The 576,716-nt window shown below is 32.9% G+C and overlaps 4 protein-coding genes and 5 non-coding genes across 15 annotated transcripts; 6 read left to right on the forward strand and 3 right to left on the reverse strand.

The window, feature by feature from the left end:
* Nucleotides 1-88,753: 88,753 nt before the first annotated feature.
* On the forward strand, nucleotides 88,754-385,205 carry LOC114337269 (zinc finger protein 474-like). Of its 5 annotated transcripts, none has more exons than XR_007700087.1 (9): nucleotides 88,754-88,906; nucleotides 120,988-121,535; nucleotides 154,559-154,740; nucleotides 214,064-214,365; nucleotides 232,654-232,770; nucleotides 305,600-305,695; nucleotides 306,211-306,460; nucleotides 313,569-313,816; nucleotides 384,968-385,205. XR_007700087.1 is itself a non-coding variant. In XM_050657987.1 (9 exons), the coding sequence occupies exons 2-9, from the start codon at nucleotides 120,994-120,996 to the stop codon at nucleotides 385,138-385,140; spliced, it is 1,884 nt and encodes a 627-aa protein (XP_050513944.1). In that variant the 5' UTR covers nucleotides 88,754-88,906; nucleotides 120,988-120,993; the 3' UTR covers nucleotides 385,141-385,205. The 5 variants fall into 5 exon arrangements, 3 of the variants coding, with proteins under 3 accessions (XP_050513944.1, XP_050513945.1, XP_050513946.1); XR_007700086.1 differs by lacking the exon at nucleotides 384,968-385,205 and adding an exon at nucleotides 333,027-333,230; XM_050657987.1 differs by having other exon boundaries at nucleotides 313,595-313,816.
* Trnay-gua (transfer RNA tyrosine (anticodon GUA)) lies at nucleotides 218,567-218,658 on the reverse strand. The gene is given in 2 exon segments: nucleotides 218,567-218,602; nucleotides 218,622-218,658. It is a non-coding gene; the product is annotated as a tRNA-Tyr (tRNA).
* On the forward strand, nucleotides 219,947-220,038 carry Trnay-gua (transfer RNA tyrosine (anticodon GUA)). The gene is given in 2 exon segments: nucleotides 219,947-219,983; nucleotides 220,003-220,038. It is a non-coding gene; the product is annotated as a tRNA-Tyr (tRNA).
* Nucleotides 259,396-259,487, forward strand: Trnay-gua (transfer RNA tyrosine (anticodon GUA)). The gene is given in 2 exon segments: nucleotides 259,396-259,432; nucleotides 259,452-259,487. It is a non-coding gene; the product is annotated as a tRNA-Tyr (tRNA).
* Trnay-gua (transfer RNA tyrosine (anticodon GUA)) lies at nucleotides 267,447-267,538 on the reverse strand. The gene is given in 2 exon segments: nucleotides 267,447-267,482; nucleotides 267,502-267,538. It is a non-coding gene; the product is annotated as a tRNA-Tyr (tRNA).
* On the forward strand, nucleotides 274,158-274,249 carry Trnay-gua (transfer RNA tyrosine (anticodon GUA)). The gene is given in 2 exon segments: nucleotides 274,158-274,194; nucleotides 274,214-274,249. It is a non-coding gene; the product is annotated as a tRNA-Tyr (tRNA).
* On the forward strand, nucleotides 352,654-378,515 carry LOC114337491 (uncharacterized). Its single transcript, XM_050657990.1, has 6 exons — nucleotides 352,654-353,319; nucleotides 363,026-363,414; nucleotides 368,794-368,895; nucleotides 369,599-369,736; nucleotides 374,931-375,171; nucleotides 378,308-378,515. The coding sequence occupies exons 1-6, from the start codon at nucleotides 352,709-352,711 to the stop codon at nucleotides 378,393-378,395; spliced, it is 1,569 nt and encodes a 522-aa protein (XP_050513947.1). The 5' UTR covers nucleotides 352,654-352,708; the 3' UTR covers nucleotides 378,396-378,515.
* Nucleotides 385,206-406,875: 21,670 nt separating the features above from the next.
* On the reverse strand, nucleotides 406,876-431,621 carry LOC114337487 (protein prenyltransferase alpha subunit repeat-containing protein 1). Its single transcript, XM_028287936.2, has 4 exons — nucleotides 431,453-431,621; nucleotides 428,167-428,472; nucleotides 421,570-421,770; nucleotides 406,876-416,533 (listed from the first exon to the last, which is right to left on the reverse strand). Exons 1-4 carry the CDS (start codon nucleotides 431,524-431,526, stop codon nucleotides 415,822-415,824), a joined length of 1,293 nt encoding a protein of 430 aa, XP_028143737.1. The 5' UTR covers nucleotides 431,527-431,621; the 3' UTR covers nucleotides 406,876-415,821.
* A 385-nt stretch (nucleotides 431,622-432,006) lies between these two features.
* Nucleotides 432,007-568,688, forward strand: LOC114337486 (protein ENL). Of its 3 annotated transcripts, XR_007700085.1 has the most exons (10): nucleotides 432,007-432,495; nucleotides 484,155-484,384; nucleotides 512,574-512,799; nucleotides 522,698-522,944; nucleotides 523,047-523,347; nucleotides 547,748-548,118; nucleotides 554,753-554,930; nucleotides 557,489-557,674; nucleotides 564,341-565,707; nucleotides 566,078-568,688. XR_007700085.1 is itself a non-coding variant. In XM_028287933.2 (9 exons), the coding sequence occupies exons 1-9, from the start codon at nucleotides 432,315-432,317 to the stop codon at nucleotides 564,536-564,538; spliced, it is 2,118 nt and encodes a 705-aa protein (XP_028143734.2). In that variant the 5' UTR covers nucleotides 432,007-432,314; the 3' UTR covers nucleotides 564,539-568,688. The 3 variants fall into 3 exon arrangements, 2 of the variants coding, with proteins under 2 accessions (XP_028143734.2, XP_050513943.1); XM_028287933.2 differs by having other exon boundaries at nucleotides 564,341-568,688; XM_050657986.1 differs by lacking the exon at nucleotides 432,007-432,495 and adding an exon at nucleotides 476,952-477,058 and having other exon boundaries at nucleotides 564,341-568,688.
* Nucleotides 568,689-576,716: the final 8,028 nt, after the last annotated feature.

The following is a 576,716-nucleotide window of genomic DNA, read 5'->3' on the forward strand; positions in this document are numbered from 1 at the left end:
ACTATATACATTTCTGTCCCCATTTTTGCTGTATCCCCAATATTTTGATATCAGTGTGTCCGATTTGTTTTGTTGAGAAAATTCCGAAGAAAAGTATTTGGGGAATTCTTGTTTTTTGTTGTAGAAATTAATCTGTTCCTAACCAGTGAACATTATACTGGAGTTAAGTCTTCTTCTTCTTCTTTTTTATAGACATGACTCTGTCTTTTTGTTCAATGTGCCTCCAGTAAGTTGTCATATCATCGTTTTTATTGTCTTCTCACTGATCGTCTTCCTTTTGGAGAACCGTCTCCTGCTGACCTTACTACTCTATTTGTTGTCATACGGCTTATGTGGTCATTCCATTCTACTCTTCTGTTTCTTACCCAGTTATTAATGTTGCACATTGCATCTCCGTCGTATATCTGTACTTCTAACTCTGTCCCATAAAGTCTTACCATCGATTTTTCGAAAGGTTTTCATCTCCGCTGTTTCGAGCAATCTTTTTGTCCTCTCTGTGTCAGGTCGTATTTCTGCCGCATATGTCATTATTGGTCTGATGACTGTTTTGTAAATTCTGTCTTTCATTTCTTTTCCGATATTTTTATTTCTCCATAATGTGTCATTCAGGCAACCTGCGGCTCTGTTTGGTCTATTCACTTAATCTTCCAATTCTGTTTTGAGCTTTCCGTAGCTAGATAGTATGATGCCTAGGTATTTAAACTCCATCACTTTTTCTATTATCTGACCCGCCAGCTCCAATTTACATCTTATTGAATTTGCTGTTATAATTATGCATTTTGTCTTCTTTGGGGAAATTAACATATTAAATTTCTGGCGGTTATATTAAATTGGTGCAGCATACGTTGTAAGTCATCTTCACATTGACAGATTAGTGTTGCATTGTCTGCATAGCAGATTATTTTAAGTTGTTTTTCTCCCATTTGGTATCCATTTTTAGTTTTCATTTTTCTTATTATTTAAGCCATGATCAGGTTAAACAATAAAGGTCTCAGGGAATCCTCCTGTCTTATCCCATTGCCAGCTTCAATTGGATCACTTAGTTCATCTTCTACTTTTACTTTTATTGTGCTGTTCTGGTAGATGTTTTCGATCGTTTTAATTATTCATAGATATTTCCCTTGAGTATAACAAATGGAAAACGTCCTTTAATTTAACCCTGTCAAATGCTTTCTTAAGGTCCACAAAACATAAAGATGCCGGTTTGTTTTATTTTAACGATTTGTCTTGAACTTGCCACTGCCTCATTAGAAATATAGCGTCAGTGTGTTGTTTGTTATCACTTTGGTTGTTAATTTTAATGTTGTGTTTAATAAGTTAATTCCTCTGTAATTCTCCGCGTCCGATTTGTCTTCTTTTTTGAAGAGAGGTATTAGGATGCTTGATCTCCATTCTTGTGGTATTCTGTTTTGTTCTATTATTTTTCTATTAGTTTCAATAGTTGTTTAGTCAGATCTTGTCCGCCATTTTTTAGTTCGTTCTATGTATATTCAGTCCTCTCCTGGATATTTTCTATTTTTCAATTTTCTTAATGCTTTCTTTACCTCTCTCCTTATTTATTTCTCCGTTTGTCGTAATTTCAGATGTTGCTGGTTATTCATTATCTTTGACTCAAACTCAAGTACCTACTATTTTTAGTTTTCAAGACGTAAAAGTTTTTTAGGCTTTCGAGGAACTATGAAAAAAATTTTCAGTAGTAATTGCACAAGAGCTCTAAAATTATCGAATTTTTCCCGAGTGACACTTTGACAGTTTTAATTTCACTACCCGAAGGGGGGTGGAATTATGTCAAAGTGTCACGAGGGCAAAAATTCCATAATAATTTTAGAGATCGAGTGCAATTTGTTGCGATTATTTCATGAATAAAACTGTTCAAAACCAAAGTTTTATTGTAATTTATTTATGTAAGTACAAATTAGTACAATTAAACACATAGTTGTTATAAATATTTGACGGTTGAAAGTCGTGACTTTAATAATTTTTAAAACGTTAATTGTTATTAATGTCACCGAATGTATTTTTTCTCAGCAACGAAGGGCATCTGACGTAATATACTTGACGACGGGATATTATCAAAAATTATCAGTTTAATTTTTATTTGTGTAGCTTTCTATTAGTCAGAATCTCCTATGAATGAAATAATCAGAAGTAATTGCACAAGAGCTCTAAAATTATCGAATTTTTCCCGAGTGACACTTTGACAGTTTTAATTTTACGACCCGAAGGGGAGTGAAATTATGTCAAAGAGTCACGAGGGCAAAAATTCCATAATAATTTTAGAGATCGAGTGCAATTTGTTGCGATTATTTCATGAATAAAACTGTTCAAAACCAAAGTTTTATTGTAATTTATTTATGTAAGTACAAATTAGTACAATTAAACACACAGTTGTTATAAATATTTGACGGTTGAAAGTCATGACTTTAATAATTTTTAAAACGTTAATTGTTATTAATGTCACCGAATGTATTTTTTCGTAGCAACGAAGGGCATCTGACGTAATATACTTGACGACGGGATATTATCAAAAATTATCAGTTTAATAATTACGTATTTTTTATGAGAAATAAGCCACAATTTTACTAAAAAATGAATTTATTAACGTTTCGAAGCCCAAATCGGGTTTCGTTGTCAAAATACAAAATACTATTTAAATAAAACAAACATGTTGTTGCTAAGTAAAAAAAAATCTTCTAATAATTTATTTAATCTGACTCATTTATATTGGCAATTCAGACGTATATTATACATTTTAAAGTAGAAGACTTTAAAATGATATCGCTTATTTAAATTTGTGGTTTTATATTTATAAAATTTTAAATTTATAAAATTGTGGCTTATTTCCCATAAAAAATACGTAATTATAAAAATGCCACAAGGAAATAGCTTCAGAACAATATCAGTTTAATTTTTATTTGTGTAGCTTTCTATTGGTCAGAATCTCCAATGAATGAAATAATCAGAAGTAATTGCACAAGAGCTCTAAAATTATCGAATTTTTCCCGAGTGACACTTTGACAGTTTTAATTTTACGACCCGAAGGGGAGTGAAATTATGTCAAAGTGTCACGAGGGCAAAAATTCGATAATATTTTAGAGAGCGAGTACAATTTGTTGCGATTATTTCATGAATAAAACTGTTCAAAACCAAAATTTTATTGTAATTTATTTATGTAAGTACAAATTAGTATAATTAAACACACAGTTGTTGTAAATATTTGACGGTTGAAAGTCATCACTTTTATAATTTTTAAAACATTAGTTGTCATTAATGTCACTGAATGTACTTTTTCGTGGCAACGAAGGGCATCTGACGTAATATACTTGACGACGGGATATTATCAAAAATTATCAGTTTAATTTTTATTTGTGTAGCTTTCTATTGGTCAGAATTTCCTATAAATGAAATAATCTGAGTAAGTATAATACTACTGAAAAGTAGGCTAGTACCTATTATTGTACATTAGCTTTCTATCTATTTTTTAGTAGAAACGAGTCGCATAGAGTACCTATAATTCATAAAAGACCTAGAGTGACTTACAAGTCTGATTTTCGAAATACTATACCTAGGTTTGTAGTAACTAAATTATTATTTTAACCATACTCCTAATGGTAGGGGAGCCCAAGCGAGGATTTTTGCAGTTACTCGAGAGCGTGTCACATTATCACATGGGGAGAAACTTTGTACCCTGTAAATGTACCTCTACCATTATATTGGCTTTTAATACAGGGGAGTTCGTTAAGGGGGTCCGAAAAAAAATCTATCCGTAGAAAAACTGGAAATCGCCAGATTAAGATAAGGTAAGTTAAGTACATGCAGAATAGTGTATATTTCGAAAATCTGACGATTTGAGTGGGGCGTAGGAAATGGGTGACTCACAGAGTTTCACAAGAAAAAGCGAATATTTCGAGAAATAAATGTCAGATCGAAAAACTAAAACATATGTGTTCAATATTTTTCAAAAATCTATCGAATGATATCAAACACGACCCCCGCGGAGAGGGATGGGGGGGGGGGGGGCAAATTTAAAATTTTAAATAGGAACTCCGCGATATTTCGCGAAATAAACATCAGATCGAAAAACTCCAAAATACACGTATTCAATATTTTTGAAAAACCTATTAAATGACACCAAGGCAGACCCCCCACTTTAAAATCTTAAATAGAAGCCCCCATTTTTTATTACAGATTTGGATTCCTTTCGTAAAAATCATCATCATCATCATGCAATCTCTTCTGTCCACTGCTGGACATAGGTCTCTTCCATTTTCGCCACTCTACGGTTCTGTGCATCTTGTTTCGTAAAAATACCTAACTTTTATTCGAAATATTTATCAAATTATGGATAGATGGCGCTATAATCGGAAAAGAGATTGTTAAAAATAGAAAATTAAATTAAAGAAATGGAAAGTTCCCACTTAAATGAAAAACTTTACTTAACTTTTTTTGGTTTTAGGATCTAATCTTCACAACCCAATTGGTTCCCATAACGCTCAAGTAACTGCAAAAGCATACTTTCCTCCCCTACTATATATCATAACTTCGATTACAATATTGGGGAAATACCATACATTAAACTTGTCAACGTACATGTTTTTCTGGGTCAAAATTTGTTAATTTAATTTAATTCATTATCAAATCAAAGATTTAAATCTCTGATAATGAATTCAATATACGATAATATAGTTAATAGAAGTATTGAAATATAATTTATTCCCTATAAAAATTAGGATTAAATAAACAAATTTGCAAACATCAATGATAAAACTAAGATTCAATTATTGAAACCTGATGGAAAAATAAATATATAAAATTACATATTTTAATAATAACCGACGTAATGTGCATAATGTGCTAGATTATAGGTGAATACAGATTATTGTGATGTGTTGCTACGACTTGAACCTTTACTCACATTGATTTGATGCCTAACACATAATATGCTACGTCACTTAAACTGTTAGATTTGAGTGTCTAACTCTATCACGTAGAAGAAGATGTTCTTGCTTCCATTTTTACGTCTAGAAAATTAGCCATCGTAATAAACAATAGCGTTACAACTCTTCGTAAGTTTTTGCCGCGTTTACTATTGCCTTTCATTTTTGTCGGTCCTGTTCCACTCTTTTCCATTGTCTCACTCCCATTTTCTCCAGATCCTCTCTAACTGCATTTTTCCAGCTTTTTCTAGACCGTTCCACAGATCTTTTATCTTTCCTAAAACACATTTGTTTCTTTATTTTTCATTTTACTCATATTTTGAGAACAAGGAATCAACTTTCTTTGGAATTTTTCCTAGACAAATAGACTGCATGTGACTACATATTTTAGAGTCACCTTCGTCTTCTTAATTCGTCGTCTCCTTGCCTTATACATGGTAAAAGGCAGAGAGTAAGACAAGAGTGTTACCAGAAAGTGGCCCCACGAAAAGTTTCAAATTTGTTGTTTAGATCTGGGACTTCTGAAATAAGTCGGAAATTTACTAAACGCAACAGCAGGTGACAGAAAGTGGGTATTATTCCAATCACGGGTTATAGTATAAAATTTGACGTTATCAAATAAATAGAATGTCAATTAATTAATTTCAAGCTTAATAAATTATTTTATTATAATAATTGATTAATAAATAAATAAACAATTTATAAAAAAATTCAATAAGTTATCTTCTTTTGTTATTTTATTCACTTTGGCGGAACATTCAACACAAGCATTCCTTAACTGTGTCAACAATGAGGTTAGCTTTGTACGTTGTCAAAATTTATGGTAAAATAACATAACCTATCATAAAATTTCTGACTCCAATATAAAATTGTTGTGAAACAACTGTTTGTATACCTACTATAAAAAACTTCAAAACGCAAAAGTTCGACAAAATAACAGCAAAACATTCAACAAACTGACAGCCACAAAAGTAAACAAATCAAAACGTCAGAAATTGTACTTAAAATATGTGAAAATATCCCCAATCGTCTTTTTTTTGCACCTATCTCTTTTCAATGCACTGAGTGTAGATCGTTCATAAAAATAACATGTGTTTTTACTTAATAACAGGCGGGAGGCGGGAGCTGGTTTGTCATTAATTTCATGCGTGGAAGAGAATGATGCTAAATAGATAAAAAGTATGTGTTTTTTCTCGCCAGGTATAGGGCTTTTTATCGATTGTCATTTCTTTCAAGCTTCTGTCATGTGTTGTATAATCTGTGGATAATATTAATCTTAGATTAACGAAACCGGTTTTGTTAATCTAAGATATTAATATACACGGATTATACGACATATGACAGAAGCTCGAAACAAATGACAATCGATGAAAAGCCCTATTAATGACGCACGGGTAAAGACTCGTGGACTCAACTGTACAAACATTCATTTTTATTTATGTAGATGTTGAATTTTCAATTTGCAATTTATATTAATTTTGCAATATATTGGTTTTGTTTTTTGCTCTACTTTATTAACTTGTAATTTTTTATTGACGATTTATCTAATTTCAGAAAATATTATTTTATTGTTATTATTATTTTTGACTCTATTGTCCATTGTCTATAGCTTTGTCCATAAAATTGTATAATTTTCAGTGACAGTAAAGCATATTTCTATTCTATTCTATTCTATTTTATTAAATGCAAGCAATTTAGACAAATAAAAAAAAATGTGCTTCTATATGAAATTTAAGAAATATGTGGTACAACGCCGCGGCGCGCCGCGCGCCGTTTCAAAATGATTTCATTTGATTTTGCGGTTTATCTATTTGTACTTAATAACGTATAACCTTGAACCAAACAATTTTTTCATTTAATTAGCCGGTGACACGGCACCTAAAAAAAATAATATGAATTAAAAAACAAACTCGTTAAAACAGAACAACATATTTAATTGTGGGGTTATTATATTTCTAATGAAAATCGTTCAGGTATAAAGTCAGGCATAATTTCTTTCGAATATTTTCGAAAACAGCAATTTTCCAAATTGCCGAATGGTTTACGATAATACGATATATGAGTTTTTTCAACTTGTTATTTTGCTAATGCTAAGCACTTACGAAAGATCGTATAACATTTTTAATATACATATAATAACAATGATTTGACAATTTCATATGTATTATAATTTGAATATGTATTTTTAGATATGGTATTTCTGTAGTTTTGGGAAAGATAACTTAAAACAAATATTTCATACAAACAGGAATTATTAAAAGGCTTTTTAGGCCATTAATTGTTGGTATATAGATGTATTTTAAAATACCCGGAAACTGCTATACAGCAAGCGCCACCGTACTAGATACATAGGAACATTGAACTATTACAGTCCTGGACCCTTCACTTGTTGCAATGTTATTTTTATGTCTAGTGACGTTTAGAACGTCAGAAAATGTATAGAAACTGACAGTGCCGCGCCAGCACGTGGTAGCGCCTGTGTGCAAAACATTTAATGGCGCCCAAAATGAACAATTATTAAAGTTAAATTAATTAAGTAAATATATATCTTTGGCATAACAGCATAAAAAACTAAAGATATAGGTAGGTAGGAGACATGAAATACTTAGCTATTTTATAAAAAATTCACTTTTCGCGTCTTCAGTTTGAAAAATCTGTTTATAATATATGGTGAATATCAATTTGATTTAATACTGACGATTCTATAAAGATGGTAGATAAATTTATCAACCGCCCTTGACTGATGGTCGAGTTTCAGTCAAGTTTCAGTTTTGGTTTATAAAAAAATCACTCAGTAGTGGCATCAGATATGGGCAGAGTGAGCAGAATGCGAAGAGCTATTGCTAAATTTGTGTAAACTGGAGTAAATTCGTTTAAAAATATATTTTAAAATTTTACAAACATTATTTAATTCTTTTAACAAAGGCTGAAGCTGTATAATTTCTTCAATTAAATCGTCTCCCCCTATTATCTCATTTTTTTACAAATTTCTACACAAAAATTTTAATTGTGAGTGTTCTGTACTGACGTTTAAACTACATAAAAATTTGAAAGAATCAACAGGATTTTCCAATATGGAAAATCTTTCATTTACTGAAATTAATGATTGCTTGAGAACACAATAAAAGAAATGAACTTTGTATGACATTTTAGGATAAAAAATATGTTCGTCTTTATGTTCGTGATCGAACTGTTTGCTTTTTTCCGACGCCGAACTGTGTGTCTGGTTGAAAACTGGGCTCCACATCCAGTTTCTCTGCAGTTTCATTTGCTGTAGTAATAAAATCATTAAATTTGCTATCTATATGAAACTAGAGCAAGAATTGTTTTAAGGGCGTAGGCCCAAAATTTTGCTCCAATGTGTTTTAAATGAATTCTGAGAAAACTAATAAGAATTTAAAAAAAAATTAAACGCAGAATGGAATGTGACATTATTACCGAGTGCAGAAAGTCCCTTAGAATAACCAAAAAGTTTGATATATTTGAAATTAAAAATCACACTAAATTTGTAACCTAATAAAATAAACATTATAGAAGTTTTCAGGGAATTTCGGCCCTCGGTAATAATGCAATCTTTCATTCTAGGTTTAAATTTTTGAAAAACACCTATTAGTTTTCTCACAATTAAAAAAAAACAAATGAATTTAAAACATATTGGCGCTAAATTTTGAGCCTACGTCCTTAACTCTTGTAAAGCATTTAAGGTAGGCTGCAAATTCATTGTTTTTGATTGTAACACTTTGCTAACGAAGTTAACTTTCATCAGAACTTCATACCATACCTATATGTGGACTGAGCATATGAATGTAAAAGTTTGTATTTTATTTCCTAAATATCAAGCTTGATATTTTAAATTAAGATCAAATTTATCCGAATGTGTTATATCACATAAAGCATCATACATTTCTATCAAGTTTTTGTGCAATGGCTTTAAAGCATAAATTCTGCTGCACCGGATTTTCCTTGCTTATGCAGATTGTATAAATCAATACGTAATTTACCTACCTTTGAAGTTGAGATATGCAAGGTTGTTAAATGGGTAAGTGTTGTTTTGACCTGCGTAAAATTTTTATAACAACTCTTAGTGGCGCCCCTTAATTGCTGGCGCCTGTGTGCGCCGCACACATTGCACACGTGGACGGCGCGGCCCTGGAAACTGAATATTAAACTTAAAAAGTTGACAAATAATAGATCAGCTGTATTAAATAGAGCTGATTTAATTTTGACTTTTATAGTTGTCATTTTGTTAAAATTGTAGAAGTTTTAAAGTATTGTAATATACTTGGTGTTAACAAAATGTCACTATTATAGGGTAGTTGAGTCGTTATTGAAACTCGCGCTATGTTAGACTTTGTTTCAGATGCATAATGACGCAACTATAAATAGGGTTGAAAATGGGGTGATTAAATAGGGAACTTGCACTATTTTTGCATAAAATTGTTAATTTATGTTTAAAAATGTTATATTCAAAATATTACGTCTTAACAATGAATAGTGTACGTACAACAACTGATAATAGTTCCGCGCCCAAAATTTCCGTTTCAAACAACTTCAAAAGCGCGAGCTGGGGTCTGACGTCACAGACCACTCGTATCGTTCGCCCGTTCGGTGGGCTATTGCATTGAATGCAGTTTGCCATTGCCAGTTGTGCGTGTCGAATAACTAACTGTGCTGTTTGCTCGGTATTTATGTTATTGTATTTAGTGTAGTTTAGTGTATTTAGTGTAGTTTAGTGTATTTAGTGTGTAATATACTTTATCAAAATGGAAAACAAATCTGCGCAATATAAGTACTGTATAGTGCCGGTATGCAAAATCACAACTGTCAGAACATCCAACAAACATTTTTGCTCCTTTGTAGTCGAAATGGTTATTGCTAAGTACTAATAAACATTACAATAAAATATAATAAACTTTATAAAAATTTAGTTTCTTTATTATTATGCAAATTAAACCGTAATATTTTCCAGGATATACGAAATCCTTCGATTAGGGGTAGGTAGATCAAACCCACGGGGTAAAACGTATACTATAATATAATGGTACCAAACTACTGTTATAAACGGTTTAAACATGCTTATTAATAATATTTGCCTTAACACCTTGCATTTCTCCAATAGAATAGCTTTCACTACTTTTTATAAAATGTGTCACCATGAAGACATCAACGGTAGGTAAGTTGTCAGATTCACCTTTTGAATACCCCTCGTCCGTCATATTATGCGTTTTAAACTCTTTACAAAGTAGCACTCAACTTTATCAATTTCAATTTGAAACTAAGCTGATTGGGGAACTACTTACAATATATAAGATGAACATAAATAATACCTAGGAATTTTCAATTAAATGCGATTAAAGTGTACTATACAATCCCCAGAATATGAACATAAATAATACCTAGGAATTTTCAATTAAATGCGATTAAAGTGTACTATACAATCCCCAGAATAATAGGTCTGGATCTCGCGTATGAAAAAAAAGTTGATTAATAGCAAGCTGAAAATTTGTTAATAGCTTAAGGGTGTCTAGTCGGACAAACTTTGATATATGGGAACACTGGAACAGGGAAGTTTTAATTGTGGAACAGTTTAAAAATTTGGAACGGTCAGACCACGAAAACGTCACATGTATTTTGTCCGACAGAACTTCCAATTGATTTATTACCCTTTCATTAAACTCTCATGCAAAAATCAGACTGATATTTATCACCTGTCATAATTCCTGTCATTTGACATATTTACCTGTGCCACTCATTATAATTCCCATTTGGTGCTAAATAGCAGCCTGATTTTTGCATGAGAGTTTAATGAAAGGGTAACAAATCAATTGGAAGTTCTGTCGGACAAAATACATGTGACGTTTTCGTGGTCTGACCGTTCCAAATTTTTAATCTGTTCCACAATTAAAACTTCCCCTGTTCCAATGTTCCTATATATCAAAGTTTGTCCGACTAGACACCCTTAAGCTATTAACAAATTTTCAGCTTGCTATTATTCAACTTTTTTTCATACAGGGGATCCAGACCTATAACCTAATCGCTTTCTTTTGAAAAGCCCTCGTGAATAATAGTACTTTTACGTTATAAAAACATTAGTAATTTCTAAAGATTTATAAATTTCACTTTGAAATTAAATAAACTTATTGTAGAACTATACAAGAATACAAATAATAACTGATAATTTCCATTTAAATACAATTAAAATGTAATATACAATACCCGTTATACCTACCCTAATCGCGTTGTTTCCGACTGCTAGCCCGGTTGACCGTGGTCGGTGACGTCAGACCAATAGAAGGACGTTCAAGAGCGTCCTAAGATATTTGAATTTTACAGCATTTTCAAAGCGTCGTAATTAGCGTACGGGTTAAAAATATTTGTTTGTTTCGCATGCAAGCGTTTTAAGATCATGTTACCTTATGTTTTTTAATATTATTTTAATATTTAAAAATTTATGCAAGTTGCCTATTAAAATAATGAAATTCGAACCAATATCGATGAAAATAAAAGCCATCGTTGTCAAAAAAAAGCCATACCGATGCTTCTGGACGATTACTCTTTATTTAGTCCCTATTTTAAATATTGAAAAATCGTTTTTTTGAATCGCTCTTCTGAAGAATTTTGCATTTTGCGGTTGCGTCATTCTTCTTCTGGACCGGCGTCCTCAAACAATTACTTGGGCCTTTTCTATATGCTTAGGGTTCTAAATTTTGGTAGGGAGAAAGGTCAAAAATAGTTTAGTAATAGCATAGGAATGTTAAAATCATAATAAATTGTATGAATAAAAAATATATTGTAGATAGAAAAGTAAGCTTTACGAGATATAGCGCGAAACCCCTTTGCACTTTTTTCCAAGATGGCGGCCGGGGGACAAGGATGGCGACCCCAAAAACTTGAAGTTAAGCTTTTACTAAGCCCCACTACATATTAAAAAAATAAAATTGATTCCTTCAACAAATGCATGTAACATTTCAATGGACTAACTTAAACCTTCTTGATAGTTTTCTGTTCAAACTCCTTCTTCGTCGATGTATACGCTTTTCCCCTCTTCTGAAACGTCTACACTCTTCTTTTTTTCTCCGTGGACAATCTGCTTCAAGAGTTTTTTGATAAGCTGCCTTTTTACTGTTTGTTTTCTATCTTGCACTCATTATCACAAGACTAAGAGCAATACTTTCACTTGTCATTATTAAGATAGGTCAAAATCAAACGATTTGTACTCAAATGGTTAAATTATACCATATTAATAAGTTATTTGATTTTTAAATAAATCATTGTATTTTATCAAGAAATAATCTAAAAGATTGTTAAAATTTGAATACATTGAATTTTGAAGGATACGAGTGTTATGCAAAAATAATGTTTTGTCACATCCTCTTTCAAAATTACTAATACTCTGGGCTAATTAGCAAAACACTAGGAAAAGTTATTTACCAGCAATTTTATTACTGGAAACGAATCTTATGATTGTATATATTAATAATAAAGGTATGTTATGCAAAGTCCGCAGATAGTGTGCTACTTTTTTATAAACAAAATGGCGCCCGAAAATGGTGTTTTTTTTTAATTTTTGCTCTATAACTCCAAAGATTTTAACTTTACACCAAAAACACTCCGTATAAAAATTCACCGTAATTAAATTATGCATAGAGACGTGTTTCTCCCGATTTACTTCGACGAAAATTTTCCCCGGAAATTGCGGGGTTTTCCAATAAAATCTTTAATTTTCAACCAAAATTTTAGATAAGTAAATTGTTTATCACTAATCAAATAACTTGGTAATATAAAAGCTGTTTTCGTATAGATAATAATTCCAGAAGCCGATGAAAATTGAATGAACAGTTTAGCAAAAATTGAATTGGTAATTAAAAATTTACGGTTGCTATACTATAATAACCACAATAATTATGATACATAAGGATAACTATGATTTTTGTATAAAAAGACACTGTACCTATCTAATGTACTTTATAAAATTGAAATTGGACTATGTAAGCGACCTCAGGAATATTTTAAAATTATACACAATTTTTTGGCTTATAAACAATTAGAATATCTCGAGAAATGTTCAATTAAATTAAATGATGAAAACAGTATTGGAAAAAAGCAGCAGGCCCTTCTTTTAAAAGAAAAAACGTTTAATTGTGATGAGTGGTTCCTGAGATAGAACCGGTCAAAGTTGACCGGCATTTACGGCAAAGATATAAACAATAAGATCATAATTTTCGAACCATCACCTTTTTATAGACTAAGGGCCGGTTGTTCGAACGCTAATCAACAATGATCATTATTAAATATTTAATTACTGTCACCAAAACTGTCAATGTCAACTTTGTTTGGGTTGCTGAAAACATAATTAATTGCAATTATGAGATTTATTATTAATTACGTTAATAATTATTGTTATATTAATTGATTATAGTCTCAGAATTGTAATTAGTTATGTTTTAACAATTGACATTGACAGTAATTAATTATTTGATAATGATCATTGTTGATTAGCGTTCGAACAACCGGCCCTAAGAGCCGCTATAGGTGAAAATTCTTAATCATTTTAGGCACGACGGGACCCTATAACTTAAATAGTAGAACCTAAAAGAAAACGTTTGAGCACTGTGCCGTCACTTTTCAGTGGCACATGCGTCTACAGTGGCGCATCAAACTTTCCACTTATGGACGGGATACATAAATTAAAAAATACCCTCCCTCATTACCAGAATTTAATTTTTTTCATTTTTTTAAGTTTTATGTGATTAAGACATAAGATTCATCGTAATTTTAACCCACCACCCCCTTCTCCCTACCCCCACCATCAAAAAATTTATTTTTCGATTTTATTTTTTTTGGTGGGATGCAATCAATTTTAAAATTTCAAAAAATTTACACGCATAGATAAGGCTTTTATAAAACACGTCTATTTTTTATAGACCTGTAGGTTGGATGTACATAACCTCAAAAAAAATTTATTTTTTTTGAAAAAAAGTATACTAACTTTTTTTTGGGGATAGCTGCAGATCTAATTTTTTCTTAGTCTTGTGTATTTTATCAAACACTATATTTTTAATTTTTTTTCAGATTTTTCTGTAACGTTAGTCACCTTCAAAAATCCAAAAAAACTGTTTTTTAAGGGGGTTTTGGGGGGTTTGAACGTGTTTTTCTGATTTTTAAATACTCTAAAGAACTCAGTTACTTCAAGTTACATATAACCTATAAAAACAAAATTGATTTGATATATTATGAAGTCTATAAAATAGGGAAAATCCCCCAAAACCCCTCAAAAAACAGTTTTCCGGATTTTTGAAGGTGGGGAGACTTACGAAAAAATCTGAAAAAAATTAAAAATATAATGTTTGATAAAACACACAAGATTAAGAAAAAATTAGACCTGCAGCTATTCCTCAAAAAAAGTTATACGCTTTTTTGAAAAAAAAAAATTTCTTTTAATTTTTTGAGGTTATGTACACTCTTCCTATGAGTCTATAAAAAATAGGCATGTTTTATAAAAGCCTCAACTATGCGTGTGAATTTTTTTAAATTTTAAAATTGATTGCATCCTACCAAAAAAAAAATAAAAAGGAAAAATGAAGTTTTTGATGGTGGGGGCAGGGGGAAGGGGGTGGTGGATTAAAATCATGATGAATCCTATGTGTTAATCACATAGAACTTAAAAAAATAAAAACAATTTAATTCTGTTAGTAAGTTCTGTTAACTTTTAATTTATTTATCCCGTCCATAAGTGGAAAGTTTAATGCGCCACTGTCGACGCATGTGCCACTGAAAAGTGACGGCACAGTGTTCAAACGTTTTCTTTTAGGTTCTACTATTTAAGTTATAGGGTCCCATCGTGCCTAAAATGATTAAGAAATTTCACCTATAGCAGCTCTTAGTCTATTAGTTTTGTCCTCTTTCTCCTCACCAATTTTTATATCTTTAAAATACTCATAACATATTATTATAATAAAAACTATCGATATTACGAGTGAAAATTGCCAAAAATAGAAAATAACTGTCAATGTCAATTTTGTTTGGATTGCTGAAAACATAATTATGGATTACAATTATGAAATTAGTTAATCAATTATGTTAATAATTGTTCTGTTAATTGATTAACTAATCTCATAATTATAATCAATTATGTTTTCAGCAACCCAATCAAAGTTGACATTGACATTTGGTGACAGTAATTAAATATTTGATAGTGATCATTGTTGATTAGCGTTTGAACAACCGGCCCTTAATCAATTATCTTTTCAGCAACCCAATCAAAGTTCACATTGACAGTTGGTGACAGTAATTAAATATTTGATAATGCGAACAACCGGCCCTTAATGTTATGACAATAATGACAGGTATAAAATAGTTACAATAAAGGCCGGTTGTTCGAACGCTAATCAAAAATGGAATCAGCTGATCATTATCAAACATTTAATTACTGTCACCAACTGTCAATGTCAACTTTGATTGGTAATAATTGATGGATTCGACCGTTACTTGATGGAAGTTCATTTTATCTAACAATAAAAAACTGAAAACGTTTGTTTTCTATACTTCCACAAAATTTATTATGTCTAAGTGACTACAGCTGTTTCGGCGGAGTGCCTTTCTCAAGTAATATAGTTTACAATGTGTTTGCCTTTTTAATCTTCAACTGAAGATCTTCTGTTCTGAAGATCTTCTGTTCTGAAGATCTGTTTTAATCTTCAGTTGAAGATTAAAAAGGCAAACACATTGTAAACTATATTACTTGAGAAAGGCACTCCGCCGAAACAGCTGTAGTCACTTAGACATAATAAATTTTGTGGAAGTATAGAAAACAAACGTTTTCAGTTTTTTATTGTTAGATAACTTTGATTGGGTTGCTGAAAGCATAATTCATTACAATTATGAGATTAATTGATTAGTTAATCAATTATGGTAATAATTGTTATATTAATTAATAATTAATAATTAATTAATCAATCAATTATGTTAATTGTCGTAATGATAACTAACATAATTGATTACAATCAACTGATTGGCGTACGAATAACGGATTTTGTTATTTGATGGTTGTTAAGGGGACCTGACTATAATTAACTTCTTGATTAGCGTTCGAACAACCGGCCCTAAAGTTAATGATTTAAAAATAATTTCATTTTATTAAGTGATTGTAGAAAAAATGTTATATGTATTACAAGCGCAAAGTGACATTTTTCTACAACCACTATTCAAAGTGCACTTTTCTGCACAGTTTTTTGTTGACAAAGTTAATATTTTCTCACAGTATAAGATTTATGACATTAGTGTGCAGAAAAGCAGAAAAGTGCCGTTTCTGTGCAGGAAAGTTCTTTTCTGCACAGTATGTGAAAAATTTAAACTCAGAATGAAAGATTACGTTATTGGCGAGGGCCGAAAGTCCATGAGAACTTCTATAATGTTTATTTTAACAAGTTACAGTGGTGAAAAACTCAGAGAAAATTTAGTGTGGTATTTAATTTAAAATATCTCATTCAAAATAAACTTTTTATTTATTCTAAGGGACTTTCGGCCCTCGGTAATAATATAGTCTTTCATTTTGCTTTTAAATTTTTCAAAAATATTTATTGGTTTTTTCAGGATTCGAAAAAAATGAACACAATATCCGTGGTAATATTTCCAAATCTATCTTTGTCATACAACGCACTCCGTCGAATAGAATATTGTCAGCATACTGTCAGTCAGACAGTGACAATCAGTGACAATTTTAAATATTTGACATGGCATCGGGAATATTTTGAGTTGTTGATTAAATAATATTGATATACAATATTAGTATATTATATATGTATAGTGTATTTGATAAATAATTGATTTAAGTAAGACGTGAACTTAATAAAAAGTTATTTTGTATTTTTTAATAAAAATGGTATACATTTTTATTTTATAGTCGTATTACTCCGTAGAGTGTAGAGTAACTAGGTGCATTTTTCTGTTGGAACTTTACCAGCTGCAGACGGAGGATGTGAATTGCATAGTGTAGAATTCCTTCCCTCTCGTCTTCACTGCAGCATCCATTTGACTTGCAAATTGTAGAAGTCTTGGAGGTGTCACCAGGAAAGTGTACCAATAAGTATTCAATTTAAAAATCTTTTAGTAATATTTTTAATATTTTCAATATTAATAATTTACTATTAGGATTGAAAACTACTTCGTCTTTCAATGCCAGATGGCGCTAGCCACCTACTATCATCACTTCAGTTGCAATGGGTGGGAAAACCTCTCGATACGAATCAGTTAAAATATGGAGAACAGTGCCTACGTTATTTCCGATGAAGGCTCCAATAAGAGCCGAAAATCGCGATTCAAGGGACTGGACTGCACTCCGTATTCTAATTGAAAAGTAAGATTGTTTTGCCTTCGCATTGCAACTGAATAAAAATGGTATACATTTTCATTTTATAGTCGTATTACTCCGTAGAGTAACTAGGTGCATTTTTCCGTTGGAACTTTACAAGCTGCAGACGGAGGATGTGAATTGCATAGTGTAGAATTCCTTCCCTCTCGTCTTCACTGCAGCATCCATTTGACTTGCAAATTGTAGAAGTCTTGGAGGTGTCACCAGGAAAGTGTACCAATAAGTTTTCAATTTAAAAATCTTTTAGTAATATTTTTAATATTTTCAATATTAATAATTTACTATTAGGATTGAAAACTACTTCGTCTTTCAATGCCAGATGGCGCTAGCCACCTACTATCATCACTTCAGTTGCGATGGGTGGGAAAACCTCTCGATATGAATCAGTTAAAATATGGAGAACAGTGCCTACGTTCTTTCCGATGAAGGCTCCAATAAGAGCCGAAAATCGCGATTCAAGGGACTGGACTGCACTCCGTATTCTAATTGAAAAGTAAGATTGTTTTGCCTTCGCATTGCAACTGAATAAAAATGGTATACATTTTTATTTTAAAATGTTATTTATTGTGTATTATTTGTGGAAGATCCAAGCAGAGAATACATCACATCAGGATAATATATTCTGTGATCCAAGTATTTTGTTGTTAAAGATGTTCAAATTTGTGAGCGTTCCATAGAAACAATATATTACTAAACAATCACTTAACAGTTTTCCTCTTTTCTCGATTGAGTATTAGTTTTTGTTGTACATATAAATTATTACAATCATTGAATACATAGTTAGTGAAAAAATTATCACATTTATTAACTGAATTAATAATTTGCAATTATAAAAATAACAGTTATCCAAAAACATTCAAAAGCCGTCTCTTTAAACTATTGATGACATTTTCAAGTAGAATGACATTCAAGTAATGTTTACATATCCATACCAGTGTAAATTTTACTACACGTAATTAGCCGTGTAAAGACAGAAAAAGTAGGGATACCCGTAAAATATTTGCGAATTATGTACCGATGGCCTTAAGGCAGTGCATTAATTTTTTAACCGATTTCTATGTAATTTGTTTAGGTATAAGGAATTTAAATTGATTAGTATTAATTAAATACAGTTTAAAATTTATAATAATTTATTATTAAAATAAATCTTCGTTTTGAAATTGTGATTTTTATTTTTAGCAAAAACTGTGGTTGTAGAAAAAGTATAGTGTGTAACACGTGCAGAAACATAATTTCTCACTCGTCACTTTTCAAACTCGTGAGAAATTACATAGTACCTTTCTGCACTTGGTGCACAATATACTATATTGCTTTAGTTTAGAGCAGAGGTCGGCAACGTTTTTAATGTAAAGAGTGAAATACTAAATTAAAAATTCATGGCGGGCGCCAACTATTTTTTGACCTAACAAATATATAAATATAAACGTATAAAAAATCTACGTTTTGAATTTTTTGTCTAAATTAATAATAGTTTAATGGCGCACTAATATTTATTGAAGGGCGTAGTGGCGCCCGCGGGCGCCGAGTTGTCGACCTCTGGTTTAGAGTGATTATCGCTCTCCGCTACGCGTCGAGCTTCGTACAATGACCTCAGGATTATATCTAATTTATACTACTCGTATAAGCAGCGAGGAAAAATACGTGTTAATGAACAGCTGTCAGAGCAAATTAAAATTAGACGTGGCGTGGGACAGGGATTCGTATTGTCGCCAGTTCTTTTTAATGCCTACTCGGAAGATATTCTAAAAAGCTCTTGAGGGTGAAACAGCTGGAATAAAGGTGAACTGAGTTCACATTAACAACATTAGATATGCGGATGACACTATCATATTAGCCGAAAATATTGATGATATTCAGAGACTGATGTACAGAATAGCAATGAATAGGCAAGAATACGGTTTAACAATCAACATCAAGAAGACGAACTTTATGAGAATATCTAAAACGCAAAGAAATAACGAGAATCTCCTTATAAACGGAACCAATGTCGAACGAGTAGAGCAATATTCATATAAAAATAAAACGGGATAATACCCGAAGGTTAGCTGTATACCATCTAGTTAAATAAAATTAACATGAAGTAAAACTCCCTAGTGTAGTTGGTATATTTAATTAAATATACATTAATTAAATAAACATGAAGTAAAACTCCCTAGTGTAGTTGGTATATTTAATTAAATATACCAACTACACTAGGGAGTTTTACTTCATGTAATTAAATATACCAACTACACTAGGGAGTTTTACTTCATGTTAATTTTATTCAATATGCATATCTTGGAACAATGATTACTTCCAGGAGATTAAAATTAGAATAGAAAAGGTTAGAGCAAATTTTAACAAAATGAGAAAAGTGCCCTGCACAAGAGATCTAAGGTTATAGCTAAGGCTAAGGTTGTCTAAGTGGTACGTTTTCTCGACTTTGTTTTACGGAATGGAAGCTAGAACCTTGAATGCGTTATCAATGAAAAAACTGGAATCATTCGAGTTGCTAGTATATAAAAGAATTCTTAAAGTTTCATGGACAGAACACGTTACAAACAAAGAGGTTCTGAGAAAGACGAATAAAGAAATGGAAGTCTTAAATACAATTAAAACCAGAAAATTGGAATATCTCGGGCATATTACACGTGGAGAGAGATACAACTTGCTCCAACTCATTATGCAGGGGAAAATTAAAGAAAAATAAGCATAGGGAGACGCAGAATATCGTAGCTGCGCAACCTGAGAGAATGGTACGGATGTATATCAAATGAGCTTTTCAGAGCAGCCGTCTCCAAAGTCCGAATAGCTATGATAATTGCCGACCTCCGTCGCGGAGATGGCACTTGAAGAAGAAGATTAATCTATGTACAGACCTTGTTTATTAAATATTACCTGAGATTCGGAGAATTTGAAATATTCGACAAAAATACATACTTCCTAATCTGCGGATTTTCCGAGATCTATTTTAAAAATCATCTTCTTAAAACCTACTGATAAGGTGTATTATTATATGTATCCATTTCTATCTATAAAATATTTGACTATTTTCAGATATACTATTATATTATGATAATACTAATGTTTATTTGTTTTCATCGAATTTCCTAAAATACTGAATTTATAGAAGAGACATTATCAGTAGTTTCTATTTATCTTAGAAGGATTAACGTGTTTCCTGTTTTTCTAATGTTTTTCAAAGTACAGTCGAACCCGCTTTTTGAAATACCCTTCGTGCCAAGCAAAAGTATTCTTATAACCGGGATATTCTAATAACCGATCATTGGTGGCTAGTAGAAACGTTTCGGGACCTCCAATTTCTATTCCTTAAAGCGGGATATTCCAATAAGAGGTATTCTATTAAGCTGGTTCGACTTTTGCTAGACCATTAAAGAGGAATTAAATTCAATAGGAATATTGAGTACATTGCTATATTAAGACTAATTAAGACTCTCTTAATTTTTCAGTTTCAGAGAAAAACTTAGTACTTTAGTTATTGAAAATGATTAGCTATTGGTCCCAAGATACCTCTATTAATACATATCTTCTTTCTTCTTAGTTTTTACAGTGCCTATCCGTTCAAGATGTTGGCGATCAGCATGGCTATCCTAACTTTGATTACTGCTATTCCGAATAGTCCGGTTGTCGATGTATTAAATAATTTTCTCAGGTTTTGAAGTCATGATATTCTTCTTCTCCCTGGTCCTCTCCTTCCAAATACCTTGCCCTGAAGAATGAGTTGCAACAAGCCATAACTCTGTTCATTCCTCATAGCATGGACAACATATCCTAGTTTGCGCTCTTTAATGGTATTAATTATTATCTCGCATTCTTTGCATATTCTACCTAGGTAGGACCTCCATATTAGATTAGTCACACAAAATTCTTAACATGCCTCTGTAACACCACATCTAGAATGCCTCGAGTTTTCTTAAAGAAGCTTCGGAAAGTGTCCAGGCCTCTACTCCATATAATAACGTAGAAAAAAATTTATAGCATCTGATAATAGAGATTTTGGTAGCAAGTGGTAAATCGTGACTTCTGAAAAGCGATTTCATCGTTATCAACGCTGATCTCCATTCTCTTATACGTTGTTTTATTTCACTTGAGTGGTTCCATTGGCTGCCTATTTTGGTACCAAGGTGTGTGTAGAAACACATAGTGACATTAAAACGGTTGGAAAGTTTTCATACCTGGGAGTAGAACTATATGCCGACGGATCAGAAGATGGAGAAATACGGAAGAGAATAACGCAGGTCAACAGAGCTTATTTTGCCCTCTCCCATACATTTCGGTCTAAAAAGGTCCACCGAAATACAAAGATGAGAATCTATAAAACCTTAATTCGACCAATAGCATGCTATGGCAGTGAAGCATGGGTCCTAAAAGAAACATCCAAAAACAAAATCGACACATTCGAAAGAAAAGTACTGAGGAGAATACTAGGAACTGTGAGGGAAAACGGAATCTTCAGAAGTCGATACAACAACGAGCTTTATCAACTTTATAAGGAAACATCCCTGTCAAACTTCATTAAAATACAAAGATTTCAATGGGCCTGACATGTGATAAAATGGGATAGGATAGGCTACCAAAAAGAGCACTGAATGCTAGAATTCAGGGAAAGAGACCGGTTGGAAAGCTAAGAAAGCGCTGGGAAGACACAGTAAACAGCGACGCACAAGCCCTTTTAGGAGTCCGTTTATGGAGAAGAGCAGTTACAGACAAGCAAGGGTGGAGGCAAAAAATAAAGGAGGCCAAGGCTCAATTTGGGCTGTAGTACCGTAGAAGAAGAAGAAGAAGGTGTGTGTAGCTGTTTACCCTGTCAATTGGTTGTTGGTTATCCAAAAGCTATATATTTAATATTTCGCGGTTACTAACTACCATGTACTTTGTTTTTTTCGGATTGATATCAAGTCCGTTTTCTCTACTTATACCTGATAAGAGCTACATTATTCTTTGCAAACCATCTAGACTATCTGCAAAAACTACTGTGTCGTCGGCATATCTAATGTTTAGACGCATTCCGTTGACTAATACGCCTACCTGTAGTTCTTCCAGCGGTTGCTCGAAGATATATTTAGAATATATATTAAACAACACCGGGGACAGAATGCATCCTTCCCTCACTCCTCTGTCTATGGAGACTGCCTCTGTCAATTGGTCATCCATTTTAATATTGGCAGTTTGGTGGTAATATAAATTATGTATGATTCTCAAGTCTATCATCTAATCCCTTTCTTTCAAGATGTTTATGAGTTTATAATGTTTTACTCTATCAATTGCTTTCTTTTAGTCAATAAAACAAATATACACGTCACAGTTAACATCCCTGCATCTGTGCATAAGCATTTGGACAGCGAATAGAGCATCCAAGCTGCGTCCATGATACTTGTTCTTCGCATTTTTTACATTCTGCCGTGTATTACTTTCAAAAATATTTTAAGTAAGTGGCTCAGAGTACTTATTGTTCTGTAGGCTTCGCTTGTTTTGGTATTTACTTTTTTTGGTATAGTTACGAAGATCGATTTTAACCAACTTTATGATATTTTTCCAGTTACGTATATTTTATTGGGTCCCGGTGAATTCGTAACTATTTTAATCCCCCATCCTAATTACAGGCCAATTGGTAACTCTGGCCTTCAGGTAATTTTTCGGTAACCAATCAACTACCGGTGAATTTGTAACTAAACAAAGGTATAATCTTTTAGACTTGAAATAAACATATGGAAAATCTCTTTGCTTTTAAATTATCAGATGGAATAATATTTATAACACGTGTTAATGAAACACTATAATATTGTTTCAATTATTTTATTAAGATATTTCAATTTTTGCTATTTTTTATAGGTACATAATATAATACAAATATAATGTTTTTAAGCAAACCAAGAAACATTCGGTTTAGATTCGGTTAAGGTATTAGATTTAATCAATGGTTTCGAATTCACCTGAAGAAAGTTTCGAGTTGGCAGGTCAGGTAATAGAAAAGTTACGAATTGGCCGGTGTACACTTTGATTTGAAAATTTTTGTCATTAAAGTTACGAGTTGGAGCGTGTCCATTTTATTGGATACAAATTTTATCCATTTTATTCCCTGTTCATACATAAGTTTTAGGAATTCTGCACAAAACTGGCCAGGCCCTACAGCTTTAGCACCTTTAGCTTTTTAATAGCTGACGTGACTTATTCAATGGTAGTTATGGGATAGATAATCTTATTTGTGAAGTAGATTTCTTTGGAAAGTAGACTTCACAAACGATTTTTTTCGAACAAATGTCACTAAATGTTACATTTATTAATATAACCAAAGAATAAAGCACCCAACTTGGGTGCTGTATTCTTTGATATAACTATAAAATGATGGCCAAATTGTTAATATAAACAATCCGCTGTTATATAAATTAAAAGAAAAGGATTTTTTAAAACCACTTGACGACAACTGATAATCGTATCCAATTTTCAGAAAACTTTTTAATTTGGCTAGATAAATGGAAATTTTTTTGAGATTACAATTCTTCTTTATCTGGTAATACCCCTACTTCTTTGTATCATTCTACTGCAGTAATTATTATGTTAATTAAATATTGCTTAACAAAGAATTCGTGCAAATGCTTAGAGGAAAGTTTCAAAATGACAATATAGAATCTCGTTTTGGTAATTACAGACAATTTTTATAAATTTATGAATCAGAAAACATAATTAGGGTAAATCGCTTTTTCAATTTACTTTCTACACCTTAAATTTTATGTGAAAGAGAAGCAATAGTAGCAATTAATACAGGTGCCGGTCCAAAATTGTTACGATCAGAGGAAGGACGTGTTCCTATGCTTTTTACATTACGAAAAAGCGTTTGATCGTATCCAACACCACAAGTTGATACACACCCTCAAGAAACTTGATATAGATAAAAAAGACATGATTCGTTGAAAACTTGTACTAAAATCAAACGCACAATTAAAAATAGACAATTCTATATCCAAACCCATACATATAAGAAGGGGCATTTGACAGGGATGTGTGCTTTCCCCCTTTTTATTTAACATTTATTCGGAAGCCATATTACAAGAGTCTTTGGAAGAAGCAAAGATAGGAATCAAAGTGAATGGACTATTGATCAACAACGTAGGATATGCTGATGATGGTGTCTTAATTTGTGACAACATAGTCGATTTTCAACAACTTTCACTAATAATAATAATATCGTAAGGCATTTTTGCCGGGGAGATCCTTTCGGACAGTTCCGGCGCCATTTACATCTTTAACCCTGTTTTAAGTAACTAGTGCCGATGTACCGGGTGTCCCAATAAGAATGGCTCTCGGCCATATCTCAGGAACCTTTTATAGTACAGCTTTGGGGAAAAAAATTATAACTAAAGTTGCCTAGGGAAAAGCCTGGAAATTATTTTCATAATTGTGGGTCCACCGCTAGAGGGCGTAATTGAATATCAAAAATAAAAAAATCTAAATTTTACAAAATTTTCCTAATAAAGGGGCACTGGAAATCCGATTATTGTATTCTTCATCAAATTCTGCGCATATTTGATTTAACAAGTTTAACTCTACCTTTGGAAATAAGAGGTGGGGGTGAGTGGGAACCTTGTTATGAAAAAATGGCTGTAAGTCCGGTTCTGCTAAATAAAATTTTGAAAACTGGGTCTTGTTGAAGACAGATCTTTTTCTTCAATGTAAGCGTGATAATTTTGAACCATCCTAATAAGTAATAAGCCAGCTGGGAGGCGTTATTTAATTTTTTTCAGAAATCTAGTTTTCTTTGGAAAATATTAAATACAAGTATGCATTTTTAATCATACTTTTTAAAATTAGATTAAATTAGAAATATAATAGCGAAAACCGCATGTCGATACTTTTTTTCTATCTCAAGATATCTCGAGAAACGTGTAAATTTTATACATAACTGTTACTATCACCGGTAAACTAAGTTAATGAAAAGTAGTGTGCTGTGGAAAAAAACAAAATAACAGTTTCCAGATGTCAACGTATAAAAATATAATTAATTAAAACAACAATATAAAGAGAAACAATACTATTAAAATTAAATATAACACAGAACAAAAAGAACTACTTAGTGACGACTTAAATATTCAAATTGTTGCCCATCATACACTACTCTTGAATACATTATCCAGAGAATACTAAACGCCATTCAAAGCATATCGAGAGCAGAAATTGAGACTGCTGTTCAATCTTCTCTTGAAAGAGTAAATGTTTGCAACGAAAATGATGGGCAAAAATTTAAACGTTTATGTCATCACTAAATAGTTGTTTTTATTTCTTTGTAATAGGACTTTTCAACTCTTCTCATTTGCTTCTAGCCTCTGTCATATGCCGTATAATCCGTGTATAATACTAATATACGAGATATGAACGAGGCTCGAAACAAATGAGAAGCGTTGAAAAGACCAAATATACGTTGATAGCTGGAAAATGTTTCTTTGTTGTTTCCATAGCACACTACTTTTAATGAATTTCGATTACCGGTGACAGTAACAGTAGTTATGTTTTTTAATTTACACGTTTTGTAAGATATCTTGAGATAGAAAAAAGGTATTAACATGCGGTTTTCGCTATTCTGTTGCTAATTTTGTCTAATTTTGTAATATGGTATTAAAAATGCATGTTTGTATTTAATATTTTCCAAGGAACACTAGATTTCTGAAAAAAATTAAATAACGCCTTCTAGCTGGCACATTACTCAGTAAGTTGGTTCGAAATCATAACTTTTACATTGACGAAAAAGATCTGTCTTCAACAAGACTAAGTTTGCAAAATTTGATTAAGCAGAACCGGACTCACAGCCAGTTTTTCATAACAAGGTTCCCACTCACCCCCACCTCTTATTTCCAAAGGTAGACCTAAACTTGTCAAATCAAATATGCGTAGAATTTTATGAAGAATACGACGATCGGATTTCCAGTGCCCCTTCATTAGGAAAATTTTGTAAAATTTAGATTTTTTAATTTTTGATATTCAATTACGCCCTCTAGCGGTGGTCCCACAATTATGAAAATAATTTCCAGGCTTTTCCTGAGGCAACTTTTGTTATAATTTTTTTTATTTCAAAGCTCTACTATAAACGGTTAATGAGATATGGCCGAGAGCCATTCTTATTGGGACACCCGGTACACTAGCCCAGGGGGACCGACGGCTTAACGTGCTCTCCGAGGCACGGTGAGACGGGTCGTGTCATTATTGGAAATGAAAATGGTTTGTCTTTGGCAGGGCTCGAACCCACGTGCACTGGCGTATGAGGCCAGCGACTATGCCGTTACTCCACGGCCGCGCACAACAACTTTTCAATATAGTCGGAGAATACAGTAAGCTAATGGGATTAAAACACTAGTTTACAAAATATATATTTTTTCTTTTACCCAAAAACAATTCATACATAATTTGTTTTCTGACTGCCCTCGTATAACTAAAACCTATCTCACAAATTTTTATCACGTCAAGTTTTTGCGATATTTAGTCCAGAGAAATAAGGTTTTTCTCGTGACACATCCCCCTCCAGGCCGAAACCAAATTTTTTGAGTAGTATGGACATCTATATTATTAACCTATATGTTTCCTGCAGCCGATTTTGATGATATACATAGTTATAAACAAATGAAGATCGAAAAACGGTAAATTATCGTTTTTTTCGTCTATTACCAAAAAGTTAAGCACTTTAAACAAATTTGAGAGTAAGAAACTCATAAATCGTATAAAAAACTTCAGTATGGCATTCGCTGAATATGTCCAACCTTATTGGTTGCTTAGAAAATTGCAAAATAAATCATAAATATTGAGTTTTTATAAATATTCGTAACTTAGGTAAAAATTAACTTAGAATCTTCTTATTACGCGGAATGCCGAGACTTCTTGTACTTAAATTATATTTTAAATTTCAAAGCAATTGGTCAAATAGTTTAAAAGTTATTTAATTTATTTTTCCCAAATTCATTTTTTTTGCAACACTATAAGTCAGAAAATTATGAGGTTACAATAATACTTCGCACAGTTTATGAAAGAAGAACATTTATGTTATTACCTTAATTAAAAATAAATGACAAAAAATAATTTTAAACACTGTAAAATTATTTTGCAAAAGCATGTCCATTTTTTGCTTACTTATAAACAATTAGAATAACTTTTTAACCGTTACCCGTAGAAAAATTATTTTTTCATATTTAGAAAGACTGAATTTTTATACACATTTAGAAAGAAAACAACTGTTCTAGGACATTTAGAGACAAAGTTAGGCCCCCCATTTTTTTAATTCACATGTTTTTGCAAAATTATTTTGCAATATCTATAATTATTTTTTGTCATTTTTTTTAAATTAAATTAATACTGTGAATTTTCTTCTTTCATAAACTATCCAAAATATTACTGTAATTTCATCATTTTCTGACTTACAGTGTTGCAAAAAAAATTAATTTTGGATAAACAAATTAAATAACTTTTAAACTATTTGACCAATTGCTTTGGAATTTAGGGTGTAATTTAAGCACCATAAGTCTCAGCATTCCATGTAATAAGAAGGTTCTAAGTTAATTTTTACATAAGTTATGAATATTTATAAAAACTCAAAATTTATGATTTATTTGGCAATTTTCTAAGTAACCAATAAGGATAGACATATTCAGCGAACGCCATATTGAAGTTTTTTATACGGTTTATGAGATTATTACTCTCAAATTTGTTTAAAATGCCCAATTTTTTAGTAAGAGACGAAAAAAGCGAAAATTTACCGTTTTTTGATCTTCATTTGTTTATAACTATGTATATCATCAAAATCGGCTGCAGGAAACATATAGGTTATTATTATATGTAGATGACCATATTACTCGAAAAATTTGGTTTCAGCCTGGAGGGGGATGTGTCACCAACACGATATTTTTTTCCTTATTTCTCTGAACTAATTCCCCCATGAAAGTTTTCAGTCATTTTTTCCTTGCGTCCAGTTTCACCTTCGCTATTGTTGTGTTAAAGTGATTATCGACATTTAAATTAATTTCAAAATGTCATCAAAGGAGTTTAAATTAAGCCCAAACAACTTTTGCTATGTTTGTGGTAAAATAATCCTAACAAAAAAAAAAAAGACCGATCTCAGAAGCAGTAAAACAGGCATATTTTCAATACTTCCAAATATCTATAAAAAATCTTGATAAAAAATGGGTTCCTGGTGTAGTATGTGAAAATTGTAGAAGTATTTTAATGAAATGGGCTGCAGGTAATCAAAAATACTTGCAATTCTAAGTCCCAATGTTGTGGAGAGAACCAACAAATCACGCCACGGACTGTTACTTTTGCCTTAAAAAAACAAGAGGCTTTAACAACAAAAACAAAAAGTATATACAATACCCTGATGTTGCATCGGTGACACAGCCTATATTGCATTCAGACGGAGTTCCTTACCCGTCATTACCTAGCAGTTCTTGCAGAGAAAATGAACCAGAGTATATGAAAACTGAGACAGAAAACCCGATTTCGATTCCTAACATTAATTTGGATGAATCTGATGATGGAGTGCTTTGGATGAATCTGATTTCACAGAGTGAACTAAATGATCTTGTGAGAGACCTGCAGCTTTCAAAAAGTAAGTCTGAATTGCTTGCTTCACGACTTAAGCAATGGAATTTATTAGCTCCTGACACCCGAGTGACTGTTTATCGCAGGCGAAGTGATCAATTTGCTCAAGTATTTTAAATCAAAGAATGGATATTAGTACTGCAGTGATATTCCTGCTCTTTTCGTTTCGATGGGCCAGTCTTACGATGCCAAAGAGTGGCGTTTGTTTATAGACTCTTCCAAAGTAAGCCTTAAAGCTGTATTGGGCATAATGGCAACAAAAAACCCTCTATTCCTATGGGACATGCAGTTAATTGTAAAGAATCATATGAAACTATGACAACCTTAATTGAGGACATTTCCGGACAAAGGGCACATAGCCAAAATGGTGGTTTTGAGAAAAACCCAATTTAAAATTAAGTTTTATTTAACTTAATCACGTTTATGAAGTTGTCTGTGTGATAATATTTTACATAATTTATATAACCTTAGCTACAGTTTTTTAAACTCCTTTAGTAGTATGTAATATATTCATGAATACAATTAAATGTCTAAATATGAGTGCTATGTGCCCTTCTTCCGGAAAGAGACTTTTTTGGTGCAAATTATTTTAACTTTCATTTATTTTGTGTTATTTAAGGTTATTTTCTACAAACTGTACTGTGAGATCATGGGTAGAACAAATAAATATATTAACATCTTTTAGAATTACACAGCTATTCCTTTATTGATCATAACAAAGTACTATAAATCAATATCGGGCTATATTAGAAAACTTTTTTTATACAATTCAGATAGAAAATAACATTATAAATGTTCCAATATGTATACTATACTAAGGTCTATTAAAAAACAATACATTGATTTGAAATCTGAAAGGAAAAGATATTAAAGTAGCCTCATTTACTGTTTCTCGTTAAGCATACACTCAAGCCATTCAGAACTATCTATGTCCAAATGTTTATACAAACTTCTCACATCCTTAATCTTTGCCTCACTGACTTCTGGAAAAGGAACTGTCAAAGGTTGAACTTCTTCTAATTTTTCAATGCTCACTCTGTTCATATACTGGAAGGGAGTGAATGCTGGGTGGTAGTTTTTAGAAGTGAGGATTGTTCCATTTGGATTGAACTTTATCATCACATACTTCATGATGGTGAATTTTTCATGAATAGAAACTGGAATTTTTTTGAAAAAAGGAGCCAAGGCTGTCTCCCAGTCTTTTATAATGGATCGGTCCATTAACATCTCGAAGTTGGAAGGGTTCTGTCTTGATGTTACAATGGCTTCTAGCCAAGGTTTTGCAGTTCCAATCTTTTCTGTTTTCTTAATACTAGAGCGCACTATCCCAAAGTTCCTGTCGCACTGTGAAAATGAATGGCCTCTAACAGGATAAAGGTGTGTTATTGTAACCTTACGAATTTTTGAAAGCCAAGAACAAAACTTAAGTAAAGTTGCATTCCTGTTTTGGCCACCTGTTGCGTCTGATAATAGAACTATATTTCTTACATCAGGATACTTAACAAAAATTTTGTTTAAACAGTGGAACAAAAATGACACAACAGAATTGGCATTCTTATTTGCCTGTGTTTCCATAAAGCAATAGAAATAGGATGAATCATCTTTGTGATTGTGAATATTAAAAGCATATAGCCACAACATTCTTTTGTAAAACTGGCTGTTTACGTTGAGTTTGGGGATAGGATAGTTTTGACCGTAGTCAAATTCTAAGACTACCAGAGTAGGATCTGTCTTTGACTGTTCAATGTAATGTTTCTTCCAGTACTGCCGCCTCTTTATTTTTCTTTTGTGTAGTTCGAACTGGACTCTACACTCGTCTAAGGGGTTTCGCTTCAGTTTCTCCACACTTTCAGAACAGAAATCACAAACATCTGTCTTAGGGGCCCTAAACCCATAGTTGAAATGAGATTTAAAAGTTCTAAAATAATGCACATAGGACATTTTAAGTTTCCGCCCGGTCTTGTCTTGATAATATTCTTGAAAACTTCTATAAAGGTCTTTCACGCCCAATTCTGGGTTTTCAAAATACAAAATGGATGTTTTCTCTGCACAATAATGGCTTTTGTCATGTGGAATAGATGATAAATGAGATCCCATAAAGTCAATGACATCCTCAGTCAGTTTATGAGGGCGATTTTTATGTAAGCCACGTTTCTCTTCAAAGTCTAAGCCCTCTAAGATTTTTGACTGAATAATTCTGACACGTTTCACTGAAATTTGAAATAATAATAAAATAAACTTTTGGCACACTTTTAGTTGTAGACCATTGATATTAATCACATAAGACCACACATTTACACGAGGTTTCTTTTGGTGTGTCTTGACATTTGTGTTGTCAGATTTTTTCATGCAACTAACCAAATGGGCATCTTGAAGTGATTTAGATTGACTATAAAAAGTATCGTAAAGTTGTAACTGACAGTCTGCATCGATATTACTACAGCAACTGTCCAAGCAACAGCTACTTACAATACAAAACTCCTTTGCCATAACCTCAAACTGAGAACGATTGATGTATGACTCTCCTTTACACTTTCTCTTCTTAGAACACTCACGTTTCACACTTTCATGAGAATAAATTTTACGTTTCTTTTTAATAATACCAACACCTTCCATGACAGAAATGAATACTCTTATTAGTTTACCTAAAGTAAATCGTAATCTTGAACTCTTCTTCTTCTTCTTCTCTTTTTTTATGGCTTCGCTACGAGGCGATTCGCCAGCACTATTTGTTGGCGACCGTGATGTAATCTGGTTCTAAACCATATCAGGGCCGCTGACATTTGCGTGAGATGGTAGCATTTTTTCCTGACTTTTAAAAATTTGAGGTTAAGGAGTTATATACAAATAGGAAACACAAACACAGATTGTAAACAAATGGTAATAGGAACGCCACAGAGGAGAAACTGAAAGGCAAAAATATTAAACATATTAAAATAAAGTTGAGCATCATGAATTACAAATTAATTTTATTATAGTCAAGAAACTGTAAGATTGCACTGACCGACCTTTCGTTAGGGGATATTAAGATTGTATCTATTGAGATTGGTGTTTTGAATTTCATTGAAATAAAGATTGTGTATAAATCCATGTAGGGAATAACATTAATGGGGCATTCAAAGAAAATATGGTTTAAATCCTCCACTACTCCGCATTCACATGCTGGACTGTCTATTATTTTGATTTTAAAAAGATGTTGTTTAGTTAAGCAATGACCTGTTCTCATTCTTATTATTGTGGTGATATGTCTTCTGTTTTTAAATGTTAGGGTTGAGAACCATGCCTTAAAGGAAAAAGAGGTTTGCATTCTCATATACTGGTAGTTTTTCCTCCGCAGCATGGCTTCCCAATTGATTTTAAATTTAGTAATAATTTTTTCCTTTATGGAGTTTAGAATATCTTGGGAGTCTAATAACATAGCCAACGGAATATTTAAGCCTGTCCCTATTTTGGCTAGTAAATCAGCTTCTACATTACCAGGAATGTCAGAATGTCCTGGAATCCATGAGATTAAAATGTCAAAACCTTTCTTATATGCTGATAAGATGAGATTTTTTGTTTTGAGGGAGATTGAGTCATCAGTGGCTGATATTTTAGGGTTTTTAATTTTAGATATAGCATTTAGAGAATCTGAGAAGATAATAGCCTTCTTGATGTCTTTAGATATTATGATTTTAATTGCTTGGTAAATTGCCACATTTTCGGCTTTTGTTATAGATAACTCACCAGGAAGCCTAGAAGAAAACTTGAAGTTAATGTTGGGAATGTTGACTCCAAAACCTATTCTCCCATTACTTTTGGAGGCGTCAGTATATACAAAGGAGAAATCCCTATTGTACTTTTGGGTGAATATTGAAAATTTTTGTTTGATTGATGATTCATTTTTCTTAAGATTACAGTTTAACGTTTGTATTGGATTGATTAATGTGTTGAAGTCCAAGTCATAACAAGGAAAGTTTGGATGTTTGTGTATTTTGTTTTGATAAGGGAAAAAATGTTCAAGGGCCATTACAAGAAGAGGTACGAGGTTTGCCTTGTGGAAAATGGGTTTATTTATGATTTTTCTACGTATGTTAAGAAGCGTCTTTATTACTGGGTGATTGTTAATTTTGATAATTTTAGATATGAGTTTAGACGCTAGTATTAGACTTCTATGTTCCAGGTCAATCTGAGCAGATTCAGCTAAGATTGCTAAGCGCGGAGTGGATTTCATGCATCCCAGGCATACTCTGAGCCCTTCGAAAAATACTTTATTTAGGTTATTGCTACATTTCTGTGTAATTGGGCTGAACAGAAAGGAACCATAATCCATATGAGACCTAATCAAAGCATTAAAGACCATAATTAGAATCTTGGGGTCTGCACCCCACCAAACTCCACACAATGCTCTCAATATGTTGATATTTTTCTTTGCTTTAAGTACAATTTTGTCTATGTGAGGGTCCCATCTCAAGTTTTTATGAAAAGTGATGCCCAAGAATTTAACCTGATTTTTGAAGGGAATGTTATTGTTATTATTAAGAGTGATTATAGGGGGGTTTGTTTTGCGTTGACCTCTTGTGAACCACACAGCTTCACATTTATCAATTGAAATAGACAACCCATGAGCTTCTAGCCAGTTTTGAGTGTTTGTAATTTCTGGGATGATCTTATTTGTCATACTATGAATGTCTTTACCGCTAATATACAACACTAAATCATCTGCATACCCACATATTTTCACTTCGTTAGAGAATAAATAGAAAAGGTCATGAATGTATATGTTAAAAAGAATGGTGCTTAAGGGAGAGCCTTGAGGTAGCCCCTTAGAAGTTTGGTATGGTCCCAAGAAATTGCCGTCATCAGCTCTTGAATATAAAAGTCTATTTTGTAGGATTTTAAGGATAAGGTTGATTAAAGCCAAGGGGAGGTTTAAATTTTTAAGTTTATTATAAAGGTTGTATATTTCAACATTGTCGTAGGCTGATTTAATATCTAGAAAAATGGCTAATACCGTTTGGGAAGATTCAAATGCTTCTAAAATCGTAGAGTGTAAAAGAGCTAAATTATCATATGTCCCTCTACCTTTCCTGAAACCTGATTGATTAATTTTAAATAGTGAATTGTGTTCCATAAACCAATCCAGACGATTTTTAATTATGATTTCGAGAGTTTTAAGTACACAGGATGATAGGACTATTGGTCTGAAACTCTCAGACAAAGTAGGGTTTTTTTGAGGCTTTAAGATGTTAATTACATTAAATTTTTTCCATTCCACAGGAACAGGACCCCCACTCAAACAAAGGTTGTAAATTCTTAACAGTGTGTTTTTGGCTGCCAGTGGGAGGTTTCTTAACATCAAGTAAGATATGTCATCGATACCTGGCGCAGAATCTTTTTTATTATTTAACGCCAAATTATACTCATGGATTGAAAAGGGAGCAACTTCTTGGTTATCATATGACATATTAAAATTGGGATCAATGTTTATTGAAGACATTTTACCTAATATTTCTAATTTAATATTATCTGGCGGATTATGAACAACTTTATTATTGTGATAATTGGAAAATTTTTTAATTTTATTCCAAACGTAAGTGATATTGGATCCTCTGTTTAAGGATTCACAAAAGTTTTTAAATTTGTATTTCTTTTTTGCTTTTAAGTTCCTCCTAGTCATAGCGATGATGCGTTTTGTTTCGATGAAATTTTCTATAGAGGGGGAATTATTAAAATTGGAGATTGCTTCTTTTCGTGTTTTGATCCATAAGGAACACTCTTCGTCCCACCATGGATTGCTGGGTCTACCCTGTACCCCACAATTTTTGAAAGGGATTGCTTCATCTGCCGCTGTGTTTATGACTGTAAGGAAATCCTTATAGTCTTTGATTTCTGACAAGTTTTGCTTGTTTAATAATATGTTCTGGTAATAGGTATTCCAGTCAGCTTTTTTAGTGTTTCTTGTTTTGTATGGTTTAAGTAAGTGTCTTTCTATTCCATTAAGGTCCTCTATATTTAATTTAATGTATGTGGGAAAGTGGTTACTGTTACCGCAGTCTTGGATAACACCCCACTCAGACGACAAACACATACTGTTGCTCACAATTGCAAGATCTATTGCACTGATGTTCTTATTAGAGTCTTGAAATAACGTTGCTGAGCCATCATTTAACACTGTAAGGTCATTATCAAAGGAAAAATCAAAAATAACTTTACCACCTTTATTGCATACCCCTTTATCCCAAGCGGGATGGTGTGAGTTCAAATCCCCCATAATGATTAGATTATTTAAGGGTATACCTTCTACCATTTCGTTTAGTAAAGTGGCAGTGATTGCCATATTTGAACTAGAATATATATTTATAAGGTATAGGTTACTGATACTAATTATTATGTATTGAACTAGAGCTGAATTGAATTTTTTGATTGTCGAAAACCTTATGGATTTCTTAATGCATGTTGCCACCCCACCAAATGAATCATCCCTGTCTTGTCGGATGATGTTATAAAAGTTTAAAGAAAATCTGGCATCATGCTTAAGCCATGTTTCATTGATGAAAATGATATCTGGATCCATTTCGGATATTAGACTAATCAGGTTATCCCTATTTGCATTAACACTTCTGATATTCCATTGTATTATTTTTAGTTTTGGGTTGTGAGACATTGTGGTGTATAGGAAGTTATAAAGAGTCAAAGTCTGAGATTGAATCTTGGTCCATATAGTCCAAGTTTGTCTGGGATAATATATTTTTGAGAATATTTAAATTATCGAATGTCGCATTATTGAGAAAATGTAGACAAGCGTTTCTGGTATTATATAAAGTATCTGAGTCAGAATGTTGAATATGTTGCAATGCACTGGGATGCCAGGCTAAGTTTTGTAGAGAGTTTGATGAGGGTTTTTCTGTGTTTGTGTTATATGATGTTGAGGCTTGTTGTTGGGAGGGAGAGTATGTTGATTTTTCGGGGCGTGAATTAGGGAAAAAGAGGTTTTCTTCATGAGCTTTCTTGTCGTACCCTTTTTGAATTACTCGTCTTTTGTTGTTTGAGTTAGAGACCACCTGTTGAAATGAGCGTTTGGTAGTGGAGGATTTGAAGTTATGAGTTCTTCTTTGGGAGGGCGTGACAGAGTCGTTGATGCTAACATTATTGTTTGGGATATTATTGGACTTCCTATTCCTAAGAACTGGGAAGTCACTGGCATACATAATAAACTTATCTTTTTCTACATATGTTTTTGTGACTGCTTCGTTGGCATCATAGAAAGTCATATTTTCGTATGCCATTAATTCTTTAATGTTTTTTTGCCTCAGGAATTCGGGGCAGTTCTTATCAGTGGCTTTGTGGGGTCCCTTGCAGAAGAAGCATCTGACTTCACATGCTTCAGTATGGGCAAGTTCACCACAGTTAATGCAACGATCTTTACTCTTACAGATTGTTTTAGTGTGCCCAAACCTTAAACAATTGAAACACTGAGTAACTGGTGCTACGTAAACGTTAACTAGTTTCGGCATGCCATAAAAGTTTACTATTTTAGGCATTATTACACCTTTAAAAGTAAAGAGTACTGTGCCTGTTGGTTCGTACGTGATTACGTCATTCTTGAATACCTTCCTATTGAGTCTTCTAACATTTAGTATTTCGATGTCAGAGCCTGTACTGCAACAATCCAACAATTCTTTGTCACCAATCTCTAGATCAATTTGTCTAACTATACCCTTACAAGTAACAAAATTAAAGGGAATATAAATTTTATAACCCTTGTCTAACAAAGTTTTATTATTTAGAAATTGATTAACTGATTCAAAATTAATAAATTCAATTGCAATTCGATTAAGGCCTTTACTATCTATTTTTCGAATATCTTTTAATTTTAAATTGAAAATATCTCTAGCAATTTTAATCCCATTAAACGAACCTACTTTCGTATCTATGTTTGTTGATTCTAAATACACAAAAAAGGGCCCATTATCTTTTTCGGAGTAGAGGTTGATAATTTTTTGTTCCTGATGGGTTTTATCGTTCTGAGATAGGCTATGGGAGTTAGAAATATCGTTATTACTATTTGAAATATCGTTATTACTATTTGATGCGGAATCTAAAATTATGTTCTCGACGGGTTTGAGGGGGGACGTACCCCCCTGTTCGTTACTCATAATACAAAAAGCCAGTCAGTGCAAGTTTTGTAATAAACAATATATAAAAAAGAAAAATAACAAAATATATCAAATTAAGCCTATAAAAAAGAAAGAAGTATTCAAATGATTAAGCTAATGCTCAACTTACCCAGACAAAAACAATTTGGGGTAGGTTAGGTACGTTAGTACTTAGGAAAGACCTCGTATTCGTAGAACGCGGAGCCAAGCGCTGTTCACACCACCAAGCACAGGTCAAACGTAATCTTGAACTCAATAACAAAGCAGAGACTGTCAACAGTTTGTTGTCAACATACACCATATGATATTGCCCAAAACAGGTGTACCAACTTGCATTCAAAAATCTCCCACGCATTATAGAACAAAGATACAGGAATGAAACTTTGTAGAGTTACTCTTTGAAACATGGCCGTTCATTTAAAATGATTACCGGAAAAAGGGCACATAGGCCTATGTGCCCCTTGTCCGGAAACCTCCTCAATTAATCTAATAAAATATGAGGATCATAAATGGGAAGTCTGTGGCGATCTCAAAGTTGTGGGACTTCTGCTTGGTTTGCAGAGCTTATATACCAAATATTGCTGTTTTTTTTGTATTTATGGGATAGGAGGGCTAAAAAAGATCACTATATTAAGTAAGAATGGCCTGCATGTGATGAATATATACCCAACAAAATGAATATAAAACACAATCCTTTGATTGATCCCAAAAATGTCATTTTACCGCCGCTGCGTATTAAGCTAGGATCAATGAAAAATTTTGTTAAAGCGCTTGACAAAAATGGTACTGCCTTTGAATATTTAAAAAATATTTTTCCTAATCTGTTTGATGCCAAACTGAAAGAGGGAATTTTCGTGGGCCCCCAGATAAGAAAAATACTAAAAGATGAAAATTTTCACCACCATTTGTCCGATGTTGAAAAAGATGCCTGGTATTCTTTTAAAGCGGTAGTGAAACAATTCCTAGGAAACAACAAAACGGAGGATTATGAAGTAATTGTTTCCAAAAATGAATAACCATTTTCAATGTCGTTGCAACACGAAAATACAGCCGCGCGATATTCTAGTCCAATCAGAGAGTGCCGCAAGCACCTCTACCGGTTTCGAAACTTATTAGTCTCTCATCAGGAGGCACATATACTGCTCTCCCTGATCCAACCAAAAGAAACCCCGGCGTGCAGTCACGGATCGCAACGAACGAAATGGCATAGATGCCCTAGCGGCAACTGCTATCAAAAGTCTAAGTTTTCACTCTAATGGCATATAAAGCAACATAATGCTACTCTACATCCCACCAGAATGAAAACAATGGGAACCTTCTCTGGTTACACCTCCGAAGCACCTCTACCGGTTTCGAAACTTATTAGTCTCTCATCAGGAGGCACATATGCTGCTCTCCCTGATCCAACCAAAACAAACCCCGGCGTGCAGTCACGGATCGCAACGAACGAAATGGCATAGATGCCCTAGCGGCAACTGCTATCAAAAGTCTAAGTTTTCACTCTAATGGCATATAAAGCAACATAATGCTACTCTACATCCCACCAGAATGAAAACAATGGGAACCTTCTCTGGTTACACCTCCGAGGCTTCTACAATTTGCAAGCCATACGGATGCCGAGACTAAGGAATGTTTCCAATTTACTTAAGAATTACCACAAATTGGGAGTGAACATGTCCCTAAAAATTCATTTTTTACACTCGCACCTAGATTTTTTTCCTGAAAATCTGGGAAGCGTAAGTGACGAACACGGCGAACGTTTTAATCAAGACTTAAAGACTTTTGAAGAGAGATGCCAAGGCTTTTGGGACAAAAATATGCTAGCCGACTAGTGCTGGTCTACATTAAGAGAAACTGATACAAATCAGTATAAAAGAAAAAGTAATCTGTGTCATTTTTAGTTTTTTTTGTTTAACATATATATGAATAATTATGAAAAACTTAAAAAATAAATATAAAAAAAACTTGACGTCCTCATTTTTTTTTTCACTACCTAACCTTATTTAGGATTGATTATACTACTTATACACGTTGGTTCCCTGGCTGGATAAAAAACGTTGTAAATTAGTGAAATTAATACATTAATACCAAAAAGACCAAATCCATGATCATCTCCAGAAACTTGAATGCACTTAAAATCTCTACCATAACACTGAATACCAAGTCCATTGAAAGGGTGAGCAAATTTAAATACCCGGGAACGTGGCTTTTTGAAGACGGAGCATCGGACATGGAAGTAAAATGTTGCATTGAGCAAGTTTGACAAGCTCTCGTAAAATTCAGGAAGGTACTGACCTGTATCGTTGACCTGAGTTTGATCTTCAACTGAGACTAAGGTTTACTAAGTGCTAGGTATGATCGGTGCTGCTATATGGCTTAGAGAGGACTGGAGACTCAAAATGAGGGATATAAACAGATTAGAAGTTTTCAAAATGTGGCTTTGTTGCCGTATCCTAAAGATACCATGGACGGCGAAAGGCACATAATATGTAGATGTCCTTAAAAGAATTAATCCAGAATAAATGATCCATCAAGAAACGGAAAAAGGTGTATGTGGATCACATAATGCGAAATCAAAAATACCAGTTCTTTCAACTTATAATCTAGGGTAAAATTAAAGGCAAGAGAGGAATGGGACGCAAGAAAATGTCCTGGCTCTGAAGCATAAGCCAATGGGCAGGGATTAACGACATACAATCTCTGATATATATATTTCAAGAAACCGTTGATTGATATATTGGGAGCCCCCTATAATATTTCAATCAGCGAAGAAACAGAGAGTTAATGGAAACTGTGATCGCTAACTAGACCAGGGCGGATCTGTAAAAATATTAGTACATTTGGACGTTGAGAGGTGACTCAAAATTTTTTGCAGAAATTGCTTGAAAGTAACTCAAATAATAATATTTGAGTTATCCTCCCTCTCAAAAAGGTCCGGAACATTGTTTAAATATTCAAAATGTCAAAAAATGAAGGAAAAATTCGATTTTTTTCTTCGTTTTTTGATTATAACTTTAAAAGTATTCATTTTCGAGAAAAGTTGTACTAACATAAAAGTTGCATAATTAAATTTCCTACAATATAAAACTGGTTAATAATTTAAAAAATAGTTACCCTTGTTGCAAAATAGCAATAATTGCGAAAAAACTATACAAAAACAAGTATTCGCATTTTGCGTTTTTTCAACCATTTATGCTACACTTAGGACCTTCATATTTCACCCAGAAAAACTTTATGATACAGTAAAACAATACTGTAAATTTCATTAAGCTTGGTTCAATAGATTTGGCAAAATAAATTTTGCAATCCAGCATTCGCAAAAAAAATTCGTTTTTTTTAATTGTTACAGGACTGAAAATAAAGCAGATAGCAAGTTGAAATTTTTTTTGCTTATAGGAGTGTACTGTACCTTTTATTTACAATTTGCAAAATTACAATCAATTAACTGCCACGGCGTCAGGAATTTTTTTAAATAAACATTAATTATTTGTGCTACGCGCAGGACAGCGGATAGTTTGCTCTGATTGGGCATTTCAATGACCTTTGATAATGATTGATACATTTTAATTTTTATTACATTTCGATATAAATAAATAAATTTGTTTATTGCAAAATAAAAACACATACTCTATCTTTGAAATAACACTATTTTTAGCAAAAACTTTCTTTGTTCATATATTTTAACTTAGAGAATAAAAGTTTATTATTTTTAAACATATGCAATTGTTTAAACAATATTTCACAAACAATAATAAAATTAGTTTGATTTTTGTGGAATTAAAATATTAAAATACAACAAAATATAGAGTAAGAAAATAATATATTAAATAAAGATTAGAAGAAATTTTGATGGAAATCAACTTGTGTGAATCGAACACCGCTGTCCTGCACGCAGCACCAAAAATTAATGTTTATTTAAAAAATTTCCTGACGCCTTGGTAATTATTGGATTTTAATTTTGCAAATTGCAAATGAAAGGTACAGTACACTTCTATAAGTAAAAAAATACTGAACTTACTATCTGCTTTATTTTCAGTCCTGCAACATTTTTAAAAAATGATTTTTTTTTGCGAAAGCTGGATTTTAAAATTTATTTTGCAAAATCTATTAAACCGATCTCAATGAAATTTACAGTGTTGTTTTACTATATCATAAAGTTTTTCTGGATAAAATATAAAAGTCCTAAATGTAGCATGAATGGTTGAAAAACGTAAAATGCGAATACTTGTTTTTGTATGGTTTTTTTCGCAAGTATTGCTATTTTGCAACAAGGGTGACTATTTTTTAAATTTTTAACTAATCCTATATTATAGTAAATTTAATTACGCAACTTTTATGTCGGTACAACTTTTCTCAGAAATGAACAGTTTTAAAGTTATATTCAAAAAACCAATAAAAAAATCGAATTTTTCCTTCATATTTTGACATTTTGATTATTTAAACAATGTTCCGGACCATTTTGAGTGGGAGGATAACTCAAATATTATTATTTGAGTTATTTTTAAGCAATATCCGCAAAAAATTTGAGTCACCTCTCAACATCCATCTCAAAACAGATGAGCCCTGGACTAAACATCCAGTAGTGGATTTGCATCTAAAGAAGAAAAAGAACAAGAAGACGAAGAAGAAATTTTGTGACTGGCTCATAGATGGCATAAAAAGAATGTTTTCTATATTAAAGAACTATTTAAAATCTTAGACGGCATATTAGACCTTCCCTTGATTTGACAATGTTATTATATCGAGTTATACAGAGTATATCGATTTACTAATTTGTTTACAGAGAAACAAGTGTAGAAATTACAAAGGAAGAAATATTGTATGCACTAATGAACACCAGCAACGGAAAAAGCCCGGGGTCAGATCAACTGCCTATTGATATGCTTAAAATAATAGAAAATGAGTACATGGATGTCCTCTTAAAGATCTTTAATGAAATTTATCAGTCGGGTGACATACCCAATGAATGGTTGACCTCAACATTTATTTGTCTCCCAAAAAAGAAAAATTCTAGAGAATGCACCGACCACCGCACCATAAGCCTGATGTCTCACAAACTTAAAATGTTTTTAAAGATCATTCATAAACGCATTTACCAAACACTTGATATGGATATCGAAGAAACCCAATTTGGATTCCGTAGAGGCGTAGGTACCCGTGAAGCTCTCTTTGCATTCAACGTACTAATCCAGAGATGCTTGGATGTGAACCAGGATATGTACGTCTGTTTCATAGATTATAACAAGGCTTTCGATAAAGTCCGCCACAAACAGCTAATGGACGTCCTCAAAACAAAACAATTACAATACAATGCCCTACGAATTATAACAAATCTATATTATAAATAACAGGTACACATACCTATTAACGAACACACATCAGAAGAGTTCGAAATTAAAAGAGGAGTGAGATAGGGGTGTGTATTGTAACCACTACTATTCAATGCATACTCTGAAAAAATTATGAAAAGAGCTCTTGAGGGAGAAACAGCAGGAATAAAGGTAAATGGAACGCCAATTAACAACATTAGATATGTGGACGATACTATTATAATAGCAGACAACCTTCAAGACCTCCAAAAGCTAATGAACAAGATATTTGAGTATGGAGAAAAATATGGATTATCAATAAACATCACGAAAACTAAATTTATGAGGATATCAAAATAATGATGAAAGGCTGACAATTAAAGGTAAAACTTTAGAACAAGTTGAAAACTACAACTATCTGGGCACAATAATTAATCACACAAACGATTACTCCAAAGAAATCAAAGTTTGAATAGAGAAAGCAAGAACAAACTTCAATAAAATGGGAAAGGTACTTTGTGCAAGAGAACTGAAATTAGACTTGAGAGTGTTATATTTTCTCGACTCTACTTTACGGGATAGAATCATGGACACTTAACGCGTCGACTGCTAAAAAGTTGGAAGCATTTGAACTGTGGGTGTATAGAAGAATCCTGAAGATATCATGGACCGAGCATGTAACAAACAACGAAGTCATGAGAAGAGTCAACAAAAGACTGGAAATATTGGAAACCATCAAGACACGAAACCTGCAATACCTGGAGCATGTTATGCGTAATGAGAGGTACAACATTCTTCAATTAATTATACAGGGGAAAATCCAGGGCAAGAGCAGTGTAGGAAGAAGCAGAATCTCATGGTTGCGTAACTTGATGCACATCAAATGAACTATTCAGAGCAGCAGCATCTAAGATGAGAATAGCCATGATGATTGCCAACCTCCGTCGCGTAGATAGCACTTAAAGAAGAAGAATTTGTTTACGTATCCGTCATTCCTAAACTTGTCGACACTTCTCCAGGGAACAACTGCTTAAAGGCTGATTTATCTTACACCGGGACGTGGACGGCACGAAGCCTAGAACAATAGAAAGCGCTCGTCCTCGGCACTTCCCGGTGTCACTCCGTTCCATTGTATAATACATTTACCAGTGCTTTTCATATCAGAGGATTCTTCAACGCGCCCCGTGTCGTACACGTCCCTGTCGTAACATAAATCCGCCCTAGCTTTCTTTTTTCTTAAGTGTTTATTCAACTTCTTCGTTGGATATTTTGGTGACCATTGCTGTTTTTAGCTCATTGGTTTAATTGGTGTTCTGTCAATTTATTCGTTTAATTAACGTTACTTTTAGTATTTTCTCCTTAGTTTTTGTACATGCATTTCGTTAACATTTTTATGGTATTCTGTCACTATTACCTTGCTGTCTATACCCCACATAACAATGATGTTCGCATCATGTTCAAAGCATATACTACCAACATTCGTCGGAGTATATTGTTTTTGGTATATGCGTAGTACAAGCATAGCATGTACCTAAAAAAACATTCTAAATTTCATGTTCTTAGCATATACTTCAAAGAATATTCTCGTACCGAATATACTGAGCACATTCGTCTACGTAGTATCTCGGAATATTCGTAAACGTTTATTCTTAGAATATACCTTTATGGAACATTCTTAACACATACTTATAAGTAGATACTTTTAAAGTATCTTAAAAATAATATGTATGTATAGGAAGTATAATATTAGCTTTATAGATTATTATCAACTTCGTTATTTTTTAGAATAATTAATAAAATTTATGTATGTAGGTAGTATTGGACGAATTTTATTTCAAAATTTTTGTATGGTAAAAAAGTTTAAACATTAATTGTATTAACGTTTATTATTCAAAATTCGTTTTCATAATTGAAATGACTTTACCATTTCGAATTTATCATGAGTATTTTTACATCGTTGGAATTTGAATTTATGTACATTCAATTCAATATGGTCCATTCCAGCACCAAAACATGCCAAAATCCACAACCAAAGACTGGTGTTGCCAACCGTCGAGTAAGCTTTTTCCGTCAACTTACCTTAACAATTGCCACTTTTATAGAAAAATTCCCTCCTGTTTACAAAATTTGAGAAGATATGTTTATTTATTTTCAAATATTTTATTTTTTTTAATATTATACAATTTTAACTGGAGCAAAAATACCCTTTTGAGTTAACTTTTTCCCTTTATCAACTTTTATGTTGAAAATTCCCGCAAAAAGGGAAATTTCCCTCCGTTTGGCAACACTAACCACCGATGCACCGATGTTGTTTGGCGACCAAACAGCAAACGGCCACACGGCCAGTCTTTTCCTGCCTGAATAAGGATTAGAGATAGAAAACAACGGTAAAATATGAAAACGAAAACAGGCATTATTTGTATCTGTATCTATACAGTGTTAAGGATGAAGACAAATGATAAAGTACTAGGACTAAAGAACATACATAATCGTTTTATTTTGTATATATAATCTATTTTGGTAATCTTCAAAATATAATCTATTTTGGTAACTCAATATTACTTAAATAGTAGGTATCTAGGTAAGTACATATGTATAAGTATATAAATTTTAGTTACTTATACATAGTTTAGTTTAGCTAAATATTATTATAATAATTTATATAAATAACTAAAATTTATAAATATGTACTTACTTTTTAAGTAATATTGTAGAATGTAGGTACTAACTACATTCTCATATGCAATTGGAGTATGTAAATATAATAGGTATTTGGTAGAACCAGTAGAACCTAAGATGCCATTAGGTGATGTTGAAAACATACTTCTGAGCAATATAGCACTTGATAGCACGTTCTTAGAATATTCTTAAAAATATTTTCTTCCCATACAAATATGTGCGGTAGTACGTTCTAAGTATATAAATAGAAGGTTTATGGCACTTCCTTGGAATATTCTAAAAAGTACGTTCTTGGTATAAACTAAAAAGATGTGCGGTAGTACGTTCTAAGTATATAAATAGAAGGTTTATAGCACTTCCTTTGAATGTTCTAAAAAGTATATTCTTGGTATATACTGAAAAGAAGTGCGGTAGTACATTCTGAGTATATACTTTGAACGTTTAAGTACTGTAATGTATTATATACTCAGTATCTGCTCTGCACATTCGCAATGGTAATTACGCATATTCTCAGTATATACTTTTTCTGAAAAGTATGTTCTATGAATCTACTAAGGACATGATATTGTTACGTGGGACATGACGGTATGACTTTTTTTATAGTAAAATAATGTTTTGAAATGTTTCATATATTTCTATCCAATGACCCTACAGCCAAATCGAGCCTTGGCCTCCTCCAACCTTGCTGAAGATTCTGTGCGTCTGCTGCCCCCACCTTTAATTTTTCATATATTCAGCAAATATGATTTTTTACTTTTTATTTGTGCTTTTCTGTAAAACTGATGTAATTTCTTTGTTCTCGATATCATAACGCTTCCTTTCAATAACACATGAGATAACAAACAATTTTTTTGTCGATGGATAAAGTGTTTTTAATTTATATTTAATGCGTTATCTATTCTATTCATTAAATAGTGATAATAATCCAATCACTAACAATAGATAGGTAACAATTGTAAGAGGTAAAAATATATGTAGTTTCCAAGGTTCACTGAAAATTAAAGTTGGAATCCCCATTATAATAACGAAATACAGATTGAAACAGAAACAAAAGTATTGATTATTTAAATAACATAAATAACAGAACCGAGTCGAAAATAGAAGAAAATTAAAAAGGGATGACCAACAAAATATTACAAAAAATAATGGAGAGGAGAAGAGAATCTATAGATAATCAGAACCTAGACAGAGAGAAAATAATATATATCAGAAAATTTAAAAACAATTCTGGAAAAGCATTGTAAAAAAATCGAGATACTAGAAGGTAAATAGGACTTGGGTCTACAACGATTCATCGACATGACCAACTCGATCTGTGAGCAATTCGACATGAAAATAAACATTTAATAAAACACAGGTGATGTCAATCCGAAAATACCAGAATGTAGCTCAACCTTGCACAATAAAGGGGTACATTTTAGAAGAGGTCAATAAATTTAAGTACCTGGGGTGTTGGGTCAATAGCCTAAATCCTGAGCTAGAAACAAAATTGAGAATAGAACAGGCCAGAAAATCTTTCGAAAAAATCAAAATACTGCTATGGGGAGCGTTCAAGTATTACGTAACGCGATTTTTGAAGATTTTTGACCCCCTCCCCCTCTAGGTAACGCACTGTAATGGGCGTTTAACTATTACGTAACGCAATTTTTGAAGATTTTTGACCCCCCCCCCCCAACCTGCGTTACGTAATACTTGAACGGTCCCATGTGATAATCGAATAAAACTCAAAATTCGACTTCGTTTATGGAAATGCTACGTCTGGTCGACTCTTCTCTATGCATTTGAAACCAGGGGCGGCCCGTCGGGGTAGACAAGGTAGGCGCCGCCTACCCTCTTCAAATGTAGTACAATAATATAAATTATTAATATAAATTACTTATTTCAAAATTGTAATTTATAAATTTTGACACAATACCTACAATAAAATAGCAAAAATTATCCAAATTATTTTTAAAAATATCCAAAAAATTTTCTCCGTAGTTATAATTATTGTACGCTCCTTGTAGTATCAGTAGTACTGTATAAGATTCTATATTCTTCCTTGGTCAGGCACTTGGAAACGTAGCCTGAAATAGAACGACGCCAACACCGAATTGACGTGCGATCTCTCTCTGTTTACGCGAGGAGGCCTGCTGCAGGTCTGCTGGTAGCGACCGTATTCTACGATTTTGAAAGGGCGGATAGGCACAGAGTCTTATAGCCGGACCTACAAAATTTTATCAGTTGCTTCTCTTGTGTCTGCTGGTCTGCTGGTAGCGACCGTATTCTACGATTTTGAAAGGGCGGATAGGCACAGAGTCTTATAGCCGGACCTACAAAATTTTATCAGTTGCTTCTCTTGTGTCTTGTGAAACTGTTTTAAATAATTGTTTTTTGATTTTGGCTGTTATTAGTAGGTTAAGTATTGAATAAATCTAGGTAGGACAATTTAAATTTGTTTATGCAAACTGAATAATAAACAGGTAAATTTGAGATCGGTCTATTGAAGGGCATTTTAATTTTATGTTAATTTAGTACTTAATAATTCACTAACGACAAATAAATCTGTGAATAGTTATTTGTCAGTCGTCCATTATATTTTTATTGTGTTTCAATACAATTTGGATAATTTAAAGTTAAACTGACGGATTGTGTTATTAGATTATATAGATAATAAAAAATTTAAAGCGAGGTTAATTGTTAACTTATCAATTTATTCGAAGAGTAAATTATTATTTGATACATAAATAAAATAAGTAATAGTTGACGTTGTTGAAACGTAGGTGTGTTAGTTTTATTGGTGGAAAAACTTTAGTCATCGAATATGAATATTTTAAACGATGTAATATGCAGTTTGATCGAGACGCCTTTTTCAAGGCGCCAAAATCAAGAAAGATCAGAAATTATGTCAATGGGCCGGCCTTTACCAAATTTAACAATTTTATCCACAGATAAGACAAAAGACAATCGACCATTTTCGAGATCGTTTAAAACAATATGGTATGAAAATCATAAATGGCTAAGCGGAAGTTATTTTAAAAATTCACTTTTCTGTTGGCCTTGTCTGTTGCTCTCAAATTTGAAGCAAAATGTTTGGGTGAGTCAGGGATATTCAGATTTGAAAAATTTATCAGCTAGTGTAAAAAAACATGAATCTTCGAAAGAACATTTAAACAATTGCTTAGGTTTAAAACGGTTAGAAAAAAATACACAAACTATTGACAGTGCTTTAGCTGGACATATTTCTCTATCTAATAAGATATATAATGAAGAAGTTGAAAAAGATTGAAGAAGTTGAAGAAATTGATGTTACAATTCTGTTAGTAAAACAAGAACTTGCATTTCGCGGTCGTGATGAGAGCCATCATTTTTCAAACATGGGTAATTTTAAAGAAATTTTTAATTTAGTAGTTAAACGCGATCAGGAAATCCAGGATCATGTTAAAAAATAGAAGGGGTGTTCACGGGTTTGTCAAAAACAATACAAAATGATTTAATAGATTGCCTTGCCGATTACATAAAAAATGAAATTTCAACAGAAATTAATGAAAGTCAATTTTTTTCTATACTAGCGGACGATACTACTGATATAACCGAAAAATCACAGTGTACTTTAACAATCCGTTTTGTTAACAAAGTTGGTCAGGTAACAGAAAGATTTTTAGGGTTTTTTGATATTAGCGAGAATAGATCTGCAGACGCTTTATATAGTTTAATTTCAAACGTGCTTGAGCCATATGATTACAAAAATAATTTAATTGCTCAATTTTACGATGGTGCAAGTGTAATGGCTGGCTCTTTAAACGGATTACAATCAAAAATTAAAGTAGATGCTCCAAAAGCAATTTTTGCACATTGTTGCGCTCATAGATTACATTTAGTATTGCAAGACGGCTCAAAATGTATTACAAATTGTAGGATACTTTTGTCGCCTACCCGAAGTATATGTGTAGCCTACCCGCATACTGAGGTCACGAGCCGCCACTGGTTGAAACGTGGATCCTTAAAACAGCAACCGAAAATAAATTGAAGGCCTTTGAAATAGTCTTTCTCTACTTCACTAAATACTCCCATGTCTTCGCTACCGTGGTATTTTTTCATTGTTTCTGTAAGAACTGTGATATCAGATTTTATTTGTTTTATTTGGTTATGACTTCATCTGATTTGGATCACCATTGCTTGTACATTCAGTGTTTTCATGATAGCATTTATAACTGATTTATTAGAAGTGCATCCGACATCTTTTTAATAAACAGAGATAAAAAATCCATGTTTAACACTATAAAGTAATCGAGGCGGCAGAATATTAAAAGTAACTAAACTACAATTACAATAAAGATGCACTAGAAATAAACAAACCAAGACACGTTGAATGTTACTAGGAGCACTCCCAAAATCATGATTTACAATGTACACACAACAAAACTTATATGGAATCACTATGAATTTTAAAGCAATATTTATTTCTTTTGAAAAAACTTGTTATTGTTGCAAATAATAAAGGATTTTATTGAAAATCTCTATTGGAAATCTCTATTAGAGATCTCTGTAACATACAAGATATAGTACGGTGGGGAAGACAGAGACGACGAGAGTGGAATCAGCATGTGACGAGAATGGACAGCGAGAGAATAGCCCATGTAGCCAGGGATTCGAAGCCAACAGGCAAGAGACCAATAGGAAGGCCCTTTAAAAGGTGGCGAGATAGCTGGCAGTCAACATCACAGCTACGAATACATGCTCAAAATCGATTAAGAAAAGGCCAAGAGGCGTAATATAAGAAGAAGAAGAAGAAGAAGAAGAAGAAGAAGAAGAAGAAGAAGAAGAGATTGAAAATAAACAGATCGATAAGGCAATCAGATACTACAGCTCTTTACGGTATAGATTATTTGCTTAAGTTGCAAGTTGAACGAAAATAAATAAGCTAACTTTTGCGTCCAAAAACGAAGATATGCCTTATGTGGGGTTATCGGACTTACAACGGGGAATTATTATTGGTCTTGTGGGGCAAGGACTGTTCTCAGAGGGACGTATAGCTGTGGAGCTAGACGTAATACAAGGCGTCCTGTCCAAAAAATATGCTAGGTAACAGAAACCAGGGCTGCTTTATCCATTAGGCAATATAGGCAGTTGCCTAGGGCGGCAAATTGTGAGAGGGCGGCAAAAATACTGTACAAAAAAATATTTGTATACATAAAAATTAAAATCGAATATCAAGTATGTATGCTCATCCATCAATGAACTAGAAGTAGGCATTCATTTTTAAATAAAATAAAACAAATTGCATTCATAACAAAAATAAAACAAACATAGCATTCTGTTATCTTAACACTGTTCGTTCAAAAAGGACGGAAGTAATAAATTTAGTGATTATTAGGCCGCCGGTAGTTGGGTAAAGGCGGTGGGCCATTGAACACTTCAATATTGCACATTTTGCAGAAACTAAAGATTTGACTTGTCTACAGTAGGACATCGAGTTAGAGTTGGGATTTTTAAACTGTATTATAGACCATGTTCGGAACACTTAAATATCGAGGTAGCTGACTACTTTTTTAGTTATTGTTGACTGTTGACCTATAGGATGAAAACCTACATGTTTCCTGCCTAGAGTTCCCGTCCGTTTTTTTAGTTATTAACAATTTAGTGCAATCCACGCGATTTTTTCCATTTTTTGCACTCAGTTAGAAAGCTAAATAGTTGATATAAAATTACAAAATTTATTTTTTTTAAACATTGAAAAACCTTCAAAATGACGATTTTTGAAATTCAAAAAGTTAATTTGTTGCCTCGTAAACTGCAAAATAACTGAAAATCGTTATTTAATAATAACTTTTACTAAAACTAACTTGTAAGTGTTTCACTCAAGTTGGGTATTGGGGTACATAGCAAACCCTCAAAATTTGAGACCGGCCCATTAATTAGTTTAAAAGTTGTTTAATTCTGCGTATGCCAAATGAAAGTACAACGGCCTACTTTATTCAGATGGACTTACCCAAGTTTTTTATGTATTTTGTCCCGCAGAACACGAATTTTTTGGTTAGCAGTTGATCCGGATGTCGATAAGATTGTTATAAACAAAGAACTTGAGAAATTACATAACAGCGATTCTTAGCAAAATAAACCTTTTTTTTACTTTTTGGGTCATTCTAAGCAAAAAATGTTGTTACAAGTTACAAGTTACCGCGTTTAAACGCGGTTGAACTTTCAAAATATCGAAAAATTGCAATTTTTGAACCCGAATAACTTTTGATTAAAAAATAAAATAGCAATTCTGCTTACAGCATTTGAAAATTCATGACAAATTATACCGGTTTTGATTATTTGCATTGCTAAAAATTAATTTTTTATTGTTAAACAAAGCTATAAACACAGTGCTTGAATAATGTTTTCAATGCATCTCTCATTTAAAATCGAACGAGCAGGCGCGCCTACAAACAGGCAATTTCTACGTATCATGCGTTAAAACGCATGCATTGGGCACAGGTCAAAATGCTCAAACATACTTATAATAGTAATCTGTAACATTACGCCTGATGTAAATTAAAAATATTTTTCCAAAGCACATTTCCAAAGATTATTTGAAGAACCTAACATTCCTACGAGTATTTAAATAAAAAATTCTGCTTGCATTTTTTTTCGCAAAAATGGTACATGTTTGAAGTGCGGCTACTAGAGAATTGCCTAGGGCGTTATTTGACCTAAACGCGGCCCTGACAGAAACTAGGAAAGCTAAAAAAGCAAGGGAAGTGGCCAAAAATAATACAGGCTCGTCACGATCGTTTTATTGTGTAATCAGCTAGAAGAGATCCAACCATATCTCACCTGCAGCTCTAAAGGCAGTTTTTTGGAAGCTACAGTTGTAACTGTTTCAATTGAAACGATAAGAAGAGTTCGTACCAAGAAGTATACAGCAGGAGACAGTTATGGGTTCCCGATTTATCCAGGCAGCACAAGATTGATCGCCTAAATTGATGTCTTCATCACCAAACACTGGAACATTGGGAATTGACAAAATGTGCTATTTTCAGAAAAAGCAAGGATTTGTGTATTTGTGATCAGATGACCGACGAATTCGTGTACTTAGAGGTCGAAGAAAACAAGCAAGAACGAAAACTGTCAGATCTGTTCACATATATAAAGGGGGAAGTGTAATGTTGTGGAGAAGCATTGTGATCTGTAAAAAAATCTTTTAATTTTCATCCAAATAACTTTAACAGCTCACAAGTATGTTGATAACATGTAGTTAGGCTCTGGAGAGGTACAACAGGAGAAAATTTAATTTTTATGTATGATAATGCACCTCCACATACCATTAGAGTGACTAGACTTCATTGAAGCAGAAGATATCCCTTGTTTGGAATGGCCTGCTTGCTCACGTGACCTTAACCCTATATAGTATTTGCGGGATATACTTAAAAGAAAAATTAAAGCTCGCTGGGATAATCCACAAAACACCGCACGGCAAGTACAAGCTGCTCTTGAAGAATGGGGCAAACAAAATGTTGACAATTTGATAAATTTGAAATTGAAATTGAAGCTTGCATAAGGACTAGAGGTGGTAACGCTGACTACAAAAAAAACATAAATAAATATAAAAACAATTTAAACATTATTCGTTATACATTGAAATTTTTTATGCTATTGACTTTAACACAACAAATTTCAATTTGTTTTTGAAACACTTTATCGTTTTAATTAATTATTATGTATTCATGATTAGATTGCTTTAAAATAAATATTGTTTGAGTCCGTGTGTTCGTTTTTTTTTTTAAATTCGCACGAAATAATAAGAAATATCAGATGATTCCTTATAAGTTTGGTTGGGTGTACCTATATACATTGTAAATCCCAAACCATGATTTACAAAGTTTATATATACAGGGTGTAACAAAAATACAGGTCATAAATTAAATTACATGTTTTGCGACCAAAAATAGTTCGCATGAACCTAACTTAGTACAAATATGCACATAAAAAAAGTTACAGCCCTTTGAAGTTACAAAATGAAAATCGATTTTTTCTAATATATCGAAAACTATTAGAGATTCTTTATTGAAAGTGGACATGTGGCATTCTTATGGCAGAAATATCTTATGGCAGGAATATGGAAAAATTATAGTGAAATTTGTGCACCCCATAAAAACTTTATGGGGGTTTTGTTCCCTTAAACCTCTCCAAACTTTTGTGTGCATTTCAATTAAATTATTTTTGTGGTACCATTAGTTAAATTCCATATTTTTAAAACTTTTATGGCTCTTAGTATTTTTTCGATAAGGCAGTTTTTATCGAGTTGCGGCTTCTTCTTTAATATCTTTACATAAAGATTTTATGGGGGTTTTGTTCCTTTAAACCCCCCAAATGGTTTGGAACGTTCGAATTAAACTATTACTGCGATACCATTAGTTAAACACGGTTTTTTTGTTTCTTTGTATTTTTTCGGGAAGATAATTTTTATCGAGATGTGGCTTTTTTGTGATTTAAATACATTTACCTAAAAATGTAAATCATAAATAAATTTTCCTATTATTACCAAGTCTCCATAATCGTATTTACCGTATACAAATATGTGGTGGATTTGACAAATATTCAAAATATTTTGATAAAAACTGACTTTTTGTCATTTAAAACATTGTGTTTAACTAATGGTACTACAATTAATTGATCGGTTGACTTACCTGTTAAGGAGGGACAATCATAATTGTCCTATCTTACATTTCGAACATTTGTACTTATGGTAGTGGTCTTTTCGGGCCGCTGATCACAGTTTAAAGAAGCAGAAGAAGAAAAAGAAGATTATTAAGCTTCTTGACAAGTGACGTCCGCGCATCACTGATTTTTTTTTATTTTATTTTTATCGCACAAGACATGGGTGGGTTCAAAATAATCAATGGGGGGGGGGGGGGGGGAGCGTACAAATGTTCGAAATGTAAGATAGGACAATTATGATTGTCCCTCCTTAACAGGTAAGTCAACCAATCAATTAATTGTCCTTCACATAACATTTCGAACATTTGTACTTATGGTAGGCTGTTGAAAGATTAAACAATATTGTGCGATAAATAAACAAAAGTACATTGCAATCCAAAAATGAATAAATAGTACTTAGCAATTTCTTTTTTTAGAAACTTTACACAAAATACGAGTATATACATATGTATACCTAACTAACATATTAGAGCAATTATTAATTAAGATTCATGTTTATATTTTAATTATATGAGATGTGTACCTTCAACCAGGTACAAATAAACCTAATAAGAAAATTAATGTTCTTACTAATATTAGTAACCTACACATGTAATATAATTACAATTACATACAATTACATGGACTCACCAGACAATACGGTTTTGCAAAGAGTCCGTAATCTTTTGCTAGAGGTTTATTATAAAAAATATTGAATACTTGAGAATTTTCTGTCCATCTCGCCGTCCTCTCTAATATCTTCTATAATCCAGTTCTAACTCCCGCTGAGGTAGATCCATGTCTGACACTATACACTTTAAAAATATTAGTGTCTATATTTTTAATTTAAAAAAATGTTATATCCATCTACTCAACGCCTGGGTAGATGTTGCTTTATACGTCTCTTTTTTTTTGTTTTTAGTTATAAACAAATTGTCTTCCGATTGAGGACGAATGTTTTAGAAATCTCTAAACACTCTCAACTGTGTTTTTTGTTTTAAATAGGTTGATATTTGTTTATTTATTATTATTATTATTTTTTGGGGAAGTCTTTATCCTATGTTATATCAAAATGTCAATTTTATCTTGATCCATGAAAATATTCTGAATTTTTATTAGGTACAGGGTTTGCAACCTCTGAACTGAAGTGAGTGCAATCAACATTACAAGTTTCTAAGTAAGATCTTTCAGGGAAAGGCTTGTGAGACGAAATAATGTTTCTAAATAAAGTAATACTGGTAGAGGGTCCCAAGTTAATTAATATTTGGGCAATTAAGGTTTGAGGTTATATATACATTTGTAAAAAAATTTAAAAATGTTTTTATAATATTCTAGGATATCTTCTATCAACGCCAATGCAGCACTGTGAATGTTTATACGAGCTATAATTATAATCCTGTTCTACGATAGATTTAATAAGATTAAAATTTGGTAATTCATAAGCAAAATGGTTATTATTTTATACTAAACCGTCCCCATCTCTTGAAAACTGTATCATACCGATTTAGTGATTTGTTGTAATATATGGGATGGAATCCTCAGGAATGCCTTTTCTTAAAAAGCTTGCCTGACAAGAATATGGAAACCCAAAGGATGTCCTGGATATAAAAGCCCAAAAAAAATTCTAGATTAAATTTTTATCAGGTCCATAATTATCTTTTTGGTTGTGTAAGGTGTGGTGGTCAAAGGTTGTGTACCAAGGCTGAAAAACATAAAATTTAAATCCATGCCAATCTAGAGTTAAGGCATTGGCTTTCTCTGATCCGGGGTCAGGGTTCAAAATTACATACCTTGCACATTTTTTTTAGGATATGTGGCAAACATATCGATTTCTGGAATAAGAAGCTGCTCAAAAATTATAGTAACACAATTATCACTTAAAGAATACCTACTCTGTTTCTATTTTTAAAGATCTTGATTCCGAGTCAGGCAAAAACATTTTTTTTTACTGTTATAGATGCAAAAATAATTTTTAAATTCTTATTTTCACAGAATTATTAAACTTATCTGCAAATGTTGAGTACTGTACACAGTGTACACTACCCATCTTGTTAATGCAAGACACAGCTGTTGCGTTATTTATTCCTAGCAAAATGTTACAATTCCTATATTCGTTGAAAAAGGATTTCAAGCCACTATATGCTGCTAGTAACTGAAGTACATTTATATGTAGTTGTTGTTCATGACTCCAAAAACCATGAGTTTTGTTATCAATGCAGCATACCCGCCATGCTAAAAGATATATGCATTGCAAAATATTTCAAGTACATAATTGGATTATTTTATATTTTGCTCACTAATTGGTATGTTATTTAACCACCAATTGTAATCGTTTTTAAGTATTTAGGTATGGTCATTTTAGTGTTATAACTATTAGTTTAAGAAAGAGGCTACTTTTCTTTTTTTATTTATTTATATATTTTTTTTTAGTATAATTTTCCATATTTAACTTCCATAAATGGACGAACTGTTACAAACTGACCGATTAAGGCTGCAAATGATCTTATTTTACATGTACTTTTATTTTTCATGTTCTGAATACTATTAGATATTTTTTTTTGTCAGCAGGTGCAAGATATATCAGGTTCGAATCAAACGTAAAACCAAGAAAAGTTATATTTTGTGTGGGTGAAAGTATACTTTTCCTTTTTTTATTTATAGTAAATCCCAAGCAGAAAAAACATAGAAAATGTTTAAACAATATTTTCCTTACATTTTAAATATGATTTTAAAATTGGTAAATGGTCCTCTAAAAAACTGACAAAAGTAAAGCCTCCTGTTATTAGATTATTTAGGGCTGGTTTTAAAGTTTTTGTAAATATAAAAGCCGAGATATTATTCAAACCAAACGGTAAACAGTTTAATTAATATAAAAAAGTTCTGTACTTAAATTTTAAATATTTTTTAGAATTTTAATGAAGAGGAATAGCAAAATAGACAACTTTTAAATCTATTTTTGCCATAACCCTTGAAAATGAGCTTGAGGACTGACCTATTATAGTCTTCCAGCTTAAAATATGTGGCTTCTATAAAGCAATTCAATTGTTTTAAATTCAAAACAAAATCTCTGATTTCCGTCCTTTTTGGGCACAAAAAACTACGAAAAATAAATTGTCCTTTTGTATGTGAAGAAGAAGAAATAGGAATTTTTTATTACTTTTCAAGTAATTTTTTTTTGTCATACGACCAGTTTGGGTCTATGAGAACTTTTGGTGCTCTCTCTTCAGAGGGCGTTGTTTTAAATAAAATATTAAAACCTTCGACCCAACTTAAAACTTTCTTATCTGAAGTAATCCCTTTCCATATTTTAATACAGTTAGCCATATTACCCTATTAATTTTTATTGACCTTTAGTATGACATCCTGGTTGTTCTCATTTGCTTTTGGTACTGCTGTCTGTTCGATTGTTTGTATCTCGATGCTAGTAGAGGGTGATTTGAGTACTGACTTTGTCCAATTCTTGGTCTGCTCAAGGTTGGATTGAAGTTTAAACGCTGCTGATTAAAGTTGCTAGATTCTGAAAGAACTCTTGATGGATGCTGAGTGGAAACATCAGCTTGGCTTTGTGGTACAGTCTTTGGATAAACAGTGGTCTTTTGTGGTTTCGTAATGACTTCGAGATGACTTAATATAGCTGATTTTGTATCTTTGTTTAATATTTTTGACAAAACCAAACAAAAATTTATTGTAAGTACACTTACTAACTTTGTAATATCAAGGTAGACGATAAAAATCAATGCAGAATGTGCAAAAAGTAGTTAAATATATTTTATTCTATTCTAAACTTCTGGGCTACTATAAGTAACTCTGCGAAATAGGAGTAGCTCAAAATAAAGATTTTCTGGGCTACTAAAAAAAAGTACCCTCTTCTAGTTTTATTGTTTGAGGACAAACCAAACAAACATTTAATGTAAGCAGTAAACTTACTACCCTCGTAATATGAAATCTAGGCAAAATGTGCACAAAGTAGTTGAATAAATACATTTTATTGTATTCTAAACTTCTGGGCTACATTAAAGTACCTCGGAGAAATAGAAGCAGATAAAATAATCATTGTCTGGGCTGCTAAAAAGTACCCTCTGCTGTAATTTTATTGTTTGAAGACAAACCAAACAAAAAACTTGGTGTAATTAAACTTGCTTGTAATCTTAAATCGAAGTAGAATTTACAAAAGTAGTGAAATAAATATAATTCTATTGTATTCCAAACTGCTGGGCTACTGTAAAAATACCTCTGAGAAATAGAAGCAGATAAAATGATCATAAAGATTGTCTAGGCTACTAAAAAATACCTCTGCTCTAGTTTTATTGTTTGAACACAAAACCAAACAAATAATTTAGTGCAAGTAAACTTGCTTGTAACGTGAAATCGAAGTAAAATTTACAAAAGCAGTTAAACTAATATATTTTGTTCTATTCTAAACTTCTGGACTACTGTAGAGTACCTCTGAAAAATAGAGGCAGGTCAAATAATCATAAAGATTTTTTGGGCTGCTTAAAAGCACCCCTGCTCTAATTTTATTGGTAAACCCTTTATTTTGTTCTATTTTAAACCTTTGGGCTATAATTTTATTGTTAAACCCCTAATAATGTAGTCTGTATTACTTTGGGCTACCTTAAGGTATCCTTATTGACACAAACAATATAAATTTTTGCATAATATCATGTCTGTCGGACATTTTGCTACAAAATAAACATTAATAGGAAAACCAGTGCAGTGTGGCAACATAGCGCCTGTTACATCTCTGTGTGTTTTGACAAATACTATTGACGTTTTGAGTATTTCGAATAGGGAAGAAGGCGAGATATAGTAACTATGACAACAGAGAAAATATATTGATAACAACAAAAAAGGACCCCAAGTTTGAATTTGATTAAAACTGTCACTTCGTAAATATTAAATATTTATAGTTCGATCTATTCACACATAATTTAATTTATCTAACATAAAATAATTCAAAAATATCTTATAAATAACTTGGTCTTTTGGGATAAAACCCAAAAATATCGTATAAATACCTTAACTCTACCAGTTTCTGTTGCAAATTTTCATATTTCCGCCTCTTTCGGGATACATAATTATTCTCTGATGACTTTTGTGGTATTTTAAACACTTTCTAATAATTTTTATAAAACTATTTGGAAAACACTTGTGATCAGTACACGCACAGAAAAAAAAAACAGTGATGCGCGGACGTCACTTGTCAAGAAGCTTAATAATCTTCTTTTTCTTCTTCTGCTTCTTTAAACTGTGATCAGCGGTCCGAAAAGACCACTACCATAAGTACAAATGTTCGAAATGTTATGTGAAGGACAATAATAATTAAATTGGAACGTACACTAAAGTTTGTGGGGGTATAAAAGAACAAAACCCCCATAAAATTTTTATGGGATGTCTAAATTTCACCATATTTTTTTTTTTAAATACTGCTGTCAGAAGAATTCCACATGTTCATTTTCAATAAAAAATCTCTAATAGTTTTCGATATATTGAAAAAAAAACAATTTTCATTTTGTAACTTCAAAGGGCTGTAACTTTTTTTTGTGCAAATTTGTACTAAGGTAAGTTAGGGTTTGCTCACTACGGAGAGCAATATCCTCGCTGCGACCCTTGCTCCCTGGTATTTATATTCGTGAATTCTCGCATTTAAAATAATGTATTTATTTTACATAGCGATCGAAACTATATTTTATCGATCGCTATGTAAAATAAATACATTATTTTAAATGCGAGAATTCACGAATACTTATAACGAATATAAATACCAGGGAGCAAGGGTCGGAGCGAGGATACAATCCATTGCTCTCCGTAGTGAGCACAACTTTATGTTCAATGGAAAATGGAACTATTTTTGGTCCCAGAATATGTGATTACATTTATGACCTGTATTTTCGGGAGTGCTCCTCGTAACATTTAACGTGTCTTGCTTTATTTATTTCTATTTTAGTGCATATTTATTGTGATTTTAGTATAAGTAGGACCTACATAAAAGTTCTACTGATGGTTATAAAATTATATACACAGTTTCAAATAGAAAAGAACACGAGTATTGCTTTACATAGATTAGAAGCACAAAATAAAAAAAAATCATAATACGAACATAGATAAGAAGCACTTAGACAATGGATACAATATACTTTATGGATCTTAATAGATTTCAATTAAACGCATTTTATTGTCCTACTAAAAATTTTGTCGATTATTATCAATTAGGGTCAAAATTTAGCAAAACGTAAAGTAAATACTTAAAAAAAATACGGTACCCTATCTCGCCAGTTTATCACATTGTAATCATCTAGAGAACAATAGAAGAATTGCCATTCATCGAAAAAATTTGAAATTGTTATGAAATAAATAAATACAAACATTAAGCAAAACATACAATTTTAATTTATTTACAATTTAAATATTGTAGGTTGAAATTGTATGTTTTTTATTTAGCTGAATGATTCGACAACTAATGGCCATTGCCATGGTACAGTAGATTTAGCAATCAGATACCAAGTGTAGTGTATGTTGAGTAAATGTTTTGTTACTTTGAAAAGTCGACTTCATTGTCTTTACCAAGAGACGCTAATTGTATCCGAACATCTGCGGTTCCTCCGGTGAGTTCCGATACCAAAAGGATAGAAACTATTTTCACTTATTAATTTATAATAAAAATGAGAATTTTCCTACCCCTGATGAGTTTTTAACTCACGGCCCCTTTAAGCCCTTTTAAAACCAGCTCATTGGAATGCTAGCTCCGTTAATAGAGGTTAGCGATTACTCTGATAAAACGTTCCATATAATTTTTCTATCAGTTCGACTATTATAGTACAAGCAAATACCTGAGCTCTGGAGAAAAGACTCGAAGGAGAAATAATATAAATAAATCATATTTAGCAACCTCAAATATGGAGAACGTAGATGAATACTGGTAAATTAAGAAAAAAAATGTTTTTTTTATTTAAATGTATGTGTCTCGGCTGCAATGGCCATTGACACACACAATATTGGATATACTTACAATAATAATTAGTCTAGGTGCTAAATAGAGGTCACTGTGGCATTTTCAATCCTGATGACAAACTCAACGGGTTCTTATGGATATTTGGCTGCTGAGTAATCAACACATTGTTATAAACAATTAAATTGTTTATAAGGCTCCAGCTCATAAACTAAACAAAATTTTAAAAAAGTTCAAATATAATTTGTTCTTTAATAAAAAAAAGAATGTGTGTGTACTTTGTACGCACGTAAAAGAAGTTATACTTCTATTATATGATTTCAATAAAATTAATATATTATATATATATTAAACAGTTTATTTATATTTTATTTAAATATTAAACTAATTTTGATACTTACCACTCTCCAAAAATGTTTATTAAAACAATACCAAAAATTTAAAAAATAAAAGAATAAAACAAAAATTCTGAACAATAATTGCTGGCAAAAATTTTAACTAAATACGCATTTTCTGAAAAAAAATATATAACAAATATACTTACCATTATAGAATGTAAAAAAAATAAAAAAAAATAGAAACTTGCATTGGGGATCGAACCCGCTTATATTAGGGTGCTTAAATTTGAAATCGAAGCATCTACTCATTTAACCACTTACACATACCCGTCATCTGGGAAGATAGGCCAACTGAACGTTTTACTGTTTGATTGTTCTGAATTTAATCAAATTAGTATGATTTTTGTGGAATTAAAATATTAAAATACAACAAAACATAGAGTAAGCAAACAATATATTAGATGGAGATTGGTAGTAATTTTGTTGGTAATCAAATTATGTAAATCAAAACATTACCTATTATTTATAGGTAGGTACATTTGACATTTTCCAAATAGGTAAGTACTTTAATGTTTTTCTTAAGCTGTTTCCTTGTGGCATTTTTATAATTAACCATTTAGATGAGAAATAAGCCACGATTAAATTGAAAAAATAATTTTATTAACATTTCGAAACCCAAATCGGGTTTCGTTGTCAAAATACAAAATACTACTAAAATAAACAAAAATGTTGTTGCTAAGTAAAAAAAATTCTTCTAATAATTTATTTAATCTGACTCATTTATTATACGTCCAATAAGTCTTCGACTTTAAAATGATACCGCCAATATTTATGAGTTGCGTTCCTGGGACGACTTTACTAAAAGGTAGTTTATTCGATTATATGAAATCAATCCCAACTCAAGAATATCCGTCACAAAAAAAACATAGCATGTGATCTGTCTTTAAAAAGACAACCAAATGCAACAATGACAGTAAAATTTTCGCGTTAGAGATTCCATAGTAAATCACTAGAGAAAACCAGGAAAAAAAACCACGTGATACTATCCCGACATCGTAAGTATTTAGTCTTACATTTAATTTACTTTCAAAAAACTAATACCAAATTCTGACTTTAATATGTTTAAATTATAAATAATATTAATATTACATAGATATACAATAAGTAATACTAAAATATAAAATTTGTACTAACACGATATTTTATTGACTTACTAATCGTGGTATTTTCTTTCTATTGACTTCCTCTTTCAGTATGGGTAACTACATCCTACTGCATTCTACCGAGGAATTTGCGACACAATTGGTTTCATTTAGTATAATTAGAGCAGCTTCTTTGATTTTTTTCTTTTTACTATCTGATTCTTTCAGAACTATACTTGAATCTCTCCACTGAACTCTATGTTCATTATCCCATGTGTGTTGACATATTTGAGATCTATCTATAGGTAAGTACCTATGTAATTTTTTATTACAATACTAAAACATTTACAATTACGTACCTGTTGCTTTTAAAAATTATTTAAAAAGTCACTACAATTATAAACTTGCTTTTGTCTGTGTCCTCATAACAATAAAAACAACAACAATATACACAACATTTGTTTACCCATAACCATTGACGTATTAATAAAATAACCGACATGTTGAACAATTTTGACAGGTCATTTAACTACCCAATCAGAGCACGTATAACGTTTCAGCTGCGCCCAGGACCAAGACTTTTGATGAATTCGCGCAAATACACATTTACTCCCAACGCGCCTAAAGAAGTATAACTTCAAAAACAAAGAAAATGACGTTTACAAAACTTAAATCCAACAATTATAACTCAAGATATTGTAAAATTAGTGCATAATCCAAATTCAAAATTGCAAATTAAGCATTTTTTGAAGCTTTTCCAAATGTAACTTGGCTTCTTCAATAGATACCCAAACAAAGCTTGTTAAATTACTTTAATTTATTTTTATTAAAGTTATACCCGTTTGAAGTTATAATTTTCTTTTAAAAATTATAGATTGTAATTGTAAATGATAGAAGAACCCAAAAGGAACATTTTGGGCTTAGAGAAATGTTCGTAGGATTATTTTTGGCCAAGATATCAATATTTTAATAGCGTGCTCTGAGGCGCAAGATCGGCTCACAGCGTAAAGGTTCGCGCGCTCACCTAAATTATAATTTATAATATGTGTCTTTATTTTTCATTTTTGAAGATCCCAATACAATTGTATCATATAATTCTTTTAATTAAATCATCATACTGTACCTCTACATAAGGTACCTCAAAATAAGGTACACAATAATTTAATTGGAACATACATTTGGGGAGATTAAGGGAACAAAACTCCCATAAACTTTTTAGGGTGCACAAATTTCACTGTTATTTTTTTTAACTGTTCCATCCATAATAAAGCCACATGTTCATTTTATTTGTTAAACCAAAAATTAATTCCAAATCACTAGTTTGGCTTTAGGCAGAAACACTCAACTATAGACCAACTCCACAGAGTCATCGATATTATAGAAAATACACTAGAGGAAAGAAAAGTTTATTCAGCTTTATTCTTAGATGTTGCCCAGGCATTTGACACAGTTTGGCATGAAGGACTGTTTCATAAATTAGAGACTATTCTTCCAAAATCATACACAGACATAGTTAAATCGTATTTAACTGATAGATATTTCAGAATCAAGCAAGATGATGTTTTCTGAACTTAAAGAAATAAAAGCCGGAGTCCCCCAGGGTAGCGTATTGGGCCCGGTCCTATATCTCCTTTATACATGTGATCTACCAGAATTCGATAACTACTGTTTAGCTATCATTGCCGACGACATCGCCATATTAGCAGTAAGTAAAGATAACGTAGAAACAGCCAATAAAAGACGTGGAAGATTACATTGAATGAAAGCAAATCAGTACATGTTGATTTCACTAATAAAAAAATTCTGTACGCACCAATAAAAATTAATGTACAAGACATTCCTTATGCCAACACAGCCAAATACCTGGGCTTAACCCTAGACACGAAGCTTCGCTGGAAAGCACATGTAAAGAAAAAGAAAGAAGAATTAAATATCAAATATAAAAAATTGTACTGGCTACTGGGAAGATATTCAGGGTTGTCAACGTATAACAAGATGGTAATCTACAAACAAATTATAAAACCAGTATGGACGTATGGTATCCAACTATGGGGATGTACAAAAAAGACAGACTTGAAAATAATGAAAACTTTTCAAAACAAAGTATTAAGGGGCATAGTTAACGCACCCTGATACATCCGTAATGACGACCTCCACAGGAATCTACGAATGGAGCCCGTCGACAAAGAATCCGAAAACACGCAGAAAGTCATGAAAAAAGACTATTTCTCCACGAAAATATTGAGGCCATCCAGCTCCTGGACAACTCAAACCAGAAAAGAAGACGAAAGAGGACCAAACCTCACGAGTTGGTGTAGTGTGCGACAAAGCTAATAGCGGAGCATTGCGCGACTAGTGTGCAACCATCGTGTTGGTGTAGTGCGTGATAAAGTGAAAAGCAGCACTTTGTGTGATAGTGCGCAAGCAAAAAGTGCCCCAGTAATAATAAAGACAACTAAGAAGACATCAAAGGGCGACTCTTAGATATTAAGTAGTTAGTAAGATAGGATAGATAAACAGTTACTCATTGGTCAAAGACCAGATTGTAGCACTTAGCAAAAAAACATGTTCATTTTCAATACAAAATGGCAGTTTTCGATATATTGGAAATTATCGATTTTCATTTTTTAACTTCAAAGGCTGTAACTCTTTTTATGCGCAAATTTTGTACTAAGGTAAGTTAGGTTCAATCGAACTATTGTTGATCCCAAAATATATAAGTAATTTATGACCTACCTCTTTGTTACACCCTGTATATAGAAGAGGGGATGAGAAGGGGAAGTACAGAGACTGTGGCAGTCTCTGATATAATCGTTGTATCAGCAAAATTACAAAGACTAGTAAAAATTATAGTTACTACTCTAATCTTGATAACAATAATAATTATTGCTGTCTACAAAAAATGATTTTTTAGATATAAAACTAATTATTATCATTTCTAGTACTAATTATAAAGTAGTTTAAGTAGATATTATGCAAATATTGCCAAATAAAAATATTTTTGTTTGTGTGGTTTAAGGTACTTAAGTAAGCCATTTATGCACATATTAACAGAGTACTAAAAAATTTGTAGCACTGAAAATTTAAAAATATTTGTCAATACCATTTCCTAATTGTTTAGAATCCAATCTAGAAACCTGTAACTTGTTTGTTTGTTTACGAGTGGACAAAAATATCCTTTTAATAACACATGAATAATTACACAAAAAAACATACATTAAATTGTATAAATATACAGAGGAAACAACTGAATTTTTTTTAAAGGCAGACCAGCCTATGAAGGTATATTATCCACAAAATAAAGTATAGTGGAGTGTAAATTTAAACTAACAAGTGAGCCCACCAGAATCAAAACCTGCTAAATCCTAAGTTTTTCGTTTTCCCTTTTTTTAACATTTTCAAAGTTCAAGTAATTAATCTACAGGCATAAGGTTTTGCCTCAAAACCTTTTAAATCCACTTTAAAATACCAGTGGTATGTTGACGTTAGAATCAAACCCTGCTATTATTTATTTATCATAATTATTTTTCTTGTATACGTGCGTCCATAAAGTAACGCAAAATTCATTATTTCGTAAACCGGCGACTTTAAGGAAAAATCCCGAAACAGGTCGATTTTTATTTTTAAATTCCGATTTTTTGGCATATATATCATACTAGTGACTTCATCCGCCTGGTAGTGATGACGTAATCGATGATTATTTTAAATGAGAATAGGGGTCATGTGATAGCTCATTTAAAAGGGTATTCAATTCTCTATTCACTAATATAAACATAATTATTTATACAAGGTATTTAAAAAACATTTTTTTAATTAAAATAATTGAGACAAAAAGAAGAATGTATGTAATTTATTTAATTCAAATGTTGAATTTATTTAATTCAGTTGTCAGAAAACAGGAAAAAAATGTTTATTTGACAAATAAGTATTGTTTTTCGCTTAAATTTAATGTTTAATCAATTGTTATTTGCCAAATAATTTTTTTTCTGTTTTTTGACAGTAGTAATATGTATTTTGAATTAATTAATTATATACATTCTTCTTTTTACTAAGGAAGTAAAACCTCACTTGTAGGTAAATGGTATATAAATTTATTAAAATTTTTATCTAAAATGATCCAAATTGGATTGAAGTAGGTACATCTATGGTACAAAAATCACACAAACGTTTTCGGACCAATCAGTCCATCATCAGGTAGAAAACCTAAAATAAGCAAACCACTGTATTAAAAAAGGCCAAGTGAAATTTTTGACTGTTTGAAAGTTAGGAAAATTAAACCTATTAACTTAAATTGCATTTCATAACAGTCAAACTCCAGATTCATTCACTAATTCTCTTATCTCTTATTTATCATCTAATAAATTTCCCTTTATTTTTCTTTAGTTTATTTTTCTTTATTCTTTTCTTCTTTTCGAACAAGTGACGTCATTACCTTATTGGCAAAATTTTCGCTTTCAATCGTCATAAAATTATCATAAATAATTTTATGTTACTATTAATTCAAATTGTTTATTCTCACTCATTTATTTAATAGGTAATTAATTTCATTTAATTAAGCAAAAATACTTTTTTGCATTTCTAAAATACAAAATAACTGCATACACATAAAATTCCCTACCTAGAAGGTCTTGTCAATATTTGTTCAATGTCATATTTCAGTCTGTCATTTTGAAGCCAAGATGAAGACCACATTATAGTACCACTACATTTATAAATTTTTTAAACATCGACTTATTGTCGACATTGTTGTAGCCGAAATGGCCTGATTATTGTAATTTTATGGTCTTTTGACCTAACTATGTAGCTAGTTCCAACTACTTTGGATTTAAAGTAAGTAACCACATGTTTTAATTTTCCTAACTTTCAAACAGTCAAAAATTTCACTTGGCCTCTTTTAATACAGTGGTTTGCTTATTTTAGGATTTCTACCTGATGATGGACTGATTCGTCCGAAAACGTTTGTGTGATTTTTGTACCATAGATGTACCCACTTCAATCAAATTTGGATCATTTTAGATAAAAATATAAAAAAAATTTTAATAAATTTATATGTTATAGTCAAAGCCCGAATTTCAGGCACTCCTAGGATTGACTAGGCAATCCTCAGGTCTGACTGACGGTCTTAGTCAAAGCCCGAAATAAATTACAGTTTCGGCCTTTGACTAGTCAAACCTAGGAGAGACTAAGTTGGTCAGGCAAAGGTCGAAATTCAATTTTATGAAATCGGGGTTTGACCAGTCAAACCCCGATCAGCTATTAAAATGTCGTAATTTGTTATATTAGGTTTAAAAAAACGTCATTTTTTAAATTTAATGTTTATTATTTTTATATGGTCGTAATTAAAATAAAAAAATTAGTATACTAAGTTTTTCAACCTAATAAAATAAAATATTTTTAATTGATCATTCTCTAATCTAAGTCAAAATTAAGACGGTTTTGGCTTCGCATTGCAACTGAATAAAAATGGTATACATTTTTATAAAAAAAATTAGTGTTTATTCTCACATGTTGAGGCACTATGGCATTTAGATTTGCACAATACGTTAGACCTTTTACACAATTTTGAAGAGCATTTCTTATTGCAGTAGCATTTTATAAAGCCTTGTCCTCCAAATTTAGAATCTTTTGTACTAATTTCTCTTAGAGACAGCTTAACGTCTAGAATATCTTCGAAATTAAGTAAATTCTCTTTGCATTCTCTTATTTGATTTCTTGAAAAAAGTGTGTTTATTTTTCCTTATTTCGTACCAACTCTTTATAAACCGTCAATTGCTTTATCGTCAACTGTGTAAGAAGATATTGCAATCGGAGAAAAAACTAAGTATCACCATAATACTAACGAAGCCCCTGGACCGTCGTCACTAGGAGAGGAAGAAAATTGTCAAACAATTCAGATTACTTCTTCAGATGTGGTTTGTTGTATTTGCCAAAAAGAGAGCTCTGACGTACATACGTGCATAATTTGTAGTCTGGTGGTACATGTTGTATACGCTGATAGCACACTTGGTGCATACTATGAAGGTTTTGAAAGAAAAGTTACTTGCATGCTTTGTGCACACACAGAAAAGATTAAAATAAATAAAGCAAAGGCGATTGAAGGTCCTTATGCCCAGGTTAATGCTATGGAACAATTAAGTGAAAAAAAAAGCTTTGATACAGCCAAAGCAGATGCTCGAAATATTTTGGGTATCATACAAGATAAAACAATAATTGACGGTTTATATAGAGTTGGTACGAAATACGGAACAATAAACATACTTTTTTTAAGAAATTAAATAAGAGAATTTTCTTAATTTCGAAGATGTTTCAGACGTTAAGCTGTCTCTAAGAGAAATTAGTACAAAAGATTCTAAATTTGGATTACAAGGCTTTATAAAATGCTACTGCAATAAGAAATGCTCCTCAAAATTATGCAAGTGTAAAGATCTAACGTATTGTGCAACTCTAAATGCCATAATGTCTCAACATGTGAGAATAAACACTAATTTTTTATTTTGATTACGACAATGTAAAAATAATAAACACTAAAATTAAAAAATAACGTTTTATTAAACCTAATCTAATAAATTACGACATTTTAAGCTAGATCGGGGTTTGACTAGTCAAACCCCGATTTCATAAAATTAAATTTCGACCTTTGCCTGACCAACTTAGTCTCTCCTAGGTTTGACTAGTCAAAGGCCGAAACTCTAATTTATTTCGGGCTTTGACTAAGACCGTCAGTCAGACCTGAGGATTGCCTAGTCAAACCTAGGAGTGCCTGAAATTCGGGCTTTGACTATAACATATATACCTTTTACCTACAAGTGAGGTTTTACTTCCTTAGTAAGTTTTTTATTATGGTATACAGCCAATGAGAGCAATCTTTTCTTTTATATTCTTCTTTTTGTTTCAATTATTTTAATGGAAAATTTGTTTTTATGGATACCCTGTATAAATAATTATATTAATGTTTATATTAGTGAATAGAGAATTGAATACCCTTTCAAATGAGCTATCACATAACCCCTATTCTCACTTAAAAAGATCATCGATTACGTCATCACGCTCAGGTGGATGACGTCACTAGTATGATATATATGCTAAAAAATCGTAATTTAAAAATAAAAATCGACCTGTTTTGAGATTTTTCCTTAAAGTCGCAGGTTTACGAAATAACGAATTTATGCGTTACTTTATGGACGCACTGTATTTTGTATGTTTTCCTGTCAAAGGAAATTCCATTCTATTTGTCGTTCTATTTTAATTACTCTTGCATCCTCCATTCTACCGATGTTGTTGTTCTATTATTTTTTTTATGTAGTGTCCAATCGTTTATACCACTCGTTTATTCTGATTTGGTCACTCCTTCTTTGGTCTCAGCGTATTCATTTCTGCAGTGTCCAGCATTCTCAGTGTTTTGTTTGTGTTGTGTCTTGTTTCTGATGAGTATTGGCCTTATACTGGCCCTATACATTCTTGATTTTGTCTAGTAGTTATTGTGTCGGTTAATAGAGTAGGTTCCAGATATCATAACATTCATTAAAATAGGACGGCTGCGTTGGATGGGACATGTAGAAAGAATGGAAGAAGTCGAAATACCAAACAAAATATTCAAAAAGATGCCAGTAGGAAAAAGAACAAGAGGAAGACCGAAGCTGAGATATTTAGAACAAATAGAAAATGATATAAAAACCTTAAAAATAAAAAACTGGAGAAAAAAAGCACGAAACAGATCAGAGTGGAGAAGAATCCTGGAACAGGCCAAGACCCAGAAAGGGCTGTCGAGCCAATGATGATGATGAATAGAGTAGGTATTATACCTGATCGAAAAAGAAGAGCAGCAATGTAGTCCAGAGCGCATCTGTTTTGAGATGGACGTTGAGAGGTGACTCAAATTTTTTTGCAGAAATTTCTTGGAAATAAATCAAATAATAATATTTGAGTTATCCTCCCTCTCAAAAAGGTCCGGAACATTGTTTAAATAATCAAAATGTCAAAAATTGAAGGAAAAATTCGATTTTTTTCTTGGTTTTTTGATTATAACTTTAAAAGTATTCATTTCCGAGAAAAGTTGTAATAACATAAAAGTTGCGTAATTAAATTTCCTACAATATAGAATTGGTTAAAAATTTAAAAAATAGTCACCCTAGTTGCAAAATAGCAATATTTGCGAAAAAACCATACAAAAACAAGTATTCGCATTTTACGTTTTTCAACCATTTATGCTACACTTAGGACCTTCATATTTCACCCAGAAAAACTTTATGATACAGTAAAACAATACTATAAATTTCTTTAAGATCGGTTTAATAGATTTTGCAAAATAAATTTTGCAATCCAGCTTTTGCAAAAAAAATTCATTTTTTCAAAATGTTACAGGACCGAAAATAAAGCAGATAGCAAGTTGAATTTTTTTTGCTTATAGAAGTTTACTGTACCTTTCATTTGCAATTTTCAAAATTAAAATCGATTAATTATCACGGCGTCAGAAAATTTTTGAAATAAAAAATAATTTTTGGTGCTACGCGCAGGACAGCGGTGTTCGATTCACACAAGTTGATTTCCACCAAAATTTCTTCCAATCTTTATATAATATATTTTTTTCTTACTCTATATTTTGTTGTATTTTAATATTTTAATTCCACAAAAATCAAACTAATTTTATTATTGTTTGTGAAATATTGTTTAAACAATTGCATATGTTTAAAAATAATAAACTTTTATTATTTAAGTTAAAATATATGAACAAAGAAAGTTTTTGCTAATAAAAGTGTTATTTAAAAGGATAGAGTAGGTGTTTTTATTTTGCAATAAACAAATTTATTTATTTATATCGAAATGTAATAAAAATTAAAATGTATCAATCATTATCAAAGGTCATTGGAATGCCCGATCAGAGAAAACTATCCGCTGTCCTGCGCGTAGCTCCAATAATTAATGTTTATTTAAAAAAATTCCTGACGCCGTGGTGTTAATCGATTTTAATTTTTTAAAATTGCAAATGAAAGGTACAGTACACTTCTATAAGCAAAAAAATTTTCAACTTGCTATCTGCTTTATTTTCAGTCCTGTAACATTTTGAAAAAATTAATTTTTTTTACGAAAGCCTGATTGCAAAATTTATTTTGCAAAATCTATTGAACTGATCTTAATAAAATTTACAGTATTGTTTTACTATATCATATAGTTTTCCAGGATGAAATATGAAGGTCCTAAGTGTAGCATAAATGGTTGAAAAACGTAAAATACGAATACTTGTTTTTGTATGTTTTTTTTCACAATTATTGCTATTTTGCAACAAGGGTGACTATTTTTTAAATTTTTAACCAATTCTATCTTGTAGGAAATTTAATTACGCAACTTTTATGTTAGTACAACTTTTCTCGGAAATGAACACTTTTAAAGTTATAATCAAAAAACCAAGAAAAAAATCGAATTTTTCCTTAATTTTTTGACATTTTGATTATTTAAACAATGTTCTGGCTGGACCTTTTTGAGAGGGAGGATAACTCAAATATTATTATTTGATTTATTTTCAAGCAATTTCTGCAAAAAAATTTGAGTCGCCTCTCAACGTCCAAATGTACTAATATTTTTACAGATGGGCCCTGGTCTAATGTATAAAGAAGATTAGAACATACAGAGGACCAGATGCCGACTCCGATCATTACATGGTGGGCATCAAAATGAAGCAACTGATACTAGAAAACAAAAATAAAAAAAAGGAAAAGAAATGTATAAATAAACCAATTCGGTTTGCAACAAAAAAAGAGCGAGAAACGTACGAAGAAACAATGGAAAGAGAACTGAAAAAGATACAAATAGAAGAACAAACGGAGAACAACTGGGAAATCATAAAGCAAGTAATGAACAAAGCAGCAAAAGAATGTAATAAACAAGAGATTAAAAAGAGGAAGGAGTGGTTCGTCATAGAGTGCCAAGAAGAAATAGAACTAAGAAAATCATTAAGGAGGGAAATGATCAAGAAAGAAACAACAGATACGCAGAATAGATGTATAGAGCAAAGACAAAAGTAAAGAGGCTGTTAAGAGAAAAGAAGAGAAAACACTTAGAAAATAAGCTAAAAGAAATAGAAGAGAACTACAGAAATAAAGAAATAAAAACCTTTATCAAGGTGCCAGAAACGAGAAAAGAGGATACCAGCAAAAACCCATATTCGTTAAAAACAAAGCAGGGGATAATATAAGTGGTGAAGCAGATATCGTAGAGAGATGGAAAGAGTATTTTGACGAATTACTAAATGGCAAGAATAAGTCAAACCAAAGTGAATCCATGGAAGCAGAGACAGAAAACGAACATTTAGAAGACATAGAGGATAATTCACCCAGCAAAGAACAAATAGAGGAAATCAATAAAAATCTTAAAAACAACAAATGCCCTGGAAGCGATAACATAACAGCAGAGATGATGAGATATGGTGGAAAATTGTTGAATGATTGGATATACAAAATCATAAAGGATATTTGGTTAAAAGAACGAATACCAGAGGACTGGAAGAAAGCAATATTTATCTGCCCATTACATAAAAATGGCGACAAAACAGAATGCAGTAATTACAGAGGAATAGCATTACTAAATACCGTATATAAAATCCTATCAAAATCCTTAAAAGATAAACTTGAAAAAGAAGCTGAAAATATAATACGCGAATATCAGTGCGGATTTAGAAGAGGGAGAAGCACAACGGACCAAGTATTCGTAATCCGAGAATTACAAGCAGAAAGCTATGAACACAACCTACCAACGCCAACGATAGCGCTATTCATCGACTTCCAACAAGCATACGATAGAATAAAGAGGAAGAAATTAAAAGAGGCGCTTGAGGAATTGGGAGTTAGCAGAAAGTTACGTAACATGATACATCTAACTCTAGAGAACACCGAAAACAGAGTCAAAATAAACAATCAAGCATCAGAAAAATTTATAGTAAACGAAGGATTAAGGCAGGGCGATCCGTTGTCATCATTACTCTTCAACTTATGCCTAGAAAAAATAATACAAGAAGCGAAAATCAATGGAGAAGGACTCATATATCAAAGAAGACACCAAGTTTTGGCGTTTGCGGATGATGTGTTGTTACTGGCAAAAGGAAAAAAAGAGCTATAGGAGATGGTACAGAAAATAGTAAAAGCAGCGAAGAAAATGAGACTGTATAATTATAAATGCAACTAAAACAAAATGTATGGAGTGGACAGATGGTCAGTTCCGGAATGGACAAAAGTTTAAAGTAGAAATAGAAGAAGGAACATCGCACGAATTCGAAATGGTAGAAAGATTTACATACCTAGGAGCAATAATATCATGTAAACCTAACATTACAGAAGAAATACAAGCTAGAATAATGGCAGGCAATAGAAGTGTGCATGCGCTTAATGTAATGTGGAAAAGCAAGTTTCTACCACGAAAGGAAAAATACAGTTATACAAAACAACTATACAGCCAATAGTAACAAACTTCAGTGAGACATGAACAATGACAAAAAATGAACAAAATTTACTGGAGATCTGTGAAAGGAAAATCCTGAGGAAGATATATGGAGGAATAATAAGGGACGGTCTATGGATAAGAAGATCAAATGATAAGTTAAAGCAATTATACAACCAACCTAACATAATAGGATTGATAAAGGCACAGAGACTTAGATGGCGAGGTCACATTGAAAGGATGCCAAACACGAGGACTCCAAAAAGGGTACTAAACTACACTATAGGTTCAAGAAAAAGAAGAGGAAGGCCGAAAAATAGATGGAAGCCACAGGTCGAAAAAGATTTGAAAAGAATGGGGCTAGAGGGTCAGAAAAGAAAAATGAATAACAGGAAGGAATGGAGAAAGATCACATTATTGTGACCAAGAATACACCAGAGAAGACCTTAACACTATCAATTTATTTACAGAGCTTCTAATAATTTCTGAAAAACACCTAATTTTACCATAATTTGTTAATATGTAACAATTAAACGCACCACATTTGGGCTTCCAGACCACTTCCATTGGATTCAGCGACCCAAAAAACCTATAATACCACCATCAAATCGCGGCGACCTAAAAGTGCCCACGGGACCCCCTATGTTGTGACTAGACTATGATACGAAGTAACGACAATCGCCTATTAAACAATGGATTTTGGGAAAGGCCATGGCAGACGGTCTGTAGGACGGCCTAGAAAAAGGTGGATAGATGCAGTCAGAGAGGATCTGGAGAAAATGGGTGTGAGACAATGAGAAATAGTAGCACAAAACCGACAAACATGGAAGGCAATAGTAAACGCAGCAAAGACTCTCGAATAGTTGTAACGCCATTGATGATGATCCTGGAGTCTTCTTCTTCTTATGGTGCCTATCCGTTACGGATGTTGGACACTAACATGGCTATTCTGACTTTGTTGACTGCTGCCCTGAAAAGTCCGGTAGTGGTTAAGTTAAACCATTTTCGCAGGTTATGCAGCCAGGATATTCTTTTTCGTCCTGGACCTCTTTTCCCATGCACTTTACCTTGAAGTATGGTCCGAAGTAGGTCATATCGTTGTTCATTGCGCATTATATGGCCCAGGTATTCCAGTTTGCGACGTTTTATGGTTACGACTAATTCGCGCTCTTTACCCATTCTATGTAGAACTTCTTCGTTGGTAACTCTGTCTATCTAGGAAATCCTCAACATGCGTCTATAGCACCACATCTCAAATGCTTCTAGTCTCTTCAGTGATGCTTCGGTTAAGGTCCATGACTCCACGCCATACAAAAGTACGGAAAATACGTAGCATTTTAGTAAACGAACTTTTATTTCCAATTTTATATTGTGGCTGTTAAAGATTTTTTTTATTTTGACGAAAGCTGATCTTGCCTTCTCGATCCTTATCTTAATTTCCATCGATTGGTCCCACTGTTCATTTAAGTTTGCACCCAAATAACAAAAGTTGGTGATTTGTGTTATAGGTTGTTGGTTAACTAGTAATTGACCAGGTGGTATCCTATTTTTGCTTGTAACCATGTATTTGGTTTTTTTTGATGTTAAAATCAAGCCCAAACCTGCTACTTACTTCTGCCATCCTGCAGACAAGTGTCTGCAGACCTTCAAGACTGTCTGCAAAAATGACAGTATCATCAGCGTATCTTATGTTGTTCAATCGTTCTCCGTTTATAAGTATTCCCTCGTCTATGTCCGCTAGCGCTAGGTTCATAATGTGCTCTGAATATGTATTGAACAATAATGGGGACAATATACATCCCTGTCGCACACCTCTTTTTATCTTTATGTCGCCTGTTAACTGATCCCCTACTCTAACATCTGCAGTTTGTTTGTAATAGATATTGTTTATTATACGGTCTCTGCTGTCTAGACCAATTGAATTTAACATTGTTTATTATACGATCTCTGCTGTCTAGACCAATTGCATTTAATATTTTCATCAGTTCGTCATGTTTTATTCTATCGAACGCTTTCTGGTAATCAACAAAACACACATATATATCACAATTCACGTCTCTGCATCTTTGAAAGAGAACTTGTATTGCAAAAACCCTGGAGTCAATCCAATATAAATCGGTCATCGATGTGCCACTTGTTCATGATTTTTACCTTTATCGTTTAATTAAAGTTATTTTGAATATAAAATCTCTAATACTTATTTGGTTTTGTGGTGGATTTATAAAGAAAGTCTCCAATAAAATCTTTTTCAGGCACACTACTAATGCGATTTTGATCTTATTTATGGTGATGATACGTTTTGTAATCATCGTAAACAATCTCTTGTATCTGTATCGCATATTAGGCGATTCTCCATGTTCCAGATATCGAGGTTATTAATCTTAAAACGTGTAATCCTACAGTGATCTAAATTTACCAAAATTTTTTTTTAAGTGTCAACAAATCAGTATTATAAAATTCCATACTATACGAGTATCTAAAAACATGTAACCAGGATTAAAATGACAAATTTTGATTGTTATCTCTCATACTTATAAACATCACCTTATAATAAATTTTATATAAAATTATTTAAGGAATAATAAAGGACTTGTAGAACCAATAGCTTTGAAAAGTTTCAAATGCATATTGATTTTATTTTTTATTTTCCTTACAACGGTTACTATCAAATAGTAAAATTCAGTAAAAACTTCTTAACCGGATATTCACTGTGATTTATATGGTTCAAATCAGTTTCTTGTACATTTGATTTTATTCGTGTTTACTACTTCTTTTGCCGCATGCCACTTTTCGCTAGAACCAAAAGTTATAGTATCCAGTCCAGTCAGCTGTCATGTGTGGTATCAGTCTTGTAGATTAAAGTGCATCATTAAAAGTTCTTTAAGAGTCTCTTCACCATTCTGAGTGTAGTCACCGGACTCCTTTTTAATCGAGGAAATACTTATCTGAGGGTCCTTTGAGAGACTTAATGGAGCATTGGTATTTCTGTGTGTTCTATCTCCTCGCTATTATTTCCGCTATTCTCTTCTTCTCCTTCTAAATTCCTTATTACATTCAGTAAGAACTTTGCGATAATCGTCCCACTCACCTGTTATTTTTTTGGGGAAATTAAATGTTCGTATGATTTCTGTACTTTGATTGGCATAGTAGTCATTCCACTAGGTTACTATCGTGTTGGAATTACTCTCTATTTCCAAACAGGTGTCTTAGAAACTTACATGAGAATCTCTTGAAATTGTTCCATGGCCATGTCGAGGTTCAGTGACATCACATTTCAAAAGCTTCAAGTTTATAATGAATCTGGCTTTAACGCCAGTCGTAAGAGAACAGTCCAAATACTATTCAGTACATGCATCTGAGAACATGCAGTACATGCTTCCTCAAGAAGTTAAATTGGGAACAACGAGGAATTAAAATTAATGGCAGATTTTGAAGTCATCTAAGATTTCCCGATGAGAAAGTAGTAGTTACTCATAAGCAACAACACAGAAGATCTAATCTACATGCTAAAGGAGCTTAAACAAGAATCTGAGAAAGTCGGTTTAAACATGAATTTAAATAAAACAAAAGTGATGACAAAATCAAGATATCACACTCAACTTAGATGGAAGTAAGATCGAAAGTGTCGAAGAGTATATACATAATGTATACCTAGTAGGACTGGATCCCGCGTACCAAAAAAAGTTTATTAATAGCAAGCTGATTAGTAGCTTAACGGTGGCGGCGTCTATTTGGACAAATTTTGATATATGGCAACACTGAAACAGGGTAAGTTTTAATTGTGGAACATGATTTTAATTGTGGAACTTGTCATACTGACAAGTTTATGATTGTTAAAACTAGCAGGTTGTTTTTAAGTTTATTCAATATAATAGAAAACTTTATATTACCAGAGAATGGCAGTTCTCGCCAGTGGCGCACACCCACACCCCCCTACACGCGACACTATATATACACGCAATTTTCGATTTTCTAAATCTGACTGAAATGAAAATTGGGCCAACACCCATCTTAAAGTTCTGGAAAAGACTCACCCATTCCTATGTCAACCATCCATTTTGGTCCAAGGGTGTGGATTTTACGGCCTTTCTTATTTAGGGTCTGTTTTTCGTTCTCGTCCCCAAAACTCCCAAAAACTTCGAAAATTTAAAATCAATGAAAAAATTCCAATAGTTGGCTGTATACCATAGTTTAAAAAAACTTATACAGAAGTAAAAACTTCAAGTTGTATACTGGTATAAAATCGTTTATTAAAAACTTCATAAAATTTCGTGCAAAACGTTTTCGTTTTAATTCAGAACATCTTCAGTGCATTCTGCTAAGTAGTTGAAACTAGCACACTAATTAAAGTGGTGACATCATAATATATGGTTTACATGTTAGATTTAATAAAAATGTGGTGAATACCAGTCGATGTTAAAAGATTAAAATCAGTACATGCTTAAAGGGCAACATGCTTCCCTGTTCGAAAAAGTAACTAGGTACTTGCCAGTTCAATGGGCACGGACCAACAGCCAACTGAGTTAAAAGAGTTTCAAAATTCAAACTGTATCAAAGTTACTCTTTTGTGGCGCGTTTTACTTCAAATTAACCAAATATTATGGAAAAATCTTTTAAAATAAAACTAAAATTTTGTTTTGCATCAAAATGAAAATACATTTTCGCGACACGTAATATTCATATCAGATCTTTTGTAGCTGGAATATTGTATGCGCCACTCATTTTTACGGTGCCGGTGTTTAGCGGTTTTTTATTCTTGTAATATATTACGAAAAAATGTGTTGGGCATTTTAATAAGTCCGACACGTAGAACATGTCAAATGACAGGAATTATGTTATTCATAAATAGCAGTCCGAGTTTAGCATGAGAGTTTAATTAAAGGGTAACAAATCAATCGGAAGTTCTGTCCGACAAAATACATGGGACGTTTTCGTAGTCTGACGTTCGAAATCTGTAACCTGTTCCACAATTAAAACTTCCCCTCTTCCATTGTTCCCGTACATCAAACTTGTCCGACTAGACACGGTTAAGCTCTTAACAAATTTTCATCATCATCATCATCAATGGCGTTAGAACTCTTCGTGAGTCTTTGTCGCGTTTACTATTGCCTTCCATGTTTGTCAGTCCTGTGGCACTAATTCCCATTGTCGCACTCCCATTTTCTCTAGTTCTTCTTTGACTGCATATTTCCACCTTTGTGTAGGCCTCCCTACAGACCTTCTTCCATCTGGCCTTTCCCAGAACACATTGTTTATAAGGCGATGGTCGTTACTGCGTATCACACTGCGTTACATGTAACAAATTTTCAGCTTCCCTAACAACACAAAACATTCCAGGAATGTACTATCAAAGTTCTATTAATGTTTGAATGTACTGGACATTCAAGGAACATTCGGTGAATATCTGATTAAGTTATTCGTGGAATGTTACCACAAGACATTCTATGAACATACTACCAATGTCCTATATTTTAAGAGAAGCCATTTACTATTCAATTTGCATTCATTTTCAAATTTGCTGCGCGTGTATATGTATTTAGGCAATACAAACCACGTGACTTCTGGTTCTGGTTGGCATGGCATACAGGTTACAGAGGTTATGTTTGTAATATCAGTTCATTTCATCATTTCACTGTTTATCGTCATATTTTGGATTCATTTGGATTTCGTTTGCTGTATTTTGTGAACTTTTTAAACTCTACCACACTGCAAAGTGATTAATTAAGGAAATTATTATTGGAGACACCAGATGTTTGGAGAAAGGTAGGGCAAACAATTTTTATCAATGTTCATTTTTCTCTGATATTTATCAATATTGATGAATTTTGCAAGCAATAACATTATTTCTTTTATTGTTTTAGATATTTATTGAAGCTGAAAATAATTGGGGATTTAGATCCATATACAATTCAGTCAGAATTGGATTTTACCATAAAGTGCATTCCACCAAATTACTATTATAGATATTATAGATGAAAGCATACAAAAGCCTTCAGGCACATAAATATTTTACAGCTGGATTTGTTTTTAAAGTTGGAGTAAAGTTGGAAGTCACAAGCAACAACTTCGTAAGTACCTACAAGAATATTGAGGAAATCCAGCTCCTGGATACTACAGGGCAAACTAGAAGATTGAAGAGGACAAAGCCTTTTGAACTAGTTTGAGTGATAGTGAAGAGCAGAGCATAATGCTTGTGTGCATGTGTATGTTAGAATAGTGCGGTTAGAAAAGCAGAGCATAGTGCTTGTGTGCCTGTTAGATTAGATAAGAGACGCTATGGGTAAGCTCTTCATTTTAAGGAACAGTAGTAATTTAGGTTAAATTGAAATTGCTCATTGGTCAGAGTTATGACCAGATTGTAATTCTAATGAACAATTCAATACAATGAATCGTCATCGTAGTGATGATTATGGAAAAAAATATATTTTAGCACAAGATTTTGTGCAATAAAAATGTTTATATTTATCAAGGATGTATTATTTGGTATGGCTACATATACAGTCAGAAAAATGAAAGAATACTCATGAATGAACATATAAAACACACTGTATTTTCCTGTCACCGTGTCACAAAGAAAATTGTCCAGTGCAAGTAACAATAATTATTACATGTACTTGTGCTGACCAGTTTTTTGTGTGACACGGTGACAGGAAAATACAGCGTGTTTTATATGTTCGTTCATGGGTATTCTTTCATTTTTCCTACTGTACTTCTGGTATATCGTCGGTGATGTGACAATACCTCCTATCTGCTTTTTCATGAATTTTGTAGGAGATAAAAAACTTGTTTGGGTCACCTCGTGTTTTCATATATTTTTTGATTTGTTTTGTAGTAAATTCAACTATCTATTTACTACAAAACAAGTCAAAGCTTACGTATGAAAACAGGAGGTGACCGTAAAAAATGTTTTTCATCTCCTGCAAAACTCATTAAAAAACATATAGGAGGTATTGTCACATCACTGACGATATATTTCAGAGAATGTCTAAAAAATATACTTTGAATGTCCTAAGAACATTCATGGAATGTTTCAACAAGACATTCAGTCTAAACAATATACTGTGAATGTTCAAAGAACATTCGTAGACATTCATGGAATGTTCCAACAAGACATTCAAGGAATGTTTAAAATGCTGACACAGCACTTTCCTGGGACTTTCCAGGGACGTTCGTGTGCTTTTGGGGACATTCCAGGAATGTTTTTAATGTCCTGTGTGTACCTTCTAGGAACATTCCTGGAATGTTTTGTGTTATTAGGGTTGCTATTAATAAACTTTTTTTAGAACGCTGGATCCAGGCCTATAGGTCACATGATCAAACTAGAAGAACAGAATCAAACGGCAGGGATAACTAGAAAAATGACTTGGGCAGCAGTAGGAAGACTCAGTGACGTGTTGAAAAACAAAAAGGTACCAATAAATTTAAAGAAATGGATATTCAACAGTTGTATTCTACCAATTATGACCTATGGAATGGAGAATACGACAGTTACAGAGGTACCAGCCAATAGATTGAGAACGACACAGAGAGCGATCGAACGAGCTATGTTAGGAGTATCTCTGAGGGAACATATACGAAATGAGGACGTGCGAAGAAGGACGAAAGTAGAAGACGTAATTGGAAGAATGGCGCAAATGAAATGGAACTGGGTAAGACATGTGGCACGACAAAACGTCGAAAGGTGGACGAGAAACATTGTACATTGGTAGGGATCGACAAGACAAGAATTCTTGTCTTGACAACAACTTCTTGTATTGTCTTGAGAAAAAATCAAGAAATTTAAAAAAATCTTATCTTGACGTTTTCTTGACATCTTATATCTTGTCTTGACTCAAGAAATTTCAAGATCTTCAAATTTCTTGATTACCCGGTCTGGTGATTCCCCGGCGACCTTTTTATTGCGTTGCGTTCTAACACGGCCTCCACTGCCACTGGGGGGAGTCCTTGATCTGCATTTGTCTCCTGACGAACCCAAATTTATGTGTATGCTTACAATAAGCATTTTGTATGTTTCGCACATATTCTAAGCTTAGCTGACCAGGATTTCATAAAAATTGCTGAACCAAATCGAAACAGTTTAGACATCGAAAAGGATTTTGATTATTTGGAGGATGAGATCGAAGTAGAAAATGCTATAAATGCTACTACTTTAGATTTTAACTCTCCTGAAAGTAAATATTAATGCCTTATAAAAAAAATCAAAAACTCAGGGCAAATGCAACTTAAACTTAACAGTGCTTGCGAGGCCATAAATTGTAAGATGACTATGCCAGAACTAGATGTGCCTACAAGATGGCATTCAACTTTCGAGATACTAACATGGGGCTTAAGTGTAAAAAATGCTTAAAACTATATTTTGTGACAACAACCAAAATCAAAATAATTGGAAAATGTCAGATAAAGAATGGTTCTGATCAGTAAATTTTGTCAGTATCTGAGAAGGTTTAAAACACTTTCTTCAATTCTCGAAGGGGAAACATATTGCACACTCCCATTGGCGGTAATTGGAGTAAATTTACTTTTGGACAAACTGGAAATATGGGCTCATGAACTTAATAATAAAATTGATAGAGACGCTACCGATGAGCAATTAATTTACTGCAATCAAGCTGCGAGAAACAAAATACTGAAAAACAATAACAAAACTACTTAGATATACTGTATTGTTGTTATTTTGAATCCTCGCCATAAAGTAGAGGCATTTTCCTCTTCATCTTAGAAAAAGCTTATACAGCCGAATCCGCTTATTAGAATACCGGTTATAAGAATATCCCGGTTTAAGGAATATACATTTGAGGTTGCGAAATGATTTTACTAGCCACTAATGATCGCTTATTAGAATATCCCGGTTATAGGAATACTTTTGCTTGGCACGAAGGCTATTCCAATAAGCGAAGTTCGACTGTATAATCAGAGACAGTACAAAAATTTGAACAAATATTTAAAGCTAACTACTTTAATAAATTCCAGAATGATGTATAGAATCCAATACCAGAACCAGTACTTAGTCTGAAAAAAGAATGTAACGAATTTGATTTAGATTTAGAAAGGTGATAATGATAAATTACAATCTTGAAAGTATAAAATTAAAAAATACTCTTCTTCTTCTTCTTCTTCTTCTTCTTCTTCTTCTTCTTCTTCTTCTTCTTCTTCTTCTTCTTCTTAACTCAGGCGAGACTCGTTAGTCTCTGGCACTTGGTCATAAGGCCTTTGTACCCAACCCTGTTCTTCTCCTTAAACTTTAATAAGTCCTGTGGCCTCAACGAAGGCCAACAGTTTTCTTATTGGTAGTTTTAGGATCTCTTCTGGTTCAAACCTCATTTGACCAGTGAAGTTCTGCCTTACATCACCTAGCACACTGCAATGGCATAGTATGTGTATGGCAGTTTCTTCTTCCATTTCGCACTTTCTGCACCATGGTTCATTCACCTTACCTAGTTTGTATAGGTGATTTCTTAAACGGGAATGTCCAGTCACCATTTCAGTGACCGTTTTGATCTCTCGTTTATGGAGGTTCATCAAACTGTTCGAGAGTTTTTTATTAATATTCTTGATTATTTTTTTAGTCTGGATTTGCCCTTGAGTGGTTCTCCATTTATTTTGATGATTCTTTATCAGCCATTTCTGAACCTCGATTTTCATAGCATCTTTAGTGATGCCACAGAAAGGTTCTGGGCCTTCAAAAGTTTTTCTCGAGCCTTGTTTCGCTAACATATCTGCTCATTCGTTCCCATGCACCCCTTCATGACCCGGCACCCATAGACAAGACACTTTATTGTCTTTTGCCAGGTTATTGAGGAGATCTTTGCAGTTTCTCACCAGTTTTGATTTGGTGAGAAGGTTCTTTACAGCCAGAATAGCCGATTGGCTATCTGTGTAAATGTTGATTCTCTTAGCTTTAAGGTCCTCATCAATGATTTCATCAATGCAGGCCACCAAAGCAAAAACTTCAGCCTGGAACACCGTTGTATGTTGACCTAGGCTGTAAGATTTATTATAGTTACATGTTTGCCCAAAGACTCCTGATCCAATACAATGGGCAGTAAAAAATACTTAAATGAGCCTGCCTTGATTGGCAGACAAGACACGAAAATATCTGTCTATCTGTCTTTATCGAAAATGCCAAGGATTTTCTCGGAACGCCAGCAACATCTGTACCTGCGGAAAGGCTATTTTCAAGAGTATCTTTAACAATAACAAAGCCAGGAAATCAGCTACGCGTTGATTCCGTAAGAAGTGTTATCTGCCTTAATTCATGGCTTATCAATTCCGATTTAAAAATGTGCTAAATTTGTTATTTAAAATAAAATCTAGTTTTTATTATTAGGTAGTCAAGATAAGAAGTAAAGAAATAGAAGAACTGCAAAACACATATGACAACTTCAACATACTTAAAAAAGTCAAAGAACTAGCCGGAATAGGAAATAGAAGAACCTCAAATATATTGCTCGACAAAAATAGAAATATTATAATGGAGACAAAACGAAAACTACGACGATGGAAAGAGTATATCGAGGAACTATTTCATGACCAGAGAGAAGCTAGTACATACGTAGATAGCCAAACGGGAGATATAGGCCCAGAGATAACCAAATCAGAGGTTAGTCAGGCAATAAACTATATGAAAACCAATAAATCTGCTGGTCCAGATGAATTGCCTATCGAGCTGATAAAGTTGGTCAACGAGAAAAACCTGGACATAATAGTAGAACTGTTCAACGCTATCTATACTACAGGAATCATCCCTAGAGAAATGTTGACATCAGCCTTTGTGTGTTTGCCAAAGAAGGTGAATGCAAAAGAATGCAGTGACTACCGAACCATAAGCTTAATGTCACATACCTTGAAAATTCTATTGAAAATTATCCACGCCAGAATACACTCTAAACTGGAGCTGGATATTAGTGACACTCAATATGGGTTCCGCAATGGTATGGGTGCCAGAGAGACATTATTCTCCTTCAACGTGCTGACACAGAGATGTTTGGATGTTAACCATCCTCTTTACGTCTGTTTTATAGACTACAATAAAGCGTTTGATAAAGTAAAACATGATCGACTCATGGAAATCCTAAAAAATAAAAACCTAGATGAACGAGATTTAAGACTAATAACACACCTCTATTACAATCAGCGAGCAATAGTAAGAATTGAAAAAGAAACATCTGAAGAAATGTAAATAAAGAGAGGAGTCAGGCAAGGCTGCATATTATCACCTCTATTATTTAACGCTTATTCTGAAGAGGAAATGCGAGAAACTCTGGAAGATGAAACAGTCGGCATAAGAGTAAATGGAATCTTAGTTAACAACATCAGATATACAGATAATACAGTAATAATAGCCGATAGTTTACAAGACCTGCAAAGACTCATGAGTAAAATAGTAAGGTGTAGTAGGGAGTACGGACTCTCTCTCAATATCAAAAAGACGAAGTTTATGAAAATTAGTAAAAACAACCATAATACTAACGAAATCTTGATAGTAGAGGGCCAGCAGATCGAAAGAGTAAAAAAGTACACTTACCTAGGAACACTTATAACAGAAAATAATGACTACACTGCAGAAATAAAAGTCAGAATCGAAAAAGCACGTTCTAATTTTATAAAAATGAAAAAGGTCCTATGTAGCAAAAATTTAACATTAGCTCTTAAGAGGAAACAGTAGCGATCAACAGGTAGCAACAAACGCGTTCCAAGTTTGCGGCTCTAATTTTAAATATTTTGTCAAGATATTTGGCACACATATTCGTAATATAATAAAGAATGGCGGTACAGAGCCCAATTTCAGAAATATTTTAGTATGTGGAAATTACTCTACAACTAAATAAAATATTGAAAAAAGGAGCCTGTACCGCCATTACGAAAGACAAAAAAATACACTTTCTTCAAATAAACTTTTTTACCCCATGCCTAGATTTTGTGTAATCTTGGAACTACTAAAAATGGATTTTTTTATAACAAGAAATCGAACGTCACTGACTTGGCAACATTTCGCGCCTATGTGTATAAAAATTATTGTTTTTGATAGTATAAACGTCACTGTCAGTGTCGAATTACCGACGCAGTGTTGCCTCATTTTTGAAAGTTCGCAGAACTTTCGCAATATTGGACCGCGTTTGTTGCCACCTGTTGATCGCTACTGTATCACCTTAAAGTACGCCTAACAAAATGTTACGTCTACAGTGTTCTATACTATGGAGTGGAATCATGGACGTTAAATGTAGAGACAATGAGACGACTTAACGCCTTTGAAATGTGGACCTATAGAAGAATTATGAGGGTTTCCTGGGTAGATAGAGTTACAAACAATGAAGTACTGAGAAGAATAGGTAAAGAGAAGGAAGTTGAACTTACAATTAAAGAAAAGAAGCTACAGTATCTCGGACATGTGATGCGGGGCGAGAAGTATGGCATCCTACGACTCATAATGCAGGAAAAGATAGATGGCAGAAGAAGCATCGGAAGAAGACGAATTTCATGGTTGAAGAACCTGAGAGAATGGTTTGGTTGCAGCTCAAAAAACTATTTAGAGCTACTGCCTCAAAAATTAAAATAGCTGTGTTGATTGCCAACCTCCGTAGCGGAGATGGCACCTGAAGAAGAAGTCAAGATATTTCAAGATTTCTTGTTTTCTTGACAAGAAATCTTTGTATTGACATAAAATTTTTTGTCTTGTCTTGAAATCTAAAATTACTTCTTGTCTTGATCTTGTCTTGAAATCAAGACAAGTACTTGAAATTTTCAAGAAGTTGGTGACCCCTATACATTGGAGACCACACGAGCACAGTTGTAGTCAGTGGCGTGCTGGAACTTTTCGAGCGGCCCGGTGATTTTATAGAAAAGCGGCCCCCCATCCTCATTTTACCTTCTATTATCAGGATTTTTTATTTGTTATTTATAAAACAAAAATACAAAAATACAAATTATTTTTACATCAAACATAAGACTGAATTCAATGAAATTTTTTTAAATTTGCTATATTTTTTATTTAGGAATAAGCAATTTTACAAATAATAAATATTATCACCTTTCATCACATATCACATAATAAAATATACATAGTTTCAAAAGTTATGCATTACCTAAAATTATGCTCTTTTCATAGTTGATTTTTTCGTGAACAGATTAACGGATTCCTCTATTTTTTTTACTATTTTAGATTTTTCTTTGGTATTTACCCAGCTGGGCAAAGGTTTACTCAAACTTATTTTTTTAACTTATACCGGGTAGAAGAAAAGATATGTTTTTCTGAAAAGATATGTTTGAGACACCCTGTAGGAAGGACAAGGTATAAGAAATCGTATTGTAGTTTGTAGTCTTATGTTTTGTGAACATTTTGTTTTTTGAATGTCCCTGATATCTTTAGAAACATAGAAAATGAACGGTTTAATTCTTTAACATGACATGTTTTATCTGAAACAAAACTAAATTAACAATAAAAATAACAGCTAACAAACCTTTAAAAACAGAGAGGCATATAACGTTAACAATTCTGGTCGAAACCTTAAGATATATTTGTCGACTAAGTGAGCGGTATGCACAGCGCAAAATAAGAGAGACGAGATTGTTTAATAGAGGCTCTGTGCTGTTTTGGGGTGGACTTTCCTTGAGAGTGAGTACTGATTTGGTATTTAGTGTCTACGTGGAGGCTCTTTAAATAGCGAGAGGTACATTGCACAGATTTTCTTTATTTGAACACTTTGTTCCTTTCGCACTATATATAGAAAATAATTTCATCTTAGTGTATGATATGACATAACCCCCTCACGTATCGCATGTCATCAGTAAAAACACATATTAAAGAGTAAAACCGTCTAGTTTCTTTGTTATTAAAGATATCAGAGAAACTAAAAAAAATAAAATGTTCACAAAAAATGGGACTACAACATAACTTCGATGTATACCCACCTTTGTACGTTTTCCTTCCTACAGGGTGTTTCAAATTTTTGTTTCAGTTAAAACACATGTTAAAGAATAAAACCGTATATGTTTCTTGTTTCTAAAGATATAAGTGACATTAAAAAAACAAAATGTTTTTGATATATTTTCTTAATATCATTCGATTAGAAATTAAAAAAAAAATGTTTGTTACATCTAAAATGTTTTGGGAAAAAATCTTATTTGGCCGGCCTCAAGAGGCCGCAGCCTCTCGGTGATTGCACCGATTCATTTATATGGCCAGCACGCCACTGGTTGTAGTAGAGGAAGGCCACAAAAACGATGGCTAGACGGCATCCAAGCAAGAATGGGAAGAAATAAAAATGAAGAAAAATATCTCTGACAAGTAACTAGCCTAGCTACTCACTCTACAATAAACATGGCCATGATGAAAAGTGAGATGTGGCTTTATCGTCGAATCCTGAAGATATCTTATACCGACAACATTACTAATGAGGGTGTTTTGCTGAGAATGAAAAAAGAAAAAGAGCTGTTAATCAAAATAAAAACAGCCAAAATCGAATACCTCGGTCACATCATGAGGAACAGTGAGAGATATGGACTGCTGCAACTGGTCTTGCAGGGAAAAGTAGAGGGAAAGCGAGGACCAGGAAGGCGAAGGATTTCCTGGCTGAGAAATCTACGAACGTGGTTCAACATAACCACTACAAATCTTTTCAGAGCAGCAGTGTGCAAAGTGCAGATTGCCATGATGGTCGCCAACATCCGAAACGGATAGGCACTACAAGAAGATGATGAAAAGTCATATTCTAATGTTTTGGCATTGCTCTGACATCAGAAATCTTGAATAACTAAGCGTGTTTTTGTAGTAAAAAGGGTATAAATTAACTTTTCTAACTGAATTGAAAACTAATTGAATTAGTTTCAGTAGACACTTGGTATGTATATTAATTTTTGTAATAGTCATGTAATTTCAGTTCTACTGAAGTATGTATTATTCAGGATGACAACTCTTTTGTCGCTTTAACACTCAATAATCGCTTATATATTTTAATATTAGGAAGGATATGAAATAAATCCTATTAAATTAACAGTAAAATTTACAGTTAAATACATTCATTTGAACTAAACAACATGCCAAGATGTCCCTCGTATCTTGTTGTGGGCATCATTGAGGTCAGAAACTCCTAGCTAAACTGATCGGTATTGTCCATATTCGATCATTTTAACATATGAGACAATATGACTAATACCGCAATATAAAAAAAACACAGGTAAAAGATCTAGTGCGCGTGGGCTTTCCTCAAATGGACAACCAGGCCTACTTGATTTTCCAATCCAGTCTTGCACCGGCTTTTATTCTGCGACGTTTTATCGTTTTATGTTTGTATTGAACTGCACACTTTAGCCCTCAACTCTTTTATGTTTGTTTTGAGTGTTTCCCGTGTGACGTGCACTTCGGACCTGGACGCACAAGGTGAATAACATTTTCAAAAGGTTATAATTAATATATGTAACAAAATAAGACATTTAAATTTTGCTTAGAGTTAAAACTAATGTCGGTAACTTATAACTTTGTTTCACTTTTCTGGGATTTTATGAGTGTCAATGAACGAAGTGTATTGCATGTTGAAGTATTTCCAAAGTTGGGTTAGGTTTGTGTTAGTAGAAGTCGGAAAATCCAATGTTTATAATTAAAATACTGATTTAATATTAAAATAAATTACATATCTTATCACATATAAACACAGATGTTGGTAAAACCTACAATAAATTTAAATAAAAACGTAGTACCTATTCCTGTGTAAAAAGGCATCGTCATATTACATGAACTGTTTAATTAGTTTGATATGTTAAATAATATCTAATACACAATCATAATCTGACGTCAATAAGATTTCCGCTGTATGTAATGTCGAATGCAATGATTCTGATCTTAAAGATATCTTAAGAATTTTTTTTATTTTGTTTCAACCACTAAGGGTTATTACTGTTATTAGCATAACAAAGTACCTACAGAAGAAAAAAAAATACATAAAATGATAAAGAAGGGCATAACATAAATAAACAGATTCAAAATATCAATTACATTATACAGATTACGTTATAATATTTATTAATGTAGGTACTGTGTACTGTGTTAAATTTTATTAAAAAAACTTATAGACTTTAGAAATTCTACTAAGTTATTTGTGTATTTAGGTTCTCCTAGAAGTTTTTTTAATGTTTTTGGAAGATGGTGATGTAATCTTTCAACTGCTTATTTTATTGGACAGTCAATCAAGATATACTTCACAGTCACTTTACAATCACAAACAAAATACACTGGTTCCTCTTCTCTTTTCAATAAATATTGTTCATGAGACATTATATTTGTTTATATGCCAAAAAATTGTTTATAACTTTAAAATATTCCTGAGGGCGCTCAACTAGTCCAATTTGACCGTCCAATAGTGACCGTCAATTGTTAATTAACAATTTAATTGTTGCTAAACTACTCGTTCAATTTCTACCGGCTTCTGGAAGTATAATCTATGCCAAAAATGAGTTTATATCACCAAGTTATTCAATTATTAATAAATAATTACTTACCTAAAATTTTAGTTGAAAACTAAAGATTTTGGGAGGGAAACCCGAATTTTCTGAGGAAAACTTTCGTCGAAGTACATCGGGAAAAAATATCTCTATTCATAATTAAATAACAGTTAATTTTTATTTGGGTGGTTTTGGTATAAAGTTAAAATTTTCTGAGTTACAGAGCAATAATTGAAAAAATCACGATTTCGTAGCGCTAATTTGTTCATAAAACCTCAACATAAATAAAACAAAATGGATGCTGGTGAGCAAATCTCAAAAACCTGCCAGACAATTGAAAATAAAAAACCAAATAATTCAACACATTGACTCGTATATACCTTGGAACAGTCGTCAACTCGAAATGGGATCAAACAACCGAAATACGATCTAGAATTGAAAAGACCAGAGCAACATTTAACAACATGAGAAATAAATTCACCCGTTGCAACATATCTCTCCCACTAAAAATACGGCTGCTAAAATGCTATGTATTTACAGTCTTGCTGTATGGCGCAGAGGCCTTGACCATAACTGAAACAGTAATGAGGAAGCTGGAGTCATTCGAAATGTGTGTGTACCGTCGTATCTTCAAAATATGGAAAAACAAAAATAAATCTGAAAGATGAAGTAGTTTTCAATCCTAATAGCAATATCAATAATATTTAAAAATATTAAAATATTACTAAAAGATTTTTAAATTGAAAACTTATTGGTCCATTTTCTTGGTAACACCTCCATGGCTTCTAAAATTTGCAAGCCAGATGGATGCTGAAGCGAAGAAGACAAGAGGGAATTCAAAAACTTACAATTCACGACCCCGTCTGTTCAGCTGGTAAATTCCAACAGAAAATGGACCTAGTTACTCAAAGAAATAGCGACCAATATAAAGATAAAATAAAAATTCCATTTTTATTCAGTTGCAATGCGAAGGCAAAACAGTCTTATTTTTCAATTAGAATACGGAGCGCAGTCCAGCCCTCTGAATCGATGATTTTCGACTCTTGTTGGAGGCTCATCGGAGAGAACGTAGACCTGCTACTCCATACTCCAATTGACCAACACCAAGAGTTTATCCCCCACACCGCAACTGACGTGAATGGACTAGGTGACTAGCGTCATCTGGCAATTGAAAGATGAAGTAGTTTTCAATCCTAATAGCAATATTAATAACATTTAAAAATATTAAAATATTACTAAAAGATTTTTAAATTGAAAAACGGTGAAAAACGAAATTGAAAGACGGGGTCGTGAATTGTAAGTTTTTGAATTCCTCTTGTCTTCTTCGCTTCAGCATCCATCTGGATTGCAAATTTTAGAAGCCATGGAGGTGTTACCAAGAAAATAGACCAATAAGTTTTCAATTTAAAGATCTTTTAGTAATATTTTAATATTTTTAAATATTATTAATATTGCTATTAGTATTGAAAACTGCTTCATCTTTCAATTGCCAGATGACGCTAGTCACCTAGTACAATCACGTCAGTTGCGGTGTGGGGGATAAACTCTCGGTGTTGGTCAATTGGAGTATGGAGTAGGAGGCCTACGTTCTCTCCGATGAGACTCTAACAAGAGTCGAAAATCGTCGATTCAGAGGGCTGGAATGCGCTCCGTATTCTAATTGAAAAATAAGATTGTTTTGCCTTGAATAAACTGAACTGAAGTGCAACTGAATAAAAATGGAATTTTTATTTTATTTTTAAAAGAAATCTCTTTCGCGATTAAGAAATGGAAACTTGAATACCTCGGTCATATTATGAGACATGATAGATATCATATATGTACTCCAACTGATAATACAGGGTAAAATAAAGAGCAAACGCAAACCCGGAAGAAGAAAACATTCATGGCTTCAAAACTTACACCAATGGTTTGGACTAACATCGATCGAGTTATTCAGGAACGCCGCAAACAAAATTAAAATTGCTATGATGATAGCCAACGTCCGCAACGAACAAGGCACATGAAGAAGAAGTTGTTTATAAAAAAATAGAACACTATCTGCGGACTTTGCATACCTATATTATTAATATATGCAATCATAAGATTCGATTCCAACAATAAAATTGCTGGTAAATAACTTTTCCCAAAAATGGACTATTTTCCGATAATCTGCCCAGACTAATATAAATATAAAATACTCATATTTTCGATATAGTATAGTATAACTAGGCCCAAACTTAGACATCGAAAGTGAAAGATATCCTCCAACACCAAATTGTTCTATATGGTCCACATAATGTTCAGAAAAAAGTCACACCATTTTGAGCGTCGGGTTTGGGGGGGGGAGAGGGGAGAGAAATCGGTAAATTCGTAGTTTTTTATGTTTTTCGTCAATATTTCTATAACTCTACAGTTTGGCATGAACAACCTTCTATACAAAAATATTCTACATAAAATTATAAATAAAAAGGCACTATGCATAATACTTCTAAAATGAACGGTTCCAAAGTTACGGAGATAGTATATTATAACTGGTCCAAAAAAGGCCTAACCCAGACATCGAAAGTAAAAGTTTTCCTCCAACACAAAATTGTTCTATATGGTCCACATATTGTTCAGTAAAAAGTTACACCAATTTGAGCGTCCGGTTTGGGGGGGAGATGGGGAAGAAGTCGGTAAATTAGTAGTTGTTTTAAGTTTTTCGTCAATATTTCTAAAACTATACTTTAGCGTAAATTACGTTCTATACTCAAATTTTTTACATAAAGTTTAAAACAAAAAAGGTCCAATACGTAATTTTTATAAAATCAACGGTTCCAGAGTTACGGAGGGTGAAAAGTGGAGGTTTTCGATACTTTTTATATGTTTTGGGCAATTTATAATATTATTACTGATGAAAGAATTTTCTTTGTAAATCAAATTTGCTATTTCAGTGGCCGATGGTAAGCCCTTGAAGAAACGTCAACCTCACCACCCAAAATCATCTTCAATTGCCCAAATAATATAAAAATATCCAAAACCTCCACTTTCCATCCTCTGTAAGTCTGGAACCGTTGATTTTATAACAGTTATGTAAAGGACCTTTTTTGTTTTGAATTTTATGTAGAACATTTTTGTATTGAACATTGTTTACGCTAAAGCATAGTTTTAGAAGTATTAACGAAAAACTTAAAAAAACTACAAATTTACCGAATTCTCTCCAATTTCCCCCCAAACCGGACGCTCAAAATGATGTAACTTTTTACTGAACAATATGTAGACCATATAGAACAATTTGGTGTTGGAGGAAAACTTTTAATTTGGATGTCTGGGTTAGGCGTTTTTTTGGACCAATTACACTATACTACCTCCGTAACTTTGGAACCGTTCATTTTAGAAGGATTATGCATGGGTCCTTTTTAATTTCAAATTTAATGTAGAAAATTTTTGTATAGAAGGTGGTTCATGCTAAACCGCATAGTTTTAGAAATATTGACGAAAAACGTAAAAAACTACGAATTTACCGATTTTTCCCCCCTCTCCCCCATAAACCCGACGCTCAAAATGGTGTGACTTTTTCTGAACATTATGTGGACCATATAGAACAATTTGGTGTTGGAGGATAACTTTCACTTTGGATGTCTGGGTTATGCCATTATTTGGATAAATTTTATAATACTAAGGGCCGGTTGTTCGAACGCTAATCAACAATTATCATTATCAAATATTTAATTACTGTCACCAAACTGTCAATGTCAACTTTGTTTGGGTTGCTGAAAACATAATTAATTAAAATTATGAGTACGAATTGAATACGAAGCAAAATGGTACACATTTTTATTATTTTAAAATTATGAGATTTATTATCAATTATGTTAATAATTATTGTTATATTAATTGATTATAGTCTCAGAATTGTAATCAATTATGTTTTTAGCAACCCAACCAAAGTTGACATTGACAGTTTTGACAGTAATTAAATATTTGATAGTGATCATTGTTGATTAGCGTTCGAACAACCGGCCCTAATAGTATTTTTTGTGGAGCGCACTAAAACATTTAAAAAAATAGGGAGCGTTACTGATAACGAATCACTATGATTTTCTCAAATTTTTTGAACGAGTAGGTTCGTCTGTAAAATAGTTAAAAATTACTAACACTTTTTGAAAATTCATTGGTGTATCCGGGGAGTACAAAACAGTATAACAGAATATAAGGGACAATGAGAAATTCCTGTCCTGGAATAATATTAATTTTTATGGGTTTAAGTTTGATTTAAAAATCTAAGAAGCAGAGGTGTAACCAGGATGATCCTAAGGGGGAGGTTACGTCTACTTGAAGGTCTCTGGGGGTATGGAATAATAATGGTGTTAAGCGTATAGAGCTCAAAGTACATCCAAAAGGAGGGTTATAACCCCAAAAACCATCCCCTGGTTACGCCTATGCTAAGAAGAGGTGTCTGGCAGTCTGGCGGCGTCCGTTTAGAGATTAGGCTGGCGCCATTTTGGGACCAGTCCGGCCCTGGGCCTTCTTCCATATTAGCTTCTGAAAAATGTTTTTTCTACGAGCGTGCAAAAATGTCTACTTTCGCGCACGCATTTTAGTTTAGAAAGTTTCACTTTTCCGCACGCGTGTTACTTTTCCGCACGCGTGTTACTTTTCCGCACGCGGTTTTTACTTTTCCGCACGCGTGTTAATTTAGATATGTTAATATGGCCTTAAAGTAATTATAATACATGCAATAAACTAATATTTAGATATTATTTACTAATTTATTTCAAATATATCTTATTGTGTTCCTGTTTTAATGAAATTAACGCGACAATTCGATGAAATAAAATTATTTTGACATAATATTCGAAAGTCAAATCGGTAGACAATAACAGTCGTTTTAAATCATCGTCATGGAAACCAAGATCGTCGTCATGCTAACTAATTATATTGAAAGTTTGGTTTTGACAACCTTGTCAAAGAATTAATTTGTGTATGTATTTTCATATTAATTAAATTAATTGATTAAGATTTGGTAACTTTTTAAAGACTCCTAGAAAAAATATTGTTCCTAACTCTTGCAGAAAATCTCTTCTCCGCACTCGACTGCTTGCCGAACTCCCGCTTCGCGTCGTTCGGCAAACTGCAGTCGCGTGCGGAAAAGAATGACTTTCTGCACTTGTTAGGAAAATAACTATTTCCACCTACCTCTATCGAAAGTATACTTTTCCGGACCTGATTGTAGGGAGCAAAGTTGTACTTTTCCTCCCTAGGGAGGAAAAGTAAAAGTGACGTCATGGTATTTCATTCATGAAATATAACTTATTGACGCCCTGTACAATATGTATTTTCTATTATGTAAGCAGAATGGTAAAAAACAGTAAATTGTTATTTTGATTTAACAATGTTTACATTAATAATTTGACCTATATTTGACAGTTGGCAGTTATATTGTACCTACTTGTTAGTTTTAGTTCTAATAAATTGTGTTAGTTAGTTACATAAATAAATTAAGTAAAAATGAAAAAATTACTTGTTATTTGAGGAAGGTGGAAAAACCATATGTATAACATGGGAATAAAGTGCCTTTTCCTCCCTTGAATGATTACTGCCCTCCGCTACGCGTCGGGCAGTAAACTTCATTCTCTGGAGGAAAAGTAGCACTTTCCTCCCTTGTTATACAAATAGCTATTAATTTTAATCTATTATTAATAATTTTAGAATATATTTATAAATTTAATTCTACATACTGATACTTTTATAGTTTTGGAATGTTTACGGTCACGTTTTTTAAATAGTGGTATAATTTATGCACTATGCAAAACTAAAACGGATTTTTTCCCACATTATTTAGCGAAGCCAATACTTGATCCAGTTAAAAACATGTGGTATTCCCTTTATCCCAGCAGACGACAATAAAATATTCGTTTAAATTGCTTTCAATATGACATCGGTAATATGGTAATACCCACCCATTAAGTTTCAGCAAAAATGCATACTTGGAATTTGCAATTCGTAATAAAATGAAAATATCACAGTTTCAAAAAATATCTGGACCTGTGGATAATACAAATCACGTCAAAATAGTAATAATGGGAAGTTATCAACCTCGCTACATACCAAGAATTTTATTGAATGTGTTGTTTATTAGAATTTGTAGACACGTTTAACATAACACTTTAACTGCCATGTGTACCAGATATGGACACAGGCAATTTTAGTTCTCTGCCATGTGTACATATACTCCAGGCTGTGGGTGAAAAAACGTGATATAATTCAGGAATTTTTGAAATCTATCAGGTGTTGTAAAGGACGATGCCAGGAATAACTTATACTAAACTGTGACCAAAAATATTGTGAGCTTTTTTTTTATTGCGATTTTCATTTGTTCAATTTGCAATTTTTAAAGATTTTTAATTTTGCAGCTTAGGATATTGATTCTAGAGATAAACATTTTAATAGAAAGTTGTAGTAAATTAAAAAACCTACAATTTGAGCTATAGTAAGTTTAATTTCGTTTATTGGTTATTGCAAAACAGCCTGCGAAAGGTCCAAAATGGCCGTTTTTTACAATGGCGTTATTTATTGTACAAATAATTTTTTTTTATATTTTAAAGCGTTAAAATGAAGATCTTTCAATTCCAAACATAAAAAAAATTTAAGGCCGGATTAACGAATTTGTTGCTTAGATATTATAAATTGTTTATCCCAAGAGGTCAAATGTCGAAGGCTATAACTTCTTGAAAAAAAATGGTAGAGAGTTGGTGAAACATCTAATCTCCTTCTAAAGAGTCATATTTTCATATTCTGATGCAAATAAATGCGTAAAACATTTTTAAACCTCTAATTTTTGGGTTTGAAAATAAGGGGGCAAATTTCGTTATAATCATTTAGAGCTGAAGCGGCCCTGTACAACCTATGAGTTTTTAACTTACAGATTATTGTTGCTGAAGACGAAACGAAGATTTATAAAAAAAATTAAAAATTTCTACGACCAACTGAAGCCGAGCTAAATGTTGGGTTTGAAAATAAGGGGTCAAATTTCGTTATAATCATTTCGAGCTGAAGCGGCTCTGTACATCCTATGAGTTTCTAACTTACAGATTATTGTTACTGAAGACGAAACAAAGATTTATAAAAAGATAAAAATTTACTACAACCAACTGAAGTAGAGATAATTGTTTCTTTTTTCTTAAATCGTAGTGCCTTTATTTATAACAATTAAGAAATTATTTTACAGTCATTGACTAAAGAAAGACTTATATTATCTTAAAATAAAAATTATTATAAAATATAGTTATATTTAATTATTAAAAATTATTTTTAATATCGGTGCTTTTGCGAGCGGCCGAATTTTGCAAATCGCCCGGCTCGCTTCAAATCCGCGCGCTCGGAAAATTTTTACGTAACTTGTACTAAATTTCGACCGAAAACAATTTAATAATATTACCATTATAATATACATACAGTCTATTTGCCACTGTATTTGTTTTTCCTGATAAATTATAATGGTAATATTATTAAATTGTTTTCGGTCAAAATTTAATACAGGTTACGTAAAAATTTTCCGAGCGCGCGGATTTGAAGCGAGCCGGGGCGTCGATTTTTGACCCTTCGCTTCGTTATCGAACGTATGCGCTACGTATACTAAACAGATACGAAGCGAATACGTTCGATAACGAAGCGAAGGGTCAAAAATCGAGGCCCGGGCGATTTGCAAAATTCGGCCGCTCGCAAAAGCACCGATTTTAAAAATAATTTTTGATAATTAAATATAACTATATTTTATATAATTTTTATTTTAAGATAATATAAGTCTTTCTTTAGTCAATGACTGTAAAATAATTTCTTAATTTTTATAAATAAAGGCACTACGATTTAAGAAAAAAGAAACAATTATCTCGGCTTCAGTTGGTTGTAGAACATTTTTATTTTTTTTATAAATCTTTGTTTCGTCTTCAGCAACAATAATCTGTAAGTTAGAAACTCATAGGATGTACAGGGCCGCTTCAGCTCTAAATGATTATAACGAAATTTGCCCCCTTATTTTCAAACCCAAAAATTAGAGGTTTAAAAATGTTTTACGCATTTATTTACATCAGAATATGAAAACATAACTATTTATAAGGAGATTGGATGTTTCACCGACTCTATACGATTTTTTTTCAAAAAGATATAGCCTTCGACATTTGACCTCTTGGGATAAACAATTTATAATATCTAAGCAACAAATTCGTTAATCCGGCCTTACAATTTTTTTTTTATGTTTGGAATTGAAAGATCTTCATTTTAAAGCTTTAAAAAATAAAAAAAATTATTTGTACAATAAATAACGCAATTGTAAAAAACGGCCATTTTGGATTTTTCGCAGGCTATTTTGCAATAACCAATAAACGAAATTAAACTTACTATAGCTCAAATTGTAGGTTTTTTAATTTACTACAACTTTCTATTAAAAAGTTTTTCTCTAAAATCAATAACCTAAGCTGCAAAATTAAAAATCTTTAAAAATTGCAAATTTAACAAATGAAAATCGCAATTAAAAAAAAGCTCACAATATTTTTGGTCACATTTTAGTATAAGTTATTCCTGTCATCGTCCTTTACAACACCTGATAGGTTTCAAAAATTCCTGAATTATATCCTGAAAACGACCTATTTTTCACCCACAGCCTGGAGTAATATATTGGACACAGGTTTTATCAGCGTTTCAGCCATGTGTCCTTGGTTGGTATACATTTTTCGTGTATTTAAATGGGAATATCATTGAGTCTGGTGTAGAACTATAACGTTTAAAAATATCCTGGGATTTTTTTAATTTTTAAAGGTATAAGGGATAATAAAATGAAAATTAACTATACATTAACTTTTTTTTATTTTTATTGCAGTACAGCATATTATAATAAAAAGTAAATAATGTAGTATTTTTTAACTAGAAAATTAGGTACTGAGAGTCAATTTTATTGTACATGTTTTAGGTATTTTTTTTGTGAAAACATGGTTGGCAAAGAAACATTCTAAGCACATAAAAGGGCTGTCTTCACATCCGTTGCATACCCGTGTTATTCATTTTGTATTTTTTATAGCATAATTTCGACTATGGAGTTCAGAGTTTTTTTTGTAACAAATCGTGCATCTGCCTCTTTTGTTCAAAGCATTTTGAGTAAGTTCATGTTTGGCTTCAACTTGTACAGGAAGAAGTAGATTACTACTTTGAAGAAGTTGCATGCACACATTTTCTTTGAATTTTGTACAGTGAAGTACCAGTAATCATCTCAAATGTCACTTTTCTGTATCATTTGACAGACTTTCGTAAGCAGTTTGAGTAAGCTGTCTTTTGATCTGACATGTTCACAAATACTTTTGCGTTATTGTACTCGACAATGGCTGCAGGTTTTCTTTTAGGACCTTCCCGAAGATAACGGACTATTTGACCTTAAGTGTCCATCTATGGTACTCATGGCCTGCAACTAGACATTAGGAACAATTTCACAATCGCAGGCCGCATGCACCAAAAGAGGACACAGCAATTTTTACAAAAATACCCAAAAAACAAATCTGATTTTATGATTTTTGCTAAAAACAAACATGAATAGAGTAATTATGATGAAAAAAATATTTTGGCCCAGAAGACCCGGTACAAAATTTACTCTGAATTTACCTGGCAGTTAAAAGAGAAATACACCGAAGCCAATACATTCAGAAGACGAAGTTTTCAATCCAATGGCATATAAAACAACATAATGCTATTCTACATCCCACCAGTCTGAAAACAATGGGAACCTTCTCTGGTTATACTTCCGAGGCTTCTACAATTTGCAAGCTATAACAGATGCTGAGACTAAGGAAGATGAGGGAATTTTACAATTTATAATTCACGTCCCATCTGCTCAGCGCGGTAAAGTTCCAACGAGAATGGTTCCCTTCGTCCTCCAATCAGAGTAAACATGTAAATAAAAAATGAATAACCATTCTCAATTTCGTTGCAAAACGAAAATACAGCCGCACCACATTCTAGTCCAATCAGAGAGTGCAGCAAGCTCCTCTACAGGTTCCGAAACTTATTAGTCTCTCATCAGGAGGCACATATGATGCTCTCTCTGATCCAACCAAAACAAACCCCGGCGTGCAGTCTCGGATTGCAACGAACGAAATGGCATAGATGCTCTAGCGGAAACTGCTAGCAAAAGACTAAGTTTCTCTGATTGGACTAGAATGTGGTGCGGCTGTATTTTCGTTTTGCAACGAAATTGAAAATGGCTATTCATTTTTGATTTACATGTTTACTCTGATTGGAGTACGAAGGGAACCATTCTCGTTGGAACTTTACCGCGCTGAGCAGATGGGACGTGAATTATAAATTGTAAAATTCCCTCATCTTCCTTAGTCTCAGCATCCGTTATGGTTTGCAAATTGTAGAAGCCTCGGAGGTGTAACCAGAGAAGGTTCCCATTGCTTTCAGTCTGGTGGGATGTAGAATAGCATTATGTTGTTTTTTATGCCATTGGATTGAAAACTTAGTCTTGTGCTAGCAGTTGCCGCTAGGGCATCTATGCCATTTCGTTCGTTGCAATCCTTGACTGCACGCTAGGGTTTGTTTTGGTTGGACCAGAGAGAGCAGCATATGTGCCTCCTGATTAGAGACTAATAAGTTTCGAAACCGTTAGAGGTGCTTGCTGCACTCTCTGACTGGACTAGAATATGGTGCGGCTGTATTTTAGTTTTGCAACGAAATTGAAAATAGTTATTCATTTTTGACCAATACATTCAATTTGGAATTGGAGTTACGAAAATATATGAGATCGAAAAAATTAAAAAGTCAAATATCTTAACGACGAATTCACACGAAAATCCAACATAGACGAAATAAATTTTTAACAAAGTAAGAATGGGGGTTCGGACAAATAATCTCCGGACAAATATAATCAGACAAGAAATAATAATCCCCCACTAATAATCCCCGGACAAAAAATCCCCACAAAAAATTCCGGACAAATAATCCCCACAAATTTTTTTTTGACAAAATATCCCCACAAAAAATCTCGGACAAAAAATTTCCAAGAAATATGTGCTGCCGAATGTTTTTCTAAAAGTTTTCCCGTGAATGTAATCGAATTGACGTAAATGTTTTTCAGCCTCAGTGCACGATAGTTATAGCAATCGCCATGAAACCGCTTTTTCGGCACGAAAATAATAGGTTTTTTCTAGCATCAGTTTCAAACGGTTTGAAACCATCAGCGAATAGTGGACCTGCGCGAGTAGAGGGGATAGCACTGGTGACTGTATTATGTTCTCTCACTGACCAACTGTTTGCTGACGGTTTCTGACTAGTTTGACTGTTTGCTAGAACAAACCTAATAATTAGCAATAATTTATAGATCTGGATCCCGCGTATGAAAAAAAAGTTGATTAATAGCAAGCTGAAAATTTGTTAATAGCTTAAGGGTGTCTAGTCGGATAAACTTTGATATATGGGAACATTACAACAGGGGCAGTTTTAATTGTGGAACAGGTTAAAAATTTGGAACGGTCAGACCACGAAAACGGCTCATTTATTTTGTCCGACAGAATAGACTTAAACTCTCCGAATAGAGAATAAACTCTCATGAAAAAATCAGACTGCTATTTATCACCTGTCATAATTCCTGTCATTTGCCATATTCTACATGTTCCACTCATTAAAACGCCCATTTGGTGATAAATAGCAGTCTGATTTTTGCATGAGAGTTTAATCTCTGTTCGGAGAGTTTAAGTCTATTCTGTCGGACAAAATAAATGAACCGTTTTCGTGGTCTGACCGTTCCAAATTTTTAACCTGTTCCACAATTAAAACTTCCCCTGTTCCAGTGTTCCCATATATGAAAGTTTGTCCGACTAGACACCCTTAAACTATTAACAAATTTTCAGCTTGCTATTAATCAACTTTTTTTTCATACGCGGGATCCAGACCTATTACGTTTAAGCATGCATTGTAATTTCGATTACCAAATTTATTCGGTCGAAAAGTGGATTTTTCAGGCCTGAAATCACACTGGTAGTCACCAATTATTTCTTCGGCGTGACCCTTCGAAAAATATTTAGTCATCAGTTTCAATTCAATGCAAGCAACATTTCAAAAACCTGCTTCAAACGCTTTCAAAAGCTATTTCAAAAACCCGTGTTCTGCGTTTTCATAACAAAGCTAAACATTCGTAATAGCGCAAAAAATTTTCATGGATACACAGATCCTCAATAATTACGTTTTCTAAAAGACGAATCTAAAAGATTACTTATCGTTTTCACGACCAGCAATTATTATTACGAATAGGCAATGTTTTGAACAGAGTTATTCAAAGCACAGTGAGCAAAAGATTTAAGCGAATAATTACAACATGATTCCCACAGCCATAACTCATTCCCCATATCTTCCACGATTTTTGAAAAATCTCACAATTGGAATTCGAAATTTGTTAATCGAAATTACAATTCATGCTTAATTTTAACTGCTAATCATTATTTTCGTGCCGAAAAGCGGTTTCATGGCGATTGCTATACCTCTCATGCACTGAGGCTGAAAAGCATTTGCGTCGATTGCATGCACGGGAAAACTTTTAGAGAACTACTCGGCAGCAAATATTTCTTGGGGATTTTTTGTACGGGATTTTTTGGGGGGATATTTTGTCCAAAAAATTTGTGGGGATTATTTGTCCGGAATTTTTTATGTGGATTTTTTGTCCGGAAATTATTTGCCCGGGGATTATTTGTGGCAGTGGCGGCTCGTGGCCTTGGAGACAGGGTCGGCAAGGTTTTTTTGTCTCCTCATATAGGTATGCCATCAAACTAAAAGGCTTAAGGGGTTGAAAGACTGATAGGTTTTGTACACACTTGAAATAAAGGAAAGAAGTGAAAGATGTATATTAAAGTGTGTAAATGTATTTTAAATTTCCTTAGCTAAGCGCTTTCGACATAAAAGTCATCTTCAGAGCTAATGGTCAATATATAAAAAGTACCGGCTACTTAGGATTGTATTTGCTTGCATCGCATTAAGAAATTTGGAAGTCTGGTCATCTGTACAACTCCGGCTGATGAAAGTTATGTTTAAATTTTTAATTTTTCTTTAGTAAAACAATAAGAACAACCACTGAGACGATACATACATATAAAATTTTGTCATAGTACAGGTTTTACCCAACCATTTTTGAGTGATAAGAGAAGTCGCCAGCTCTTATCACTCAAAAATGGTTGGGTAAAACCTGTACCATGACAACATTTTATATGTATGTATCGTCTCAGTGGTTGTTCTTATTGTTTTACTAAAGAAAAATTAAAAATTTAAACATAACTTTCATCAGCCGGAGTTGTACAGATGACCAGACTTCCAAATTTCTTAATGCGATGCAAGCAAATACAATCCTAAGTAGCCGGTACTTTTTATATATTGACCATTAGCTCTGAAGATGACTTTTATGTCGAATGCGCTTAGCTAAGGAAATTTAAAATACATTTACACACTTTAATATACTTATTTCACTTCTTTCATTTAAAAGGCTTAAATCATCATAGGAGATTTTGTTGTTTTTTGTTTTTTTTTATTTGATGTACTTGACATTCTCTCTTGTTTCATGGTGTTTCGACCATACGTGTTGATTCTTTTGAGACAAGATAAATCCCGTTTATTTGAGGCAGAAATTGGTGGTAGTGGTGATAAGATAATTGATGAACAGTTTGTTATAATGAATTGCAGTACTTACTACATAGAATTATACATACATATTTTGTAACTTATCCCACTGTCTGAAAATATTTGGATTGGCATAATTTTTAAGTACCTAACTTGTTATAATAAATTTGGAAATTCTTTGGCGAAGATAACTTTTAAATTTTGAATCGTCAAAGAAGTCAAAAATTTGCAAATCTTTAAAATTCGAAAAACGAGTACTTATCTATTTGCATATATTAGTAGGTATCCAAAATTTCAAGATATACCTATTCGTTTTTCGAGATATGTATCATGTTGTTGTCTTTTTTTGGAATGGTTCGGAAATATCAAGCGAATCCAAAATGTCACTGCGTATATATTGGAAACTACTATCATTACGAAAATCTCTGAGATTTTGCACCAGCTTTCGTATTCTATTTTTTGAATAAATAGTGTCAGTTGACTGATTTTGAACAATAATGAATATCTTGGACAAAATCTGTCTTAAAAATATTTAAAAGAATTTAAATTTAAAAGAAAGTTCTCAAACCGATTGCTTCACGGATCGAGGTATCGCCAATTTCAAAATCGTCGCCTTCGATAATAAAATCAAAAACTTCTAAAAGCTGTTCACGAAAATCTGCTACATATACTAAAACTATCAGAGATAATCTGCTTAGATAAAACTAACCGAGATTTAAAATTTCATCGCGTCTGACAAACTGTTTGCTTTTTTTCGAAACAAATTTGTTCTAAAGCAGTAATCCGTTTAGGTGAGCTAAACTGGCAAGAAAAGACGATATTCTTTATTTTTTTTACACGTATGATGCAAAACTAAATTCATTATATGCGCATAATAGTGAGTAAATAAAGTTTGTGATGCAATATGTAGTTTTAACTTTTGCCTAGAGACCATGCAATTCACCACACATCACAGCAACGCCGTCATAAGATTGCCTCAGTTTGCCCTACCAATTTATTTTTGATATCAAAAAATTTTAAAAAATTTCTTTAAAACATCAAAAATATATTCTGCCGTATTGCTTTTACTCACGTTTCTAAAACCTAAAAACCTCTCATAAATATTACCACGTAACTAAGTAACAACAATAATTGATAATTGTGAATGACATGATAATCACAAGTTTCATCTACTTCCAGCGAAAAGCAAATGGTTTTCTAAATCTCAGATTCAATAACGTTATTCAAAATGTAACTATTTGATTATATGTATTAGTTCATTCTGTATTACGAATACACTTCGAATCAGAAAGTAAATATTTCTAAAACAATTTTATTATTTTCTCTATAATTACTTTGATTTTTAACAAATGCTACGATCCATCATGTCCACTAAATGATAATTCCTGACAACTCAAAAAAATTACAATATCAATTAAACGACGTAAAACGGCGTGATTATTTTTGACAATTTCTGCCAATGCGATCTGGCGATGCACTACCGACCGGCAGATTTAAATATGCCGTATGCCGTACCTGCCTACGGAGAGAATGTACGTTCGCTTGCTCATCGACTGGTTATTTCGTTGAGTTTTACGTGTAAATCGTTAGCTACCGATGCGTTGGGTACGGCTAGCCGAAAAGTCAGATAAATGGCTCGGATCATTCATTTTTTGAGAAGTCTGTTATGCGCAGAGATCACTTAACGCTCGGATTGATCAAATCCTTTTAAAAACCATGAATAAAATTTAGTCTGTATTATCTGACAGATTTTTTTTACTTCACAGATACAAATATTAAAAAAATCTATCTATATAAATGTGTGGGTCGGCACTGCCGACCCTGCCGACCCTGACCGGCCGCCACTGATTTGTGGGGATTATTTGCGGAGATTTTTTGTGGGGATTGTTTTTCCGGGTATTTTTTGTTCAGTGATAATTTGTGGGGATTTTTTGTCCGGGATTATTTGTCCGGGGATTATTTGTCCTAGCTTCTATGAATGTGCGAGTCTATTTTAAATGGGTTGTAGAAATAAAATTCAGACTTCTGTTTTATTGAGTCAAAAGGACTACAGGACCGGTTTCGGACCCTACAATTTAATGTGCATTTTCAGGTTTTCGGTAAAGGTCCACTCACAATGATAAAAGATTACAATTCGTAACTAAAATAGTTCTAAAGGCTCGTTTTCACGCTACTTCTTATTGTACGTTTTATGTGATAGGATTTGTCCTCCGCTTATTTACAAAACGTACGTTTTGTCGTACGTTTTGCATGACACACAAAACGTACAATAAGACGTAGCGTAAAAACAGCAAAACGTACATCTTGTCGAATCGAAAAAATTAAATCCGCTTATTCACAAAACGTACGTTTTGTCGTACGTTTTGCATGATACACAAAACGTAAAATGTAGCGTGAAAACGACCATTAGCAAGTATATCTTAAGGGTCGTTTTCACGCTACGTCTTATTGTACGTTTTGTGTGTCATGCAAAACGTACGACAAAACGTACGTTTTTTGAATAAGCGGATTTAATTTTTTCAATTCGACAAGACGTACGTTTTGCTGTTTTCACGCTACGTCTTATTGTACGTTTTGTGTGTCGACAAGACGTACGTTTTGCTGTTTACGTGCCACATTATACACTGGACAAAACGTACGTTTTGTCGTACGTTTTGCATGACATACAAAACATACAATAAGACGTAGCTTGAAAACGCGCCTATAAATAGTCTTTTTCAAACCATACATAAGTAAGATATACACATACTTATTTGTATGATTTTACTATCTCCTATATTTCTCTTTCTGTTCTGATATCAGTTGAATTGTTAGCTATATTTTCCTTGCTTACTGCTATTTCTATAAGTCTTTTACCATTGTCATTGGATATACTGTATATACTATGTTTACCTAATGGATATTGTAGGGTATGTCCTTTGACTCTTTTGGTATTACATATTAAAGTCTCTGCATAGTACATTGCATATCTTGTTGGGGATCATATCGGTGTCTCTTTCTAAAGCGTTTTCATTGACTATTTTGGTATTATTAAAGTCTCTGCATAGTATTTGCATATCCTGTTGGGGATCATATCGGTATCTCTTTCTAAAGCGTTTTAATTTTTGTCTCCCGTGTAATAAAATAATTAATATGTTCTACCATTGTCTCTTGCCTCTAACCACGCCGTGTTAGATGTTTCACACCAACCACCAATTACTAAAATACTCATATCCTCAATATGCAGTCGGGCAATAGAATATGCAGTCCATTTAAGGCGACAAGGGACTACCAGAGAGCTGCTCCACATCTCCGACCCTGTTCAAAACATTTCTGGAAAAAACCCTGAAATCATGGAACAGAAAGTGCGAAGAAATGGGTATACCAGTAAGAAATGAATACCTATATATCCTAAGTTTTTCTGACGACCAAAGAGTGATCGCACGAGACGAAGATGGCCTCAGTTTTATGATGAGAAAACTGGAACAGGAATATACCAAGGATGGGATGGAAATCAACCTAAAGAAAACTGTTTACCTAACACCGGAGAATACAGAAATAAAACAGCTGAAAATAGATGAAGCTAAACAAATCAAAGGAGCAGACAAGTACAAGTATTTAGGCTTCGTAATTTCAAACAAAGAAACAACTGAAAAACATATAAAAAATAGACTAGGGCAAACAACAGACTGCATACGAAGATTGAACCCAGTACTGTGGGATAAGAACATCAGTATAAAAGCAAAAAGACGAATATAATATAGGGTGAGGCAGATAACTGGCCTATTAGAAATATCTCGAGAACTAAAGGCAACAGAATCATGAAAATTGGAATAAAGGGGTTTTGAAGGATGATCTATTAAATGAAAATATTTTCATCTCTTTGCAACTTCCGGTTATACCGGAAGTTGCTTATAACTTCGTTTTTTTAAAGGGACACCCTGTATATTTTTACATTTTTGGATTCTCATCGATGTCTTCTTTCTTAAAATATAAGGTTTTGTAATATTATACAGGGTATTTTAAAAGATAATTACGTTTTTTATTAATTTCGTAGCAATATTCACACCCTGTAGAATTGTAGTAGTTTGACATCTAAAACTCTACTTACATTCAAATGATTTTTAATATACTCTACTATTGTTAAGAATCATTAGTATAGCTAAATTTTTAATTTTAGTATACAGGGTTGGTCGAAACTCGGAATGAGTATTTTCTGAGTTTTCTTAAATGGAACACCCTGTATTTTTGTATTGCAGTGAAATGATATTTTATAGTACTTTTTTATTTCTTAAGCATTCCCTATACCTAACTGCTTTAATTTGTGAGTTATTGGTGATTCAAGCTAAACATTAATTGCAACAAAAAATACGTAAAATTTTATTAGGTTGGCCGTGAAAATACTCAATCCCAAATAATTTTTCAGAAATAAATACATATTAATCCAGACTGGTCCTTAAAATTACCAATAATGGTTTAGCTATCGAAATACCTACTTAGTTAAGATTGTTGGTGCGATTAACAATTAAGCACAAATTAAAGCAGTTAGGTATAGGGAATGCTTAAGAAATAAAAAAGTACCATAAAATATCATTTCATTACAATACTAAAATACAGGGTGTTCCATTTAAGAAAACTCAGAAAATACTCATTCCGAGTTTCGACCAACCCTGTATACTAAAATTAAAAATTTAGCTATACTAATGATTCTTAACAATAGTAGAGTACATTAAAAATCATTTGAATGTAAGTAGAGTTTTAGATGTCAAACTACTACAATTCTACAGGGTGTTAATTTTGCTACGAAATTAATAAAAAAACGTAATTATCTTTTAAAATACCCTGTATAATATTACAAAACCTCATATTTTAAGAAAGAAGACATCGAAGAGAATCCAAAAATGTAAAAATATATAGGGTGTCCCATTTAAAAAAACGAAGTTATAAGCAACTTCCGGTATAACCGGAAGTTGCAAAGAGATGAAAATATTTTCATGTAATAGATCATCCTTCAAAACCCCTGTATTCCGATTTTCATGATTCTGTTGCCTTTAGTTCTCGAGATATTTCTAATAGGCCCGTTATCTGGCTCACCCTGTATATACGGTACGTCCCTGTAAGTTAAAACCATATAGAAAACTTTTTTAATAATAATTTTACGAAAAAAAGTTATTCATAAAAAGCTCTGCATTGTCTAAAACATAAGATTTAACCATCAGATATCAAATTCTATGGAAAGTATACAAGGTATGTCAAAAAATATGAATTCCGCTCAAGAGTAAGTAGCTGTACCCTGTATACCCTCACCCTGTATATAGCACCATGACAAGAAGTATGCTCACTTATGAGTGTGAAAATTGGACAATAAATAAGAAAACCAAAAACAAAATAAGAACAACAAATATGAAATTCCTAAGGAGAAGCTTCAGAGTACATAACAAGAAGAGATAGAATTCATAACAGAGATTAATAAAAGAATCGGAATGAACTCAGATATAATAGACTACATAGAACAGAAGAGATTAACGTGGTACAGACATGTCAGAAGAGCAGACCAAAATCGTTGGATAAGCGGGATAACAGACTGGAGCCCGATAGGAAGAAGGAAGAGAATCAGACCCGAAGATAATTCAGAGATCACGTGGACGAAACAATGGAAAGAAGAAATCTACAGGAAGGGGACTGGCAAGACAGAAAGAACTAGATAGCACGGTTGAGTAAAGGAATACAGTGAAAACTGTGGAAATCCTTAGTATATTATATATACTTAATATTCATGAGCAGAGCAATATTAAAAGACTTACGTATGACTCTATCGCATAACCAAATAAGTAGTTACAAACAGAGTTTTCAAGACAAAAGGATATAATAGAATTGGAGTTTACCAATTTCCAGCATTTGAATATACATCTAAAATTATCCTTTTTAGAGTAATTTAAAGATATCAAAACCTGATCTGTATACATAGAAGTTCTTAGTCTTCTAGTTTTATATTACGCCAAGTATTTTGGGTAATGTTAAAGAAAAACTATAATTATACAGCAGGCACAACTGAAATTTATATAATATAGAAATTTGTACAAAAAGTTGGGATTTATCATTTTTTTTTGGAAATTTACACATTTAAACGTTTTTATTTTATGGTATGGGAGCCCAAGCGGGGATTTTTGCAGTTACAGGAGCGCGTCAGATTATCACATGGGGAGAAACCTTGTACCCTGTAAATGTACCTCTACCATATTTATATTGGCTCTTAATACAGGGGAGTTCGTTAAGGGGGGTCCGAAAAAAATCTATCCTTAGAAAAACTTGAAATGGTCAGATTAAGATAAGGTAAGTTAAGTACATGCAAAACAGTGTATATTTAAAAAATCTGACGATTAGATCGGGGCGTAAGGAAATGGACGAGTCACAAAATTTCACAAAAAAAGAGAATATTTCGCGAAATTAACGTCAGATCGAAAAACTAAAAAATACGTGTTCAATATTTTTCAAAAATCTATCGAATGATACCAAACAGACCCCCACGGAGAGGGGTGGGGGGTAAATTTAAAATTTTAAATACGAACCCCGCGATATTTCGCGAAATGAAAATTTTTACGAAATGAACGGGGATTTTTGCAGTTACTCGAGCGCGTCAGAATATCACATGTGGAGAAACCTTGTACCCTGTAAATGTACCTCTACCATATTGACTCTTAATACAGAGGATTTCGTTAAGGGAGTTCGAAAGAAAAAATCTATCCTTAGAAATACTCGAAATCGTCAGATTAAGATAAGGTAAGTTAAGTACATGCAAAACAGTGTACATTTCAAAAATCTGACGATATAAGCGGGGCGTAAGGAAATGGGCGAGTAACATAGTTTGATAGTTTCACTAAAAAATGAAATATTTCGCGAAATGAACGTCAGATCGAAAAACTGCAAAATACACGTATTGAATATTTTTGAAAATTCTATCGAATGACACCAAACACGACTCCCCACGGAGGTGAGGTGGGGGACTACTTTAAAATCTTAACTAGGAGCCCCCATTTTTTATTGCAGATTTGGATTCCTTACGTAAAAACAAGTAACTTTTATTTGAGACATTTTTTCGAATTATGGATAGATGGCGCTATAATCGGAAAAAGTCTCCCCACTTTATGGAAAACTTAATTTAACTTTTTTTGGTTTTAGGACCTACTCTTCACAACCCAATAGGTCCCCATCATAACGTTCGAATAACTGCAAATTTAGCATACTTTCCTCCCCTACTATTATTCTTAATTTTTACTTACAACTATTAAGTATTTATGATTATCTATTACCCACTGGTGTGGTAAGTTTCAGTGTGTTATTAAAAACATTAATTAAGCGGAAATCCTGAATTGTTGGCATGGATATACCTTAAAGTTAAAAAAGTATATAATTAATAATCCAATGAGTATTCACAATAACTTCGTTGAAAGCCTATCCAAACGTGAAATTGTATATATTTTCTTATAGTAAAACCAACCATCGATAGATCGATACAGTATGAACACATTCATTTAAATTCCCAAATATTGGAGAACATTATGGTAGGGGAGCCCAAGTGGGGATTTTTGCAGTTACTCGAGCGCGTCAGATTATCACATGGGGAGAACCCTTGTACCCTGTAAATGTACCTCTACCATATATTGGCTCTTAATACAGGGGAGTTCGTTAAGGGGATCGGAAAAAATCTATCCTTAGAAAAACTCGAAATTGTTAGATTAAGATAAGGTAAGTTAAGTACATGCAAAACAGTGTATATTTAAAAAATCTGACTATTTGATCGGGGCGTAAGGATATGGACGAGTCACAGAATTTCACCAAAAAAGCGAATATTTCGAGAAATGAATGTCATATCGAAAAACTAAAAAATGCGTGTCCAATATTTTTCAAAAATCTATCGAATGATGCCATACACGAACCCCCACGGAGAGGGGTGGGGGTAAATTGGAAAAACTGAAATTGGGGGAAAAACTGAAAAATACTCGTCTTCAATATTTTTCAAAATTTATCTAATTACACCAAACACGATCCCCCACGGCGGTGGAGTGGGGGGTTACTTTAAAATTTTAAATAGGAGCCCCCATTTTTTATTGCAGATTTGGATTCCTTACGTAAAAATAAGTAACTTTTATTCAAGTCATTTTTTCGAATTATGGATAGATGGCGCTATACTCGGAAAAAATGATTGTTGGAAATGGAAAATAAATTAAAAAATGCAAAGTCTCTCACTTTATGGAAAACTTAACTTAACTTTTTGTTGCTTTAGGATCTACTCTTCACAACCCAATAGGTCCCCATAACGCTCGAGTAACTGCAAATTTAGCATACTTTCCTCCCCTACTATTTTGTTTAAGGAAACGTAATTAAAATAGTGGGTCATTTTGTACGAACTTATTCTTCTCCTTCCGTGCCCAATTTTTAGGCGTAGGTGGCTTCCATAACAATTTGCCGATATCTTTCTCGATCTTGCGCGGCAGGTAATAATTCATCTGCTCATAAGCCAGACGATTGACGAAGGTTTCGGAGTTTTACTATTATTATTATATATTAATATTATATGTAGTAATATTTATTCCTACAAATTCCTCTTTTTACATCGATATTTCCGTTGTGTATTAACTGCAGTATCCTGTACCTGCTACCTCTCATTATATACCTCAGATATTCAAGTTTTACCTTTTTATCATCTTCATTAAGTCACCTTCGCCTTGACCTACTCTGTTTAAGACGTCTGTGTTTGAAATGCGTTAAACCCATGATATTCTGAGCATTCTACGATATAACCACATCTGGAAGGCTTCTAATTTGTTTATCATGTTAACCTTCATGATACAGGTTTCACATCCATATTATGGTAATAGTGGATACACATATCATTTTAGGAACTTCATTTTTAATTGTAAGTTCATCTGAGAATAGCTTAGAATAAATCTAAGTTTCATAAATGCTCTTCTTGCAATTTCTATACGAGTTTTAATTTCTTCACCGGATTTAGTGTCTTGTTTATCCAACATCCTAAACTACCCCAAAGTTATCCCAACAGAAAATCACCAGTTTCAGACAACATAACATCAGAGTTAATTAAGCATGACGTTGAAAGCTTAATGAAGTATTACGTAAAATGCTTACTAGAATCAGACACAAATACCAGATCAATGGCGTCTCTGAGTTATAGTCCCAATATTCAAAAATGTGACAACTACCGAGGTATTACCCTGCTAAAGGTAATATATAAGATATTGTCAAATAAGATCTAGTACCAAAGACTACAACCGTACGCAGAAACTTTCAGTGTAGCTTCTGCAGACAAAGTTCTACAACAGACCAAAATTTTCTATTAAGACAAATCTTAGAGAACTTCCATTAATTTAATGTTGAAATTAATCAATTCTTTGTACTCTTTGTAGATTTCAGCACTGCATATGAGAGTACATCGTGACCTGCTATACAAAGGCATCATGTTATAAACACAGAATTTATGGTGAAAATCCAAGGAAATTTGATAAACGCGTTCTTGACAAACACCGGCCTCAGACAAGAAGACGCACTGTCTTGTATTCTATTAAATCTGGCAATAGAATCCATTATAAGAGACTCAAACACAAATATAAGGGGCACAATAAAAACACAGAACCTTCTAGATCAGTTAAGTTTCTTGGTCTTCATATTGACCAGAACTTGAATTGGGGAGAACAAATAAAAAATGCGACAAAAAAACTAAATAGAGCCTGCTACTCATTAAGAGTTTTGAAAAACTATCTAGACCAGGGAATCTTACTATCGGTATATTATGCAAACTTTTATTCTCTTATGCGATTTGGAATAGTCTTCTGGGGTGCTTCGGTGGATAGCTTAACTGTCTTCATAGTCCAAAAAAAGGCAGTCAGGGTGATCCTAGGACTAAAGGCAAAAGAATCCTGTAGAGGCCGATTCAAATCACTCAATATACTTACTTTCTCAACTATCTATATATATGAATGTATTATGTTTCTCTTTAAAAATTTTACTTTATTTTATCACCTGCTACCAAATCATGAATATAACACGAGAAGCCTTAATTTGAATATTCCACTTCACAGATTGTCCCTAACAGAGAGAAGTCCTTTGTATGCGTGCGTTAAATTTTACAATAGTCTACCATCTGACATTCAACGGGAAACAAGCTATAAAGCTTTAAAAAAAACGGTTTTTCAACACCTGGTTAACATTGAGCCGTATACTGTGGTGGAGTACCTGGCCTATCAGCCTTGATCAGCATATATGTAATTTGTATTGTTTGTATATTTTAGTGTATTGTTAATATATCTTTTTAATATGTGATTATTAGTAATATTTTTTAATATGTGATTGTTAGTAATGTGACGTTATTTGCTCAATTATGTTAAAAATTTATGCAAATAAAAATTTACTCTACTCTATTCTACTCTACAATAGTAAACACAAACGTACAAACTATGGCATATGCAGATGATGTAAATATACAGGTCGCTCCTCCTCCTCAGTCGTTTCCTCATGGCTGAGTGTCGTGATTCCCTATAATACGAGCAACTATCTCTTTCCATCGGCTTCTGTCCTGAGCTTCCCTCATGGATTCAGAGAATGTTTTTCCACTGGCTTTCTGTACTTGATCCGTCCATCGAGTAGGTGAGCGACCTCTACTTCTGCGCCCTTCAACGTTTCCCGAAATTATAAGTCTCTCAAGATTATCATCACTTCTTCTTGCAATATGGCCGAAAAATTTTAAAACGGTGGAGAGGCAAAATAGAGGAAAGTCGAGTCTGAATATTAAGCTCTTGGAGGATTAAGTGATTTGTTGTGTTCCGTCCATGAGATCCGAAGCATTCTTCTCCAGCACCACATTTCAAAGGCGTCAATCATTTTTCTGTCGTCCGATTTCATTGTCCATGTTTCGGATCCGTAATTAAATATGGGAAAAATTAAGGCATGTACTAATCTTATTTTGGTGTTCTTCGACAAGGAGCGATCTTTCCAGATTTTCGATAATCGACTCATAGCGTTTTTGGCCATGCCTATTCTCCTACGTATTTCTGTTTCACAAGATCCTGTATTAGGGATGTAGGATTCTAGATAATTGAACTCGTTAACCACTTCAAACTGTTGTCTGAAGTGAATTTGAATAATCTACTATCATAATTTTTGTTTTTTGTTTATTGATATTGAGACCACATCTATTGCTTTCGGCTGCAGCAGGCTGGATATTTCTTCTTGGGATGCAGTTATTAATGTTGTATCATCTGCATATCTAAGATTTGAGATCTTCTTTCCTGCGATAGAAATACCGCCATTTCATTTGTCGAGTGCTTTTCTCATTATATATTCCCCATAGAAATTAAAAAGACTTGGAGATAGAATACATCCTTGTCGGACTCTACCTATTTTAAAAGGATCGGACTTATGGTTTTCAATTCTTATTCTGGTTTCACTGTTCTCATATAGGCTTTTCACCAGAGCTGACAGATGATCAGGAACCCCCATCTCATGTAGAACTTTCCACAAAACTGTCCAGTCTACACAGTCAAATGCCTTCTGATAATCCAGAAAGCAGATGATCATCGGAATTTTGAATTCTCGTGCTTTCTCAATGAGTTGTCGCATATTAAGAATTTGAAATGCACACAGGTCGCACGCGGCATAAAACGCTGGAGTCATTCTTCTGCATAGAAAGATCCGCCACCAAGATGGTACTAGAGGTAAACTTTGATAAAATCAAGTACATGCCAATCAATAGTAGGTCAGAAGTGACCCGAATTATCAGAATGAAAGGGGAATATATACAAAATGTCTCAGAATTTACACACCTAGGATCTCTAAAAAATAGAGACAACATGGCAAAGACATACATTCAGCGCAAAATCTATCAAACAAATCGAGCGTACAATGGACTTTTGAGACATCTGATATATTTACCTTCTTTAAGTGCCATCTCCGCGACGAAAGTTGGCAATCATCATGGCTATTCTGACCTTCGAGGCAGCTGCTGTGAACAGTTGCCTTGAGATGCAACCAAATCATTCTCAGGTTCTTCAACTAGGAAACGTGTCTCCTTCCTAGCTTCTCCTACCCTCTATTTTCCTTGGATTATCAAAATGTTGTATCTTTCGCCTCTCATCACATTTCCGGGATATTGCAAGTTCCTTTCTTTTATTGTGTTTTCCATTTTCCTCTCTCTGCCTATTCTCCTTCACATTTCTATATTCGTGACTCTATCTACCCGCGAAATCCTTAACACTCTTCTAGGACACACCGGGATAGACGGTAATGAGAAAGCAGATGAGCTGGCAAGGAACGGTTCATCAACTTTATATTTTGGCCCAGAACCTGCTCTAGGAGTACCTAAAACAATAATTAGGGGACAAGTCAGGGAATGGGTCAAAAACAAACACAAGGAATACTGGGGGAACGTACCTGGTCAGCGACACGGGAGGCCCTTAATAAGGGAACCCTCAAAACGGAGAGCTGAGGAACTAATAAAATTACATAGGAGTCAGCTCCGCATAATTACAGGTCTTCTCACGGGTCACTGTGCCCTAAAAGGACACCTGAATAGAATTGGGCTGTACGAAGGGAACCTTAACAGCAGACTGTGCAATAGAGGAACTGAAACAGCACATCATGTACTGTACGAGTGTGAGGCTTTGGATCACAAAAGGCAGGCTATTTATGGACAACCAAAATTAAGTCCAGCAGAATATGCCACCCAACCCATGCTAGGGATATACAATTTGGTACGTGGAACCAAGCTTGTGGATTGGGTGACATAAAAGGTAGGATGGTTGGCACAATAAGCCCATGAGGCTGCAGTGCCATCGGAGACATATGTCAGACGACCTCCAAAAAAAAAAAAAACACTCTTCTAAATGTTCACATTTCAAACGCGTCAGGGGTCTATTTATTGCTTCTTCTTCTTAACGTGCCCTATCAAGTTCCCTTGACGTTGACGAATAACATGGCGAAACTGTCTCTGTCTCGAGCTATTCTAAATAGTTGTTCTGCTTTCTTTATTCCTGTCCACTCCCGGATATTCTTCAACCAAGGGGCCTGCTTTCTTCCAATTCCTCTGCGTCCTTCGATTTTACCCATCATAATAAGTTGAAGAATATTATACCTGTCTCCCCTTACTACGTGTCCAAAATAGGCCATCTTTCTGTATTTGATGTTATCAAGCAGCTCGCGGGCAGCATTTGCTCTCTTAAGGACTGCCACATTTGTCAGCATAGCCGTCCATGGTATTTTCAGTGTACGTCTGTGACCACATTTCAAAGGTCTCCAATCGATTCATGGTGGATATTTTTAATGTCCATGCTTCGACACCATACAAGAGGACTGACCAAATGTAACATTTAATCATGCGCTTTCGAAGTTGAAGTTGCAAGTTATCATTACAGAAGAAGGACATCATTCTTAAAAATGTCGTGCGGGCTATCTCGATTCTACATTTTATCTCTTTATCTGGATCTAGTTGTTCACTAATATGGCAACCAAGATATTTAAAACTGGGTACTCTTTGAATTATATGATCATCAACATATATAACCGTGAATCTTGATGGGCCAAACGGCTAAATACCATGTATTTTGTTTTTGAACAGTTTATGTTTAGGCCAAATTCTCTTCCCACTGTGTCAATGGCATTTAAAAGGTGTTGTAATCCATTCATATCATCATTTAAAATAACTGTATCGTCTGCATATCTGATTGTATTTATCAAAATTCCATTAACTTTCACACCCCCTTCCAAATTATGCAGCGCTTCCTTAAATATTCTATCTGAATATAAATTGAATAACAGTGGGGACAGTATACAACCCTGTCTGACACCTCTTATTTATTGCATTTCGGTTTAATGGTTATGATTCAGCTCCATAGTAAAGCACACTGTGTACATACTTAGCATCCAAGCATTCTTGGGTCAGCACGTTAAAAGAAAATAGTGCCTCTCTTGTGCCAACTCCATTCCGAAATCCAAACTGGGAATCACTAATATCCATCTCCAGCTTAGCGTGTAGGTATTCTATTACGGATGATTTTTGGCAGGGTTTTTAAGGTATATATCTACCAAGGAATCCAAATGCCGGGTCTATAATGCTCTGATCAGATCAGTGCTCACCTATGCTCACCTATAATGTAGTCCGCACGCAAAAACAAAAGTAGTATTTATAATCACAAGTTTAGATAATGAAATTTATATGTTTTTTATGCCCGGTTGCACCAACAGATCTTAAGCTTAAGTCGAGAATATCATAAGAATTAATATAATATAATTATAATATATTCCAATAGGAACACCATAATATAATAATAGATATAATTGATAATAAGGTAAGAATCTAAAATTTTGGTGCAACGTAAGTGATACTCAAGGAGGCCCTATCTATATCTAGAGCTTAGCTAAGCTGGTAGTCCAGAAAGCCACTGCGCATCCGCTAGGAAAAATATTCTAATTCGGATTTTTTGCACAATCTTACTCAAAAAGGACTCCTTTTAACAAATTTGCATGTTGCCATGACCAAAACGTGGTCAAAAATTTTTTAAACGTTTTTTTTTTGTTTTTTTCCTAAAATTATTTTTTTTGCATGAAAAAAAGTTTTTTTGGGTTTTTTGGATCATTCCAAACAGAAAAGGTCTTTAGTGACTTTTCTCTAAAAATGATAGTTTTTGACATATCAGCGATTAAAAATTGAAAAATTGCGGAATCGGCCATTTTTAACCCTCAAAAACTATGTGAAAAACTTAAAATTTTAATGTTGCCAAGGTAGATAGATATTCTTTAAACATCGATTAATGAAATTCCGAAGAGTTTTTTGCAATACAATATTCAAAAATTCTTTGTTTCTTAATTGCTAATCAAGCGTGAGCGACACTATTTTCCAGCGACAGTATGGTGCAAATGGAATAAATTCGTTATTTCGTAAACGGGCGACTTTAAGGAAAAATCCCGAAACAGGTCGATTTTTGTTTTTAAGTTATAATATTGTGGCATATATGGTATACTAGTGACGTCATCCGTCTGGGCGTGATGACGTAATCGATGATTTTTTTAAATGAGAATAGGGGTCGTGTGGTAGCTCATTTGAAAGGTTCTTCAATTCTTTATTCAGTAATGTAAACATTCACATAATTATTTTTACAGGGTGCCCTTTTACTTCTTTTTGTGTCAAATAATTTAATTTAATAAAAATTTTTTGGACACCCTGTATAAATAATTATGTAAATGTTTATATTACTGAATAGAGAATTGAAGAACCTTTCAAATGAGCTAGCACACGACCCCTATTCTCATTTAAAAAAATCATCGATTACGTCATCACGCCCAGATGGATGACGTCACTAGTATACCATATATGCCACAATATCATAACTTAAAAATAAAAATCGACCTTTTTCGGGATTTTTCCTTTAAGTCGCCGGTTTATGAAATAACGAATTTATTCCTTTCATTTGCACCATATTGTCGGTGGAAAATAGTGTCGCGCACGCTTGATTAGCAATTAAAAAACAAAGGAGTTTTGAATATTATATTGCAAAAAACTCTTCAGGATTTCATCAATAGATGTTTAGCGAATATCTACCTACCTTGGCAACATTGAAATTTTCAGTTTTTCACATAGTTTTTGAGGGTTAAAAATGGCCGATTTCGCAATTTTTCAATTTTTTAATCGCTTATATGTCAAAAACTATCATTTTTAGAGAAAAGTCACTAAAGACCTTTTCTGTTTGGAATGATCCAAGAAACCTAAAAAAACTTTTTTCCATGCAAAAAAAATAATTTTAGGAAAAAAACAAAAAAAAAAACGTTTAAAAAATTTTTGACCACCTTTTGGTCCTGGCAACATGCGAATTTGATAAAAGGAGTCCTTTTTGAGTAAGATTGTGCAAAAAATCCGAATTAGAATATTTTTCCTAGCGGATGCGCAGTGGCTTTCTGGACTATGGAGCTTAAGATCTGTTGGTGCAACCAGGCATAAATAGTCTAAGATCCGAATATAGGCCGATTTGTACCCATCTGTTTGCCGGATGAAACATTGTTTTTATTAAATCTGATACATAGACAAATATTTCTAGCATGAGTTGCCTATCAAAATCGTGTCATAGCTATCCTTAAGGGGGGGCCGTAGGGGTTGAAATCAATATTTCAAGCACATTTTTTTAAAGTATGGTAGAATTGTTTTATTTTTAAATTAAATAGGCATAGTCAGTACAATTGACACCTGTGGCAAATGTGGTGGCAAATTTTTGAAGGCACCTCAAAATATAATGAATTTTGCGGTGGACTCATCAGAACTCATCATTAGCTCATGGTAAACAAAAAATAAAAAGTGTTTTATTAGCTTATGAGTTTTTTGAAGTAACGCTGTCGAGATTTTTTAGTTTTATCGACTTTTGACTTTTTGATATCACCCAGAAGTCAAAACAACGATTTTTTTTGCAAAAAGGGTGAAAATCAACATACTTAAATTTAAATTTTATGCTTATTTAAAAAATTCGCGCCAGCGCACTTGAGTGTAGTGAGAAACGGTCAACAGCTGTTCCCATTTTTGTTTGTAAATTACTCCGCGATTCAAGCATATATTCCGGTTTGCATCACTTTACGATTTGACAGACAAAAAAAAATTGAAAATAAAAGTTGACAATACTTTAAACGAGTTTTTCTCAAAACTGCTTTTTTCAAAGGCTGGAGACATTGCAACTCAAATCTACTTGACCAACCCACCTGGAATGTTGCATATATTTTATTTAGAGATTCCTTGAGGTAACGCTGTCGAGATAATTTTTGTTTTATGCTTATTTTTTGTTTAACAATAATAAATATGTCGATTTTCACCCTTTTTGCAAAAAAATTCGTTGTTTTGACTTCTGAGTGATATCAAAAAGTCAAAAGTCAATAATACTAAAAAACTCGACAGCGTTACCTCGAAAAACGAATAAGCTGATAACATCTTTTTTAAATTTTTTGTTTACCATGATCCAGTTATAAGTTCTGATGTCCACCGTAAAATTCATTGTTTTTTGAAGTCTCTTTAAAAATTTGCCACCGTTGGCTTATTTTTCAATATTTTCCTTGAATTGATTCTTGAATATTCTATGAATTGTACTGAATATGCCCATTTAATTTTAAAATAAAATAATTCTACCATACTTTCAAAAAAATGTGCTTGAAATATTGATTTCAACCCATACGGCCCACCCTTAAGGATAGCTATGACACGATTTTGATAGGCAACCCATGCTAGAAATATTTGTCTATGTATGAAATTTAATAAAAACAATGTTTCATCCGGCAACCAGATGGGTACAGATCGACCTATATTCGTATCCCGTACTATAAGATTTAAAATAATTTATTACTTCCATGTAATTACAACTGTTACCTATTTACGCAAATATATTTTTTCAGATATTGATGCCGCATAAACCAAAATCCAGACCATTCTTGGTGCTCCCTTTACTAGAATCAGATCTGTTGGAACGGGCCTCCCCAAACCTCCTGGACATGCCTACCAAAAACCCAGGCCTGCACCTTTTTACAAAAACTTTTCCATCTCACAAGAAACGAAAAGACTCAGATGAGAATAAAAGACCTCTTACAGCAACTTTAGAAAAACCGACCATTTTAGACATACGACTCATAGGAAAAATCGACATGAGTAAAATAAGGAAGGAATTCTTGAATATTTCAAACCTATGTCGTTTACCAATCCTTTTAAAAAAGTCTAAGAATTCAAAACCACACAGGCCTTTAAGTCTTCCACCACCAGCTATAGAAAAGAAGAAGAAAGCAAAGGATGCTGATGACTTAAGTATCTTAAGTATGGGGGAGGAAGAAGAGAGTACGCAAAGTGTCAGAGTGACAGGAAGGCATGCGTCAAAATTAAAAAGTATTAATGGAAAACGGACTGTGAAGACCTGTGATGATAATAATAATAATAGTAGTAGGACTATAAGGTAAGTGTCTTTTATTTAGTATTTTTTATTATAAATAATAATAATAATAATAATAATAATAATACGCTCTAATAGTAATAAAAAATATAAACTAAAAAGGGATAGTTCCCTAGGTTGGCTGTATACCATGTAGTTAAATAAACTCGAAGTTAATAGTCTAAGAGCTGGGAGCGGATTTTGTGCGTGATAAGTAATATGGAAAAACTATACGGGCATCTGTTGAATTAGTTTTAAGTCGCGGATCTTATTATTTTTTTTATGACGCTCATGATCGAGATAGTGCACCAAAATTTGGGAATAAGTAGGTCATGACGTACCTAAGTAAAATCTCTAGGGGCTCAACGCTGCGTAGCCGACAAAGAGGTGGGGGTAGGGGTGAATATAAAATATATAAGGGGTTTTTTGCGACGTTCGTGATTGAGATATTGCACCAAAATTTGGGTATAAGTAGACCATGACATAAATAATTAAAATCCCCAGAGCCGGAAACCAGAGTGGCGAAGGAAGGTAGATATAAGGGGTCAACATTCCGTTTTTTATTATTTTTTTTTGTGTCTCTCATGATCGAAATAGCGCGCCAAAATTTGGGAATAAGTAGGTCATGACGTAACTAAGTAAAATCTCCAGGAGTGGAACGCTGCGTCGCCGACAAAGGGGTGAGGCAGGGATGAATATAAAAAATGTAAAGGGTTTTTTGCGACGTTCGTGATTGAGATAGTGCACCAAAATTTGGGAATAAGTAGACCATGACATAACTAAGTAATATCCCCAGAGGCGGAAACCAGAGTGGCGGACGAGGGTAGTTATAAGGGGTAAAAGTCGCGGTTTTTATTATTTTTTTTGTGGCGCTCATGATGGAGATAGTGCACCAAAATTTGGGAGTAAGTAGGTTATGACGTAACTAAGTAAAATCTTCAGGGGCGGAACGCTGCTTGTGGTACAAAGGGGTGGTAGGTAGGGGTGACTATAAAAATATATGGGGGTTTTTTTTGCCGTTCGTGATCGAGATAGTGCACCAAAATTTGGGAATAAGTAGATCATGATATTACTAAGTAAAATCTCCAGGGGCTGAACGCTGCGTGGGGGACAAATGTTGTGCCGGGTCACAAAAAAAAATAATATACGCTGCGACTTTGACCCCTTAAAACTACCCTCATCCCCAAGTCTGGTTTCCGGCTCTGAGGATTTTACTTAGCTAAGTCATGGTCTACTTATTCCCAAATTTTGGTGCACTATCTCAATCTATCACGTCGCAAAAAACCCCTTATATTTTTTATATTCACACCTACCCCCACCCCTTTATCGGCCACGCAGCGTTCCACCCCTGGAGATTTTACTTAGTTACCTCATGGCCTACTTATTCCCAAATTTTGGTGCACTATCTCGATCATGAGCGTCACAAAAAAATAATAAAAACGGCGATTTTGACCCCTTATAACTACCGTCATGCCCAACTCTGGTTTCCGGCTCTAGGGATTTTACTTAGTTATGTCATGGTCTACTTATTTCCAAATTTTGGTGCACTCTCTCAATCACGAACATCGCAAAAAACCCCTTATATTTTTTGTATTCATCCCTGCCCCACCCCTTTGTCGGCCACGCAGCGTCCACCCCTGGAGATTTTACTTAGTTACGTCATGCCCTACTTATTTCCAAATTTTGGTGCACTCTCTCGATCATGAGCGTCACAAAAAAATAATAAAAACGGCGACTTTGACCCCTTATAACTACCCTCATCCCCAACTCTGGTTTCCGGCTCTGGAGATTTTACTTAGTAATGTCATGATCTACTTATTCCCAAATTTTGATCTACTATCTCAATCACGAACGTCGCAAAAAACCCTTTATATTTTTTATTTTCCCCCTACCCCCACCCCTTTGTCTGCCACGCAGCGTTCCGCCCCTAGAGATTTTACTTAGTTACGTCATGACCTACTTATTCCCAAATTTTGGTGCAGTATCTCGATCATGAGCGCCATAAAAAAAATAATAAAATCCGCGACTTTGACCCCTTATAACTACCCTCGGCCCCAACTCTGGTTTCCGGCCGTTGGTGAAAGTCATGTACACAACTAATTCAACATATCCCCGTATAGTTTTTCCATATTACTTATCACGCACAAAATCCGCTTCTATCTCTCCGACTATAACATCGAAGTAAAACAACTTCTAAGTCAGTAGTATGTATGGTTTGTTCGACAGTAAATGGTTTGAGTTCAATTAGTGCGGTCGTATATAGTGCGCATAATAAATGCAACTGGACCAGACATATTGAAAGAAGAAGTAGAATACGCAATAAGAAACGCTAAAAATGGAAAAGCAAACGGACCTGACGAAATCCCTACAGAACTGCTGAAGCTTTTGATTGATAAATCCGTAACCATAATATTACATATATTCAATACAATATACAGTACTGGTATAATACCGCAAGAATGGTTGCTGTCTACGTTTGTCACCATACCGAAGAAAACTAAGGCAATGCAATGTTCAGATCATCGAACAATCTCCTTGATGAGTCACCTGCTTAAAATATTTCTTAGAGTCATCCACAACCGAATCTATCAAAAACTAGACATCGATATTAACGATACACAGATGGGATTCAGAAAAGGATTAGGTACAAGGGATGCTGTCTTTGCCTTGAACGTTCTAACACAGAGATGCCTAGATGTTAACCAAGAGGTACACGCCTGCTTTATAGACTTTAAAAAGGCCTTTGACAAAGTTCGCCACAGTAAACTCAAAGAAATCCTGGAGAGTAAGAACATTGACACCAGAGATATACAAATAATATTAAATCTGTACTGGAATCAGCGAGCTAATATAAAAAAAGAAGACCAAACATCGGATGAAATAGAAATACGTAGAGGGGTACGACAGGGTTGTATATTGTCACCGCTCTTGTTTAATATCTACAGCGAACAAATATACCAAGAAGCTCTCTCATATGCAAACGAAGGGATAATAGTCAATGGAGAAGTTATCAATAACATTCGATATGCTGACGATACTGTGATAATGGCAAGAACAGCGCAAGATCTACAACATCTGGTTGAAAGTATGAATGAGATATGTAATAACTACGGCATAAGGATGAACGTCAAAAAAACCAAATATATGACCTTCAGTAAGAATCCAATAAATGACACTAGTATCACAATAAACTGTACCCAACTTGAAAAAGTAAACGAATACAAATACTTAGGAACCCTTATCAATGAAACAGGTGACCAAAATCACGAGATAAAAAGACGTATTGAAATTGCCAGGTCTACTTTTATAAAAATGAAAAAATTATTTTGTAATCGTGATATTAGTATTCATCTACGAACTAGAATGTTAAAATGCTATGTATTCAGTACTTTGCTCTACGGTGTTGAGCCATGGACTCTTAAACAGAGGAATATTAAAAATCTTGAAAGTTTTGAGATGTGGTGCTACCGCCGTATACTAAGAATAAGTTGGGTGGATAAAATTACAAATGAAGAAGTAATACGCAGAATAAATAACGAGCCAGAAGTTCTACTGAATATAAAAAAGAGAAAACTTGAATACTTAGGCCACCTGATGAGGGGACAAAAGTACACATTCCTACAAAATATAATGCAAGGAAAAATCCAAGGACGAAGAAATCCAGGCCGTAGAAGAATGTCCTGGATGAGAAATTTGAGAGAGTGGTTTGGCTGTACCACTAACGAATTGTTCAAAACAGCAGTAAATAAAATTAGAATCGCCCTAATGATATCCAATCTCCGATAGGAGAGGCACTCAAAGAAGAAGTGCGGTCGTAAATATTATTAAATTTATATGACCTGGCCCATTGTTAAGACCCACCCGGAGCGATAAGCCACCGAGGTAGACAGAGTTGGTCTTTTGCAATTAACACTGACTAGACGGTACTCCCATAATAAAGCCTAAAATAAATTTTACCTGAAACCGGGCCTTTTGTACTATTATCGGTTAATCCGGGCTGTTTATAGTGGTAACTAATTGAACTTAACCATTTACTGTTTAACATACCATACAATTTAATAAAATGCTAAAAAATCCCAATGGATTGCATAAAATAGAAATAGAAATAGAAATAGAAATATTTATTGATCCTTTCAAAACATTTTTACAAATGTATAGGACAGGTCATATACATGATTTTACATTGTAGAACAGTAATATAACTGTTACAAGCTAACATGGTTCAGCTACAAAATTTTATTTAGGTACCTAACACCTAACACGTGATAACATATATTATAAAATAACATATTTGGACATATACAAAACAATTTATACATAAAAAATAAAATAGTTTAAAATAGTTTATAGGCTATCGTCAAGTAATACTTTGACTGAATAGTAGCATTTGGCTAATAATAAATTTTTGATTTTATTTTTGTAACTGTTAAAACTAGCAATCTCCTGAATTTCATCGGGAAGTTTATTGTACAATTTCATTCCCATAAATTTAAAACTATTTTCTAATCTTGATGTTTTAAACTGGGGTATTCGGAGCTTATTAGAATTTCTTGTATGGTAATCATGTCGATGAGCATTAGTTTCAAATTGATTGAAATTTTCTTTGTATGTTAAGAACATGTTAACAAATATGTTAAGAAAAAACGTTTTCGGACCTATCAGTCCATCATTACTGAACCTAAAATAGAATAAGTACTCCCACTAATAAAATTGAAAAAAATGGTTGAAATTTTGAATGTTAAAAAATGTGGTTATGATTACTTTTACTTACTCGTATACTTGCTAACCAGTCCCAGAACCAAACACTGGTTATAATTCAATCTACATTCTAAAGTAGTAAAATTGAAATGGCTTAACGCCGATGTTACTGGATCTGGATAACCTCCGGTAACATGATGAAACCCTATACGGAAACTTTAAACAACCATATTGGGCATCTGGCAAAATTTTTATTCTTATACCAAGACCATTAAACTTTAGAATAAGCGAACACCAATATTATATTAAAATGAGAATCTGATAGATCTCAAATATATAAACGCGCATGGGAAAATAAACATAGAGTTCAATGAAAAGATTCAAGTATAGTCCTGGAAGAAAAACAGATGCTCAAAAGAGAAGAATCAAAGAAGCGGCTCTAATTATGTTAAGGCTACGGCTCCACGGGCTGGAAATTGACGCTAGCAGTAGCCGCAAAACGAACTTAAGGTTCCGCAGAACGGAATAGGAATAGCCGAACTGTACCGACTACAGGACTTGTGCGTAGTCGGTTCAGTTCGGCTATTCCTATTCCGTTCCGTGGAACCTTAGGCTACGGCTCCACGGGCGGGAAATTGACGCTAGCAGTAGCAGTAAAATGAACTTAAGGTTCCGCGGAACGGAATGGGAATAGCCGAACTGAACCTACTACGCACAAGTCCTCTAGTCCAGAGGTTCTCAATCTGTGGTACATGTACCATAGGTGGTACATATCATTATTGGCGGTGGTACACAAAACACAGAAAAAATTAAAATAGTAGTACGTAGTAAGTATTCATAATACAATTTAAAAATATAGGTGGTACCAAAAATAATAAAAATAACTGTAGATGGTACATCACTCAAAAAGGTTGAGAACCGCTGCTCTAGTCGGTACAGTTCGGCTATCCCTATTCCGTTCCGCGGAACCTTAAGTTCATTTTACTGCTACTGCTAGCGTCAATTTCCCGCCCGTGGAGCCGTAGCCTTAAGTTCGTTTTGCGGCTACTGCTAGCGTCAATTTCCAGCCCGTGGAGCCGTAGCCTAAATGAAACCCATTGCCTTGCAAATTCTTCGGTAGAAATTCCTCGGTCGAGTAGTTTTTAAACAATTCTATTTTAGTCTATTCTATTTTTCTAGTTTAGTTTATAAACAATATTTATAAGGGCTTTTTTATCTAGTTCTTTTCGTTAGATCTCAAATTTTTATGATTTTAAAAAATCATATTCATTTTTAATTGTTTACTTATAGTCCAGAGAAATAAGATTTTTCTCGTGACACATCCCCCTCCAGGCCGAAACCAAATTTTTTGAGTAGTATGGACATCTATATTAATAACCTATATGTTTCCTGCAGCCGATTTTGATGATATACATAGTTATAATCAAATGAAGATCAAAAACGGTAAATTTTTGCCTTTTTCGTCTATTACCAAAAACAAAAAATTTTAAACAAACTTGAGAATAAGAAACTCATAAACCATATAAAAAACTTCAATATGGCGCTCGCTGAATATGTCTATCCTTATTTGTTGCTTAGAAAATTGCAAAATAAATAATACATTTTAAGATTTTATAAATGTTCATAACTTCTGTAAAAATTAAGTTAGAACCTTCTTATTTCACGGAATGTTGAGAATTCTTGTGCTTAAATTACATTTTAAATTTAAAAGTAATTGGTCAAGAAGTTTAAGAGTTATTTAATTTGTTTATCCCAAATTCATTTTTTTTTCAACACTATAAGTCAAAAAATTATGAGGTTACAGTAATACTTCGGAGAGTTTATGAAAGAAGAACATTCATACTATTAACTTAATTAGAAAAAAATGGCAAAAAGTAATTTTTTCTATAACCGTGTTAAAAATGCAATTTTTAGCACTCCATGCGTGCGTTAAAAATGCTACTTTAAGGCACTAGTGCTTTAATAGTATATTGTGCAACAAGTGCAGAAAGGTACTAATTTCTCACGAGTTTGAAAAGTTGCAGTACGAGCGCAAGCGAGTGCCGCAATTCAAACGAGTGAGAAATTACCTTTCTCCACGTGTTTCACACTATACTTTCTCTACAAGCACAGTTTTTCCTAAAAATAAAAATCACAATTTCCAAACGACGATTAATTATAATAGGTACCTATGTGATAAATTTTAAACTGTATTTAATTAATACCTACTAATCAATTTAAATTCCTTATACCTAAATAAATTGCACAGAAATCAGTTAAAAAATTAATGCACTGCCTTAATTTGTTTAAATTTAAACAATTATTACACATTATTGACATTATATTTATGCAGTCACGGATTTACACAAAACCTACTTCATTCGACGTCTCTTGCACAGGTTGCTAAATCCTTATTGGTTATTTGATAATTATAAAATGTTTAATAAGAATAAAATTGTAAAATAAAACAGTTGTAACATCCATAATTTAGTTTCTATGCTATAGTTAAATATAATAATTGTCTTATAGGTTATATATTTGTCTAAAGTTTAACCACGGATGTAAACAGAATATAACGTTACTCAGAATGAGGTAGTCAACTGTGCAGAAAAGAACTTTGCGGCACAGAACCGTCACTTTTCTGCACACCAGTGGCGTAGCTAGCCCCACGGGGGCCCCATATCAATGTTTGTCGCGGGGCCCTTTTCCCCCGCGACAAAAGTAGCAAATACGCTTGTATAGAATGGAATAGAAATATGTTTTATTGTCACTGAAAATTTTACAATTTTATGGAAAAAGCTTACAAAAAGTCGAAAAAAAAACAAAAAACAAATACAGTTTACTGAAATTACATAAATCGTCAATTTAGTACGAAATAAAATATAACGAAATAAAACAAAAAAATTTATTGCAAAATTTAAATAAATTGCACACTATGTACATAATACAACCGTAGGCACTAATACGTTCTACGCATAACACCCAAATATAGATAATAATAATAAACCTAATTAACTCTTTTAAACCAAAGTAGAAAAATAGATTTGAATTGTCGAGATTCATTGTTTGAAAACAGATTCAGTTTTTCAATCCAAGGATGAATGGACATTGAAAATGAGCTTAAACAGAAGCTCTGTTCTGATGGTATAACGGCGAGCGGCGGGCAAATACACTTCTCCAAGAAATTAACGTATCATCTAAATGGGTTATTTTTGATATTTCGAATTTCCTAAACCTGTTGTTTGATTTAAGTGATTTTTTAATGTGTTATAGCTTTATTCTTTAACAACATCGCTGTAATGATATTGTTGCTAGACAGGTAAATTGTCATTGTATACCGGGTGTGCCAATCAAACTGTGATTTTTCCTCTCAAAGTTCGCGTGACACTGTGGAATATTTTAGCATTTATAAAATACTGAAATTAAAACCCAACTATACATAATTATAGCCTCATATTTTATTAACATTCTGTTTTTTTATTCATTCGCTTTTGATTCATTCAGTCTTATGTTGGATAATAAAAGTTAGGTACTTTAACAACTAGCCTTCTTTTTCGTCTTTTAAATAAGTAAGACAAACTCTAAAGCGGCCCATAAATTGCGTTCTTGCTCGATAGTTTTGTTCGACGAGCAAGTCTGTTCGAACAAAAATTATTATTGCATCATTTTTGCAAGAGAGCAAGAATGACAGTTTTCAACCCACACGCTCTAGAGAGCCAGAGTGGCCTGACTGATTTTGACATTACTTTACACAATCAAAGAATATGATTAGAAGCTATCAATGTGCGATTTTTTTAGTAATTGTATGTTGACCAATAACGATTCTTGGTCAACATAAAACTATTAAAACAATCGGACATTGTTAGCTTCCGATCATTTTCTTTGATTATGTAAAGTAATTTTAAAATCCGTTAGGCCACTCTGGTTCTCATGGTCTCATAATATGTCAACCGGTTTTAGAGCAATAAAGAAATCGTCAGTTTGTAAGATAAATCTTAACATCCTCTATCTCGGACATACGTTTATAAAGCAAACTGTCATTATTTTTTCATGCAGAATTAACCCTTACTGTTTGCCATACTTATTTAAAAACACACCGTATTGATTAAAAATAAGGCTAGTCAGTTTTTAAAGTATTAACTAACTTCTTTATTATCCAACATAAGCGAATAAATCGAAAAACAGAATGTTAAGAAAACATGAGGCTATAGTTGGGTTTTAATTTCAGTAAGTATTTTATAAATGCTATAATATTACACAGGGTGACGCGAACCGCGAACTTTGAGAAAAAATCGCAGTTTGTTTGATATACAGCCGGTACACAATGACAATTTACCTGTCTAGCCACAATATTATTACAACGATAGGTATTGTTCAAGAATATGGCTATAACATATTAAAAAATTACTTAAATCGGAAAACAGGTTTAGGAAATATGAGACATTAAAAATGACCAATTTTTAAGGTGGTGCGTTAATTTCTTGGAGAAGTGTAGATATACATAAATACAAAACAATACCTGTTTCAAATATTCAAAGATAAAGCGATTACAAAAATTTCAATTTGGCATTATACATTATACAATACCTCACTCACAGCCAACGGAATTGACAATGAGAGGTAGCTTGAAAACAAAAAAGCTCTGTTCTTATGGGGCAGAGAATAGATAATAGATAAATATGATTTATATAGGTATAGATAAAGAATCCACTACACCAAAATGTTGATATCCAAACAACATACACTGTTTCAAAGCATTTTAATAGTGAAATAATTGTAGAAAACTTTATTCAATTTTTGTAAATGGAATTTTGTTTCGACATGCCGCGGTGGGGCCACCGAATGTCGGGGGCCCCATATAATTGATACGGCTGATACGGCGGTAGCTACGCCTCTGCTGCACACTAATGTCAAATATCTTATACTGTGAGAAAATATCAAGTTTGCTAACATAAAACCGTGCAGAAAAGTGCACTTTGAATAGTGGTTGTAGAAAAAATATTTTTAAGGCACTGCAATTCATATTGACCGTATAGACAATTTTGATGTAATGTCAAAAAATATAAAAATGGAATGTCAGTCAAGTTCAAGTAAAAGTTTTTGTACATATTGTCCTGTAATTACGTTTGTAGAAAAAATATTGTATGATATGCGTGTTAAAAAGTACATTTTTAAGGCACTCATGTGAATTGCAGATTCGCTATCGCTCATTCTGCAAACTTTCACATGCGTGCCTTAAACGTGTACTTTTAACACTTATATCATAAATAACTATTAAACAGTGTAAAATTATTTTGCAAGAACATGTCGATTTTCTGCTTACTTATAAACAATTAGAATAACTTTTTAACCGTTAACCGTAGAAAAATTGATTTTACATATTTAGAAAAACTGAATTTTTATACACATATAGAAAGAAAAACAATAATTGTTTTTAGGACAATTATTGTCCTAGGACAATTAGGAACGAAGTTAGCCCCCGTTTTTAATTCACATGTTCTTGCAAAATAATTTTGCAATATTTAGAATTATTTTTTGTAATTTTTCTTAATAAAATTAATAGTGTAAATCTTCTTCTTTCATAAACTATCCAAAGTATTACTGTAACTTCATCATTCTCTGACTTACAGTGTTGCAAAAAAATAATTTAGGATAAACAAATTAAATAACTTTTAAAATATTTGACCAATTGCTTTGAAATTTAGGGTATGATTTAAGCACCAGAAGGCTCAGCATTCGGTGTAATAAGAAGGCTCTTAATTAATTTTTACATAAGTCATGAATATTTATAAAAACTCAAAATTTATGATTTATTTTGCAATTTTCTAAGCAACCAATAAGGATAGACATATTCAGCTAACGCCATATTGAAGTTTTTTTATACGATTTATGAGTTTCTTACTCTCAAATTTGTTTAAATCGCTTAAATTTTTGGCAATAGACGAAAAAAGTGAAAATTTACCAGAAAAAAGAATTTGCCGTTTTTTGATCTTCATTTGTTTATAACTACGTTTATCGTCAAAATCGGCTGCAGGAAACATATAGGTTATTATTATAGATGTCCATACTACTCAAAAAATTTGGTTTCGGCCTGGAGGGGGTTGTGTGACCAACAGGATATTTTTTTCCTTATTCCTCTGAACTATTACAAATAATTGATGCAGAATGAAGTATGAAGTATAGAATGAAGTTTTTGCCTTATACACGATTAAATTATCTGCGCCATTTTACCTTTACAAAAAAACTAAATACACCATCAGATAGGTTATGAAAAAACACATCTTTTAAAATAAAAAAGAAGTTTGTACGACTCATTGAACCTACTTTTCTCAAGCGAAAGGTTTATAACCAATGTGCTTTTGCTTTGTCCTTACAAATTTATGGAGCAGAGATTTTATCTATGTATCTCCTAGATACCTGTGTTATTGAGTTTCTTCGAGAAATTTCAGTTTCCCTGGTATATAACAGTATATTTATCTAATATTGAGCAACAGACAAAAGAGTGCCACTAAAAAAGATGAAGAATATAATTTTTTTCTATCTCTAGAATCTAGAGTCCATTTTTTGTAATTTATTTATGAATATCAAATTTTTCGTCTATCCTTAAAGTTATCAAAAATATCAATATTGAATTAAAGTATCTTCAAGGACATCTGATAACAAATTTAAATATTTTCAGCGGTAGTAAAAAAACATCAACTAATTTCCTTAATAGATATTTAGTAAAAATGCATTAAATCTGCTAATAATATTTTTATTAACATTTAATGGTGTTAACTAACAATCAATTATTCATTGTACAAAGCCGTGTGCGTCAATTTTCTCAGCTATAAACAAATAAGTATATGGAATACATGGAAATACAGATAAATAAGAAAATTAGTTTTAATTTTTTTATAATAGAATTGAAAATAAAAACGTATTTTTTGTATGTTTAATTATTGCTCAGTCTAGTAAATGACGTTTTATTGAGTTCGTTACGAGTACATTGACGTATGTGGGTTTATACAGGGAAAAATTGAAAAAAAATACATTTCCACTTTGAAAAATACACTAAGAATCAAAATAGCTTTATTCTTCAATGTAATAATATTATTGCTAAACAGGTAATTGTCATTGTATACCGGGTGTAACAATGATAGTGTGGCTTTTCCTCAAAGTTTGGAACACCCTGTGTAATATTCTAGCGTATATAAAATATTGAAATTAAAACTCAACTATAGCCTCAGGCTTTATTAACATTTTTCTTTTTGATTCATTCGCTTAAGTGTGATAATAAAAAAGTTAGGTACTTTAACAACTAGCCATGTTATTCATCAATATTTCTAAATAAGTGCGACAAACTTTAAGGGTAATTCTGCATGAAAAAATAATGACCGTTTGCTTTATAAACATATGTCCACAAATGCTTCGCTTCCGAGATACGGGATGTTGAATTTTTTCTTTCAGACTGACGATTTATTTATTGATCGACTGCGCGGTTTACTTGTTTTCCCCCTGTTTTCCTTGGTAACTTCAAAAGCGGCATTAGAGTGAGATCAAGTAAAACAGGTAAACCGTGGAGTCGACGTTGGCAAACCGACCACATATGGACAAGCCCTAAGCTAAGCGAAAGGCCGCATGGGCGATATAGTCCAGAGAAATAAATTTTTTCTCGTGACACATCCCCCTCCAGGCCGAAACCAAATTTTTTGAGTAGTATGGACATCTGTATTATTAACCTATATGTTTCCTGCAGCCGATTTTGATAATATACATAGTTATAAACAAATGAAGATCAAAAAACAGTAAATTATCGCTTTTTTGGTCTATTACCAAAAAGTTAAGCACTTTAAACAAATTTGAGAGTAGGATACTCATAAATCGTATAAAAAACTTCAATATGGCGTTCGCTGAATATGTCCATCCTTATTGGTTGCTTCGAAAATTGCAAAATAAATAATAAATTTTGAGTTTTTATAAATATTCATAACTTAGGTAAAAATTAACTTAGAATCTTCTTATTACACGGAATGCCGAGACTTCTTGTACTTAAATTATATTTTAAATTTCAAAGCAATTGGTCAAATAGTTTAAAAGTTATTTAATTTGTTTATCCTAAATTCATTTTTTTTGCAGCACTATAAGTCAGAAAATTATGAGGTTACAATAATACTTCGGACAGTTTATGAAAGAAGAACATTTATACTATTACCTTAATTAAAAATAAATGATAAAAAATAATTTTAAACAGTGTAAAATTATTTTGCAAAAACATGTCGATTTTTTGCTTACTTATAAACAATTAGAATAACTTTTTAACCGTTACCCATAGAAAAATTATTTTTTCATAGTTAGAAAGACTGAATTTTTATACACATTTAGAAAGAAAAACAACTGTCCTAGGACAATTAGAGACAAAGTTAGCCCCCCCATTTTTTTAATTCACATGTTTTTGCAAAATTATTTTGCAATATTTATAATTATTTTTTGTCATTTTTTTTAATTAAATTAATACTGTAAATTTGCTTCTTTCATAAACTATCCAAAATATTACTGTAACTTCATCATTTTCTGACTTACAGTGTTGCAAAAAAAAATAATTTTGGATAAACAAATTAAATAACTTTTAAACTATTTGACCAATTGCTTTGACATTTAGGGTATGATGTAAGCACCATAAGTCTCAGCATTCCGTGTAATAAGAAGGTTCTAAGTTAATTTTTACATAAATTATGAATATTTATAAAAACTCAAAATTTATGATTTATTTTGCAATTTTCTAAGCAACCAATAAGGATAGACATATTCAGCGAACGCCATATTGAAGTTTTTTATACAGTGTATGAGTTTATTACTCTCAAATTTGTTTAAAATGCCCAATTTTTTAGTAATATACGAAAAAAGCGAAAATTTACCGTTTTTTGATCTTCATTTGTTTATAACTATGTATATCATCAAAATCGGCTGCAGGAAACATATAGGTTAGTATTATAGATGATCAAACTACTCGAAAAATTTGGCTTCGGCCTGGAGGGGGTTGTGTCACCAACAAGATATTTTTTTTCCTTATTTCTCTGTACTAATAATTTACGGCGCCGTAAGAACAGTAAACCTGACGAGGCATTGGTTGACTAACCAATTGTAGATGAAATAGTGAAATAGGAGTTAGTCAACCAATGCCTCGTCAGGTTTACTGCTCTTACGGCGCCGTAAATTATCGGCCGTGTGGCCTTTCGCTTAATGGTCATCTGATACCAAATTAAAATATTTTCAGTGACTGTAAAAACATTCACTGACATACTTAGTCGGTTCTCTAAACTCAGACACAACTGGCTAGTGCTTTTAGTAAGTAATTTTGGCAATTTGGTAAAATTGGTAAAAAAATAATTACTAAATAGTTAATAATTACTAAATAGTTAAAAAATTGATAAAAAACAAAAAAATTACAGACTTAAATCACTAGCCAGTTGTGTCTGAGTTTAGCGAACCGACTATACCCTTTCCGTAATAGAATTTAGTAAAAATGCATTAAATGTGCTAACAGGATTTTTATTAGCATTTAATGGTGTTAACTAACATCAATTATTCATTGTACAAAGCCATGTGCGTCATTTCTTGAAATTTCTAATAGGAGTTCCGATATTCTTAGCTATAAATAAATATACATGGAAATACAAATCAATAAAAAAACTAGTTTAAATTTTTTTATAATAGAAGTGAAAATACTAACGTATTTTTTGTAACTTTAATTGCTCAGTTTAGTAAATGATATGAAAACGTTTTATTGATTTTGTTACGAGGACATTGACGCATGTCTGTAATTTCTATGTTAATATTTGAATAGATGATAAATATATTGGAGAACGTGTAACTATTATATACCTACCTACATATTTTTAAATATCTACTGTTTTTTAGTACTTACTAGCTAATGTTTAAAAGTTAAAGAAATAAAAATTACCAAAAAACAAAAAAAACTCAAAAATATAATGTATACAAACAGTGCCGCGCCAGCATGTGGTAGAGCCTGTGTGCAAAACATTTAATGGCGCCTAAAAAATACGCATGTTTTTTTAAATCGTCTCATTAAATAAAACAATGTTAATGGTACGGAAGCCCAAGCGGGGATTTTTGCAGTGACCCGAGCGCGTCAGATTATCACATGGGGAGCAACCTTGTATCCTGTAAATGTACCCCTACCATATATTGGCTCTTAATAGAGTTCGTTAACGGCGGTCCGAAAAAAATCTAACCTTATAAAAACTCGAAATCGTCAGATTACGATAAGGTAAGTTAAAAAATACATGCAAAACAGTGTATATTTCAAAAATCTGACGATTTTAACGGGGCATAAGGAAATGTGCGGGTCACAAAGTTTCACAAAAAAAGCGAATATTTCACGAAATGAACGTCAGATCGAAAAACTAAAAAATACGTGTTCAATATTTTTCAAAAATCTATCGAATGATACCAAACACAACACCGCACGGAGATGGTGGGAGGTAAATTTAAAATTTTAAATACGAAACCTGCGATATTTCGCGAAATGAACATCAGATCGAAAAAATAAAAAATTCACGTATCCAATATTTCTGAAAAATCTATCGAATGACACCAAACACGACGCCCCGCGGATGTGGGGTGGGGGTTACTTGAAAATGTTGAATAGGAGCCCCCATTTTTTATTGCAGATTTGGATTTCTTACTTAAAAATAAGTAACTTTTATTCGAGACATTTTTTCGAATTATGGATAAAATGGCGCAATAATCTAAAAAAACGGTTGTTGGAAATGGAAAATTAAATTAAAAATGGACCCACTTTACTTAATAGTATGGTATAACTAGACCCAAACCCAGACATCCAAAGTGAAAGTTATCCTCCAACACCAAATTGTTCTATATGGTCCACATAATGTTCAGAAAAAAGTCACACCATTTTGAGCTTCGGGTTTGGGGGGGAGAGGGGGAGAAATCGGTAAATTCGTAGTTTTTTAAGTTTTTCGTAAATATTTCTAAAACTATACGATTTAGCATAAACAACGTTCTATACAAAAATGTTCTACACTAAATTTGAAATAAAAAAGGTCCTATGCATAATCCTTCTTAAATGAACGGTTTCAAAGTTACAGAGGTAGTATAGTATAATTACACCATTTTGAGCGTCCGGTTTGGGGGGGGGGATGGGGGAAAAGTCGGTAAATTAGTAGTTTTTTTAAGTTTTTCGTCAATATTTCTAAAACTATGTTTTAGCGTAAACAACTTTCTATACAAAAATATTCTACATAAAATTTAAAACAAAAAAGGTCCTATACACAATTGTTATAAAATCAACGGTTTCAGAGTTACGGAGGGTGAAAGTGGAGGTTTTCGATACTTTTTATATTTTTTGGGCAATTTCCTACTAGTTTTCTTTAAGAGGATTGGGTTTTATACATCAAATTTGCTATCTCAGTGGTCGATGTTCAGTTTGCTATGTTAGTGATAAGCCCTTGAAGAGACGTTAACCTCACCACCCAAAATCATCATCAATTGCCCAAAAAATATAAAAAGTATCGAAAACCTCCACTTTAACCCTCCGTAACTCTGGAACCGTTGATTTTATAACAATTATGTATAAGACCTTTTTTCTTTTAAATTATGTGTAGAACAGTTTTGTATAGAATATTGTTTACGCTAAAGCATAGTTTTAGAAATATTGACGAAAAACGTAAAAAAAACTACTAATTTACAGACTTCTCCCCCATCTCCCCCCCAAACCGGACGCTCAAAATGGTGTAACTTTTTACTGAACCATATGTGGACCATATAGAACAATTTGGTGTTGGAGGAAAACTTTTATTTTTGATGTCTGGGTTAGGCCTTTTTTTGGACCAATTATACTATACCACCTCTGTAACTTTGGAACCGTTCATTCTAGAAGGATTATGCATTGGACCTTTTTTATTTCAAATTTAATGTACAACATTTTTGTATAGAAGGTTGTTCATGCTAAACCGCAGAGTTTTAGAAATATTGACGAATAACGCAAGAAACTACGAATTTACCGATTTCTCCCCCCTCTCCCCCCCAAACCCGACGCTCAAAATGGTGTGACTTTTTTCTGAAGATTATGTGGACCATATAGAACAATTTGGTGTTGGAGGAGAACTTTCACTTTGGATGTCTGGGTTACGCCATCTTTTGGATCAATCTTATCATACTATAACTTTTTTTGGTTTTAGGACCTACTCTTCACAACCCAATAGGTCCCCAAAGCGCTCGAGTGACTGCACATTTAGCATACTTTGCTCCCCTACCATTATATATCCAATAATTTTTATCCATTAAATAGATCAGTGTAAATCGACCTTATATCGTATCATAGACTATTGACTATTTCGTTCAAAATATATGGGCCAATAACCTATAATTTGATCTATTCTAACTTTCTTTACTATTTTTTTTGACATGTTAGCTATCTTCTTCTTTAAGTACCGTGCCCAAATTTTTAGGCGTGGGTAGCTTCCTTCCATAACAATTTGCCGATATCGTTCTCGATCTTGTGCGGCATGTAACAATTGATCTGCTAATAAGCCAGTCCATTGACGAAGGTTTCGGAGCCATGAATATTTCTTTCGACCAATTCCTCTTTTTCCGTGGTTATTATATTCCAATGTTAGCTATATGCATGCCAAATTTCATGTCAGTCCAAGCGGTTCTTTAAAATTGACAGATTTTTTACCGTTAGTGAATAGAACATAGGGCATAGGTGGACATGGGGCATCGGTAATAGGGAAAAGATTATTCGCTTATTCTGGCCATAGGCTGTACGTTGATGGCAGAGGCACGATTGTATTATAATTTTTCTAAAAATACTTTAGAACATTATCAACTTTATTTACGTTAAAATTAAAAATATATTAAATACCTATTTATATCCTTAGTACACGACTTGTATGAGTATTCTGATTCTGACACATCAAGTTAGTTTTATAGACCAGGGCATTTAGGCAAAAATAAATATATTTTTAAATACAGCATCTATACACTTGCAACTTTTTTCATTGTGTTCATACCGTGAGGAAATAAGTTTACAATAGAAAAATGGGTGGAATTGCATCCAAAAGTGCGTGCTTTTGAAGCAATATTGAATTTTATGAAAACATCAAAAACCTGGTGCCCAGGGTTACTGCTAAGGCACGTCATCTTCTTGAGTTTTGAGGGTTTTCGGCACTATATTGATGCAAACAGATTAGTCGGGGATTTTTGCCGTTGCGGAACAGGAATGTGACATCAGAACCGACCCTCGGAGCACCTAGTGTCTATTACGCACCTCATCTTGTGGAATTTCGACTCTTTGCGACACTAAATTAATGCAAACAAAGTACTTGGGGGGTTTTCGGGGTTGCTGAGTACGATTTTGACGTAGGTAAAGGCCTATTGAATATCTGGTGTCCAAAACGAATACAACTAAAAAAATATATAATAATTTATTAACGTTTGTTTATTCTTAAAAACTAGCCCTTTATTTTTTTACAATTAATAATTTGAACATTTTAGATGACATTATTTTACATTTATAAATAATTGACACATTTATGATTTATCACATTATTAATCATATTTACATTGAGGTTTTTATTCATCACCCAGGACACCAGCAATGTCGTTTTAAAGAATTAGTTCACTATTTGCCATTTTATAACGCTGTTATTTATTTTAACATTATATGCACTTTACAATTTTCATTGTTTTGCAATCACCTGCCGCAACATCAAATAAATTAGTATATCTATTTTTCTTAATTAATTATGCTTCGTCTACATATTTTTTTGCATAGAGTTATTGATCTTTAAAGTATGGTTATTTTCGAAGAACCTCGAAATGGAAAAACTTCAATCTCAAATAACTCGAATGTGGTGTATTTTTTTGAGAAAACTCAAGAGACATCTTTTAAAGCTCATTAAAAAATCTTTCAAAAAAGCTCCGACAAAAGTTTTTTTCATAAGAACTGACTGACTTATGACGAAAATAAAGTCGCTCTCTGATTTTTTCTTTTTGAAATGTAAATATTAAACCCTCGTCGTTACATTCCTAATAGAAATGAATAGCTTCCCACTTTATTTAGGTATATTTGAAACGATCCATGTGATTTGACCGGTTTGGAATGCTTAGTTTAGAAAAAATAGTTGATTAAATCGAAACTAACATTATTATAATTAAAAAAAAGTGCATTTTTCTTAAATAACTTCTTAAGAAAAATGCACTTTTTTTTTAATTTAAAAAATGTTATTTACGATCTAATCAACTATTTTTTCTAAACTAAACCGGCCGAATTACATAGATCGATCAATTATACCTAAATAAAATTAATTTCAAGTGGGACGCAATTCACTTATATTAGGATTGTAACGACGAGGGTTTAATTTTTACATTTCAAAAAGGAAAAAGCAGATAGCGACCTTCTTTTCGTCATAAGTCAGTCAGCTCTTTTGCAAAAAATTTTTGTCAGAGCTTATTTGAAAGGTTTTTTAATGCGCTTTAAAAGATGTCTCTTAAGTTTTCCCAAAAAAATTGCACCATATTCGAGTTATTTGAGGTTAAAGGTTCTCCATTTCGACGTTCTTCGAAAATATCCATCCTTTAAAGAGCAATAACTTAGTCGTTATTGAGTTTACATAGATCTTTCAGACGCACATCTCTTTGTTTTTTATTAGCTACAATTTTGTTTTTAATGATTTTTTCTATAAAATTAATTTTTTTAAGTTATTTATTAAAAACGGTTATAAAACGTGAGTTTTTTTTAATGAAAAATGCATATAGTATAGTATAGTAGTTGATCCAAAGATGGCATACCCCAGACATCCAAAGTGAAAGTTATCCTCCAACACCAAATTGTTCTATATGGTCCACACGATGTCCAGAAAAAAGTCACACCATTTTGAGCGTCGGGTTTGGGTGGGGGGAAGAGGGGGGAGAAATCGGTAAATTCGTAGTTTTTTAAGTTTTTCGCCAATATTTCTAAAACTATGCGGTTTAGCATGAACCACCCTCTATACAGAATTTTTCTACATTAAATTTGAAATAAAAAAGGCCCTATGCATAATCTTTTTAAAATGAATGGTTCCAAAGTTACGGAGGTAGTATAACTGGTCCAAAAAAAGGCCTAACCCAAACATCCAAAGTAAAAGTTTTCCTCCAACACCAAAATGTTCTATATGGTCCACATATTGTTCAGTAAAAAGTTACACCATTTTGAGCGTCCGGTTTGGGAGGGAGATGGGAGAGAAGCCGGTAAATTAGTAGTTTTTTAAAGTTTTTCGTCAATATTTCTAAAACTATGCTTTAGCGTAAACAATGTTATATACAAAAAGGTTCTACATGAAATTTGAAACAAAAAATATTGTACACATAATTGTTATAAAATCAACGGTTCCAGAGTTACGGAGGGTGAAAAGTCGAGGTTTTCGATACTTTTTATATTTTTTGGGCAATATTTATGATATAACTATACCAAAAACTCAGACATCCAAAGTGAAAGTTATCCCCCAACACCAAATTGTTTTACATGGTCCACATAATGTTCAGAAAAAAGTCACACGATTTTATAACAATTATGTATAGAATCTTTTTTGTTTTGAATTTTATGTAGAACATTTTTCTATTGGTAGGGGAGCAAAGTATGCTAAATGTGCAGTCACTCGAGCGCTTTGGAGACCTATTGGGTTGTGAAGAGTAGGTCCTAAAACCAAAAAAAGTTAAGTAACATTTTCCATTTTAGTGGGCGCTTGCCATTTTTTAATTTAATTTTCCATTTCCAACAATCGTTTTTTCCGATTATAACGCCATCTATGCATAATTCGAAAAAATGTTTCGAATAAAAGTTACTTATTTTTTCGTAAGGAATCCAAATCTGCAATAAAAAATGGGGCTCCTATTTAAGATTTTAAAGTAACCCCCCACCCCACCTCCGTGGGGGGTCGTGTTTAGTGCCATTCGATAGATTTTTTAAAAATATTAAATAAGTGTATTTTACAGTTTTTTGATCTGATGTTCATTTCGCGAAATATCGCGGGATTCGTATTTAAAATATTAAATTTACCCCCCCACCCCTCTCCGTCGGAAGTCGTGTTTGGTATCATTCGATAAATTTTTAAAAAATATTGAGCACATGTTTTTTAGTTTTTCGATCTGTCATTCATTTCGCGAAATATTCGCTTTTTTCTTGTGAAACTTTGGGACTCGCCCATTTCCTTACGCCCAGCTCAAATCGTCAGATTTTTGAAATATACACTCTTTTGCATGTACTTAACTTACCTTATCTTAATCTGACAATTTCGAGTTTTTTTAAGGATAGATTTTTTTTTCGGGCCCCAATTAACGAACTCCCCTGTGTTAAGAGCCAATATATGGTAGAGGTACATATGCAGGGTACCAGGTTTCTCCCCATATGATAATCTGACGCGCTCGAGTAACTGCAAAAATCCCCGCTTGGGCTCCCCTACCATATAGAACATTCCTTACGCTAAAGCATAGTTTTAGAAATATTGACGAAAAACGTACAAAAACTACTAATTTACCGACTTCTTCCCCATCTCCCCCAAACCGGACGCTCAAAATGGTGTAACTTTTTACTGAACAATATGTGGACCATATAGAACAGTGGCTGCTCGTCAGGGTCGGCAGGGTCGGCAGTGCCGACCCACACATTTATGGACACATTATAGATTTTTTAAATATTTAATTTAATCGGAGTTGATGATATTCGTTTCTGTGAAATAAAAAATATATCTGTGAGATAATACAGACTAAATTTTATTCATTGTTTTTAAAATATTTCGATCCCGATACGTTAGTTAAGTGATCCCTGTGCGCTGTGCGTAAGAGACTTTTCAAATTAATGATCCTATAGCCATGCACCCGCACCCGTTTGCGATTGTGTGAATTCTTATTATAAAGCCCGGCACGGCATGCCGTCCCCAGATCGACGATTTGCTTATAAAAGAAGCTATGGAATATTAGCCGATAGGCAACCAATTATACAATCCCCGTATTTATTTAAATGGCAAGTACGGCAGCGGGTACCTCTGCCGAGCGGTGATCTGCAAACGGCAGAAAGGCACGTACGTAGCCACGTATTGCCTTGCTAGGGCGCCCGGGATAAAATTATGAAATAGGTAAGTAGTTTGACGTCGTTTAATTATTATTGATATTGTAATTCTTTTAAGTTGTTAGGAATTACCATTTAGGGGACAGGATGTATCGGAGCATTCGTTAAATCAAGTTAATTATAGAGAACAAATAAAATTGTGTAACAAATACGATCTGAAATTTTCTAATTTATTTTCTGACTCAAAGAATATAGCGGCGTACCTAAAACAGCACAGAATGAAAGAATCAGTTGGTAGTTACATTTTGATCCTTTTCGGTAGAAGTAGACGAAACTTCTGATAGAGGTAACATGTCATTCACAAGTATCAATAAATTGTTCTTCGATACGCGTTACGTCTAATATTTATGAGAGGTTGTTAGGTTTTCAGACGAGAATAGAAGCCATAAGACAGAATATATTTTATTTTTGGTGTTTTAATTTAAAGGACAGATTAAAATTTTTTGATATCAAAAATAAATTGGTAAGGCAAATTTATGACGGGGCTGTCTTGATGTCCAGTGAATTGTATGGTCTCCGGACATAAGTTAAAACAATTGCATCAAGCAAAACTATTACTTACTCACTGTTATAAGTCATTGACCTCTTTGATTATTCAAAATTTAAAAGTTACGCCAAAGAATTTTCAAAATATCTATTAGACAAGTTCATTAAAAATTATCCATCATTTTTTAATCAAATAAAATAAGAAAATGGATTAACAGTTTTATATTCTGATCCAAATATTTTCGGAAGGTGGGATAAGTTACAGACTATGTATAATTTTATATACTGCAATTCATTAGGTACAACAAACTGTTCCCGAAATTAACAAATTGTTGTGCTCAAATGTGGGCAAATTCTGTCTCAAATGAACGGGATTTCTCTTGTCTCAAAAGAGTCAAAACTTATTGTCGAAACACCATGAAACAGGAGAGAATGTCAAACTTGTCTCAAATGTCGATAGAAAAAAACTTTTAAAATCCCTCCAAAACAATAATAAATTTTACAATTACGTTATAACGCATTTTGCTACTTCAAAACAACATAGACTAGAGCTAATTTATAAACAGGTATAGTTTCTAAATTTATAGGAAAAAAACAAAAAAAAACAAAAAAAAAATAAAAAAAAACCAAAAACCAAAGATCTCCTATGAAATTGAAGCCTTTGGAGACAAAACCTTGCCGACACTGTCCATAAAGCCACGAGCCGCCACTGATATAGAACAATTTGGTGTTGAAGGAAAACTTTTACTTTGGATGTCTGGGTTAGGCCTTTTTTTGGACCAATTATACTATACTACCTCCGTAACTTTGGAACCGTTCATTTTAGAAGGGTTATGCATAGGGCCTTTTTTATTTCAAATTTAATGTAGAACAATTTTGTGTAGAGGGTTGTTCATGCTAAACCGCTTAGTTTTAGAAATATTGACGAAAAACCTAAAAAACTACGAATTTGCAGATTTCTCCCCCTCCCCCCCCCCCCCCAAACCCGACGCTCAAAATGGTGTGACTTTTTTCTCAACATTATGTGGACCATATAGAACAATTTGGCGTTGGAGGATAACTTTCACTTTGGATGTCTGGGTTTGGGTCTAACTATACCATACTAATAGTTTCAATGGCAAATAACTGGAAAGTGTCAATTCTGTAAAGAAATTTTACAGAACAAAAGTTATTCAGAATTGGTCACTCTATCGATTTCCATAGTTATTTTAATTAAAAAATGTTCATCCACTAGATGGGGTTGTTTTCACTCCCAGGGCAAAAGCGCAGTTCGGCATAGGGTAGATTTTGACAAAGGTTATAATTACTACCTAAATCCAAATTTTAAAGGAAATCGACCTTGGTTCTCGAATTCCACGAGAAAATGGCTGTTGATTAGACTAATTATGGATTTCCACACATTTTTTTTTATAGTAGATTGTTATCCTGACATCATCCCGAACACAATGCAAAAAAATCGATATAATAGGTGATGAATTTAGAAATCGGTTTATTCCGGTGTCTTTGTTATAAATGCCCTTACTCTGGGCTAATTAGCAAAATTCAAGGAAAAGTTATTTACCAGCAATTTTATTGCTGGAATCGAATTATAAGATCCTATATATTAATAATATAGGTATGCAAAGTCCGCAGATAGTGTGCTACTTTTTTTATAAACAAAATGGCGCCGACAAATCGTATTTTTTTCAATTATTGCTCTATAACTCCGAAGATTTTAACTTTACAACAAAAACACCCAAATAAAAATTCACCGCAATTAAATTCTGCATAGAGATAGGTTTTTCACGATTTGCTCTGACGAAAATTTTCCTCGGAAAATTCGGGTTTTCCTAACAAAAACTCTAATTTTCAAATAAAGTTTTCGGTAAGTAATTATTAATCAATAATTAAATAACCTAGTGACATCAAAGCTTTCTTGGTATAGATTGTAATCTCAGAAGCTGGTAAAAAATAAACGAATATTTTAGCAACAATTCAATTGTTAATTAGCAATTTACGATCGCAATAATAACCAAAATAATCATGATACGCTGATCAAACTTATAAAGATTATAAAGATGAGATGCTTATTTAATATTTTATCGACAAAATATAAATTTTTCTTTTTTTTTGCATAATCTTTAAATTTTGAAAAAAAAAAATAGTTATAATACGCTGGTCTAATTAGTAAAGTACAAAGAAAGGTTATTTACCATCGAATTATAAGATCCTATGTATTATTAATATAGGTATGCAAAGTCCGCAGATAGTGTGGTACTTTTTTTATAAACAAAATGGCGCCGACAAATCGTATTTTTTTCAATTATTTCTCTATAACTCCGAAGATTTTAACTTTAAACCAAAAACACTCAAATAAAAATCCACCCCAATTTAATTCTACATAGAAGCATGTTTTTTCCGATTTGCTCCGACGAGAATTTTCCTCGGAAAATGTGGGTTTTCCCAACAAAATCTCGAATTTTCAAATAAATTTTTTGGGCCAGCAATTATTTATCAATAATTATATAGCTTGGTGAAATAAAAGCTTTCTTGGTGTAGATTATAAATTCAGAAGCCGGTGAAAATGAAACGAATATTTTAGCAAAAATTCAATTGTTAATTAACAATTTACAGTCGCAATAACAACCAAAATAATCATGAGACATTGATCAAACTTGAAAGATTATAAAGGTGTGGTGCCTATTTAATATTTTGTTGACAAAATATAAATTTTTCATTTTTTTGCATAATCTTTAAATATTTAAAAAAAATTGTGATAAAAAAATTAACATTTCTCAGAAATTGTTTATTATATTCTAATTTTATAAAATACTTAAAATGCGTATTTCATAGGTCTTGAAAATGAATGCTTTAAAAAAATTTTCCAACCATTTGCAAAAAAGTTATGAAACAGCAAAGTAAATATACGATTTTTCCGTTATTTATAATTTGTTTTAATTGTTTCATTTTTTTTGTAATTTTTAGCGCAAAAGTAGGCCTGATACAGAGTCGGAGCTAAAATGTTCACTCGAAGCGACTGACACGCAGCATATATTATTTATAAAAGTGTACGTCTCGCGCGGCCGGTCGTCGCTCCGAGTGAAAATTTTAGCTACATTACTGTATTATTCTACTTTCGCGCGTGTAAATTGCAAAAAAATATATTTATAATCTTTAATTAAAATAGAACCATTAAACTGATAATCGATATTTTTTTGTAAATAATTAGCTTGTACTTTAAACTCACTTCTACGCTTTGAAAGAATTAAAAAAAATTATAAACACCCTAGTAATCGTATGTTTATTTTGCTGTTTCATAACTTTTTTGCAAATGGTTGCAAAAACGTTTTAAAGCATTCATTTTCAAGAAATTTGAAATGCGCATTTTAGCTATTTTTTAAAATTACAATATAATAAAAACTTTCTGAGAAACGTTAATTTGTTTATAACTATTTTTTTTAAACATTTAAAGATTATGCAAAAAAGCAAAAAAATTATATTTTGTCGACAAAATGTTAAATAGGCATCTCATCTTTATAAGATTTCAAAGTTTGATCGGTGTATCCTAATTATTTTGGTTATTATTGCGACCGTAAATTATTAATTAACAATTGAATTGTTGCTAAAATATTCGTTTAATTTTTATCAGCTTCTGGAACTATGATCTAAACCAAGAAGGCTTTTAAGTCACCAAATTATTTAATTATTGGTAAATAATTACTTATTTAAAACTTTATTTGAAAATTAAAGATTTTGTAAAGAAAACCCGCATTTTCCGAGGAAAATTTTCATCCGAGCAGATAGGGAAAAACACGTCTCTATGCAGAATTTAATCACGGTGAATTTTTATTTGAGTGTTTTTGTTGTAAAATTAAAATCTTCGGAGTTATAGAGCAATAATTGAAAAAAAACACGATTTTCGGGCGCCATTTTGGTTATAAAAAAAGTAGCACACTATCTGAGGACTTTGCATACCTATATTATTAATATATAGGATCTTATAATTCGATTCCAGCAATAAAATTGCTGGTAAATAACTTTTCCCAAAAATGGCCTATTCTCCGATAATCAGCCCAGACTACCTAGTCTATATAGGTGTTCCGTTCGTAATATTTATAATTAGAAATTATGAAATGAAGTCATCATTGATTACCTTCCTTAAATTTTAAATTTTATTAAAATAAATCCACTTTTTCGGTAGTTAGTGGTATTTGTTTGTAAAACATTCTTATACAGTTTGTGTATATATAGGATGCTTATTCCAGTTTTATATTTCTTCTAAGGTTAGTAAATTTTAATTGTCTATTTCTATTTTATTTATTCTTTTTTAAGTGCCGTCTCACAATAGGATGTTGGATATCATCATCTCTATCTTTACTCTATCTACCGGTGCTCTTAAGAGTTCGATATAACTGTATTTAAATACAACCAGGACAATATTCTCCTTCCTATACTCCTTCCTTTATTTGGAAGCCATTTGGAATCATTTTAAATACTTTGTAACGGTTGGCAACCTTATCAAGGAATATATTTTGACAAAAACTTTGTTCTAGATTCTAGATTGTATGGCAGTGTTTTGTTATGTTTAGTATAGACTTCACCTAATAAAGCATTAATTCTAGAATTGTAACAATTACATTTGTTCTACGAAGGGCTTAAATTTTAAACCATGTATATAGCCCGATCAAAAAACAATCTGACCCAAAAAAAATAAAGGAAGGATGAGAATTTGGGAATAGGTAGTTAAAATTGTCTATTATTATATAAAAAAAGTTTACAATTCTACATCCCCTCCATTTTTGTAAAATTACCCCTTCTCGGGGTGAAAAAATATACATTCAAAATAATTGGAATAAAATTGGATAAAATAACTAATTCTAAGCAACTTTTGTTCTATAGAGTTTTTTCACTAAATCAATATTTGTCGAGTTATTTGCGAGTGAATATGTTCATTTTTGACAAAAAAAACATGTTTTTAGACGGATTTTTTTCGAAAACGGAGCACTTTTCGGGGAAAACTCATTACAACTTTTTTAAAGTGTTAAAAAAAGGTTTATTTCTGTTTTTTAAAAGAACTTTTAACATTAAAAGTAAGTGGTATATTTTGGTAAAAAGAATCGCGAAACTCACCCCCTAATTAGCATCCCAAATAAAATTAATCCTTAATAGGTGTGGATCCCGCGTATGAAAAAAAGTTTGGGAATAGCTTAAGGGTGTCTAGTCGGACAAACTTTGATATATAGGAACACTGGAACAGGGGAAATTTTAATTGTGGAACAGGTTAAAAATTTAGACTGGTCAGACCACGAAAACGTCACATGTATTTTGTCCGACAGAACTTCCATTTGATTTGTTACCCTTTCATTAATCTCTCATGCAAAAATCAGGCTGCTATTTATCACCAAATGGGAATTAAAATGAGTGGAACACGTAGAATATATCAAATGACAGGAATTATGACAAGTGATAAATAGCAGTCTTATTTTGGCGGAATGGGACGTTTCGGCGTCGCCGTTTCGGCGTGGCCATTTCGGCGTGGCCGTTTGGGCGTAGAGCCGTTTCGGCGTAGGCCGTTTCGGCGTAGGCCGTTTCGGCGTCGGCCATTTCGGCGTCAGAAATTTTATTTTAGTTGACTAAATACCTACATTGAGGTTTATTGGTCAGGCAATTTTTTGGAAAAAAATCTTTTAATATAGTTATTTAAATACATTGGAGTTCATTGGTCACACAATTTTAACATTAATGGTCAAGTAGAAAAATAAACTAAATATATTTCTTTTATAAACATTTTGTTATATTTTATTCTGCAAATACCTATATTGGATTTTTTATTAATGCATATTAATAATAATTGCTGTTCTCTTAATTGTCCCAGAGCTAATTAGATGATAACTGACATTTTTCAACTTTAATTAGACATACATTATATGGTATATAGACGGAGAATTTTAATATTGTTAAAATATCTTTTTTAAGCAAAAATATTTGCAGAATGTATATTTTTAAAAAAAATTAAATTATACAATATTTTCTTGAAAGGAATCTGCTTTTAAAATATTTACCATTAGTTAGTATAATAATAGTTATCCCTATATTTATTGCAGTTTCTTCGAAAATTTAAATACAAAATTCTATAAATCACATAATAATGTTATTAACATTTCCTCGAAAACTAAATTACCTGTTAATTCCAAATGACATTATCATGTATCAATTAGTTGTTGATTTCAAAAATTACATTATAATGTCATTAACGAGAGATGCAAGTTATTTGTTGATTTTAAATATTCGAAAACTAAATTAGTTGTTGATTTCAAAAATTACATTATAATGTCATTAACGAGAGATGCAAGTAATTTGTTGATTTTTAATCTTAAGGGAAATTTTAAGTAGGTACCTACCTATTATTGATTTGATTGGTTGGATTATTGAGGGTACAGCTATATAAACAGAGATCAGTTTAAGAGTTTATGTAGTGTCTTATAATATTTCATAGTAGTATTTATACGATATACAGACGAAGAATCGTCGTGATCGTATACAGACGTGATCAATGGACTCCAATGTATCTATTTAAATAACTATATTAAAAGATTTTTTTCAAAATAATGTCTTACTAATAGACTCCAATGTAGGTATTTAGTCAACTAAAATAAAATCTCTGACGCCGAAATGGCCGACGCCGAAACGGCCTACGCCGAAACGGCTCTACGCCCAAACGGCCACGCCGAAATGGCCACGCCGAAACGGCGACGCCGAAATGTCCTAGACCCTTATTTTGGCATGAGAGTTTAATGAAAGGGTAACAAATCAATTGGAACTTCTATCGGACAAAATACATGTGACGTTTTCGTGGTCTGACCGTTCCAAATTTTTAACCTGTTCCACAATTAAAACTGCCCCTGTGCCAGTGTTCCCATATATCAAAGTTTATCCGACTAGACACCCTTAAGCTATTAACAAATTTTCAGCTTGCTATTAATCAACTTATTTTTCATACGCGGGATCCAGACCTATAACGCTTCACAAGTTACTTTACTTATATATTGTTTATATGATCTAAGATTCATTGGTTCAAAGTTCTCATTTTTGAAAAAAATTGGTTTTAAACTAAAATGTTTTTTTTTTATTTTGAAAAAAAAATCCATTTTTTTTCAAAATAACTTAAAAATTATTAGTACATAATACCAAAAATCTCAAAGAGTAATAAAGTACGTTTTGCTTTTCTGAATATTTTGGATTCTTTGTTTACCTGTTAGACAAAAATTGGTTATGGTATGGCTGTTCAAAATTTGCATACACTCGTGGTTAGTGACTCGTTCAAGCCATTTTAAGTATGTACAGCCTTTTCAAAACTAAGCACGTTAAAAATAAGAGTTGACGTTTACCTTTCTCAATGTGAAGACGGAGAATTTTACTCAACAACCCACGTGCTTCGTGGAAGGTCATATAATGCCTTAGGGTAGATCCTTAGGGATTTCATCCATCATTTGGATTTAATATTTAATAATCTAATGTAAGACATTTAGTCGACATTTAAACGGTTTTAACCGATATATTTTTGGTGGCTTAGCATGTAAAGCTTGCAAGAACACTGATGATGCTCTCTTTAGAGCGAAAGCGTTGTGTTGTATTTGTAGCCCTTTTTTAGGGTTCTTCTTTATGCAGAAGATTTTTCTTCAAATTTTTGTAATTAATGGTATACAGCCAGCTTCAGGAACTTCTTCCTTGTTGATTTTTTCTTATATGATAATAAACAAATATCTATTCCCAAATTTTCATCCTTCCTTTATTTTTTTTTGAGGATTTCGTAAAGGTTGATTTTGACAATCTATATCTTTATTATTTGTACTCCGATTTTCAAGATTCTTGCATTAATTTGTAGATACATGTATTGATGTCGTTTGTTATTATTCCGGTAACAAAATTTTTTTGCTTAGATGGCATTACACGGGGTAAATGGAAGCGTTGTTTTTTCTCATAAATTTAAAAACTTCTGTGGAAAAATTGGAGAGCTGATTTTGTTTCATACTCCTTTCGTATTATCCTGGAGGTATTACTAAGGTTTTGTTTTTTGAATTATCCGACTATCTCTTTTATTGTAAGAGCTGTAAATAAAAACACTGCTTTAAAGGTTATTTAATTAGATTTAATTAATAGGATTTAATTAGACATATCACACTAAATCGCACTAAAATTAACAAAACAAAACAAAATTAACAACAAAAAAAAAACAAATTAATAGCGAGTATGTCCACCTCTTGCAGCAACGACTGCTCGCAATCTGCTTAGCATCGAATAAAGATGTGTTATCCTTGCCTGGGGAATAGCCCACGCACTAAAATTAACAAAACAAAACCAAATTAACAACAAAAAAAAACAAATTAATAGCGAGTATGTCCACCTCTTGCAGCAACGACTGCTCGACATCTGCTTAGCATCGAATAAAGATGTGTTATCCTTGCCTGGGGAATAGCCCGATATTTCTCTACGAGGGCCATAACTGTACCAAATTTTCTGGAGGCCTAGAATGACGACGGATAACTTTTTTTTAATTCATCCCATAAATGCTCAATGGGATTGAGATCTTGGCTGCATACGGGCCATTCTAATATTATCAATCTAACCTCTATTTTATGAGTCAATCATTTTTTTTATTTACAAAAAATGGTACAGCTCTTACAAGAAAAGAGATATTCGGATAATTCAAAACACAAAATTTTAGTGATGCCTCCGGAATAATATGACATGACTATGAAACAAAATCAGCAATTCCATTTTTACACAGAATTTTTTAAAGTTAGGAGAAAATACAACGTTTCCATTCACCCCTGTGTAATGACATGCAAGCAAAATTTTTTTGTTACCGGAATAATAACAAACGATACCAATACATGTACCTACAAACTGGTGTAAGAATCTTGGCAATCGGAGCACAAATAATAAAGTTATAAATTGTCAAACTGAATCAAAAATTTTGGGTGGCGGAATTTTGTGCCGGTGAGTGTACATATTATTATGATTGAAATAGATGGATGTTGCAAATATTCCTGGATATTACCCCTCCTAACCCTACCAGGGTTAGAGTCCTGTGTTGCCCTGGGTAATATCCAGGAATATTTGCAACATATTCCTGGATATTACCCTGGATATTACCCAGAGCAACGCAGGACTCTAACCCACGTGGATGTGATATGAAAGGGATGAATATGTAAGGTTCACATCCACGTGGGTTAGAGTCATGTGTTGCCCTGGGTCATATCCAGGAATATTTGCAACATCCATCTATTTTAATCATAATATGTAGTATCATTTAAGATCTTGCAACTTTTAAAGGGTTTTTACCCATAATTTTTGGTGGCTCACGCATGCATGCTATTGGCTTAACACTGATGATGGATTACTTGTTAATCCGAAAACGTTTTGTGATGTAACCATTATTGGGGTCTTTTAAATATACCTTTTACAATGGACCCTGTATTTTTTTGTGATTTGTGGTATACAGCCAGCTACAGGAATTTTATTTTCCTCTTGAATTGCATTTACTTGTGGTGTTGGACACGATCAAACGCTTTTTCGTAATCTACAAAGCATAGGAACACGTCCTTCCTCTGATCGTAACAATTTTGGACCAGCACCTGTGTTGCTACTATTGCTTCTCTTGTTCCTAAACCTTGCCTAAACCCGAACTGAGAACATTTTTTGTATTATCTTTGATGTAGTATTTTTAAGAATATCTAAAGTGTGACTCATCAGGCTAACGAGTCTATGATCCTCACATCTTTTTGCATTGACTTTCTTGGGTAAGCGAATAAATGTAGAGTGTAACCACTGTAGATGGCAACCAGTTTCATAAATAAAATTAAATATTTTATGTAGTGCTGAAATTCCTCTTTTATCCAGTAGTTTGAGTAATTCTGAAGGGATTTCATCTGGTCCAGGTGCCTTATTTTTTTTTGAATTTAATATTGCCTTTTCTATCTCCTTTTTAGTGATTGAAGGGCTAGTCAGCTGGTCGTCTGTATAAACTTCACTCATGGGTCTTTCGTCATGGAAGAGTTCATGGAAATAGTTTTCCCATATATGAATTTTCTCCTTTTCAGCCAGCACTATCTGGTTATCTTGATTAACTATGGTAGTTGGTCTTCGTTTTCTGTATATTCAAAGAATAAAAAAATGTTATAAAAATTAAATTATTCATTCGCTTTCGTCTTAAAATAACCCAAATTATGTAAAACAGTAATTTTAAACCGAAAAAAGCATTTTTTATAATTCGCATAGATTCTTATGGAAAACTTTCTGTAAACCTTTAAACATATCATATTGGCACCGTAATACAGTCGGAAAAATGAAAGAATACCCATGAACGATCACATCAATCACATATTATTCAGATTATTAATAATATATCTCTCTCGTTTGTTATTTATGAAAAAAAAAAACAGCAAATACAAAATATGTGATTGATGTGATCGTTCATGGGTATTCTTTAATTTTTCCGACTGTATATCGGTTAAATCGGCAAAAATTTTAGCTTGTGGGTATAAAATCAAACTTTTTCAACTAAAGCACCCGCGTAATGGCTAATACATATCTCTAATTAAAGGTCATTGATACAAGTAGTTATTTATTAAAGAACTAGCTAGCGTCACAAACTTTTTTGATCACTTAATAATTCATAACTCTCTTTAGAATCCTAAATTTAGTCGCCTCCTAGATCGTCCTTCCCGCGACCCTGAGTACACGCCTATTAATTACATCATAATTTTTTCAGGATACCTCGTAGAAGTCCAGCAGCACTCCCTAGCGACAATAAGCCGATAGGAAGTGCTGCTAGCGATACGAAATCGACCAAACTACCGCAACCTTGTAACTCCTGTGGAAGGTCCGACCAACCTGAGCGATTACACAGTCATCCCGTTACTCCAATTGCAGCCAATTCTCCAAAACTACTAGGTAAGCCGAAAATTTATTTTTTTATTCATTTATGTAATAGCGGTAACATTTTAGAGGCGAACTTGTTATTTATGAAAAAAAAACTTGTTATTTCGTTATTAGATTACTTTACGTAGTTTTACGTGGTATAGATAAAATGTTTTGATAAAAAAAATGTTACCGTAAAAATATGTTATTTCTTAAGTTTTTTGTTCTGGTTTTTTATTTTTTTTATTTAAAAAACACCAATATAATATAATAAGCCACAATTAATTTGAAAAAATAATTTTATTAACGTTTCGACGTCCAAATTGGATGTCGTTGTCAAAATACAAAATATTATTTTGACATTTATAAGTATAAGTAATATTTTGTATTTTGACAACGACATACGATTTGGGCGTCGAAACGTTAATAAAATTATTTTTTCAATTTAATTGTGGCTTATTTTCCAATAAATAATTAATTATAAAAATGCCACAAGGAAATGGCTTCAGAACAACACCAATAAGAGACTTATAGTTCAGAGAAATAAGGGAAAAAATATCCTGTTGGTGACACAACACCATCCAGGCCGAAACCAAATTTTTTGACTAGTATGGACATCTATTATGATAACCTATATGTTTCCTGCAGCCGATTTTGGTGATATACATAGTTATAAACAAGTGAAGATCAAAAAGCGGTAAATTTTCGCTTTTTTCGTCTATTACCAAAAAGTTAAGCATTTTAAACAAATTTGAGAGTAAGAAACTCATAAATCGTATAAAAAACTTCAATATGGCGTTCGCTGAATATGTCTATCCTTATTGGTTGCTTAGAAAATTGCAAAATAAAATTGTTTTTATAAATATTCATAACTTTGTAAAAATTAACTTAGAACATTCTTATTACACGGAGTGCTAAGACTTCTAGTGCTTAAATCATACCCTAAATTTTAAAGCAATTGGTCAAATAGTTTAAAAGTTATTTAATTTGTTTATCCCAAATTAATTTTTTTTGCAACACTGTAAGTCAGAAAATGATGAAGTTACAGTAATATTTTGGATAGTTTATGAAAGAAGAAGATTTGCACTATTAATTTAACTTAAAAAAATGACAAAAAATAGTTCTAAAAATTGCAATTATTTGTTAGCACATGTGAATTAAAACGGGGGGGGCTAACTTAGTTTCTAATTGTCCTAGAACAATTATTTTTCTTTTTAAATATGTATAAAAATTCAGTCTTTCTAAATATGAAAAAATAATTTTTCTACGGGTAACGGTTAAAAAGTTATACTAATTGTTTTTAAGTAAGCAAAAATCGACATGTTTTTGCAAAATAATTTTATACTGTTTACAATTACTTTTTGTCATTTTTTTTAATTAAGTTAATAGTATAAATATAAATTATAAACTTTTATAAACTGTCCGAAATATGACTGTAACCTCATAATTTTCTGACTTATAGTGTTGAAAAAAAATGAATTTGGAAAAAACAAATTAAATAACTTTTAAACTATTTGACCAATTGCTTTAAAATTTAAATTATAATTTAAGCACAAGAAACCTCAGCATTCCGTGTAATAAGAAAGTTCTAACTTAATTTTTACATAAGTTATGATCATTTATAAAATCTCAAAATTTATGACTTATTTTGCAATTTTCTAAGCAACAAATAAGGATAGACATATTCAGCAAACGCCATATTGATGGTTTTTATATGATTTATGAGTTTCTTATTCTCAAATTTGTTTAGAATGCTTCATTTTTTAGTAATATACGAAAAAAGCGAAAATTTATCGTTTTTTGATCTCCATTTGTTTATATCTATGTATATCATCAAAATCGGCTGCAGGAAACATATAGGTTATTAACATAGATGTCCATACTACTCAAAAAATTTGGTTTCGGCCTGGAAGGGGATGTGTCATGAGAAAAATCTTATTTCTCTGGACTATTAAGAACGTTACAACCTGATCAAACAATATCATCAATGAGTAACTTTTTTCTAGCCTAAATTAGTAATAACAACTTAGACTAAGGACAAACTCACTAGTATCTCTTAGGTTTTGTTAATTTATTGCACAAATATTAACCTGTACTATCACTTGCTCTATACTCTGTTTTTCGCTTAACTAACTCGAAGAGTTTCTTCCTCTTGGGTTTTCTAGCCAGATCCGTGTTGTCGATGAGCTGAATGGTCTCAACATTGCGTTGTTAACAGTATTCATTTGAAGGTCCCTATGGAGGTCACTTCTCCTCTAGTAGCAAGGAGTGTTGACAATGCTCCTTTGGAGGAGCATTGTCAACACAGTTGACACTAGGACTTTGTTCTGGAATCGCTGGATGATGTCTAAATTACTCTTACTAACACAACCCCACAGTTGGATGCCAATGTACAGGGTTATTCACTATATTTTGACTCCCCTGTAAACTCCTTTATTTACAGAATTAGAAAAAAAATGTAAAATACAAAAGTTATTCGACTTTTAAAATATGATTTTTTGACATATATGTCATACTAGTGACATCATTCATCTGGGCGTGATGACGTAATCGACTATTTTTTTTAAATGGGAATAGTCGAGTACTAGCTCATTTGAAAGGTTATTCAATTGTCTATTCAGTAATATAAACATTAACATGATTAATTATACAGGGTGTCCAAAAATAATTTTTTTAATTAAATTAATTGACACAAAAAGAAGAATGTATGTAATTTATTTAATTCAAAATACATTATACTCCTGTCAGAAAACAGAAATAAATATTTATTGAACAAATAAACATTACTTTTCACTTAAATTCAATGTTCAAGCTGCCTCCCATCTGCCTCTTGGAAGTTTAAACATTGAATTTAAGCAAAAATAAATGTTTATTTGTGCAATAAACTTTTATTTCTGTTTTCTAACAGCAGTAAAATATATTTTAAATTAAATAAATTACATACATTCTTTTTTTGTGTCAATTAATTTAATTAAAAAAAATTATTTTTGGACACCCTGTATATTACTGAATAGAGATTTTATTAACCTTAATAAAGATAACCTTTCAAATGAGCTAGCACACGACCCCTATTCTAATTTAAAAAAATTGTCGATTACGTCATCACGCCCAGATGGATGACGTCATTAGTATGTTATATATGTCAAAAGATCATATTTTAAAAATCGAAAAACTTTTGTATTTACCATTTTTTTTCTAATTCTGTAAATAAAGCAGTTTACAGGGTGGTCAAAATATAGTGAATAACCCTGTACATATAGGTTTTAGAAACTGTTTATACAAAAGTAATCTGTTGTAGATTGACAGAGTGGATTGTGTTCCCAACAGCCAAACATTTTATTACACTTGATCTTAAGCTGTTCTCTTTTTTTAACATGAGCCCTCCAGGATAGCCTAGCCAATGTAATATCCAAATATTTTGCAGTATCGGCATATGGTATCTGAGTATTATTTACATTAGAAAGACTGTGTTGTTTTTTTTGTTTGTAAAATTAATGTGTACCGACGTCATTTCGTTTAATTTCATTCGCCAGCATTTAGTCCAGTTGTTAAGTCCCTTAACAGAGTCTTCATCATCATCTAACATCAGCAAAAGTAGCTACTATGTGACGATCTAATTCAGCGATATCACTAGTGTTTAAGAGGTGCAGGACTGGTCCTATCACACTGCCTTGTGATACACCTGCATTTATTTCTTTTCCGAGTAGGCTTCTTCTTGCTTAACCCTACAATATCTACCAGAAATTTATATTTCTAATAATTCTGAGTATTTATTTGGTAAAATCTTGCTTAATTTGTATTTTTAAGTCCCTCGTGTCATGCTTTATTAAAAGCTTGCGCCACGTCGAGGAAGACAGCGGAGCAAACTTTCTGGCCTTTTAGTGTCTAATGGAATTAGAACCTTAGCGTCTATGAGAGGTTTCAGCCTTTTCACAAATAGCTTTTCGTATAGCTTCGAAATTACAGGTACTAAGGAAATCGGTCTGTACGATGACACTGTATTTGGTTGTTTTCAGGTTTAAAGATCATTATGAACTATGCCACTGTTCATTTTCATATGTATTATTTATATGTAGTCTGACAATATTTAACATTTATCAGCAATAAAACTTACTCATTGTTTTATTTATAAAAATAATACATAAAAAAATTAAGATAAATTAATGAAAATATACCAAATTTTGTCTATTAATAATTAAAAAAAATTATTACTTTATATTAAAAAAAAACAAACAATCTGATATATCCAAAATAATTTTGAAATTGAAGGGCACATTCTTGGGACCAATATTCTTGTTCTTTAGTACATACTTAAATCTGAAGGAAAAAAATAGTGCCACCATCCGGAACGAGGCTAATCATGTCTTTTTTTTTTCATGTCAAGTGTACAAATATCGACTAAAATCACTATTGAATCTGTTCTAAAGCTTTATTATTTTAAAAATTTATATAAAAATAAATATAAAATTTATATAAAATAAAAATAAATAAATATAAAAATTTAAAGATATACCACAACATTTAGTTTTCCATCCTGTCTTCATGTGCAGAATCCACTTTTAAAATATTTAATGTACAGAGTGTTGTTTTTAGTCGGATTATTTTTATATTATTTTGTAATCCGGACCTGGATTTCTTATAATTATAAATAAATTAATCGATTGGACACTTTAAATAACATTCGCGTGCCAGATATACAGAAAATTTACAGTGTGGTTAAAAAGTTACGAACCAAATAAGAGGTGGGCAAAATAGATAAAACACTCAGTATATTTGTTATTGATGAAGTAATACCCATTAAGTATGAGATTTTGGAGATCGTGTGCCTAAGTACACGTGTGTCCAGTTAACGTACTTACCTACATTAATTTCCTAAAAAACGCCATGTATATGCAGTCGGACAATATTTAACATTTATCAACAAAAAAGTAAGCTTATTGTTTTATTTATAAACATAACTGATAAGAAGGTTCATATAATAAATAAAAATACACCAAATGTGTCTATTAATAATTTTAAATTTAAAATTACGACGTTATATTAGAAAAAACAAAAACAATCTGATATGCCTACGTTTTGTTTGAAAGATTGTCTGGATTGATTTAAATAATGTACTAGAAAATTTCAATATTCTCTACTTCAGCCTCACCATTTGTTCGTTTTTGCATTTTTCTGTACCTAGTTTTACAATTTTTCCTTCCTTTTGCTAATCTCTAATACTACTAAAATATAAAATAAGGTAAAAAGGGTTTAAACGAGACTTCGACACTCTCTCATCCATACTTGTTTTTCTTACAAACTACAGAGTGTCTTCTTCTCTAATTATTACAGTCCGATCAATAAGATGAATAAGCAATTTTGTTCAACCTAAATTGTGTAGAATCCTTCTACTAAAATATAAATCATGTATTATAAAAAATATTATAAATATAAGATATTTAACTATAAGATCTGGAGATATTTGGGCCACTCTATTGTTCCTCTGATACTAATCCATCTAATAGGAAAACATGTATTTTAAATTTCACTAATAGCTGACCGTATAGCTGAAATCATATGTTTTTATTTGACAAATTACTATCATTTTCATTTAGAAAAAAAATATCTGTAAGGGCGGGTAGGTATAAGTTCATTTTGTAAAAAATCGAGATATCTTTGCCTCCTAAAGAAGCCCATCGAGGAAAAAAAGACCTATAATTCTATCCATGATTATCCCTTCCCTTATGTTTATTTTTTGAGGGTACTGAGTATGGACCTGAGTCATCAAATGACCTCCGAAGCACCTGGTGCCCAGGGCACTGCTGAGGCACGTCATTTGGATTTTCGAGAGTTTTCGGCACTAAATTGACGCAAACAGATTACTTGCAGGTTTTTGGGGTCGCCGAACAAGAATACACCATCACAACCGATCTCCAGTGCACCTTGTGCCCAAAAACCCTCGAAACTCCAGAAGATGTCATGCCTTAGCCGTGACCCAGCGCACCAGGTGGTCGTGGGGTCAGTTAAGATGGCGTTTTCGTGTTCATGGGCCCCAAAAAGCCCCTAGTAATCTATTTGAATACATTTAGTGCCGAAATCCTCGAAACTCCAGAAAATGACATCGCATAGCAGTGACCGTGGGTATCAGATGCTCCGAGTATCGGTTCTGATGGCGTATTCGTGTTTAGCAAACCCAATAAGCCCCCGATTACATCATGCATGTTTGCATCAATTTAGTGCCAAAAATACTCGAAACTCCAGAAGATGACATGCCTTAGCAGTAACCAGTGTCAGTTCTGATGACATATTCGTATTCAGCAGCCCCAAAAACCCCCTAAGTAATATGTTTGCATCAATTCCGAAATAGTTCCGAAAACCCTCGAAACTCCAGAAGATACTGTGCCTTAGCAGTGAAACTAGGTTGCATGGGTTCCAGAGGTCGATTCTGATGACGTATTCGTGTTCAGCGACCCTAATAACTTCCAAATAACAAAATCTGGCCCTAAATATATTGATTTTGACATGTTTCTGCACTTTTGGATGCATTTTATCCACCTTAAAATGCAATTATGCATTTCCACCTATTTTAATACTGTGGACTTTTTTCTTGACCGTGGTTCCAAATGCTGAAATCGTGGTCATGAGGCGAGAAAAAAGTCCCTATCTACGGATTTTTATGTTTACAGTTGTTTTCTCATACTATGGTAGAGTCGTAATACGCAGGTATAAGGATCAGACTGGATGTATTCTGGTTCATAGCTCAGGAACAAGTGAGCCATGCCCGAGGTTATTATTTTGGCCGGCAGAAAAAGTGAAAAAGAACGCGTATATTGAAAACGCTGTAAAACGTTTTGGAGTTTATCAATTTTATCGCTGTAAAGTAGATTTTTCTTTTTTAAGTATGTAGTATTGTAAGATGTAAGTTACCTTAAGATTTAGTAACAATAAATGCATTAAATTTGTTAATGCATAAATAGTGAAAATATACTTGAAATAATCGAAATTTTGTAAAGATACATTCAAAAAGTAAAAAATTATTTTCATTCATATATAATTCTGCGACTAGTGTTTATTAATCTTAAAATATATAGTAAGAAGGTGCAGAATCACTTTGGTTTAGCTGCCTATAGCTGTCTATGCATTGCTGGCAGTTGTTTCAATACAAAAGTGGGAAATGACGCATATTACATGATTCTGGCGATTGGTGAGTATGTAAGGGCGGTTGTATATAAGTAATAGGTTCTGAATATTGTATTGGTAATCAGCAATTTCAAAAGTGCAAAAGTTCAAAAGAGATTCCTACAGGCAAAAGACCACTTGGACATCCCAGAATGCAATGGAGAGATAACATCCAAGCAGATCTCCGGAAAATGAACATTCCTTTTGACCCTAGGTTGATGGAAGACCGAAGAAATTGGAACAAAGTTGTACAGTCAGCCAGGATCCACCCAGGGTTGTAGCGCTACGTGATATGATGATGAATTTCAAAAGTCCCTTATAATATAAAATTTTTAACAAATATGCGTTTAAAATAAAGTTTTCGACTTTCTTTCGGCCATATTAGACTGATATGACATCAAAGATATAGCCACCATAGCGAAAAGTCGAAAACGGCACTGTGCAAATGGTTTGAGGAGTACAGACAAGTGCCAACGTGCAGCTTAGTACAAGGCAGAATAAGAAGATGATGAGTTAAGTCATTGGTATATTCACATATAGTTACAGACGTGATAATATTCACATGAACGTAAATTTAATATTTTTAATTAAGAGCACACAGTAGCGATCAACAGGTAGCAACAAACGCGGTCCAAGATTGCGAAAGTTCTACGAACTTTCAAAAGTGAGGCAACAGTGCGTAGGTAATTCGACACTGACAGTGACGTTTGTACTATCAAAATAGTTATTTATGAAACAGTTCGTGAAGTAGGCTTTTTGTATAAACAATAATTTTTATCTACTCTATGTCATATTATGTATAAGATTTTAGTTTGTGAAAACTGTCATTATAGATAGCAGTGCGTGAAGGATTTAAAGTGTGCGTGAAGTAACAATGTATTTTAAATGGGGTTTACTTTTTCGCACTGTTTGTAACTTTCGAGTTGTCATGGTGACAATCCTTAACTTTCGCGTTGTCATGGTGATGACAATATGAGCAATGAATTACAACAAATGTTTTGACAGTTTTGTGATTTGAAAGTAGTTAGAATTTTTAAATGTCAAAGTTCTAAAAATTGTAGAATAGAAATGAATTCCAGTGACGAAGAGTTACAGCTGTTTCTATTTGTTTATCGTAGATAAAATATTTTATGAAACTGTGCGTGAAGTACTTTTTGCGAACTTACGCGATTTATAGCACTCGCTCCGTTGTCGCTCGTGCTCTAAAAATCGCGTGCGTTCGCAAAAAGCATACTTCACGAACTGTTTAATAAATAACTATTATACACATACGCGCGAAATGTTGCCAAGTCAGTGACGTTCGATTCCTTGTTATAAGAAAATCGATTTTTAGTAGTTAAAATGTGACCAAAATCTAGGCACGGGATAAAAAAGTTTATTTGAAGAAAGTGTATTTTTTGTCTTTCTTAATGGCGGTACAGGCCATTCAATCTTTTTTCAATATTTTATTTAGTTATAGAGTAATTTCCACATACTCACATATTTATGAAATTGGGCTCTGTACCGCCATTCTTTATTATATCATGAATATGTGTGCCAAATATCTCGACAAAATATTCAAAATTGGAGCCGCAATCTTGGAACGCGTTTGTTGCTACCTATTGATCGCTACTGTTTGTTCTTAAGCGATTGATAAGATCTACCTACACATCATTTTGCAAAAAAGTATCGTAAGGCAATTGAACTTTACCTATACCTAAGTATTATCAACACATAAATATATATTAGCAAAAATGAACAATAATAAGATATAGATCATCTACTTGTATTGAATGTGAATGATTGTCATTCTAGAATATCTTCGCAAGAATCAATGTTGTCAATATTTATATTTCATCCATTTGAATATGTCATCATCCTATCTTTTATTAAGAGGAAACAGTAGCGATCAACAGGTAGCGAAAACGTGTTCCAAGATTGCGGCTGTAATTTTGAATATTTTTTCGAGATATTTGGCACACGTATTCGTAATATAATAAAGAATGGCGGTACAGAGCCCAATTTGAAAAATATATTAATATGTGGAAATTACTCAGTACTTAATATTGGTACATTGAAATAATATGTGTTTATATTTAGTAAGTACTATACATATCTGTTGTTTATGTCGTAAAAGTACTAGTAACTCATCTCCAACATCTTTCCACAATTTTTCTAGCACGAACCTGTTTCTGTAGTTCTTTTACTTCTGATCTCATAAAGGTCGATGAACGTGAACGGTACTTATTAACTCAACAGCAGCTGACATAGTAACGATAAACAATATCTTATTTGTATAATCAAAAAACTTCAAAGTAACAAACAGAACTAAAAACTCGAACAAACTGTACTACGCACTAGCGCCAGTTCTTAGGAAAAAAGGATTGTCCCAAGAAACCAAAATGAAAAGATATAATATCCACGATTGTGATACCGACGGTACTATATACGAGCGAAAATTGGACTTTGCAGAAAAAGCATAAAAGGAGGATAAACGCAATGGAGCTGAGATATCTACATAGAACTAGATCTAGAAAGAATAAGAAATGAGGCAATATGAGGGATAACTAAACAGGAACCAATAATAAACAAAATAATAAACAGACAATTAAACTGGTATGGACATCTGATGAAAATGAAACCCAGTAGACTAAAGAGAAAAATTGATGAAATAAGAAATATCACAAAATAGAAGAAAGGCCGACCGAGGAAAAAATGGATACTTACATCAAATAGTAGATGCGGGAAACGCTTGAAGAAATGAAAATAATAACAAAAAACAGAAAATAATAGAAGAGATGGGTGAATATGTAACTAAACCCAAATCCGACACTTGAATGGGTATAAGGGAGGGGGAAAAAGTATAATTAAAAGACAAACAAGACCGATAGATCAACACAAAATAACCTATCTTGATAACAAGAAGTGAGATAAGAGAACTGGAATTATGATCGGTCATATTACCCGTATGTGCGCCAATGGTGAATATTAAATTCTTAATTGTATGTCAAAAAATCCACAATAACTATCTCTTAAAACTCACCAAATTTCATTTGCATATCCCGACCGGTTTTAAAGCAATAAATAAATCGTCAGTCTGTAAAAAAAATTTCAACACCACCCCTTATCTCGGGAACGAAACATTTGCGGACATAAGATTATAAAACAAACTGTCATTATCATATGCAGAATTACCCCTTAAAGTTTGCCATACTCATTTAAAATCTCCCTGTATTGATGAAAAGCATGGCTAGTTGTTAAAGTAATTAACTTTTTTATGGTTACAATGAACATTTACTTGTTTAGCAACAATATTATTACAGAGGTATTGTTAGAGAATAAGGCATAACAGGAATAACATATTAAAAAAATCACTTAAATCAGGTTTAGGAAATTTGAGACATCAAAAATGGCCAAATTTTTAAGTGGGCCGATTTCTATGCACGTAAGTTTATGTTTTTCGACATTTTTAAATACTTTATTTTTTTTATCAATATTCCCGACCCATTTGAAAGGACCCATTCGACAGATTCGACACTATTCAACTGACTAACATGTTACAGGAATACCAGATAGTAAACACCTTTGTCTATCTCGGGTCTAGTATAACTAACGATGGCAACTGTGAAGCAGAAGTTCGGAGACGTATTGGTATGGCAAAAAATGCGATGAGTCGCCTAACTAAAGTTTGGAAAGACAGATCTATCTCTCAAAATATCAAGATGAGACTGGTGAATGCCCTTGTATTCTCAATATTTCTATACGGAGCAGAGACTTGGACTCTTCGCGCATGCGAGCGCCAAAAAATTGTTGCCTTTGAGATGTGGTGCTGGAGAAGAATGCTGCGCATACCATGGACAGCTCATAGGACAAACGTTTCCATTCTAAACCAACTCAATATTAAAAAAAGGCTGGCCACAATATGTCTGCAACGAATTCTGCAATTCTTTGGTCACGTGGTTCGCAGAGGTGACGACAGTTTGGAGAGATTAATCGTTTCTGGAAACGTTCCGGGGAGAAGATCAAGAGGACGATCACCAACTAGATGGTCCGACCAAATAAAGAATTCAGCTGGAAACTCATTCTGCGAAGCTCTTAGAGCAGCTGAAGATAGAGACCAATGGAAAAAAAATTTTTAGGAATATTGGAAGAAATCCCGATCCTCAGTAATGGGGAAACGACAAGAGAGAGAGAGAGAGAGATTTGAAAGGTGGAGAAAGTCAATTATTATTGCTACTGAAGTTATCAAACACCTTCTTCTGCAAAAATCAGAATGTCACCTATCACATACAAATTTAATGTCGTTTTTTAATCCGCCCTGGGCCCAGAGCACGCCAAATAGAATTCTATTTTGCTGACGTCACAAAACAGAATTTCATAATGGGGGAATCGACGGTTGCTAGGCAACGTGACGTCACTAAAGTAGAATTCTATTTGGCGTGCTCCCACAGCTGATCTAAAATTATATTTATGTACTAATCATTTCAGGTGTATATTGATTGTTAAGGGGAAATCCCATATTATTTTTTATTATATTATAAATTGCTGGGATTGGTAAACAAAACAAATAATAAACACAACCATAAGGGCATCAGTTTGTTAACGATACAGTCAATGATATTGTGTGTATTTAATAAAAATCGGACAATAAACAAACAAAAAAAACCATAAAACATTCGTTATTCTAATGGGAAAAGGAATAATAAGATTCCAGGTATTTTCCTCAGTAAACAATATTATAAACATTGTTACTTCGGTTTATTATAAAAACAGTCAATTATTATTGTTGACAATTTAATTTCAGTGCAATAAACCAATTGAAAAATTCACGGTCAATAATGTCACATTGAATAAAATATTAAGCCGTGTCGTATGCAAAAACAGTTTTTTTATTGATTGTTTGTGTTATTTTTAAATATGTTTAGAAATGTTTATTTAATTTAGACTATATATATATATACGGGGTGCGTCATATCGGTGTTCCATGGCCTTCCTTATCGTGTCATTCCAGGATAGTCTTGGTCTTCCCCTTTTCTTCCTACCTGGGGGTTTCCATTTCAGGAGTTTCTTTGGCCATCGTTGGTCGTCCATTCTAAGTAAGTGACCGAACCATTTTAGGCTTCTTCTCTCGAGCCTGTCTACCGCTGTATCGTGTGCCTACATCCTTCTTTTTATTTCTTCGTTACGTATTCTGTCCAATCGGGAGATTCCAGCACTTCTACGTATGTAGTCCATTTCCACAGCATTGATCCTTCTTCTGGACTCTGCTGTTTAGACTAACTTTAAATAATACTAGTAACACAATACTACTACAATACATACTATAACCGATTCGTCGGGAAAAATGATAATAGACGAACACGAAATCCGAACTACCTGGTATAATTATATAAATGAACTGTATAATGATGATAGACCCGAAGAACTGGACAGTTTAGATGAAGGTGAAGGACCAGAAATACTAAAATCAGAAATACAACATGCTATAAAATTGGCAAAAAACAAGAAAGCCGTTGGTCCCGACAACATACCTACAGAAATGTTGAAGATCATAAATGAGGAAAACATTGGAATACTAGTTAAACTTTTCGACAAATGATGTTTATTCGACTGGTGATATCCCTGAAGATTGGTTAAAGTCCGAATTCATAACCCTACCAAAAAAACAACGTCCGAAAAACTGTAGCGACTATAGAATGATAAGCCTTATGAGCCACACCTTGAAAATCTTTCTACGTATCATCCACAGTAGAATCAGAGATAAATGTGAAGAAGACCAGGATGAAACACAATTTGGCTTCAGAAATGGACTGGGAACCCGGGACGCACTCTTTGCACTAAATGTGTTATTGCAGAAATGCCGAGATCAAAGGAAAGACGTCTTTGCTGTATTTATTGACTATGAGAAGGCCTTTGATCGAGTACAACATCACAAATTAATTAAAATACTAAAGGATAAAGGAGTTGATAGTCAAGATGTACGAATCATAGAAAAATTATACTGGCGTCAAACAGCGACAGCTTGCATAAATGGAAAATCAACAGAAATATGCAAAATACAAAGAGGCGTCAGACAGGGTTGTATACTGTCCCCACTGTTGTTCAATTTGTATTCAGATAGAATATTTAAGGAAGCGCTGCATAATTTGGAATGGGGTGTGAAGGTTAATGGAATTCTGAAAATACAATCAGATATGCAGACGATACAGTTATTTTAAGTGATGATATGAATGGATTACAACACCTTTTAAATGCCATTGACAGAGTGGGAAGAGAGTTTGGCCTAAATATAAACTGTTCAAAAACAAAGTACATGGTATTTAGCCGTTTGGCCCATCAAGATTCACGGTTATATGTTGATGGTCATATGATTCAAAGAGTACCCAGTTTTAAATATCTTGGTTGCCATATTACTGAACAACTAGATCCAGATAAAGAGATAAAATGTAGAATCGAGATAGCCCGCACGACATTTTTAAAAATGAGGTCATTCTTCTGTAATGATACCTTGCAACTTCAACTTCGAAAGCGCATGATTAAATGCTACATTTGGTCAGTCCTCTTGTATGGTGTCGAAGCATGGACATTAAAAATATCCACCATTAACCGTTTGGAGGCCTTTGAAATGTGGCTGCACAGACGTATTCTAAAAATACCATGGACGGCTATGCTGACAAATGTGGCAGTCCTTAAGAGAGCAAATGCTATCCGCGAGCTGCTTGATAACATCAAATATAGAAAGATGGCCTATTTTGGACACGTAGTAAGGGGAGACCGGTATAATATTCTTCAACTTATTATGATGGGTAAAATCGAAGGACGCAGAGGAATTGGTAGAAAGCAGGCCTCTTGGTTGAAGAATATCCGGGAGTGGACAGGAATAAAGAAAGCAGAACACCTATTTAGAATAGCTCGAGACAGAGACAGTTTCGCCATGTTAATCGCCAACGTCAAGGGGACTTGATAGGGCACGTTAAGAAGAAGAACACAATACTAATTCTTATTTACTTTATTCCTGTGCGAAGTCGATTTCCCTAATTATATTTTTCCATTTAAGTTTCTATCTTGAGCTATATCAATATCAATTTTCTTTACCGACAAGGCATGCCTAAGCGTTTCCTTCTAGGTCTTCTTTGCTGTTCCTCTCCTACTACTTCCAGGGACCCGCAGATCAACAACATTCTAAAACCTTTTCTGTGCAAGCCTATACCCAGTTTCACACACTAAAGGCAAGCGTCCACAGACCCGCATCGTACGCATCGGACGCATCGTCTTCTTCTTCACGTGCCATATCAGAATTATCCGACGTTGGCGATCACCATTGCGAAGGCTTCTCGATCTTCTGCAATATGGAGTAGTTGTCCTGCATTTGATATCTGAGTCCATTCACGAATGTTTTTTTAACCAAGAAACTTGTTTTCTTCCTACACCTCTACGGCCCTCTATTTTGCCTTTAAGGATCAGTTGTAATATTTTATATCGACTTCCCCTCACTATATGTCCCAGATAAGACATTTTTCGATGTTTAACAGTATTTAGCCGTTCTCTGTCTTTGTTGACCTTCCTTAGTACTTCTTCATTAGTTTTTCTTGCTGTCCAGGGTATCTTCAGCATCCGTCTATGAATCCACATTTCCAATGCTTCAATTCTGTTCATAATCGATACTTTAGCGTCCACACTTCTGTACAAAAGTACGGACCAAAGATAGCACTTGACCATTCTTTGTCTTAGTTCTAAACTGAGATGATTATTGCAAAGAAATGACTTCATGTTCGTAAAAGTGGTTTTAGTCATTGCTATTCTACGCTTTATTTCTATGTCTGGATCTAGTTGGTCCATTATCACAGTTCCCAGATATGTCATTTTGTGAACTTTCTCAACTTGGACTCCGTTTAATTGAAGCTTTGCATCGGGATGTGGGTCACGACTAAACACTAAAAATTTGGTTTTGTTTGAGTTTATTTTAATGCCCATTTCCTCTCCTACCTCGTGAATACGATCAAGCAGAATTTGGAGACCTTCAATATTATCTGACAGAATTACTGTATCGTCTGCATATCTTATCACATTAAGTAGTTCTCCGTTGATTTTTATTCCATATGGCTGTCTCTCAAGTGCCTTTTTAAATAACTGGTCCGAGTAAACATTAAACAATGTTGGTGACAAAATGCAACCTTGTCTGACGCCTCGTTGTATGGAGATTTCATCGGTGTAGTTATCTCCAATTTTGACTGTAGCAGTTTGATTCCAGTACAAATTTTTAATGACACGAATATCTTTGTCATCTATTCCGATATTTTTCAGTATTTGCATTAATTTTACATGCTGTACTTTATCGAATGCCTTTTCGAAGTCCACGAAACATGCAAATACATCTTTTCTTTGATCACGGCATTTTTGTAATAGGATGTTAAGCGCAAAAAGTGCCTCCCTGGTACCCATAGCATTTCTAAAACCAAATTGGGTATCTTCGAGATCTTCTTCGCATTTGCGTCTAATTCTGTTGTGAAGTATTCTTAGGAAAATCTTAAGAGTGTGGCTCATTAGGCTAATTAATCGATATTCTGAGCATTTTCTCGCATTGTGTTTTTTAGGTATTGCGACAAAGATGGATTTGAGCCAATCTGTGGGAATCACTCCGGTGTTATATATTGAATTAAAAAGTCTTACTACTACTTTTATGTTATCATGCTCTATTAGTTTGAGCAACTCAGTTGGTGTATCATCTGGACCACAAGCTTTTCTAATTTTAGCACTATTTATAGCGTGTTCTACTTCGCATTTCATAATTTCTGGGCCGTCAGTACAGTTTTGGTAGAATTCGGTAATATTATTCCTATCATCGTACGCAACGGATTTTAGTTTGCCTTGTACAGAAACTTATGTAACCGCGTCCACTGATCCGCATTAGGCAAACTAAAATCCGTTGCGTACGATGCGTACGATGCGGGTCTGTGGACGCTTGGCTTAAGGGTGCGGCCAAGCTTGCTAACGATTTATCGCGCGAGATAAATCGTTCACGACAATGTTGCGGGCGACAAGCAAGAAGCTGTCAACCGAAAAGCGATTCAAATATATGCAGAGTTGCCAATTTAGTAGATTTTCTACTAGATTTAGTAGAATTTCTTGTGATTTAGTGGGAAAATTTTAAATCTAGTAGATTTTAGAATCTGGTAGAAAATTTAGTAGGTTTTGGTTGAAATTAAAGGAATCTTTTATTTTGACAAATGACAATGACATTAAATATTTATTTTTGTAAAAAATTATAATAACATCTAAAATGTGCTAAAATTCTATTTGTTACCTGTAATATAGATAAAAAGTAAAATAAGATTATGGAAAAGAGTAAAACGTTGAATTTAATTAGTATTTTGTCATTTAAAGAACAACATAACCCATAATACTAATCCTACAATATCCAAGTACATTTAGAAATACTCTATTTTAGGAGTTGGTAAATACTTTTGCATATTATGGGTATATAAAAATGGGTAATTTATGGAAAATGTATTGTTAGGGAATATCCAGTTCTCAACTACCTAATGACTATGACACCATTGCAGAATCTTCAGACAGCAGTTGAAGTGCTGTTTAATCAATCATAAATTGCTTTAATTATTATTGAAAGGTTTCGTATTTTAAGAGATTTTTCATATTAATATGTGAAATGAGATGCAATGCAAGATACCTTCTGTTAAAATAATATCAGCTTTACAGATATTGCAGTTGCTTAGAGAAAACATTGAAATACTGGCAACTGAGCCTGCGGTTATTTAATCGAACAAGCTGTGGCAGTACATTTATACATTTTTAACCAGGAGAAAATCTAGTGCAACTTTTTATGCAGTGTGTGCGTTTGTTTTAAAATGTTGCCATTTAAGGCAAATACAGTGTAAAACCTCCGTTAACCAAAACATCGTTTAACCGAAATGGCTCAGTTTCAATAATTTTGTCAATAAAAAGTAAATTAAACAAAAAGCAACACAATTACGAAAAATGAACATGTTATGAGTGTTTTTTAAAGAAATCTTCTATTTTCTTTTGTGTTTCCCTTTGACAATGTTTTGTAGCTATATCTCTCCAATACTATGTAATTTGATAAAAGAAGAGTACAAAAAACAATGTCATTTTTAACTGAAATTCTTGTTATCCAAAACAGCCTACCCTCAATTATTTCGGTTAACGGAGGTTTTACTGTAAATGGCTAATGTTGATAATATGTTATTTTTCTTGAACTGCAGTTTGTTAATAAATTTATAAATACATACATGATATTGTTGTTTGATTTGAAATGATATTAAGTATCATAAGTATGTTATATCACATTCAGTTAAAAGAACTTCCACAACTAGCAAAAATGTATGAATAAACAAATTCTTTTAAAGGACAAAAAAATAATAGTAAAGGAATTGCCTTTGGGATGTTTTTTTAAAGCACATTTAAATAAACAAATGCTGATGGCATGCAAATGAAAGTGTAATACTTTTGGTTCAAAACTTTATAGATTCTAATACATAAAGTATTATAATTTAAAAAATAAATACTTAAACCTTTGTTTTATTGTATTAACCTGTTTATATTGTTAATGCCATTTATGTTATATATCTGTTGAATTGAACTCCTACTCCTACTTTTGAATTCAGAATTTTAACAAATCACTAAACTTTTCCACAATGTCTCGTCTCAAGCGTGATATTTGTGGATTCAAATTAATTTACATTGCATCTTAAATACCTTAGATTGCATCACAACCAAAGGATAACATGGAATAAACACCTTCAAATGAAATGCAGGCAGTTGGATCTCAAGTTCAGACAAATGTACTAGCTCCTTGGTAGGACATCCAAATTGTCATTAAATAACAAATTACTACTATACAAAGCCATGTTGAAATCGATTAGGATGTATGGTATCCATCTCTGGTGGGATTGCGCTAAATTAACACACATCACAATCATACAGCGATTTCAATCAAAAGTCCTTAGATCAATTACTGGCGCACCCTGGTATGTCAGTACTCTCACAATGATTTGAATATTCCCTTTGTAAGAGATCAAATACAGCGACCAACTATGAAAGTCGAACAAGAAATCAAGACAACGAACTGATCAAACATATCTACCAATAATCAGAAGACTCAAGCGAACGTGGCTACAAGATTTAATACAACAGTGAAATAAACCTATAAGACGAAGCATCATTGGATTTTCCTCCTTCCTTGCTTAAAACTTTTAAGAAATTGATTTTAAATAAAAGTTAATAAGGAGAAAAAAATATATACAAATGTTACGTATTTTTTATGGGAAATAAGCCACAATTTTTATTATAAAATTAATTATAAAATTGCCACAAGGAAATAGCTTCAGAACAATATACAAATGTTATTTTAATTCCGATATACCTACCTTTAAAGAAAGACATTACAAAAGACATCAAACATACCCTTGTGGGTTTAGAAAGGAAATCGAAAATATTTTAAGTTAAAAATGAACTTTGTACAAAATATATATCTACTATTTAATATTTGTTTGCCTAGAACTTATAGTTGTCTTTTACATATTTATATATGTAGAACTTTCCTTTCAGTTAAATACAACTTATTTTTACCTACTTATTCTTAGAGAGGATATTTTTGTGATATGTGCAATCAGATGAAATTGCCAATGCTTGCAGCATTTTGTCAGTTGGGAGTTATTGCGAGTTAGAAATGAACTTTAATGCACTATTTTTACTGGGAATAAGCTATAATTTTACATTAAACTAAGTTTACAATTCGAAACGATAAACTAACTTAATTTTGAAGTAAAATTTTGGATAGTAAACTGTGTTAAGCACAAGAAAGTGACTTTAAAAAAATTAAATGTATTGTTTAAAAAAGGGTAGTTCTTAAACAATGGTATTAGCATTGTATAACTAGACAAGTGTGTAGATAAACAATGGTATTAGTTAAATCAATCTTGTATTCACTACTTTCTCCTGGAGAGGATATATTTTTCTATATACTAAGTATTTAACATTTTTTTAAATTATTTTTTAGAAGTTTCAGTTATGTTGTTTATGTAAATATAAAAAAAATTATTATATTTTAAATAAAAATGGCTTTTGTTGTTTTTAACCTATAACAAAATATCCTGTCATCTGTCATTTCTTCTTCTTTTTTGGCTGTCATCTGTCATTTCTTCTTGTTTTTGGACTGCCATCTGTCATTTTTTTCTTCTTTTTTGGCTGTCAAGAGTCATTTTGTGAGGAATAATTTAGTAGAATTTTGGTAGATTTTATCCTCGATCTAGTAGAATTTAGTAGCTTTTATATATAAATCTAGTAGAAAACGACGTTCGGTCGTTGGCAACCCTGAATATAATATGTATGACTATCAGTATTTATATATCAGGCGGTTGAAGAGGAGTACTGGCCCTGTTACCTTCCTTGTACACCGTAGGCCCTAGAAATAGAAGACTATCCTGCTATAATCCCAAAGCTCCGTCAGCGGTTTAAAACGGGAGGCTATTATTATTATTTGCCATGCGCCTCTCAAACGAACGCGTCGAATTGCCCTTCTTTTAGAAGATGATCCATTCATTGAGTGTTTGTTAAAAGGCAAAGGGAAGTATGGTGTACGTGCATCCCATTAAAAGGTAGGTATAGGAAACACAAAAAACAAATATTTGTCTGTTACACTTTTGTTTTTGAAATGTTTGTGTGTATCCTGCCATAAAATGGGTCTACTTTGCACTTTGGAAATTAAAATTTTTTTGGAACAAGACATCGTGCTGTTTATTTTGAAGACAAAATGGAACTAAAGTCGCTTAGAAATCAAACCGAATTGGAAACAGAGCGACACGCTTAGCCGCTGAGCGATTTTTCGCTAAGCAATTTTTTAGGTATGGCCACTGTAATAATATTCATTGGGTTTGAAATATTTTTTTGTAGTTCAGTCGTCCACGATTTATCTCGCGAGATAAATCGTTCACGATAATGTAGCGGACGACAAGCGAGATGACTTAGATCTACAGACCGGGCGCGTCTCGTAAATTGCACGAATTCGGGCAATCGTACTTGAGACACTGTGTCGGGTGAGGTGTTTGAAAATTTGAGTAACTTGATTCTGTGGTGTGAAGTTCTAAAACTTTTAAGTGTGGTTAAACTTTTGTTTTATTTTCAGTGTTCTTTTTGTTGTAAGTCAAAAATGAATCGTTGTACTAAGTGTTTAGTTTCTTTCGAAGAATTAAAGGCTGTACAAAAAATTGTAGTCCCGATAAAAACCACCATAGATGCTATAAGAAATCAAAAAGATATCAATTTGGGTTTTCCATCCACATCCAGAATACCCTCGCAATAAAAAAATTATCCCTCAGAGGAAATTTTTTCCAACGAAAAAAATTAAAAAGGGAAAGAAAAGGTCAAAATTTCAAAAGCCGTCCTCAGAAGAAGCCGATATGATGGCTGCAAAAGTTTTGATTCAAAAATAATTTATTTTTTTTATGTGTCAATATAAAATTAATATATTTTAAAATAAAATTGTTTTATTTTTTGAGAAAAAATAAAAAATACGGCATATGTTACAGTACTTTTTTTGAAATGCTATTTTCCAAAGTTTATAAAATTTCTTTTTTTTTTTTGTTTTGTTTATATTGGCATGGACTTTATGTCATTCGGCCAGTCACAACATGAGTATTAGTGTCATGTGTAGTGTGTATGTTGAGTAAGTGTCTTGTTACTTTGCAAAGTCGACGTCATTGTCTTTGCAAAGAGACGCTAATTGTATCCGAACGTCTGCGGTCCATCCGGTGAGTACCGATCCCACAAGGACAGAAACTATATTCATTAATTAATTTATAATAAATGAAAAATTTCTGACCCTGGTGAGATTCGAACCCACAACCTTTCGGATTTTTTCGATCCAAAGGCAGGCGCTCTTACCACTGAGCCACGGAGGGGTCAAATAAAATTTCTTACGCTGGATTTTATATTAATAAAGTTAAAGTGGACTTTAAATTTAAAGTTTTCTTCAACTGTAACAATTGCATTTTTTTAAGGTAACACACACTTTAACTTTATTATGAAATCGAGCGTTAGTCAAAATTCTAAATGCTCAGTAAATAATAACAACAATTAGGTACTTGTATTGAAAACAACATATTTTGTAATTAAAAAAAACGTATTTGCAACATAGATAACAAAACAACATGCTTTGTTACGTATTTAAAAAAACTCTCCATCATGCATGCTCCATGAGAAAAGAAAATATAAAACTAATTTCATCCTTATCGTGTCTCAGATGGCGTAGCTACTTTTGCTATAACTACTCAACGCTTTGCTATTCTACCTACCTACATACAATTTGTATTATTTTATCAAAAAACAAGCATTTACAAACTCTGCAAATTGTATTATTTTGCTTTGCATTTTCATATGGAAAAACCGCGGTATTCATCTTGAACTTTTTTTGAATAAGGTGCAATACTTAGGTAATATTATTATTAATAAAACAAAGTAACTATATTAAAATACAATGTTAAAAACTTTAATATATTATATTATAGTATACATTTTATGAATCAGTAGAAAACGATTAGGTTATATTTAAATTTGGTAAATTATAACTCCACTCGACCAGAGCACGACCACACAACTCAAAACATATTAAAATACAATGTTAAAAACTTTAACAATATTTAAAAACTTTAATATAATATATTATAGTATACATATTATGAATCAGTAGAAACGATTATATTTAAATTTGGTAAATTAAACTTCGCACGACCACGCAACTCGAAACACAAGTACGCAAATACGGTTGCGTGAAGCGTGGCTCGAAGTCGTGCAATTTACGAGACTCGCTAGAACTGTAGATCTTTGTAGCGAGAAGCTTTCACCGAAAAGCGATTCAAATATCAGCATAGAAGAGCATAGAAGATATTTTTCGTCATGCCTCTCACACGAACGCGTCGAATTGCCCTTCTTTTAGAAGATATCCATTCATAGAGTGTTAAAAGGCCAAAGGAAGTATGGTGTAGGTACATCCCATATCCCATTAATAGATATAGGAGAGCATACGGAAAATTTCATCACTTATACAAACAGTTACGAAAATACTCAGAGATATTTCTGTCCATAATTTGTCTGTCACACTTTTGTTTTTGAAATGTTTGTGTGTATCGTGCCATAAAATGGGTCTACTTTGCACTTTGGAAATTAAAATTTCTTTGGAACAAGATAATATCGTGCTGTGTATTTTGAAGACAAAATAGAACCCGCTTATTGGAATAACTTTCGTCCCAAACAAAATTATTCTCATAACCTGAATATTCTAATAACCGATCATTGTTGGCTAGTTGAAAGGTTTTGGAACGTCAGATATATATTCCTTAAACCGGGGTATTCCTATAACCGGTATTCTAAAAAGCGGGTTCGACTGTATCATTGGGTGCGTTCGGACGACCACAGCGGCTGGACAGCTGAGCCAGCTGTAGCTGTCAGACGTCACCGCTGGAAGTCAGCCGCTGAGAGATTTACTAAGCTTTCCCTATCACGGCTGGATACAACCACTCAGCCGATTTCTGCTGACAGCCAGCCGCTATGGTCGTCCGAACGCACCCATTAAAAAATAAATTATTATTAAAAAACTATATTAGGTTTATACTACTGTATACGCACAACACGGACTAGTATGTATATTTTTAACTTATTTTGAAATGAGGTGCTTACAGCTACCTCCTATTTTTGTAAACAACTTTTTTGTATGTCCTATAACTATAATAATACCAGATTTGTCTTTTTCGTAAAAGTTGATCAACCTTGTATTTAAAACTTTGTGGGTTTATTTTTTCACTTTAAGATTTTAATCCGATTTAATACGAAAGCATTCAATATTCTAGGTACTCAGTCAAAACATTAATTTTATCTTATCATATTCGTCTATTCTCCACGCAAAAAGGTTAAGTAATAGCTATTTGTATAACAAGGGAGGAAAGTGCTTCTTTTCCTCCCGAGAATGAAGTTTACTGCCCGACGCGTAGCGGAGGGCAGTAATCATTCAAGGGAGGAAAAGGCACTTTACTCCCATGTTATACATATGGTTTTTCCACCTTCCTCAAATAACAAGTAATTTTTTCATTTTTACTTAATTTATTTATGTAACTAACCAACAAAATTTATTAGAACTAAAACTAATTAGTAGGTACAATATAACTGTCAACTGTCAAATAAAAGTCAAATTATTAATGTAAACATTGTTAAATCAGAATAACAATTTACTGTTTTTTACCATTCTGCAAAATATAGAGTGTTTTTAAATAAACGTTAAAATGTATAGGTACTTAAGTAATAGAAAATAGATATTGTACAGGGCGTCAATAAGTTATATTTCATGAATGAAATACCGTGACGTCACTTTTACTTTTCCTCCCTAGGGAGGAAAAATATTTTCCTCCCTAGGGAGGAAAAGTACAACTTTGCTCCCTACAATCAGGTCCGGAAAAGTATACTTTCGGTAGAGGTAGGTGGAAAAAGTCGTTTCCTAACTGTGACGTTAAATAACAAAAATATCATTTAGACCTGGATCCCGCGTAAGAAAAAAAAGTTGATTAATAGCAAGCTGAAAATTTGTTAATAGCTTAACGGTGTCTAGTCGGACAAACTTTGATGCACGGGAACACTGGAACAGGGGAAGTTTTAACTGTGGAGCATGATAAACGTGTCGTCCTCACAAGTTTATGATTGTGAAAAATAGCAAGTTGTTTTTAAGTTTATTCGATAGCCAACGTTATGTAATACATGAGAAAATGTTTGTCCGACAAAAATGTTGGGCATTTTAACGAGTCCGACACGTAGAACATGTCACATCACAGGAATTATGTTGGTGATGAATAGCAGTCTGATTTTTGGATGAGAGTTTAATGAAAGGTTAAAAAAGCAATTGGAAGTTATGTCCGACAAAATTAATGGGAAGTTTTCGTAGTCGGACATTCTAAACAGGTAAGATATACACAAAAATGCTGGTGATAAATAGCTTTCCGACAAAGATGAAATTTAATTAAGTAAATTATTCCTTACCAAGAATGACTGTTGTCGGAAAAAAATAAGGGGTAGATTTTGTAGTCGGACAATTTAAAAAAATAATTTTTGAAATTTCAATAAGGGGTGATCATTCTATGTCAAAAGTACCTGCAGTCAATTACAATCGATATCTTTCGATTTATCTCAACATCATTTAGATACCTCACTGTAATACATTTATAGTAGATCAGGCAAAGTATATTATGGATTGAATGGTCTAGCTATCTTTGTCTGCAACATGCGCGGGATCGCTTGGTTAAAAGAGATAGATAGACCACCTATCGATTTTTGCACTGTGTTCCCTATCTACCCTTATGTCTATGAATACATTTCCATTTAAGAAAACTGTCACTTTTGACAATAATTCATAATAAATTGCAATCGTAACTTCAAATTTAAACTAATCGATTTATTTTGGCAGCAAATTATTTCTAGCCATGTGACATATTACATTAATATATTTCATTTGTAGAAAGTTGAGAAAAATTACGTTATACAATTTTAATAATAATTTATTTAGGTACCCTTTTTCAATCAAGCAAAGCATTACAGCACGAAGAATGATATTCAATAGAATTTTCACAATTATCTGGCAACTGAACCTCATTGAATTGATGACCAAGCATTTTACGAACTTTGTAAAATGTTCAAAAATTACTCAAAAATGTTACGTTGAATGGTTTCACTTTTGATTTGGCGACTTAAAATTTAAACTGTTGACACTCAAAAATAGACACAAAAACACTCCATAGTTAATATAAATTTTAATTTCCAACACACGTGGCAAACAGAAACTCAGAGACCATGTACTTTCAAATACTACTTTGTATAGCACAAAGTGTCACACTGACAAATGCAGCCTTCTATTATAATACATACTTCTAAGCATAATGTGTCATATTTACGTCTATTCTTATAAGCACCGGAGTTTTACACTCTTCACATTTTTCAATGTCGTTTACAGGGTTAAGATTTAAGTATGGAAAAAAGTGTATACAACGTTTTTTGTAGGAAATTTTCCGTACTTTCTGATGCGCCTAATTAGAAAACCCTAAGAGATTGCTTTCACATGTTCTTTGACATTTTTTATTATCATTTTGAGAATATCTAGAACAAACTCAAAAAAATAATTGTTTTGCTATATATACATGCATTGATACTTACCTCACTGTTTTTGGAGTGTGCATGTATATATATGCACATGCAAATATGTGAATATAAATAATAATATACAGCTAAAATAGCTTTATCAATATGTGACTAAGTCATTCTGAAAAAATGTTTTTTATTTATTTCCTTCAATTTGCCCAAACTTTTTGTCCGACATATAACTTTTTGCGTTACAAAATATAATTTTTACATAAACAAATCAAAATTAGCTTGCTATTTATCACCAACATTTTTGTCTATATCTTACATGTTTAGAATGTCCGACTAGGAAAATTTCCCATTAATTTTGTCCGACAGAACTTCCAATTGCTTTTTTAACCTTTCATTAAACTCTCATGCAAAAATCAGACTGCTATTCATCACCAACATAATTCCTGTGATGTGACATGTTCTACGTGTCGGACTCGTTAAAATGCCCAACCTTTTTGTCGGACAAACATTTTTTCATATATTATATAACGTTGGCTATTGAATAAACTTAAAAACAACTTGCTATTTTTCACCATCATAAACTTGTCAGGACGACACGTTTATCATGGTCCACCGTTAAAACTTCCCCTGTTCCAGTATTCCCATGCATCAATGTTTGTCCGACTAGACACCGTTAAGCTATTAACAAATTTTCAGCTTGCTATTAATCAACTTTTTTTTCTTACGCGGGATCCAGGTCTAATTCTAAATGTAGTTATTTAACGCATTCCATAACTACTAATCCTTCTATGTGTTATTTAAAGCAGATTAATTCTGATAGCATCATCCATCTCACATCTCACGGTTTTTAGATATTATTCATCTGGTGCGTCAATAAAAATTATTATGAATACGAGGGACCGGAAATAGTTTCAATTATTTTCCTTTCTGTTTGCAAGCTGCTGCTTCACTGTAATATTATAATTGACAAGCGACAAGCTTACAGACCATCATAACGCTAATGCTTGCCAATTTATCATTGCCTTCTTAATTAATTGACTTAATAAATATCACATAAATATCAAATTCAAATCCCATTTGAGGATTTTCGTTAAATTCTTCTTTATGGACTATGAATGAGCCTCTGCAATGGATGCTATAGTTGCTCTCTCTGATTAAGGTTTAACATGCATGCTGGCCAATTAGTCTATCATTTAGATAATTATTTTATAGCATCTCCAATAACAAAAATTGACAAGGTCCTCGTGAAAATTACCTTACATATCTATGGACATAGTTGCCTACGTCATAACTAATAGTTTTTAAATGTTTGATTTCATTCTATTCTATTCTCCATGTTTTTCTGTCTCTTGTCTAAGTTGCTCATTCCATCTTACACGCGGTCAGTCAACCTTGTTTTTTTCCCTTTACGCTAAATTCGTTTTCTTTTGCTAGTCTTTCGTTATTTATTTTGTGTATATAACTGAGCCATCCTAGTTGTTTCACACTTAAAATTATTTTTTTCTATCATTTTTCTTCTACATTTGTTCTTGTCATCACGTTTCATATCTTATGTCTTATTTTGATCCCCTCAATGTTTCTCTGATCTCCCTAGTTATAAGTTTCCTTCTGTTATTTTTTATTGGTACTCACTATTTTCTGATATACTTGGGACTTTAATTTCTTATGAATCTCTTTTTGTCCTTTAATTTATTAAAAATATTGCTCTTAATGTATTCCTTTTGCTTTCCAAATTTTCTGGTTATTTGTTCGTCTATCTTTCCATTTTCTTTAATAATTGTAACTAGATAGGAGTTGCTGACCTGTTCTTATTATTTGCCTTTTATTGTAATTATTTCTTTTTTGGAGTTGCCATTACAATGGGTTTGCTTCTGTCGGTGTTCATTTGCATATTTATTTCCTTTTTTTTTTCGTTTATGTTTATATTCATAACTTTTTTCCTCCGAATCAGCGAATAGTAGTTATTGTAGAGTAATATCGTTCATATTTTCTTTTTCCACTAGCATATTTTTGTATTTGTATAAGTGGCGTACTGATAGATCAGCGGGTCCTGGTTCCAGGTGGGGCGGGGGCCCGCTCGCCTAATAAAGACACACATTGTATATCAAAAGTTTTTATTACTTAAACATTAAATATACAAATCATCATATATCATAACCATCATTGTAAATTATCATAAATCTTAAAATATAAATATCATATATTTATAAAACGCAAGCTAATTTATAGTCCATTTACTCACGGCTTTTACTGTATATTTTAAAGAACCACTTGGATCGACATGAAATTCGGCATACACATAGCTAACATGCCAAAGAAAAAAGTGATATTGTGCCGATGTGTGCTTTTGCCCTGGGAGTGAGTTTCATCCCTCCTCCCTTGGAGGTGAAAAAGCATACGTTCAAGATAAGTCCGTAATTCGGTAAACTGACTAATTCTCAGCAACTTTAGTTCTATAGAGTTTTTTCACTAGTCAATGCTTTTCGAGTTATTTGCGAGTGAATCATTTTCCAACAAAAAAACCACAGTAAACAAAAATCAACAAGTATTTTATCGCAAAAATATTCTTAGTAGAAATATAGCTTATAAAAAAGTGAAAAAAAATGGTGTAGGTACCTATATACGAAGTCTGTAGACTCAGTAGGAGCAGAGTTGTAGGTAACTAATGAAAAGTAGGTTCTTATTCGTCAAATTTCAAACCGAATATTTCAACGTGAAATATCCAAAAAATTAAGCACTTTTCGGGAAAAACTCATCATAACTTTTTAAAAGTATTTAAAAGCTTTATTTTTTGGTTTTTTTAAGTTTCTAGCATCAAAATTAAGTATGAAACGCTCAAAATAAAGTTGGTCGCTTTTAAGTTATTGGTGATACCAAAAATCTCAAGTAGCAAAAAATATATGTTTTGCTATTTTGAGTATTTTGAACTTTTTGTTTTCCTGAAGACAAAAATAGATTAAGATATAGCTGTTCAAAATGTGCATACACTCGTGAAGTAAAGTAATTTGTGAAGCGGTAATGATTAATTTCATTTCGGATGCTAATTATTAGGAGGTGATTTTCACGATTTTTTTACCAACAAAAAAAAAGGACCAACATTCTTTTGATCGTAACTTACTTTTGATGTTAAAACAATATTAAAGCTTTTTTTAATACCTACCTTAAAAAAGTTAAAATCAGTTTTCACGTTGAAATATTCAATTTGGAATTTGACTAGTAAGAACCCACTTTTCGTTAGATACAACTGTAGGTGTAGGCACCTAAACTATGCATCCTGGTTTTGATCCCATTTTTGCTCCGAACTCAAGATGAGATAAACTTGCTTTTTTAAAATTAAATTTAAATACCCCACAGTAAATTTTGATGACCTTTAGCAATCTAATAATGTGGCTGACGCCAGTTTTATTAATGCATGGAATATATAAACAAATTTAGAAGATGCACACCTACTTAATGTTGTAGACCAGACCCAAATAATGCAGCATCGCATGCATAAAGTTGTCTCACATAGAACGTAAAACATGAAAATTTGGTAAATATAATATTTACAGGAAAAATTACTGTTGAAACTGTTGAACAATTTTTTATACATAATATAATGTATTAGAACGCATTGTGAAAGAAACAATTATACAATACAATTAAACAATACATAGTAAAAATAATCATAGTTTTGAATTTCCATTGGTGACTTCAAAACGTTTATTGATATTATTTCATTCTCTGGATATCATCAAGTGCCGTCTGAGCGGCATTATTGAAGTGACGAATAAGATCTTGGTATAGTAATTATAAAAAATGTATTATTATATGTTTAAAAATCAGTATGTAATACTAGGAATTTAAAAAAATTATACATTTCACTGACTATTTCACTCATCTTAAAATTTTCACATAATCTGACGAATCAAAAACCAAAGACAGCTTGTGTTATCGCGAAAACACCAACTGTCTTTCAATTCTGATTGGTCTATCAGCTTCGTGTTTTCAACGACGTAACCATGGATAACGATCGCAAAGCAAAGTTTGACGTTTGCCAAAAAAATTATTGTAGCTGTATACGTCAAAATGAGTCGTTTCGGTGGTACTTCAAACGAAGTTATAAAGCAAAACATTGAAGAAAATATACCGAGTAACACAAGAAAATCTAAATCTTATATATGGAAACAATTTATGATGTTCTGTGTGGATCGCAACTACAAATTAGATGCAGAAAATAACAACGAAAGACTAGCATTCATTCTAAAAGACTGGGCCTTCAACATGCGAAAAATTGATGGTAGTGATTACAAGGAGAGTGTTAAACCATATGGAACACTACTGCAAAAATAGGTACAAGAAAAATATTTCTGTGAGTATCAGAGACATATTGATCCCTTCAAAGATATAACCTTCAAGGACGCGAGAGCGGCTCGTGATAGTAACAGAAAATTATTGCAAACTGTACCCGATAAAAGGAAAATGAGTTCTGTATTATGACTAATTGTGAATTATTCAAAAAATGGGTAGATTTGGGTTACCTAGATCAAATGTATTATTATTAAATTCCTTCCTCTCATTCTACTGAATTTTTGACCTATCACTTTGTTCGTGAAATAGTCTAATAAAATACCACTCGTGATTTAATTTATCTTATAAGTCTGTCTTTTATTTCTAAACTCAACTGAGTTGCTTAAAGAAAACACCACTCGTCCTACGGACTCGTGGTGTTTTCAAGCAACTCCGTTTCGTTTAGAAGTAAATCGACAGACTTATCGCGAAAATTGAATCACTAGTGGTATTACTATTGATAATGCATGTAAAGATAGAGGATGACAGAGGATTAAAAGTAAGCCCACTTCGTAATATAATAAATACTAAATTTAGAAAAATATGGAATTAATATGGTGATAATATTTATACGATTATGAAATACTATCGACATTACTCATTGAAGCAATTTATACTTCGAAAATCTATTCGATTTGGTTAAAATTTTGGGCTCTTTGTGGAAGTAGCGGATGTTGATATAATTTTGAGTTTTATACTGGCAAAACAATAGCTAAAAATGATATCAGATTTTTTACATTAGGATCAAGACTAGTACCTACTTGCTACTTGATATGTAAGATTTCATTTCTGAACCTGCAAGCCACTAGGTATGTTTTAACAATTTATTTACCAGCGGAGATTTATTATTTTATTTATAAAAATGTGGCTCTTGAGCAACAGAAAATAGTTTGTGAGTAGGTATTGTGCATCCAGGAAACCCACAAAAACCTAACTGCAGCGAGACCGAAAATCTCAGATATGAAACTGATCGCAGAGTTATCACACAATAAGCATGGGAGCGCGGTATTTGTGAGAACTCAAACCATAGCCTCATCTGTGGGAACAACGAATGTTACAGTATAATATAACCTCGACATATAAACTCCTCAAACCAGTCCATTATCTTTTCACTCTAACAGTCCAATGACAACCACGGTCCCAAAATTCCATCATCCATTTAGAGCAGAGTTTGTAAATGAGGATATAACCCGGATACCTGGTTTTCAAGTACTAACCTCGAAGATCTATGCACAAAATTAGAGTTATATTATGGCTCCATATCAAAAACTCTGCATAGACCAATTGGTATAAATCTTTTCATTTGTCAGACCACAACTAGCCTATTCAGAAGAAAATTTAACTTCAAAAAGGTAAACTGGGAGTAGTGTGCAGACATGCTAGATTTTAAATTTGTACGTCTTGAACCAAACCAGAAAAATATGTAGAATTAATAAAAAATGTGTAGAGAAGTTATCTCCATGGAACGTAGACAATATTATTCTCCCAGTATCTCCATCTAGCTCAAATACCTAATAAGAACATAGGTATAGTCTGTTCGCTAAACTCAGACGCAATTTTCTAGATGTTTTAGTCGGTAATTTTGCCAATTTTAGTAAAATTGGCAAAAAATAATTATTAAATAGTTAAACTAAATACTTAGTAATTTTGCCAATTTTTGCAAAATTGGCAAAAAACAAAAAAATTATCGACTAAAATATCTAGCCAGTTGCGTCTGAGTTTAGCGAACCGACTATACGAACTCCTCTATGCAGATGACGTTTTTAGCCACGAAACGGTTGGTTAGCATCCCTACTCCCAACAGTTGGATCAAGCTAGAAAGTAAAAGTGGATCAAAAACAAAAGTGGAAAAACCCACTTTGGAAAATGTAAAGTGGAAAGACGCAAACACTAGAAGACTGAATCAGGAAACAAACCACCCATGAACTTAATTTGCACTAAAGGAATTTCTCGATGATATTAACAAGTTGAAAAACGGGAAAGCTGCAGATATGTTGTAAAAATGGGTCTTGCAGCTATATAAAAAGTGCTATAAAGCCTCCAAAATTCCAAAATCATGGAGAACATCTAAAATATTAGCCTTGTTAAAATCAGAATAAGATCCACAAAATTCCAGAAACTACAGATCTATTTCCCTGGTGTGTCCTTTTTTTATATACAGGGTGTCCCAGACTAATTTACCCACGCTATATCTCTTAAACGAATAGAGATTTTCGATTCGGACAAAAAGTGGTCTATTCTACTTGTAATACACTTTAATATGGCGTAGAAAAATATCATCCCCTAAATATTCATCCCTTAGTTACAACCCCTAACTTTAATTTTTTTAATAGCACCCTGTATATTTTTTTATAGTTTTGGATGTGGTCTTCTATCGTCTATTCAACACATTTTTTGAAAATCAAATCGGTTCGCAAATAACCAAGAAAATATCAGTTTAGTTTTGTTAATTATGTGTCCCAGACTAATTTATCCAGACTATATTTCTTAAACGAATAGTGATTTTTGAATGGGACAAAAACTGATCTATTACATTTATACACTTTAATTACATTTATACACTTTAATATGGCGTAGAAAAAAAAATATTCCCTGAAAATTCATCCCGTAGTTACAGCCCCTAACTTTATTTTTTTAAATAGCACCCTGTAAGTTAGGGATGAATATTTAGGGGATGAATTTTTTCTACGCCATATGAAAGTGTATTACAAATGGAATAGATCAGTTTTTGTCCCATTCGAAAATCTCTATTTGTTTAAGAAATATAGCGTGGATAAATTAGTCTGGGACACACAATTAACAAAAATAAACTGATAGTTTCTTGGTTATTTACGAACCGATTTTAATTTCAAAAATGTGTTGAATAGATGATAAAATACCACATCCAAAATTATAAAAAAATATACAGGGTGCTATAAAAAAATTAAAGTTAGGGGTTGTAACTAAGGGATGAATATTTAGGGGATGATTTTTTCTCCGCCATATTAAAGTGTATTATAAGTAGAATAGACCACTTTTTGTCCCATTCGAAAATCTCTATTCGTTTAAGAGATATAGCGTGGGTAAATTAGTCTGGGACGCCCTGTATAGGAGAGACTCATCTTGACGAGAATAGAAAAAAAAATTGACAAGCACTTCATTCCACAAGAAGGAGAATTCAGACCCGACAAATCTTGCACCGGTCAAGTCCTCGCACTAACAGAACACATTGAAGAGGACTTTTAAAAAAAACTTATAACAGAAGCTGCTTTCGTCGATCTGACCTCTGTCTATGACACAGTAAGACACAGTGGCGTGCTGGAACTTTTCAAGCAGCCCAGTGATTTTATATAAAAGCGGCCTCCCATTCTCATTTTACCTTCTATTATCAGGATGTTTTATTCGGTATTTAAAAAAACAAAAATATAAATTATTTTTGAATAAAACATAAAACTTTGAATTCAATGATTTTTTTCATAATTTGGTATATTTTTTCATTTAAGAATAATAAATCTTACAAATAATAATTGACATGTATGACAATAATATTGAATGTAGTAAGGCAGAAACCATAATTTCCTTAGTCAATATAATATGAATTTGATGTAATTAAGGTACAACTAAAATAAAATTGAGAATTTTTCAATTATGTATTAAGTTGCATTTTAGTAAATCAATTAATTATACAAGAGAATACAAATACAAGTACAACGCAATAATCTAAATATTCTTTTGCAATTATTTTATAAAATAATTACTTAACTCTCAATCAATAATTTCCGCATTAAAATATATTTTTGAGCAAATTCGTCGATTATTTCATCATTTTAAGCTCATACAAAGCTTCTTTTTTTATATCCATGAGCATAAAAGTGATCTTGTGTTAAAGTACTTCTTAGCCGATTTTTTATGTATTTAAATGTTGAAAAATTTTCTTCGCAAGATACTTGTGTCACTGAAAAAGTTAATAAATGCTTTATATTATACTATTTAAATTTGGATAAGCACGCACTGATATAAGTTGTGCTTATGCAAAACAGCGTAACAGCAAGCTATACAATCTTTACACTTTTTAGTACCACACGGAGGTGAGGTTTTCACGATATCAACATTGTCATTTGTTGCTTCATGTTCATTATCACTTGGATTAATAATATAATCCTTCATATTTTCTGTAGGCTGAACATATTCATCATTAACTCCATCTTGTATAATCTCAGTATTTTGCAAAATCCTATTTTAATGCAATCCATTTTTCAGCAAAATCCATGAGTTCTTCTCTAATTGTAGTCGCAGATATAGTAGGATAAAACTTTCTTAATTATTCAGTAAATGATTTAAATGCCATCAAAGGTATACCATTTTTTTATTGTATCAAAATTGTAGAGTGCTTATATCATCATAAAACGATTTGATTTGACTTAATCAAATCGTTTTTAGATACTTTCAATAATTCGGTCAAAAATGAGCAAGACGTTTTTCCATTTTTTAATTCTGCAGAGTACATACACGTTTGAAGGAAGTTGGAAAACCATAAATATACTTGTATGTATGAAAATAAATAATATTATTTGTAGCAATCTATTTATGTATATAGACTATAGAGTCTTACTCATTTACTTAAACTATATTTCACAATAAAAAAAATTTGTTTTTTTAAATGTTTTGTTAATATTATGAACAAAATTAACATCCGATTAGAAATTAAAAAAATATTTTTTTGTTACATCTAAAAATTTTTGTGAAAACCTATTTGACCGGCCTCAAGAGGCCGCGGCCTCTCGGTGATTGCACCGATTCATTTATATGGCCAGCACGCCACTGGTAAGACAAAGGGAATTACTGTACAAATTGTACGACACTCTCAATTTCCACCCTCTAGTTAGGGTCGTACATTATTTACTGCAACTATTGCAAATAACAATGACAGAAACAGAAGCACATGCACATAAGTATTCAAGGATACATCACTGATACATTTATGATAACTCAAGCACTAAAACGAGGCGACGGACTGGCTCCAACGCTTTTTAATCTTATTCTTGAATTACTTGAATATGTAATTATTGACTTCAGAAATGGTATGAGCACACGAGATGCTTTGTTCGGCTTGAATGTGCTGGCCCAGAGATGCATGGGCGTGAATCAGGATATGTACTTATGTTTTTTAGACTTTGAAAAGGCATTTGGTTTGGTAAAGTTTAACACAAAAAGCTTGTAGATATATCTATTAAAAAGCAAAAGTATTGACAGTCGTGATATGAAAATTATATCTAATATAGGACTGGAATCAAATTTCCTAGGTAAGAGTTGATAACCAGGACACCCAAGATATCAAAATACAGAGAGGAGTCCGTCAGGGTTGCGTGCTGTCCCCACTACTCTTCAATGTCTACAGTGAAGCGGTATTTCAAGAAGCGCTCCCAGATTCAATAGAAGGTATATCCTATCAATGGAGGAATTTTGAACAACTTACGTTTTGCGGACGATACAGTAATAATAACGGATAACAACAATGATTTAGAGAACGTAATGCAACGCCTAAATGAACGCTGTCATGAGTACGGACTAAAGATGAATTTAAAGAAAACTAAATGCATGATCATGACTAAATCATCACACGCAAACATCCAATTGACTATTGAAGACACTGTAATTGAGAGTGTGGATAACTACAAATACTTAGCTACATGGATAATATCAAATGTAGAGCAGACCAAAGAAATTAAGACACGTATTGAAAAACCACGTGGATCATTCATTAAACTTAAAAAGTTTCTTGGTTGTCGGGATATAAGGTTAGAACTACGCCTAAGGATCCTTCGGTGTTACGTGTTCACTACTCTTCTTTATGGCTTGGAAGCGCGGACATTAAAACAAGTCCATCTGAATAAGTTGGCCGCCTTTGAATTTTGGTGTTTCAGAAGAGTTCTACGAATATCATGGATTCAAAGAATGTCAAATGTGTAAGTAACTAGAAGGATAGGAAATAAACCGGAAGTAATATTAACTATCTAAAGGCGAAAACTTGAGTACTTGGGACATGTGATGATGATGAGAGGGCAGGAATACTCATTATTACAACTTATTATGCAAGGCAAAGTCCGAGGAAAGCGAAATGTGGGAAGACGAAGAACATTTTGGCTTAAGAAGTTAAAGGAATGGTTCGAATTGAGGAGTGCAGAGCTATTTAGAGCAGCAGTCAACAGTGTTCGCATTGCCATGATGATTTCAAAAAGAAGAAGAAGTATTGTTATATAATGACTAAGATAGTTCATTTATCTTAATAAATTTTATTTGTTTTAATTGTCTATATTTAAAGCGTAACCGTTTTCCTTCTACAAATTGATATATTTCCATATTGGCGGGTAAGTCGGTTAAGCAAATAATTATAATTAATTCATTTCCACCCTGAGAAAAATAGGTAAAGTTCAACACTAATGGCTAGATATGGAAATTTATACTGTTATCTTTCATCGCTTTTTGTAGCAACATGTTATTCGGTACAAATGCTTTTCCTATTATTCCAGTATACCACCGCTAAACCTCATTTTTTGATGCAAATAGAACCTCAATCAATAAGAGTATACCCTTTTTGTTACTATGAGTATGTTCATGGTCAAATTTGGCTAGAAGATTGTTTGTTCTATATAAAGTGAATTGAGCTTTTAGGTTAACTTTTTGTGAAGTCAGAATTGAATTGTTAGGTCATAGGCGAGGAAATAAATCAGTAAAATCACCTGAACCTCTAATTTAAAGTAAGATGTTTAGGCGATTCTAGTCATATTAGTAAAATCGTTATGAAACCTTTTACATTCGATTCGAGAGAGCTTCAGCAAAATTCCTGACTACTTGGCATGAGGTACAAATGAGCTTTGTAGGCAGAAAATGCCTTTTCCAAAGTGCATCTCAAAGTGTTCAAAAAAGAATGTGTGTGTACTTTGTACGCACGTAAGAAGTTATACTTCTATTATATAATTTCAACGAAATCAATATACTTTAAACAGTTTATTTAAATATTAAACTAATTTTAATACTCACTACTTTCCAAAAATTTTTATTAAAACAATACCAAAAATTAAAAAAATAAAAGAATAAAACACACGCAAACACATTGAAAAATGAAACAAAGAAATGATTTCTGAACAATAATTGTTGACAAAAATTTTAACTAAATACCTACGTATTTTCTGAAAAAAAAAATATAATAAATATACTTACAATCATAAAATGTATAAAAAAAATTAAAAAAATAAAAATTTGTATTGGGAATTTAACCTCAGCGTCTATAAGGTTGTTAGATTTTGAACTCACCGCGCGCAGAACTTAGCTAGCGAGACATTTGAATGATGTGGGAAGATATAGCAACTAAACGTTTTAAACTTTTTTGGCAGTTGCTTATTCTCTTAGTTTAATTAAATAAGTTTGATTCTTGCGGAATTAAAATATTAAAATACAACAAAATATACACCAAAAAAGCAATTTATTAGATATGAAGCTTGGTAGAAATTGTATTGGCAATCAAATTATGTAAATCAAAGCAGTAACTACTAACTAGGTACCTACATTTTCCAAATAGGTATGTAGGTCCTAATCTTTTATTACAATACTGAAACATTTAAAATTACATACCTGTTGCTTTTAAAAACTATTTAAAAAGTCACTACAATTATAAACTTATTTTTTGTGTCTGTCCTCACAACAATAAAAACTAATATACTTCATACAATTTGTTTACCCATAACCATTGACGTATTAATAAAATAACCGACATATTGAACAATTGCTGACAGGCCATTGTAATTAGAAGTGAAAATGAGGCAAGGCGCAGTCAGAATAACATCAGCCTACGTAAGACCTCAGGACCCATTAATGGATGAAGACCTCGACGCGTTCCTAAACATCGCCGAATCAACACTAATAATAGGAAACCTAAATGCGAGATCCCCCAGCTGGAGTGATAGAGCTACGAACCGAAACGGAAGATTATTAAACAGCTACATAGAAAATAACGAAGATACAATGGCAATGGGCCCAGAAGATCCAACACACTTCCCAGGAAATGGACTACCCACACATATAGACATCGTTGTTGCAAAGAACCTAGGACTTCAAGCCGAACTAACCACACTAGACGAAGGGAACACAGACCACAACCCCATTCTACTAGAACTAGGAACATGGGAAGAAACAAATCAACCGAAGAGAACTAAAAAGAAAATAAAGTGGACAAATTATAAAAGATTAGTTAGTGAAGGAATAAACATAGTGCCAACTATAAACGATCCAGAACAAATAGAAGAAAAAGTCTTAGAGCTAGAAAACATCATACAAGAAGCGATTAGAAACATCACAACGGTAGAAGAAGTCGAGATCCATACGGGAAGGTTCAAAGACATACCACAAGAAGTAAAAGATCTTATAAGGGAAAAGAACAGAGCGAAGCAAATAGCCAGAAGAACGAGAAACAGAGTAGATAAAACCTGGGCAAATACACTAAACAGAGAGGTGAAGACGGCTCTTCGACTACACCGCAGCGAAAAATGGGACAACTTCGTACAAGAGATGGAAGAATCAGACCCAAACATGAAAAACGTCTGGAAGCTCCAGAAAATGCTAAGAAGCGACAGAAAACCCATCCCCCCATTACATGGAGCAAACGGCATGGTATACTCCATAGAAGAAAAAAAAGTATATGTTTGTACTTTGTACGCACGTAAGAAGATGTTCTTCTATTATATAATAGGTAATTTAAACGAAGTAAATATACTTAAAAGGTTATTTGTACTTATTTTATTTAAAAATCAAACTAACTTTCTTATCTACCACTTTCAAAAAAGAAGGATATCTTCAAAAATTATATAATAATATACTTACAATCATAAAATCTATAAAAAAAATAAAAAAATAATAACTTGCTTGGGGCTTGAACCCACTTCACGTCTACCGCGCCGTACGAAAGTTGACGCCATTTCAAACTGCACCAAACTCTCGTATACGTCATGTGGGAATATACACAAACTAAATGTTTACACCATAAATTTATATGAATTTAATAATATTATTAGTTTGATTGTTGTCGAAATAAAATACAACAAAATATAGAGTAAGAAAACGATATATGAAATGAAGATTTGTAGAAAGTTTGTTCGTAATCAGATTATGTAAATTAAAGCATTGTCTACTAATAGGTAACTACATTATTTTGTTTACATTTTCCAAATAGATAGGTATTGAAACTATTAGGTATTTCCAACTGAAACATTTAGAATCACGTACCTACGGCTTTTCAAAACTATTTAAAAAGTCACTATAATTATAAATTTGATTTTATTTCTGTACACACATCAATAAAAACTAATATTATACAATATTTTTGTTTACCGATAACCTCCATATTGAACAATTATTGACAGATCATTTCAAAATTTCAACACCCAATCAGAGCCCGTATAACAACTAATACCATACTGTCGGTGTGCGCATGCGCGCGGATCAATCAAATTTTACCCTCAATCGATTCGCCGCTAAAGAAGAATATCTTCAAAAAGCTGAGGCGATGAGGTCCACACTCGAAAGTGAATGCAGGCTAAACTTCCATGAAGACGAGGACGACGACTTCTTAGAAGAAGTCGAAGAGCAAGAAGAAAGACCAGAGGATCCAGAAGACATCATCCCCCCAACATCACCGGAAGAAATAAACGAACATATAAGAAACAGTTCACCGAGAAAAGCGCCTGGTCTACAGTGTGGCTGGTGTGGCAAAAACCACACGTTCCCGCAGAACTACAGGCCAATCAGCTTACTCCCAGCGATCAGCAAAATAGTGGAAAGAATCATCCTCAGAAAACTGCAAGCGGAAACAAACAGACTAGAGATAATCCCAGAAGCTCAATTTGGATTCAGAGCAGAGCACTCCAGTGAGCTACAAGTACTCAGACTAACTGAGTACATATCAGCTGGTTTCAACGATAAGCAGTACACTGGAGCAGCATTCCTGGACGTAAGCAAGGCTTTCGACAGAGTGTGGCATAAGGGACTCATATAGAAAATGCGAGGCTATGGGTACAGTGGGGCGATGACGAGGCTGATCTCTTCGTACTTGGGCGACCGGAGCTTCAGGGTTCGGATAGGACAAGTCCTGTCCGAGCTCGGGAGCCCGGAAGCTGGGGTACCGCAGGGAGCAGTCCTGTCACCCCTACTGTACACAATATATACCGCAGACGTACCTAGAACTCCGGGTACCATTATGAGCCTCTACGCAGACGACACAGCGATAGCGGCCAAACATAGAAATGTAGATATAGCAGTGACCAACCTGCAAACAGCGTTAGAAGACATAGAAGAATGGAGCATAAAGTGGAAGATAGCCATCAACTCGGAGAAAACGCAAGCGGTACTATATAAGAAAGGAAGACAACAGCCAGAAGAACAATTGACGGTGCAGAACACCCCCATCGAGTGGAAAGACGAAACCAAATATCTAGGAGTCATCATGGACAAAGGATTAACCTTCAAGAAACACGTAGAAGCCACAGTCCAAAAAACCAACATAACAAGAGCAACACTCAGAGGACTAACAGGAAAGAGAAGTAAACTAAGATTGAAGACTAAAATAAGGCTCATAAATAGCATAATACTTCCGATATTAACGTACGCATCTCTCGCATGGGGACACGTGTGTAACACAACATAAAAGAAGATACAGGCGGTCCACAACAACAGCCTAAGAGAAACAGCCAAAGTCCCAAAATACGTTGCCGAGCGATTCCTCTTCAGAGAACTACAGCAAGTAAGAGTCACGGAGATGAGGACAGACAAGGCCAGGGTAAAATTTGCAGAACTGGAACACCATCCAAGCCCAATACTGCGAGAGATGCTAAGGTACGACGCTCTCCACCGGTGGAAGCACAAACGTCCAAAGCAACAAATATTGTAAAGTGGGATAAATAAATAAAATAGTGTAAACAGTGAACGGTTCGTAGCTCGAAAACAAGTGCCGAAGAAAACGTAACACACGTAGGTCCAATACCACGATCACCTTTAAGGTAAGTCAGAAATAGAAAAATACAGAAGGGCGTAAGCCCCCAAAAAAATATATGAAATACAAAAAAGGCGTAAGCCCCCAAAAAAATATAAAAAACCAAAAAAACACCCAAAACAACTCGAGCAACAAGTCATTGGACAGAGCTCAATGGGGCTCGGTACAATGACTTGGGGCCCAAGCAAGCAATTTTAGTTCCGCGGATAAGTAATTAAGAAGATAAAGGCATAGAGCGCTTCACGCTGGCCTAGTTTTTTGCATTCGATTAGGGTACCACATGGAATCTTATTACCCAGGATTCCATTGTGAACAGCATTTGGCTACGATAGTTGTGCCCCCATCGCGCATCAGCGTGCTATGGGGGGGGGAAAGGGAGGGCCTGGGGCATTGGAGCGAGGTGGGGTGATCCCTGTTTTTACTCGGGTCAAAACACCTCGCCCCAATGAATTGTTACACCCGAAAGTAATTTTTCGATAGGGTGGACATCTCCCACAGGTCGGGTTGAATCAAATTGCTTGCTTGCTTGCTCAAATAGTTTAAAAGGTATTTAATTTGTTTATCCCAAATTAATTTTTTTTGCAACGCTATAGTCAGAAAATGATGAAGTTACACTAATACTTTAGAAGTCTATGAAAGAAGAAGATTTATACTATTATTTTAATTAAAAAAAAATGGCAAAAAATAATTCTAAATACTGCAAAATTATTTTGCAAAAACATGTGAATCAAAAGAAGGGGGGGGGGCTAACTTCGTCCCTAATTGTCCTAGGACAATTGTTTTTTTTTCTAAATGTGTATAAAAATTCAGTCTTTCCAAATATGAAAAAATAATTTTTCTACGGGTAACGGTTAAAAAGTTATTCTAATTGATTATTGTATATAGCAACAAATCAACGTGTTTTTGCAAAATAATTTTACACTGTTTAAAATTACTTTTTATCATTTTTTTTTAATTAAGTCAATAGTATAAATGTTCTTCCATAAACTGTCAGAAGTGTTAATGTAACCTCATAATTTTCTGACTTACAGCTTACAGTGTAAAAAAAATGAATTTGGGATAAACAAATCAAATAACTTTTAAACTACTTAACCAATTGCTTTGAAATTTAAAATATAATTTAAGCACAAGAAGTCTCAGCAATTCGTGTAATAAGAAGGTTCTAAGTTAATTTTTACATAAGTTATGAATATTTATAAAAACTCAAAATTTATTATTTATTTTGCAATTTTCTAAGCAACCAATAGGGATAGACATATTCAGCGAACGCCATATTGAAATTTTTTAGACAATTTATGAATTTCTTACTCTCAAATTTGTTTAAAATGCTTAACTTTTTGGTTATAGACGAAAAAAGCGAAAATTTACCGTTTTTTGAGCTTCATTTGTTTATAACTATGTATATCATCAAAATCGGCTGCAGTAAACATAAAGGTTATTAATGTAGATGTCCGTACTACTCAAAAAATTTGGTTTCGGCCTGGAGGGGGATGTGTCACGAGAAAAATCTTATTTCTCTGGACTATTAGCGTATTTCTCGAGATATTAGACCGTCTCCATAATTTTCCTAGGGTGTCAGAATAAATCGTTTTTTCCAATTATAGCGCCATCTATCAACAAGTCGAAACAATGTTTCGAAAAAAGTGACTTTTTTTCATAAGGAATACAAATGTGTAACAAAAAGAATGTGTGTGTACTTTGTACGCACGTATGAAGTTATACTTCCAATATATGATTTCAACGAAATTAATATACTTTAAACAGTTTATTTATATTTTATTTAAATATTAAACTAATTTATACTTACTACTTCTCAAAAAATTATTTTTTAAAACAGTGCCAAAAATTAAAATAATAAAAGAATAAAACACACACAAACACATTGAAAAATGTCACAAATGATTTCTGAACAATAATTGTCGGAAAAATTTTAACTAAATACGTATTTTCTGAAAAAAAATTATATAATAAATATACTTACAATCATAAAATGTATAAAAAAAATAAAAAAACAAAAGTTTCTATTGGAGTTCGAACCCGCTTATCAGCGCAGTTAGTATTGAAATTCATTCTCCTTAAACTTTTACCCACGGAGACCATGCGTCATCATGTGCGAAGATCAACTAACTAAACCAGTCATGTCAAAGATACGGCCCGCGGGCCGCATCCGGCCCCCGGGCCATACCAATACGGCCCGCGATCGCAATGTGTCACAGAAAGAAGAATCATGTTTTTTAGAGCTTTTAGACTTCACTCGATTGCTCTACGGAAGTTTTAAAATGCGTACACTACACTACATTTATAAGTCATTTCAAAGGCAGCGCGTGCCTAGACAAGCGAGAGAGATAGACAGTAACACCATCTCTTAGCGGAAACACCCTATTATTTTTGTTGAGAACAATAGAATCTTCCATGCGCTTCGAGTCTAGACTAGAACCTTCCTTATCGATATAAAAGAAGTGCGTCGACGTGTCACGTGAGTCAGTTGCGAAGTAGTGGTTGAGAAGGTATTGTACATTTGTTTGTGTCGTGCGTGTGCGATATCCATAATTGTGTCGAGTTCCATATTTGTTACGATTTCGGCATAATGTCACAAAAACGTAAAGTTGATAGTGAACGTAGAGTTTTTCAGTCTAAATGGGAAAATGCATATTTTTTCATAGAATGGAAAGGTAAACCACTGTGTTTGATTTGCAATCAAACAGTTGCTGTTTGTAAGGAGTTTAACTTGAAGAGACACTATGATACGAATCATAAATCAAAATTCGATTGTTACACTGAAAAAATAAGAATGGACAGATTGTCATCTTTAAAATCTAAACTTCAAGGTCAACAATCGATGTTTACTAAAGCTAATACTGAGAGCGAAGATGCCCTGAAATCAAGTTTTATTATTGCATTAGAAATCGCGAAGAGATCAAAACCTTTCACTGATGGTGATTTTATTAAAGACTGTATGTTGAAAGTTGCCGATGTTTCATTTCCATTTCAAAAGTCAATAATTCAAAATATTTCGCTGTCAAGAAACACTGTTGCTTCAAGAATAAATGATTTATCTCAAAATTTGGTTCTTCAACTGAAGGAGAAAATTAAGGAATTTACAAACTTTTCACTGGCTGTTGATGAGAGCACTGATACTGTTGATAAAGCTCAACTTGCTGTTTTTATACGAGGTATTAACAGTAACTTTGAAATAACTGAAGAACTATTAAAGTGCGTTCCATTGACAGGTACTACAACAGCAAATGATATTTATTCTGCATTGGAGCATTTGATGGCAGAATATGGACTCGATTGGAATATACTTAGCAGCACAACTACGGATGGCGCTCCTGCCATGGTTGGCCAACATTCGGGCGTTGTAACTAAATTAAAACAGAAAACATCAGGAAATTTTGTGGGATTTCACTGTATAATTCACCAGGAATCATTGGCATCCAAACATTTAAAAATGGACCATGTCATGCAACCTATAATTAAAATAGTAAATTTTATAAGGAGCAGAGGACTAAATCACCGACAGTTCAGGCAGTTTTTACAAGATTTGGACGAAAAGTTTTCTGATGTCCCTTATTTCACCGAAGTTCGTTGGCTCAGTCGAGGAGTAGTTTTAGAAAGATTTTTTGCATTACGTGACCCTATTCAAGCTTTCATGTTAGAAAAAGGCAACCCAATTGATTATGACAATGACTGGTGGGTTGATTGTGCCTTTTTGGTAGATATGAATAAACACTTGACTGATCTGAATGTAAAGTTACAGGGTAAAAATCTGATTGTCACTCAAATGTACTCATGTATTCAAGCCTTTGAAACAAAGTTGAGGCTGTGGGAAAATCAGGTAAAAAATCAAACTTTGGATCATTTCCCTCATTTAAAATCATTTGGCACAGTGGATAAAAAAAAATTGGATCAATATTCTCAACTTCTGCAAAATCTTATCACGGAATTCAACAATCGTTTTGAAGACTTCCACAAAATGAATGAAATGGAATTCCCAATTTTCAACAATCCATTCAATTTTGAAGCTTCACAGGCACCAGTTCATTTGCAAATGGAGTTGATAGATCTTCAATCGGACAGTATTTTGAAAGAAAAATTTAAAGAGGTTAACGCACTTACATTTTATACACAATATTTCAAGAGTTTGGATAACTACCCGGAATTAAAAAAGCATGCAGCACGCATTCTGTGCATGTTTGGTAGCACCTATTTATGTGAGCAGATGTTTTCCGTCATGAAAATAAATAAGAACAAACATCGCACAAGACTTACAAATGAACATCTCCAATCAATTCTTAAAATAAATACAACGAATATGATACCTGACATCAATGAGCTTGTCAAAAACAAGAGAAGTCAGGTATCTGGATCCTCGAGCTCAAAATAATTACCCTCTTTTATAACTTTGATATGATTTTTAGCAACCGTATATTATAAGTATACTATTAAATAAAATGTTATAATAATTCAGTACATTTTTTTTTATTTGAATCTGGCCCGCCGACACATTCTGAATTTAATATATGGCCCTCTGCAAAATTGAGTTTACTGAGAACTAAACGGATTAAACTTTTGACAGTTCTGAATTTAATCAAATTATTTTGATTTTGAATTGAAATCATTTAGAATTGAAATATTAAAAGAGTAAGAAAACAATATATTAGGTGAATATTGATAGAAATTTTGATGGTAATCAAATTATGTAAATCAAAGCATTACATACTATTTTGGTAGGTTCTTTTTAAATTTTCCAAATAGGTAGGTACCTATGAAATTTTTTATTAGGATACTGAAACATTTACAATTATTATGACGTACCTGTCGCTTTTAAAAACCATTTAAAAAGTCACTACAATTATAAACTTTTTTCTCTGCCATCACAACAATAAAAACTTCTTCTTCTTTAAGTACCGTGCCCAAATTTTTAGGCGTAGGTAGCTTCCATAACAATTTGCCGATATCGTTCTCGATCTTGTGCGGCATGTAACAATTGATCTGCTGATAAGCCAGTCCATTGACGAAAGTTTCGGAGCCATGAATATTTCTTTCGACCAATTCCTCTTTTTCCGTCGATCTTTCCATTGAGTATTAACTGCAGCATCCTGTATCTGCTACCTCTCATTATATGCCCCAGATATTCAAGTTTTCTCTTTTTGATCATCTTCATTAAGTCACCTTCGCCTTGACCTACTCTGTTTAAGACTTCTCTGTTTGAAATGCGTTGAACCCAAGATATTCTGAGCATTCTACGATACGACCACATCTCAAGGGCTTCTAATTTGTTCATCATGTTAACCTTCATGATCCAGGTTTCACATCCATATAGTAACACAGGATACACATAACATTTTAGGAACTTGATTCTTAGTTGTAAGTTCAGCTGAGAGTTGCTCAGAATAGATCTAAGTTTCATAAATGCTCCTCTTGCAATTTCTATACGAGTTTTAATTTCTTCATCCGGATTTAGTGTCTCGTTTATCCAACATCCTAGGTATTTAAAATGGTTAACTTTTGTTATTGAATTATCATTGACAATTAGTTGCATAGGGCCGACGTCTTGTTTACTAACCACAAGTAACTTTGTCTTTGTTGCATTTATGTTAAGTCCGTTATTGGAGCATTCTCTAGTGACTCGATCTATAAGGAATTGAAGATCTTCGATATTTTCAGCCATGATCGCGGTGTCGTCTGCATATCTGATGTTGTTAATAGTTTCTCCCCCGATTCGAACTCCACATTGTCCTTCTAATAAAAACTAATATACACAAAATTAATTTGTTTATAGTCCTGTCGCCAGTGGGGGCACAACGGCCTCCTTAATTCAGATGGACTTACCCAAGTTTTTTTATGTATTTTGACCCGTAGAACACGAATTTTTTGGGTAACAGTCGATCCGGATGTCGATAAGATTGTTAACATAGAACTTGAGGAATTACATAACAGCGATTTTTCGCAAAACAAAACATTGTTTTGTATTTTTTGGGTCAAGCAAAAAATGTTTTTACAAGTTTTTTCGTAGGATGCGCAGTGGCGTAACTAGTCTGACCTGCGCCCCAATGCAAGTATTCCTCGTGCGCCCCTATTCCCAGACTTATTCTCCGCCCCCCCCCCCCTCCCCACCAACCTCCAACGAAACTAACAACGACATTTCTTCAGAGAAAGATTATACAAAGAAATATAACAGCAATTTTAAAGTTAATTATTAAAAAGTTATTATTCGAAAAAATAATTGAAAGTAAAATTAAGGGGCTATCCTAGTGTAAAAGTACGAAATTCACATACTTTTTTTAATTTCTAAAATAAAAAGAACTGTACCAATATGAATTACCAACTGAACCAATATGAAGTATGTTATATGCATTTCGTACTTTTACACTAGGATATCCCCTTAAGTTACTGAACATTTCCAAATACCAATAATATAACTGAAGTAAGGATCACATTATACAGGGTGTCCCGAAAAGATTGGTCATAAATTATACCACAGATTCTGGGGTCAAAAATAGGTTGATTAAACCTCACTTACCTATATACAATAGTGCACACAAAAAAAGTTACAACCCTTTAAAGTTACAAAATGACAATCAATTTTTTTTCATATATCGAAAACTCATAAAGATTTTTCATTGAAAATGGACATGTGGAATTTTTATGGCAGCAGCATCTTAAATAAAAATTAAAGTAAAATTTGTGTACCCCATAAAAATTTTATGGGGGTTTTGTTCCCTTAAACCCCCCCAAACTTTTGTGTGCGTTCCAATTTAATTATTATTGTGGCATCATTAGTTAAACACACTGTTTTTAAAACATTTTTGCCTCTTAGGACTTTTTCAATAAGCCAGTGTTTATCGAGATATTTTGAATATTTATCGAACCCACCACATATTTGTACATATATGGGTAAAGTACGATTATAGAGACCTGTTAATAATCTGAAAATGTATTTATAATTTACATTTTTAGGTATATTTTGAAAAAGAAGTCACATCTCGATAAAAGGTGACTTATCAAAAAAAGACTAAGAGGCAAAAAAGTTTTAAAAACACTGTGTTTAACTAATGGTATCACAATAATAGTTTAATTGGAACGTACACAAACATTTGGGGGGTTTATAGGAACAAAACTCCCATAAATTTTTTTGAAGATATTCTTCTTTAGCGGCGAATCGATTGAGGGTAAAATTTGATTGTTCCCCGCGCATGCGCACACCGACAGTATGGTATTAGTGGTTATACGGGCTCTGATTGGGTGTTGAAATTTTGAAATGATCTGTCAATAATTGTTCAATATGGAGGTTATCGGTAAACAAAAATATTGTATAATATTAGTTTTTATTGATGTGTGGACAGAAATAAAATCAAATTTATAATTATAGTGACTTTTTAAATAGTTTTGAAAAGCCGCAGGTACGTAAGTCTAAATGTTTCAGTTGGAAATACCTAATAGTTTCAATACCTATCTATTTGGAAAATGTAAAGAAATAATGTAGTTACCTATTAGTAGGCAATGCTTTAATTTACATAATCTGATTACGAACAAACTTTCTACAAATCTTCATCTCATATATCGTTTTCTTACTCTATATTTTGTTGTATTTTATTTCGACAAAAATCAAACTAATAATTTTATTAAATTCATATAAATTTATGGTGTAAACGTTTAGTTTGTGTATATTCCCACATGACGTACACGCGAATGTGGTGCAGTTTGAAATGCCGTCAACTTTCGTACGGCGCGGTAGACGTGAAGTGGGTTCGAGCCCCAAGCAAGTTATTATTTTTTTATTTTTTTTATAGATTTTATGATTGTAAGTATATTATTATATAATTTTTGAAGATATTCTTCTTTTTTGAAAGTGGTAGATAAGAAAGTTAGTTTGATTTTTTAATAAAATAAGTACAAATAACCTTTTAAGTATATTTACTTCGTTTAAATTACTTATTATATAATAGAAGAATATCTTCTTACGTGCGTACAAAGTACACACACATTCTTTTTTTGTAATTATATTAAAAAAGAAGCCGCGGCCGGATAAATACTCGCTTATCGAAAAAATACTAAGAAGCAAAAAAGTTTTAAAAACGTTGTGTTTATCTAATGGTACTACAATAATGACTTAATTGGAACGTACACAAAAGTTTGGGGGGTTTAAGTGATCAAAACCCCCATAAAATTTTTATGGAGTAGACAAATCTCACTATAATTTTGTTTTAAGATAATCCTGCCATAAGAATGATACAAGTCCATTTTCAATAAAAAATCTTCAATAGTTTTCGATATATTGAAAAAAATCGATTTTCATTTTGTAACTTCAAAGGGCTATAACTTTTTTTATGAGCACATTTGTACTAAGGTAAGTTAGGTTCAATAGAACTATTTTGACTCCAGAATGTGTGGTATAATTTATGACCAATCTTTTCCGGACACCCTGTATACTTACAATTAATTAATGTACTTTTTAGGACGATAAAATATACACTACTTACTTTACTCAACATTTTTTATTTATTCAGTGCCCTATACAGTATAGTATACATGATATCGCAAGCAACAATATAATGTTTATGTTCCGTTTCTCAAACTTTGATTAATTTTACTTGATGATGCATTCTTACAGTCAAACCTACCTACAGCTCATAGGAACAACACTGTACGTTAATTCCTATTCCCTGACAAAGCCCCTGCGGCTCTTTGTTTCTAGAACAGTCTTGCTAACTTTTCTACATCTAAAGACCGAGCTCTTTCATGTTCAATACTAATTACACTAAGATCACACAGTCTAGTATTGGACATAGAGTTCCTTAAGTAGTTCTTTATTATTTTTAGTTTAGAAAAAGATCTTTCACTACTTGCAACAGTTACGGGTAATGTAAGAAACATTATTAATGCTGTACTTACGTTTGGGACACTTGATGCAATAAATTTATTCCTAATCAATAGATAATCAGCCAAGTGGCTGATTTTGCTTATTTTATTACTTTTGATATCGTCTTTGACTACATTTCTAAAGCAAATTACTTCATTGGTCAAAGCATGAGTCACATCAGATTCATATTTTTTACAAAACTCAGAGGCTGATTTTACAAGTTGTTCGTCAGAAAAATGTAATAAATTATCTGGGTTTAAAAAACTGAACGTGTCAGTTATACATACCATACATTTAAACCTTTCGTTTAACTGTGAAATAAGAATATCAACAGCTCTCAAAAATACCTTAACTTTAAAGCAATGCACAGGATCACTAAACTCATAGTCACTAGAAAGTTCGTCAAAAAAAGTCTTTACTTTTCTTTTGCGTTTGGAGGTCATTAAGGAATCAATATTCCACTTCGCAGCTAACTTTCTGGCTTGATCCAGGACATCGTCGAATTCTCCTCGCAGTTCGCTCACAGTCTTTAAACACTTCTGAAGGAGATTCTTTGCATCATCTAGATTAACATCGGATCTCTGTACATTTACATCGGTGTTTTTTTACATTTTTTATTTTCGGGAAGCTACAGGGAGTTTTGCTTCAACATATTTTTTTGCTAAAATTTTTCTAGAATATCAGTTTTTTGCGCCCCCTAAGGCCTGCGCCCCAATGCACCGCATTGGTTGCATTGACGTTAGTTACGCCACTGAGGATGCGTAGTTTTCCACGTAAACGCGGTTGAACTTTCAAAAACGCTGGACGGAAGGGCCGCCCGAGAAATTTATGGTACCGATCTATTATCGTTATCGTACTAGATACTGGCATTCTATAAAAATAACAAAGTTACTCGTTATTTTGATATTTTAGAAACACCTTGTATACTTGACATTATTTTATGGTTCTACGCATCATTAATTCCCGCATTTGAGAAAATATTCGGGGACACACTATAGATTATTGCATAAATCAATAGAGTATTAGTCATACTTTCATTTCAAATTAGTCCATTTTTCTGAGAAATTAATAGTTTACAATATTTGCATTTTACTGCATGGATTGTAATGAAATTTTGGGAGTAGCCCAAAGCCAAATCTCCTAATTTAAAGTCTATCCTATATACTATGGCGCTTTTATCATGGGGGCGGTTCTCACCACTTCTCGGGGATAGAACATTTTTATTTTCGAATTGCATGGAGCAAAAGGAAGAATTTTAAGAAAATTTAAAAATGCGCTCTATAATTTGATCTTATTTTTTGCACCCGTCCAACTTTTTGAAAGTAGAAATAACACTATATTAAGAGGTATTGCAAAAGAAAAACAATGCATTTAAATTCTGGTGAATGAGGGGTTAAATGTATGTACTTCTCATTTTTCCTTAAAGTACATTAGTCATATATTTTTTTGCACCATATCTCGCTTAGTTTGAATGTAACCGACATTTAACGGTGCTCGTTTTAAAGGCCTTTTCAAACACTACAAAAGCATGAGCACTTTGAGCATGCACCAAAAAACAAACGCTTTTTACCTACCATATCTCTTTTTGTATTATAAATAGAAAATTTACGAAGGAACGAATCTCTTTGTTATTTATAATTAAAAAAAAAATTTTATATAGTGTTTTTAGTTTGATGCATAGTTTTTAAGGTATTCACAAAAAACCGTCCGAAAACGTGTCATTTGTAAATGAAAATGGCCAATTTTCAACCACGCATAACTCAAAAAGTATTGAGTTCTCAAAAAAAAAGTATAGATCAGTTTTTGCTTAAAAATAGGTTCTCTAGCCACTTCCATGCTTATTTTGACCAATAAATTTTCCACCCCCTTGAAGGGGTGGGAATTGCCCCAAGATAAAAGCGCCATAGTATATAGGGTAGATTTTGTTTCTTGAGCTATTCCCTACTTACTGTGAAAATATCAAGTACATCGATGTAGTAGGATGGAGTTCGGAGCCAAATACCCTCATTGACTTCCCTATAATAATGCTCTGCTATGATCGCGTGAGAGGGGACACACAAGATTCTAGCAAAATTTCAATTTTCTGTAACTTTTCGAGTTTTTGAGTTACAGCAACGAGTTTTATGTCATTGGAAAAATAATTTTACATTCTTTCAAAATATGTAAAAATATACGGCGTATGTTAAATATTTTTTTTCATTTCCGGTTAAACCGGAAGCCATATGGTGGGTAAAATTTATTGTGCTAATAGATAACAAAGTACTATATATGTCTGCCAAATTTCAAATTTTAGTTTCTATTACAGAGTTACGGGCACTCGAATATTTTTTTATAAAAAATTCATAACTCCCCTCCTATGAGGAGTTAAGAAATCTGACCAATGTTATTCAATTTACTGATAGGATATCAAAAATATATCAAAAAATAAACTTTAGTTAAAAATAAAATTTAGTTCAAATATATGTCAAATTTTGACCACTTAAATATAGGCAACCCATAACTTTTTCTGAAAAACGATAATATTCTTGTTATAGCCCCATCTTTAGGCTATATAAATGTTTTTTCAAATTAAATTTATCTTAAACATGTTTTTAGATTGGTAGGGAAATGTATCGGGTGGGCGGTCGGCCATGCTGGCCGCCATTTTGGATTTGGAAATGTCGAATTCCGTATTTCTATTTACCTATCGATGAGCTAACTTTAAGTTAAATTTCATTCGTTTCCCTATTTCGGCCCCCCTTTGAGAGGTTTTTTTCAAAAGCCTAGTTTCTCGACAAAATTCTCTTAAACTTACTCATACCGACTTTCATCGAAATCGGTCCAGTAGTTTTTGCTGGGCGGAGGCGACATACGTACGTACATACGTACATACTTCCGACATGTTTTTTTTATTTGCTTTTTAGACTCAGGGGGACTCAAAACGTCGAAAAAAAGTGAAATCTGAAAAAATTTTTTTTGCACGATCCTATAACTTTATCTATTATACTCATACTGCGTATGTAGTACGATAAAGTAAAAATCGAAAAATTGCAATTTTTGAACCCGAATAACTTTTGATTGAAAAATAAAATAGCAATTCTGCTTACCGTATTTGAAAGTTCAAGTCAAATTCTATCGGTTTTGATTACTTTCATTGCTAAAAATTATTTTTTTTATTGTTGAACAAAGCTATAAACACATAGTGATTGAATGATGTTTTCAATGCATTTCCCATTTGAAATCGAACGAGTAGGCGCGCATATAGACAATTTCTACGTAGATTACGTACATTAAAACGCATTCATTGGGCACGGGAAACACTATGTGTTTATGGCTTTGTTTAACAAATAAAAACTTAATTTTTAGCAATGCAAATAATCAAAACCGATAGAATTTGACTAGAACTTTCAAATGCAGTAAGCAGAATTGCTATTTTATTTTTTAATCAAAAGTTATTCTGGGGTTCAAAAATTGCACTTTTTCGATTTTTTGAAAGTTCAACCGCGTTTATCTCTAAAACTATGCATCCTACGAAAAAACTTGTAAGACCATTTTTTGCTGAGAATCACCCAAAAAATACAAAAAAATGTTTGGTTTAGCGAAAAATCGCTGTTATGTAATTCCTCAAGTTCTTTGTTTATAACAAACTTATCGACATCCGGATCAACTGTTACCCAAAAAATTCGTGTTCTACGGGTCAAAATACATAAAAAAAACATGGGTAAGTCCATCTGAATTAAGGAGGCCGTTATACCCCACCTGGCGACCGGAATATTATCCAAAATCTCCATATTGATTATTGACAGATGATTTTAACTCCCAATCAGATCTTGTATAACGTTTATACTATACTGTCGGTGTTTGCATGCGCCCAGTAAAATCAAAATTTACCCTCGTGCCTAAAGAAGTATAACTTCAAAAAATGGGATTACTATATAATATTTCAAGGTTGTCCCTAGCCCCACCCCCCAGGGTTCGAGGAGTTTGGTATCATTCGATAGATTTTTGAAAAATTGAACTGAACATGATTTTTTTCACTTTTTTTATCCGATGTAAATATCGCGAAGTATTCGACCGTCTTGCTTCTTGTTCTTGCTTTTGGCACACCCGGTACCTATACACGTATTTTGTACTTATCTCAAACGAACTTATTGAAAAAACTTCTCGTTTCTGGCCAATATATTCTGCATAATTTTATAACAAACTCCAAAATCGACCTAGATTTCGACTTGATATTCTAATTCTGTCTGGAGCGCTTTCTATGAGTCATTTCTATTAACCTTATTTTGTGCTAAAAATTAAGGTTTTTGATAAGCTAACGTAATGTTCACTGCTTTTGCTTTCTTCTATTGCTCTATAAATGATTGGTTGGGTAATATTTAACAATGATTAGCATTTCAATAAATTTGGCGAAAAGCGTGGCGATCGTCTTTCCAAAAAAAATTAAAGCTAATTGTGCATTATAACTGCTTCTTTGGACCTTTGGACGTCTACAGGGTTGGCCACTGAAAAGATTCCACTCTAACAATTGGCAATATTGGCAATAATGACATCTATCATTTGTTAATCCTCCATCTTCCAGTACCACAGACCCTTAATTTTAAATCATTATGTTTTTAAATGGAAAGTGTGCAAGGAGAACAGCCAAATTATTTATTCAGCTTCATCAAGATAGGCAACTTCATCCCTCATATGGATTATAACTACTTAAAACACTTCATAAAACGCGATCAGTAGCTGATAAAAATGGAGTGTGAAAACGTGTTAGCACTGAAGCGGCTGAAGTAGCAATTTTAGGTTATCAATTTGGAATTCCTTTTGATTAGTGAAAAAATTGGTCAAGGATCTAATTTTCCGTGCTTTACCGCCCGTAGTGTACTTTTTCTTCTTCTTCACGTGCCTTGTCCGTTCCTTCTTCTTCTTCCTTTTTGTATGTAGGCTTTAAAGCCTGTTTCTTCTTCAATATTAGCCTCCTAAATTATTTAAGTTATCGCACCATCTTTTTCTTGGTCTGCCAATACTTCTTCGTCCATTTGGTGACTTATCTCGTGCTATTCGTACTATCCTATCCTCTGCCATTCGACTAATGTGTTCGTTCCACTCCTGTTTCCGTTTTTTCACCCATCCATTAATGTCTTCTACATTGCATGATCTTCTTATGTTTTCGCTTCTCTCCCTATCCATCAGACTTTTCCCTGATATTCGTCGAATAATTTTCATCTCTCTTGTTTCTAGTATCCGTCTCGTTTTAGATGTGTCAGGTCTTGTCTCCGGCGTGTATGTCACTATAAGTCTAATTGCTGCTTTATAGATTCTTGCTTTTGTGTCTTGTCTTAGGTGTTTGTTCTTCCAGATTGTGTCATTAAAGGATCCCGCCGCTTTACTTGCTTTTAAGCTTTGTTGTCATACTTCCTCTTCAACATCTCCATAACTGGTTATATCTATTCCCAGATATCTAAACCTTGCTTCCTGCTTTATTATTTTCCCATCAACTTCGATTTTACATCGTAGTGGGTATTTAGATGTCATATATTTGGTTTTTTTCTGCTGATATTACCATATTGTATTTCTTGGCTGTTATATTGAAGATGTGTGTTAATCTTTGGAGATCGTCTTCTGTGTCGGCGATTATTGCGGCGTCGTCTGCATAACATAATATTTGGATTTTTTTTGTTCCCCATTCTGTAACCATGACCTTTACGTACTGCTTCTATTATTTCGTCCATTATTATATTAAAGAGCAGTGGGCTTAATGAGTCACCTTGTCTGACTTCGCTTTGTACTGGTATAAACTGCGTTAGTTTTCCATTTATCTTTGCCTGTATTAGATTATGAAAATTGATGTTTTCGATGGTTTGTATAATATTGATTGGTATGTTTCTTCTATACAGTAAATGTAAGACGTCTTCGACTTGGATGCGATCGAAAGCCTTTGTCAGGTCTATAAAACATATATATGCTGGTTTATTGTACTCAATAGCCTTTTCTGTGATTTGTCTCAGTACAAATACGGCGTCTACGCAGGATCTTGCGGATCTGAATCCTTGTTGTTCATCTGATAAAGTTGTTAGTTTATTGATTTTGTTGGTTAGGACTTTTGTGGTTAGCTTAAGTGCGGTGTTCAGTAGATTTATACCTCTATAATTGTTGGGGTCTTCTTTGTCTCCTTTCTTGAACATTGGTATCATTATGCTCTTTCTCCATGAGTCTGGTATCTTGCAGAGCAATATTAGTTTTTGTACAAGTTTTGTCATATCTAGGGTTATACTTTCTCCTCCGTACATTCCATAGAACAATACCAGAAATACATAAATATCATTTGTGAAGTCGGATTTTGAGAGGTGGGGGGTTGGGTGAGGCTGTTAGAGGTAAAAATTTGCTTCATGCTAGTGAACGACGTTCTTGATTTTTCTATTCTTATACATATCTCCTTCGCTTGATCCCAACTTGAATTAACTGCTGTTTCTAAGTAAGTGTACGCATCCACGTGTTCAATTCATTATTGTCTAATATCAGTAGTCTTGCTCGTTGTTGGGTTTTGCTTACTAGCATCCAAAATCCATCGGGCAACTTGGCACCTTCATGCTACTCGCGAGAATAACAAAGTCGTCAGCATAGTACTCATTACAAATTTAATTCTACAAAATACACTTGGTGCACGAAATAAATGAAAATGGTCCAAACAGGTGACTACAGTTTTGTGACATTATGAGAGAGATGAATAAATAGTATTCCAAACTTTGCGTTTAACATTTGCTTTTCGGAAGAATGTTCTTTATTTCTAAGTTATACTGTAAATCGACAAAAGTGACGTTATTGGACCGATTAAAATCATATGAGTTTTTTACGAAACTCATACGTATGTACACGAAGAAGTATATCTAGAGGTTAGATTCTTCTTTAGAGGACACAGTTGATATCATTGTGACAGATATAATCAAAAATGATAAAATTACTTAGAAGATGATGTGTTTTTCCAACAACACGGCGCACTCCCTCTTATACCATAACCATAAACGTAGGGCGACACCTTAATCAACGATTTCCTATGGAATAGATTGGACGAAAGGGTTTTACTGAATGGTTAGCAAGATGACTCTCCTGGACTTCTACCTATGGATTTATTTAAAAAGCAAGGTTTATAATAGCATTTCTGCTTTAGTGGAAGGACTAATACGACGAATAGTGCATGAATGTAGTCCAGTAACCCTCTACCCTGATACTGCCAAATATCATGGTGGACGTTTTTTACCGGCCAATCTTGTACATATATTTGATTTACAAATTTAGACAATTGATTGACAAATACTTAGTTAATATAAATAGAAATAACTATTAGTATTGTTGTTCTGAAGCTATTTTCTTGTGGCATTTTTATAATCAAGTATATTCAAATGGGAAATAAGCCACAATTTTACCTAAAAATGATTTTATTAACGTTTCGACACCCAAGTCGGGTGTCGTTGTCAAAATACAAAATAATACTAAATAAATAAAAATGTTGTTGCTTAGTAAAAAATTCTTCTAATAATTTATTTAATCTGACTCATTTATATCGGCAATTCAGACACGTATTATACATTTTAAAGTAGACGACTTAAAATGATATTGCCAATATTGATGAGTTGCGTTCCTGGGACGACTTTACTAAAAGATAGTTCATTCGATTACATGAAATCAATCCCAACTCAAGAATATCCGCCACAAAAAATTATAGCATGTGATCCGTCTTTAAAAAGACAACCAAATGCAACGGTGGCACTGAAATTCTCGCGTTAGAGATTCCATAGTAAATCACGAGGGAAAACCAGGAAAAACCTCGTGATACTATCCCGACATCGTAAGTATTTGGGTTTACATTTAGTTTACTCTCAAAACTAATACCAAATTCTGACTTGATATTTTAAATTTTAAATATGTACCAACTCGATATGTTACTGATTTACTAATTGTGGTATTTTCTTTCTATTGACTTCCTCCTTTAATATGGGTAACCACATCCTACTGCATTCTACCGAGGAATTTGCGACACAATTGGTTTCATTTAGCATAATTAGAGCCGCTTCTTTGATTTTTCTCTTTTTACTATCTGCTTCTTTTAGGACTATACTTGAATCTCTCCACTGAACTCTATGTTCGTTATCCCATGCGTGTTGACATATTTGAGATCTATCAAATTCTCTATTTTTTATATAAGACTGATGTTCATTTACTCTAACGTCTAATGGTCTTGACGTTTCACCTATATAAAATTGTTCGCATTCACAAGGTATTTTATAATACAATTCTTTGTTCTTTCTTGTTCACTGTTAGGTATAGTTTTAGATAGAATAGATCTCAATGTGTTTGTTGTTTTGAATGATGTTGATATGTTGAATTTATTTCCTATTGTTTTAAGTTTCTCGGATAGTCCTTTTACATATGGTATTGATATTTTCCTCGTATTATTTCTTGTGAATGTTGTAGGATCCCGTTCTAAGTTGTTCTGTTCCATTCGATCCAATCTTGACAATTCCTTATTTATAAACGATATGGGATAATCATTTTTTAATAAAACAGATGTTAACAATTGTTTTTCTTCTAAAAATGAATTTTCGTTAGAACAAGTAATTTTGGCTCTATCATATAAGGATTTAGTGATTCCCTTTTTAACGTTGATGTTATGATTTGATTTGTAATTGAGATATCTGTTGGTGTGTGTTGGTTTTCTATACACTTGAGTCTCATATCCAGTATCCTTCTTTGAGACCAAAATATCGAGGAAAGGTAGGGTGTTATTGTATTCCTTTTCCATTGTAAACTTTATTGTCTCTTCTTGATCGTTTATAATATTCAGGAACGTATCCAACAATTCTGATCTATGAGGCCATATGGAAAACACATCATCTACATATCTCCACCATACTGTGGGTTTTAAATTTTGTTTAGAAATGATATTAGTTTCGAAATCCTCCATAAATATATTAGCCAATAATGGAGATAAATGAGTCAGATTAAATAAATTATTAGAAAAATTTTTTACTAAGCAACAACATTTTTGTTTATTTAGTATTATTTTGTATTTTGACAACGACACCCGACTTGGGCGTCGAAACGTTAATAAAATCATTTTTAGGTAAAATTGTGGCTTATTTCCCATTTGAATATACTTAACTATTAGTATTATCCCGGTTATTTTTAGCGTTCTGCGCCTTCCGGTTCCCAGTTTCCAGCTACGTCGTTTCCGATATTGCCTTCTGAATGCCGCCTAGCCAGGATTGTTTCGACCTTCCTCTCTTCCTTCTTTCCCTTGGCGTCCATTTTATAATTTGTTTTGGCAGTCTGTCGTCGTCCATTTTTTCTACATGACCATACCAGATCAGTTGTCTCCTTTGAATTTCGTCTATGATGGTTGACTTGACTCCCATTATATTTCTGATTTGGTCATTTTGTATTCTTTCAAGCCTTGCTTTTCTAGCCGATCTTCTCCAGAAGTCCATTTCCAGTGCAAGTAGGTGTCGTTCCAGGGATTTAGTAATTTGCCATGTTTCACATCCATAGAGCACTATACTTTTAAAGATGGAGTTAAAGATAAGATGTTTTCTTTGATTATATAGTTCTTTTGACCATAGCATCGGTAGGCATCCAATCACCCTTTTTCCTTTCACGATCCTTTGCTTTATCTCTTTTTCGGTGCGCCCACTCATGTTGATTGTTGTTCCCAAATATACATATTCCTCACAGTTCTTAATTGTTTCTTGTTCGGTAACTATTAGATCTTCTTGTTCGTTAACTATTAGATAGAAATAACTGATGCAGTAATATTTAATGCAAACTCAATATGCCATCTGTCTTAGATTTTAAGTATTGTTTTTTTCTTTCAGTTAAAGCAACGGTACAAAAACCGGTACCCTTAAAATATAAATCATCAAAATCGAAGAAAGAAAAATCGAAGAAAACTCCATCACCTACTCGAAAACCATCACTTCCTTCTCAAAACATTGTTCATTCCAATCCATCTTCAGCGAATATGCTTGCGGCCAAACGACTCGAAATAATGAAGAAGATGCAGGAAGGCAACGACAGCAGAGCTAGTAGTTCAGGGAAACGAACCCTCACTTGCTATATTTGTGGGAGGGAATATGGAACTTCTTCGTTAAAGTTGCATGAACCTAAATGTTTAGAGGTGAGTATTCTAATATGTTTTTACTACACACAACCAAACTGAGTATATGGAATCACCATGTATTTCAAAGCAATATTTATTTCTTTTGAAAAAACATGTTATTGTTGCGAACAATAAAGATTTTTATTGAAAATAAACAAATCGATAAGACAATCAGATAGTACAGCTCGGTACGGTATAGGTTATTTACTTGAGTTGCAAAATGAACAAAAATAAATAAAAATAAATAAACTAACTTTTGCGTCCAAAAAACGAAAATATGCCTCATGTGGGGTTATAGAACTTACAACTAGGAAAGATTATTGGTCTTGTGGAGTAAGTAATGTTCTCAGAGGGACATAGCTGCAGAGCTAGGCGTAACACAGGGTGTCTGTCCAAAACCTATGCTAGGTAACAGAAACTAGGAAAGCTCAAAAATAAAGCAAGGGAAAGTCGCCAAAAAGTAATAACGGCTCGCCACGATCGATTAATTGTCCAATCAGCTGGAAGACACCCAACCATTTCTCACCTGCAGCTCCAAAGGCAACTTTTGGAAGCTACAGGTGTAACTGTTTTCTGTTGAAACGATAAGAAGAAGAGTTCGTGCCAAAAAGTTAACAGCAGAAAACAGTTATAGGTTCCCGAGTTATGCAGGCAGCACAAGATTGATCGCCTAAATTGGTGCCTTCAGCACCAAAACTGGAACATTGGGAATTCACAAAATGTGCTATTTTCAGAAAAATTCAGGATTTATGTAAAATCAGATGACCCACGAAATCGTGTAGAGGTCGATGAAGACAAGCAAGAACGAAAACTGTCAGATCTGTTCACAAATATGAAAGGAGAAGTGTAATGTTCTGGAGAGGAATTGTGATCTGTAAAAAAACTCTAATTTTCATCCAATCAACTTTAACTGCTCACAGGTAGGTTGATAACCTGTAGTTAGGCTCTGGAGAGGTGCAACAGGAGAAAATTTAATGTTCATGCATGATAATAAACCTTCACATACTATTAGAGTGACTAGAGACATCATTGAAGCAGAAGTTATCCCTTGTTTGGAGTGGCCTGCTTGCTCAACCGAGCTTTACTCTATAGAGTATTTATGGGATATGCTTAAAAGAAAAATTAGAGCCCGCAGGGATAATCCACAAAACACCGCACAGTTAGTACAGGCTGCTCTTGAACAATGGAGAAACCTACCACAACAAACTATTGATAATTTTATTAGGAGCATGCCCACGCAAACTGAACATTTATTTTTTGGTAAAAAAAAATCGCGAAAATCACCCCCTAATTAGCATCACAAATAAATTTTATCATTACCACTTCACAAGTTACTTTGCTTATGTATTATTTATAAATATGATCTGTAAGTTTCATCGGTTCAAACTGCTTATTTTTGAAAAAGCTGTAGTTAAAATGGCTTGAACGAGTAACTAATCACGAGTTTAGGCAAATTTTGAACAGCCATAGCATAATCAATTTTAGTATAACAAGAAAACAAAAAAGGAAAAATAGTCAGAGAAGCAAAACGTACATTTTATTACTCTTTAAGATTTTTGGTATTACTAATAATTTTTTTTAAGTTAATTCCATGAACAATTCCATTTTTTTTCAAAATAAAAAAAAAATGTTTTATTTTAAACCCAATTTTTTTCAAAACTGAGCACTTTGAACCAATGAAACTTATAGATAATATAAACAATACATAAGTAAAGTAACTTGTGAAGCGGTTACGATTAATTTTATTTGGGAAGCTAATTAGTGGGTGATTTTCGCGATTTTTGTACCAAAAAATAAAAGGGACCAACAATATTTTGAGCGCAACTCACTTATTTTTAATGTTAGAATTTTTTTAAAAAACAAAGCTAAACCTTTTTTTAAACACTTTAAAAAAGTTGTAATGAATTTTCCCCGAAAAGTGCTCTGTTTTTTTTTGTTATTTCACATTGAAATATTCGATTTGGAATTTGACGAAGCAGAACCTACTTTTCATTAGCTATAACTCTGCTTATACTGGGTCTGCAGACCTTACGCGTACACCATTTTTTTCAATTGTTTATAAGCTATATTTTTACTAGGAATATTTTTTTCGCTAGAGTACTTGCTGTTTGAGTTATCTGCGAAAACCCGTCCATAATCATGTTTTTTTTTTTGTTAAAAATGAACATATTCACTCGCAAATAACTCGAAAAGTATTGACTTAGTGAAAAAACTCTATAGAACAAAAGTTGCTTAGAATTAGTCATTTTATCCAATTCGAGGCCTATTTTGAACGTATATTTTTCACTCAAGAGAAACTATTTTTCATCCCGTATTTCCCAATTTTTGTAAAATGGGGGGGGGGATGTAGAATTGTAAACTTTTTCTTATATAATAATAGACAATTTCAATTACCTATTTCCAAATTTTCATCCTTCCTTTATTTTTTTGGAGGTTTTGGTAAAATTTTCTGTTCCCTGATCGGGCTATTAATGCAGTAGAGCATCATGTTTCTGGAAGTAATCCATTGGCATCCAATGTAGGCCAAATTCTTTTATAATTTTTACTATGTAGTTTGAACATACAACTTAACCAGTGTTTGGCATTGTGGCTATTTAGCAAGGACAGGGAGTTCACTGATGATGGACTGATAAGTCCGAAAACGTTCTGAACGTAACCCTTTTGGATTTAAAAAAAAATTTTTAAATTTTTGTTAAAGTATACCAATCACACCAGAGAGTGTTTTACTTCACGTTAAATTTTATTTAATTAATTGTATTTTGCTTGCAGTACTGCATTAATAATTAATTTTATTTACTACATACAATTGTTTACCCTTTATAACATAACCTCAGTCTTAATTTTTCTTCTTATAACTTTTTTGGGCTGTGGCCTTGACAATTATCCAGCAACCAGGACTAATGCAATTGGCCAATACAATTATTAAAAGTGCGAAAAAAGTTGCGAGCCATGAAACCAGGTGTCGCTTTTCCGAACTTGCATGGTCCCAATACCTACCTATCATGTTTATTTAATAAAACCAAAATAAATATACTTTATTTTAGTGTACATCTGCAAATATTTGTCTCTTTTTAAATACAGTGGAACCCCGATAAGTCGGCCCCCGATAACCCGGAACTCCGGCTAACCCGGACCGATTTTTATCAGACAAACATTTCAACAATAAAAATGTATTGCTGTTACAAAATCTCGTAAACCTAATTCATTCATTTGGTGACGTCAATATACGAACGAAACGATTGATGAATCCGACATTACTGAAAATATCAGGGCAATCAGGGTGCAGATGGGACCCTGTCGCGCATTTCGCAGCAAATAAAATAGTCGTATGTTTTTGGCTTCATTTTATTTCGTTTATACATACGCATTTTCAAGGTTCACGAGGTTTTGTACCAACTCTATGTAATATAATATTTGAGAGATAATGGAACCGGATTGAACTACATATAACATAGTAAAAATGACTCATGGTATACCACATTCATTGTCGAAAACAACATGCACCTGTATTATCCTTTATTTTTTTGAAACTGTCTGTGTTAGCATTGTTTAGAAAAGACTATTAAAATTATTTTTTTAACAATGGTCTTAGTCATCACTTTTATTAAATAACATAACATCAGAGACGGTATTATGTGTAGTAAAGTCGTATTATTGTTCGCTTCCGTTTTGTAATCGTTCGTAAATTTATTCAGATTTTGTGTTTGTGTGTCTTTTGTCTATAAGGGCAACAAAACGTAAAAATGTTGTAGTGACAATGGAAAAGAAACTAGAAGCATTAAGTAGAATTGATAAAGGTGAATCTTGCAGCATTATATTATGGTGTCGGTACATCTACAGTATCGGATTGGAAGAAAAATAGAACTAAAATCGAAGAATTTTTTTTTTCAAAATGATAACAAAAGACAGTTTAATCGGTGCAAAGCTAATAAAGCTAAGAATGAGACTTTTGACGACGCTTTGTATGTGTGGTTTTGTGTGGAATGCGAACGTGGTTTACCAGTGTCTGTGTGACAATTATAACGGAGTTTATCTGTAAGCATACCATATTTTATTAATTTTTACCATTTTCTCCGGCTAACCCGGATTTTCGATAACCCGGATCGGCCGCGGTCCCAATTAATCCGAGTTAACGGGGTTCCACTGTATGTATCATTTATTACTGTAAAGAACAATGTTTCTCTACATATTACATAAAATATTAAAAAACAAAAAAGATTCCTTCGAGCCGGATTTGAACCAGCGACCTATGGATGACTAATTTGATAATTCCACTACAGTCCACCGCTCTACCAACTGAGCTATCGAAGGTTACACGTCATGCGATCGAAATGCTAAACGCCGGCGCCAATTCTTAAAATATATTAAAATATTATTTATAAATTAAATAAATTATATCATTGAAATATTTTATACATTACTGCGTACGATATAAATTTCAAGTTGTCTAGTGTGAAAGGATTATTTAATTTTTTATAAACAATTAATTTTAATAATAATTTTGTATTTTAGTCCTTTGAAAGGTAAAATTCACTTCATCAAAAATGATCGTGGATAATAGGTACCTAATTGTATAAACGAGATTTTGTATTTTAGTCCTTTGAAGGTAAAATTCACTTCATCAAAAATGATCATGGATAATAGGTACCTAATTGTATAAACGAGGTTCATTTTCGTTTTTGCCTTTTATGTAGGTACACTGGCGGATCCAGGGGGGGTGTCACGGGGGGTCATGACCCCCCCCCATAATTGTAAACCCACGTATCCTAGGGTTGGTAAGACTAAGTGACCTTGCATAAAATAAAGGTAATTAAATCACCCTCAAGACCCATGACCCCCCCCCAAACAACATTTCTGGATCCGCCACTGTGTAGGTAATTAATATTTTCAAAATCAAAATTAGCCAAATCGATCCTAGTCGTTCTTAAGCTGTTATAAAATGAGCGATAAGAAGTATTTACTTCAAAATCACTATTTGATGGACTTGACAAAAAAGGATGAAAAAGAATTAAATATTTGACATCGATACAAAATAGCCAAACATAGAGTAAAAAACAAATAAATTTTGATCAAATAAGGTGCAATGAAGATAAAAATAATAAAAAACTAATACATGCACCAAAATGGAGTAAAACTGAAATAATCTAACATACAAGTTACCAGAGGAGCATAATAATTTGTAATTTTATATTATCTACTAAATAAGTAAAAACGCTGGACGGAAGGGCCACCCGAGAACTTTATTATCGTACCGATCTATTACATTATCTTACTAGAAATGGCATTCTATAAAAAATAACAAAGTTGCTCGTTATTTTGATATTTTAGAGACACCCTTTATACTTGAAAATATTTTATGGTTCTACGCATCATACGCCTACCTATCTAATACATATACTCCGACAAGTTTTTTTTCTTTTTTTAGACTCAGGGCGACTCAAAACGTCGAGAAAAAGTGAAATCTGGATTTTTTTATCTGTACAATCCTTATAAGTTTATCATACTACGTAAGTAGTACGATAAAGTAAAAAGTAAAAAGTTAAAAGTTGAAAGTTAACATAACTTCCCGCGCTTTCAATTTCGGCGACGGTATTTATAACCTTCGATAGCTCAGTTGGTAGAGCGGTGGACTGTAGTGGAATTAACAGAGTAGTCATCCATAGGTCGCTGGTTCAAATCCGGCTCGAAGGAATCCTTTTTGTTTATTTACTTCAAAATTTAATGGAAAAACATGATAACTTGACCCCTGTTGAGCTGCCCCCCCCCGCACTCGCAAAAATTAACAAACAAATAGCGCTGATTTATGAGCTATTTATGAGCTTTCATATTCCGCAAACTAAAAATTTTGAGCTCGGTACATTGAGTAGGAATTTAATATTTTAGTGGGTGGGGGCTGAGTCAGCTCCCCTCACCCCTCACTACTTAAAAATAAGGATATTGAATCGATCTTTGCGACAGAATTACGAGCTATTTATGAGCTCTTGAAATTATATAGTTTCGATTTTTGAGCTCATCCCCTTCACACCCAAACAACCCTTTAATTGATTTAACTTAAGAGAAACATGCTGAAAAAAATTAAAATATATCGTATCGCGGATATAATTCCTATAGTTTATATATTCTAAGAATAAACTCTTTAATCACGCGCATTTCGATTATTGAGCTACAACCCCTTCGCAAGAAAACCACCCCATCTTCCCGGCTTAAGAGAGTTGTACTTAAAATGCATTAAATTAATTATTTGGCGACAATCGTTTATAATTTATGAGCTCCCAAAATACGCGCATTTAGATCATTAAATTGCAATTTCTTTTGTATAGTGCAGTCACTGAAAGTAAAAATCAACTATTACCCTCAATTTCGGTGAACCTTCATCAATTTTCACGAAAATTGGTGAGTGGTTAGAGGATACCTCAAAAAACAAAGGTGACATGGTATCACCTTGCGCCTTTACCCTGAGGGTGGATACCGTCCCTTCTCGTGGGTGAAAATTATTTTATTAAAAGTAATTCCACAAATCGATAGAAGTACAAATTATAAGCAAAATTTGTTATATAAAGTTATTAAAATAAGTCAATACTTTTTGAGTTATTAAAGATCAAAAATTTTAATTATTCGTGGAAAAAATGCATGTTTTAAAGCGGTTTTTCGTAAAACACTGAAAAACTGTAAGTTTTTACAAAAAAGTTTATACTAGTTTAATTCGTATAGCTTTTGTTTTAAGAATAAACTCTTAAATCAGGCACGTTTAATAATTTACGAGCTCGCCAAATACACGCATTTCAATTATTGAATTGCAATTTTCTTTCTATAGTGCAGTCACTGAAGGTAAAAATCAACTATGACCTTCGATTTCGGTGAACCTCCATGCATTGAATAATTTGATGATCTAAATGCGCGTATTTTGCTAGCTCATAAATTATTAAATGATATGTAGTCGCCAAATAATTAATTTAATGCATTTTAAGTACAACTCTCTCTTAAGCCGGGAAGATGGGGTGGTTAATAATCGAAATGCGCATGATTTAAGAGTTTATTCTTAAATATAAGCTATACGAATTATATCCGCGATGCGATATATTTTAATTTTTCTCAGCATTTTTCTCTTAAGTTAAATCAATTAAAGGGTTGTTTGGGGGGTGAAGGGGATGAGCTCAAAAATCGAAACTATATCATTTCAAGAGCTCATAAATAGCTCGTAATTCTGCCGCAAAAATCGATTCAATATCCGTATTTTTAAGTAGTGGGGGAGGGGGCTGAATCAGCAGCCTTTAGTCAGCTAAAATATTAAATTCCTGCTCAGTGTAACGAGCTCAAAATTTTTAATTTGCGGAATATGAAAGCTCATAAATAGCTCATAAATTTTTGCAAGTTGGGGGGGGGGGGCAGCTCAACACGGGTTATAACTTGGACTACCGGGTGTCAAAAAGCATGTTACTGAAGCATGATTTTCTTTAAAATCAGCTTTAATTTCGTTGTAGTCGTATTGATATCTAATAATTTCCCAGTGTCCCAGATTCCTCTTTTAACTCTTAAATGCAAATAGGACAAGTTATGATTTTTTTAATTTCCAGAAATTTTTACATTTATATGTCTCCAACGGAAGCGTTTTTCTCACGAATCGTAAGTCGTAGAGAAATTCTGCGCACGCCAGAGGAACGAGCGGCAAATTTTATGTAAGAAAAGTCCTACGCTTTGACTCTGGGACTCAAATTTATGCCAATATATCCAATTAACGAATTAAAAAAAATCCAAGTGTCCCCCATTTGAAGATTTTCTGACAAAAATTAAAAAAAAAAATCGTTTTTTTTTGACGTCATTGACGTCATAACCTGGTCCAGCTAATTCCAAAAATGTCCACTTGTCGCTAACCACAACCCACCGTTGGGCTGCAAAATGGAAAAAATGGGTATCGGTATAAAAGCTAAAAAACATTCTGTAGTGTGGCAGATTCGTGCAAATATTATAAGAATTGTGCATTTAATGATAAAAGCATATAATTTGGACCACATATAAAGGTTCAAATTTAGATATGAGGCCATCCCAGATTTTGCCTTTTACAAAAATGGCGGGCATTCAAAATGGCGACGATACATATGTGACTAATAGCACGATAACTTTTAAACTAAAAGTCCGACTTCAACCAAATTTGGTATATGGGTTCTTTTTTTGATGTGTAAGATTGAGCTCCTGAACCGGAGGAATCGGTTTACCAAAGGTTGGGTTTTTCCTGATTTTTTATGTAAAAATATGTTGTTTTTTTTTTAATTCTTTCGCCCTATATATATATTAATTTTTCAAAAAGGTGATACCGGCATTGAAAACAGCGAAAAAATATTTTTTAGGAAATATTTTGAACTTTTTAGTTATGTTAATTACCATGTAACAAATTCATAACTAATCTTCACATGTACCTATGTGCGACAGATTCGTGCAAATATTATAAGAATTATTGTGCATTTAATGGTAGAAGCATATAATTTGGACCACATATACTACACATAAAAGGTTCAAATTTAGATATGAGGCCATCTTAGATTTTGCCTTTTACAAAAATGGCGGGCATTCAAAATTAATCTGCCTCTCATAGGTATATGTGAACATACGTTATGCATTTATTAAATGGTAATTAACATAACTAAAAAGTTAAAAATATTTCCTAAAAAATATTTTTACACTCTTTTCAATGGCGGTAATACTTTTTTGAAAAAGTTATATATACAGGGTGAAAGTATTGAAAAAGGAACAACATATTTGTACATAAAAAACAGTAAAAAACAAAACTTCTGGTAAACTTATTCTACTGGTTCAAGACCTTGATATTACTCATCAAAAAAAGAACCTATATACCAAATTTGGTTGAAATCTGACGTCTGGTTTAAAATTTATCGTGCTATTAGTCACATATGTATAGTCGCCATTTTAAATTCCGCCATTTTTGTAAAAGGAACAAAAACTGAGACAGCTTCATATCTAAATTTGTACCTTTATATGTTTGGTATATGTGGTCCAAATAATATGCTTCTACCATTTAATGCACAATAATTCTTATAATATTTGCACGAATCTGCCGCACATAGGTCTTTTCCGCCATTTTCAATGGCGGTATTAACTTTTTGAAAAATTAATACATACAGGGTGAAATATTTGAAAAAAAAACAACATATTTTTACATAAAAACCAGGAAAAACACAACTAGTGGTAAACCGATTCTTCTGCTTGAAGACCTGGATCTTATACATCATAAAGAGAACCTATATACCAAATTTGGTTGAAATCTGACGTCTCGTTCAAAAGTTATCGTACTATTAGTCACATATGTATAGTCGCCATTTTGAATGCTCGCCATTTTTGTAAAAGGCAAAATCTGAGATGGCCTCATATCTAAATTTGAACCTTTATATGTGTGGTATATGTGGTCCACATTATATATTTCTATCATTAAATGCACAATTGTTTCACATATCGGCTGCACTACTGATCTTAGAAGAAGAACGAGCATGAAATTGTATGTAAGGAAAGTGCTACAGTTTAACTCTTAAAGTCAGATAGGACAAATTATGATTTTTTTAATTTTCAGAAATTTTTACATTCATATGTCTCCAAACGGAATCGTTTTTCTCACGAACCGTAAGTCGTAGAGAAATTCTGCGCACACCAGAAGAACGAGCGGCAAATTTTATGTAAGAAAAGTTCTACGCTTTGACTCTGGGACTCAAATTTCTTAAAAAATGTGTTGAAAAATGAAAAATTAGTTTGCCGTCAAGTTTGTACCATTGGGTTATGATGTACGTAAATCTATTAGTGCAGCCGATATGTGAAACAATTGTGCATTTAATGATAGAAGTATATAATTTGGACCACATATACTACATATATAAAGTTTCAAATTTAGATATGAGGCCATCTCAGATTTTGGCTTTTACAAAAAGAATTGAAAAAATTAACAACATGTTTTTACAAAAAAATCAGGAAAACCACAACTTCTGGTAAACCGATTCTTCCGGTTCAAGAGCTCGATCTTATACATAAAAAAAAGAACCTATATACCAAATTTGGTTAAAATCGGAGTTTTCGTTCAAAAGTTATCGTGCTATTAGTCACATATGTATAGTCGCCATTTTGAATGCCTGCCTTTTTTGTAAAAGGCAAAATCTGAGATGGCCTCATATCTGAATTTGAACTTTTGTATGTGTAGTATATGTGGTCCAAATTATATGCTTCTACCTACCATTAAATGCACAACAATTCCTATAATATTTGCACGAATCTGCCGCACATTGGTACATGTGAAGATAAGTTATGCATTTATTACATGGTAATTAACATAACTAAAAAGTTCAAAATATTTCCTTAAAAATATTTTTACGCTCTTTTTTCAAAAATTAATATATACAGGGTGAAAGAATTGAAAAAAAGAACAACATATTTTTACATAAAATATCAGGAAAAACACAACTTCTGGTAACCAGATTCTTCCGGTTCAGGAGCTTGATCTTAAACACCAAAAAAAGAACCCATATACCAAATTTGGTTAAAGTCGGACTTTTCGTTTAAAAGTTATCGAGCTATTAGTCAGATATGTATCGTCGCCATTTTGAATGCCCGCCATTTTTGTAAAATGTAAAATCTGAGATGGCATCACATCTAATTTTGAACCTTTATATGTTCCAAATTATATGCTTCTATCATTAAAAATGCACAATTCTTATAATATTTGCACGAATCTGCCGCACTATATGACGTGTAGGTCTAATTGTTTGAATCGAACCTTATACCGTTTTCCGATTTTTATTGTGTTATTAAACTCGTGTTTATTCATTGGACAGATTCCTAAACATCGTAAAACAAATTGTGACTGATTATAACGTTAGATTATAATAAAATAGATACTTGGTTACCTGTTATCGAGAAAACTAATAATAACAAAACGTAAATGCGGATAACTATAAAAAGAACTGTAGATTTGTATAATACATTTAGGTCAACGAGATGCAAAATTACCTCCATAACCTATGAACTTCTGAACTTCAGTCTTCACTTTACGTTATTATGAACCAAAAAGCAGACTATTAATCTTTTCCGTAATGCTAGAAGGTTCGCAATTTTAAATCTGACCTACATTTTTATTTCCATCCTCGGGCGTAGAATGTCTTGGAACAGGTGGTTAATTAAAGATGATCTTGATAACTAAAATTACCGGGACCGTATATTTCTCTACTTTAGATGATATGATTACTTTGAAGAATATAATGACTTACGGCAACACGTACCAATCATTAAATTATTTTTTCTTTGTATTCAGAAAAGTTTCCAAAATCATCAGTTCAATATATTTTTTTTGTCCTTTCGAATCAACAGTTTTATTTATCAATTTATTTGTATTATATCTTATTCGAGCTGTGTATATTTTTGACAAAAAACTTTTATTTATTTTATCTACACACCATTTCCACCAAACAAGAAAGAACTTTTATTTATTTTATCTACCTACTAAGTATATTTCCAACCGACATTTCCTAGTCAAGGATCACAAGACTAAGACCAATAAAAGCCGGAGTACCACAAGGAAGTGTCTCGGGACCGATACTGTACTTACTCTACACTGCTGACTTACCGACAAGTAACAGAACAACGTTGTGCAAATTTTGCTGATGACACCGCTGTACTAGCCTCTCACCATGATCCAATGACAGCATCCAGTACCCTTCAAAAAGACCTGAATAATATCCAAAGATGGCTTAAAAAATGGAAGATAAAGGCGAATGAGAGTAAATCCACCCATGTAACATTCACCATGAAAAAACAAACATGTCCATCTGTAACTCTGAACGAAACACAACTCACACAAACCGGTACTGTCAAGTACCTAGGAATCCACCTTGATAGGAGATTAACTTGGCAAAAGTACATTCTCACAAAAAGAAAACAACTAGGAATAGAATTCCGAGACATGTACTGGATCATCGATCGTAAATCTCAACAATCTCTTGAAAATAAACTGCTGATATATAAAGCTATATTAAAACAGGTGTGGACCTATGGTATCCAACTTTGGGGGACAACCAGTCAAACAAACCTAGAAATACTGCAGAGATTCCAGAACAAAATCCTCAGAACAATGCTGAATGCCCCTTGGTGCGTGCCAAACTATGTGATAGAGCAAGACCTCAATGTGCCATCCATAAAAACAGTAATAACAGAATATGACAAAAAATATTCCAAGAGACTAGAAGCTTATCCAAACGAGTTAGCCAGCAACCTCACTGACAACCATAATGATGTACGACGCCTGAAGAGATTCAAAATAGTAAACCTAGCAAGAAGATTCGAATAATCTGTGATAACTAAACTTAGTTTAACTTAAAAAAAAAAACAGTATAATCCTGTATAAAAGGTACGTATATTTTTATATACCTAGGTATGTACCTGTATAAAAGTTATATCCTTTTATACAGGATTTTACTGTTTTTTGTATTATATGGTATACAGCCAACTACAGGAAAACTTTTTCCTTGTGGATTTTTTAGTTTAACTTGTTTTAATTTAATTTATGTAAAGAGGGTGATCCCTGGATCTCCCCATACAGGTAAAATTTTCAATTTTTGTCAAATAATTTACCTATTCTTCTTAGAAAGACAGATCTTAGAAAGACAGAAATATTACAAAATTTTCAAAATAAAAAAATTATCTAAACACCAATCTATCGGATCATTTCCATTTCACCAAACAAGAAAAAAATTACTCACTTAATACTTAATTGAAACTTTATATAATAAATCTACTAATTTTCATAATAAACCAAACACTTTTTAACTGTTAACAATTTAATATCTATTAAATTGTTGATTTCTCATGGCCTACTTTAGGCTTGTTTATTCAATTAAGCAGAAAATGAGGATTTATTGATGAAAAACATGGCTAGTTGTTAACGTACCTAACTTTTTTATTATCCAACATAAGCAAATGAATAAAAAAATGTTAAGGAGGGCTAAAGCTACAATTGAGTTTTAATTTCAATATTTTATATATGCTAGAATATTCCACAGGGTGTTTCAAACTTCAAGGAAAAAACACAGTATGATTGTTACACCCGGTATAAAATGACATTTACCTGTCTAGCAACAATATTATTACATCGATATTCTTAAATAATAAGGCTATAACATACTAAAAAATCACTCAAATCGGACAACCGGTTTAGGAAATTCGAGACATCTAACATGTCCCATTTTCAAGGTGTTCCATTAATTTTGCCGCTGTATATAAATGTAGGATTCGTTAAAGACAATCGTAATAAAAGTCCGTATGAGTCTTAACAGTTTTAATTAATAAAATAGACAATTAAATTATGATACTATTAAGCTGACGAAATGTAAAAGTGTTTGTGTAATTGCGATCAAAATTTTACGTGTTCTTACAAAAAGAAATGTATTTGGACATAATTGCGTCTAATGAATATTATAACCGGCTTGACATAATACCCGTCTTAAAGCGTCTCTAAGTTGCGTCTTTTTCGATTATCCCAAATAACACGTCCGTCGAGGTCCTGATGTTAAAATCGACTACCTATCTAACGCTAAATAAAAATCTCCTACAGCTAATCTCCCTCTTCTCATGGTTTAATTTACTTTCCTCTGAGAACTAACCTATTAAAATTTTAAGGGATGTAATGTTATTTTTATGTCTTAAGGGCGATTGAAAATAAACACAATCTTCTCACCGCCACCCGTCGATTGGTTTCACCCATCTGTCCACACATCTGTCCCTGTGGACGTCGACGGACGCTCGTTTCGTGTTCGTAATAATAATTAAGAAAAATTATATACAGGAGACTTAAAATTTAAGATAAAATATTTACAATTCTACATAAATATATTTGAAATTTTTGCAATAGATCTAGGTTTTCATCTTCTAAGATCTTTACAATAATTTCACTGTGACTATAAATGTAATCGGGACCAAATGCTTTTCCAGTTTTCATAACTTTCAATGCGTATTTTATTTCTGATGTTAGAAAGGATAAATTATTATCAATTTTTGAGTGTCTATTGATTTCTTTTTTCCTGTTGTCTCAGAATTTATTTTGTACTATTTATATTTTCCATTCGTCGATTATTTCTTCTAATGTTGTCAGGACCCTATCATCCATGCCTGTAGTCACCAAAGATATTATACACATAGATTAGTCAAGATCCGAAAAATAGCGTAACGCGGAGCAGTTCGGGTCGGTGGTCTATCTATCTCTTTCTACCGGCGCTTAACTTTCTCTCTCTAGCTAATGATGGCCGCCGCCTCTGTGTTTGTATCCTTCGATTACTCCCACCTCTTGGTAGATACGCTCACACTCGCACGACAAACAAAGATAGCTAGACCATCGTACTTGATATTGGCGTTACACTCCGATGCATTGAGTGGCATATAACTAGCCTGGTCTATTGTTAACATGTCTCTGGTAGTCACACTGTCTATTATTTCTATTTCCAGTTAGTTCCTTTGTTTTCCCGTGTAGAAGTTTGTCATCATATTTTTTCTGTAAGTCTTCTATCTCTTCACATTTTTATGTAAGCCAATTTTTCTTTACCTCCACTATCCGTCTCCTTATTTGTTTGTTAATGTCTTTATATTTACTGTTATCTTTATTCTGATGGCCAACTTAATCAAACCATGAGAATAATCACTGGAGCAATAAAATCAACCCCAGTGAGATGTCTGCCTACGTTGAGCAATATTGCTCCACCAGACTTACGCCGTACAGCGGCACTAGTGAGAGAGTAGCAGAAAATTGTAGCTAACGTACAATTACCAATACATCAAAACATACCAGACATGTCAAACGAGCACCGGCGACTGAGATCTAGAAATCTTCCAATCAGATCTGCCCGAAAAATTGGTGATTCCTATGATATACAGAGGCAATGGTCCACAAGATGGATGCCAACAATAGCAGTAGACTATATTCAGATATCCACCCCAACTCAGGGTTTCATCGGATCAAATCTGCCCGGTCCACCTGGGCGAGGCTCAATCGCATACGTACGGGACAGGGTAAATATGCTGATTCTCTGTTCAAACAGGTCGTGCGGAAAGTCCACAGTGCGATTGCGGATCACCTAGACCTAGACAGACCATAAGCCATTGGGTATATACTAGTTCGCTCCCGCGATCAGATTTTAATCCCCCAAAAAAAGGGTCAGAGGTAAATTCGCTCCGGCCAAGAAATCAAAATTTCTAATAAAATTTCTTAATCAATCACTAACATTTTTCAAAATAGGAACCGAAATAAAGTGAATATTATACTAAATAATCTAATTCAACTGTCTCGTATATAAATATGTAACACATAATATTTTCAATAATGAATGGGTTGCATGTGTGAGTCCATACTATTGTAGTAAAGAAAAGAGAGACGTTCTCACAAACAATTTATTTTACAACTGACGACCGGTTTCGCTGTCTACAATATTCACAGCATCTTCAGGTCACGGTAAAAGTAAAATTAAATGCTACAAATAACAAAAACCAGAGTTAGTTAAGTGGTCTGGTTGAAATCAAAGGGTAATAATCAAGCCAATATTAAAGTATATATATTTATGCATACATATAAATACTCACATGTACGCAAATATGGTGTATAACCCTCACACTCACATACATGCACGCATTCAAATGTAGTGGCAACAAAAGTATGTCAATTATAAGTATAAAATATACACTTACTTTCCGGTATAAGGGAAGAATATAGTAGTATTCAATATCATACTTTTTCTCTATACTATGCTAAAAGGAGAGTTGGTAGAGGGACAGATTAGAATGTAACAAATTAACAAAAAAACAAAACAATTGGCAGGATCTTGAGGGGATTAGTAAGGAAACACGACATTAAACCGTGAAACAAAAAAAATTGTTAGTTATATATAAAGTTATGTTATTTTTATATTTTTAATTAATAGTGTATATTTTAATTTAGTTGGGATTATTAGATGTTGTTCTAGATGTTCAAGAACTTATAGATGTAAGATTGGTTGTGCAATTTTCCTAAACCAGAATTGGTCAGTTGTGTATTAGTTGTGGTGTGATTGTGAAAATGTTTTAATTTGATTTGTTGGAGATATTGAAATTAAATTGAACAAAAGTAATTAGGTAAAATTTGCTAAATTTTTTTTTAATATTAAAAGTGTCAAACAATAAAATCATTAATAAATAATTCAGAATTAAAGTCAAGCGTAAAGGTAACTGTACCTACATGAAATTAAATTTATAGTAATATAAAGTTATGATAACTTGTACAGCAATGAGACTTTATGAGATATTATTAAAAAAGGGTTGGAAAAAGGCAAATATGAAAAAATAATAATAGATGACAAAATCTTTCATTTATGTTAATATCTGTTGAATTTAATAAATAGTTGAGTACCTAGATTGAAAATTAATCTTAAAAGATCTTTGAAAAAGTTAGGTGGATCTGAATTATATGGTTTCTTTGAAAAGTTAAAAAAAGTTTTTGAAATATTTTTTGTTTTAAAGTCGATAAATAACACATAACAGATTCTAGAACGCACACAAAGGAGACACACAAAGGAGATGGACATAACAGGTCATGGTCCTGTTATGTCCATCTCCTTTGTGTGCGTTCTAGAATCTGTTAACAAAAAATATTTCAAAAACTTTTTTTAACTTTACAAAGAAACCATATAATTCAGCTCAACCAGATAACTTTTTCAAAGATCTTTTAAGATTAATTTTCAATCTACTCAACTATTTATTAAATTCAACAGATATTAACATAAATGAAAGATTTTGTCATCTATTATTATTTTTTCATATTTGCCTTTTTCCAACCCTTTTTTAGTAATATTTCATAAAGTCTCATTGCTGTTCAAGTAATCATAACTTTATATTACTATAAATTTAATTTCATGTACCTTTACGCTTTAAAGTTACCTTTACTTACGCTTGACTTTAATTCTGAATTATTTATTAATGATTTTACTGTTTGACACTTTTAATATTTAAAAAAAATTTTTAGCAAATTTTACCTAATTACTTTTGTTCAATTTAATTTCAATATCTCCAACAAATCAAATTAAAACATTTTCACAATCACACCACAACTAATACACAATTGACCAATTCTGGTTTAGGAAAATTGCACAACCAATCTTACATCTATAAGTTCTTGAACATCTAGAACAACATCTAATAATCCCAACTAAATTAAAATATACACTATTAATTAAAAATATAAAAATAACATCACTTTATATATAACTAACAATTTTTTTGGTTTCACGGTTTAATGTCGTGTTTCCTTACTAATTCCCTCAAGATTCTGCCAATTGTTTTGTTTTTTTTTTGTTAATTTGTTACATTCTAATCTGTCCCTCTACCAACTCTCCCTTTAGCATAGTATAGAGAAAAAGTATGATATTGAATACTACTATATTCTTCCCTTATACCGGAAAGTAAGTGTACATTTTATACTTATAATTGACATACTTTTGTTGCCACTACATTTGAATGCGTGCATGTATGTGAGTGTGAGGGTTATACACCATATTTACGTACATGTGAGTATTTATATGTATGCATAAATATATATACTTTAATATTGGCTTGATCATTACCCTTTGATTTCAACCAGACCACTTAACTAACTCTGGTTTTTGTTATTTGTAGCATTTAATTTTACTTTTACCGTGACCTGAAGACGCTGTGAATATTGTAGACAGCGAAACCGGTCGTCAGTTGTAAAATAAATTGTTTATGAGAACGTCTCTCTTTTCTTTACTACAACATAATATTTTATATAATTTCTATATAAACCAAAAAAATCACAGTATTTCCTACCAATTTTGCCGATATTAATAATTCTACTAGAACCTAGTAGATAAATATTTAATCCGCTTTACCATGGGAGCGAACTGGTATATAATTAAAAGGGTTTTTTGACCACGGGAGCGAACTAGTGTGCTCCGAAGCCATTGTGTTTCAGACTGCCTAAATCGTGCCTACCGATGAAACCTCCAGGACTTTGTGGAATGCTCCCCAGAAGCAATTGAATGGCTATGTAAATTGGACATTAATATTTAGGTTCATTCATTATAATATATTTTAGTGTATGAACAATATATTATATTTGTGTATTTATATCGTACTGTGGAAGTCCATACGCTAAATATATAAAATTCTGATGTTGTTTTCTTTATTTCATCATTCATGTTTTTTTTTGTCAGTTGGTTTGTGTTTTTTAGATTATCTTTAGTTTGTATAATGTATTAATCAATATAATTTTTTTATTTGCAGAAATGGGAGAGAGAGAATTCAAGTTTGCCCCAACATTTGCGAAGAAAATTGCCTGTTCGACCATCTGGGGCAGTATCGTCAGAAGAATGGAATGAACTAGCCTGGGAAGCATCTCAAGTAAGCCAAAAATTCTTTATCAAACCAGGTCTAATATATTTTTTATACTAAACTTAACAGATTTTTTATTGATCTGGTAATTAATATTAATAATAATTTTATTATATAACTTATTAAAAAATATTGTTATATATAATTATAAAAATTTTAACCCAAAGCACAAAATCGAGTAAAAAGTTTATTAACTTTACTTTGAGAAGAACTGTGAGTCATATTCCTGTATCATCTTGAGTATCATATTTTATATTCTATTTCTTTTGCATCATGTGCTACAATAATTAATTGATCGTCTGAAAATGACAGTGTATATAAATTGTATCATCATCCAAAGGTATTCCTATATTTTGACACTTCTATTTTCAAGTAGCTAGTGCTCTTTTCAAGTATATTTTGAACAATTTTTGTAACAGACAATATCTTTGTTTTAGTCCTTTTGTTATGTCAAATTCTGTTTGCCAATAAGTCAGTCTACCTGTTGATATTGCTTCACATTTCCGTTGTTTTAAGGCTGCCAGTAACTCCTTTTTTTTGTTGTTGGGAATCTTAATCCTCATTGGGTGTGCTTTACATCAAAGTCAGCTCCAATAATTATATATCCCTTTACTTTACAACTGCAACGATTTAAAAAAAAATGTTTGTTGTTTGTTTGTAAATGTTTATGTAAATGTAATTAAAGGAATAAAATGTTATTTGAAAATGGTTTTAATGCCACTACAGACTGACTTCCATTTTTGGTTTATTTGACATTTGTATAATTAATGCGTGTATAAAAAATATTGCTAGATCTAAATAAATATCTAGATAAAAATTTTAGTGCATAAATATCCGGTCTCTACCTATTGCATAATCGTAATAAACAACTTTAACCAAATAATAATTCATGCTAAATAAAGAAACGCATTAAATAGTTTTTAATTCTTTTTTATGTAACAATTCCAAGAATTGATTCTCATATGCATACTGAAAAAAAAAATAGTTAATGTGTGTACACTTATGGACAAAAATATGGAATATTAATTTATGTTATGACACCACAACTTGAAATAATTACGAAATACAGTCGAACCTGCTTATTGGAATAGCCTACGTGCCAAGCTAAAGTATTCCTATAACCGGGATATTCTAATAATCGATCATGAGTGGCTAGTAAAACATTTCAGGACACCAAATTTATATTCCTTAAAGCGGGTATTCCTATAACCGGTATTCTAATGCGGGTTCGACTGTATCTTGTTCTATCAAAAAACTTAACACAGATGTGACACATGAGACCAGAATTACAGAAGAATTGACGAATGGTATGCCAGTTGTAACCAGGGCCGTAACTGCCATTGGGGCAACCGGGGCAGTGCCCCGGGGCCCCCGGCCAAGGGGGGCCCCGCAGGTGCCCTTTTTTTGACCGTGCATAGAGTTTAACGAGGAAAATAAAAATATGTATTTTAAAAGCCGATCCCAACGAAATATTTTCAAGTGACACAATTTTAAAAATACCTTACAGGGGCACTCTAGAACTGATAAAGTTTCAATTTTTCACTGGAGAAATTAGTATTTTCGACTAAAATGCAATTGGAACAGAACCCTTAGAAGGGGCCCCTGAGGCCTGAGCTGAGCTGTGGCTCCCAAGACCTTAACATAAAAATTTAAATTAATACTCAGGGAATTAGTTATTTCGCCGTAATAAAACCTAAAATGCCATTGGAAGAGGGGCTCCAGCTTAGCTAGAGACCTTTCGTAAAGATATAAATTGTTACTGAGGAAATTAGTTATTTTGGTGAAATAAAAACTAAAATGCAACCGGAATAGCGGCCCCCGGTCCCAGCTACTTTGTCTTAACCAATTTACCCAGACCACATCTTGGTACGTGAACGGAACCACATGGTACCACATATTGAAAGAAAGGTAAGGGTAAGATGGGATGAGCACATTGGAATCAGCCCTACCAGCATAATAAATCTAACAGCAGTGACGGTATTCGCCTTCGAGAGTATCACTGCTGAAGGCACCGGATATCGTTTTCTAATATCCTCGTCAAATAGGATTCTGCTCTCATTAGAGCTGTATACAATTACTTCCCGACGGTCTCCTCTTTGTGACATTTTCCTATCTCCGTCAATTTTTCTTCCACTTTTTCCATATCGAATTTTACCGCATTCTTGAATTTTTCTTACACCTTTTCAATTTTCTGTATCTCCTCAGCAATCTGATTTACCTCTTCCTGCATTTTCTCTAAATAAACCTTCATATCTTCATATTTTTCGATTCGGTCTTGAAGTTTCAAGAAATTTTCTTTTTATTGTTTCATTATATTATCTCATTTTGTTTGACTATCTGTTCATTTTGTTGTTTTTCTTTTAAATTTTTTAAAGCGAATAAAAAATAAGGTGATTTCAAAATTTTTGTGTTGGTCAACTAAAATAGCAATATGTAGGTTCAAGAAACTTCAGTGATAGAATCCATTAAAATGCGTTTTCAAGGGGTTAAATATCAGGCATTTTTCCGGACCCAGCCTTCCGCTGGGGGTAAACCTCCAGACCCCCCGGCAGGGGGCCCCAGATCACCTTTTGCCCCGGGGCCCCTAAAATCGTAGTTACGGCCCTGGTTGTAACCTCACATAGAGCGTTGATTATGGTGTTGTCAGTATAACACTATGGGACGGTTTAACTTGGCTTGGGAATGACATACCAAAACATACTAAAGGTCATGGTGTCAATCAGGCTCCATATGTCCTCATATTGCGTCATTCAGGTAACCTGCGGCTCTGTTTTCTCTATTCACTTGATCTTCCACTTTTGTTTCTAGCTTTCCGTAGCTAGATAGAGTGATGCCTAATAGATATTTAAAGTCCATCACTTGTTCTATTTCTGACCCTCCAGCTCCAATTTACATCTTATTGGATTTGCTGTTATAACCATGCATTTTGTCTTTTTTGAGGAAATTAACCTGTTGAATTTTCTGGCGGTTATGTTAAAGTGGTGCAGCATACGTTGTAAATCATCTTCACTTTGAGAGATTAGTATTGCATCGTCTGCGTAGCAGATTATTTTAAGTTGTTTTTTCCCATTTGGTATCCTTTTTTAGATCTTACTTTTTTTATTATTTCATCCTTGATCCGGTTGAACAGGAAGGACTCAAGGAATCCCCCTGTCATATCTTATTGCCAGCTTCAATTGGATCAGTTAGTTCATCGTCTACTTTTATTTTTATTGTGTTATTCTGGTAGATGTTTTCGATCGGTTTAATTATTCGTAGAGGTACCTCTCTCGAGTATAACAAATTTATAATAACGTCCTTTAAATTGACCCTGTCAAATGCTTTCTTAAGGTCCACGAAACATAAAGATGCCGGTTTGTTGTATTCTAACGATTTTTCTTGAACTTCTCATTATAAATACAGTGATAAGCGTGCTAATAATCGGCAAAATAACGCAAAATATGAAAAACATAATCCATTGCGAAACAAAAAGGGATGAAACTAGTGGAGGTGAAAATTATCGTTATAAACGTATTCGCCGTGTGCAAGTACTTGGAGGGGGATACGAGAAACGATCGTGCACGAATAGGGCTTTTCATTCACAGTCATTTGTTTCGAGCTTCTGTCATGTGTCACATAATATTAATATATCTACGTCATACGTTATTGTTATATACCAATGATACAAACCAAAGACGTATGACGTCGATATATTAATATTATGTGATACATGACAGAAGCTCGAAACAAATGACAATCGATGAAAAGCCCTATAGCGGAGAAATCTTGTAACTTTATTAAATAATTCATTGTCAATTGAAATTGTCAAATTAACGTATATTTCATATCTACTGTCAATGAAGAAGAAAAATTATATGTTGCTCCACAATATTGATATAATAGACAATTATTATATAAAAGTAAATTTAATTAATCGTATTTTGCTTGTACATAGTAGTGCATTTTAATAATTAATTTTATTTACTACATACAATTGTTTACCTTTGAATAACTTAACCTTAATATTACTTTTTCTTCTTATAAGTTTTTTGGGCTATGGCCTTTACAATTGCCCAGTAACCAGGACCAATATGATTGGCCAATATAATTAAAAATGCGAGAAATTTTGCCGATCTATGAAACCAGGTGTCGCTTTTCCGAACTTGCACGGTCCCAATAAATTAACATTACATTACATAGATTCCCACCTTAAGACGTATCAAAGGAGTATGACAACTGTCACTGTGACAGTAGAATTTTATAAAATACTCCTGTCACAGACATCTAAAGGTGGGAAATTATGTAATGAAATGTTAATTATTACGTTTATAACGATCATTTCCGCCTCCACTAATTTCATCTCTGTTTGTTTCGCAATGTATTGTGTTTTCCATCTTTTGGGTTATTTTTTCGGTTTCAGTTTTTTTGTTATCACTTTGGTTGTTAATTTTAATGGTATGTTAATTCCTCTGTAATTTTCCAGGTCCTATTTGTCTTCTTTTTTGAAGAGAGGTATTATATAGAGGTATTATATAAGAGGTATAGATGCTTGATCTCCATTGTTGTAGTATTCGGTTTTGTTCTATTATTTTTTGTATTAGTTTTATTAGTTGTTTAGTTAGATCTTGTCGTCGTTACTTTAAGAGTTCGTTCGATATTCTGTCGTCTCCTGGAGATTTTCTATTTTTTAATTTTCTTAATGCTTCCTTTACCTCTCCTTCCTCGATATTTATTTCTTCGTTTGTCGTAAATTCGGGTGTTGGTGGTTCATTATCGTCTGCCCATGTTTCCTTCTGAATGTGTTTCGTTTTTAGTAATTCGCTCCTCTCTTTCCTTTATCCTCTGATCATTTTCCATACCTACTTCTTTTGTTGTCCGTAGAAGTCGTGGTGTTCCATCTGTTTGAGAAACTCTGCCAGTCAGAGCCGCGCCAAGGCTTTCAAGCGCCCCGGGGCAAATAATTTTAGACGCCCCTTTCCTCCTTCCTTTGTAAGTAGTTTTTTGTAGCTTTGTGAATCGTTATACGGTATACCTACAAACTATTTTTAATGTGTTAGAAAGTATCATCATAATCTAACCATTATCGTCCACTGCTGAACATAGGCCTCCTCTAAGTTTCTCCATGTCGCCGTATCTTGAGCAGTGTTGCCACATCTACCGATTTTTCGGTAGATCTACTAAATACCTGTCAAATCTACCGATCTACCTAATTCTCCTTTTTTTCTCAATCAAAATCCGAATCAAAATTCTTAATTTTCAAATTAATCTACCGATGTTTTTTTCTACCAAAAAATCAAAATTTTTAAAAAACATTTTTTATCGGATAGAAATGGCAACAGAGTTTAGTCAATTTTCAAGAATTCTTGATAGTTCAGAGAAATAAGGAAAAAAAATATCGTGTTGGTGACACATCCCCCTCCAGGCTGAAACCAAATTTTTCGAGTAATATGGTCATCTATAATAATAACCTATATGTTTCCTGCAGCCGATTTTGATGATATACATAGTTATAAACAAATGAAGATCAAAAAACGGTAAATTTTCGCTTTTTTCGTCTCTTACTAAAAAATTGGGCATTTTAAACAAATTTGAGAGTAATAAACTCATAAACCGTATAAAAAACTTCAATATGGCGTTCGCTGAATATGTCTATCTTTATTGGTTACTTAAAAAATTGCCAAATAAATCATAAATTTTGAGTTTTTATAAATATTCATAACTTATGTAAAAATTAACTTAGAACCTTCTTATTACATGGAATGCTGAGACTTATGGTGCTTAAATTATACCCTAAATTCCAAAGCAATTGGTCAAGTAGTTTAAAAGTTATTTAATTTGTTTATCCAAAATTAATTTTTTTTGCAACACTGTAAGTCAGAAAATGATGAAGTTACAGTAATATTTTGGATAGTTTATGAAAGAAGAAAATTTACAGTATTAATTTAATTTAAAAAAAATGACAAAAAATAATTATAGATATTGCAAAATAATTTTGCAAAAACATATGAATTAAAAAAAATGGGGGGGCTAACTTTGTCCCTAAATGTCCTAGAACAGTTGTTTTTCTTTCTAAATGTGTATAAAAATTCAGTCTTTCTAAATATGAAAGAATAATTTTTCTACGGGTAACGGTTAAAAAGTTATTCTAATTGTTTATAAGTAAGCAAAAAATGGACATGTTTTTGCAGAATAATTTTACACTGTTTAAAATTATTTTTTGTCATTTATTTTTAATTAAGGTAATAGTATAAATGTTCTTCTTTCATAAACTGTCCGAAGTATTATTGTAACCTCATAATTTTCTGACTTATAGTGTTGCAAAAAAAATGAATTTGGGAAAAATAAATTAAATAACTTTTAAACTATTTGACCAATTGCTTTGAAATTTAAAATATAATTTAAGTACAAGAAGTCTCGGCATTCTGCGTAATAAGAGGATTCTAAGTTAATTTTTACCTAAGTTACGAATATTTATAAAAACTCAATATTTATGATTTACTTTGCAATTTTCTAAGCAACCAATAAGGTTAGACATATTCAGCGAATGCCATATTGAAGTTTTTTATACGATTTATGAGTTTCTTACTCTCAAATTTGTTTAAAGTGCTTAACTTTTTGGTAATAGACGAAAAAAGCGATAATTTACCGTTTTTCGATTTTCATTTGTTTATAACTATGTATATCATCAAAATCGGCTGCAGGAAACATATAGGTTAATAATATAGATGTCCATACCACTCAAAAAATTTGGTTTCGGCCTGGAGGGGGATGTGTCACGAGAAAAACCTTATTTCTCTGGACTATGAATTGCTTTTACTAGCTTGTGACACAATGTGCGAATCAGCAGATACGGATTTACCGATATCAATTTATGACCAGTCCTTTGTCCTTTTGTATTATGATTTTGGGAGTAAAATGTATCTACATACCTGAATCTGAATAGTAAATACTGAAGGCTTTTGTGGCTTATTTTGATATAGAAGATGATTCCAAACTAAAAACTAAAAATAGTATTTATATAAAAATCTTAAAACAGGAGAAATTTATTTTGCACCTTTTTTAACTTACAGTATTTTGACATAACTAAAGAACATTAAAAAATTTTGCAAATCTCAATTGCTTCAATATCCGACATTGATTTGTTTTTAAACAATTATAAAGTGTAAAAAATCATGTTTTTGCCTATAAAACATTCCTTGTAGATTTTAGAGAAAAATGTTTCAAATAAATATTCTAGATCTTAATAGTTTCTAATTTGAAATACATAAACAATTGGAGATAATTGCAGAAAACACTTATTTTTGCAGTAATTTATAAATGTTAATAACTTATAACTATTATTTATTATAACAAAATTTTTTAACTTGTTTAAACAATTATACAGCTTTCAAATAAGAATATTTGTATTTTGAACGTTAATAGGTACACGTGTGGTAAGTTTTTTTAAAAAGTCTACAACAGGAAAAAATATGCAGTTTTATTTTATTATAAATAAATTAATTCCTTATAGCAGAACTAAAGCATCCTTGATATTTAGTATTGCGTTAGTTAGACGGCTTTACTCGAATTACTTTGGATTAAAAAAATGAAGAAAATTGCTCTATAATACCTAGAAAGCCGAGAAAATACATTTTTTAAAGGTATACCGATTTTGAACTTTGAATGATTTTTATGATGAATGGTGATTTATCATTATATGATGATGAAAAATCCTGAAAAAACTAATAAATATTTTTGAAAAATTTAAACGCAGAATGAAATATTCTATTATTCTCGATAGATAGTCGAAAGTCTCTGAGAACTCCTATAATGTTTATTTTAATAAGTCACTGGGGTGAAAAAAAGAGAAAATTTAGTCTGATTTTTAATTTCAAATATATCATTCAAAAGAAACTTTTTGTTTATTCTAAGGGACTGTCAGCCCTCGGTAATAATGTAATCTATCATTCTGCGTTTAAATTTTTCAAAAATACTTAGGTATTAATATTCTCAGGATTCGAAGAAAATAAATGCGTTTAAAAAGAGTTCGACCGAAATGTTGCGCCTACGCTCTCAAAAACGATTAAAGTATTATACATTTTTGTAATCAGTATTTCAAATGCTTTTAAATGAGGTGTCAACATGATGTACTTTCCCATTTAAAAAATTAAGGTTATGCCTGTCAGCTGAAGAGGGATCGCGTAAAGTTCGAAACATTAATTCTATAATATACTTTAATTAATTTAAAAATCGACCTGTCCGAGCGTTTTGCTTATGTACAAAAGATAAATAAGTTAATAAGGGGGGGGGGGTAACACTTATTCCAGCGCACTGAATTTTGAACACACAAATTTTGAAGGCAATGCTTTTTTTCAAAATTTTTCCTAAGAATATATTTTCGATAAAATACTTTTTGAGTTACATATTTGCAAAAAACCGTCTAAGAACGGTTTGGTTTTTTTTATTGGGGCTTTTTTGGATTTTCTGTTGAAAAATGAACATATTCTTTCGTAAATAACTCGAAAAGTAGACATTCACTTAAATAATATAAAAACTTTATAGCACAACTTAACTTTATAGTTACTTAAAATAATTAGTCAGTTTATCCACTTTCGGACTTATTTTGAACGTACATTTTTTCTCCCCCGTGAAGGAGTGCTACTCTCCCAGGACAAAAGCACACGTCGACACAATATCATTTTCTTCTTTGACATGTTAGCTACGTGTATGCCAAATTTCATGTTAATCCGAGCTGTTCTTTAAAGTTCAGAGGTTTTGCAATATTTTACCGTGAGTGAATGGAGTAATAACAGTTCGTAAACTTACGGGATCAATATAATAATAATTGGTATTTTTGTATCTACCTACGATTGGTAAATTTTCAATTTTACAAAATAATAAAATATTACTAATATTTATGGTAATTTCGGTATTGTCAAATTTCTTTTTCGGCACCTGCCGTCGCCTTTTTGGTTCGGCGCCGTGTAGCATCGCCCCTCTCCGCCCTTATGGACGGCGCGGCCCTGCTGCCAGTGTTCCCTTTTTATTTGTCTGACTAAAGTATTCGTTTCGTTTCTGATTCGTTTGTAGTGGTTGTATGCCTGTTGTGTTTGTTTTGTTCTGCATTGTAAAAAGGCTTTCTTCTTTTCTTTACATTTTATCTTCACTTCCTCTCGAAACCATGGGGTTTTCTTTTTTGATATAGTCAAACCCGCTTATTGGAATAGCCTTCGTGACAATCAAACGTATTCCTATAACCGGAATATTCTAATAACCGATTTCTGGTCACTAATAGAAACGTTTTGGCACATCAAATTTCTATTCCTTAAACCGGGATATTCCTTTATACGGTATTCTAATAAGCTGGTTCGACTGTATTAGTATTCGTTACTTTCCTCTCTCTAAGTGATTCTGTTGCAGCATTGATTATATAGGCCAGGGTAATAAGACAAAAATATACCCTGTTCGTGACACTTCAGCAGCCAGGGTACTGAAGCGTTTCTTCGACAGGTTATACCTATAGGAACAAGTTATGACTATTTCCTGCGTAGGATCTGGCGGCCATTTTTATTTATAAACAATTAACAATTTCCTCCTTTTTTTTCAAATCAACGGAAAACAGTGAAACTTATGATTTTTTTAGTACAAAATATCTTCGACATTATGGAAAAATCTTTAAAATGACGTATTACAAAGTTTGGTATACTCATTTATTGTTAATATAATTTCGAAAAAAGGTCGGAATTGCAAAAAAAATATTTTCTCAATAACTGTTGTAAAAATTAGTGTACAGCTATGAAATTTTTGTCAAATGAGGGTTCTTTGTTGCTTAATATGTGATAAAAATTTCAAAGCGATTCATTCAATTGTTTAAATTTTATTCAAATTGTATATCCCAGAGAGCATTTTTTTTGCAATAACATAAGTCTGAAAATAATGACTTTAGAACCATTCCACAGGTGTCAAATGAAAGAGCATGAGCTTCTTTTTAACATGGTTTAAAAAAGTGAATAAAAAATGCATTTATTAGTAATAAATAATTATGCAAAATATCGTAAATTTTTCTTTATAAACTTTTTGAATAACTTTTTCCAAAAAAATTAACTTTTTTACCCTGTTTTAAGTGCACAAGCTTCCAAGTAATGGTATCTATATCATAATTGATAAAAAATTGTAATAAATATGTATAATTTCTTATACAGCAAAATAAAAAGTTTATAAGGAAAGATTTACGATACTTTTGCATAATTATTTATTACTAATAAATGCATTTTTTATTGACTTTTTTTAAACCAAGTTGAAAATATAGCTCATGCTCTTTCATTTGACACCTGTGGAATGGTTCTAACGTCATTTTCTTCTGACTTATGTTATTGCAAAAGAAAATGCTCTCTGGGATAAACAATTTGAATAAAATTTAAACAATTGAATGAATCGCTTTGAAATTTGTATCACATATTAAGCACCAAAGAACCCTTATTTGACAAAAATTTCAAAGCTGTACACTAATTTTTACAACAGTTATTGCGAAAATAATTTTTTTTCCAATTCCGACCTTTTTTCGCAATTATATTAACAATAAATGAGTATATCAAACTTTGTAATACGTCATTTTAAAGCTATTTCCATAATCTCGAAGATATTTGTATTAAAAAACCATAAGTTTCGCTGTTTTCCATTGATTTGAAAAAAAAAGTGAAAAATACCATTTTTTGACACTTAATTGTTTATAAATAAAAATGGCCGCCAGATCCTACGCAGGAAATAGTTACAATTTGCTCTTATAGGTATTACCTGTCGAAAAAATGCTTCAGTATCCTGGCTGTTTAAGTGTCATGGAAAAAACCTTATTACCCTGGACTAATATTGTCTTTGAGTTTAAATAATTCTTTAAATATAAATTAATAAACGTGTGACGTTTATTTTTGTCAATGAGTGTATTTTATACCCAAACCACAACCCAAACTTTCCAGCCCTTTTGACTTATAATTGGAGGGCTCAGAAGCCAATCAGTGTAAGTCACTTTCCGCTAAAAATTGAGTTACGTGTCGAAGATTCCTTCTTACAGCTAAAACTTTCTACAGACAAAACGCCTAAGTCAATGCTTGACAGTAAAACCAACAGATGGCGGTACTTTGTTTAGCGTCAGAAATAAACTGAAAAATTATCGGAAGTCAATTAGTGTAAGTCATCTCGGCGTGTCACAGTTCGATTTGAGATTTATTTCACGATTGTTATCGGTAAAAATGAGTGAAAATACCGTTGATTTTTCATTAGAACTTGAAGAAAATGATCCTTACTCGGATAGTGGATCAGAATATGTGCCTAACAGTGGAAATAGTTCATCTGATTCAAGTAAGTAACTTTTAACCTAAAAAGGCGGGGATAATTTCTTAGGAAAATGTGTTTTATGCTTTTTCTGCTAACAATAGATTAAATGTTAAAATTATTACTAAAGATGAACACAAAACAATCCTTTTTATGATTATTGTGACTGAAATTGCATCAAATTCAAAGAAAAAAAAAATGATTTTGACTTACACGCTTTGACCACTGAAATTTGTTTCAGATGGTTCCAGTTGACCTGCCGAGGATCTTGGGGCAGAAAATATTGTGATTGAAAATGAAGGGGGTGTTATAGTAGAATCTCCGACAAGAGGGAGAAAGCGAAAAAGGAATCCAACAGAATGGAGACGGACAGTCAACGCAGTTCGACGGTATAGTGGAAAAGCTTACGTGAACAGAAACCGGAAGAACATACCTGGCAAATCGTTTAAAAATGTTGATTGTAAATGTAGACGACTTTGTTCTTCTAATATAACACTCGAAGAACGACAACTCATTTTTGACTCATTTTACAAGTTAGCTGACAATACAAAGCAGAACATTTATCTTCGTGGACTGATTCATAACAGCTCTGTTCAAAAATGTCGCGTCAGAAATGGATCAAAAGCGCCAAGATTAAAATCAGTAAAATATTACTTAACTACTACAGACTTGTCCATTCGTGTGTGTAAGAAATTTTTTAAAGATACCTTTCAAGTGAGTGAGGGGCGTATCTATAAACTGTCTTGTAGTACAACGCCAGCTTCTTGCATAGACAAAAGAGGTCACAAAGAACCAACCAATAAAATAGACGTCACGAAAGTCAAGGAACACATCAAATCATTTCCTTGCTACAAGAGCCACTATACTCTTTGTGATGCTCCAGATAGAAAATATTTAAATCCAGATTTAAATATTAGAAAGATGTATCAACTTTATAAAGAGAAATGTGAACAGGAAGGTTCAGAATCGGTTAAAGAAAAAATGTACTATCATGTTTTCTCTTCAAATTTTAATCTGCACCTCAAACCTCCATCTAAAGATACCTGCCAGTTATGTGATTCTTTGCAAAATACCATCAGATTTGGGAATAATGAAGAAGATATACATAAAGCAAAAACCGATAAAGAAATTCATCTCAGAAAGGCAAAACTAGCGAGAGATTCGCTTAACAAAGATAAAAATTTAGCTAATGAAAACATCTATGTTCTTACATTCGATCTACAAAAAGCTTTACCTTTTCCCAAACTAAGCACATCTGTTGCTTATTATAAGATGAATTTATATGTTTATAATTTGGGAATTCATAGTTTCAACGACAATAAGGGGTACATGTTTATGTGGGACGAAACAGAGGGATCGCGAGGTTCACAAGAAGTTGCCACCTGCCTGACAAAACATTTAAAAATGAATGCAAGAAATTGTGATAGTATCATTTTGTATTCGGACTGTTGTACAGGCCAGAACCGCAATATTAAACTAAGTCTGTCACTTCTCAAACTCGCACAAGACCCCGAAATGAACGCTACTTCAATTGACCATAAATTTCTCACCTCAGGTCATAGCTACCTTCCGAATGATGCAGATTTTGGGGTTATTGAGTCAAAGGCAAAGAAAAAAGAGTTTATTTATGGTCCTGAAGATTGGATTAATTTAGTTGCCACTGCTAAGAAAACTAATGCATTTCAAATAATTGAAATGAAACGTGAAGAATTTCTTTCGACAAGAATATTGTAAAACAGCATCATTAATAGAAAAATTGATAATACAGGGGGGAAAGTTAATTGGTTGAACATAAAATGGCTCAGATATTACAAAAATAAACCGGAATCTATTTTCTATAAAGAAACACTGCAAGAAGATTTTCCATTTAACGAGATCAATATTGCAAAAAAGGCCGGAAAGGGAAGACCACCTAAGTTATTTAATATTGTTCAGGAGCAACTCTACCCAAATCGCAGACCTGTCAAAGACTTAAAAAAAAACACATGTTTGATTTGCTTCCTTACATTCCACCGCACTACCACACATTTTATAAAAATTTGCCAGTAATACAAAGGAATAATCCTCGAGCTTCAACTTCAGTGATCGGCCAACTTGAGGCTAATAACGACAGTGACGATTCGGATAATTACATAGACTAATAATTGTTTTCCCATTATTTTATTTTTTAGTTCAGTGGACACTTAGCATAAGTCATTTTTCCTTGTGTAAACGCATTAAAAAAGAAAAACGCTTTTCATTTTCATTAACTTTTCTTATATTTAAGTTTATCAGTATGTTACATTTCAATAAAAATTATTATTAGTACTTATATGGGAGTCGTTATTTTCTTACAACAAGTTTTGAAACAAGTCAATTTTCTCAGATTTTATATTTAGTGACTTAACCTGATTGGCTTCTGAGCCCTCCAATTATCGTTTTAATAGCTACTTAATATAGGTACGCCACAAATCGATAGTACATTTTGTAGACAGTTAAAACATAAAAAGAAAACATTCAGGTAGTAATGAAACATTCACGTGTATTATTAAATGACCACCGACTGTTTTCATGGAAATCAATATTATAACCTTAACTTTGACAAACAAGTGCAGTTGGGGGTATCGACGTAGTCGTCTATAAATATTTTTATAATAAATCTAAAAGCATGATGTGAATAATAAATGAAAAAATATTTTATAATTTTTATAATAGCTATATAATATTGATCTATTTTAGTACGTCAGTGGAAAACACAACAATTTTAATATTCTTTGTTGAATATAATTTAACGCACATAAGGGTTTGGATTCTTCTTCTTCTTAGTCTTCTATCGTCCACGTTTGGACATAGCTATATAGGCGTCTCCCACCTCCATTCGTCTGAAATCTCAGCGGTATTGTGGTCAGTACTGTTTAAAATTGTGTCATCCTTATCAGAGCTGTGTGGCACAACATTCTTGTCACAGTCTGAATCATCCTGGACTTCATCACTTATAATTTTTTATTTTACCTAAAATCACAGTTTCCTAAATAGTCGGAGAGATAGAAGCGGATTTTGTGCGTGATAAGTAATATGGAAAAACTATATGGGCATATGTTGAACTAGTTGTGTACATTACTTTCCCCAACGGCCGGAAACCAGAGTGGGGGCCGAGGGTAGATATAAGGGGTCAAAGTCGCGGTTTTTATTATTTTTTTTGTGACGCTCTTGATAGAGATAGTGCACCAAAATTTGGGAATAAGTAGGTCATGACGTAACTAATTAAAATCTCCAGGGGCGGAACGCTACGTGGCTGACAAAGGGGTGGAGACAGGGGTGAATATAAAAATTATAAGGGGTTTTTTGTGACGTTCTAGATCGAGATAGTGCACCAAAATTTGGGAATAAGTAGATCATGACATAACTAAGTAAAATCCCCAGAGCCGGAAACCAGAGTGGAGGATCTGGGTAGTTATAAGGGGTCAAAGTCGCGGTTTTTATTATTTTTTCTGTGACGCTCATGATCGAGATAGTGCATACAAATTTGGGAATAAGTAGGTCATGACGTAACTAAGTAAAATCTCCAGGGGTGGAACGCTGCGTGGCCGACAAAGGGGTGTGGCAGAGGTGAATATAAAAAATATAAGGGTTTTTTTGCGACGTTCGTGATGGAGATAGTGCACCAAAATTTGGAAGTAAGTAGGTCATGACGTAACTAAGTGAAAACTCCAGGGGCGGAACGCTGCTTGGGGTACAATGGGGTGGTAGGCAGGGGTGAGTATAAAAATATAAGTTTTTTGCCGTTCGTGATCGACATAGTATAGTGCATCCATCAAAATTTGGGAATAAGTAGTTCATGACATTACCAAGTAAAATCTCCAGGTGAGAAACGCTGCGTGGGGGACAAATGTTGTGATGCATCACAAAAAAAAACAATACAGACTGCAATTTCGACTTCTTACAACTACCCTCATGCCCAACTCTGGTTTCCCCCCTGGAGATTTTGCTTAGTTATGTCATGATCTACTTACTCAAAAATTTTGGTTCACTATCTCGAATGTCAACGTCACAAAAAATCCCTTATAATTTTTATATTCACCCCTGTCCCCACCCCTTTGTCGGCCACGTAACGTTCCGCTCCTGGAGATTTTACGTAGTTACACCATGACCTACTTATTACCAAATTTTGGTGCACTATCTCGATCATGAGGGTCACAAAACAATAAAAACCGCCACTTTGATCCCTTATATCTACCCTCGTCCCCCACTCTGGTTTCCGGCTCTGGGGATTTAACTTAGTTATGTCATGGTCTACTTATTCCCAAATTTTGGTGCACTATCCCCATCACGAACGTCGCAAAAACCCCTTATATTTCGATCATGAGCGTCACAAAAAAAATAATAGAAAGCGAGACTTTGACCCCTTATAACTACCCTCGTCCCCCACTCTGGTTTCCGGCTCTGGGGATTTAACTTAGTTATGTCATGGTCTACTTGGTACATGGTCTACCACAAAAGACCCAATTATAATTTTTATATACACCCCTTCCCCCACCCCTTTGTTGACCACGCAGGTTTCCGCTCCTGGAGATTTTAATTAGTTACGTCATGAACTAGTTATTCCCGAATTTTGGTGCACTATCTCAATCATGAGCATCACAAAAAAAAATAATAAAAACCGCGACTTTAACCCCTTATAACTACCCTCGTCCCCCAATCTGGTTTCCGGCTCTGGGGATTTTACTTAGTTATGTCATGGTCTACTTATTCCCAAATTTTGGTGCACTATCTCGTCCAGGAACGTCACAAAAAACCCAATTATAATTTTTATATTCACCCCTTCCCCCACACCTTTCTCGGCCACGCAGGTTTTCGCCCCTGGAGATTTTAATTAGTTACGTCATGACCTACTTATTCCCAAATTTTGGTGTACTATCGCTATCAAGAGCGTCACAAAAAAAAATAATAAAAACCCCGATTTTGACCCCTTATATCTACCCTCGGCCCCCACTCTGGTTTCCGGCCGTTGGGGAAAGTAATGTACACAACTAGTTCAACATATCCCCATATAGTTTTTCCATATTACTTATCACGCACAAAATCCGCTCCCAGCTCTTAGACTAAAACCAAATTAAAAATAGCTAGATACATTAAAAAAATAAGTAAATTTGTTGTTACTTAGACTGTACAGCATGTGTTAGTATTTCACTCATCTTCAATACTTTTTTAAGCTCAATTTGCAAAGATAGTAACAATTCACTAAAAATAATATCCAACACCTTACATACAATCTCTCAAAGTGAAGATGATTTACAACGTATGCTGCACCAATTCAACACAATCGCCAGAAAATTTAACAAGTTAATTTCCTCAAAAAAGACAAAATGCATGGTTATAACAGCAGATCCAATAAGATGTAAATTGGAGCTTGAAGGTCAGATAATAGAACAAGTGATGGAGTTTAAATATCTAGGCATGACACTATCTAGCTACGGAAGGCTCGAAACAGAAGTGGAAGTTCAAGTGAATAGAGCAAACAGAGCCGCAGGTTGCCTGAATGACACAATATGGAGAAACAAAAATATCGGAAAAGAAATGAAAGGCAGAATTTACAAAACAGTCATCAGACCAATAATGACATACTCGGCAGAAACACGACCCGATACAAAGAGGACAAAAAGATTGCTCGAAACAGCGGAGATGAAAACCCTTCGAAAAATCGATGGTAAGACTCTATGGGACAGAGCTAGAAGTACAGATATACGACGGAGATGCAAGGTGGATAACATTAATAACTGGGTAAGAAACAGAAGAATAGAATGGAATGACCACATAAGCCGAATGATAACAAATAGGGTAGTCAGGATAGCGAGAGATGGCTCCCCAATAGGAAGACGATCAGAGGGAAGACCACGAAAACGATGGAACGACAACTTACTAGAGGCACATTGAAAAAACAGACAGAGTCATGTCTATACAAAAAGAAGAAGAAGACCTTACATACATGCAAAGGGATACAAGTGCACTAATACCTGTTTGACCGAAACTCTTTTTAAATTTTGCTTAATTAGTAAAACTGACTTATGGCCACGAAATAAAAACTCGTATTGAAAAAGCCAGAAGCTCTTTTAACGCTCTTAGGAAGATTATCTGCAACTTATGTTGAAGTATCAATACAGGCATAAGAATTCTTAGATGTTACGTCTTTAGTGTCCTCCTCTAGGGAATAGAAAACTGGAGTCTTACAGAAAATGCCATAAAACGATTAGAGGCATTTGAAATGTGGTGCTACCGACGGCGTATGTTAAGGGTCTCATATACATACCACACAACTAACATAACTATTAACAGCGTAAAAAGCAGAAACTTGGTTTACTTTGGCCATATTATGCGTAGCAGTACTGCAAATATGTACTGACTTCTACAATTCTACATGCAAATATGTACTGACTTCTACAATTCTACATTTAATTTTACAAGGCACGATTGACGGCAAGAGAGGCCTTGGACGGAGGTCCGTGAAGTTAGCCCGAAAAAGTCTGGAAAAAAATGTGACCGACGCCATTCGATTGTCCATTGATTGTCCACGTTTGTCCACTGTGTTATTTCGTTAGTCCACCCATCAATTTTTTTTTATAAACAAAAAATGTTTTTCGGGCTAACTTCACAAATCCACAAATTTTCGAAAATTCAAAAACTCTCTTACTATATTGTTTTATCCATCGTTTTTCCATGTTTGTCCACCAAATAATTTTGTTTCTCCACCCACAGGTATTTAAAAATAAAATATTTTATATATATTGCTTACGGATAATAGGACAGTACTGATGAAAGAGTACTTCAGCCTCCATTAGAATGAATGTTTCTGCGGGGGAAGAATCTCAACTACTTGTTTGCCCACATCCTCGCAGCGTTTGTCCAACCCCTTAAAGTGCAAAATAACCCCCTTGAAGACTTTAATTTATTTTTTTTTATTTTCAACCCGGGCCAAGTTCACGTCCGCTTAAAAACTCATTTAAACGTTATTTCAGGTTCAGAATGCCAACAACACGTTTGTCCACCCCTTCGCAGCGTTTGTCCAACCCCTTACAGTGCGAAACGACCCCCCTAGAGATTGTAATTATTTTTTTTATTTATTAATTCGGGCTGACTTCACGTCCGCTTAAATGCGTATTTAAAGGTTAATTCGGGGACAGAATCACAACTACCCGTTTGTCCACCCCTTCGCAGTGTTTGTAAAACCCCGTAAACAGCGAAACGACCCCCCTGGGGATTGTAATTATTTTTTTATTTCATAACTCGGGCTAACTTCACGTCCACTTAAATGCGTATTTAAACGTTAATTCGGGAGCAGAATCACAACTACCCGTTTGTCCACCCCCTCGCAGCGTTTGTCCAACCCCTTAAAGTGCGAAACAATCCCCCTGGAGATTGTAATTATTATTTTTTATTTAATAATTCGGGCTAACTTCACGTCCGCTTAAATGCATATTTAAACGTTAATTCAGGGACAGAATCACAATTACCCGTTTGTCCACCCCTTCGCAGCGTTTGTCCAACCCCTTAAAGTGCGAAACGACCCCCCTAGAGATTGTAATTATTTTTTTATTTCTTAATTCGGGCTAAGTTCACGTCCGCTTAAATGCGCATTTAAACGTTAATTCGGGAGCAGAATCACAACTACCCGTTTCTCCACTCCCTCGCAGCGTTTGTCCAACGTTTTTTTATTTTACAGCGTTTTTTATTTATTAATTCGGGCTAACTTCACGTCTGCTTAAATGCGTATTTAAACGTTAATTCGGGGACAGAATATTACAACTACCCGTTTGTTCATCCCTTCGCAGCATTTGTCCAACCCCTTAAAGTTGGACTTTAAAAGTAAAAAATGTCGGAAGTAAAAAATTAACGTTTAAATACGTATTTAAGTGGACGTGAAGTAGCTCGAATTGAGAATTAAAAAAAATAATTACAATTTCCAGGGGGGTCGTTTCACACTTTAAGCGGTTGGACAAAAGCTGCGAAAGGGTGGACAAACGAATAGTTGGAATTCTGTCCACGAATTAACGTTTAAATACGTATTTAAGTGGACGTGAAGTTAGCCCGAATTAAGAAATAAAAAAATAATTACAATCTCCAGGGTTGCCGTTTCGCACTTTAAGAAGTTGGACAAACGCTGCGAAAGGGTGGACAAACGGTTAGTTGGGATTTTGCCCCCGAATTAACGTTTAAATACATATTTAAGCGGACGTGAAGTTAGCCCGAATTGAGAATTAAAAAAATTATTACAATCTCCAGGGTGGTAGTTTCGCACTTTAAGGGGTTGGACAAACGCTGCGAAGGGGTGGACAAAGGGGTAATTGGGATTCTGTCCCCGAATTAACGGTTAAATACGCATTTAAGCGGACGTGAAATTAACCGAATTAAGAAATAAAAAAATAATTACAATCTCCAGGGAGATCGTTTTGCACTTTAAGGGGTTGGACAAACGCTGCGAATGAGTGGACAAACGGGTAGTTGGGATTCTATCCCCGAATTAACGTTTAAATACCCATTTAAGAAGACGTGAAGTTAGCCCGAATTATGAAATAAAAAAATAAATACAATTAAGAGGGGGGTGGTTTCGCACTTTAAGGGGTTGGACAAACGCTGCGAAGGAGAGGACAACGGGTAGTTAGGATTCTGAACCTGAAATAACGTCTAAATACGTTTTTAATCGGACGTGAACTTGGCCCGGGTTGAGAATTAAAAAAAAAATAAATTAAAGTCTTCAAGGGGTTTTTTGCACTTTAAGGGATTGGACAAACGCTGCGAGAGTGTGGACAAACAGGTAGTTGAGGTTCTGCCCCCACAGAAACATTCATTCTAATGGAGTCTGAAGTACTTTTTCAGCGGTAGGTACTGTCCTATTATCCGTAAGCAATATATATATATAAATTTTTTTAATATCTGTGGTTCGACAAACAAAATTATTTGGTGGACAAACATGGACAAACGATGGATAAACAATATAGCAAGAGAGTTTTTGAATTTTCGAAAATTTGTGGATTTGTGAAGTTAGCCCGAAAAACATTTTTTGTTTATAAAAAAAATTGATGGATGGACTAACGAAACAACAGTGGACAAACGTGGACAATCAATGGAAAATCGAATGGCGTCGGTCACATTTTTTCCCGATTTTTTCGGGCTAACTTCACGGACCTCTTGGACGGAGATGTAAATCCTAGCTGGCCAATCTTAGGAAGTGGACTGGTCTAACGTCAACTCATCTATTTCGAACTGCTGCGGATGAAATAAGATGGATCAATGTGGTCGCCAACATCACTAGAAGGTAGGCACTTTAGAAGACGTAAAACTGGAACGTGCGATATGTCGCCATCAGTAAATTAATTCACCTGTATCTAATTGCTACTAAGTTTGTAGTTTGTTTGTAGTACTATCTAGTATTATTTTGTACACTTAACTCATTTCATATTATTTTGTCACTTGTACCCCTTGTAGCTTCTAATCCCCTCAATTTTAATATTCTTTGTTGAATATGATCGTACATGATAAGGGTTTGGCTTAGAAATAACAAAACACCTCAGACTATTTTGTATAATCTAAGCGAAAGATCTATATCATGCAATGTGAAGCAAATGTTCGAAAAGCTTAAATTATTTAAGCTGTTAATATGATAATTAATAGGTCTGGATCCTGCGTATGAAAAAAAAGTTGATTAATAGCAAGCTGAAAATTTGTTAATAGCTTAAGGGTGTCTAGTCGGACAAACTTTGATATATGGGAACACTGGAACAGGGGAAGTTTTAATTGTGGAACAGGTTAAAAATTTGGAACGGTCAGACCACGAAAACGGCACATTTATTTTGTCCGACAGAACAGACTTAAACTCTTCGAACAGAGATTAAACTCTCATGCAAAAATCAGACTGCTATTTATCACCAAATGGGCGTTTTAATGAGTGGAACATGTAGAATATGTCAACTGCCAGGAATTATGACAGGTGATAAATAGCAGTCTGATTTTTTCATGAGAGTTTAATCTCTGTTCGGAGAGTTTAAGTCTATTCTGTCGGACAAAATAAATGTGCCGCTTTCGTGGTCTGACCGTTCCAAATTTTTAACCTGTTCCACAATTAAAACTGCCCCAGTCCAGTGTTCCCATATATCAAAGTTTATCCGACTAGACACCCTTAAGCTATTAACAAATTTCAGCTTGCTATTAAGACCTATAATACGAAATTCTAAAAATTTTATTTTAATTCCGTATGCCTAAAAAAATTTTATTCGAAGCCATTTGGGAAATTTTGGTTTTATAAGTTATTTGTTAATAACAATTTCCGACCCACTTGGAACAATTAAAAAAAAAGCAAATTTGAATTTTGAAAAATATAGATAACCGAAAAAAATGTTTGATGCGTTAGAAATGCAAAAAAGAATGTGGTACTTGCGGAGTGCTGACAGAAGTGAGTACTTCTTACTAATTCAATTATTATATTCCATTCGATTCTGTTCGAATAGATCCAATTCAATTTATTTTATTCATTTTTAAGTTTATTTAATTCTATTTAAATTGATTTAGTTTTATTGAATTTTATCTAATTATATTTAAATTTATTTAATTTTATCCAATTTTAATTAAATTTATTTATTTTATTTGAAACCACCCCGAACCCTACATCTAAGTCAATAATAAGAGATTCTGAATCAAAGCTAATTTTACCATAGAAAAATGTTTCTCACTATATTTTCGGAAAAACTGAACAATTCACTCTCCAACAAAGCTAATACCCTCCCCCAAAGCCACTCAAGAATTAAAAATTCGGAATCTATATTTAGTTTTAGTATAAAAACATGTGCCGCTCTATGTTTTTTTTTTTCGAAAAACTGAACAAATCAACCCCTATAGGGTTGAGACTACCCAAACCCAGTCAATAATATCAAATTCGGAATCCATACTTAGTTTTACCATAAAAACATGTGACGCATTTTTTTTAATTGAACAACTTGTAGGTCTGGATCCCGCGTATGAAAAAAAAGTTGATTAATAGCAAGCTGAAAATTTGTTAATAGCTTAAGGGTGTCTAGTCGGATAAACTTTGATATATGGGAACACTGGAACAGGGGCAGTTTTAATTGTGGAACAGGTTGAAAATTTGGAACGGTCACACCACGAAAACGGCACATTTATTTTGTCCGACAGAACAGACTTAAACTCTCCGAACAGAGAGTAGACCCTCATGCAAAAATCAGACTGCTATTTATCACCTGTCATAATTCCTGCCATTTGACATATTCTTTATGTTCCACTCATTAAAACGCCCATTTGGTGATAAATAGAAGTCTGATTTTTTGCATGAGAGTTTAATCTCTGTTCGAAGAGTTAAGTCTGTTCTGTCGGACAAAATACATGTGCCGTTTTCGTGGTGTGACCGTTCCAAATTTTTAACCTGTTCCACAATTAAAACTTCCCCTGTTCCAGTGTTCCCATATATCAAAGTTTGTCCGGCTAGGCACCCTTAAGCTATTAACAAATTTTCAGCTTGCTATTAATCAACTTTTTTTTCATACGCGGGATCCAGACCTATTGGTTGGTGGAGTTCAGTTTTGCATTGTTGTCTCCATGCTTTCTGATCTTGGATTAGGTTCCTTGCACTTTCCAATGTCAATCCTTTCTTCTCGATTTCTTTTCTGATTTCATCTACCCACATAACACTTGGTCTTCCTCTTTTGTTTTTGCCCTGCGCTTTCGTTTCGAACACTCGTTTTGTTAGTCTCTCGTTCGGTATTCTACACACGTGGCCGAACCATCTAGGTTGTCCTTCTACTATTTTTCATTGATTGGTTCTAGTTTTAGGTTTTGTCTGATAGTTGATTGATGAAAATTGAACAACTCACCCCTATAGGGTTGAAATCACCCCGAAGCAGCCGATAATTTAAAATTCGGGATTTATAATTGAAATCGCCCTGAAACCAGTCAAACAATAGATAATTTGGGATCTGTGCATAAAACAGAATTAAGTATGGCTTTCTAAATTCTAATACGATTCTAAGTGATCATAATAATTATCAGTAGTAATTGCACAAGAGCTCTAAAATTCTATATTAATTTTAGAGTTCGAGTGCAATTTGATGCGATTATTTCATGAATAAAACTGTTCAAAACCAAAATTTTATTGTAATTTATTTATGTAAGTACAAATTAGTACAATTAAACACAAAGTTTTTATAAATATTTGACGATTGAAAGTCATCACTTTTATAATTTTTAAAACATTAATTGTCATAAATGTCACTGAATGTATTTTTTCGTAGCAACGAAGGGCATCTGACGTAATATACTTAACGACGGGCAACTATCAAAAATTATTGATTTAATTCAGATTTCTGTAGCTTTCTATTAGTCAGAATCTCCTATGAATGAAATAATCAGTAGTAATTGCACAAGAGCTCTAAAATTCTATATTAATTTTAGAGATCGAGTGCAATTTGTTGCGATTATTTCATGAATAAAGCTGTTCAAAACCAAAATTTTATTGTAATTTATTGATGTAAGTACAAATTAGTACAATTAAACACACAGTTGTTATAAATATTTGACGGTTGAAAGTCATCACTTTTATAATTTTTAAAACATTAATTGTCATTAATGTCACTGAATGTATTTTTTCATAGCAACGAAGGGCATCTGACGTAATATACTTGACGACGGGAAATTATCAAAAATTATCGGGTAATATAGTATCACAAGAGAGTGAGAATAAATTGAAAATAATGCGACAGTTTTTCGAAAATTTGTTGTCTGGCAATAGACATTGCCCAATGACAACAAATTTGAGTAAAAATGAAGCATTATTTTCTTATTTAGTCTTACTGTCGTATGATATTCGTAAGATTATTTTTTAATACGTATATTATGGATATTTTCTTAAATGTGACAGTTGTCAAAACTAGGAAACTAGTTGCCATTAAACCGAAACCATCTACTTAAAAAAATTCTATCGGTAATTTTCTACAGTAGATAATTCTCAGTATAATTTTAATCTGATTGGACAGAATTAAACACGTGATCAAATATCTTACTATACGATTGGAAGTTAAAATCATCAAAAAATAATCAGTTTAATTTTTATTTCTGTAGCTTTCTATTGGTCAGAATCTTCTATGAATGAGATAATCATTCAAGTAGAAATTCTGAATCCTTTCAGAATTCCTGAACGAAAGGTGCAAAATGTAATAGGTACTAAAAGAAATTGTTACGAAATATTAAAAATGTATAAACATTTTCAATTTCGTTGCAACCCGAAAATGCAGCCGCATTATATTCTTATTCAATCAGAGAGTACGTCAAGTGTCTATACAGGTTTCGGGGCTTTTTGCCCTTGCAAGCCATGCGGAAGCCGAGACTACAGGAAGATGAGGGATTTTTTCAATTTGCAAATCACATCCCATCTGCTCAGCGTGGTAAATAAAAGCTCCAACGGGAAGGTTTCCTACGTACACCAAATAGAGTAAACAAATTGAACATTAGAAATGTATAAACATTTTTAGAAACTTCGGAGGTGTCACCAAAGAAGGTTCTCATTGTTTTCAATCTGATGGGATAAAAAATAATATTTTAAATGTTATTTTTTTATGTACTGTTACATTGAAAACTTAGTCTTTTTTCTAGCAGATGTCGCTAAGGCATCCCAGCCATTTCGTTCGTTGCAATCCGTGACTGCACGCGTCGTTGTATCGTGATTCAGTCAGAGAGAAAAACGTATGTGACTACTGACGAGGGGCAAAAAAGACCCGAAACCGGTATATAAATACACTTGCTGTACCTACTCTCTGATTGAATTAGAATATAATGCGGCTGCATTTTCAGGTTGCCACGAAATTAAAAACGTTTATACATTTTTAATGTTTAATTTATTTATTCTATTTGGAGTACGTATGAAACTTTCTTGTTGGAGCTTTTACCACGCTGAGCAGATGGGATGTGAATTATAAATTGTAAAATTCCGTCATCTTTCTATAGTCTTGGCATCAGTATGGCACGTATTTTTTAGAAGCCTTGGAGGTGTCACCAGAGAAGTTTTAAAATTGTTTTCAATCTGATGTGATGTAAAATAATATTTTAAAATGTTATTTTATGTACTATTAGATTGAAAACTCAGTCCTTTTTCTTTTTTCTGTCTTTTTTTTTTGTTACGAAATAGTTTACGAAATAGAAGATAATCTTTTTTCCAATTTTGCTGTTCTATCTTATTTTTTAATTTTTTATTTTTCTGCTTATAACATTTTGTGTACCCATATGATATGGATTTGTAACATTTATGTGAACATCTTGATTGTCACTATAAAAACTCCATTTTATTTTAATAAATGCGTAATAAAATTTAAAGAAAATATTGTCTAGTATTTGTCTAGTTCGAAAATCCCACGTTCAGAAGGTCAAATAATTTATGTATCTAATACACAAATAAAATTCAAATTTATTCCTATTTTGTAATAACTTCACGTGTTTGCTAGAATATCAATAGACAATATATTTTATAAAAAGTGTTTTCTACCATGAACAATATTCCCAGAAAATCAATAAATTGCCTTGGCATTAACATTTAAAACGTAGTTACAAATGAAGTAGGTAGGTACTTAAATAAAATTCGGAGAAAACCTTTAAAAAATTAAACACTTAAAATTTATTTGAATAATGCTAGTAAATAAATTAATTTATTATTTTGATTTTTTATTTAGTTTTAATAATCAATTCTTTTAACTAAATTAAAATTAACTAAATTAAAATTAAAAATCAATTCTTTTAACGAGAGTCGGTCGCATTATAGTTGCGGATCAGTCAAACCTAAAAAATAATTTAGATTTCTTAATTATATTTAAATATTTAACTATATAGATAGGCAAATTTATGGAATTGGAGATAAGTCCCGAAAAAGGTCGATTTTTATTTTTAAATTAACGATTTTACCAGTAACCATGCGACAGGGTGGACAGGGGATCCAATTATCCAATCAATATAATTGCCATCTACAGTCATTTCTCTGAATTAAATATTTAATTTCAAATATCTTTTTTAAATGAAACTTTTTGTTTATTCAAAGGAACTTTCGACCTACGGTAATAATGTAATCTTTCAATCTCCGTTTAAATGTTTCAAAAATATTTATTACTTTTTTAGGATTCGAAAAAAATGAATGCATTTAAAAAGCATTGCTAGCAAATTTTGCGCCTATGCTCTTAAAAAAAGATGGCAGGAGTTATGATACATAAAAAAGACCAAAATAAGAAAAACGGAAAAAACAGTTTGGAGGTTTTGAACTTTATTATTAATTTATATAAAATCAGTAGATATCCGTTCACTTTGCGACTTTGGAAAGCTGAGCTTCAACCTTCGATAGCTCAGTTGGTAGAGCGGTGGACTGTAGTGGAATTATCAGAGTAGTCATCCATAGGTCGCTGGTTCAAATCCGGCTCGAAGGAAACTTTTTTATTTTTTTTTTAATTAACTAATAAATCTATTCTTTCTTAAACAGTGTATTTTAGGATTTAGAAGTAATAGGTCAATAGAGTTTTTGGTTACGGAAAAAATCAAACACAAACAGGATAGAACTTTTAGTAATTTCATTAAGAAATGTTTTAAACACCATATCAAAAAGTTCTACAGTAAAACCCCGATAAGTCGGTCTTCGATAACCCGGACCGATTTTCATCAAACAAAACAAACGTTTTTTCAGTTTGACTGAGTTTTTTACCAAGAAATGAACAATAACTGTATACAACTGTACGTAATTTAGATGTAGTGTCCATATACAGGGTGTCCCGAAAAGATTGGTCATAAATTATACCACACATTCTGGGCTCAAAAATAGTTCGATTGAACCTAACTTACCTTAGTACAAATATACTCATAAAAAAAGTTACAGCCCTTTAAGTTACAAAATGAAAATCGATTTTTTTCAATATATCGAAAACTATTGGAGATTTTTTATTGAAAATGAACATGTATTATTCTTGTGGCAGGAAGGTCTTAAAACAAAATTATAGTGAAGTTTGTCCACCCCATAAAAATTTTATGGGGGTTTGGTTCCCTTAAACCCCCCCCCCAAACTTTTGTGTACGTTCCAATTAATTCATTATTGTGATACCATTAGTTAAACACAACGTTTTTAAAACTTTTTTGCCTCTTAGTATTTTTTCGATAATCCAGTTTTATCGAGATGCGGCTTCTTTTCTAATATATTTACATAAAAATTTTATGGGGGTTTTGTTACTTTAAAGCCCCCAAACGTTTGTGTACGTTCCAATTAAACTATTATTGTGGTACCATTAGTTAAACACAGTGTTTTTAAAACTTTTTTGCCTCTTAGTCTTTTTTTGACAAGTCACCTTTTATCGAGATATTTTTCAAAATATACCTAAAAATGCAAATTATAAATAAATTTTCAGATTATTAACAGGTCTCTATAATCGTACTTAACCATAATATACAAATATGTGGTGGATTCGACAAATATTCAAAATACAGTCGATAAACACTGGCTTATCGAAAAAGTATTAGGAGGCAAAAAAGTTTTAAAAACATTGTGTTAAACTAAAGGTGTCTCAATAATAATTTAATTGGAACGTACACAAAAGTTTGGGGGGGTTTAAAGGAACAAAACCCCCATAAAATTTTTATGGGGTGCACAAATTTCACTTTAATTTTTTTTTTATAAGATGTTGCTGCCATAAGAATGCCACATGTCCATTTTCAATAAAAAATCTCTAAGAGTTTTCGATATCTGAAAAAAAATCGATTTTCATTTTGTAACTTCAAAGGGCTGTAACTTTTTTTGTGTGCACTATTGTATATAGGTAAGTGAGGTTCAATCAACTTATTTTTGACCCCAGAATCTGTGGTATAATTTATGACCAATCTTTTCGGGACACCCTGTATATGTATTTCATGTTTTCGCAATTAATTATAATATAGTTTACCTGTAAGTACCTACCTATAGGCCGCGGTCCCGATTAATCCGACTTATCGAGGTTTCACTGTACTTCAGAAGTGGGTGCTTCCTTTTTTATTAAACAAATAAACGGTGAAATTAGTTGTTTTATTAAATACATACCTACGAAAATATAAATCTTATAAAAAAACTGACTTGACCATTGAAAAATTCAGAAAATTTTACACAAAAAACCTTATATAAAGATTTTTCTAAAATTAAATCTATAACTTCTATAATTTTTTATTTAAAGTCACCCTTCTCACAAACATAGGCGCAGTGTATACATATTAGCTTTCGGCAAAGCGCTTGATTGAGTTATTTTAATATAATTCTTTAAATAATTGATCAACTTAAATTTTACAACTTGGAAATGAAAGAAGAACATTAAAGCTATCTTATAGTTATAATAAAAAATACAATGTATGGACGTAAGCAGTGATGTTTTTGTAACAATAGAGGTTCTGGTAACAATGTTCCGGAGGGTCTGCCCCGGGGAAAACTTTTTAAATTTAGCCTCAATAAGGGCGTTTTAAAGCTATTTGGGAGCAAGGAAGAATTCAGGAATTTGTCTATAACTTGGTTGTTTTTTTTTTATATTATGTCCCAAGAGGTGTCGGTACGGCGCGGCGCGGCGTTCCGGCGCGTACTGTCACAAAAACAGCACTGGACGTAAGTACGGTGTGGGCGTAAAGTGAGACTTACATGAATTTTGTTTAAAAAAGATTTAAAAATGTGAAAGTAATAAAATTTTACTTATATAACTCTCAAATGTGCACATCTTACCTTTCAAACATCTTGCTAAATGATGTTTCATTTAAAAAAATCTCAAATATTTAATTCAAATGATACAACCTCTCAATCAACTGTTTTCAATGGGAAATAAGCCACAATTTTACCAAAAAAATGATTTTATTAACGTTTCGACGCCCAAGTCGGGTGTCGTTGTCAAAATACAAAATAATACTAAATTAAACAAAAATGTTGTTGCTTAGTAAAATATTCTTCTAATAATTTATTTAATCTGACTCATTTATATCGGCAATTCAGAAATGTATTAGGTTGATTTCATGTAATCAAATGAACTATTTTTCAGTAAAGTCGTCCCAGGAACGCAACTCATCAATATTGGCAATATCATTTTTAAAGTCTTCTACTTTAAAATGTATAATACATCAACACATGTCTGAATTGCAGATATAAATAAGTCAGATTAAATCAATTATTAGAAGAATTTTTTACTAAGCAACAAGATTTTTGTTTAATTTAGTATTATTTTGTATTCCGACTTGGGCGTCGAATCGTTAATAAAATCATTTTTTTGGTAAAATTGTGACTTATTTCCCATTGAAAATAATTGATTATATAAATGCCACAAAGAAATAGCTTCAGAACAACAACCTTTCAAAAAATATAATTTTTGAAAACTTTGTAGTTTTTAAGAGGGTATTACTCAAGTTTGAACAAATATATTTATAATTAAAATTTTTTAGTCGCTTTATTAAAGCTTAAGATATAATCTTTAAAACGCACTAAATTATTTTACTTTAGACATGAAATAAACAACTTTTTTTTACTCTTTTTGAGAAAACAACTCTTTTGGAGAAAATTAAGAAAGATAAAAAAAGTGTAATTTTGTTCCTTTTTCTTTGTCAATTTATTCAAAGAGTAGGTAAATAATTCTTTGATAAATAAATAAAATAAATCTTATTTGACGTTAGTGAAACGTAGATGTGTCAGTTTTATTGGTCAAATAACTTTATTCATCGAATAAACTACTATTTTTCGTTGGTCAAACCGGCCATAATTAATTTTATTCGAGGAATAACTCACTGATTTATTTATTGTTGGTGAAACCGGCCCTGACTGAAGCGTACACAAAAGGTGATGAAGAAGTTAAAAACGTAAAAGTTTAATCAGCTAATTAATTTCAAATCTGTGTTAGTATTGCCACTTTTTTCTGTGCTCTAATTTTCTGTATTATTTTGGTGTCTAATCTAAATACCTATACTAAGTTTATAATCAAGATGCAGTAGAAATAAATAAACTGTTTCATAAAGACACGTTAAATGCTATTAGGAGCACTCCCAAATCATAATTTAAAATGTACCTATGTATACTTACATTGTAAATCCCAAATCATAATTTCCAAAGTTTATACATTGTAAATTATGATTCGGGAGTGCTCCTTGTAACATTTAACGTGTCTTGGTTTGTTTATTTCTACTGCATCTTGATTGTAAACTTAGTGTAGTACCTATGTATTAGCAATTATACGCCTGCAATAGATTATTGCAAGTAGTCTCATTTATATTTTTATACATTTTTTCATTTGTAAAATGGTTCTACCAGGGCCCCCGCAAGGCTGAGCAGCGCCCGCGTGATGGATATATTTTGGCGCCCTTTAAATCTACCTATATCCAATTATGAAATAAATCTATAATTTTTTATATTTTACTCCTTTTACAACAGAAATTGCAAGAACTCAAATTTTATTTTTTTTGTAACTAATTTACTGATAATGGCAAAAAAATAAATAGAACTTTAATAGGTATGTATTGACGTGATCTTGATTATTGATATGAGATAATATTCTTATATGTCATTTAATTTAATCAATGCATTAATAATAATCTAATTAATTTACCAGATCACATATCAATATGTTTTCAATCTCAGGGCGAATTATAAAATTGATTACTTACTCTCGTGGCTTCTAAGTATTTCTCAATGGTTCCTAATCGGGATAGGAAAGAAAAGAGTAAAATAATACACACATATGGGTTACAATTATGATCAAAATATTGTTTATTTTATTTAAATGGCAATCACTGCTTAATATTTGCTAGATCTTATTTTCTTAAAAATAACATTTACAAATGGGAATCTTATTTCCTTTTGGTTTCCAATTGAAAGTTTTTATTAACATTTAACTATTAGGATTTATTAGCAACAATTCTATTTAAGTTTGATGAAGCTTTTTTGATATTATTTATTATATTCTTCAATTTATAATGTGGTATTTAATACGAAAAACCCATACATTCATGTCCAAACAAATGAGACTGACCTTTTTCTGGTGAACTGAGAATGTCTTCACACAAGACCCGTTTCCTGCTATCCTTGGCTGCGATCAAAACCTCGTCCTGGCTTTCAGTAATGTTCTCCTTTGAAAACTAGCTCGTATAGCTCTCGTTCCTGCTTCTGTCGTGATGCTGTATTCTACCTTTTTCGAAACTGCAATCAGCTACCGGGACACTCTTGGCTCAAGGAGGTTCTTTTACTCTCAACCTGGCCTACCTCTCGTTCCACGATAGATACTCCACACTCACGGAACTACACCGGCTTTCTCACTCTCCGTACACTACCGTCTACTACTGGACTTCACTTCTCGACAGCTCAAAACATTCTGATCTCTATTTGTCATTCATTCCCCTACTTTCTAAATATCCCTTCCAGATTCACAAATCAACCTTCCACCACCAACTCTCATTCGCAGTATTCCTCAAAACCAATTTTTAATCTTTCTAAATATGCTTAATGGATTTCAAAAAAAATAGTTAATTCCCATTCTAAAATTACTTTCTACTATTTACAAAATTTAATGACCTATTATCTACTTCAACTGAGTCTTATTTAGCATAGGCTAATGATCGAACCTTCCGCGAACAACGATAATGACCTATTATCGATTTCACTTGAGTTTTATTTAGCATAGGCTAATGATCGAACCTTCCGCGAACAACGATAATGGTACGCGCCATTCACTTTGTTTATTCTAAGCGCATTGTCCCGAGTTTCGTTTAATCACTTCTTAAAATTAAATATAACAATTTGTTGTATACAGGTTGTTCTAAATTTATATGCCCGTGGTTGAGAAAATTGAAAATATTTTATATTAAATTGAATTTTGTTTATAATTATCAAAATTTAATTTTCATATCAAATAGAAATATAACAGTATATTAGTTAAGGGCGTAGGCGTAAAATTTCGGATCAATGTGTTTTAAATCCATTCATTTTTTTCGAATCCTGAGAAAACTAATATGTAAGAATTTTTGAAAAATTTTAACGCAGAATGAAAGATTACATTATTACCGAGGGCCGAAGTACCTTAGAATGAACAAAAAGTTCTTTTGAATGAGATATTTGAAATTAAAAATTACGCTAAATTTTCTTTTTTTCACCCCTGTAATTGATTAAAATAAACATTATAGAAGTTTTCAGGGACTTTCGGCCCTCGGTAATAATGCAATCTTTCATTCTGCGTTTAAATTTTTCAAAAATTCTTACATATTAGTTTTCTCGGGATTCGAAAAAAATGAATGCATTTAAAACACATTGGCGCCAAATTTTGCGCCAACGCCCTTGAATCTAGAAATCGATATCTTAAATCTAAATTGAATTAAATGGGTGTTTTTCTAAATTTGACGGCAGCAAATTCTTTTATAATATCTTTAAATTCAATTTTATTGACGAGCTCTTGCTCGATGGTTAATATTACCAAACCAGATAATCTTTCCTGTACCATAGTACAGCTCAAACAATTTTTAATTAACTTTAATTTTGAAAATGATCGCTCACCAGAAGCAACAGATACCGGTAAAGTGAGGATGATTCTTCATGAAACAGTGATATTTGATAAAGATGAAGTTAGATTATCTTCAAATATATATTGAAGAATATAAGTGGATCAGATGAGTTAGGTAATTAAAGTACCTAATTATAAAGCTTTTTATCTCGCTAAATAAATCAGTTGCATCAATCTTTACTTTTGCCTCCGCCTTCACTGGATCAGTTATCTTTTGTTAAAGAGCAAGAAAATGTTTTAAAATATCATGGTCACTTAATGTAAAAAATCACTGAAAAACCAAAAACATTATCATAATAAGACATCGTATCAAATCTACTATTCAATGAATTTGATCAATAATTATTCTAAAAAAAAAAATAATATTTTAAACGCGGTTTTTGGATCTTGAAATGTCTCGTTTCTGTGTTCATAATCGAAAAATTTTGGTTTATATTTTCGTTTCACGATATTTAACGAAGGAAAACCTTGTTCATCAGCTGCCAATTTTCCCACTTTGGCAATTATTTCCTCAACAACATTTTCATCTCTGTGATTTTTTTGGCCATTGTGATAATACAGTTGATTTCACATTCAGATTATAGTGTAATGTGTAGAGTAAATGTCTTGTTATATAGTAAAGTCTATTTCATTGTCTTTGCAAAGAGACGCTAATTTTATCCAAACGTCTCCCTTCACCGATCCCACAAGGATATAAATTATTTCTATTAACTGATTTTTAATAAAGAAAAATTTGATACTCAGCTGGGATTCATAACTCACAACCCTTTGATCCAAAGGTCGGCTCTCTTACCATTGAGCCACACAGGGCCGGCGATAACGGGCCTTCAACTGATGCTGCCCTGCAGGCGGGCGCCCCTATTTGGTGGGCGCCAAAATGAGCTTTTTGCTGCTGGTGTTATACAAAATACATACTAATTTTAAAAACCTAATAGGCATTATGCTAGTTTTGCAGGCGGGCACCTTATACCTTAGCGCCGAGAACCACAGAGGGGGGAGACTGTAATTTTTAAAATGATCAACTAGATTCTTTAAATAGTTTTGACATACTTAAATGTCAATTATTGTATCATTTTGCGCATAATATTAATCTGGAATAAACATGATACCAAATAATCATTATGATCTCTATAAATAAATCTGAATGATTGGATATTTTTAATAGTAAAGTACTTGCTTTATGTCTTGCTAACAGAATTTCAAAAACGGTAGTTTAGAAATAAATATAATGGTACATATTATTTTTATATTACTATCTATGCCTTTTTATAGCATGTATTATTTATCAAATTGGGTGTTTCTATTAAATTATTAAAAAATCTATTTAACCCAAAACCCAAGCTATCCACCGTTAAAATTTATTTGTCAAAATTCGAATTCCTCGTCCCGAAAAACCCCAATGCCAAATTTTTATGAAATTGTTTTAATTTCAAAAATCCACGAAAGTTTCAAATCTGCACAGAATATTACAACCCAACAAGTTTTGACCTCTAAACAAATTTTTGCGATTTACGGATAAGTACTGCAAAATAGGTATTCCGATATTATACCGTTAAAAAAAATACAATAATATATAGTAGTAAATTATTAACACCAAAAATATAAAATAAGATTTTAATTACTTTTTCATTAATAAACATTTTTTTATTTTTGAAATTTCTCCAAATATTCGTTAAAAATGTAAAATTAAAATTGTATAAAAAATGAATATTTCGTTAAAATAAATATTTCTTCGCACGCGTTGCTCGCCCGGTTACGGGGGCCCTGGGTTCTACCGTTCATATTAATAAAATAAAATAAACTACTACTACGAAAGGCGACGAATATTATTAGTTAAATTAAAAAAAAAACAAAAAAGATTCCTTCGAGCCGGATTTGAACCAGCGACCTATGGATGACTAATCTGATAATTCCACTACAGTCCACCGCTCTACCAACTGAGCTATCGAAGGTTATAAACCTTTGTGTGAATACTGGTATACATTGTGAGAGCCATTTTTGAACTAAATATCTACTATTTATTTGAAAAAAATAATTTGTATTGTTTATGTGATAAATTGAAACTAACGTTTTAATTACAATTCAAAGAAAACTTTGATATAGTACAGATAACAAAAAGTCTTTGTAAACATAATATTTAGTTTATGTATAATACGATAATACATAAACTAAATAATTACTGATGTTGTATTATACAACTTGTATACCTAATATGTATAACGAAATTCAAATTAAAAATTTTTATTTTAAACTTTTCTAATATTTAAATTTTTTAAAATAATATACCTAGTGAATAGACTTTTTAGAATACCTTCTACATATGTATACCTACTGTTTTAAATGTTTAATTTTATTTATTTAACCATCAGAAACCCCATAATACCTTTTGCTGTTGGATTTTGATCAATTAAATGAAGATATCTAAATTAATATCTAATTAATAGATTTTACGTATTTTTTATGGGAAATAAGCCACAATTTTACTAAAAAATGAATTTATATCTAATATATCTAATTAATATCTAAGATATCTAATTAATCAAAACCAGGGCCGCGTCGTACACGTGTGCAATATGTGCGGCGCACACAGGCGCCAACAATTAAGGGGCGCCACTAGAGTTATTTTAGAGAAATTTTAGTTATTTAAAAAAAATGCATATTTTTTGGGCGCCATTAAATGTTTTGCACTTAGGCGCTACCACGCGCCACGTGTTGGCGCAGCACTGGTAAGAACAAGTTGCAATTAAAGTGCACATTTCTTACCATTTTGTACTTTTCTTCGGTATCTACTTTACCCACGGAATTGAATTTTCAAAACATAATATTGTCAAAATTTTCAAGAGGTGCTGTACCTAGGTAATTCATATTAAGGGGGAGTTGGGGTATGGTTTGAAAATTTTTAAATCTTCGATTTTTTTTATTATTTTAAATGAAAGTACTTACCTACCTACATAACTTTAAGAATACCTATTCTTTGAAAATTTTTGATTGAATGGACGATCGGAGTAAAATTACATGAACTACAGCCTACAGCCTGTTGATGTTGAATAATACATTGACATAAAGCGTCGACTCGGCATAGGTACTCACCAAAAAAACGTAACGCGGAAACAGCATGGAAACAGTCGATCGGTGGTCTATCTATCTCTTTTAACCAAGCGAGCCCGCGCATGTGACTGACAAAGATGGCTAGACCACTCAATCCTATGTCGACGTTACACCTCGATGCATTGAGTAATTGAGTGGCATATCCCTAGCCAATTATTCTATTCTTTTACATGTCTCTGGAATAACCCTACCTTCGGCTTTGCAACAGCTTCGCTTGCTCAAAAACTACTTGATTGATGCACCTGAAATGTTGCATATTAATAAATATTTAAATAAATATTATTTTCTTTAGACTTTTCGTGAGGTAACGCTGTGGAGATTTTTTGTTTTAAGCTTATTTTTTGTTTAGCAATAATAAACATGTTGATTTTTACCATTTCTTACAAAAAACAATCGATAAAAATCCGATACCGTGTAATAATCTTCAGTTATCTTCAAATAACTCAAAAAGTAAGTGTTTGATGAAAAAAAAATATTCTTAGCAAAAATGTAGCTTATAAAAAAATGAGAAATGAGAAAAAAATTAAGTCTATCGATTCAGTAAAAGCACATGATAAGTTGTTCTTATTTAACTTAACTTATATAACTTAAATAAATACTTTTTTAGTTATAGAAGTTATTTTGAAAAAAGGGCATTTCAAAAGCATCATTTTTAAGGGCATCCATTATAAAAAAACTTTTTTTACTACAAAATCAATTTTTTTCAAAAATAAGAAGTTCGAACCGGTTAAACTTACAGATCATATAAACAATACATATGAAGTAAATGGTAAAGCGATAACGATTAATTTTATTTGGGATGCTAAATAGGGAGAGATTTTTACCATTTTTTATTTACCAAAAAAGGGGTCAACTTTATTTTGAGCGTAACTTGCCTAGTTTTGATACTAAAATTCTTTGTAAAAAATAAAGCTTTTTTATAAACATTTAAAAAAGTTTTAATGAATTTTCCCCGAAAAATGCTTCATTTTTTGGTTATTTCACGTTGAAATATTTAATTTTGAATTGAATAAATAAAATCAATTTTTCATGAGCTACAACTTTTGCTTTCATTGTGTCTATAGACCTTTTTTCACGTATTTTTTTGGAAAAAACGTGTTTTTTGTTGAAAAATAACATTTCCACTCGCAAATAACTTAAAAAAAGTATTGACTTAGATAAAGAAACTCTTCTATAGAACAGAAGTTGTTTATAATTAGTCAATTTTATACATTTCCGGACTTATTTTAAACGTATATTTTTCACCCCCGAAATCGTAGAGACTTTCACCCCTCAAGTAAAAGTAACCAACAGCACGAGTCCAACTTTGAAGTGGGGGGTAAGAGAACCTAAATCCAAATTGTCAAGCAAATACGTCATGACGCTGATAATTACACTCCAAAACAGTCATTTACTATTATGCTATTAGTGTATTCATGCACTGTTTAATTATGACAACTTACATTTGTCATCTTTATTGATAGGTACCTATTCGCTCTGAGCTTCGCTGGTATCGCTAACTAGCGGATTACTAATGCAACTTTCGCCGGAAATTTTCAAATTTATTATTTAATTTTTATGGCGTAATAGCAAAAAAGTAATTAAATTGCAATCGTTTTTTTTTAGATTTTGCTAATCATTTGGACGTTCTATTGACGAAATATTAGTTTCTTACTTTGGACACTTTCACAATAATCTTGTAGATGGCGCTTAGAATAATAGTCCTGTCGCCAGTTGGGGTACAACGGCCTCCTTGTAACAGTTTTTGAGTAACAGTTGATCCGGATGTCGATAAGATTGTTATAAACAACGAACTTAAGGAATTACAAAACAGCGATTTCTCGCAAAACAAAACATTTTTTTGTACTTCTTGGGTCATTGTAAGCAAAAGATGTTCCGACAAGTTTTTTCGTAGAATGCATAGTTTTCGAGATAAACGCGGTTGATCTTTCAAAAAATCGAAAAATTGCAATTTTTGAACCCGAATGACTTTTGATTAAAAAATAAAATAGCAATTCTACTTACCGCATTTGAAAGTTTAAGTCAAATTATATCGGTTTTGATCATTTGCATTGCTAAAAATTTATTTTTTTTTTATTGTTAAACAAAGCTATAACACATAATGCTTGAGTAATGTTTTCAGTAACCTCTCATTTAAAATCGAACGATATAGATAATGTCAGTAAAAACAATTGCAAAACAAATTGGCAACGTTTGTACAACCAAAATACAACGGGAATAAATTTTAGAAATTGCCAACCACTAATTCCCAATGAGAGATGTTTTAAAAATGAGTCCAATAGGTTATTTATAAAAACATTAAATAGAGTAATAGGTCTGGATCCCGCGTATGAAAAAAAAGTTGATTAATAGCAAGCTGAAAATTTGTTAATAGCTTAAGGGTGTCTAGTCGAATAAACTTTGATATATGGGAACACTGAAACAGGGGTAGTTTTAATTGTGGAACAGGTTAAAAATTTGGAACGGTCACAGCACGAAAACGGCACATTTATTTTGTCCGACAGAACAGACTTAAACTCTCCGAACAGAGATTAAACTCTCATGAAAAAATCAGACTGCTATTTATTACCTGTCATAATTCCTGTCATTTGACATATTCTACATGTTCCACTCATTAAAACGCCCATTTGGTGATAAATAGCAGTCTGATTTTTGCATGAGAGTTTAATCTCTGTTCGAAGAGTTTAAGTCTGTTCTGTCGGACAAAATAAATGTGCCGTTTTCGTGGTCTGACCGTTCCAAATTTTTAACCTGTTCCACAATTAAAACTACCCCTGTTCCAGTGTTCACACATATCAAAGTTTATTCGACTAAACACCCTTAAGCTATTAACAAATTTTCAGCTTGCTATTAATCAACTTTTTTTTCATACGCGGGATCCAGACCTATAAGATCAAATCACGCACTAACCCCATCATACAAACACAGCATAGGTATCAGTGATAACCCATATTGCGCCTGTGGTGGAATTGGAGATCGACAGCACCTCATATTGGAGTGTGGACAGTACAGGCAAAATATTAAAATAATGTATGAAGAGTTAGTTGATCTAAATTGCCCTTTACCTATTAATTTAAATGAAATTATTTTTTCAAATAACAAGCAAACGTTAAAATGTCTTTACAAATATGTAACGTCCTGTAAATTTAAATTTTAAATAGGCTTAGGTAATAAAATTTAAAATAATTGTAAACATATCACACAAAATTGAAAAATGTATCCATGAATATTACAACACACTGTAAATTTAGACTATAAGTAGGCTTAGGGCCGGTTGTTCGAACGTTAATCAGCAATGATCACTATCAAATATTTAATTACATTGTTATTGTAATACCATAGAAACAACAAATAGTCTGGCTAATTGGCTAAGCCAAAGCCATTATAAAATAAAATAAAGTAAAAAAAGAAAAAAAAATCGAACGAGTAGGTAGAGTAATGGTACAACACTATGTGTTTACAGCTTTGTTTAACAATAAAAATATAAATTTTTAGCAATGCAAATAATCAAAACCGATATAATTTGACTCGAACTTTCAAATGCGGTAATTAGAATTGCTATTTTATTTTTTAATCAAAAGTTATTCGGGTTAAAAAATTGCAATTTTTCGATTTTTTGAAAGTTTAACCGCGCTTATCTCGAAAACTATGCATCCTACGAAAAAACTTGTAAGAACATTTTTTTCTTAGAATGACCCAAAAACTACAAAAAGATGTTTTGTTTTGCGAGAAATCGCTGTTATGTAAATCCTCAAGTTCTTTGTTTATAACAATCTTATCGACATCCGGATCAACTGTTACCCAAAAATTTCGTGTTCTACGGGTCAAAATAGATAAAAAAAACTTAGGTAAATCCATCTGAATAAAGGAGGCCGTTGCGACAGTACTATAATAGATTACTTTAGAATTACATATTACGAAATATATAAAAAAAAAACAAATTTCAGTATTTAAAACGTAAGTATATTTATACCACAGCTTTGGCCAACTAATATTTTTTCCTTAATGTTTTTAATTTTAATGTTTTAAATTAAGAGGAAGCAGTAGCGATCAACAGGTAGCGAAAACGCGTTCCAAGATTGCGGCTGTAATTTTGAATATTTTTTCGATATATTTGGCATACGTACAGTCGGAAAAATGAAAGAATACCCATGAACGAACATATAAAACACGCTGTATTTTCCTGTCACCGTGTCACAAAGAAAATTGTCCAGTGCAAGTACATGTAACAATAATTATTACATGTACTTGCGCTGGCCAATTTTTTGTGTGACACGGTGACAGTAAAATACAGCGTGTTTTATATGTTCGTTCATGGGTATTCTTTCATTTTTCCTACTGTATTCGTAATATAATAAGGAATGGCGGTACAGAGCCCAATTTGAAAAATATATTAATATGTGGAAATTACTCTGTAATTAAATACAATATTAAAAAAACGAGCCTGTACCGCCATTAAGAAGAACAAAAAAATACACTTTCTTCAAATAAACTTTTTTATCCGATGCCTAGATTTTGTGTCATTTTGGAACTACTAAAATTTTTTATTTCATTAGTAGTTCCAAAATGACACAAAATCTAGGCATCGGATAAAAAAGTTTATTTGAAGAAAGTGTATTTTTTTGTTCTTCTTAATGGCGGTACAGGCTCGTTTTTTTTAATATTGTATTTAATTACAGAGTAATTTCCACATATTAATATATTTTTCAAATTGGGCTCTGTACCGCAATTCTTTATTATATTACGAATACGTGTGCCAAATATCTCGAAAAAATATTCAAAATTACAGCCGCATTCTTGGAACGCGTTTTGGCTACCTGTTGATCGCTACTGTATCACCTTAATCACTTTGACATTTACCTATGTCAAATTTCCAGAAAAAGTTCACGAACTTTTAAATATACCCTCTACGTATAGTATGAGTACGTACAAGCTCACAGCGGATAGAATAAAATAGACCAAAAACTAATAAATGATTACATTATTATATAGTATTATTCTATAAGATGAACAACTTTCTTCGTGCATTACTATAAGTGATCACCGAATATATCTACAATTTTGTATAAATGATGCCCAACTTCATTTTCAATACTGCACTACTTAAAAAACTTTGCGAATGTATGCGTAAAATAATATCACAATAACACATTTTTACAAATATTAGACGACAAGATGGGGCCCCTGACATATTGGGGCTCCCGCAAGCTTCGTGCTGCGGGGCCTCTGTTACGCCTCTGTGCCTGTGCTCATGTTTCAACAGTTTGCCTTGAATTTTTTTAAATATTCTTTGAATTGTACTGAATATGTTTATTTAATTTAAAAATAAAAGAATTCTACCAGAGTTTAAAAAAATATTCATAAAAATGTGCTTGAAATGTTGATTTCAAATCATACCCCCTTTAAATTGATGCAAGAATAGCCATACGCCTGCGCTACTGAATTTGACAGCATGACACATAACCTTCGATAGCTCAGTTGGTAGAGCGGTGGACTGTAGTGGAATTAACAGAGTAGTCATCCATAGGTCGCTGGTTCAAATCCGGCTCGAAGGAGTCTTTTTATTTTTAAATTAAATTTTTTTATTCTTATCCGAGTATCAATATCACCGAATTTATACATAAATCGTCGGTATATTTCTGAATGAAAGTGACTAATCCCAAATTTTTATGCAAATCAGTCTGCTGTAAAAATTGCGAGGTTTTGTCCTATTAGCCCAGTAAATGAACGGGAAATACGGCGATACCGTGTAATTTTCAGGGGCAACTCCGAATTGCATGAAAATTTGGATTTAGGTTCTACTTACCCTCAACTTCAAAGTTGAAATTGTGCCGTTGGTTGCTTTTACTTGGGGGTGACAGTCACCCCTTCTAGAGGGTGAAAAAAACATACGTTCAAGATAAGACCGGAAATGGATAAATTGACTGATTTTAAGCATTTTTTGTTCTATAATGTTTTTTATGTAAGTCAATACTTTTCGAGTTATCTGCGATTAAAAATGTGTATTTTTCGACAAAAAAAACTACGTTTTCAGACGGTTTTTCGCAAATAACTCAAAAAGTAAATATTTAATCGAAAAAAATATCCTTAGCAAAAGTGTAGCTTATAAAAACCGAAAAAAAATGGTGTATCAGTAAAGTCTATCAATCAAGTAAAAACAAAGTTGTAGCTCATTAAAATACGTTCTTATTCGTCTAATTCCAAATCGAATATTTCAAGGTGAAATCACCGAAAAATTAAGCACTTTTCGGGAAAAACCCTTTCGAACTTTTTTAAGTTTATAGAATGCTTTATTTTAATTGTTTACAAAAGCTTCTAGCATTAAAAATAAGCGAGTTACGCTCAAAATAAAGTTGGCCCTCTTTATTTTTTTGGTAAACAAATCATGAAAATATCCCCGTGTTTAGCTCCCCAAATGAAATTAATCGCTACCGCTTTACAAACAATTTACTTACTTATCTATTTTTTATATGATCTGTCAGTCTCGCTGGTTTAAAGTGCTTATTTTTGAAAGGGTTATAGTTGAAAAAGCTTGAACGGGTCACTATAATCACGAGTGTATGAAAATTTTGAACAGCCATATCTTAACCAATTCTTGTCTCACGGAAAAACAAAATAAAACTATCATATTTATAATAGCAAAACCTACATTTATTTACTCTTTAAGATTTTTCTTATCACTAATACTTTCTCAGTTATTTTGAAAAAAGTAAATTTTTCAAAAATTTTTAGAAAAATTTATTTTACCATAAAACCAATTTTTTTGAAGTTATACTTCTTTACCGGCGATAGAGGGTGATTTTTTTATATGTTAAAACCTATCAGCCCGGCGCATGCGCATTATAACTTTGTTCTGATTGGATGTTCAAATGGCATGTCAAAAATTATCCGATATGGCAGCTGTGGTTTGGAGGTAAAGGTAAAGGTAAACAAATGTATAATATATTAGTTTTATTGTTGTGAGGACAGAAACAAAAAAGTTTATAATATTGTAGTGACTTTTAAATAGTTTTTAAAAGCAACAGGTACGTAATAATTGTTAATGTATCATGCGTATAAACCTACCTATTTGATCTGCCAAAATACATAGTATGTAATACTTTTATTTATATAATTTGATTACCATCAAAATTTCTATCAATATTCACCTAATATATTGTTTATTTACTCTATGTTTTGTTGTATTATTTCAATTCTAAATCATTTCAATTCAAAATTAAAATAATTTGATCAATTTTCAAAATATCAAAATATCACAAGTTTAATCCGTTTAGTTAGTCGATCTTCGTAAATAATAACACATACTGTCCGTGGCTAAGCGGAGAAGGCGAATGAATTCCAATACCAACCGCTCTTATCAGCGGTGGTTCGAGTCCCAATAGAAACTTTCTTTTTTGTTTTTTTTTAATACATTTTATGATTGTAAGTATATTTATTATATAATTGTATTTTCAGAAAATACGTATTTAGTTAAAAAAATTTTCGACAATTAATGTTCAGACATCATTTGTGGCTTGTTTAATGTGTTTGTGTGTGTTTTATTCTTTTATTATTTTAATTTTTGGCACTGTTCTAATAAAAATGTTTGAGAAGTAGTAAGTATAAATTAGTTTAATATTTAAACAAAATATAAATAAAAAGTATATTAATTTCGTTTAAATCATATAATAGAATTATAACTTCTTGCGTGCGTACAAAGTACACACACATTCTTTTTTTCAAAAATATGCACTTTAAACCAATCAAACTTATAGATCATATAAACAATACACATACAGTTAAAATAAATGGTAAAGCGTTAACGATTAATTTTATTTAGGGTGATAAATAGAGGGAGGTTTTCACGATTATTTTACCAAAAAAAAGGGGCCAACTTTTTTTTTTCAGTGTAACTCGCTTATTTTTTTATGCTAGAAACTTTTGTAAAAAACAAATGTAAAGCTTTTTTTAGATGCTTTAAAAATGTTAATAAGCTTTTCCCGAAAAGTGCTTAATTTTTCGGTGATTTCGCGTCGAATTACTTTATTTGGAATTAGACGAATAAGAACGTATTTACCATGAGCTACAACTTTGCTTTTACTCAATTTATAGACTTTACTGATACAACATTTTTTTCGTTTTTTCATAAGCTACAGTTTCGATAGGAACATTTTTTTCGATAAAATATTTACTTTTTGAGTTATTTGCGAAAAACCGTCTGAAAATGTAGTTTTTTTTGTCGAAAAATCAATATTTTCAATAGCGAATAACTCGAAAAGTATTGACTTATGTAAAAAACTTTATAGAGCGAAAGTTGCTTATAATCTGTCAGTTTATCCATTTCCGGGCTTATTTTAGACACGAGTTTTTCACCCCGCGAGAAGGGGTGCCTGTCACCCCCCAGGTAAAAGCAACCAACGGCACAAATTCAACTTTGAAGTGGAGGGTAAGTAGAACCTAAATCCAAATTTTCATGCAATTCGGAGTTGACCCTGAAATTTACACTCCAAAACGGTCATTTATTGGGCTATATTTTAAGCTTCATTTCGTGGACTATACTACAAGTTTACTGTAATAATATCAATCAAAACCTTTTTTTTTCTTACATTTTCCATTTATTTTTTTCTATAGTCGTAACAAAAAGTCATGGTTAGCATCTAAAAATAAAGAAATCTTTTGTACCTATAGTAATACTAAATTATATTTAATTAACATACACAACCCACCTACCTTTCCACTATTATTCTTAGGGATGATTAATGAAAAAATAGAAATTACCAAGGACAGAAATATATTTAATCAGTGGTGGCACATATTTCGTGAATTGTGTTTTATTAACAACAGTTATAGAAAATAGCTATTTTATCCCATTCAATATATATATATATATATATATATATATATATATATATATATATATATATATATATATATATATATATATATTTACTCCCAGCGTATGAAGTGAGCCACATATCAAAAGAAACTGCGGTTGAAGTGAGGTCCTGTACAAAGTGAGGTCCAGTATACGGACCTCACTTAGTCAATCAATGTAAGACTTTTTCGTAGACATGTACTGATAGCAAACACTGTTTTTTTACAAAAAAAAGTGGGACCTCACTTTGTATGGTCCACATCAATTTTTAGTTCAGAGATTTTCCACATAGAGGCGCTGACTTTGGCGTATATTTTCTAACCATGTATATTCTATGCCCTGTTGAATAACTTACGATACACATAGTGAGGACCATACAACTGGCAACATCTGTTCAACCAATCTTTAAAACAGTGGATCGTCAATCGTCGCATAAATTCAAACAGTACAAAAATGTTTAATACTTTAATCCTTTTTGAGAGCCTAGGCGCAAAATTTCGGTCGAGTTCTTTTTAAACGCATTTATTTTTTTCGAATCCTGAGATAACTAATAGGTATTTTAAAAAAATTTAAACGCAAAATAGAAAACTACATTATTCCCGAGGGCAGAAAGTCCCTTATAATGAACAAAAAGTTTCTTTTGAATGATATATTTAAAATTAAAAATCAGACTATTTTTTTTCACCCCTGTGACTTATTAAAATAAATATTTATAGAAGTTCTCAAGAACTTTCGACCATGGATAATACAGTAATATTTCTTTCTGCGTTTAAATTTTTAAAAAATACTTAAGGTTTTCTCAGTATTCGAAAAAAATGAACGCTTTTAAAAATAATTCGAGCGAAATTTTTGCGCATATGCTCTCAGAAAGGCTTAAAATACTATAAATTTTTGTAATCAGTATTTCAATAGTTATTTATGATATAAGTGTTAAAAGTACACGTTTAAGGCACGCATGTGAAAGTTTGCAGAATGAGCGACAGCGAGTTCTGCAATTCACATGAGTGCCTTAAAAATGCACTTTTTAACAGACATATCATGCAATATTTTTTCTACAAACGTAATTACAGGACAATATCTACAAAAACTTTTACTTGAACTTGACTGACATTCCATTTTTATATTTTTTTGACATTACATCAAAATTGCCTATACGATCAATACGAATTGCAGTGCCATAAAAATTTTAAAGCACTAGTGCCTTAAAGCAGCGCCGGATAAAGGGGCGGGCGAGCCGGGCGACCGCCCGGGGCGCCAGAATTTGGGGGCGCCAAATTTTGAGAGACGCTGATATATAAATATAATATTTACCCCCCTCCGTGGCTCAGTGGTAAGAGCGCCTGCCTGTGGATCTAAAAAATCCGAAAGGTTGTGGGTTCGAATCTCACCAGGGTCGGAAATTTTTCATTTATTATAAATTAATAAATGAATATAGTTTCTGTCCTCGTGGGATCGGTTCTCACCGGAGCCGGAGGGACCGCAGACGTTCGGATACAATTAGCGTCTCTTTGCAAAGACAATGACGTCGACATTGCAAAGTAACAAGGCGCTTACTCAACACACACTACTTACACATGACACTAGGTACCTAACTGTTCAAAATTACCGTACCTACCATGCCAATGGCCATTAGTTGTCGAGGCATTAGCTAAACAAAAAAAAAATATAATATTTTTTACATTCATTATTTTTTTGGACTTTATAGATTATCTTTGGGCTAAGATTACTCCTAAGACAATTAATATTAAATAATTGTAACAATAAGAAAACTATTTCTAGCTCACAAAAATTCTCTAATAAAAATAATGCAACCTAAAAATTTTTATGGCTTTTAAAGGTCATTTGTCAGGTAATACCTATCACTTTTATGGTATTACAATGTTATACATACATACTTAAAATACACGAAGATCAGATTTACGAAGTATCAACAAATTTATGAATAGTCAGTGATATTATTATACTGCTGCTTGTCATTATAGCCTCAATGGTTAAATAGTTTTGTCTTCCTGTTCTGTAAACTTTGCTTTATCAACATTGTCGTGTGTCCGTGGGTGTGTAATTTGAAATAAAAAAAAACAAACCAGGTATATCTATATGAATTAGAATTGGCAAGTTCTTTTTCATAATATGAATATATAGAAATTTATTTCGAATACTTTGTATGCGTTAAGATGTTTCACTTTTTGCATAAAAACGGCACGAACGACGTATGAAAAAAAGGAATAATAGATTTTTGTATATATCATAAATTGAACGAGTAATTCCAAAATGATTTGTTATTTGAAATATCTCAGTGGCGTACTATGTTTTTCTTTAAAAAAATTCACACCATTTCAACAGTAGATATAAAATTATTAATTTTATGTCAAAAAATGCGCAATAATTACCTCTTAAAACACATCCAATTTCATTTGCATATCTGAACCGGTTTTAGAACAATAAAGAAATCGTCAGTTTGTAAGAAAACTGTCAACACCCCATATCTCGGAAACGAAGTATTTGCTGACATATGCTTATAGAGCAAACTGTCATTATTTTTTCATATAGAATTACCCTTTAAAGTTTGTCGCATTTATTTAGAAACATCCTGTTTTTTCTTGACCACCCTGGATTTCCATAGTTTTTCCTGTATTATTTCACTTGACCGTTATTTTCAGTTCTTTCTGTTTTTCCAGTCCTGCAGGTTTCTTTTCTAATATTGCTTCGTCCATTTTATCTCTAAAAGATTTTCGGGGTCTGTCTCTCTTCCTTCTTATATACTCGATAGGTTATAATGTTAATATAATGTTATATGTTACATACATTTATATTGCAATTCAGTTTGCTCAATTTTCCTCCCGAAAAATTCCCCAACCAATTCAACCTATAAAAATTTTCCCATGTGCTTTCAAATTACCCTAAAAATGGGCGAAAGTACCCCAATCTGGCATCTCTGATTCGTCGCTCGTTGTAGACGGCGTCGGTGTATATTGCGTTGTCAATTGGGATATTCCCAAAACTCCCAAAAGTGATGATCCTACCGATCTACCGACATGTCCCTAGGATCTATCGAGTTTAAAAAAATATCCAAATGACATATTTTACTTAAGAGGAAACAGTAGCGATCAACAGGTAGCGAAAACGCGTTCCAAGATTGCGGCTGTAATTTTGAATATTTTTTCGAGATATGTGGCACACGTATTCGTAATATAATAAAGAATGGCGGTACAGAGCCCAATTTAAAAAATATATTAATATGTGGAAATTACTCTGTAATTAAATACAATAGATATTAAAAAAACGAGCCTGTACCGCCACTAAGAAGAACAAAAAAATACACTTTCTTCAAATAAACTTTTTTATCCGATGCCTAGATTTTGTGTCATTTTGGAACTACTAAAATTTTTTATTTCATTAGTAGTTCCAAAATGACACAAAATCTAGGCATCTGATAAAAAAGTTTATTTGAAGAAAGTGTATTTTTTTGTTCTTCTTAATGGCGGTACAGACTCGTTTTTTTAATATTGTATTTATTTACAGAGTAATTTCCACATATTAATATATTTTTCAAATTGGGCTCTGTACCGCCATTCTTTATTATATTATAAATACGTGTGCCAAATATCTCGAAAAAATATTCAAAATTACAGCCTCAATCTTGGAACGCGTTTTGGCTACCTGTTGATCGCTACTGTATCACCTTAAAAATAAATTCGATAAACCAATTCATCATTTATTGCCATCAAAAAATTTCAGTAGGTAGTATTTTTTAACACGTTTGTATAATACCTTTCATTTCCTAAGAATTATGTATTATTTAAAAATTACATAATGGAGATTCCTAATCGTATTTCGGTATTCACATTTCATACAAGAGTCTCAAAGTACTCATGTATAAACAATTTTTAGATGATTTTGGGAATATCGATTTCAAGCAGATCACATACCTTTTTATGTAAATATTCATGTGTTTCATAAAAGCTGATGTGACACTTTCGTCCAGTTCTTTATTAGTAAATAAAAGTTGAATTATGGTTGTTTGGGTTAATAATTACTTCGCATATTATTTATAATACATATAGTAGGGGAGCAAAGTATGCTAAATGTGCAGTCACTCGAGCGCTTTGGGGACCTATTGGGTTGTGATTATTAGGTTCTAAAACCAAAAAATTTAAGTAAAATTTTCCATTTTAGTGGGGACTTTCCATATTTTAATTTAATTTTCCATTTCCAACACCCGTTTTCTCCGATTATAGCGCCACCTATCCGTAATTAGAAAAAACGTTTCGAATAAAAGTTGCTTATTTTTACGCAAAGAATCCAAATCTGAAATAAAAAAAGGAGTTCCTATTTAAGATTTTAAAGTAACCCCCCCCCCCCACCTCCGTGGGGGTCGTGTTTGGTACCATTCGATAGATTTCAGAAAAAATATTCAGAAATTGTAGTGTATTACCTATAAGCAGTTACCGTTAAGCCGGGTCCAGACTATGTAACAAAACATGTTAAATAACAAAGTTTTGTAACTTGTTACAAAATTTTAAAAAAACAAGTTTTAAAACACAGTGTTGTATAACTTTGTTCTGGTTATATAGCATGTTTTATGTTATCCAACAGATGTCGGTAAACATCAAAGAAAGTTATAAAACCGCACCGCGACTGATCTACACCTAAAAACATGTTATTGAAACATTCTCTGGCATAGTACCTACGCGAGCAGCAACCGTTGGAGTCATATCGCCTTGTTCATTCTGGAGTGATTGTGCTAGATTTTTCTTTGCTCTGTTCACGTAGGGTCATTTACGCGATGAAATTGTCGAAAGAACTGACTACTCATTTAATTGAGCTATTTCGTAAGTAACGAGTATTATGGGATTGCTATGGGATGAGCTACATTTATTGATTTAAAAAACAAATAAAGAACACGATGAATAGACTGAAATAGAAGTGAAAATAGATACAGAAACTGTAGTTAAAACTAATGCACGTACGCCTATAACTCAAGCCAACAAAAGAAAAGCAGTACGCGGAACCTTAACAGCAAATCGGTGCAAATCAACTCTAAATTTGACATAAATACTATTCTCTACAGAGCAGAGTGTTCAGACATAAAACCTGTAACATTCACTTCATTCCCTACACAGATGCAGACTGCTTCATCAGCTACTCAAACAGGCACTCAATCATACAATATATCTGAGCCTTTCTATTCCGTCCACTACACCTACATCCGCTACTTCTCCAGCTACACCAATTCAAACAGACAGTGACACTTAATCATGAACAGGTGAAGACGATAATACTGAGGAATTAAATTTTACACAAATGTTATACTTCCTCTCTGAAACAATGAGTAAAAAGTTTAAAAAATATACTTTGCTAATAATATAACTGTTAATCTTTCTCTTATTGGAATTGCATCTCGAAATGTCTTTCCTGCCTATTTTATGGCCGATGTCATTTATAAGAAATTCAAAATCAGAACTTTCTATTCTTAAGAAGTTTTTAAAACTGCCATCACATTTAATGTCTCCTGTCGATGGGTCTATGTTATCTCTTTCCAGATCAGCTAAAAGAGCTGTACCACTACCTATATTTTGCTCGAGCTGCTAATGAAGGACACATCCAAAATATTAATTTAACACGCCGGTGTCGCCTCCACAATATTACACAAGCTGCTGTTGCTATGAAGAGATCCTCCATACTTATATACAATTCTATATACTACCTAACCTACCAGCTATCCATCTAAAATGCTGCAAAATTTATGCGCATGTTGTTGTTTTGTTTTTTGTTATATAGTCTGGATACTCATGCTATATTATACCAAGTTACATAACAAAGTTGTACAACAAATTTGTTGTACAACTTTGTTATTAGCATGTTTTGTTACATAGTCTAGACCCGGCTTTAGAAGTTCCCCGTTTCAGGAAAAAATATTGTCTTAAGAGCGATAGCCTAGTGACCTAGTGGGTAGACCTCGGATCTCGGATTCGTAAAGCAGAGGTTTCGATTTCAAATCCGGGGTGTGGATCTCCGATTTTTTTATTTATTGTTACTGCATTCATGTCTGTAGACAATGTTGCAATCTATTATGAGCACAATAAAAAAATATAGTAATAAAATAATAAATAAATATTTAAAAAAAAAACAAGAAAAAAAATACAATCACTGGAAGCGAAACTAAACAATACGGAAGAAATATAACCACTGGATTCGGAACTGGATATGGAACTGGATAATATTAGAAAACTGATATTATAATATGTAAGCAGTACGAGCCTAGTAGGCCCATGGCTTGATGTACTATTCTTTTCCACTCCCTTTTGTCAGTCGCTTTTGTTTCCCAGTTCCTTAAGTTAATTCTTCTCATATCTTCTCTAACTCCATTACTCCATCGTGACCTCGGTCTTCCTCTTCGTCTTTTCCCTGCCAATGCACTAGATAGTACCATTCTGGGAATTCTAGATGGAATCATCCTCTGCACATGGTCCAACCATCTAAGTCTTTGCGCCTTAATTACTGCTAGTATGTTAGGATCTTGATAGAGCTCAGTTTCCCACCGGGTGGAACAACAACTCTTGATGTTTTTTTGTTGTGACCCATGTTTCAGAAGCATACGTTACTATCGGCCTTATTACGGTCTTGTAAGTTCTTAGTTTTGCTCTTCGTGATATATGTTTACTTCTTAACAACCCATTAAAAGCAAATATAGCGCAGTTGCCCGACATAATTCTCTTTTGTATTTCTTCTTCACAGTTAGGATCTCTTGTGAAGACAGTTCCTAAGTACTCAAATCTCTAAACTTCTTCGAATTTATACTGTGTTCCCTTCGCTGTTGTCATTGTTATGTATTGCCCCCGAACGAATTGCTTATTTGTTCATTCCATATACTTTGTTTTTGCTTCATTTATATACAATCCTTTGGTTGCTGCCCTCTCCTCGAGTTTCATGACTGTTTCTATAAGTTCTATTTTGCTCCTAGCCAAGATTACCAAATCGTCTGCGAATGCCAAGCACTGATGTTTTTTGTGGTAGATCAGACCTGTTCTATTAATGTTTGCTTCCTGTATAACCTTTTCTAGTAATATGCTAAACATTATAGACGATAATGGATCACCCTGCCGCAGTCATTGTTTGACCTCAAAGCTTTCTATTATAGTATTGTTTATCTTGACTTTATCATACTGATATATCATACTGATATTGTTTAAAAACGCTAATAATATTGATATAAAATGTTAATCAATTTTATTTATTGTTATAAGAATCAAAGGTAAATATGATTAGGCGAATGAAGCCTTAGGTTTCGCAGTCAATATCCCAACCACACACACATGTTGCAATCTATTTCAATACGGTTTATAGTACAAACTATACTTCTTCTTCTTAAGGTGCCGAGACCGCTTGTCGATCGTTGGCTCTCATGTTGTGCAGCATATTAACAATCATTGTCTTATTTACAGCCGCACGAAATAGTTCAGTGCTAGTTTTCCCAAACCATTGGCGTAGGTTTTTAAGCCAAGAAGTTGTACGGCGGCCCACACTTCTTTTTTCCATTATTTTACCTTGCATGACAAGGTGAAGTATGTCATATTTTTCTGGGTGACGCATTATATGACCAAAGTATTCCAATTTGCGCCTTTTAACCGTGTTCACTACTTCGCAACTTTTATTCAAACGTTGCAAAACCCTTTCGTTTGTGACTCTTTCTACCCAATTGATCTTCAGAATACGGCGGTAGACCCACATTTCAAATGCTTCTAGGTTTTTTAAAAGCGATTCTGTCAGTGTCCATGCTTCAACCCCGTAAAGTAGTACTGGGAATATATAACATCGGACCATTCTTATGCGAAGTTCCAAATTTAGATCATGACTGCACAGGATTTTCTTAAATTTCATAAAACTTGTTATTGCTTTGGCAATTCTACTTTTTATTTCTGTACTAGGGTTCCAGCTTTCATTAGTATGAGTACCCAGATATACAAGATTACTTACTCGTTCAATTGAGTCATTACCGATTGTTACGTTATAGTTATTATTATTTACGGCTGCCTGTTTACTAATAACCATAAACTTTGTTTTTCTTGCGTTGAGTTTGAGTCCATATATCGCGCAGAATGCCACCATTCGATTCAATAACGCTTGAAGATGTTCAATTGATCCAGTCAGCAACAAGGTGTCATCTGCGTATCTGATATTGTTCATAAGCATACCATTAATGAGTATTCCCTCTTTTGCGTTTTCCAAGACTTCATTTAAGATTGTTTCAGCGTAAAGATTAAACAACATTGGTGACAATATACAGCCTTGTCGAACTCCGCGCTTGATTTTTACTTCTTCAGAGCACTGATTCGCAACCCTAATACATGCAGCCTGGCCCCAATACAAATTTGCGATTATTCTAATGTCCCTACCGTCCAGACCGGTAGTTTTGAGAATATGTAGCATTTTTTCATGGCGAACTTTATCAAAGGCCTTTTCAAAATCAATCGCGCACATGAAAACGTCATGATTTACATCTCTGCATCTCTGAATTAAAACTTGGGTTGCGAATAGTGCATCACGCGTTCCAAGGCCACAGCGAAAACCGAATTGAGTACTTGAGATTCTTTCCTCAATTTTTCTATATGTTCTTTGATGAATGATTCTAAGAAACGTTTTCAATACATGACTCATTAGGCTGATGGTGCGATAGTCGCTGCATTTTGTGGCTCTGTGTTTTTTTGGTAGTACAACAAATGAGGATTTAAGCCAATCTTTAGGAATTTTTCCGCTTTCATAGATTAAGTTGAACAATTTCGTAAGTATCTTAATGCCCTCGACACCTAAAAGCTTTAGTGTTTCTACGTAAATCCCATCTGGTCCGATCGCCTTCCCGTTTTTTGCGTTCTTTATAGCGTATTGCACTTCTTCCTTAGATATTGGAGGACCGCTTATGTCATTTAGCGTTTCTAGTTCGCTTCTTTCATCATCGAATAATTCCTTTATATATTCTGTCCATCGTATTAGTTGACCTTCGATATCGATTATAATTTTTCCGTTTTTATCTTCGATTAGTGGAGGATTACATTTTTTATTCAGTCCTGCAACTTCTTTCAGTTTTTTGTGCATATTGAATGCGTCATAGATACGCTCGTAGTTCTCAATTTCTTTACATTGTTGTTTATGCCACTCTGATTTAGCTGATCTTATTTTTCTTCGAATCATACAAACTATACACTTAGTATTAAAATAGTCTGATATATTTTTTTAGTTGAGGACACTTGTTCACATTGCATTGTTTCAGGATAAGGTGAAATATCTTCAATAAATGGAAAAAAGCATGTATGTCATATATTATAATACTTTCTATACTCTTAATATGTAGTCTCGTATAAATTTGTAGTGACATGATTTTAAGTATAAGAACAAGAAGCTTGCAACAATTTTCAGAGAAAATAGAAAACTAAAACTATTTTAAAATGATTATTCGAAATAAAACATATGATCATATTCACTGTATTTGCCATCTAGTGGAATAACTGTAAAATTAAGTCAGTAAAAAGGTACATTAAGTTTAATTAAATTAAGTAAATCATCTTGTATACTAAAATTAAGGTTGGAAAATTGTCGTTTCAAAATGAAAATCGACAGGGGCAACAGTACCTATACTAAAATACACTCTGTATAGATAATTATGTCAATGTTAATAATAATGGATAGAGAATTGAATATCCTTTCAAATGAGCTAGCACACGCCCCTATTCCCTATTTAAAAATAAGGGGTGGGGGAAATGGAAAGGAGGGGGTTGACAAATGACAGATATGTATGTACCGTAAAAACTGTGTTCCCCTTAGATCAAAAGTCGGGCTTTTATATTTATATGTTAAGTTCAATATAAATTTCACATAACTGAACTATCACTGTATCCTCCATTTTGATTATTATTGTTCTCAACTAACGCTATTTTCAAAATTCTTGCTTTCCTATCCATCTTTAACGTAAATTATTAAAAAATATAAAACTATTTCTTTATTAACGCTAGTCTCCGATAAGGCTACCGTGATTTAATGCTGAGGTACTAAAATGTTATAAAATTAACAAACAGTACGAGCAAGAACAAAGAGTCCACATCCTTCTTATAACTACAAGTGACTGAAACAACGAAACAATAATAATTCTTACTGTGTTATACAGAAAAAGGCAGTAGAAACGATTAATCTCATATTTATCGACAACACTGTATGGTCCTCACTTGATGAGCTGTAAGGAAATATACACGTAAAGTTGTCCTCACTTTGTGCGCATAACGAAAAAGTATATACAGTCTCACTTTAATAGCTGCGTGTAATGGCCTCACTTGGGTGGCAATATACTTGAACAATACGGGGCACATATACGTAATCTTTTTTGTGTATACTCGTCATTTTTTAATTGCTATTTACTTGTCAAGGTCACTATGAAGAGTTGAAACGATTATGTCTACGTTTTCTACCGGTCCTCACTAAGTGCGCGTAATGTCAGGACCTCACTTTGATATCTGTGCATAAATATATATATATATATATATATATATATATATATATATATATATATATATATATATATGTATACAGGGTGCATATATATATATATATATATATATATGTATACAGGGTGCACCAAACATCTGGTTTTCTTTTGTTTCGACTAAACTATGAAGTACCTATATAAAAAAAGGTTTATAATAACAAAACTGATATTATATTTATCAAAGACGTCTATAGTTTAAAATTCTTTTGGATCATACAAGGTCAGTCGGAACAGCGGAATGTCAAAACAGTCGTGTTTTTTTTTTAATAAAACACATTTTTGTGTTCTCTTCACTTGAATATATTTTTCAAAAATACGAAGAGTTTGTATAAGATTTCATACGTCAAAATTAACCGTTTTGGAAATATTTACATTTTTATTGAGAACAATGTTAATATTTCAACGGCTGTAGACTAGGTTTCCAAGGTACCTAATAAACATGTAAATTATATGTCAATTTTTTTTGTAGCGTAGCGTCATCTTTATTAATTTAATATCTTTCACATTTAGCCATACAATATACAGTGTGATCTCTATTTTCGAAGTTTTCCCATTTTTTAATATTGTATTTTGCAGAAAATAAACAACCTTTTTAAATACGAGTAGATATTTAGAGAAAAACTATAGATTTTATGTTTTTGCAGATTTTTTATTAATACATTCAGGTTTTGTTTTACTTCTTTGCTTTGTTTTTCTTTTGTTTTGTTTTTGTTTAACTGTTTTCTTCTGAGCTTTTAGTTTGATTTCTATCTGGGCCCAATAACTAGAATAAACTTTGTTTTTAGTTCAGTGCTATATATTATCCTTTTTAAGACAAATATACCCTAAAACCTAGTTATGAAGCTAGTTTAGGGTCGATTTATCTCTAGAGTGTAGCTTTTCCTTCTGAGAAAAGGGTTGGTTTCATAAACTGTATTTCGCTGTGTTGGGCAACGGAGAGCCCAAAGCAACCAAACCACGCTTCTCGTGTACCAAACGATTAGTACCGTGTGAAGGTTAGCTGTGGCTACGTCTTCACCTAGGTAGGTATGATTGTACAATGAGATTGGGAAACCACGAGAAACCAGTCTCGTCCTGTTTTTTTTTTCTATTTAATTAGCGACTCTTAAGGAGTGTGTGTTGCGATCTAGGCTGACTCGTACAAAAAGTGAGCTAGGGCTGCCACTTAAGCCTTGGTTTCCTCGAAAGCGGCACTGACAAACTGCGACCGTAATACTGCGATGAATGACGTCAGATAGACTGATGGATTATCTATAAAAAATTTCTCTAATCTCACAGAAAATGTGTTGGAAATCCTCGTCTCTCTAATTAATGATTCCTTCGAAAAAGATAAATTTCCAGAGTGCCTAAAGACAGCCATTATTATTCCTCTTCATAGGGGTGGTGAAAAATCTTATGCCTGCAACTATAGACCTATTGCCTTACTACCGGTACTCTCCAAAATTATTGAAAGACTCATTAAAACTCGACTTATGTCCTTTATCGTTGATAACAATAATTGTACCACTGATGCCATGTTTTCTGTACTACATGAGGCTTACCAAGCACTAAACAATAATCTTTATACTGCCACTATTTTCTGCGACTATGCCAAAGCTTTTAATTGTGTAAATCACGACATCTTGATTACAAAACTAAATTTCTATGGAATTCGAGGTAGGTATTTCTTTAAATTGGTTCCAATCCTACTTGAATAATAGGAAACAACTAGTTAGAGCAAATGATACTGACTCTAGTCTCAAAAATATTGTATGTGGAGTACCACAAGGTTCAGTATTGGGTCCTCTTCTGTTCCTTATCTTTATAAATGACATCACTATTTTAAAAATCGATGGGAAAATTTTTCTTTTTGTTGATGATACCAGTATCACTTGGAGCAACTCAACTATTGCATCTCTTCACGAAACTATAACTTCGGATCTGCTGACGATAAAGACCTGGTCTGACTCTAATTTACTCTCTTTTGACGTAAACAAAACAGTAGCATTATCCTATAAAGGAGCTCTTCAACCTTTGCCTCTTAATAACAGCCAGATCAGTACCGTTGATTCTGTAAAATTTCTTGGTATTTTTTTAGACAGCAACCTCAAATGGTCCCTTCATATCGATTCGTTAAGTAAGAATAGGCTATTGATTATGTACTATAGAAAGGAACTACAACGTTAACGGGGTTTTATTATTTCATATGGTCAATGAATCTCTATATTTGAAAAAACCGCGGAGTGCTACCATTTAACGGGGTGCGTTTTTGAGAAATGGGTGACTTAGTCCCTGGGCACAGGTTACATTAGGGTGAGTTTTATGAACTTTTGGTACAAACACGTCTACATAAAATTGTTCCTGGTTAAATTTCCTACCTAAATATAGCTTTTTAAAGTCAAAGAAACTTCTTTATACAAAAATATATTCAAAAGAAAAAGCACAAAGAAACCCAAAAGAAAGAAATTTTGTTTTTTGTCCCATAACTTTTGTCCACGGGGATATAGGTATAGATATTGCTTCATAGAAAAAAACTTACATATTTTCTCATTAAAATGATGTTTGGTAGAGGTCATAAGGATTTACAGTTTTCGAAATATGATTTTTCAAAGTTTGCCACTCACAAAAATTTTGGGCAATTTTCCTTGTTATTTCGCAAATATTGTTCTGTAACTTTTTTCTACGCAACTTTAGGCATATGTAATGGTACATGTAAAATAAATAGAAATCAATTACCTTTAAAATGTTCTACTGTATAATGTTGTACGACTTCTTTTAAAGAGGTTATCTTTTTCAAGATTTTATACTTTTAACGAGTTTTTATATTTTTTACGATTATTTTTTAAATTTCCTATTATAACTTTTTTTTCTACATTTAGGTATATATTATATAATAAAAAAAAAAGCTTATTCTGTTTACTTTAAAATGGTGTATTATAAAAAAATTCTAGGATTATTTTTGAATAAGATATGGTTTTTCAAAATGTAATAAGTACCTACTTGCATCGATTTGTGATTTTAGGATTATTTTTTAAATTTCTCATTACAACTTTTTTATGTGATTGTGTGTTATGATTGAATCTTTTTTTTTTATATTTAATACTTTGGATCCACTTGACTCGGCAGGGCAAACTTCAAAATATGGATTAATTCCAATATTTACTGTCAAAGCTCCTGCACCTTGCTTTGCTTGAAAAAAATAGCATGTAAATGTACCAAAGGATGTACAAAAAACTGCGGTTGTAGGAAGATAGGAATAAGTTGTTCAATATTCTGCAAAGGGTGCATGTGCATGGGTACTAATTGTGGGAACTCTAAGATAACTGAGGTGTCAGAGGAAGATATTGAAGCTAATGCTAACAAAGAGACGGACTTTGATTTTAAAAAATTTTTAAATGTGAACATTTAAATAATTTTAACTAAAGTGATGTTTTCTAAGACTAATGTTTATGTAATTTTTGTAAAAGAAATAATTTTAAATATTACAGTTAAAAAAATATCAAAGAATCACTCGGTTTCCATTATTTAAATATAGATGATACACCAGTTTAAAGAACAGAAAATAAGCCCTCTTTATTAAGCAATATATAGTATATTCATGTACAAGAAAAAAAAAGTTATAATGAGAAATTTAAAAAATAATCCTAAAATCAAAAATCGTTGCAAGTACTTATTACATTTTGAAAAATAATATCTTATTCAAAAATAATCCTAGAATTTTTTGTAATACACTTAGTCCTGTCGCCAGGGGGGGTACAACGGCCTCCTGTATTCAGATGGACTTACCCAAGTTTTTTTTATGTATTTTGACCCATAGAACACGAATTTTTTGGGTAACAGTTGATCCGGATGTCGATAAGATTGTTATAAACAAAGAAGTTGAGGAATTACATAACGGCGATTTCTCGCAAAACAAAACATGTTTTTGTATTTTTTGGGTCATTCTAACCAAAAAGTGTTCATACAAATTTTTTCGTAGGATGCATAGTTTTCGAGATAAACGCAGTGGAACTTTAAAAAAATCGAAAAATTGCAATTTTTGTACCCGAATAACTTTTAATTAAAAAATAAAATAGCAATTCTGCTTACCGCGTTTGAAAGTACAAGTCAAAGTATATCGGTTTTAGTTATTTGCATTGCTAAAAATTTATTATTTTATTGTTTAACAAAAGTATAAACACCTAGTGCTGGAGTGATGTTTTCAATGATTTCTCATTTAAAATCGAACGAGTAGGTAGAGTAGGTACAAGTGCAAGCGAGGCTATTTCTACGTAGCATGCATGTAAACGCATGTATTAGGCACGGGAAACACTATGTGTTTATAGCTTTTTTTTGCAATAAACACATAAATTTTTAGCAATGTATATATTCGAAACCGATAGAATTTGACTTGAACTTTCAAATGCAGTAAGCAGAATTGCTATTTTATTTTTTAATCAAAAGTTATTCGGGTTCAAAAATTGCAATTTTTCGATTTTTTGAAAGTTCAACCGCGTTTATCTCGAAAACTATGCATCCTACGAAAAAACTTGTAGGAACATTTTTTAGTTAGAATGGCCCAAAAAATACAAAAACAGGTTTTGTTTTGCGAGAAATCGCTGTTATGTAATTCCTCAACTTCTTTGTTTATAACAATCTTATCGACATCCGGATCAACTGTTACCCAAAAAATTCGTGTTCTACGGGCCAAAATACATAATAAAAACTTGGGTAAGTCCATCTGAATACAGGAGGCCGTTGTACCCCCCCTGGCGACAGGACTAACTTAAAGTAAACAAAATAAGCTTTTTTTATTATATAATATAATATATACCTAAATGTAGAAGAAAAAAAGTTATAATGAGAAATTTCAAAAATAATCGTAAAAAATGTAAAAAATAATATTTTTTTATATTAGGTATTATATAATATAAAATATAATATTATATTATATATAGTATATATAATATAATATTATATAATATATAATATATTATATAATAATATTATTTTATTTTTATATTATATTATAAAAAATCGTTAAAAGTATAAAACCTTGAAAAACCATAATCTCTTTCGAAAAGAAAAAGTCGTACAACTTTATACAATAGACCATTTTAAAGGTAATTTACTTCTATTCCTATTACCTGTACCATTGCATATACCTAAAGTTACGTAGAAAAAAAGTTACAGAACAATATTTGCGAAATAACAAGGAAAATTGCCCAAAATTGCTGTGAGTGACGAATTTTGAAAAATTATATTTCGAAAACTATAAATCCTAATTACCTTTACTAAACAACATTTTAAAGAAGAAATATGTAGGTTTTTTTCTGTAAAGCAATGTCTATACCTATATCCTCGTGGACAAAAGTTATGGGACAAAACAAAATTTCTTTCTTTTGGGTTTCTTTGTGCTTTTTCTCTTGAATATATTTTTGTAAAACAAAGTATCATTGACTTTAAAAAGTGATATATAGATAGGAAATTTAACCAGGAACAATTTTTATGTAGGTATGTTTGTACCAAAAGTGCATAGAACTCACCCTAATGTAACCTGTGCCCAGGGACTAATTCACCCATTTCTCAAAAACGCACCCCTTTAAATGGTAGCACTCCGCGGTTTTTTCATATATAGATGTCCATTAACCATATGAAATAATAAAACCCTGTTAACGTTGTAGTTCCTTTTAGCTATCTTATTTTGAATATAATCAATAGCCTAGAAACTCGCCTCAGCTTGCTATGCAATAAGATCTGTCTCAAGGGAACTCAATTTAGCATCTTCGAAAATAACATATTTTTCGTTGTTCGAGTCTCATCTTCGATATGGTCTTCCTTTTTGGGGTTCTAGTACAGCTGCTCAATTTGATGTTATTTTTAAATTGCAAAGATATTTTAATTTCCGAAGTGCAAAGTAGACCCATTTTAATTTTATTTAGAAGTACGTCAAAAGCTCACTCTGAGATACTGGAAAAATCTGTATGGGTATTTTCGTAACTGTTTGTATAAGTGATAAAATTCACCGTATGCTTTCCTATATCTATTAATGGGATGTACACCATACTTCCTTTTGCTTCTTAACAAACACTCTATGTGCTGTTTCACATTATAAGAATTTTGAACGTGCGAGGGTTTTCTCGTGCGATAGTTTTGACGCACGTGTCCTTTTCACACAATAAGAATTGAGTCGCACGAAGATATTTTACTGTGTTGTTTGGTATATTATTTTTATTTACACTGTGTGGCTGAGGTAGGTACATGATACGATGTCTGATAAGTATCATTACGATGTATCATTACACATGGGTATTTTTTGTCCATACTTTTGTCCTAATGTACTCTAATGCGTATTTAATTAATTTACAATTTCTATTTTGTCAGTTATTATTTCTTATGTTTTTAATTAAAAGCCTTAATTTGTTTTTATAATCGTTGTTCCACTAAGTTATTTGTGGGATCTTGGATTAGCTCATCTAATTAGCTCATACATTCTATGTAATAAACTATTCTAAGTGAAGCCACAATTGAACTAACAAAATGATTTTATTAAAGTTTCGATATCCGATTTGGGTGTCGAAACGTTAATAAAATCATTTTTTAGTTAAATTGTGGCTTATTTCCCATTTAGACTAGTTCATTATAAAAATTCCACAAGGAAACAGCTTCAGAACAACATTCCAATATATGTTTTTCATGTACAGAATTTAAGACCCTCTGTCATCCATTCATTTTTAAATGTTGTTCCCCTCATTTTAAATGTTGTTCTTAGATAATTTCACACAAGACGTGACCGCAGCCGTACTCCAGTTTTCACCGAGTTGTTTACCCTATGAAACTAAAAAATATAATTTCGTAGAATAAAGGGTATATTTTATATGAAGCAAAATCAAATTATAGCGTTGTGTTTACTTTATCGTCGAAGAAAGAGAAATAAGAAGAACCGGTTTTTTTCTTTCACCTAATTCGTCAAATTAATGAATTCAAATTAATTCGTGCACTGTTAAGTGCACGGCATGCATACACCATTCCAAGGATTTCTCGTCAAGTTTCTATCTTTATATATTTCTATTGTTTTGTCCCAATGAACAGGTCTCGCTTCAATTAATGTTATTAATATTTCACTATCAATCTGAGACATCATAATATAAAATATATGCACCTACTTTAAACAGCCACAAAGTGTAAATGAAAATAATGTACCAAACAAGCAAAGAAACTACCTTCGTGCGACTGAACGACAGTATCATATGAAAGGACGCATTAAGTCCCCTATGCTACTGGGTGCATAAAGACGGCACGGCTGCCGTTTGTTGTTGTAAGCGAAGGACGGCATAAACAAGGCGATTTCACTGAACGTTCCAACCACCGTCTAGTGAGAAAGGCTTCATCTTCATATGATTACATGCGCCACCATTGGAATGTCGTCGTGAGTTCTAATCCTTCTAACGTTTAAATTCTTATAATGTGAAACAGCACTATGAATGGATCATCTTCTAAAAGAAGGGAACTTCGACGCGTTCGTGTGAGATTCATGACAAAAACTGATATTTAAATCGCTTTTCTGTGGACAGCTTCTCGCTTGTCGCCCGCTACATTGTCGTGAACGATTTATCTCGCGCGATAAATCGCTCGCAACTCTGGCCGTACCCTTAGTTTTAGCAATAAATTAAATACACGCGAACTTGTTAGTGTTCATATTTATTTCTAGCGGTTTTTCAAATCGCCGTCCATGTGTTCATTTGCTGAGCGATCAACAAATGAACAAATCGATTCAACTGTAATGGAAGTAAAATAACATTTTGTTTGCTTTGTAATACATCCCCCGGCTCAATATTCCGTGTCCTTTACATTCAATGACAATAATTTCTATTACTTGGAAAGGTCAAGTTCGGTGGGTAACTATAGATCTGAATTTATTATGCTTAATGCGTTATCTAAAAAATAATGAGATACGTTTTTTTAATTAATTATTAGCGACGTCTAGATGATTGTAATAGCTGTTTTAGATACCATCAAGAGGACAGGATTAAATGAAATAAATTGATTTGAATTTTACATTATCACAAGATTAATTATCTCAACTCTTAAACCAAAATAGCATGATTTTAACCATGTTAACCACAGTCATTAACAAAGTAACAAAATAATGACAAAGTCGTTACGAATTGCGTCGTGGAATGCTAATGGAATTTCAAACCATATAAGTACTAGAAATATCACTATTTTTAAAAATGAATAATATAGACATTCTCTTAATATCTGAAAGCCATGCCACAGAAATAACGGTTACTAAGATACCTTACTATACTGTGTACTACGCAAACCATCCAGACGGAGGATCAGATATCACCTGAGGCGGTGAGGTGTCTAGGACGGGCGGAGCCCGCGTGGCTTCTGGAGCACATGAATGCACTGCTGGAAGCACAGACCTTTCCTGAGCCTTGGAGGACATCGAAGTTGGTACTGCTTCCCAAAACTGGGGAAAAGTATCGACCCATCTGCCTTCTTCCGTGCGTCGGTAAGCTGTATGAAAGAATGCTGCGGGGACGTATCGATGGCATGATTGAGAGGTCGGGAGGCTTGTCCCCGAGGCAGTTTGGTTTCTGTAAGGGGAGAAGCACGATTGATGCAATCGTGAGTGTATTCGACGCATTGCGCAATAGAGGGGATGAACACCGTTGGGCGGCCCTGTTGTTGTTCGATGTTAGGAATGCATTCAATACGCTGCAGTGGAACGAGGTAATGAAGGCAATGGAGGAGAGAGAGTGTCCTGGATACCTGATGAACGTGGTAGCGGAATATCTGTCTGAAAGAAGAATTATGGTGGAGAAAGGCACGATCGTGGATGTGACGGCAGGTGTTCCCCAGGGATCTGTCTTGGGCCCGACGCTATGGAATCTAGCATATGACGGGATTCTGAACTGTGAATATGGAGAGGGTACATCTCCCTTCGCATTTGCAGACGATCTCGCTGTGCTGGTAGTGGCGCGGGACGAGCCAGATCTTAAATACCGGGTACGGAAAGCAGGCGGCGTCGTGAAGAAATGGATGACACAGCATGGACTGAAACTCGCGGCAGAGAAGACCGAGGCCATCATTCTGAAGGGGAAAAGGAACAGGCAAAGTGTGGAGCTACAATGTACAGGAGCGTGTCTAACACCCAAGAAACACGTAAAGTACCTAGGAGTGACGTTGCACCAGAATGGAAAATGGGGGGAGCACGTGCAGGTGGTGACCCGGAAGGCTGCAAACAGTGCGGTTGCGTTGGGGAGGGTGATGCCCAACATTGGAGGACCCAAATCCGAAAGGAGGAGGGCCTTGCACGGTGTTGTGCAGTCGATCGTCCTCTATGCAGCGCCAGTCTGGAGTGAAGCGGTAGGGATACGGGCCTACAGGGGGCTCATTACACGGGTGGACAGAACAAGTCTGCTGCGAGTGGCATGCGCCTACAGGACTGTGTCTGCCGCAGCCTTGTGGGCCATCACTGGATGTGTTCCGCTGCATGTGTTGGTAGTAGAAAGAAAAGAACTGTATGAGAGAAGAGACCTTGAGCTTACTATGGCCGAGAGAAGACAGGAAAGAGAAAGGTCAATTGAAAGATGGCAGCAAGAATGGAACAACATGGAGCATGTGGCACAGTGGACAAAGATGTTGCTTCCTAACTTAAAAGATTGGATGGATTGTGGTCACAGGCGACTGGACTATTTCCTGACGCAGGTGCTCACAGGACACGGGTGTTTTAGAGCCTACCTCTCTAGGTTTGGAAAGGCTGACACTGACGAATGTCTATACTGCAGACACCCGGACACTGTTACACATACCATGCTAGAGTGCAACAGATGGATAGTAGAAAGAAATAGAATGGAAAGAAAGACAGGTGTGAATTTTTTGACAGTGCGAGAAATGATTGAAAGAATGATTGAAAGTAAAACTGGTTGGACTAGCATACACAACTATATCCGTGTAGTGATCAAGAAGAAAGAAGAGGAGGAAAAACTGCTGTACCAAGGGGTGAGAGGAAAATATATGGCGAGTAGAAGGCAGAGGGAATAAGTTTTGACGAGAGGCGAATAAGTAAGATATATTGTATGAGACAGACTGTGGGAAAGAAGCTCTAGTAAGAAAAAGAAAGAGAAAAAAAAGCCCAATCTTGGGACCAAAAAAAGGGGGAACGGGGAAAATGAAGGGCCTCCTTGCTTACAGTCTGTGGATAAATGAAGGTAAAGTGCTTCGGAAGCGATGTCGACCTTGCAGCGGCCAGTCCGTTTTCGGAGCGCTGGATGACAGAGGAGGGTCTGGTTTAGCAGGTAGGCATTCGGCGTAGCCTCGGCGACGAGAGAGCGTTTTAAAGCACCTCGGGAACTATCGCTGGTACTACGAAGAATGAATCCTGCAACAAGGTCAGTCAGGCGGCGTTCTGGACTGAGGTGTCCTTTGAAGATTCCAGACCCCCCCTCTTTAAAGAAGAAAAAAAAAATCCAGACGGAGGAGCACATGCAGGTTCTGCCGTTATTATTAAATCAAAAATTAAACACTATGCAGTCCAACCTTACATCACGGAAAAAATCCAAGCAGCCATCATTAAACTCGAAACAAATACCTCTCTTAGTGTAGCATCTATCTACAGCCCACCTAGACATCCCATTTCAAGCGAAGAGTATCATGATTTTATACAAACTCTTGGATCCAAATTCATAGTAGCAGGAGACTGGAACGCCAAACACACCACATGGGGTTCCAGATTAATCACACCTAAAGGTCGAGCATTAATGAATACTATTCAACAAAATAACTTAAGATATTTATCAACAGGAGAACCCACATACTGGCCTACGGACCCCAACAAAATCCCAGATTTGGTAGATTTTGCTGTAACAAAAGGGATATCTGACATCCATAGTGCAATAGAATCAAACTTCGATTTAACATCAGACCACAGCACAATAATAATAACTTTAAGCACACACATAATATGGAGAAGAATACCACCCAAACTGACAACTAAAGAAACAAACTGGGATATTTTCCAAAATTCTGTAAATACAAATATTAGACTAGATTTTAGGATAAAAGAAAACCAAGAGGTAGAGGAAGCAGTAGACTATTTAACAACAGTTTTACAAACAGCAGGGTGGGAAGCAACACAGCAGCGTCAAAGAAGTGTGCAAGAAAACCATAATATTCCCCTCCATATAAGAGAACTTGTAGCAGAAAAGAGAAGAGCTCGAAGCATATGGCAACAAACGAGAAATCCATTAAATAAAACGTACCTTAATAGGATAAGTCATAGACTAAATAGAGCACTACATGAGGAAAAAAACGACTCCTTCCAGTTTTATGTTTCGAACCTCTCACGTGAAGACCACTCTATATGGAAAGCTACAAAAAAATTTAAACGGCCGACAACAACAAATTCACCTTTAAGAAAAACAAATATGACCTGGGCCCGCACAAATGAAGAAAAAACCACCGTATTCGCAGAGCACCTTGCAACTGTATTCTCAGCACCAGAAAACAATGACGATGAAGATGACGATATAAAAAAGTACCTCGAAACTCCATGTCAACTATCTCTTCCTCTGACAACATTTACTCCGACAGAGGTTCGACAACAAATAAAAATGCTAAATCCTCAGAAAGCTCCTGGCTATGATTTGATAACAGGAGAATTACTTCAGAAGCTACCGAGAAAAGCAGTGGTGTTATTAACAGTAATATACAACAGCATACTACGTCTTCGCTATTTTCCAATACAATGGAAATTAGCTCAAGTTACTATGATTCCGAAACCTGGTAAACCCGCAACACAAGCAAATTCATATCGCCCGATAAGCCTACTCCCAATAATGTCGAAAGTATTAGAACGGCTACTATTACATAAAATCGAGCAAGTTGTCCCCATAAACGAAATTATACCACAACACCAATTCGGATTTAGACGTGAACACTCAACCATACAACAATGCCACAGAATAGTAAATATAATTAAAACAACTCTTGAAGAAAAAAAGTTTTGCGCTGGAGTGTTTCTCGATATACAACAGGCATTTGATAGGGTATGGCATCAAGGTCTCCTCTATAAACTAAAATTACACATGACAGACCAACTATACTTTATTCTAAAATCGTATCTGACTGACCGATATTTCCAAGTCAAAATTGAAGACAACTTCTCAAATTACCACATCATCCAATCTGGCATACCACAGGGTAGCGTTCTCGGCCCATTTCTCTAACTGATATTTACAGCCGACGTTCCAACCAGAAATGATACCTTATTAGCTACTTTTGCCGATGATACGGGAATCTTAGCAGTGGATGTCGACCCTAATGTAGCATCACAAAAAGTTCAAAATCATTTAGACCAATTACAAAATTGGCTCAAGCGATGGAAAATAAATGTTAATGCCAGCAAATCAGTACAAATTACTTTTACAACCAGAAAATCTACATGTCCTCAAGTTTCTATAAATAATACTCCGATTCCCATCAAGCCAGTTGTCAAATACTTGGGATTGCATCTGGATGAAAAACTCATATGTAAAACGCACATTAAAATTAAACGTAAACAATTAAATCTTAAACTAAAAAATATGAACTGGCTATCTAACAAGAAGTCTCAGTTATCTCTTGAAAATAAACTGCTTCTGTACAAAGCTATACTTATTCCAGTTTGGTCTTACGGAATAGAACTATGGGGCTGCAGTAAACCTTCAAATACGAAGATACTGCAAACATTCCAATCCAAAATTCTCCGTATGATAAGTAAAGCTCCATGGTATGTATCCAACCAGACACTCCACAATGATCTGGACATCCCACTAATCAAGGACTTAATAAAAAATCGTTCAATAAAATATCAAAATCGCACCACTGACCACACCAACGACTTGATAAATAATTTATTCACCCAACCACTTGCTGAAAGAAGACTAAAGAGAATATGGCCAGACGACCTACCACAATAAAGAATAATACTTAGAGAACCGTCACTGGATGGTACCTAATTCACGTTAATTTACTTTCAGACTATTTACTTATTACTTTGTGTTTAGAGTAGATTGTAAAAATGCAGTATATCAAAAAAAAAAGATTAATTCAAATATATTTTAAAGTTTAATATAAGCACACTTTTAATTAAACAGTAAAAAATACCTTTATATTACCTCTGCAGATCATTTACTGATACATTAGATATTTGATTTTATCAACAATGATGAGTAGTTTTGTTTTGAAAAGAACCGAAAGATTTTAATAAATTTATATGATCCGAAGAAAAAAAATTGAATACAAGTGCATAAAAAAAGTAACACTTAACAACCAGAGTACCCCAAGAACCAAAGTACAGAGAGGAGTCCGTCATAGTGGCGTGCTGCCCCCACTACCCTTCGTTGTCTACTTCTTCTTCTTCTTTAAGTGCCGTCTCCGCGATGGAGGTCGACAATCATCATAGCTATTCGGATTTTAGAGACGGCTGCTCTGAAAAGTTCATTTGATGTACATCTGTACCATTCTATCAGGTTGCGCAGCCACGATATTCTGCTTCTCGTTGTCTACAGTGAAGCGGTATTTGAAGAAGCGCTCTTATATTCAATAGAAGTTATCGGACGTATTTTTACAATATTTAGACGCACTATTTGGACGAATCGCACGAGTTTGGCAACTGCCACTATGACAGTGACAGTTTTAGTTGACATACTCCTCTGATACGTCTAAAGATTAAAAACAATAAATAGAATGTACATTTAAATGTTTTTATCACTAAATTTCCCACCTCAACTAGTTTCATTATTTCTTTTTATCTCACAACTTAATATGTTTTCCATCTTTTGCGTTATTTTGCCGGTTATTAGTGCGTTATTAGTGCGCTCATCATTGTATATTACTGCTCAGAGAATTGAATTACCTTTCAAATGAGTTAGTACACGACCCGTATTCTCATTCAAAAAAAAGAATGTGTGTGTGTACTTTGTAGACACGTAAGAAGTTATACTTCTATTATATGATTTCTTAAAAATAAATATACTTTAAACAGTTTGTTTTAATTTTTTTAACACCAAACTAATTTTGTGTTTACTGCTTTCAAAAAAATAAAATAAGTATAGGATTGCACTGGATTCGAATTCAAGACCTCTCGATCTCTGGCCGAATGCTATACCAAATACGCTACGAAGACTGTGTCTGTATCGGTGCGGACATACCTAATGACAATTCACGGTAACAAACAGACAAGGTGAATAAATATACAATGAAATGTTTTAATAATACTCATCTTACTCCTGAGGAAGACAATCCAATGACACAAAAATTATAATAAATATATTTACTAAAAACACTAATATATTCTTTTCACGCCTTTTCTTGCACTGATATATTTATACATAACTAGAAAGATTTAGCAACTAAACGCCATAGTGTCTGTGTGCGCATGCGCGTAGTATTATGAAATTTTACTCTCAATCGCGCCTAAAGAAGTATAACTTCAAAAATCATCGATTAGGTCATCACACGCAGGCCTGAAATAATACTTAACATTAAGTGAACAGTAAAAATTTTACAAATAAGTATGTTTATCCACCAATAATTTTCCAACATAATCAGCATTCATATTGATATCAAAGAGACCGGCTTTCGAATCAAGGTTGTCAGATATATTTCCTAAAATTCCCAAATTTATATATTCTGAAAATGTTTTCTCTATTTTAGTATTCAATTGTTACTCAATGACACTGTTAGAAAGATAATATGAAAATATTCTTAAAAAATATATAAATTAATTAACTAGGTACTTCAAATTTCAATGGGCCTTCACTAATAAATTGAAGCAACTTTGTATATATTATACTTAAAGGACATTTTGGAGTATCGGCAACACTGTAGTCTGGGCAGAATTAAGTAGCGGGTTTTAAATTGACGTTGCCATATTGATGATTTTAACACGATATTAAGAATTTTGTTTTAATGTTAAAACGAGTTTAAACATTTAAAGTATCAAATTTTAAGTAATAAAAAACCAAATTGTGATGGTCACATCCAGTACTTCTAGTTCGTTTCAATTCAACAACAAAAGAACACTATTAGTTAGTTCTTCCCTCTCTGCCTAACGTTAAATCGGCATCGTATTTCATGAACGCAGCAACACCGCGTTCATAATTGTACACCTGCGTGTCACCAAACAAAATTATTTCTGAATCGTTTATTTGAACAGTGGCGGAGTTAGTGGAGAGTTATATATATTTTTGCTACCAAATAATTAATCGAATTAAAAAAAGATTTGCATGTTCAATGTGAACGCGTTGTTTCAAAAATGAATATACTTGAATGGCTGATAATGCAATTGTTTCGAGAATTCATGAATTAACAAAAATCGGGTATAAAACGATATAATATAATAGGTACAATTATTGTTTAATTAGGTACTGTTACATAATCATTCCTTAAAAAAGCGAAGAAATAAAAAATTGGGTAGGAGGATTAACACTGTTGCAAAGGACGTTTATCAATAAACAGTTTATATCTTATTAGTTTATTACAAAGAAAATAGATAGTCCATATTGTGAGGACGCTCCAGTCTGAAAAAAATTATGATTCGCTTTCTTTGCAGATTCCTATTCAAAAATATCCTCCTTAAACAAATCTGAAGAGTGAAGAGCTATTTTTTTGTCAGAAATTGTTAAAACAATTGTTTTAAACAAATTCAAAACATCCCCTTTTTGGCACCAAAATATATTTTTTAGGTTTTTTGGATCATTCTAGACATGAAAGGTATCTTGTAATTTTTCTCAAAAGTTGATAGTCTTCGAGTTATAGGCGATTTAATATCTGAAAAATGCGAAAAAACGCATTTTCTAGGCTTAAAAACTCATATTTAAATTGTTATTTTTGAGGTTTCCAAGAGCTTATATTGAAGCCTAAGCATTCATCTTTACGATTCTGAAGAGTAATCGGGTCCAACTTCAATGTATACCCTTGTTTTTTAATTGTTAATTATGCGCGTCCATCTGATTTTTATGCCGTAGGCTATTTCAAAATCTCCTATTTTGCCCCGAAAACATTTTTTTAGGTTTTTTGGCCAATTATAAACAAAAATGGTTTTATCATTTTTCTAAGAAGATAATAGTTTTCGAGTTATAAGCGATTTAAAATCTGAAAAATACGAAAATACGCTATACGTATTTTCAAATTTTGCATATTTAACTCGAAAACTATTACCCTCTCAGAATAATGACAAGAAACCGTTTTTGTTTAGAATGAGCGAGAAAATCTAGAGCAAAGAACATCTAGTTTTTCAGAGCAAAAGAAGATTTTTCTGAAATAGTATACATACGGCATAAAAATTGGATCGACTCGTGTAATTAACAATTAAAGACTTACAGACTAAATGGAAGTTAGACCCGATTACTCTTCAGAATCCTAAAGATGAATGCTTAAGCTTCAATTTAAGCTCATGGAAACCTCAAAAATAATAATTTAAATATGAGTTTTTAAGTCCCAAAAATGCGTATTTTTGTATTTTTCATATTTTCAATCCCTTATAACTCGAAAACTATTAATTTCTCAGAAAAATTACAAGAAACCTTTTTTGTTTAGAATGAGCCAGAAAATCTAAAAAAATGTTTTTCATAGCAAAATATTAGATTTTTGAAATAATATACGGCATAAAAATCGGATGGACCCGTATAATTAACAATTAAAGAATAACGGTCTAACTGGAAGTGAGACCCGATTACCCATCAGAATCGTGAAAATGAATGCTTAAGCTTCAATTTACGCACTTGGCAACCTAAAATTAATAACTTAAATATGAGTTTTTACGTCTCGAAAATGTGGTTCGCCTTTTTCATATTTTAAATCGCTTATAATTCAAAACTATTAACTTTCAGAAAAATGACAAGATACCTTGTGTGTTTAGAATCACCCAAAAAACTAAAAAAATGTTTTCAGGGGCAACATAGGAGATTGTTGAAATAGAGCGCCACCGCACCGGCGTAAAAATCGGATGGACACGCATTATTAGCAATTAAAAAACAAAGGTCTAAATTGAAGTTAGACCAGACTACTCTTCAGAATCTTGAAAACGAATGTTAAAGCTTTAATTTTAACACTTGGCAACCTTAAAAATAATAATTTAAAAATGAGTTTTTAACCTTCTAAAACAGCGATTTTCGCATTTTTCCGATTTTAAATCGCCTATAACTAAAAAACTATCAACTTTTGAGAAAAATGACAAAATAACTTTCTTCTTTAGAATGACCCAAAAAAACCTAAAACATATTTTCCGGAAAACAAAAGATAATCTTTTGAATTTGTTAACAAAATTATTTAATTGATATAAAAAAATATACAGATACAAAAACCGTGTGTGTTTCTTTTTAAAGTTAAAACAGAAATTAAATATCATTTGCCTCGAAATATGCGTTTGATGAACTGACCGACCCTTTTTCTTCATTTCCACGCCAATGGTCGGCACTGTCATCAAAGAGACTAAAGGGCCGACAGTTGGCAAATTCCCGATGGAAACACTATAAGTATATTAATTAAATTCATTACTTTTAGGCTAACCTGGTACCGTGTCCAAACTGCGGAAGAACATTTTATCCCGACAGACTAGTTGTCCATCAAAGAAGTTGCAAACAGTTACCTCAGTCAGAAGTAAGTATTCGATCCAAACTTAGAGATAGTTTATTAAATATTTGGTAAAATCTTAAGGATGGTAAAGGTAAATTATATACCTACTTCAAACGATTTTAGAATATTTTTTCTCGGGTCGACTATATTACAAATGAAGAGGTCTTAAGAAGACCTAATAGCCAAAGAGAGCTTCTAAACATAGTTTAACATCGAAAGACCTCATATCCAGGCCATATTTGAAGAGGCGACATATATAACCTTTTAAAAACCATTTTAATGGTCAAAATTGAAGGTTGAAGAGGACTAAGTTGCAAACGGCGCTGATGGTTTAGAGACATAAGAAACTGGTGGGGCATACCTGATTATAGTACAATAATAAGAACAGAAGAAGGACCTACCCAAAGGTAGGTCCTAAACTCGATGTGGGTCGTTCAAGTAATAATAAAACCCATTGTAACAAAATCTCTCTTTTTTTATTTTTACATTTGTTTTTATTATTATTTAAAACATTTGAAATAATGCTCTTCTTCTTACAGTTTAGAAATTCCAACCAATCCCTCACGAATGTCGTATTACCACCAAACACAGTCATTCCTTCTAATCGACCAAGCAGTGGTCAAGGTCCACCTACTGCTGAATGTTCTATTTGCGGAAAAAAATTCGGAATTCACTCTTTGAAAGTCCACGAGAAAAAATGCTACAAGCAATGGACAGAAGCAAATAATTCGTCAGAGAAGAGTCCGCCTCCATCAAAAATCAAGACTTCTCCTCCAGAGAAAAGAATAGGTAAGTCAATCTTTTTAACCAATATGTATACAAGTATGTAGTCACAAAATAATAAAGTAAAACAAACAACCATTTATATGCAGGGTGTTAGTAAATAAGTATGAAAAATTTTAAGGGCTAATTCTACATGAAAAAATAATGCGGGTTTGCTCTATAAACATATGTCCGCAAATGCTTCGTTTGCAAGATACGGGGTGTTGAAATTTTTATTTCAAACTGCCAATTTATTTATTGCTCAAAGACCAGTAGAGCTATGAAGATTAAATTTGGTGAGTTTTAGGAGGTAGTTATTGCGCATTTTTGACATACAATTAAGAATTTTGTATTCATCATTGGCGCGCATACGGGTAATAGTCTGAATTTTTTAAAGAAAAAAATAGTACGCCACAGAGATATTTCAAATTAAAAATTATTTGTAAATTCCACGTTTAATTTTTGATAAATAACCTTTCTTGCCTTTTTTTCATATGATGCACCGTTTTTATGCGGAAAAATGAAACATCTTGGCGCGTATTTTTCATTTCTTAATACATCATCAAGAACTATCCAATGTAATAATACTAAACTAGAACAATAACAGAAAATATTACTAATAAGATTTCAACTAGATGTAAAGCTGCAAAAAATGTTTAAAATGATCTCCTTTACAGGTAACAGAAGAATTTTATATTCATCATTGGCGCGCGTACGGGCAATGGTCTGAATTTTTTGAAGAAAAAAATAGTACGCCACTAAGATATGTCAAACTAAAAATCATTTTTGAATTCCTCGTTCAATTTACGACAAAAAATCTTTCTTACCTTTTTTTCATGCGAGGCGCCGTTTTTATACAAAAAAAAATAAAAGATCTTAACGCTTACAAAGTATTTGCGGTAGTTTCCATATGCATAGAAACTTAGTTCAAATACTTTGTAAACGTTAAGATGTTTTATTTTTTTTTACATAAAAACGGCGCCGCATATGAAAAAAAGGCAAGAAAGATTTTTTGTCATAAATTTAACCAGCAATTCAAAATTATTTTTAATTTGACATATCTCAGTGGCGTACTGAAAAAAATTCAGACCATTACCCGTACGCGCGCCAATGATGAATATAAAATTCTTCTATAACCTCTAAAGGAGGTCATTTTCAACATTTTTTGTAGCTATCCACTTAGTTAAAATCTTATTAGTAATATTTTCTGTTATTGTTCCAGTTTAGTATTATTATATTGGATATTTCTTGATAATGTATTAAAAAAAAATGAAAAATACGCGTCAAGATGTTTTATTTTTCTGCATAAAAACGGTGCATCATATGAAAAAAAGGCAAGAAAGGTTTTTTGAAGTTATACTTCTTTACCGGCGATAGAGGGTAAATTTTTATATGGGAAAACCTAGCGACCGGGCGCATGCGCATTATAACTTTGTTCTGATTGGATGTTCAAATGACATGTCAAAAATTATTCGATATGGCGGCTGTGGCACAGCTGAAGTTAGATTATTTATGGTTGTTGCGTTTTAAAATTTGTGTGAAAAGAAACAACAAACAAAAGTTAGTTAATACTTATACTGCCTTTTTAAATAGTTTTCATATACCTATATTTTTCGACTTTTGGACTATTTTGGAAAAGGAAAACTCATTCTAATTTGGTAAGTACCTAGTTTTTATTATAATCATATTGTAATTATACATTTGGATTAGGTTGAAATACATACATTTATTTTCTCAAGAATGCGGATTTTAGAGAGAAATCCCAAATTAGATTCGATTTTTATTTTTAAATTATGATTTTTTGGCGTAGATTTATTTATCTAGTAGGTATGTAATGCTTTGATTTACATACTTAATTTGAATACCAACAAAAGTTCTACCAATCTTCATCTAATATATTGTTTTCTTACTGTTTTGTTATATTTTTATATTTTCTTCCACAAAATTTAAACTACATAATTTTCAAAACAATTGTCAAACAGTAAAACGTTCGGTTACCGTATTTTTCCAAATGATAAATAATGTGCGATTGGACGAGTGAGTCTACGCTTCGATTACGAGTCAAAGCGGCACGAAATTCAAGGGTTCAATTCCCGATGCAAGTTTTATTTTTTTATTTTTTTATGCATATTATGATTGTAAGTATATTTGTTATATAATTTTTTTTTCAGCAAATGCGTATTTAAAATTTTTGCCAACAATTATTATCGTCCAGAAATCATTTTTTCTTTGTGGCATTTTTCAATGTGTTTGTGTGCGTTTTATTGTTTTATTTTTTTAAATTTTTGGTATAGTCTTAAAAATCACATAATATGTAGTAGAAGTATAACTTCTTACGTGCGTACAAAGTACACACACATTCTTGTTATCATAAATTAGACGTGAAATTTAAAAATAATTTTTAATTCGAAATATCTCAGTGGCGTACTATTTTTTTCTTTAAAAAAATTCAGACCATTGCCCGTAGGCGCGCCAATGATGAATACAAAATTCTTAATTATATGTCAAAAAATGCGTAATAACTACCTCCTAAAACTCACCAAATTTCATATTCATTTCATTTGGTTTTAGAGCAACAAATAAATTGGCAGTTTGAAATAAAAATTTCAACACCCCGTATCTCGGAAACTAAGCATTTGCGGAAATATGTTTATAGAACAAACCGGCATTAATTTTTCATGTAGAATTAGCCCTTACAATTTTTCATACTTATTTACTAACACCCAGTATAGGCCTGGATGCCGCTTACCAAAAAAAGTTGATTAATAGCAAGCTGAAAATTTGTTAATTGCTTAACGGTGTCTAGTCGGACAAACTTTGATGTACGGGAACACTGGAACAGGAAAAGTTTTAATTGTGGAACAGTTTAAAAATTTGGAACGTCAAATTACGAAAACGTCCCATGCATTTTGTCGGACAGAACATCCAATTGATTTGTTACCCTATCATTAAACTCTAATGCAAAAATCAGACTGCTATTGCTAACCAACATGATTCCTGTCATTTGAAACGTTCTTCGTGTTCCAATCATTACAATGTCCAGTTGGTGATAAACATCAGTCTGATTTTTGCATGAGAGTTTAATGAAACGGTAACAAATCAATTGGAAATTCTGTCGGACAATATATATGGAACGTTTTCGTAGTCTGACGTTCCAAATGTTTAACCTGTTCCACAATTAAAAATTCCCCTGTTCCAGTGTTTCCATACATCAAAGTTTGTCCCGCTAGACACCGTTAAGCTATTAACAAATTTTCAGCTTGCTATTAATCAACTTTTTTTGGTGCGCGGGATCCAGGTCTAATATATACAGTAATAAGCACGCTAATAACCGGTAAAATAACGCAAAAGATGTAAAACATAATACGTTGTGTAATAAAATGAGATGAAACTAACTAAATTTCAATAAGAGATGCACGGCATGTAAAAAACAATTTTAGTTATTAAAGATGTACAAAATTTATCTACTTGTTTCATAGTAACAGTACCTATATTATTAAAACCACTTTATCACTGATAGTACGAGATCCGAATAGGAGGTCAAAATGTACATGCAAAAAATCTGCACGCCGGATGAAACATTTTTTTATTAAATTTCATACATAGACAAATATTTCTAGCATGGGTTGCCTATCAAAATCGTGTCATAGCTATCCTTAAGAGGGGGCCAAAGGGGTTGAAATCAATATTCCAAACACATTTTTTTTAAAGTATGGTAGAATTATTTTATTTTTAAATGAAATAGGCATATTCAGTACAATTCATAGATTACTCAAGAAAAAATACTGAAAAATAAGCCAACGGTGGCAAATTTTTAAAAGACACCTCGAAATATAATGAATTTTGCGGTGGACATCAGAACTCATCATTGAATCATACTACACAAAGAATTCAAAAAGATTTTATAGCTTGTGAGTTTCTCGAGGTAACGCTGTCAAGTTTTTTAGTTTTATCTAATTTTGTCTTTTTGATATCACTCAGAAATCTAAACAAAGGATTTTTTTTGCAAAAAGGGTGAAAATCAACATATTTATTATTGTTAAACAAAAAATAAGCATAAAACAAAAATATATTGACAGCGTTACCTCAAGGAATGTCTAAATAAAATATATACAAAATTCCAGGTGAGTTGGTCAAGTAGATTTTGAGTTACAATGTCTACAGCCTGAAAAAAGCAGTTTTGAGAAAATCGAACGAGTCGAAGGTAGGGAGGTAGGGAAATAGTGTTAAATAGCCCTAGCTTCGATTCGATTTGCAGCAGGTTCGCGCCAGCATGCTTGAATGTAGTGAACAACGGTCAACAGCTGTTTTTATTTTCTTTTGTAAATTACTCCGAGATTCTAAAAGATATTCCGGTGTGCATCATTTTACGATTTGAAAGACAAAAAAGAAATTGAAAATAAAAGTTGACAATACTTTAAACTCGTTTTCCTCAAAACTCCTTTTTTTCAAAGTTGACCCGACCCACCTGAAATTTTGTGTATATTTTCTTTAGACATTCCTTAAGTTAAAACTGTCGAGATATTTTTTGTTGTATGTTTATTTTTTGTTTAACAATAATAAATATGTTAATTTTCACCCTTTTTACAAAAAAAAAAATTCGTTGTTTTGATTTCTTAGTGGTATCAAAAAGTTAAAATTAGATAAAACTAAAAAAACTTGACAGCGTTACCTCGAGAAACTCATAAGCTAATAAAATCTTTTTGAATTTTTTGTTTACCTTGATTCAATGATGAGTTCTGATGTTCACCGCAAAATAATTCATTCTATTTCGAGGTGTCTTTTAAAAATTTGCCATCGTTGGCTTATTTTTCAGTATTTTTCCTTGAATTTTTCCCTTTAGTAATCCATGAATTGTACTGAATATGTATTTAATTTAAAAATAAAACAATTCTTAAAAAAAAATGTGTTTGGAATATTGATTTCAACCCGTTCGGCCCCCTCTTAAGGATAGCTATCACACGATTTTGATAGGCAACCCATGCTAGAAATATTTCTCTATGTATGAAATTTAATAAAAAAAATGTTTGATCCGGCAAACAGACGGGTACATTTTGACCTCCTATTGGGATCTTAGACTATGAGTTCATAGATAATGAAAAAATAATCCTAAATTTAATTAATTTAAATTAATGAATAATTTACGCGATTATACAAGTAAGTATTACCTACAAATATTCAAAAATTGAACAAACTAGCGATCTCCCTGTTGCTGATGATGACATCGCTGTCAACTAATGGTTACGTCTCCCGCATAGCTTATCGAATAAACTTTTGTAGAGGTGTAAAATTGTCGATAGGAATCTATAAATTCATATTGCATTACATAGTTTCCCACTTTTAGACGTCTGTAACAGGAGAGTTTTATAAAAATTCTCCTGTCACAGTGACAGTTGTCATACTCCTGGGATACGTCTAAAGGTGGGAAACTGTATATAATGTAAATTTATCAAATTTATTCGTTCCTTTCGATAATTTTACACCTCTACCAGGGCCTATTTTACCACTAGGCCAGTGAGGCATCTGCCTCGGGCCCGCATTTTAATGGGGCCCGGAAAGATCATCAAAAAATTTTTATTGCAATAAAACAAGATAAATTTTCAAATTTGTCAACTGTGGTCTTAGAACCACATGAGCCACACTTTGAAAATCTTTCTACGTATCATACACAGTAGAATCAGAGATAAGTGTGAAGAAGGCCAGGATGAAACACAATTTGGCTTCAGAAATGAACAATGGACTGGGAACCCGGGTCGCACTCTTTGCACTAAATGTATTATTGCAGAAATGCCGAGATCAAAGGATATACGTATTTTCTGTATTTATTGACTATGAGAAGGCCTTTGATCGAGTACAACATCACAAATTAATTAAAATATTAAAGAATTAAGGAGTTGATAGTCAAGATGTACGAATCATAGAAAAATTATACTGGCGTCAAACAACGACAGCTTGCATAAAAAGAAAATCAACAGAAATATGCAAAATACAAAGAGGGATTGTATACTGTCCCCACTTTTATTCAATTTATATTCAGATAGAATATTTAAGGAAGCGCTCCATATTTTGGAATTGGGTGTGAAAGTTAATGGATTTCTGATAAATACAATCAGATATGCACACGATACAGTTATGTTAAGTGATTATATGAATAGATTACAACACCTTTTAAATGCCATTGACACAGTGGGAAGAGAGTTTGGCCTAAACATAAACTGCTCAAAAACAAAATACATGGTATTTAGCCATATCAAGATTCACAGTTATATGTTGATGGTCATATAATTCAAAGATTACCCAGTTTTAAATATCTTGGTTGCCATATTACTGAACAACTAGATCCAGATAAAGAGATAACATGTAGAATCGAGATAGCCCGCACGACATTTTTAAAAATGAGTTCATTCTTCTGTAATGATAACTCGCAACTTAAACTTTGGAGGCCTTTGAAATGTGGCTGCACAGACGTACACTGAAAATACCATGAACGGCTACTCTGACAAGTGTGGCAGTCCTTAAGAGAGCAAATGCTGCCCGCGAGCTGCTTGATAACATCAAATATAGAAAGATGGCCTATTTTGGACACGTAGTAAGGGGAGACCGGTATAATATTCTTCAACTTATTATGATGGGTAAAATTAAAGGACGCAGAGGAATTAGTAGAAAGCAGGCCTCTTGGTTGAAGAATATCTGGGAGTTTACAGGAATAAAGAAAGCAGAACAACTATTTAGAATAGCTCGAGACAGAGACAGTTTCGCCATGTTAATCGCCAACGTTAAGAGGATTTGACAGGGCACATTAAGAAGAAGAAGGTCTTAGAACAATTAAAAAATTTGATATCAATATTAACTAATTAACTTAATTAATATTATTATTAAATATTATTTAGGAGCCCGAAAATTATGTAGTGCCTCGGGCCTGATTTGAAGTAAAATAGGTTCTGACCTCTACTAGCTTTATCTCTTTTTATTGCGCAACGTATTATGTTTTCCATCTTTTGCGTTATTTTGCCAGTTCTTAGCTCACTCATCACTGTATAATACGACTCAATCAGTTTCTGCAATACTTAAAATATTTCACACATTATTTTTACTCTGTATTCTTAAACTTTTATAATTGTGCACAAAATTTTAGTTAACGCTAAATTCCAACCTTTGCAGAAAATACTAGCAATAGCACTATTCCATCAACCGCACTTGTTAGTCCTGTTTCATCCAGAACATCACCATTATTTCCCTGCTACATTTGTAATGAACTGTTTGATGTTAACTCGATTTACAAACACGAACCCCAATGTTTAAAAAAGTGGAAAGCAGAAAACGATAAACTGCCTAAACACAAAAGAAAGCAACAGCCTCTAAAACCCGATATCAAGTTTACACGTGAGTAAGACAGCATTGTATTGCATTAATATAAAGAAGAAGAAAAGTTCGTATATGTCAGCCATTTTATTAGTTTATAGGAATTATTAACTGTATTTGATAATTTGTGTTTCTATTATATGAGAAATATCAATAAACAAGAATTGTATGTTTAAAATACATCAACAATAAATTCAAACTATTTGAACATTGTACCTATCGTTTTCTAAAATGCATTAAGGCTATGGGTACATAATTCGCAAATATTTTACGTGTATCCCTAATTTTTCTGTCTTTACCCGGCAACTTACGTGTAGTAAAATTCACACTGGTGTGGATATGTAAACATTACTAGAATGTCATTCTACTTGAAAATGTCATAATTAATTTAAAGAGATGGCTTTTGAATGTTCTTGGATAACTGTTATTTTTATAATTGCAAATTATTAATTCAGTTAATAAATGTGATAATTTTTTCACTAACTATGTTTTCAGTGATTGTAATAATTTATTTGTACAACAAAAACTAATAATCAATCGAGAAAAGAGGAAAAGTGTTAAAGTGATTTTTTAATATGTTGTTATTTTGGAACGCTTACAATTTTGAACATCTCTAACAACAAAATACTTGGATCACAGGATATATCGGATGTATTCTCTGCTTGGATCTTCCACAAATAATACACAATAAATAACTTTTTATTAAGTTCACGTCTTAAATCAATTATTTATCAGATACACTATATATCAATAATATTTAATCAATTTCTCAAAATATTCCCGATGCAATGTCAAATATTTAAAATTGTCACTGATTGTCAGTGTCTGACTGACAATATATGCTGACAATATTATATTCGGTTGAGTGCGTTGTAAGACAAAGACAGATTTGGAAAATATTACCACGGCATTGTGTTCATTTTTTTCAAATCCTGAAAAAACCAATAAATATTTTTGAAAAATTTAAACGCAGAATGAAAGACTAAATTATTACCGAGGGCCGAAAGTCCCTTAGAATAAATAAAAAGTTTATTTTGAATGAGATATTTGAAATTAAAAATTACACTAAATTTTCTCTTAGTTTTTTCACCCCTGTAACTTATTAAAATAAACATTATAGAAGTTCTCAGGGACTTTCGGCCCTCGCTAATAACGTAATCTTTCATTCTGCGTTTAAATTTTTCAAAAATACTTATTAGTTTTCTCAGGATTTGAAAAAAATGAATCCCCATTTGAATAGCATTGCAGCCGAAAATACGTACCGATCCTCTTAAAGAATATCAATTATTCTATTTTATGTTTAAATTAACTGTCTGATTTTATCCTGTCATGCAGTGGCGCACCCAGGGGGGGTTTTGGGGGTTAAAACCCCTCCCAGAGCATATAAAAAAATATAAAGAATAGTAGGAAAATGTAACTTGTCTTTCAGAAACAATACAAAAAATTTCGGAGCCCAAGCGAAGCTAGGACAAATAATCCCCGGGCAAAAAATCGCGGACAAATAATCCCCACAAATTTTTTTGAGCAAAATAACTCCACAAAAAAATCCCGGACAAAAAATCATGAAGGAATATTTGCTGCCGAATAGTTCTCTAAAAATTTTCCCGTGTGAATGCAATCGACTCAAATGTTTTTCAGCCTCAGTGCGTGAGAGCTATAGCAATCGCCATGAAACCGCTTTTAGGCACGAACATAATGATTAGCAATTAAGATTAAGCCTGAATTGTAATTTCGATTACCAAATTTCTAATTTCAATTCCATGCCGAAAATTTCAAATTTTACATGACAAACGAGTGTGAGTTTTTTCAAAAATCGTGGAAGATATATGTGCCTGTACCTGCTTTGAATAACTATTTTCAACACATTGCCTATTCGTGACGAGAACTGCTGGTTCTGAAAACGATAATCTTGATTATAATGCAAAAAACCTGTTACTTTTTGTAAATTTAAAAATATTGAGTTATTATCATCATCAATGTCATTATAACTCTTTGAGTGTCCTTGCGAGTGGTTTACTATTGCCTTCCATGTGTCGGTCCTGTGTCACTATTTCTCATTGTCTCACTCCCATTTTCTCCAGATCTTCTCTGACTGCATCTTTCCTCCTTTTTTTAGGCCGTCCTACAGACTTTTTCCCATCTGGCCTGTCCCCGAGCAGCTATGCCTGGTCTGATTTTTGGATAAATTTTTCGCATGGCATATTCTAAGGCCAGGTTAAACAACAATGGGGACAACGGATCTCCCTGTCTCAGTCCAGAATTTACGCAGAAAGCATTTGATATTTCCCCACCTCTTCTAACTTGTGCAAAGAAGTTACTTACACATATTTGCGTTACCGCAGTTAGTTTCTTGAGTACGTCCAGCTCGACAATTGTATTCCATCGTGTAGGATGATTAATTATTATTGAATCATAAGCCTGTTTGAAATCTATAAAGATCTGATGCACGTCTTAATTATACTCCCAATCCTTTCAAGCATTATTTGTCTAATAGTAAATATTTGATCAACAATCGATCTTCCGGGCCTGAAATCACACTGGTCACCAACTATTTCTTCAGCGTATGGTAGTAATTTTTTTAGTAATACATAACGAAAAATATTTTGCCATCAGTTTCAATTCACTGCAAGAAACATTTCAGAAACCTGCTTCAAAAGCTATGTTAAAAACACGTGTTCTGCCTTTTTTCATAATAAAGCTAAACATTCTTAATAGCGCAAAAATTTTTAATGGATGCACACAGATAATGGGCAATGTTTTCAACTTAGTTATTCAAGGCAGAGTGAGCAAAAAATTTAAGCGAAGAATTACAATATGATTCCCACAGCCTAGGTCATTCCCCATATCTTCCACGATTTTTGAAAAAACTCACACTCGTTTGTCATGTAAAATTTGAAGTTTTCGGCATGTAATTTGAATTAGAAATATGGTAATCAAAATTATAATTTTTTATATGATATTTTATATAGATTTTTTGTGGGGATTTTTTCTCGGTGATTATTTGTCCGGGGATTTTTTGTGGAGAGATAATTTATGGGGATTTTTTGTCCGAACCCCGCCCAAGCCAACCCCCCCTAAAGGAAAATTCTGAGTGCGCCACTGCTGTCATGTAATGATTTATCCTGACTTTAATGTACTAACAACTTGGACATCATACTGCGAGGCATAAGTTAGGTATATAGAAAATTACGCTAATTTTCATAGTTGATTTTTTCATGAACATAATATTAACGGATTCCGCTAATTTTTGAAGTTATACTTCTTTACGATCGAGGGTGAAATTTTATAATTCCCTGGCGCATGCGCAGACAGACAGTATGTAGTTCGTTGCTAATCTTTCAAATTAAGGGTGTTTTTTTAGAGGTATAGAACTTTAAAGTAGAATAAAACAAAGATTATTTTTTATATTAACATGAAATTGACTTTATTTGAAAGATAATTTTTTGACATTATATTTTAAATATGACTTCTGGCATATGACCACCACGGCTGGCTCTGACGTAGTCTAATCTGGAGGTCCAATTTTCGACGACTTTTTCCAACATTTGTGGCCGTATATCGGCAATAACGCGGCGAATGTTGTCCTCCAATTCGTCAATCGTTTCAGGCTTATTGGCATAGACTAGCGACTTCACATAACCCCACAGAAAATAGTCTAACGGTGTTAAATCGCACGACCTTGGAGGCCAATTCACGGGTCCTAAACGCGAAATTATGCGGTCACCAAACGTTTCCCTCAATAAATCCATTGTGGCACGAGCTGTGTGACATGTTGCGCCATCTTGCTGAAACCACAGCTCCTGCACATTGTGGTTGTTCAATTCAGGAATAAAAAAGTCAGTAATCATGGCTCTATAGCGGTCACCATTGACTGTAACGTTCTGGCCAGCATTGTTTTTGAAGAAGTACGGACCAATGATTCCACCAGCCCATAAAGCACACCAAACAGTCAATTTTTCTGGATGTAGTGGTTTCTCAACATACACTTGAGGATTATCTTCACTCCAAATACGGCAGTTTTGTTTGTTGACGTAGCCATTTAACCAAAAGTGAGCTTCGTCGCTAAACAAAATTCGCTTATGAAAGTCGGGATCAACGGCAATTTCGTTTTGGGCCCATTCACCGAATGTACGCCTTGCTAGGTGATCGTGTGGCTTCAATTCCTGCACGAGTTGAATTTTGTAAGCACGCAAACCAAGATCTTTTCGCAAAATCTTCCATAAAGTGGATGGACACATATCCAACTGCTGTGCACGATGGCGTATAGACTGATTCGGGTCTTCCTCTATACTACGCTCAACAGCAGCAACAACATCTTCTGTACGCACTGTACGACATCTCTGTGAATGCGTATTATCCTTTAGAGTGAACGTGGTGCGAAAACGTTCCACAGTTGATCGAATTAATTGCTCTGATGGGCGATTATGTATACCATAAAATAGACGTAGTGCGCGATACGTATTTCGAACAGAACTATGATTTTCAAAATAAATTTGCACAATTTGAAAGCGTTGCTCAGGCGTCAGTTTATTCATATTGAAATGTCAAACCAAACTAAATAATAATCACTTGACAGCTGTCAAAATGGCCGCCAGTTAAAAATGTGTTGCCAACTTCTATTTCTATACCTCTAAAAAAAACACCCTTTATAAGCACAAATAAGTCATTAAAAGATTATATTAGTGTTCTTAGTAAATGTAATATTTATTATAATTTTTGTGTCTTTGGATTTGTCTTCCTCGGGTGTAAGATAATAAGTATCTATTATAACTTCTTTATACTTCACTTGATCTATTTTTCACCGTGATGTGTAATTATATCCGACACATCAATAGCACGGGGCTTGATAGGTCGGTTGGTATAGCATTGGACCAGAGATCGAGAGATCGCGGGTTCAAATCCCGGACGATTCATATTCATTTTTTTTATAACTTTTGTTTGGTTAATTTTTGGTAATTATTGTTAATTTTTGGTATTGTAACTGTTAAGTATATTTATTTCGTTGAAATTATATAATAGAAGTATAACTTCTTACGTGTGTACAAAGTCCACACACATTCTTTTTTTTTATTATTTTATGTTTCGTTAGTCTTGTTGTGCAAAGGTTTACTCAAACTTTTTTGTACTTATACCAGGGAAAAAAAAGAAATGTTTTTCTTACGTTAAGTTTGGGACACCCTGCAGGGAGGACGAGGTACAAATATGTTTAGTCTTATGTTTTCTAAACATTATTTTTTTTAATGTCCCTGATATATTTAGAAACAAAAAAAATAGACGGTTTTGTAGTTTAGCATGTGTTTTAATCGAAAGAAAATTTGAAATACCCTGTAGGTGGGAAAATGTACAAAGGATAATATACATCGATACTATAAATGTTATCAGAAACTACAAGCAGGAAATAGAGCGTACCACAAAAATAAAAAAATAATAAAAGATAAAAAATTAAGCAGAAATACAAAGATGCAAATATATAAGACTACCATAAGGCCAGTGGTAATGTATGCCATAGAAACCAACACCCTAACGTTAAAAGAAGAAGAACAGCTGAAAGTATTTGAAAGAAAAATAATGCGCAACATTCTGGGACCAAAAGTAATAAATGAAAACGAAAGAAGACCCTGGATGAACCACGAAATAGAACAATGGATGGAAGGAGAAAACATAGTGAAAGAAGCAAAAGCACGAAGAATAAGGTGGTATGGTCATATAAGTAGAAAAAGTGAAGATGATCCCATTAAAGTTATTACCTGAGACAAGAGCACGAGGCAGACCAAAAACAAGATGGAAACAGCAAAAACAGACAACGACTTAAGAGTTATGGGAATTCGAAACTGGAAAAAAAGACTGAGAACCGAAATGAGTGGAGAAAATTAGTAACGGAAACGAAGACACACCAGAAGCTTTGAGGAGACAGATTAGAAGAAAAGTGGCCTGATCCCCCATGTCTTAACGGATCATTAAAGTGAAAAACAGCTATAACTTCCACGGGAGTGTACAGCTTATATATATACTATAAATGTTATAGTCTCATATTCTGTAAACATTTTATTTTTTTAATTTCTTTGATATTTTTAACAACAAAGAAACTAGACGATTTTACTCTTTAATACGTGTTTAACTGACGACATGCGATACGTGAAGAGGCCATGTCTTATCATACCACTAAGATGAAATTATTTTCTATGTATAGTGCGAAAGGAACCGAGTGTTCAGGAAAAAAAATTGTAATGGACCTCTCGCTATTTAAAGAGTCTCCACATAGTCACCAAATCCGTACTTACTCTCAAGGAAATTCTACCCCATAACATCACAGAGCCTCTATTAAACAATTTCGTTTCTCTTATGTTGCGCTGTGCATACCGCTTACTTGGTCGACAAATAAATCTTATACGGTACATACATTTGTCAACCCCCTCCCTTCCATTTCCCCCACCCCTTATTTTTAAATAAGCAATAGGGGTCGTGTGCTACCTTATTTGGAAGGTTCTTAAATTCTCTATTCAGTAATATTAACATTGACATACCTAATTATTTATACAGGGAGTCCAAGAAAAATCATTTTAAATTAAATTAATTTACACAAAAAGAAGAATGTATGCAATTTATTTAACTCAAAATATATTCTATTACTGATAGAAAACAGAGAAAAATTTTTATTTAACAAATAAATATTGTTTTTCGCTTAAATTCAATATATAACCTACCAAGAGGCAGATGGGTGGCAGCTTGAACAATGAAATTTAGCGAAAAGTAATGTTTATTTATCAAAAAACTTTTTTTCTGTTGTGTGACAGCAGTAGAATATATTTTGAATTAAATAAATTACATATATTCTTCTTTTTGTGTCAATTAATTTAACTAAAATATTTTTTCTTGGACACCCTCTACAAACAATTATGTTAATGTTTATATTACTGAATAGATAATTGAATAACCTTTTAAATGAGCTATCACACGACCCCTATTCCCTATTTCAAAATATGGGGTGGGGAAGTGGAAGGGAGGGGGTTGACAAATGACAAATGTATGTACCGTAAAATGGTGATAAAAAAGATCAAAAATCGACCTGTTTCGTCATTTCCTTAAAATCTAATAAATAGGTACTGCCAGATATCGAGGTGGACTGTTTTCTTTGGCCCACTCTGTATAACAATCTTTTTACAAATTTCGTAGAATTTGATGTAATTTCTTAAATTTTCAAGCTTATGCGTTTTAAACTAGACGATCTACAAATGCATAATATAACATGTTATTTTTACGTGAAAATGCATTTTACCTAAATCGATATGAGTTCAACGACACTCTTGTCGTTTCGTATGAATATTGACCCCTAATTGATAACTAACACTTACCCCCAAAGGAAGTGCTGTGTTCTCTACAAAAAATATAATGACCATAATAGAGCTTGTACGCGAGTTGAAAATTGCCTTCTAAAAATGAAGGAACGATTTTATAAATTGAGTTTAAAATTTTAGTTAAATACTCCAGGAAACAAAGGGATTTAAAAATCAAAAAATAGCCGCTGTTTACATATTAACTAGAATATCTGGGAGATGTCAATAGAAAAGGGGTATCTCGTGAGTATCCAAATTTTTACTGCGTCATGGTTTTTATTAGCGTTTAAGCAAAAACAACGACTTTTTTCATTCGTTTAGATATTGTTTTTATATAGCATTGTAGATAAGAACGTTCAACAGACAACGTTCTTGGAAATATGGTCCTTCGACAAAACAACATCAAAAGGGCATTAATTAGGATTGGAGCTTTGAAGGAGTCGACCCTTAGCGAACTTAATAACTTACCCAGTTCCGTACAAGATTAACGGTCGCATTCGAAGTGTGGAGGAAACGAAAACAAAAGAAGACCAGAAAGCATCGAAATTAGTAGTAGGAGCCTTACTAGAGCCTGAGCACCAGAGAACCTGAATAGCATAAAATTTTATCTAACCAATAACTGTAGTGTAACAGTTCAGTGGCTGTCAGTGGAACCATTTTTTACTCCATGACTTTTTTTACATTTATTTATCATCGTCATTTATCATGATAAATAAATGTTGAAATCGTGGAGTAAAAAATGGTTGTTTGGCAGCTACTGAATTATTACACTACAGTTGTTGGTTAGGTAGGGTTACCATAATTTATTAAGGCCAAATCCAGACAAGGGTAGTCCAAGGGGTTGTAGAAAATGTAAAACGTGAATTTGGCTATGTTGCTATCTCCACATTGTACATATATGCGAAATGCATATGGCAAAATTAAAAATACAGCTGTTTTGCTACAATATGCAACTAACATCGAAAATCTCTGCCAGTTTAAAATACATATTATTATACACATACAATGTTTTAACATACTTAAGACCTAGAAAATAATCTACTTTAGACAAACTTAAAGGTGCTGCGATGAAATTTCCCAACGTTGGGCCAAATGTTTTCGATTTTTTTAGTGAAGAAAAAAATCCGGGCATTTCTCATACCTGGACGATAATCCGGACATGTCTGTCAAATCCGGACTGTCCGGACGAAATCCGGACGTATGGTAACTCTATGGTTAGGTAAAGTTTTGTAATAGACTGCTCTAAATTGATAGCTATTGATAATTATACTCTGTCGAATTAACTTCAAACAATGACTTACGCACTAGAGTTGTTAATGATGTGACTATTCTTAACAGACTACGCTCAAAAGAGCCTGAATCCACTAATTTATAAGTTCACCAATTATACCTCATCATAGAGCTTAATGTGTCTAGCATAGTAACAAAAACTTTGTACATACTTTGAAAGCTGACAAATATCATTTAAACGAGGAAATATTGCAAAACTATTTGGCAATTCATTCAATTTGCTGAAAGTTGAATAAACTGGTGATTAAACTATTAATCGGTATGTTTCACAATTATTGTACACTGGGAAACTATAAAAAATTACGAAGTCGTATTCGAAGTGTGGAGGAAACGGAAACAAAAGAAGACCAGAAAGCATCGAAATTAGTAGTAGGAGCCTTACTAGAGCCTGAGCACCAGAGAACCTGAATAGCAGTCTATTATAAAATTTTATCTAACCAATAACTGTGGTGTAACAATTCAGTAGCTGTCAATGGAATCTTTTTTTATTCCATGACTTCAACATTTATTTATCATTGTCATTTATCATGATAAATAAATGTTGAAATCGTGGAGTAAAAAAATGGTTTTATTGACAGCTACTGAATTATTACACTACAGTTGTTGGTTAGGTAAAGTTTTGTGATAGACTGCTCTAAATTGATAGCTATTGATAATTAGACTCTGTCGACTTAACTTCAAACAATGACTTACGCACTAGAGTTGTTAATGAGGTGACTATTCTAAACAGACTACGCTCAAAAGAGCATGAATCCACTCATTTATGAGTTCACCAATTATACCTCATCATAGAGCTTAATGTGTCTAGCATAGTAACAAAAACTTTGTACATACTTTGAAAGCTGACAAATATCATTTAAACAAGGAAATATTGCAAAACTATTTGGCAATTCATTCAATTTGCTGGAAGTTGAAAAAACTGGTGTAGTGCAGTCATTGAAGGTGGATATGAGCTATTACCTCCGATTTCGTTGAACCTCCATAGATTTGCATGAAAATTGGTGAGTGGTTAGAGGATATCTCAAGGAACAAAGGTGACATGGTGCCAACTTGCGCTTTTACCCTGAGGGTGGATGCCACCCCTTCTCGGGGGTGAAAATGATTTTATTAAAAATAACCCCACAATTCGATAGAGGGACAAATTATAAGCAAAATTTGTTATATAAAGTTATTAAAATAAATCAAAACTTTTTGAGTTATTAAAGATCAAAAATTTTAATTTTTTGTAAGAAAAATGCATGTTTTTAACCGATTTTTCATAAATAACTCAAAAACTATAAATTTTTACAAAAAAGTTATTATTATCAAAATTGAGGCTAATAAAAAGTCAAATAAACTCCTTACTAGAAAAACCTTTCAGTGTTAACTAAAAGTGAGTTATAGGTAATTGAATGTATATTTCTTTCGTCGAGTACCCAAATCTAAGTATTCAAGCTTAGATACCGGGAAAATGATGCATTTTATAACATAAACTTATTAAACATTTGTCAAAGTTTATAGAAATATCTATCAAATAAGCCCTTGAACAAGTTGATGGCATTAAACTTTATGCACCAAAAATGTTTCAAAATGTATCTTTTAAAAATATTTCCAAAAAATGTTATTGTTTTTTTGTAAATAATTCCGTTAATTTTTAAGATACCAGATTCGCCTAAAATCTGATTAAAAGGTGATTCCAAGAGCTATTAAAAAACGTCGAAATTAGTCTTTTAAACCTCTTACTTTTTTAAAAATAAAAGGTTAAATGGCACTGGTTACATGGTTCTCGCAGCAAAATTGAAATTCTAAACGTTTCTATCTCGGTTATTTTTTATTCTACGGAAATAGTAAAATGGGTAGAGTATTTTGAATTGAAAAAACTAAAATTTAGTTATATATAATTTTTTACGTATATTGAGTATTTTTGGAGTTATTATCAAAAGAAATGAAAAGTACGATAATTTTAAAAATTCTGATTTTCTTAAATTATATCTTTTTTTAAAAAAAATTTGCATTCTGAACCGGTCAAAATTGTTAAAATCATTAACTATGTTAACCTAAAGAAATTGTTGTGAGGATTACTACAAATTTTAATTTTTGTGGAAATGCCGTGTTTTATTTTTTACTTTTTCCTAAAAAAATCGAAAGGGTTTTCTTATTTTCATCATAACTTGCTTAATTTTGATGCTATTAACTTCTAGTTGAGCTCATTTGATAGGTATTCCGAAGTACTTTGACAAGTGCTTAACAAGTATATTCTATAAAATGCATCGTTTTCCCGTTATGTAAGCTTGAATACTTAGATTTGAGTACTCTTCGAAAAAAATATACTTTTAATTACCCATAACTCACTTTGAAATAACATTAGTTTAGTTGTTTAAGGGCACCCAAAGTCCGAAAATTTAACTTTTTAACTTTTTTTGGGTTATGATTGAAAATTATTCTCTGAAATCTTCTCTTTCCAACGATATATAACACATTATAGTATAAAATATCCATGGTTACAAAACTATTTGTTTTCTGAACGTCTGCACTCAACTTACCTTGTACCGGTAGCTTTATAGCCTATTAGAGTGTTTTATGTTTTTGCGATTTCCCGAATACTAGTTTTTTAACTTTTGATGTCAGATATCTTTGTTTCCTGAGATGATAAAAGGTCCAAATTTTTACAGTAATTGTAGATAGATAATATCTAGTCCCGCGTAAATTTTTATTGAAAAATGTACAAAAACAAGTAAAATAAAAAATAAAATCTAAACTTTTTTGGGTTTTTTTGTAAGAGTATTTTAAAAAATTTTAAAATAAATGTTTCTTTCACTCTAACTTTACAAAAATCTACGCGAGACTAAACAATATATGTATTTTCAAAATAAAATAAAAATTAGGTCTCTAATTGCTTTGGTTACAGAGCTATATGACATAATGTTAACATTGTCGGTAAATGGGACTTTGGGTGACCTTAAGTGGGGAGTGTATTAAATTTTTTATTATCTTCAATTTTGATAATAATAGCTTTTTTACAAAAGCTTATAGTTTTTGATTAATACGTGAAAAACAGCTTTAAAACAGGCATTTTTTTAAGAAAAATAAAATCTTTGATATTTAATAACTCAAAAAGTATTGATTTATGTTAATAACTTTATATAACAAATTTTGCTTAGAAGTTGCCCCTCTATCGATTTCTGGTATTATTTTTAATAAAAAAATTTCACCCCCGAGAAGGGGTGGCATCCACCCCCAGGGTAAAAGCGCAAGTTGTCATCATGTCACCTTTGTTCCTTGAAGTATCTTCTAACTAAAACGAAATCGGAGGTGAAAACCTTCAGTGACTCCACCAGTGATTAAACTATTAATCGGTATGTTTCACAATTATTGTACACTGTGAAACTATAAAAAATTACAAAGTTAAGATTTTTTTGGAAGTTAAAATGTCTTCTTCTTCTTCTTTTTGTATAGGCAATACTCTGTTTGTTTTTTCAATGTGCCTCTAGTAAGTTGTCGTTCCATCGTTTTCGTGGTCTTCCCACTGATCATCTTCCTATTGGGGAACAGTCTCTCGCTGTCCTCACTACTCTATTTGTTGTCATTCGGCTTATGTGGTCATTCCATTCTATTCTTCTGTTTCTTACCCAGTTATTAATGTTGTCCACTGTCCACCTTGCATCTCCGTCGTATATCTGTACTTCTAACTCTGTCCCATAGAGTCTTACCATCGATTTTTCGAAGGGTTTTCATCTCCGCTGTTTCGAACAATATTTTTGTTCTTTCTGCGTCGGGTCGTGTTTCTGCCCCGTATGTCATTATTGGTCTGATGACTGTTTTATAAATTCTACCTCTCATTTCTTTTCCGATATTTTTATTTCTCCATATCGTGTCATTCAGGCAACCTGCAGCTCTGTTTGCTCTATTCACTTGAGCTTCCACTTCTGTTTGAAATTTAAAATGTGATATTATAAATTAAAAATGTTTATCAGCAAAAAAGTGATTGTAAATTAAATCCGAAAGAAAGCATTTTTTCAATTGTTTATAATTTATTAAAATTAATACTAAAAATATTACAAATATTAAAAATTATTAAAAATTAAAAAAAAGGTCATTTGCAGATGGCTTTATAGATGCTTTGTCAATATTAAGACGAGCTTTTTGATCTCATTTTCCTCGTAAAGCCTCACTCAGATATTCATATTTTTAAAAAAGTATATATTAATTTTTAATTTTTTACTTAAAAAGTAATTGATGCAGAATATAATACCAATTTTCGCCGTATAAACAAACAAGAATAAAAAACCGCTAAACACCGTAAAAATGAGTGGCGCATACAATATTCCAGTCACAAAAGATCTGATATGAATATTACGTGGGGCGAAAATATATTTTCATTTTGATGGAAAATAAAATTCTAGTTTTATTTTAAAAGATATTTCCATAATATTCGGTAAATTTGAAATAAAACGCGTTACAAAAGAGTAACTTAGATAGAGTTTGTATTTTAAAGCTCTTTTGTGGCGCCTTTTACTTCAAATTTAGCAAATATTATGGAAACAAATTTTAAAATAAAACTTGAATTTTATTTTCCATCAAAATTAAAATACATTTTCGCGCCACGCGCCACGTAATATTCATATCAGCTCTTTTGTAGCTGGAATATTGTATACGCCACTCATTTTTACGGCGTTTAGCGGTTTTTTATTCTTGTATCAGAAGCTTTTCAAAGTTTTTTATAAATTAAATGTATGAAGTTGAATTTAATGTTTCTTGATTCCACGTTAAGCGTTATAAATGGTCGCCTTAATAGCATTATCTCTTAAATGTTCTAGTGTCCATCGAATGTACACTAGATTTTTTTTCTATTCGAAATAGATTGAAAAAAAATATTGGGATGACCGGTAAATAAACTCGGTGGTCCTATCAAATTTAGCGTCGTAACCACTTCAAATACATAAACCATTTCGGCGATAATGTTCAAATGGATTATATGTACTTCGAAGCTTGATAAATTCGAAACGGCTTAACCGATTTTGATCAATAAACATGAGTTTGAAACGTATTGACAAGTAGTATCTGATGCATCCAAGGTCAATTATGATAACTAAAGGTATTACAGGAATTATTGAGCTTGAAGAACCGTTTTTCCCATAGGAAATAGATTTGATCACATTTATGAAGACTAATACTTAAAAATTCGAATTTTCCTAGATATAAGGTGTACACCGTTAGACGCGTCTAGAGTCCTCCTACAAACGCTCAGTTATTGGCGCAATTCGTAGGTTGAAATTTTGAGTACTTGTCGAAATTTTCAAAGTTTAGTTTTTCAGTTTTTTGGCTATACTGAGCAGATATCCAACTCAACGCTATTGATTTGACGTATTTACTGTTTTTCTGTCTCTCCTTGAACATAAGATATACATATATCCCCAAAAAATATGCCGTTTTGTACCTACCCAGTCCTATAGCTGGCTTATGGGTGGTCGAAAGCCACAAACTACACCGGTTTTAAATCGGCCTTGGCCCCCTCTTGAAACATAGAAAAAAAATTCAGATCGGTGTAACTTTTCCACACACATACATACACACACATACAAACATTTTCCCCTTTTTAAATAGAAATTGAATAAAATTTCTGAGCTCGGTAACTTTTGAATGATATAACCGATTTTCAAAATTAAACATGCGTTGGAAAGGTAATGATCAGTACTGTCAGAAAGCGCAAAAGTCGGACTTAAATTTTCGAAATTTTTTAGAGTTTTTAGGACAAGAACGAAAACAGACTCTAAATGGGAAGGGTCGTAAAATCCACACCCTTGGACCAAAATAGATGGTTGAGATATGGATGGGCGAGTCTTTTCCTATACTTTAAGATGGGATTTGGACCAATTTTCAATTCAGTCAGATTTAAAAAATCGAAAATTTCGTGTATATTTAGTGTCACATGTATACGGGGGTTGTGCGCCACTGGCGAGAACTGCCGTTATCTGGGAAAAATTATCTGCCCAGGTTAACCTTTACAAAAAAAAGCAAAATAGACCTACCATCTGAAAGATAATAAAAAAGCACAAAAAAAAGTTTGTACGACTCATGGAACCGGAGAATTTTTTTTAGTACCTAACCAAAATTACTTTTTTTCGTTATTTGAATTATATTGGGACAAAAGTTATTCTTGTAATTTTTTTCGTAATATCTTTGGGAACACAAGTATTATTTGATGATGCCCTTTAATTTTATGGTGAATTCTGTTTCGACTTTTGTATAATTGAAACCGAAAATGATAATATAGTAATTAATTTACTTATAAAAATATACAAAGTTTAAATTTTTGTTAATCTATTTTAAAACTATTTTTGAAGTACTTACAAAAGTCAATATTAATCTTAATAAAAATACACGCGTCTTTCCGCTCTTACAACTAATTGTCCGTATTTTAAAAGTTAGTTACTCCGTTACTCCGTAAGTGAATTAATAAGCAGTTTTGGAAATCGGAAAGATATATTCCTACTAGGGGACTTTAATGGACGAGTTGGAAGGAAAAAATATAGTGCAGTGATAGGAGACTACGGAGAAGATATACTAAATGACAATGGCACACGTCTTATAGAACTGTGTCAGCAACATTCATTAAAAATACAAAATGGATATTTTAGACATAAAGACATCCACAAATTCACGTGGGAACAAAGAACAAGGGGGTTAAAATCTATCATTGACTACTGTATAACCAAACAACAATCACAAACAAAAATAATTGACGTCATTGTGAAACGAGGTGCAGTCTGTGGATCAGACCACCACTTACTCAAAACCGTAACCTTCATAAAATACAAACATTTAACGCAAGAAGAGGAAAAATCAAGACCTGAGTTTCCATCTAGACAACCTATATATAACCTAGATAGTTTTTACAATGACTCCACAGTCTTCTTGTATAGAATAAGACTAGCCGAAAAGATGAAAAACGAACCTACAGGATCGCCTGAAGAAATGTATCTACACTGTAGATACATTTACTGTAGATACATTACAAGAAATGTATCTTAAAACGTATCTACACGAAGCGGCAAATGAGGCTGTAGGAGAAAAATCATTAGTACAAACACGGAAAAACTACTGGTGGAACGAGGAACTAGAGGATCTTATAAAACAAAAGAAAGAACTTTATAATAAATGGCTAACCTCACAAGATCTAGAAGACCGACAAATGTACAAAAGGTACTGCCATATGGTCAAGAAGCAAGTAGCGAAAACAAAAAACGAATTCTGGGACAGAAAATGCCATGAGATCGACATATTATTAGGGAGCTCAAAATCTAGAGAAGCCTGGAAAACTGTAAAAACCCTCAAAACTAATAGAAACGAAAAAGTAACGATAGAACCAATTGGACAAGAAACGTGGAAAAACTATTATGTAGACTTACTAACTGAGAAAAGAGAGAAATTTAAGAATGTTAATTACGACTTCCAAATGACTCAGAATAACTGTGATCCATTTACACTAAAGGAAATCCAACAAGCATTATCGAAAATGAAAAACAATAAAGCTCCTGGGCCCGGAGGTATACCTGTGGAACTCTTTAAATTTTCCCCGGATGTAGTATTGGAAAACTTAACGAAAATATTTAATAAATGCCTGAATGGAGAAAAGATACCATCCGAATGGAAAACTGCAAGCATAAGCTCCATACACAAGAAAGGGAATAAACATGACTGCACAAACTACAGAGGACTCAGTGTTATAGCTTCCGCAGGTAGACTGTACGGCAGAATACTACGAGATAGAATAGAAAGTCAATATGAGGACTGGGAGGAGCAGAGTGGTTTTAGAGCAGGAAGATCGTGTATTGATAACCTCTTTTGTATAAAACAATTAATTGAAAAATCACTAGCATATGGGAGTCAGCTACATCTAGTATTTATAGATTTGGGGAAAGCCTAAGACAGTGTACCGGTAAAGAGACTTTGGGAATCTCTTATAGAGAACAATGTACATCCACAGTACATTAATGCGGTGAAAAGTTTTTACCAAGGAAACAGTAGTTATATAAAAACGAGAGATGGACACTCAGAATACTTTCAGGTTAACAAGGGTCTAAGACAGGGATGCTGCCTGTCCCCTACCCTCTTCAAAATTTATATAAACACGGCTCTGAAGAAATGGTTCAGAAAATGTAAGAAAATGGGAGTACAAATAGAAGAGGGTAATCTGACTACTTTGTTATTTGCTGACGATCAAGTGGTTCTAGCGGAGGATACAGAGGACGCTGCTTATATGGTTCGAAAACTGATAGAGGAGTATGAAGATTGGGGTCTGGAAATAAATACAAACAAAACAGAATATATGACAATAGGCTGCACAGGCGAAGACCTAGACTTAGAAGGAAAAATAATAAAAAACACTAAAGAATATAGATATAGTCGGTTCGCTAAACTCAGACGCAACTGGCTAGATATTTTAGTCGATAGTTTTTTTGTTTTTTGCCAATTTTGCAAAAATTGGCAAAATTACTAACTATTTAGTGATTATTAACTATTTAGTAATTATTTTTTGCCAATTTTACTAAAATTGGCAAAATTACCGACTAAAATATCTAGAAAGTTGCGTCTGAGTTTAGCGAACAGACTATACCTGGGAGTTACATTGACGGAAGATGGAAACGACGAAACAGACATACAACAAAAATTTGGTAGAGGAAGAGCCATCACAAGTCAGATAAACTCATTACTATGGAGTAAAGATATACGAGAAAGTACAAAAAACAACTATATAAAACATTTATTGAAAGTACAGTTACATATGGCTCAGAAATCTGGACAATAAATAAGAAAATGCAGAACCGAATAAACGCAGTAGAGTACAATTTTTGGCGAAGATGCTGTAGATTAACATTACACGATCATGTTAGAACCGATAGAATAAAAGAAATGATGAAGGTGGAAACAACATTAACGGATACGATAGAGAGAAAACAACTATCCTGGTACGGACACATGAGAAGAATGAATGATGAGAGATTACCAATTAAAACCTGGAGGTGGATCCCAAAAAGAAGAAGGAAAAAAGGAAGACCAAAAAAGTCTTGGGAAAAAGGGATCAATATAGCCATGAACGGAAGAAATATAGAAATAGATTCATGGCAAAACAGAAAACAATGGCGTTCGAATTGCGATAAACGGCCTATGATGCTGTAAAACAGTCGCAATATATATATCGTTACTCCGTTAAATTTCCAAATCGTAGTGATAGTTGTCTATGAAAATTAGTAAAAACAACCATAATACTAACGAAATCTTAATAGTAGAGGGCCAGCAGATCGAAAGAGTAAAAAATTACACTTACCTAGGAACACATAACAGAAAATAATGATTACACTGCAGAAATCAAAGTCAGAATCGAAAAAGCACGTTCTAATTTTATGAAAATGAAAAAGGTTTTATGTCGCAAAGATTTAACATTAGCTCTTATAGTACGCCTAACAAAATGTTACGTATACAGTGTACTATACTATGGAGTGGAATCATGGACGTTGAATGTATAGACAATGAGACGACTTAACACCTTTGAAATGTGGACCTATAGAAAAATTATGAGGGTTTCCTGGGTAGATAGAGTTACAAATAATGAAGTACTGAGAAGAATCGGTAAAGAGAAGGAAGTTGAACTTACAGTTAAAGAAAGAAAGCTACAGTATTTCGGACATGTGATGTGGGGCGAAAAGTATGTCATCCTGCGACTCATAATGCAAGGAAAGATAGATGGCAGAAGAAGCATCGGAAGAACACGAATTTCATGGCTGAACAACCTGAGAGAATGGTTTAGATGCAGCTCAAAACAACTATTTAGAGCTACTGCTGCAAAAATAGCTATGATGATTGCCAACCTCCGTAGCGGAGATGGCACCTGAAGAAGATGAAGAAGTATAGATGGAACATTTACCATACATACATATATTCGGTTTCATAACGTCTTTCGACGTTGTCCGACTCCCAAACGCCACTGTATTCTGTCCTGAGTTAGGTCTTCATTTAGATTTCGAGCGCTAATCGCTTTCCTAACTCCCCGATTCCAGCTCTATGGTGGTCTTCCTCGTTTTTTCTCCTCTGGGAGTTGCCACATCATAGTTTTTTAGTCAATATTTCGTCCCCCATTCGGCTCACATGCCCATATCATATGAGCTGTTTTCTTTCAATATCCTTAACTATAGTGCCCTCTACACCCATTTGTTGTTATATTAGTTCTTTCCTTATTCTTTCGGTTCTTGATATTCCCATCGATCTTCTGATGGCATCCATTTCCGTGGCTTCGACCTTTTTCTTATATTTCTCCGTTATTCTCCATGTCTCGGCTCCATAAAGTAGGCTAGTTTTAACCATTGTCTCAAGTTCCAGTTTCTTTTCTTTGATATTTCTTTACTCCATAGAACTCCGTTTAGACATGCTATAGCTCTTCGTGCTTGTATGATTCGATGTTCTATTTCTCGTTCGATTTTACCACGACTACAACAAAAAAATTTATTTCAATATCACAATTTTTAATCCCAAAATTGGATCTACCATTATTTGATTGAATGTCATTATAAATACATGTACACCATCCTGTATGTATCAGATTAACAGTCTTTTGCTTTCTTTTGTTGCAGTTGACAGCAAGGGAGATGCAAGAAATGTGAAGAACACACGGGAAGCTGCATGGCAAAATCATCTCAGTCAACTAGTGCCTTGCAAAAACTGTGGTAGGACTTTTAATCCTGACAGAGTGGCAATTCACGAAAAAAGCTGTAAAGGATCTTAATTGTACATACAGGGTGTGTTGTGTGAGAGTTAAATAAATATGGTTTTCAATTTTTTTGTTTTTTATATTACCTAAGTTGAAAATAAAAACAAAAAATCGAAATAGGCCAATAATGGTTTTAAAGATGTTTAAAACAACAAAAACCCTTCACAAAAAACTTCTAAAACAACAAACAAAAACAAAAACAGTATTTGGTCGGAGAATTGTGTTTTTATATGTAATTTATAGTACATGAAATCACTGTTTTTGCTCCAAATTTTAAAGAACCGCTTGGATTGACATTTGGCATACACATAGGTAACATGTCAAAGAAGAAAAGTGATATTGTACCGATGTGTGCTTTTGCCCTGAAGTGAAAAAATATACGTTCAAAATAAGTCTGGATGCGGATAAACTGACTAATTCTAAGCAATTTTTGTTCTATAGCATTTTTTCACTAAGTTAATACTTTTTGAATTATTTGCGAGTAAATATGTACATTTTTCAACAAAAAGAAAACACGGTTTTTTGTAAATAGATGAAAAAGTAAGTAGTTTACCGAAAAAAATTTTCTTAGCAAAAATATAGCTTCTAAAAAGTGAAAATAATGGTGTATGTATGAACTCTCTAGACCCAGTAGAAGCAAAGTTGTAGCTAATGAAATATAGGTTCATATCCATCAAATTTCAAAGAGAATATTTCAACGTAAAATGTCCAAAAAATGATGCACTTTTTGGGAAAATTGATTACAACTATTTTCAAGTGTCTAAAAAATATTTATTTTTGATTTTTAAAAAAGTTTCCAGCAACAAAAGTAAGCAAGTTACGCTTAAAATAAAGTTGACCCCTTTTATTTTTCGTCAAAAAAACTCAGGAAAATCACCCCCTAATTAGCATCTTAAATCAAATTAATCGTTACTTCTCCACAAGTTACTTTATTTAGGTACCTATATAGTATTTATATGATCTGTAAGTTTCATCGATTCAAAGGGCTTGTTTTTTTTATTTGGTTTTAAAGTAATTTTTTTTTAATTTTTAATTTTGAAGAAAAAATAGTTTTTTTCAAAATAACTTAAAATTTATTAGTGATACCAAAAATCACAAAGAGTAAAAAAATGTAGGTTTTGCTTTTCTTAATATATTGGATTTTTTGTTTTTCTGTAAGGCAAAAATTGGTTAAGATATGGCTGTTCAAAATTTGCATACACTAGTGATTATTGACTAGTTCAAGCCCTTTCAATTACAGCCCCTTCACAAATAAGCACTTTGAACCGATGAAACTTACAAATCATATATACCCCATTCCACGAATATACGTCTGTTTTGGATTATCGCGACAACGAATATTTTACTGTGCAAAATATGAAGAACGAAATTAAATTGCAAATTATATTGTTGTTTATTGGAGTAATTATTAGAGCAAAATACTTTCGTACTTCTTATGTTGCACAATAAAATATTCGTTGTTGCGATAATCCAAAACAGACGTATATTCGTGGAATACACCATAAACAATATATACACGAGTAAAGCAACATGTGAAGTGGTAACGATTAATTTCATTTGGGATGCTAATTAGGGGATTTTCACTTCCTTCCTTTAACGTCCTTCCTTTTAATGCTAGAAACTTTTTAAAAAACAAAAATAAAGCTTTTTTTAAACACGTCAGAAAAGTTAACATGAGTTTTCCACAAAAAGTGCTTCATTTTATGGTTACTTCACGTTAAAATATTCGATTTGAAATTTGGCGAGTACGAACCTATTTTTCATTAGGTACAACTCTTCTTTTACTGGGTCTAGGGATCTCATACATACACCATTTTTTGTCACTTTTTTATGGGCTATATTTTTGTTAAGAATGTTTTTTTCGATGTAATACGTACTTTTTGAGTTATTTGCAAAAAGCCGTTTAACACGTGTTTTTTTTGTATTGAAAAATGAACATTTACTCGCAAATAACTCGAAAAGTATTAACTTAGCGCAAAAATGCTATAGAACAAAAGTTGCTTAGAATTAGTTTATCCATTTACGGACTTATTTTGAACGCATATTTTTTCACCCGCGAGAAGGGGTGAAACTCACTCCCGTGTTAAAAGCAAGCACACATCGGCACAATATTACTTTTCTTCTTTGACATATTACCTATGTATGTGTATGCCAAATTGCATGTCAATCTAAGCGGTTCTTTAAAATTTAGAGGTTTTGCAATATTTTACCGTCACCGATCGGACTATTATGCGCAAACAAAAATAAACAAGAAACCATGCGTAAAGCCTTTTTCAAAAAATATTCACTAAAAAACTCAGAACCAGAAAAACTGGAAGTGATATTAATCGATTTACCATAATAGTGAATGTATTTTTTGTACAGATCGAGATAGAAATATTAAAAAATTAATATGCTATTGTTAAAATCAGATAATAAAAATTATAACAATAAATTGCAGGATAATTTAACAAATGTAGAAATTCCCAGTGACGTACACGATGTTTTAAGTTTAGGAGATATTTTTCTAGTTCCTAGTTCCTATCGTAATAAAAATGATATTCAAATATCAGAAATTATTTGTTCAGTTGTCAGTTCAGTGTCTAACTCAAGTACCAATGTACAGGATGGTATTAGTACCAAATGTAAAATTTTGACAAATTTTAAAAACATAACACTTGCCCCTTTGAAAACAATAGTGCTGTCGACAGGGGGAGTACAACGGCCACCTTTATTTAGATGGACTTACCCAAGTTTTTTTATGTATTTTGACCCGTAGAATACGAATTTTTTGGGTACCTGTTCATCCGCATGTCGATAAGGATAAGATTGTCGATAAACAAAGAACTTGCAGAATTACATAACAGCGATTTTTCGCAAAACATTTTTTTTGTATTTTTGGGTCATTCTAAGCAAAAAATGTTCTTACCAGTTTATTTGTAGGATGCATAATTTTCGAGATAAACGCGGTTGAACTTTCAAAAAATCGAAAAATTGCAATTTTTGAATCCGAATAACTTTTGATTAAAAAATAAAATAGCAATTCTGCTTACCACATTTGAAAGTTCAAGTCAAATTTTACCGGTTTTAATTACTTGCATTGCTAAAAATTAATTTTTTTATTGTTAAACAAAGCTAAAAACAATTACTGTTTGAGCGTTTTGACCCGTGTCCAATACATGCGTTTTAATCACGGTTTTAAAGCATGCTACGTCAAAATTGCCTGTTTACAGGCGCTGCCACTTGTACCCACTCGTTCGATTTTAAATGAGAGATGCATTGAAAACATCACTAAAGCACTATTTGTTTATAGCTTTGTTTAAAAGTAAAATAATTAATTTTTAGCAATGCAAATAACCAAAATCGATATAATTTGACTTGAACTTTCAAATGCTGTAAGCAGATTGCTATTTTATTTTTTAATCAAAAGTTATTCGGGTTCAAAAATTGCAATTTTTGGATTTTTTGAAAGTTCAGCCGCGTTTATATCGACAACTATGCGTCCTACGAAAAAACTTGTAAGAACATTTTTTGCTGAGAATGACCCAAAAAATACAAAAAAATGTTTTGTTTTGCGAAAAATCGCTTTTACGTAATTATGCAAGTTCTTTGTTTATAACCATCTTATCAATCTTATCGCCATCCAGATCAACTGTTACCCAAAAAATTCGTTTTCTACGGGTCAAAATACATAAAAATAAATAACTTGGGTAAGTCCATCTAAATAAAGAAGGCCGTTGTACCACCCCTGGCGACAGCACTACAAGACAAATTTAAAAACAAAAACTTTCTTAAATGAGAACCCCAATTTATTTGTTCTGAAACCTGAAAAAATAAACAGGACTGTTATTACGGAGTCCAACGTTTATGGCAGTAAAATGGTTTTTGAATGACACAACAATCTATCGTGAAATAAAAAATGACCCTATGAACATATTCCAAAACAATAACTAATTAGTTGATAGATATGAAAAAATGTACTAAAGCAATGGCTATACTCACCAAATACTGCTATTTTTCTCAGATACATAATGTAGCTCCAAAAATATACCGTCTGCCCAAAGCACATTAAGACGGTATGCCCCTACACCATATTGTTTCATGTGTTCAGTCTCGTTTTAAAAAAAAATTCAAAATATTTGATGAACATTATGTCTAATGGATATTGAAGAAACCCAATTTGGATTCCGTAAATCCGTAGGTACCCGTGAAGCTTCACAGGACTTGACAAAATATTATAGCTTTAAAAACCCTCTACTGTGCCTTGGTCCGTCCCCATCTGGAGTATGCCACCTGTGTATGGTCTCCTTTCTATGGAGTACATATTAATGCTCTTCAGTTAGTTGAACATAAATTTTTAAAACAAATTGCATATAGACTTAATATCTTGGACAACTACAATAATGCAGATATTCTTAATATCCTAAATATGGCACCAATCACTGCTCGTCATAAGAGAAGGGATCTCATCACTTTCTACAACATCCTACATGGAAAAACTGGAACTACAGACCTTCTTCAAAAAATTAATATTCATGCCCCACTAAGAACGACTAGGGCTACAATTAGTTTCCATTACCCAATCCACCATACTAACTATGGTCTTAACAACTTCCTCACTAGAACTGCCGACTAGCAAACCAGCACCTTAATATTTACCTTTTTCAATCTTATAGCAAATTCCTGAGTCAGGTTTTAGTAAACATTAATTAAGTAATAAGACTTATCATTAATTATTAATTATTATTTTACCCATTTTATTTAGTAGTATTTGTATTTTGACAACGAAACCCGATTTGGGCTTCGAAACGTTAATAAAATAATTTTTTCAATTTAATTGTGGCTTATTTCCCATCTAAATAGTTAAATATTGCCCATAGTACATAAGACTTATTATTAATTATTATTGCACATAGTCTGTGAACGTTGTTTAATTTGATTGTTATTACCCATGTTCTGTAATTTAAAAGTTTATTTAACATTAATATTGTAATTGACCTTTTCCCGTATATAAATAAAATAAATAAAAATAAATAAAATAATTTCAGAACGCATATGGTGTAAAAACAATTGATTTTTTTAAATAATAAACCAAACGTCAACGAACACCATATTACATAAATTTAAGATTTAAAATATTTTATGTGTAAAGTGAGTGTGTCCTGTGTTTTTAACATTATAGTCCAGGGTAATAAGGTTTTTTCTATGACACTCGAGCAGCCAGGGTACTGAAGCGTTTTTTCGACAGGTAATACCTATAAGAGCAAATTGTAACTATTTCCTGCGTAGGATCTGGCGGCCATTTTTATTTATAAACAATTAAGTGTCAAAAATGGTATTTTTCACTTTTTTTTCAAATCAATGAAAAACAGTGAAAGTTATGGTTTTTTTAGTACAAATACCTTTGAGATTATGGAAAAAGCTTTAAAATGACGTATTACAAAGTTTGATATACTCATTTATTGTTAATATAATTGCGAAAAAAGGTCGGAATTGCAAAAAAAATAATTTCGCAATATCTATTGTAAAAATTAGTGTACAGCTTTGAAATTTTTGTCATATAGGGGTTCTTTGGTGCTTAATATGTGATAAAAATTTCAAAGCGATTCATTCAATTGTTTAAATTTTATTCAAATTGTTTATCCCAGAGAGCATTTTTTTTTACAATAACATAAGTCAGAAAAAAATGACGTTGGAACCATTCCACAGGTGTCAAATGAAAGAGCATGAGCTATATTTTCAACTTGGTTTAAAAAAAAGCGAATAAAAAATGCATTTATTAGTAATAAATAATTATGCAAAAGTATCGTAAATCTTTCCTTATAAATTTTATTTTGTTATATAAGAAATTATATATATTTATTACAATATTTTATCACTTATGATATAAATAACATTACTTGGTAGTTGTGCACTTAAAACAGGGTAAAAAAGTTAATTTTTTTGGAAAAAGTTATTCAAAAAGTTTATAAGGAAAGATTTACGATACTTTTGCAAAATTATTTATTACTAATAAATGCATTTTTTATCCGCTTTTTTAAACCAAGTTGAAAATATAGTTCATGCTCTTCCATTTGACACCTGTGGAATGGTTCTAACGTCATTTTTTTCTGACTTATGTTAGTGCAAAAAAGGCTCACTGAGATAAACAATTCGAATAAAATTTAAACAATTGAATGAATCGCTTTGAAATTTTTATCACATATTAAGCACCAAAGAACCCTCATTTGACAAAAATTTCAAACCTGTACACTAATTTTTACAGCAGTTATTACGAAAATATTTTTTTTGCAATTCCGATCTCTTTTCGCAATTATATTAACAATAAATGAGTATATCAAACTTTGTAATATGTCATTTTAAAGCTTTTTCCATAATCTCGAAGATATTTGTACTAAAAAAATCATAAGTTTCACTGTTTTCCATTGATTTGAAAAAAAAAAGGGAAAAATGCCATTTTTTGACAGTTAATTGTTTATAAATAAAACTGGCCGCCAGATCCTACGCAGGAAATAGTTACAATTTGTTCCTATAGGTATTACTTGTCGAAAAAACGCTTCAGTATCCTGGCTGTTCGAGTGTCACGAACAGGGTATATTTTTGTCTTATTACCCTGGCCTATTATAGTCCATTCATTCACGGTACAATATTGCAAAATTGCTAGATTTTAAGGAACCGCTTCGATTGACATGAAATTTAGCATAATACGCATAACATGCCAAAGAAAAAATAATTATGTAACGATGTGTGCTCTTTGCCCTGGGAGCGAGTTTCACCCCTTCTCGAGGGTGAAAAAACCACGTTCAAAATAAGTTCGGAAATAGATAAACTGAGTAATTTTAAGTAACTTTTGTTCTATAGAGTTTTTACACTAAGTGGATACTTTTCGATTTATTTGAGAGTGAATCTGTCTATTATTCAACAAAAAAAAAAACACATTTTTAGACGGTTTCTCGCAAATGACTCAAAAAGTAAGTATTTTATCGAAAAAAATATTATTAACACAAAATATAAAACAGAAACTGGAACAAATTTTGCATGTACGAAGTCTGTTAACCCGATAGAAGCAGAGTTTTAACCAATGAAAAGCAGGTTCTTATTCGTCAAATTCCAGAACGAATATTTCAACGTGAAATAACCAAAAAATGAAGCACATTTCGGGGAAAACTAATCAGAATTTTTTTAAAATGTTTAAAAATCTTTATTTTTGTTTTCTAAAAAAGTTTCTAGCATCAAAAGTAAGCAAGTTAAGCTTAAAATAAAGTTGATCCTTTTTTTGGTAAAAAAAATCGTGCAAATCATCACTTAATTAGCATCCAAAATGAAATTAATCGTTTCTGCTTCATAACTTACTTTACTTATGCATTGTTTTGCATATGTAAGTCTCATCTGTTCAAAGTGCTTATTTTTGAAATGGCTGTAGTTGAAAGGGCTTGAAAGAGTCACTAATCACGAGTGTCTGCAAATTTTAAACAGCTATATCTTAACCAATTTTTATCTTACAGAAATACAAAACCTGCAAAATATTCAGAAAATAAAAACCTATCTTTTTTTACTGTTTTAGATTTTTGGCATCACTAATAATTTTTAAGTTAAGAAATTTTTTTTCATAATTAAAAACAACTATCTTTATTTTCAAACGAAATATTTTCAAAAAACTTTCAGTTTGAACAAATGAAACTTACAGATCCTATAAACAATACATAAAAGTAATTTCATTTGGAATGCTAATTATTAGGGGGTGATTTTCACGATATTTTTTACCAAAAAAAAAGGGACCAACTTGATTTTATGCTTAATTTGCTTACTTTTTATGCTAGAAACTTAAAAAAACAAAAATAAAGCTTTTTTTAAACACTTTTAATAAGTTGTGATCAGAAAAGAGCTTCAATTTTGGTTATTTCACGTTGAAAAATTCGATTTGGAATTTGATAAATCAGAACCTACCTTTCATTAGCTACAACTCTGCTTCTACTGAGTCTACAGACTTCATACATAGACCTTTTTGTCACTTTTGTATAAGCTATATTTTTACTAAGAATATTTTTTTGATAAAACTTTTCGAGTTATTTACGAAAAACCGCCTAAAACATGTGTTTTTCTTTGTTGAAAAATGAACATACTCACTCGCAAATAACTCGAAAACTATTGACTTAGTCTCCCGTTAAAATTGTTAAAATTAGTCTCCCGTTTGATACCGCCGACGCGGCTTTGGGATTATAGCAGGGTAGTCTGCTATATCTAGGGCTTACGGTATACAAGAAAGGTAAATATATTTTTTAAATTTTGTACATTTGGTGGTCTGTCGATGCAAACTTTTGATTTTATGTAACCCCAACTGAAAATATCAATTGGTGTAAGATCTGGAGATCATGAGAGAGGATGTAGTTTTGCCGATTTAATGTTCCACGTAAACAGTAGGTCGCTTCATCAGAAAACAGGATTTGGCAAATTAGTGCAGTCACTGAAGGTTTTCACCTCCGATTTCGTTGAACCTCCATCGATTTTCATGAAAATTGGCGAGTAATTAGAGGATACCTGAAGGAACGAAGGTGACTTGATGCCAACTTGCGCTTTTACCCTGGGGGTGTATGTCACCCCTTCTCGGGGGTGAAAATTATTTTATTAAAAATAATAACATAAGTCGATAGAGGGACAAATTATAAGCAAAATTTTTTATATAAAGTTATTAAAATAAATCAACACTTTTTGAGTTATTAAAGATCAAAGATTTTATGCTTTCGTAAAAAAATGCATGTTTTAAATCGGTTTTTCACGTATAAATCAAAAAATATAAGCTTTTACAAAAAAGTTATTATTACTGAAATTGAAGACAATAAAAAATTGAATACATTCCTCATATAAAGAACTAAACTAATGTTAGTTCAAAGTGAGTTATTGGCAATTGAATGTGTATTTTTTTCGACGAGTACTCAAGTCTAAATATTCAAGCTTAAATAACGGGAAAATGATGCAATGTATACAATATTCCTGATAAACATTTGCCAAAGTACTTCGGAATACCTATCAAATGAGCTTCAGAACAAGGTAATAGCGTCAAAATTATGCAAGTTATAATGAAAATAAAAGAACCGTTTTGAATTTTTTAGAAAAAAGTGAAAAATTAAACATACGCCATTTCCACAAAAATTAAAATTTATAGTAATCCTTACAAAAACTTCTTTATATTAGCATAAGTAATGTTTTCGATAATTTTGACTGGTATAGAATGCATATTTTTGAAAAAAAGATATAATTTTAAAAAACCATTATTTTTAAAATTCTTGTAATTCTCATATTCTTTTGATAATAACTCCAAAAATGCTCGATATACGTAAAAAATTATATATGACTCAATTTTAGTTTTTTCTGTGCCAAACATTTTACTTGTTTTACTATTTCTATAGGGTAAAAAATAACCGAGATAGAAACGTTTAAATCTTAAATTTTGCTGTGCGAACCATGCAATCGGGGTCATTTAACCTTTAATTTTTAAAAAAGTAAAGGGTTTAAAAGATTAAACTCAACGTGCTTAAATAACAATTGGAATCAGCTTTCAAAGAGTTTTAAGATAAACCTGATATGGTAAACAGGAATGGAGTTATTAAAAAAAACAATAACATTTTTTGGAAAAATTTTTAAAAGATAAATTTTGAACAAATTTTTGGAGCATAAATTGTAACGCTATCAAAATGTTCGGGGGCTCATTTAATAGATATTTTTAAGTACTTAGCCAAATGTTTACTAAGTTTATGTTATAAAATGCATCAGTTCCCGTTATTTCAGCTTGAATACTTGAAAAAAATATACATTAAATTACTTATAACTCACTTTCAGTTAAAATTAAAAGATTTTTGTAGTAAGGGGTTTATTTCATTTTTTATTAGCTTCAATTTTGATAATAATAACTTTTTTGTAAAACCTTACACTTTTTGAGTTATTGATGAAAAATTGGTTAAAAATATGCATTTTTCTGAAGAAAAATTAAAATTTTTGATCCTTAATAACTCAAAAAGTTTTGATTTATTTTAATAACTTTATATAACAAATTTTGCTTGAAATTTGTCCCTCTATCGAATTATGGGATTATTTAAAAAAAATTCACCTACGAGAAGGGGTGGCATCCACCCCCAGGGTAAAAGATCAAGTTGGCACCATGTCACCTTTGTTCCTTGAGATATCCTCTAACCACTCACCAATTTTCATGCAAATCGATGGAGGTTCAACGAAATCGGAGGTAATAGCTCATAACAACCTTCAGCGACTCCACTAAATGAAGCGTGGATTTTCATTAAATTATTTCATTACATCGACCTGTTTCGGGATATGTTTGTCTCCAAAATATCGTGTATATATAGAGTTATTTTTATATTAATAGCATTTTTACAGCTGAGCTTATAGCCATCGAAAAAGCTCTAGAATGGATCGAAGAAAATAATATTAAAAAAGTTGTGATAATAACAGACTCCAGATCTGCAATATATGCAATTGAAAACACTGATTTTAGTTCATATGAATCAAAAATTTTATGTAGGTATGTAATATAAAAAATAATTTGTCTAAAGTGGAAGTAGTATTAATGTGGGCAAAAGGGCATGCCGGTATACTGGGTAATGAGAAAGTGGATTGGTTGGCAAAAGATGCAATAAAAAAGGTGAGGTCCTAACTCAGATGTTATCGACAGATGCAATAAATGACGTCAAAGCTAGAATAAATAAAGTATGGAAAAAACAATGGAAAAATATTTCCACCATGTCAAAAAATTGATATTTTTCATTACATCAAGAACTTCCTTCGCCACCTGAATACATATTCAAGTATAACATGCCAAAGCAAGATATTTCTACTATCGTCAGAGTAAAAACTCGACTCGGAAAATATGAGGCACATCTGCACAAATTAGGAATAGTTTATCCATCAGTTTGTTTTTGTGATAATGTTTCGATTAAAAATTTGAATCAATTTTCTTTGAATGCAAAATTAACGAGAGATATATAAATCAATTAGGCAAGTATATTACGATTTACGACAAACACAAGTGCATTTTCCAATTAGTATAGAATATCTACTAAGTTGTCATTAAATAGAAATATTTAAATTACTCATAAACTACTTGAAAGAAACAAATATAGTCAAGTGAAATAAGTATAGATATAACAGAACTAATAAATTGAGGTAAAAATAAAACAAAAATCTGTGGCTAACGGACCTGCATCCAAGCCATTTTCACACACACACACACTAGATTTATTTTTTATTGATTTTGGGAGTATTCATATAAGCGGAAGCAGTATATTCCAAATCAGCCGTGGCATTTCTTTCGTCTGTTTGTTATTGGACCAAAGTAAAGCTCTTATGGAAAATTGAGAAACCTTACATACAATGTAGTTGTAAAACGCTTCAATTTCCTGTTAAAGTAATTCATTTCTGATTTGTCATCAAATATAAAAAATAATTATATAACACATTATATATAAATATATTTATACAAATAAATAACAATTGTAGCAGCATTTGTAATGAAAGGTTTGAGAGTTCTATATAATTTAAAATAATTGAAGATCTAATTTTTTTTAAATAAAAAGTTAGTTCTGGAAGTTCACTCGTAACAAGTTAACACATACCTATTGTAAATGATTTATATTTTTTATTAAGTTAAAACGCAGAAACAACTAAAAATGAAAAGGTAGTGCCTATATTTTTTAATTTAGTTTAATTTGTTTTTAATCTAGATTTCATGACTGACTAACTAAAGGTAAGTCTTCTTTTATCCATTTTTATCATAGGTGAAAAGGTTTCAAAAAAAGAAGGACAAAGTACCAAAAAATTACAATTACTGTCGTTATTGTGATCATGATGCTAACTATTCGTTCTCTCTGAACTCAGTTATAGACCGTAGATTTCAATAGAAGTTCAGCCACTATTTTATCCCTTTTTTGAAAATACTGAAAGATGAAATGAAGGAGAATAAAAAATGTGAAAAAGGGTTTCCTAGGGAAATCTGCGTGAAAATTTATTTCGTATGTGCTGCCACGATTTTTCTCCCTTATGCTATTTTACGAATCGATAGAGGAGTATTGATTCCATTTTTAAAAATTTTGGCATGAGGGCTACTTGTACCCTACAGGTATTAATTATGACAAACATGTAATGTCCGTGCAGGGGCGTCATTTGATAGGGTCAGGGGGGCATTTGCCCCTCCCCTGACGATGAAAATGACTGAAATTTACAAAAAATACATCAATTTTCATCATTACATCAATATAATGTATTGTAGGTATATACAGGGTGATTCATCTTATTCGCCTCGGTCTCTGTACGGAAAACCACTTGATATTTTAAAAAAATTTCTTCACAGAAATATACAGGGCCTTTAATACTACAACCTAAAAATAATATGAATTATACAGGGTGTTCCAAAAAAGAGTGGTATATCAAAGTTATATTTTTTCTTATGGAATTCCCTATATCTGATGACATTATTGAATTGACCTTAAAAAATAAGCTATACTTTCATAAGGGTTCCCTATACCTAAATAAAGGGTGTTTTGATTTATTTCGATTTTTATAAAAATGTAAGGTTTTAGAGAAAAATAAATATCTACGAATCTAAGAAGCAGTAACAAATTCTTTCTTGGATCTTAATAATAGACTATTTAGCATACTTAAACAGATGCTTATTGCAACAAAATTTCTTACAGGGTGGTCAAAATATGAGATTGTTCTATTAACAAATTCAAGCTGTAATAACTTACTTATTTTAAATGGAACACCCTGTATCTTACTAGTCTATCGCGTAGAAAATTTACTTAGCTTTCAATTTGTATTAGGGTTTCCTATACCTATCTTTTTACAGGGTGGTCAAAATATTAGATTGTTCTATTAACAAATTCAAGCTGTAATAACTTACTTATTTTAAATGGAACACCCTGTATCTTACTAGTCTATCGAGTAGAAAATTTACTTAGCTTTAAATTATTATTAGGGTTTCCTATACCTATCTAGCTTCATTTTTTAAATATTTAAAGATTTCCTAATGTGTAAGCTTTAAAAATTAGAATTAAGTACCTATGTCGTGGTTATGTACAACACATCACCAACACCGGCAATATACTTAAATATCTTAGTCAAGATAGTTTCATTAATAAAATTCACATTTTTATCATTTAATCACACAGAGTGTTCTTATTTTAAATGACATACTCGATATTCTATTCTTTATAATGGAAGATATTTAAAATCTCTTCAATTCCATGTTAACATTCTCAATACACATGTTATTCTGTAAATATAAATTCCCATGTTATTCTGTAAATACCCATTTTTACATATTTTTGTACAATAGGCTCGTTTTCGTCAAAGTAGCCATTGCATTTAATTGTTTGTAATTGCGATTTAAAGATTCAAACAAAAAGTGGCGTTCTTAAATTTACTTAATAACCGTTGGGTTAAGATATGGAAAATACTTCTACGGAATGAAATATAATTTAAATATCTTCCATAATACGGCATCTAATATAGGGTATGCAGTTTAAAATAAACATATTATTCAATTTCACATGTAGGCCAAAATCAACTAAAATAATACAACACTCTGTGTGATTACATGATAACAATGAAAATTTTATTATTAATGACAGTATCTTTTCTAAGTATATTGCCGGTGTTGGTGATGTGTTGTACATAACCACGACATAGGTACTTAATTCTAATTTTTAAAGCTTACAAATTAGGAAATCTTTAAATATTTAAAAAATGAAGGGAGATAGGTATAGGAAACCCTAATAAGAATTGAAAGCTAAGTAAATTCTCTACTCGATAGACTAGTAAGCTACAGGGTATTCCATTTAAAATAAGTAAGTTATTACAGCTTGAATTTGTTAATAGAACAATCTAATATTTTGACCACCCTGTAAAAAGATAGGTATAGAAACCCTAATACAAATTGAAAGCTAAGCAAATTTTCTACGCGATAGACTAGTAAGATACAGAGTGTTCCATTTAAAATAAGTAAGTTATTACAGCTTGAATTTGTTAATAGAACAATCTCATATTTTGACCACCCTGTAAGAAATTTTGTTGCAATAAGCATCTGTTTAAGTATGCTAAATAGTCTATTATTAAGATCCAAGAACGAATTTGTTACTGCTTCTTAGATTCGTAGATATTTATTTTTTTCTAAAACCTTACATTTTTATAAAAATCGAAATAAATCAAAACACCCTGTATTTAGGTATAGGGAACCCTTATGAAAGTATAGCCTATTTTTAAAGGTCAATTCAATAATGTCATCAGATATAGGGCATTCCATAAGAAAAAATATAACTTTGATATACCACTCTTTTTTGGAACACCCTGTATAATTCACATTATTTTTAGGTTGTAGTATTAAAGGCCCTGTATATTTCTGTGAAGAAATTTTTTTAAAATATCAAGTGGTTTTCCGTACAGAGACCGAGGCGAATAAGATGAACCACCCTGTATAATGCTTGCCCCCCCCCCCCAATCAAAACTTCAAATGACGCTCCTGTGTCCGTGACTTTCTCCTTCTTGCAACTTGAAAATTTGTTAGTATTCACGATAAAGAACCAGCAAAAAAGGCATAAGGCCCGGTCGTGAAAATGAAAAATTTGACCTTGAAGAAGTGGTGGACAATAAGAAAAATTTGATTGTTGGAGAAACGAAACCAGTTCGACTCTAAATTTCCTTTTCTTGTCTCATCTCGTATGACATTTTTAGGGCACAAAAAGACATAAGAGATAAAATCGCAGTTGAAGTTCATATTGAAACCCAACGGTCTATTATTTTATAGTCACAAACTCAAGAGTTTGTTAATTAACAAAATAAAAAAAGGACTTTCTTGTGAACACAAAAAATTATTTGCTGTATGAACTAATATTGCACTAATATTATGTAATAACGTTTAATAAGCGCGTAGATATACAGGATATAAGTGTTGGTAAACAAATAGATTATTTTAATTCATTTTAACCTTGGGATCTTCTTGCTCTGCTGACTCTCTCTTTCTTCCACCAGTGGTTTCCATTCTGTTATTTTTTCTATATGTTATTGCTGATCTTATCGAAGACAGCAGATCGAACGTTACATCTCTGTTGTCGCTACCTTGCTACTGTTTCTTTTGTTTATTATCCAAGTTTATTTATACAGAGTGAGTCTGTAATTTGGAATAAATTCAAAATCTCAAAATTTTCAAAAAAAAAATGTTTTTTTGAAAATTGCTCAGACCCGTCGATTAGTATTTCAAATTGTCCTTCTTGACATAGAATAATAATGTATACAGGGTGTCCCAATTTAGAGATATGACGTCATCGTTGATTTTCTTAAATGGCAACACTCTCATTTTGATAGCTATTTTGATAGGGTGTGTAAAGTTATACATAACTGCAAAATATCAAATTTTTATTCTCTACCATTTACAAGATAATAAAAAAATAACAAAGTTATGTTTGTAATTTGGAATCAATTCAATAATTCAAATACTAATTGTTTTTTTGAAAAATGCTCAGACCCGCCTATTAGTATTTCAAATTGTCATTTTTGACATACAATAATAATGTATACAGGGTGTCCCAATTTAGAGATATGACGTCATCGTTGATTATCTTAAACGGCAACACTGTCATTTTGATAGCTATTTTGATAGGGTGTGTAAAGTTATACATAACTACAACATTTCAAATTTTTATTCCCTACCATTTATAATAAAAAATAACAAAGTTATGAAAAACAAGACTTGTTAACTATAACATAACTTTGACTATTTGACAATAATTGAGGGCAACATTATGAGGATTTGATTAATTGAAATAATTAAATTCAATTATTATTTGATTACTTGTTTTTCATAACTTTGTTATTTTTTATTATCTTGTAAATGGTAGGGAATAAAAATTTAAAATTTTGCAGTTATGTATAACTTTAGACACCCTATCAAAATAGCTATCAAAATGACAGTGTTTTGACCCGATCACTCTTCAGAATCTTGAAAATGAATGATTAAACCAGGGCTGCTTTATCCATTAGGCAATATAGGCAGTTGCCTAGGGCGGCACATTATGAGAGGGCGGCACAATTGCTGTACAAAAAATATTTATATATAAAAATTATAGATCTGGGTTCTGTCATTAAAGAGTATGAATCTCTTTCAAATTACTTTACCGCAAGGAAGCCAAAAAATTGTTCCCAAATAAAACATAATATAAAGAAATAAGAAAGAGAAAAAGAAAAATTCAATTTGACGAGGAGGACGATGATGAACTAAACTTTTTAGCTAGTGATGAGATGAAAATCCACGCATTCTATATTATAATCGACACTCTGATAAGAGACCTGAATAGACGTCTGGAATATTATCGACTTATTTATCCACGTTTTCGTGTTATTAACAGATTTGCCAAAATTAAGCAATGAAGAAATTATTAAAGAAGCTGAAAATCCGGTACAAAATAAAGACGACCAAGATACATCATTCATGCATGAATGCGTTCGGAATGCATTTGGATACCACAATAAAATCACCAATTGACATAAATATCTTAATATTTTTAAAGAGAGTTAGTGCAGTCACTGAAGGTGGATATAAGCTATTACCTCCGATTTCGTTGAACCTCCCTCGATTTGAATGAAAGTTGAAGAGTGGTTAGAGGATAGCTCAAGAAACAAAGGTGACATGGTGCCAACTTGCGCTTTTACGCTGGGGGTGAATGCCACCCCTTTTCGGGAGTGAAAATTATTTTATTAAAAATATCCCCAAAATTCGATAAAGTGGCAAATTCTAAGCAAAATTTGTTACATAAAGTTATTAAAATAAATCAAAACTTTTTGAGTTAATAAAGATCAAATATATAAATTTTTTGTGAGAAAAATGCATGTTTTTTTTAACCGATTTTTCATAAATAACTCAAAACCTATAAGATTTTACAAAAAGGTTATTACTACCAAAATTGAATCTAATAAAAAATGAAATAAACTCTTTATAGAAAAGTCCTTTTAATGTTAACTAAAAGTGAGTTATAGGTACCTAATTGAATGTATTTTTTTTTTCGGCGAGTACCCAAATCTAAGGATTCAAGCTTAATTAACGGGAAAATGATGCATTTTATAAGATAACCTAATTAAACATTAATTTGTCAAAGTACTTAGAAAGATCTATCAAATGAGCTTCCGAGCAAGTTGATAGCATTAAAATTTATGCACCAAATATTTTTCAAAATTTATCTTTTAAGAATTTTTCCAAAAAAGTTATTGTTTTTTTAATAACTCCGTTAATTTTTACGACATCAGGTTTGCCTTAACATTATTTAAAAGTTAATTTTATTGACTATTAAACCACGTTGAATTTAATCTTTTATACCCCTTTTTTTTAATAAAAGGTTAAATGGCCCCGCTTACATGGTTCTCGCAGCAAAATTTAAGCTATAAACGTTGCTATCTCGGTAATTTTTTACCCTATAGTTATATATCCTATAGTTTTATATAGTTATATAAAGTTAAAATATTTGATACAGAGAAAACTAAAATTTGGTTATACATATATATTATAATTGATGGATTCGACCGTTACTTGATGGAAGTTCATTTTATCTCACAATAAAATCCTCTAAGGGTAATCCTCTAAGCCCATTACTATCAGATATATTTATGAACCAACTTGAAACAATTTCTATATAAACATCCCGTATTTAAACAGTTCTTATATTGGTGGAGATACGTGGATGATATACTAGTATGCTTTACAGGAACTAACAGACAACTTGACCAATTTCTATCAAACATTAATTCACTTCATAGTAATATTGAGTTTACAATAGAAACAGAACAGAATAATTCCATAAACTTTCTAGATGTAACGATTACCAGACTACACAACAGACATGAGTTCTCCGTATATCAAAAACCTACCCATACTGACACAACTATACACAATTCATCATCCCATCCTACACAACACAAATTAGCAGCCTACCATAGCATGATACATAGACTGACAGAAATTCCCATGACAAAAAATAACTTCGAGATAGAACTAAACATCATTAAACAAATAGCAGTAAACAACGGCTATAACGAACAAACAGTTAACAAAATTTTAAATCAAAAACTCCATAAGAAAGCCCTGAAATTAGTGTATCCACCACCACAGAAAGAACCCAGTACCTTCTGCTCTCTCACATATACTGGCAAGATAACAACCAAAATAGCCAGATACATAAAAAAGAAAGGAATAATACCAGCTTTCAGAACTAACAACAACTTAAGCAAATATATTAAGAACAATAAAAGCCGAAAGAAAAAGCAACTACAGAGTGGTGTGTACAAACTAACTTGTGGTGACTGTCCGAAAACGTACATCGGTCAAACTGGCAGAACTTTTGACAAACGGATAGCAGAACACAAAAGGGCTTTCAACAATAGAAAAACAGACACTTCTACATACGCACTTCACCTTCTAGATCATAATCATTCTTTCAATGAAGAGTTTCAAATTCTGCATATCCAAAATAAAGGCCTTAAGCTATCTTTTTTAGAATCTATGGAAATTAATAAACTGAAAAATACAGATATAATTCTGAATGACCAACTCGAGACAAACAGCTCCCCACTCCTCAACCTCTTCAGTTAGAGACTTAAAAAGGCAAACACATTGTAAATTATATCACTTGAGAAAGGTACTCTGCCGAAGCAGGTGTAGTCACATAGTTGTACATAATAAATTTTGTGGAATTATAGAAAACAAAAGTTTTCAGTGTTTTATTGTGAGATATATATTATATCAGTTTTTACGTATATTGAGTATTTTTGGAGTTATTATCAAAAGAAAATGAAAATTAGGATAATTTTAAAAATTCTCATTTTTTTAAATTATATCTTTTTTTTAATATGCATTCTAAACCAGTCAAAATTGTTGAAATCATTATTTATGATAATACATATAAAGAAATTCTTCTAAGGATTACTATAAATTTTAATTTTTATGGAAATGGCGTATGTTTTATTTTTCACTTTTTCCTAAAAAGTTCTAAAGGGTTCTCTTATTTTCAAATTGGCTTTCAAATGGGTTTCAAATTTATGGGATTTATGGAATTATTAAAAAAAATAATTTTCATCCTCGAGAGGGGGTGGCATTCACCACCACGGTAAAAGCCCAAGTTGGCATCATGTCACCTTTGTTCCTTGAGGTATCATCTAACTACTCACCAATTTTCATGAAAATTGATGGAGGTTCAACGATATCGGAGATGAAAACCTTCAGTGACTGCACTGAAACAAGTGGATTGAAAGATATTTTCCCTAATTTTGACATTGCTTTGCACATTTACTTGTGCATCCCAGGTGGCAACGTGTCCGCTGAAAGGTCATTTTCGAAAATGTCAAGAATTAAAAATAATTTCACCACGTGGACTTAAGTAAATATGGTGTAAGCTCGTCATGAACCACCCTTTATAATATTTATTATTATTATCTATATTAAAACGATGAATTTCAAAGTAACGGAATCTTGCTAATTTAAATTATATTTTTTAGTATTTATTACTACTTCCAAAGATGTCAATAATCTCAGCTGCAAGTATACATTCGTTGGTAGACGCTTTTCCGGTATCAAAATGCGGTACCACTACCCAAAATGACACACCAAGTTTAGTTATCAAAAGTAAACTACCACTCTGTAAAAAACTCAAAGGTGTCGCGAAAAACATTACAGTGGAACCAATTTTACTAATCAGTATGTTGGCACATGTGGTATCTGCCCTTACGGTCCAAAATCTAATTTTAGAAAAAAGTTGTAGAGTCCATTTAGTGTTAAGCAACGCTACGTGTAACACCCTCACATACAAGAACAAATCGGATCTAGATTCTTATCTAGATTATGAGAAAAAAGTGCAGGTTGTGGCAACGAGCATGTTCATATGGAGGGATGCTATCATGAGTCTAATACCATCGGTGCTCTTACTATTTATAGGATCGTGGAGTGATCGATACAAGAAAAGAAAACACATTATTCTGAACGTTATTTTAGGAGATATATTTACGACATTGTGTTGGCTTATCTCCACATTTTATTTTTGTGAATTGCCCCTGGAAGTAACTATCTTAGGAGAAGTTTTACCAGCGGTAGTAACTGGAGGACAACCAGTTGCTGCAATGGCATTTTTCAGGTAAGCCCACTTTTATATTAATTTTTTTAAATAGACTATTTTACAATTAATAAATAATCATTTCGTTGTGAAGCGAAACAAGAGCCGCCTTATTTTAGTTAGTTCAGAGAGCGCCAAAAACACTCTAACTAGTTTCAACCCTTCTTAGGGTCTCATCAGAGAGTGCTTATTTGATTCTCTCTGAACCACTAAAATTCGGGCTGCCGGTATCGGTTCACACGGTGGCGCCCAAAATTCCGACAGCCAAAATCCAGACAGCCAAAATCCCGACGGCCAAAATACCGACACACCAGAATCCTGACACGCCAGAATCCCGACATGCAACAATTCTTGCATAAGTAAAAATTCCGACCACTACATTTTGAATATTTATTGTTTCCTTTTCAAATGCAATACCAAATCATATTATAGAATATTGAAATTGGAAAATTAGTTACTAATAAGTACAAGTACGGGTACCAATTATTATGTATTTTAAAAGAAAAAAATATTAAACACTTAATTTTACAATATAAAAGCTATACTTACTGAAATGGACGGTTGTAAGTGACATGATAATATCTATTATATGAAAGTAAACTTGAATTCGGGATTTGATTATACCGTTGACTGAAATATTAATACGGGTATTAATATTTCAATCAACGATTATACATATTATATTGTTGGACTATATATTGGAAAAAAAAATAATTTAATTCATAGGTATACCCATGTTAGAAATTTTATTTAGAAAATTAGTTCATATTAAATGGTAAATACTTTTGTTTAGTAACAAAAAATAAAAAAACAGATGGCCATAAAATAAAAAACAAGAAATAAATGTAATTATATGTTAAAAAGAAACGTATCAAACCTGTCGGGATTCTGGCCTTTCGAGATTTTGGCCTGTCGGGATTCTGGCGTGTCGGGATTTTGGCCGTCGGGATTGTGGCTGTCGGGATTTTGGCTGTCGGGATTTTGGGATAGACCCCGGTTCACAACCAAATAACATAATGGTATGGATGCCGTGGCGGCATCTGCTAGAGACGAATGAAAGTTTTACTTTTAATAATAACAATATCAAAAATAAAACTTTATTAGAACTAATATTCTTTATTAGAACTAAACAAGATAACATCCATGCCCCCATATAGCACACAACGTCCGATGTACGTCCATATAACGTACATTTAAAGTCCAAACGTCCATGGACCAAAACTGGACGTACTATGTACGTACATTACGGGACGTCCATTGGACGTTTGATTTCAACGTACATTGGACATCCATTTGTGGTCCATGGATATTTTACACAAAACGCGACTATTATATTAAGTCCCAATACAAACTAAATGAGAATCTTCTTGACAACGTTGTCGCTCTTCGCGCTATCGGTCGTGAAAGGTGTAGTATTAGGCAGGTACTTTTAGTAGGGGATTATCGCTGTTAATTGTTGTGGAATACTGAAGGATGGTTTATTTATGATAATTCACAGAATGGCAAACGCGCTTGTAATATACAACAACGGTACTGACTCTAAAAATAGTTTGGAACAGAAACAGAACAGAGATTAAACCTCTTTTAATGTGCATGCTTCCTAGGGCGTCATTATCTGAATCTCGTCTTTATGAAAATACATCCTGTGATATATTTGTGTTTTCTGTTTATCGTGCAAGTGCAGTCGTGCATTAATGAAGTTCCTAGTTCCTATAATAAAGTATATATTATAATGAAGTTATAGTAAAGAGAAATAAAAAAGGTCTTTTGTGTAATATTTTTAAGTATCTATAAGTTTAGTATTATAAGGAACTATTTCCTATAAAGGCTTTTTGCTATGTATTCACAAAATTATGGATACTAGATTGCTTTCTGAAAAGTGCCCTACAAATGTCCATAAGACGTACATTGAATGTACATAAGGTGTACACTGAAAGCTCCAATACAACGTACAATGTACGTTTGTAGCGGACGTTCTATGGACGTCCAATTTTGTGAACTCTGGACATTCGTTGGACGTCCATCGGATGTCCATTGTACCTTAGCGGGACGTCCATTGGACGTTCCAATGTACACAGATGTACGTCCATTGGATGTCCATAAAACGTACTTGTGCTATCTGGGCCATCATGTTATTTCGTTGTGAACCGATACCGGCAGCCCGAATTTAACCCGGCACCTGCCACGTGGGGTGCTACCAGCACCCCATAACACATTTTTATCAAATATTTGTTATTTCAAGTTTGGTAACCGAGCTGTGCGTCATAGTAGCTTTCTATAATATTATATAGCATAGATTTGTTAGTGTTTGAAGTGGTTATTTAGGGTCATTCTGAACTTATAGCTCTAAAGTCGAATTGGGGTGTCATCATCTGGCACTTTAAGTTTTAAATTTTTTTTTGTATTTTTGATAAACAGGTCAAATTTACATTTTTTATTGAAATAACTGATTTAAATTATTAATATAGACTCTATACTCGCTAAGTTTTAATTTTTTTAGATATTTTACTTGACTTCATTTATTATGGCTTGGTACTTGCTAATTTGCTTATAACATCTTTTTCATTTTATTTTTTAACTTTTGTAACATATAAGTGGCTAATAAGTTAATAAAACATGGTTTTTTATATTCTTGTGTTACTCAACGCATTATTTTGTTTTTTAAACAAGTAGATCACAGAAAAATTTTAAGTGGTGCTGTGAGCACCCCACGTGGCAGTTGGCGCCTTGCTAAGCCACGTGGCAGATGCCGGGTTAAGTGGTTCAGAGAGAATCAAATAAGCACTCTCTGATGAGCTCCAAGAAGGGTTGAGACTAGTTAGGGTACCTTTGGAGCTCTATGAACTAACTAAAATAAGACGGCTCTTGTTTCGCTTCACAATTAAATGATTTATTTATTATTTTTATTCAGCTCAAGCTTGTCAAAAGCTCGGCTCGGCTTGCCTTCTCAGTATAACATTGCAAAGTGTTGTTAGTCGATCTGTTTTTGTTCCCCCAGAAAACACAAAAAACGCCGATATTAGTTTATTAACCTATGAACTGCCAATAGTGTCAAAATTTCATAACAGTGGAGTAAACTTGTCTCAGGTTGGACCAATTACAAACAAGCATTACGGCGTGGTAAATTTGAAAATATTTCTCCTAGTTTAAAAACAGGGTATAGTACTGGTTGTAACGTTGTGATCCCAATTTCAGTTCTTTTATGCTAACCCTTTAAATATGTATATATTTTCCTTTCTCTCTCTCTCTCTCTCTCTCTCTCTCTCTCTCTCTCTCTCTCTCTCTCTCTCTCTCTCTCTCTCTCTCTCTCTCTCTTTCTTTCTCTTTCTCTCTTTCTCTCTCTTTCTCTCGCTCATTTCCAGTCAAATTCAAATAAAGTTTAGTTTTACCAAGTTGGTCTCTATTTTTTATGTATACACTGCGCGTAAGAGAAAACGGGCACCCAAAAAAATGAGTCATTTTTGATGTCTCGAAATTTCTAAACGTGTTGTCCGATTTAAGTGATTATTTCAATATGTTATAGCCTTATTCTTTAACAATATCGCTGTCAGTGGCGGCCGGTCGGGGTCGGCAGGGTCGGCAGTGCCGACCCACACATTTATAGATATAGATTTTTTTAATATTATTATCTGTGAAGTAAAAAAAATCTGTCAGATAATACCGACTAAACTTTATTCATGGTTTTTAAAAGGATTTGATCAATCCGAGCGTTAAGTGATCCCTGCGCATAACAGATATCTCAAAAAAATGAATGATCCGAGCCATTCATCTGACTTTTCGGCTAGCCGAGCCCAACTCATCCGTAGCTTGACGATTTACACGTAAAACTCAACGAAATAACAAGTCGATGAGCAAGCGAACATACATTCTCTCCGTAGGTTTTTAAGCGGCAGTTACGGCACATCACCGATCTGCCGGTCGGTGTTTCATTTGGAGGCATCGCATCGGCAGAAATTGTCAAAAATAATCACGCCGTTTTACGTCGTTTAGTGGATATTGTAATTTTTTTAAGTTGTCAGGAATTATCATTTAGTGGACATGATGGATCGAAGCATTTGTTAAAAATCAAAGTAATTATAGAGAATTAATAAAATTGTTTTAGAAATATTTACTTTCTGATTCGAAGTGTATTCGTAATACAGAATGAACTAATACATATAATCAAATAGTTACATTTTGAATAACGTTATTGAATCTGAGATTTAGAAAACCATTTGCTTTTCGCTGGAAGTAGATGAAACTTCTGATTATCATGTCATTCACAATTATCAATTATTGTTGTTCGATACGCGTTTCGTGGTAATATTTATGAGAGGTTTTTAGGTTTTAGAGACGTGAGTAAAAGCAATAAGGCCAAATATATTTTTGGTGTTTTAAAGAACAGATTAAAATTTTTTGATATCAAAAATAAATTAGTAGGGCAAACTAGGGCAATCTTATGACGGCGTTTCTGTGATGTGTGGTGAATTGAATTGTCTCCAGGCAAAAGTTAAAACTATTGCATTACAAGCTTTATTTATTCACTATTATGCGCATATAATGAATTTAGTTTTGCATGATACGTGTAAAAAAATAAAGAATATCGTCTTTTCTTGCCAGTTTAGCTCACCTAAACGGATTACTGGTTTAGAACAAATTTGTTTCGAAAAAAAAGCAAACAGTTTGTCAGACGCGATGAAATTTTAAATCTCAGGTTAGTTTTATCTAAGCAGATTATCTCTGGTAGTTTTAGTATCTGTAGCAGATTTTCGTGAACAGCTTTTGGAAGTTTTTGATTTTATTATCGAAGGCGACGATTTTGAAAGTGGCGATACCTCGATCCGTCAAGCAATCGGTTTGAGAACTTTATTAAATAATTACTCTTTTAATATTCTTTTAAATATTTTTAAGACAGAGTTTTCCCAAGATATTCATTGTTGTTCAAAATTAGTCAACTGACAAAATCTCGGAGATTTTCGTAATGATAGTAGTTTCCAATATATACGCAGTGACGTTTTGGATTCGCTTGATATTTCCGAATCGTCCCAAAAAAGACAACGACATGATACATATCTCGAAAAACGAGTAGGTATATCTTGAAATTTTGGATACCTACTATTATATGCAAATAGATACTCGTTTTTCGAATTTTGAAGATTTGAAAATTTTTGACCTCTTTGACGATTCAAAATTTAAAAGTTACCTTTGCCAAAGAATTTTTAAGATATTTATTATTACAAGTTAGGTACTTAAAAATTATGCCGATCCAAATATTTTCAGAAAATGGGATAAGTTACAAAATATCGTCCCTTAGCTTACAACACCGCTCAAGTCGAAAATTAACGGTTTTGACATATACATACCGTTAGATAGGTCTGCTCATTGCGCATCTAACCATTTGTCACATGATTTAGATTTCAGTCAATCAGATTCCGTAATTCAAAAAGTAGTGACACCGCGCAAGTCGTCAACCTGTATCATGGTCAACACCGCACAAGTCGCTCTGTGATTATATGTTTGTACGTGAGTTTTACTGCTGAAAAGTCTAGTAACCAAGAAATTTTTATAGAAGATTAAGAGATAAGCTATATAATAAAGTAATGTTTATTCATTTACGCATATTAATATAGAAAGAAATGATAATAAAATAACTTAAGCGGTGTTTACTAACGGTATTTTTTTAAACTTAGGCGGTGTTTCAAAAAGTAGTTTTTTTCGTCTCCTGTAAAGTTGGTAAAAATTACTTATGCGGTGTTGTTAGCTAAGGGACGATATGTATGTATAATTATATGTAATAAGTACTGCAATCCATTACAACAGACTGTTCCTCAATTTTCTTATTACCACCAATTTCTGCCTCAAATAAACGGGATTTATCTTATCTCAAAAGAATCAACACGTATTGTGGAAACTCCATGAAACAAGAGAGAACGTCAAGTACATCAAATAAAAAAAACAAAAAACAACAAATTCTCCTATGATGATTTAAGTCTTTTAGTTTGATGGTATACCTATATGAGGAGACAAAAAAACCTTGCCGACCCTGTCTCTAAGGCCACGAGCCGCCACTGATCGCTTAATAATATTGTTGCTGGACAGGTAAATTATCATTGTATACCGGGTGTACCAATCAAACTGTGTTTTTTTCTTAATGTTCACAACACCCTCTGGAATATTCTAGCCTTTTTAAAATATTGAAATTAAAAGCCAACTATAGCCTCGGGGTGTCTTAACATTCTGTTTTTGATTCATTTGCTTACGGTGGATAATAAAAAAGTTAGGGACTTTAACAACTAGCCATGTTCTTTATCAATACAGGGTGTTTCTAAATAAGTGCGACAAACTTTAAGGGGTAATTCTGCATGAAAAAATAATGACCTTTTGCTTTTTAAACATATGTCAGCAAATGCTTTGTTTCCGAGATACGGGATGATAAATTATTTCTGGCAAACTGACGATTTATTTATTTCTCTAAAACCGGTTGAGATATGCAAATGAAATTTGGTAAGATTTAAGAGGTAGATATTGCGCATTTTTTGACATACAATTAAAAAATGTATATTCACCATTGGCGTGCATACGGGTCATGCTACCCGGTCATATTACCTGTATGCACGCAAATGATGAATATTAAATTTTTAATTGTATATCAAAAAAGTGCAATAACTACCTCTTAAAACCTACCAAATTTCATTTGCATTTTTCAACTGGTTTTAGAGCAATACACAAATCGTCAGTTTGTAAGAAAAAATTCAACATCCCTTATCTCGGAAACGAAGGATTTGCAGACATATGTTTATCATGCAAACGGTCATTATTTTTTCATGCAGAATTACCCCTTAAAGTTTGTCGCACTTATTTAGACACATCCTGTATTGATAAAGAACATGGCTAGTTGTTTGATTTGCACAGTTTGATTGGTACACCGGGTATACAATGACAATTTACCTGTCTAGCAACAATATTAACATATTAAAAAATCACTTAAATCGGACAACAGGTTTAGGAAATTCGAGACATCAAATATGACCCAATTTCTAATATTTTAAACATCATTTATTATAATGTATAAACGTTTTCAATTTCTTTGCAACACGAAAATGCAGCAGCTGCAAAATACTGTGGTTAAATCGGAGAGTGCAGTAGTCCCATATCCTCTTCTCTCCGATTTCCCCAGGCATCATACTTTGGGCCTTTCCAAATTGAAAACAAAGAAAGAAATGTCACGGATCTACTAGCGCCATCTACCGAAAAACAAAGTAAGTTATCAATCGAAGTAGCACAGAAAACGACAATAAATATCGTTCCCATACCACTAGATTGACAACAGGTGGAATACTTTCTTTGGTTACAACCTCCCGAGATTTTCAATAGTTATAAATCATACAGGATGCCGAGGAAATTAAGATGAGAGGATTTTAAATAATTACTCAACAAAATAGTACTCAACAAAAGAGTACTTTCTGTGCTACTTTGATTGATAACTTACTTGGTTTTTCGGTAGATGGCTCTAGTACATCCGTGACATTTCTTTCTTTGCAATTCAGAAAGGCCCAACAAAAAATGATGCCTGGGGAAATCGGAGAGAAGAGGATATGGGACTACTGATGAGGAGGAAAAAACCTCCGAAACTGATATAGACTCTTCCTACACTCTCCGATTTAACCAGAGTATTATGCAGCCTCCACAAAAAGATCAGAGAAGCAGCAGGCATCTATAAATCAAAAAGGCCGGGACACTTAACAGACAGACGCTCAAGGAAATCCAATAGTTGATATTGAAGAAACAAAAACAACATGGATGAACTATGTGAAAACAACATTTGAAGACGATAGGAATGTCACCATCACACAAAATAAAAATGACGATACCGGACCACCTATTCTCGAAGCGGAAGTAGAAGCTGCTATAAACAACATTAAGGAGGGAAAAGCCGCAGGAGCAGACGAGTTCTACTCAGAATTTTTGAAAATTATGGATAAAGACGAAGTAAAAAGACTTACCTTGATCTTCAACAATATATACCAAAATGGAAAAATACCCCAACGGTGGCTAAGGTCAACTTTTATAACAATCCCTAAAAAACCCAATGCCAAAAAATGTGAAGATTATCGAATAATAAGCCTTATGAGCCATCTCCTGAAAACTTTTTTAAAAAATAATACATAAAAGAATATATAAAAAGTGTGAAGAACACATGACAAACACACAATTCGGCTTCAGGGATGCATTGGGTACTCGAGAGGCACTTTTTGCAATACAAGTTCTTTACAAAGATGTAGAGACGTGAATTGTGATATATATGTGTGTTTTGTTGATTACCAGAAAGCGTTCGATAGAATAAAACATGACGAACTGATGAAAATATTAAATTCAATTGGTCTAGACAGCAGAGATCGCCGTATAATAAACAATATCTATTACGAACAAACTGCAGCTGTTAGAGTAGGGGATCAGGTAACAGACGACATAAAGATAAAAGAGGTGTGAGACAGGGATGTATATTGTCCCCATTATTGTTCAATACATATTCAGAGCACATTATGAACCTAACGCTAACGGACATAGACCAGGGAATACTTATAAACGGAGAACGATTGAACAACATAAGATACGCTGATGATACTATCATTTTTGCAGACAGTCTTGAAGGTCTGCAGACACTTGTCTCCAGGGTGGCAGAAGTAAGTAGCAGGTTTGGGCTTGATTTTAACATCAAAAAAACCAAATACATGGTTATAAGCAAAAATAGGATACCCCCTGGTCAATTACTAGTTAACCAACAACCTATAACACAAATCACCAACTTTTGTTACTTGGGTGCAAACTTAAATGAACAGTGGGACCAATCGACGGAAATTAAGATAAGGATCGAGAAGGCAAGATCAGCTTTCGTCAAAATGAAAAAAATCTTTAATAGCCACGATATAAAATTGGAAATAAAAGTTCGTTTACTAAAGTGCTACGTATTCTCCGTTCTTTTATATGGCGTGGAGTCATGGACCTTAACTGAAGCATCACTGAAGAGACTCGAAGCATTTGAGATGTGGTGCTATAGACGCATGTTGAGGATTTCCTGGATAGACAAAGTTACCAACGAAGAAGTTCTACATAGAATGGGTAAAGAGCGCGAACTAGTCGTAACCATAAAACGTCGCAAACTGGAATACCTGGGCCTTATAATGCGCAATGAACAACGATATGACCTACTTCGGACCATACTTCAAGGTAAAGTGTACGGGAAAAGAGGTCCAGGACGAAGAAGAATATCCTGGCTGCATAACCTGCGAAAATAGTTTAACTTAACCACTACCGGACTTTTCAGGGCAGCAGTCAACAAAGTTAGAATAGCCATGTTAGTGTCCAACATCCGTAACGGATAGGCACCATAAGAAGAGAAGATTATGCAGATGCTGCATTTTCGTGTTCCAAAAAATTGAAATATTTTTACATTTTAATCCATTTACTCTTTTGTTGAGTACTGAGGAATCTTTCTTGTTGGAACTTTTACCACGCTGAGCAGCTGGGTTGTGAATTATTTAAAATTCTCTCATCTTAATATCCCCGGCATCCTGTATGATTTATAATTTTTGAAAATCTCGGGAGGTTGTAACCAAAGAAAGTATTCCACCTGTTGTCAATCTGGTGGTATGGGAACGATATCTATTGTCGTTTTCTGTGCTACTTCAATTGATAACTTACTTTAACATTTATTATCACTATACATTTATTATCATATTTATTTTAGTTATATTAGTGCAGTTAGCACTGAAAATAGTAGAACAGCACGCATGGGTCTTGCCCACGCTGGAGTCACAGTTGTTATAGGTATTGGAAACTTAGTCAGTGGAATCCTCTTCCATCAAGTACGATTTTACGGGGTGTTTGCAATATCATTCGTTCTATACACGACTGTGTATTTCTATGGTTTATTCTTTATCAAAGATATTTGGGAGTATAAAAGGGATAATGGAGAAGTACTCGAAAAACCAAGTAAGGATTTTTTAAACGACTTTTTCGATATAAAGCATGTATATCAGACACTTCAAGTTGGTTTTAAAAAGAGAGAAGATAGAAGAAGGCGGAGGATATTCTTGACATTGCTGCTTACTTTGCTTACATTGGGTCCATTAAGAGGTATGTATTGGTTTTGTGCTTTTTCTCATTATTTAAAAATATTGTTCCAACTTTAATGGTTATGCATTGGAATGGACATGAACTTATATCATTCGGAAGCTATTTTCTAGTGACAGTTTAATATAGGTTAATATTTTTACTGGGCAAATCATTACACACAATTATTTCAGGAGAATAGACCGAAGTATATCTCACAAGACTCTGTGACAAAAATTACGGAGAAAGCCGAAATTACAGAGGAAGATATAAATAAAGCACTAAAGAAAGCCATAAATAACAAAGCACCAGGACCGGAGAACATAAAAATGGAACTTCTGAAATGTGGAAGCGCAAGAATCGTGTCCTTTATACGAGTGTTGTTCAATAAAATTGAAGCAGGAGCCATATGAGTGGAATCTGTCTTACATATCCACCATTTTAAAAAAGGTGTAGCGAGAATCTTTTCCACAGGTATAAATGAAAAATAGAACAGCAGATGGACCATTACGGCGAAGAACAAGCTAGATTCCGAAAAGCCAGATCATGTCTAGATGACATGATCATAATGTCATCATGAGACAAGTGATAGAAAAGAACAAAGAGAAAAATATTGAAACACTTATGACCTTATATATATATATATATATATATATATATATATATATATATATATATATATATATATATATATCGGTTTTAAAACGTTCTCCTACGTCTTCCGATGCCTAGTCGCCATTCACTTCGGTCCATCCAAAGGTCTTCATCCAATTCTCTTTCTCTCATTTCTCGATTTATGCCTTCTCTCCAACTCAGGCGGGGTCTTCCTCTTTTTCGTCTACCATGAGGGGTCCACGTTAGGATTTGTTTCGGGAGTCGTTCTTCGGACATTCTTTGTACGTGTCCATACCATCTAAGCTGTTTGGTACTAATGTCATCTACTATTGTGTGTTTCACATTCATTATTTCCCTAATTCTGTTGTAGGTTACCCTTTCTAATCTTGATTTTCCTGCTGAGCGCCTCCAGAAATCCATTTCTGTTGCTTCAAGTTTTCTCTTGTATCTTTCTTTTATTTGCCATACTTCACTGCTGTAAGTGATTATACTCTTAACAATTGTATTGTATATTCTATGTTTGTTGTTGTTTGATATTGACTGGTCCCAGAGGATGCTATTGAGAAGGGTAATTGCTTTTCTTCCCTGGTTGTTTCTTTCTTCTATCGTCCGGTCTACGCTTCCTTCTTGTGTGATGGTCATACCAAGGTATTTATATGCGTCGCAATGTTTAATAATTTCGCCATTCCCCAGTGTAAGGTCCTGCTGTGTCCCACCGATACACATATATTCAGTCTTCTTTATGTTTATTTCCAAACCACCTTTTTTTGACACTTATGACCTTTACAGACTTAAAGAAAGCATACGATAGCGTGCTCAGGAAAGAACTGTAGGACACATTGAGAAGAATGCACGTTAAAGATAAATGGGTGAATATAACACAAAGACTGTATAAAGAAACACAGGTGCAAATAGATTTAGGTAATGAAATAACAAAAACAATCAGCCATAAAATGCCTCAAATATTGTTGTGGTCTATCACCTACACGTTTTAACATATATTTATATAAGTATATCGATCAGGCTTTGAAGAGATGTTATAGAAAATGGGGAACAATGGCCATAAGTACAACGGGCTTAAGAACAATGGGCACCAAACTTAAGTTTAGAGGAGACTATTAAGAATTATATTTAAGTATTTAGGGTCAATGATAAGTAGATAATAAAAGAGATAGATATTTAAAGAGGTGGCCTTCTGGCCTATTCCACTGTGACCTTTTCAGATCTGTTGTGGTCCTCTAAGTCCTAGATAATATTCTCTAGCGTGACTCTTTTTAAAAAGACTAATAGCTTTGAGACTGAACCTTCTATACAGCTATTTGCCGGTGTATTTTCTTCTCCTAATGCAAAGAACCGTACATTTGCCAGACTGTCACACTGACATAGAATGTGCTCTGCTGTTCTTCTTCCAGGTGACAGAATCTTACAATCCCATCAGCGTTAAGTGCCTATTCAGCTTACAGTGACCTCTTCGGTCTGCCTTAAATTTTGGCGAATGTTCTGTAATGAACTGATTCGCCTGTCATTGTCCTGCTGAATTCCTCCACCGTTCCAAAGATTAGTGAGCTACCCACTTTCTTGTAGCCGTTCTTGTTACTGCCTTTGCAACGCCGCAGAAGGGTTCCGGTCCAACGAATGGCATTGATGAGCCTTGTTTGGTCATTTCATCTGCTTTTTCATTTCCCTTATGACCCTTGTGTCCCGGTACCCAGGCTACGGTAACCTTGCTACAGTCTCCTAGTTTATTTAGGGCAAACACGCAATCCCATACTAGCTTAAAATTGACATTGAGTGCCTTAAGCGCTGCCTGACTATCTGTGAAGATGGCAACTAAACAGAACGTTCTTTCCTGCCTTTCTATATCTTCCACGCAGTGATGGATTACGGTTATTTCCGTCTGGAAAACTGTGACATCCTGTGATAGACTTACCGAGAAATGTATTCCTTGATTTGTCCCTAGTCCCTACTATGCTGGCTCCCACACCTTCCGACGTTTCTGAGCCGTCAGTGTACAGGTAGCAGTAGCTTGTATGGGTACACCTTCCTTCCAGTCTTCCCTGCCTGGTATAGTCACATATATGAACTTATTGTCAAAGCTATATCTCGTTGATGTTGTATCGATAGGCTGCTCCATAACAATATCGGCTTTTAGCTCACCAATTAGCTTTCTGTTGTCAGCACCATGCACCTGGCTTATATGTAGCTGACTATGCATTAATCTGTGCATCACTCTGGCTTCGCCCTGAACAAAAATATGAAGTGGTGGTAGATTCAACAGGACTTCCAACGCTGCTGTAGGAATTGTTTTTATGGTCCCCGTAATACACAGGCATGCTAGCCTTTGTGTATTACCTAGCCTTATTGCTCCCACTTACTGCGTCTTTTTCCACCACGTCACCGAGCCATAGGTTATCATGGGTCTAATAACCCTTGTGTATAACCATAGAGTCATTCCCTTCTTATCATAGGTCAATATATCCTTTTTCCAGGCAGTTAAAGTCGATTTAGTGGGCAAATCGACTCTAACATTTCCGTCTTTCTAACTAGAACTATTTACAGGCGCAAACTCTAGCCATAAAGGCTTTAAACATATCAATATCCTTTACTAATCCCAGGGTCGCAGGAATTTGAGAAGGTAAAACGGGGCTTTTGCTCGCCACCAGTTCAGCTGTGGGCGGGTCTGAGTGTCGTCACGCGGTCGTGGGCAACGAGCGCGGAATAGAGGGTGAAGTCTGGCAAAATCTGCCAACTCATGGGGGATCGGCCAGTCGAACAACGAGAACTTCACGGGGGATGGAAATAACCAAAACGTTCTTGAGGCTGAGAGAACTTCTTACAGCCTCCCATCTCTTTCGCTGACCACTTGCGAGAAATGTGGGCACAAATGCCAGACCAGAAGTGGCATTTTGAAACACATAGCAAAATGCTCCAAACCTGCATCACAGACTACCCGTGCGAGGACAACAGAAACCGCTCAGAAACAAGACGATACCAAATGTCGATTTTGTGGCGCATCTTTCGCGAAGCTGGCCGGTACAAGACAACACGAAAGAAGAGCCTACCCTGATGATTACTTCAAGATTCTGGGAAATGAGGCTCTGAGAATCAAACCAACGCGAAACAGCGAGAATTTTCAAATTGTGGCCGAGCTGTGGCCCATAGAGTCATTCCCCCAATTCTTACCGCACATTCTTCTACGTCTGCCCAAGGATATAGTAGCTTTCTGTGTGGTTTTCAGGATGTGAGGATTCCATGTAAGCCTATGATCAAAATAAACCCCAAGGTATTTTATTTCTTTGGCAAATGAAATCTCTTTTCCTCCCAGCACCGGTGCTTTTAGGCCTTGTAGTGCTGTCTTTTTGGTGAAGTTGACGATTTGTGTTTTCTGAGCATTGACTGTCAGTCTATCTTGTTTACACCAGTCGTCAACTATATATAGGGCTACTTGCATTCTCCCAGACACCACCTGGGCAAACCTGCCCCTAACAACGACTGCTATATGGTCTGTGTATCCTAGACAGTACAAATCTTCTGTGAACAGATTTTTGAGGAATTCATCTGCCAAGGTTGCCCAAAGTAGAGGTGACAGAACTCCTCCTTGTGGACAGCCTCCACCTACTCTTGCTTTGATGGTTGCTTTACCCAGAGTGGATATTACTATCCTATTTTCCAGGGATGCTCTTATCCATCTGCATATTACCGCAGGTGCGCCTCGTCTACTCATAGCCCCTATCAGAGAGCTGGTAGTAACATTATTAAATGCTCCTTCTATATCTAAAAAAGCGGCCATTGATCTCTTTGTCCTCCATTGACTTTGAGATAAGCCTATAGTCCAGAGTCCGTAGATTTACCAGGTTGGTATGCATATTGACGATTGCTTAGAGGATTACCTTTTAGCACTTCGTCTCTGATATACTTATCAAGAAGTCTTTCCAGCGTTTTTAATAGAAAAAAAGATAGGCTTATCGGTCTTTATGACTTTGGTGTTAGGTCTGATAATGTAGTGTTAGGTAGTGTTATCTTTTTGCTGAAGTTGACCATTTGTGTTTTATGAGCATTGATTATTATCAGTCTCTCTTGTTTACACCAGTCGTCAACTACTATATTTAGGGCTACTTGCATTCTCCCAGACACCACCTGGGCATACCTGCCCCTGACAACGATTGCTTTATCGTCAGCGTATCCTAGACAGTAAAAGTCTTCTGTGGACAGATTTTTGAGAAGATCATGTACCAGGGTTGCCCAAAGTAGAGGTGGTACTTGTATGAAAGATATATACATGAAAATAGGATGGGGAAAACAAGCCACGAAAGCACTCCATGGAGTGCTATGATATGAAACAACACTCCAACTAAAAAAAACAGAAAAAGGATTTTTCAGAGCGTAGTATTAAATATTAACCTATTATACTAAATGGCCAATGATAACAAAAATACGAAATAAAATACGAATAGTTGAATTGGAGATTATGAAAAGATGTCTACAAATCACCAGAGAGGATAGAACAAGAACAGAGGAAATATGGAACAGAATGGGAGTAAAACACTTTTACAAAAAAGTTGAAAAACGGAGACCTGCAATAGTACGGGCATGTACAAATAATACCGGAGCACATGCGGCCGACAAGAATACTGTACTGGAACCCGCCGGGAAGAAGAAGACAATTGTAAGCTTCTGACTTGAAAACTGCGCTATCATACATTCCCAAATCGAGCTTATCATTCACATTATCATATTATATTCCCAAATATTTTTTTGGATGTGTGTTATACGAAATTTTAATTTTAGGAGAAGCAAATCTGATTTATTATTTTTCCAAATTAAAATTTGGTTGGAGTCCTGTAGACTTCAGTATGTTCATTACATTTCAATTTGCAGTATACGTATCTGGTAAGTACATTTTTTTTATTTAAATAAAAAAAGATTATTGACCCTCTGCTGTCCTTGGTGTTTTTCAATATCTTGCATGCAAGCCTCATGTAAATCAGTAGATCAAGTTGATGGATAAGAAACGATTATCTACAGTACTTATTGGGAATAAACCACAATTTGTTTTAAAACTTTAAAAAGGGTAAACGCTGTAGCTGGCAACCTCTCACTTGTGCACTAAAAGAGCTACATCACAGAACTTGTTTACGATCTGATAAGAGATCATTGTCATTGATGACAAGATGCTGACATGCTAACCACCAAAATACAAAAATATTCGGGTAAAAACCCTTTAAACTTGATCCGTCATGGAAACATTGATTATAAATGTGAAATTGAACATGGATGCACAAAATATCTCATGTATTATGCTCAAGGTACCATTTGAGCCCTAATCGAGTTGTTCGCATGTTGAATAGGTAGATGGTGGCAACTGGCAACCTTGTGCGCTTTGTGCATCCTTGTTCAATTTCACATTTATACTTAATCAATCTTTCCATGACGGATCAACCTTAAAGGATTTTTACCCGAATATTTTTGTATTTTAGTGGTTAGCATGTCGGCATCTTGTCAGCACTGATGATGTTGTTTCCTGACTTGCACTTCTAAATAAAAAAATGGGTACATTGTATAATATGTGAAATTCATAATATTTTGGTTTTAGGAAGCCTGTTTGGATTAGTGATACTACATAAATGTTTTAAAGTGGACGATTGTATATTGGGAATGGTATGCTGCATTAGTAAGATCATGGCGAATTGTATGTATGCTTTAGGAACTTCTTGCTTCTACATGATGATTGGTAAATACCTATTACTATGCTGTTTTTAATAATAGATCCACTCAGGTCTCAAGGGAATCTTCTTATGAAAATACGGGGATACTTTAAAAATAATTTCATCATTCCAGATGATTTTTAGCTTCCATTTAATCACGAATCAGGTACATAATAACTTGCTTTGTATTGTTTTTATAAGCCTCTCTGCAATAATTTATCGTTTGTTTCATATTAACCATAAAAGATTCCGTTAATCCAATTGATTTTGTATCGTATACTTTTGTAATTTTGTAGGTTTTATTGATTCAGAATTAAATGTATATATGATATTCTCTGTCTCATTTCACTTGCATTAAATAGAGTTTACTGATAGTCTACTTGCTTATTCTCTTTGTATATCGTAATCTTCTTCTTAAGGTAGCGAGCATTTCTGCGTAGGCCTCCACCGTACATTGTATTAATATTACGCAGCCATGGCATATTTTTACACCTCTTTACTTTCTATGTTTCTGAAAAATGTATCTTTCTCCTCGTAATATGTGCCCTGTGTATGCAGTCTTCTTATTTTGTACATAATTGAAAGGTTCCCTATCCTGGAAGCCCGCTCTTCGTAATACTTCCTTATTTCTGACTTGCCATTCGGCATAGGCACCACATTTCAAAGACTTCAAGTTTGTTAATGGAGCTGGCCTTTAACGTCCATGCCTCCATTCTGTACAAGAGAACATGCCAAGCGTAAAACTTTAGCTTCTTGTATCTTAAGTTGAAATCCAACTTGCAATCAGTCAGAAATTTACGAAGCCTCGAAAAAGCATTTCTGGCTTGGGATACTCTGTACTCTGCTCTTTATTTCAGTTTTAGAGTCCCAACCTTCGTTCAGAAGACAATCCAAGTACAAAACAAATCCAACGTGCCTGACTTGTTCGAATTCTTCTCCAGCGAGATACGTATATCTTTGCATTTTGGGTAATAATAATTATTTTTACCTATAATCATTGTTTTTGTCTTCTTGATATTTATTTTCAAACCCCGAGCTTCACTTGCACGATTTAGATCGTTTAAAAGCCATTGAAGATCTTTGATTTGATCTGATACCATCGCTGTGTCATTCGCATACCTGATGTTAACAAATATGCCGTTTACAAGTTTACATTAATATCCTTATTAGAGTTTTCCGCTGCTTGTCATCGGGTGCATTCAGCAGACACAATCGCTAACTAATCGATTAGTGATTTTCTGCTGAATGCCACATAAATTGTGACATTTAGCATGTAAATTACAAATCGATTACTAATCGATTAGTTAGCGATTGCGTCTGCTGAATGCACCCATCGTGTCGGTCCGTAGTATCGTATCGTGTCATATCGTAATATACATACTCAATTTGAAGGGGAGAAATTGAATGTATTTATCCAGATTCCCTTTCAGATGTTATATAGAGGTCATCGTAGGTGCAGCAAACCACACCATGCAAGCTTTTTGGTTGTGCATAATGTAGCGTTTATCACGCTTCTCCCTCAAAATTTCCTTAGGTACACTCGTGTCTCGAACGTCTTTTCATTGTTTAGATGGCGCTACTTGAGATCGTTTTGCGCGATATCCAAGCCGAACGGAATGGTAGGGAAGCAAAGTATAAAGTATGCTAAATGTGCAGTCACTCGAGCGCTTTGGGGACCTATTGGGTTGTGAAGAGTAGGTCTTAAAACCAATAAAAGTTAAGTAAAGTTTTTCATGTTAGTCGGGACTTGTCCATTTTTAATTTAATTTTCCATTTTCAACAATCGTTTTTTTTTTAGATTATAGCGCCATCTATCCATAATTCGAAAAAATGTCTCGAATAAAGTTACTTATTTTTAAGTAAGGAATTCAAATCTGCAATAAAAAATGGGGGCTCCCATTTAAGATTTTAAAGTAACCCCCCACCCCACCTCTGTGGGGGTCGTGTTTGTTGCCATTCGATAGATTTTTCAAAAATATTGAATAACTGTATTTTTCAGTTTTTCGATCAGATGTTCATTTCGCGAAATATCGCGGGATTCGTATTTAAAATATTAAATTTACCTCACCCCCTCTCCGTGGGAAGTCGTGTTTGGTATCATTCGATAGATTTTTGAAAAATATTGAGTACGTATTTTTTAGTTTTTCGATCTGTCATTCATTTCGCGATATATTCGCTTTTTTCTTGTGAAACTTTGGGACTCACTCATTTCCTTACACCCTGTACAAATCGTCAGATTTTTGAAATATACACTGTTTTGCATGTACTTAACTTACCTTATCTTAATCTGACGATTTCGAGTTTTTCTAAGAATAGATTTTTTTTTCGGCCCCCCCTTAACGAACTCCCCTGCATTAAGAGCCAATATATGGTAGAGGTACATTTTCAGGGTACAAGGTTTCTCCCCATGTAATAATCTGACGCGCTCGAGTAACTGCAAAAATCCTCGCTTTGGCTCCCCTACCAGAAAGCAGTTCGGGTCAAAAACTCACTCAGAAGGCACGCAAACTTAAATTTCCTTTTCTGGGCGAAAATTCAGAAATTCTGGGGCAAAATCGGAGTACCATCGAAAAAATTACATAAAATCATAATCAAGAAGCCTAACAAACAGTATAATATAGACAACACGTGACCTATTGAATCATGATTGTATAAAATGGAATCGAGTAGGGATCAACGAGCTAACTTCTGCTTCTTCTTCAGATGCAAATCCACTAATGGATGTTAGCGATCATATTTTCTATTAACTCCCTATTTCTTGCAATGTGTATCAGATATTTAATGTCATTAATCCCTGTCCATTGCCTTATGTTTCGGAGCCAGGACATTTTCTTGCGTCCTATTCCTCTCTTGCTTTCAATTTTACCCTCGATTATAAGTTGAAGTAACTAGTATTTTTCGTTTTGCATGATGTGACCCAGATACGCCGTCTTCCTTTTCTTGATGGTTTCGAAAAGTTGGTGTTCTTGGTTGATTCTATCGAGTATCGCAAACTAAAGTGCATTATAAAAAATGTAACATTGTAACCTATTGGAATAAAAAAACCGAAAACTGGTTTTTGGAAAAACCGGTTTTTTGGTCGGTTATAACCGCTAGGTTAAACCGTAAGCAAAAAAACCGGTATAACCGAAAACCGGTGTTTTGTCAAAAACCGCCATCCATAATACTATAAATAACAAGAGAGTATCTTCCCGTAGCTCAAATACGCCCGAGTTCGCGCATCGCATGACGTAACTGGAGACCGGAATTTTAATGTCTTATAGTCCAGGCTGTATCGTCGCCCCCGTTAGGTAACATATTCCGATCCTATTTTGTTACACAAACTCACTTAAAAAGAGTTCCTTATAAAAAATATACAGAGTGCCGGGAGGTGCCGCGGTCGGAAAATTGTTTAAACATTTCTTTAAACAAATTCAAAAAATCAATTTTTTCACTTCGCATAATTTTTTTTGATTCTTTGATTCCAAAAAGGTCTCTTGTAATTTTTCTCTAAAATTGACTGTTGTTGAGTTATACTCGATTTAAAATTTGCAAAACGCGAAAATGGCCATTTTCAAGGCTTAATAACTCGGTTAAAAATTATTATTATGAAAGTCAAGAAGTGACTGAATCAAAGTTAAAAGCCCCCCTACAGAATTCTGAAGAAATATTGTCACTATTTTATTACTCAGGTTATTTTTAATTGTTAACTAAGAGCGCTAAGTGAGGCGGCCGTCAATGTGGGTGCAAGTGAGATGCACCATTAGACGGCCGGAATGGTGCATCTCTTTCGCACTCACTATTGACGGCCGCCTATATGCAGCTAGCGCTCATGGTTAATAATTAAAAATAACAGCTTAGTAATAAAATAATGACAAAAAGTTCTTCAGGATTTTGTAGGGTGGACTTTAAACTTTGATTTGGTCACTTTCTAACTTTCATAGTAATAATTTTTAACTGAGTTATTAAGCCTTGAAAATGGCGATTTTCGTGTTTTTCATAAATCGCGTATAACTCGACAAAAATAAATTTTAGAGAAAAATCACAATAGACCTTTTTTGCTTATAGACCTGGATCCCGCTTACCAAAAAAAATTTGATTAATAGCAAGCTGAAAATTTGTTAATAGCTTAACGTTGTCTAGTCGGACAAACTTTGATGTATGGGAACACTGGAACAGGGGAAGTTTTAATTGTGGAACAGTTTAAAAATTTGGAACGTCAGATTACGAAAACGTTCCATGTGTTTTGTGTTTTGTCGGACAGAACTTCCAATTGATTTGTTACCATTTCATTAAACCTTCATGCAAAAATTCAGAGTGGTGTTTATCACCAACTGGGCATTTTAATGAGTGGAACACGAAGAACATGTCAAATGACAGAAATCATGTTGGTTAGTAATAGCAGTCTGATTTTTGCATGAGAGTTTAATGAAAGGGTAACAAATCAATTGGATGTTCTGTCCGACAAAATATATGGGACGTTTTCGTAATCTAACGTTCCAGATTTTTAAACTGTTCCACAATTAAAATTTCCCCTGTTCCAGTACATCAAAGTTTGTCCGACTAGACACCGTTAAGCTATTAACAGATTTTCAGCTTGCTATTAATCAACTTTTTTTTGATACGCGGGATCCAGGTCTATTATAATGATCCAAAAATTCTAAGAAAATTGAACGAATCGAAAAAATTAATGTTTTGAATTTGTTTAAAAAAAAATTGTTTAAACAATTTTCTGACCGGTGCACCTCGCGGCACCCTGCGAATGTGTTATATTTTTTAGTAAGTTTGTGCAAAAAAATCGAATCGAAATAATTTACCTAACGGGGCGGCCTTACAGCCTGGACTATACAACTGCGAGCAATTCAAACTAATCGGAAATAATTCGGTCATTAGGAACCATTACGAACTTGGGTCTCCAGTTACGTCACGACTCCCTTCTTTTCGAGATGCGCAATATATTATCTTGTTATTTATAGTATCATGCCGCCATCCCTACTGCCTTGCCTTCCGTTCGGCTTGGACACCGCGCAACACGATCTCAAGTAGCGCCATCTGAACGATGACAAGACGTTCGAGACATGAGCGTACCGAAGGTAATTTTGAGGGGAAGCGTGATAAACGCTACAATAAATTTGCGAATGGAACACAAGTCACTGAAATTTTTAGAAATGTCCTAAAAAGTTCCCGTAATGAAGGTATGTGCTGATAAATAATATAATTAAACCAATATTTATTTTTTAGGTTGTACCCTCGACGTGTTTGGAGTTCTATTCGCTCCAGTTCTTAGATCAATTGGTTCAAAGTTGGTATCTACTGATGAATTGGGAAAGTTTCATTCTCTGTTCAGTATCGTAGAAACGCTTTCACCATTAATTTTTAGTCCGATTTACAGTAAAGTTTATGCAGTGACTATCAACGAAAATCCAGGATCGTATTTCTTAGTTAGTATAGTTACTTTGATACCGACCTTTTTAATATTCATGTAAGTAAAACTCTAAATTACAATAATGGTCACATTCAGGAGTCGAAAAAGTGAGTGAGCAGTTCACGATGGAGCGGCAACAGTTGTGTTTCGTCTTGTGAACGCTCTGCTCCCTAAATTCGTGACAGCCTATCACTTTCTGTTATATGTGAGTTTCGATACTTGCCTCTGCACAATAAATTTGTTTTTTACTTCATAATTATGGCCAAAGACCCTAGATTGTTTACCGTCCGCGCTATTTTCCAATTGATAATTAGTACTTGACGCCATCTTTCATTTGTGATTTTGACAAATTCACAAAAGTAGCATACGTTGGACGGAGGTTGGCGAAATTAAAATAAGCTCACTATCATGACGACCGTTCCGTAACACGTTCCGCAAGCAGCGCCACATTTAGAGAACGAATTCCTAACAGTTGCGGAACCGCTCCGTCACTTTTTCGTCTCCTGAATGCGACAAATGATTATCTTGACTCTATATCTATGCGGACCGACATTCCTGATTGTTACTTGATAACCCAGGCAACCAAACGACGTTTTTATAACGTAGATAACATGTCATAAAAATGACCAATTGACATGTTTCTATGACGTAGTACTGACGTTGAAAATCACGTGTATTTGGCTCATCGATTTGACGTCATAATTGTGACGATTTTCAAACGTCAAAAAATGACGACTATAAAATCACGTATTTATTACTTTCAAAAAGTGGCCGCTTTCAGATGTTTCAAAATAGTATAAAAAATAGGTAATAACATGAAACCTATTATAGGCCTTCCCATGTGTTGAAGATATACTACCACTTGTTTAAGATCGCTTGTGCACTAGAAGCAATCTAATATGGATTCTGCATGGTTGTACCAGCCCTAGCATTACAGAATTTTCACTATTTATATACAGTGATGAGCGCGCTAATAACCGGCAAAATAGCGCAAAACATGGAAAACATACTACATTGCGAAACAAAAAGAGATGAAACTAGTGGAGGTGAAAATTATCGTTACAAATGTATAAATTAACATTAGGTACATTACACAGTTTCCCACCTTTAGACGTATCAGAAAAGTATGACAACTGTCACTGTGAAGGCCGCGTCCCACCATCAAATAATTTGATCAAACTAGTTTGAGCAAACTGAAAGTGATAGTTAGTGACGTCACATCCTCAGTGTTCATTGTGGATAATAATGAAAAATTTTAATTTTAAATAAAGTACAAACAAGTTAGACAACTCAATACAAAAAATTTGATCAAACTAGACTGATAGTGAGAGCACAGATTTTTAGAATTTCAAAAAAACTGGAATTGTGACGTCATTTTGACGTACTTCCGGAGTTTGCTCAAACTGTTTGATCAAATTATTTGATGGTGAGACGCGGCCTTGACAGAGACACTGTCAGAGACCTCTAATGGTAGGAAAATTAAAGGTAGGAAACTATGTAATGGGGCTAACGTTGGGCCAATCAGTTGGGCCAAGGAGTTGGGCCAACGTGTACAGGACCACTTGGCATGAGTTTGCGATTGGCGGTCAGCGTTGGTCTACAAACCGAATCTTGTCGGTATTTGGTGCACAAATCAAAGGATTTTTGGGACTTGCGCGATCTGCCAAACAGCTGTTTGGTTATGAAAACTGAACACGTTGTTGTCGTTGAGTTTAAAATATTTGTTTTCTCTTCTCACAATACTGATACTGTTTATAAGTATTAATTTTAAGGTTGTTTTTTAATATGAATACTTTTTTCGGTGTAAAAGCACTGTCGTTTGCGCCATTGTTTTTTAATCACTCTTGTTTGGTACACTTTTCTATAAGCATTGAACGCATTGTACAAATTAATTGCGGCAGCTGCTACAGTCTCCACATCCATATCCATAATCAGAGTTTGTTTTTTGTTTATCCACTAAGAAAGGTTAATGCAGACTGATAACTCCACCAACGTGTAATCACCATGTATTCACTGTTCTTACTTGGCCCAACTTATTGGCCCAACTCATTGGCCAACTTGTTGTCAGTGAATACCTATATATTATTATACAATTGATAATATGCAATTTATGTAATTTGGAACAAGTAGAAGTAAGTGAAGAATATCTCAAAGAGTCTGCCAAGGGTAAGTGGTGGTGAAAGAAGCTTGGAGTCTAAGATTGGAACTTCAAAATGAGGCGCTCTGATAAATTTACAATATCTTTGTTTCTAGAAAACGTAAAACCTTCATTATTTTTCTAAACCGGAGAAACTCGACCAAATTTGAACAACATTTTCATTTGCCGTAAAAATTCACCGGTAACAACCGTTCCTACATTAAAAAATGTATTTGTTTAATGTAGGAACGTTGTTGTTTAATGTAATAAAAATGTATAATGTCATTCTTTATATTCTCGAGGATTTGGCAGTAGTTATTAGATTTAAATTTATCGTTTAATTATTAGTTTTAAATTACAATTTTTTGATATATAGGTATTTCAAACTAGTGACGTCATCCATCTGGGCATGATGACGTAGTCGATGATTTTTTTAAATCGGAATAGGGATCGTATGGTAGCTCATTTGAAAGGGTGTTCAATTTTATATTCAGTAATATAAACAATAATATCACTATGTATATAGGGTCGCCAAAAAAATAATTTTTGAATTAAATTAATTGACGCAAAAAGATGAATGTATGTAATTTATTTAACTCAAAATACATAGATTCTATTAGAAAATAGAAAAAAATGTTTATTTAACAAATAAACATTGCTTTTCGCTTAAATTAAATGTTCAAACTGTCCAGAGGTAGGTGGGAGGCTGTTTGTGATTTAATTTAAGCGAAAAGAAATGTCTATTTGTGAAATAAACATTTTTTCTATTTTCTGACAGCAGTACAATGTATTTGGAGTTAAATAAATTACATACATTCTTCTCTTTGCGTCAATTAATTTAATTCAAAAAATATTTTTTTGGTCACCCTGTATAAATAATGATATTAATGTTTATATTACTGAATGGAGAATTGAACACCCTTTGCAAATGAGCTGCCATACGACTACTGCCAAATATCGAGGTGGACTCTTTTATTTGGCCCACCATGTATAATATCCATTATTTTATATTTTTTTATTTTTTCTCTCTCTCCACACATATTTTTTTATTTTCAGATTGTTATATTGCCAATCACAGAATCGAACCAAAAAACCTGAACACCAGCAACAAGACCAGAGTTTAATACGTACCTCAGAAACATGATTCCAGTTGAGAATTGGAAGAAGTTAAGAACTCCAGTATTAAGGATTGAATATTTATTTGTATATAATAAACATTTTGTGATAATTAAGGCTGTACTACTAATAAAATTAGATAAAAGTATTTTCCCATATTCCTAGGTATTCCAGTCACTGGCCTTATAGACCTTATGATAACACTAGGTCCGATTTTTTTTTCAGAAATTTGTACAATAAAAAAAGCCAATTTTTGTAGAAAACTACACTCACCGGCACGAAAAACGGGCATTCCTTGAATTTTTGATAAAATTGTCGAAACACACTTTATTTTCATTGCAACTTTTATCGATGATTTGCGTGCTCTGATAGAGGGTTTTAAGGTATGTTTTAGAAAGAAAATGAGTACGAAAAATGTTTATTTAAAGAGAACTATACAAACTTACAAATTAATACAAACAAAAATAAAATAACAAATTGGTACCATATTGTGTTACAAGGGGCCTGCGGACTTTCAAATGTTTTTACTATGATATATTTGTTTATTTATGTCAAAAAGATACGGAGTTTAACGCAGTACAGTGCAACGTGTCTTCGCTCATTTTATAGATAGAGGAGCTTATACTCGACGTTCTGGAACAGGTACCCAGAGAATATCTACTCATCCGGACGACCGTTTTATAGTGTCTTCAGTACTAAGAAATTGTCATTCATCTACTATAGAGTCTAAAAACAGTCTAATACAAAGTTAATATTTTTGGCAGTACAGCAGTTTAATAGATGTCTATGTCTAGCAGTGATTATTATTATTACGATGATTGTTGGTAGTAACTCAATTACCAAGTATTGACTAGTCGTCGTAAGGGTAAAGCTAAACACGCGGCACACAATTGGAAAGAAAAATAAAGCCGTGTGAAGTTGGCACCTCTAAATACGATTTTTTCAAAAAAAAATTTATTTTTTAATTGTCCATCAAATGTCCACTCTTGTCCAGCAAAAAATTTTTTTTTGTCCACCTTTTGTTTACGAGATACTAAAAAAACGTGAAATAAGGGCCAACAGTTCGAAGTCAAAAAAACGTCGTAAAAACTGATACGTTTGATTGTCCAACTGCTGTCCACACTTGTCCAGGCATTTTTTTAATTGTCCTTTTATTTATTTAAATTAGCAATAATTATCGTTTGTTAGTAAAAATGCGAAAAAATGAGAATTTTGGAAATTTTCTTTCACGTTTGATTGTCCATCGAATGTCCACCCTTGTCCAGCAAAAATTTTTTTTTGTCCACCTTTTGTTTACGAGATACTAAAAAAACGTGAAATAAGGCCCAGCACCCCGAAGTCAAAAAAACGTCGTAAAAACTGATACGTTTGATTGTCCAACTGTTGTCCACACTTGTCCAGGCATTTTTTTAATTGTTCACCTTTTGTTTATTTAAATTAGCAATAATTATTGTTTGTTAGTAAAATGCCAAAAAATGAGAATTTTTGGAAATTTTTTTTTCACGTTTGATTGTCCGTCGCAATGTCCACCCTTGTGTAACAAAAAGTTTTTTTGTCCACCTTTTTTGAAAAATATAGTTTAAAATAATTTTTCGGACCGGGAAAAAGTACAGTTTTCCGAATTCGAGATAAAGTCGTCAAAACTGACAGGTTTCGATTGTCCAATAGTTGTCCACACGTGTTCAGGTATTTTTTTTACTTTTCCACTTTTTTCTTCATTATAGGAATAGTTTTTTAATAAAAATGTCAAGAAAAAAAAAACTAATATTTACTCGTATGATTGTAAATCTCGGCTTCGCCGCCTCTGTGTACAAACTTCACACTCGTAAATAAAATAAGTCCTAGTTATGTAATATACTATTTTTGAAATTTTTTTTCATATTTGATTGTCAATCGAATTTCCATCCTTGTTTAGTTTAAAAGTTTTTTCTGTCTACCTGTTGTTCAAGAGATTTGAAAAAAAAACAAGAAATAAGGCCCCGCACTCCGAATTGAAAAAAAAGTCGTGAAAACCGATACGTTTAATTGTCCAACAGTTTTCCACACCTGTGCAAGCATTTTTTTACCTGTCCATCTTTCTTTTACATTTTATATCAATAATTTTAATTTGTTATCAAAATCTTCAGAAAATGCAAATTTTTGAAAAATTTGTCTTTTACGCTTGATTGTCTATCGAATATCCACTCTTGTCCAGCTAGAAGTTTTTTTTGTTCACCGTTTATGGAAAATATGGATTCAACAATATTTTGAGATTGACAAAAAGCGCAGCAATTCGACTTTGGAAATAGTCGTTCAAAATCGAAAGGTATAATTATCCAAGAAGCTTGCCCCAACGGTAATTAAGACGTATATTCTCAGCAACTATAATGCCAAATTCAGTAATATTTACAAAAGACTAAATATCTTGGTCGTATCTTAGTCAAACAAAATCAATTGTAGTACATTTTGCACCACGGATAAATAGCTATTTTCGTACGTGTGAGCAAGAAGTCGATTTTGGCGAAGACGAATTTTTTAAGGCGAGGCGTAGCCGAGCCGTAAAATCGTCTGAGCCTAAATCGACGATTGCTCACAGGTGCGAACATAATTTTTCATGGTGAAGGCTCAAAAATTGTAATTTTGCGTTACGCACACGTACAAAAATCACGCTTTTTGTGGCTGAAGCATGAAAATGCTTTTTTTGCATGTGTGAAAAATTGTGTTCGTATGTACACATGAAATAATCATATGAGTGAATAAAAAATTCTGTCCATGATGCGAAGATATATTTATTCGAACACAGGCTAAAAATCTCACTTTCGTCCACGCTGCGGAAAAAAACTGAACTATTTTACATGTAATATAATTAAATAGAATATTTTCAAGTATATATATTTTAGAAAATGAATTGAACACTTTTTCAAATAACTATAACTGATGAGCAAGTTGACTGTTCATAGCTTTTACGCTATGATCGCAATTGCGATCAACAAAAAAAAAGAAAAATAGAAAGTGTACAAATAAAAAAAATGCCAAAATAGGTCTAGACATCAGTTGGACAGTCAAATTTATTAGTTTTTACGATCTTTTTTCAAAGTCCAGGTGCTTGGCCTTATTATGGGTCAAATATATGTATCATTTTCTAATTATCTCTTAGGCTAAAAATGGACAACGAAAATTTTCTTGCGAAGCAATAGTGAAAGTTAAAAACATCAAACAAACAATAATATATATATCTTCACTAGTGTGGAAAAGTTTTTTTAAACGAATTTGAGGGTTGCAATGCGAACCGAAGGCGAGCAATGTAATCAGATGGGTTAAAAAAACTGTTCCACATTAGTTAAGAACGATATTTTATTCAACAATGTGTGAAAATGCGAATATTGCATAGCTCGAGCGTGTGGAAAAGTAACCTTTCCTACACGGCGTTGAATAAAAATATCATTTTTTGGAATTCGCATTCATGATCCATTGTTGCTACCAAACTAAAAAATATTGCTGAGAAAAAACCAATGTTTCACAAGTAATAAAAATGTCTGAACACGAATGGACAACTATTGGACAATCCAAAGCTGTTAGTCCTGACAACTTTTTCTCGAATTCGGAATCTTGTACTTCTTCCCTGTCCAAAAAATTTCTTTCAACTATTTTTTTCAAAAAAGGTGGACAAAAAAACTTTTTGTTGGACAAGGGTGGACATTCGACGGACAAACAAACGTGAAAAAAATATCCAAAAATTCTCATTTTTTGGCATTTTACTAACAAACAATAATTATTGCTAATTTAAATAAACAAAAGGTGGACAATTAAAAAAAATGCCTGGTCAAGTGTGGACAACAGTTGGACAATCAAACGTATCAGTTTTTACGACGTTTTTTTGACTTCGGGGTGTTGGGCCTTATTTCACGTTTTTTTAGTATCTCGTAAACAAAAGGTGGACAAAAAAATTATTGCTGGACAAGGGTGGACATTCGATGGACAATCAAACGTGAAAAAAAATTTCCAAAAATTCTCATTTTTTGGAATTTTTACTAAAAAAAACGATAATTATTGCTAATTTAAATAAATAAAAGGTGGTCAATTAAAAAAAAAATGCCTGGTCAAGTGTGGACAACAGTTGGACAATCAAACGTATCAGTTTTTACGACGTTTTTTTGACTTCGGGGTATTGGGCCTTATTTCACGTTTTTTTAGTATCTCGTAAACAAAAGGTGGACAAAAAAAATTTTTTGCTGGACATGGGTGGACATTCGATGGACAATCAAACGTGAAAAAAAATTTCCAAAAATTCTCATTTTTTTGGCATTTTTACTAACAAACGATAATTATTGCTAATTTAAATAAATAAAAGGTGGACAATTAAAAAATATGCCTGGACAAGTGTGGACAACAGTTGGACAATCAAACGTATCAGTTTTTACGACGTTTTTTTGACTTCGGGGTGTTGGGCCTTATTTCACGTTTTTTTAGTATGTCGTAAAAAAAAGGTGGACAAAAAAAATTTTTTGCTGAACAAGGGTGGACATTCGATGGACAATCAAACGTGAAAAAAAATTTCCAAAAATTCTCATTTTTTTGGCATTTTTACTAACAAACGATAATTATTGCTAATTTAAATAAATAAAAGGTGGACAATTAAAAATAAATGCCTGGACAAATGTGGACAACAGTTGGACAATCAAACGTATCAGTTTTTACGACGTTTTTTTGACTTTGGGGTGTTGGGCCTTATTTCACGTTTTTTTTAGTATCTCGTAAACAAAAGGTGGACAAAAAAAATTTTTTGCTGGACAAGAGTGGACATTTGATAAACAATTAAAAATTAAAAAAAATTTTGAAAAAATCGTATTTAGAGGTGCCAACTTCACACGGCTGAAAAATAATATTAAGAAATCAAAGTATAATTTTCAAAACATATTTCAGCCTCACCAACGCCTGGAGAAGACAATGGGAGAGCGACTCACGACAGGAAGTACACCAAATGGCTTGTGTCGATAGGCTTTGAACTGCCTCGCAATACATGGACAGCGCTGAACAGAATAAGAACTTAAGAACAAGCAGCGGTAGATCGATATACCTAGTAATACCTCTGTTTTAGCTGTCTTTGAGACCTACTGACATTATTCTACCTGCTACATTTTTTCATAACTGTTTTCGGCTGTTATTGCAGCTCCCAAGTAGAAATAATTAAATGTACATACGACATACGAAATCCCTAATTTTTAACGGTAAAATTTAAGATAATTTGTCATGCTGTGGCTTAGGACAGGACAATTAGCAAACTTATATTATTCTTATCGTAGCTAATTTGGTAGTTATTTTTTGATGGGGAATCTAATATATTTCATTTTTTAAGCTTGTGCATTAGATATACGTAACAATATTAAAAACATAATGTTAACTTTTGTATTTTGACATATACGAACTTTTTTAATTCAAAATTTTATATTAATCGCTATCAAATATACAGCGTATCTACTTAAGTTGGAAACATATGGGAAACTTCTTTATTATTAATTTTACGAAAAAAAGTTATTCTTTATAAAAAGTTCTGCATGCCCCGAAACCTAAGATTCAATCATCAGATATAAAATTTTCTCAATATTATACGAGGTATGTCAAAAAATATGAATTTCGGTCAAGGGTAAAGTACCTTTATTTCTCTCAATATCGAAAAATCTTATAATAAAACGTTGTTTGGAATTAAAAACTAAGATCAAATATGCAATTACATGATTCTAATTGAAAAAAAAATTTCTCAAATTTATTGATAGGTACCCAACATCGTTTTTAATTATTAACTCTTTTATTATTCATTTTACGAAAAAAAGTTATTCTTCATAAAAAGCTCTGCATGGTCTAAAATCTAGGACACAATCATGATATATCAACTTTTATTAATTTTATACGAGGTGTGTCAAAAAATATGAAATTCGCTCAAGATTATGGTACCTTTATATTTCACAATATTTCAATTAGAAGGATGTAATTGCATATTGAAACATAGTTTTTAATTCTAAACAACTTTTTTTAATAACCATTTTCAATATTGTGAAAAATAAAGGTACTTTACTCTTGAGTGAAATTCATATTTTTTGACATACCTCGTATAAAATTAATAAAATGTGATATCTGATGGTTGCATCTTCGATCTTAGGACATACAGAGCTTTTTTATAAAGAATACCTTTTTACGTAAAAGTAATAAAAGAGTTATCGTATGTGTAATAAATAAAAACGAAGTTTAGTATCAATAAATTTGAGAAAAATTTGGAAAATATTTTTTTCCAATTAGAAGCATGTAATTGCATATTTGATCTTAGTTTTTATTTCCAAACAACTTTTCATAATAAGAATTTTCGATATTGAGAGAAATAAAGGTACTTTACTCTTGAACGAAGTTTATATTTTTTGACATACCTGGTATAATATTGACAAAATTTGATATCTGATGATTGAATCTTAGGTTTTAGAGCATGCAGAACTTTTTATAAAGAATAACTTTTTTTCGTAAAATGAATAACAAAAAAGTTTCCCATATGTTTCCAACTTAAGTAGACACGCTGTATATTATCAAGTACATGATCTTCATTTTAATATGTACCTACCTACTATGTTCTAGCGTCTGGAGGAGTGGACTATGTTGGAACATTTAACCGAATATGGGAAAATCATCTAGCAGAACTGGTTGAGTGTCCTAAATGTGGCAGAAGATTTTTTCCGGACCGTATTGAAGTGCACATAAAATCATGTGCTGGCCTTAAACTTCAATTCAAGGACACAAAGAAACCATAATTTTATGAATTGTAAACAATTTGATAATAATTTTTAAATAAAATCATAATTCACGTGTTTTTCTACGTTCGGTAGTTGTAATTAGATTTATACCTACAGGGTGTAACAAAAAATGCAGGTCATAAATTAAAACACATATTCTGAGACTAAAATTAGTTCGATTAAACCTAAGTCACCGTAGTACAAATGTGCACCTAAAAAAAGTTACAGCCCTTTAAAGTTACAAAATTGAAATCGATTTTTTTCAATATATCGAAAACTATTAGAGATTTTTTGTTGAAATTGGACATGTAGAATTCTTATGGCAGGAACAGCTTAGAAAAAAAAATAACAGTGAAATGTATACACCCCATAAAAATTTTATGGGGTTTTGTTCCCGTGAACCCCCCCCCCCCCAAACTTTTGTGTACGTTCATTTCATTTGTGTAATATTTAATAGATCAATCCAAATTCTAGCATATGCAGACGACGTGGACATTATAACAAGAACCAGGGCGAGACTGCGGAAATCCTAACCGATCTAGTAGCAGCAGCCGAACAAATTGGGTTACATATAAATCAAAATAAAACCAAATTCATGGCGACTAACACAAACACAAGAGCTGGAAATGTTGACGCAGATCTAATCATCAATGACCAAAACTTCGAAGCGGTCAAAGAGTTTATATATCTAGGGACATCGGTTAACCCAGGGCCGAATTTAAGGGGGGGCAGGCTGGGCAGCTGCCCGGGGCACCCACAAAGCTCCAAACATGAACCCCACAGATTCATTTAAACAGACATTGGCAGGAGATACAGGAGTTCGACAATGTATGACAAGTATAAAATGAAGGAGTGATAATAATAATACATTGTTCATGCTTATGTTTTTCACCTTCCACCCGGTGAGTGTATTGCTTCGTTTGTAAATTCTTATCTAGTGTTCGTACACATTTTAGCCACAGAGTCACAGAGGATTTTGTGGAAATAGCAAAACAGAAAATGGTAACTCAAAGACTAATTTTAGTGTTATAAAGTTTATTTGTGTGTGAACAAGATTTAGCATTTCACAGCGAAAATGAGTTATCGAGTTCATCACAAAATGAAAATTATTTGGGAATACTCCATTTACTAGCTGAATATGATCAATTTTTGCAGCACCATATTTTAATAAATATTCAAATTCTGGAAGCGGACATGTCAACTATCTTTTTTTTTTTTTTTATTTTATTATCAGCATCAACCACTTTGGGTTATTAGCTGTACTGTCATTAATACATGGTTACTTAAATCTAATAACATTTTGACTATTACATAAGTTCACATTTAGGTAACAATATAATTTACAAATTAAGAATTATAAAATGTTAACAGTGGTTATAGTTTGCTTAAAACATTAATGTCTTTCAGATAATTAAACAAATGTGTAAGCTTACAGTGTGATCCTAAGACTGCTTTTATATTGAGAGGTATGGAGTGTTTTTGTCTTTCATTAAGATATTTAGGACACTCTATTAATATATGTGTTACATTGATGTCGCAATTACACAGGTCACAAATAGGGCGATTTGACTTAGAGATTAGGTAGCTGTGAGTAAGTCTGCTATGCCCTATGCGTAAACGATTTAGCTTCACAAACAGCTGGCGATTTAGGTCTATCTCACACCAAGGTTCAATTGAGGGCTTTATTGTGTGTAGAGATGATTGTGAAAGATTCCATTCGTTTTCCCATTTGTTTAACACTTTTTCTTTAAGGAATGGTTTGTAATCGGAAACAGGCACTAAGTTCACTAACACTGAAGACGCACTGTGTATTGCTTCTCTGGCATGGAAATCTGCTTTTTCGTTTCCTTGAAGTCCAATGTGTGATGGAACCCATATAAAGCTTACTTGCTGCATCATGTTCTTCAGTAAATGTAATTGTTCTTTTATTAAAATACTTATAGGATTACTTGTATATAACTGTTCTATCGTATGTAATGCACTGAGTGAGTCGGTAATTATGACAGATTTTGGAATTTTTTGAGTACGAATGTGAATGAGGGCTTGCAGAATTGAATATAGTTCTCCAGAGTAAATACTGCAAGTGGAAGATAATTTAAATTGTAATATAGTGTTTGAATCTACAACTGCCGATCCCACACCATCAGCAGTCTTAGATGAATCTGTATAAATATAACAATGATCTGGGAAAGAAGCAAGTATGTTGAGAAAAGATTGATTAATTGTTGCATGGGGGGTATCAAGCTTATTGTATTTAGAAAGAGTTAGATCACATATTGCAGGAGGAAAGGTCCAGGGCGGAGGAGTAACTGTATTTGTCTGATTAAAAAATTTTGGGAATTGAATATTATTGAGAGAGAGATATTTTCTGATTCTCTCGTAAAAGGGGGGGTTAGTTCTTTTTTTATTTACATAAGTTTCTTTGAAACGTTCTGCAATAGTGTGGTGGAAAGTGGGATGCGATTCTATTGCATATATGGATGATGCGTAGGCTAATGACAAGTACATTCTTCGGAAATTTAAAGGTGGTTCTCCGGTTAAACATTGTAAACTATTAATGGGGTTAGTACAGAATGCTCCTGTGGCTATTCTTAATGCTGTATTTTGTATGACTTCTAGTTGAGCAAGAAGTGTCTTCTTTGCAGATGAGTATACAATTGATCCATAGTCGAGTTTGGATCGTACTAGAGATTTGTAAATAAGAATCAAACTTTTACAATCTGAACCCCAATTACGATTGCACAGTGTACGCATTAAATTGAGACCAGATTGACAGGATTGTTTAATGTGCATAATGTGGTACTTCCAAGATAGTTTTTTATCAAAGATCATTCCTAGAAATTTGAAGTGTTCCACATAAGTTAAGTTGTTTCCATATAACTGAAGATCTGGAGTTGTAGACTGCCGTTTTTTTGAAAATAAAATACATTTAGTTTTGGTTGTAGAGAATTGCAATCCTACAGCTTTCGACCAGTTTTCAAGGTGATTTAATGCACATTGTAAATTTTTCTGTATAGAAAGAATATTTTTTCCTCTCGAATATATAACTAAATCGTCAGCGTATAATCTCGCTTTAACAAGTTGTGGAAAGTTTTCTAAGATTTTGTTTATTGCTACTAAGAATAGTGTTGAACTAATAACAGATCCTTGAGGTGTTCCATTTGTTTGGTCTTTAGTGCTGGATAGTGTACCATTTATCTTAACCTTAAATTGTCTCTTACTAAGAAAATTTTGAATGAAATATAGCATGTTACCTTTGACGCCCCACTGACTTAGTGTGTTAAGAATGTCGTATCTCCAAGCCATGTCAAACGCTTTTGTTATATCGAAAAAAACCGCAAGACATTCCTGTCCAATTGCAAACGATTCATTTATCTCGGATTCTAGGTCAATTAAATTATCTATAGTGGATCTGTTCCTGCGAAAGCCGCTTTGTTCATTGATTATTAATTTATTATTTTCCAAAAACCACCTTAGTCTATTATTCACCATTTTTTCCAAGATTTTACACATTGTGTTGGTAAGCGAAATTGGCCTATAGGATTCGGGATCAGTTCGTGGTTTATTTGGTTTTAGTAATGGAACTATTATCGCCTGCGTCCATTTTGTGGGAAACTCATTATTAGTCCAAATTCTGTTGTATAGGTTAAGAAGATATTGTTTTCCATTATCTGGTAGATTTTGTAAGAAACTAACAGGAATATCGTCTGGTCCTGGCGCCGATTTTTTGCTGGTACTTAAAGAGTGATTAAGCTCTTCCATGGTAAATGTTATATTAAGAGGATTATCTTCAATGCAATTAAAATCTATTAATTTATTTTCCGAAATCATCTTGGTATTGATAAATTCTTTAGAAAAGTTGTTATTGTTGGAGTTCATTTCAAATTGTTTTGCTAATAAATCTGCTATTTCGTTATTAGATGTTACTATCTGTTTGTTATTGCATAGAAATGGAATCTTTTTATAGGTATTACTTCCAGATATTTTTCTAACTTTTTCCCATACGGTGCTTATAGGCATAGTGGAATTAATAGAGGACATAAATTCTTGCCAAGATTTTTTTCTGTTCTTTTTAGTTATATATCTAGCTTGAGCCCGTAACTTCTTATATTCTATAGTATTTTCAAGTGTTTTGTGACGTTTCAATTTGTTAAAGGATTTTTTATATTTCTTTATTATATCAGTACACTCTGCGTTCCACCATGGTAATGAATTTCTTTTATGTAGAGTTTGTGTTTTACCTATATGATTTTCACCGGCAAGATGGATTAATGATATAAACGAATTCAAAAGTTCATCTATATGATGATTTTCGTTGACTTCTTTTAAGCTATGGCAGTTCTGTTGAATATACTTTTTGAATAAATACCAATCGGCTTTCTTTAGATTCCATTTTGGAATTGGGGTTGTATTAGTATCTTCATAATTACTGTTAAAAGAGACTTTAATAGGATAATGATCACTTCCAAATAAAAACGGAATTACATCCCATGAAAACTTTGCTGATAGTACAGGATCACATAATGACAGGTCGATAGCTGATGAAGTACCTGTATGAATATTATATCTTGTTGATTGTCCATCATTCAGTACGTTTAGGTTTTTTGAGGTAATTATGTTTTCTAAAATTTTGCCCTTGGAATTTATTCCAAGAGATCCCCATATTGGATTATGGCTGTTAAAATCACCAACGATTATTCTGGGAGTGGGAATCTGATCTAATACATCTGAAATATCTGCTTCTGTGATAGGTAAGTCAGGTGGAATATAAATATTACAGATATTCATTTTTTGTGGAAAGGACACTGATACTCCTACTACTTCTAAATTACTATTGATTACTAATGCTTCTGATTCATATTTTTTGTTAACATACGTAACAACTCCTCCACTAGCGATATTTGCGTTGTCTCGGTTTTTATGGAAACAAGAATAATTCTTCATGTCATAACTATGATATCCTTTAAAGTTTGTTTCTTGTAAACATATTATTGATGGTGAGATTATTGAACATAAATGTTTAAGCATTTCTAAACGGGGATAAAACCCGTTAACATTCCATTGTAGTATCGGTTCGAAGATTTTAGTTTATTTCTGGAGCTGAATTTGTCGAACAATCACTATCTTGATAAGCGGGATCGTCTAGCATTTTTTCGATTTTGTTTATTAATTTAGTGCATTTAGTTTTCATGCTTTTTTCTGTAAAATATGGCTTAATTGTTGTTAACATGTAAATAAAGTTGGGTATATCCGTTGTGTATGTTTGTAATAAACTAATGGGATCAGTCGAGCTAGTATAATTTTCAAAAAAGTCAAGTGTTTGTTCATATGTTAAGTTAAAATTATTTGACGTATCGTGAAATACTGTTTTTGTTGGCATCATTATTTCCTGAATTGATCTGGTAGATTCAGTTTGCTTTTTTTGTTTCTTTTTGGTTTGTGTTGGTACTTTAAATTCTTTATTTAATTCTTCAGTGGGAGATGGAGTAGTATTAATTTCCGAAATTGTTCTCTTATTGGTCGTTGACTGATCCTTAGATATACAATTAGTTTCCATAATTAATACGGGGGGCATTAAATTAGTATCTGTTTGTTGGTTAAGTGAAGGTTCGGCACTAGAATTACTGACTGGATGATTTGGTTCCATTTCTAGGGGTGATGGAATAGACTTGGGGGATTCTTGTGGTTGTTGTTGTATTGGTTGTTGTTGTATTGGTTGTTGTTGTATTGGTTGTGGTTGTATTGCTTGTTGTTGTTGTATTGGTTGTTGTTGTATTGGTTGTTGTTGTATTGGTTGTTGTTGCATTGGTTGTTGTTGTATTGGTTGTTGTTGTATTGGTTGTTGTTGTATTGGTTGTTGCGGTTGGTGTTGGATATGAGAGGAATCATTTTGTTGATTATGATTTGAACAATTTGCTGCAACGTGACCTGTGTTCTTACAGATAAAACATGAAGGTTTATCTAAACTTAAATATATGCGATACGAAGTTTGATCATATGTCATTAAGAAAGAAGAGGGAAGGTCTATATCTACAAGTGGTTGAATATAAGTTTGTCTTCTAAAACTGAGGACGTGTTGAAATTCTGGAAGTTGACTACCGATTCTAAGGAAGGTTAAAGGTGACATTAATTTAAGACCAAATTTGGTTAACTCATTCTCTATTAGAATATGTGGAATAGAAGGGCAAACACCCGATAGTAACAGTCGTTCGTTTGGAGTTATCAATTTTCGTGCTTTTAGATTTTCGCCTTTAATTGTTATTTCTGCTGGACCGGACATAAATTTTTCCACCAGGGATTCGCTGGAGAGATAAATACATATTCTGTTATTTGATAGCCTTGATGAAAATAAAATATTCCGTGGATGAACAACTTCACCAAGTGCTATTAAGTACTCTTCTATTTTAGTATCAGGTAGCGAATTAAATAAAATTGCTTGCAGCTTTGAAGGAAATTGAATTGAAGAAGCATTGTTAAGCACAGTTGAATATGAGGTTTTGTTTTGAGGTTGTTGATGATCTTCAGTCATGATTGTTGACAAATTAGTTAGGTCGGATCTGGTATCATTTGGTATACTCATTAGTAATTATAAACCAGTTTCAGAACCAGAACTAGTTCCGAGAACTGGCCTTTCGGCCGTCACTTAACCTTACAAACGGTATGCTTTGTAATGTTTTGAATAAATAAATAATAAAAACTCACTGGTTTATTCCGTAAGGTAACTGCACTATATACTATTACTTTTTGCTTATTTTCAAGTTTATTTGGATATAAACTACTTGAAAAAAGATGATTTTTTGGGACTGAAATGTAAACACAGTTTGTGTTACCATGTTCAGGACCGGACCCCAACTCAACTATCTTTCTTCAACCATATGTGAGGAAATTGTACATCCGATGGGTCAAAACGTATTAAATGAAATAGTTTCAAGGATTAAGAAGTCAAAATATTATTCAGTTCGTTACATAGAATGTTTCACTCCTGTTGAAAGGTTTACCATATTTTTGTAAAATCTCAGTCATAAAGCAGAAGATATATCTATTTAATTCTCTAATGACATTTTTGCAAGAACATGATATCGATTTGAAAATCTGCAGGACACCGTTCTACGTTAATGCGTCAGTTATCAGAGTGAAAAATACAATAGTGTTCAGGCTGAAATTATAGAACAAAAAGGTAAGTATCCATACGTGGGTGCACCGTGCTCGTTGTAGCTGCTCAAATGGATACGGCATGCGCTCCCCTACATATAAACCGCAAACCGGTTGAATCAAAGAGGGTGAGCGCCGTGTTGCGAGCACCAACGTATCCACTATGTGGAGCTGCCACACCGAGCACGGAGCACCCACGTATGGATACGTACCTTAATATCTTTAGGTTGTGGATTCCTTGTGTCGCCATCTCTCTAAATTTAGTTTCAAAAGCTGCAACTGAGTGTTATCATACATTAGCACAGAACAGCATTTTTTAATTTCTTATAAGAACTAGCCATATGTATTTTTCACTTCATAGATACAACTTAAGAGAACAGAATGTTTAAAAGCTGCGTCTTCAAGCGACAGGAACGCAGACCGCGGCAAAAATATTATTGTTCCTAAAGAGCAAATACTACTAGATGGCCATGGAGGTAATGCCGCAAAAGAACTAGTTAAAGGTTATAATCAGATTAAAGGAGCATTATCCAACATTTCGGAGGACTATGAGCAACAATTTAAAACTCGTAGCATTGCAAATGGTTTGTACCTATAATCGAATGTGTTTACTGGAAACAGAGAGGATATTAGGGAGGACAAACAGAACAAGTCGTATTCTTCAAGATCCCAATATTGACCCTAATTCAAGAGTGGCAGCACTTAGATCACTTAAATAAATTATACAGTCAAGACGTGACAATTTCGAAACATATGAGAACAACAGAGAAGTTTAGAACTCAAAATTTTATCGCTATTATAGATCACTTCATTACCTCTTTAAGTCAGAGGCTTCCTGCATATGAATCCATTCATTCCAATTTTGGATTTTTACATCACTTTGGAAAATTGGAAAATTTAACTCTCAATGAAATTGAAGCTCACTCACTAAAGCTTACCAGCATTTATAGCAATGGTTTAGATGAAAACTTATGTGTATATCTGCTACAGTTTGTAAGATTCTTCAATTCATTTAAAGAGAAAATCAGCTCATCAAATATAAGCAAAGAACTTTAAATGTACCAACTGCTAAAAGAAAAGAATATGAATGATGCTTTTCCAAATGTTGAGGTGACACTTTGTTTATATTTAGTGCTAATGCTGACTAACTCCAGTGGTTAGAGATCATTCTCAAAATTTAAGTTAATTAAAAATCGACTTCGGTCTATGATGGGCCAAAAGTGTTTGAATCATCTCTCTACAATGAGCATTGGCCACGATGTCTTAATGCAACTAAGTATGTCCCACAAAATCAAGAAATTTTCAATTAAAATATTTCGAAAAGTTCCCGGACTTTAACCATACATCTTACTATTATTTTTAATATTTTACTGTAACAAGTTACAGCTCTTGTACTTTTTATTATTTAAAATTATATTTATAAAAGTAGATCAATATTTTTTTAAGGTAGGGCCCCACACCAATTCTGCCCAGGGGCCCCCACTACGTTAAATCCGGCTCTGGGTTAACCCCAATAATAACACATCTGAGGAAATAAAAAGACGAATAATAATTACAAACAGGTGTTATCATGGTCTATCGAAGTACTTATTTAACAATCGTCTGTCTCAAAAAATTCATATAAGGCTGTATAGAACATTGATAGTCCCCGTTCTCACATATGGATCAGAGGCATGGACGCTAACTAAAACAGATAAATCCGCTCTATCGATTTTTGGAAGAAAAGATATTCGGAGCAGTCTGTGAGAACGGAATATGGAGGCGTAGATATAACTTTGAACTGCAGAATATCTACAAGCATACGTTTGGTGGAAAAGATATTATCACTATAATTAAGCGAAACCGCCTGCGGCCCCTGAATCGAACATGATAAAAAATATTCTAACAGCTCAACCCGTGGGAATGAGGAGTAGACCAAAGTTGAGGTGGATGGACGGGGTAACACAAGCTGCCGAGAAGATCGGAGTCAGCAACTGGAAAATGCAAGCAAGGGACAGAACAGAATAGCGTAGAAAGCTTGAGAAGGTCGGGGCCCTCTAAGTAGCACCAAGATGATGATGATGATGATTTATTAATTAAACATAATGTTTTTAAAACTGTTTTTGCCTCTTAGTATTTTTTCGATAAGCCAGTTTTTTATCGAGATACGGCTTCTTTTTGAATATGTTTACATACAAATTTTATGGGGGTTTTGTTCCTTTAATCCCCCCAAAATGTTTGTCTACGTTCCCATTAAACTATTATTGTGGTGCCATTAGTTAAACACAGTATTTTTAAAACTTTTCTGTCTCTTAGTATTTTTTAGATAAGCAACATTTCATCGAGATGTGGCTTCTTTTTAATACGTTTCAAAATATACCTAAAAATGTAAATTATAAATAAATTTGTAGGTCTCTCTAATCGTACTTAAGGGGGGGGGGGGTGGTTTGAAATCAACATATCAAGCACATTTTTGTGAATTTTTTTCGAAGCTATGGTACAATTATTTTATTTTTAAATTAAATAAACATATTAAGTACAATTCAAAGAATATTTAGAAAAAAATTCGATCCAAAATATTGAAAAGTAAGCCGTTGGTGACAAATTTTGACAGGCAGCTCACAAAAAAATGGATTCTACGGTGGACATCAGAACTCGTCACTAGGTCATACGAAACAAAAAATTCAAAAAGATTTAATTATCTTATGAGTTTCACGAGGTCACAACGTCGAGTTTTTTTATTTTTAATGATTTTTGAATTTTTGGTATCACTCAGAAATCAAAAAAATGAAATTTTTGGTAAAAATTTTGTGAAAATCAACAGATTTATTATTATTGTTGAACAAAAAATAAGTAAAAAAAGAAAAATATCTCGACTTTGTTACCTCATGAAATGTCCTAAGAAAATCTGTGCAAAATATCAGGTAACTCGGCCGAGTAGTTTTTCAGTTACAATGTCCACCGCATTTGAAAAAGCAGTTTTGAGAAAAATGCGTTTAAAGTTTTGACAACTGCATCTTCATCTTTTTATTTGTCTGCCAAATCGTAAAGTGATGCACATTGGAATATGTTTTTTGAATCGAGGAGTAATCTACAAAAAAAAAAGAAGAACAGTTTTTAACGTTTTCCACTACGCTCAAGCGTGCTGGCGCGAAGTCGCGGCAAAGCGAGTCGAAGGTAGGGATATTCAACACGCTGTATCTCTGGTAATTTTACTCCGATTATTTTGAAATTTTCAGAGAGTATTCTTGAAAGTATTCACTTTTATTTGAAATAATAAAAAAAATTAAATATTTCAAACCATACTCCCCCTTAACCATATACAAATGTGGTGGATTCGGCAAATATTCAAAATATCTCAATAAACCCTGGCTTATCGAAAAAGTAATAAGAGGCAAAAAAGTTTAAAAAACATTGTGTTTAACTAATGGTATCACAAAAATAATTTAATTGGAACGTACACAAAAGTTTGGGGGTTTTAAGGGAACAAAACCCCCATCAAATTTTTATGGAATGCACAAATTTCACTAAAATTTTTTTAAGAAGTTCCTGCCATAAGAATCCCACACAAAAATCACTAATAGTTTTCGATATATTCAAAAAGATCGATTTTCATTTTATAACTTCAAAGGGCTGTAACTTTTTTATGTGCATATTTACGTACTAAGGTAAGTTAGGTTCAATCGAACTATTTTTGGTCCTAGAATATGTGATTTAATTTATGACCTGCATTATTGTTACACCCTGTATAATAGTCCAGAAAAATATGGTAAAAAAGTATCCTGTTACGGACTTTGACTCGGTCAGGCATCTGACAATTTTTTTGAGTTTATGAACCTCAGTAACCAAAAACTTTTAGGTTTCTTGCAGTGGATTCGGTGGACCTGTAAATTATTAACAATTTAAGGCCCAAGATGCACCAGTAAAAACGTTTGTCTTCTGTTTACGTTAACTTCAAAAATCGTTAGGGGTTCCTCTTCCCTCTCGTCTGTTCAGCCTACCTCATCTCTTTCGTCTTCCAGGCATTCTTCTTCTTCCTTCTCTACATTAAGCATTCTACCCATCGACTCAATACATATTTCCTTGTTGTTCACAGGTCATCATTCAAACTTCTGTATTGGTTTTTAGTTGATTGAATGCTTTTCTGTTGCTCTGTTAAAGTTCTCTAATAAATTTACGGTCAGGCCATGGAGTTAGAGTATCTACATTGTAAAAATGTCGTGTACCCCATCCTCCATGCTATGGCATGCTGGACAAGCCATACAGTCTGTAGTCAACACCCCGAGGTATGAGCGGGAACACAAAGTGTAATCAATACTCTTACGATTATGAAGAGCACCTGGCGCATCATAAGGGCCTTCACATTTTACTCTTTTTCAACTTGTCTTGAGTAAAATGTCTTTAATCTTTTCTATCGGCCTCTCTTCGCTAACTCTTGCGTTTCTTCTGACCCCGAATGGCGATTAGGTTTCCGAAAGCAGACGGGTCACTATATTTCCTTCTACTACACCCTCTAGTAACCGAGCGATTACCGGATTACCGATTAATATAAGTAATCCCCCATCTACCGGTCAACGGCTTCGGGCGGATGAGCTGGTAAATGGCAGGGCACTCTGTTGTCCTGAGACTGAGAAATCGGTCTCGAAGGCGGAGGAACCAAGACAGTGGTCAACGGCATCAGGATGCAGAAGGCAACGGGAAACCACTGCAATAAATATCCAAATGGATTACCTTGTAAAAAACCATTAATGGCAATGTTCAAAACGAAATATTCCGGAGTAAAATGTTCCCCAATCGGATCTCCGGGGGGAACAGTGGCGAACGAAGTCGTGAAACTAAAAAATAAAGTTATGAGAATAGCTACTTGGAATGCAAGAAGCTTGTATGCAGCCGGGAAATTAATAAACGTAACAACAGAAATGGAAAGACTACATGTGAAAATACTTGGTATCAGCGACGTACAGTGGAAAGGATCCGGCAAATGTCCAACTAAAAACGGCATGTTCTACTATTCAGGAACTGATGATACAAACCACCGTTATGGCGTCGGAATAATAGTCGAAAGGGTAGTCAACAAATCGGTACTAAGTTTTACCCCATATTCAGAACGAATCATAGCAAACCAACTAAAGTCGAACAAAGCAAAAATTAACATTATTCAAGTCTATGCACCGACAGCAGAGAAAGAGGATGAGGAAATAGAAGAATTCTACAAGCAACTAGAATACATTCTGGATTCGACCAAGAAAGAAGAGGTGACCGTAATCATGGGCGACTTCAACGCTAAAATTGGTAAGGTGAAAACTGATGGATGCACTGGTGAATTTGGACTTGGACAACGAAACGACCGAGGTGAACGTCTCGTACAATTTTGCCAAGAAAAAGAATTTGTAGTAATGAACACAATGTTCAGATTACCAAACCGTAGATTGTACACGTGGACATCACCAAGGGATAACGCAGTCAACATTGTCAGGAATCAAATCGATTATATACTAATCAGAAGCCGGTTTAAAAACTCCATCACGTCTACAAAAACCTATCCAGGAACTGATATAGAATCGGATCACAATCCGGTGGTGGCTGTAGTAAATATAAGATTCAAGAAACTACAGAAAAATGCAGCTAAACAAAAGATAGACGTTAAACAACTGAAAGACGCAACTATACTGGAAAGGACAAGAGAAAAGGTAAACAACAATCTTAGAAACCTCGCTGCAAAAAATAGGAACACAGGCAATGTAGAGGACAAATGGATGGAGATAGAAACGGCCCTTATGACAGTTGGTGAAGGCTCCTTAGCTCCATGCAAAATTAAGAAAAAGGAATGGATGACAAACGAAATTTTGTACCTCATGGAGGAAAGGCGAAGAAATAAAACCAACAAGACAAAATACAAAGAAGTGAACCGTGAGATTATGAGAAAAATTAGAGAAGCCAAAGAGAAGTGGGTTCTGGAAAACTGCAAGGAAATAGAAGAATATGAAAGAAAATACGATAGCTCTAACATGCATAAAAAGATCAAGGAAATAACAGGTAAAAAAGTGAAACAAGCATCCTTCGTAAAAGACAAAAAAGGTAAAATAATTACAGATTTAAATGAAAAACTGGCAAGATGGACAGAATACATTGAAGAACTTTTTGCAGACGAAAGACCAGAAATAGCAGTGGCAGAACATACAGACGATACAACAGGGCCTGAAATCCTAAAAAGCGAGATAGAATATGCAATAAGGAACACAAAAGGGGGTAAAGCTGCAGGACCAGATGAAATTCCTGTAGAATTGTTGAAAGTTATAGACGACGACACACTTGAAATAATGGTGAACCTCTTTAACACAATTTATAGAACAGGCATCATACCAAAGAAATGGCTCTCCTCTACTTTTGTCACAATCCCGAAGACGAATAACGCCAGAGAGCATTCAGACCACAGAACTATAGCATTGATGAGCCACACACTAAAAGTATTTTTAAAAATAATTCACAAAAGAATATTTAATAAATTAGAAGAGGACATAAGCGCCACACAGTTTGGATTCAGAAGTGGACTGGGAACACGGGAAGCTTTGTTTGGTCTGAGTGTGCTAATGCAAGGATGTTTGGATGTAAACCAAGACCTCTACGTAGGTTTCATAGATTTTGAGAAGGCCTTCGATAAAGTCAGACACCAAAAGCTGTATGAAATCATAAGAAGCAAAGACATCGGCATGGAAGCTTGGAGACTGAAAAAGATAAACATCAAAAACATTGAGGCATTCGAGATGTGGTGTTACAGGAGAATGTGGAAAATACCATGGACAGAAAGAGTAACAAATCAAGATGTTTTGCTGAAGATAGGGAAGGAATGCTAAGTCATAAAAACCATACAAACGAAAAAACTTTAGTATCTAGGCCACATAATGAGAGGAGAAAAGTACTCTCTGCTAAGACTCATAATCCAAGGAAAAATCTCGGGAAAAGATCAATCTTTCCTGGTTGCGAAATTTAAGGGAGTGGTATGGGTGCAGTTCAATACAGTTGTTCAGAGGTGCAGCCAACAAAGTTAAGGTTGCTGTGATGGTAGCCAACCTCCGATAGGAGACGGTACTGCAAGAAGAAGAAATAAATTTAGATGGTTTCGTTTCTTTTGTATATTTTCTTTCCTTCTTAACTCTTTGTCTGGTAATTCTCTACAGTTTTTCCAATTCGTCGGGCTAGCAATTTTTTTGTAGGCTTCATTTTATTTCTTGTCTTATATTCTTGCATTGATCGTCCAAAACCAATGATTTTTACGAGCCCAAGTTGCTGTTCCCATTTCATCTTTTTCTGCGTCTATGTTATTAGTTCTTTTCATTTATCCCTTCTGCCACCTTAACTTTTTTCTGAGATAGGCTGTTGCTCTTAAACAATTCTTTTATATATTTCTTCCTCTTCTCCGTTTCCAGTAAGTATAGTGTTTCTTTTGTTTTCTCTCGTTATTACTACTGCTCGTATTTTGAATAGCTCGGCAGCGTCTTCAGTCATCTTTTACCGATTAACAGTATAATGCTTTTCTTCGACAGCTTCTATTTATACACATCTGTAAAGCAGACACATCGAAAATCTATTGTTTATTGTCATCAAAGGTCTATACCCTATTTTTAAACTAGGAGGAGTAATCAAAAGATAAATTCACACCCAATAATTTCACAAAAAAAATCACCAGACACATCTTATTTTTTGGTTGGTCATTCGACGGTAATCCATAAATATGTAATATTATATGTTATACTAATACGTCGCTAAAGAGTTCTAAAAACAATTGCTTGTTTATATAAATGCAGAGTAAAAATATAAAAACTAAAGGAATAACACAGAAAACACAAAAAATCGCCGATATAACTTAATTAGCCTATGAATTTGAAATGATAATAGTGTTAAAATTTCATAAATGTCAATAGTGTCAAAATTTCATTATTAAGTATGTTCGCGGAGACAGTCAGGGACTAGTCCATGACAAATGGGGCATGCGCACTGTAAAATAATATAAATAATACCGTTGATAGATATAGATATAGATATGAAAATAGCGTCTATTGTAGATCTGTTTGGGCGAAAACCCTGTTGTTCTTCCGAAAGCCGGTGTATCGGAAGAACAACAGGGTTTTCGCCCAAACAGATCTACAATAGACGCTATTTTCATAATGCGACAATTAGTTGAGAAATCAATAGAATTTGACAAGCCCATGTTCACATGCTTTGTAGATCTGAAACAAGCATTCGACAGAGTACGATTAAAGGACGTGCTCACTATCCTTGAAAAGAAAAACATAGGTCAGAGGTATAGACACATAATCAAAGAGCTCAATAGATCCAACAAAACACGAATTAAAACCACACACGGGCTCACGGAAGAAATCAAAATCAATGCAGGCATTAGACAAGGGGACAGCCTCAGTCCATGCCTATTTAATTTAATAATGGATGAAGTTATAGGTAGTGTTAACATAATGAATCAGGGATACAAAATGGGTAACCGAACCATGAGAATACTTTGCTACGCAGATGATGCAATCTTAATAGCCGAAAACGAAGATGACTTACAACGCCTACTACAAAAATTCAAAATAACTGCCGAAAAGTATAACCTGACACTATCCAAAGAGAAAACCCAATCGATGGTAATATCCAGGAACCCAATTAGATGTAAGTTAGTAGTGGACGACCATATAATCGAACAGGTAATGGATTGCAGATACTTAGGTGTGGAAATATCTAGCGACAGGCATCTGTGGCAAGAATCAAAACAGCAGGCAATGAAAGCAGCGAGAATATCTGGTTTCCTGAGGGATATAATCTGGCGGAATAAATATATGAGCACCGAAAGTAAAGTCCGCATTTATAAGACATGTGTTAGACCCGTACTGACATACGCAGCTGAGACAAGGGCCGAGACAACAAAGACCAAACAGATAATGAGAACAACAGAGATGAAAACCCTAAGATCCATAAGAGGTATCACACTCAGAGATAGAGTACGAAACGAAGACACATTGAGAGAGCTAGGCGTTCAGGACGTAGTGAGATGGACAAGAGCGCGACGACGCATGTGGAGGGACCACGTAGATCGGATGGACCCTGAACGTATGGCGCATTGGGCGAAAACACAGAAGCCCAACACCAAGCGACCCATAGGAAGACCCAAAAAACGATGGTACGAGAGTTGGAGCTCCGGATCGCAGCAAAGACTGTAACAGAAGAAACAGGACATAGTCCTATTACAAGAAGAAGAAGATAGATAAATATACAAGGTGTATTAATATTAATAATTTAGAGATGGTACAGAATAGCATTTTTCGGTAATAGGTTGGAACTGAACCTATTCCAAGCAAATACCTATTCCAGAAACCTAATGCGAGTTTATGATTCCGACGTGAAAAGACAATATATCGGTCGCCCTAGCTCGTTCCTAATAGTTGTGCTGCTATTGTCTTCCGCTGCCCCAAATTCAAACGATCAAACTAGTGGGCACCTATAATTTTGTATTTTTAATCTAGCTAGAGGATGTATGTAATTTGATTTTTAAATATATTTATATTTTTTACCATGTTTTTCCTACAATTCGTAAATCTATATTATAACACCTATTAAAACAAATTTTTCTTACATGTAATTATGGGTTTTTAAATTACCTAAAGTGGAGGTTTATTCAGAATTCGTTTATGCAAATGGAAAATGAAGACACTAATTTACTACAAAAGATAGGATCGATTAGATTATAGTCAAATAAATAAAAACATAATGCGCTAGAGTCAAAATTTTAACAGTTTTAAATGACAACTATCTGTTACAGCCGTATCGACCTGAAATCCTTTTAAACCCATCACAGATGTGAGATTTTGGAATCGAAACAGTCAACAGACGCCACCGATGCGTTTCTCTATGGTACCTATTCCGAGAGATCAAATCTCTCGGAAAAGGAAAGTGTACCTACTCAACTACGGCCAGCGCTGGAATCGAGACCGATGCCATCAAAGTTTTGTCACTTGTAATACGTGGAATAGTCGAACCGAACATATTCCGACGTAAATACCCGCTCCAGTTCCATCATACCAACCCTTAACTGAAACGAACGTCACCGATGCATTCCCTACTAACTAACCAAATAATTAATTATTAATATACTAGTATATTTATCAATCAACGATAATAATACATTAAATAAATATAATATGGAATTAAGTGCACATGCGATTTTTGTCGTGGACTAGTCCCTGGCCATCCCGCGAACATACATATTTTATTGCAGTTAAAGGGCCTAGCCGGATACGATGATGAAAAATGCCCCCAACTCGATTCGAATTCCATATAGGTTACCGTTTAGCACATGTAGAGAAATTCACTTTCTGAAATTTTTAACCCATAGGTGGTCACGTGACCCACCTAGAGCCTAATTAGGCTTTTAATGTTTTTATTTTATATCTCGCAGCCGCAAAAGTCGTGTTTCAAAAAGTCGTGTCCGAAATGTTTTAAAAAATTTTGGCGGGAAATTTAAATTTTAGGACGAGTTTAAAATTTTAAATGAGTATAAAAAAAATAACTAAGACATTCGTTTTCACGAAAAACATTTATAACGTGTATTTCTGCATAATGTTTCACCCTGAATTTTTTCAGATTTTTAAAATTGGTGAAACGTACTTTTAAAAATTAAAAACTGAATTTTTTTGTTTTTTTTTTTCGCTTTTTGATACAATTTTATACACGGTGTTTAAAAATGGTAACACCGTCACTAGGATAGATAAAAAACTGAAAAACAATTGGGATTTTCTTAATAAAAAAATTTTGTAATGCCATTAATTTTCAAGATACAGGGCGTTGAAGAAAACAAAATTTTACACATTTTTACGATTTTGCGGAAACTACTCGCAACATTGTAATAAAATTTGGCATGTTTTAAGAGGTAGTTAATAGGTTTGTTCTAGCAAGCAGTCAAACTAGTCAGAAACCGTCAGCAAACAGTTGGTCAGTGAGAAAACATAATACAGTCATCAGTGCTATCCCCTCTACTCGCGCTGGTCCACTATTCGCTGATGGTTTCAAACCGTTTGAAACTGATGCTAGAACAAACCTATTGTGCATTTTTTGACATAAAATTAAGAATTTTATATTCATCATTGGCGCGCATTCGGGTAATGGTCTGAACTTAAAAAAATAGTACGCCGCTGACATATTTCGACCTAACAATCATTTTTGAATTCCTCGTTCCATTTGTGACAAAAAATCTATCTTCCCATTTTTTCATACGACGCGACATTTTTATGTAAGAAATAAAACATCTTAACCCTTACAAAGTATTCGAACTACTATGTTAAGTTTCTATATAACAGTGGCGACGCCTGACTTTTTCTGAAGTGTAACCAAAACCAGATGCAAAAAATTTTATTTAAAAAAATGAAGATATGGCTAAATGTATATATACACTCACCGGCACAAAATTCCGCCACCCAAAATTTTTGATTAAGTTTGACAATCTATAACTTTATTATTTATACTTCGATTTTGAAGATTCTTGCACGAGTTTGTAGGTACATGTATTGATGTCAATTGCTATTATTCCGGTAACAAAAATTTTTTGCTTGGATGGCATTATACGGGGGTGAATGTAAGCGTTGTTTTTCCTCCTAACTTTAAAAAATTCTGTGAAAAAATTGGAGGGCTGATTTTGTTTCATACTCTTTTTGTATTATCCTAGAGGTATCCCTAAGGTCTTGTTTTTTTAATTATCTGAATATCTCTTTTGTTGTAAGAGCTGTAGTTAAAAACACTGCTTTGAAGGATTATTTAATTAAAAATATCAAACGCACTAAAATTAACAAAACAAAACAAATTTAACAACAAAACAAAACAATTCAATAGCGGTTATGTCCACCTCTTGCAGCAATGACTGCTCGCAATCTGTTTAGCATCTAATAAAAATGTGTTTTCGTTGCCTGGGAAATAGCCCGATATTCCTCTACCAGGGCCATAACTGTACCAAATTTTCTGGAGGCCTAGGATGACGGCAAATAGCTTTTTTTATTCATCCCATAAATGTTCAATATGATTGAGATCTGGACTGCATGAGGGCCATTCTAATCTTATCAATCCAACCTCAATTGTGTGAGTCAATCAGTGTTTTTATTTACAAAAAATCGTACAGCTCTTACAAGAAAAAAGATATTCGGATAATTCAAAAAACAAAATGTTGGTGATGCCTCCGGGAAAATATGACAGGACTATGAAACAAAATCAGCTATTCCATTTTTCCACAGAATTTTTTAAAATTAGGAGAAAATACAACGCTTCCTTTCACCCCTGTACAATGACATGCAAGCCAAATTTGTTTGTTACCGGAATAATACCAAACAATATGAATACATGTACCTACAAACTGGTGCCAGAATCTTGAAAATCGGAGCACAAATAATAAAGTTATAAATTGTCAAACTTAATCAAAAATTTTGGGTGGCGGAATTTTGTGCCGGTGAGTGTAGCTTCAATAATATCATTTTATATCACTTGAAACTCTCGAAAAAACAGATGTTTCAAGATGTTGACAAAATTTTTGATCTTTTTGGCAATTAATGTAAACAATTCCCTGTAATTACCTCGATTGTCAGAGTCTTCGCACTCAAAATGACCACGAAACGCTAGTTCTTGTTTGGCCCAAAAACATACAGTATCTATTATTATAAGTGTGGTAAGGATATACCTATCTATTTTTTTAACAAACTCATTATGTTTAGCAATATTTGCTTTAAAAGCTTGGTTAAGAGAACTTTTGATTTTTGTTTTGCCAAACTGAATCAAATTGGGTATACATCTTACATGTAGGTAACGGAGAAATTTCATGTCTCCTTTTTAAAAATCTAACACTATTTAAATCGTAAACCTGGTCCACCCATTTTTCTGTAGAAACCAGAAGACATGGCCAACAATACAGTATACCTATTTTTTTTTTGCAACCATAATATAACCAAGGAGTTTTCACTGTACCAACTAAATTTAAAATATCGAACTACTTTTGTTGATTCCTTTTTTAAATTGTTTAAAATAGGTCTTTCATTTTTAATCTCATTTTTTTCTTCAAAATTATACAAGGAGAATTACTTTTCAAGTAGTTGATCGATTAAGAAGCGACACTCATCCATGGTTAACTGCACGCACACTTTTTATAGGTACTGTCACCAATTTTAAATCTGGTAACAGCGCTACTGATACACAGCGCGCTTATGCCGTCGCTTCTTCAAAATTTTCAGTCACTAGCCGGTCCTGAGCGCCAGCGTGGGTATATAACCATTGTAACCAGAAATGAATCTGGTAACAGAGTATAATAAATTACAACTGAGTAACATAAACTCGTCAATATTTTCGTGTCTACGAGTAGTTGGCTATTTACTGAGTTAGGTACTATTATTACCGCATAATATATGTAATAATATATTTCTATTGGTAAAAATATTGGTAAATAGAATTATTCATCGTCATAAAATATTTATTTGCAAGATTTTTAACTGTTACCAATGGTAACAGTGGTTACATGAACGCTTCGCTAGTGCTATATAATCTACATTACATAATATACGCGTAACTCGTACATCCATAAAAACTTAATTCCAATACTTTGGAAGTATCAAGATATTTTATTTTTTGCATGAAAACGGAGCGTCGTATGAAAAAAAGGGAAGATAGTTTTTTTGTCACAAATGCAACGAATAATTCAAAAATGATTGTTAATTTGAAATATGTCAGTGGCGTACTATCTTTTTTTCTTTAAAAAGTTCAGACCATTACCCGTAACGTTATAAATTTTTTTCGCGAAAATGATAAATATAAAATTCTTAATTGTATGTCAGAAAATGCACAATAACTACCTCTTAAAACCTGCCAAATTTTATTACAATGTTACCAGTAGTTTCGGCAAAATCTTAAAAAATGTGTAAAATTTTGTTTTCTTCAACGCCCTGTATCTTTGCAAATCCCAATTGTTTTTCAGTTTTTTATCTATCCTAGTGACGGTGTTACCTTTTTTTAAACACCATGTATAAAATTGTATAAAAAAGCGAAAAAAAACAAAAAATGCGGTTTTTGTATTTTTAAAAGTACGTTTCACCAATTTTAAAAATCTGAAAAAAATCAGGGTGATACATTATGTAAAAATACACGTTATAAATTTTTTTCGTGAAAACGAATGCCTAAGTTTTTTTTTATACTCATTTAAAATCGTCCTAAAATTTAAATTTCCCGCCAAGAATTAAAAAAATATATTTTTTTTGGGACAGAACTTTTTAAAACCTACAACTTTTTTATTTAAAGTTTTTCGCTAGCTCTCGATGCGGCTGAGATAAAAAATAAAAACATAAAAAGCCCAATTAGGCTCTAGGTGGGTCACGTGACCACTTAGGGGGCTAAAAATTTCAGAAAATGAGTTTCTCTATGTGTGCTAAACCGTGACCTATATAGAATTCGAATCGAGTTGGGGGCATTTTTCATCATCTTACCCGGCTAGGCCCTTTGCATGCGGTTGGATCAATTACAAACAAGCATTACGGCGCGGTAAATTTAAAATACTCCTCCTATTTAAAAAACGAGGTTTAGTAAGGGTTAAGAAAAAACAACATCTACAAAAACAAAATATATTGAAATCTTAATAAAACACAATTATTAAATATTTAACTCATATAGATAATAGTATTTCTTCAATAATTATTTTTTATATCACAGATGAATCAATAGAAATGCCAGCTCATTATACAAACATATTACGTCTAAACTCACAATCTATGTTACAAACATATATAAAATTTAGAATCGATCAAAAAAAATTATATAGCTCTCTGAAAAATCTTGAACGATTTTGTTGAAGATCTCTTATTAATACTCTTTCACCAACAATAACATATTTTGCCAATATATATATTTATTATTTTTTTAATATCTGTAGAATATGAGTTTTTTGGCAAGAATATGCTATTACATACACATATTTTAGAGTCACACATAAATCATTAAAAAACACTTATTATTATAGAAAATATTTTTAAACAGCTACAGAAAAATAAATATAACAAAAAATTTACACACCTACATAATAGCTATCATAAAAATATACACATATAAATATAAATAAACATAAAGGATTTGAAACAAAAAAACTATAAAATTAAAGCTTTAATATTATGTATATACAGAGTGAGTCTGTAATTTGGAATAAATTCAATATCTCAAATACTAATTGTTTTTTGAAAATTGCTCAGACCCGTCGATTGGTATTTCAAATTGTGCATTTTCACATACAATAATAATGTATACAGGGTGTTCCAATTTAGAGATATGACGTCATCGTTGATTTTCTTAAATGGCAACACTGTCATTTGGATAGCTATTTTGATAGGGTGTGTAAAGTTATACATAACTGCAAAATTTCAAATTTTTATTCTCTACCATTTACAAGATAATAAAAAAACAGGTTATGTCTGTAATTTGGAATAAATTTAATAATTCACATACTAATTGTTTTTTGAAAAATGCTCAGACCCGTCGATTAGTATTTCAAATTGTCATTTACGACATACAATAATAATGTATACAGGGTGTCCCAATTTAGAGACATGACGTCATCGTTGATTTTCTTAAATGGCAACACTGTCATTTGGATAGCTATTTTTATAGGGTGTGTAAAGTTATACATAACTGCAAAATTTCACATTTTTATTCCCTACCATTTACAAGATAATAAAAAATAACAAAATTATAAAAAAAAAGTAACCAAATGATAATTAAATTTAATTATTTCAATTAAGCAAATGCTCATAATGCTGTCCATTGACTATTTGACAATAACTGAGGGCAACATTATGAAGATTTGCTCAGTTAAAATATTTAAATTCAATTATTATTTGATTCCTTGTTTTTCATAACTTCGTTATTTTTTATTATCTTGTAAATGATAGGGAATAAAAATTTGAAATTTTGCAGTTATGTAAACTTTACACACCCTATCAAAATAGCTATCAAAATGACAGTGTTGCCATTTAAAAAAATCAACGATGACGTCATGTCTCTAAGTTGGGACACCCTGTATACATTATTATTGTATGTCAAAAATGATAATTTGAAATACTAATCGACGGGTCTGAGCATTTTTCAAAAAAAAAACAATTAGTATTTGAATTATTGAATTTGTTCCAAATTACAGACATAACTTGGTTATTTTTTATTATCTTGTAAATGGTAGAGAAAAAAAATTTATATTTTGCAGTTATGTATAACTTTACACACCCTATCAAAATAGATATCAAAATGACAGTGTTGCCATTTAAGAAAATCAACGATAACGTCATATTTCTAAATTGGGACACCCTGTATACATTATTATTGTATGTCAAAAAGGACAATTTATATTACTAATCGACGGGTCTGAGCATTAAATAAAAACGATTAGTATTTGAGATATTGAATTTATTTCGATTTACAGACTCACTCTGTACATACACTATTTATTCTAATTATGGACAGCATATTAAAAACATTGAAAACGGTTTAAAAAAATAAATTAAAATACATTTTTGACAAATTTCCACTCTATTTAACATAACCTTTCTTATCGCATGGTTGTTCCTTCACATGTTAAGGTAAAACCACGAATTGAGACGTATATAGAAGCACATTTCAATTGGTCAAAGGGTCAGGGTTATTACACTGCAAAATATTCCTGAAGATGGCGACTGCATAAACCTTATTATATTATTTGTATATTATTACACATCATTATATATAATAAAACTAAGTTGATAAAATGTGTGTGCCGATAAAACTTAAAAAGGATTCCCGATACGATAAAGGGACTTATATAGTGCAATAGCCCTTTATCCCCGCTCGAACAAGTAAGTTCCCGTTTTAACTTAAAGGGCGTATTTTTAAAGATATAAGGGCTTTTCCTAGCAAGCTTGGCTAGCACTAGACCTGGCTCCTCCACCAAATTTTTAAATATTCCCAATTTTGCCCCTTCGCCAAACTTTTAAATATTCCGGTATTAACATCATTATCATCATTATATAATATATATGTTACATATTACATATTATGTTACAGTGAAAGTTGACGTTTCAGGGAAGGTTAACCTTTACTAGTCACGGTCGACTCTCGCTGGGCATCTTAGTGAAAGTTGAATTCTGAAATAACAAGATCAACTTTCACTAGTGAAGGTTGACCATTCTTAGTGAACGTCAACCTCCCCTACAGCAGTCTAGGGAAAGTTACACAGACGTACAAACAAGATCAACATCCACTAGTGAAGGTTGACAATTCCTATAGTGAATGACAACCTCCTCTGCAACAGTCTAGGGAAAGTTAGAGAGAAATAAAAGAGTAATCTTAAATCACGTATACTTTTATAACAAAAGTAAATTTAGAATTTGAAAGATGAACAAATAAGAACAAAATAAAACGTGAAACTATAGTCTACAATTTAAAGACTATAATAGAGACGAAAATACTATAGTCAACAATAATAAAATTATTTGTTGCAACATGATAATGCTTTATGGCATTTGGAATTGCATAAAACATTGTTTTTTATGCAGTAACACTTCTTTGTTTGGCACTTCTTGTTACAACTGCACTTAAAAAATCCTTGCCCACTTCCGGTTGACTGAGTAGTAGCAACTGTTCGTAAAGTAAGTGTCTTTTCCATTGGAATTTCATCTTCTTTTATAATGTTTACTGGACAAGTATTAAACTGGGATCTGCAAATAAAAAGATACTTGCAGGCTTAAATGTAAAATTACTAATTATTATACTATGCGGTATTAAATACGTTCAAACAAGTTAAACTTCATAAAAGTATTAAAAATGTAAACTAAATTGACGACAGGTCAAGGTCGTTCGCCCGCCGTGCACATCCGCCAGATGTTCAACATTCCCTAGGCTGATTCCGTGAAGGTTCACCTTCCCTAGTGAAAGCTGATATATATTTTCTACTATCAACATTCACTGGTCATTTCAGTGAAGGTCGACAATCACTAGCGACGGTACACCTTGACTAATATTCAGCTTTCACTGTAACATATATAATAAATATATATATTTTGGAGTTGAAGCGAGATAAGTTTAGTTATTCAAATTATTAATTATTAATTCTGAAAATATTTAAAAATTTAAGTTTTCAAATTTCGCGCCTTTACTACTTATGCTATAGCTGCAGAACTTATTGTTACGGCGGACGATAATGTCGAGTACATTCTAGAATGTGTAAAAGAAAATACTCTCGAACTTTTCCGAATATGCTAGAGCCTAGCTCTCTGAATATATAAGGGCCCGGTATCACCCGCCAGAGTTAGTTCGATTTGAAAAGCGATTGCGAAAGGAACTGAAAGAAGTTATCTGTGAGCATTTATTTTGAAGTATCACGTGTCAGTATTTTTAATAGTGTGTTTAATTAATTCTCGATTTTGAAGCCGAGAAGAAAAAAGTCGTCTGTGAGCCTTTATTGTGAAATATCAAATGTAAGTATTTTTAACCGACTTCAGAAAAAGGAAGTTCTCAGTTTGATTATTAATTATTTATATTAATTATTTTTGAAAAAATAATTATTTTTGAAAAGATAATTAATAGTGTCTTTAATTAATTCTAATGGTTGTTTTTCTTTTTCTTTTAATTGTTTGTCTATAAAATGTTTATTTAATTTATATTTTACAGAATACAATGCCTAGACGTAAAAAAGGAGGAGATCTTGCCAGTTCTGCAGCGAAACGGCGGAAACAAAAAGAACATAGAAGAAATGAAACGGAAGAAGAGCGCGAAGCACGTTTACAAAATCAACGAACTAGGATGAGAACTCTGAGAAGCACAAAAAATGAAGAAAGAAAAGAGAACGAAAGTATAGAAGAATCGAGAATTTTAAAAGATAATTTAACAAAGGAAGCATTCCACTACGAACCGACGAAAAAATATTACAATCATAAACATGTTGTGATCGGAAAAATGGATAACATTTGCCAATTTTGCCACGCGAAAAAATTCAGTAAAGAAACAGCAGGTCTCTGTTACATGAATGGAAAAATTCGACTACCACCACTGGAAGCACCTCCACAGGAATTTCTACATTACATGACCGGGGAAACACAAGAATCAAAACACTTTCTTCAAAATATAAGATTAACCTCAAAGAACCCTGCTTCTCTCACGGTCAGCTATATGTAGCTTGCTCAAGGGTAGGAAATCCGAAAAATCTATATATATACTCCAGACAATAAAATGAAAAACGTTGTTTATAAGCAAATAGTGTAAAAAATGAGCGAATGTTTTCAATACATTTTTTTACTATTACGTCATAGTTTATTTTTTTATTGCAACTACCGCGTAATCTCATATCAACTCCCGGGCGAAGCCGGGTATTATAGCTAGTTTAAATTAAAAATTTGAATCAAAATATTGTTTATAATTCTGAAAAGACTCAATTAAAAAGTATTAAAAGTTAAAATACTTAATATTTTATCTATATAAAAAATCTACATCTTAATTTTATCTATATTCTATCTACATAAAAAAATATGGTCCATGAGTAGAATTTGATCTCTAATTTTATAAAATGCAAAAATTTAAGGCTAAGCATACCCCATTCTTTCATATTTCAGAAGCATTAGTAGTTTTTTGACAATGGACGGTGCGGTGGTGAAGGGGGGCATACAAAAGAAGTAAAATGTTCCGTTACAGCATTTGCCGAAAAATTACGTTGAAGATGTGCTTTTATGAGTCTATTCACCTAGACTACACCTATCTACCTAGGCTAGGAAATTAGGCTACACCTAGTTGGATCCGTATTTCTACCAAACTCAAGATTTCAGTGCGTAGTGCCTACAATGCAATGGAAAGCTCAATCCGACAATGACGGACATCGGACTGGTATGGTTTCATTAAGATGATTCGTTCCGAGGAGACGCAAATGGCAGAAATGGACAAAGAAATATATTGATTGGTCTGGTGAGAAATGAGCCTCGCCTGTTAGACGGAGAGGCAGCGCCGAAAAATCTCTCTGAATTTACTAAAGCTAGTTTTTTCACAGTTGATTACCGTGATTGTATAGAGAAACATACTGCGGTCGGTCAAGCGAAACGTAGAACAGGTGTGACTGACAGCTTGTCAAAGTTGCTTACCTGCGGAGGTAATTAAATCCATTTACTAAGGGTGAAAATCAGTACACACATTCTAAATTGAATATAAATAAAAGTTATTATAGTCGGTCAGCTGTATGACGGGACAGAGCCGGTCGGTCGGCTCCAATGAATGTTCAGGGTTATTCACTATATTTTGACCCCCTTGTAAACTGCTTTATTTACAGAATTAGAAAAAAATGTAAAATACAAAAATTATTCGATTTTTTAATTATGATTTTTGACATATATATCGTACTAGTGACGTCATCCATCTGGGCGTGATGACGTAATCGACTATTTTTTTAAATGAGAATAGGGGTCGTGTGCTAGCTCATTTAAAAGGTTATTCAATTCTCTATGCAGTAATATAAACATTAAGATCATTATTTATACAGTGCGTCCAAAAAAAATTTTTGAATCGTTAATTAAACAATTAATTTAGTTAAAAAATTTTTTTTGGACACCCTGTATAAACAATCTTGTTAATGTTTATATTACTGAATAGGGAATTGAATAACCTTTCAAATGAGCTAGCACACGACCCCTATTCTCATTTAAAAAATAGTCGATTACGTCATCACGCCCAGATGGATGACGTCACTAGTACGATATATATGTCAAAAAATCATAATTAAAAAATCGAATAACTTTTGTATTTTACATTTTTTTCTAATTCTGTAAATAAAGCAGTTTACAAGAGGGTCAAAATATAGTGAATAACCCTGTACATTCATTGGGGCCGACCGACCGGCTCTGTCCCAACCAGCTCTGACCGACTATAATAACTTTTATTTATATACAATTTAGAATGTGTGTACTGATTTTCACCCTTAGTAAATGGATTTAATTACCTCCGCATGTAAGCAACTTTGACAAGCTGTCAGTACCACCTGTTCTACGTTTCGCTTGGCCGACCGCAGTATGTTTCTCTACACAATCACGGTAATCAACTGTGAAAAAACTAGCTTTAGTAAATTCAGAGAGATTTTTCGGCGCTGCCTCTCCGTCTATAAGCTACACCATGACGGATTTCTGATTGATCCGCAATCAGTCGGTGAGGCGCAGCGTTCGCGGTGTTAAAAATCCGGAGCTTTGACAGAAAGTTGCGGAGAATGTTCGCAGAGTTTTTGTAACTGGTTCATGATCAGTCAGAAACCGGTCCATTAGGTTCGTGGATTAGAGTGCCGATTTTTAGTCAGCGCAAGCGCTATGCTTACAGGTACAGTAAATTGTCAAGTTTTTTGTTTGTTGTTACTAATAACATAAACTACTTTACTTAGTTTTATTTTTAACCCACCCATTTTGACAATTTCGTATAAAAAAACTATAAAATAATGTTTGTTAACCCGGCATTGGTCGCTAGGTTGACTTTCACGTCAGTGATCGCGCGTGAGATTTTGTCTCACATATCCCACTTTTGCCTTTTTTTACGAAATAAAATTTTCAAAATAGGTTTTAAACTTAATAAAGTTATTATTAGCTTTACACAATGTGACTGTTAACACGCTTGTACATTTTAATCTAAAAATGTAGAAATAATATTAATTTTAATATTTCAATACATATAGGTAAATTTCAAATTTGTACTACATAGTACCAATATTTTATTGTCCTGCAGCAGGGCAATTTCTAAAATTATCTTTGCATGATTCATATTGCAAATACAAAATAAAATAATGCTACAATATAGAATATCGCTATAAAATAATGCTAAATAATATTACACACGGTAGTCGCTCGATGAGAGAATATCACACGTGAAGCGCATTGACTTAACAATCGGGCCATACTAAGTCAAATAAACCACCACCATCTGATCAGACCAAACTATTCGATTGTAGAGGAAGGATAATTAGGAGATTAGAAGGAGCTACATACAACATGTATAATTTACCAGAGAAAAAGTTTTGTGCAATATTCTGAAACCGTGAGAGAAAATCTCATATAGCAACCAATGCCGGATTAAGGTTAGAAATGTTTGTGTATTTTTAGGTTAGGAACAGTAAGATATGTCCAAAAATCGTTCGCAGAGAATTAAAACCTGTAAACTAATAACTAACCGCGCCAGCGCACATTAATCCCCAAAAACTCATACTGCGCTACGGAGCCTGTTCTATATCTAGAGGAAAGGATGCAAATATGGGCTACCCATTTTGTTTTTCTTTGTAAAAAAAGAATAAAAATTCTATTTTATTTCCAAAGGTACGTAAGAATACCTACATTTCGTTACTTCTAACCTGCCCAAAGTCCAAATTGATTAAAAAATATACAACTGTTTTAAATGTACAAATAATGAAAAATTGTACTTTTGCGCCGTTTGAATAATGATCCTAAATATGGGCTACCCCGAAAAATGTGTCTTAAATTTGTGTGAAGTGAGATAAATGCGTGACAAATATATTTTAATATCTAAAATACAAAAAGTCCATCAAATAACTCATAGGCTAAAACTATTTGCAAAAGTCACACACATAGGTATTCTTCTTTTTCGGCCCCAGCGCACTCGTTATGTGCCCAAAAATGACACATGAAGCACTTGACCGATATTTCACCAAGATTATCTTCTGAAAAAAGTGCTTCGCAAAACATACACGTTACGTCAGCTGCGTCTTGTGGAGGCTGTGTAGAAGGAAACTCATTGTAATCGCTCTCATCATCTGCAGGCACATATTCCTCCCCATCCTCGCTACTAGAACCCGATTTCTTTTTTTGGTCCTTTGTGACTTTGGTAACCTGCTTACATTTCCTTTTTTTATTTCTTTTCCTTTCCTTTTTTCTTTGCCTTTTCCTATTTCGTTTTGCCTACATTGCTACATAGTTCTAAATATGGGCCACTAGCCCATAATGAAAACAGAGGCATAGCCCATATTGTAAACACGCTTGCTTTGCACAACAAAAGAAGTTATGTCTAAAAGCAGACAATTTGAAGAAAACTCATTAGCATATATCAAAGACTAATAATAGAGCTTCAACGTGACATAGATGTTTTTTTGAAATTCGTGTTTATTTTTAAATACTGGAATTTATCAACTTACCCGAAAAAGTTTTGACACTCACACCAACCGACAAACAATTATTATAAACTGGGAAATACCTACCACAGTGGCGCCATCGCTACGGTGATAGTTTAACTTCGTCAAATACCGTTTGCAATAGTCAAAATGTAGAGATCTGCAACGAATAGCTGTGAAACCCACCTAGCCCATATTACAAGACCAGCCCATATTTGCAGCCTTTCCTCTACTCGTCAAATGTATAGGTTTGACGGTTTATCTAGCAGGGCAAATATGTTTGTAAAATACTATAAGATTACCAAAAACTCAATAGATAATTTTATACGAACTGGCATCTCTATGATACAAGAATCTGCGCTAATCCTACAATGATCTACCAATATAATTCAAGCTGCTGTTCACTCAAATCCTACCACATTAGTCAACCACTTTTTATACTTGGCCAGCTGGAAAACACTGCCATTATGAGAAGCAAAATTCCTCTCGCTGTTAAAAAGGATTTCATACAGATTGGATCGTTCTGCTTTGCTCATCGTAACACTAAACATATTTGGCAATCTATTAGGTTCGACATCCGTGTGAATATTGGCTGCAGTATCCAAATTGGTAATGTTTTTTCCATCGACAATGTTAAATTCTTTGTCCTGGTTTATTTTCATTCTAAATTCAACTCCGAGATAATCACACTGCACCTTAAGAAGATGATACATAATAAATCTCCTATGGGTAAAGAGGGCTTCGTGTTCAGGGTATGTTTCATTTAATCTACCAACAAGATGAAGATCATGAAGAAGTATACAGATAAGATTCACGTAAGATGAGGTTTTTTCCACCAAAAGGGGCTTATGGCGGTTTCCCATGAGATACGTAAGGAGGTTACCATATTCACGTTCACCAATTGTGTTTGCGTGATTTTGTATGACAAACTGAAAAAATGAGTCCATTACTTTGAGTTCCTTATGTTTTTTTACTAATTTTATGAGGTATTGACGATAATGGTATCCTGCATGTTCGGAAACATGAGTGCTGATCCAGTTCCCACTGTATACTAATTCGGAGTAAGTTATTCTACCGAAGTTGAAGTATTTCGAAGCAATGTTTTCCATGCACCTGTATAACACAAAAACATGATTAGAATTACTTGGGTTTACAACAAGGTCAAATAGCTATTTGTATAACAAGGGAGGAAAGTGCTACTTTTCCTCCCGAGAATGAAGTTTACTGCCCGACGCGTAGCGGAGGGCAGTAATCATTCAAGGGAGGAAAAGGCACTTTACTCCCATGTTATAAATATGGTTTTTCCACCTTCCTCAAATGACAAGTAATTTTTTCATTTTTACTTAATTTATTTATGTAACTAACCAACAAAATTTATTAGAACTAAAACAACAAGTAGGTACAATATAACTGTCAACTGTCAAATATAAGTCAAATTATTAATGTAAACATTGTTAAATCAGAATAACAATTTACTGTTTTCTACCATTCTGCAAAATATAGGGTGTTTTTAAATAAACGTTAAAATGTATAGATACTTACGTAATAGAAAATAGATATTGTACAGGGCGTCAATAAGTTATATTTCATGAATGAAATACCATGACGTCACTTTTACTTTTCCTCCCTAGGGAGGAAAAGTACATCTTTGCTCCCTACAATCAGGTCCAGAAAAGTATACTTTCGGTAGAGGTAGGTGGAAATAGCTATTTGTATAACAAGGGAGGAAAGTGTAACTTTTCCTCCCGAGAATGAAGTTTACTGCCCGACGCGTAGCGGAGGGCAGTAATCATTCAAGGGAGGAAAAGGCACTTTACTCCCATGTTATACATATGGGTTTTCCACCTTCCTCAAATAACAGTAATTTTTTCATTTTTACTTAATTTATTTATGTAACTAACCAACAAAATTTATTAGAACCAAAACAACAAGTAGGTACAATATAACTGTCAACTGTCAAATATAAGTCAAATTATTAATGTAAACATTGTTAAATCAAAATAACAATTTACTGTTTTTTACCATTCTGCAAAATACAGGATGTTTTATAAATAAACGTTAAAATGTACAGATACTCCGTAATAGAAAATAGATCTTATACAGGGCGTCAATAAGTTATATTTCATGAATGAAATATCATGACGTCACTTTTACTTTTCCTCCCTAGGGAGGAAAAATATTTTCCTCCCTAGGGAGGAAAAGTACAACTTTGCTCCCTACAATCAGGTCCGGAAAAGTATACTTTCGGTAGAGGTAGGTGGAAAAATATTTTTCTATATACACTAGTGCGACTGTATCCGAGAGTAATAGACAGGTGGATTTTGTCGAAAAAGGTCGATTTCATACCTAGTCCAGGGTAATAAGGATTTTCTCGGGACACTCAAAGATCCAGGTAGCTGACTACTTTTTTAGTTATTGTAGACCTATAGGAAGAAAACCTACCTGTTTCCTGCCTAGAGTGCGCGTCCGTTTTTTAATTATTAACAATTTAGTGCGAAACGATTTTTTCGATTTTTTGCACTCCATTCAAAAGCTAAATAGTTGACATAAAATTACAAAATTCAGTTTTTTAGAACATTGAAAAACCTCCAAAATGCCTATATGTATTTGAAAATTAAAAAGTTAATTTGTTGCTACGCAAACTGCAAAATAAGTGAAAATCGTTATTTGTTAATAATTTTTACTAAAACTACCTTAGAACTTTAGTGTTTCGGCCAAAGTTGGGTATTGGCGTACTTAACAAACCTTCAAAATTTGAGACCGATCCATTAATTAGTTTAAGAGTTATTCTATTTGTTTATCCCAAAGATCTTTATTTTGCAATAGGATAAGACAAAAAATAATGAAGATAGGATAATTCTGAGTATGCCAAATGAAATTAGAAGAGTGATAGTATCAAAATATATTAAAAAAAGATAAAAAAAATAATTAATATAGTCAAAAATCCTAATGCCACATTTTTGAAATTTTGTAGTTTATAAACATTTTGAATAACTTTAAAAATTTTGTCCGTAGAAACAATATTTTTATATATTCGAAAAGATAGTATTTTAACACGAATTTTCAAATAAAAAAAATTAGCCTGGGTTCATTTGGGACAAAGTTAGCCATATGTTTCATTTAATTCACAGCTAATTTGTTTATACTAATAAAGGAATTTCATTAATGCCATTTTAAAGAATGGGATTTGTATTTTTTCTTAAAAAATTTGCAAAAACATTGTACCTTCACACCACCCTCTACGATTTTTGAAAAATGTAGTTCAAACGATTACTAGGGGGAACCTACAAATCCACCGAGTTAAAATACCGAAAAAGCAATTTCAAACGAATATAATTTTCTGTATCTCCGGATCAACTCAATGGATTTTGATCTCTTTTTTTTTATTTGTATGTAATTTCTACGTATATTACAAATATGCAATTTGTTTATAAATTTATTAATTAATAAATAGTCTAATTTGTTTAAATAATTCTTGAAAAAATATTTTTTTACAAAAATCTATTTTTTTAATCATAGTATCATTAATGATCATAGGAAAAGTTAAAGTACACTTTAATAAATAAATGATTTTTATTAGATAATTATTTATTGAAGATAATTTATTTATTAAAGTATACCTTAACTTTTTCTATGATTAATAACGATAGTATCATTAAAATAATAGATTTTTGGGAAAAAATTATTTTTACAAAAATTGTTTAAACAAATTAGACTGTTTATTTATTAATAAATACCTAGACAAATTGTATATTGGTAATGTACAGATAAATTACATACAAATTAAAAAAAAGAACGATCAAAATATATTCAGTGGATCCCAAGATATAGAAAATGATAGGAGTTTTCAAGTTGTTTTTTTTTTTAGTTTTTGAGCTCGTGCATTTATCGGCTCCCAGCTCCCCCTTCACTTACCACGACTAGTCACCAATTGAACTACATTTTTAAAAATTCGTGTAAAATACTAGCTTTTCTAATATGTACAATGATTTTTTCTACGGACAATATTTTTAAAGTTATTCTAAATGTTTATAAACTACAAAATTTTACAAATTTGGCATTAGAATTTTTGACTATATTAGATAATTGTTTATCTTTTTTTAGTACATTTTGATAGCATCATCTTCCTACTTTCATTTGGCATACGCGGAATTGCCCTATCTTCATTATTTTCTGTCTTATGTTATTGCAAAATAAAGGTCTCTGCGATAAACAATTAGAATAACTCTTAAACTAATTAATGGATCGGTTTCAAATTTTAAGGGTTTGTTAAGTACCCCAATAGCCAACTTTGGGTGAATCACTAAAGTTCTATGGTAGTTTTAGTAAAATTTATTAACAAAAAACGATTTTCACTTATTTTGCAGTTTGCGTAGCAACAAATTAACTTTTTAAATTTCAAAAATCGGCATTTTGAAGGTTTTTTAATGTTCTAAAAAATTAAATTTTGTAATTTTATGTCAACTATTTAGCTTTTGAATGGATTGCAAAATATCGAAAAAATCCCGATTTTTGCAGTAAATTGTTAATAATTAAAAATCGGACGCGAACTCTAGGCAGGAAACAGGTAGGTTTTCTTCCTATAGGTATACAATAACTAAAAAAGTAGTGAGCTACCTGGATCTTTGAGTGTCCCGAACATGGTCTATTTCTAGCTTATTACCCTGGAGTAAAGCTGAAACTTGTTTTAATCTGATGTATCCGACAAAATATAAAAGTACATACTGAAATTCGTATGGCTGAAATTTGTATGTGTCAGGCGCCGAAACGTACTGAGTGGTTTCAGGACGTCGTCATAACGTATTAGGTCTGGATCCCGCGTACCAAAAAAAGTTGATTAATAGCAAGCTGAAAATTTGTTAATAACTTAAGAGTGTCTAGTCGGACAAACTTTGATATATTGGAACACTGGAACAGGGGAAGTTTTAATTGTGGAACAGGTTAAATATTTGGAACATCATACTACGAAAACGTCAGATGTATTTTGTCCGACAGAACTTCCAATTTATTTGTTACCCATTCATTAAACTCTCATGCAAAAATCAGACTGCTATTACTAACAAACATGATTTCTGTCATTTGACATGTTCTTTGCCTGTTGCCCAGAGTACTATTTTCGGTCATACGAAAAAGGTCACGAAAACGGTCCAAGCTTAAAATCAACAATGGTTTCAGCTGGACGGGACAACCTATCACACTGCCAGGGAGTCTCTTCGAATACTGCGCGATCATTTTGGGAGTTGCCACTAACCAGAACTAACGCCACCAGATGCGTCAGTATCTGTCTGTAAACTCCACTGAAGCCAATAAAATAGTTTTAAAAATTAATATTAGTAAAACCAAGTCCATGAGAATCAATGCAAGGAACGAAACGCTATTTACTATCGACAACATGCAGATTGGAAATGTGGAAAACTTTACGTATCTTGGAAGTGTCATAACAGAAAACGGAGGTACCGAAGATGATATTCATGAAGATACGAAAAGCTAAACAAACATTCAGCATGCTCAACCCTGTTTGGAGGTCTGGCGAGTAGTCTACAAGGACAAAGATCCGAATATTCCAGTCAAAGGTCATGTCTGTTCTACTCTACGGATGTGAAACCTGGAAAATGACAAAAACCCTTACAGACAAACAGCAGGTCTTCGTTAACAAATGTCTACGAAGAGTTGTTCTTATTTGCTGGCCAAACATCATCAGAAACGAAGATCTACTACACCTCACCCAAAAAAGAAGGTAGAAACTGAAATAAAGTCCAGACAGTGGGGTTAGATCGGTCACACACTCCGAAAAAATAGTTCCAGTATTGCAAAGACTGCACTAGAGTGGAACCCCAAGGAAAAAGCACAAACTTGGAGAAGATCCATCATGGACGAGATAAGAGGTCAAGGAAAGTCTTAGAAAGTAGGTGAATGCCTTAACTCAAAATAGAACCCGATGGCGCGTTTTCACTGAAGCTCTATGCTCCACTTAGGAGTTCAAGAACACTATATATATAAACTCTTTAACTTCCGTCAAATTTGAATAATTATAGTCTAATATATTTTGTTTTTTTTTTTGTTACGGGATATACTGATACTTTCTACCTTGATTTTACATTACCATTAACTAGTTCTAACATTTCCTTCTATATCTAGATGTTACTTACCATATTCTATGATTCCAACTGTGGTAGTTATTGGGAGCTTTTCCAGAAGCAATATCAATTGTAGTAAATTCCTCTTGTAAAAATGATATAGCTTCTTCTTTACTATATGTTGTTAATACATTTTTGATCAATCTTTTCAACAGCCATCTTCTATATGCGAATGACTCGTTTGATTTTGGTTTGTTGGTCAAAACAATTTTACTAAAATAAATCATACAATGTCATTATCAAACTCCATTCAATTTACATTAGATGATAATCAGAAATAACCCAAAACTATAATAGGGAACTTGCACATAAAAATATTTTTGCATAAAATTGTTAATTAATGTTTAAAAATGTTATATTCAAAATATTAGAGCTTAACAATGAATAATGTACGTACAGCAACTGATAATAGTTCCGCGCCCAAAATTTCCGTTTCAAACAACTTCAAAAGCGCGAGCTGGGGTCTGACGTCACCAACCAATGTGTTCTCGTTCGCCCGTTAGGTGAGCTATTGCATTGAATGCATTTTGCCATTGCTAGTTGTGCGTGTCGAATAATAACTATCTTGTTTGCTCGGTGTTTATATTATTGTATTTAGTGTATAATATACTTTACCAAAATGGAAAACAAATCTGCGCAATATAAGAACTATATTATAGTGCCGGAATGCCAAAGCACAACTGTCAGAACATCCAACAAATATTTTTTTACTCTACCAGTAGAACCAAAAACGTCGATTGAAATGGCTAAAGGCATGCAGGCGAGATAAAAAGGATATTTTTTTCACAAAGTAGCAAAGGTCTTTATGTCTGTGAGGATTATTTTGATGTATATATCTAATTAGGTACCTAATACTAATAAGACATCTTCTATTTCAAGAAAAAATATTAGGTAGTTGTCGTTTCATGAAATGTGCCTGCTTAATCTTGTTTATTTGTTGCAGTTGGAACAAGACAAGGATAACTATATAAATTCAAGATTATGGGTGGTCCTACAATTATTAAGTCAGGTGTTGTCCCGCACATATTTCATTGTTAACCAGACAGAAAACGAACTTTTTCTGAGCCCATAAGGGAAGCAGCCCTTAAAAGGGTTAAACGTCAGCTTCTTGAAGATGCCGCTTCCACATCTAACTCTGTTCTAGAGTACAATGATGATAAGAGACAGTGTGATCCTAGTTTCACAAACTTAGTTCAACCAAGACCTGAATTAAACCAACCAGCTTTACCTCAAAAACTGAATAATGCATCAACACATACTCACATCAAAATCAGAAGTAAAAGGTATTCAGTGTAATTTTCAAAGGAGTGTTACAGTCGGGTTGTCGCCATTGAAAATACATAATAAGGATGCATGAACTTCACCTATAAAAGACTTGCAAACATTATTTGAAGATACAAAAACTGAATCAGGACGTTCTGTATTTGAAGATAATAGTGAATATAATGGTAGTGATGACTATTGGTAAAATGAAAGTGATTCTTCTTGTGATGAAGATGCGAAAGAAGAGGAAGCAAAACAATTTAAAATGTTGTCTCTGAAGTGTACAGTGATGAAGTTATAATACAGATCTAGATTGTATACGTTTCAATTAATAGAAATATATTGTAAAACACAAACAATGCATCCATTTTTCACTCTAAAAAGAACAGGATACACATTTATGTCTCTTGGAGATGATTTTGGCATAAGCGAAAGCAATGCTTCGAGAATATTTGCAAAATCTGTTACACTATTTAGTAAATATTTAAGATCTTGTATTTTTAATCCTCAAGTTGGTCCAGTTAAATTAAACTTACCCTTAGCGTTTCAATTAAAGACGATTAAAATGTACTATTCAATCCCCAGAATAGCCTAATCGCTTTCTTTTAAAAAACCCTCGTGAGTAATAGTATCTACTCATTCGTTTAAGCACTTTAGAAGGTACCAATTTCTAAAGATTTATAAATTTCACTTTGAAACTAAATAAACTGATTGTAAAACTATGCAAGAATACAAATAATATCTGGTAATTTCCAATTAAATACGATTAAAATGTTATATACAATTCCGTAATACTCTAATCGCGTTTAACCGGGCTTGACTCGTAGCCAGGTTGTGGTCCGTGACGTGAGATCAATAAAAGGACGTTCAAGCGCCTTCTAAGAACTTTGAATTTTATAGCATTTTCAAAGCCTCGTAATAAGCGTATGAGTTAAAAATATTTGTTTTTTTTTACATGCAAGAGGTTTAAGATCATGTTACCTTATGTTTTTAAATATTATTTTAATATTAAAAAATTATGCAAGTTCCCTATTTCAACTTTTAAAAAATATTGTTCTTAACATGCCTTATCAGGACCCCTTGACATTGGAGATCGGCAAGACATAACGGCAAGACCCTCTCTGTCTTGAACTATTCAGAACAGTTGTTCGACTCCCCATATCCCAATCAATTATCTGATATTCTTCAGAGTATCTTACATAAACAATGTTACGTTATAAAAAAATCACTCGATTCACGATTAAACAACAATAAGTAGTCGACTAAGCAATGTTGCCGATTTTAGCACTTTCTTGAGTCGCCCATATCTAATTGAAAACTGAATGTATTGTATACTTAGCTCAGAAATATCTAATCAAGCGTTATATAAAGCAGTAATTATAAGTTAGGCATAGTGAAAACAGGTATCTTAAATAGTAAGAAGTATCTGATAGGTAGCTAGATAGCCTAATACTATAATTTCTTCCTAATTTGTTGAAAACCATCTTTTAATGTTCTTCCCATATTCTTATGCCATTTCTGTCCTTAGATACTTACTTGTATGGTCTTTATTTTTATCCATATACTTTTGAATTTTGACATTTTTGTTGTATATTTTTAATAATATTGTTAGGAAGCTATTTCTTTGTGGCATTTATGTAATTTACTATTCCAATTGGAAAATAAGCCAGAATTTAACTTGAAAAATGATTTTATTGACGTTTCAACCTCCACCTCGGACGTCGTTATCAAAATACAAAATATTAATAAATTAAACAAAAATGTTGTTATTTAGTAAACAAATTCTTTCACTTCGACTTCCACTTTGATGGTCGTTATCTAAATATAAAATGTATTTATTATTTATAAATGCATGGCCGGTTTCACCAACAACAAATACTTAATAGTTTATTCCACGATTAAAGTTATTCGACCAATAAAACTGACACATCTAAGGTTCACCAACGTCAAATAAGACTTATTTCATTTATTTATCAAATAAATATTTACTCTTTGAATAAATTGACAAGCTAATCTCGCTTTAAATATTTATAACAAAAAAAAATTGTCAGTTTAACTATAAATTATCAAAATTGCATTGAAACACAATAAACATACAGAGATGAGTGCGATAATAACCGACAAAACATAATATGTTGTGAAATAAAAAGAGATGAAACTACTAGAGGTGGGAAATTATCAATAAAAACCTATAAATTTACAATTATATTGATAGTTTCCCACCTTTAGACATATCGGAGTCAAACTGTCACAGGAGAGTTTAAAAAATTCTCCATTCACAGTGACAGTTGTCAAACTATCAATATAATGTAAATTTATAGGTTTCTATTGATAATTTCCCACATCTACTAGTTTCTTCTCATTTTACTTCACAACTTATTATGTTTTCCGTCTTTTGCGCTATTTTGCCGGTTATTAGCGCACTCATCACTGTATAATCCACTAATAAATTTTAATTGACAAATAACTACATATTCAACAATTTATTATAACTACATATTCAACAATTTATTTTGTTGTTGGTGAAACCGACCCTTAATAAATATATCATTCATATGATACTTGCAAAGCTTAGGAAATCTGTTAAAATGTTACCAAAAATAAAAAATAAAAGAATGTGTGTGTACTTTGTACGCACGTAAGAAGTTATACTTCTATTATAATATAATCTAACTTCATAATATTGTGATTTCAACGAAATCAATATACACCCACCGGCAAATTAGCCGAACACCTTAAAATGGGACATGTTTGATGTCTCGAATTTCCTAAACCTGTTGTCCGATTTGAGTGATTCTTTTAGTATGTTATAGCTTTACTAGTTAAGAATATCGGTGTAATAATATTGTTGCTAGACAGGTAAATGTCATTTTATAACGGGTGTTACAATCATACTGTGTTTTTTTCTTGAAGTTCGGAACACCCTGTGGAATATTCTAGCTATATAAAACTTCGAATTATGGATAGATAGCGCTATAATCGGAGAAAAATGATTGCTTCAAATGGAAAATTAAATTAAATGAAAAAGTCCCCCACTTTATGGAAAACTTAACTTAACCTTTTTCTGATTTTAGCACATAATCTTCACAATCCAATAGGTCCCCATAACGCTCGAGTAACTGCAAATTTAATATACTTTCCTCCCCTACTATGAGGATTTATTGATGAAAAACATGGATAGTTGTTAACGCACATAACTTTTTTATTATCTCACATAAGTAAATGAATCAAAAAGGAAAATGTTAAGAAAGCCTAAGTCTACAATCGAGTATTAATTTTAATATTTTACATATGCTAGAATATTCCACAGGGTGTTCCAAACTTTAAGAAAAAAACACAGTATGATTGGTACACCCGGTATAAAATGATATTTACCTGCCTAGCAACAATATTATTACAACGATATTCTTAAATAATAAGGCTATAAGATACTAAAAGAAACACTCAAATCGGACCAGTGCACTGCAGTGGTTTAGGAAATTCAAGACATCAAACATGTCCCATTTTTAAGGTGTTCGGCCAGTTTTGCCGGTGTGTGTATCTACTTTAAACAGTTTTTTTTGTATTGTATTTAAATATTAAACTAATTTTAGAAAGAACTAAAAGAATACCACAAATTAAAAAAAAATATGACTTTGTCCGGATTTGAACGGGGGACCTCTTGATCCGTAGGCGAATGCTCTACCGATTAGCTACCACCGTTGTTTATACATACGATCATTTCTCGGACATAATTACAATCACGGTGACAGATAGATTAATTGAAAATAAACATTAATATTAATAATTAATATTAATAATATTAATAAATATTAATTATTCCTACAAACTAGATAACATATTTTCTATATTTAGTGATGAAGCTATTGCAATCTACGAAGCTTTGACGTATGTAAGTCAGTCTACAATTAATTGATTCTGCAATAATTATATCGGACTCCCTGTCTGCTTTAAACTCATTGGTTTTGACTAAGTACCCAAGTTACTCCTCCAATTATATCATATATGCAATCAAAAAACGCTTTTTTATAAAAAGATTAATTTTGTTTGGGTTAAAGCACATATCGGTCTTGAACATAATGAGCATGTTGATATGCTGGCGAAAAAAAGTGTAAAAAATGGTTTGCCTAATAAACATCCTGTAAGTTTTTGTGATGCAGTCTCTTATATTAAAATGAAATACCTCACAATTTGGAATGAATGTTGGTTACGTCATACTTATACCAACCCGTCTAGGTACTGTAGTATACAAAAGAAAATACTGAATAGAATGTGGTTCCAGCCATTTAACTATTCAAGAAAATACATCACAACTATAATACGTCTTCGTTTTAGCAGCTACATAGACTTAAGATACCAGCTCCGTTTAATATTCTTAGTATCTTAGCCAATGGACAAGAGAGTATGTATAATGCGTTGGTGATGTTTCTGTCAAGTACCAAAATAGTTTTGTAGTGTCAAGTATTAAAAGTATATGTGTATGTATGTATATAGAGAAAATATGGTGAGCAACTTGGACAGTCCATGGCAAGGCGGCTTTCGAATTGAGTAGGGAGCCCCGGAAGATAAAAACAAAGAAAAAACTTGCTATGGAACTTTGAGGACCTCACCATCTTGTTTATTATTATTCTTATTTTATTATTCTTATCTTATTGTTATTGTTATTAATTTTTTGTAGATCGTTTTTGAACACACCTATGATGTTGAAAGGAGGCTATAATTAGCTTACCTTAGCTTAGTACCATCTCTTTATTTCAGTACATAAATTACCTCTCAACAGCTATTGAACTAATTTTTCTTCGTTATTGATATTTTATATACTTACGGTCTTTAAATATTTAATCTTCTTGATATAGTAATCATGTTGTGACTGGATGATTGATATAAAGTCCATGCCATAACAAAAAAAAAAATCATTTTCAATAATACTTATTACGAGGAAGACAAATCCACAGACACAAAAATTATAATAAATATATTTACTAAAAACACTAATAATATATTCTTTTCACGCACACCTTATTTGCGCTACATAACTTAAAAGATGTAGCGACTAATACCATACTGTCGGTGTGCGCAGGCGCCCAGAAAAATAAAAATTCACCCTCGTGCCTAAAGAAGTATAACTTCAATAAAGTACCGTGGAACCCGGTTATTGCAATAGCCTTTGTGCCAATCAAAAGTATTTCTATAACCAGGATATTCTAATAACCGATCATTGGTGGCTAGTAGAAAGGTTTTGGGACCTCAAATTTCTATTCCTTAAAGCGGGATATTCCTATAATCGGTATTCTAAGAAGAGGGTTCATCTGTAGTAATTAAGATGTAATCTATTAAAAATCTTACCAGAAGTACAACTCATCCTTCTCATCAAGAACTTCTTGCTCTACCAATTCTCTCTTCATGTTCCAAAATGTACCAATATCTGGATTTATGAGGAGAGCTCCTATTAAATATTTATTTAGTTCCTCCATTTCCTCATAAAGGACCTTTCTTTTTGATAATAAACATCTTTTTTTAAATAATACTGAACAGGCATGCTGGAATAAATGCTTTATGCACCAAGATTCTAATCCTATATTGTTGTATCTATAGTGAAGAGGAGATGTATTTGTTGAATTTCCTTCAGTAGGAATTATTGCAAACTCTTGTCTAAAAATTAATAAGATTTTAAGTAAATAAAACATAAAAATTACTGTTTTCTTTAATTTATGCAAAGTATCACAGGCAAATAATATATTATACTGAATACGCTCAGCCGAGGTTCATTTTGACACATTCGGAATAGAAAACATACAACACAAAAATTCCTACCTCACACTATTAACTGCTCAAATCATATTTCATTAAAAAAAGAAGAATTAAGTATTGGAAATAGTGGGAGTGTATACTAAACTCAAAAAATTTTGTTGAATTTATTTCTATAAAATATTTTTTACATATGTAATAGCAATATAACATTAACATAATATGTTAATGGTAATATGAAATATTATTTTCAAAAGAGTTCTCTTAAATGACTGCAAAGAGTTATTAAACACATCCAATCTATCTTCTCTATTCATAAACTCTAGGGATCGATCCATGAATGAGTGTCTACCATAATTTGTTGCATGGAAGCCAATAAAAAATAAGTTATTTTGTCGAAGCATTCTCTGTGGAACAGCAAATTTGATTTGTGAAAGAATTTCTGGACATGATATAATTCCATTCAATAGTTTGAAAACAAAGCAAATATACCCTATTCCACGAACATACGCCTGTTTTGGATTACTTCGACAACGAATATTTTACTGTGCAAAATAAGAAGAACGAAAGTAAATTGCAAATTACATTGTTGTTCATTGGAATAATTATTAGCGCCATTTACTTTCGTACTTCTTATGTTGCACAGTAAAATATTCGTTGTCGAAGTAATCCAAAACAGGCGTATGCTCGTGGAATGGCCCATATCAAACATGGTTCTTCTCTTCTCCAAAGTATCCAGTTTAAGATACTTTAAAATATGAAAATAGTTGTGGTCAGAAATCATATTCAGATTGAACATATAATTATAATATCGTAGAAATTTATGTTGCACACTCTCCAGTAATGACTTATAGACATTATACTGAGGACACCAGATAATTGACCCATATTCAAGCTGTGATCTGACCAACCCAACATATACTGTCTTCACTGCCTCCAAAGATAACCCTTTACAATTTCTTAGTGTAAAACCTAACAACCTGCTCGCTTTTACTGTTAATCTATCTATATGATCACTAAAATTCAGTTTGGAGTCAAATAGTATACCCAAGTCTTTAGCTACCTTATTTATTTTAAGATTTTGCCCATTTATAACATAAAATTATGGTATTCTATTTTTTTCCTATGAAATGAAATCTGAAAGCATTTATCAATATTAAGATCTAAGAGATTATGTTCACACCACTGAGAAAGGCTATCCAGATCTTTTTGTAGTAAACTAATGTCAAGTTCATTACGTATAGTTAAAAATAATTTGAGATCATCAGCAAACATCAGAAAGTCACAATACTTCAAGACCTTTTTGAGGTCATTAACAAACAGGTTAAATAACAAAGGAGAGCAGTGCCCCCCCCTGAGGAACCCCTGAACATACCTCAATCACTCTAGATATAAAGTTACCGATTTTAACTACTAGCCTTCTATAGCTCAAAAAACTACGCAACCATTCCACCAATCTATCAGAGAAACCTATATTTCTTAGCTTCTCAACCAATAATACGTGATTGACCTTATCAAATTCCTTGGAGAAGTCAGTATACACAGCCTCAACTTAATACCCCCTCTCCAAGGCATCCAACAACTTACCATGGTATAGAAGCAAGTTAGTCATTGTGGAATGACCTCCTCTAAAACCATGCTGTTCATCAATAATGATCTGTTTGCAATTATACATGAGACTATCAAATAATTTTGGGATAGATGATTGTATGGATACACTACGATAGTTTTTAACATCATTTCATCATAAATTTATTAAGGCCAAATCCGAACAGGGGTAGTCCAAAGGGTTGTAGAAAATGTAAAATGTGAATTTGACTGTGTTGCTACCTCTGCATTGTACATATATATATGCGAAATGCATATGGCACAATTAAAAGTACAGCTGTTTCGATACAATATGCAACTAACATCGAAAATCTTTGGCAGTTTAAAATACATAATATACGAGTACACACATGTTTTAACATACTTTAGACCTAGAAAATAATATTACAGAACTATATAAAAAAATGGCCATTTTTTTAGGAAAGAAAAAAATCTGGACATTTCTAATATCTGGACGGCAATCCAGACATGTCTTTCAAATCCGGACTGTCCGGACAAAATCCAGACGTACGGTAACCCTATCTATAGACGTTGCATTTTTCCCTATTCTACTGTGCAAAATACATATTATAGTGTCACAACACTTGCTTATACATTTGACGCACTGTCCATCAGCGTGTTAAGTTTAAAATATTTAAATGATGCTATTACTTTCCTGTAGAAGCATTCCTTTATATTATACTTAGTAACAGAATATACTTTCGCAGACCGAGGAAAAAATGGATACAGCAAATAGTAGAAGCAGGAAAAATTAAACAGAAAACGCTAGAAGAAATAATACTAATAGCACAAGACAGAAAAGAGTGGAAGAGATGGGTGAATATGTAGCTAAACTAAACCCAAATCCGACACCTGAAAGGGTATAAGGAAGGGGAGAAAGAAAGAGAAAGAATATACTTTCGTAATGAACTTGTGAGGGTGTGCCAGGGTATGTCGAAAAAAAGTAGGTAACTTTGTAGTAAAAACTAGTCAGTTACAGCTTAGCATAAGACAGATATAGGTACAGTGATATTCTGAGATCTGATTTAACACCTCTGCAATTTTTTATTTCTTGAACATAGGGAATATTCATTCCTATTCCATACATTCCTATTTGGTGAAGAAACAATAACTTACAATTAATAATACTTAGTTAAATTTTAACTGATTGTTAAAAGGGAGACTCTAAGATTATTAATAAATTTGAAATGAAATATTTTTTTAGATAGTGGTACCATTTACACCAAAATTTTGAAGAGCTAGGTTAGAAGAAGTAAAAATGTATATTTATACTTACAGGTGCTTATTATTTTTAAAAATTGATTCAAGCATGAATAAAATTCTATTAGACATAGCACCACTTTCCGTCATGTTGAAGGAAAAAAGACGACACGTTTTAGAAATAAATTAAAATTAATATTTCATTTTATCCACATATTTATTTTCCAAAACATTTATAATGTCAAAATCACAGAACAGGAATAATTTGAGGTTAAATTCTTAAATCTCACACAGAACACGAAATAAATGAGATAAAAACCATTACAAAAAATTAGAATTCTGAAATGATTTTTGAAATCATTTCAGAATTTACAACTCTGAAAACGAAAAGGTTTTTTCTGTTAAAACAAAGTATTTGTCCAATTTGTATCAAGAAATATATTCAAATTTAAGAATGGTTAAATGAAAAAAACACTAACAGAATAGTTAAATGTCATTGGTCAAAAAAAAAGAAAACGGGCATTAGTTGCTATGTAAACCAATGAAACATCATCTTGAGAAGACTTGTGAAACTGACTTGGAATATTATTTTTATTAACTGTCAAACCTAGAGTTGAAAGTTGAAAGTTGAAATTAATCTACGTCATTTGTTAACGAAATTGATACACAAACAAACCTTTATGCCACAAATACGATTAGTTAATTTAAATTGTTTATATGGACATAAGTAGTGAAATACTGAAGCTTTTGTACTAGTCATGTGAATGTAAATAAGCCTATATTAACTTTAGAACATGGATGTACACATTGTTATAACTTTTACCCACATGTAGAGAAATCTAAAATTAGGTACCCATTTTCGTTGACATAATATTGATGAAGAACTGGTCAAAAAGACATGTGTACGATAGAGGATATGCGGGATGTTTAAGTAAAACATGTCCTTAACCATTCTGTTGGAACTTGGGCACAGTGCCTCTTTGAAACAGAAAAAAGATTCTGCAGGATTCACTCATGATTGGGAAGTTTTTGTTAGAGGACAGAACGAAGCTAAGATTCAATATTATGTAGAAAAGGTGGTCTTCAATCTGCATGAAAGTTTTCCCAAACCAAAGCGAGGTACAAATGTTTTTCAGAAATAATGTAGGTATTTTAGAACATTAATTACTGGATCTCTTTCTTTGCTTTACAATAATATGTACTAAAAAACCTCCCAAATCAATATTAAATAAATGGGTGTTAAAATAATTAGGTATACTTAAATCTTACAGAATATATCTTTCAAATCTGGTAATCAACATAATCTGTCTTTAAGAATAACTAGAGAATACCACAAATTGTAAAACAGGTTATATTATTAAATATTCAAATAATGTATTGTGGTACTTAATCCAGTAATCAGTAAACGAATGTGAAATACGGTGACACCATGTAATTTTAACATGTCACCCAGTGGCGTAGCGTGAGTGTCGGCTGCCCGGGGCGGAAGACAATTTTGAAACCCTCTTATTTAGGCATTTTAATTTAATGTATAGATAATATACTATACATTAAATTATAAAGTACTTTTCAGTGAGAACAGTCATTATTATTTTGCATTATACAGGTTAAATTTTAAATAAAAAGGTTTACCTATCAAGTCTTACAATCACGTTTAGTAATACAAAATTTCTTTTACTTTAACCAATTAGATACATTGATATAACTTAGATACCTATTACTTAAGATTAGGTACACCTTGACGATCGACAACATTAAATAAAATCAATTTTTAATTAGAACTAGAACAATACTATAATGTTATATTTTTATTAAAAAACAATATGAGTATTTGTTAGGATTAAAAACAAAACTTCGGTCTTCAAATCAAAAGAGCAAAAGTCTTTTATTGCACCGTCAATGTATTGCATCACATACCTCTTGCTCAATAGACAAAATAGCCAAATTAGTTAGTTTTAGAGTACAGTAGAACTCCAATTATCCGGATCGCCAATTATCCGGATCAGATTGAGAAAAAGAAAAAATCAAGTTTGTAAAAAAATAATTCATTTTACTGTGATTCAGTATTGTGTGTCAATATTACGTAATGCAAACTTTGTCATTTACATATTGTTGTGTATACTGTATTGTTTTTCATAATAAATACCGTATATGTTCTCCATTGTGTTTTGCTGTAATTACATTCCTTTCCCGGAAAAGGCCTTTTTCGAGAAAAATCCAATTATTCGGATTTTTGATTATCCGGATCGGGTCCGGTCCCAATTAATCCGGATAATTGGAGTTCTACTGTACTCATTGTCGATCTTAAATAATTTTTAATCAACTTTAATTTTGAAAAATGTCTCTCACAACTGAAATTGCTTATAACAACTGTGAAAAATATTCGGAACATTATTAAAATATTGGGCAGAGCATCTTCCAGCTTGGATTTAACAATACATTTAAATAAATTAAGTTAATCTATTATCAATAATCATTAATCAATTTATTTTCGTTGCCTGTAGCAGCAACGAAAGTCAGCAGTCTAAGTCTCTCCAGCTTGAAATCCTGCTCATCAATTTCATCAGATGCGTAGTCTAGATTACATTCAGTGTTGTCTGGACCTAATAATATAGCCGGCGTTAGATAAGCAAACTTACATATTCTGTAGCTGTTGAAAACGCTCATGAATTTCTACAATAACTCTATCTAACGAAGAAAACAGCTTTCGTCTCAACTCATTTTCACAAGACAATTTAGCATCTCTAGTTTCGTCATCAAAAATATGCTTTCTTGTTGTGCCCCTTCGTGGTTTTATAGAAATTCCAAGTTCTTCACACATATTTTTTGCATAAACTATAGCTCCATTTGCCCATTCCTCTCTTTTCTCTGTCAATACCATATGCAAAGCATTTACTTTCTGAGCGCACAATTTTATGTCAAGTCCCCTTGTTTGTAAATTGTTCCCACAAGTCAGTATAGACGTTGTTGCCAGTCGTTACAAAATATTGTCATTCAAAGAAAAGGAATTCCTCGAATTTGTCACAAAATAAGTTGATAAAAATATAAAATGGTTCAAATATTTACAAAATCTTCTTCTTATAATAGGACTATGTCCTGTTTCTTCTGTTACAGTCTCTGCTGCGATCCAGAGTTCCAGCTCTCGTACCATCGTTTTTGGGTCTTCCTATGGGTCGCTTGGTGTTGGGCTTCTGTGTCTTCACCCATTGCGCCATACGTTCAGGGTCCATCTGATATATGTAGTCTCTACATATGCGTCGTCATGCTCTTGTCCATCTCACTACGTCTTGAACGCCTAGCTCTCTCAATGTGTCTTCGTTTCGTATTCTATCTCTGAGTGTGATGCCTCTTATGGATCTTAGAGTTTTCATCTCTGTTGTTCTCATTATTTGTTTGTTTGTTAGGTATGCTTATATACAAAATATTTTTATTATTTATTGTTATATTTTGCCGCCCCCAAAAAGTGCCGCCCCCACTACGCTACGCCACTGATGTCACCACTGAATTGCATGACAATTTGGATTTAGGTTCCTCTTACCCACTACTTCATGATTGGACTTGAGCCCAGGGTTGCTTTTACTTGGGGGGTGAAAGCCACCCCTTCTCGGGGGTGAAAAACATGTGTTTAAGATAAGTCTGAAAATAGATAAATTGACTAATTCTGAACAACTTTTGTTCTATAGGTACCTATACCCCATTCCACGAATATATGACCCTCTTGGATTATCGCGACAACGAATATTTTACTGTGCAAAATATGAAGAACGAAAGTAAATTGCAAATTATATCATTGTTTATTGGAGTAATTATTAGAGCAAAATACTTTCGTACTTCTCATGCTGCACACTAAAATATTCGTTGTCGCGATAATCCAAAACAGTCGTATATTCGTGGAATACACCATATTGAGTTTTCATTCAGTTAATACTTATCGAGTTATTTGCAAGTGAACATGCTCATGTTTCAAATACAGTAGAGCGTCGATTATTTGAACGTCGATTAACTGAATGACCACTTATCTGAACTTCTGACTTGTCGTGTAATAGCTCAAATTGAAAATGCCTAAAAAGCCTGTTGTCTTTTCTATGAAAGATAAACACTAGATTAATAAATGGTTAGAGGGAGGTGAATCTTCAACCAATTTATCCAATAAATACAAAGTTGGTAGGCAGGTAAGACGGATGAAAAATATAAAAGATGAACATAAGTAACTTTATGTTCCAGCTTAATTCTTATGATGGATCCACAAATCGTAAAACAATGAAACTTGCCTTAAACACGGATTTAGATGATGTATATTAGCTGTGTACTCAAAAAAGATCCTGGGGAGGACCTATTTCTCCTTTCTAGATCCCAGGGAGTTTTAGTTTTGTTGCATATAGTTTGTGATGCCAAACTGACATTGAAAATCAAATTTCATATTTTGTAATCCATTCTGAAATACTTTGCCAGACATATGGTTGAAAAACATGTAACCTAGCCTCTCATAAACAGGTACGATTGCTACCTGTTTACCAGAAGAAAATTGAAGAATTTCTAAGCTTTCGTATTTAATACTTAAAAAATCTTTATTTTGTCGCAAATACAGCACTTTTTTTGGTTAATTTCTATCCTATTTGTCACTAAAGATATACATAATATCGATGGTTTTTGAGAAAACATCATAAGTGACAAAACGCAAATTTTTCAGGAGAGGACTTTTTCTTCTAACAACTTTTTGGCTAATAAATACAATTAAAATTTTTAAACTCTGATAAATTAGTAGATTATTTACGAATTTATCATAGTTTAAAAATTTTAATTGTATCAGCCAAAAAGTTATTGGAAGAAAAAGTCGTCTCCTGAAAAATGTGCGTTTTGTCACTTACGCTGTTTTGTCAAAAACCCATCGATATATGTGTGTAAGTATGTAAAGATTTTTGTAAATAAGGCTTTCATTCACCTGTGGATGAATAGTAGGTATGGTTGTATCAATGCAGTTCGATTATCCAAAAAAATCAATTTTCCGAACACCCCTGTCCCCCAATTAGGTAGTTTGGATAATCGACGCTGTACTGTAACTAAAAAAGTAAGTATTTTATCGAAAAAAAAATTCTCAACAAAAATGTAGCTTATACAAACCCATAAAAATGGTATATTTGTGAAGTCTCTAGACCCAGTAGAAGCAGAGTTGTAGCTCGTGAAAAGTAGGTTCTATAGCACATTATGTATAAGTATCTTACAATGCTGTATAGTATGAGTTTTGATATCTCCTAAAATATGTTATTGGTTTTTATTCATAACTGTCTTAGTTTTTAAGCTATGAAATGATTAAAAAATCATTTTGTAAGTTTTTTTAAGGACAGTCAGATCATTAAATGATTAAATTAATTAAATTTTAATTTATTTTTTTTAAACCCAATTTGTGAAAGCCTTGTAGTTGAAAGGGTAAATGTGTCACTAATCACCAGTGTATTTGAACAGCCATATCTTAACCAATTTTTGTCTTACAGAAAAACTAAAACAAAACGTACAATTTCTTACTCTTCAGATTTTTAGAATTTCTAATACCTTTAAGTTACTTTGAAAAAGAGGCATTTTTTCAAGATTAAAAAAATTTACTATAAAATTAAATTTTTTAAAAAATAAGCACTTTTAACCAGTAAAACTTACAGATTGTGTAAACAATACATAAATAAAGTAAATTGTAAAGCGGTAACAATTAATAATTTTATTTGGGGTGCTAATTAGGGGGATATTTTTTACCAAAAAAAAGGGCCAACTTTATTTTGAACGTAACTCACTTAGTTTTGATGCTAGAAGCTTTTATAAAAAATAAAAATAAAGCTTTTGTAAACACTTTAAAAAAGTTTTGATGATTTTTCCCTGAAAAGTGCTTAATTTTTTAGTTATTTTACGTTGAAATATTCTATTTATAATTTAACAAATAAAATCCATTTTTCAGGAGTTACAATCTTGCTTCTACTGGACCCATAGACTTCATAAATCATTTTTTTTTTTAGTTTTTTATAGGCTACATTTTTACTAAGAATATTTTTTTTGATGAAATACTTTTTGAGATACAGTAGAGCGTCGATTATCCGAAGCAATTGGGGGACAGGGGTGTTAGGAAAATCGATTTTTTCGGATAATCAAATTGTATTGATAAAGCAGTACTATTTATCCATAGTCGAATCAAAGCCTTATTTAGGGTATAAAAAAATGCTGTATTTGCAACAAAATGAATATTTTTTTTGCAATAAAAAATCTTCAATTTTCTTCTGCCGAAGCAATCCTACCCATTTTTACGAGCGGCTGGGTTAGTATTTGTCTGGCAAAATATTTCAGAATGGATTAAAAAATATGAAATTTTATTTTCGGTGTCAGTTTGGCATCACAAACTATATGCAACAAAGCTAAAACTCCCTGGGATCTAGGGAGGAGAAATAGGTTCTCCCCGGGATCTTTTTTGAGTACACTGCTTATATAGGCTACAGCATCATCTAAATCCGTGTTTAAGACAAGTTTTATCCAATACGATTTGTGGATCCGTCAGAAGAATTAAGCCGGAACATGAAGTTACTTATGTCTGTCTTTGGTTATTTATCCGTCTTGTCAGCCTACCAACTTTGTATGCATTGGTTGCAGATTCACCTCCCTCTAATCGTTTGTTAATCTCGTGTTTACTTTTCATAGAAAGGACAATACGCTTATAGGCGTGGGCCCGCATATACAATTATTATTTATGACCACACCGTTGAAACTTTTTGTACTTGTTATTTGGGTGGAGTCGGACAAATTTTGAGCTTGGCGCATTATGGTAGTGGGGCGTTTGTTTGTCAAGCGGTGACGAAGTTGTCAATTTTATGCAAGAAAAAAATTTATTACCACATTGGTCATTCTATTTTAATCAATGGATTTTATCATATAAACAACGAAAACAATTTTGTCGGACAAAAATATTGGGGCATATGACGCGTCGGACACGCTAAATATGTCAAATTTATGAAAATAATAAATTTATTACCACATCGATAATTTTAACGGTATCTATCATAAAACCTTTTTACAATAATGTGGTAACCTTGTCGGACAATTTTCACGGGGCATATGCGCAGTCGGACGCGCCGAAGATGTCAATTTCCTGAAAATTTTTTATTTATTACCACAGATGTCATTTTTATTTTGTACTGTTCTTTTACATGTCTAATGCATATTGGATCACTTGTCGGACAAAAATAATGGGGCGTTTTGGTACAATTAAAATAAAAAGTAATTTTTATGCATACAGGGTGTTTGGTAAAGAATGGGCCATAGCTTAACCTCAGGTCCCTGAGGTTAAAATAGGCCGATTTAAGCTAACTTACCTTAGTACAAAGTTTATAATAGCCTAGATACAGGGTGTCAAAGTTAAACTTTTTTTTTATTTATTATTGAATATTTCCTGATAGGTATGAGATAACAACATGAAATTTTATATCTGGGGGTTTCTTGGGTCGAGAAATCTATATTCCTTACCAAAAATTATGCATTGCCCAGAGGGCGCCACATATGCCTTTCACCACTCATTTATTACGTTCAATTTTTTTTATCCCTCACTCTGTATAATTTTGACATTAAAATTTTTATTTTCCTATTAGTTTTACTTAAAAAAGGTATACTTCTTTCATCTTCCTAAACTCAACCGTTTTCGAGATAAACGCATTTTAAATATGCGATACACCATCATTTTTAGCATAATATCATTGTAGTTACACCCGAAAAATAACTTAAAATTTATGAAAATAATAAATTTATTACCACATAGCTAATTTTAACGAAATCTACCATAAAACCTTTTTACAATAATGTGGTAACCTTGTCGGACAATTTTCACGGGGCATATGCGCAATCGGACGCGCTGAAAATGTCAATTTCCTGAAAATTTTTTATTTATTACCACAGATGTTATTTTTATTTTGTACTGTTTTTTTACATGTGTAATGCATATTGGATCACTTGTCGGACAAAAATAATGGGGCGTTTTGGTACAATTTAAAAAAAAATTAATTTTTATACATTTTCGACTTCATATTAAATTACGTATTTTTCGGCTCATATTACCCGTATGCGCGCCAATGGTGAATATTAAATTCTTAACTGTAGTTAAAAAATGTAGTTAATAATGTAACTGTAGTTAATACCCAAAATTAATTTTGGGTACAACTCTAAGTCATCATCATCATCATCATCATTTGGCTCTACAACTCTATGTGAGTCTTGGCCGCGTTTACTATTTCCCTCCATTGTTGTCGGTCCTGAGCAGCTATTTCCTATTGCTGTACTCCCATTTTGCGTAGATCGCTGGCTACTGCGTCCTTCCATCTCTTTCTTGGGCGACCAACTGACCTTTTTCCATCGGGCCTTTCCCAGAATGTGGCGTTTAGAAGTCTTTCGTCACTTGATCTTAGTACGTGACCCGCCCATCGTATTCTGTTTGATTTAATGTAGCGTACTATGTTTTCATCTCCGTATATTGTCTGGAGTTCATCACTGTGTCTTCTTCTCCATTCTCCAAGTCATACCCTTTTAAATTTTTTACTTAATGTGTGTAACAATTTTCAGCTAAATCGATCTAAAAATAACCGAGAAAAACTGTTTTAAAATTTTTTTTGATAATACCTTCTCGTCGATAGCCTAAAATAATGAAGTTTTCTGTTCGTTTGCCCCAACATTTTTGTCAGAGAGTTACATGTTTTGGTTAAGAATATAATTAGTTGTAACTTACTACTTTGTCGGAAAAATGGTTGTAAATATAAGGGATGCACGAACCCAGCATAATTTAAAAGTATACTTTATTAATAAACATTAAATTTTTTGTCCGACTTTGGATTTGCCCCAATATTTTTGTCCGACACTTAGATTTTTTGATTTGGAATAAAACTACTTATAACCCGATTTGTGTCGGAAATTTTTTTTATTTCGAGAAAAAAAACTACAGAACTATGTTTGTCGTTGTTCAAGGAGTATGTACGCAAATATCAGATCACAATTTTTCTAAAATTTTCCCTCTTGTCGGAAATTTTTTTGGAAAAATTTTGAGTACAGCTCTGCGTCTACCATTTTAAATGTTTTACTTAGTGTGTGTACCAATTTTGAGCAAATCGATTCAAAAATAACCAAGAAAACTGTTTTAAAATTTTTTTTGATAATACCTTCTCGTCGATAGCCTAAAAGAATTAAGTTTTCTGTTCGTTTGCCCCAAGATTTTTGTCAGACAATTACATTTTTTGTTTAAGAGTATAATTACTTGTAACTTACTACTTTTGTCGGAAAAATGGTGGTAAAGATAAGGGATACAGGAACCCAGCATAGTTTAAAAGTATAGTTTATCAATAAAAATTAAATTTTTTGTACGAATTTGGATTTGCCCCAATATTTTTGTCGGACACTTAGATTTTTTTATTTGTAATATAACTACTTATAACCTGATACTTGTGTCGGAAATTTTTTTTATTTCGAGAAAAAAAACTACAGAACCATGTTTGTCGTTGTTCAAAGAGTATGTACGCAAATATCATATCACAATTTTTCTAAAATTTTCCCTCTTGTCGGAAATTTTTTTGGGAAAATTTTGGGTACAGCTCTACGTCATATCCTTTTAAATGTTTTACTTAGTGTTTGTACCAATTTTCAGCTAAATCGATTCAAGAATTACCGAGAAAACTGTTTTAAAATATTTTTGGATAATACCTCCTCGTCCATAGCCTAAAAGAATTAAGTTTCCTGTTCGTTTGCCTCAACATTTTTGTCAGACAATTACATTTTTTGTTCAAGAGTATAATTACTTGTAACTTACTACTTTTGTCGGAAAAATGGTTGTAAAGATAAGGGATGCACGAACCCAGAATAGTTTAAAAGTATAGTTTATTAATAAAAATTAAATTTTTTGTCCGATTTTGGATTTGCCCCACTATTTATGTCGGACACTTAGATTTTTTGATTTTTTAATATAACTACTTAAAACCTGATACATGTGCTGAAATTTTTTTTTAATTCCAGAAAAAAATAGAGAACGATGTTTGTCGTTGTTCAAGGAGTATGTACACAAATTATCAGATCACAATTTTTCTAAAATTTTCCCTCTTGTCGGAAATTTTTTTGGGAAAATTTTGGGTACAGCTCTACGTCATACCCTTTTAAATGTTTTACTTAGTGTGTGTACCAATGTTGAGCTAAATCGATTCAAAAATAACCGAGAAAACTGTTTTAAAAATTTTTTTGATAATACCTTCTCGTCGATAGCCCAAAAGAATTAAGTTTTCTGTTCGTTTGCCCCAAGATTTTTGTCAGACAATTACATTTTTTGTTTAAGAATATAATTACTTGTAACTTACTACCTTTGTCGGAAAAATGGTTGTAAAGATAAGGGATACACGAACCCAGCATAATTTAAAAGTATAGTTTATCAATAAAAATTAAATTTTTTGTCCGACTTTGGATTTGCCTCAATATTTTTGTCGGACACTTAGATTTTTTGATTTGGAATATAACTACTTATAACCTGATACTTGTGTCGGAAATTTTTTTAATTCGAGAAAAAAAAAACTACAGAACAATGTTTGTCGTTGTTCAAGGAGTATGTACACAAATTATCAGATCACAATTTTTCTAAAATTTTTCCTCTTGCCGGAAAATTTGTTAAGAAAATTTTGGGTTCCGACCTACGTCATACCCTTTTAAATGCTTTACTTAATGTGTGTACCAATTTTCAGCTAAATCGATTCAAAAGTAACCGAGAAACACTGTTTTAAATTTTTTTTTTTGATAATACCTCCTCGTCGATAGCCTAAAAGAATTAAGTTTTCTGTTCGTTTGCCCCAAGATTTTTGTCAGACAATTACATTTTTTGTTTAAGAGTATAATTACTTGTAACCTACTAATTTTGTCGGAAAAATGGTTGTAAAGATAAGGGATGCACGAACCCAGCATAATTTGAAAGTATAGTTTACTAATAAAAATTACATTTTTTGTCCGACCGTCGAGTTGCCCCAATATTTTTGTCCGACACTTTGATTTTTTGATTAAGAATATAATTACTTATAACCTACTAATGTTGTCGGAAAAATGGTTTTAAAGGTAAGGGTTGCACGAACCCAGTATTTTTTAAAAGACAGTTTATTAATAAAAATTAAATTTTTTATCCGACTTTGGATTTGACCCAATATTTTTGTCGGACACCTAGATTTTTTGATTTAGAATATGTATGTATACACCGTTCTTAGGCGTCAACGCCCTTCGGTAGGGATCTATGGAGGAGTATCACCAAGCCGGAAGCCCTTATCCCTTCCCGTACCGCTCCTCCATAGGCCGATCAGACGCCAGTTTATTCCAGACCAAGCCGTAGACTCTATTGAGTTTTATACTACGGCGTTGGCCTTTTATAAATTTCATGACCTAGCTGAGGCTCGAACCAGCGACCGCAAATCGCAAATCCACTAAACTTGTCGATCGACTGAGCCCCAGCTAACTGGACCGTCAAGACCCGTGATTTAGAATATAACTACTTATAACCTGATACTTGTGTCGGAAATTTTTTTTAATTGGAAAAAAAACTACAGAACGATGTTTGTCGTTGTTCAAGGAGTATGTAAGCAAATATCAGATCACAATTTTTCTAAAATTTTCCCTCTTGTCAGAAAATTTTTTAAGAAAATTTTGGGTACAGCTCTACGTCATACCCTTTTAAATGTTTTACTTAGTGTGTGTACCAATTTTGAGCTAAATCGATTCAAAAATAACCGAGAAAACTCTTTTAAAATTTTTTGATATTACTTTCTCGTCGATAGCCTAAAAAATTAAGTTTTCTGTTCGTTTGCCCCAAGATTTTTGTCAAACAATTACAGTTTTTGTTTAAGAATCTAATTACTTGTAACTTACTACCTTTGTCGGAAAAATGGTTGTAAAGATAAGGGGTACACGAACCCAGCATAATTTAAAAGTATAGTTTATCAATAAAAATTAAATTTTTTGTCCGACTTTGGATTTGCCCCAATATTTTTGTCGGACACTTAGATTTTTTGATTTGGAATATAACTACTTATAACCTGATACTTGTGTCGGAAATTTTTTTTTATTTCGAGAAAAAAAACTACAGAGCGATGTTTGTCGTTGTTCAAGGGGTATGTACGCAAATATCAAATCACAATTTTTCTAAAATTTTCCCTCTTGTCCGAAATTTTTTTGGGAAAACTTTGGGTACAGCTCTACGTCATACCCTTTTAAATGTTTTACTTAGTGTGTGTACCAATTTTCAGATAAATCGATTCAAAAATAACCGAGAAAAACTGTTTTAAAATATTTTTGGATAATACCTCCTCGTCCATAGCCTAAAAGAATTAAGTTTCCTGTTCGTTTGCCCCAACATTTTTGTCAGACAATTACATTTTTTGTTTAAGAGTATAATTACTTGTATCCTACTACTTTTGTCGGAAAAATGGTTGTAAAGATAAGGGATGCACGAACCCAGAATAGTTTAAAAGTATAGTTTATTAATAAAAATTAAATTTTTTGTCCGACTTTGGATGTGCCCCACTATTTATGTCGGGCACTTAGATTTTTTGATTTGGAATATAACTACTTATAACCTTATAATTTTCAGCTAAATCGATTCAAAAGTAACCGAGAAACTCTGTTTTAAAATTTTTTTTTGATAATACCTCCTCGTCGATAGCCTAAAAGAATTAAGTTTTCTGTTCGTTTGCCCCAACATTTTTGTCAGACAATTACATTTTTTGTTTAAGAATATAATTACTTGTAACCTACTACTTTTGTCGGAAAAATGGTTGTAAAATAAGGGATGCACGAACCCAGCATAATTGGAAAGTATAGTTTACTAATAAAAATTAAATTTTTTGTCCGACTGTCGAGTTGCCCCAATATTTTTGTCCGACACTTTGATTTTTTGATTAAGAATATATTTACTTATAACCTACTAATGTTGTCGGAAAAATGGTTGTAAATAAAAAAATTTCAGGAAATTGACATCTTCGGCGCGTCCGACTGCGCATATGCCCCGTGAAAATTGTCCGACAAGGTTACCACATTATTGTAAAAATGCCTTATGGTAGATACCGTTAAAATTATCCATGTGGTAATAAATTTATTATTTTCATAAATTTGACAAATTTAGCGTGTCCGACGCGTCGTATGCCCCAATATTTTTGTCCGACAAAATTGTTTTCGTTGTTTATATGATAAAATCCATTGATTAAAATAGAATGACCAATGTGGTAATAAATTTTTTTCTTGCATAAAGTTGACAACTTCGTCACCGCTTGACAGACAAACGCCCCACTACCATAATGCGCCAAGCTCAAAATTTGTCCGACTCCACCCAAATAACAAGTACAAAAAGTTTCAACGGTGTGGTCATAAATAATAATTGTATATGCGGGCCCAAGGCCTATTACGTTTAGTTGAAAAATAAACGGTGTCACTCACAAATAACTCGAAAAGTATTGGCTTAGGGCCTTGTCCCACCAAAGCTAAGCAACAGTGATGAGGCAGCTACACGATTTTGATAGGGCACAATCAGGCAACATGAAGTTGTCCCAAAAAAGCAACTTGTTTTCTACATCGCCACTACATTCAGTTAATAAACAATGTCATCAAGTGAAGACGCTGACTTGTCTTTTCATTATTAAAAATGATACTATCGCGCACACAACTTGTATGTTGCTTTAGAAAATGACCTGTCGGATTGCTAGGCAACAAGATAGCGACACTTAGCTTTAATGTCTCTTTGCCTTTGCTATAGCTTTGGTGGCAGTATGGTGTGTATAAACCATAGGATCAGCAATAAAGATACATTGTGACGACATTGTGTCGCCGTCTGGTAGCTTTGACGGGACAAGGACCTTAGTGAAGAAACTCTACAGAACAAACAGTTGCCTAGAATAAGTCAATTTATCCATTTTCGGACTTATCTTTAAACGTATGCTTTCTCACTGCTGAAAAGTAGTGGCTTTCTCCCTCCCCTAGAAGGGGGGTAGAGGGCAAGAGGGAACCTAAATCAAGCAAATCTGTCGTGACTAGGACAAAATTACATTCCAAAACGGACACTTACTGGTCTAACTGATTGGTTTACATATTAGGAGGAAACTGTTACTAAAAAAACAATAATTTAAAGGATTGTATTAATTAATTGTGTCAGTTGTGAAATACCTCAATTCTTGCTTACATATTCTTGTGCTTACATATACTATTACATTAAATATCCTGTACAATAAGTTTTGTAGAGTTTAAATAGCCTTGATTTTATAATTATAAAACTGTATAGAAGGGTAAATTTTTAGTACAATATAGAAAGTATTAGCAAAGAGAAAGATTATATTTCAGGGGTAAGGTAAAAGTGTTGATAACAATAGTATAAATAGCCTAATGGTCCATATTAAATCTTTTTATATTTTTAACGGGTATTAAGTAAATTTCGAATAACAACACTTGTTTCCAATTTTTATAAATTTCATAGAATATTTACTGAGTACGATAATGCAAAAAGTTTTAATAGTAGTCCAGTCAATGACCATTTTCCCACATAATTTTCTGAGCCTGCACGGATTTTAGAGCTGGGTAGTATCCGGATACTTCTGTATCCGGATACAATATCCGGATACTTTTTATGTATCCGAAAGCTGTATCCAGATACTTTTTAAATTTTCTATCCGGTATCCGTATCCGTGATCAAATTTTAAAGTATCCGGCATGTATCCGGCATCCGGATACTTTTTTTGATATTCGGATACTTTTATAGTTATTTTCCTAACAAGTGCAGAAAGTCATACTTTTCCGCACGCGACTGCAGTTTGCCGAACGACGCGAAGCGAGAGTTCGGCAAGCAGTCGAGTGCGGAAAAGAGACTTTCTGCAAGAGTTAGGAACAATATTTTTTTTACGAGTCTTTAAAAAATGACCAAATCTTAATCAATTAATTTAATTAATATGAAAATAAATACACAAATTAATTCTCTGACAAGGTTGTCAAAACCAAACTTTCAATATAATTAGTTAGCATGACGACGATCTTTGTTTCCATGACGATGATTCAAAACGACTGTTATTGTCTACCGATTTGACTTTCGAATATTATGTCAAAATAATTTTATTTCATCGAATTGTCGCGTTAATTTCATTAAAACAGGAACACAATAAGATACATTTGAAATAAAATAGTAAATAATATCTTCTTCTTCTTCTTGTAGTGCCTATCCGTTTCGGATGTTGGCGACCATCATGGCAATCTGCACTTTGCACACTGCTGCTCTGAAAAGATTTGTAGTGGTTGTATTGAACCACGTTCGTAGATTTTTCAGCCAGGAAATCCTTCGCCTTCCTGGTCCTCGCTTTCCCTCTACTTTTCCCTGCAAGACCAGTTGCAGCAGTCCATATCTCTCACTGTTCCTCATGATGTGACCGAGGTATTCGATTTTGGCTGTTTTTATTTTGATTAACAGCTCTTTTTCTTTTTTCATTCTCAGCAAAACACCCTCATTAGTAATGTGGTCGGTATAAGATATCTTCAGGATTCGACGATAAAGCCAATATCTAATATTAGTTTATTGCATGTATTATAATTATTTTAAGGCCATATTAAAGTATCTACACGCATGCGGAAAAGTAAAACGCGTGCGGAAAAGTGAAACTTTCTAAACTAAAACGCGTGCGCGAAAGTAGACATTTTTGCACGCTCGTAGAAAAAATATTTATCGCCCGCCGATAATGCACCTAACGTAGGCACAACACTGCCATTCCTTCAATCCAGATGTGTCTAATATGTTAAATCCCATTTTTCGTACTCGTCACCATTATAATATATTATTATATAGCCAATGGAGCTTTGTTTTTACCTAATCAGTTATAAATCTTCAAAAGTACGTTGTTTAATTAATTACTTACATTTATATTTTATATTTTCTATATCTCTCTTTTCAAGAACCCCTTTTTGTACCCTGTATAATTAGAAGAAATTATTTTTCGGATTATAATAAAGTACATCTTAATATTTATAGTTTTATTTTAGTGTACCTACAAGTACAAATAAGTACACCCCCTAAAAGTTTAAAATTTGAAAACTCGGCTGGTCCGACGCTGGCCAAATTCAATATCAAAAGCTCAGGCAGTAACACGTTTGATTTTTACAGGAAAAATCCTTACAGGAAAATATATTACATTAAAAATACATGCACATCACATAGTTCTAATACTAATAATTTATGTCCTTCTTAAAAAAAGTATCCTTCAAAGTATCCTAGGAAGTATCCGAAAAAAATATCCGGATACTTGTATCCGAATACATTTTTAAATGAAACTATTCGTACTTTTTTAAAAAGTATCCGGATACATTTTGAGTATCCGGTATCCGGATACTTTTTTCAGTATCCGACCCAACTCTGACGGATTTGTACCAAAATTTCCCTCAACTTCAAAGTTGACCTGTGCCGTAGTATGCTTTTACCCTAAAGGGTAGGGTGACCAAACGTCCCGTACAAACGGGGTTGTTCCGATCGTACCCGGGGTCTCCAAAAAGTCCTCCGGGGCACGTAAGTGTCCCGGGTACATTCCATGTCTAATCACCAAAAAACAATTTGAAAAAATGTTTTTTTAAATTGACGTTTTCACTCGTGAATAAGTCAAAAATATTAACTTTCAGAAAAAATATATAGGACAAGAGTTGTTTTAAATGGGTTAATATACAGTGATGAGCGCAAAAGATGAAAAACATTATACATTGCGAAACAAAAAGGGATGAAACTGGTGGAGATGGAAATGATCGTTATAAATATATAAATTAACATTACATTACATAGTTTCCCACCTTTAGACGTCTGTGACAGGAGTATTTTATAAAATTCTACTGTCACAGTGACAGTTGTCATATTCCTCTGATACTTTAAGGGCCGGTTGTTCGAACGCTAATCAACAATGATCATTATCAAATAATTAATTACTGTCAATGTCAACTTTGTTTGGGTTGTTAAAAAGTCTGTGGAGTCTATAATCAATTAATATAACAATAATTATTAACATAATTAATAATAAATCTCATAATTGTAATTAATTATGTTTTCAGCAACCCAAACAAAGTTGACATTGACAGTTTTGGTGACAGTAATGAAATATTTGATAATGATCATTATTGACGCTAATCAACAATGATCATTATCAAATATTTAATTACTGTCACCAAAACTGTCAATATCAACTTTGTTTGGGTTGCTGAAAACATAATTAATTACAATTATGAGATTTATTATTAATTATGTTAATAATTATTGTTATATTAATTGATTATAGACTCCACAGACTTTTTAACAACCCAAACAAAGTTGACATTGACAGCAATTAATTATTTGATAATGATCATTGTTGATTACCGTTCGAACAACCGGCCCTTAAAGGTGGGAAACTCTAATGTAATGTTAATTTATACGTTTATAACGATCATTTCCATATCCACTAGTTTCATCTCTTTTTGTTTCGCAATGTATCATGTTTTCCATCTTTTGCGCTATTTTGCCTGGTTATTAGTGCGCTCATCACTGTATTCATTTCCGGTGTTATTTCTAATACATAATAAAAAATTTACCCCTGAGATGAGGTGGCATCATTTTCCCCAGGATAAAAGCACCCTATGGCACTAGGTGCACAAATTTTGGGGCAAATCTGTGCAGGCTCAGAAAATTATACAGTTACGCTGTAAATTATCTTCATTTACTGGACCACAGACCAATATATTTAATGTTTTGGTGGTATGTTTTTAAAATAACCTTTTGGGTTATATGTATTTCTGAAATGTCTACATTATTAAAATTATTTTACCTAAAATCGTTAGAATAAAAAATAATACTAACATTTATGTCTTTGTGTGTTGAATTTTATGATTTATCAAATTATTTTGTCCCATTTTTTCATTGTTAGATTCTGAATTTATTTATGTCCATTTGATGAACTATTGTGGTTTGATTTTTTTTGTTTTGTTTAATAGCATATACTGTTATTGTAAATAAACTTACGTGCATAGAAATCGGCCCACTTAAAAATTTGGTCATTTTTGATGACTCGTATTTCCTAAACCTGTTAGCCGATTTAAGTGATTTCTTGAACATGTTATAGCCTAGTTCTTTAGCAATACCACTGTAATAATATTCTTGCTAAACAGGTCAATTTTCATTGCATACCGGGTGTACCAATTAAACTGTGTTTTTTCTCAAAGTTTGCATCACCCTGTGGAATATTCTAGCATATATAAAATACTGAAATTAAAGGTTTTCTTAACATTCTGTTTTTTGATTCATTCGTTTATGTTGGATAATGAAAAAGTAGGTACTTTAACAACTAGACATGTTCTTCATCAATACACGGTGTTTCTAAATAAGTACGACAAACTTTAAGGGGTAATTCTGCATGAAAAAATAATGACAGTTGCCTTGATAGACGTTTGTCTGCAAATGTTTCGTTTCCGAGATACGGGATGTTGAATTTTTTCTTACAAACTGACGATTTATTTATTGCTTTCAAACCAGTTGAGATATGCAAATGAAATTTGGTAGGTTTTTATGTTAAAAAATCCGCAATAACTATCTCTTAAAACTTACCAAATTCCATTTGCGTATCTCAACTCGTTTTAAAGCAATAAATAAATCGTCAGTTTGTAAGAAAAAATTCAACATCCCGTATCTCGGAAACGAGATATTTGCGGACATACGTTTATAAAGCCAACTGTCATTATTTTTTCATGCAGAATTACCCCCTAAAGTTTGTCGCACTTATTTAGAAACACCGTGTATTGACGAAGAACATGTCTAGTTGTTAAAGTACCTAACTTTTTTATTATCGAACATAAACGAATGAATCAAAAAACAGAATGTTAAGAAAACCTGAGGCTATAGTTGGGTTTTAATTTCAGTATTTTATAAATGTTAGAATATTCCACAGGGTGATGCAAACTTTGAGAAAAAAACACAGTTTGATTGGTTCACCCGGTATGTAATGAAAATTTCCCTGTTTAGCAACAATATTATTACAGTGGTATTGTTAAAGAATCAGGCTACAACATTTTCAAAAAATGACTTAAATCGGCCAACAGGTTTGGAAAATATGAGACATCAAAAATGACCAAATTTTTAAGTGGGCCGATTTCTATGCACGTAAGTTTAGTACAAAAATATAATTTTGCCACAATTAGCTAGGTATTTCTACATATTTTTCTTCTGATTTTGAATTGAAATACATTTTCAATTTAAAATAGTAAAAATAATTTTTTAATAAATTGAAATTTTTATAAACACTCCAAAAGTAAAAACTATTATCTTCAAATTAAATTTATACAGTAACCGTCACGCTACTAGACACACGGGCACATTGAGCTAATATAGTCCTGAACCATTCACTTGTTGCACTATTTACTTTTATGCCGTGAAGTAAACAGATTGATCCTACATAAAAAAGTCCCTTTACTCTGGGCTAATTAGCAAAATTCATGGAAAAGTTATTTACCAGCAATTTTATTGCTGGAATCGAATTATAAGATCTTATATATTAATAATATAGGTATGCAAAGTCCGCAGATAGTGTGCTACTTTTATATAAACAAAATGGCGCCGACAAATCGTATTTTTTTCAATTATTGCTCTATAACTCCGAAGATTTTAATTTTACAACAAAAACACCCAAATAAAAATTCACCGCAATTAAATTCTGCATAGAGATATGTTTTTCGCGATTTGCTCCGACAAAAATTTTCCTCGGAAAATGCGGGTTTTCCTAACAAAAACTCTATTTTTTTTTTTAACTCAAATAAAGTTTTAGGTAAGTAATTATTACTCAATAATTAAATAACTTAGTGACATCAAAGCTTTCTTGGTATAGATTGTAATTCCAGAAGCTGGTGAAAATTAAACGAATATTTTTTAGCAACAATTCAATTGTTAATTAACAATTTACGATCGCAATAATAACCAAAATAATCATGGTACATTGATCAAACTTATAAAGATTATAAAGATGAGATGCTTATTTAATATTTTATCGACAAAATATAAATTTTTCTTTTTTTTTGCATAATCTTTGAATTTAAAAAAAAATAGTTATAATACGCTGGTCTAATTAGTAATGTACAAAGAAAGGTTATTTACCAGCAATTTTATTGCTGGAATCGAATTATAAGATCCTATATATTATTAATATAGGTATGCAAAGTCCGCAGATAGTGTGCTACTTTTTTTATAAACAAAATGGCGCCGACAAATCGTATTTTTTTTCAATTATTGCTCTATAACTCCGAAGATTTTAACTTTACACCAAAAACACTCAAATAAAAATTCACCCCAATTTAATTCTACATAGAGGCATGTTTTTCCCGATTTGCTCCGACGAAAATTTTCCTCGGAAAATGTGGGTTTTTCCAACAAAATCTCGAATTTTCAAATAAATTTTTTAGGCCAGTAATTATTTATCAATAATTATATAGCTTGGTGAAATAAAAGCTTTCTTGGTATAGATTATAAATTCAGAAGCCGGTGAAAATGAAACGAATATTTTAGCAACAATTTAATTGTTAATTAACAATTTACAGTCGCAATAACAACCAAAATAATCATGAGACATTGATCAAACTTAGAAAGATTATAAAGGTGTGATGCCTATTTAATATTTTGCCGACAAAATATAAATTTTTCATTTTTTTGCATAATCTTTAAATGTTTAAAAAAATTGTTATAAACAAATTAACATTTCTCAGATAGTGTTTATTATATTCTAATTTTAAAAAATACTTAAATTGCGTATTTCATAGGTCTTGAAAATGAATGCTTTAAAAAATTTTTCGAACCATTTGCAAAAAAGTTATGAAACAGCAAAGTAAATATACGATTTTTCCGTTGTTTATAATTTGTTTTAATTGTTTCAAAGCTTAAAAGTGAGTCTGTGATACAATCTAATTACTCGCAAAGAATGTCAAAAATTAGTGCAATGGTTATATTTTAATCAAAGATTAAAAATACTTTTTTTTGTAAATTTTAGCGCAAAAGTAGGCCTGATACAGAGTCGGAGCTAAAATGATCACTCGAAGCGACTGACACGCAGCATATATTATTTATTAAAAGTGTACGTCGCGCGGCCGATCGTCGCTCCGAGTGAAAATTTTAGCTACAGTACTGTATTACTCTACTTTCGCGCGTGTAAATTACAAACAAATATATTTATAATCTTTAATTAAAATATAACTATTAAACTGATAATCGTTATTTTTTTGTAAATAATTAGCTTGTACTTTAAACTCACTTCTACGCTTTGAAAGAATTAAAAAAAAATTATAAACACCGTAGTGATCGTACGTTTACTTTGCTGTTTCATAACTTTTTTGCAAATGGTTGCAAAAAAGTTTTAAAGCATTCATTTTCAAGATATTTGAAATGCGCATTTTAGCTATTTTTTAAAATTATAATATAATAAAAACTTTCTGAGAAACGTTAATTTGTTTATAACTATTTTTTTTTTTAAATATTTAAAGATTATGCAAAAAAATAAAAAATTTATATTTTGTCAACAAAATGTTAAATAGGCATCTCATCTTTATAAGATTTCAAAGTTTGATCAGTGTGTCATAATTATTTTGGTTATTATTGCGACCGTAAATTATTAATTAACAATTGAATTGTTGCTAAAATATTCGTTTAATTTTCACCAGCTTCTGGAACTATAATCTAAACCAAGATTGCTTTAAGTCACCAAATTATTTAATTATTGGTAGATAATTACTTATCTAAAACTTATTTGAAAATTAAAGATTTTGTTGGCAAAACAAGCATTTTCCGAGCAAAATTTTCGTCGGAGCAGATCGGGAAAAACACGTCTCTATGCAGAATTTAATCACGGTGAATTTTTATTTGAGTGTTTTTGTTGTAAAGTTAAAATCTTCGGAGTTATAGAGCAATAATTAAAAAAAACACGATTTTCGGGCGCCATTTTGTTTATAAAAAAAGTAGCACACTATCTGAGGACTTTGCATACGTATATTAATAATATATAGGATCTTATAATTCGATTCCAGCAATAAAATTGCTGGTAAATAACTTTTCCCAAAAATGGCCTATTCTCCGATAATCAGCCCAGACTACTTGACGTAAAAGAAGAAGTATTAAGTTGGAGAATATTCGAAGCCTCGGTTATTCAATGGCTTTTAAGGAATATTTCAAGTCTTGATAACTCAGTTAAAAGTTATTATTATGAAAGTCAGAAAGTCACTAAATCAAAGATTAAAGTCACCCCTACAAGATCCTGAAGAAATTTTTGTCATTATTTTATTACTAAGCTGTTATTTATAAGTAATAATAATGAATGCCATGTACGTATTAGGCTGCCGTCAATGGTGAGTGCGAAAGAGATGCCATTCTGGCAGTCCAATCTCACTAGCACTCACATTTACAGCTGCGTCAATACGAGCTTACCGCTCATTGTTAATAATTAAACATAACAGCTTAGTAATAAATTAATGACACAAATTTCTTCAGGATCATGTAGGGGGGCTTTAAACTTTGATTTAGTCACTTTCTGACTTTCATAATAATAATTTTTAACTGAGTTATTAAGTCGTAAAAATGGCCATTCTCGCGTTTTTCAATTTTTAAATTGCTTATAACTCGAAAACTATCAACTTTAGAGAAAAATTACAAGAGACCTTTTTTGTCCAGAATTGTCCAAAAAATCTAAAAAAAATTTTCTGGACCGAAACAAATTATTTTTGCAATTTGATTAAAAAAATTGTTAAAAAAATTTGGGCCACTTTTCGCGTGGGCGACTTCTTGAACCTTATTCTGGGGTGTCTCACGAATGTGATTATGCAAAAAAATCTCATGGGAATGTATTTTCCAACGAACCCACCATTTTCGTCTTGTCTATATAGCCAAACCCCGATTTTCCGGCACTCCTAGGTTTGACTAGTCAATCCTCAGGTCTAACTAACGGTCTTAGTCAAACCCCGAAATAAATTCCGATTTTTGACCATTTTTTGTACTTTTTTCCCAATGATTGCTATTTTTTACAGCAATAAATAGGTCTGCATCCCGCGTTCCAAAAAAAAGTTGATTAATAGCAAGCTGAAAATTTGATAACAGCTTAAGGGTGTCTAGTCGGACAAACTTTGATACATGGGGACACTGGAACAGGGGAAGTTTTAATTGTGGAACAGGTTAAAAATTTGGAACGTCAGACTACGAAAACGTCAGATGTATTTTGTCGGACAGAACTTCCAATTGATTGTTACCCTTTCATTAAACTCTCATGCAAAAATCAGACTGCTATTACTAACCAACATGATTCCTGTCATTTGACATGTTCTTTGTGTTCCACTAATTAAAATGCCCAGTTGGTGATAAACACCAGTCTGATTTTCGCATGAGAGTGTAATGAAACGGCGACAAATCAGTTGGAAGTTCTGTCCGACAAAATACATCTGACGTTTTCGTAGTCTGACGTTCCAAATTTTTAACCTGTTCCACAATTAAAACTTCCCCTGTTCCAGTGTTCCCATATATCAAAGTTTGTCCGACTAGACACCCTTAAGCTATTAACAAATTTTCAGCTTGCTATTAATCAACTTTTTTTTCATACGCGGGATCCAGACCTAAAACATTACATTTTCAATTTCTAGCTGGTCAAATATTACGTAAAATTGAAAAACAAAATTTTCACCCTATATGTGCGCAAAAAGCAAAAATTTTCGGGTATAATATCACAAGAGAGTGAGAATAAATTGAAAATAATGCGACAGTTTTTCGAAAATTTGTTGTCTGGCAATAGACACGAGAGCCCGCAGGGCTCGAGTGGCTATTGCCCAATGACAACAAATTTGAGTAAAAATGAAGCATTATTTTCTTATTTATTCTTACTGTCGTGTGATATTCGTAAGATTATTTTTTTAATACGTATATTATGGATATTTTCTTAAATATGACAGTTGTCAAAACTAGGAAACTGGTTGCCATTAAACAGAAACAATCTACTTAAAACAATTCTATCGGTAATTTTCTACATTAGATAATTCTCAGTATAATTTTAATCTGATTGTACAGAATTAAACACGTGACCAAATATCTTACTATACGATTGGAAGTTAAAATCATTAAAAAATAATCCATTTTATTTTCACATTTTTTAAATAAAAAATTAAGCACAAGGTGTTCAACTGGCTTATAACGTGATTATTGATACAAGGTAAGTTCTGAACCAATTCCAGCAAAAAAATAGACTCATATGGAAAATGTCTATTATGGTCTGCTTTTCAACAGATCCCGTCTGGACACATCATCATCAGTATCCAGCCTTCTGCATCCAAAGTTGAACATAGGCCTCCCCTAATTTCTTCCAGTTTTGTCTGTCTTGGGCTTCCAGCAACCCTTTTGACGTCGTCTGTCCATCGTGTAGGTGGTCTACCTCTACTTCTTCTGTCTTCTCTTGGTCTCCACACCACACTGTAATTTTTTGGGTCCACCTTCCTTCCTTCATTCTGGCTACATGACCCGCCCAATTCCACTTCAGCAAATTCAGTAAATTATTAGCCCGTCTTACTGTGGTTCCAAATGCCGAAAACGTGGTCATGAACCTTTAAAAGCGTATATCTATTGTTTATACACTTCGAAATTACTTTTGTACTTAAGGGTTTTTGGCATCGCTGATTACGAATCTGATATTATTTTTTCTGAAAAACAAAATGGCGGATCCAAAATGGCGGAAAGAAATTGAAAATATCAATCGAAACGCAAATTTGTTTGTCAAATTTGATAGTTTAAGGTCGCCGATTACAAATCTAAGATTATTTTTTTAAACAAAACGGCGGATCCAATGTGGCCGAAAGAAATTCGAAAATTTTATTTTAAACTATTTAGCATATTTGTTTAAAATCTTATATCATATGGGACTTTTGAAATGGCTGATTACCAATACATTTTTTATTTATGAAGTACAATATTCCAAACCTATTACTTATGTACAACCACCCACACCCCACACATACTCAAAAATCGCCAGAATAATGTAATATGCTTCATTTTCCACGTTTGTATTCAAACAACTGCCAGCTATGCATAGGCAGTTATAGGCAGCTAAACCAAAGTGATTCTGTATTTTCTTAATGTATATTTTAAGAATAATAAACATTTGTAGTAGAATTATGCAGAATTTTGTACTTTTTGAATGTATATTTGATTATTTCAAGTATATTTTCACTATTTATGCATTAACAAATTTAAGGCATTTATTGTTACTAAATCTTAAGTTAACTTACAGCTTATATTACTACTTGCTTAAAAAAGAAGAATCTGCTTTACAGCGATAAAATTGATAAACTATGAAACGTTTTACAGCGTTTTCAATTTACGCGTTCTTTTTCACTTTCTCTCTCTGCCAAAATACTCTATGACATGGCTCACTTTTTCCCGAGCTATGAACCAGAATACATCCAATCTGATCCTTATACCTGCGTATTATGACTCTATGATAGTATGAGAAACTAACTGTAAACATTAAAATCCGTAAATAGGGCCTTTTTTTCGCCTCATGACCACGTTTTTTTGCATTTGGAACCACTGTGACGTCTGGACTAATAGCCAATTAATGAAGCATAGCCTTAGAACTTTCAGCCAGAAATGTCAATATTTTATACCTGTCATATTAAAAAAAAATCCCGTACTACATATTAGTTTTGCTGTATTATACATGTGGTATTTTATGCACGTATTTGTATTTTGTTTTGAGCGATAACAACATGCATAATTTGTATTTAATTTATAGCAACACATGACCTTAAACCTTACTTGACAGTTTTTGACCCTATCACACTAGATTTAACTGTAACTGAAGGTAAAATAGTCGTTTTAAGGTTACCTAACATGATTAGTGTTTGAATATCTTGTGCCAGTAAATTCGTTACAATTTTGTTATCTTGTTATATAGTTTATGTAAGACTAAAAATTGATTTCGTATAATCAGAATTAATGTTGGTTAGAAAATATATGAAAAAACTTTTTAGTCGTAAAGATAAAATACATATGTTAATGCACACATTTTTTTAATTTCCTACATCGTCCAAGTATATGTAGACTATTGTATAAACTCTCGAAAAGGGTAAGCAAATGTTTTATTTCTTTTCAATTTTTTTTTCTCGTAGTTAGTTTTAATACATTATTTCAAACTATTTACTAAACAATTCAGTTTTGGTCTATTAATCGACCCATTTCTTGAACTATAATGTTTGTGTCAGGAAATATACTAGTCTAGGCGCCAAATAGAGGTCACTGTGTCTTTTTCAATTCTGATGGACAAACTCAACGGTTTCTTATGGATTTTTGGCTGCTGATTACGAATTTTGAGGGTGGATTTCGATCCGAGTGGTCAAAAAATTGTTATAAACAATTTAATTGTTTATAAATTGTTTATAAGGCTCTGGCTCATAAACTAAAAGAGATAAAAAATAATGTTTCAATTAAAATTTGTTCGTTAATAAAAAACGAAGAAAAAAACGTTTGCTAAACTTAAATCCAACAATCAGAACTCAAGATATTGTAAAATTAGTGCACAATGCAAATTGCAAAATAAGTATTTTTCGAAGCTTTATCGATCGTAACTCGGCTTCTACGCATGCAAATGAGCCTTAGAAGGTCTCATTTTAAAGCTTCGTTAATAGGCTTCCAAACGGTTCGTTAAATTTCTTGATCTTCATTTGTTTTAAAGTTATACCCATTTGAAGTAATAATTTTCTTAAAAAAATTGTACATTAATTTGTTAATAAGTGTTTCAAGTAAATTTAAGCTATAAACATTTATACTTTAATTAACAATAATGATAGAAGAACTCAAAAGGAGTATTTTGAGCTTACGAAAATGTTTGTAAGTTTATTTTTGACCCAGATATCGATATTTTAATATTGCGCTCTGAGGCGCAAGATCTGCTCACCGCGTAAAGGTTCACGCGCTAACTTCTCGATGCAAATTATAATTTCTATGTATATATACGTTATCTTCATTTTTCATTTTTGAAGATCCTAATAAAACTTTATCATATAATTCTTATAATTAAATCATCATACTGTACCTCGTATCACCTTTCATTCTATTTACTTTGTCTCCTATTTTTTATACTAAATGAGAAAACAAACATTAAAAACTAATATTTCAGAAATAGAACTAAAAAGTAAGTTGAGACTTCTGAGCTTCACCGATGAGGCATAAGGATGCTGAAATAGCTATATGGAGATGGTGGTCCAACTCTGAATCAAATATAAACAAAACCTGCCTTGATCTTTTTTTATAAGTTGATATTATTTATTATAGTCTGTTCGCTAAACTCAGACGCAACTTTCTAGATATTTTAGTCGGTAATTTTGTCAAATAATACTATTTTTACAAACTTTTTGTTTCATGCATCTGAATCGAGATATACAGGGAATCTCAGCTTTTTTACACCTACATAAGTTCTTAGAGCAATATTTACAGTTACATGGAGGTACTAAGTCTGTTCTTGTAGGCAGTAAAACTAAAACTTTCTGGGGCTTCAGAGTCTAATTATCTACATGATATAGATATAATCTATATCATATAGATAGTATCATCCAGTGGATAGTGGGTACTATCCATATAAAGTGGATACAGTTGATACAGATATGGATACATAAAGTGGATCTAGATATTTTGCAGCATCATCAAGGCACGTCAATTGTGTGTATGCCGCCACAACATAAATGCTCGTTTTATATGCAATGATGATGCTGCAAAATTACTCGATCCATTTTTATATGGATATCACATATTGGCTCATTTGCATGCGTAGAAGCCGAGTTATGATCGATAAAGCTTCGAAAAATACTTGACTCTGAGCCGATGTTGCGCCTCATAGCGCGCCATTAAAATATCGATATCTTGACCAAAAATAAACATACGAACATTTTCTTAAGCTCAAATTATTCCTTTTGAGTTCTTCTATCATTATTTTTAATTAAAGTATAAATGGTTACAGCTCAAATTTACTTGAAACCCTTATAAACAAATTAATGTACAATTTTTTTAAGAAAATTATAACTTTAAACGGGTATAACTTTAAAACAAATAAAGATCAAGTAATTTAACAAACTTTGTTTGGAAGCCTATTAATGAAGCTTTAAAATGAGACCTTCTAAGGATCGTTTGCATGCGTAGAAGCCGAGGATCGATAAAGCTTCGAAAAATACTTATTTTGCAATTTGCATTGTGTACTAATTTTACAATATCTTGAGTTATAATTGTTGGATTTAAGTTTAGTAAACGTTTTTTTCTTCGTGTTTTATTAACGAACAAATTTTATTTAACACATTATTTTTTATCTCTTTTAGTTTATGAACCAGAGCCTTATAAACAATTAAATTGTTTATAACAATTTTTTAACCACTCGGATCGAAATCCACTCTCGAACCGTTGAGTTTGTCCATCAGAATTGAAAAGGACACGGTGACCCCTCTGGCGCCTACTCTATACGGTCCTGTAGTGATTTTTGTAATATGTGAAAACACAAAGGAATCAATGAAAAAGACTCGATTCAGAGGCGATGCACAATCTCTAGACAGCTGTTTCTGTCTTGCGACTTCCTCAGTAGAGCTGCGCGCACACCTCTAAAGCAAAACGAAACCAAACTGTCTATTTATGTGGAATTTTAAAAATAGTTGAAAATCCACTTTTGAGACGCTGCAGCGACATCTCTTATAAAAAATCGAAAAGTCTCGGATAAAAAATTCACTATTAAAATAAAAATTAAAATAGTAAATAATTATTTAAATCTGAAAACTTTTCTTGGTGGAACTTCTTTCTGGTACATCCTTAATCTCTGCATTTTACAATTTATAAGAACAAGCGACGACGAATAAAGAAAGCGAAAAGGACTCTACAATATGCAGTCACATTCCGTTTTCATTCGTCTAGGAAAAGGTCCGAAATAAAGTTCCTAGTACTCAAATCTGAGTAAAGATAGAAATGAAAAAGACAGTTTATGTTTCCTTTCGATTCAGAGATGATGCACAATTGATCCAGATTTGTAAGCTTACTAAATTTTAAGCAACGTGACCGGAAGTCGATATTTGAACTCTTCATGTAACTTTGCATCAACTGATATACGATTTCACTAATTTTTGGGTAATTTTTGCCAAACTTCCCGTCATAACTTTTTAACCGGGAATGACATCAAAACCGGAACTAAATATTCGAGCTCGACTTCTCAATACGCGATTATTGATATATCACATGTAGAGATTGCATCAGCATCCAGCAATCCAGCTGGATCCAGCGCTTTTTTTACATGCTGCATCTGGCAGTGCGGATCCGCAAACGTGTCAAATTCGAAATAAGTTACTGAATGTCTTCATTGGCCTCTTTATTCAAAGCTGTGAGTCGGCAACTTGCCATTCTATCGCTAGGAGTAGCTCAGTATGCTGGAAAGTTTCTACAGCCTAAAAGTTTGCATCGATAAAGCGTTGATAGACATTGATTCTGCGATAAAATTCTCTGCTGGCGAGTGGTAAATAATCAATGAGTTGATGGCCACTCTCTAACCGGTAAAACTGGCTGTAGAAGCTCTTTGCGGAAGAGAGTCCACTTTGATAACGGCCGACACAACCATGACATTTGCCTTAGACAAACTAAATAGCCAGGACTCTAGCCTTAATGCCAATCTAGCGGAAGCACTACGCAACATAATCGCGGAACAGTATCTCTCTGAAATTACAGGTACATTAGTGTACTTACAAAATCAAAAAAGTATGACGAAGAACTAAACATTCCTGCAAGAATGCAATGCGACAAGAGATGAAAAATTTGTTGATTCGTATAAATAAACAAGTAACTGTGGAACCAGTGTAAGAGGACATAATGAAAGAAGATGGGCCAACTAATCCGGAGTCCGTGAATTTTACTTTGGAACAAGAACTTGAGATTGAATTGAAACGAAAAAAAGAAAACTTTTATAACCAAAAAAAAATTGGTTCTCAAAAAGGTTACGAAAAGATTTTGGAAAAGAAAATGGCAGTTTATGAGGCCAAAGAAGTGGAAGGCGATCATTTGTCAATGGTCTGTGACTATTTGATGACCTTAAAACCGACCAGCACAGAGGCCGGAAGGGCTTTCTCCGCAACCGGCTATATGTGCAGTTCTGTGCGAACTAGGTTAGGCCTAAGTTTTTTAAGGTCTCACCTCCAAGAAACTAAATAATTCATGTTTAAAAATTTAGAAATTTAAAAAATTTAAAAATGTAGAATACAGACAAAAAACACTAAAATCGTGTTTTTATTGTGATTCCATATTTTGATGGATTCAGGCCAATCTTGCAAAAATCCAGCTGGATTGAAAATGCTGCTGGATTGCAATCCCTAATCACATTTTTGTACTATTTTTGCGACGATAATGTGGCAATTCAGAATGAATTTTTTCTTTCTTAGGAATGTAAGGCATTTGCATTTTTTCAAGCTGCATGCCCGCCGCGGACAATTAGGGAATCCAACGATCTGTCAAACTATTCCAATATGTCTGGCGGCTGGCATGCAATACATTGAAGGCATATGATAGTATAGTGTTATTCTAGTATTTTAAAGTAATTTTCATATTTTATGTCCGTGTAAGTATTGCTAAATACTTCTGTGACATAGTAAAAATATTGTGTACGTCAATAAACTTTAATAAGTAGTTAAAAAGTTTTAACTAAGTAATTTGGAAGATTGAAGAAAGCTAGGTTAACAAATTTTATGTTTTATAAGTTTAATAAAAAATAATAGTGAACATCCCTAAAATAGATTTTAGGTAAAATCATCGGGGTAATATATATTTTATTATTTTAGGTATCTAGTAATACCACAGGGTATCTTATATTTGAAATTTTAATTCAAATAAAGTATCCAATAAAATTGCTTGTGTGCAGTGTTGCCAGATAAATTTTTGTAAATGCACCGGAATGACTGGAATAGTGACACAAAGTACTAAACCAACACATTTTGTACAAAAACTTAAAAAAACGTCGTTTAATATTATTTGGAGCAAATTTCTTATGTCACAAAATTTTAGGTTTTTACTTTAGGAGACTTTCGTATCAAAAGTTTGGTTGTTAATTGTATCAAATTGGTACAATTGTAACAACTCTGGCAACGCTGAATTGCCTGCCATACGTCCTGGCATTAAAAATCACGTGGTTTGGATTGCCTAATTGCTGGCAGTTCAGCAGTACATGAGTTGAATAAATATCTTCTTCTTCTTCTTTTTGTATAGACTTGACGCTGTTTTTTCAATGTGCCTCTAGTAAGTTGTCGTTCCATCGTTTTCGTGGTCTTCCCACTGATCGTCTTCCTATTAGGGAACCGTCTCTCGCTGTCCTGACTATCCTATTTGTTGTCATTCGGCTTATGTGGCTATTCCATTCTATTCTTCTGTTCCTTACCCAGTTATTAATGTTATCCACCTTGCATCTCCGTCGTATATCTGCACTTCTAGCTCTGTCCCATAGTCTTACCATCGATTTTTCGAAGGGTTTTCATCTCCGCTGTTTCAAACAATCTTTTTGTCCTCTCTGTCGGGCCGTGTTTCGGCAGCGTATGTCATTATTGGTCTGATGACTGTTTTGTAACTTCTGCCTTTCATTTATTTTCCGATATTTTTATTTCTCCATATTGTGTCATTCATGCAACCTGCGGCTCTGTTTGCTCTATTCACTTGATCTTCCACTTCTGTTTCGAGCCTTCCGTAGCTAGATATTGTGATAGCTTAGTAAATATAATAGATATAATTAGATTTTATTATGCTGTGACGCGAGTGTGCAGTGAATAACATCAACTCATGTACACTTCGCGTCAAAAAAAACTGGTACAACTCGAAAATCGCGTTTTTCAAGTTGTGTAAGTTGATCTTGTCAAATGTGTCATTCTAATTTCTAGGGCAACGTTGCCAGTCATCTCAATTAAGTACCCATACATTGATTAGTGTTTTATTATAATTTATGAAAATATTTCAATTAAAAAATAATAAGACATAACTTTAAATTATTATGTTTAAATTAAAATCGAGAAGCGTGATTCATTTCTCGTAAATTGTAAAGTAAATACAAAACTCTATTGAGTTGTGAGATACTAGAATAATCACACGGGAAAAATAAAAAATCGATTTGAAATTAATACAATATGAATAACTTTTACAGTGAATAAGTGTGGAATTTAAATATACAGTGTGTCAATTTTAAAACTTACAATGGGCTATATCTCACGAAAAAAGCTGATATCGAAAAATGCTTGAAACCGTTTCTAGGAAAGTACGGGGGAACTAAAATGACATGAAAGAGAACTCATCCCCATCAACCCCCTAGGAACCACCCACCACAACCAAAATTTTTTAAATTGCAAACCCCTACTTGTGATACATCATTTAAAAGACTATAAAAAATTCTATCCAATGGTATAAATATTAATTATACAGGGTGTTAATATCAGGCGGCTTACTATGACTTTTATATTTGTAATGCTATCTCCCTGACTATTATTTTGAATGATAAATGTCCGTCGGTACATTTTTTTGTATAAAAACTTAATTTGCCGTTTTTGCAAAACAAGTTAAAAACATATGTTTTTTGGTTTCTGTCAGATTCAATAATTTTTGGTTTATTTGAGACCTTTAAATGTCATTAGTTTTCATCATTTGTACGATCGGTACTGTCATTAAGCTGTAGTTGTCACAATGGTTTACACTTACAGTATACCTGAACGCGTGGAGATCATTTTCATATTTGCGTCCCAGAACCAGTGTTATTTACGAACAGCTCAAATATTTAATGAAAGGTATCTTGACAAAAATTTAAGTTTAGAGAAACGGGAAGAGTGCAAAATAAAAAAAAGGGATGCCCCAAGATTACTGAATGAAGCATCCCAAATTGAGGTCCTTGGAAAGTTTGCAATAGAGCCTACTGCATCAACACGTCAAGTATCTGCAATGACAGGACTTTCACATGAGTCGGTTAGAAAGGTGTTGAAATTACATAAGTTTTACCCGTACAAAACACAACTTCTTCAAGAACTAGGCGATGATGATCCAGACCGACGAATTGAGTTTTGTGAACTCATGACTGAAAGAATTCGCGTTGAACCGAGATTGTTAAAAAATATTTGTTTCACTGATGAATGTACTTTTATGCTGAATGGTAATGTAAATAAACAAAACTGTCGGTACTGGAGTGATGCGAACGCGCATCGGTTCAGAGAAGGTCACACTCAATATCCTGAAAAACTGAATGTTTGGGCAGGAACATTAGGCGATGCTATAATTGGCCACTTGTTCATACCAGGCAATTTAAGTGGCGACCTTTATCTCGATTTGCTGGAAAACACCATCGAACCTTTAATTGTGCATGAATTAGAGAACCAAAGGGACGACCAAGGCAACCTAGCTCTAGACGAAGATTTGCTGCACTTCCAACAAGATGGAGCACCTCCTCACTATGCAGCTCCAGTCAGGCTCTGGTTAGATACTAATTATCCGAACAAATGGATTAGAAGGAGAGGTCCTATTGAGTGGCCACCGAGATCACCAGACTTACCGCCACCTGACTTTTTTCTATGGGGTTACCTCAAGTCAGTTGTTTATAAAACTCAACCTGCGTCACTTGAGAAATTGCGTGAAAGAATTACGCAAGCATGTCGCGCTATTACAAGAACAACATTTGCCAAAGTTCGTGCAGAATATGAAAATAGGCTGTATTATTGTTTACAAAACAACGGAAGCCACTTTGAACATTTATGTAATTGACATTTTAAACAAATTTGTAGTTCAATAAAAACCTTATTAAATTTTTCATTTAAGCCAAAGTTTCACAATAATTGCTTCACTCTGTTAATTATTATTTATACCATTGGATAGAATTTTTTATAGTCTTTTCAATGATGTATCACAAGTAGGGGTTTGCAATTTAAACTTTTTTTGTTGTGGTGGGTGGGCCCTAGGGGGTTGATGGGGGTGAGTTCTCTTATATGTCATTTTAGTTCCCCCTTACTATCCTAGAAAAGGTTTCAAGCATTTTTCGATATCAGCTTTTGGTCGTGAGATATAGCCCATTGTAAGTTTTAAAATTGACACACTGCATGTATTACAATTCGAAACTGCTGAAATACTAATATTTTGTCATAGCTCCATTATTATTAATCACTTCTTGTAATCTTCTGGGCACTGAGAAATAAATTTAGTTATAAATTTTCATCTTCGCCCAAGCTTTCCCTGGTTTCTTCAATGATGGTCAATTGGTAGTGATAAAAATAATACATATTGGTCTAAGAGCTAGCAACGTTTTCGAGAAATCATTTTGAGACGGCTGAGTCTTTCATATATTGTTCCCTATGCTTCTGATATCCCTATGCCATCTGGCTGCTGATACAGGTTGCGTTCATTACTGCGCAGCACACCTGTACAGGTAAACACATAATCAGGGTGATTGATTAGTTTGAAAAAGCTTAGTAGATCCGCTATAGTAATAGATAGCAATAAAAGTTAATAACAAAAATTGTAGCTAACTTTGCGCTTCACATTACAAAATTAGTTAGAATGTTACAGGGTGTTCGATAACACAGTGGCAGACCAAACTTTTGTTTTTTTAAATGGAACACCCCATATTTTATTTTATATTCGAAATATTCTTAACTTCCCCATCACAAAAATATAAAGGTTTGTTATGTTATACAGGGTATTTACAAAGTTATAACCAATGTTCTATGAAAATCGTAATAAGTTCAGCTACATGTATAAATAAAAATAAGCACAACAGCAATGGTTTATTGGTGCCATATTTTTTTGTTGATTGTCAAAATTTATAAAAATGGTTGATATACTGAATTCACTCTACTGAGATTCAATTTGACACATTCGGAATAGGAAACATAAAACACAAAAATTCCTACCTCACACTATTAACTGCTAAAATCAACTTAATCTTTCATTAAAAAAAGAAGAATTATTAAAAATAGTGGGAGTGTCTACTAATCTCATAAAATTTTGTGAAGTTTATTTCTACAAAATATTTTTATTTTGTACAATAAATAATTTTCTCATTTGTTATCAATACATTATAATGGTGTAAATAAATAATTATTGATTAGGGTAAGGTTTATGTTATTTTTATGTCTGTTTACTATTAATAATATTGGCTATGAGCAGGTGCGTCGGTTGTGTAGTAATTTCCAGTCACTTCTGACAACTGAATTTCCCAAAAAAGAAATTACTAACGTCACTGTCAAAGTGAATCTCGATAGAACGAATTCAGTATATTGCTAATTTTCTTTATATCGAATACAGGGTGAGTCAAAACGCAAGTACATTATTTTCACAGTAATTTTAAATAGAACACCCTAATTAATAACTTGCTCTGAAAAATGAAAATATCTCCAAAACTGACAAATTTAGGCATAGGGAATATTATACAAAAATTAAAGTACGGTAATGTTATTTTTCGATAGTAATATAAAATACAGGGTGTTCCATTTAAAATTTCTGAGAAAAGAATGTACTTGCGTTTTGACTCACCATGTATTCGATATAAGGAAAATTAGCAATATCAACAATTCTTAAAAATTTTCACAATCAACAAAAAAATATGGCACCAATAAACCATCGCTGTTGTGTTTTTTTTTATTTATACAGGGAGCTGAACTTGTTACGATTTTCATAAAAAATTGGTTATAACTTTGTAAAAGCCCTATATAACATAACAAACCTTTATATTTTTGTGATGGGGAAGTTAAGAGGATTTCGAATATAAAATAAAATATAGGGTGTTACATTTAAAAAAACATAACGTTTGGTCTGCCACTATGTTATCGAACACCCTGTAACAATTTAACTAATTTCGTAATGTGAAGTTGAAAGTTGGCCACAATTTTTATTATTAACTTTTATTGCTATCTATTACTATAGCGGATCTACTGAGCTTTATCATACTCATCAGTCACCCTGTATATTGAATTTAAATTATTTTAGGACGAAAAATTTTTTGTCATTACTTTTTAAACCACAGAAATGTCTGGCAATTACAGTTCATATTTCTAATAATGTTTAAAAAGTAATGACAAAAAAATGTATCGTCTTACAATAATTTTAAATTCGATATGTTTACCTGTACAAGTGTGCTGCGCACTAATGAACGCAACCTGTATCAGTAGCCAGATGGCCGGTACGGTGTTCGAGGAAGCATAGGGAACAATATATGAAAGAATCAGCCGTCTTAAAATGATTTTTTTTTCGACGTTGCTAGCTCTTGGTCCATATCTAAAACCTTTATACATTTTTAAACGTCATTTTTTGTATTTAGATTTAGTGCAATTCCGTTATCTGTTATGGCAACAACGAAGTGATTCACGAACTATCGTATCCAATCTGAACACAAGTTTACATTGGGAAAAAAAGTGTACCAGTTTTTTATGACGGGAAGTGTACCTACTGCTGAACCGCCATCGCCAGCGATCGCCCGCAGCGGGCACGCAGCTTGACAACTCGCAAATGTGCATCGAGACTTAGAGGTGGTTTCATATTTTAGGTGGTGTGTTGTCATTATTCTCATTTATTTTTTCCTACGGTCATACATTTGTACAATAACCTTCATAGATTTTAGTAAATGCACTTATAAATCTTCAAAACGAAAAGTGTTCAAATTGGAACTAAAGTACATTATAAATGGAACGAATTTATATCTTAGAAGTTATTACAAGTTAATCTGGCGTGATTTACAGTCTTATTAACAAATTAGATGCGAGGTTTCTGTTAATTTATGGGCGATAAACACACAAGGTGATCAAATATAATTGATAACATAAGCATTACCACAACGAAAAAGTTGAATCCATTGTGACAAAAATATCATATTATGTTAAGTTAACTGCACATAATGTGCACACAATGTGCCGTATCACAATTACCAATATTGCTTCATCATATTATGTCATATGCAAAAGTTGCCTAGCAATTCGTAGCCTAGTCTAGTCTCGAATACAATAAATACAACATAAAGCACACAAAATGGTAAAGGTCTGGAAAAAGTATTACACCTCTAAATTTCAATTAGAAGAAGACACAAACACAAGCCTGAACTCAAATGACACATCAAGCTCAAGGGAAGAAGAGACCAGGACATGGAGATTAGAGAAAAAGATGTCATCAAAAAGTAACAGAAAAAATTAAAAAGGGAAGAGCTGGAGGAGAGGATGGAAGGAGCAGGGCAGGAACTAGTACTAACATTCGTAGACTTTAAATCTGCATTTGACACAATATATATAGAAAAAATTGATAAATGTTTAAAACAACTAAAAACTCCGAATAAAATAATACAAATAGTAAATCAATGAAAATAGTAGAGCCAACATACAAATCACAGAAGCAAGATCAGAAGATTTTATCCAAGAACTAGAAAGGGAAGTGAAGCAAGGAGCTAGCCTCAGCCCTTTACTATTTATAATAATCATGGATTGATTAATAAAAAACACTCGGGATCTAGAACGAGAACCCTCCAAACAACAGCTGGATACAATCGACTTACCCCTACACAAATTGAAACACTACTGTACACAGACGATTAATATAGTCCTTATAGCTGACCCACAAGATGCACAAATAAACATATGAATAGAAGAGACAATGCCATACAAAGATCAAAAACTACAGGAGGTTTCAACATTTAAATACCTAGGAAGTATTGTTTAAAGATATAGGGGAGCAGGGGGCTAGTTGTAACAATTTACATAAAATCAAATATATCTTGACAGCTATTTTCCCAATTATCACTAATTAAAGACTAAACGCTAGTTTAACTCTTTCTGAATAAAATTGAACTGAAGAAAAGTTAAGAAGACTGTTATTTTTTAATCAACTAGCATTTTACCAAAAAAAGTGCATTGTTACAACCTACCCCGCGTTGGGGGCTAGTTGTAACATCTATTGGGGCAGGTTGTAACATTACGAAAATTCGAATTTTTTTGAATGTTTCGAAGAAAATACCAACGTTGGTCCTGTTGAAAGATGTTGCTCGACTTAATAAGGTGGCTTCTGGTGTTCTTAAATATAAATGTAGATTTCTACGCATAAAATTTTGAACCCAATGTGGACCAACTGTATAATTTTTATACCAAGAAGAAGGAAGTTGCTTAGCACTAAGTTTCACAGCATATTGGTAAGGCAGTTTTCGCATCTTCATGGAAATCAGTCCAAAATATACTTCGGTGCACTTCAGAATATACGAAGCCATTTTACTTTCTTCTTCGGCTGTAAAAACTATCCCTGGTTTAGTACAGTCCACTTGTAGACTCTTAATGTTTTTCTTTTTTTTTCTATATCGTTATAAAGATACATGACACAGTCCGTGCTGTTTTACTTGCTTGCTTTATGCTACATTGATTATCTAAAATTTCCGCTAAACCTAACTCGTAGACTTCACTTCCTGGCGTTGAGTTGCCCTTTCTGATTTTGTTTATGTTGTCTCGTTCTGGACTATTACTAAACTAAATAATACGTTTTTAAATTTTAGATCATAAATTTAGTAAGATTCAGCTCAATTTGTAACATGTTAGAACAAGCCCCAACGTTTTGTTACAGCATACTCCGTAGCACACTTTTGTATATTTATTAAAATAACTGTAAAAATATCTTGCTAATCGTAAAATCGTTAAGCAACATCAAAGTATAACTAAATTTAGAAGAGAAATGAACACCGAAAGATTCATTTCCGTTTAAAAAAATAGTAGAGATAACCAAAATTTTACGACAGTCAAATTTTAAATTACCTCATCTAAATAAAGCACGTGCACAAAACTACTATTTGCAACTATCGGAGGATAGCTGGCTGGACGGTGTCATTTGCAGGGCGATAAGAGAATAAGATTGAGTCAGCCAAATTAGTTAAAAACGGTCAAATAACCTATGAAAAAACCGTGTTACTACTTACCCCTGTTACAACAAGCCCCTTGTTCCCCTACTTCCTACGATGAAATCAGAGGTAGAACACGCTATAAAAAATGCTAAAATTGGAAAAGCCAGGTCTGCTCCAGCTCCAGCTCCAAAAAGGTCCAGATGATACACCAACTGAGCTGCTGAAGCTAATAGATGAAGATAATTTAAAAGTAATAGTAAAACTTTTTAATGCAATATACAGGGTGTCCAGAAACTCTACCGACAAACGAAGACAGAAGATTCCTCAGGTAATTTTAAGACAATTTAACCAAATTCACCTTGTCCGAAATTGCTTCCTAAGGGAGCTAGAGCTGTTTGAAAATGGCGCCTTGTAATTAGTTTTTCTTAAATACCTCCAGAACGCTTCTAGTTAGAAAAACAAAAATTGGTATGCATATTTATCTTCCAGAGATACATCGATTACATCCATTGCGAATTTATAGTACCGGTCATAGGCGTCCGTTTTGGGTAGGGTATCGGTTATTTTATCGTATAACTTTTTGTCTTTAAATTTTAAGCATTTTTCACTTTGGATTATTAAATTGTAAGGTATGCTAGTACTACAAGGTACTCTTGATTTAAGTCGATAGGACACACCGTTTTCTAGAAAAATCGATTTGAAAATTTTTCGTCTCTTGAATTTGAAAAAAAAAATTGAAAAATGTTTAAAAAAAACGGTATATTTTACGAACTTAAACGAAGAGTAACCTTTACTCCTAGAATACGTCATAATTTAATAATCTAGTGTCAAAAATCTTAAAAATAAAGACAAAAAAGTTATGCGATAAAATAACCCTTGACCTACCCAAAACCGACGCATATGACTGATACTTGAAATTCGCAATTAATGAAATCGATTCATCTCTGGAATATAATTAAACGTACAAGTTTTCGTTTTTCTAAATAGTTTTTTTTTTAATTTTTTTTTTGAAATTTAAGGAACAAAAAATTTTCAAATCAATTTTTCTAGAAAACGGTGTATCCTATCGACTTAAAACAAGAGTACCTTTTAATACAAGAATACCTCACAATTTCATAATCCAGAGTCAAAAATGCTTAAAAGTTACAGACAAAAAAGTTATGCGATAAAGTAACCGTTGCCCTACCCAAAGCGGACGCCTATGACCTGTACTAGAAATTTACAATGGATGGAATCGATTTATCTCTAGAAGATAAATATGCATACCAATTTTTGTTTTTCTAAATAGAAGCGTTCCGGAGGTATTTAAGAAAAACTAATTACCAGACGCCATCTTCAAATAGCTCTAGCTCCCTTAGGAAGCGTTTTCGGACTAAGTGAATTGGGTTAAATTGTCTTAAAATTATCTGAGGAATCTCCTGTATTCGTTTGTCGGTAGAGTTTCTGGACACCCTGTATAACACCGGAGTAATTCCCACAGACTGGCTCAAGTTCATCTTTGTCACAATATTTATAAAACACAATGCTCAGAATCTTCTTCTTCTTATGGCGCTACAACCCTTTGTCTTGGCCTGCTTAACAATGTTCTTTCATTCTGCCCTGTCGGATACTTTCCTTCGCCACTGCCTGATGTTCATGGTTTTAAGATCCCTCTCTGCGTCGTCTATCCATCTTTTACGGAGCCTTCCTCTTGTTCTGTTTCCTTGGGGCTTCCATCTCTGGATTACTTTTACAGCTCGATTATCTGGCATTTTTTCTAAGTAACCAAGCCATTTTAGTCTTTGAGACTTTACAAATCTAACAATATCTTCGCTCTGCATTAGTTCATTCAGCTCGTGGTTCATTTTAATTCTCCACGAACCATCGCTGCAACGTGTTGGTCCAAATATCTTTCTTAGAACATGCTCAGAATATCGATTAATAATTAGCCTAGTTAGCCACACTCTTAAGATTTTCCAAAGAACACTTCACAACAGAATTAGACGCAAATGCGAAGAAGATTTCGAAGATACCCAATTTGGTTTTAGAAATGCTATGGCAACCGGGGGGGGGGGTGGGGGGGGGTGCGCTAATTCTATTAAAAATGACATGATCAAAGAAAATATGTATTTGGTACAGCATGTAAAATGAATGCAGATGGTAATAATATGGAAATAGATGCCAGATATATTCATGTCATTAAAAATTTGTACTGGAATCAAACTGCTGTCGTAAAAATTGGAGATAACTACACCGACGAAATCTCCATACAATGAGGAGTCAGACAAGGTTAAATTTTTTTGCCAACATTATTCAATGTTTACTCGGATCTGTTATTTAAAAAGGCACTTGAAAGACAGACATCATATGGAATAAAAATCAAAGAGGGACTACTTAATGCAATTAGATACGCAGAAGATACAGTCATTCTATCAGATAATATTGAAGGTCTCCAAATTCTGCTTGATTCGCAGTAGGAGAAGAAATGACCATTAAAATAAACTCAATCAACACCAAAGTTTTAGTTTTTTTAGACATAACCCATATCCAGATGTAGATCTTCAATTAAATGGAGTCCAAGTTGAAAAAGTTCACAAGGTGACATATTTGGGAACGGTCATAACTGACCAACTAGATCCAGTCTTAGAAATAAAACGCAGAATAGCAATGACTAAAACTCCTTTTACAAAAATAAAGTCATTGCAATAATCATCTCAGTTTGGAACTAAGACAAAAAATGGTTAAGTGCTATGTTTGGTCTGATAGAGAAGTGTGGGCACTTTATTATATAAGAAATATATAATAAGAAAATACATATATACATAACCGGTCAACTTCGGAGCACTGTAAAACCCAGAAAAATTAATGAAATTAAATTAATTCGTAGTGAAAATGATTCGTTGAAAAACCCTCTATAATATTGTTCTGATGTAATTTGATTGTGAAATGACTAGAACAAAAGTTAAAGACCCAAAGGAAAATTTATTAAAACATATTTATTTTCCATTTTACGATAAAAAGTAGTAAGAATAAAGTTGTAGATAATTTAATTTGCTACAAATAATGTCACATAAAATTTTCTGTAGGGTTGCTAGTTTACGAGATACAGCGCAAAAACCCTTTGCACCCCCTTTTTCCAAGATGGCGATTGGGGGTCAAGGGTGGCGACCCCACAAACTTGAACTTAAGCTTGCACTTAAGCTTGAACTTAAACTAACCCCCTGCACATAAAAAATAAAATTGCATCGTCTGAAAAATACACGCTCAGACCTAATAAATGTAATATTTCATTGGACAATATTTCTAATTCGCGAGACTGTCAAAATTAAAAACCACTTGCGGCCAGTCCGGACCTGCACTTACCTTAACGTTTGACTAGTTTTTAGTCTCCCATTCAGTACAATTAGCCCAGTAAATGACCGTTTTGGAGTGTTATTTCCACGGTCAACTCCGAATTGCATGAAAATTTTGATTTAAGTTCTACTTACCCTCCACTTCAAAGTTAAAATTGTGCTGTTGGTTGCTGTTACTTGGGGGGTGAAAGTTACCCCTTATCGAAGGTGAAAAAACAAGTTTTTCAAATAAATCCAGAAATGGATAAATTGACTGAGTCTAAGCAACTTTTGTTCTATACAGCGTGTCTACTTAAGTTGGAAACATATAGGAAACTTTTTTATTATTAATTTTACGAAAAAAAGTTATTCTTTATAAAAAGTTCTGCATGCCCCAAAACCTAAGATTCAATCATCAAATATCAAATTTTCTCAATATTATACGAGGTATGTCAAAAAATATGAATTTCAGTCAAGGGTAAAGTATCTTTATTTCTCTCATCGAAAATTCTTACGATAAAAATTTGTTTGGAATTAAAAACTAAGATCAAATATGCAATTACATGCTTCTAATTGAAAAAAAAAATGTTTCTCAAATTTATGGATACCCAACATTATTTTTAATTATTACAAATATGATAACTCATTTATTATTCATTTTACGAAAAAAAGTTATTCTTCATAAAAAGCTTTGCAGGGTCTAAAATCTAAGACACAACCATGATATATCATCTTTTATTAATTTTATACGAGGTGTGTCAAAAAATATGAAATTCGCTAAAGATATAAAGTACCTTTATATTTCACAATATTTCAATTAGAAGGATGTAATTGCATATTGAGACATAGTTTTTAATTCTAAATAACTTTTTTAATAACCGTTTTCAATATTGTGAAAAATAAAGGTACTTTACTCTTGAGTGAAATTCAAATTTTTTGACATACCTCGTATAAAATTAATAAAATGTGATATCTGATGGTTGCATCTTCGGTCTTAGGACATACAGAGCTTTTTATAAAGAATACCTTTTTTTCGTAAAAGTAATAATAAAAGAGTTATCGTATGTGTAATAAATAAAAACGAAGTTAGCATCAATAAATTTGAAAAAAAAACTGGAAAATATTTTTTTCCAATTAGAAGCATGTAATTTCATATTTGATCTTAGTTTTGTATTTCCAAACAAATTTTCATAATAAGAATTTTCGATATTGAGAGAAATAAAGGTACTTTACTCTTAAACGAAGTTCATATTTTTTGACACACCTCGTATAATATTGACAAAATTTCATGACTGATGATTGAATCTTCGGTTTTAGAGCATGCAGAACTTTTTATAAAGAATAACTTTTTTTCGTAAAATGAATAACAAAAAAGTTTCCCATATGTTTCCAACTTAAGTCGACACGCTGTAGAGTTTTTTAACTGAGTCAATGGTTTTCGAGATATTTGCGAGTGAAAATGTTTATATTTTTCAACAAAAAAAAGACACGTTTTTAGGCGGTTTTTCGCAAATACCTTAAAAAGTAAGTATTTTATCTAAAAATATATTCTTAGCAAGAAATAGCATAAAAAAACGAAAAAAATGGTGTATATGTGAAGTCTATAATAGACCCAGTAACAGCAAAGTTGTAGCTCATCAAAAGTAAGTTTTTAGTCGTTAAATTCCAAATCGAATATTTCAACGTAAAATAACCAAAAAATGAAGCACTTTTCGGGGAAATCCATTAAAACTTTTAAAAATTGTTTAAAAAAGTTTTACTTTTAAATAAAATAAATTTTATTAAAAAAAATCGTGAAAATCTCCCCCAATTTAGCACCCTAAATGAAATTAATCGTTACCGCTTTACCATTTACTTTGTAGATATATGTATTGTTTATATTATGATCTGTAAGTTTGAACGGTTCGAAGAGCTTATTAAAAAAAAATGGTTTTATATTAAAAAAAAATTCTAAAATTTTTGATAAATGTCGTTTTTTTTTTCAAAATAACTTAAAGTAATAAAATAAAAGTAAAAAAATGTAGTTTTTGCTTTTTTAAATATTTTAGTTTTATTTTGTTTTTCTGTAAGGTATGGCTGTTCAAAGTTTGCATAAAATCATGAATGGTAACTTGTTCTAGCCTTTTCAACTACAACCCTTTCAAAAATAACCACTTTGAACCTGTGAAACTAGCAGATCACATAAAAATACTTTCTTGAGCTGGGTTGATTTCATGTAATCAAATAGTATCCTATCTTTTAGTAAAGTCGTCCCAAGAACGCAACTCATCAATATTGGCAATATCATTTTAAAGTCTTCTACTTTAAAATGTATAATACATGTCTGAATTGCCGATATAAATGAGCCAGATTAAATAAATTATTAGAAGAATTTTTTACTAAGCAACAAAATTTTTTTTTAATTTAGTATTATTTTGTATTTTGACAACGACACCCGACTTGGGCGTCGAAACGTTAATAAAATCATTTTTTTTGGTAAAATTGTGGCTTATTTCCTATTGAAAATAGTTGATTAAAAATACATGTAAAGTAAATTGTTATTTATTAAATTAATTTAATTTGGTTTGCTAAATAGCGGGAGATTTTCACGATATTTTTTACCCAAAAAAGTGGTCAACTTCATTGTGAGCTGAGCGGAACTCGTTTAGTTTTGGTGCTAGAAACTTTTATAAAATATATAAAAATAAATATTTTAAACGCTTTAAAATAGTTTTAACGGCTTTTTTTCTGAGAAGTGCTTCATTTTTTGATTAATTTGTAATTTGATCAGTAAGAACGTATTTTTCACGAGCTACAACTTTGCTTTTACTGGTTCTTTAGACTTCACGAATATAACATTTTTTTGTTTTTTTATATGTTACATTCTTGCTAATCATATGTTTTTCGATAAATACTTAATTTTTGAGTTATTATTTGCCAAAAACCGCCTGGAAACGTATTTTTTTGTTGAAAAATTAATATATTCACTTGCCAATAACTCGAAAAGTATTGAGTTAATTAAAAACTCTATAGAACAACAGTTGCTTAGAATTAGTAAGTTTAAGCATTTCCGGACTTACTTTAAACGTATGTTTTTTCATCCCCGAGAAGTGGCGAGTTGGGTTTCACCTCCCAAGTAAAAGCAACCAACGACACAAATTAAACTTTGAAGTGGAGGGTAAGTAGAATCAAAATCCAAATTTTCATGCAATTCGGAGTTGACCCTGAATATTACACGGTATCGCCGTATTTCACGTTCATTTACTGGACTAAATAAATAATATGCTAATTTATCCAAACACAATATTCTTTTTTATTATTTGACAATTCGTTTCCTAGGTATACCTACTTTTACTGATACGATACATTCCAGCGATTTTATTTTATTGATGTTTACGTTTGTTTGTGAAATAAATGTTGTTTTTAAGAGTCTTTGTACCGTTAACGTTTTTTTGTTTGTTATATATGTACATATTTTTAATGAACAAGGTATGATTATTTTGGTTGCTTCCAACTTTTTACATAATTATTTTAATACTTGAATTTATTACACACTGTGGGAAGGTTTTCCCGTAAATTATGTTAAAAGTTTAGATTAAGTTTTGCTCATTACTTAACTAAACACGGTTTATTATTTTAATGTCCATAGTCATATATCAATCCTTTCTTCTTTCTTCCTACATTATCCCCGACTATTGCTTAAGGCAGCACTTACATTTATTCATCCGACTATTACATTTGTAAACACCAATGTCTTATTATTTCCACATTAGAAAGTCCATAGAAATAGTTAATTTTTTTTGTGAAAAAGTTTCTTAAAATTGTATTAGCGCGAAAATATCTTCGGATTCTGCCGGGTTGATCTTAGGCTATAGTAATACTGCTTAGTACGATATTAACCGCAAGGATTGTATATGTTACAGTTCAAGTTGATTCTCAGTTAGAGTTGACTCCAACTAGTTGGACTCAACTCCAACTGAAACGAGCAGTAAAAGTTGATTTTAAAAATTTAAATCAACTTTTACTAGTTGGAGTTGACTCTTCCTGGATCGATTCAGTAAATGTTGATTATACGAGAATCTCAAGTGCATTTTTGATGAGGGTGCGTTTCTTTGTTTTGACCGTTTCAACTACTTATTAGTATAGTCTGTAACGTCGCCCCCGTTAGGTAAATTATTCTGATTCGATTTTTTGCACAAATAGCTCAGTAAATGAACGGGAAATACGGCGATACCGTGTAATTTTCGGGGGCAACTCCGAATTGCATGAAAATTTGGATTTAGGTTCTACTTACCCTCCCCTTTAAAGTTGAAACTGTGCCGTTGGATGCTTTTCCGTGGGGGTGACAGTCACCCCTTCTTGGGGGTAAAAAACATACGTTCAAGAAAAGACCGGAAATGGATAAATTGACTGATTCTAAGTAACTTTTGTTCTATAGAGTTTTTTATGTAAGTCAACATTTTTCGAGTTATTTGCGATTGAAAATGTTTATTTTTCGACAAAAAATCTACGTTTTCAGACGGTTTTTCGCAAATCACTCAAAAAGTAAATATTTGATCGAAAAAAATATCCTTAGTAAAAGTGTAGCTCATAAAACACCGAAAAAAATGGTTTATCAGTAAAGTCTATCAATCGAGTAAAAACAAAGTTGTAGCTCATGAAAAATACGTTCTTATTCGTCTAAGGTAAAATCACCGAAAATTTAAGCACTTTTCGGGAAAAACCCATTTAAACTTTTTTTAAGTGTTTATAAAAATCTTTATTTTATTTGTTTACAAAAGTTTCTAGCATTAAGAATAAGCGAGTTACGCTCAAAATAAAGTTGGCCCTCTTTTTTTGGTAAAAAAATGAAAATCTCCCTGTATTTAGCTCCCCAAATGAAATTAATCGCTACCGCTTTACAAAAAGTTTACTTAATTATCTATTTTTTATATGGTCTGTCAGTCTCACCGGTTTAGAGTGCTTATTTTTGAAAGGGTTATAGTTGAAAAAACTAGAACGGGTCACTAATCACGAGCGTATGCAAATTTTGAACAGCCATATCTTAACCAATTTTTGCCTTGCGGAGAAACAAAATGAAACTAGCATATTAATAATAGCAAAACCTACATTTTTTACTCTTTAAGATTTTTCTTATCACTAATACTTGTTAAGTAATTTTGAAAAAAAGAAATTTTTCAAAAATTTTTAGAAATTTTTTTTATTTTAAAACCAAATTTTTTCAAAAATAAGCACTTCAAACCAATCAAACTTACAGATCATATAAACAATACACATACAGTTAAAATAAATGGTAAAGCAGTAACGATTAATTCTATTTAGGGTGCTAAATAGAGGAAGGTTTTCACAATGTTTTTTACCAAAAGAAGAAGCCAACTTTTTTTTTCAGTGTAACTCGTTTATTTTTGGTGCTAGAAACTTTAGCAAAAAACAAGTTTAAGAGTTTTTTACATACTTTAAGAATGTTACTAAGCTTTTCCCGAAAAGTGCTTAAATTTTCGGTGATTTTGCGTTGAATTGTTCGATTTGGAATTAGACGAATAATAACGTATTTTTCATGAGTTACAACTTTGCTTTCACTCAATTTATATACTTTACTGATACACCGTTTTTTTTTTGTTTTTTTGTAAGCTACACTTTTGCTAATAATATTTTTTTCGATAAAATATTTACTTTTTGAGTTATTTGCGAAAAACGGTCTGAAAACGTAGTTTTTTGTCGAAAAATCAACATCTTCAATCCTGAATAACTCGAAAAGTATTGACTTACGTAAAAAAAACTTTATAGAACGAAAGTTGCCCATAATCTGTCAATTTATCCATTTCCGGGCTTATTTTAAACACAGGTTTTTCACCCCCCGAGAAGGGGTGACTGTCACCCCCCCCCCAAGTAAAAGCAACCAGAGGCACAAATTCAACTTTGAAGTGGAGGGTAAGTAGAACCTAAATCCAAATTTTCATGCAATTCGAAGTTGCCCCTGAAAATTACACTCCAAAACGGTCATTTATTGGGCTAAAACTTACTCAAAGAAATACATCCGTATAACAATCTTTATAACAAATACACAGGGTGTCACGCGGTACCGCGGTCGAAAAATTGTTTAACCAATTTTTGTTAACCAAATTCACAAAAATAATTTTTATCTACTCTATCTCATATTATGTAAAGTGTAAAGGTTTTATTGTGTGAAAATTGTAAATATAGATAGCAGTACATGAAGGGTTTAAAGTGTGTCTGAAGTAACAATGTACACGCCCTTGCAACGGCAACTGAAATGCTCACAAAACAGCGACCACGGAAGCAAAGATGGATGACAGAGGAAATATTGGATTTAGTGGATGAAAGAAGAAAATGCAAACAGCACAAAGCAATGTACAAAGCATTAAATAGAACCATTAAACAAAAAATAAAAATTTCAAAAGAAAAATGCATAAGAGAACAATGTGAAGAAATCGAAAACTTAAATAAAAAACATGATGACTTCCATCTGTATAAGAAACTCTAACTATAGGTTACCTTTAAGTTTTTGTGATAACTGCCACACTTCTGAGCCATAGACGATTACTGGTTTTAATATGGTATTATATATTCTTTATAAGAAACTCTAACTATAGGTTACTTTTAAGTTTTTGTGATAACGGCCACACTTCTGAGTCATAGACGATTACTGGTTTTAATATGGTATTATATATTCTTTTTTTCGTTTCAGGTCTTATATTTTTTTTTGTTATAAGAATATCAAGGAACAAAAATTTACCTCTTCCAATAAATATGTGAAACACCAACAGCTTGAATACGTAAGCCAGTACAAATATCTTGGTTGCTGGTTCAACAATCAACTTGATTATAAACAAGAAGTCAAGAGCGAGAATAGAGGTAGCCCGACAGGGGTTTATCAAAATGAAAGGCTTATTTTGTAACAGTAGCATTAATATCGGCCTTAGATGTCGTTTTCTGTTGCTATGTGTGGTCAATACTTTTGTATGAAACGGAGGCCTGGACACAACACAACACTGATGAACAAGTTGGACGCCTTTGATCTCTGGTTTTATAGAAGACACTTGAAAATACCTTGGACAACCCACACCACCAACGAATATGTTCTGTGGAGAATAGGTACAGATAGGGAACTGCTAAAAATCATTAAAGTCAGAAAAGTTAGCTACCTGGGACGCATAATGAGAAACGAAAAGTACCGCCCCGCGCAACTGATCATCCAGGGTATAATTGAAGGAAAACGGGGTCCCGGTAGGCACCAGATTTCATGGCTTAGAAATATCAGAGACTGGACCGGCCTTGATTCAACATCTTTGTTTAGAGCCGCATTGGACAGAGACAGATTTGCCAGTGTAGTCGCTAACCTCCACTAAAGGAGAAAGCACCACAAGAAGAAGAACTTTCGCCTTGTCATGGTGATGACATGTGAGCAATAAATTACAAAAAAAGTTTTGACAGTTTTGTGGTTTGACAGAAGTTTGAATTTTTAAATGTCAAAATGGTGCAATGGTGCATCTCACTCGCACTCAAATTGATAGCTGCGTCAATACGCTCCTAGCGCTCATTGTCAATAATTAAAAATAACCGCTTAGTAATAAAATAATAACAAAAATTTCTTCAGTATCTTGTAGGGGGGTCGTTAAAATTTTATTTGGTGACTTTCGGACTTTAATAATAATAATTTAAGCCTTGAAAGGTATTAAGCCTTGAAAATGGCTATTTTCGCATTTTTCAAATTTTAAATAGCGTATAACTCGACAACAATCAATTTTAGAGAAAAATCACAAAATACCTTTTTTTGCTCTGAATAACCCAAATGATCTAAAAAAAAATTATTCGAAGTGAAAAAATTATTTTTGTGAATTTGTCTAAAAAAATTGTTTAAACAATAATTTATCGATCAAGGTACTGCCTAGCACCCAGTAGATTTGTTATAAGGACCTCTTTTTGAGTAAGTTTGTGCGAAAAATTCGAATCGGAGTAATTTACCTAACGGGGGCGACGATACAACCTAGAGTAATTTGAACATATTCAGGAACATTTAATTTCTAGAATCGGCTGTTTGTGTGAATCAGAATCAACTTTTACTAAACGGCATTGGGAAGAGTATACTTTTCCTAGTTGGAGTCTACTTTTACTAGTAAATGTTGAATATAAATCTTCATTTTATATTTATAATCAATTTTTACTGAAACCAGCCGTTAGAGTTGACTCGAACTAGTAAAAGTCAACTCCAACTGGATAATCAACTTGAACTGTAACATATATAATGAATTTTCCATATATGTGTTCTCCATGTCAAAGTTTTGTCCAGGTGCATACCAAGGTATTTAACGCTTTCGGCTTGTGGAATTTCTTTGTTATTTATTTCTATATTGGGCGATATTTTACGACATTTTGTAAATATGATATGTTGTGATTTTGATTCATTGATCTTTATTCGCCATTTCTTTGTCCACTTTTCAATGTTCCTAATATGCCTTTGAAGAAATTCGGTAGCTGTTGCGGGGTTTTCATCTGTGACTAACATAGCTGTGTCGTCTGCGAATGTTGTAGTCGTTACATTTTCGTTTGTTGGTATGTCGTGTGTAAATATTAGATATAATATAGGACCCAGAACACTATCTTGAGGGACTCCAAATCGTATAGGGTAGATTTTTGATGTATCTGTTTGATCCTTGACACGGTAGTACTTTTCTTCTAAATATGATTTTAGTATAGTAAACATTGAATCAGGAACGTTCATTTTTATTTTGAAGAGCAACCCTTTGCCAGACTTTATCAAAAGCCTGACTGACGTCAAGAAAAAGTGCAGAACAGTACTTTTTTTCTTCAAAAGTTTTATTTACTATATCAAGACTCTATGAACTTGTTCTATTGTTGAATGCTTCTCTCTGAAACCAAACTGGTGATCCGGAAAAGATTGTTATCAGTTATTATCTTCATTAGCCTGGTCGCTAATAGCTTCTCAAATAGTTTAGCTAGTACCGGTAAGAGACTAATAGGACGATAAGAGGTATGTTCGTGAGGTGGTTTACCATGTTTATGGATTATTATTATATCAGCAATTTTCCATTGCGTTGGTACAATTTTGAGCCTTATTGCGGCGTTGAATAGTTGTGTTATCATAACTACACCTTTATCTGGTAACTCTTTTAAGATAGTTCCTGTTATAAGGTCATAGCCAGGAGCTTTTTTGGTTTTCAGTCTATATTGAATAGTATTTTTTACATCTCTTTTTGTTACTTGTTTAATTTGCTCACTTGGCTGTTGGATTGTTGCTAGACTTTCATAGATAGCCTCATCTTCTTCAGCACTGACAGAGGGTAGAGGTTGAAAAACTTCTTCAAGATATTTTCCAAATGCCTCTGCTTTTTCTTGATCTGTTCTCGACCATGAGCCATCTGGGTTTCTTAATGCTGGTATGTGTTTACTGGGTTGTTTTAATTTCCTGGTAGCCTTCCAAAGTGAATAATCGATATCTGCTATTGGTGTTAAATTTTGAAGATAATTTTCGATGTACGAGTTTTTGTGCTGTAGTATTGTATTTTTCAACTGTCTTGCGGCTCTATTGTAGTTCGTTTTGTCTTGATGCTGCCTTGTGTTTTACCATATCTTTCTTAGTCTCCTCTTCTCTTTAATTTGGTTTCTTATATTAATAGGATTGTTTCTTTTATTCTGTGTATCTTTACATTCTCGAGTGGCATTCCAAGCAGCTTCTTGGAGAAGTGTAGTAAATTCGTATACTGCCAATTCAAGTTCATCTTTTGTTTTGAGAGAAATATTAAGGTTTATTTTTTGATGTATTTCTTCCCTGAACTCATTCCAGTCGGTTTTATGATTGTGCAGTTTTGCTGGACGTTCCTTCTCAACAAATCTTGAATTTAGCGTCGCTATTACGGGGGTATCGTCTGAAGCAATTTCATAATTTGGTACAATATTGGGATAGCCTTCTCCAAAACCTTTGCTTACAAAGAAGTCAAGACAGTCCGGAAGTCTACTAGGGTCAGTGGGCCAGTAAGTAGGTGTGTAACTAGATAAGTGTTTGAGATGTAGTTCCTGCATTACTTGAAAGAGGATTCTACCTCTAACAATATCTAATTAAGTTTATGAAAAATCTTACCCAAGTCACTGTTCACTCACGTATTGATCAACGTCGCATGCGGCTACTTCTCGTATGAGGTTTAATTGTTTTTAGCGGATTAGCGGTGTGTCTATAACGGATTAGCATTTTACGCTATTGCACAGAGAGAAAAAGCGTTTATTCCGCTATAGATGAACCAAGAGAAAGGTTTGCACTGAGAGAGATGTGTTATCTTCGACGGCCAACAATCAAGAGATTTTTAGCCTTCGGCGGCTAACACAAGAGAGATAGAATATTCGGTTTTAGTTCACAAATGTCCCTACCAGGGTAGGGATGAAACCAGATACTAGAAACTATTACTCAGTATATAACTATTATATTCAAAAAATATAATATTATTTCTGGCATGTGAAAAATTGAACTATTACGATATTTTGTTATTATACATCAAACGTATATATTTTAAAAATATAATAAAAATAAAGTAATATATTTTATTTGTAGTTGTAAAGGATCCGCCGTTTTCGATCAGAGCCTCTGGGTATGCCGGTTTTATCATTCCTATCGATATATACCTGAAGAATAATAACGAACCGAAAAGGATAACATTTGATTATGATCTTTATCTTCATTCGTCTGGCCCTTCGATTCATAGAGTACAAAAAGAGAAACACACATTTCCCAGCCCGTCTGAAGAATTTAGAAGTAAGCTGTTGAAAGGAGGAGCAATAGGGGTAAGTATTTGGCATTTACATATTTTTAATCTTTGTATGATCCGATACATAGAGTCAAATTCAAATCGCGAGACTGAAAATTCTTAGAAATAGTCCATAGCTTATACAATAAAATGACCATAGTATGCTTTTTCTCATGGGCATTTTTCAGTGCGTCACAAATGATAGAAAAAAAGGTAAGTCCGTGATAATACACGGATAATACATGTGACTGTTGTCACATTTTATTTGCAATTTGGCATAAAAACAAATCAGTTGTGTTTATTGCATTTATAAAATGGTATTTTCTTTGATTTGTATAGTCTTATAAATTGTACAGCTTATATTCATAGATATACTATCGATAACTAGAATAAATGTTATAAATGTCTGTAATCACAGACGTGCCTTTTTTCTGTCACATACAATTTAATGCGTTAGAAAGAAATCGAAAAACTGTGACGCACTGAAAGATGCTCATGAGAAAAAGAATAGCAGTCATTTCAGGCCATATTATCTCCTCCACAAAATAATGTCTTCTCTTACTACAGTCCGTCCAATATACTTACCGTTGCACGTCATTATCTACGTCAGAGATCTAAGTTGACATTGTTGCCCAATTACAAAAATTCTTGAATTCATTTTAAATCAAATATCACATAGGTTTGGCGGAAGTGGATTAGGTATACAACAAAACAAATTAATATTCCATGTGAATAAATAAAAACTTTAGGAAAACAAGAATTGAGTTATCTATAATCTTACGTTAAAGTAAATAATAAAAACAGTAAATATAATAAAACAAATACTTATGTTATGTAGTAAAGAATAAAAACAAATGGGAAGTATCATCATCGCAACTGTCAAATAAATTTTACCAATTTATGCCAAAATGTCGCCTTTGTTCGATCGCAGCTAGGGCTCCACGGGCGACAAATTTACGCTAGCAGTAGCCGTAAAACGAACTTAAGGTTCCGCGGAACGGAATAGGAATAGCCGAACTGTACCGACTACGCACAAGTCCTGTAGTCGCTACAGTTCGGCTATTCCTATTCCGTTCCGCGGAACCTTAAGTTCGTTTTACGGCTACTGCTAGCGTAAATTTGTCGCCCGTGGAGCCTTAAGTGTAATCCGAACGCTTTATAAAAACGCTTTATATTCCACTTATACAAATCAAATAAAACAAGTTAGGGTATGTTTCTTTAAATGTACATTAATAGAAATCTTCCAAAATATTATTTCTACGCGTATATATTAAAATATGTCTATAATAAATTTACAATCAAAATGCAGTAGAAATAAACAAACCAAGACACGTTAAATGCTACTAGGAGCACTCCCGAATCATACTTTACAATGTTACAATGTATATGTTACGGTAAGAGTAGATAATTGGTAATTGTGTATAATTACCGGTAATTGTATACAATTGCCAGAGTCGACGGTAAATGTAAGAAATTATTTTCAATTATCTACTTTTATCGGTAATTGTACACAGTTATCATTGTGTAAAAGTATACATTGATAAAATAAAAACAATAAATTTGAACAGCTATTCAAAAAGTGTGATTTTATTGAATTAAATTAAAAACAAGAGACATTTTGTTTAACCTGAATTGAGTTTTTTTTGCCAGAATTAATACTACTACTTTACCTATTTACTACTTTACTTATTTAGTATCCAATTCGTATATTTCATTTTAAACACTCATAATAACAGCCAAAACATTTCTAGAATCACTTCGTGCCCTGTCATCATCTGGCACTCATTAATTTTACCGTATCACCGACATTACCAGGAGAAAATTTCAAGTTTGATGTTTTAAGCATTTTCTTCGCTTGCTTTTCAAGACCTTCCTTTGCACGTGTCCGTTTAATTGCAAAAGAATCTTGCCTCTCTGAATTGTAACAGAATCCTGCCTTTAATTAGAAGGAAGTTCTTTCTAGAATCGCGTTAGATTCATTCACTGATGGTTGGTCAAGTTGTTTTGGTTCTTGTTCTATTAGAAGCTCATTTGGTTCATCCACTTCTGCTTCTTTACGTTCTTCAGAGTCAGGACTTGACTGGTTTTCTTCTACTTGTTGTACCAATAGTTCAAACAACACACGGTAAAGAAAACACTTCAAATATACTAAAAAAAAAAAAAAAAAAATAGGTAGGTAACATTATTGTTAGATAAAAAACACGAAGCACATTGCCAAATCAGGATATAAACACTTTTGATGTCTCAATCAACACTGCAGACTGAAGACTGATTACGCACGAGGTAAACAAAGCCATTGCACTTGCGTGTCGATCGTTATAATTTGAATTTCTTACTTTTACCAAGATCTTATGGGAAATGTATACAATTACCGGTAAAAGTAGGAAATAAAGGGTTTTTAAAGAAAATTTCCTACACTTACCGTCGACTCTGGTAATTGTATACAATTGCCAGATTATCTACTTTTACCGTAACATATATATGTCGTAGGCAATCGGCGAAACACGTCATTCCGTGAAAAGCCTAGTCATTCCACGTATTGCCGGCAAACGCTGTATTACAATCATTATTACTTTGTTTGACTGAAATTATGCGCCATTTCAGGAACTGCCGTCTAAGGTTTAGGTAAAAAAGAGACTTTTTGCTAGCAGTTGCCGCTAGGGCATCTATGCCATTTCGTTCGTTGCAATCCGGGACTGCACGCTGGGGTTTGTTTTGGTTGGATCGGGGAGAGCAGCATATGTGCCTCCTGATGAGAGACTAATAAGTTTCGAAACCGGTAGGGGTGCTTGCGGCACGCTCTGATTGGACTAGAATATGGTTCGGCTGTGTTTTCGTTTTGCAGCGAAATTGAAAATGGTTATTCATTTTTGAACCCCATTTAAATGCGTTTATCACTTCAGGTCCCTATTCGCCCCGTGCGTGACCATGGTGGGGGTACCCTGAAACGATGCCAGCGTGAGTAGCGGCGAAGTATAACAATATTGGAGCTATCTTTGTAATGATTAACTATTTAGATGGGAAATAAGCCATAATTAAATTTAAAAAATAATTTTATTAACGTTTCGAAGCCCAAATCGGGTTTCGTTGTCAAAATACAAAATGCTACTAAATTAAACAAAAATGCTGTTGCTAAGTAAAAAAATTCTTCTAATAATTTGTTTAATCTGACTCATTTATATTGGCAATTCAGACGTATATTATACATTTTAAAGTAGAAGATATCATTTTAAAGTCTTCTACTTTAAAATGATATCGCCAATATTTATGAGTTGCGTTCCTGGGACAACTTTACTAAAAGATAGTTCATTCGATTACGTGAAATCAATCCCAACTCAAGAATATCCGTCACAAATACGTCTGAATTGCCAATATAAATGAGTCAGATTAAATAAATTATTAGAAGAATTATTTTACTTAGCAACAACATTTTTGTTTAATTTAGTAGTATTTTGTATTTTGACAACGAAACCCGATTTGGGCTTTCGAAACGAAAAATAAAATTATTTTTTCAATTTAATTGTGGCTTATTTCCCATCTAAATAGTTAATAATAAAAATGCCACAAGGAAATAGCTCCAGAACAATATCTTTGTAATGTCATTGTCATTGTTTTTATAACAAATTTTATCAAAAATGGTAAATAAATGTTGCTTATTTACATAATTGTAATAATAGCCAAAATAGTACACTACCTAAGCATCAAAATTAATGCACCACCTTAAGAATGGGACATTTTTGATGTCTCGTTTTTCCTAAACCTGTTGTCCGATTTAAGTGATTTTTTAGTATATTATAGCATTATTCTTCAAGAATATCGACGTAATAATATTATTGCTAAACATGTAAATGTCATTATATACCGGATGTAAAAATGATAGTGTGTTTTTTCCTCAAAGTTTGGAACACCCTGTGGAATATTCTAGCGTATATAAATAATGAAATTAAAACTGTAGCCTTAGGCTTTATTAAAATTTCGCTTTTTGGTTCATTCGCTTATGTGGGATAATAAAGAAGTTAGGTACTTTAACAACTAGCCATGTTATTCATCACTACAGTGTGTTTCTAAATAAGTGCGACAAGGGGTATTTCTGTATACAAAAATAATGACCGTTTGTTTTATAAACATATGTTCACAAAAGAGTTTCGTTTCCGAGATACGGAATGTTGAATTTTTTCTTACTAACTAACGATTTATTTATTGATCTAAAACCGGTTGAGATATGCAAATAAAATTTGGTAGGGTTTAAGAGGTAGTTATTGCGTATTTTTTGACATACAATTAAGAATTTTATATTCACCATTGGCGTGCATACGGGATGAATCTAAAATGTTTAAACCCGTATGCACGCCAATGGTGAATATAAAACTCCTAATTGTATGTCAAAAAATGCGCAGTAACTACCTCTTAAAACCTACCAAATTTCATTTGCATATCTCAACCAGTTTTAGAGCAATAAATAAATCGTCAGTTTGTAAGAAAAAATTCAACATCCTGTATCTCGGAAACAAAGCATTTGCGGACATATGTTTATCAAGAAAACGGTCATTATTTTTTCATGCAGAATTACCCCTTAAAGTTTGTCGCACTTATTTAGAAACACCCTGTATTGATGAATAACATTGCTAGTTGTTGTTAAAGTACCTAACTTTTTTATTATCCAACATAAGCGAATGAGTCAAAAAGCAAAATATTAAGAAAGCCTAAGGCTACAGTTGAGTTTTAATTTTAACATTTTATATACGCTAGAATTAGGCTATTGATTATGTATTTTAGAAAGGAACTACAACGTTAACGGGGTTTTATTATTTCGTATGGTCAATGGACCTCTAAATAATAAAAACCCGAGGAGTGCTACCATTTAAAGGGGTGCGTTTTTGAGAAAGGGGTGAATTAGTCCCTAGGCACAGGGCGAATTAGGGTGAGTTCTATGCACTTTTGGTACAACCGTGTCTACAGGAAAATTGTTCCAGGTTAAATTTACTATCGAGACATCACCTTTTAAAGTCAAAAATATTTTTTTTACAAAAATATATTCAAAAGAAAAGCAAGAAAAAAACACAAATGATAGCAATTTTGTTTTTTGCCCCATAACTTTTTTCCACGGGGATATGGGTATAGGCATTGCTTCACGGAAAAAAATCTTCCATCCATTCTCTTTAAAACAGCGTTTGGTAGAAGTCTCTATGATTTATATTTTCCAAAACATGATTTTTCAAAGTTCGCCACTCACAGCGATTTTGGCCCATTTTGCTTGTTACTTCTCAAACATTGTTCTGTAACTTTTTTCTACGTAGCTTTAGGTATATGCATTGTAACATTTAGTAGGAAGAAACGTTAATTACCCTTAAAATGGTCTCCTATAGAAGGCTATATGGCTAATTTTAAGCAAGATATGGTTGTTCAAAATTTTATACTTTTAATGATTTTTGATATATTTTACGATTATATTTAAATTTCTTATTATAACGTTTTTTATGGTATATTTAGGTATATACATTGTACAATAAAAAAGAAAGCTTATTTTCTGTACTTTAAAATAGTGTATCGTAAAAAATTCTAGGGCTATTTTTAAACAATATATGCTTTTTCAAAATGTGACATATACACATGCAATAGGTCCTACTAAGTTGAAAACCATATGGACAACTTTTTTATTATTAACTTTATCAAAAAAAAAAAATTGTTTATAAAATGCTCTGCATATTCTAAAACCTAAGATGCAATCATCAGATATAAAATTGTATCAATAGTGTACGGGGTATATTAAAAAATATGAATTTTGCTCAAGAGTAAAGTACCTTTATATTTCACAATATCGAAAAGTGTTATTAAGAAAAGTTATTTGGAATTAAAAATTATGTTATAATGTGCAATTATATTCTTCTTAATGAAAAAAATAAAAAACATTTAAAATTTTTCTTAAATTACGGATACCCTTGGATATCCTACGAAGATCTTGTTTAAAAATAGTCCTAGAATTTTTTGCAATACACCGTTTTAAAGTAAAGAAAACAAGCTTTTTTTATTTTACAATGTACATACCTAAATTTACAAGGAAAAAATTCACAATGAGAAATTTAAAAAATAATCATTAAAAATATCAAAAATTATTAAAAGTATAAAACCTTGAAAAAGCATAACTTGCTTATAAAGAGTCGTGTTACCTTATACAATAGACCATTTTAAAGGTAATTGACTTCTCTTTCTACCAAATGTACCATTGTATATACCTAGAGATGCGTAGAAAAAAGTTACAGAAGAATGTTTCCGAAATAATGGGGAAAATGTCCCAAAAATGATGTGAGCGGCGAAATAAAAAAAATCCTATTTCAGAAAATATAAATCCTAGAGACTTTTAAAAAATTTTATTTTAAAAAGGAAGGATAGGAGTTATTTTTCACTAAAGCAATGCCTATACCTATATCCCTGTGGAAAAAAGTTATGGGTCAAAAAACAAAATTGCTGTCTTTCGTGTTTTTTCCTTGCTTTTCTTTTGAATATATTTTTGTAAAAAGAAATATTTTTGACTGTAAGAGGTGATGTTTCGATAGTAAATATAATCTGGAACAATTTTTCTGTAGACATATTTGTACCAAAAGTGCATAGAACTTTTCCTAATGCACCCTGTGCCTAGAGACTAATTCACCCCTTTCTCAAAAACGCACCCATTGAAATGGTAGCACTCAGCTGGTTTTTTAAAATTTAGAGATCCATTGACTATATGAAATAATAAAATCCCGTTAACGTTGTAGTTCCTTTTAGCTCTCTTATTTTGAACATTATCAATAGCCTAAATATTCCACAGTTTGTTCCAAACTTTGAGGAAAAAACACACTATCATTGTTATACCCGGTATACAATTACACTTAACTTTTTAGCAATAATATTATTACATCGATATTCTTGACTAATAAAGTTGTAATATACTAAAAAATTACTCAAAGCTGACAACAGGTTTAGGAAATACGAGACATCAAAAAATTCCATTTTTAAGGTGGTCCGTTAATTTTGATGCTTAGTGTAGTTTTTATAGACCTCTAATAATTACTAAATTAGATGAAAGTGACTAGGAGGAGTGAACTGAAAAGACAAATTCACACCTAATAATGTAATAAATAGCACCAGATTCATCTTCTTTTTGGTTGACCATGTCGGCCTTCGACGGTAATCCACTAATCAGTAACGGACAACTTACAAGACTAATAACAATAATACGTCGCTAAAGAGTTCTAAAAACAACAGTTTTTATATAAATGCAGATTAAAAGTCTAAAAGTTAAATGAATAACTAAGAAAACACAAAAAATCGCCGATATAACTTAGTTAACCTATGAATTTTAAATGTCAATAGTGACAAAATTTCATAATTTAAAGGAGTAAACGACCAATATTTACAAACAAGCATTACAGTGCGGTAAATTTGAATTACTACTCCTAATTTAAAAACGAGGATAGATTTTTCCCTTTCTGATTCGTTTGGGGTTGAAAAGATAAATTTTAATGAAATTTTAGAAACCCAATAATACTACATCCATTTTTTTATTTATTTATTTATTCACGGGCAAGTCCTATTCAGATATAAATGTTACAGTGTTCTAAATTATATACATTAATGTTAACCAATTATATAACATAAATTATCATAATATAACATAAAAAAGTGGTTTGAGAAAAAATAATTCTATGAGTAGTACAGTTACAAAAAAAGAAAAAAAGAATAAGATAACATATAGGTCAGTACAATTACAAACAAAAGATATCACCTAAATCAATTCAGAAATGTTCCAAGGTGTAACGGTTTTGAGTTATCTAATACATACAGGTCATGTACCACTAATCACAATACAAAAGCTCTGGCCGAAAGTATTAAAAAGTTAGGGAAGAAATATGATTTTTAAAGCGGGAAACTGATATATTAAAAATTTCGAGGTTATTTAATGAGTTAGCTAATCGAAGAGTTCTAGGAATAAATGTGTTGTGAGAATAATTGAATATATGAAAAGAGACATAAAAGGTTTGCACCTGCCTAGTCGAACGACTGGGGACAAATAGAGATATTTTGGAGAGAAGCTCGGGGCAATTACACAGCCCGTTGATAATTTTAAATAAAATTATTAAGTCTCTTTGTTTTCTGCGTACCTCAAGAGGAGGTAAGTTCAGTATGCGCTCTAATACAGAATAGTCATAGTATACATGCATCTTAGTAGCAGTATATCTCAGAAAATTGTGTTGGACAGCCTCAAGTTTCAGTTTATGAGTAAAGTAATAGGGGGACCAAATTGTGGAACAGTAATCGAAATGAGATCTAACCAGGGAGAAATAAAGGGATTTAATAGCTATGTTTGTAAAGTCTCTGGTGGTTCTTTTTATAAAGCCAAGCATCTTCATAGATTTCTGTATTGTACTGGAAATGTGTGATTTATAGCTAAGGGCGGAGTCAAGGATCACACCTAGATCCCTAGTTTTAGAGGCAGAATGTAAGGTCAGATTATTTATACTATATTCGAAGATGATTGGATGATGAGTTCGATGGAAACGAAGAATATGGTATTTGGATGCATTCAAACACATACCATTTTGCATACACCAGTTAGATAGGCGATCAATATCACCTTGTAGACTAAGGGCCGGTACTTTATGCCTCGATTAACAGCCCGTTAGTTAACGGAGGTTTAATCGGGACCTCTTTAGGGTCTCTTGCGTTGTAATAAATGCAATTACAGTGTTACAAGTATTATAATAATTACAATAAGTATAATAATAATTATAATTCCATTTATTACAAGGCAAGAGACCCTAAAGAGGTCCCGATTAAACCTCCGTTAACTAACGGGCTGTTAATCGAGGCATAAAGTACCGGCCCTAAGTGAATCAGCCTCACATATGATTATTTTAAAACATTTTAAATCATCAGCGAATAACAAAGTTTCACCCACTTGGAAACAGGGTATTAGATCATTGATAAATATATTAAACAACAGAGGTCCCAAGTATGATCCTTGTGGTACACCTGAGGTAACAGAGATGGTATGAGAATAGTAATGATTAACCCTGACAATTTGCGATCTTTGCGTAAGATAGCTCTTGAGCCACTTCAATACAAGCCCATCAACTCCGTATAAATAAAGTTTATGAATCAAGAGCTCATGATTAACTTTGTCGAAAGCTTTGGAAAAGTCAGTATACACAGAGTCAACTTGTAAACCCCTCTCAAGAGCATCTGTCAAAAAATCAACATATGTTATGAGACCCAATTCTGCAGATTTTTTGGATGTAAATCCAAATTGTTGGGCCCCTATAATTGGCGAGAAGTCACAACTTAAATAATCGGAAATACTATTTATATATAAATAGGAAAAATATCGTTAAAAAACGAATTATTAATAATTTTCAACTTTATATGTATTTTTCATATGCTTAACCCCAAAAGTGAGATCCAAAAATGTCAGTTAAAGGCGCTAGGTGTCGCGTCAGTGATGCACGGAACGAATAGTACTGGGTATTGGTATACTTCAGTAATAGCAACAACAAAATCTTTCTCAATAAACCAGTTGTTGACAAATAACATAATGTGAATTCAAGCAATTAACAAAAGTGAAATTGCATTTGGTATTTTAGGAGCAGAATAAACAATAAACTATCTAATGTTTTTTTAATGTTCAAAGTTTGAGTGTTGATAAAATCAATAATTAATTAAAATGATATTGAAATTTGTAATTCTATAAATTTTCTTTTTGTGTATGAAATATGTAAAACTTCAGACTCTATAATTTATTATTATATACAGTCCCTACAATATACAGGGTGATTGATTAGTAGGGTAAAGCTCAATAGCTCCGCTATAGTAATAGATAGCAATAAAAGTTATTAACAAAAATTTTAGCCACCTTTGAGCTTCACATTACAAAATTAGTTAGAATGTTACAGGGTGTTCGATAACACAATGGCAGACCAAACTTATGTTTTTTTAAATGGAACACCCTATATTTTATTGTAAATTCGAAATACTGTTAACTTCTCCATCACAAAAATATAAAGGTTTGTTATGTTATACAGGGTATTTACAAAGTTATAACCAATTTTATATGAAAATCGTAACAAGTTCAACTTCCTGTATAAATAAAAATAAGCAAAACAACAATGGTTTATTAATGCCATATTTTTTAACGTATTGTCAAAAATTTTAAGAATGGTCGATATTGCTAATTTTCTTTATATCAAATACAGGGTGAGTCAAAACGCAAGTACATTATTTTTTCAGTAATTTTAAATGGAACACCTTGTATTTTATATCACTATTGAAAAGTACCATTACCGTACTTTAATTTTTAGATATCATTCCCTATGTCTAAATTTATTAGTTTTCGAGATATTTTCATTTTTATGAATAAATAAATAAATAAATAAATAAATAAATTTTTCAATGGACCAGTAGCGTGGCCACCCAAATCACCAGAATTTAATAAACTGGGCTGATTTTTTTGGGGTTACGTTAATAATGAAGCTTATAAAATACCTCCAACAACAAGGGATGAGATGAAAAATAGAATACAAAGTGTATTTCGATGTGTTAATTTACAAATGCTCCCTAGAGTAAGTAGCTCATTCAATGATCGTTTTTAGGCATACATAAATGAGTTAGGAGATAATTTTGAACACCTTATGTAATTAAATATTAAAAATATTTTATTAAAAGTAGCTTCCAATTTTTTCAAACATGTTTTTTTGCAAAATGTATTACTGATAAATTATGTTTCGTTCTTTATTTGTTACATTGTTACATTTACATACAAAAGTAGTGTTTAATTGTCTTCACAAAATATTGTATTTTGTGTTTGTGTGTTTTTTGGTAAAATTTATTACTAATTTTCTTTGTTTATTTGTTGCATTTACATAAAAAGATAGTTTTTAATTGTTTCAAAAATGTTGCATGTAGTGGTTGTGTTTTTGTTTGTAAAATGTATTACTAATAAATTATTTTTATTTCTTTATTTGCTACAGTGTTACATTGATTACCGGATTGATAATCGGTAATCTTTAATTGTCAATTCAGTAATGGCTTACTTAAAATTTAGATAAATTTAAACACCTAAAATAATTTGCTCTGAAAAATGAAAATATCTCGAAAACTAATAAATTTGGGCATAGGGAATGTTATATAAAAATTAAAGTACGTTAATGTTACTTTTCAATAATGATATAAAATACAGGGTGTTCCATTTAACATTACTGAGAAAATAATGTACTTGCGTTTTGACTCACCCTGTATTTGATATAAAGAAAATTAGCAATATCAATAATTCTTAAAAATTTTGACAATAAATAAAAAAAAAATATGGCATTAATAAACCATTACTGTTTTGCTTATTTTTATTTATACAGGGAGTTGAACTTGTTACGATTTTCATACAAAATTGGTTATAACTTTGTAAATACCCTGTATAACATTACAAACCTTTATATTTTTGTGATGGAGAAGTTAACAGGATTTCGAATATAAAATAAAATATATGGTTTTACATTAAAAAAAACATAAGTTAGGTCTGCCATTGTGTTATCGAACACCCTGTAACATTCTAACTAATTTTGTAATGTGAAGCTCAAAGGTGGCTAAAATTTTTGTTACTAACTTTTATTGCTATCTATTACTAGAGCGGAGCTATTGAGCTTTACCCTACTAATCAAACACCCTGTAAATACCGTTGCACGTCATCCGTGTCATAGCACGTGATGTCACGTCACATGCTACCAACATGAAATATTTAAGTTGTAGGTGTGTTCCTTTTTAGAATCGTTTAGCTGAGTACACTGGAATTACAGTCACTAGCCATATTTCATTATATACGCGTAGAAATAATATTGGCAGATTTCTATTAATGTAAATTTAAAGAAACATACCCCAACTTGTTTCATTTAATTTACAGTCGGAAAAATGAAAGAATACCCATGAAAGATCACATCAATCACTTATTTTGTATTTGCTGCCTTTTTCTATAACAAACGTTTGTTATTTATAGAAAAAGACAGCAAACACAAAAAGTGATTGATGTGATCGTTCATGGGTATTCTTTCATTTTTCCGACTGTATATAAGTAGAATATAAAGCGTTTTAATTAAGCACACTTGTTCGGATTACACTCGTAACTGCGATCGAAGAAAGGTGACATTTTGGCATAAATTGGTAACATTTATTTGACAGCTGCGGTATTGACTCTTCAGATTTGTTTTTATTCTTTAATATAAGTATTATATAGTCCGTCCGCTATAAATTTTCCCATGCGGTACGATTTATTTTCAATCAAATTAAGTCAAAACAGAAAGTGAAACGTACGCCGATGTGTGTACATAGTATATAGTATACAGTATACAAAATGTATATACACATCGACGTTAGTTTCACTTTATTTTTTGACTTAATTTGATTGAAAATGAATCGTACCGCATGGGAAAAGTTATAGCGGACGGACTATATAATACTTATATTAAAGAATAAAAACAAATCTGAAGTGTCAATGGGGATTCATTTTTTTCGAATCCTGAGAAAACTAATAAGTATTTTTGAAAAATTTAAACGCAGAATGAAAGATTACGTTCTTACCGAGGGCCGAAAGTCCCTGAAAACTTCTATAATGTTTATTTTAATAAGTTACAGGGGTGAAAAACTAAGAGAAAATGTAGTGTGATTTTTAATTTCAAATATATCATTCAAAAGAAACATTTTATTTATTCTAAGGGACTTTCGGCCCTCAGTAATAAAGTAATCTTTCATTCTGCGTTTAAATTTTTCAAAACTATTTATTAGTTTTCTCAGGATTCGAAAAAAATTATTACATTTAAAATACATTGAAAATTTTGACAGGTGTCAAAATGTTCCCTTCCTCTTAACGTAAGATTATAACTTAATTCTTGTTTTCTATTTCTAATGATTTTATTTATTTTTATTGAATATTAATTTGTTTTATTGTATACTTAATCCACTTCGCAATAATTATGTGATATATTTAATTTAAAATGAATTCAAGAATTTTTTGTAATTGGGCAACAATGTCAACTTAGATCTCTGACGTAGATAATGACGTGCAACGGTATCTATATTGTACGGGCTGTACCTGATTTTTATCTAGCGGCAAATTATTGTCGTCCAGGTATTGGGGAGTGATATAGTACATTCTTTCACGGTTTTTGCTGTAAATTTTAAAGAACCTCTTGAGTTTCACCCCATCTCGGGGGTGAAAAAATATATGTTCAAGTTAAGTCCCGAAATGGATAAACTGACTAATTTTAAGCAACTTTTATTCTATAGAGTTTTTTCACCAAATCAATACTTTTTGAGTTTTTTTGAGTTATTCGCAAGTGAATATGTTCATTTTTCAACAAAAAAAACACGTTTTTAGACGGGTTTTCGCAGGTAACTCAAAACTTAAGCATTTTGGCGAAAATAATATTCTTAGCAAAACTATAGCCTATAAAAAAGTGAAAAAAACGATGTATATATTAGGTCTCTATACCTAACAAAAGCAGAGTTATAGCTAATGAAAAATAGGTTCATATTCGAAAAATTCCAAATAGAATTATTCAATGTGAAATATCCAAATAATGAAGGATTCTTGGGAAAAATACATTATAACTTTTTTAAAGTGTTTAAAAAAAGCTTTCTTTCTGTTTTTATAAAAAAAATCTAGCATCAAATGTAAGCAAGTTACGCTCAAAATGAAGTTGGTCCCTTTTGTTTTGGCAAAAAAAATCAGGAAGATCACCCCCCCCCCCCAATTAGCAACTTAAATGAAATTAATCGTTACCGCTTCACAAGTTACTTTACTTATGTTGTGTTTATATGATCTGTAAGTTTCATCGATTCAAAGTGCTTATTTTTGAAAAAAATTGGTTTTAAAGTAACATTTTTAAAAAATTTTATTTTGAAAAAGATGCTTTTATTAATTAAATAATGCAAAAGTCTTAAACAATAAAAAAAGTCGGCTTTACTTTTCTGAATATTTTCAATTTTTTTTGTTTTTCTGTCAGACAAAAATTGGTCAAGATTCGGTGTTTCTAAATTTGCATACACTCGTGATAAGTGACTCGTTCAAGCACTTTTAACTACAGCCTCTTCAAAAATAGGGACTTTGAACCGATGAAACTTACAGATCGTGTGATAAATACATACGCGAGTAAAAAACTTGTAAAGTGATAACAATTAAGTTCATTTGAAATGCTAATTAGGGGGTGATTTTCCCGATTCCTTCACAAAAAAAGGGACCAACTTTATTTTGAGCGTAACTTGTTTACTTTTGATGCTAAAATTTTTTTTTTTAACAAAAATAAGCATTTTTTAAACGCTTTAAAAAAGTTAAATATAGTTAATTATATACACCAAATTTTTAACTTTTTTACGTACTATGCTAATGATAAGAATTTTTTTTCCACCAAATACTTACTTTTTGAGTTATTTGCGAAAAATCGTCTGAAAACGTGGTTATTCTGTAGAAAAATTAACTTATTCACTCGCAAATAACTCGAAAAGTATTAACTTGGTGAAAAAACTTTATAGAACGAAAGTTGCTTAGAATTAGTCATTTTATCCATTTCCAGACTTATTTCGAAAAATAAAATTTTGCCCCCTAGGGCAAAAGCCACACATCGGCACAATATCACTTTTTTTTTGACTTGTTAGCTATGTGTATGCCAAATTTCATGTCAATCCAAACAGTTCTTTAAAATTTAGAGGTTTTGCAATATTTTACCTTTAAAGAACGTACTAATACTGTAATCTCGGTAAAAAACACTTTATCTTGTAATATGTTTTTGCTGGTTGTTAAGTCGAGGTCCCATATTACAAGATGTAATTGTTTAGTAATGTTACTTGGTTATTTCTTCGTCCTATTTTACTTTGTATGTCTATTGTATCCAGTTCAATAAATGTTATTGTAAACTCTAAATATTTATATCCTCTTAAGTGATTAATGTTACCTTTATCTGTCATTAAATCAAACCCCTTTTTTTCGATCAGAATGTCGGCAAAAAGTAGTCCATACACTGAATTGTCATCGATTTTTAGTCGCATTGTGTTGCATTTGTTCTTTGATTGAGTTAGAGCAATATAAATTTTAAATAAGATGGGAGAACTGAACAATCCTCTCGTAATTATTTTTTTTTGAAATATTATGTTTTAATTTCACAGAGCTTTTTGTTTCTTTGTAAACTTGCTTTTCTACAAATGATAATTCATTTGAAAACTCTTTTGTCGCTATACTCTGTTTTTAAACCAGGAGGAGTATTTCAAATTTACCTCGCCGTAATGCTTGTTTCTAGTTGGTCCAACCTCAGGCAAGTTTACTCCGCTGTTATGAAATTTTGACACTGTTGACATTTATGAAATTTTGACACTATTGGCATTTTATAGGTTAATTAAGTTATATCGGTGATTTTTTTGTGTTTCCTGCGTTATTCCTTTAATTTTTAGATTTGTAGTCTGCTTAACGTAAAAACCTATTGTTGCATACTTCTTTAATTAAAAAAGAAAAAGAAGAATAATCATGAATAAATCGCAGTACAGCGTTATTTACTGTATTTTTACCCCTCTGTAAACTGCTTTATTTATTGAATTAGAAAAAAATGTAAAATAAAAAAGTTCTCGATTTTTAAATTATAATTTTTTGACATATAATATACCATACTAGTGACGTCATCCATCTGGGTGTGATGACGTAATCGACCATTTTTTTGAATGAGAATAGGGGTCATGTGCTAGCTCATTTCAAAGGTTATTCAATTCTCTATTCCGTAATATAAACATTAAGATAATTATTTATACAGGGTGTCCAAAAAAGTTTTTTTAATTAAATTAATTGACTATTTTTAATTGAATTAATTGATTATTTTAATTAATAAACTTTTATTTCTGTTTTCTAACAGCAGTAGAAGATATTTTAAATTAAATAAATTACATACATTCTTCTTTTTGTGTCAATTAATTTAATTAAAAAAAAAAATTGGGCACCCTGTATAAATAATTATCTTAATGTTTATATTACTGAATAGAGAATTCAATAACCTTTCGAATGAGGTATCACACGACCTCTATTCTCATTAAAAAAAATAGTCGATTACGTCATCACGCCCAGATGGATGACGTCACTAGTATGATATATATGTCAAAAAATCATAATTTAAAAATAGAATAACTTTTGTATTTTACATTTTTTTCTAATTCTGTAAATAAAGCAGTTTACAGAGTTGGGACTGCATAGCTCCACCGATGACGCCTGAGAGGCAGAAATAGCTATCTGGAGATGGTGGTCCAACTCTGAATCAAATAAAAACAAAAACTGCCTTTCCCCCTTGTTCATCTTTACTCAGATTTTTGAGTACTCGAAACTGTCTACATGAGGTTTATCAAGCACTGAACAATAATCTTTACACTGCCACCGTTTTTTGTGACTATGCCAAAGCTTTTGATTGTATAAAACACAACATTTTGATAAAAAAACTAAATTTCTACGGAATTCGAGGCATTTCTTTAGATTGGTTCCAATCTTACTTGGAAGATAGGAAACAACTGGTTAGAGCAAATGATAAAGACTCTAGTCTCAAAAACATTGTATGTGGGGTACCTCAAGGTTCAGTATTGGGTCCTCTACTTTTCCTTATCTTTATTAATGACATCACTAATTTAAAAATCGATGGAAACATCTTTCTTTTTGCTGATGATACCAGTATCACTTGGAGCAACTCAAATATTGCAACTCTTCATGCTACTATAACTTCTGATCTACTTACAATAAAAACCTGGTCTGACTCAAATTTACTCTCGTTTAACGTAGATAAAACAGTAGCATTGTCTTATAAAGGAGCTCTTCAACCCTTACCTCTTAATAACAGCCAGATCAGTACCGTTGATTCTGTAAAATTTCTTGGGATTTTTTTAGACAGCAACCTTAAATGGTCCCTCCATATCGATTTGTTACGGAAGAAACTCTGTTCAACCTGCTATGCTATAAGATCTGTTTCGAATGAACTCAATTTAGCATCTTCCAAAATAACATATTTTTCTTTATTCGAGTCACATCTTCGTTATGGTCTTCCTTTTTGGGGTTCTGGTACAGCTGCCCAATTCGATGTTATTTTCAAATTACAAAAAAGAGCTATAAGATATAGTCGGTTCGCTAAACTCAGACGCAACTGGCTAGATATTTTACTCGATATTTTTTTTGTTTTTTGACAATTTTGCAAAAATTGTCAAAATTACTAAATATTTAGTGATTATTCTATTTAAAAATTATTTTTTGCCAATTTTGCTAAAATTGGCAAAATTACCGACTAAAATATCTAGAAAGATGCGTCTGAGTTTAGCGAACAGACTATATCTGTTTGGCCTCAGAAGAACAACACACTGCAGAAGTTACTTCAAAGATCACGGAATTTTAACCCTTCCATCTTTGTATATTTTAGAAACTGTTTGCTTAATTCGTAAACATCTACATGTCTTTCCACCAAGACCTAATCATCACTACTTCACGAGAAATTCTACGTTTGACGTCTATTTGCCGACCCCATCCTCGGAGTTAGTAAAGAAATCGATATTATATTCCGCAAAAAAAAAAATGTACAACCATCTCCCCCTACAACTAAAATCTGCACCATCTTTTCCCAAATTCCGTAAACTGACAAAAGCCTACCTGTCTGAAAGACCATATTATTCAGTAGAAGATTATTTTAGTCAATAACTAAGAAATTACAGTGCCCTTTGCACAAGTAGTATTTTTATTATTTTTTTATCTATATTTGGGTGTCATATGCAGCAGCTTAACTTTTTAACTTTTAAACCTTTTTTATTAATTATTAGGTAGACTATGAATTTGCAATTTATTTAAATTTTTGCAATTGATTATTTCTGTTTTAACTTCGATCTATTTATTTATTTTATTTAACTTATTGACGATTTATGTAATTTTAGTTAATTTGATTGTTACTGTTTTGTTTTTTTTTACTATTTATAAGCTTTGTCGATAAAATTGTAAAATTTTTCATGGCAATAAAGCATATTTCTATTCTATTCTATTCTATATGTCTTTCGGCTCTTTTCCTAGTCGAAAAGAGAGTAGATGCGTGACCGTTGTCCTTTCTGCTTTCTTCTATATTCGTCGTCTACGTGTTTATAAATTGTAAAAGCCGGAGATTTAGGATGTAACCAGAAAGCAGTTTCTTTTGACGAAAAGTCTTAGATTTAAAATATTGTTTATTATTTTATTTCAATTATTTTAAATTGTTTTATTACAGTAAACTTTGTATCTGAGACTTTTCGTCTTCCTCGTGTATTGTTTTAATTTCGGCGAAGATAATGTAAATGTAGAAATAACTCAGAAATTATGGCATGTAGGTATAGGGAACATTGCATAAAAAATAATCAGTCTCTTTTGACCCATTTGCTGCTGATCACGCGCCAGCGAGGGATATGGTTACTGCAGTCAGGTGCCGTTTAACAAAATGGCTCCTAGTCAAGTTCCATCATCTTCGACAGGCAGCGACATCAACAATGTAAAAACCACCATAATATCGGCCGACTCACAAGAGCCTTATGTACCAAAATCTATAAGAATCATACAAGCTGTTTCTGAGATAATTGAGACGTTCCGTGATTTAAACTCTTAATGCCGTTTGTTCGAACGCTAATCAACAATGATTATTATTAAATATTTAATTACTGTCACCAACTGTCAATGTCAACTTTGTTTGGGTTGCTGAAAACATAATTGATTACAATTATGAGACTAGTTAATCAATTAACATAATAATTATTGACATAATCGATTAATAAATCTCATAATTATTGTAATTAATTATGTTTTCAGCAACCCAAACAAAGTTGACATTGACAGTTGGTGACAGTAATTAAATATTTGATAATGATCATTGTTGATTAGCGTTCGAACAACCGGCCCTATGTCCAAGTAATGAAGCTTAAAATAGGACAAAACCCCGCAATATTTACAGAATGGATCGATTTGATTGAAAATTTGAGAATAAGTAATGGATAGTCCAAGGATCAAAATCTATATGATGCCGAAAGGCGCTTTTACCATGAGGGTGGCTGCCACCCCATCTCGGGGGTGGAAATTTTTTGATTATATTTTGACCGCAAAAGTTGGTTAGAACATTCATTCTAAGCAAATAACGTGCTATACATTTTTGTGATAAAATTAATAGTTTTCGATTTATTCGCTATCGAAAGTGTTAGTTTTATATCGAAAAAATCAATGTTTTTAATGAGTTTTCTGCTAATAACTCAAGTTGTTTTATCAAAACAACTTTACTTAACAAAAATGTACATTTTAAAAAAATAAACAAAACCGTCTGTTTTAATTTTTTTAAGACCAATAGTAATCGAGCTATACTTTATATGTTAGTTCTTCTTCGTCAAATGCTAAATATTGTAGTTTCAAAGTCAAAAGACGGGAAAACTATGCATTTTTCGAGGATAACTTGTTCAAACTAATTTAAAGTACCTATTTAAAAATATCTATCTTCACAAATAAATAAAAAGTCTATAGCTTAAAAATTAAGGGACTTATAATGAAAAGAAAGTCAGTCCCTATTTTTTTTTCAGCTAAAAAGTGATCGGAAGCAACCCCCCAATCACTACCCTAATTAAAATTAGTCATTGCCCTTATTTGGTCTTCTTTATTTATGAATTATTAATAGGTTCTAGAAGTTTGACCGAGTTAGAGTGATTAGTTTAAAAAAAATGGAGTTAAAAGCGAATAACGAATTATTGTAGTTTGGAAAAAAGGGTTTTTTCTTCAGAATAGAAATATTAGCATTAGAGATACGAAAAAATGTTGAAATATGAAATTGTACCTTATTTAATTCCCAAGAACCTGGTTTGCAAAAATTTTTTCTATGGCAAAAATTGAGTGAGCTATTGACAATTAAAACTTGTAATAACATGCAAAAACCACCTTTATCAACCCTTCCAAAGTCACTTCTTTTTGCGACTGAGGATTTTAAAAAGATTTAATAATAACAGTCTTATAGGTTTTATAAAAACCTACAAAAATTTTTTTTTAAATCTTTCTAAGATAAAAAATAAAAAAGTTACGGGTAAAAAATCAATATATTTTTTTGAAAAAAAAAAAATCCAATTGGAACCATAAGAATGTTAGTTAGCGGTGTTTTTAGTCATTGACTTTATTCATTCTTCTTTATTTATGTACATATTATTAATAGATTCTAGAAGTTTGACTGGCTTAGAATGATTACTTAAAAAAAAACCGGAGGTAAAAGCAAATAACGAATTTTTGTAGTTTGGTAAAAAATGCCATTTTCTTCAGAATAGAAAGATTAGCATCAGAGATACGAAAAAATGTTTAAATATGAATTTGTAGGTTATTTAATTCCCAAGAAATTGGTTTTAAAAAATTTTTTCTACGGCAAAAATTGAGTATATCGAAAAACATCGATTTTTTTTATATAAAACTAACACTTTCGATAGCGAATAAATCGAAAACTATTGATTTTATCAAAAAAAAATGTATAGAACATTTTTGGCTTAGAATGAATGTTTTTATCAACTTTCGCGGTTAATATATAATAAAAATTTCCACCCCCGCGATGGGGTTGAAACCACCTCCGTGGTAAAAGCGCCTTTCGGAATCATATAGATTTTGATCCTTGGAGTATTCACTACTTATTCTTAAATTTTCAAGCAAATCGATCCATTCTGTAAAAATTGCGGGGTGAAAAGCTTCGGTTCCTGGACTATCTGTGTAATGTTAAAACTCGGTATTTATTTGTTTCCAAAATATGAGCTCTACTCATACATTTCATGATTTAGGCTATTGATTATGTTCAAAATAAGAGAGCTAAAAGGAACTACAATTTTAACGGGATTTTATTGTCTCATATGGTCAATGAACCTCTAAGTTTGAAAAAACCGCGGAGTGCTACCATTTAAATGGGTGCGCTTTTGAGAAACGGGTGAATTAGTCCCTAGGCACAGGGTGAGTTCTATGCACTTTTGGTACAAACACGTCTACAGAAAAATTGTTCCAGGTTAAATTTACTATGGAAATATCATTTTAAAGTCAAAAGTATTTTTTTTTACAAAAATATATTCAAAAGAAAAGCAAGAAAAAAACACGAAAGAAAACTATTTTGTTTTTTGCCCCATAACTTTTTTCCACAGGGATATAGGTATAGGCATTGCTTCATCAAAAAATAACTTCCATCCTTCCTCTTTAAAATGAAGTTTGGTAAAAGTCTTTAGGATCTATAGTTTCCGAAATAGGATTTTTAGTCAGGAATAGGATAGGATTAGAAGTTAGCCACTCACAGCATATTTTTAGGCCATTTTCCCCATTATTTCGCAAACATTGTTCTGCAACTCTTTTCTACGCATTTCTATGTATATGCAATGATACATTTTGTAGAAAGATAAGTCAATTACCTTTAAAATGGTCTATAGTATAAGGTTATACGGCTCTTTTTAAGACAGTTATGCTTTTTCAAGGTTTTATACTTTTAATGATTTTTGATATTTTTAAATATCTCATTATGACTTTTTTTTCTTGTACATTTAGGTATATATATTGTCTTATCGTGTTAGGTATATATATTGACTATTTTTAAACAAGATATCCGTAGGATATCCATTAGTATCCTTAATTTGAGAAAAATTTTAGATTTTGTTTATTTTTTTAATTAGAAGAACATAATTGCACATTATAAACATTCACTGTCCAACAGAAGATCAAGAGCAACATACAAAGGAAAGCTTTTACCAACAGCTGGAGATAGTATATGATAATGCGCCAAAAAATGACATCAAGATTATAATGGGTGATATGAATGCTAAAATAGGCAAGGAACCGCAGTTCTATGGCACAATAGGAAAACACTCTCTGCACAATGAAACAAGCGAGAATGGGGAGTTTTTGATAAATTTTGCCACCAGTAAAAACATGGTTATAAGTTCCACATGCTTCCCACATAAAGGCATACACAAAATGACATGGATTGCACCAGATGGAACCACAACCAATCAAATTGACCATGTGCTGATAGACAAAAGGGCAGCCAGTAGTATCTCCGATGTGAGAACACGACGAGGAGCATGCTGTGGATCAGACCATCTTTTAGTACAAACCAAATTTAGATGCAGAGTTAACAGCAAAAGAAACGAAAGACAACAAAGAACAAACAAACTGGACCTGGAAAAACTGAAGATTCAGGAATGTAAAGAGAAGTTCGAACAAGAAGTCGCAAATGAGTTAAGGACGCTAGAACTGCACTCCATAGAGGGTAAATGGACTAATATCAAAACAGCAGTACTGACAGCAGCAGCGTCCACCCTGGGAAACAAGAAAAAGGAGAGAAGAGCAGCATGGTTTGATGACGAGTGCAGACAAGCAATCGAGGAAAGAAATGAAGCACACAAAATGTACATAACAAGAAGAACACGGGAAAGACGAACATTATTTGAAGTCGCAAGACGGAAAGCAGACAAGACATGTAGAAATAAAAAGAGAGCCTATGAAAATGGACAAATAGAAAAAATGGAAGAACATTTCAAAAACAACGAAATTAGAGGGGCTTACGAATACCTAAAAAAGATAAAAAGTGGGTATAAACCTCAAACAAGTCTATGTAAAGATGAAAGTGGGCAAATAATCAGTGACCAACAGAAAGTCACAGAAACCTGGAAGCATTATTTTCAGACACTACTTGGAACTCAAGTAGACATGGAAGATGAAATGGGTATGATCTACGTAGAAGAGAATGGAGTAGAAGCTCCAACCATAGAGGAAGTTTTCGAAGCCATTAAGGCCCAGAAAAACAATAAAGCTCCGGGAGTTGATGAAATACCAGCAGAACTATATAAGGTAGGTGGCGACCACCTAGCAAGTCACATCCACGCGCTCATCAGAGACGTATGGCAAGATGAGAAAATACCCGACGACTGGAAGAAAAGTATAGTATGACCGATCTATAAAAAAGGAGACAAACTCCAGTGCAAAAACTACCGTGGAATCTCTCTACTATGTACAGCATATAAAGTCCTCACGTATATTATAAACCAGCGGCTCCAACCACTAGCAGAAAATATTATTAGAGAGTATCAGACGGGCTTCCGACGGGGAAGATCGACACTGGATCAAATATTCACAGTAAAACAGATCTTGAGCAAAGCATGGGAACACGATATTGATGTTCACAACGTGTTTGTAGACTTCAAACAGGCATACGACTCAGTCAAAAGGAACAAACTATACTATATATTGGCTGAATTGGCAATACCACACAAGTTAATAAGACTCATTAAAGCCACAATGGATGAAACTCAGGATGACATTGAAACGGTTGAAAAGTTTACATACCTGGGAGTAGAAATATATGCCGACGGATCAGAAGATGGAGAAATAAGGAAGAGAATAACGCAGGCAAACAGAGCTTATTTTGCCCTCTCCCATATATTTCCGTCAAAAAGTGTCCACCGAAATACAAAGATGAGAATCTATAAAACCTTAATTCGACCAATAACATGCTATGGCAGTGAAGTCTGGGTGCTGAAAGAAACATCCAAAAACAAACTCGACACATTCGAAAGGAAAGTACTTAGGAGAATACTAGGACCTGTGAGGGAAAACGGAATCTTCAGAAGTCGATACAACAACGAGCTTTATCAACTTTATAAGGAAACGCCCCTGTCAGACTTCATTAGATTACAAAGATTGCAATGGGCCGGACATGTGATAAGAATGGGAGAGGATAGGCTACCAAAACGAGCACTGAATGCTAGAATGCAAGGAAAGAGACCGGTTGGGAAGCCACGAAAGCGCTGGGAAGACACAGTAAACAGCGACGCACAAGCCCTTTTAGGAGTCCGTGTATGGAGAAGAGCAGCCACAGACAGGCAAGGGTGGAGGCAAAAAATAAAGGAGGCCAAGGCTCAATTTGGGCTGTAGTGCCGTAGAAGAAGAAGAAGAAGAATTGCACATTATAACATAATTTTTAATTCCAAATAACTTTTCTTAATAACACTTTTCGATATTGTGAAATATAAAGGTACTTTACTCTTGAGCGAAATTCGTATTTTTTAACATACCTCGTACACTATTGATAAACTTGTATATCTGATGATTGCATCTTAGGTTTTAGACTATGAAGAGCTTTTATAAGGAATATTTTTTTCATAAAGTTAATAATAAAGAAGTTTTCCATATGGTTCCAATTTAGTGGGTGCATATGTCACATTTTGAAAAAGCATATCTTGTTTAAAAAATAGTCCTAGAATTTGTTGCCTTATGTACTACATTTTAAAGTAAAGAAAATAAGCCTTCTTTTTTATTGTACAATGTACACTTGAGAGCAAAATAATCGACACACTTGCTGAATAATTGTACACGTTGAATTTCTTAAACCTGTTGTCCGATTTGAGTGATTTTTTTAGTATGTTATGGCCTTATTATTTAAGAAAATCCTTGTAATATTATTGTTGCTATACAGGTAAAGGTCATTTTATACCGGGTATAATAATCATACTGTGTTTTTTCTTATCTTAAAGTTCGGAACACCCTGTGGAGTATTCTAGCATATAAAAAATATTTAAATTAAAATTCAGTTGTAGGCTTAGGCTTTACTAACATTTTCTTTTTTGACTCATTTGCTTATGTTGGATAATAACAAAGTTAGGTACGTTTATCCTGTTAAGGATAAGTATCCTTAGTTAAAATCCTGGAAGAAATTCCTTTGAATTCTAAGGATAAGCCGACAGACGTCATGCCAGTCAAATTCGATTTTGAAACACCATTTGAAGTGGTCATAAAAAACCACCAAATGAATGAAACAGTTGAACCGAAACTGGAGGAAGGTTCATTCGCATGGTATACGGATGGATCTAAGATAGATGAAAGGGCAGGAGTGGGAGTTACTGGGCCGAATTTCAGCCTATCCAAAGCTCTTGGAAACGCCCCAACTATCTTTCAGGCAGAAATACATGCCATACAGATTAGTGCCCAAGAATGTCTCAACCGAGACACTCGTAGGGCAAAAGTCTTCATTTTATCAGACAGCCAAGCTGCCTTAAAGGCTCTAAAGTCATTTACTTGTGAGTCAAAGTTGGTTTGGGAATGTAAACAATCCCTTAAGAAGCTGGCGGAACGCAACAAAGTAACTTTGATGTGGGTGCCAGGTCACAAGGGAATTGCAGGAAATGAGGAAGCTGATAGCCTCGCAAAAGAAGGGGCCAACACCCCATTCCAAGGTCCAGAACCCTTCTGTGGACTACCAAAAAGCCACATCAGAGAGGAACTCCGGACCTGGGAACTCAATCAACTAAAATTATACTGGTCCAACACACCAGGACAAAGGCAAGCAAAAAGGCTCATAAAGGTGTCGCCTAGTGCAACACACCGCCTTCTCGAAATGAGTAAAAAAGATATAAAAATGGTCACTGGCCTTCTCACTAGTCACTGCCCTCTGAGATATCATCTCAAAAAAATGGGCAAATCCGATAGTGAGAACTGTCGTTTCTGTGACAATGAAAAAGAAACGGCAGAACACATCCTATGCAATTGCGTAGCGTTGTTCTGCAAACGACTAAAATTCCTAGAAGAGGTCACCCTAACGCCCTCTGACATAGGAAACAAGTCACCTAGGATGCTAATCAATTTCATCAGAAGTATTGGCATCCTAGAGTTTAACTAGATTAAGGTATGCACAAAAGATCTCTATAGGTCGAAGTGCTGAGAGGCTCCATAGCCTTAACGACCTCACATAATCTAATCTAATCTAATCTAGGTACGTTTAAGAAAAAAAAACACGCTATGATTGTTACACCCGGTATAAAATGACCTTTACCTGTCTAGCAATAATAATATTACATCGATTTTCTTAAATAATAAGGCTGTAACATACTAAAAAAGTCACTCGAATCGGACAACAGGTTTAGGAAATTCGAGACTTCTGACGTGTACAATTCAGCAAGTGAGTCGATTATTTTGCTCTCAAGTGTATATACCTAAATATACAATAAAAAAAAAGTTATAATGGGAAATTAAAAAATAATCGTAAAATATATCAAAAATAATTAAAAGTAAAATTTTGAACAACTATATCTTGCTTAAAAATAGTCACACATCCTTCTGCAATAGACCATTTTAAAGGTAATTCACTTTTATTCCCATTAAATGTAATATTGAATATACCTAAAACTACGTAGAAAAAAGTTACAGAACAATGTTTGAGAAGTATGAAAGAGGTATTGGAAGAATGAAAATGGGCCAAAATCGCTGTGAGTGGCGAAATTTGAAAAATCATATTTTCAAAACTGTGATTTTTCAAATTTCGAAAAAAAAAAAAAAAAAAAATCATATTTTCGAAACTGTCGAAGACGTCTTACATTTACTGTATGGAAGAAACATACCAATCAATATTATACAAACCATCGAAAACATCTACTTTCATAATCGAATACAGGCAAAGATAAATGGAAAACTAACGCAGTTTATACCAGTACAAAGTGGAGTCAGACAAGGTGACTCATTAAGCCCACTGCTCTTTAATATAATAATGGACGAAATAATAGAAGCAGTACGTAAAGGTCGTGGTTACAGAATGGGGAATAAAGAAATCAAAGTATTGTGTTATGCAGACGACGCCGCATTAATCGCCGAGACAGAAGACGATCTCCAAAGATTAACACACATCTTTAATACAACAGCCAAGAAATACAATATGATAATATCAGCAGAAAAAACCAAATGTATGACAACATCTAAATACCCACTACGATGTAAAATCGAAATTGATGGGAAAATAATAAAGCAGGAAGCAAGGTTTAGATATCTGGGAATTGATATAACCAGTTACGGAGATGTTGAAGAGGAAGTACGACAACAAAGCTTAAAAGCAAGTAAAGCGGCGGGATCTCTTAATGACACAATCTGGAAGAACAAACACTTAAGACAAGACACAAAAGCAAGAATCTATAAAGCAGCAATTAGACCTATATTAACATACACGGCGGAGACAAGGCCTGACACATCTAAAACGAGACGACTACTAGAAACAACAGAGATGAAAATACTCCGACGAATATCAGGGAAAAGTCTGTTGGATAGGGAGAGGAGCGAAAACATAAGAAGATCATGCAATATAGAAGACATAAATGGATGGGTGACAAAACGGAAACAGGAGTGGAACGAACACATTAGTAGAATGGCAGAGGATAGGATAGTACGAATAGCACGAGATAAGTCACCAAATGGACGAAGAAGTATTGGCAGACCAAGAAAAAGGTGGTGCGATAACCTAAACAATTTAGGAGGATAATATTGAAGAAGAAACAGGCTTTAAAGCCTACATACAAGAAGGAAGAAGGAAGGAAGAAGAAGATATTTTCGAAACTGTAAATCATAGAGACTTCTACCGAACGTCATTTTAAAGAGAAAGGATGAAGTTTTTTTTCTGTGAAACAATGCCTATACCTATATCCCCGTGGAAAAAAGTATGGGACGAAAAACAAAATTGCTTTCGTGTTTTTTTATTGCTTTTCTTTTGAATATATTTTTGTAAAAAAAAATATTTTTGACTTTAAATTGTGTTGTTTCGATAGTAAATTTAACCTGGAACAATTTTTCTGTAGACGTGTTTGTACCAAAAGTGCATAAAATTCACCCTAGTTCACCCTGTGCCTAGGGACTAATTCACCCCTTTCTCAAGAACGCACCCATTTAAATGGTAGCACTCCGCGGGTTTTTCATATTTAGAGGTCCATTGACTATACGAAACAATCAAACCCCGTTAACGTTGTAGTTCCTTTCTAAAATACATAATCAATAGCCTAATTTGATATGACGTGAGAATCTTTTGTCTTACTAACTGTTAACTGCGTTGTATATCGCATTCCATCAAACTAGGATAAAGGCATTGCATTAATGTATATAATTAGTGTGACTCTTGATTAAAATATTAATTGGTCGGTAATTAATTTTAAAAGTATTTTTATTGATTTTCTTGAATTAGAATTATTATTTTTAGTTCAAATATCTTTGTATTACGGTTTTCACTAAATCATTTACAATATACAGCTTGTTCAGGCAACCCAAAATAAATATTGAAATCACTCAGTTCGAAAAATGTATGGGGAGAGGGACAACATCAATTCTTATATCGACATCAATTTTTATATTCCGATAAGCCTCTAACTTGTTTTCTTTTTTTTTATAGGAAGGAAATCACGAAAATAGTATAAAAGAAGACAAAAATCAAATGAGTAATAGACCAAAATTAGGTACGTCGGATGTCCCAAAAAAACACAAAATGAAACTAGACGAGCCAAGAACGACCGACTTCGAAAACCTTTTTGGTACTCCAATTAAAAAAACTAGTAAACTTCCCGAAACTCCTAAACCGAAGGAACCTCCCCCCGCAAAACCCCCAAACCCTGAAAAATGTAAGTAGATTTCAATTAATCTAAAATAAATCTAAGTTATCAATCGAAGTAGCACAGAAAACGACAATAAATATCGTTCCCATACCACCAGATTGACAACAGGTGGAATACTTTCTTTGGTTACAACCTGCCGAGATTTTCAAAAATTATAAATCATACAGGATGCCGAGGAAATTAAGATGAGAGAATTTTTGGGAAAGGCCCAAAGTGTGATGCCTGGGGAAATCGGAGAGAAGGGGATATGGGACTACTGATGAGGGGGAAAAGACCTCCGAAACCGGTATAGACTCTTCCGGCACTCTCCGATTTAACCAGAGCATTATGCAGCTGCTGCATTTTCGTGTTGCAAAGAAATTGATAATGTTTATACATTTTCAATAAATCTGTTTGCTTCGTTTATTTAGGTATTGGAATTGGACCAACACAGACTTATTGAAGTTATACTTCTTTAGGCGCGATTGGGAGTGAATGTAAAGGGCCTAGCCGGGTAAGATGGTGAAAAGTGCACCCAACCCAATCTAAATTCCATATAGGCCACTTTTTAGCACATATAGAGGAACTCACTTTCTGAAATTTTTAGCCCCCTAGGTGGTCACGTGACCCCCCTAGAGCCTAATTAGGCTTTTTATGTTTTTATTTTTTATCTCAGCCGCATTAAGAGCTAGCCAAAAACTTTATTTAAAAAAGTTGTAAGTTTTAAAAAGATCTATATGAAAATTTTTTTTTAATTTTTTTGGCGGGAAATTCGAATTTTTAGAACAATTTTAAACTTTTAAATAAATCTGAAAAAAAAACTAAGACACTCGTTTTTACGAAAATTAATTATAATGTGTATTTTTGCACAATCTTTCACCCTGAATTTTTTCAGATTTTTAAAATTGGTGAAACGTACCTTTAAAAATAAAAAACCGCATTTTTTCGGTTTTTTTTCGTTTTTTTTTTGATATAATTTTATACTTATTTTTCAAAAAATTTAACACCGTCACTAGAATAGGTAAAAAACTGAAAAATAATTGGGATTTGCTTCATAAAAATTTTTTGTAACGCCATCCATTTTCAAGATACAGGGCGTTGAAGAAAACAAAATTTTACATATTTTTTACGATTTTGCCGAAACTACTGGCAACATTGTAATAAAACTTGGCGGGTTTTAAGAGGTAGTTATTGTGCATGTTTTGACATACAACTAAGGAATTAATATTCATCATTGGCGCGCATAGGGGTAATGGTCTGAACTTTTCAAAGAAAAAAAGATAGTACGCCACTGACATATTTCAAATTAACAATCATTTTTGAATTCCTCGTTCAATTTGCAATAAAAAATCTATCTTCTCATTTTTTCATACGACGCGCTGTTTTGCTGCAAAAAATAAAATATCTTAACGCTTCCAAAGTATTCGAATTAATTTTGATAATGGATGTATGAGTTTATTATGTATGTAGATGTAGAAACTACTAGAAGTTCGAATACTTTGTAAGGGTTAAGATCTTTTATTTTTTGAATAAAAATGGCGCGTCGTATGAAAAAATAAGAAGATACATTTTTTGTCACAAAAATGTGTAAAATTTTGTTTTCTTCAACGCCCTGTATTTTGAAAATGGATGGCTTTACAAAAAAATTTTATTAAGCAAACCCCAATTATTTTTCAGTTTTTTACCTATTCTAGTAACAGTGTTACCTTTTTTGAAAAATATGTATAAAATTGTTTCAAAATACGAAAAAAAACTGAAAAAATGCGGTTTTTTATTTTTAAAGGTACGTTTCACCAATTTTAAAAGTCTGAAAAAATTCAGGGTGAAAGATTGTGCAAAAATACACATTATAATTAATTTTCGTAAAAACCAGTGTCTTAGTTTTTTTTTCAGAGTCATTTAAAAGTTTAAAATTGTTCTAAAAATTCGAATTTCCCGCCAAAAAATTAAAAAAAAAATTTTTCTTATAGATCTTTTTGGAACTTACAACTTTTTTTAATAAAGTTTTTGGCTAGCTCTTGATGCGCCTGAGATAAAAAATAAAAACATAAAAAGCCTAATTAGGCTCTAGGGGGGTCACGTGACCACCTAGGGGGCTAAAAATTTCAGAAAGTGAGTTCCTCTATATGTGCTAAAAATTGGCCTATATGGAATTTAAATCGAGCTGGGGGCACTTTTCACCATCTTACCCGGCTAGGCCCTTTGCGCGAATTCATCAAAAATTATTGGTGCTACGCGCAGATACGTTATACGTTTGCTCTGATTGGGTATTTCAATGACATGTCAAAAATTATCCAATATGGCGGCTGTGGTTAAAGAATGTGTTGTCATTTTTATTATTATTAGACAAGGCAAAAACGGCGGGTTCGTCGGGAAAAATATTCCCATGAGATTTTTTTGCATAATTACATTCGTGAGACATCCCAGAATAAGGTTCAAGAAGTCGCCCACGTGAAAAGTGGGCCAAATTTTTTTTAATCAAATTGCAAAAGTCAATATTTTTGGCCCGGACAATTTTTTTGTAGGTTTTTTGGACCATTCTGGATAAAAAAGGTATCTTATAATTTTTCTCTAAAGTTGATCGTTTTCGAGTTAAAAGCAATTTAAAATTGAAAAAAAAAACGAAAATGGCGATTTTTAAGGCTTAATAACTCGGTTAAAAGTTGTTATTATTATGAAAGTCAGAAAGTGACGAAATCAAAGTTTAATGCCCCCCCCCCTGCAAGATCCTGAAGAAATTTTTGTCATTATTTTATTACTAAGCTGTTAATTTTAAGTAATAATAATGAGCGCCATGCACGTGGTAGGCGGCCGTAAATGTGAGTGCAAGTAAGATGCACAATTGGACTGCCGGAGTGGCATCTCTCTCGCACTCAGCATTTACGGCCGGCTACCACGTGCATGGCGCTCAATATTATTACTTAAAAATAACAGCTTAGTAATAAAAATAATGACAAAAATTTCTTCAGGATCTTGTAGGGGGCATTAAACTTTGATTTCGTCACCTTCTGACTTTCATAATAATAACTTTTAACCGAGTTATTAAGCCTTGAAAATCGTTATTTTTCGTTTTTTTCGATTTTAAATTGTTTATAACTCGAAAACGATCAACTTTAGAGAAAAATTAAAAGAGATTTTTTTATCCAGAATCTCCCAAAAAACCTACAAAAAAATTGTCCGGGCCAAAAATATTGATTTTTGCAATTTAATTAAAAAAAATTTGGCCCACTTTTCACGTGGGCGACTTCTTGGACCTTATTCTGGGATGTCTCACGAATGTAATTATGCAAAAAATCTCATGGAAATATTTTTCCCAACGAACCCGCCGTTTTCGGCTTGTCTATATGGATATGGCTGTTAAGTTGTCTTTAAAAAGTTGTGAGAACAGAGGCAAAAGTGAGTTTGTAGTTATACTGACTTGTTAATAGTCTAAGAGCTAGTGAACCCTCCGACTAACGGTCTTCCTGTAAGGCTAGAAATTTGTATAGTGATAATTCATAGCACACCAAGGCTAAAAACCATGATCTGGCAGACATCAGCACTGCACTTGTATCTACCAGGTGATTCGAAAAGTGCATAGTTTAGGGGAAAAATAAACTTTCTCCTGTAAGGTTTAAATTTAAGTATGTATTTGAGTAAGTCATTTAGAAGAAATATGTACAATGCCAGGCGATTCTGAACAGCATAAGACCTTGCCAGGCGAGGGGAAGATTAGGGGTTTTTCCTAAAATTATTTTTTTTGCATCGAACAAAGTTTTTTTTAGGTTTTTGGAATCATTCCAAACAGAAAAGGTCTTTAGTGATTTTTCTCTTAGGTTAATAGTTTTTGTAATATAAGCGATTAAAAATTTTGAAAATTGCGAAATCGGCCATGTTTAACCCTAAATCGGACATTTAACTAAAAATTTCAATGTCACCAAGGTAGGTAGATATTCTTTAAACATTGATTGATCAAATCCCGAAGAGATTTTTGCAATACAATATCGAAAACCCCTTTGTTTTTTAATTGCTAATCAAGCGGGCGCGACACTGTAGTATAAGTGAGGACGTTTGAGTTTGAATAAATTCATTATCTCTGGAATGGGCAAATTTGAAGAGAAATCCTCAGACAGGTCGATTTTTATTCTTAAATTAGAACTTTTTGGCATATATATCATACTAGTGACGTCATCCATCTGGGAGTGATGACGTAATCGATGATTTTTTTTAAATGAGAGTAGGGGTTGTGTGATAGCTCATTTGAAAGGTTATTTAATTCTCTATTCGGTAATATAAACACTAATAAAATTATTTATACAGGGCGTACAAAAAATTTTTTTTAATAAATTAATTTAGACAAAAAGAAGAAAATTTTTTTGTACACCCTGTATAAATATTTATGTTCATGTTTATATTACTGACTAGAGAATTAAATAGCCTTTCAAATGAGCTATCACACGACCCCTACTCTCATTTAAAAAATCATCGATTACGTCATCACGCCCCGATGGATGACGTCACTAGTATTATATCTATGCCAAAAAGTCCTAATTTAAAAATAAAAATCGACCTGTCTGAGCATTTCTCTTCAAATTTGCCCATTCTCGAGATAATGAATTTATGCAAACTCAAACGTCCTCACTTATACTACAGTGTCGCGCCCGCTTGATTAGCAATTAAAAAACAAATGGGTTTTCGATATCGTATTGCCAAAAACTCTTCGGGATTTGATCAATCAATGTTTAAAGAATATCTACCTTACTTGGTAACATTGAAATTTTGAGTTAAATGTCCGATTTAGGGTTAAAAATGGCCGATTTCGCAATTTTCAAAATTTTTAATCGCTTATATAACCAAAAATTAATAACCTAACAGAAAAATGACTAAAGACCTTTTCTGTTTGGAATGATTCAAAAAACCTAAAAAAAAATTTTTTCGATGCAAAAAAACATAATTTTAGGAAAAACCCCTAATCTTTCCCTTCGCCTGGCAAGGTCTTATGCTGTTCAGAATCGCCTGGCATTGTGCATATTTCTTCTAAATGACTTACTCAAACACATATTTAAATTTAAACCTTACAGGAGAAAGTTTATTTTCCCCCTAAACTATGCACTTTTCGATTCACCTGGTAGATCCACGTGCAGGGCTGATGCCTGCCAGGTCATGGTTTTTAGCCTTAGTGTGCTATGAATTATCACTATACAAATTTCTAGCCTTACAGGAAGACCGTTAGTCGGAGGGTTCACTAGCTCTTAGACTATAAATAGTTTTTATATATATTTTTGGACTTATAGAAAAAAAGAATGTGTGTGTACTTTGTACGCCCGTTAAAAGTCATACTTCTGTGAAAATTGTGTAGAAAATCTGACGTATTTTAGATCTTCTACGATTCCTCAAGGGAAAAGCAATTGCTGGGACGCTCCAGTTCGTCAAAAATGACGGATTAACATTATTTTTCAAAAATTTACCATTTTAATGATTTTAAAATTTGACGAATATACAGCAGAAACTCGAAAGACCCATGAAAAAATTATAGTATAAATTTTTTGTTGAAAAACGACGTTTTTTGGAGTTTATACGATATCTCACGAGAAAAGCAATTGCGGGGACGCTCCAGTTCATAAAAAATGACGTATTACCGTTAGTTTTGGTATTATTTTAAGTATTAAAATTACTCTAATATTTAAATAAAAATACAATTAAAATTTTTCAAATATATTTGTTTCATTGAAATCATAAAAATAGAAGTATAACTTCTTACGTGCGTACAAAGTACACACACTCTTTTTTTACCTGTCTACAAAAACGAGGGAGACATACAACAATGTACAAACTACAGGGCTATAAAACTACTTAGGCCGCACCTACATTGGATCCGTTTTTGTCCGATCAGATCAGATCCGACGTCGGCCGACGTCGGAATAAAAAATAAACCCATAGTATTAAATGGGGGTGCCTACATTGGATCCGTTTTTCTCCGATCCTATCAGATCAGATCCGATATCGGCCGACGTAGGGAGTAGTATATTACGTAGGGAGTTATAATTAAGTATTTTCTATGGGAAATAAGCCACAATTTTACTAAAAAATGAATTTATTAACGTTTCGAAGCCCAAATCGGGTTTCGTTGTCAAAATACAAAATACTATCAATAGTATTGATGTATTAATAAAAAATGATAAAATAGTATTAATAAAAAATGAATTTATTAACGTTTCGAAGCCCAAATCGGGTTTCGTTGTCAAAATACAAAATACTATCAATAGTATTTTGTATTTTGACAACGAAACCCGATTTGGGCTTCGAAACGTTAATGAATTCATTTTTTAGTAAAATTGTGGCTTATTTCCCATAGAAAATACTTAATTATAAAAATGCCACAAGGAAATAGCTTCAGAACAACGTTGAAATTTTTATTTCAAACTGCCAATTTTTTTATTGCTCTAAGACCGGTTGAGATATGAAAATTACCCATTTAGTGTCAGAGGTAGTTATTGCGCATTTTTTGACAAACAAATAACAATTTTGTGTTCATCATTGGCACGCCTACGGAAAATGGTATGAATTTTTTTAAAGAAAAAAATGGTACGCCACTGACATATTTCAAATTAAAAATTATTTTTGTATTCCACGTTTAATTTATGAAAAAGAACCTTTCTTGTATTTTTTTCCTATGGTGCACCGTTTTTATGCGAAAAAATAAAACATCTCGCGTATTTTTCATTTCTTAATACATTATCAAGAACTCTCCAATATAATAATACCAAAGTAGAACAATAACAAAAAATATTACTAAAAAGATTTTAACTAGGGACTAAGCTACAACAGATGTTCAAAATTACCTCCTTTAAAGGTTACAGAATAATTTTATATTCACCATTGTCGCCCGTACAGGTAATGGTCTGAATTTTTTAAAGGAAAAAAATAGTACGCCACTGAGAAACATCAAACTAAAAATAATCTTTGAATTCCCCGTTCAATTTACGAGAAAAAATCATTCTTGTCTTTTTTTCATAGGCGGCGCCGTTTTTATACAAAAAAAAACATCTTAACGCTTACAAATTGTTGGAGGTAGATTCCATATGCATAGAAACTTATTTCAAATACTTTGTAAACGTTAAGATGTTTTATTTTTTTTGCATAAAAATAGCGCCTCTTATGAAAAAAGACGAGAACAATTTTTAGTCGTAAATTAAACGAGGAATTCAAAAATGATTTTTAATTTGACACATCTCAGTGGCGTACTATTTTTTTCTTTAAAAAATTCAGTACTACCCGTACGCGCACCAATGGTGAATATAAAATTATTCTGTGACCTTTAAGACCGTGTCGGTACATAATTCGCAAATATTTTACGGCTATCCCTACTTTTTCTGTCTTTACACGGCAAATTACGTGTAGTAAAATTCACACTGGTATGGATATGTAAACATTACTAGAATGTCATTCTACTTGAAAATGTCATCATTAACTTAAGAGATGGCTTTTGAATGTTCTTGGATAACTATTATTTGTATAATTGTAAATTATTAATTCAGTTAATAAATGTGATAATTTTTTTAAAAACTATGTATTCAGTGATTGTAATAATTTATATGTGCAACAAAAACTAATACTCAGTCGAGAAAAGAGGAAAAGTGTTAAAGTGATTTTTTAATAATATATTGTTACTATGGAACGCTTACAATTTTAAACATCTTTAACAACAAAATACTTGGATCACAGAATATATTATCCTGATGTATTATCTGATTGGATCTTCTACAAATAATACACAATAAATAACTTTTTATTAAGTTCACGTCTTAAATCAATTATTTTTATCAAATACACTATATAGGTATCAATATTATTTAGACAACAATTTAAAATATTCCCGATGCCATGTCAAATATTTAAAATTGTCACTGTCTGACTGACAATATGCTGACAATATTCTATTCGACTGAGTGCGTTGTAAGACAAAGATAGATTTGAAAAATATTACCACGGACATTGTGTTCATTTTTTTCGAATCCTGAAAAAACCAATAAATATTTTTGAAAAATTTAAACGCAGCATGAAAGACTAAATTATTACCGAGGGCCGAAAGGTCCTTAGAATAAATAAAAAGTTTATTTTGAATGAGATATTTGAAATTAAAAATCACACTAAATTTTCTCTTAGTTTTTCACCTATGTAACTTATTAAAATAAACATTATAGAAGTTCTCAGAGACTTTTGGCCCTCGCTAATAACGTAATCTTTCATTCTGCTTTTAAATTTTTCAAAAATACTTATTAGTTTTCTCAGGATTCGAAAGAAATGAATCCCCATTTGAATAGCATTGCAGCCGAAAATACGTACCCATCCCCTTAAAGGAGGTAATTTTGAACATTTGTTGTAGCCTTGCACATAGTTAAAATATTTTTAGAAATGTTTTCCGTTATTGTTCTAGTTTGGCATTATTAGAGTTCTTGATAATGTATTACGAAATGAAAAATACGCGCGAAGATGTTTTATTTTTTTTTCATAAAAACGGTGCACCATATGAAAAAAAGACAAGAAAGGTTGTTTATCACAAATTAAACGTGGAATACAAAAATAATTTTTAATTTGCAATATCTCAGTGGGGTACTATTTTTTTCTTTAAAAAATTCAGACCATTACCCGTGGGCGCGCCTATAATAAATACAAAATTGTTATTTGTACATAAAAAAAATGCGCAATAACTACCTCTTAAAACCCACCAAATTTAATTTTCATAGCACAAACGGTCTTAGAGCAATAAAAAAATTCGCAGTTTGAAAAAAAAATTCAACACCCCGTATCTTGGAAACGAAGCATTTGCGGACACACGTTTATAGAGCAAACTGTCATTATTTTTTCATTTAGAATTACCCCTTAAAGTTTTTCATACTTATTTACTAACACCCTGTATAGAGCTTTACTGCACGTTTTTTTTTTTATTTTTTAAATGTTTCTGGAGGCCGTGAACAGTTCTGTTTGCTATTGCTATGCGTCTTTTTATTTCGTCGCTTGTCGTGTTTATTGAGTTTACTAGCGATCCAAGATATGTGAATTCCTTGACTTGCTCAAAGATATGGTTGTTAATTTGAATTCTTTGTTGGATATTTCGGGAGTTTTTAGAAACCAACATATATTTGGTTTTTTCCTCATTTACCACAAGTCCTAATTCACTTGCCGCGTCCGCAAGCCTTGTGAAACACTGCACCATGTCTCTAATACTTCGGCTCACTACAACCATATCGTCAGCGAATGCGAGAATTTGCGCCGATCTATTCAAATAGTTCCATTCATTCTAATATTTAATTTTCTGACTGACTTTTCCAAGGCAATATTAAATAGGAGACATGCCAGCGCCTTCCCCTGTCTTAGACCATTATTAATGTCAAATAACGTAGAGTTTTCTCCTTGAATTCTAACGCATGAGCTTACGTTTTGCATTGTTAGTTGGGTCAACTTAACTAACTTAGATGGGGTCCCAAAGTATATTATTGCATTATATAATGCAGTTTTAACACTGTCATAGGCTGCTTTGAAGTCGACGAAGAGATGGTGGTTATCTATGTTATATTCTAGTGACTTTTCTAGAATCTGTCTATGTGCTTGAATTTGATGTATAGTTGACTTTCCAGCAGTGAATCCGTATTGATATTGACCAACAATATCCTTTGTAAAATATTTAAGTCTTTCAAACAATATATTTGATTACATTTGAATGCATTTGTTTACAAACAAATTGATGTAGAATGAAGAACCATTTTTCGCCACTGCTCTTGGTGGTTGTTATAATCATCTACATAGACTGCAGGGTGGCGGTGTGTGAAGATGGCATGGGCTGGCCAGAGTGTGGCTGGTGATTTGTAAATGTTAGCAACCGTGATGTTTCCAATGTTTACCATTATTTGTTTCTATCACTCTTATATTGATTCTTATGTTTCAGCTTCTGAAAAAGACAAAAGTGATAAGGTAAAATCAAATAAAAGTGCCCATAAAGATAAGGATAAAGATAAAGAAAAATCCAAAGAAAAGTCCTCGGAAAATGCGGATAAAAGAAATAAAGAAGAGAAGAGAAAATCAAAAGATGATAAAAGTAAAGACAGGGACAGACCGAAGGAAAAAAGTTCCAAAAAAGACAAAGAAAGAGAAAAATCACCAGTTTCCAGACCGAGAAGTCCAAGTCCAAAAAAGTAAGACATTTCAAGTTACTATATCTACTGGTTTTAATTATATTTCTTTTCTAATTTTTCTTGATAGATAATTTTATTGTATTTTAATTATTTCTACTTCAGATCACCTAAACGAGAACCTAGCCCACCTCCAGTACAAAAACATAGTAATAAAGAAAAAGAAAGTAGCAAAGAAGAGAAAAAAGAGAAAGATAAAGATAAGGATAAAAAGGAAGATAAAAAATCGAAAAAAGATAAAAGGGACCACAAAGAAGGTAAACACAAAGATAGGGAAAAGGATAAGGAACATCGAGAGCATAAAAGTAAAGATAGCAGTAAATCTAGGGAAAAAGAACCTTCAGTTATTAAGAAGGAATCTAGTCCTGCTCTTCCTACACCTATAAGTTCTCAAAATTCTCACAAGGTAAGTTCTTTTAGTGCCACTTTATTATATATATAACAGCACTACAGACCTTAGAGGCCCTTGGCTTCGATAGTCTTAACTAAATTCTTCCACTTTTTCCGATCCTTCACTTGTTCTCTTCAGTCTCTTGTACTCATTTCTTCTATGTCAGTCCGAACGGCATCCAACCAATTCCTTCGTGGTCTACCTCTTCTTTTCTTCCCTTGTTCTCCTGCTAACAAAACTCTAAGGGTGTACTCACTACGGAGACCAAAGGATTGTATCCTCGCTCCGACTCTCGCTCCCTGGTATTTATATTCGTGAATTCTCGCATATAAAATAATGTATTTATTTAGCGATCGAAACTATATTATCGATCGCTCTGTAAAATAAATACATTATTTTAAATGCGAGAATTCACGAATATAAATACCAGGGAGCGAGGGTCGCAGTGAGGATACAATCCTTTGGTCTCCGTAGTGAGCACACTGTTAGAGCCCCCGCAGACTGCAGACTTTTTAACGGCCGATAGTTTGGTCGGCTTCCCAATCAGTACAGAGCGGTATGCATATGCGCACATTACACCGATTCAGTATCGGCCGATAAAAAAGTTTGATTAGGTTCCCGATTGCCTTCAAACTAATTTGTCAGCCAACTATCGGCCGACAGTTTAATCAGTGTTGGCTGACTAGGACTTGCGCACACACGACGATTGTTTATCGGCCGATAGTCAATTCTCTCCTAGTTTATTTATTTAGCGTATGACTTAAGTACATCACAGAATATTATTTAGATTTATGCATTATACAATGCATCACAAACAGATGTCCAGTTTTTTTATATATTCGATTGACCCTTCGGTTGCCATTACAAAGTCTATAGGGTCGCCTGTGTATGCTCTGCGTGGGCAGTCCTGAACAATGTGTCTGATCGTCTGTCTTGCAGCGCCGCAGTCACAAGAAGGCGAGGGAAGTTTACCCCATCTGTAGAGGGAGTCAGCGCATCTTCCACAGTTTGTTCGAATTCGATTAAGGGCTGTCCAAATCTTACGGGGACGCTCAAATTCGCAAGGTTTTTCTATGAAGTCCGGTAGGCTATGGTAATGCGGATCTGTCTTACTTTCCCAATCTTCTCTCCATCGGGTATTTAATTCAAAGTTGGATTGCTGCAGCGCTTGAGCAGATTGTAGAGGGGGTAACCTGGATCGGAGTCGGTTTCCAAGAATATCGGGGATGTCGTTGTGGACTAGAAGCTGGCGACTCTCCATTATTTTGTTGTATTCTTTAACCAATGCATGTTCGCGGCGTAGGTTGGGTGGTGCTATATTACTAAGGGTGGGTAGCCACATTGTAGGGGTGGGCTTAATTGTGCCCGTTATCATACGCATAGTACGGTTCAGTTGAGTGTCGACCAGGTGGGTATGCTTGCTATTTAGCCACACTGGTGCACAGTATTCTGCCACCGGATATATCAGGCCAAGAGCAGAGGATCTTAAAGTGGATGCTGTGGACCCCCATGTAGTGCCGCAGAGTTTCTGTATTATATTGTTGCGTGTTTTCAATTTTGCTGCTGTTTTCGTCAGGTGTTCTCTGAATGTGAGCGTTCTATCTAGAGTAACTCCAAGGTATTTTGGGTATTTATTGTGTTTCAACAGCTTGTTATTAAAATACACTCACAATTCTCTGTTTGCCAGCTTGTTGTTGAGATGAAAAGCTGATACTTCCGTTTTTGTAGTACTTGGTTGTAGTCTCCATTTCTTAAGGTATTCGCTGAGGATGAATAGGTCATTCGTGAGAGTGATTTCTGCAGTTTCTAAAGATCGGTGGCTTGTTGCAAGGGTCCAGTCGTCAGCATATCCAAACTTCCGAGATTCGGTTTCAGGCATGTCAGCAATATAGAGGCTGAAAAGTAAGGGGGCAAGGACAGAACCCTGTGGAAGGCCATTGTTTAGTTTCATCTGTCTACTCGTCTCCTTTCCCATTATAACCTGGAAGGCTCTGTTTGTCAGCATGTTGTCAATTAGGTTAATTATCTTTCTGCAGGGGATAATGCGGGCCAGTTTATATATTAATCCCTGTCTCCAAACAGTATCATATGCTGCTGTTAGATCTATGAATACTGTTGCTGTCTTTTGTTTCTTTTGAAAACTAGCTTCTATAAAAGTTGTTAATGACAGCACTTGGTCCGTACAGCTTCGATGAGGGCGGAATCCAGCTTGTTCAATGGGGACGTTTTCTAGAATCCTGTGACTAATTCTGTTAAGGAGAAGCTTTTCTAATAGTTTATATACCATGCTGAGTAGAGCTATGGGGCGGTAGTTTTCTGGCTTATCATTTGATTTGCCCGGTTTCGGAATTGCAATTATCTTTGTTCGCTTAAGAGAGAAAGGAATGTTACCCGACTGAAGTATATCATCAAAGAACATTGCCAGCCACTGTTTCGTGTATGCACCACTATGTATCAAGAACTCAGGATGGATACCATCAAACCCAGGTGCTTTACCTGATTTCATTTCTTTCAACGCATGTGTGATTTCAGAAATAAGTATTCTTACTGAATATTCGGAGTTAGTTCTGTTCGTTTGTTTTAATGCCCGTAAGTCTCTTTTCACGTTGGTAGTATGTGTTCGATCTCGTGGAGCTCTGGATAGAGATACTATATGGGAGGCAACCTTGTTGGGAGACATTTTAGAGTCTCTGAATTCCAGCTGGTTAGCTCCTCCAATTTTCCGCAACAGGGACCATGCCTGCCGGCTTGATTTTTTGAAGTCAAGGTTTTCGACAGTTTTTATCCATTTTTGGCGTCTAGCTGTATCGATGTTGTGTAAAAGCTCGTCGGCTATTTCTCGGTCATCACTTTCGAGAAACTTCGCGTATAAGCCTTCACATGTTTCAGTCCATCCGGGCACATATTCTTTGCGATACCCCCTAGGGATGGTTTCCTTGGCAGCGCTTATTACTGCACCCACGAACCTCTCATAATGTTTGCTGGTTGGAGGGACCCAGCTCAAGGTCCGGTCTAGTTGTTCAGAGAACTTCTTCCAGTTTGCTTTTCTAAGATTCCACCTGGGTCGAGGATATGATCTAATTATTGGAATTGATATTCCGATGGTGATAAGCACAGGACGATGTTGAGTATGTGGGAAGTCTGCAAGGACACTTCTCGCAGTTGTTAGTGGTCTGTCATTAGTATCTTTTGAGACAAAACATAGGTATGGGTTATATTCCTTTCTCCATGCAGCTGATTTAAAGGTTCCTCTGTCTTTGGCATCAAAAACTAGATATGTGTTTTGCTCTTCTCTCCTAGTTTTGGTGTCCAATGCTTGTGCCGTGCGAATATTTTTTGAATATTTTCATCGGCATCGTCCAATTCACAATCGTTAATTGTAGAAATGCATGGTCCAATTAGCATTTCTAGTTCATTGAAGCTGACCAAGATCATCCGATAAAAGGCGAAAAACTTTTTTGGGTAATCAAGTAGTTAGTCCAGGGCGCATCTGTTTTGAGATGGACGTTGAAAGGTGACTCATATTTTTTTTTTCAGAAATTGATTAGAATTAACTCATATAATAATAATTGAGTTATCCTCCCCCTCCAAAAGCCCGGAACATTGTTTAAATAATCAAAATGTCAAAAATGAAGAAAAAATTCGTTTTTTTTCTTTGTTTTTTTATCATAACTTTCAAAGTATTCACTTCCGAGAAAAGTTGCACTAACATAAAAGTTGCGTAATTAAATTTTCTACAATATAGGATTGGTTAAAAATTTTAAACATTGACACCCTTGTTGCAAAATAGCAATAATTGCGAATAAACCATAAAAAACAAGTATTCGCATTTTACGTTTTTCAACAATAGGGATGTTCACAAAAAATTAAAAAGTCATTTCAAACATGTAAAACAATTAAGAAACACCCTAGGAATAATTGTCCAAAATTTCAACAAAATTGAAAAAGCCTTTCTATAAAAAATCTTTATTAGAAATCTAGCATTATTTTAAATTTCAAGAACGCTTCTCTATTGGCCTGACGTCACTAGTTGCATACCCCAAGTAGTGTTACTGTTTACCTGTTTGACGTTTCAGGTCATTTTTTATTTTGTTCTCTTCTTGTTTTATCAGGGTTAAAGTTGAGTTTTATAGTGAATTTGTTTAGTTTAAAGTGGATAGACTGTTTGTAAGGACATATTTTGGGTTTTACAAAAATAAACAAATAAAATGGAAGAAGGTTTTCAGAAAGCCGATTCGTATAAACTACCGATTGTAGTGTAGATGTAACAATGGTGTATGATTTATTGGCATCTTGTAAAAAAATAAATCTACCACAGCTTTACTGAGTGTATATTCCATATAATTTTCCATGTCTTCTTTAAGCTAAAAAAATAAATGCTTAATACTCCACAAAAAAAAATAGAGAAAGTTGTATGCATGCATTGTACGCATGCATATTGTATACATACATTGGCTGGTTATTACTTTACATTGGTTAGGTGTATTAAAAATATTTTTATTCTTCTTCATGTGCCTTGTCCGTTGTGGACGTTGGCTATCATCATGGCAATTTTAATTTCATTTGAGGCGTTTCTAAATAACTCAATCGATTTTTGTCCAAATCATTGGCGTAAGTTTTTAAGTCATGAGTGTCTTTTCTTCCGGGTCCGCGTTTGCTCTCTATTTTAACTTGCGTTATCAGTTGGAGTATACGATATTTATCATGCCTCATAATATGACCGAAATATTTAAGATTTCGTTTCTTAATTGTAAAAGAGATTTCTTTTTGTTTTCCCATTCGACGCAATACCTGTACGTTGGTGTGGGTCGCCCAGGATATTTTGAGGATACGTGGGTACACCCACATCTCGAAATCCTCTAGCTTTTTCATTAATGTTTCCATTATTGTCCAGGCCTCTGCGCCATACAGCAAGACCGAAAATAATAACATTTTAGCAGCCGCATTTTTAGTGGGAGAGATATTATGTCGCAATGGGTGAAAATATTTCTCATGCATGTTGTTAAATGTTGCTATGTCCTTTTAAACTCTAGATCTTATTTCGGTTGTTTCGTATTTCGAGTTGACAACTGTTCCAAGGTAAAATATATATTTTTGAACTTGGGTATTATACATTTTCATTTCAACCAATCTTGTCACTAAATTATTAATGATTTTAATATAATATAAAGTCATACCTACATCCACATGTAGTTATTTCAAGGTTTACTTTCACTGTATGTATTATTAGAATCCCGTTTCTAGGAATATCCCAGTTTAAGGAATACAAATTTGAGGTCCCGAAACTTTTTCATTTACTCTTTAAGGGGGTAGGTGCAAAATCTTGGTCCAATGCTATTTAAATTCATTAATTTTTTTTCGAATCCTGAGAAAACTAATAAGTATTTTTGAAAAATATAAATGCAGAATGAAAGATTACGTTATTAGCGAGGGCCAAAAGTCCCTGAGAACTTCTATAATGTTTATTTTAATAGGTTACAGGGGTGAAAAACTAAGAGAAAATTTAGTGTGATTTTTAATTTCAAATATCTCATTCAAAATAAACTTTTTATTTATTCTAAGGACCTTTCGGCCCTCGGTAATAATTTAGTTAAGAACAATTACATTATTACCAAGGGCCGAAAGTTCTGGAAAATTTCTATAATGTTTATTTTGTTAAGTTAGTTATTTTAAGTTCTAGCTGCAACAAACCATTTCTTTTTCTGTTTTAAATTGGCTGGAACGGTAATAAAAATCTTGTCAGAACTGTTTTTTGATGTATTTACACACCCAGGAACAAAACACCACTTATTTGGCTTTATTTTTAATAATTAAATACGTAAAAAACTGCGCACATTCAAATACACTGAGTAAATAAGTATACAAAACTAGTCGTCGATCAAAGACGTTACGACTGCTGACGTCACAGACCGTAGCCTCGCTGCAGGGTACCGTTTTTCTAGCCTCCAAGAAAATCAACATTATGAACTCATTTATCTTAAAAAATATACATTTTTAAACAGTTTTATGATTGTTACGTTTTTATATACCTTGTAATCTATTGAATTTAACTATATTTAAAAATTACAGAACATCCCTATTTATGCTACACTTAGGACCTTCATATTTTACCAAGAAAAACTTTATGATATAATAAAACAATACTGTAAATTTCATTAAGATCGGTTCAATAGATTTTACAAAATTAATTTTGAAATCCAGCTTTCGCAAAAAAAAATCATTTTTTCAAAATGTTGCAGGACTGAAAATAAAGCAGATAGCAAGTTAAAAATTTTTTACATATTGAAGAATACTGTACCGTTCATTTGCAATTTGCAAAATTAAAATCGATTAACTATCACGGCGTCAGGAATTTTTTTAAATAAACATTTAATTTTTGGTGCTAAGCGCAGGACAGCGGTGTTCGATTCACACAAGTTGATTTCCACCAAAATTTCTTCCAATATTTATCTAATATATTATTTTCTTGTTCTATATTTTGTTGAATTTTAATATTTTAATTCCACAAAAATCAAACTAATTTGTTTATTGTTTTTGAAATATTGTTTAAACAATTGCATGTTTAAAAATAATAAACTTTTATTCTCTAAGTTAAAATATATGAACAAAGAAAGTTTTTGTTAAAAAAAGTGTTATTTCAAAGGACAGAGTATATGGGTTTTTATTTTGCAATAAACAAATTTATTTGTTTATATCGAAATTTACTAAAAATTAAAATGTATCAATCATTATCAAAGGTCATTGAAATGCCCAATCAGAGCAAACGTATCCGCTGTCCTGCGCGTAGCACCAAAAATTAATGTTTATTTAAAAAAATTCCTGACGCCGTGGTAGTAATCCGATTTTAATTTTGCAAATGCAAGGTACAGTATTCTTCTATATGTAAAAAAAAAATCAACTTGCTGCCTGCTTTATTTTCAGTCCTGTAACATTTTGAAAAAATGAATTTTTTTTGCGAAAGCTGGATTGCAAAATCCATTGAACCGATCTTAATGAAATTTACAGCATTGTTTTATTATATTCTAAAGATTTTCTGGGTAAAATCTGAAGGTTCTAAGTGTAGCAAAAATGGTTGAAAAATATAAAATGCGAATACTTGTTGTTTTTATGGTTTTTTTCGCAATTATTGCTATTTTGTAACAAGGGTGACAATTTTTAAAATTTTTAACCAATCTTATATTGTAGAAAATTTAATTACGCAACTTTTATGTCAGTACGGAAATTAAAACTTTTAAAGTTATAATCAAAAAACCAAGAAAAAAATCGAATTTTTCCTTCATTTTTTGACATTTTGATTATTTAAACAATGTTCCGGACGTTTCGGAGTGGGAGGATAAATCAAATATTATTATATGAGTTATTTTCAAGCAATTTCTTAAAAAAAATTTGAGTCACCTCTCAACATCCAAATGTACTAATATTTTTACAGATGCGCCCTGGTCTAAATTTAGAATACATTGTGTAGAAATTTCCACTAAATAATCTATCACTGAGAATTCATCATCAGCATCATCGACAGCTATTAAATCCATCGCCAGAAGGAAGCCTGCCTTATTTGTATCCATTCATTTCTCTTTGTTGTTTTTTGCATCCATTCTTGACCAGCCATTCACTTGATATCATCGGTCCATCTTGTTTGAGGTCTGCCTCTACTTATTTTGCTTGTCCTTGGTCGCCATTTAAGAATTTGCTTTGTCCAACGGTTGTCTTCCATTCTTCCGATGTGTCCTGCCCAGTTCCATTTTAACATGGCAATCTTCTGGATCACATCTGTTACTTTTTATCGTCGTCTTATTTCTTCAACTATGAATTTGATGCACTCAATACTCTCGGAATCTCTTCTTGGTTTTCCTCCTCCGTTGTATGAGCGCGATAATAATATTTCTGGATAATTTTTGCATTGTGCGACTACTCACTTCAACAGTCAAATAAGAACTTTAGTACTAAATCGTTCGAGAATAGTCGGTCGGCTGTTGCTAGTGTGCGCCATCTTCACCAACCCGACTGTTAAATTGGCTCGGTATGCCCACTAACAGCCCAATCAGACTAAACTATCGGCCGATAAAAAGTCTGCAGTATGCCGGGGCCCTTAGGGCGTTTCTTGTGGCATTCGTGAAACATATCCCAACCATCTAACTCTCTGTGCCCTGATTTTTTTGGGTTATTTCAGGTGTTGTACATCGCCATTAGCTCCTGGTTTGTTCTTCTGCGCTATTCCCCGTTAGCCTCATCGATACCACCAAAAAATTTTCTCAAGATTTTCCTCTTCCAAATAGCCCAGTCGGGATATCATTTGACCTTGCATTACGAGCTGCCCCAAATTTTATTTTTGTAATCTTTAGGGAGGGTCAATATTAGTATAAATTCCACCGTAGTGTTAGCCGCCATCTTGATTTTAAACGAGAACCGTTTTTGCTTAATATCTCCGCCATTTTCAATTTTTCGACAAAAAGTGTAGAAACTGAAATTGTTGAAAATGCGATTTTCTATAATTTCATTTACAGTAGGGCGTCGATTATCCGAACGTCGATCAACCGAACTACCGGTTATCCGAACTCCCGACTCCCGCGCCCCGCACTCGAGTACTGAGCAAGAGTTAGTAATTAACGCTTAAAATATCTTCAATTTTCTTTAATTGTGTATCCAAAAATATGTTGTTGCAAAGACTGCACTTTTTTGTTTAATTGCTATTTGTCATTATCAAGGTATAAACAAATATACAGTTATATAAATATGGTTTTTATTCACTTGTGGATAAATATATATGACAATCTCAATATAGTTCGATTATCCGAACAAATCGGTTTTCCGAACACCCATGTCCCCCAATTAGTTCGAATAATCGACGCTCTACTATATTATAATTTTTTTCGTGCTGTCGATATTTTCCGAGTTATGAGGGGAAAATAAATTGTGTACAATTTTGATGTCGTTCATTTTTTTGATAAAATCAATATTTAATCAAGTATATTCAAATGGGAAATAAGTCACAATTTTACCTAAACATGATTTTATTAACGTTTCGACGCCCAAGTCGGGTGTCGTTGTCAAAATACAAAATAATATTAAATAAACAAAAATGTTGTTGCTTAGTAAAAAATTCTTCCAATAATTTATTTAATCTGACTCATTTATATCGGCAATTCAGACACGTATTATACATTTTAAAGTAGACGACTTTAAAAATGATATTGCCAATATTGATGAGTTGCGTTCCTGGGACGACTTTACTAAAAGATAGTTCATTCGATTACATGAAATCAATCCCAACTCAAGAATAGTCGCCACAAAAAATCATAGCATGTGATCTGTCTTTAAAAAGACAACCAAATGCAACGGTGGTACTGAAATTCTCGCGTTAGAGATTCCATAGTAAATCACGAGGGAAAACCAGGAAAAACCTCGTGATACTATCCCGACATCGCAAGTATTTGGGTTTACATTTAGTTTACTCTCAAAACTAATACCAAATTCTGACTTGATATTTTAAATTTTAAATAATACTAAAATACTAAATATGTACTAACTCGATATGTTACTGATTTACTAATTGTGGTATTTTCTTTCTATTGACGTCCTCCTTTAGTATGGGTAACCACATCCTACTGCATTCTACCGAGGAATTTGCGACACAATTGGTTTCATTTAGCATAATTAGAGCCGCTTCTTTGATTTTTCTCTTTTTACTATCTGCTTCTTTTAGGACTATACTTGAATCTCTCCACTGAACTCTATGTTCATTATCCCATGCGTGTTGACATATTTGAGATCTATCAAATTCTCTATTTTTTATATAAGACTGATGTTCATTTACTCTAACGTCTAATGGTCTTGACGTTTCACCTATATAAAATTGTTCGCATTCACAAGGTATTTTATAAATACAATTCTTTGTTCTTTCTTGTTCACTGTTAGGTTTAGTTTTAGATAGAATAGATCTCAATGTGTTTGTTGTTTTGAATGTTGTTGATATGTTGAATTTATTTCCTATTGTTTTAAGTTTCTCGGATAATCCTTTTACATATGGTATTGATATTTTCCTCGTATTATTTCTTGTGAATGTTGTAGGATCCCGTTCTAAGTTGTTCTGTTCCATTCGATCCAATCTTGACAATTCCTTATTTATAAATAAGGAATAATATATATATATATATATATATATATATATATATATATATATATATATATCAATATATAAATATTATATATATGAAAATATCAATACCATATGTAAAAGGACTATCCGAGAAACTTAAAACAATAGGAAATAAATTCAACATATCAACAACATTCAAAACAACAAACACATTGAGATCTATTCTATCTAAAACTAAACCTAACAGTGAACAAGAAAGAACAAAGAATTGTATTTATAAAATACCTTGTGAATGCGAACAATTTTATATAGGTGAAACGTCAAGACCATTAGACGTTAGAGTAAATGAACATCAGTCTTATATAAAAAATAGAGAATTTGATAGATCTCAAATATGTCAACACGCATGGGATAATGAACATAGAGTTCAGTGGAGAGATTCAAGTATAGTCCTAAAAGAAGCAGATAGTAAAAAGAGAAAAATCAAAGAAGCGGCTCTAATTATGCTAAATGAAACCAATTGTGTCGCAAATTCCTCGGTAGAATGCAGTAGGATGTGGTTACCCATACTAAAGGAGGAAGTCAATAGAAAGAAAATACCACAATTAGTAAATCAGTAACATATCGAGTTAGTACATATTTAGTATTTTAGTATTATTTAAAATTTAAAATATCAAGTCAGAATTTGGTATTAGTTTTGAGAGTAAACTAAATGTAAACCCAAATACTTGCGATGTCGGGATAGTATCACGAGGTTTTTCCTGGTTTTCCCTCGTGATTTACTATGGAATCTCTAACGTGAGAATTTCAGTACCACCGTTGCATTTGGTTGTCTTTTTAAAGACAGATCACATGCTATGATTTTTTGTGGCGGCTATTCTTGAGTTGGGATTGATTTCATGTAATCGAATGAACTATCTTTTAGTAAAGTCGTCCCAGGAACGCAACTCATCAATATTGGCAATATCATTTTTAAAGTCGTCTACTTTAAAATGTATAATACGTGTCTGAATTGCCGATATAAATGAGTCAGATTAAATAAATTATTGGAAGAATTTTTTACTAAGCAACAACATTTTTGTTTATTTAATATTATTTTGTATTTTGACAACGACACCCGACTTGGGCGTCGAAACGTTAATAAAATCATTTTTAGGTAAAATTGTGGCTTATTTCCCATTTGAATATACTTGATTATAAAAATGCCACAAGAAAATAGCTTCAGAACAACATCAATATTTAAGGTAGTACGTTTGCGGTAAAGTTGCGAGCGTAAGACCTGATTGATTTTATAGCAATTGTTTTTGTTCAATATCTCTATTTTGTTCCATTTTCAACTTTTCGACAAAAAGTGTAAGAACTGAAATTGTTGCAATTACGATTTATTACATATTTTCGAGAGAACCAGTGGCGGGTCTACAAGGGGGGGTGGGAAAATTCCCCCAACAGGGTCCAAAATAAAAAAAAATTGTTGAAATATTAAATATATTAGCTAACATGAAACTTAAAATATCGACAGAAAAATTCAACCAATAAAACCCGCTAGTTAATAAAATTAAGTGAATTTAATGCATATAAGTTATTATTTATGTCTTTTATATTCTACTTAGTTTGGTTGATGTTTCATTGGAAGTTTCAAAAATTGTATAAAATATAATTCTCCTTATTTTTGTTTATGTATAATTATGTGGTAAAGTTAATAATAAATGAGACAATTCAATAATTATGATTCCCCTCCGCTTCCACTATTTTTCCCCTTAACTCGGAGAATATTGATCGCATAAAAATTGTGCAAAAGAAATTGTAGGAAATTGCATTTCCAACAATTTTCTCCCCCACCATTTTTGTCGAAAAGTTGAAAATGGCGGAGATATTAACACTTTCGCTACCAAGCAATTCATATATGAGCCACATCGATCTTTCCCTTAAACCAGCGTCTCACCCCTGAGCTGGGAATCACATTGCACATAATGACAATTTAAATTGCTCTGGTCTGTGAGGATGAATTAATTACCCCCTTAGTAGCGAACGGGTTAAGCAACAACAGTTCTCATTTAAAATCAATATGGCGGCTAATGCAACCGCGGAATTCAGTCGAGATTTTAAATTTACACTACTATTGATCTCTCCTAAAGGATAGAATTATAAAATTTGGGGCAGCTCGGAAACAAGATTCAATTCAATAATTATGCTCCCCCCACCACTTTTTACTATTTTCCCAACCGGAAAATATCAACCGCATGAAAAAAATTGCTAAAAAGAAATTGTAAATAAAAAATTGCTAAATAAAATTGCTAATTATATTTTGAACAATTTTAGTTGAAAATGGCGTAGATATTGAACAAAAACAATTGCTATAAAATCAATCAGGTCTTACGCTCGCGCCATTACCGCATACATACTACCTTAAATATTAATTTTAGCAAAAAAATGAAAGAGATCATAATTGTGTATAATTTAACTCTCTATTTTTGTATAGGAACATTTTTGTCGTAAAGCTAATAATAAACGAAATAATTCAATAACTATGCTCTAACTGTCAATATTTTCCGCCATAACTCGGAAAATATCGACCGCACGAAAAAATTGTAATAATAGAAATTATAGAAAATCACGATTTTATTAATTTTGGTTGGTATACTATTTGTCGAAAAGTTGAAAATGGCGTAGATATTGAGCAAAAACGGTTCTAGTTTAAAATCAAGATGGCGGCTAACGCAACGGCGCAATTCAGTCGAGATTTTAAAGTTACACTACTATTGACCCGACCTAAAGATTAGAAAAATAAAATTTGGGGCAGCTCCTAATGCAAGGTTAGGCCTGTTATTCTTCTAACCCGACTGGACTAAAATCTCTAGCTTTTTTTCTTCTTTCTGATTCATTGTCCAAGTTTCACATGCACACAACACCGTTGGTCTCACTATTGTCTCATACGTTCGAATCTTGGATGCTGTGGACACGTTTTTGGCCTTCAACAGAGCCACTTTATTGGACAATATAGGGTGAGGCAGATAACTGGCCTATTAGAAATATCTCGAGAACTAAAGGCAACAGAATCATGAAAATTGGAATGAAGGGGTTTTGAGGGATGATCTATTAAATGAAAATATTTTCATCTCTTTGCAACTTCCGGTTATACCGGAAGTTGCTTATAACTTGGTTTTTTTAAATGGGACACCCTGTATATTTTTACATTTTTGGATTCTCCTCAATATCTTCTTTCTTAAAATATGAGATTTTGTAATATTATACAGGGTATTTTAAAAGATATTTTCGTTTTTTTATTAATTTCGTAGCAACATTCTCACCCTGTAGAATTGTAATAGTTTGACATTAAAAACTCTGCTTACGTTCAAGTGATTTTTAATATAGTCTATTATCGTTAAGAATCATTAGTATAGCTAATTTTGAAATATTAGTATACAGGGTTGGTCGAAACTCGGAATGAATATTTTCTGAGTTTTCTTAAATAGAACACCCTGTATTTTAGTATTGTAATGAAATGATATTTCATAGTACTTTTTTATTTTATAAGTATTCCCTATACCTAACTGCTTTAATTTGTGAGTTATTGGTGATTCAAGCTAAACATTATTTGCAACAAAAAATACGTAAAATTTTATTAGGTTGGCCATGAAAATATTCAATCACAAACAATTTTTCAGAAATAAATATATATTAATCCAGACCGATCCTTAAAATTACCAATAATGGTTTAGCTATCAAAATAGCTACGTAGTTAAGATTGTTGGTGCGACTAACAATTAAGCACAAATTAAAGCAGTTAGGTATAGGGAATGCTTAAGAAATAAAAAAGTACCATAAAATATCATTTCATTACAATACTAAAATACAGGGTGTTCCATTTAAGAAAACTCAGAAAATACTCATTCCGAGTTTCGACCAACCCTGTATACTAAAATTAAAAATTTAGCTATACTAATGATTCTTAACAATAGTAGACTATATTAAAAATCATTTGAACGTAAGTAGAGTTTAAGTTGTCAAACTACTACAATTCTACAGGGTGTGAATATTTCTACGAAATTAATAAACAAACGTAATTATCTTTTAAAATACCCTGTATAAAATTACAAATCCTCATATTTTAAGAAAGAAGACATCGAAGAGAATCCAAAAATGTAAAAGTATACAGGGTATCCCATTTAAAAAAACGAAGTTATAAGCAACTTCCGGTATAACCGGAAGTTGCAAAGAGATGAAAATATTTTCATTTAATAGATCATCCTTCAAAACCCCTGTATTCCAAATTTCATGATTCTCTTGCTTTTAGTTCTCGAGATATTTCTAATAGGCCAGTTATCTGCCTCACCCTGTATATGTTTTTATAAGTACATTTGCCCATGAGAAGGATGAGGCAGCGAAAATACATCACCAGATTGCAGGCTTATATCTGGCTTTCTAAAACTGCAGAAGGATCGGGTCAAGGAATATTCGGTAGTGGTATAAATTTAAACATCTCTATTCCACTCGGGGAATATATCTCTGCAAATGTCTTGATACTTTGCTGCATTAGTTGTGTCTTCCACCAACTCGTATCTACCTAGATCCGCTTATGACATGTATCCCCAAATCATAATTCCTTTGGAAAACAGTTTTTTGAGGCAATCTTTATGGAACGCTTCATTTTTTACTTCTGATAACTAGTTTTCTAAAGTCTCTCACGCAAACATCAAATTTCGGTTCTTCACTTAAAGTGACTCTGGACCAGTCATCAACAGTTTATGAAATCTTCAATCTTGCCCAATTGAAGTGATTTGTTTTTTGATTTTCTGTTAGCAGAGACTTTTCTTTCGCCTATAACATTAGGGAATTATGAAAAAATTACGGATTCAATAAAAAATTACGATTCAACCTTATAAAAACTGAACTCTGATTGGTGTATCCATTTCCTGCAACCCTTGGTAATTTTTTTCATGTTCCTGCGTTCAATTGTGCTATGATAGCTTGTAAAGTGTTGCGACTGCCCACTTTGCAAATTTTCACTAGTAATTTTCCACCCCTATCAGATACAATTCCCGGTCTACCCGAACTTTTGACTTTAGGTTGGACACTTACACTCTCACGATAATGCTTAAGTACGTCCGTAACTGTAGACTTAGCCAGATCTAATTCTTCAGAAATTTCTTGTATTTTACCCTGACAATATTTTTTAATTATCAATTGACGAAATTTAGTATGTGTCGCACTTCATTTGGCCATTTTTGAATAAATATTTTATCGGAGCTTTTCGCTAGAAGTTTGTTACAAGTAGTGCAGTCACTGAAGGTGGATATGAGCTATTACCTTCGATTTCGTTGAACCTCCATAAATGTGCATGAAAATTGGTGAGTGGTTAGAGTATATCTCAAGGAACAAAGGTGACATGGTGCCAACTTGCGCTTTTACTCTGGGGATGGATGCCACCCCTTCTGGGGGTGAAAATTATTTTATTGAAAATAACCCCATAATTCGATAGAGGGACAAATTCTAAGAAAAATTTGTTATGTAAAGTTATTAAATTAAATCAAAACTTTTTGAGTTATTGAAGATCAAAAATTTTAATTTTTCTTGAGAAAAATGCATGTTTTTAATCGATTTTCATCAATAACTCAAAAACTATAAGTTTTTGCAAAAAAGTTATTATTACCAAAATTGAAGCTAATAAAAAACTAAAAAAAGCCTTTACTATAAAAACCTTTTAATGTTAACTAATAGTGAGTTATAGGTAATTGAAGATATATTTTTTTCGGCGAGTAAAAACATCTAAGTATTCAAGCTGAAATAACGGGAATAAACTTATTTAACATTTGTCAAAGTACTTAAAAATATCTATCAAACGAGCCCCTGAACATGTTGATAGCATTAAAATTTATGCACCAAATTTTTTTCAAAATTTATTTTTTTAAAATGTCTCCAAAAAATGTTAGTGTTTCTTTTTTAGTAACTCCATCTATTTTTAAGACATTAGGTTTATCTAAATACCTTTTGAAAGTTAATTCCAAGGGCTATTTAACCACGTTAAAAGTAATCTTTTAGACCCCTTATTTTTTCAAAAATAAAAGGTTAAATGGCCCTGGTTGCATGGTTTTCACAGCAAAATTTAAGATTTAAACGTTTCTATCTCGGTTATTTTTTACCCTATGGAAATAGTAAAACAGGTAAAATATTTGTCACAGAAAAACTAAAATTTGGGTGTATATCATTTTTTACGTATATTGAGTATTTTTGGAGTTATTATCAAAAGAATATGAAAATTACAATTATTTTAAAAATTATGATTTTTTTAAATTATATCTTTTTTTCAAAAATATGCATTTTAATCTGGTCAAAATTCTTGAAATTATTACTTATGCTAATATAAAGAAGTTCTTGTAAGGGTTACTATGAATTTTAATTTTTGTGGAAATGGCGTATGTTTTATTTTTCACTTTTTCCTAAAAAATTCGAAAGGTTTCTTTTATTTTCATCATAACTTGCTTAATTTTGACGCCATTAACTTGTTCTGAAGCTCATTTAATAGCTACTCTGAAGTACGTTGACAAATGATTAGCAGGTATATTTTATACATTGCATCGTTTTCCCGTTATTTAAGCTTAAATACTTAGATTTGGGTACTCGTCGAAAAAAATACACATTCAATTGCCAATAACTCGCTTTGAACTAACAATAGTTTAGTTCTTTAAGGCCGATGCCGCAGTGCAGGAAGTTTGCTAGGATGGTGGATGGTAGATACCCACCTGGCGACCATCCAGATACTTAGACCACGAATAATACAACGACGGTAGCCGCAGTGGCCTCCCACTACCATCTACCCACCCGGTGGTCCGCCAGGCGTCTATCCACCCATATCAGTCGTGTTTGATAATCCATCCGGGTAGCCTCGCTGTGGATGAAAGCGTAATAAGTGCTGTGTATAAAAGGAGGGCAATTTGGGAGCCAGCAGACCCACTTTGTGACGAAACATGGCTTAAAATATCTGTTTTATTTATTCTTTGCAGTTGCATTAAAAAAAATCCAATATTCAAGTCAGGTGAATTAAAAAAAAACAATTTTTGACTTTAAGTCGATTTTTCTTCACTTTCTGAAAAGTTTAGTGAGTGAGTTTTACCTCTAATATGACGATAAGCTAAAAAACAAACCAAATGTAACGTAACAAATGAAACAAACGATTCCTCAGCAGTCAGTTGGATACTGACTTCTGACTTCATTTCACTCTTTCACTGCGTCCAGGATGCAGCGACCCTCCATCATCCACCTTTAAAATCCACCCTCCAAGCCACCATCTAGCATCCTGCAGTGCGGCATCGGCTTAAGTGAGGAATGTATTCAGTTGTTTATTATCATCAATTTTAGTAATAATAACTATGTTGTAAAAGCATATAGTTTTTGAGTTATACGTGAAAAACCGATTTAAAATATGCATTTTTTTACTAAAAAATAAAATCTTTGGTCTTTAATAACTCAAAAAGTGTTGATTTATATTAATAACTTGATATAACAAATTTTGCTTATACTTTGTCCCTCTATCGACTTATGGTATTATTTTTAATAAAATAATTTTCACCCCCGAGAAGGGGTGGCATCCACCCCCAGAGTAAAAGCGCAAGTTGGCATCATGTCACCTTTGTTCCCTGAGGTATCCTCTAATTACTCACCAATTTTCATGAAAATCGATGGAGGTTCAACGAAATCGGAGGTGAAAACCTTCAGTGACTCCACTAAAGTAACTGTCAAGAAACTTACGATTTATGGCGAGTTACTGCAAAAGTTATTTATTTTATACACGGTAACTAGATAATTCATAAAATTTAGTTGCCACAATATTATGCAATATTTTCATTTATTTTTCCGCCGACATTGCAATTCAGAGTTTATAGAAACCAAGGCATTTCAATATTTTATTATTAATGATAGCCTTTAATGGCAAGTGGAAACTACCGTGGAATCACGCTGCTGAATGCAGCATACAAAATAATGTCCAACGTCATTTATGAAAGACTTAGACCACACGCTGAAAAAATAGTTGGCAGGTACCAAAGTGGCTTCTGTAGACAGAAGTCAACAATAGACCAGATATTTGTTCTGCGACAGATCCTTGAAAAAACAAGTGAACATAACATCGACACACATCATCTCTTCATAGACTTCGAAAGCGCATATGACAGTATAAACCGAGAATTCTTAATAAAAGCAATGAAAGAATTTAATATACCAACACAACTAATAGAACTGATAAAAGAATCTCTAAAAGTAGAAAGTAAAATCCGGATACAAAACGAACTAACGGAAACAATAGATGTGAAAAAGGGACTACGCCAGGGAGACGCTCTATCATGCATCTTGTTCAACATTGTACTCGAGAAAATAATGAGGGAACAACAGTCAATACTCGAGGAACAATAATTAATAAAAGCGTGCAAATACTAGCATTTGCAGATGATGTTGACATAATCGCAAGATCAAGAAGAGAAATGATAGAGGCATTCAATCAAATAGAACGAGCTGCACAAAATAGTGGCCTGAAAATCAACCAGAACAAAACAAAATATATGCAGGTAAGTAAAAACACAGAAATAAGGCAGCCACAAAATATAACAATAGGAGAATACAACATTGAGGGGGAAAAAACTTTACATACTTTGGATCCCTAGTCACATCTGATAATAACGTAGCAGAGGAAGTGAAGAGGCGAATATTTATTGCCAATAAAAGTTATCATGGCTTAATTCGGCAACTAAGATCAGACAACGTCGCAAGGAAAACAAAATGCCAAATATACAAAACCCTAATAAGACCGGTACTCACATACGGCTCAGAAACCTGGACACTCACTAAAAGAGAGGAAACATTGCTAGCCATCTTTGAAAGAAAAATCTTGCGACGCATATATAAGGGCACAAAAGAAAATGGAATTTGGGCGAAGAAGGTACAACTTTGAACTATACGAAATATGCCAGGATCCAGATATCATAACATTCATTAAAATAGGACGGCTGCGTTGGATGGGACATGTAGAAAGAATGGAAGAAGGCGAAATACCAAACAAAATATTCAAACAGATGCCAGTAGGAAAAAGAACAAGAGGAAGACCGAAGCTGAGATATTTAGAACAAATAGAAAATGATATAAAAAACTGGAGAAAAAAAGCACGAAACAGATCAGAGTGGAGAAGAATCCTGGAACAGGCCAAGACCCAGAAAGGGCTGTCGAGCCAATGATGATGATGATGATAGCCTTTAATGTATTGTGGATCTTGTTCCTTAATTCAATAAGCACGGCTGCGAAGATGCACGTTTTCAAAAAAATTTCGTTTGTAACATTGAGTTGTTAGCGCTGGTATTGTTAAATCATCATAAATCCGCAGTTTGCGTTAAGTACATTATCTACTAGTAGGCGGCAAATATTAACAAACACAATCAGCCGTGTGATGGATGACCGAAGTTATATTTAACGTTTGAGTTAATAGTCCTGTCGCCAGTAGGGGTACAACGGCCTCCTTAATTCAGATGGACTTACCCAAGTTTTCTTTATGTATTTTGACCCGTAGAACACGAATTTTTTGGGTAACAGTCGATCCGGATGTCGATAAGATTGTTATAAACAAAGAACTTGAGGAATCACATAACAGCGATTTTTCGCAAAACAAAGCATTTTTTTGTATATTTTGAGTCATTCTAAGCAAAAAATGTTTTTACAAGTTTTTTCGTAGGATGCATAGTTTTCGACATAAACGAGGTTGAACTTTTAAAAAATCGAAAAATTGCAGTTTTTGAACCCGAATAACTTTTGATTGAAAAATAAAATAGCAATTCTGCTTACTGCATTTGAAAGTTATTATTATTATTATTATTATTACATAACAAGTAAGGGCAGATGAGCGAGCTCCTATTATGCCCAAAAACAAAGAAAAATAACAATGTAAAATAACTACTGACAGTTACATAAAATAAGAGATATTAGTAAAATATCTATAGAAAATTTAACATCGTGCAATTTTTATGTATGAAATATTGTCGTATCCAGTCTGTTTTTAAACGTATTCACTGTAGTTGCTGATATGGTGTCTCGATCTAAATTATTCCAAATATTAAATATCCTGTTAGGCAAGAAGTTTACTCTGGACCGTGCTATTGCCTGCTCCTTCTTTAATTTGTATTGGTGGCCTCTTAATCTATCATCTCGGTTTATGGTAAACATGGTATTTAGGTTTCCAAAGTTGTATTTCAGAATTCGGAAGCACAAAATTAGATCACCTCGAAGACGTCGACGCTCGAAAGTCGTTAGATGAGCCATGGTGAGTCTATCTTCATAACAAGGTCTTACGCGGCCGAATGCGAGTCTTGTAGCTTTACGCTGCACATTTTCGATTAATACCTTGTGACGAGCGAGATCTGGATTCCAAACCGGTCCTGCAAACTCAAGAGTAGGTCTGACGTATATTGAATAAAGTCTGCACATGGAATTTAAAGAAATACGTGTAAAACACTTACGTATCAGAAATAGTTTCGAGTTTGCACGTTTACACACCGACACAATATGCTCCGACCAATTTAAGTCACTGTTAATTATCACTCCGAGGTCGTTGTGGGTGGTTACCGAGCTTACGGGATGTCCATTTATAAAGTACGGTAGTGACGGGTTGTTCTTGCCAATGTGTAGTACAACGCATTTCTCAATGTTAAGAGGAAGTAACCATTCCAAGGACCACTTCAATATTGTATCGAGATCATGTTGAAGAACATGTTGGTTAACAATAGGATTAACGTACAACTTGGTATCATCAGCGTAAATGGAAACGTTACTAGATATAATGAGTGGAAGATCGCTTGTATAGACACAGAAGAGAAGTGGTCCAAGTACCGATCCTTGTGGAACTCCGCTCTTGACAGGTTTATCTGATGAATATGCTTCCCCAACACGAACTCGGAAATACCTATCAGATAGGAAATTCTGAATCCAAAGGTTTAACTTTCCGCGGATACCAAAGTGATCCAATTTAGCTAGTAGTCGACGCTTGGGAACACGGTCGAAAGCTTTGGAGAAGTCTAAGTAGACTACGTCAACAGGATGACGATCGTTTAAAGATGACGACCAATCGTTAACACAATGGAGTAAATTCGTGATTGCTGAACGACCTTTAATAAAACCATGTTGTTGGTGAGGAATCACATTTTCGTGAAGGAGAAACTCAGACATAGCTTCAGAAATAATGGCTTCCATGATCTTGCTGACAATAGGTACTAGGCTGATTGGGCGATAATTATTGCAATCAAGTTTATTGCCTTTCTTAAAAATAGGAGTAACCGAAGCCAATTTCCACGATGAAGGGAGATAACCCTGATTAAAGGAAGTATTCATCATAAGGGATAGAGGGATTGCTACAGAATATGCGCATTGTTTTAGGAAAAAGGAGGTTAGTCCGTCCAAACCAGGCGATGAATTGTTGCGTAGTTTCCGTAAATGTTGTTTAATTACCTCCGGTGTGAAAGAGATGTCATTAAGAGTTGCATGCAAACGTGGACACATTATTTGAGGAACGGCATCATTAGGTTCATCTGTAAAAACCTGAGTGAAAAACAGCGATAAAGCATCAGAGGATTCTTTATTCGAAGAACATAAAGACCCGTCGGCTTTTTGAAGCAATGGTATGGAGACTTTAGATGATAAAGATGTGCGAATGTACCGGAAAATTTTCTTACTATTATCACTTGCAATGATAGATTCTTCAAAATCTTTCCTTAGGTTTAGCAAAGATTGTTTTACTCTATTGGAAAATCTACGGTGAACAAGAAAATCATCAAGGGAACCTGTGCGTTTATAAGATTGCCAAAGCTTCCGTTTATGTCGAATTAAGCGTGTAGCGGCAAGGTTGATCCAAGGTTTTAATTGATTTCTAAACAGCTGACGTTCAGTTGTATGAACTGAAATAGTTCTAGTTGTAGTGTCAAGAAAAGTGTCCCACATTGAGGAGGGATCGATTAAGTTATGAAAAAGGTTATTCCAATTAAGTTGATGTAAAGCGGAATTAACTTTAAAGAAATCTGTAACTGTTATAGTCTGTATACATTTTGTTAAGACTTTTCGATAAGTTAAACTGAATGTGGAAAGTTATCACTGCATGATCGGATTTTCCAATTGGAGAAGATATGTCTATCGTTGAAATTAATTGTTCTTCGTTTGTAATTACCAGGTCGACCGTTGATGGTTGATTATTAAGTCTAAATCTAGTAGGTTTGGTGATAAGTTGCGACAGGTTGGAATTTATAATAAAATTTTTAAATAAATTATGAGAGCTAACACCGTCAGATAACGAAATAGCTGGCCATGAGATATCGGGAAAGTTAAAGTCACCTACGATAACAAGATTGTCAAGAAGTGATATTTCCTCAAGTAATTCAATAAAAAGTTCAAGTCAAATTCTATAGGCTTTGAATATTTTTATTGCTAAAAAATAATTTTTTTATTGGTAAACAAAGCTTTAAACACATAGTGATTGAATTGTGTTTTCCATGCATTTCTAATTTGAAATCGAACGAGTAGGCGCGCATACAGAATTTCTACGTATATTACGTACATTAAAACGCATGCATTTGGCACGGGAAACACTATGTGTTGCTAGCTTTGTCTGACAAATAAAAACTTAATTTTTAGCAATGCAAATAATCAAAACCGATGTAATTTGACTTGAACTTTCAAATGCAGTTAGCAGAATTGCTATTTTATTTTTTAATCAAAAGTTATTCCGGTTCAAAAATTGCACTTTTTCGATTTTTTGAAAGTTCAACCGCGTTTATCTCTAAAACTATGCATCCTACGAAAAAACTTGTAAGACCATTTTTTGCTGAGAATCACCCAAGAAATACAAAAAAATGTTTTGTTTTGCGAAAAATCGCTGCTATGTAATTCCTCAAGTTCTTTGTTTATAACAATCTTATCGACATCCGGATCAACTGTTACCCAAAAAATTCGTGTTCTACGGGTCAAAATACAAAAAAAACTTGGGTAAGTCCATCTGAATTAAGGAGGCCGTTGTACCCCCCCCCCCTGGCGACAGGACTATAAAGTTAAGATTACTCTCAGGTATAACGATGCCCATAACTATTTAGGTAAAATTCGGTGTGATGTATTCTTCACAGTTATGAGTTATTTTTTCAACGTTATATTAGAAATAACATTTGAGAAACAAAGTTAGACGTAACAAAGAGAACATTATGTAGAAATAGTACAAGTTGGAGTGAGCGCGATAGATTGTTCGGAACATGCTACAAGATGGGTAGATGATCGTAAAAGATGGTAAAAGTAAATACCCATTGTCGGCCACCGTCGATGACCGAACAGTGCCGAACAGCAAACAGCTGTTCGGGTTCGGTGGTGTTTCAAACGGTAGATAGAAACACGGTTGCCAGATTGTATATTTTCCCACAATTTTGGGAAGCGTCTAGGGAAATTTTTCTAAGCAGAAATTGTCGTGGGATTTTTTGGGGGCGGAAAATTATGGAAGATTTTAAGGGGTCATGGTAAATTAAGTTTGCAAATGTGCATATAACTGTATATTATACTCCCATATAATCGAAGACGATAGGAACTATTAATTATTTCCAGGGCCCTCGTTGATAAGTAGTATAATTTTGGTTTACTGTTCTCTTCATTTGACTACTAATTTATTAAAATGTGGCAAAAATTTAAATTTGGGGTATTTGAGCTTCAATTTGAGGGAAGTTAAGGTTTTAAGTGGGGGATTTATAAAATATCATCTGGCAACTCTGGATAGAAAGCTCAGTAGGCACTTAAAATAAAATTTCAACTTATATCTCTCGTATTATAATATATAATATATAATTTGATTTTTGTATAATTTTTAAAGTTGTATTATCCTTCTATTCTTAATTATTAAATTATTAGCTTCTAAATTCACTTGATTTCTGTCTAAAAACAAGTCAAAAGATGAACCTAACCTTACATATCCTTACATAACTACAAAGTTATCTCATAACTTGAGGTTTAACGTCGCGTTATAAAGTGACAGTTGATATATCAGATATCTCAAGAACTGTCAAGAAATAACGCAAGTAGTTAAGTTAAATATGATACATCACACCAATTCGAGGATTATAACTTAACTACAGGATAACTTTACGTTAAAGATAACTTCTGTCATCCATCACACGGCTGAATATCAAAGGTAATTTTAGACCTCTGAAACAAAATTTCCTTTTCATTTCAAATTACACCAATGACAACTATTTCGTCTTCTGAGTAAAAATATAGATCATCAAACGTATTAATTTGAAGTGTTTTATCATAAATATTTTTCAGACTGATAAAAAACCGAAAGAAAAAGAACCTATTAAGGAACCACCAAAAGAAGAGGAAAAAATAGAGAAACCAGAAAAGCGTGAAAAGACAATTAATGAACCCGAAGACAGACAGAAACACAAGCATAAGAAAAAAGACCGCAAAGAAAAGAAAGAAGAGAAACATTCCAAAAAGGAAGAAAGAAAGATCGAGAAACATCCCAGTTCAACTACTAATTCTAAAGAAGTAGTTGTTAAAGAGGAAAAACCCACGCCCCCTCCCCCCAATCGACCAGTAGATAAAAGTAATTTATTCGGTAGTCCGAAAAGTAGATCCCCTTCGACTCCTAAGGAGCCAGAAATTAAAGTAGAAAATAATACCCTCTTTTCCAGGTAAGTACTTGTTATTAGTTTTGTAAAAACAATTTCTCCTTCAATATAGTTTACAAGTCTATTAGCCTAATAAAATAAAAAAAATCAAAATGTAATTCCGTACATGTTGGAATAAATTTTATATAAAAGTTTAGGTGAATACAAAAGATATTTTCAAAAAAATATCCAAATCATATGAGGGGATCATTGTTTAAATAAATATTATGGGTCATTTTTGCACAATATTTACTTTTTTAATTGCTGAGGTAATTTACATTTTAATGAAGTGTTTTTTTTTTTCTACAAAGCTGAAGGACAAATCTTTCACCTAAAACTCAATAAATTAAATTTGACCCCCTATTTATTTAAATAATTATATATAAAATTTAAAAATCGAATTTGCAAAAAAATATTTTTTGCTTTTTAAATAAGCACTATAAATTTATTTTATTTAATAGGAGAAGTTGCGCTATGTTACCAGTATTAAGCTAAAAAAAATGGTTAAAAAATATTTAATAATTCATGAGATATTTAATTTGTTAGATATTTGATAATTGCAAAAACGCGGTTGTTACCAAAAGAATATAAACCTGCTTAAAATCTCCTTACTTTTATCAACGAAAACTTTTCGTTTATAAATTCGCAAAGTCTGTGTGTTATTGCGTCGCCGCTCCTTCAATACTTAGAGCAGATTTATCGATGGATTCTTATGTAGTTTTGTCTTCTGAATCCGAATCTGAAAACGGAATTTCGATATATCTAACTGTCTTCGAGATAATCGACCTCAATGTCTAAAATGTGACGTCACAATCCTTTTATTTTCCGCCGACACACTAAACGTCAGCTGAAATCGTTTATAGTAAGTAGGCTAGTTTTTTTAATCTGAATTTTTTAAGCAAACATAGGTTATTTACATTTGAGTTTGACATTGCGTGAATGTCAAACTAAATTTTAAATTAAGTAATAATAAAATATCAATGACATTTGATAGTGAATTTAATTATTATATAAAACAAATAAGATGTTCAAAAATACAATTTAAGTATATTTTGAAAGCAATAATTTATTAACTTTAAACAGGTTTATTGGGACCGTGCAAGTTCGGCAAAGCGACCCCTATTTCTACGCTCTGTACTTTTATTCGCACTTTTAATTATATTGGCCAATTATATTAGTCCTGGTTACTGGATAATTGTCAAGGCCATAGTCCAAAAAATAATAAGAAGAAAAAATAAGATTCAGGTTATGTTATGAAAACGTAAATAATTGTATGTAGTAAATAAAATTAGTTATTAAAATGCAGTACTGCAAGCAAACTACAATTAATTAAATTTACCTTTATATGATAATTCCATATTATATCAATATTGTGGAGCAATATATAATTTTTCTGCTTCAATGACAGAAGGTATGAAATATACGTCAATTTGACAATTTCAATTGACAGTATGAATTATTTAAGATAGTTGCAATATTTCTCCGTGACTTGCGCACGGTCGTTTCTCGTTTCCCTTCCAAGTACTTGCACACCGCGAATACGAACGGCCTCCCTTTTAATGTACTAATGATAAATGGACTGTTCCATTTGTTATGAAATGAAAATTGTTATTATAGTCGGTTCGCTAAACTCGGACACAACTGGCTAGTGATTTTAGTAGGTAATTGTTTTGTTTTTTACAAAAAAATTGCCAAAATTACTAATTATTTAGTAATTATTTTTTGCCAAATTAACAAAATTACTGACTAAAATCACTAGCCAGTTGTGTCAGAGTTTAGCGAACGGATTATATGATATATTGTTTGGAATAAAAAATTATGGTCATTTATTTTTGGTCAACATTTTCATTTATAACTCTTTTATTTTTAATTTGACGAAGAGAATTTATTCTTCATAAAACGCTCTTCATGGTCTAAGATTTATGATGCTACATATATAAAATTTTATTAATAAAGTACCTTTATACTCGTAGTTCATAACATTTAAATTAGAATGATATAATTGCACATTAAAACATAATTTTTAATTCTAAACAACTTTTCATAATAGCAATTTTCCATATTATGAATATATAATATATATACGTAAATAAACGAAGTTTTCGTTATGATAAAGCTCGCATTTTCAGCTTGTTTTTATGTATGATTTCGATAAATGTATTGATAAATTAAAATTTCAATTTAACTCCCCTCTTATGATGCTACATATATAAAATTTTATTAATAAAGTACCTTTATACTCGTAGTTCATAACATTTAAATTAGAATGATATAATTGCACATTAAAACATAATTTTTAATTCTAAACAACTTTTCATAATAGCAATTTTCCATATTATGAATATATAATATATATACGTAAATAAACGAAGTTTTCGTTATGATAAAGCTCGCATTTTCAGCTTGTTTTTATGTATGATTTCGATAAATGTATTGATAAATTAAAATTTCAATTTAACTCCCCTCTAAAATGACATTTGAAAATTGTTCTAATTATATATCGGGTTCCTGGGAATTTTTTACTAATTAACAAATTTGTCTTTTTTTCTTCTTCTTTTTTTCCTTATGGTAAAAGATATAGTTTTGCTTATAGAGGGGGTTTCATTAAGAATATCCAATCTCTGAGTTGTCGATTCTAGACCTCAAAATATTAAGATTGAACCAAAATCACTTCAATAAAATATGGTTCCTTATTGAGTTACAGGGTGTTTTATTTAAAAATTTAAAAATTATTTTTGCTCAGTATTTTAAAACTATTCGACATATCCTTTTCATAGTTGGTAGAAAGTGTAGGTATTATACACCCTATGAAATTATGTTAAATACAGGTTTCCGGCTATTACCAGAGACGTACGACAGGCGGACAGGGGAAAGCAAATGGTTGACCCTTCCCAAATTCTACGTCACTGGTGAAATTGCCATATTAGTACAATTTTTAAATTCTCCAATACTCTCTGTATAAATAACATCCTCTACACTCGTAACGATAAAGTCATTAGTTTTCGAGATATTTGAAGTTAGTAACGGCACAGTTATTTAGTTATTTTGATTAATATATTGTGCGGCTTAATTTTTTAGTTTCAAATATCTCATAAACTAATGATTTTATCGTTAAGAATGAATAATATACTCTTCAGTCTTAACGATAAAATCATTAGCTTTCGAGATATTTGAAATTAAAAATTAAGCGGCACAAAACCTTAATCAAAATAAAATAACTGTGCCGTTACATGTTTAACTGCACATATCTCGAAAACTAATGACTATCGTTACGAGTGAAAGGTAAGTTATTTACAGTGAGAGTATGGCTTATTTCATACTTTACAACTTCGGTCGTCACGACAAACGGTCGTATGACAGTATTCATCTTATTGTTGAAACGGGCACAGGGCGTAGAATGAATCGGGCAAAAATTTATTATTTATACATAATATATTATTTATACGTAGAAAAAGTTCTTTGAACATCTGCAGATGTGATTGGTGCCTATTTAAATTTAGACAAATGTGCTGGTACTATTTTACAACAATATAATAAATTTGGGCTTTCTGGAGACAAGTAATAGTTTATTACATGGCAGGTATAACGATGGGTTTTCCCGATTATCTCCTATGCCTAAGGGATTAAAATTCTTGTGATTTATTGAATTATTAGAGTTTTATTATAGCTCTGTATACTTCATAGAGTTTTGTTAAGACAGGAAGTAACATGAAATTTTACTATAGTTTGTCATAAGAAGTAAAATAAACAAAGATAAGCAAAATATCTTTAAAATAAGCATTTTTACTAAAAATCCTAATTATAATCTTTTATAATTAAATAACATAAAATATAATAATTGTTCTGAAGCTATTTTCTTGTGGTCTCATGCAATTTACTATTTTAGTTGGGAATAAGACACAATTTTATTTTATGATTAAGTTTATTTGACGTTTCGATTTCCACTTCGGAAATCGTTATCAAAATACTTCTTCTTCTTCTTGTCTTTATCTTTATGCGTATTACATGACATGCCATAATTATTTCAAAATTTTTTATTAGATTTGTACTTTATATTCTGTTTTAAATAAAATATAGCAATAAAAATGTTATTCAAGTAGTGAGACATTAAAAATAATACAATTAAAAATGTTGCGTTTACATAACGTTGGAAATTAATGGGCTAAAAAATGCAGGTTTGTAATCTACTTCTTCTTTAAGTGCCATCTCCGCGGCGGTGGTCGGCAATCATCATAGCTATTCGTATTTTAGAGATGGCTGCTCTGAAAAGTTCATTTGATGTACATCCGTACCACTCTCTCAGGTTGCGCAGCCACGATATTCTGCGTCGCCCTATGCTTCTCTTTCCTTGAATCTTTCCCTGCATAATCAATTGGAGCAAGCTGTATCTCTCTCCACGTGAAATATGTCCGAGATATTCCAATTTTCTTGTTTTGATGGTATTTAGGATTTCCATTTCTTTAGTCATCCTTCTCAGAACCTCTTTGTTTGTAACGTGTTCTGTCCACGATATTTTCAGAATTCTTCTGTACACCCACAGCTCGAATGATTCTAGTTTTTTCATTGATGCAGCATTCAAGGTCCAAGCTTCCATTCCATAAAACAGTCGAGAAAACGTAGCACCTAGCCAACCTAACTCTTAGCTCCAACTTCAAATCTCTTGTGCAGAGCACTTTCCTCATTTTGTTAAAATTTGCTCTAGCCTTTTCTATCCTGATTTTGATTTCCTGTAAGTAATCTCCTGTGGAGTTGATCATTGTTCCAAGGTATGCATATTGATCGACTCGTTCGATATTGGATCCGTTGATGACGAGATTTTCGTTATTTCTTTGAGTTTTCGATATTCTCATAAACTTTGTCTTCTTGACATTCATTGTTAGCCCATATTCTTCTCCAAACTCTGCTATTCTGGTCACCAGCCTCTGAAGATCCCCAATATTTTCAGCTAAGATAACAGTGTCATCCGCATATCTAATGTTGTTAATGGGAACTCCATTTACCTTTATTCCAGCTGTTTCACCATCCAGAGCTTTTTTCAAGATCTCTTCCGAGTAGGCATTAAAAAGAACCGGCGACAACACGCATCCCTGTCTCACTCCACGTCTGATTTCAATTTCCTCCGACAGCTGATCGTTAACACGTACTTTTGCTCGTTGCTTATAGTATAAATTCGATATAATCCTGAGGTCATTGTAGTCCAGCTTCCTTGATTCCAGAACATGCATTAATTGTTCATGTCGTATTTTGTCAAATGCTTTATTATAGTCAATAAAACACGCATATATATCTTGATTGACGTCCAGGCACCTTTGTATAAGTATGTTAAGTGAAAAAAGAGCTTCACGAGTTCCCAGGCCTTTGCGAAACCCAAATTGCGTATCATTAATGTCTATGTCTAGTTTATGATATATTCGGTTATGGATGACTTTCAGTAGCAACTTTAGCACATGGGACATCAAACTAATGGTGCGGTAGTCGCCGCATTCTCGTGCGTTTTTCTTTTTAGGGAGGCAAATAAAGATCGACGTCAACCATTCTTTGGGTAATGTGCCTGAGCTATAAATTTTGTTCAAGAGTACCACTAAAATATCAATATGCTGCTCATCTATAATTTTTAAAAGGTCGATAGGAAGCATGTCAGGTCCTGGGCTTTTTCTGTTCTTCATTGTTTTGAACGCATGTATTATTTCTTCCGTTGTAATATATGGACCTATTTCTCCTGAAGTAAGTTCTATGTGTTCCAGGTACCCTCTTTCATCATCGAACAGTTCAGCGATGTATTCTGCCCAACGTTGTACTTTCTCATCGGTCTCTGTTATAGCGACCCCGTGTCTATCCAGAAGTGCACCAGTTAGATTTTGCTTTCTTTGTCCAGCCATTTCTTTGACTTTCTTATGTAGGTTAAATAGATCGTATGTTTTTTGGAGATCCTCGATCTCTTTGCATTTCTCTTCAAAGTGTTTTTCTTTTGCCTGCTTTATCATCTTCCTTATTTCGTGGTTAATCTCCCTGTATTTATTGTCATTTTTGTTCTTATATTGTCTCCGTTGTTCCATCATATTCAGTATCTCGTCATTCATCCATTCATCTTTTCTCCTTGTGGAAGTCTTTAGTATATCTTGTAATCTACTAGTATACTTTAAATGTAAAATAAAGTAAGTACAACTTACTAAACTTAGTTTTCTCCTGGTCCTCTGAGTTTTCAAAATCAGGATTAACCTACACTAAAACTTCACTATGTGTATTATTTAAATATTTCAGCAACTTCACTAATTTTAATCAAAATGGCTACATACAAACTTAAAATAAAATCAGATTGAATTTTATTCTGGTTAAGACCAGCTTTTTCACTGCATATCAAAACAGCAATCATAAAAGACATAATGTAACGTAAAAATAAAGAATGTGGCTTTTGTCTTTGTCTCGCACTAAACAAAACAAAAAGTACCTAGATATTGTTTGTCAACATATTTTACATGCACATCATTAGAGATTTAAAACAGTTAAAATGGTAACACTTATGACGTCATTGAAACTGTGAGTCGTATCGATAATTATTTTGTCAACAATGTGAATTAGTCATTTTGATAAAATAAATGAAATCGATTTCTACAAGTGGTAGAGATGATATAATTATTATTTTATTTTGTCGTTTTAGGGATGATGAGTCGTCAAACGACTCGGTAAAGATGAGTAGCAGAGAAGCATCACCGGTCCAAAGGCCGCCTTCAAAATCCCCCTCGCCCCTTCCACCAGTTGAACCTGTAAAAAAACCGGAACCTGAGAAGAAAAAGGAGCCATCGCCAAAGAAAAAAGACAAAAAGGAAAAGAAAAAGGTAATGTAGCGTCTTTAAAAATGTATTTTCTTTTTTGTGGAACCGTACCAAATTTGGGCGTTCTTTGTTTTACTTCTTCTGTTTGTGTAAACATAACTTTGTCTGTCTTTTCAATATGCCTCCAGTAAGTTGTCGTTCCATCGTTTTCATCATCATCATCAATGGCGCTACAACTCTTCGTGAGTCTTTGCCGCGTTTACTATTGCCTTCCATGTTTGTCGGTCCTGCGCCACTAATTCCCATTGTCGCACTCCCATTTTCTCTATATCTTCTTTGACTGCATGTTTCCACCTTTTTCTAGGCCGCCCTACAGGCCTTCTTCCATATGGCCTTTTTTAGAACACATTGTTTATAAGGCGATTGTCGTTACGCGTATCACATGCCCTGCCCATCTGAGTCTATTAGCCTTTATATATCTGACTAGATTTTCTTTTCCGAATAGAGACTCTAGCTCGTTATTGTATCTGCGCCTCCATTCGTTTGTAACGCTGTCTCTGCAAGGGCCATATATTATTCGAAGGATTTTATGTTCCCACACCAGCAATTTATTTACTTCTCTTTTTGTTAGCGTCCATGTTTTGCTTACATGCGCGACTGCTGGTCGTATTATGGTCTTATATATCTGGATTTTTGTACCTCGTGAAAGCAGTTTTGACTTCATTATTAGATGTTTCGTTGCAAAGAAAGATCTGTTTCCTGCCATTATTCGCGTTTCAACTTCTCGCTCTAATTTGTTGTCATTTGTGATTGTTGCTCCTAGATATTAAATTCTTTAACCACTTCAAAGTTATGATCGTTTATTAGTAATATTTTGCCTTATTCGCCGTCGTTCTTGTTTTGAGACGACCATGTATTTTGTTTTGTCTTCATTTAATTTTAGACCGATGTTTAATGCAGCTTCTTCAAAGCTTGAGAAAATATCCTTAATTTCTAATGTTGATTGTGCAACTGCGTCTACGTCATCGGCAAAGGCGAGTATGATTTTTGCTCCCCGAGCAGTTATGAGTTATGTCTGGTTTGATTTTTGGATAAACTTTTCGCATGACATATTCTAAGGCCAGGTTAAACAACAATGGGGACAACGGATCTCCCTGTCTCAGTCCAGAATTTACGCAGAAAGCATTTGATATTTTTCCCCCTATTCTAACTTGTGCAAAGGAGTTACTTACACACATTTGTGTTACTTCGAGCTCGATCATTGCCTTCCATAATGTGGCACGATTAATTGAATCATAACCCTGTTTGAAGTCTATAAAGATCTGATGAAAGTCCTGATTATATTCCCATTACTTTTCAAGCAGTTGTCTTATTGTAAATATTCGATCAATAGTCGATCTGCCAGGCCTGAAACCACACTGGTAGTCACCAACAACTATTTCTTCGGCGTATTGTACTAATCTTTTTAATAATATCGAAGCCAATATTTTGTACGTAGTGTTGATTAGTGAGATTCTTCTGTAATTCATGCATGATTCCTTTTTTCCTTTCTTGTGTATTGGTACAATAATACTACCACACCATTCTTTCGGCATTATTTCTTGTTGTTGTTCTGAAGCTATTTTCTTGTGGCATTTTTATAATCAAGTATATTCAAATGGGAAATAAGCCACAATTTTACCTAAAAATGATTTTATTAACGTTTCGACGCCCAAGTCGGGTGTCGTTGTCAAAATATTATTATTCAAAATATGTTCAGTATTATTTTGTATTTTGACAACGACACCCGACTTGGGCGTCGAAACGTTAATAAAATCATTTTTAGGTAAAATTGTGGCTTATTTCCCATTTGAATATACTTGATTATTTCTTGTTGCCAGGCCTTTTCTATTAATTGCTGCATTCTTCTTATTTATGAGTTCATGACCGCCTGTTTTAATTAATTCGGCATCAGTATTGTCCAGACCAGAGGGTTTATCGTTTTTAAGCGTTTTTATGACATGCGTAATTTCTTCCATGCTGGGGGGGGGGGGCGGTATTTCTAATTCGGCCGTTTGATACTCATGTTCTCCGTTGTTTCCACCATTTTCATTGTTTTTCATCAGTGAAATTTTGGATATTCAGGAGCTCTTCAAAATATTCATCTTTCTCTTATTTTGTTTTTGGGCAGCCAGCATTTCTCCATTTTTATCTCTCACGAAGTTGGTTGTCCTTATAGTCGAGCCTTTCTTATGTTGTCTTACCTCTCCGTAGAAATTTTTACTTTGATTGCGTCTGTGTTCTCCTTCTACTTTTTTAATTTGTTGTAGTTTTCCGATATTTTTATTTCTCCATATTGTCTCATTCAGGCAGCCTGCGGCTCTGTGCAGCATACGTTGTAAATCATCTTCATTTTGAGATATTAGTATTGTATCGTCTGCGTAGTAAATTATTTTAAGCTATTTTTCTCCCATTTGGTATCCTTTATTAGTTCTTACTTCTTTTATTATTTCATCCGTGATCAGGTTGAACGATAGAGGACTCAGGGAATTTCCCTTGTCTTATCTCATAGTCAGCTTCAATTGGGTCAATTATTAGTTCCTCTACCACTTAGGTTTTACTTTAATACATATTTATTCCAGGACAAGAAAGTCGACAAAGAAAAAGATCACGAGAAAAAGAAAAAACGGAAAAGTGATCCTATTACAAATGATAAATTAGAACCTCCGGAAAAAATTGTAAAGTTAGAAGAAGAGAATAATTCGGACGAGGAAAGTAAAGTATCAAGCACTGAAGATACTACAGCGGTCATTCAACCAAAAAGTGAAGTAAGCATAATTGTTTTATTCGAACATTTTTATATAATCATATTCTATTAGCTATTAAATTGTATTGATTTGCATTCTCGGATACACGTATACAGGGTGTCCCCGAAAATAGTGCGTTCCTTGAAGGTGTGGATATAATACACAATTTAGAACAAAAAAGTCCTATAACATTTTTTCCTAAAGTTAACCGTTTCCAAAAAAAATTACATTGTTCTCCATACGAGTGAATATTTATTTTCATAAATTTTAATGATCTGGCAACATTGCGTGGAACAACCTGTGATTGTAGAAATTTCATCTAATGGAACCCCTTGTTTATTTACTATTTGAGTTGTGATTTTTAGGGTTGATGACACTAGATGTAGGTACCTACCTGCAAAATAATTATTTCTTGCTTTAATAATGTGTCATTTTTGCTATTAATATCTGAATTAAGGTTTTGGATTAAGGCTCGAAATTTTACATAAATTATAACTTTTACTTAAGTAACTATGGTTTAATTCCTAAAATGTAATTAATGGTCTTAGTGGAAAAATAATTTGTATCTAATGTTTTTCTGAAATCTATTGAAATATAGAATAATTTTAAACGAATTGATAAAATGTCAATCGTTTACAACAAAAAAACACTTTATCATTTAATTAAACTAGTATTATGTATTTATTAAGCTTTAAAGGTGTTGCATGCAAGTGTGTTAACTGAATTACATAGTTTACAGTGGAAATTAAATACAACAGACAACGTTTAATGATTCTAATTTAGTTTTTTACATTGTGCTCCGACTATCAGTAATTTGTTTACTTGTGGTCTAAAAATTAAATTCAATGTTTGTGCTTAATTGACAATAATTTTTATAATTACTTAAATGTTCAAAGTAAGCTCTACCATGCATCGATACGACGAATCTGGTTGTTAGTAATGCCATAGTTAACTAAATGATGTCGGATAGTTTCTGCAGCACCAAAAATGCGTTTCTGTAATTCAGCTTCTGTTTGGATTTTATGTCGGTTATCATACACTAACGATTTCAAATGTCCCCAAAAATAAAAATCCAATACATTGAATTCGGGACTCACGGTGGCCACAGAATGAGTCCATTCCTATCAATTCCACGACGAGAATAAGTAGTATCCAGAAGATTTTTCACAGCTTTGGTAAAATGTGCTGGGGCTCCATCGTGAAGAAACCACATTTGACGTCGCGTCGTGTTTGCGAAGGCACGTCTTCAAGAAGTACCGGCAAAACATTTTGCAAAAAATTCATAGGCCTCTACATTTAGTGTTCTGGGTAATTCCTAAAATATTGCACCCTTTACCCTTTCTGTATCCTTTACATATTCCTCATTGTTAAGAAATACCTGCTCTTTTGGATTAAAACTAAATGACCCCAAATATAAAATGTCAATAACATCAAACAAACCAAGAGGTGAAAAAATGCAAACACTATCGATTTGGTTGATATTTACATTTTTAATTTACTACCTACCAGATACAAATGACCTATAAACTTACTATTTTTAAATGTATCAACGGTGTTGCCAGACTTCAATTTGCATATCAAAACGTATTTTCGTTTTTTTTGGCCAAACGGCTGAATTTAGAAAAAAATGTTATAAGACTTTTTTGCTCTACATTGTGCCTTCTATCTATACCTTTAAGGAACGCACTATTTTCGGGGACACCCTGCTTGCAGTAGTGCCAGATTTACCATGTTTCTGATGTTATTAGTCACTTTATTTTTTTAAATGCAACACTCTGTATACAGTGATGTGCGCGCTAAAAAACGGAAAAATAACGCAAAAGATGGAAAATATAATACGTTGTGAAATAAAAAGAGACGAAACTATTAGAGGCGAGAAAATACCGGTAGAAACCTATAATTTAATTTCAATTACATTACCACTATCGAGAGTTTCCACCTTTAGACGTTAAGCTCAGAGCTAGTTGACTTCAGTCATAATAGGGCATTCCAAGGCTTTGACATTTATTACACTGTTGGGAGGCATTGTATTTATTTATATTTGTACCACATTGTGTTCCTTAAGTTTTTTATTTGTATTTTCCGAACATTTTGTTATTGGTTTTGTGTAGTTTTTAGTTGTAGAAGTACTTGAACGACTTTCTTTAGTTTTAAACAGTGAATAAATAATATTTTTTTTATTTATTAAGCGCAACAGGCCTTGTAGGCCTAGGGCTAAAATGTTTACATTTCTGGTTACATAAATAATATAATAAATAACTTAATATAACTTACATAACTTATAGAACTTATAAATTTTATTTAGTTACACTTCAGTCTTTTTATACACTCCTTCACCACCTCTCTCCATCTCCTTCTGTCCAATGCTAGTTCTTTCCATCTATCAATGTTACTTTTCTTCAAGTCTTCATACACACTGTCCTTCCATCTTTTCCTTGGCCTGCGTTTCCTCCTCTTTTGTATTGGTCTTCGTGAAAGTACCATTTTTGGCATTCGTTTACTTCCCATTCTCTCGATGTGCCCCAAGTATCGTATTCTCTGTACCTTGATCGTCGTCGTGATCGTTGGCTCTTGATATAGTTCTTGCAATTCTTTATTGGTTCTTCTTCTCCACTGACCTTCTATTTTCACACCACCATATATTGCTCTTTGCATTTTTCTCTCCCATCTTTCTAAAAGGTCTGTTTCTGACTTTTTGAGCACCCATGTTTCGCATGCGTATGTTAGTCTGTAGGTACTGTACTGTAGGTCTGATAACAGTCTTATAAATTCTTATTTTTGTTTTTCTTGATACGTATTTGGATTTCAATAATGTGCGTAATGCTCCATATTTTTTATTTCCTTTGGCTATTCTTGCCTTTATCTCCCCTTCTTCATGATCATTTTCATCTATTTTGGCTCCCAGGTAAATAATTTCTTTAGCTCTTTTGAACGAGTATGTTATTTCTCCATCTATTTGTACTATGATGTTATTCTCTTTTTCTTTTTGGATCTCTCCCATTATCATATACTTTGTCTTCTCTTCATTTATTTTAAGTCCGATTTTTTTGGCTTCTGTTATGTTTTTCATTAACTTTTGTAGTTCTTTTTTGCTTGTTGCTAATAGCGTCAGATCATCTGCAAATGCTATGCATTGGTGGCCGTTTTTAAATATCGTTTCTTGCATGTTTATTCTGCTTTTCCTGATTATTCCTTCCAATGTTAGATTGAATGCCGTTGTTGATAGTGGGTCTCCTTGTCGTAATCCTTCCTTGGTTTCAAACTTTTTGGATGTATACCCTTTCCAAGCTATTTCGTTTGTTGTGTTTTCCATCGTCATCTTTACCATCCTGACAATTTTACTTGGTATCCCCAATTCTTTCATCAGTTCGTACATCTGCTGTCTGTTTACTGTGTCGTAAGCCTGTTTAAAGTCTATGAACAAAGCATATAGTACTGTTTTATGTTCGTAACAGGTAGTCTGTATTTCTTTTAAGGCAAATATTTGGTCAGTCGTTGATCTGTTGTTTCTAAAACCTGCCTGGTATTATCCCAGTATTTTTTCCGAATATTGACTTAGCCTTTTTCTTATACTTTGTGCCAAGATTTTGTAAACTATTTCTAATAGTGCGATGCCTCTGTAGTTTTCGCATAGCATTCTATCACCTTTTTTATGTATAGGGCATATCCTTGCTATGGTCTACTCTTCTGGCATTTTTTCTACTTCCCATATTCTTTTTATCAGGTCATATATCTCTTTCTGTAGTCTTTTCCAGAGGAAAAGATTGGCAAAATAAATAATATAGGTCCATTTTCCCTCAAGGGGTCTACGGAGGAGCAGTTTCTCAAGCGTAAGTAACATGGACATATGTAGTTAGTTATTTAGCATTTTTATAGGACGTTTTATAGCATTTAACCATTGTTTTTGTCTCTCAGATGATAACTTATTTAGTTGTTTTATGCTTAAAATGTAGCACTGATGGTAACCGATAAAACTGAACTTTATCATGATTATTTCGCATTCCACACTGCAAAACAACAGAAATGAAGCATATTATCTTTTTACATTAATTCTTCCACTGAAAATGTTAAATTAATCCTTGTACAAAAAAAAATAAAGAAATGCAACTAAAATGATCTAAAACACATTAAGAAGTGATATAATAACATTTGTTTGCCCCCCAGCCGCCATATTGGTTTAATTTTGACAGCATGTTGGAATGCTCTATTGTACGGTGTATTAAATGCGTTCACCGAGCCTGTCCGAGACTTTTAGTCCACGACAAGGCATGCGCACTTTAATTCCATATTATATTTTTATTTAATGTATTGTCGTTGATTGATAAATATAAACTAAAAGTCAAACAATTAGGAATTCACGTCATAGATTTAATGACATCATAACCCACCGGTGCAAACTTGATGGCAAACAAATTCAACAAATTTTTCCTTATATATTAGTTTTCTCGCTACCGTCAAGTTTAACAGGAAAGCGCTGTTGCCAAATAAAAAACATACGATTTACCAAAGCAGCTACCGGCTACACTGTTTCTCTTTGTCTTTAAGAGTGTGAAACAAAGATAATTATCTGTACTATAAGTGTCAAACTGACATTGTCCTATAGAGGATTATGTAAGATTTTTGTTTGTTTATTTTTTTTTTCTTCTTTTATGGCCTTATTACAAACCTAATCGACCAATAAAGGATAGGGAAGGGAAAGTGAAGTTGGTTAAAAAATAAACTGTCGTAAAAATATAAACTAAATAAATAAAATATAAGTTGAAAAACAATAATTTGACATTATATTTAACCTCTAATATTGTGACAGACGTCAGTTATCATTTACAATCTCACCAAATATAATAATGACGTCGTGTAAACTCGTCACTAATTCTAGTCAATGAAATGCTCGCTGTAATAGAAATGACATTCGAATATGGCAACAAGGGGAAAATTACGTGCATTCCTTATTATTTGAGTTTTCCTATATAGTATATTAGTAGTTAACAATTAATTATTATTCATATTAATAGTAAATATACCCTGTATATTTATCTGTCAACGGTATTATTTATATTATCGTAAAGTGTGCATGCCTTGTCGTGGACTAAAAGTGGCCGACAGGCTCTGCGAACGCACTTATTGTAGTTACGTTCTTCCTATCCTAGTTTTATTAGGTTATGTATGTCTTAATGGTGACAACTCATCATTCGTCTTGAAGAGAATGGTGGACTGTGAAGACCATAACAATTGTAATACACTCGGGTGCAAAAAAATCAATCCACTGAAAATTTGGTCATTTTTGATGTTTCGAATTTCCTAAACCTGTTGTCCGATTTAAGTGATTTTTCTACCATGTTATAGCCTTATTCATTAACAATATCGCTGTAATAATATTGTTGCTAGACAGGTAAACTGTCATTGTATACCGGGTGTACGAATCAAACTGTGTTTTTTTCTCAAAGTTCGCATCACCCTGTGGACTATGTTTATAAAATACTGAAATTAAAAACCAACTATAGCCTCAGGGTTTCTTAACATACTGTTTTTAGATTCATTCGATTATGTTGGATAATAAAAAAAGTTAGGTACTTTAACAACTAGCCATGTTCTTCCTTAGTACAGGGTGTTTCTAGATAAGTGCGACAAACTTTAAGGGGTAATTTTACACATGAAAATAATGACAGTTTGCTTTATAATTATATGTCCGCAAACGCTTCGTTTCCGAGATACGGGATGTTCAATTTTTTTACAAACTGATGATTTATTTATTGCTTTAAAACCAGTTAAGATATGCAAATCAAATTTGGTGGGTTTTAAGACGTAGTTATTGCACATTTTTTGACATACAATTAAGAATTGTATATTCACCATTGGCGTGCATACTTGTAATAAGATCGGTCATAATACCCGTTTGGGCGCTAAATGGTGAATATTAAATTCTTAATTGTATGTCAAAAAATGTGCAATAACTACGTCTTAAAATCCACCAAATTTGATTTGAATTTCTCAACTGATTTTAAAGCAATAAATAAATCGTCACTTTGTAAAAAAATTGAACATCCCGTATCTCGGAAACGAAGCGTTTGCGGACATATAATTATAAAGCAAACTGTCATTATTTTCATGTGTAAAATTACCCCTTAAAGTTTGCAGCACTTATGTCGAAACACCCTGTACTGATGACGAACATGGCCAGTTGTTAAAGTACCAAACTTTTTTATTATCCAACATAAGCGAATGAATCTAAAAACAGAATGTTAAAAAAACCGGAGGCTTTTTTTTTAATTTTGGTTTTTAATTTCAGTATTTTATAAACGCTAGAATAGGACACAGGGTGATGCGAACTTTGAGAAAAAAATACAGTTTGATTTGTACAGTCGGTATACAATGGCGGTTTAACTGTCTAGCAACAATATTATTACAGCGATCTTGTTAATGAATAAGGCTATAACATACTAAAAAATCACTTAAATCGGACAACAGGTTTAGGAAAGTCGAGACATCAAAAATGACCAAATTTTCAGTGTATCGATTTTTTTGCACCCGAGTGTATAAGATAGACCGTCATTATGTAGGACTGTTATTCTTCCTTTATCAAATTGGGAAATAACAATTATATTTTAAAGTCGTAAACAGTTTTAATTTTTGCAACCTAATTTAAAAAAAATATCACGATATATTTTTTTTCACTGACATTTGTTTTAGTGCGATATGGACATGCTGCGTGAACTTCAGCGTAAAATAATGAGCCTGAAGGACAATTCTGATCTCCAAAAAGTGGTACAACTAATTGCAGAAACCGGCCAGTACGAAGTCTCTGCTCATACATTCGATTTCGATTTGTGTTTGTTAGATAGGTCAACAGTGAGGCAACTACAAGACTTTTTCTCAACGATATCGTAGTAAAAACTAATTATAAACACTCCAAAGAGTTGTGAATAGTGGTGTGTCGGTCACGGTAAAAGTAGAGCTGGGTAAAATCTATGTTTAATTACTTTTTATAACAATCGATGTAAACGTAGACAATTTTTATATATTTCTTTATGTCGATTAGTCTTTTTTATGAAAATTCGAATCTGGTAAGAAGTACAAACTCATTCTCTAAAATCTGCTTAAGTACAAATAAATTAATAATTAATATCGTCATTCTACAGCTGAAAATGTTTGATGTTTTGCTCTTTTTAAAAATTACAAAAAAGTGTTACTTCAAAATATACAATTATACCAGTTTATCTGTGAAAAAATCATTGATTTCGCGTAAAAATCTTATACAAATATTTGAAGGTTCTAAAAGCTATATGAGGGGTAACTAACTGATAATCTTAAAAAGGGAAAAAAATATTTTTTGAAACGTTTCTTACACATTTTAGAGAAATATAGTTCAAATAAAAGTTGTAGATCATATCAACTTCTTTAATTTTGAGCCATTCCAAATTAAAATACATAAACAATTGACTGAAATATTTGCAAAACCCCTTATTTTTGCGCAATTTATAAATGTTGGTAACTTTGTTTTTTGCATTATGGTATTTAATATAACTACTGGACAGTTAATGAGTTATTAAAGTGTGCTGAATTTCAAACATATCGACCAACTTACTTTCTAGAACCTTTTATGGCCAATAGGAAATAAGATAGCGTTTTTAAATCATATTTTAATAAAAGAAAAGAAAAGATGGTTCAGATTTGATTACAGTACAGAGCCTCTACTATGTGCTTATACATATTTCGGAATAACCTTTTCCTCATCGGAGCACCTGGATAGAGGCACTGAACTAAAATCAAATCCTTTCATCCTTTCCGGGTAATTATCAAAATAGTTACCAAAGATGCTACTAGCACCATCTATGAATCGAAAGTTGAGTCAGGAAATAAAATTCGAAATCATTTATCCTCTGAGCTTTTTAAGTTGGAAAAATGAAGTATAACAGAGTGGCGAAATACTCGACAAGGGAAATCTAAATTGCATTTCACGTCCTGTTAGGACGTGAATCTAGCATCTTTGGTAATTATTTTGATAATTACCCGGAAAGGATGAAAGAATTTGATTTCAGTTCAGTGCCTCTACCCAGGTGCTCCGATGAGGAAACGGTTATTCCGAAATACGTATAAGCACATAGTAGTGGCTCTGTACTGTAATCAAATCTGAAGCATCTTTTCTTTTCTTTTAGTTTATACTTTATTCACCTTTGGTGGATTTTTATTATCACTTATTATCACGGTGAATGCCAGGACGTGAAATGCAATTTAGATTTCCCTTGTGGAGTATTTCGCCACTCTGTTATGCTTTATTTATGCTCAGAAGATAAAATTTCGAATTTTATTTCGTGACTTATTAGACTTTTGATTCATAGATGGTGCTAGTAGCATCTTTGGTAATTATTTTGATAATTACCCGGAAAGGATGAAAGAATTTGATTTCAGTTCAATGCCTCTACCCAGGTGCTCCTATGAGGAAACGGTTATTCCGAAATACGTATAAGCACATAGTAGAGGCTCTGTACTGTAATCAAATCTGAACCATCTTTTCTTTTAGTTTATATTTTATTCACTTTTGGTGGATATTAAAGGAAATAGTTCGCTAAAATTATTATCACGGTGAATGACAGGACGTGAAATGCAATTTAGATTTCCCTTGTCGAGTATTTCGCCACTCTGTTATGCTTTATTTTTCCAACTTAAAAAGCTCAGAGGATAAATAATTTCGAATTTTATTTCCTGACTTATTAGACTTTTGATTCATATTTTAATAACTCATTAACTGCCACCATTTTGAGTAGGTAGTTTTATTACATCATTATGCAAAAAAATAAAGATATTAACGTTTATAAATTATTGCAAAAATAAGGGTTTTTTAAAATTATCTGTCAATTGTTTAGGTCTTTTAATTTGGAGATTCATTTTATGATTTACAACTTTTATTTGAACCATTTTTCTTTAAAATATATAAGATACATTTTATATGCAAAAAATACTTTTTTCACTTTTTCAAAAATCAGCTGTACGTCTTCACTAGTTTTTCATCAGCTACCCCTCGTATACCTTTTAGACTCTTCAAATAGCTGTAGTAAGATTTTTTCTGCTGTTTTTCCTTGACTGGTATAAATTATTTAAGAGCACTTAAATCATATTCGATATGGTCTACCTCAATACCTCCAATATCTTTGTACATCAAACACAATATGGGCTGTTTCATATTATAAGAATTTTGAACGTGATAATTTTGACGCACTTGTTCTTTTCACACAATAAGAATTGAGTCGCACGAAGATATTTTGCTGTGTTGTTTGGTATATTATTTTTATTTATACTTTGTGGCTGAGGTAGGTACATGATTGATGTCTGATATGTATCATGACGATATATCATTACAAATGAGTATTTTTTGTCCATACTTTTGTCCTAATGTACTGTAATGCGTATTTAATTCATTTGAAATTTCTATTTTGTCAGTTATTATTTCTTATGTTTTTACTTAAAAGTCTTAATTTGTTTTTATAATCGTTGTTCTGCTAAGTTATTTGTGGGATCTTGTATTAGCTCATCTAATTAGCTCATACAATATATGTAACAAACTATTCTAAATGGGAAATAAGCCACAATTTAACTAAAAAATTATTTTATTAACGTTTCGACATCCGATTTGGGCGTCTAAATGTTAATAAAATAATTTTTTAGTTAAATTGTGGCTTATTTCCCATTTAGAATAGTTTATTACAAAAATGCCACAAGGAAATAGCTTCAGAACAACATTACAATCTATGTTTTTCATGTACATAATTTAAAAGACCTCCGTCATCCACTCGTTGTTAAATGTTGTTCCCCTCGTTTTAAATGTTGTTTTTAGATAATTTCACACAAGACGTGACGGCCGCCCTACTCCAGTCTTCACCGAGTCGTTTACCCTATAAAACTGAATTTAATTTCGTAGAATAAAAGGTATAGTTATATTATATGAAGCGAAATCAAATTATAGCGTTGTGGTTACTTTATCTTCGAAGAAAGAGAAATAAGAGGAACCGAATTCATTGGGTCCATCCTATGAACGCAAAAAGATACGATTTATATATTTTTATATTCACACATATTGATGGAGCACCCTCTATACTAAACGTTAATTGCAACTATGTAAAATAAAGTTTATATGTGTTTTTTTTTCTTTATCACCTAATTCGTCAAATTCACTGTTAAGTGCACGGCATACACCATTCCAAGCATTTCTCGTCAAGTTTCTATCTTTACATATTTCTATTGTTTTGTCCCAAAGAACCGGTCTCGCTTCAATTAATTTTATTAATATTTCACTATCAATCTGAGACATCATAATATAAAATATATGCACCTACTTCAAACAGTCACAAAGTGTAAATGAAAATAATGTACCAAACAGCCAAAGAAACTACCTTCGTTCGACTGAACGACAGTATCATACGAAAGGATGCATTAAGTCCCCTATGCTACTGGCTGCTGTCTGTTGTAGCAAGGGACGACATAAACACGGCGACTTCACCAAACGTTCCAACCACCGTCTAGTGAGAAAGGCTCCATATGATTACATGAGCCACCATTGGAATATTTTCGTGCGTTCTAACCATCGCATGTTTAAATTCTTATAATGTGAAACAGCGCTATGATTTCGTCGCGCAGGTTTTGAAAGTGCTATTTTACCTACATTGGTTATATAAATCTGTTTAAATAGGTGCAAATTTATAAAGGTTACTAGCCCATTTCATGTACATATCGATACTGTTGCTTTTAATGCTACTGACAAGTCAGAAACAAAAGTATTGACGTTTTTTACTATTAGAATTTTTTTTATTTGCTTTGACCTTGACAATTAGCCAGCCTGTTTGAATTTTGTACATATTGTTAGTAATCAGTGTCGATTAGGTAGTTGAATAGAAAACAAAGCGCGCAATGAAGTTGAAGCGATGAAAATAACGCGAGCGTTGCAGAGTTAAGAAGAGAAGCGAAAGAAGAAAAATGTACAGAACCGTTAGCTTTGTATTGTTTTTGCATTGTGTTTTTTGAAATAAAGTTTTTAATCGTTGAAGTTTCATTAAATATGATCAAATCATCAAATATACTTTACTTTTACCATTGTATAACTAGACAATGTCCTTTATTAAACAATGGCTATAGTATGGCTAGTGTGACCAACTAGTCCAAAAAATCCGGGACATGGCCCGAATTACGAAGTCGTGTCCCGGCGTCCCGGGCAAGGCTTCCGGGCAATCCGAATTTTCAACGTTTTGGTAAAATTCTATTTAGAATAAGTGATTCTTCTAAGGGTGCGTTCACTACGGAGACCAAAGGATGGTATCCTAGCCTAAAGCATGGTATCGTACTCTTCATAGTCGTGAATTCTCGCATTTAAAATAATGTAATTATTTTACATAGCGATCGATAATATAGTTTCGATCTCCATGTAAAATAAATACATTATTATAAATGCGAGAATTCACGAATATGAAGAGTACGATACCATGCTCTAGGCTAGGATACTATCCTTTGGTCTCCGTAGTGAACGCACTATAAGAATTCATATCAAATTTAATTAGTGGGATGAAAAAAGTTGACAATATCTAGAGTGTTATACTAATACCGCATCCAAATCGCATGGATTTTATATCGTGGTATTATAGTTCTACGAAAACTCAAATGGTGGACTTTTTTCGTTTCTATATTTTATTTATAGTCTTTCTAAGCTTTTCTAAGTCCCGGATTTCAGGTGTTTCTTTTCAGCCTTGTCCCGGATTCGACTGAACTGGAGTTGGACACACTAAGTATGGCAAAAAGTTGATTCAGTTGTTATAAATACTTTCAACTGCTCTCAAATTATTTTACTATTTTTTAGTTACCAATACTACAAGTTTTTTTGTAATTCAGTTTAAAAGGATTTTGTAAGAATATCTACAATTTTTTAATATTATGCAACGTTCATAATTTTCTTGAAAACAAAGTTTATTTTATTTGGAGCAGTATTTTATTCTACAGCAGTGTGAAGAATCATTCCGTAGTTGATGTAAAAAACAAATACAGTGATATAAGACAAATTCATGTTGAAAACAAAGGAGAATAGGCAACGGTATGACATACTGCATGTCAGAGTCTACGTCTTGAAATATCCCCGTCGGTAGTTAAGGGTGGAAAGCAATATTTTGAAGAAACATGAGTGACTTATTGTTATTAGTGTTTACAACTCCCTGTTCATAAATAAACCTATACCTTTTATAAGTAACTGATTTTTTTATTTAGCTCCATACACACGAGTGTTCCAACAAAAATTTGACCCCACCCTCAGTAACTCGGAAACCAAGAGTTTCTTCAGAATTTAAAAAAACATGTCAATTTTTTATTGAAAGGGGGACGAATTTTCATGCAAAATTCGTCCCCCTTTCCCTGCCCTGCATCAACCCCCAGTTTTTTGAAGTTATACTTCTTTAGGCGCGATTTAGAGTAAAATTTCATAATACTGCGCGCATGCGCACACAGACAGTATGGCATTTAGTTGCTATCTTTCAAGTTATGTATAAATATATCAGTGCAAGAAAGGTGTGAAAAGAATATATTAGTGTTTTTAGTAAATATATTTATCATAATTTTTGTGTCTTTGGATTTGTCTTCCTCAGGAGTAAGATGAGTATTATTAAAACATTTTATTGTATATTTATTATACTTCACCTTGCCTGTTTGATACCGGGAATTGTCATTAGGTACGTCCGAACCGATACAGACACAGTTCTCGTAGCGTATTTGGTATAGCATTCGGCCAGAGATCGAGAGGTCTTAAGTTCGAATCCGGAGCAATCCTATACTTTTTTATTTTTTTGAAAGCGGTAAGCACAAAATTAGTTTGGTGTTAAAAAAAATTAAAACAAACTGTTTAAAGTATATTTATTTTTAAGAAATCATATAATAGAAGTATAACTTCTTACGTGCGTACAAGTACATACACATTCTTTTTTTTTTTTTAATAACAAGTGTGGTCAAAGGGGTATAGGAAGAAAGAAGAAATCTTGGCTCCGAAACATCAGAGATTGGACCCACACAACAGGGAATGACTTAATCCATCAATCCCAGAACAGAGAGAAATTTGCCATATTGATCGCCAACCTCAATAGAGAAGGCCCTTAGGAGGAGGAAGTGTGATCGAGTGGCAGATCATTTGAAAAATATATATTTTTTTTAAGTTATACTTCTTTACGATCGAGAGTAAAATTTTACAATTCCGGGCGCATGCGCACACAGACAGTATGTATTTCGTTGCTAATCTTGCAAGATATGTATGTATCAGCGCTGTCAGCGCAAATAAGTCATATTGTATCATATAAAAGGATATATGTATTAGTGTTCTTAATAAATGTATTATTATAATTTTTGTGTCTTTGGATTTGTCTTCCTCGGGAATAAGATATTTTATAATAATAGTAAGTATATTTAAAGTATTTTTGTACATTTCCCTTGGTCTATTAAATTTGTCAGTATGTATGAGAAATCTTGTAACCTGTCAAAGCAAAAGGTATATAGCTCAGTGGTAGAGCGTGTGACCGAGATCAAGAGGTCCCGGGTTCAAATCCCGGACGATTCATATTCTTTTTTTATATATATTTTTGGTATCGTTTTAATAAAAAAATTTTAAAAGTAGGTAAGGAAAATTAGTTTAATATTTAAATAAAATACAAATAACCTGTTAAGTATATTAATTTCGTTGAAATCATAATAATAGAAGTATAACTTCTTACGTGCGTACAAAGTACACACACATTCTTTATTTCTCTACAGAACCCTCTAATTTTTTTTAATTTGCGGAATAACTTAAAGATAATTTTGGATTGAACTAATTTACAATAGATTTGTTAAGTCCAAAATTATCTTCAAACTTATTACGTAAATTAAAAAAATAGAGCGTCGTTTAGAGAAAAAAAATAACCTTTCAAATGATGTGCCACTCGACCACACTTGCTACTTAAAAAAAAGTGGGGGTCGATGCGGGGCACTAGGGGGTTACATTTGAGGGTATGAATTTTGCATGAAAATTCGTCCCCCTCCCATTAAAAATGGACGTGTTTTTTTTTTAATTTTGAAGAAGCTGTTTGTTTCAGTAGCGGCTTGTCCTATGAGGCAGTGCCTCACCAGTATATAAATCGACTATTTACGTTATTTCGTTGTTTCATAATCAGTTTTTAAATATAATTTAGCTTTTTGAAATTTCCTAAATAACTTTATTTTTATGAAAAAATTAAAGTCGGTACGGCCCTGACTCTTTATCTTTGTATCCGTCTTCCACGTACCAGTATTATATGCATCATGCATTTCATTCCAACTTTCTCAAATCATTACAGTTGAAGCTAGCCTCACACCATCCTCTTGTCTAGCATACTACTGTTTCTTAAAATGGGGCAACGACTACAGTAAAACCGGCAAAATTCGAAAAATATGCCACCGATTCTGGGAACAAAATTCATCTATCCTTGAGGTCGGCCTCAAACACGTGTTTGTTACTTAAGGTTCCGCAGAACGGAATAGGAATAGCCGAACTGAACCGACTACAAGCACAAGTCGATTGGAGATCATACATAGCTTTCTATGAATATGCGGTATATACGAATGGATTATTATATTTTAGAGGTTTATGGATATGTATTTAAAGCATTGTTCATTTTAAATCATTGTTCATTATCACGTAATATATTGTTCTGAAGCTATTTCTTTGTGGCATTTATGTAATTTATTATTCTAAATGGGAAATAAGCCACAATTTAACTTAAAAAAATAATTTTATTAACGTTTCCACTTCCACATCGGACGTTTACATACAAAAGTAGTTTTTAAGTGTTTCAAAAATAAATTTTGTGTTTCTGTTTTTTTTTTGTAAAATATATAACTAATAAATTATTTTTCTTTATTTATTTGTTATATTTACATACAAAAGTAGATTTTAAGTGTTTCAAAAATGTTATATGTTGTGGTTGTGTTCTTTTTTGTAAAATTTTTTTGAACATAGTTATTCAAATGAGAGTGAGCAAAAGATTCAAGCGAATAATATTGCAACATGATTCCCAAAGCCTTAGCTCATTCCCCATATCTTCCACGATTTTTGAAAAAACTCACACTCTTTTGTTATGTAAAATTTGAAGTTTTCGATATGGAATTGGAATTTAAAATAACTCTATGCACTGAGGCTGAAAGCATTTGAGTCGGTCGCATTTACGGGAAAACTTTTAGAGAACTAATCGGCAGCAAATATTTCTTGAGGATTTTTTGTCCGGAATTTTTTGTGGGGATTTTTTTTTCCGGGGATTATTTGTCTGGGGATTTCTTGTCCAGGAAGAATTTGTGGGGATTATTTGCCCTAGCTTCGTCCTAGCGTTATGACGTAACAAAATCGACCCGGCCATTAAAGAGAAGCTAACCATAATAATAAAATTCCTCAGGTGTAGTGTGCCTCACCACCTTCTACTATCACGAGCCGCCCCTGGTTGGTTTCTGGGGGGTCAAATTTTCGTTGGAACGGACTGTATATTTTCGCTTAACAAAATCCAAATCTCCAAAATTTTGAAAGGCGACTGAATACTTAAATAAGTTTTAATTAAAAAGTATTTTAAGGTGTAATTACCCAGCTCGACCAAGAACAATATTTTATTGTAATATTATTTGTAGTTATGGTAGTGTTAATATTTATTAGATTTTTTTGGTAAGATCAAACCGATTAGGATATGATTTGCAAGTACGAGTATAACAATAGTTGAAGAAACTGGTTATTGTTTTTATCGATGATATTTATAGATAACTTTTTGTTATTGTATGAAATGATATTGATGGTTAGTGTGAACTCTCCAATAAATACTAAAAACAGTAAATATTATGACATAGCAACATATCTTCTTCTCATGAGCATTTTTCAGTGCGTCACAAATGATAGAAAAGAAGGTAGGTAAGTCCGTGATAATATACATTTTAGTGACATGACATTTTAGTTAAATCTGACAGTTGTCACATTTTATTTGCAATTTGGCATAAAATCAAATCAATTTTGTTTATTGCATTTATAAAATAGTATTTTCTTTGATTTGTATAGTCTTATAAATTGTACAGATTATATTCGTAACTATATTATATCATTCGTAAATAATTTTTTTTGATTATAGCGCCATCTATTGACAACTAGAATAAATGTTATAAATGTCATTGACGAAATGTAATCCCCGACGTGCGTTTTTTTCTGTCACATGCAATTTAATGCGTTAGAAAGAAATCGAAAAACTGTGACGTACTGAAAGATCCTCATGAGAAAAAGCATATTTGTTTTATTAGACTTCTTCTTCTTTTGGTGCCTATCCGTTTCAAATATTGGCGATCATTCTGGCTATAATTATTTTATTAACTGATGCTTTAAAGAGCTTACCTTCAGTAATCTATATTTAGTGCCGTTTCTCATTATGTGTCCGAGATATTCTAACTTTCTCCTTTTAATGGTATACATCACCTCTCTTTCTTTTCCAATTCTTCGTATTACCGTTGACTGATAAATATACTGGATTTATCAATCAACGGTATTACTGTCTCGTTGGTTATCTTGTCCGTCCATGATATCCTTAGGATTCGCCTGTATAGCCACATTTTGAAGGCTTTAAGTTTTTCATCCATCGCTTCAGTGAGTGTCCAGAATTTAACTCGGTAGTATAATATTGAGAAGATATAACATCGTAGGAGCCCTACTTTTATCTCCAGATTAAGGTTGTGGGTTTTAAAAAGTTTGGCCATGTTATTTAATGCACTCCTAGCCTTCTCTATTCTACATTTAGTCCAGGAACCGAAGCATTTCACCTCGCAATTTTTACAGAATGGATCGATTTGCTTGAAAATTTGAGAATAAGTAGTGGGTAGTCCAAGGTTCAAAATCTATATGATTTCGAAAGGCGCTTTTACCATGGAGGTGGTTGCCACCCCATTCTAAGCAAAAAATGTTCTATACATTTTTTTGATAAAATTAATACTTTTCGATTTATTCGCTATCGAAAGTGTTAGTTTTATATAGAAAAAATCAATGTTTTTCGATATATACTCATTTACCATTCACTCAATTTTTGCCGTAGAAAAAATGTTTTCAAACCAAGTTCTTGGGAATTAAATAACCTACAATTTCATATCAAAACATTTTTTCGTATATCTGATGCTAATCTTCTTATTTTGAAGAAAATGGCATTTTTTACCAAACTACAAAAAGTCGTTATTCGCTTTTAACTCTAGTTTTTTAAAAACTAATCATTCTAAGCCAGTCAAACTTTTAAAATCTATTAATAATACATAAATAAAGAAGAATTAATAAGGCCAATGACTAAAAGCAAAGCTAACTTACATTATTATGCTTCCAATTGGATTTCTTTTTTTTTTTTGAAAAAAATATATTGATTTTTTAACCGTAACCTTTTTAATTTTTATCTTAGAAAGTTTGTTAAAAAACAATTTTGTAGGTTTTTACAAAATCTATAAGACTGTTAATACCAAATCCTTTTAAAATCCTCAGTCGCAAATAGTGGTGACTTTGAAAGGGTTGGAAAAGGTGATTTTTGCATGTTATTACAAGTTTTAATTGTCAATAGCTCACTCAATTTTTAGCGTAGAGAAAATTTTTGCAAACCAAGTTCTTGGGAATTAAATAAGCTGCAATTTTATATTTAAATATTTTTTTTGTATCTCTGATGATAATCTATCTATTCTGAAGAAAAGGGAATTTTTTACCAAACTTCAAAAATTCGATATTTGCTTTTGACTCCATTTATTTAAAAACTAATCATTCTAAACCAGTTAAACTTCTAGAACCTATTAATAATACATAAGTAAAGAAGACGAAATAAGGTCAATGACTAATTTTAATTAGGGTGGTGATTAGGGGTTTGCTTTCGATAACTTTTTCGCTGAAAAATATAGGGTCTGACATTATTTTCATTATAAGCCACCTAATTTTTGAGCTAAAGACTTTTTTTTATTTCTGAAGATAGATATTTTTAAATACTTCAAATTAGTTTAAACAAGCGATTCCCGAAAAATGCATAGTTTTCCCGTCTTTTGACTTTGAAACTACAATATTTAGCATTTGCCGAAGAAGACCTAACATATAATAAAGTATAGCTCGATTACTATTGGTCTTAAAGAAAATTAAAAAAAAAACGGTTTTGTTGATTTTTTTAAAAGGTACATTTTTGTTAAGCAAAGTTATTTTGAGAAAACAAAAACTTTTTGAGTTATTTGCAGAAAACTGATTAAAAACATTAATTTTTTAACCCTTAAATGCCCAATCGGGGTCACTATGGGACCCCAGACATACATTTTTGGCTATAATATCTTTATTTGAAACATTTGGCAACCGCGCAATCAGGTATTTGTGTGGACGTGTCTCCTACGTTTTCTGTTAGTATACCACGAACATTCGTGAGGTGCAGTGGTCTGTAAGAGAGATTTAGATAAGTGGGGTCTCGCTGTGACCCCGATTGGGCATTTAGAGGCACCAGAATATTTTTATTATTTTTAACATTTTTCGTCAGTTTACATTGAAAAATGGACCGTAAGAGAATGAAAATGACAATAAGCGACCAAGAACATGAAAAAATTATCCGAAATATAGAAGAAGGGATATCAGACTCCGATTTCGACTATGAGATTACCGACGAATCAGATAGCGAAGAGCAAGATGTTTTTGAGGAAAATGTTTCGGAAACTGAGGACAATTTAGAAGTCAACAGTGACGAGGAATCAGATGCAGAACCTACCGAAGTGGACGATAATATTAGTGAGGTTAGTGGTCCAACATATACATCCAAATCTGGAATGCAGTGGAATAGCCTACCTTTCGTGAGATCCAAGAGGCAACAAAAAAATATTATAAATGTACATCCAGGCTTAACAAACTATAGTAAAAATTCCAACACGTTTTTAGACTATTTCAATTTATTTTTGACCGAAGAGATGAAGAATGTCATATGCCTTCATACTAATGAAGAAGCTGTTAGGCGTTATCAAGAGTGGAACGAAAAACATCCGAATAACAAAAAAGAGTGGACGGTACTTACCAACAATG

Source organism: Diabrotica virgifera, chromosome 8 (assembly GCF_917563875.1).
Source record: "Diabrotica virgifera virgifera chromosome 8, PGI_DIABVI_V3a".
Taxonomy (NCBI): domain Eukaryota; kingdom Metazoa; phylum Arthropoda; class Insecta; order Coleoptera; family Chrysomelidae; genus Diabrotica; species Diabrotica virgifera.

Excerpts from the sequence above, each read along its gene's own strand:
- LOC114337269 (XM_050657987.1), top strand. The coding sequence starts at position 120,994 with ATGCCGCATAAACCAAAATCCAGACCATTCTTGGTGCTCCCTTTACTA. Across the intron at positions 214,366-232,653 it reads ATGAACCTAAATGTTTAGAG|AAATGGGAGAGAGAGAATTC; the intron begins GTGAGTATTCTA and ends TTTTATTTGCAG. Across the intron at positions 232,771-305,599 it reads TAGCCTGGGAAGCATCTCAA|GCTAACCTGGTACCGTGTCC; the intron begins GTAAGCCAAAAA and ends CATTACTTTTAG.
- LOC114337491 (XM_050657990.1), top strand. The coding sequence starts at position 352,709 with ATGTCAATAATCTCAGCTGCAAGTATACATTCGTTGGTAGACGCTTTT. Across the intron at positions 353,320-363,025 it reads GCTGCAATGGCATTTTTCAG|TTATATTAGTGCAGTTAGCA; the intron begins GTAAGCCCACTT and ends TATTTATTTTAG. Across the intron at positions 369,737-374,930 it reads TTGCTTCTACATGATGATTG|GTTGTACCCTCGACGTGTTT; the intron begins GTAAATACCTAT and ends TTTATTTTTTAG.
- LOC114337487 (XM_028287936.2), bottom strand. The coding sequence starts at position 431,526 with ATGACGGAAAGTGGTGCTATGTCTAATAGAATTTTATTCATGCTTGAA. Across the intron at positions 428,473-431,452 it reads TTTAAAAATAATAAGCACCT|ACAAGAGTTTGCAATAATTC; the intron begins GTAAGTATAAAT and ends ATTAATTTTTAG. Across the intron at positions 416,534-421,569 it reads AGTTGGAATCATAGAATATG|GTGCATGGAAAACATTGCTT; the intron begins GTAAGTAACATC and ends TGTGTTATACAG.
- LOC114337486 (XM_028287933.2), top strand. The coding sequence starts at position 432,315 with ATGTCCTTAACCATTCTGTTGGAACTTGGGCACAGTGCCTCTTTGAAA. Across the intron at positions 512,800-522,697 it reads ACCCCCAAACCCTGAAAAAT|CTTCTGAAAAAGACAAAAGT; the intron begins GTAAGTAGATTT and ends CTTATGTTTCAG. Across the intron at positions 554,931-557,488 it reads ACAAAAAGGAAAAGAAAAAG|GACAAGAAAGTCGACAAAGA; the intron begins GTAATGTAGCGT and ends TATTTATTCCAG.